Here is a 565,259-nt window from a genome sequence, read left to right as displayed (position 1 = left end):
CCCTGCCCCTCTCAGCACCACTGCTGTGTGGTCTGGGGCTGTGATCCATCTTCTCGCTGCGCTCTTCTGGGGGGCGAGTTTCTGCCACGGTCAGCTCTGAACGGTGCACCCTGCACATGGGGGCTGACGCCCTTCTCCCAGGCCCTGGTCTCCTCCTCGTCCTCAGCCCCCTAGGGCCTGTGACTCTGGCCCCCGCGGGTGCAGAACCCAAGCCAGCAGGGGTTTGGTAGAGCAGAGCCATTCCTCCGAGCAGCCGTGGCCATCATGGACGCAGCCTTGCCTTGTGTCTTCCCGTGGCCCTAACTCCCAAGTACCTAGTGTCCCTCACCAGACTGGACCCGCCAGGCCCCCACACAGTGCCCCACATGGGAGCGAGCATTCCCAGGTTTCCGGAACCATCGAACGGGTTCTCGGGTGTGACTAGAGAAGGAATAGCCGTCTGAGCTTAGCCTTGAAGGGTTTGTGACGGGAATTTATTTAGGACTCAGAAGCACAGGACGTCACGGTCACAAGAGCGAAGGCCCTGTCACAGCTCTCTTTACCGGCGGAGTGACAAACAGCGTCTGAAGAGCCGAGCACAGATTCCTGGGACGAGCCCCGGCCACACACAGAGGGAACCGGGCCACGCTGCGAAGAAGGGCAGAGGCATCGGCAGTGGGAAGTGGGAACGTTCACTTCTACCGCGAATGCTCCCCGGGACAGCGTCCCATGCCTGCTGCGCAGACACCGGCCTCTCTCCCGGGACATCCCAGAGGACTGTGAAAGGGTCCTGGTGTCTTCCAAGGTGGCCTTTAAATAAGCTTCCACTCCTTTCTCCAGACCCTCACGCTGCGCAGTCAGTAGTGTCCTCTCACTCAAGGGGTCCCTTCCAGACTCTCGGTGGGTGCCCGAAACCACACGTAGTACCAAATCTCACGGATGCTCTGTTTTTTCCTATACATGTGGGCCTCTCTTAAATTTAATTTGTAGATTTGTAGATTAGGGCCAATAACAGGTTAATGACAATAACCAATAATTAAGTAGAACACTTATAACATACACTCTAATGACAGTGACGTGGATATGGTCTCTCAAATCTCATCGCCGGCATTCACCTCTCTTATTCTAAAGACGCGAGATGATAAAATGCCCATGTGGCGAGATGAACTGAGGTGAACGGCACGGGCCTGTGACATGGCGCAGACACTACCCACCCGCGGACGGCGCTTCGGAAGGAGGATCATCTGCTTCCGGACTGTTGGCCGCGAGGAACTGAAACCGTGGAATTGGAGCGCGCTCCTGTCCTGGTGACCTTGACCGTGTTCCGTAAACCCCGCAGGCTTTCTTCAGTCTTATTCTTTCTGTTTTCTCCTTGCAGCTCGGATTACACTATTTCAAGCAGCTTGTCTTAGCCGTTACTGATTCTTTCTTCTGCTTGACCAGATCTGCTGTGGGAGCTCTCTACTGAATTCTTCATTGTCTTCTTCAGATCCAAAATTGGGGGATTTTGTTTGTTTGTTTGTTTTAAAGATTTCTATCTCAGGACACCTGGGTGACTCAGTCAGTGAAGCATCTACCTTCGGCTCAGGTCATGATCCTGGGGTCCTGGGATAGAGTCCCCCATCGGGCTCTCTGCTCTGCAGGGAGCCTGCTTCTCCCTCTGTCTCTGCCTGCCTGTGCTCTCTCTTTCTCTCACTCTAACAAATAAATAACTAAAATCCTTAAAAATAAAAAAAAATTTAAAAACTACTACTTTGAATTCTTTGTCATGATATTCGTAGACCCCCATTGCTTTGGGCTCACTTACTGGAAATGTATCCTGTTCCTTTGGTCTTCCTGAATTTTCGTGCACCTGGTAGCCTTTTTGGCGTGGGTGTCTGCACACCGGAAGAAGAAATCGCCTCTTCCAAAGCAGGCACAGTGACTTCAATGAGGGCATTTGCTGGGGCAGGTGCACAGCAGCACCACACTGGGGTTAGGGGGCAGTGTGCAGTTCTGGTGGGCACTCAGGCCTGCTGGGTCTAGTAGGCACGTGGGGGTGCAGGGTCCAAGGCAGGTCCTGCAGCAAGACAGCAAGGTGGCTGGCATGTGCCTGGTGCCAGCCCCGGGTCAGCAGAAACGCACACTGGTACCGTCCTGGGGGAAGAGCAGGGGTCCAGCTCTGAGTGGCCTGTAGTGTGGGCCCTGGCTGTCTGCGGCAATGGGAGTCTATGTAGCCACGACTGAGGGGAGTCTTTGGCAGTGACAAGGGCTGCGGGCCCTCAGGTCTTCCTGCTCATCGTTTTCTGTTGGGGGCTCACCCTGACGGGGTCCTCTTGGCACTGAGATGTGCTGGTCTGGGGCAGGGGTAACACATGAAACACCTCTGCGCCTTCTTTAGGGGCTGCGTCCTGCCGTGTTGCTTCAGCTTCTTGGCTGCACCCCAGAGAGGGGCGATCATCCCTGGGGAGCTGTTACCCTGTGCTGTGGGGCTGGGATGCCGTCTTGCTGTTGTCTCCTGCCCCCCCCCATAGCCCCCCAGAACTGCTGCCAGGGGGGCGACCCACGGACCGGCACTGGGCAGGCCTCTAAACAGGCTTCGAGATTTCTCCTCCCGACCCGACCCCTCATGAGAGGACATGTGCCTTTCCAGCACTTTCCGGCGCTCTCTGGGGCTGTCGCCGACGGAGCAGGAGCGGGACCGCTCATCCAGGCCGCTATTACTCTTCGTGAGCAAAGACGAGCTGCGACCCAGGTCACTGCTTCTCAGGAGAACACTTCACCGCCCCGGCGCCAGGAGTCTTCGCCTGTGGCCCAGGAGGCGCCGCCGACGCTTCCTCGTCCTGGGCACGAGCTTCTGAGCCTCCCGACATGCAGGAAAACCGGAGCTTCTGGAGCCTCCTGGCGTGCAGAAAACCGGAGGAGCTTCACAGCCCTGGAGCGTGGAGCGCGGCAGGAAGTAAATCAAGCCCACGGCATGGAGTGACCAGCAGAACCCGACGGTGCGCTGCTCACTCTTCACAACGACGATCCCTGGAAACCCAGGAAAACCCTGGCAAGGAGGAAAACGCGGGAGGGCGACGGGAAGCTCCGATCTTCGTTCCTGTGTCCGCCCTGCCGGAGGCGACTGCTGCTGGTGGACGCGGAGACCCACGTCCCGCTCAGGCCTGCTCTCTGGCACCGGGCGCCGGCCCTGCTCACCCGCTCGCCGCTCCGCAGGGGACATGCCGCGGGACTCGGTGCGGGACTCGGGTGCGGGACTCGCGTGTGGCCTCCGAGCCTGCGGCCTCCGTGCTGCTGCCCTGGGGCTCCGGCCAGGCTTCCGATCCGGAACTGCGGACCCGCGAACCCTGACAGATGGAGGCGAATTGCATCCGCACCGACCCCCAAGGCTAGTGCGACCGGGCGCCGGGCCTGATTGTCACCAGAAGCCGCAGAGGACACAGTTCCTGCTCCCGCGGGCAGGCCCAGCGCACGGAGTGTCGCCGCGGGAGTCGCTCACGTCCCGCCTGCTGGGCCCGAAAGGACCCGAACTGGGTGCGCTCCGGGCGGGGGCTGCGGGCGGGGGCTGCGGGCGGGGGCTGCGGGCGGGGCTGCGGGCGGGGGCTGCGGGCTGCGGGCGGGGGCTGCGGGCGGGGGCTGCGGGCTGGGGGCTGCGGGCTGGGGGCTGCGGGCTGCGGGCGGGGGCTGCGGGCTGGGGGCTGCTGCTGGGGCTGGGGGCTGCGGGCTGGGGGCTGCGGGCTGCGGGCTGCGGGCTGCGGGCTGGGGGCTGCGGGCTGGGGGCTGCGGGCTGGGGGCTGCGGGCTGGGGGCTGCGGGCGGGGGCTGCGGGCTGGGGGCTGCGGGCTGCGGGCTGCGGGGCTGCGGGCGGCGCGGGCTGGGGGCTGCGGGCTGGGGGCTGCGGGCTGCGGGCTGCGGGCTGCGGGCGGGGCTGCGGGCGGGGGCTGCGGGCTGGGGGCTGCGGGCTGCGGGCGGGGGCTGCGGGCGGGGGCTGCGGGCTGGGGGCTGCGGGCTGCGGGCGGGGGCTGCGGGCGGGGGCTGCGGGCTGCGGGCGGGGGCTGCCGGCGGGGGCTGCGGGCGGGGGCTGCGGGGCTGGGCATGTTCAAAACCCTGGTATATAAGGACGTCTGGAGGGCTCAGTCGTTAAGCAGCTGCCTCCAACTCAGATATAGTCCCAGGGTCCCGGGATCAAGCCCCGCATCGGGCCCCCTGCTCCACGAGAAGCCTGCTTCCCCCTCTCCCACTCCCCCTGCTCCTGTTGCCTCTCTCCCTGTGTCTCTCTGTCAAATACACAAATAAAATCTTTAAAAAAAAAAAAAAAAGGCCCCGGTATTTACTCTCTGGCCTCATCTGTCCCCCGAGCCGGGCCACACGTTTTCTTCCTTTAGAGTCTGTCAATTTGGTGATGAGAATCAACTCCAAGTCACCGGAGAACAAAGCCTAAACTCCGGAGCCTCAGACGGTTTGCAAACATTCTTGACCATAGGAGAGAAGAGCTGGTCTTTGCGGTGAATCTGGAAATACCCGTCCCCCGCGCCCCTGCCTACTGCGCCCCTCGCCAGGAGTCAGGTGTTGCTTGGCTGTGACACTCCTTCCCTTACCCCATGAAAATGCTTTTCATGGATTTTCCTGAAGACAAGAGCAGCACAGAGTCGTCACCACTCGCGGAAAACACAGAAAAGCCCAAAGCAGAGAATAAGCACGTCCCGTGTCCGCCGGCAGGAAGCGCGTCTTCTTGCTTCTTGTCGCTCTGAGCCCTTCCAGGGACGGCCGCCGGCGCCGGGGCTTTGGAAGTCGGGCGGGTCGGGTGGCAGTTTCTGGACTTTTTCCTCAGAAGGGCACTTGGAACCCAGAGGATGAAGCCGCCCTATAGGGATAGAGGGAACCCGCGTCCCTGAGGGTTCCTGGGGCGGCAGCGCGGGTGGCCAGGACGCTCTCCCGCCCCCACCTCTCCAGGAGGGACAGTGCGCTGCGGGTGTCCTCACTCCCGGTCCCTCTGTCCGCTCTAGAGCCTGTCACACGCGGGCGCGCCTGGCTTCCCCCCACGTGTCTGTTTGCGTCTTCCTTCCCTCATCCACAGATCTCTGTTCCACGCGGCGGGTCCGCCGGGGGACGCGGGGTGAGCCAGACCGCCGGGGCTCCCGTCTGCGCGGGGTCAGAGCAGGGAGAGGCAGAGCCACTCGCACGAGCTCCCGCCCTGCGGTGAGGGCCCCGGCGGTGAGGGCCCCGGCGAGACGCAGGGTGAGGTGTGTTATTTTCCCGGCACTGTCGCACCAAGTCCTCACAAGCCTCGTGGCTCAAAAACACACACGTACCCTTAAAGTTCCAGAGCTCAGAAGTCTGACACGGACTCCGGGGTAACAACTGGGGGCCCTTCCTGGAGGCAAAGGGAGAAGCTGTTCTCTCCTCTTCCCGGTAAGGTGGGCCCCACCCACACGGCTGCCGGGGCTCCTTCCCCCACCTCCCACGGCCCGGCCCACGGTGGGGACTGAGTCTTCTGACCACCAGTCCCCTCACTGACTATCCTGCCTCTCTCTTCCATTTCTGAGGACCCTTGTGATTCCATGGGCTCCACCCAAAGTAATCCCAAATAATCTCTCCTTTTTATTTTATTTTTTTAGGATTTTATTTATTTGAGAGAGATCACAAGTAGGCAGAGAAGCAGGTGGCGGGGCTGGAGGGGGAAGCAGGCTCCCCGCTGAGCAGAGAGCCCGATGTGGGGCTCGATCCCAGGACCCTGAGATCATGACCTGAGCTGAAGTCAGAGGCTTAACCCACTGAGCCACCCAGGGACCCTAATCTCTCCACTTTGAAGTCGGCTGATGAGCGGCCTTTACCGAGCCTGCTGTTGAAATCACCCTTTGCAACGTACAAGGACATACCCATGGGTTCCGGGAATTCAGAGGAGGACACCTTTGTGGGTTTTATTTGACCTGCCATGGGGCGTGTGGTGAATGGACCTGGACATACGGGGTGTCCTTCCGGTGGAGGGGGCCTCTGCACGGAGATGCATCACTGGCAAGAGTAGGCTTCCTGGAATTCACCCAGGCACGGCAGATGCTCTGAGACTGGACCAGCCCCTGCTGCGTGGGAGAACAGAGCGGGACCGCGTGGGGGCAGGGAGCGTCCGAGGAGAGGTGGGGGTGCACAGGGGCCCCTGGGCCTGGATCTCCTCTCTGCGGAGTGGAACCCGTCAGAGGTTTCGAACAACAACGTGATGTCCTGTGGTGTGCACCGCGTAGACCACGTGGAGAACAAAAGCGGAAATAAGGAAGGTGAACCGTGAGGAGGGGGTCGCGGTAGTAGGTTAAAGAGGGGTGATCAGGGCGGTACTGGCAGGCTCTGGGAAATGGGAGTGGGCTCAGGCCATATCCTGAAGACACAGGCCACAGAGCTTGCTAACACAGAACTTGCTAGCGGTGGCCAGAGAAATAAGAGAAAACCCGAGAGTGGGTCTGGGCACTTTGGCTCAAGGAATAAATTGGCTGGTCACAGCACTTACTGAAAAGCAGAGAAGTGGGTGAGAAATGGACTTCAGGGGAAGCCAAGAGTCTGCACGGGTTGGGGTCAGCTTGAGGTGTGTAGCAGGGCTCCCAGTAAGGCAGGGAAGTTTGTGCAAGTCTGCTTGGTGGCCTTGACGACAGACCTCGGGTGCGCAGCTTGGACAACCAGCGCTTTCTTCCCTCACGTTCTGGAGGCTGGAAGTCCGGGATGAGGTCCCAGGGCTGGTGTCTAGAGAGGCCTCTCCTCTCTGTGCCCTTACCTGGTGCTTCCCGGGCGAGCTCGGCGTCTCCTCGTCTAGAAGGGCCCCGTCCTATCAGAGGCACCTGGAGCCCTTCCCACCCACCTCTTCCCGCTGCCGACTCCACCCGCGGCGGACCCTCCCCACTTGTCAGGAGGTCACGCCCCGGCTCCACCTGAGACGTGCACAAATGCTGCTCCTTTTCTCCACGTTTCTCAGCAAGGGCCGGCCAGGGGGTGGGGTGGAGAGGCGGGAACAGTCAGGGACAGAGCAAGGTCGTCAGGGCAGGAAGACGTCTGCTCAAAGCACAAGAACACCATCACGGGACGGGTCAGAGATGCCACCAACGCTACGAGCCAGGTCTTGACAGGTGCATGTAGAAAGAAGGGCATTTCAGGGGCACCCGGGTGGCTTGGTTCGTTAAGCTTCTGACTCTAGGTTTCAGCTCCGGTCATGGTTTTGCAGTCGTGGCATCGAGCATGCGTCCAGCTCTGAGCTCGGCGTGGAGTCGGCTCCAGACTCTCTGTGCCTCTCCCTCCTGCTCATGCTCTTTCTCTAGTAAGTAAATAAAATCTCCTAGAAAGAGAAACAGAAAAGAAAGGAGGGGTTTCATTGATCAGCAGGGACATTAACGGGAGGGTTGGCAGGGGTGAGAGAATGCGGAAACCACGGGGGGGGGGGGGGGAGCTGCGGGAGCACTCTGGCTAGACCCAGCCTCTTTCCAGGAAGAACAGGGAGTATCTGGAAAGACAGTGCTCCGTCCTCTGGAACCTGCCTCCGCGGCATCTCCTTATCTGTGGGGTGCATTTGCCATAAGTGATATTGATGGCTTTTTCCCCTTTCGCCCTCACCCGTGAGAGAAAACTTGTGCTCCAAACCCGTAGACACAGCACGAAATAACAAACATATTTGTCCTCCAGTCTTCCAAATGCCTTCATTTTATTTTATTATTTTTTAAAGATTTTATTTATTTATTTGACAGACAGAGATCACAAGTAGACAGAGAGACAGGCAGAGAGAGAGGAGGGAGCAGGCTCCCTGCTGAGCAGAGAGCCCGATGCGGGACTCGATCCCAGGACCCTGAGATCATGACCTGAGCCGAAGGCAGAGGCTTTAACCCACTGAGCCACCCAGGCGCCCCACAAATGCCTTCATTTTAAATCCCAAACCGGTGGTGGCTCAAACTTGTTACTCAGCAAGTGCTGTTGGAGCAGGTGCGTTGTGCCCAGCCCCCGCCTGCGGAGCTCCAGGGGGAGGGACTGGTCAGCAGCGTTCCCGGTGAGCAAGGAAGACAGGGCAGAAAACGTCCTTCGCATTGAAGCAACCAGAAGGTTCTCGCTGTGCTTCTGGCTGATCTTCTGGCCTGACGGCAACCAAAATAAATGAGGAAAGAATTTCATGATGGGAAATTCTTGTGTTGAAGACTTTGGGGGTAACTCATTAATTAACTAATGTGGAAGCCATTCTAGAATATGTTTATTTGCTTTTATGTTCAAAATACTATTGTTCTTGGTGCAAAATAATAAAACTTGGAAAACAAAATAAAACATACAGGTAGGAGTAATCAGTAAAAGTGATCTATGATCACCCTGCAGAGAGAGGCAAGAGGCGCCGGGAACGTTTCGTCGCACGCCCTTCCTGTCTTCTAGCTACACATCGTTATTGTTTTAAATAAAATGGTCTCACATCATTTACACTGTTTTTTTTTTTTTTTTTTTTTAAAGATTTTATTTATTTATTTGACAGACAGAGATCACAAGTAGGCAGAGAGGCAGGCAGAGAGAGAGGAGGAAGCAGGCTCCCCGCTGAGCAGAGAGTCCGATGTGGGGCTCGATCCCAGGACCCTGAGATCATGACCCAAGCTGAAGGCAGCGGCTTAACCCACAGAGCCACCCAGGTGCCCCTCATTTATACTGTTTTTAAAAAATAATAGCTTTATTGAGGTAAGATTCACATATCAGTACAATTCACTCACTTGAAGTCTAAAATTCAGTGGCTTTTAGCACACTCGGTGTGTTCAAGCATCTCTACAGGCAGTTTTATTTTTTTTTAATATTTTATTTATATATTTGACACAGAGAGATCACAAGCAGGCAGAGAGGCAGGCAGAGAGAGAGGGGAAGCAGGCTTCCCGCTGAGCAGAGAGCCCGATGCGGGGCTCGATCCCAGGACCCTGAGACCTTGACCTGAGCCAAAGGCAGAGGCTTAAGGCACTGAGTCCCCAGACACCCCAGCCACGGGCAGTTTTAGAACATGTCCTCCACCCCCGGGACAGGAGCCATACCTTTCAGCTATCGCTCCCTGTGCCCCACCTCCCCTAGCCCTAACCAACCCCCCATCTCCCTGTCTGGACATTCCACGTGCATGGAATTGTGCAACGTGTGGTCCCTCGTAACTTAACGTGCTTCCGTTCATCCACAGGGACACGTATGTCCGTGCTTCATTCCTTTTCATGACAAAATAAAATCTCACATATGACTGTCTCACGTTTTGTCTGCCCATTTGTCAGTTGATGGACACTTAACGTTGTTCTGACTTTCTGGCTATTGTGAGTACTGCTTCTGTGAACCGTCATGAGCAAGGTTTTGTGCAGACATGTTTTCCTCTCTTTTGAATGTGTACCAGGAGTGGAAGTGCTGGGTCCTATGGTAACTCTGAGTTTGGTCATTTGAGGAACAGCCAGACTGGTCTCCAAAACAGATGCGCATTTTCCATTCTTATCGGCCATGTATGAAGGCAGATTCCTCCACGTCCTTGTCAACACTTGTCGTTATCTGTCTTTTTTTACTCAAGGCCATGAGGACTTAGTCCTCTATTTTCTTCTAAGAGTTTTATAGTTTTAGCACTTTTGTTTATGTCTTCGGTCCATTTTGAGTTAACTTCAGCATAAGGTGGGAGAGGAGGGTGTGATTGCACAATTTTGGATGCGGCCGCCCAGCTGTCCCAGCACCATTTGTTATAAAGACTACCCTTTCTCCACAGAAATGTCTTGCTATGCCAGAGAAAACTCAGTTAATCATAGATACGTGGGTTGATTTCTGACTCCCATTTTTATTCCGTTGACCTATATGTCCATCCTCTTGCCAGCACCAGACTGTCTCAATAAATATTGCTTTGAAGTTAAGTGTTAAAATTGGGAAAGGTACATTCTCTGACTTGGTTTTTTTGTTAGGATTGTTTTGGCTCGTCTGAGGCCTCCGCAATTTTATGAGCACTTCACACTCATCCATTTCTGTGAAGACGTCAGCTGAGAGTCCGATAAGGATTGCAAACTCTCGATTTGGAGACTACTGCCATTGTAACAACATGATTTTTCTAGTTTGTGAACATGGGATATATTTCCATTTATTTAGATCTCATTTAATTTCTCTCAAAAACATCTTATAATTTTCAGAGTATAAATTCTAAATTTCATGTTATTACTAAGTATTTTTGATCCTATTGTAAATGGATCTTTATTTATTTATTTATTTATTTTTTTAAAGATTTTATTTATTTGTCATAGAGAGAGCGAGCGAGAGCGAACACAGGCAGACAGAGTGGCAGGCAGAGTCAGAGGGAGAAGCAGGCTCCCTGCGGAGCAAGGAGCCCAATATGGGACTTGATCCCAGGACGCTGGGATCATGACCTGAGCCGAAGGCAGCTGCTTAACCAACTGAGCCACCCAGGCGCCCCGTAAATGGATCTTTAACGTCATGTTTTTATTGTCCTGTGCGTGTGTATAGAAATAGTTGACATTGATCTTATATTCTGCAAACTTGCTGAATTCATTCATAAGTTCTAATAGTTTTTTAGTGATTCTTCAAGATTTCCTAAATACAATATCATGTCATCTGTGAGTAAAGATAGTTTTATTCGTGACTTTGAGTTCTTCTTTCTTCCTAATTGTCCTGGCAAGGATCTCGGTGCAACATTGGATAGGCAAGGGTGGACGTTCTTGTTTTCTACCGGATCTTAGCATGAAACCTCTAAGCTTTTACCAGTAAGTATAATGTTGACTATGGGTTTTGTTCATTTTTAGGATTTTTTTACCAGGTTGAAGAATTTCCCTTCTTTCATAGTTTGCTCACTATCTTTATTATGAAGTTGTTGAATTTTCTCAAATGAGTTTTCTGTATCTCTTGAGATGGTCATGTGATTTAAAGTTTCTTTTCTTATTCTATTTATATAGTTTATTACATTAATTGGTCTTCAATTGTTAAACCAAACTTCTGTCCTTGGAATAAATCCCACTTGATCATTGTGTCTAATTCTTTTTAAGTGCTTTTGTATTCCATTTACCAAAAAGTACTGTCTTGTTGAGAATTTTTACATCCATATTCATAAGAGATATTGATCTATAGTTTCCTTGTGATGTCGTTGTCTGGTTTCGGGATCAGAGTAATATTGCCTTCGCAGATTAAGCTGAGATGTAGTCCTTCATCTTCTACTTGTTGAAAGAATTTTTGAAGAGTTGGTATTAATCCTTCCTTAAATATTTAGTAGAATTCACCGGCAAAGCCATTTGGGCCCAAGCTTTGCTCTGTGGGAAGGTTGTGAATACCACCCAGTCGCCTTACGTGTTATAGACGTCCTCACATGATGGGGCGCCCGAGTGCCTCAGGTGGTTGAGCCGCTGCCTTCACCTCAGGCCATGATCTCAGGTCCTGGGATCAAGTCCCACGTGGGGCTCTCTGCTCGGTGGGGCGTCTGCTTCTCCCTCTCCCTTTGGCCCCACCCAACTTGTACGCATGCGCGTGCTCTCTCTCTCTCTCTGAAATAAGTAAATAAATAAATCTTTAAATGTCTCTGTCTCCAGGGGCACATGGATGGCTCAGTTGGCTGAACCTCTGGCTTTGGCTCAAGTCACAGTCTCAGGGTCCCGGGATCACGTGGGGCTCCGTGCTCAGCCAGGAGTCTGCTTCTTGCTCTCCCTCTTCCTCACCCCCCACTCATGTTCTCTCTCTCTCTCTCTCAAATAAACGAATAGAATCTTTTATAAATAAATAAATAAATATCTCTATCCCCAGTAACATTTTTGTTTTGGAGTCTCTCTTGTCAGACAAACCATGCTCATGGACTAGAAGAACAAATACTATTAAAATGTCTGCACTACCCAAAGCAGCCTACACATGTAATGCCATCTCTATCAAAGTACTAACAGCATTTTTCACAGAGCTAGGACAAATGATCCTAAAACGTGTATGGAGCCACAGAAGACCCCACATGGCCAAAGCAACCTTGAAAAAGGAAAACTGGAGGCATCACAATTCCAGACTTCGAGTTACGCTACAAAGCTGACACAATCAAAACAGTATGGCACAGGCACAAAATAGACACATCGGTTAACACAACAAAATAGAATACCCAGAAATTAACCCACAATTATATGGTCAATTAGTCTTCGACAAAGCAAAAAAAATATCCAAGGGGAAACAGAATGTCTCTTCAACAGTGGTGTTGGGAACACTGGACAGCCGTGTATAAAAGAAGGAAACGGAACCACTTTTTTGCACAGAAATAAATCAAAATGGATGAAAGATGTAAAGACGGGACCTGAAACCATAAAAATCCCAGAAGAGAAAACAGGCGGTAACTTCTTTGACAATTGGCCACAGCAACTTCTTTCCAGATATGTCTCCTGAGGCAAGGGTTAAAAAAAAAAAACAGAAATAAGCTGTTGTGACTGGATCAAAGTAAGACGCTTCTGCACGGCAAAGGAAGCCACGAACCGTCAAGGTGACTTACAGAATGGGAGCTATTGAAGGGTTTATGTCCAAAATAAATAACTTAAAAAAAACTGAAAACCCCCCAAAATGAATAATCTCATTAAAATATGGGAAGAACACATAAGTAGACATTTTTCCAAGGAAGACATCCAGATGGCCAACAGACACGTGAAAAGATGTTCAATATCACTCACCACCAGGGAAATAAAAATCAAAACTGTAATGAGACATTACCTCAAGCGGGTCAAAATAGCTATAATCCACAGCACAAGAAACGATAGGCGGTGGCGAGGGTGTGGAGAAAAGGGAAACGCGTGCACTGTTGGCGGGAAGGTAAGAGGTGCAGCCGCTCTGGAAAACAGTGTGGAGGTTCCTCAAAAAGTTAAAAAGGGAACTACCCTGTGATCCAGCAATTGCACTACTAAGAATTTTTTCAAAACTACAAAAATACTAATTCAAAGGGATACATGCACTCCGATGTTTACAGCAGCATCGCCTACAACAGCCAAATTATGGAACGCCCTAGTGTCCGCTGATGGACGAGATGATAAAGAAGAGGTACAGCCGTGCCGTGGAATATGACTCAGGCATGAAAAATGAGACCGTGCCATTGGTAACGATGTGGATGGAGCTAGAGGGCATTATGCTAAGTGAAATACGTCGGAGAAAGAAAAATACCATACGAAGTCACTCATATGTGGAACTGAAGAAACCCAACAAATGAGCAAAGTGCAAAGAGAGAGCGGGCGAAAGAAAGGCAAACCAAGGAACAGACTCTGCTCGAGAGCACCCACGGCCGGGGAGGGACGGGCGAAACAGGAGGTGGGCGTGAAGGGGCGCGCTGGCTGCGGCGGGCACCGGGCACCGGGCGCCGGGCACCGGGCGCCGGGCACCGGGCGCCGTCGGGGATGCTGAACCGCCACGCTGTACCCCGGAGCTCACCCGGCACTGTAGGTTAACTACGCTGGGACGGAAAACTTCTCAAAGATGAAGTCTGTTTTGTCTGATGTTACTGGAGCCACTGCAGCTTCCTCTGGTTACTATCTGCATAATGTATCTTTTTCTATTATTTTACTTTCAATCTATTTCCATCTTTGAATGTAAAATGAGTCTCCTGTGACAGCATAAAATCGGATCTTGCTTTTTAACATCTAGCTGGACAAGACGTTGACTGCCTTCTCTTACCGGGTTGTGTAACCCACTCACAGCTGACGTTACTGTTGATACGGTTGGCTCTATGCCTACCGTTTTGCTTTTTGTTTCTCTTGTGTCTCATCTCTTCTTTGTTACAAGGTGACTCCTTTAATGTTTCCTTTTGCACCGACTACATTTTTCTAAGGGAGAATTTAATTTATGATTTTCATTGTGTATTTTTGAATTAGGTCCTTAATGGTTTCTCTATGGCTTACCACATGCATCTTATCAGAATCAGCTTCACATTCCTATGTTCAATTCCTGTGAGACATAAAAGGGTTCCTCCTGCATAGTTCCATCCCCTAGCTTTCCTCTCTGCGCTGTAAGTTACATGCATGCTTTCTGTATAAACCTCACAGACCCAACAGCACCTAGTCATTCATTATTATCACTTTCTAATATATAGTACCGAGGAAGAGTGACCATAAACTCACAGCTTTTGTTATATTGGGCATTTTACTGACCACTTCTGATTACCTTCATTTTTCCTGAACAAGGTCTTGTTTCCTTGTGGAAACATTTCCTGGGCACAGTACAGCTTTGCTGCAACTCATCTCTCTTACACTATTGTTGGCAAATATATTACTTTTCTATATGTTATAAGCCTAACAATATATCATAAACATATGTTTCTATGCTCACTTTTTAAGTAGTTAAAAGAAAGTAAATATGCATTTATACTATTATAATTATATAATTATCTGCACTGTGCTCTTTGGTTTTATGTGGGTATATGGGTGGATTTGAATTCCCATCTGGGATGACTAGCTTTTAAGACTTCCTTTAATATTCCTTGTACGGTGACCCATTGGCAACAAATTCTCCAAGCTCTGGTTCATTTGGGAAAGTCTTTATTTTAGCTCCATCTATGAACAAAATGGCTTCACCAGGTAGGAGTCCCGGTTGGCAGTCTATTCTTGGAGCGCTTTGAAAACGTGCTCCTGACCTGCATTGCTTCTGGCGAGAAGTCGGCTGTCCATCTGACAGGGGCACCCTTGTGCGGGCTTCATTGTTCCTGGCTTCCAGGGTTTTCCCCGTGTGCTGAGCCTTCAGCGCCGTCAGTAGGGTGGTCGGCTGTGGGAGAGTCTGTACTTACTCCTTTGGGACTTTATTGAGCGTCCTGGATTGTCTTTTAATAACGTTGGGAAGTTTTCAGCCATTATTTCTTGAATATTCTTTTTGCCGCTTTCTCTTCTTCCTTCTATTTCCGGGGCAGGCCTGTTGGTGCCCGTGATACTATCCCACAGATTCCGCAAAGCCGCGTCCGTATCTCCTTCTTCCTTCTCCACCGTTTGTATGTTCTGCTTTGTGACTGTGACTGACCTACCTTCAAGTGCGCTCACCTCCTTCCCCAGCTTCCAATCGACTCCCAGGGAGTGTTTCATTTCAGTTGCTGTAGTTTCAACTTCAAAATTTCCGTTTTTTAAATACTTTCTGGCCCTTTGTGGGTATCTTGTCTTTGATGGCGCTGTGATCGCACCATCCTTCCTACATTGTGATTCCAGGTGGTTCTGAGAACTTGTTTATAAGAGGCTTAGTTAACATCTAGAGTCTTAGTTAACATCTGGTCTTGCCACACTCACTGGCAGGCTCTGCTGCTTGCTTTTCTTTTCTCTTTTCTTTTCTTCTCTTTTCTTTCTTTCTCTCTCTTTCCTCCCCCCCCCCCTTTGGTTTCTGGATCATGGTTTCCTTTGCATGTGTTTTTTTTTTTTTTTAAGATTTTTATTTATTTATTTATTTGACAGACAGAGATCACAAGCAGGCAGAGAGGCAGGCAGAGAGAGAGAGGAGGAAGCAGGCTCCCGACTGAGCAGAGAGCCTGATGCGGGGCTCAATCCCAGGACCCTGAGACCATGACCTGAGCTGAAGGCAGAGGCTTTAACCCACTGAGCCAGCCAGGTGCCTCCTTTGCATGTGTTTTAATTGCAATTTCTATTTTTCTGGATTTTATTTAAACCTCCTTTGTTTTTCCATTTAGCCACAAAACATTAATATTTTCCTATGTTACTGAAAGAGTCTTCCAGGATGTGATTTCATATGGCCATAGAATACACTATTTAAGAATGGGTGCCCCAGGGTTAAAGCCTCTGCCTTCTGCTCAGGCCCCGCATCGGGCTCTCTGCTCAGCGGGGAGCCTGCTTCCTCCTCTCTCTCTGCCTGCCTCTCTGCGTACTTGTCATCTCTGTCTGACAATAAATAAAACCTTAAAAAAAAAAAAAAGAATGGGTGCCCCAGTTTATTAAAACTGTGCGGTGTGTCTGGGCCTTTCCCACTCTTAAGTTTTCACTAAACAAACTTATTTTCTAAGTACTTGTATTCTCCACAAACACAAAAACAGATGACCAGCTGTCCTCTTTCCTTCTTCAAACAGAATTTTAAAATATGGTTTTAAGGTATAAGAAAAATCATATAATTTGGACAGAGGGAAAACTCTGTAATCATAGAATATCAAAATTGATGTCCATGTTGAGAGACTTGCTCAGTCCTTGTTTCTTTCCTTCTGGATCCTCGGACATGGTTTTGTTTCTCAAGGGGATGTTACTGGCATTCTGGATGGGGCCGTGTTTCCCGGGTGGTGTCGTGCCGCACACCGTGTGACGGTTAGCAGCCCTCCCCCTCGGCTGGAGTCGGTACTGCTTCCCAGCTCTCGTGACAACCCAAATGCCCCGTTCTCCTTTGACAAAACATTGTTGAAAATCACTGGACTCCTGTCCCTAATAGTGTACTTTCAGTCCTGATAAAAGTAAGGGGATGGAGAAGAGATATTTGTGCAAAACAAAAACCTAGAGCACAAAGGTCGCTACTTCTAGTCTGTGCCCCAGACCTGCCGGTGCAGCGCAGACGCAGGACTCCACGTGCTCAGCCAGCAAAGAAGCCTGTGAGGTGCGTGTCCCTCACGTGCATGTCCCATGGCCCATGCGAGGACACTGAGGCTCAACAGCAAGGAAACTGCCCAGAGTTACACAGCTCTGGCCGCTGAGCTGTGAGACGGAGGCCCCGTGCCCACCAGCGCCACTGCCCCCAGACACAGGGCAAAAACGAAACATAAAAGACGGAATATGTAAGAGGATCTGTTGCTGTTTCTTTCTCTGGGAGGTCATTACGCAGTGTCCGTCATGACCAGATTCACACGTACGCTATGCTTCAGAGTCAAACAAACAAAAGAGAGAGGGACGTGTTTACCCGTTTTGTAAAGGTCTGATCGTAGGTTGAGAAGAGAGAAAGGAATCAAAGTATCAGAACCATAGCAAGAGCAAAGCCTCGGGGCTCCTGCGGGCTCAGGCAGTTAAGCTTTCAGCTCTTGATTTCAGCTCAGGTCACGATCTCAGGGTCATGGGATTGAGCCCCAGGTCGGGCTCCCTGCTGAGCGAGGAGCCTGCTTGAGATCCTGTCTCTCTCTCTCTGCCTCTCCCCGGCACCTGCTGTCTCTCAAAAAAAGAAGAAGAAGAAGAAGAAGAAGAAAGAAGAAGAAGAAGCAGCCTAGAAAAAGAAAACCAAGTTCTAAAGGGGTAGAACTCAGTACTTAAGAGGATTAGGAAGACGTGTGCTTCTCATCTGCACTTAATTTCTCTGTTTGTGAGGCATAAATAATGTTCCTCATGAGCTAAATTATTCTTTTAAAACATTTGTCTTCTCAGCTTCGGAAGGTGTTAGCACAGCATCTCCATAGCTGTGCTGGGCATCTGTTTTCTCCGAATTTTCTTCATCCTTAGTTCTTCTTACTGCCCCACGAGGGGAAGGTGGCCGCTGCGCTCCTCGCTGCTCCGCACGGGCAGCTTCCACAGGTTGCTCTCGGAGCCCCGGTCCCGAAGCGCGGTCCTGGGCGCGGCTCCCGGAGGCCCGCGGGGAGAGAGGGTGATATGGTTTGGGAATGCAGGGGAGGTTCCGCGGGGCGGAGTGTGGAGCCCAGGACCAAGAAAGAATTCTTGGATGGCTTTGGTGCAAAACGGTGGTTAATTAAAGCAGGAGACGGGACCCGGGGACCGAAGCAGAGGCTGCAGAGGGGGCTTGAGGCGTGGCTGGTCATATGCTTGGGTGGGACCGTCAGGAAAAAGGGAGGTTTCAAAAGAACTTTCCTGTGCCAGAGAGGAGCCGCAGGGTGCTGGAGGGCCTGCTGCTGTCAAGTTAAGGTTGTTTACGCCTCTGGCAAGGCATGAACAGTTAAGACAGTGGAAGAATGTCCCACGTGTCCCACCCCCCCGAGGGAGGGTGGGGGGGGTCGGCTTCTGGTTTGTTCTCTGCCTCCCGTCTGCTCCCTCATCAAGGGCCCGGCCCACTCACCGCCCTGCGCTCGAGGGGACAGTGTCTGGGCTTGGTGCTGTGAGATCGGCTGGATAGGGGTGGCGGTCCGCGACCGGACAGCCTGACTGCTGATGGGGGAAGAGGCAGACGTGAAGCGCGGGGAGCGCTGAGTCTCAGTCCCGACACGGTGGCCTTCCCTCTGCGGCCACGTCTACCGTCCAGATGCACCTGCAGGTGTGTCGTGAAGGAGGTGTGACACCCAGACCCGGGGGACCGGTCCTTCCACCTTCAGCCCGCGGCCGGCTCTCACCTCCGGCTCTGCAAACACGGAGGTACGGCGACTTCAGCCGCTGCGGTCACGTGATTGTTCCGGCTGACCCTGACCAAGACACAACCCTAAAATAACAGAATTTTGAGAACCACAGACAGACTCGAGCTTGAGCAGGATGGGGGCCTTTTCTTCCTGAAAGTAAAAGGAAGTTCATCTTCCCCAGTTGACAGACACCGAGGCCGCCTGTGGTCTGCAGGTCGCAGGAATAAACTCTTCTTTCCTTCTGCGATCCTGTCTTTGTCAGTTTCCTCCTGAGGCCTCACCTCCAGCAAGACTCATCTGAGCTCGCACATCCAGAGGTCTCTGGGGGCCGGGTCGACCTCGTGAAGGGAACTTCACACGCGTGTTCTCAGTGGGACAGGGAGGCACACACAGGCCAACTCCACGGAGCCTGATTTCCAGAGACGTCCTGAATTCACAAGTCACCCTGGCTGTCTAGCATGCCCGGTTCCCTCCTCAGTGTGTGCTCTGAGCACCCCCGCCCCACAACGCTTAGGAAGCTTCCTAAAACGGACCTCCCTAGGCCCTGCCTCGGACACACAGAATCAGAACCACCTGCAAGAGGCCGGGGATTTGCACGCGTTACGGGCTCTCCAGGTCTCCACGTAAGAATCCCTCTGGCATCCAGAAGGAAGTTCAGGAAATACAAAGTTCCTCCAGAAGTGCACAAATTCACCTAAGAAAAGGCTCACAGAATGTCAGCAGAGGGGAGAATGTTGGTCAGTCCCTTGAACAGCTCTACAGAAAGGAAGGGTGGATGCTCACGTTTACAAACTTGTCCACAAGCCCAGATCTGGTTAGTGGTTTAACATACAGTTTCAGGGGCGCCTGCGTGGCTCAGTCCGTTAGGCGTCTGCCTTCAGCTCAGGTCATGATCCCAGGGTCCTGGGGTCAGTCCCGCATCGGGCTCCCTGCTGGGCGGGAAGCCTGTGTCTCCCTCTGCCTGCTGCTCCCCCTGCTTGGGCTTTCTCTCTCTCTGACAAATAAATAAATCAAATATTTTCAAAACATAAATTTAAAAAGTAAAAATGAGATACAATTTCTGGGGCACCTGGGTGGAGCAGTGAGTTAAGCATTGGAATCTTGGTTTCGGCTCAGGTTGTGCTCTCTGGCTCTTGGGATGGAGCCCCAGGTCGGGCCCCTGCACACCGCGGAGTCTGCTGGGGTTTCTCTCCTTTCCCTCCGGCCCTCCCCCACTCATGTGCTCACTTCCTCTCTCGAAGATAAATTCTTTATAAAATCTCAGGAATTCTGACTACAGACTGTGCTTTTGTCCTAGGCTAGGGCAGAAGCTCCAGAAACCTGCGGACAAGGGCCTGGGTGGGTGCGATCACCTGAGACCAGGATGTCAAATAACACTGCAGCAAAGAATCAATTTGGGCTGAATAAAATCTGGGCATTACTGCAGTCAGCCAGAGCCCGGCTCCAGAGACGGAGACAGGAGTCAAAGCCATGTCCGGGGGACGCCTGGGTGGCTCAGTTGGTTGAGCAGCTGCCTTCGGCTCAGGTCATGATCTCAGGGTCCTGGGATCGAGCCCCGCATCGGGCTCTCTGCTCAGCGGGGACCCTGCTTCCTCCTCTCTCTCTCTCTGCCTGCCTCTCTGCCTACTTGTGATCCCTGTCTGTCAAATAAATAAATAAAATATTTTAAAAAGAAAAGAAGAAGAAGAAAGGAAACAGAATCATAGTTTTCAGTGTGAAGGTGTTTACACAGATACAAGTCAAATACCCAAGTATCCAGGAGAGAGTGTGTTGAGAACTGACGGCTTAGACACAGCCCCTGTGCATGCGTGTGCCGCTACATGTGCACGTGTGTGCTCGCCTGTGTGTGTGTGTAGCTTTGCATATGTGTGCATGTGTGCGCTGTGCGTGTGTGCAAGTGCGTGCGTGCAGTGGTGAACCAAACACACAGCCAAACCCCAGCACACAAATTGAAGGTCGGTGGAAAACACCTGAAACCACAGAAGCAGGAGGCAGCACACACTCTGAACCTACTTTCAAGGTTAAATCGGGGGAGTCAGCCTTATCGGTCCCAGTGTGGCCTGGACGTCAGTGTGTTAAAACTCCCAAGTGATCTGATGTGCATCAAAGATTAAGAACCCAGTTGAGGGGCGCCTGGGGGGCTCACTGGGTTAAGTGTCTGTTTCCTGCTCAGGCCATGATCCCGGGGTCCTGGGATTAAGCCCCACATCCAGCTTCCTGCTCAGCGGGGAGCCTGCTCCTCCCCACTACTCCTTCCCTTTTTCTCTCTTAGAGAAAGTCTAGGGGCACCTGGGTGGCTCAGTGGGTTAAAGCCTCTGCCTTCAGCTCAGGTCGTGATCCCAGGTCCCTGGGATGGAGCCCCGCATCGGCAGGCAGAAGTCTGCTTCCTTCTCTCTGTCTGCCTGCCTCTCTGCCTACTTGTGATCTCTGTCTGTCAAATAAACAAATAAAATTTTTAAAGAAAGAAAGTCTAGGAAAAAAACCAAAAAACCAAAAAACAAAACCCAAGAAACAAGGAACCCAGTCGAGAGCAGAGATTGCAAGTGTGCTGGTAAGGCTGAGAAGACCCCCCGGCCCACCCACAGGCACCTCTCCGGGCGGCCCGTGTTTGTCTCTGACGCACCGCCACGGGGAAGAAGAGTGTCTTCTCGCTCTTGGAGGCCGGCGTCCCGGTCCCTTGAGTTGCTCGGGAAGGGAGGGGGCAGAGACCATCCGTGGACACTCATCTCCTGCGCGGACGGAGCCCTGCGTTGGGTGTTTCGCAGGCAGTGTCGCTGGAGGAGATCTTCGGGAAGGAAGGTTGGGGGAGGCGTGCAGACACCCCGGCTCCAGGCCAGCAGGCTCTGGGCAGGTGCGCCTGACCCCTGAGCCTGGCGAGGACGGGGTGCCACCAGGAAGGACGGGCTGCAGGGTGGTTAGCGAGAGTGGGCCGCTGCACGGACCTGGGACCCGTTCTTTGGCCCGGGGGCCTGGCGCGGCCTCGTCTGTGGGGAAGAGTCCTCAGAAGAGTGGGCCGTGGCCGCTAGTGCGTGGTTTCCTCTGCGGCAGGCGGTGGAGATCACCCCAGAAGATCTCGTCTCGATGAAAATAAATACATTTCTCCGTCTCCCGCTCGCCTCCGCTTCTCTCCGTACGTCCGGTCACACGGAGACGCACGGAACGGACCACATTGTCCTTGCTCAGGAGGAAGATTCCAGCGGAGGCTTTCGGCCACGGGCGGACATTCGGATTCGATCTCCTCGGAGCTTTTCACCGTCTCAAGACCCCGCGGTCCCGAGGGCGTGAAAACCCCATTGAGACGGAGCGGGTAACTCCCGGCGGTCACACCGGGCCCCGCGGAGCGTGCCTGGAGCTCACAGAGGCTTTCCGAGGAAGTCGGGCTTCCCCGCAGCAAGCCGAGGCCGAGCCTGGCAGCGGCCCCACACCGACGAGCGCGCCCGTTGATTCTCAGGAAGCTTCCAGAGAGTTTGGTTCTCCTCAGCAACCCTCGCCTAGCGGATTTTGGCTACTCAATGTACTGGACCCTCCACCAGCCTAAACGGATAGGTTCTGCCCCACGCGGGCACGCGCCGGAGACGCAGGAGACGCTCACCGAGGATCGAGGCCGACTTCCCAGCTAGCGGCTGGCCGGCTGGCTGGCTGTCCGGCTGTCCGGCTGTCCGACTGGCCGGCTGACGCTCCCGAAAGCCCAGCGCCCCGCAGCTTCGCTCACCGCGCTGCTGAGTTCTCAAGAAGCTGAGATTCCTCCGAGCCCAAGCAAAGTGAGGCTGGAGGCAGCTTCTCTCCCTCGCGCCTGCGCTCCTGCCCTCCGAGAACAGCTGCCGCGGAAGGCGCTGGAAGGAGAGAGGCAGCTGCAGCGGGAAGGACGGGCGTCTGCCGAGGGGCCTGGGGCAATGGACAGGCTCAGGCCGCCCAGAGCACGCTCAGCCCAGGCCCTGCGGGTCTCGTCCTCGCCCAGACCACGCCGGGCCCTTTGTTGAGGTCTTGACACAGTATTTTAAGAGAGACCGGGGCATCGGGGGCTGAGACGGGGATGGAAAACCTGGAAACTGTTTGGGGGACTCGTTGAAGGAGACAGGAATGGGTTCTGAATCGGACTGCATTTGACGCAAACGCGATGGGAACTTTCAAATATTTGGGAGGAAGTTTTTTTAAAAAGGGCTCATTTTTACTTGGTGTGGAAGATAAAGCTGTGTTTAGTCCTGTCTGCCTTCCTGCCGCCCCACCGCAGTCAGGCCCGTGGTCCAGGAGGCTTCCACGGCCTGCGGGCTCTGCCAGGAGGCTCGAGGACCCTCCCTGACTTTGACAGAAGTCTGTAAGAGATTAAACTTTCAAGCAGTGGTCGAGAGAGGAGCGGTCTTTTTAAGAATTCGGAGAACAAGATACTCCGGGAGGAAGGGGGTGGACGGAGGGGACTCGCCCCCGGTGAGCGTGAGCGACCTCACCCCCTTCCACGAAGGCACCTGGAAGGCGGGAGGGCCTGGGGGCCTGGGGGCCGCTGAGAGCCACACCCGACCCAGCCCCAGCGGGACCCTGAGCATGCAGTGGTCTTGAGCACGAGCGAACAGACTCAAATAGGAACGTCCCTGAGTATTGGCGCCCCTGGGCCCATGGGAACTTGTCCCCGCCCCGTGGTTGTCGGGTTTGGCCGGGAACGTCACACTCACTGACTCTGAGCGCTGACACTGAGCGGGCATGTGGACGTAAAGGGACTGGAGGGAAGACATTGTCACTTCTTCCTCGCCTGTATTTGCAGCGTGGGCAGCCGTACGTTCGTGGAGCTCAGAGACAGAGCAGGCCCTGCCAGCGCGAGGTCCGGAAGGGAGAAGCTCCGCGCAGGCCGGGAAGCCTGAGCTCAGCACGGACGCCGCCCAGCGACAGCGCGGACCGCGGCGAGAAGCCGGGAACTCTGGTCACAGCTAGGGACTGGAGCGCTGCCCTTTGAACGGTGCTTTGAAGGACAATCTCATGATGGTCGGTTCAAGTCTGAGTCATCTCCCCCGTCCCCTCCAAACCTGGGGTTCTGTGAGTCTGTCAAGCCACAGAGTCCACACGTCAGGGTCGGAGCAGGATGGAGGGTCCAAGCAGCTTGTAAAGACTGACCCCGGGGTCCCGGGGAAGCGGCGGCTGGACCCGAGCGCCCCAGCCCTGTCGCAGGCGCGGAGCCCATTTTCAGACAGGACAGCTGTGTCAGCTTTGACTGTTCTCGGACGTGCTGTGTATTTTGTTTCCTCCTTGATGTCCGAGGAATGTGTTTTGCTTTCCTTTGTTGTTGTTGTTTTTAATGGTGACTGTCAAACTGTAACAGGAATCAAGAGAGAAGAAACTTCATGCGGAAACTGGAAGTAATCCTGGAGGAATCAGGGGCCAAGGAAAGGAATGACACAGATGGGGAAGAGACATGGAAACACAGTCACATTCCCGAGCCAGGCTCGAGCTTTATCACAGGACACCCCGAAGCCGCACTGTTGGGCTCGGCTGGACCGTCCTCCAGCGACACTTGCTCTGGGTCAGATGAATGCGGGGTTTGCAGAAACCACTGCGGCGGCATCTGAGTGCACACGCGTGTGCCCCGCTCCCACGCTGCCCTCACGTCCCGTCCTCAGGCAGCTCCCCGACCCACCCGTCGCTGGGCAAAAACATCATCGGAGCAAGCTTTATGGGCAGAAATTAGTTCTTCAATTTTAATTATCTTTCATTTGATTGAAAACCCAAAGAATTCCATCAGTTTAAATGTTGGTTCCAATATCAAAGTGTGGAAAAGTAACTTCTCTTTCCTGTTTTTGATAAGCCTATGAAAATTATTTTCGTCATTCCTAACTGAACTATTAGCAGGTTCCATGTGTTGCTAGATCCGGCAAACACAGGGAAGGGAACTGTGCGTGAGAAACAGGTCACTCTGCTTTGTTGCTCTTTAAGTACGGGATGTGTAAACTCAATTACAGCTATTCGTGTTATATAATCTAGGGATACTAGGAAGTCGAGGTGACAAAAATTATTTTGTAACAACTGGGGAAATACTGCCTTCTCAATTTATAAGGATTTCTGACCTCAACTGCACATCAGGAAAATATTTTGGAAAATCTTTTGGGCCGTGGCAACATTGCTTTAATTGGACTAACTTTCCTGCTAATAACAGTAGTAAACTCCATATTAAATATTAAAAGCAATGGTTTGAAGGCATCAGCAACAAGCAGAAGCCGACAGAAAAGGGAAGGACACAGTCCTTGAAATAAGGAAAGCAAACTAGTGAATGTCCTTCAGCCACATTCATCTGACTTCTCCCCTGAGACACTTGCCAACTAGTTCCCCAGGGCACGTGAGACTCAAGCAAAAAGTGACAGTTTTACCAAAATGAGGAGATAGAATCTGGAGGTCGATGCTGTTGGAGCGGCTGGAAACTAAAGAGAAAATCCCAGAAGGGAGGGAGGCACACAATGGGCATCTCCTGAGTTTGTGCAAAAACATGTCCCATGGTCTTGGCTGGCTCCCAACTACACATGTACAGTTAGGGACCCAAATCAGCAGCTGGAAAAGCTGAGTCGCTGAGGAGGCTCTGCGCTGCCCACAACAGAGACGGTTTGGAGTTCAAGTTCCATCAAGTCAGAAGGCCTTGATAGAGGCTGTGGCTTCCCCAGATCCCCTGGGGGGATCACATTTCAGGACTAAGGGTGTTCCCTGTTCCTTTATGGGATGGTGAGTGAGGTGCAGCCCCAAGACGACATGCGAGAGAGACTCAGGAAAGAACAAAGTTCATGATGCTCACGGGTCCCAGACGTGGGAGGCACAAGGCCATACGGAGCCACGCTAGGAAGCACCAGCTGGTCTGGATGGAGGAAGAACCAAAATCAAGACCTTTACTAGGATTTCTGTGGGAAAGAAAGGCAAGACGGGGCAGGGCACATGGCTTCGGGCTGACTAGTTTGAATAATCCCAGTGGGTTCTGAGCAATACGGAATGTCTCTTGTTCCGAAATGAAGACAGAGGAACTGCCTCCTGGGGTGCCGCGGCCAGATAGGGGAGGGCTGGCTCCCTAGTTTGCTTATCAAAGGTGTGCTTCTGGCTGAGCCTTTCAGCATCTCTAAGGGGTTCGCTGGCCCTGGAAGGGGCAGCCTCTCCCCAGACAGAAAGATGTCAAAATATTGTAATGTACCCAAAAAATTAGAAATATAAACAATACACAAGACCAAAGAGGAAAACCAAAGCAGACTTATCTTGACAAAGATTCAAACCAAGTTTTCCACAAGATCAAGTAATCTGCCACTAATTTAACTGCCTATCAGAAAAACAGATGTCAGTTCCTTATAGAGGAAGATAACACACTCCAGTTTCTCCAGTATCATCCACAATGTCAAGATACAGTGAGAACCACGAGATATGCCAAGAAATATGAGACACAATCAAGAGAAGAGTCTATAGAAACACCTCAAGAGATGGTCTGGATGTTGGAATTAGCAGAAGACTGGGTGACTCAGTCGTTGAGCGTCTGCCTTCGGCTCAGGTCATGATCTCAGGGTCCTGGGATGAAGCCCCGCATCGGGCTCCCTGCTCAGTGGGGAGCCTGCTTCTACCTCTGCCTGTCTCTCCCTCTGCTTGTGTTCCTTCTCTTGCTGTGTCTCTCTTTCAAATAAATAAATAACATATTTAAAAAAAATAAAATAAATAAGGCAGATTAAGACTTTAAAATAACTATTACAATAATAAAAAACAATTTATAAAAACAAATATGAAAAGGTGGACAGAACATGCAAGCAAAGGAAAATTCTCATCAGAAAAATGTGAAATATAAAAAAAAAAATGAAGGGGTGCCTGGGTGGCTCAGTGGGTTAAGCTGCTGCCTTCGGCTCAGGTCATGATCTCAGGGTCCTGGGATCGAGTCCCGCATCGGGCTCTCTGCTCAGCAGGGAGCCTGCTTCCTCCTCTCTCTCTCTCTGCCTACTTGTAATCTCTCTATGTCAAATAAATAAATAAAATCTTTAAAAAAAATGAAAATTTTGAAGACAAAGAACATAATATCTGAAATGAAAAATTCCATAGATAGACTTAACAGCATAATGGATACAGAAGAAAAAGGATCAGTTAATTTCAAGATACTTCATTAGAAAGTATCCAAATTAAACAGGAAATAATGGAAAAAGTAAAAGAACATCCAAGATGTGTGGAATTATAAATTTGTTAAAAATACATGTTAGTGGGACTTTATAATAAGGACAGAGGGAATGGGGCAAAATAAAGAGAAATAATAAAATTTAGAGCATCTCTTCTATGTTTGAAGAGTTAATGGACAAGATTTTCCATAACATAAAATACACAAACGCACAGATCTGAGAAACTCAGTGAATCCGAGTCAGAATAAACATAAACCATCCCTAGAAATATGATCATTAGATTACTGAAAAACAGATAAAGAGTAAATCTTCAGTACAGCTAGACTTTAGAATGCCCACTACATTCAGGGGATCAAACATAAAATGACAGCTGATTGCTCACCAGAAACAGTGAAAGCCATAAGACAATGCATTGGCAACTCACAAAAGGAAGAAAGAAAGGAAGAACTGTTGCAACTTAAATTCTATACCCAGTGGAAGTTTCTTCAAAATGAGGGAAAATTTGAGATATTTTAGAAGAAAAAAATTCTCACAGAATTTCACACCAATGGACTTGCCCCCTAAGACATGCTAAAGGAGGTTTTTAAAGCTTAAGGGAAAGAATTCAAGAGGAAATCTGGATCTGCAAGAGGGAACAAAAAGCACTGACGTTCAATATACAGGTAAAGGTAAGAAATTATTCTTGCATCATCTTCTCAAGTCTGTCTGAAGGAAGAGTGATGGTGACGGTGATGATGACATACTCGGGTTTACAACGCGCAGAAGTGAAACAGCAGGAACACAACGGGCTATGGGATAACGGATCACGTTGTGCGTTTCTTTCGTCGAATGTGAGGTCTGATGCAGGGAGCGGAGCCCGTGATGCAGTGAAGGTGCGTGTTAGAGCCGCTGGCGTCACCACCAGAAGCTACTCGGAAAGAAACAGCTGAAAAGCCAACAGAAGCAACAAATGAGGGGGAAGGAGGAGTGAGGAACGGACGGAAACGGGGAGCAGAGAACAGCCGCGTCAGGAATTACACTAAATATAAAAGATCCGGATATTCTAATAGAGTCGCGCTGGGAGAACGCCAGCCCAACCAGCTGCTGCCTACATCGGCCCGTTCTAATCTAAGACAAAGATAGATTGAAAATGAAGGGACGGGGCGCCTGGGTGGCTCAGGGGGTTAAAGCCTCTGCCTTCGGCTCAGGTCATGATCCCAGGGTCCTGGGATCGAGTCCCACATCGGGCTCTCTGCTCAGCGGGAAGCCTGCTTCCTCCTCTCTCTCTCTCTGCCTGCTTCTGCCGACTTGTGATTTCCACCTGTCAAATAAATAAATAAATAAATAAAATCTTGAAAAAAAAATTTTAAAAATAATAATAATAAAAGTAAAGGGACCGAGAAAGGGCAACCACCTCGGGTCCCCTCCTTCCTCGGGAGCTTTGTAGTGTCACTTTGCCATCGCTCAATAAACTTCGCTTTGCTGCCCCCCCTGCCCCCATCCAGTCCACCTCTTCATCTTTCAAAGTGGCACGACCAAGAACCATGGGTCCTGATGGAGGAAAAAAATCCTGTCAACAGACACATGAAAAAGTGCTCCATATCACTCAGCATCAGGGAAATACAAATCAAAACCACAAAGAGACACCACTTCCCACCAGTCAGAACAGCTAAAATCAACAAGTCAGGAAATGACAGATGCTGGCGAGGATGTGGAGAAAGGGGCAACCCTCCTACACTTTTGGTGGGAATGCAAGCTGGTGCAGCCACTCTGGAAAACAGCATGGAGGTTCCATGAAAAGTTGAAAATAGAGCTACTCTATGGCCCAGTAATCGCACTACTGGGTATTTACCCTAAAGATACAAACGTAGTGATCTGAAGGGGCACGTGCACCCGAATGTTTATAGCAGCAATGTCCACGACAGCCAAACTATGGAAAGATCTAGATGTCCATCCACAGATGAATGGATCAAGAAGATGTGGTATATATACACAATGGAATACTATGCAGCCATCAAAAGAAATGAAATCTTGCCATTTGCGACAACATGGATGGAACTAGAGCGTATCATGTTTAGCGAAATAAGTCAAGCGGAGAAAGACAACTATCATATGATCTCCCTGATATGAGGAATTTGAGAGACAGGCTGGGGGTTTGGGAGGTAGGGAAGAAAAAAATGAAACAAGATGGGATCGGGTGGGAGACAAACCATAAGAGACTCTTAATCTCACAAAACAAACTGAGGGTTGCTGGAGGGTAGGGGAGTAGGGAGAGGGTGGCTGGGTGATGGACACTGGGGAGGGTATGTGCTGTGGTGAGTGCTGTGAAGTGTGTAAGCCTGACGATTCACGGACCTGTACCCCTGGGGCTAATAATACATTATATGTTAATTTTTTAAAAGTATAAAGAAACTAGTGTAAATTCTTTTTCACAATACATGTATGTAACCTGACATAACAAAGACTTTATCAACATGCAAGTGACGGGTGAGATTTTACACTCTCTACACAAACTCTGCATGGGAGGTGCATCTGCGCCCCCAGCACACCTCGATCCAGAAGCCCCGTGGGTCTAGACCTGGGGCCAGCGGTCCAGACAGGACGGAGCCTCTGGGCCACCTTCATACATACTGCGTGACAAGTAAGGCAGGCGCAGAGAGTGATGAAATGGTGGTGACCTGACCCCCATCCGTGAGCACCCACTGGCATGTGGACGTCTGTGTAGGTGGTGGGGCCTGAGGGGACAGGATGGTGTCTTCCACCCTTCACGGTGTGCAAAGCCCTAGCCTGAGGCAGGCCACCCACCCAGAGCTTCATAGGAGAAGCTCTGGTCCGCCTGTGCTGGGCGGAGGCCTGGGCGTCAGGATTCAGACACTGTACAGGACAACCTCCGCGTCAGAGCCGCGAGGTTGCCAGGACCAGTCCTGGGGAGTTGGCTGGAGCCCCTGACCCAGCCCCCACCCCACCTGAGCCTCCTCTGCACGCTTGCCGGTCACTTCCTTGTTTCCATCCCCGTGTTTGCTCTAGTGTCCTCGATCGAGGTGTGTGTCCTACCCTGTGATACACTGTTGTTTTCGCTTCAACGATCTGTTATTCTACAACACAGGTGTTGGCAGGTAGGAGACGTGGAGAATTCCAGGTCCCACGCGAAGGGCTTGCACTCTGCGGCCCCAGGGTGCGGCTGCTGGGGACGTTTTCAGTGGCGCAGGGTGTGAGAGGTGAGCGCGGCAGGTGCCTGCCGAGTTTGGAGCTGACGCGGGCGCGGTGCCCTCCGTCCAGTGCTCGGCCCTCTGTGTGGGCCGACTGGCTCTGCTCCTACGTCAACAAGCAGGAAAGGTTAAGTACACTGGCCTGGGCGGGAGTTTCCGCCTCTTGCGGGGGCCCAGCCCTTAACATCAGGAGGAGGCATCTGCGCAGGCAGCCGTGGGCATCTGCCACCTTCTGGGGTGGCCGCCGGGGTGCGGGCGCCACATCCTCCTCCGCAGGCCCGCCGGCCCCCAGTCTGCCAGGCAGCCCCTCCCACGGAGGGAGGAGCTGGGGGAGGGTGCCGGCCGGCCTGTGGGTGCCACAGCACCCCGGCTTCGTTGGGGGGGTGTGGCCGGTGAGATGGACCCCAAACAGTGGAAATCGGACCCATGTCCACAGACGCCACCGAAACTCACGAGCCTGGCGAGTCAGAGTCTGAGTTCTGTGCAGTGAGGACTGAGTGGGGTCAGGGATTCAGGTGCCTGTAGGACATGGGTCTGGAAGGCTTTTAGGGGGACAGACCCCATAATAAGTAGGTTCTCCGGATGCAGAATGGGGCCGACACAGTGAGGAGTGGTGCCTTCCTCCGTGCCAGCAGCCTTGCCAGCGTTTTCTAGATGGAACATTCTGGAACAGTCCAGCGACATCCAGAAGTCTTATTAGCAGAGTTGGGGAGGGGAGTGCTGACAGGACTCCAAAGACCGGGCCCATGGGAGGCTCTGGAAGTGCCACTGACTTTGGTACCTGGTTTGGCACCCACTACAGGAAGGCAGGTCTGTCACCTCAGAGCCCCAGCCCAGTCCACGTGGCTCACATTCCAAAGCTGATGTGAAAAATGAAAGTTGGAAGAGTTCGGGCAACAGACACATGAAAAGATGTTCCACATCACAGGTTGTCAGGGAAATACTAATCAAACCCACAGTGAGATCCCACCTCACACCCGTCAGAACGGCTAAAATTTACAAGTCCGGAAACGCCAGATGCTGGAGAGGATGTGGAGAAAGGGGAACCCTCCTACACTGTTGGTGGGAATGCAAGCTGGTGCAGCCACTCTGGAAAACAGCATGGAGGTTCCTCAAAATGTTGAAAATAGAGCTACCCTATGGCAATCGCACTACTGGGTATTTACCCTAAAGATACAAACGTAGTGATCTGAAGAGGCACCTGTACCCAATGTTTACAGCAGTAACGTCCACAATAGCCAAACTATGGAAAGAACCTAGATGTCCATCAACAGGTAAATGGATCAAGAAGATGTGGTGTATATACACAATGGAATACTACGCAGCCATCAAAAGAAATGAAATCTTGCCATTTGCAATGACGTGGATGGAACTAGAGGGTATTATGCTGAGTCAATCAGAGAAAGACAATTATCATGTGATCTCTCGGATATGAGGAATTTAAGAAAGAAGGCAGAGGGTCATAGGGGAAAAGAGGGAAAAAATAAATGAAATAAGACAAAACCAAAAGGGCACCTGGGTGGCTCAGTGGGTTAAAGCCTCTGCCTTCAGCTCGGGCCATGATCCCAGGGTCCTGGGATCGAGCCTGCATCGGGCTCTCTGCTCAGCGGGGAGCCTGCTTCCTCCTCTCTCTCTGCCTGCTGCTCTGCCTACTTGTGATCTGTCTCTGTCAAATAAATAAAAACAAAATCTTAAAAAAAAAAAAAAAAAAAAAAAAAAGACTAAACCAGAGAAGGAGACAAACCCTAACCTTAGTAAACAAACTGAGGCCACTGGAGGGAAGGGGGTGGGGGATGGGGTACCTGGGTGATGGACATTCAGGAGGGCATGTGATATAATGGCACTGTGCTATATAAGACCAGCGAATCATAGGCCTGTACCTCTAAAACCGATAATAAATCACATGTTAATAAATTGAATTTAAATTGTAAAAATAAAAATAAAATTGGAAGTGTAACAGGCACATTTCCTGATGACAATGGTGATGTTTTCCACAAAGTCCCAGGCTGGCGTTGCCTCATCTAGCAAATAACACAAAGCCATTAAAACTGGCACACAGTAGGTCTAGAAGTCTGCAGGCACCACTTCCTGGGCGGTGGGCACATGGTGCACGCTCTGCAATGGCGCACAGTAGGTATCCTCTGGTGGCTTACCGCGCCATAGGTGGTCTCAGGAGGAGGCACCAGCCGATGAGAGGCGCTGGGGCTCGAGTCTGCTCCTCTTATGCTGCCCAGTGCCCAGCCTGTTCCCCACTTGGTCAGAGATGTGGAGCCCAAGATGGTTAAACTGAAGGGTGCTTTTGGAGACACAGCAGCACCAGGTCTGTGCCAGGGCCAGGAGACCTGCTTTCCCTTTGGATCCTGTCTGGAAGTGGCTCCTCTCCCAGAGAACATGGACCCAGACATGCCCCTCCGGGTGCTGCAGAGAAAGCTGGAATGAGCTGTGTAGTCCCCAGGGCACCATTGGTGCAGAACAGCTGGTGTCCATTTGAGTTACGGAGCATCATTTAGTAGGTAGAAAGGAATCGATGGCCGGTACTTCGTGCTGGAAGGCGGCCTGTGTGTGCGCCAGCCCCAGGAAATGAGTGAGCCACACAGCGGACGGACGGGGCTCATGGAGGGTTGTCTGTGTGCCCAGGATGGCTCGGGGGCCTCACGCAGACCCTGTGGTTGCAGCAGGAGATGCAGAGGCCGGGGTCAGGAGGCCAGGGGGCTCCAGCAGGCACAGAGGGAAGAGGAAGTGGAAACCAGTGTCAGAGCCCACCATGACGGTGCCGTCCGCCATGGGGTCACAAGGTGTCCTGAATGGGCCCAGCAGTTGTCCCCAATATCTCTTCATCAGTCCTGTGTGGAAGAACCGGCCGTGACATTTACAGACCACATCGGGGATGGGCAGAGCCTACTACAGACCGCATCCGGGGGTCAGCCGGGCCGGCCAGTGGGCAGCGCCTGGAACCTGACATGGCCCAGGCCCGGCTCTCGCCCACGTGCTCTGCTGCTGGCTTGCACACACCTGTCCCGGGCCTTCTGCAGATGTGCACGGCTGGGATTGGGTTCACACCACTAAAGGTTTTCTCTAATACCAGGACGTGAGTCCTCCCAGAAAACTGCCAGAAACATCCCCGGCCGAGGCAGAGACAAGAGCAGGAATGGAAATCAGGACTTTCCCGCAAGGCCCTCCTCTCCTGCCGGCACAGACCCCCTCCAGGCAGCCAGGGCCTCTGTCCCACCCACTTGTCCCCCCACAGAGGCTCTCTCGAACCTGCCTCCCGAACCAGGAAGGTGAACAGAGTTGGGGCTGCCTACGGCTTATGCCCCAGATGTTCCACATCACAGTGTCGGACCCTGCTCCCCTGGGCGACGGGGCCCTCCTGCTTTTTAACCATGCTCCAGACCCGGCCCTCCTGCGCTGGGCGACACTGCTGCTCTTGTGCCCCTCTCCCTCGCCCCTGCAGTCCGCACCCCCACCTGCGGACCCTGCACTGCCCGCCGCCCCTGCTGGCCGGTCTCCTGCACACGCAGGCCCTTTCGTGGCCACTCCCTCGCGCTTCTGAGCACCTTCAGCAGCTTTCTGACCAGAGGACCATGCCCTCACACCTCACGAGATCACCCGCGTCTGCATGGTCTGTGCTCCCGAGCTCCCACGCCCGGGGCCCCACGCACCCGTGCTCCCGCCCCTGGCTGGCTTCCATACTTTCCCCGGGGAGGGGCTTCTCCTCCTTCCTGGGCCTGATGTGCCTAGGGGAGGCATCTGCAAGCCCCTGGTTTCTCAGCCTGGAGGTGCCCTGCCATCCTGGGCACCCCCGATGGGGGGTGGGTACAGGGGTGCACAGTGTATTTCCCCCTGGGTGTCCATGTGTTCATGTCTCTATAAGAAGAACAGGAAGAAGGAAGGGCCTGGCCAAGGCTGTGTGAAGGTGGCTGTGTTACTGTGAGCGTCATCGCCAACATGGAGCTGGTTCCCGGACCACCTGTGCAGTCCTGCTCCTTTCTCATCCCTGATCCCAACAGTGAGGCCGAGCACATCTGCCATTGCTGCGCACTGCACAAAAGGTCTGTCCCTCCATCAGCCTCGTGCCATCCTCAGAAATGCTGGTACTTGTTTGATGACAAATTTCAACAAAATCACATTATCCACTTTCTTGGACTTAGAAATTCAAGGTCAGATTACTTATGGCTCATGTGTGAGAATTTGGGGATTGCATTAGCATTTGAAGGGAGCCAGAAAACAGTGTTTGAGACAAACTTACTCCTAGTCACTGTCCAAGGAAGTTCTGAGAAGCCCGGGACCTCGGGTGCCCGAAGATGGGGCTGAGTCAGGAGGGTGGGGTTCCCGAACCTTCTGAGACTGTTTGCAGAAACACACGCGAGAAGCACACCCTCACTGCTCTGAGAGTTCGCCCTCAGCGGTGACCTCAAAGGGCCGGTGACTGTAAAGACGAAAGGCCCACCTGCTGAGAAGCCCGCGGGGCGAAGCTGGGCGTGAGCGGTCCAACGAACGGGGGTTCCCGCGGTTCTCTCAGCGGCTTCCGCACAATCATGTGTGTCCTTGCCTTGCACGAAGCGCACCCAGCTAAGAGTCAGTCGTGGGGAGCACCACACGCTCTACGCCCGGATCTGGCGGCGGCCAGTGGAGGATGCAGGAAGAGGAAAGGGGAGGAAGACCACCGCTGGTCCCGCACTCCTGGGCTCGCGCCATGCACAGCCCCCGAGGGTCCCAGACGTGGGCAGAGCATCTGCCTTTCTTGTTCCGAGGTTTGGCCTGAAGCTGAGCCCCAGGCCTCGTGTCTTGGTGGGGTCTGCGGCCAGGGGCCGACAAGCCCTTCAAGTGCCCAGGCTGCCCGTCCCAGGGAGCACATTTCTTTACTTCTAAAACTTACAAGGGACGTGGACTGTGGCCAAAACCAAGATGACAGATCACAATACGTGGGTCACTATAAGGCGGTGTTGGTGACGGGTGGGGTGCCCTGGGGCTGGGGTTGAGATTGTTGGCGAAAGGAGTGTTTCTGAGAGCGGGTTGTTGTGATAGCCACCTCCTGATGTCTGTTCCCTTGTGGCTGAGACACCGTCCGCAGCAAAGCCCAAGGCTTCCGTCAGAAAGGCCGGGAGTGTGTGAATGCTGCTCCCACACAGGATGGGGGCTTCTGGGTGTCCCTGGAACATATCCTGCGGCCATTTGCCAGACTCTGACACAACGGACCACCAGCAGTATGACCATAGCACATCTTAATGTGTGTCTTGGTTTTTAAGTTTTATATCCGAAATGTGTAAACAAGTGAGTTTTCGCTGGGAGATTACAGCCTGGAACCAGGGGTTCTGAGGATGACTGAGAAGGGTGAATACTCAGCCGCTGCAGAGCCCTTGGGCTGTCGGGCAAGGTCAGGCTTCTGGTGGCCTCTGGTGCCATCACAGCCTCAGGCTCCAAAAGACAAACCTATGACACAACTTCCACGAACACCCACCATCTCAGAGATCTAGCTTGTAGGACAAACTAGACGGGTAGCCGGGTAGGAGTGCAGGAAGAGTGAGGTGGTGCCACACGGCTGGTCAAACACGACACCTGCTGTGTGGAGGTGTGGCCAAGCTGGTTGGGAATGCACACGCAGGCTCTGTCCCCAAACACTGTGACCAGGGCTCCGGGAGGGGCCGCTGGTGGACGTCCTGTGACGATGACTCAGCGAGCCCTTGGAAACCACACCCGTGCTTGCGCCAAACCACCGGCCCTCCTGGGCAAGCGAGTGTGGATCAGAACCGTTTGTGGGACAGGTTTGTCCCCAGAGCGTGCCTCCCCCTGAAGCAGCAGCTCCTGCAAGCGTCACTGGGTTCTGCCCCTGCGCTGCCTTGCTGGGGGCAGAATGAGGAAACCGCTCCACTTCCTTGTCCCTACGTGGGGATAACAAAACCTCTGTTGGGGGGCGGTTGGGATTTCTATTGTGATAAATCATTGGAAATAACTTACGTGAAGCCAAGTGCCTGGTACGCACACCCCTGCAGGTGGCCACTGTCACCTACTCCCCAGCCAGACAGCGGCACGGAGGCCACGACCCCGTGCTCTGACTCAGCCGTGAAATGTCCTACCGGTCCGTACCCAGGTGAGATGAGCAGCGGTCGTGAGGTTGAGCGGAGCTGATGTGAGCCTGGCTGGGTCCATACTCCTCCGCGTCGCCTGTGTCGTGGGCAAGTGCGTGGCTCCCGCCCGCCGGCGGCGCAGGGCTTGGGAAGGGTGTGACATTGTCTTGTCACAACAAATGGAAACACAGCGGGGTGGGGGATGGGAGCTAGGCCTGGACTGACATTTGAACAGGAAACGCACGCACATTATTTTTACAGGTTCCCAGCAGTCAAGGAAAAAGCAGCGAGTTTGTTAATTGGTGATGGTTTACAGCAGAGTTGCTCGTTTGTGCGTTTACGTAAACCTGATTTGATCGCATCCCCTCGAGGCTGTCACTTGTTTTACTTACTGGCATGGACGTCTTCCCAGTGCTCGATGCGGCGTCAGCCACGCGGCTGGTATTTTATAAATAGTTGTTGAGTTGAAGGGATAAGATCCTAAATTTCCTAAGAGTGTCCTTGGGGCACTGGGTGGCTCAGTGGGTTAAGTCTCTGTCTTCGGCTCAGGTCATGATCTCGGGGTCCTGGGATCAAGCCCCGCTTCGGGCTCCCTGCTCGGCCGGGGGCCTGCTTCCTCCTCTCTCTCTGCCTGCCTCTCTGCCTACTTGTGATCTCTGTCAAACAAATAAATAAAATCTTAAAAAAAAAAAAGTGTCCTAGAATTCCTCATACCTTGCTCCTTCCCCTGGTGTGGGGGCACAGCCTTACCTACACTTTCAAATACAAAAACTCTGGATTTGAGGAAATGCAGTTTTCTCATGTGTAATACAGGCATTACTAGGAGGGATCCCATCCAACGGGGAGCCTTTGCCCAACTCTCATGACCAGATCACAGCCCTCGGGGACACAAGGAACAAAATCAAGGCCCGTCTGGAGCGGTAAGACGCAGAGGACGGGGCCCCAGGATGTGTGCTCTGCAGTTAGCTGAGGTCAGGCCTGTCTCTGGGTGTCTGCAGGGCTTTCTCATCTGCACCCTAAGATTCCTGAAGGACAGATAACAGACACATGAACTTGACCTCCCACTGGCATTGCCACTTGGAATTGGCCTCGTAAACTTGATTATTTTTTTTTTTACTTACTGCCTCTTGATTGTGTCCATTTCCTAAACTGCAGTGCAGCTGACATACCGTGTTCTATCGGCTCAGATCTAATGCAGCCCTGTGCACCGCTCAGTGCTGCCCACGTGAGTGGGGTCCCCGACCTCAGCACAGCGTCTTGCAGCACGACTCCCCGGATCCCCTGTGCTGTGATCAGCAAGGTGGCACATCTGAAGAACACTGAATTCCGCTCTGTCTTCCGCTGAACGGAGACATAATTACACACAGCCATGTGTAAGGTCCTGGTGTCCCGAGTGACGGTTTTGCACACCTGTGCGTCCAGAAATGCTCATCACGGCAGCGCTACCGGACCACCCCGCGCCCACGCCTCTCGTGACTACCATCTCTTTCTTGCGACGAGGCCGTTGAAGACCCACGCCTCACAGCTTTCAAGCATGTGATAGAGCATCGGTAACTGTAACCACCACACTGGACGTCAGGTCCCTGGGACTTATGCATGCGATAACTGAACGTCCTGACCTTCAAACGACACCTCCCCTCTTCCCCCAGCCCCAGGCCCTGGCGACCAGCGTCCCGCTGTCTGGGTCTTTGGGTCTGATGTCTTTCGATTCCCCGATGGAGTGATACCACGCGGTACTGTCTGTCTTGCTTCACACAGCACCACACACTCCAAGTGCACCCCTGTTGTCACAAACGGCAGGATTTCCTTCTTTCTTCACTGGGTTTCCGTATGTTCCGCACCTTCCCGTCCGCCCACCGCTCGCGGACGCTTCGGCCGTCTGCTCTGGGGAACACGCCACAGGGAACGTGTGGCCGCCGGTATGGTTTCCGTGTCCTGATTCCGCGTCCTTTGGGCAGACACCAGCAGTGGGATTGCTGGACTATAGGGCGGCTCCGTTTCCAGCTTTCCGAGGACCCTCCACACTCGTCCAGAGCGGCTGCCCCGGCTCGCCTTCCCACTGGCCGTGCACGGGGACTGCCCTCTGTCCGCACCTCACCACAGCCCTCCGTTCCTGTGTCGTGGGAGTTAGCCGTCCCGACAGATGTGCGCGGTCCCTGCCGCGCTGGCCAGTGATGCTGAGCGTGTCTTCACGTGCCTGTTGGCCACTTGGATGTCTTTGAAGACGTATCTCTTCGAGTGCTCTGCTTATTTTTTTTAAGATTTTATTTATTTATTTGTCAGAGAGCGAGAGAGTGAGCACAGGCAGACAGCGAGGCAGCAGAGGCGGGGGGGGGGGAGCAGGCTCCCCGCCGAGCAAGGAGCCCGATGTGGGACTTGATCCCAGGACGCTGGGATCATGACCTGAGCCGAAGGCAGAGGCTTAACCCACTGAGCCACCCAGGCGCCCGGACCTCCTCATTCAAAAATGTGTTTGTGTGTGTGTCACGGGTCAGCCCGGAAATGCCGGTATCTCTCAACGATAAGTGAGCCTGAATTAGGACCTGAGTTGGCAGCCAGGGGCTGCTTTTTTTCGACTTCTATAGCTTTTCATTTCATTTTATTTTAATCGATTTTATTTATTTGACAGAGATGACAAGTCGGCAGAAAGAGAGGAGGAAACAGGCTCCCCACTGAGCAGAGAGCCTGATGTGGGGCTCGATCCCAGGACCCCAAGACCATGACCTGAGCCGAAGGCAGAGGCTTAACCCACTGAGCCACCCAGGTGCTCCTCATTTCATTTTTTAAATCTAATGGGTTAGAGCATAGTTGCTCACACTAGCCAGTGTAGAGTGGGCCCATGAAGAGAAAATGGGAAAGACAGAGAAGTGGGCCAGGCTGAAGACAGGAAAACGCCCCATGGGTGAGGCCATATCGGCCGGAGACAGAGCACGGCCTGGAGTGCCCAGCCCTGAGGCACCGGCTTCCTGCCTCTGGCCCTCCTGCTGGAAGTTTCTCACGTCCGCTATGGCCCCAGCTCTCCAACCTTCACGTGCTCATCCTGGTTCTTTTCCTTTCTGAGTGTTTCAACTCATGTCTTCGGAACACCAACACGGCACCCTGCCGCAGAGGTCCTGCAAACGCGCGTAACTCCGTAAAATAAGACTAGAACCTTATGCGAATTAATCCCGATGGAACGTGAGCTCTGAAGACGCGTGTGGACGGAAGCAGAGTGTAAGGAGAGGGGAAGCGGCCGGGAGCTACTCACTAGCGTCCTCCCCCGTGGCCGGAGGGCTCCGAAGCCACCCGTCCGTTCCCACACGAGCGGCGGCAGGCGTGCGGCTTTGCCCGAGTAGATGGTTTGGAGAACGTCTGTGCCTGTGTCAGCCCTTGCAGTTCTGAGCTGGGGGCGGATGACGGAAAAGGGTTATTGCCTGCCCCGCATCGGTTTGGTTATAAATTCAAATTTTCTAGCTCCACCGTGTATCCTGATTGGAGCTCACGTTTCTAAATACCTGAATTGTGGACTGAGCCTGTCCTCAGGGAGTGGCCCTAGAAAGGCCGGCATGGGGACAGTTAGCACCGTTTGCAAATAACCGTTTCTCACCCTTCTCCTGCATCCTGTCCCATGGGGCTGTGGCCGGCGGAGGAGCCGAAGGAGGAACACTCGACGGTCAAACCCGCAGTCTCAGCACAGCGGTCGGCAGGCGGCCCAGGTGGCCCTGCGGACTGATGACGGGCCTGCACCGCGCAAGACAGCATGCTGCTGCGACGGGCGCCCTGTTTGCGGCCACCACGTCACTCAGACGACACAGACCAGTACGTCCTGAGAGGCCGGGGAGCTTCTGTGCGGAACAAGCAGTGGGGAAGGCCCTTGGCTGGTTGCTACTCCGAGAGCCGGTGGCAGGACTAGGATACGCTTTCATCACACAGAACTTCACAGTCAGTAACTGAGCTTGTGACAACGTTTTAATCATCAAAATGGGTACACTGGCTGGTTTTACTCCAAGGGGTGATGGACGGTCTGACCCTGAGCACCAAGAATTCAGGTGTTGCAACACGAATGTGCTTATCTTGGTCTTTTTGGGTGTCACACAGAATGTCAGTATTTTTTTTAAACGTTTCGTTTACTTGCGAGAGAGACAGTCAACAGTTGGTGGAGGGCAGAGGGAGAGGGAGAAGCAGGTTCCCCACTGAACGGGGAGCCTGATGCGGGGCTCGATCCTGGGACCCTGAGATCATGACCTGAGCTAAAGGCAGACACATCACCGTCTGAGCCCCCTAGGTGTCCCAGAATGTCAAACTTAAGAAATTCTGCCTGCACCTAATTTAGAATCACTTGGAAGTTAGTCATGCAAGCCAAAGTGCACAGATTACAAACCTTCGGTTATCACCTTTTATTTTCTTTCAGAAAAGAGGTATAAGATTTCATCAAAACGGAAGGTCCTTTAGGAGACTGTAAAATGGAGACGGTTTCAATGGTGAGCTCCTCTAACAGAATGAGGCACGTACCATCCCTAGGTAAAGCACGGAAACATCCCTATTGATGGCAGGCAGCAGGCACAGGCAGCAGGCACAGGCAGCAGGAACAGGCAGCACGGCACAGGCAGCACGGCTCTGCCTGCCTGTTGTTCCCAGAAGAGACCCCACCGTGCACACACACAGCCCATGCTGGAGTCAACACCAGTGTCGTGGGGTCGCTCGCAGCACATGACCCGCAGTGCCTTCGCTCCTCCATCCCCACGGATCACCAAATACAGCAGCGGCCCTAAAGAGGTCAGGCGCTAAGTTACTCCCCAAACGCAGCGCAGCGAGGAAAGTGGCTGTGGGGTCCGTTTCCAACTGTGCCACTCAGCAGCTGGTGCCAGGAAACAGACCGGCCGACCTCTCCAATATCAACGCTCTTATCTGCAGAATGAGACAATCACGTCCACCTCACCGAGCTACGGTAAGAAGCAACCGTCACCCGGCAAATCGTAGAGGCACCTTGTGTGGCTGTTGTGATGTAAGGCCGAAGGAATGGACTCCAGTGAAAACTCAGACTGTTGTCCTAAGCAAGCACTGACAGCACCCAGGCAACACTGACAAGGTTTTCCCGCACAGCTGCCGTGCACCAAGCACCCCGACAGATGCTTCCCGCTTACAGCCGAGCCTCACACCAGCCCTCTCCGCAGGCACGATTCCCGCCCGCAGTTTGTAAGCGAAGAAACTGAAGCTGAGCCGAGTTGAGCGCCTCAGCCACGATCGTGGGGGTGGGGACAGGGCTCAGAAACAGACCCACGGTCTCAGCCCACCGCGCAGCTCTGAAGAGCATGTTACCCGGCCTCTGTGGAGGGGGTTCGAGGCTGTCACCGCCCTGCGTGGAATGAGGGTGCGGCCCCAACGGACTCACACCCCGGCCACGCTGAGACGACATCTGTCCTGCTGCTGCACTTCAGCAGGACTCACAGACCCGAGCGGCAGACGCCGTGCGGACGTCGCCGTTACAGTAACACACCCCACCTGCTAGCTACTGATCAATGTGTCCCCCGGAACCCATGTGTTGAAGAGCCAATCCCCAAAATGATGGTATGAGGAGGTAGAGCCCATGTGTCGGGACGGGGTCCTCAGCCCCAGGAGCTCCCATGCGCCGCCCACAGCAAGGAAGGCCCACGGCAAGAAGGAGACTCCTAGGAACCACGGAGAAGGTCCTCGCCAGAATGCAAGCGTGCCAGTGCCCTGACCCTGACCTGCAGCCTCTGGAGTGCTGGAAGTGAACTTCTGTCCTTCAGCAGCCTCCCTGTGTGTGGTCGCTAGTGACAGCAGTCCCAGGGGGCTGGGGCACCAGGTCACGTCATTACAGTAAAATTCCCCTGGAGTTTTTAGGGTCACGTTAGAGGTAAGCAAACCTTTCACCTCTTCATCCTTCAGCAACTTCCCTCATAACCAACCCCACCCATGACGGAAAGACACACACATACGGACCTCCTGTGCGGACTCAGCTGACGTCCTCTGGGCCAGCAGTGGAGGCACCATTGGTTCATGCCAGGAGACCGTGGTCAGGAGACCATGGCCCGGGAGACCGTGGGCCAGGAGAGCGTGGACCAGGAGATTATGGGTTGGGACCCTGAGGTCTGAAAGGCCATGGGATGCACAGCCGCGGGTCAGGCTGTGGTGGAGAAACCAGGACCTAAGCACGGGGAGCCATACGGATGGGCAGAGCTTGCCTGTGGCGGGTGCATACCTGCGACGAAAGGAAGCGCCCTCCTGCCCACTCCGGGGGCCGCGCAGCTCGTCAGCACGTCGGCATGGAGCGAGCTGGTCCGCAGCCGGCTGGCTGGCTGCAGGCTACTTGGGATCCGGGCCTGCAGCCTCAGAACACAAGACCATCATGTCCCTTGTCGCTCTGGCCGAGGCACCCACCCTGGCTGTTCACACGCGAGGTCCCATGCTCCCTCGCCCGCGGTGCGGCTCAGTGGGACAACGGGAGCAGCCCGAGGCCAGATTCCCCATGTCACGGCCCCACTGCAGCCTTCCATCTGCCCGTTCCAACCATTCTGGAAGGCCCGGGCACTGCGAGGAATGTCGGGAGGCCAACACACTCCCTACTGTCCAAGGGGCTCTCTCTTTGGGAAATTAGGTAGACCCAGGGGACATCTAGGCACCAGCCCAAAGCAGCATAGGTCCATGCCAGACGCATGGGCCAGAACAGCTTCTGGGGACCCAGGGACATGACCCCAGATACGCTGGAGGGGTCCTAACGCTTTGGTACTGGACAGCTACCAATGGCCGAGTGACTAATCCCCACACCAAGTCTCCTTTCAGACGAGAAGCCTGGTCACACCTCCCTGGCCCAGACGCCGCTGCATGGCCTGCCCGCGTCAGAATCACAGCAACAGGAACGTGCAACAGAGGAGACCCGTCCACAAAACAGAGCTTGGAGTACAAGGCTGGCTAAAGTCGCCAGGAAGCCCCACAGGGCACCCTCGAGGGTCGTCCCCCACAGCTAAGGTTTACAGCCGCCCCAAGTCTCGCTCTCTGAGGAGCCCCAGTAACCAGACATCTCCAGACACGGTCGGAATCAGCTCAGGAATGGGTGAGCTGCCCTCACTGAGGGTGTCAGTGAGGAGAGGCCCCCAGAGACCAGCAGCCTCTCCACGGCGAGCGGCTTGCTCTTAGTGGCCTGGAACACACACCTGCGGCCGAGGAAGCCATGCTCAGCCAGGCAAAGTGCAGGTGGGAAGGGTAGGACTTAGATTCTCAACACACGGGGTGGTGTGGCATGCGAGGTACTTCTGCACAGGACTGCAGCTCTGGACCCGCGATGCTCGGGCACACAGACCCGCCGGGCAGCTGGGCAGCTGCTGGCGCGTGGCCTGGTGTTCCCATGGCCCCTCTCCCATGTCACACCCACAGACGCATTAGAGCACAGGCTGGTTCACGGGTCTCTTCCGTTTGTGGGCTACTCCCCGTCCCTGGCGAGCAGCAAATACTCAGGTTCTGCAGGACCCCACTCTCTGAGGGATGATTTCATTACATGTGGCAACTGAGACTCTGATAAGAAACCCGGCATTTACCACACTTTATGGCAATGCTCAGGACATCACCTTGTGCTGACTCAAGTAAGTTTTCATGTAAAAGTTAATGATCACCATATTAACTCCTCCTGTGCCTTGTGCTTTTGCACACATCTTCGTGTTCCCACAGACGATCCTTCAGAGGGGCCATCGCGTGGCCACTTGAGGAAGAGGGGCCAGGGCTAACAGCTGCTGGGTCCAGGCAGCTGGCAGACCCAGGATGCGGACAGCGGCCTCGGACTCTCCACCATCACGAGTGCCCATGGTTTTAGGCAAATAGGATCCCAAACTCGGGAGGGCACAGTAAATGCCAAAGACCTGTCAGTTCTCCGCGGATGGGATTTACACGCTTCTCTGGGTTTCTTCGGACGCGCATGTTAACACACCTGCTCCCCGTCCACAGCTGCTTTTTCTCTCAACCAAGGGCTGAATGCAAAAGTGACAGGACCTGCTCGAAGGCCCCGAGAAGGCAGAGCAGCAGAATGGCCGCGGGTCCAGAACCGCGGCACCGGGCCAGGCCATCCAGGCCATCCAGGCTCAGACCCAAGTCGCCGGACGGGCCGTGGGACCGCGGGCAGTGAGAGCCTGGCCGTGCCTCGGTTTCCCCACGCTGCGCGGGGCCTTGCAGGAGCTGCGCGAGCTAACGCGGTCCGGGGCTCAGGCGGGGCCGCTCAGGGTCGCACCTACGCAGACGTGCCCACCCCCCGGCCCTCGGTGGGACACCCGCGGGCTCGCGTCCCCGGCCCCGGGACGCCCCGACGCACGCGCAGCCCCCCGCCTCGGGCGAGGCCGCGCCCCTGTGCTGCCGCGACTTCGAGTCTCCGAACCGCGCGGGGTCTGAGCTCACGGCGGCCCGCGGCGCCGTCTCGCCCTCCCAGGACTGGGTCAGCCCGGCTCCTGCCGTCCGGGGGCAGCCGAGCGCAGGGCCCTTCGGGGCACGGCAGGGAGGAGCACCCGCCCCCGCGGCCGGCCGTGCGAGTGTCCGACCCGGGACCCGCCGAGCCGGCCCGTCCGCAGGCGCCGGGGGCGCCGGGGGCACCTCCCAGCCGACGCGGAGCGCCGGGGCGCGGCGGAGACGGGAGCGTCCGCGCCGTCGGAGGGATCCGAGCGGGGCCCCGAGCCGGCGGCTCCGGGGGGACTCCCGGGAGCGGGGCGGAGGCGCGCGGACAGGCCGGGGCTCGAGGCGGCGGGGCCGGACGGTGACGACCCGGGACGGTCCCACCGCGCGGGGACGGCCGGGGGCGGGCGCGGGAGCCCGGCCGGCAGGACTCGGGCGCCGTCGGGGCTCGCGGCGGCCGCTCCGCCTCGACGGGCCTGGGGACGCGGGCCCGGACCGGCCTCGCCGGCGGGGACCGGAGCGGCGGCGCTTGGGCCTCCCCGTCCCGCCGCGTTACCGCGCGTTCGGCCGCGTCGCGTTCCCGAGTCCGGCGTCGGCGGGAGCCGGTGCCCCCGTCCCCGGGCCCCGAGACGGCCCCCAGGACCCGGAGCGCCCCGCGCGCCCGAGCCGGGTCGGCCCGCCCGGACCTGCCCCTCCCTCCCCGCGCCGCCCCCGCGGATCGCAGCGACTTCCTCCGCGGGGACCCGCCGCCGGCCGGGGGCGCGTGCGACTCGGAAGCGGAGGCTGGGGGCGCAGGGGGCGCCCGGAAGTGACGCCCGTCGGCGGAAGTCCCGCCCGCCCCGCCGGAAGTCCCTCCGGAAGTCCGGGCCCCCGTCCGCGCTCCCTCGTGGCGGGTCGCAGGCATGGCGCACTACAACTTCAAGAAGATCACGGTGGTGCCGTCGGCCAAGGTAGGCGGCCGCGAGGGCCTGTGCGCTCTCGCCTCTCCCTGCCGCGTCGCCTGGAAAGCCCGAGCCTGTACTTCGGGCCGGGACTCAGGTCGCGTCCTCCGGCGGGTCAGAGCCTTCCGGGGTGAGCGGTTGTCCCGGACCCGGGGGCGTCGGCGGTGGCGTCCGTCCCGCAGAGGTCGGGGTCCGTCCGCAGAGGTCGGGGTCCGTCCGCAGAGGTCGGGGTCCGTCCCGCAGAGGTCGGGGTCCGTCCGCAGAGGTCGGGGTCCGTCCGCAGAGGTCGGGGTCCGTCCGCAGAGGTCGGGGTCCGTCCGCAGAGGTCGGGGTCCGTCCGCAGAGGTCGGGGTCCGTCCGCAGAGGTCGGGGTCCGTCCCGCAGAGGTCGGGGTCCGTCCGCAGAGGTCGGGGTCCGTCCCGCAGAGGTCGGGGTCCGTCCGCAGAGGTCGGGGTCCGTCCGCAGAGGTCGGGGTCCGTCCCGCAGAGGTCGGGGTCCGTCCGCAGAGGTCGGGGTCCGTCCCGCAGAGGTCGGGGTCCGTCCCGCAGAGGTCGGGGTCCGTCCCGCAGAGGTCGGGGTCCGTCCCGCAGAGGTCGGGGTCCGTCCGCAGAGGTCGGGGTCCGTCCCGCAGAGGTCGGGGTCCGTCCCGCAGAGGTCGGGGTCCGTCCGCAGAGGTCGGGGTCCGCCCGCAGAGGTCGGGGTCCGTCCCGCAGAGGTCGGGGTCCGTCCCGCAGAGGTCGGGGTCCGTCCGCAGAGGTCGGGGTCCGCAGAGGTCGGGGTCCCCCTCCGGCATTAGAGACCTTCCGCGGACCTTGGGATCCTGCCCAGCCGGGGAGGAGGACGGTCGGGAACGTGAGGAAGCCGCGGACTTGGGGACGACCGCGTGAGGCTTCACGGAATCCCCCGGATCGGGCGGGGGGCGCGGGTCCCCGGGCCTGAGGTCCGTGCCCCTCCCGTCGCTGGCAGGCGCGCTGGGCACCGCCGGCGGGTCTGGGCTCGCGGCCGCGGACTTCCGGGGCCTTGCGGAGTCCCCGTAGACTTCGGGTTCACGCGTCCTTCGTCAGTCAGACATGTGCGCGTTGAAGTTGCAGGACTTCGTCTCCCGAATTTCCCTGATTTATGCCCGAGTTGCGAGCGGGAGAGGCCCTGGGCGGGCGGTAGCAGGTCCCGCGGGAGCGGCTGGGACAGAGCCGTCTCGGGGGTTGTCGAAGGCCAGAACCTGACCCTGATCGCAGGGGAGCACACGATCAAGGACCAGTCAGACAAGGTGTCGTGAGACGGCGCCCTTGTTCTAGCGACCCGAGAGGCTTGCGACCGCGGATAATCAGTGGGCATCTCTGCGCCGTCTCGTGTGCTTGCAGGACTTTATTGACCTGACCTTATCGAAGACGCAGCGGAAGACTCCCACGGTGATCCATAAACACTACCAGATCCACCGCATCAGACATTTCTACATGAGGAAGGTCAAATTCACTCAGCAGAATTACCATGACAGGCTCTCGCAGATCCTAACCGATTTCCCCAAGTTGGATGTAAGTGACTCGGGGACGCGGGTGGTGACGTGAACGTGAGCCAGCAGGTAACTGGTGTCGATGGCCGGTTCGTGCACGTCTCCACAAATAGGGAAGGCAACGGGCGGTTCGCTTGTCAGACGCTGTGAGTTCGGGGCCCAGCGGGAGCAGAGCACAGCAGTCGGACTCCGGGGTACTCTTGTGTCCCCGTCACACCCCCTGAGAGGCCCGGAGCGGTCTCCTCGGGCTCTCTCTGTCACCCCGAGGCAGGCAGGTGGCCGCCCAAGCTCTCAGCGCTGTCGCTGTGAATCTGGCAGCTCCCTGGCTTGGGTGGGCTTCCTGGGGCCTCGGGTCACATCAGTCGCCCGAGGTCCACCACCGTTTGTGATCCTGTCGCTTCGTGGGCCCGGGACGGCCAGGTCCGCACGGGCTCTGCGACTGCTGAGAGGAGGTCGTGTGGGGAGCAGGGATTCGCGCCGTGAGCGAAGGCAGTTGAAACCTTCGCTCCGCGGCAGAGTCGAGTCTGCTTATTGGTGAAGCTGGGAAAGCAGGAGCCGACGCTGCTTACGAGGTCACTGTGTGGGGTCACACCGCTGCAAGGGGAGTGAGGTGGTCAAGGACGTGGGGTGGGGTCAGCAGTCCAGGGTGAGAGCCTGCATTTGCCGCTTCCCAAAATGGTCTGTGAAGCTGGCTTCAGGCAGAGGGGAAGCTGCTCTGTGTGACAGGAGTTTCTTCTGTGTTTAAGGTGGTGATGGTTCGTTTGAGCAACTACAGATGCGCCTAAAGTAAGAGTAGAGGCTTCCGCCGGCCGACGGGGCGCGCACGCCTCTCCCAGGCGTGCTGAGGTGCTCTGTGCGGGCCACTGAGCGTGGGACTAGTTCCTGGGGCGAGGGCGGGTACCCTAGAACTTCCCTGGTGGGAAACAGAACGGTGAGGTTTTTGAAAACCGGTGTGATACTCCGAAACACTTCATCTGAGCGAACAAAATGCCGTGAACTAATTAGTCCCCGATTTCTGTAGTTCTTTGTAAGAACTTTTATCTTTTTTCTCCTTGGTATTTTTTTATACAGTAGAAGTTTAAACTTGTGAACATTCTGTTACCTTTTTTTCCCCGAGGGGTTGGGGAGGAAAAGGAGAGAGAATCAGAAGCAGGCTCCACACTCCGTGGGCACGTGACACTCGGTCTCGCCACCCTGAGGTCCTGAGCTGCGCTGAGGTCGAGAGTCACATGCTTACCCGAGCCACCCAGCTGCCCCCTGCGCTTTTTAAACTAGAGTGAGCTCTCTGAGAAGAATTTTGGAGTAGGAGGTGAGAGCAGCTGCGTGTCTGGGGATCTGTTCAGGCCCCGGGAGCACAGCAGGCATCGAGGCCCTGGGCTTGTCTGGTGAGGGGCAAGGTGGTAACCGTGGTGGAGATCCGCGGCGCGGCGGATGAGCGAGGAGAGCCCAGAGACTGTAGCAGGGCCTGAGCGCAGCGAGGTGGTGAGCCGTGCGGCCGATCCCGAACAGCACTGAGGCCACGGGAGCAGCAAGTGCAGAGGCCCGGAGGGACGCAGCGTGATGTCTTCCAGGAGCAGGAAGACCAGGCGCTGGGGCCGGGTGTGGAGAGGGGGAGGCTGCAGGTGGGTCAGAGCGGATGTGTCTCCAGCCAGCGGGTGCTTGTGTTCGTCTTAAGCCTTCCAGGTTGGCCCTGGGACGACCGAGCTTTGACTTACGTTGTAGAGGATGAGTGGCCCGTGGGGTAGGAGACCTCCAGAAGGTTGGTGCACTGCGTTACGCGGCTGGCGGAGCTGAAGAGTTGAGTGCTTGGGAGGAGGAACTAGCGGGTTTGAGCGGGTGACCGTGCTGTGGCCATCCGTGCACGCGGGAACGTGGAGGGTTTGAGGAGGAGGAGGGTGGTTTGTATGCGTTGATCGAAATGTGGGTGAGACGTCACACAGAAGGGCATGTGGTCTGGAGCTTTATCTGAGGTCTGGCCTGGAGATGTCCCTGCACTTAGGTCCACGTGAGGTCACCCAGGATGTGAGTGAGGACAGAAAAGTGCTCCCGGGAACTCTGATGTTGGGTGTTGGGTAGGAGCACGAGGCCACAAGAGCTGGAGGCCCTTTGGATAGAAAGCATCAAGAAGTGTGAGTGCGGGTGCCTGGGTGGCTCAGTGGGTTAAAGCCGCTGCCTTCGGCTCAGGTCATGTCTCAGGGTCCTGGGATCGAGCCCCGCATCGGGCTCTCTGCTCATCAGGGAGCCTGCTTTCCCCACCTCTCTCTCTCTGCCTGCCTCTCTGCCTGCTTGTGATCTCTGTCAAATAAATAAATAAAATCTAAAGAAAAAAAAAAAGAAGAAGAAGTGTGAGTGGCCAGCTGTGTGCTGTGCAGCGCTCTGCAGAGATGAAGGGACTTTGGGGCAGGGCCGGTCTGATGAGCTGTCTGGGTGGGCTGGTGGAGACTGTTCTGACCAGACTGGGTTCCAGGGAGGGAAGGAGCCTCTCTTCGTGATGGTTGCCAAGAGGGGGACAAAGGCGTAAGAAGGGTTGTGGGCTCGAGGGGCCGCAGACGTTCAGATTGGGGGGCGGTGACAGCATGTTTGCAGGCCTGGGTTCGGGTCTTGAGGGGGGCGAATCTGGTGCACAGATGGAGAATCGGCTGGGTTTGTGGATAAGGGTGAAGGGGGCACAGTCTTGGGCCCAGGCCAAGTGGGCAGCCAAGGCAGCAGTGACCCCTGAGCTCACTGAGATGTTTCCTCAGAGAACTAAAGAGTCATCAGGAGAGAGGGCGGGGGGAAGATCTGGGGGGTCGTGGAGAGAGGGAAGGTGGGAGGTACTTTCCCAGGAAATTATTCTGCAAGTAGTCCTGACATCGGGGTGAGAAGCCTGTGCCAAAAACTGCTCGCTGTGTTTCTGTTCTAGGACATCCATCCGTTTTATGCTGATCTGATGAACATTCTCTATGACAAGGATCATTACAAGTTGGCTCTAGGACAGATAAATATTGCCAAAAATTTAGTGGACAAGTAAGGTATTTTCTTAATACGGTACCTTTCAAACCATTGCCCAAAGTGAAAAGCATCTCACGTATTTGTTTTTATTTAAGTGTGGCTAAAGATTACGTGCGGCTCATGAAGTACGGAGACTCTCTGTACCGCTGCAAGCAGCTGAAGCGCGCGGCCCTGGGGCGCATGTGCACCATCATCCGGAGGCAGAAGCAGAGTCTGGAGTATCTGGAGCAAGGTGCCTGTGCTGCGGGAGCGGGAGCGGGAGCGGGAGCGGGAGCGCCGGCGGCGTGTGCGCTTCCGCGGCCTGGTTCTCGTCAAGAACTCCTGTTCGGAATATTTGGTTCTGTTTTCTTTTAGACTAACAGGGTCGGATTACTTTTCCCTGTCTAGCCTATCAGAAATTCTGACAGGCTAGTTATTATTGAAAAAGTAGCTAGGAGTTAAAATGCTTATACATACCTAGTCCTGTTAAAGAGAATTTGTTTTTCCTATTTCGTGCGTAAGGCACATACGCTATAAATCACAGGGAGATACCAAGAAAATATGTAAAAACTAAAACGACCCATAGTTTTAACCTATTGATAATATAAATTTTTACAAAAAATTGCACCATGGGACGCCTGGGTGGTTCAGATAGTTACGCGTCCAACTTTAGATTTCAGCTCAGGTCGTGATCTCAAGGTCATGGGATTAAGTCCCGGTTTGGGCGCCACGCTCAGTGGGGCGGGGGTCCGCTTGGGATTCTCTTACCTGCCTGTCCCCAGCTCGGCGTGTGGGAGTGTGCGCCCTCGGGTAAATCAGTCGTCAGGAAAAGCTTTGCGGTACGTGTCAGCGTGCAGCGGCTGCCCCGGTTTCTTACGCGGTAGTTTATGTAAGAAGACAGTTCCGGATTAGCGGAGGATGTGTGTGTTTTCTGTCGACTCGCACTGTAACTGTTGAAACGGGCTTCGTGAGCCACGGCCCGGGAGCACAGCTTCCTGGAGCAGATCGCGAAGTTTGACTTCTTCCCTTGTTCTTACGAAATTAAGTGCCTGTAATGTGCATCTCCCACAGTGCGCCAGCATCTGTCCCGTCTGCCGACTATTGACCCAAATACGAGGACGCTGCTCCTGTGCGGGTACCCGAATGTCGGCAAGTCCAGCTTCATCAATAAGGTTAGTGTCTGCTTGTGGCTCAGATCATGATCTCGGGGTCTTGGGATGAGCCCCGTGTCGGGCTTCTGAATGCCTCTCCTTCTGCTTCTCCCTCTGCTTATGCACTGTCTCTCTGTCTGAAAAATAAAATCTTTAAATAAGGTTAGTCTGCGCCTGGGGATAAAGCAAGTGACCAAGGACCTGAGGCTCGAGGCCTGCTGTGTCCTGTCCCTGTGGGTTGGAGTCCGGCTGGCCGACCAGACCTTGAGTCAGTGCCGCCCTCGGCATACACAACCCTTTACTGGAGGGGAGGACTGAAGCTGTGTGAATCCACATTTGTGTTGCTGTTGTGGAAAACATTGTGTATTTTGGTGTGTGTTGATAAGTTTCTTCGGGATTCACGACATTCGAGTGTGGGTTTGTTAACACGCAGAGAGCATAGTCTGGGAGCGGCGATGCCGGGGCAGCCGGTGGGGATGGACAGGCCGCAGTTGCTGGATTGGACTTCCTGAGATATTTCCTGGGTGTCCCCTTGCTTGATGGGTCACTGGTCACAGAAGGTACTTGGTCCCCGTCGTGGGGAGTGGCCGGGTTGCCGTGTCCTTGAGCAAGTCTATTTGTGGGACTTGAGGACAGTGACCTGGCACTTCAGGACAGCTTAGCTGAGCTCCGGGGACCTGAACATCATAGAAACCGCATTTAAGGGGCGCCCCGGTGACTCGGTCAGTTAAGGGTCTGACTCTTGATTTCGCCTCAGGTCGTGATCTCACGGTCATGAGGTCGAGCCCGCCATCCGGCTCCTCCTCAGTGCGGGGTCTGCTTGAGAGTCTCCCTCTCTCCCTCCGCCTCTCCCTCTCATGCCCTTGGGTGCACACTCTTCCTAAAACACACGGACACATCTTGTGGAAAGTAGTATTGGTTCATGAGTAAATGAAACAGAAGGTCCGTTCACGCCCGCAGGAGCTCGGGTGCCGGTCGGGAGCAGGTGCGGATGTGCGCACCAGGAGCACTTCTGCTCGCAGCCCGTTTGCAGGTTTCTCTCTGGTCCCCAGCTGTGCTGACGTGACAGGCCGCAGCTCTGTGGTGCCCGAGCCAATGGTCCAAGTGCTTGGGAGCCACTCGGTTTCTTACATGGAACCAATAAACCGTTGAGTCCCTCAGGTGCACTGACTACTTTCCGAGTCTTGGTAGGGACGTGTGGCCGGTGGGCCCTGTGTCAGCCGTGCAGGTAGGGCATTTCTGTCTGCACAGCGAGTCTGTGGGGCACTCCCGGGCCCAGGGTGCATCAGAGCACAAGCTGATGGACACCCTCCAGGCTGGTGGCCCCCCCCACCTCCCTCCTGTCTGATGGGGACCGTTCCTGTCCTGACCCGGTGGCGGGAGGAAGTGGGTGGAACCTGTCCGTCTGTCAGCAGCAGCTTCTGTCCCCGGCGGTGTAATTGTGCTGGGTCTCTCTCCTTGTGTGCTCTTGTTTTAATGCCAAAATCCTTCGTCTCAGTAACCCGTAGGTGCCACGTTGACCTTCTCAAGGGGAAACGAGGTATGGAACTTGTGTGACTGGGAAGATGGTTGTTGTGTTTTAGGTGACGAGAGCCGATGTGGATGTCCAGCCCTACGCGTTCACGACCAAGTCCCTGTTTGTGGGGCACATGGATTATAAGTACCTGCGCTGGCAGGTGAGCGCCCTCACCTCAGACGCGGAGCTCGCGTCCCGGGTCTTGTTCATGGGGGTGGACTTCAGGGACCCCCGAAGAACGGGAGTGTCTCCCTAATTCCAGTGCGCTGGGGGGAGGACTCCGAGGAGGTGGGAGATTCTCGGGGCCACCAGGAGCGCCGCTGCAGAGAAGACTCCGGGCTTCCCGGCTGCCTGAGGGCGGCTCAGGGCAGCAGCCGGCGGCCTGTGCGGACGTCCGCTGGTGTTAACAGCCCCCTCGTGGTCTCGGACCCTGTTAATACGAAGGACGTGTGTTAGCCGTTAAAAAGTTTGGAGCAGTAGAATTTCATTTCATAAACGGTGAAGCTGTTCCTAACACAGGGGCATGTTTGCCTGTTGCTGTTCTGTTCTGCTCGGTCGGGGCCCCTGGCTGGCCCAGTCGGGAGAGCGCGTGGCTCTCGGCGTCCGGCTCAGGAGCTCAGTCCCTGTGTTTGGCATAGTTTGGCATATGCTAGAAAGAAAAAAAAAAAAAGAGGAGTCCTTTTCTCCAGGTCTTTGGCTAGTTCTTCAGTGACCTCTGTGGGGTCCAGCCATCCCCCCTTTCTCTGCACGTTAAGGCTTATTTGATTCTGGTCAGTGGGAGACCTGTCTTATGTACTGGCTCCGGGGGCTGGTGTGGGGTTGCGTCCCTTCCTGCGTGTGCTAGCCGGGAGGTCTGTGGGTGCGTGTGCTCGGGGTAACACACCGGACCGTCAGGTGGTAGATACGCCGGGGATCCTGGACCACCCTTTGGAGGACCGGAACACCATTGAGATGCAGGCCATCACGGCGCTGGCTCACCTGCGCGCTGCCGTGCTGTACGTGATGGACCTGTCTGAGCAGTGTGGGCACGGGCTGAAGGAGCAGCTGGAGCTCTTCCAGAACATCCGGCCGCTGTTTGTCAACAAGGTACGGGCGGCAGCCAGGGCTTCCGGTGTATCACGTGCACCGCGCGGACGGTAATCTCAGTGTCTGCCTCCCCTGTTCCAGCCTCTGATAGTCGTGGCGAACAAATGTGACGTGAAGAGGATCGCCGAGCTTTCTGAAGACGATCAGGCAAGTCATCTTAACATTTTCAGTCTTTCTTACCTACTAATAACAAGCCTCATTTCAGACGAGCAAAGTTTAGAAGGAATTTTAACAATACTAGCCCGGGTTTTTAGTTTACAGTTGAGGTGGTAGCCTTTGCGGGTTATCGGTGGCAGACTAGACCTGGCCTTTCCTGACCTCTGCGCAGCCTTCGAGGCTGTGGAAATGCCCGTGCGTTCAGCACGTTGGTACACGAACCTCGGGAAGGTCTTACCTTGGTGCCGGAGAGCACACAAAGCGCCGTAAGGTAGGCCTTGCCTCTTCCGGCTTCAGGCGGCCCAGTGCACGGAGGGCGCCTGCAGAGCAGGGGTGCAGGTGGGAGGGTCTGTGGGTATCAAGTGTCTGCTGCGCACTCTGTGGGGAAACGAGCTTGGGGATGAGTGAAGGACGAGCATCTGAGAACTTGCCAGAACAGTGAGTCAAGAGTGTGCGCTGTACTTTCTGGAGGCAGGTAAGGTGGTTAGGCCTCGCTGTCCGCACAGCTCGTGCTGCAGCCCTGGAGAAGCTTTGCCCTGGTACAGAGGTTCTCGGACTCTTGGACACACCCAGGCCTGCAGGGTGGAAGCCTGGGAAGCGTCCCTGGGGTGGGTCACCCTGGTGCTTGGAGAGCAGTGCACTAGGTAGCCACACTGTGGCCCCATCTCCTGGAGCACGTGTCCCTGGCCAGCTCAACGGAGAGGGTCTCCAGCAGGCGGTGTACTGTCCCTTCCCAGTGCCCCTGTCTTGTACTACTGGGACACCGAGTGCTCGGTAAGAGTGAGGGTTTTTTCAGCAGCTGCGCTGGTGTCTCAGGCACTGCACTGTGTTCATTCAGTTACTGGCCAGGTACACATGGCCTGGTTGGAGAGGACCCAGTCCCTGATAAGTGAGCTCCAGTTTTTAGGTGCCTGCACGGGTGGGTGGAGACGAGGGTCAAGTTGTGAGGCTCAGATGTTAGGGTGAGTGTCAGGCAAGGTGCTCGGGCTTTGAGGTCAGGTGTGCCCAGGCCCCAGTTTCGTGGTCTGCCTGCTGTGACGGGGTTGGTTTCCATTCTGGAGTCCCTGGTACTAAGAGCTGCATTCCTGGGTGGTTTGTTGGCAATGTCATCAGGCAGACTGGACGAAACGGGAAAGCACGTGGGCCAGGGATGCCATTGCAGCGGTACTCTCGGGTTGAGCCGGGGGTGCAGCCTGCCCGGTGCTCTGGCTCGTCGCTGGTCTTACGTGCGATAAACACGGTCACTGTGAATTCAGGTAGTCCCCAGGGTCCCCAAGGCTATTGCTCTTTGCAGGGGAGGAGGGAGTCTTCTGGTAAGTCAGACCCCGTAGTGAGGGTGGTGGCCTTGTTTGTGACCGGTTTTCTGTCATAGGGTTGACCCATGTCTGGATGAGGGCATGCTGTTGAAGAGGCGCACGAACAAAGCCCCTTATTCCAAATCGAGCGATTTCTAGGTTTCTGTGCTGTTTGTAAGGAATTCTCTTGGGTTGTAGAGGCCAAATGTTTAATTTAGAAATTGCATTGAAGACATTCTAAAAGAAATTCTGTAGGGGTGCCTGGGTGGCTCAGTGGGTTAAAGCCTCTGCCTTCGGCTCAGGTCATGATCTCAGGGTCCTGGGATCGAGCCCCACATCGGGCTCTCTGCTTAGCGGGGAGCCTGCTTCCTCCTCTCTCTCTGCCTGCCTCTCTGCCTACTTGTGATCTCTGTCTTCAAATATATAAATAAAATATTTTCATTAAAAAAAAAAAAAAGAAATTCTGTAGGTTGATGTTGCTGGGTTCCTTGTTAGAAGATGATATCGCAGAGAACTAGGCTCCAGGGAGCCTCTGGTCTGCTTCCTAGTCTGGGTTGATCTTCCTGGTAATGGTTATTTTCTTAATCACAGAATAATGTAGGGAAAGATCAGCATTTGGGGAAGTGTCCGTCGGATGCGTTTAGACACGAACCACGGACGCGCCAGCTGGCATTCACGATGCCCATGTGAAGAACGGAATCAGTCATGGGGAAGTGGACATAGACAATGCTCTCTCGTTTTTTCTTTTGTCTTCCCAGAAAATATTCGCAGATTTGCAGGCTGCAGGATTTCCCGTGGTTGAGACAAGCACCCTGACGGAGGAGGGGGTCATGCAAGTAAAAACAGAGGTCAGTGCTTCGTGCTTCCCTTTAGGGCCTTTGTCGTCAGAGGAGTCCGTATGGGGGAAGGAAGCGCTCTCTGCAAGCATTGTGGGCAGGGAGCCCTCGAGGCGGCCGGGCAGGAGAGCCTGTGCACAGCACTGAGCCTGGTCCCCGCCCGTCCGGTTGAACGCAGGGCTTGAGGTCCTGCATGGGTGGCTTTGCTTCTTCCGCTGCCGCTGTCCTTCCGGATCTGGCAGGAGGCCTGCAGGAGCGGTACTGTCACGGCACTTGGGCGGACTTGGGCGGATGTCCAATGAGCAAGAGGAACACAGAGAGAGACGTTTCCTCTTGGGTTCAGGTGCAAGTCTGATCACTTAGGCCGGACTGATGCTGTGGTTGACTTGGCTCTGGTGCTCTAGTCCCAGTCCAGGGGGGTGCCGTGAACCTGGCTGGGGGCACAGCATGAGTCGCTGGTGGCCTGAGGCAGGCCTGGAGGGACCGTGGAATGTTGCCTCGGGATGCTGCCTGGGCTGGTGGCCTGCTCCCTCCTGAGCGTGTGGTCTGCTCCAGGGGTTTACGTGGACTTTGGGGTGATCCCCAGGACAGCAGTAGCTGCTGGGACTCCCGAGGAAAAGCACATGGCGGGGTCTAAAGCTTTGGAACATGGTCTGCTGATGAGCGGGGGTGGGGGGGCGCTGGTTCCTGTCCCGCACCCCCGAGTCCGGCCCCGGAGGCGGGATGCTTGAAAGCCTGGTCCTGTTCCCTCACCTCAGGCTTGTGACAGGCTCCTGGCTCATCGAGTTGAAACCAAAATGAAAGGAAATAAGGTGAACGAGGTGCTGAACAGGCTGCATCTGGCCATGCCCAGCAAGAGAGACGACAAGGTGAGGTTGGCCTTCCCGAGCCTGCAAGGCTCATGCAGGGCTCTCGGGCGCCGCACGGTCACGCAGAGTAACATGACGTCACGTGCCCTGACGTATTGGTAACGTCTCGTTCGTCCTTCCGTTCTTTCTGTGTGTAAGCAAGCTTGTAAAAGTCCTAGGGGTGTCACATTCCTTAACATTGTTGGGTTTCTGGGCACCGGATGGCAGCAGCGGTGAAGCGTCTGAGACGGGTTCAGCTCAGGGCGCAGTCCTCAGGGTTGTGGGATCAAGCCCCGTGTTGCTGTTGGAGGCGGGGTCCGCACTCAGCCGAAGTCTGAGATTCTCTCTCCCTGCCCCTCCCACCTGTGCTCGCTCTCTAAATCAGTCTTTAGGAAAATTTTTATTGTTGGTTTTCTTGCTATTGCTGGGGTCCAGCATTGGGCTCCCTGCTCAGTGGAGATCCTGCTTCTTCCTCTGCCTGCCACTCCCCTGGTTGTGCTGTCTCTCTCTGTTGTATTAGTAAATAAAATATTTTTTATTTGTTTATTTTTAAAATTTTTTTTTAAGATTTTATTTATTTGACAGAGATCACAAGTAGGCAGAGAGGCAGGCAGAGAGAGAGGAGGAAGCAGGCTCCCCGCTGAGCAGAGAGCCCGATGCGGGGCTCGATCCCAGGACCCTGAGATCATGACCTGAGCCGGAGGCAGAGAGGGGCGTTAACCCACTGAGCCACCCAGGTGCCCCTAAAATCTTTTTTAAATAGATAGACTTTGGATCAGGTATGGAGTCTTCCTGTTTCCTTGCCCAGTTGGCCGTGCGGTTCTGCTCAGTGGTCTGTGGGATTGGAACTGGTCTGACTTTGCAGAGAGGTGCGTGCCTCTGCTTTTTCTCTCATGTTCCTTTTGCATTCAGCAACGTGTTTCCGTAACTCCTTCTGGTGCTGTCCCCTCAGGAGAGGCTCCCTTTCATCCCCGAGGGAGTGGTGGCACGCAGGAAGAGAATGGACATCGGGGGGCCCAGGAGGAAGCGGGTAGGTCTGCTTCAGGGGTGCAGAGGGCCGTTTGTGCGTGGCGCGGGCACAGAGCAGGACACGAAGGGCAGAGAGCCCGTGCTGTCAGGCTCCGTGAGCGCAGGTGTGAGTGGCGGGGTCCCCGGGACGTGGAGCTGGGCCTCACAGGCGTTAAAGGTGTGGGCCGGCAGGCTGGAGAAGAGGTCGCCTCCCGGCGGTGAGGGGACTCCCAGTTTTGCGCCGGGAAGGCCAGCGAGAGCTGACGGGAGAGCTCTGCCCTTCTGTTGCAGGAGCGAGACCTCGAAGTGGAGCTGGGAGACGATTACGTTTTGGACCTTCAGAGTAAGGGCCGACGTCCGGGTCGGGAAGCCGCGGAAGGGTTCCGTGCCCGCACGTCCTGCAGCTGCACCTGAATCCCTGTCTTTGAGAAGAGATTGGGCCCTGAGGCTTCTTAACGGGCGGTTTTGGTGGCTTCAGGAGGGCGGCGTTTAGCTCGTGTGGTGCACAGGGGCTGGCGTCTGCCGCTGCTGCCACCGCCTTCGCCTCCCCTTCTGCGCCCGCGGTCCTGCGGCACTTGCTGGCCCGCCCTGGCGTGTGTCCTTTGTTAGGGGTGGGGCACCAGGGCTCTGTTGTTTGCCTGGCGAGGCGGGTGTGAGAAGTCACTTTGGGCACATCGTGGTTGAAGGTATTAAAAACTGTAGTAAACACAACCTTTCTTTTCTGCTTCAGAATACTGGGATCTGATGAATTCCTCCGAGAAATACGACAAGATACCAGAGATCTGGGAAGGCCACAACGTAGCGGATTATATTGATCCTGACATCATGCAGGTCTGTGTCACTCGCTGAACTGTGTGATTTTATTCCTTACGTGACCGTGAAGGTATCAGCATGGCCAGTGGCCTGTCTGGACGTGTCGCCCGTGTTCCTTCTACACCGTGAGCCTCCCCACCCCACCACCAATGGCCTCTCCTGCCGAGGGTCCTGGAGACCCCAGGGCTCTGCTCCTTTGTGGGGCAGGTGCGCTCCGGGGGTTGCGAGCTCCCCGCCCTCCTACTGGACCCGCTCTTGCCTCCTGGAGCCCTGCTCCTTGGCGGCGGCTCCCTCCTGCTGCTATCTCTTCGCGGGTTCTTTTTCTTCAGAAAACGGAATCTTTCTTAAAGCCTTTGTCCTCTGCTGGGCAGGCTCCTTCATTTGCACACTGAGGCCCACACTCCAGCCCCAGGAACCCGGTCATGGGCTCCTTTAATCTCCAAACCCCGCGCTGGGCCTGAACTCAGGATCCCGAGATGAGGAGTTGCACGCTCCACAGGCCGAGCCCGCCAGGCGCTCTCATAACCGGTTTCTTATTAACTGTGTAGCCAGCGGTGGCGTTTGTGTTTGGGGATGGACTTAGAATGGATAAAGGGAGTGTTACAGTCACATATCAGCTCACATTGATGTTTCTAGTTTTACAGCAGGAGGTGTTCGCGTGTGTGTGTGTGTGTGTGTACACACGTGCGGTGGAGGGGCGTGCTGGGGAGTGAGGGGGGTAATGGTTGCGTATTTCACCTTGACGTCTGCAGTAATCGTCAGCAAAGAGGGATTGGCACCGGATGGCTCCTGGGGTTTGTGGGCTCACTGCTGGGGGGTGAGCTGGGCGTCCCTGCGTGGGACCCAGTGCAGCGCCCATCGCCCCCTGAGAGGCCGAGGGGAACTGAGCTCCTGTAGGAATATTGTTACACTTGGGAGTTTTCACTGTTGTGTTTAATGACAATTCTTTTTAAAGAAATTAGAAGAATTAGAAAAAGAAGAAGAACTCAGGACAGCAGCAGGCGAGTACGACAGCGAGTCTGACAGCGAGGATGAGGAGATGGGGGAGATCCGCCGGCTGGCGAAGCAAATTCGGGAGAAAAAGAAGCTGAAAATTCTGCAGTCCAAGGAGAAGAACACACAGGGCCCCAGGATGCCACGGACCGCTAAGAAGGCAAGTTCTGTGTTTCCAGAGTGCCAGGACCAGCTCCCGTGGGTGTCGGGTTCTCGCACAGCCGTTGCCAAGTGACATTTCATCCCAGATGGGGCTGTGGGATTGCACATACATTGTACTGTCGACAGGTACCGGTGTTGGAGGTGGGTTGAGCCCCGGTCAGCCGGATTCTGCCGACGGCTCCCTTTCCTCGTGACTTCTGGGTTCCGCACTGTTGGAGGCAGCTTCTTTGCAGCCGAACAGAGTGAGGTGGTGGTTTGAGATTTGTGGCAGGAAAGCCATCAGCCACCCTGTTCCTGTTGCTTATTTTCTGTGCGAGTCAGGGTTCATCTTACAGAAGCCTGAGCCAGTCCGGCTGAAGTCCGTGGACAGTTTCTTGGCTCCTGTGACAGGTTAGGAAGGGGGGGTCACACTTTAGGCACGAACGGTTCGAATGGTATGAGAATTCTTTCCGGTCTCAGTCCCGTCTCTGTAGGAGTTTTCTCTCCTGCTCTGTGCTCGCCAGGGCGGCAGAGAGGCCAGGTGCTGTGGCACCCTGAGACCACAGGGTGTGGTAGACAGGATGGTGTGTGGGGCAGCTAAAGTGTGACAGGAGTGGAAGGGAACACTGACGTTGCAGACACCTCGTAAAGGATGAAGTGTGTCTGAGATACTGTTTTCAGGAGATGGCAAGTGAGTGGTTCCTGGTAGATGGGCCGTCTGTCTGTGTCCCCTGTGGGGCTCGGTGGGTTTGGAAGGAGATGCTGTGGCTAGAGTTTGCGTCTTGGGGCACATCATGTGACCTCAGCGCCAGGGACCCTGCTCGCAGAGACCCCCCGCAGAGTTGTGCGGAATCCAAGGACATGGCATGTATGTCGTCTTATCCGTGGCCACTGCTTGGGAGGTGCTGGTTTCAGCAGCTTTAGTGCCTGTTTAAAAATACGGACATGAGCTCGATTACAAGACTTAATTCCTAGAAGAAATGTATTGTAGGTCATTGTAAAAGGTACATTTTCCCTTCGATCTCTTTTTTAAACATTCCATCAAAGTGACTTTGCTTAAATTCCTTTCCCCCACGTCCAGGTTCAGCGGAAAGTCTTGGAGGATGAGATGCGCAGTCTTGGTGTGGACATGGATGACAAAGACAATGTAAGTGCGTGGAGATGGTCCTGGGGCACAGATGGCTCAGCCTTAGGACACCAGCTCTTCGAAATCCGGGGCTGGAAGAGCTGGTTACAGAAGAGAGGGGACCTGGGAGCGCGTGTGTTGAGCTCAGCATGGAGGTGCTGACTGAGAGCTGAACGCGCTTGTCCCACCGCTGTCTGGGGCCCCTCGGACCGCTCAGAGCACTCGGCTCCGGGGCCCCTGCGGGTGGTGCAGACGCTGTGTTCAGCGTCTGTTCTTGTTCCCGCAGCGGGAGTGGAGGGACGCCGGGCACGCTTCATGGGACCCTGCCTGTGGGCCGGCCCCAGTGCACGCATGTTTTTTGGGGTTTGGTTTTTCTTTTTGTTTTTGTTCCTTTTCTTCTTTTTGTCAGCTTTTTGTCGTATTCGTGCCTACATCGTCTTCCATTCCTGGTTAACGAAAAATACGAAAGCTACCAAAACCACAAAAGAAAAAAATCACTTGTGTTTGTAGCGCACAGAAATGATCTAGACGGACATGCAGGGTACACCTTTTTATTCAGCTTTCTATGGGAGGGCTTGAACTTGCTCTTTTTTCCTTTAAAATGTATTTATAGCTGTATTCTGTACATCGTGCCTATTTCCCATTGTGGTGTAGCATTTTTAGGGTAACTTTCGAGTAAAAAGTGTTAGTTTAGCCTGAGCTTCTTGGGTGGGTTGTTGTTTAAAAATTCATTGGGTGTCAACTCAGAATACGCAGTGGCGTGTAAGTAACGTACAATACAGTAGAAGTAATCTGTGTCTGGGAAAAATACAAGTTAGACTGTCAGAGAACAAAACATAAACTTGCTTTTTTAATTTTTAACTTGAATTTTCATATTGGTGACTTGGGTCTTCACGTCTTGGCTTCAGCTTAGTGACCACATAGATGTATGAGGGTTTACTGAGTCTGTCCGCATGAGAGGAGTTTAGGCTGTCAGTAGTTCAGAACTCTTCCCGGGGCCCAGCCATTAAAATGTATGTCACGTAACTATTGGAATTCTGATGTTTTTCCTTGATGAATGATGCTGGAGCATATATATTTTTTTAAGATTTTATTTATTTTACAGCGAGTCTGTATGAGCAGATCGGGCGGGGGCAGAGGGAGAAGAATCGGGAGCTCGCTCCCTGCTGTGCACGGAGCGCAACGCTGAGCTCGACCCCAGGGCCCCCAGATCATGACTTGAGCTGAACTGTCTGAGCTCCCCAGGCACCTCTGGAGCATATATGTTTTTGTATAAAGTAACTTTTTTGTATTCCAGATTATTTTATTAAAACAGGTTCCCGAATTAGAATAACTAAAATCAAAAGATAATGTGTTAAAGCTCTTTTCCGAAGGGTTAGACTAATTCGGCTTTTAATCAGCGTGCGAGTGCCATGTCCGCGCGGAGCGTTCTGTTGACGAGTGTGCGTGAGGGTTGAGCCGTGCTGGCTGCCGGCCTGTGCGCCTGTCGAGCAGGGCTCCTGCCCAGGGGAGGTCACCGTGTCTGCTGAACCTCAGCTCGGAGCTTTCTGGGGGCTGCCTCCTGTGGTAACCCCAGAGCTGGAGAGGAGAGAACACTACATCTGAAATAGAAGCTGGGCTGTCAGTCTCCCGATCTGCGGTGTGGGAGAACGTCGTGGCGCGGCCGGCTTGTAGTGGATGCTCTCTGACGGAGTTAAACCCCCATCCGTGACATAAAGCGGCGGTCGAGTGGGAAGGAGCATTCGGCCGGTGACTAACACAATGTCCCAAGAGCTGTAGCTTGTTCAGTCGCGTCTTTCAGAACTCTCGAGTGTCCTGTCCCCTTGTCAGTGTAATTTCGTGTGTGTGACCACATTCGTGCTTTCCAGGCCCATTACGCGGTCCAGGCCAGGAGGTCCCGGAGCGTTACCAGGAAGAGGAAGCGGGAGGACTCTGCCCCACCCCCGTCTGTAGCCCGCAGCCGCAGCTGCTCTCGGCCTCCACGGGATGTGTCTGGCCTTCGGGACGTCAAGGTTAGTCCCTCTGATGTGCGATAGAAAGCAGGGGCCTCTGTTGGTGGCTCATGGACTCAGGCACGCCCTGCAGCTGTCGTTCCGAGGTCAGGGGCCACAGGTGGGGACCGGTGCCCCCCGAGAGGCCAGCTCGGCACTCTGGACCCTTGCCCTAGTGCTCTCCTCCCGTGGGTGGCGGAAGCATGGTGTCCTAGGACTCTGCTCAGAACCGGGCCCAGAGCCCTCCAGGGGTGGTTGTGGTCAGTCTTTTGGGAACGACATTGGATATATACAGACTCTTTCACTGAAGCTTTTCTTATTAAATAAACACAGAAATGGTTACTTTTGGCATTTCGAAAGTTCGGGTACAGGAGAAAGTGTATATGAACTGGCAAACCGTTTACTTGATGGAAGCCTGGAGATTTCCATCTTCTCGATACCTGGATCTAGTAAGACCTGTTGCCGCTCGTCCCATGGGAGCGGTTGGTTTCGTGGGCTGACTCTGTTTTCTTGTTTGTGTAAGAGGGAGCCATAGCCGATGGGCCCAATCTTCCGGTTCCTGCTGGGCGCAGGACTTGTCTAGACAGAATGTTGTTCCCGTCCTCGCGGGCACAGGGTCGAGCTCTGCAGCCCCTGGGTCCCAGGGCAAAGTGCAGCGACAGACTCGACTCGTCAGCGCTTCTCCTCACAGAAGAGATGTGGGCCGTGGAGACAGACTGCTGGCCGGTCGTGACAGGCGTGTAGACACTTGGGAGTTAATGTGTGTTGTGTGTTCTTGTGCTCTGCAGATGGTGAAAAAAGCCAAAACTATGATGAAGAGTGCGCAGAAGAAGATGAACCGCCTGGGGAGGAAGGGGGAAGCCGACCGACACGTGTTCGATATGAAACCCAAGCACTTGCTCTCCGGAAAGCGGAAAGCCGGGAAGAAGGACAGGCGGTAGCGGCCTCCGCCGCGGCGGCATTCTGGCAGGGCGGGGGGCCCAGCCTCTTCTGGGGGGGGGTCCCGGCCTGTAGACTGCAGAGAGTGAGGACATCCGGAGCTCTGCCTGCTTCGCTGTCCGCAGGGTGCGCGGCTGCCGGACGTTGGTGCTGCCCCAGCACTGGTCTTCGGAGGACGCGGTGGGTTCTGTGTTTAGGGAGTTCTGATCGCTTCAGGTCTGCAGAACTGGAAAGGTTGACTGACGTGAATGTGTGTTTTGAAGGAGAAAAATCTTACTCCTTTCTGCAGCCGAGGGAACTCTGGCTCATGTGCATCGCGTCTTTTTTGAGGAGAGAACACCTCTGCTTGGGGACACAGGCCGCCAGCCGGCCTACTAAGAGCCAGCGCCTGTGCTAGATGATTTTCTAGTCCTTTCTCCGCGATGTGAGTACCCTTGTAATCTGTCTGCAACTAGCTCATCCAGAATAAACCGCTCAAAGAAAGTCGTTTCGGTTGATTTAGTTTTTTGTTGTTGTTTAGTTATAAATCACTGTAGTTTGGCAAAATAAAAAGGAAAAAAAAAAACTCATTTGTTTTCAGAACAAATCTTACCCCTTCGTGGGGTAAGATGTTGCGCAGTGCGGCAGCCGAGCGTGACCTCTGCTGCTTGTGTGAAGAGACCAGCGTGGTCCAGCGAAGCACAGCCCACCCCCGCTTCCGTAGAAGCCCACGTGGCCGCCCGCGCACCCGCAGTCACAGTGTGGCGCTGCCTCGGTGCGTGCCGAGCGGCCGTCTTCAGGCTTCCCTCACGTGTTGTAGTTTTCTTACAGGCGTGTCTAACAAGTGCTGTGTTTTGGGGGTGTAAAGTCGGATTCCCGAGTACGTGTGCTGAAAAAGATTCATTTAAGAGAAGCTGAAATGCACGTGGTGCTGGGGAGACAGGAACCATCTCTCTGCGGGGATCACAGCTGCGGAGCCGTTCTGCAGCTCGGGTCTCTCGGGAGGCTGCGTCTTGCGGGGAAGGGCTTGGCTGGCAAATCCATCAGTTTGGGTCAGTTTTATCCCTTGTGGCTTTGGTGTTCACATAGCACTCCTTGCCCCGGGGCAGGCGGTGTGTGTGTTGCTGTGGCTGCTTGTGTGGGCTAGAGGGGGTGGTGAGGACCTTATCCCCCAAAGGTTAGGATTCTAGGTTTAGATCATTGACTGCTGGCCACTGCTGGCGCAGCAACTGTGGGGGCGCCTGGGTGGCTCAGTGGGTTAAAGCCGCTGCCTTCGGCTCAGGTCATGATCCCAGGGTCCTGGGACTGAGCCCCGCATCGGGCTCTCTGCTCAGCGGGGAGCCTGCTTCCCCCTCTCTCTCTGCCTGTCTCTCTGCCTGCTTGTGATCTCTGTCTGTCAAATAAATAAATAAAATCTTTAAGAAAAAGGAAGAAAAGCAACTACATGTGAAGGGAACTTGGCGAGACCACACACGCTCCAGGAGGGACACATGCTCCGAGGAGAACTATGGGACCTTCAGTGTTTAGCTCTGGCTGGCACAGTGATATCCTTAAAACAAGGGAGAGTATCTGGTTTCCAGAATTCCCACATTATAAGATTTCAGATGCCCAGTTCTCAACAAAATCACAAGGCATACAAAAAAGTAGGGAAGTGTGTGGTCCATGAAAGGAAAAAATGCTGTCTCAGGAGAACGAGATGGTGACGGCCCGGATAGACGGTTTACGACGACCATCCTAAAGAGCCAGAGCTGAAGGAGGAAGCGCGGAATCAGGAAAATGACGTGTGAACGAAGAAACAGAAAAGAGCAACAGGTGCCCCAAATCCCAGAGCTGGGGAGTGTAAGTAACAAAATTAAAAAGGTAGATCAATGATATCAAATCTCTCTGCTTCAAAGGAAATAATCAGTGAAAGAGACCTTACGAAATGGGAGGAAATATTTGCAAACAATGTTGTTTTTTTTTTTTTTTTAAGATTTTCTTATTTGACAGAGACACAGCGAGAGAGGGAACACCAGCAGGGGGAGTGGGAGAGGGGGAAGCAGGCTTCCTGCTGGGCCGAGAGCCAGATGCGGGGCTCCATCCCAGGACCCTGAGATCATGACCCGAGCTGAAGAAAGACGCTTAATGACTGAGCCACCCAGGCGCCCCAAACAATGGATCGTATGAAATTAATAAGCAGAACACATTCCTACAGGCAATTCTCCAAAGAGGATGCACAAATAACCAATCAGCACGTGAAAAGATGCCGAAAATCACTAATACAGAGGAATGAAGATGAAACCTACGTGAGCTCACTCCCACCAGGATGGACACTCGAGAGAACAGGTGTTGGCGCGGACGCGGAGAAGGGACCGCTCGTGCGCTGTTGGGGGGAATGCAGACTGGTGCAGCCGCTGTGGAGAACAGTCTGGAGGGTCCTCAGGAAGCTAGAGTTCTCACGAGCCAGCAGTTCCACTTCTAGGTAGAAACCCAAAAGAAGGGGGCCTGGGAGGCTCCGTTGGTTAAGCGACTGACTTCACCTCAGGTTATGATCCCATAGTCCCAGGATCGAGTCCCACGTTGGGGTTTCTGCTCAGTGGGGTGCCTGTTTCTCCCTCTGACCCTCCCCCTTTCATACTTTCCCTCTAAAATAAATAAAATCTTTTTTTTTTAAAGATTTTATTTATTTATTTGACAGAAATCACAGGTAAGCAGAGAGGCAGGCAGAGAGAGAGGAGGAAGCAGGTTCCCCACTGAGCAGGGAGCCTGATGCGGGACTTGATCCCAGGACCCTGAGATCATGACCTGAGCCGAAGGCAGAGGCTTAACCCACTGAGCCACCCAGGCGCCCCTCGAATAAATAAAATCTAAAAATAAAAAGCCCCAAAGAATTCTAAGTAGGATCTCCAAGAGATGTGTGCACCTCACTCTCTGCAGAATTACGGCAGTCTGTAGGAGGGCACACCCTCGAGTCCGGGGATGGGCGGATGAGTAGAGGGCCCAGAGAAAAGCGGGCACGAGGGCCAGAGCGTGGATGGACCGTGAGGACCTTGCCGCAGAAGATAAGCCATTGAGGAATGGAAGCGTACCCGGTGGCTCAACCCGGTCTCGAGTCCGACCGTCAAAATCCCGGAGATGGGCAGTTGAGGGGCGGAAGCGGCCCGGGAGGGATTGTTGTTCCATGGGGACAGAGTCTCAGTTTCGCAGGATGTAGAAGTTGTGAAGGTGTGGGTGGACTGAACAGCACCGGCCGGTGTACTTAGAGACGGGTGACGCGGCAACCGGCGGTCTAAGTGTTTCTGAAACGAAACTTTCAGCAAAGAACAGCCCTGGCCCAGTGGCTCAAGTGGTGAATTTCTGCCAAACACTTAAAAAACATCAATCCTTCAAGGGTTCCCAGAAACAGACAAGGCGCGCCTCGGAAGTGATCCCATGGGGCCGGCCTTGCGGGGACACCGAGGCCCGGGCAAACACCGGAGAGCAGGGACCGCGGTGAGCGCCGGCGCGGGAGCCTCCACGGAAGGCCCGCGGGGCTCTGCGCGCAGGACGGAGGGTCGCGCGGCCCGGAGGCTCCCGGGCGTCCAGGACGGCGGGCGGGCAGAGGGGACGCGTCCGGTCAACGCCGCGGCGCGGGCGAGGACCAGGAGAGCCCGGGACCGTCCGATCCCGCGCGGTACCCGCTCCCGCGAAAGGTCGAAGCCCGCGGCGGCGGCGTGAACGGCGGGTGGAGCGCGCGGCCGCGGCCCCGTCGGTCCTCGGAGACCCGGCCCAGGCCGCCCCCGCGCGGGCCCCGCGGCTGCCCGGCCCTGAGGTCCCGGCCGGGGCGGCCGTGTGGACCGGGAAGGAGGGGACCAAGGGGTCTCCGTGGCGGGCGCGGAGCTGCGGGACCGCACGGCCGCGAGGACGAGCCGGTCCGGCCGCGGGACGCTCAGGCTCCGGCCCCCGCGGGACGCCGGACGAACGAGCCCCGTTTCTGGAAGGGGCGACGCACGGAAGGACCTGGAACTGGCGGGCGCTGTGGCCGCTGCAGAGCGCGGGGCGCGGCTCGGGGACCGCGGAGAGACCCCGACCCCGACCCCGCCAGCGCCCAGGACGTGGGGGCTCCGGCTGTCCGCCCCGCTGTCCGTCCGCCCAGCTGTCCGTCCGCACCCCCCACCCCCGCGGCCCCCGTCGCCGTCCGGCCGCGCTTCCTGCGGGAGTCGAGCCGGGCTGCGCGCCCCACGACGGCCGCGCGCGCCCGCAGGGGCAGAGCGGAGCGAAGGACCCCCACGTCCCGTCTGGGAGCGCGCCTGCGGGCTGCGGCCATCGGGGGCGAGCGGGGCCGGAGCGGGGACCCCCGGAGGCCGCGTGTGGCCCGCAGCTGGGGCGGCCCGCGAGCGCGGTCCTGCGGCGCCCGGAGCCCCTCCGAGCGGAACGAGGGCTCTACAGGCAGCCGCACCTCCCGAGCAGGCCCGCGGGGATGGGGACAGTGAGTACATGGAGCAGAGGCACCCGGCCTGGGGGACAGCCCAGGGCAGGGACGTTTACTGTGGCAGCGGTTGTCAAGAACCTCATCCCGCGGAGGAGCTGGCCGTCAGGTTGGGCCCTGCAGCCTCCGTGAGGGGCTCCGCAGTCCCCTGAGCCCATCACCCCCCCCCCCACCGCACCCCACACTGCTGGCAGAAGCCCCAGCACCGAGGTCTGCCCTGGGTCAGGCCTCCAGGCTGGCTGCAGGCCCCTGAGCCTCGCGGTGCGGGTGACGGCGCCTGTCCTGGGCCCTGGGAGCTGGCTCCGTGCTGGTGGCAGCCGGCCTACTCCGGGACACTGTCCTCGCCTGGAAACCTGGACTTAGCTTGACTTCCACTTTACTTCCCTTCCTTGTTCCAAGCTCTCCCTTGTCCTCTCCCAAGATGTCAAAAAGAAATGCGATCTCACTGATTCATTCCACAACGTCAGCATAACTTCCTGCACACCCTGAAGCTCCCTCTCCGGTGGGCGCTCTCCTGGCCCAACCCTCTCGGGGTCTCAGTCTCTCGTCCTCTTTTCGGCGTGTGCTAACCTGCTTAGAAAACCTGCCGTTTCCGGTGAAGAACGTTCCGTGGTCGTGCGCATGTCCCTGGAGCTAGAACATTCTCCGATGCTGGTGGCGTCAGCCAAAGCGCACACCGATTTCTGAATCAAGGACTGCGGTGACGCTTATGTTTACCTCGTGGACTGGCATCACCCAAAGACGAGGAAGGGCGGCACGGGGGGTTGATGCTGCATTCGTGCACCCACCCCTTGACCGTAACTGGGGGCTGTGAACTGCTTGGGAAGTTGGAGCATTTCAGGTCTTGGTTCACGATGAGCTGGGTGAGACCAAGCAGTCCTAAATCTGGGCTGACTCTCCACAGAGACAGGTCACTTGTGAGTATCTGCCCACTGCTGGGAACCACTAGTCCCTTCCCCGCTGGGCGGAGGTGCCGGGCGCCCTTCCCTCCGGGCCTGGGTGTCCTTCCTCCACTCCTGAGCAGGCTAACTCCTCACCCGCAGCCTCAGGGAGCGGCTGTCCGCACCGCTGCTGCCGTATCACGGGCCTGAGTGTGGGTGTGGAGAGCGGGCACTGCGTTCCAGTCCGGCACTCGGCTGTAATGGGAAACGCGGGGCGTGCCAGCGTTTCAGATTCTCATTGTTCTTCGGGGTTTTGGCCACCCCGGGTAGTGTCCTCGCTGCGGAAGGGAGGCGTGATCATGGCACAGGCTTTAGGAGTCATTACCACTGTCTGGGCGCCTTTTGTTTTGTTCTTTGGTGTTAAGCTTGTCTTATTCCGGAAAGGATTTTATTTGATTTTTTAAAAAATATTTTATTTATTTGTGTCTTAGAGATAGAAAGAAAGAACACAAACAGGGAACAGCAGGCTGTGAGAGAAGCAGGCCCCCGGCTGAGCAGGGAGCCTGATTCGGGACTCGATCCCAGGACCCTGAGATCATGACCTGAGCTGAAGGCAGAGGCTTCACTGACTGAGCCACCCAGGCGCCGCTCCAGGACGGATTTTAGAAAATATGCGGGAATTACTGAATGAAACACCCCCAGCTGCCCCTTTCCGAAGGCATTTGTCTGAAGGAGTTGGCTGGGAGACCACTAAGGCAGGGGTCAAAGCGAGGATACCCAATGGCACCCGCGTCCTCTCTGCAGCCTGGGGGATGAGGCGAGCTCTCCCAGAGCTTGGCCATACACCGTGGCATCCGCGTGGGTGTGCGGACGTGCCCCCGCCTGCTGGCCCTCTCTCTCGGGGATCGCTTCCAGTCCCAAAATACTGGTTACACAGACCACACACAGCCTGACCTAATCCACCAAGGACAGTGTGAAACGCACAGTTGCCTCACAGCTCGTTATAAAATTAAACCAGAAATGACAGGTGTGGACTCTGATGCCAGATGACGTGTGTTTACTGCTCCAGTCCAGCCGGCCTTCCATGGCGCCCCGGGGCCATGGGCGATACTACGGAAAGTCAGCGGGGAAGAGAGTCCCTCAGTGCATTTTCCTTCTTCCTTTCTTTTTTCTTTTTTTTTTAAGATTTTATTTATTTATTTGACAGAGATCACAAGTAGGCAGAGAGGCAGGCAGAGAGAGAGGAGGAAGCAGGCTCCCTGCTGAGCAGAGAGCCCGATGCGGGGCTCGATCCCAGGACCCTGAGACCATGACCTGAGCTGAAGGCAGAGGCTTAACCCACTGAGCCACCCAGGCACCCCTCAGTGCATTTTAAAAAAGAACACGCTGCTCAGAAGAGACACATTTAAAAACAACTGAGAAAAATCTAATATGAAGGAGGAAAGTCAGTAAGAAAAAAGACCACAGCTGTGATGTACCAAGAAAACAAGGGTGGCCATCTGGGTAAAAGAATGAAAAGCACTCAGTTGGCCAAAATACCACAAAGTTCTATTAAACAGGAATTTAGTGCAAATTTAAAACACAGGTGATGCAACAGTTTGAATCTTTGTATGTGTCCTGGCAGGGGAACTAGAGAAATCCATAATCATTTTGGATGTTCCATCATCCCACAAATAATAAGCGCATCAAAGAGAAAAAGTGAAGTTCTCAGTAACTGAAAACCCAGCAAATAGTTATCCAAGCATAACAAAACCCTTGGAATTTTCCTTTTGTGCTATTTTTTGGTGTGTGTGTGTGTGTGAGTGTGTGAGGGTGTGTGTGCGTGCACGTGTGTGTGTTTTAAATAGACTCCATGCCCAACACGGGGCTTGAGCTTACAACCCTGAGATCAAGAGTTCTGTGCTGTGTCCTGCCTTGGAACTTTCCTAAAGAAAATTTCAGTAGGATCTGAAAACAGCCACCCCATCCGTCACACACTCCAAGATCACGCAAAAGCATTAGAGCTTTAATACCAAAAGTAAGAAGTAAGCGCACATGTCAGCCCGCCCTCCCACGCACCTCCTAGTGAATTTGGGGAATATCCCTGAGCAGGACGTGGGTGGGAAACTGCTTACAGGTTCAGACCTGTGCTGGGAGACCTGATTCACTTCTTTCAGAGTCGTGTAAATCAAGAGGATGACAGACACTGCTGATAATTGAATAGCAACATGTCTGACCGACTATGTGCTTTTCTATAGTGGAGCAAAGACACATTACTGTAAAAATCCTAGAAACATTGGACAAATACAGCTCAGTTTGGGTCACAAAGAAATGATAGCTAATAACTCAATAGCAAAACAATAATCTGATTAAAAATTGGCAGAGTTGTAAGCACATTTCTCCAAGGACGACATCCAGGTTGGCAGTAGATCCACAGAAAGATGGTCAACATCCCCGAGCATCAGGGAGATGCAAATCCAAACCCCAAGGAGATACCACCTCGGAATCAGCAGCACCAGAAACCACAGGTGCTGGCGAGGATGTGGAGAAACGGGAAGCTCGTGCACTGTTAAAGATTTTATTTATTTATTTGACGGACAGAGATCTGTCCGTGAGGATCCGGGCGGGCATCCAGCCTTACAAAAGAGTGGGGTCCCCATCCCTAGGAATGCCCACGGAATGGGCCCACCCATGTTGGGGGAATGAAAGCCATCAAGCAGATGGAAGGACCACCTCTACCACCCCTACCTGAGAATTCCGTGGCCTGCCGCCCCGGGACCCATTCACATGGCTCCGAGTTCTGTCCCTGTGCCCATCCCTCTCCTGGGGGCTGGGGCCAGCCAGGGGAGACCACATGCCCCCTCCCTACAGAGTCTTGGTTTTCTCATTCTCGTTCTCTGGCCAGTATAGGCTTGAAGACAGAATAATCAATTTTATTTATTTTTAAAATTTTGAGAGAGAATGCTCACAAGTAGGAGGGGCAGAGAGAGAAGCGGACTCCCTGCTGAGCAGGGAGTGGAACTGTCAGACTCCAGGATCACAGCCAAGAAGACGCTTCACCAACGGAGCCACCCAGGCGCCCCCAGAGTAATCAGTTTTATAGAAGACTACTTCTGGCCCCTAGAGGAGGTGTCAGACACCTATAGATTTTGAAGATCATGAATTTTAAGATAAAAAAGGTTTTGCTCTAAGGGTTTCATCAGGTCAAAGAACACTCATCCTTCCGTGTTCCAGAGAGACCTTCTACTACAGCGATAGCCATGACATCTAGGGCTGCCTGAAGGTTTACTGGGTGGACGAGGTGTGCAGTCCAGTGGCGCTCTTGGTTATGGATCCCTTGACTTTATTAAATGGCTAAATAATGGGATTCAAGTCTTAACAAAGCAGACAACAATATTAAAATGTGGTATTTCTTTTTATTGTTTTTGCTTTTCAGGAAAATTAGTATTTGCCACACGATCTTGCCTGAAGTTTTAAGTCAACTGTTAAGGGATTTTTCTATTGAATTTACAAAACATTTGCTTTGCTAGAACATTTCTCATCTTTTTGTTATTTGTTACACAACATTCGAGGACAATACGGCTGTCTTAAGATCTCAGACCTGAGAAATCTATGGCAAGACTTCTGGGAAGTGCATTAGTCAAGGTATAATTTAACAATTTGTTTTTAAAGATCTTATTTATTTGACAGCAAGAGAGAGTGAGAGAGAGAGCACAAGCAGGGGGAGCGGGAGAGAGAGAAGCAGGCTTCCTGCAGAGTGGGGAGCCCGACACAGGGCTCGATCCCAGGATCCTGGGAATGTGACCTGAGCCCAAGGCAGATGCCTATCGACGGAGCCACCGAGGCACCTCAGTCGAGGTATAACTGGAGTATGAATATATACACATCCCATAGCCCCAATCGGGAACACGGACAGTCCTATTTCTGTGAATGTTTTCCACCTACAATGTGGCCTCATGTTGTAGAAGTGGTTTTTGACTGGGGGTGCCTCTGTCTTCCAGGAGTCATTTGGCATCAGGGGTCCCGGGGACGGTCGCAGGGGAGGGTGTTACTGGCTTTGAGTGGGTAGAACCCAGGGAAGCAGCCGGACACCCCACAGCACACAGGATGAATTCTCACGGGGAATGAGCCAACCCACGTGTCCGCAGCGTCAAGGTAAGAAATCCTCCCCCAGCTGACTCGCCGTCCACCGGAGCGCGCGCTTTACTGCCTGGCGAAGACTATTGCAAAGATTTAATGACGGAGATCGGGACATACACCACTTAATTTCTCTTGAACCTCCTCCACTAGGTCCATCTGCTCGTACGGAGTGAACTCGGACGACTGTGATGTCGCTAAGCAAGCAGTTCCCCTGCACGTTCTTCTAGACTGTGGGAAGAATGTGAGGATTCGTGGAGCGTCCGGCAAGAGCGAGGTGTTCTCTGCTCGCGGCTGGGACCATCTCAACACTCGGAGAACGAAGAGCTTCACCTACTGTTCCTGCGTTACGTGCGTGACTGGGCACTAACGCGCACTTGCCCTCTGCGTGGACAGCGACCTCTCACAGTGTCTTCTATGAATAACAACGCGCACATGGGGTGTGTGACAAAAATTAACAGGTGGGTCGTATTTTATTTATTTATTTTAAAGATTTTATTTATTTATTTGACAGACAGAGATCACAAGTAGGCAGAGAGGCAGGTGGAGAGAGAGGAGGAAGCAGGCTCCCCGCTGAGCAGAGAGCCCGATGCGGGACTCGATCCAAGGACCCTGGGATCATGACCTGAGCCGAAGGCAGAGGCTTTAACCCACTGAGCCCGCCAGGCGCCCCCGTGGGCTGTATTTTCAACAAATACTGGTTGTGAAGTATCAAGGTTTGAAGTGAGTTCTTATGGGCAATCAAATTTCTAAAAATTCACGTTAAGTTTCGTAAGTGGAGAAATTTTTCACTACGTCGCTAAGCACTCATTTCAGGGTCACATTCTGTGTATCTTCTTATGGTCGACAAACTGGTCCAAGTGGTCCAAGTTATCCCACCACTTGAAGAGGAAGGCATCGGCAATGATCTGAAACCACGGGGTCAACTTGATCTCCCCGCAGGCCGCCTTCTTCAGAAGCGCCTTCAGCTCTTCCTTGGTCACGTAGCAGTGGCTCTTAATCTCATTGGGGTCCGGGTTCACCGTCACGCTCTTCCGCAGGAACAGGATGTAGTCGATCTCGTGCTCGCCCCAGAGGCCGTCGGACTGAGCCTTGTAGTGGATTCGCGTCAGGTAGCTCATGTCCTCCGGAGGCACCTGCGGTGGGAACCAAACAGCAGCGGGGGCTGCAGCACCAGTGACCTCTAGCCGCAGGCGCCTGGCCCGGCGCGCCCGGACCCCGCACCACGGACCCCGCACCACGGACCCCGCGTCCCGCCGCCTTGGAGGGCGACCGTCGGACCGGCGGCGCGTGGAGGGGTTCCTGGAGCCGCAAGTGCCTAACCCTTTCTGCCCGCAGGACCCAGCACTCGAGTGTCCGGAACAGAAAACGTGGCTCACGGCGCGGCGTGTCCTGCCGCCCGCACCGTCCGCTGCTGCGCTCTCGGTCTCATTCCGGGCCCAGCAGGCAGCAGGGCGGAGACTGCGTGTGCCCCACCCGGCGATCGGGCCGGCCATCGGGCCGCAGCCCCCACGGAAGGGACCCCCGCCCCGCTCGCTGACCAAGACATCGGACTTTACACACGGGTCCCGGGTCGATCCGCTTGCGCCGGGCCACACCGTGCCGCGGAATCCCAGTGCGCAGGCCCCGACGGAGGAGCGTTCCGGGGCGCTCACGAGGCCGCGCGGCGAGACGAGCCCCAACGGCACGTTCTGGCCGCGGCGTCCCCCGCCGGCCGCTTACCTCCTCCATGGGGATCCCCAGCTCCGCCTCCAGGCGCCTCTGGGCCGCGCGCCGCACCCCGATGGCCTCGGCCTCGTCCAGCTCGCGCGGGGTGCTCAGCGGGTGGCTGCAGCACGAGTTGGTGAAGCAGCCTGCGGGGACCCGCTCGCGTCAGCGGCCCGTCCGGTCGCTGCGGCCGCGCGGGACGGACGCCTCGGTCCACAGCAACAGGAGGGGCGCCGGGAGAAGGTCCGCCTCCGCTCGGGTCGCGGTCGCAGGGTCCCGGCATCGACCCCGCATCGACCCCGCATCGGGCCCCGCTTCCCTTCCCCACGCCTGCTTGGGCTCCGTCGGTCGCGGCCGAGCACGTAAACCCTCCGGAAGCCGCGTGTCTCCGCCCGCCGTCTCGGCGGACCCCGACGCGCTCCGGGCCGGCCCCAGGGGCCCCAGCGCGGGGCCCGCGCCGAGCTCCCGGCGCCGCGCACGGGCGTGCGCAGGCCCGAGCGACCCCGCGGGGTCCGCACTCACCGGGAAAGGTGATCTTGGCGTCCGAGCGCTGCTGCAGCAGGAGCCGGTCGTCCGCGTCGAACAGGAACACGCTGAAGGCGCGGTGCAGCAGCCCTGCGGGGCCGGCGCGCGGGCTCGTCGGCTCGGCCCCGCCCCCGGCCCCGGCCCCGCCCCCACACGGCCCAGGCCCCGCCCCGGCCCCGCCCCCACACGGCCCCGGCCCCGCCCCCGCCCGGCCCGCACCGCGGTCGATGTTGGCGTTGAGGTGGCAGTTGCGCTTGGTGTCGGCGCCCACGCGCCGGTCGTCCGCGTCCACGACGATGCACATCTCCGACAGCAGCTGCGCCTGCCGCGCGTCCAGCTCCTGCGCGTCCGCCTCCTGCATGCCGGCCGCCCTGGCCCGGACACGGCGCCGCGCGTGACCGCGGGTCCCCGAGACCGGCTCCCCCGGCCCCAGCGCCCGCCGGCTCGGTCCCGCTCCCCGCGCTCCGCCTCCGCGGCCCTCCGCGCCCGACCCCGTCCCACCGGGTCCACTTACCTCAGGCGGCCGCGCTCCGCCAGATCTACCCCCGGGCCCCGCCCCCAGGCCTGGGGCCCGCCCCTCCAGGCCGCGCGCCCAATCCTCTGCGCCCGCGCCACAGAGCGCCACATGCTCCCCAGCCAATCGCGCGCCGGCCGCGCTGACGTCACGGTCGCGCGAGGGCGTGTGCAGGGTCCCGACGCCGAGGTGCGGCGGCTCCCGGTGCCCTCTGAGCCGCGCTGTGCTGAGCGCGGGGCCCGCGGAGCGCTTTTAAGGAGGGAACGCGTCCGCAGGGGTGAGGCGCGCGGCTCGGACCCTACCCGCCCTTCCGCGCGCCCGAGACGCCGAGCCGCGCGCCCGCGCACTTCCGGGTCTGGGTGGTGCGAGCTCCGACGCGTCGTGACGTGTGTGCGCGAGGCCCTGTGCGCCGTGAGCGGCTGCGGCGGGGGGTGCGGCGGGGGCCGCGCTCGGGTTCGGGCCGCGCGGCGGCAGGACGAGCGCCGCGGGGCCGCGCCGAGTGCCCTGGCCCCGGCGGCCGCGGTCGCACGGCCCGCCGCTCTCCCCGCCGCGGCCCCCGCACGGCCCCGCACTCGGAGTCCTGAGCGCCGCGTGCTTCCGCGCGGCCGGGGCTCCGGTCGTTCGGGCGTCCCCGGCGCGGTCTCCGGCCCCCGCCGTCCGCGTCCGGCCCCGCCACAGGGGCCGACGGCCTGGGGCTCGGGTCGGGATCCGGCGCCCTGCTCGGCGGCGCGGGGGGACCCGCTGCGCCCCCTCCGCACCCCTGCTGGTCCCCGTCTCTCGCCGTGTCTCTGGCGAATGAGTAAAACCGCACAGAAGTGTTTGATGATGTGCGGCGCCTGCGGGCTCGGCCGGTTCAATAAAGCCGCTGCCTTCGCTCGGGGCCTGGTCTCGGGGCCTGGGGTCGGCCCCGCGTCGGGCCCTCTGCTCGGCGGGGAGCCTGCCCCCCCCCCGCCTCTGCCTGTCAAATAAAAGTTAAGAATAAATAGATACATGAAAAATAAATAGGCAAAAGACAAAGTCTATTTAAAAATTCTCGAGTGTTGGATCAGAAGGTGCGCACGGTCGAGGGAAGTGCGGGGACAGGCCGCAGACCCCGCAGAGGCGCGGTTCCGTTCTGCGCTTCCGTCCCCGGGCCGCTGTCGCCTCCGAAGAAACGCTTGCCCCCCGCACTCGCTGGACACCGCCGGCAGCTGCTTTACCCGCCCTTCCGGATGACGCCGCGGAGTTTGCTTTGCTGAGAACCAGCCACTGCGCAGTCCTGCCCACGGCCCACGGGCAGGGTCACCTTCCCCAGGGACTGCGCGGCCTCCCGGTGAGAACTTCGCTGACTTCAACCCCCAGGATCCTGCAAGGACTTTAACACATAAAAATTGGAAATTTCTGGGCGCCTGGGGGGCTCCATGGGTTAAGCCGCTGCCTTCGGCTCAGGTTGATGAGGGAGCAGGAGGCTGGCTGAGAACAGAGCAGGGGCTGGCGCCCTGCACCCCCTCTCCACCCACTCCCCTTGGTAACATGTGTGACATCCCTCAGACACCCCTGACTGCCCTACAAGAAGAGCAAATGGTTATCTTGCAGAGATCACAGTCCTGCAAGGCAGGAGTCTCTCTTGGTTTACAAATGTCCTTGAGATTTACAACAAAGAGGTTACCTTATCAATAGCCCAATTTCCAAAGACACAGAACTCAGTTCCTCAAGCCCTAAGGTCACCCTCCCCTCCATAAAAAACCGAAGGAGACGGAGGTAGAAGGAAAAGTAAATAAAGTTAAATTTCTTTTAAGACCTAAATCTCACTCACAAGGACGTTTGATAGCAGGAATGTAACATTCCACCAGGAGACTCCCAATTGTCTTTATGTTAGTGCCTCATTAGAGGGAAAGTGGCCTTGGCTTGATGGTAACCAGGCTTTCCATATCCTGACGGTCTTCTTTATCCCAATAGCCCTTCTGAACACCCCTTTGTCCTCACCTACCCAACTCCTGTGTATCTAACCAGCCACTCCTCACAACCCGGGGCAGCAGCTCTTCCTGCCCACGGGTCCTGTCCCCGTGCTTTAATAAACCACCATTTTGCACCAAAGACGTCTTAAGAATTCTTTCTTTAGTCATCAGCTCCGAACCTCACCCCACCGAACCTGACTTAGGCTCTGGGACTTCATCATTTTTGGCGAGCCAGGCAGGAGATTCATGAGTCTTTACATTTGGACTCTGAGCTTCGGTGCAAAATTGGTGAGTACTTTCTCTCCTTTTCCTGTATGCTCATTCCAGGGCTTTTCAAGGAGTATGGTCTTATTGGAACACTTGCATGTCAATTGCTCAGGCTGTAATCCTCTAGCCCGTGGCTACTCTACGGGGCGGAGAACGTCTGCCTTTTGGCTGTAAGCTAGTACCCTGGCCGGAATGGCAATAAGACCCAGAAACTTGATGGCCTCTCTTTGTTCCTGTTCTTATAGAAAGTTGTCTCTCTTGGGCACGGGACAGCCAACTAAGTCACCGGGACAGCTGCCAATCTCAAGACTCCCGTGTGAGGTTTCCTCCTGATTGATCTAATGTGATCCCCTCCACATGCCTGGTCTAGCCACTTCTGGCCGCGAGACCTCCACTGGGAGCCGGCCGAAACCAGTACCCGATTGAAAACGCAACCGGGGACCGTTTCCTAGGGAAGTTGGCTGCAAGGGCCACATGTGCTGGAATGTCGCTTAGACCATGATGGATTTCAGTCTTTACTGTTTCTCGTCAGTGTCGTCTGCAAACCACTTAAAGCTATGAAATTGGGTAATTTCCCCTTGCCAAACTTTTCTAGTATTTCCATGGGTTAAAATGGCAAAACAGTATGCAGTCTTCAGGACAGACAATGAGCATGGCATGGCACAGCGTTTTGGTCCATTCACCAGGCACCCATCAGCAGCCTAGGATGCGATGGGGAAGTGGAGGGACGCCGGCACCCCTCCAGGGCCTTTTATGGCAGGAATGTCTTCCCAGGGAAGGCAGGATGGTGATCAATAGCGATATCTTGAGGGATGCCTCTGGTCGCTTTTGACACACAGGAACCTCTGACATATCCTGCGTGGGACGCTACTCAGGAGTCAGGGGGGATTTGGTAATGGACCTTCTTTACTTTTCTGGAAGCATGGCCTCAGTAGGCTTCCTCAGTTCCCAAGGACTCTACCTTGGGGTGCCTTTTAACGCACTGGAAATAATTTGGATTGCAAAACTTAGGAAAGGACTGAGCTCCTGTAACACTGCATGGCCTCAGTGGGATCTATCAGTTAGATCTCCTCTGCAGGAAGCAGGGCAAATGGACCTAAGATACCTTCACCGCTCATACCTAGGCCTTCATTGCTCTGCACCAGGACCCCAAGTAAGGGGCTTTTGCGGAATGTGTTTGCCCAAATGAGTCAGCTAGTAAACTTTCTCCTGACATATTGGATGGTAATTACGTAAATAAGCCTTCTTCTAGTAAACCCAGGTTGCTGGGCCATCCCTAGCGAAGGGGACTCTGGCGTTATTCCTGTTTCTCTTAATAGATGTGGGGGCTTCTCCCTCACTCACTTCCCGTGTTAATGGCTATAACTGGAGCCAACTGGGGTTGGTCTAACTCGAGACAGAGACTATAAGGAATATTCCCAAGCAGCTGCCGAAACTCTCTTTGTTTCGGGGAAGTTTCCCTGTGTTCTCTGGCCGACTTGGACTGCTTAACCCCTCCCCCCTTGCTGGTGGGAAAGCATGGCGTCTGCTCCTCTGTTGGGGCTTATGAGCTCCAAAACCGGGAATCCTTTCTCTGCCTCCTGGCAGCGCTTTGTTTCTTCTGTTTCCCCCTTATTGTGTTTCTGTACCAACGCGCGTGCAGCCTGCATGACTGGCCTCTAGATCATGCACCACGGCTCCTTCTCTCTTCACTGTCAAGGAGCAAGAAGAGCACCCCCTGGACCTAACACCCCCACTCCAGATCTTCCCACGCACGTCTCAGGTAAACATTCAAAGTGGAGTGGGCCCAGGTGAAAAGTAAATCAATGTTGAAACTAAGTTAAGTTTGTTGGTTTAATTAAGATAAGACCTGTCTTTGAAGTTACAGCAGTAAATATGAAACTTTTATTCTATCAAAGTTTACTAAAGGTCAAATAAGCTTATGCTACTTGTTAAAATTTGTTAGCAAAGAAATGACTGAACTGATGGGTAATTGTCTGTCTCAAAGTTCTAATGGGTAATTGCTGAAGTAGCTTTCAAAGTCTTTGGTAACCTGAAAGTTTTAAAGTTTTGCTTGGATGACAAATGGAATTAATTGTGGACATCTAGGTCTTAACCAAACAGGATAAAATGCTAAGTCATTAATTACTGAATGTAGGTTTGTGCTTTTGACTTCTTACTGCAAAGAAACTAAGAGTATTTAAATCTGCTGGTAAACTTGTTTGCCACTTAACTGATTCATAAATTTGCCACCTGAAGAATTCTGTTGTGTAACAGTTCACAATTGGTTAATAACTAAAGGTGTTTCTAAGAATACAAAGTTCTGCTTAGTGTAACTAAGACTGATGGAAATAAGGGAAACTCTAGGAAAGTATATGATAAGTAAGAAAGATTTAAGGAATGGGAATACATTTTGTTGAGGGTAAGGGAAGGTAATTTTGTCCTAAAGGAGATGGTTGTTTGGAAGGAAATGGCTTGGGACAAAACCTGAATGCAAAGGAAAGTTGTAGAAGGTTTGTGAACGGAAATCTTCACAAAAGAAATTTTAGATATGGTCAGGACAGACTAAAAAAAGAAAGAAAAACAGCCTCCAAGGTAATTTAGCACTCTCCTGACCTGCCTCCACACAGATTATACTTCCTAGTATAAGGGCCATTTGGCCTTGAGAGATTAAGGAAGCAGCCCAACCTTGAGGGACTGTGAAAACACCCTGTTACCATCCTCCATTGCCTGTAACCATAGAAACTCACTCTAATCTGTAAAGAGTGAAACGGGAGTGATCACCTCCCATTAGCCAGAGATGCCCAAAAGGGGAAAGATCCCCCTCCTTTGTCTGCGACATCATTCATGATGGGAGGGAAACCCAGAAAACTCCTATCTTAAGACTGCACACTTAGAAATAAAATAAAAAAAGGGAAAGACACTGGTATAAAAGGCTGGTTTTCTTTCTGTTTAAAAGGGGCAAAGTTTTCTTAGCTAATTGATCTGTTAAAAAGTGTAAATGGTTTTCTCTTTGCCTGCCTGAAAAATTCAGTTCCTATGTTTTGTTTTATCAGGTGTTTAACATCCCTAATTATATTTAGGCATGTGTTTTTAAACTTTCTAAGGTTTTAGCAATTGTTGACAAGATTTAAACCAATGATAAACCTTGGGTTACATTTGGGAAAATGCTATAACTATTCTAGAGATTCTATGCATTTCCTAAAGTTTTAATGTTTTGAGAGATCATCACTTGATATTGTAATTATGGAAATGTTATGTGTCACAGAAATAACCTGATTTTCTTGCAGCTAAATTGTAAATTCCCATGTCTCTTTAGCTCTAACCATATCCATTCTGAGTTTTTGTCATTTATAATTGTTTTAATTCTCTTGTAAAATGAGTTTTATCTTCAAGGAGATTCCTATAAAGGACTTTCAGGACAAATACAGATATTTGATATACTTGAAAGTCCTAAAACTGAAATGGGTAAGAATTTCCAAAACTGACTAAAGCCGCATTCACCAGATTTAGTAACATGGGACTAAATGAACTAAAAGATTATAGTGTTGTGTCTCTTAATGTTTTGTCTTATTTTAAACATTGCCGGTTCTCTCTAATGTTTGCTCTTCCAGACTAGGGATACTTTTTCTTAAGTTATCTGTAACTTATAGAGATGTATAAGTGCTCATTTGTAAAAGTGCTCAAAGCATTCAAGCTTTTCTCTCTATATGAACCCTCTGAAACCAAAAGGTCTCAGTAAGCATTCTTCTATGGCAATCAGTCATTTGCATAAGTTCAATAAGAATCTGTTCTCCTTGTAACAGGACACCATTGGAAACTGGTTATTTTACCAAGGTTTTGACTGGAATGTCATATTTGAGAAAGATATGCATAGACTCAGATATGACCAGACAGCTTTAAGAAACTAAGGTTGACTTTATGAAACCTGGAGCCATAAAGCCTCTTGGGACTGTTGGCCTGATACCTTGCTTACAGAGTTCCCAGCAGCCTCACCAGGTGAGTAAAGGATGTCACTCCTTGGTAGGTGCGGACACTCAGAAGAGGAACTCGCACAAATCAACAGGTATTGCAGGCATGCCTGATGGCAAGTACAGGGCTTGGCTTCTGGCCCGGAGAGGCTACTAAAAGTTCAACCTAGAGATTCCTTATAAGAAGTTCCAGCAAAGCAGACTCTAAAAGATCTATATGATCACACTCAACTGTTCTTGCTGAGCTTATGTAAATAATGGGCCAAGTTTGTTAAAACTGGACCTGTGTCACAAGTGAATTAGTCCTGATTTCGCTATCTCTGTAAATGAGGGTTATTTTAGAGAGAAAAATTGTTTTAGTAACACACCTTTGTGGATGTTAAATTCTAGATTTGATTGTCTTTAAATGTTTACCTAAGCTAAACAATTTGAGGTAAACTTCAGAGAAGTTGTACAATAGCTTCTTTAGTTGATCTGTTTTGTGGGGATATTCGCAGACCCCACGGCACATGATTAAACTGAAAAATGGGATTGATTCCCCTACAATTGTATAACTTAACTAACACCTTATGTGTGGCTGGGATAATGAAATTGCCTAAAAGCCAGCCTATTGCACTCCATAGGATTAACTATGGACTTGGAGGCACCGTGGATGACCCCACTTTCTTTATGAGTGGATTGTATGATGCATGGGGGACTCCCCTTATCTCTTGACAAGTTCTCCCACTTGACAATGATCCTCTGTAATCAGGATATTGTTAAGGCTGGACCACTCAAAGGTCTTCTTATTGGTTTCATCCCTTAGTCATATTTATCCTAGAGGCCACCTCTGTTGAGGTGCGATTGCAAACAGATGCTTTAGCTAAGCATAGAACAGCCCTCATAAAAGGAGCCTCAAAGCTCACTATGGGACAGTCCCTGACTGTAATGATGTCACACCAGGTCCAAATTTGTCTTAGTAGCCAAATTGTCAAAGCCTAAGAATTAACATTTATACTGACTCCAAATATGCCTTCCTGGTACTACATGCCCAGGGAGCTATTTGGAAGGAAAGGGGATGCTATCAAGCCATAACTCCCAAATCAAATATGGGCCTAAGTTACAAAACCCTCCTTATCGCTATTCTAAGGATGGCCTTAGATGTCCTGACAGCAGCCCAGGGTGGCACATGTGCAATTAAAGCTCTACAAGGTCCCCCTCTCTCTTTTAGTGATTAGTTAAGTTCCTGGCTTGAAGGAGGACTATGGCCAAATCTCCTTCTCGGGCTTCTCATTCTTATCGCCTTATTAACCTTAATATGTTGCTCTGTTCAGTGTTTCTCTACTTGGTGCGAGAGTCCATTGCTGCAATGACTTCACCACGGCAGACGATCCTTGTCGCGTGAGAGGATGCCTCTTCACTGTCAGCGCTGGATTCGGCTGCCTCCGCCTTTCGTAACTCCCCTATACATTCCTCCACTGATCAATATTGACCCCAGTAGGTAGGGACAGCTCTACACCCCTATTCACCACGAAGAAGTTACAGAAGATGAGACCTTCCACCTTCAACCACCTTAAAGATTTAAGGGTCAAAATTGTTCAGGGGGGAATGATGAAGGAGCAGGAGGCTGGCTGAGAACAGAGCAGGGGCTGGCCCCTTGCACCCCCTGTCTCCCACTCCCCTTGGTAATATGTGTGACATTCCACAGGCACCCCTGACTGCCCTACAAGAAGAGCAAATGGTTATCTTGCAGAGATCACAGTCCTGCAAGGCAGGAGTCTCTCTTGGTTTACAAATGTCCTTGAGATTTACAACAAAGAGGTTACCTTATCAATAGCCCAATTTCCAAAGACACAGAACTCAGTTCCTCAAGCCCTAACGTCACCCTCCCCTCCATAAAAAAACCGAAGGAGACGGAGGTAGAAGGAAAAGTAAATAAAGTTAAATTTCTTTTAAGACCTAAATCTCACTCACAAGGATGTTTGATAGCAGGAATGTAACATTCCACCAGGAGACTCCCAATTGTCTTTATGTTAGTGCCTCATTAGAGGGAAAGTGGCCTTGGCTTGATGGTAACCAGGCCTTCCATATCCTGACGGTCTTCTTTATCCCAGTAGCCCTTCTGAACACCCCTTTGTCCTCACCTACCCAACTCCTGTGTATCTAACCAGCCACTCCTCACAACCCGGGGCAGCAGCTCTTCCTGCCCACGGGTCCTGTCCCCGTGCTTTAATAAACCACCATTTTGCACCAAAGATGTCTTAAGAATTCTTTCTTTAGGGGCGCCTGGGTGGCTCAGTGGGTTAAGCCGCTGCCTTCGGCTCAGGTCATGATCTCAGGGTCCTGGGATTGAGTCCCGCATCGGGCTCTCTGCTCAGCAGGGAGCCTGCTTCCTCCTCTCTCTCTCTCTGCCTGCCTCTCTGCCTGCTTGTGATCTCTCTCTGTCAAATAAATAAATAAAAATCTTTAAAAAAAAAAAAAAAAGAATTCTTTCTTTAGTCGTCAGCTCCGAACCTCACCCCACCGAACCTGACTTAGGATCTGGGACTTCATCAAGGTCATGATCTCAGGGTCCTGGGATCGAGCCCCACATCGGGCTCTCTGCTCAGCAAGGGGCCCGCTTCCTCCTCTCTCTCTGCCTGCCTCTCTGCCTGCTTGTCATCTCTCTCTGTCAAATAAATAAAATCTTAAAAAAAAAAAAAAAGGTATTTCCTTCATCCCGGACTCCACCAAGACACAGGTTGCCCCCCCCCCCGCCCCCAGGGCGCGTGTCCCACCCACGGACGCTGGCGGTCCCCGGCCGAGGTCTCCCTGGACAGCACCAGCACTGCCCAGCAGGAGCCAGCGGCGCAGCGCCCCGGCAGGCCCGCGCCCGGCCCGCGCAGACCCGCAGTGCCCGCTTCCGCGGGAGCGGCTGACGGAATCCTTCTGACCAATGGCGAGCGCGGGCTCCGGGGCGGTGAGTCACCGCCGCCGCCGCGCTCCAGCGCTCACAGCTCTGCCCCCGGGAGCCGCGCGGCCGGCAGCCTCCGCCGCAGCCCGCAGCCCGCAGCGTGCGGCCGCGGGGACTCGCGGGCCCGGACGCCCCCAGCGGCGCCCCCGACCCGAGCCGATGGACGCGGCCCTGGGGGGGGCGAGGACCCCCGCGCGAGCCCGCCGCAGTGAGTACCGGGGGCCGCGCCGGCGGGTCCGTGCGAGCGCCCGCGCCTCCCCGTCCATGGCTCGGCCCTTCGGGGCTCACCTTCGGGCAAGCGCCGGCCCCGTGGGGCGAGGGCGGGCCGTCTCGGGCGCCCACGAGCGCCGCCGCCCCGCCCCGCCCCCGGCCGCCCGCGCACTCGGACCCCGCCTCGCGGCACGGGACTTCCGGCCGGGGCGCAGGGCGGGGGAGGGACTTCCGCCGTCGCGGCGGAAGCGGAGGCCGCGAAGGGAACTTCCGGCGCGGGGCGGAGGTCGTGGCGGGACTTCCGGCGGCCGAGGCGCGACGCGAGGCCGGAGCTTCCGGCGGCTCCGGAAGTGCGGGGCGTAGGGCTGCCGGGTCGCGCGGCCGCGTCAGGGCGGGAGTCGGTGTCCTGCGTGTCCCGGTGCGTGCGGGCGCCGCGGGGTGGGGAGCGGGCGGGCTGCGGCGCGGGGCCGGTCGGCGGCACGGGGCGGCGGGCGAGTGCCGGGCGGTCGTCTGCGTCCGCGGCGGGGCGGGGGGCGGGGGGCGTGCCGCGGTCCTGGCGGCGGGCGCGGGGCGGCGGGCGGCCGGGCGGGGGCGGCGCCGCGTGCGGAGCCCAGGCTGCGTGCCGGGCCGGCGGGTCCGCGGGAGCCGACCAGCGTCCCCGGGGCGGCGGGTGTCCGGCTCCGCGCGGGCGGCAGCCCCGTCAGGGCAGGTCGGGGCCTCCACGGCGTGACCTTACACGGGTCCCCGGAGCCGTCGCCTCCGGGGCGGCCGGTGCCTCCGCAGTGCCTGCCCGCACACTCGGCTCCCGGGCCGGGGTCCGCCGCTCCCGGGCCGGGGTCCGCGTGGCTCGCGCGGCCGGGCCCGCGGCAGTCGTGCGGGCGCCGTGTTCTCCTCCCGCGGACCCCGGCCGCCCCGCCCCGCGGCTGCGCGACCTCTGCGAGCGCCTGCGGACCCCGCGAAGGTCGCGCTGGGCGGGGGCGCCCCGCGTCGCCGCGAAGCCCTCGGCGCGGGACAGCTGGGGGCGGGCGCCGCCTTCCTCGCCGGTCCCAGCCCGCGGCCGCCGACGGCTGCGCTCGCACGTGCACCCGGGGAGCCCGGGGCTCCCCTTCCCGCCGCGCCGCCCGGCCCTTCGGGTGGACGCAGACCGCGGCGCGAGCCTGCCGGCGCGCTGTCCCCGGGGCTCGGGGCCGCTGGCCCTGCTGTCGCCGCGCCCGGCAGTTCGCAGCGCGGGCGGGGACAGCGCGGGCGGGGGCTGTGCGGCCGGCGGGGGTCGTCCCCTTGGACGCCGTGGCGGGCGCGCACGGAGTGCACCGCGCGGTCATTAATGCTCGGGACGCTAAGGGCTTAAGTGCTCTTTTCTTGCTAAAAAAGTGTTGCGCGGTCCCACGGGGCGTGAGACGGTGACCCTGTTTTCTGTGTGGGGTCGCGCGTGGCGCAGGGGGCGGGCGGGTACTTCGCATTAAACCTCCTTCCGGGAGTGTGGGATGCGGGGTTGGGTGTTTGGAGGGAACCGTTTATAATTCCATGAAAATAGTGTTTTTAAAAAGCAGTAGGTGGTTTTTGTTTTGTTTTGTTTTCATGAACCTGTTTAATGGGATCTGCCCTGTAATAGTGGGTTAGTATGCGCAGTTTTAAGAAATGTGATTATCTTTTGGAATTTCGGGTATTTGATTTTGATTATATTTAGGTAAAATGGCACAGCTTTTAACATTGATGACAGTAGATTAGTAAAGACTTTTTCCACTTTACAGTTCTGTGTTTTTTTCCTTCTCCCTGCCCCTTCAGGGTCCCCCTATTCGTCTTCCCTTTACAGTCTTTTTTTTTTTAAGATTTTATTTATGTATTTGACAGAGAGAGCGCGCACAAGTAGGAGGAGCAGTGGCAGTGGGAGAGGGAGAACGAGGCTCCTTGCTGAGCAGGGAGCCTGATGTGGGCTCGATGCAGGACCCCGTGATGACATGAGCTGAAGACAGACACTTCAGCCACTGAGCCACCCAGGCACCCCTCCCCTCTGCAGTTCTGTGGCCAGTGTACTGATGTGTTTGGCCTGTGGAACATTTTGGGACCTGTTGGAGCTCCAGCGGGGACGGTGGAGCAATAGTGCTGATGGTACTGATGCGTTGAACCTCACACCACACCTCTGTAGTAGTAGTTCTGGTCGTCTATCGCTGCAGCACTGTCTAACCACTTCCCCCAGTGTCTGCTTGGAGCCCCTGCGTATCAGTTCAGTATTCCTTTTACAGACACCTGCGATTTCCTTGCTCCTCTCTGGGATTTCAACCTGAAAACACCCTACACTTTTCAAACGTTTATGTAGGATTTATCCTAATACCGATCCCTGTAGCGGCGAAGACCATAGACGCTTCAGTTCTCCAGCCAACCAAGGCCTTGTGCACCCTGGGCTGACGGGTGTGGGAGGAAGTGGTGTTTGCAGGAGGGCGGACGACTGGAGGAGGGAGAGGATGTGGACGACGAGGACAAGAGTGGGATTTTAAAGAAGGTTCAGGAAGAAAATTCTGATGGAGAGATTAATGAATGAAAAGAAGAAATTGGAAAGAGGCTAGGCAAACTAGAGGAGCCCCCACTCTCGTTTCGGAAGAACACTGAGTATCACCGAAGACTTGAGTGGGGGAGGCAGAGCTTGAATTAGCCGCGTCGTCGTCAGCTGCTCAGAACGCAGCGCATGGCACAGGCATTACGAGCCCATCACTGAAATGGCACATCACGGAGCTTAGGTCTTAGGGGTGAAATTAGCAAGGATGAAAATCTCCGTTTAATGCTAGGTTTTGGAGAACTAAAACCTGTTCCAGATTTCTAAACTGTGATGGTGTGAAGTGTACACATGTGGTTGGAAATCCGTCCACATGGAAAGATTACGAGTACATGTGCTGTGTGCTGAAATGACAAACAAGCAGAGCTCAGAACAGCAGTGTATGGGGTTTGTGGGGAGGAGGGAGGTTGAAGACTCCACGAAAGGCAGAGGGTGAAGATTTGTTAAAAGTGTTATTCATTTAAATAATCTTGACTTGCCAACGTGGGGCTTGAACTCGTGACCCTGAGATCAAGAGTCACACACTCTTCCAACGTGAGCCAGCCAGGCACCACCAGAGGGTGGCAGTTTTTGAAATTAGTTGTACAGAAGACTGCTTATTACTTTTTTGGGAAGATTTTTTGTTTATTTATTGGACAGAGAGGCACAGTAAGAGAGGGAACAGAAGCAGGGGAGCGTGGGAGAGGGAGAAGCAGGCTTCTGGTTGAGCAGGGGGCTTGAGGCAGGCTCTGTCCCAGGACCCTAGCTAGGACCATGACCTGAGCTGCAGGCAGACGCTTAATGACTGAGCCACCCAGGCACCCCAGGACTGCTTGTTTCTTAAGGTATAGTGTCTGGAAAGCCAGTGGTACGATACTTAAGACAGAAAATCATTGATTCAAAACCTACAACTCTGAGGGGTGCCTATAATTTCTGGCTCAGTTGGTGGAGTGTGTGACTCTTGATCTTGGGGTTGTGAGTTTGAGGCCTGCGCAGGGTGCAGAGATTACTGAAAAAATGAAAACATGAAACACTGAAAAACCTACAACTTTGAGGTAAAAGGAAGGTTGGTGTTGCAGTTTTTGCACTTCAAAATACATTAACTTTCCAGTTTATTCTTACCAGAATATTTCCACTGGAATAAGTCTTCAGAGAGGACAGAAAAGACCTTTACTCATTTATTTACTTGATTGAAACGTCTGTGGCTCTATTAGGATCGGTTTCACAGGGTTTTTGATAGTTTCCTTTTTTATAAAATGTGACTTACAAACTGCAAGGTAACTGTGGTAGATTGTGTTGATGATTTGGCAATGGAGATGCTTTATGAGGTTATTAATTTAATCTCTGTAATCACTGAAAAAGAGCTACTATGTCCACCTTCTTTTTATGAGGAATATAATTTCTGGGTAATGTTCCATTAAGTCATTTTGGTTTCTTGGCCAAATTTTTATGTGGCACAATTAAATAGTTCTAAATGTTTCCATTAAAAAAAATTACTGAAATACTCTTTAAGTGGGATCATACTGAATTGTTTAACCAAGGTAGTTTTGTTATATGCAATTTGTCAAAGTTAGTATCAATGTAACTTTTGTTACATTGTATATAAAATTCTGCCAATTATAGATTTTGCCATTGTTTGGCTTATATCTTTATTTCAGTCATTTCTAATTTCTGTAGCTCTAAATTTTCAGACCGAAATGTCATTAAAAAATGTGTTCTTTAATTTTTCAGTCAGAAATAAATTTTTGGGGTGCCTGGGTGGCTCAGTCATTGGACATCTGCCTCCAGCTCGGGTTGTGATTCCAGGGTCCTGGGATTGGGCCCCACGTCGGGCTCCCTGCTCAGCCCGGAGCTGCTTCTCCCTCTCCCCTGCCCCTGCTTGTGTTCCCTCTCTTGCTGTGTCTCTCTCTGTCAAATAAATTAAAAAAAAAATCTTTAAAAAAAAATAAATTTTCCACTGGGGTGCCGGGGTGGTTAGGCTCCATTGGTTAGGCATCTGCCTTCCGCAGGGTTCATGATCCCAGAGTCTGGGGATTGAGCCTCCAGCCCCGCATCTTTGCCTGCTTGTGCGCGTGCGCGCTAGCTCGCTGTCAGATGAAGAAACAAAATCTTTTTTTTTTTAAGATTTTATTTATTTATTTGACAGACAGATCACAAGTAGGCAGAGAGGCAGGCAGAGAGAGAGAGAGAGAGAGGGAAGAAGCAGGCTCCCTGCCGAGCAGAGAGAGAGGAGGAAGCAGGCTCCCTACCGAGAAGAGAGCCCGATGCGGGGCTCTATCCCAGGACCCTGAGATCATGACCTGAGCTGAAGGCAGAGGCTTTAACCCACTGAGCCGCCCAGGCGCCCCCTCTTTTGTATTTTAAATGTGCAGAGGCCTTGCAAGCATATTACCTTCAGTATTTAGTTCTTGCTTTCTTCTGCAAATCTGCTGCCTCAATATTTCAGTACCTCAGTAATTTGATCTCTTTTTCACCTATTTCTTATCCCAGAAGTGAGGGCTGTTCTTGACCCCGCTCTTCTGCGCCACCGGCCCTCCCCACCCCAAGTCCGTCCATGTACCCCGCTGATCTTAAGGATCATCATTGATTGCCTAGACTGCTCTAGTAACTTCCTAGCTGGCTTTCCCATTCGTAGTCATCTGATTTTTCCATGTGTTTTCTACACAGCAGCAAGAGTGAGTTTTCATGTAAATCTAGTGTCATTCATGTAAACACCTTGAAATAACTTCCTTTTTTGTTTTAGGGTACAGTCTAAACGTAAAAGACAGGCTCTAAGCCTACCTCTCCCACATGTACCGTTCCGTTCTCTCCATTGTTTGTTGGGCCTTAGCCACATTATCTCTTTGTTAGTACCTCTGAGAAAATAGCTCATTCCCAGCTTAGGGAATTTGCTCGAGCTATTCCTGCTCTTGGAACCCCCTCCTTCTCTCTCTTCCGCATGCTTAACTCTGACTAGTCCTTCAGTCTCAGTTTAAATGTCAGTTTCTTGGAAAAACCTTGCTAATTCTTTAGTTTGTATCTTGCCTTCTCATGGTATTTCTGTCTTTAAGACTAGTCACCATAGGGGCGCTGGGTGGCTCAGTGGGTTAAGCCTCTGCCTTCGGCTCAGGTCATGATCCCCGGGTCCCGGGATCGAGCCCCACATCAGGCTCTCTGCTCAGCGGGGAGTCTGCTTCCCTCTCCCTCTCTCTCTGCCTGCTGCTCTGCCTACTTGTGATCCATGTCTGTCAGATAAATAAATAAAATCTTAAAAAAAAAAAAGACTAGTCACCATAATTTGTAATTTCTGTAGTAAATTCTGAGATTATATGCAAGGTCTGTCTCACAACTCTAAATAGCCTGAAAGTAGGGACCAAGTCTGTTTAGTTCACTGCAGTATTCCTGGCACCTCACGTGTTTATGAACTGAAGAGTACTGGTGCGGGACTTAAAGAAGGAAATGAATGCTGTTGCTGTTCCTGCTTTAACGATGACAAAATTAAGCTTTAGGAAGGTGGTTAAATGACTTGATCGAGGTTATACAGCTTGTTAGTTAACACTAACTGGGTTTGTTCATTCACTTACACCATCAAGTATTTTGGGATGTATTTATGTCAGGCCACCTGGTTGGCCCTACGAGAACAATAGTGAGCTCAGATAGTGTCCCAGGTGGGACATGGGTGGTGGTGTGGGGGAAGCATTCATTCACTGAGTAAACCACAGATAAGATCTAGGTGTGCAGGTGCTGAGGGCCACGCAGTGCCGTGACTCGCAGTGGTCAGAGGAAGCTCTTTAGAGGAGGTAACGCTTAAGCCGGGGCTCCCCTCAGCAGCAGTGAGGAGTCCCCCACCCAGGGTCAGTGGAGGCTGAGCCGAGACCCTGACTTCCATCTCCCTCTTTTCGGTCTACCTGGCAGAAACAAGAATTTGCTGGGACATGGTCATTGGAGACCTGCTGTAACAGAAGACTTAAATCAGATCCTGAGTCTCATAACATGAAACCCATGATGTTGAGGCTTCAGTTGGAAATTATATGTCATGAAGAAGTGGGAAAATCTCCGTTTGAATGAGAGAAGACAACGGACAGCAGCACAGAGATGTCGCAGATGCTAGTATGACTCGGCAGGGATTTGCAGACAGCCAGAATGAGAGTATGTGGTCCTGAGCCGTTAGTAATGTTTGAGACAAATGAGAAAATAAAATGTCAAAAAAAAAACACAGGATATAAAGAAGCACATGGAAATTTAGAGCTGAAGAGTGTAATTGAAACAAAAACCCGGTGGATGGCGGGACAGCAGAATGGAGAGGACAGAGGAAAAACGGAAGAAGCAGAGGTCATCGGACCTGAACAGCGGAGAGAAAATAGACTGGAGGAAAGGGAACGGAGTATCGGGGGCCTGTGGGACTGGGACAAAAACCTGTTGCTCTTGTTACAGTCCCAGAAAGAGGGGAAAGACAGTGGTGCTGAAAACATATTTGAATAAACACTGGCTGAATATTTCCTAAATTTGGGAAGCTATAAACTTAACAGAATCAAGCAGATTAATGAAACTCCGACGAGAGAAACTCAAAGAAATCCATGCTAAGACCCATTGCAGTCAAACTTCTGAGATCTAAAGAAGCAGCACTGAGAGAGAAGTGCCACTTTCCCGGGAGCGGACAGACGAGTTGACAGTGGATTTGCCATCAGCGACTATAGAGGCCACGAGGATGTGGCGTATTTTTCAAGTGCAGAAAGAAAAGACCTGCCAGCCCAGGGTTCTGTATCAAGTGAAAACATCCTTCACGTGATCTGTCGGCAGCCCCACATCTGCCCAAAGAACCGCTGGAGGAAGTTCGCGCGACACCACGGGAATGCGGGAAGCCGAGCGGCGCAGCGGGAAAGAAGCACGGACTGCGGTGAGGGCCGGCCTGCTGGTGCGCACGGCAGGTTCCCCTCGCGGCTGAAGTTTGAAGCTCTGGACGTTCTCTCGGGGTGTGTGGAGGAAGCGTCTCACGTGACCCGTTACCAGTGCGGGTGTACCTAGATGGGAGGGCAGCTTTCTGTTCGTTACCGTGACCTCGTGCAGTGTTGATCATCGGACCGATACTGTGAAAACCTAATGCCTGCAGCAGTCCCTGAAAGTCGTACAGGAGAGGTGACCTCAGAAACGACACCGTACGTCAGAATGGCATGCCGAGACATGTTGAAGTAACCCGCAGGAAAGCAGAAACAAAACAAAAAACACAATGAGGGACCAGAGATTGACTTGTATACTAGGAACAAGTGGGGTTTACTTGTGCATACAAATTTGGAATGTCGTTCGAAAATCATCTGTGTAATTGATCTGTTAACAGGGTAAAGAAAAGCCGCACCATTAAGTGATGCAGAAAAAAAACATGACAAAATTCAGCACATTAGTGAGATTCTCAGGAGCGGGGAGTCTCCTCATTGCACAGTTGACCTACAGCTAGCGTCCTACTTAAGGGTCAGAAACAGTCTTTTTAACCTTGAGATCAAAACAAAACAAGGATGTTTATTGTCACTATTTACAACACAATACTAGAATTTCTAGCCAGAAGGAAAGGAAATAAAGGTGCACAGATCAGAAAGGAAGAAATGAAACTTTTTTTATGACCTAATAGTCTACATAAAAAATGCCAAAGAATGAATAAAAATTTAGAACTATAAATGACTTGACAACAGTGTGGGGTACTAGCAATTAACATAAAATGGAAATGAAAATACAATGTTGTTTAACATCACTCAGACAGTAACAGCACAAATTTCGGTGTGAATTCGAAAAGTCACATGTAGGACTTCTTTGTGGAAATTTACAGAACTGAGGAAAGAAGAAACAATCTAAATAAACTGAGACATACACTGTATTCATAGGTTGGAACGCTCAGCATGATAAGGGTGCCACTTCTCTCCAAATTGATGAACAGATTAAACACAATTCCTTTAAACTTCCATGAAGATTTTTATTTTTGTAGGTATGGGAACAATTATTCCATGGAAATCTTTAGTAAAAGGCGAAAGATTTATGTGCTCTGAAGAGAAACCAGAGTATGGGAACAATTATTCCAAGTTTATGTGGACAGGCAAAGGAACTAGAAGAGTTAAGACAATTCTGAAAAAGATTTCAGTGATAGGAATCACTCATGATTTCAAGACCACACAGTAGTCCAGACTGTTGGCAGGGGCACCTGGCCGGCTCAGTTGGAAGAGCATCCTGCTTTTGATCTTGGGGGCATGAATTCAAGCCCCACGTTCATTATAGAGAGTACTTAAATAAAACTGAAAAAGAAAAATACTGTGTTGTTTGGAGAGAGAGAGAGAGAGATACATAGATCAGGTGAACAGAAGAGAGAACCAAAAATAACCTCACCTAAATATAGCCAGCGGATTTTTGACCAAGATGCCAAACTTTCTTAACTCAGTGTGGGATGGATAGCTTTCAACATGTGATGCTGGAATAATCGGATATCCTCAGCAAAGAATGAAACAAACAAGAAAACCCCAAACAAAAATACCCTGTGATCTAAACACACCTTAATATAAACACCCAAAGGAGCTCATAAATTTAAATATAATGTATAAAAGTACAATTTTAAAAGAAAACAAAATTTTTAGGACCTAGAATTGATAAAAAGTTCTTAGACCTGACTCTGGAAGTATGATCTGTAGGAGAAAGATAATCGATCGGTAGGATTTCATCAAAATTGTAAAAGTGTTGCTTTGTGAAAAACCCTGTTAGGAGAAAAGACTGCGGGAGAGGGGGGTGGGAGGTCGGGGGAACCAGGTGGTGGGTATTAGGGAGGGCAGGGATTGCATGGAGCACTGTGTGTGGTGTAAAAATAATGATACTGTTATGCTGAAAATAAATAAAAAATAAATTAAAAAAAAAAAAAGACTGGGGGAAACTTGGTAACCCACTCAGCTGACATGTAACGCGTGAAGGCTGTATGGAGAACTTTCAGGTCTCCGCAGTAAAAACCCAGAGTCCTGTTAGAAGACACGGGGAGACGTTTTCCTGACAGTACACGGGAAGATGTGCAGGGTCACCAGCCACCAGAGAAGTGTGCGCAAACACCGTGCACGTCGGTCAGAGCCGCTGGAACTGAACACCGGGAACGCTCCAGATGAGTCTGGAGAGCAGAATCCCGTTGCTGATGGGAACAGAAGACGTTACAGCTGTTTTGGAGAAGCGTTTGGCGATTGGTGTTTTTTGTTTGCCCAAAGTTACAGTATTTTAGACACAGTGAACTAAATAAATCATTAAAAGTGATTTTACCTGTTTACCTTTTTTTTTTTTTTTTTAACGTGGCTGCTAGAAAATTTGCCGTGTTGTGTGTGTCTTGCATTATATTTCTCTTGGGACAGCATTGTTCTAGGATCTGTGATCTAGAATGTGTGATTAGAATTGGTTCTCGGGGGTGTAGACTGGGGCTGGGGAAAGTTGGTCAAGGGAGACTTGTTCTTTAAGCCTGTCTTTGCTATTTGACTTTTTGAAACTTGTTAATCAGATTTGATAAAAAGTTACCTGTTTGCTGAAGGCTGGGGTGTTTATCTTAAAAAAGGTTAATTTGTCACTTCTTAAATTAAATAGTAAATACTGCCCTAGTGAAGAAGTTTGGAATTGAAAGAAATGGTTGTCTGCTTTTCCTTCATTTCAGTTTGCCAGATCAGAAATTAAGTTTCTCCTGCTTTTGTTTAGCTTACTACAGGAGCGACCGGGAAATCACCTTCTAGAAGTAATGCCCACAGAAAGCGGGAGTTGCTCCACTGCTCGCCAAGCAAAACAGAAACGCAAATCTCACAGCCTTTCCATACGAAGGACCAACAGCTCGGAGCAGGAGAGGACGGGTCTGCCGAGAGAGATGCTCGAAGGACAGGTGAGCGCGTGTCCACGGTGTTCGTAATGTTCCAGAAGTAGCCGAATACATGCGGGTCTCCAAAGTAGAGAAGAAGAGTGGGTTACTGAGACTAAACAAAACCAAACCAGCCCCTTCTTCCCTTAATAACCGATTAAAACAACTGTCACATATAATACCTGCACAGAGACGTGTGACTAGCTAGTGTGACTAAGGAATTTTTAAAATTTTAATTAATTTACATTTAAATTTAAATAGCTACCTGTGGCTACTGGCTACCGAATTGGACAGTGCAGGTAGACAGTGTAAGATACGTTTTTTTATTCGATTTATTTACATTTCTAGTGGAAGTCCCACACTGTCCTTTGCTAGCATCTTCTGGACTTAACTCCCATTTGAGGTGAACGTGTCCTTTGCTTGGCCTTCTGAACGCCCCTCCTCCATTGTGATGTAGGACAAGTAGGTGATCGCATCTCGGGGTAACCCTTCCTCAGGGTCACTCAGAGGCCTGCAGGCTGAACGGCCTGGCCGCCACGCTGCCCCGAGGGCCCTTGTCTTTGTGCTCAGCATTCTCTAGCCTTCTTGCCGAGAGGCGTCCCTGGATGGCGGGCGTGAGGTGCTCTGGCTGGTTCGGCTGCAGGAAGACCGCAGCAGCGGTGTGCGGTGCGAGCTACTCGCATGGTAGGTGGGGGTGGAGGGATCTGAGCGTCCACGTGGCCGGCTCCCAGTGGACTCGCTTTCCAGACAAGTCGACGGTCATTGGCTGGGGAGCAGTGTCCTGCCACGCGCAGGTGGTGTGAACGGGTGGGGTGGTCACTGCCCCCGGCTCAGACTCGGGACTGCGGCCTTGCGGAAGGGGCTGCTCGGCGCAGAGACGCGAGGCCTGCCGGAGCCGGCCGCGTCTGTGTGCGCACCAGGCGCTGACCGGCCTGCTGCGCCTGGGACGTGCGGATGGGGTGGAGCGCACGTGGGTTTTAAAGCTTTGCTGAAAGCTCCCTCCACCTTCCTGGGGGAGAAGGTCTCATTTCACGGCACATTTTGCTTCCCTGATTGTCAAGTGAGGCTCTTGCCGACGTCCCAGTTTTGTCTCCAGTTCCTGTGACATCCTGCATTTGCGGCTTCAGTAAATGTGCTGTTTCAGTTACCGAGTAGTCAGGGTCTGGAAGCGCTGTGGGTGCAGGTCGGTAGGCATGGATGCAGTAGGAGGGGTTTGGCCTCCCTGGGGACGCACAAAGGCTTCTCCCCGAGTGCCCCGGGCAAGGGGGACTGGCTGGACCAGGATGCAGGAGGAGCATGGCACAGAGAGGGAAGAGAATATGCGGAGGCACGAAGCGAGGTGGGCAGTGTGGGAGATGGTCATGGTCATGGTTCTTTTCCTTTCCCTTTTTTTTTTCTAAGATTTTATTTATTTATTTATTTATTTATTTTTTAAAGATTTTATTTATTCATTTGACAGACAGAGATCACAAGTAGGCAGAGAGGCAGAGAGAGAGAGAGAGGAGGAAGCAGGCTCCCCGCTGAGCAGAAAGCCTGATGTGGGACTCGATCCCAGGATCCTGAGATCATGACCTGAGCCGAAGGCAGCGGCTTAACCCACTGAGCCAGCCAGGCACCCTTATTTATTTATTTGATACAGATCACAAGCAGGCAGAGAGAGAGGAGGAAGCAGGCTCCCTGCGGAGCAGAGACCCCGATGTGGGGCTGGATCCCAGGACCCTGAGACCATGACCTGAGCGGAAGGCAGTGGCTTAACCCACTGAGCCACGCAGGTGCCCCTAGAATATAGCTTATTAAAATAAACTAGAGTATCATATGGTGGAACTTAAGAGACTGTGTGTGATAAAACTTCGTTTATGGGGACTGTCTTCCTTCTGTACAGATCTGGAAGTTTTCCAATAAGGTAGGCTTCTTCCCTCCCTTGTTAAAGGAAAAATGTTTTGAAGAAATGTTTGTTTTTGAATCCCATATTGGGCTGCGTGACCATTTTTACCATGGGTTGTAGTTTTCGTCTGTAGTCTGGGTAGATGTAAAACTAAGTTGTTAAGCATTTTTTGTGTAAGAAATAGGAATTTAAGACATTCACTTTGAAAAAGAGTTTCTTACTCATTTTAAACAGAATCTTCCTTTTTTCAGGATTCTAAGCTGCCTTCCTCGGTTCGCAGTACACTTCTGGAACTATTTGGTCAAATAGAGAGAGAGTTTGAAAACCTTTATATTGAGAACTTAGAACGTGAGTATCTGCTGTCCTCGTAAACTTCTGTAAGATGTCTGGGTAGACATTCGCCACTCTGTCTGCTTCCTCCTCTTCTGTGCCACTTGCAGTCCCTTAGGATGACCCAAATTTATGACATTATACCTCCCTAGTCAGAAGTCTGTGGCTGTGTCACCAGGCTCAAATCCTGGTGTCGGAAGGACTGTGCCCCTCTGAAGGTGTGAGAGGGAAGTTGTCCTCTGCTTGTTTCATGGTGGCCGGTTTCGGTCCTCGACAGTGTGAGGACAGAGGTCGCCATCTTCCTGTTGGCGTGCCCAGGGTCCAGAGCCTGCCTCACTTTTCACCTTGAAGCCCTCCCACTCCTGCCTCCAAAGCCATCAGCAGCGGGCAGAGTCCTCCTAGTGCATCCCTGAGCCATTTCTAAAGACGTGAGGGAAGGATGGGTCATCGGGTCATACCGGGTGACATCCTCATCGGAGATCCCTTACTCTCACACCTGCAAGGCCCCTTTTGCCATGGAGGCCACATGCTCACAGGTTACTTTTGGGATAGGTAGTTCTGCTGACTTGCCCATTCAAACTGATTTAATGAAAAATACATGCATCTTATAAACACTCTTACAGAGAGTTTATTGTAAATTGAGAAAATGTTGATCTGTGTTTCTCTTTAAAATAGACTGTATTTTGAGAACTTCCTAAAATGTATTATGAGTTTGACTTACTAAAGGTAAATCAAAGGAATTTTTAAATTAGCTTAGCTTTAGGGGCACCTGTGTGGCTCAGTCGTTCAGCATCTGCCTTTAGCTCAGGTCATGATCCCGGGGTCCCCAGATTGAGCCCTGCATCGGGCTTTCTGCCCGGTGGGAAGCCTGCTTCTCCCTCCCACTCCCCCTGCTTGTGCTCCCTCTCTTGCCGTGTTTCTCCCTGTCAACTAAATAAGTAAAATCTTCAAAAAAGAATTAGCTTTAGTTTCTCCTTTTAAGTTTATTTTAGAAGGAATGCCATCCATTGCTTAAAGAATCAGACAGCATCGGGGCTCCTGGCTGGCTTGTTTAATGGGGTGTCTGGCTCTTGATACTGGGGTCATGAGTTTGAGCCCCACCTTGGGTGGAGATTGCTAAAACAAAAAACAAAACAAAACCCCAGTATGTAAAGATAACTACTATTACCCTTGCCTGTCGACCTATTCTGTTCTGCAAAGGAAAATATTTTCTGCATTTTTTGCTTTTAATTCTTGTAATTATTTCTGTAAACTTAGTCCACTTTTACTCTTGGCTAGTCAGCTTTAGGCCACGTGCACTCATGCTTTCCTGGGAAACGTCAGGAAATAAGCCTGTCCCTTACCCACTGGTCTCTCCATTACTTTGCAGTGTCTGTTCTTTCCATAGGGTTTGTTTTGATGAAACCTGGGTTATGCGCATGGAACTATTATCTGGTCTTCATACTTGACCAACAACATTTCTGTTACAATTCTTTTCTCTATTAATATATAATCTGTTATTAAAATATCTTTTACTCTAGAACTAAGTGGTGTTGAGTAAATAATGAAAAGAATGTAATCCTGTGTCACTTAAACTTTTCTAGTGGACCATTTGATGTTCTATTTTTGGATTCTCCTTATAAGTCCATCTTGGAAATTTACAGAGGGAGAAATTATTTGAAGTTTTTATAAAGTAAAACTTAGGTACTATGTACTCCTTCTGATCTTAGGGCTTTTCTTTTTTTTTAAGTATCAGTTGTAATGCCCCAAGTGCTATTGAATTTCTTTTGTGATCTAAGGCCTTATGTTTTATGAGTTCATGCAGTTTGTTCAAGAAAAAGAATAGAATTACTGGGGTGCCTGGGTGGCTCAGTAAGTTAAGTGTCTGACTTTTGATCTCAGCTCAGGGTCGTAAATTCCAAGCCCTGTGTTGGTCTCCGTGGAGCCTACTGAAAAAACAAACAAACAAAACCCCTAGGGTTACCATGACTAATGCCGGAGGAACTTGGAGTGTGTACGGTCTCATGCTGACTGGTTCAGATGGCTTCCTGAGATCTGAGGACGGTCAGCGTTCGGTGGATTTGCTCTGAGCCTTTGCCCTCCGCCTCCCTGTCGCCTGACCCAGCCCCTCGGTCTCACTGGAGGCCGAGCAGAGAGAGGAGCATGCTGGGAGGTGGCTTGACACGGTGGCGGGTGCGCGGCCAGGTCTCGGCACGGCCGCCCTTGCTGCCGCGGCTCGTGTCCTTGGTCGAGTCCCTTCCCCCGATGTCACTCCTCATCCCGCGGCCTCACAGTCCTGTTCGCGAGGGCTCCGTGCTGAGAAGGGCACCCGCATGAGCGTGTCTCCTGATCGTCCCTCGAAGACTCATGTCCTCCCTCTGCCTGCCTTCCCTGCGGTTCTGCACTCGCAGTCGTGGGCGCGAACTCCCCCGAATCGTTCATCTCGGTTACGTGTCCTCCGCGTCTGGAGCCTCACAGCGAAGGCTGCGTGTTGTCATGGCCTGTGCTTCCCCCCAGCTTCCGTGTTCTCAGCTAGACTAAACATCTCACTGAATTTTGGACAGTATCAGAAAAAAATTTTTTTTTTAAGATTTTATTTATTTATTTGACAGAAAGAGATCACAAGTCGGCAGAGAGGCAGGCAGAGAGAGAGAGGAGGAAGCAGGCTCTCCGCTGAGCAGAGAGCCCGATGCGGGGCTCGATCCCAGGACCCTGAGATCATGACCTGAGCTGAAGGCAGCGGCTTAACCCACTGAGCCCCCAGGCGCCCCTCAGGAAAATGTTTTTAAGTATACAGAAGAGAGTACAAAGGGGACGACCTGAGGCCCGGGTCCCCGAGTCCTGCCCGTGAGCCCCGACGGCGCAGCATCTTCCCGGTGCTGGAGTTTGTCGTCTTCGCAGGGTGTCGTGAGGTCGTGAGAGCTGTAGGAACTGGGATCTCGTTTACACAGTACTTCAGTGTTAATGTTGTTAGGTACTGAAGTTTGGAAGTGCACGTCTTACCTTCTTGAAAACCACTTCTTTATTCCCAGTGCGTAGGGAAATCGAGACTCTTAATGAACGTTTAGCCGTTGAAGGACAAGCGGTCGACGGGGCGGAACTGAGCAAGGGCCAGCTCAAGACGAAAGGTAAGGGTGAGCGCTCACGAAAGGCTTGTCCCACAGAATATATCCGAGTGGTACTTCCGTGTGGTTCACGACATTGAGTGAGTTTGTGTGCGCAAGTGTGCCTGTGTAGTGAGTCCTCCGCGGCCACAACAAATACTGTGCTGTAACCTCCAAGGACCACATTAGCTTTCTTTTTTCAAATTCTTCAATACTCAACGTGCTACCTAATAAAATAGAAGAAACTGTAAAACTCTGGGGGGGGGGCATTTCAAAGAATGTGGATCAAACTGAGTCTTAAGATAGTGGTATTTTAAGATAGTGATATTTTCAAAATTAAACAAATAAGTTATTCAGCTGATCTTCAAAAAAAAAAGGATTGTCCTGCACGTTCTGTGTAGGGGAAGTATGGACCTTAGCGAGGGACCCGGACTGATGGGCGGTGTGCAGTGGGTGGGCACACTGCGGTCAGCACCGGTGTGGAGGAGGGGAGGGGGCGCCGGGAGGCCGGGCTTCCTGTTGTGGCCGTGGCCTGGCCCTGACGCCAGCGTGGATGAACCCTCGGCGCGGGGTGGGGGGTGGGCAGTGTCACTGTTTTCCTGTGTGGAACCACAGATGGTGTTTGCTGTCCCCAGTCTGTCCCTGCTCTGACACTCTGGGGCCCTGTGTTTGTACGACGTCCCTGACTGTCGCTTCTCTGCGTCTGCAGCCAGCCACAGCACCAGCCAGCTGTCGCAGAAGCTGAAGACCACGTACAAGGCCTCCACCAGCAAGGTACGCTGGGCGCTGGCCCTCGGGCCACTCCTGTGGTATTTGAGGTGTGCAGACGTGTACCCGAAGCTGCATATTTTCCAGTCAGGAGCGAGTAACAGACAAGGAGGAACTTCTGCTGTTTAGAGAAATTGGATTTTGCAGGGAGTATCATAAGTGTGTTAAGTGGCCACGGCCTCTGGACACCTGGACTCTGCTCTGCCCAGGTCCTTCCTGAGAGTCAAATGTTGCGCGTAAGTAAAGAGATTGTCTTTTTCAGGAAAGAGACATGTTGTGGTGTTCTGTGGCTTGATGCAGAGGCTCTGAATCTGGAGAACGGGACAGGTGGGAAGCAGGGAAGCTTCTCATGAGTCCCGTTTCCCCGTTAGCCTCGCCTTCTCTCTCATTTTCTAAGGATCATCCAGAAGTGAAGGTCTGTCTGCAAGGCACGTTCGGACAGTTGGGGTAGTTTGCGTTTTTAAAAGTTACCTTGTTCTGACCGTCTTAAAGTGGCAAAGATTGAATCATTTGGAAATCAGTTTATCTGGGAGGGAGGACTGCTGTCAGGGAATATTCTGAAGTAATTTTGTGTGCATCTCTATTTTGGGAGTCTTCTGGACATACAAAAGATAAATTAATTATTTAACCGTAATAAATGGACATTCTTTCTGCTAAACCCGAGGGAAAAGCTGAAGTTTGTGCTGTGCTACGGTAGCATGAAAGCATGAAGAGTTCTTGTTAACTTCCTGTGTTTCCGGTTTGTTCCGTTGAGCCTAAAGTCACTGAGCGAGCCCGCCACAGGAGACTAACCGCAGTTAACGGACCAGATGCAGTCTTGTGGCTACTTCTGCTTATTTGAAAATTTTTAGTACTTCTTTGTTATAAAAAATAGGAGTATTGATTATTTTCTTGTTTCCTTTGATAATTCTAGAGTTTAAGTGGTGAATTAAAAATTTTTATTATGTATTATTTAGCTTATACTTAGTAGTTTTTAAGTTTTGTTTTTTTTTTTTTAAAGATTTTATTTATTTATTTGACAGAGAGAGATCACAAGTAGGCAGAGAGACAGACAGAGAGAGAGATGAGGAGAAGCAGGCTCCCCGCTGAGCAGAGAGCCCGATGCGGGACTCGATCCCAGGCCCCTGGGATCATGACCTGAGCCAAAGGCAGAGGCTTAACCCACTGAGCCACCCAGGCGCCCCAGTTTTTAAGTTTTTAAATAAATCAACATTAAACTATTTTTCAAAATGTGTTGTAAAATTATGTTCTTCCTCACCTAACTTCTTGTATTATCTCGACTTCCGTTGTTTATTCCAGTGGGACCGCGTATGTACACGACACACTGTCCTAGTACTGGGAAACCTTCAGAGCATTTCTGAAGTAGAAGATGAAAGGCGTGTATACAGTTAGCCCTTGCTAGCAAGAGTGAAAAACGAGATTTGGGCCAGGGGAAGGAAATGTATTATTACAATATTCTGCTTAAAGAAAAATGTATTTAAACATATTTAAAGCCCCCATCATTTTAGATCCTACAAATCCATACCTGTGTGCTATTAAAAAACATGTAATTAATGATCTTTATTGCGTGCATTAAAGAATAGTGTTGAAAGATGTCATCTGAAAATTGAAGAAAGACTCTGATAGCAGAGTGTGTTGTGGTCCGTGCCGCAGCGTGTGTCCTCGGTGGGAGCGCTGCGTGTGTGCGCGGCGCGGGGGTGGCGAGCTGGAAGCGCGCTGCTCGTCGCCTCGCTCGGCCCTGCCGGCCGGCCGTGTGCTCGGTGCCCCCTCGTGCGCTCAGCAGACACAAGAGAGCTTCCCTTCCTGGGTGCCTGAGGATGGACGGCGCGTGTCTGTCGTGGGGCGGGGCGGGGGGTGCCCGTCCAACGCAGTCACTGTAGAGAAGCTTGTGTTTTTATAAAGGTAACTCTGTCATTGTGAAAAACCCCTTTCCGGTTTTGTTGAAGTACTTTAGATTGTATCTTAAATTAAAACGGTAATTAGGATGACAGGTGTAAGCATCACTTCATTCTGCTTTTCGGTCGGGAATGTTCACTGCATGACCTGGTCTTTTTTTTTTTTTTTTTAAAGATTTTATTTATTTATTTGTCAGAGAGAGCGAGAGCGAGCACAAGCAGGCAGAGAGGCAGCAGAGTCAGAGGGAGAAGCAGGCTCCCTGTGGAGCAAGGAGCCCGACACGGGGCTCGATCCCAGGACCCTGAGATCATGACCTGAGCCGAAGGCAGCTGCTTAACCCACTGAGCCACCCAGGCGTCCCATGACCTAGTCTTTTGTGGGGCCTCTTCCTGTCGTGACAGGGCTAGGAGTTTTCAGAACAGAGAACCGATAGGTATTCAAGTGCGGTCGGCATTTGGAAGCCGCACAGGGAGTGACTTGTCACAGTGTTCCTGGGCTGCCTTTGTCCGTTTCTGGAATCGACCAGAAGGAGTCGGGGTCGGTGTGTCTTGAGCAGGGACCTTCGGTTCTTCCATGCGTGAGTCTGGCGAGGAGCAGGCCTCTAGGAGCGCTCGTCTCCGGACAGCAGCGTCTGGGGGAGGTGGCAGGAGGCTCCCCACGTACCGTGACCCAGGCTGTGCGCGTTCTACGCAGTCCTCCTGCGGGTTCCGTTGCTGGACATCCGATTGGCACCTCACGCCAGCCAGAGCACTTTTGCTTGTCGTGGAGGGACAGTCTTGCTGGTTTGGGTGGGAGAGCAGCTTCCGGAGGGTGAAAGAAGACGGTGGGCTTGCATTTGAGCAAATCCTCTTGTAAAATTCAAACCCACTTAGATGTGTTTCTGCTGGAAGAGTCCGGGTTTGTTAAACTCGTTGTTTCAGTCGTTCCTGGCGTCTGAGGACGGTTTGAGGGTTCGCCCCTAAAGCGATGGACCAGTGGCTTGTGTTGTAGGTCTTTGTTCTAAGAATGAACTGAGATTCATTTTCAGGGCTGCGCTAAATCAGGGTTCAGAAAAGCTGTTTAATCCCGTTTTCTCTTTCACTTGATTTTATGGTTTTGTTATTCTGATTAATCTTCATTATTCTGGTTTGCTTAAAAGCTGAAAAGCCATTTTATCTAGGAATAGTTTATAAACAAACTCTGAAGAGCTGTGTTTAGTTCGTTTCTTTCTCACACCCTTGGTGTTTCCGTGGTACGAGGAGGTGGCATCTGTTGGCCGTGCATGTCATGCGGGCCGGGGCCTCGCCCTCGTGGGTACCCCCGTGCTTCCGCGGTCTGTCCCGTGGACCGTGAGCCGCCCTCCCGGGGCCTGCTGGCGCGCTGTGTGCGTCTCTTGTGCGGCGCTGGCACTGCGCACGCGCTCGGTCAGCAGTGCTGGGCAGACGGCGTCTGGGGGCAGTGTCGTCCTTGGACTCCTCCCCACCTGGGCTCTTGTCCCTGATCACACATGGTTGGTGTAAATTACTAGAAATGGGGAAAAAATGAAGGTTCCCCCAAAATAAAAGTGCTTTTAAGGATGTGGGTATACTCTCTTGACTTTCGTGTCCTGGTAGTTCTTTTTTTGTTTTTTGTTTTTCAAAGAATTTGGAAATTCGACTGATGGTTTGGATTTGTGGAAGAGACTTGCGGTGCATAAACAGACCCTTCTCTCTCCTGCGGGAGGACACAACCTGCTTTGCGGGAGTGTGGGGTCCTTCCGAGGCCTTCATTCTCCCGTGTGACCCCCGCTCGCCGGAAGGATGCTGCCGTTTGTGCTTACGTCGTGTTCCCTTAGTGCTTTCAGTACCTGTTCCGGGACTCAGGCCGTTCAAGACCTGTTTTGCTGTTGTACCTTTTTTAAACTTAAAATCATTCAGTCCCTAAGTTGTCTGTAATACTTCCTCCCGTCATGGTTGTAGATCGTCTCCAGCTTCAAGACCACCACGTCGAGGGCCGCGTGCCAGCTGGTGAAGGAGTACGTCGGCCACCGGGACGGCATCTGGGACGTCAGTGCGGCGAGGACTCCGCCCGTGGTGCTGGGCACCGCGTCTGCCGGTGAGTCCGCGCGAGTCCCTCTGCTTGCTGCGCGCGGCGGCCGGGGCGGGCCGGGGACCCGCCAGTGCTGCTAGCCGAGCTGGCCCTGGCAGCGGACAGGAGGCGAAGCAGTCACTGACACGGAAGCGCTAGGCCCCTCCGTGCCCCATTGGGCCTTGCTGCTGTGATGTGAGACTGCGGGCCTGGTGAGCGGACGCTGGCTCTGGGACTGGCCGTCGTGCCAGGAGTCGCTGTTCGCAGCAGTCGAGGCAGCATGTCTTTTACACAGACTGGGTATTTTTTTGATTGGCTTTTATGTTACTCACAGTCGAGTGCACATCTGCTTCAACTGTGAGGTATAGGGGGCTCGTTCTAGGATTCAGGCAGAAGCTGGGCCGCTGGCAGCCCAGTGTGTCTGTCGGGGCAGGCATCTGAGAGCCCTTTTATCTCATTAAAGGAGGAATGTTTTTTGAAAGCTGTCCAAGGTGCACAACCTGACACCCTTTCAGATAAAAACTGCTGAAGTTAAAGATGGTGCTCACTTGTTGAAAATGACTACCAGCTTGTGAGAAGTTACTTACTAGGTTCTGCTTTTTAAAGTAGAAGATGTTGCAGCAGTTAGACCCATGAAGAAAGTTCTCTTTCTCGTTTAGAATTATGTTCACACGTGAGCACCCCAGCATGTTCTGGAAATCACAATTAAAAAGAAAGAAAGGGTCCTTTTCTGGTCTCAAAAATCTTGTTTGGATCACCGGCACTTATTTTCCAGATTTTCCTGTTATGTAAGAGGGAAGGTCCAAAGGAATATTTTTATCTCAGATACTTGTAACTGGATTTGGATTTGCATTTCAGTGCCGTGTGATGCCCTGGAAAGTTTCGATTCAACAGAACAGTGGACCTTTTACCTGAGGACTCAGGCGAGATGCCATCCATGTGATAGCGCCCTGGGGTCCAAGTCCCTGGGTTTCCGTTTGCCACCTGACCTCGGACAGGTCACCAGCTTCTGTCTCCTTGGAAATGTTTTCTTTCATCAGTTGAACTACAGACCAGGACAGAGTTGCAGGAGATACTAGTGATGGCGTAATCTCTCACTTTTATTGAAAAGACCGTAAAAGTGGGGATGGGTCGATTACTCTGGTGTTTTTGGATCTTGCAGATCACACGGCTCTGCTGTGGAGCATAGAGACAGGGAGGTGCCTCGTCAAGTACTCGGGCCACGTGGGCTCAGGTAAGCAGCACCGGGGGGCGGTGTCTCCTGAGGGGCGCTGTGCTGACCTGCCTGCGGGCTGTGCGCGCTCATGGGCAGTCGGGGCCATGCTGCCTGTGCGGCAGGGCCTCATCGGGGGACAGCGAGCGCGTAGGAGTTGTCTGCGTCTTTGTTACCGTTGCCTAGACAGCCGTGTGTCAGCGGATTTGGAGCGGAGATGCCACCTTGGTCAGAGACCGTGTGTGCATTTCAGAGGTTCCCTTTCAGGGAGCTGCTTCTTGTGCTTTGTGTGCAGTAGGGCCCGGGAGGGCTGCCGTCTGACCCTGGGCTTCTGCCTGTGGGTGATGGCCCTGTGACGTCAGCAGCTCCGCCCTGCCCCCTGAGCTGCACCCATGCTGCCGGCTGCTGTTTTTTTTTTTTTTTTTTAAAGATTTTATGTATTTATTTGACAGACAGAAATCACAAGTGGGCAGAGAGGCAGGCAGAGAGACAGGGGGAAGCAGGCTCCCTGCTGAGCAGAGAGCCCGATGCGGGACTCGATCCCAGGACCCTGAGATCATGACCTGAGCTGAAGGCAGAGGCTTAACCCACGGAGCCACCCACGCGCCCCTGCTGTTCTGACCGCATCTTGCCCACTTCCCTCTGGGCGCCCTTCGGGGTTCCTTCTTCCTGGCCTGGCCCCTCCCCCCCATCGGGCCGCCTCCCGTCTCCCTGTCCCCTCACCAGCCCTCCCCTCACGGACCTGTGCCGACGGTTCCTGCCTTCCATGCCCGTGGCCGGGTGCGCCCCAGCTGCAGACCCAAGCCCTGCTGCCCAGTGGGGGCCTTTGTGTGGTCCTGTCTGGGCTGTGACCCACAGTCTTAACCTCTCTCGGGGTCTCCTTCCCTCCGCTGTCCCCGCTGCCGCGTCCTGCCTCTCCGCACGTGCGTGTCTTCCCCGCAGCGTGCATCTTCTGTCTCCACAGGGCAGTGCCCGGGCCGCGCAGACGTTCTCAAGTGAGCGTGGCTGTAGCCTGTGTTCCTTGGTCAGACACCTCCACATCGCCTAGAAATGAAGCGGCTGCTGGGCAGCCTGTGTAAAAGAGGAACCGCTTCTTACTCTTCACTTCTCCAACAGCCTTACGTGTTCTGCTTTTTTCTTCCTTTTTTCTCGATAGCCTGTCCTGTTCTTTGAGTCGTTGAGTTTTAGACAAGGGGCTCTTGCTGAGGCAGTGGGACCCACTCCCTCGCCCCGTGACGTGACTGTGCACTCTTGTCCTCACCTCGCGGCTGCGGCGCGGTTCTTCCTCAGATCTGAGTGTGGCGACACGGCCGCCCACATACGTGCGCTCCGTGCAGTGGCCTTGCTTCCATCCGGCCTGGTTTCTGGGTCTCTCCCAAACCCCTCCCCATGCTCCGCCCCGTGACCGTCCTCTCCCGTGGCCGGACGCGGCGCGGCGGTCTCTGTTCTTTGCTGTCGCTCTCATTCCTTCCGCAGGGCGTCCCCTCCGGCAGGTGCCTGTGATGCCCTGCTTGTCGGGGACTGCCCTGCGCGTGTTCCTGCCGCGTCCTGCAGCGAGCACGTGGAGTGCCGTGCGGGCGGGTAGTGGGAGTGGGGCGCTGGCGTGTCTGGCCTTCCCTTCTCCCGCGGGTGCTGCCCTCCAGGACGCCGTCTGTGTAGCGCTTGTGTCCCGGCTTTGGCTTTTCCCACTAGGCGGTGCTCTGATCCCATGGGGACGGTCCCTTTAACCTAAAGGGTGGGGTTCTGCTGCCCGGGGTTTCTCATGCAAGTGACTCACTGCAGGTGGTTTGACATGTGTCTGCCCTGGCTCCTTCCTCTCGCATCACCCGAACCTGGTACCCTCCTGTGCATCGGCCCTCCTGGCTCGAGGGTCCCATGTGGAGCTTCGCAGCTGCCCTGCTACAGGCCCCTCACCCCGTCAGACCTCCCGTGCTGGAGACGGTGCTTTCTCCCACGTGGCGGTCTCTCTCACAGCTCGGTTAGGCGCACAGACGACGGGCAGATCAGGTGTCTGAAGCTCGTCTTGAAGAAAGCTTGTCTCTGCTCCCGCTGTGGCCGCCATGAGTGGGGTCGGCTGCGGGTCTGCAGGCCGCTGGCAGAGCTCACCGTCTCCGCGCGAGCTGTGGGCTGCTGGCTGGCTGGCAGGGGGCGACGTCGCTGCAGCCCGCCGTCTGCCGGGGGCACCCCGGCACGCCTCCAGTCCGGCCCCCACTCAGTGGCACTGTCCCCGTGGTAAGGTCAGTGCTCAGGTGTCACTTCATTGGGCCTGCGTGAACCCTGCTGATGGCTGGCCGGCACTGGGGCCGTGAGGAGTCACCGAGCGCCCACCGTGTGCCAAGTGTCCGGCTGAGCAGCTGGTCCGCGTTCCTGCACACACCTCACGGGGCCCTTGAGGGAGGTGGTGTCTGTGCGCCCTATGCCCCTGGGAAGGTGCTCAAGGGCTGGTCCTACCCGGTGTTCCTTCCTGGGAGTGTTAGGGTTATTTTAGGCATTGTTTATGCTTTGCTGTTTGTAGGGAGGTCCGTTTCCATGAGCTCTTCCCATGTTTACCTGTCGTTTAGAGTTCATAGTGAAAGCATCTTTTAGCATTTTCCAGTTCCTCAGAAAAGTAGAATTCCCGGGGCTTTGCTGACAGAATCATCCTGAAAGCACTTGCCGAAGTTGGCTGAAACTTCCTGTGTGTTCGGTGTGTGCTGTGTGTCTCCCACGTGTGGGTGTGAGGGCCGGCTGCCCTGCGTGCCCTGACTCCGGTCAGCTCTGTGTTGGGTCGCCGGGGAGCTGATGTCCTGCTGCTCCCCGCGAGAGCTCGGCGGCGAGCAGCGAGGTCCCAGCAGCCACCTGCGGCCTCTGCACACTCCAGCAGCTGTCGTGCGGCCACGCTTTTGGGACAAGGGAGGGCTGCCCTTCCCTCTACTCTGGCGTCCTGTCCCATAAAGGAGCACCAGCTGGGGAGACCTTGGGTGGATCCCCATAACCGGAGACGGAAACTGTCCACGTTGATCTGACTCTCCCCGAGCTGGCCTGGCCGTATCTTCTCTGTTTCTGGGGCCTCCTGGAATGGGACAGGAGGGAGGGGCCTGATGAGGTGGGCCCGATTGATGAGGTGGGTGGGCTGTCAGTCATGTGCCTGCTATGTTTTGTTTCTGTCTGTCGTCGTGTTTTTCTTAGCGTCCCGATTTATTTTCAACTCCAGGTGGCTTCCTTATCTATAAAAAGTGGTGGGTTGTTTGTAATTTTCTTCTGTGTGTATTACACTTTGGCAGTGTGATTGTTGATACGCAGTAGTGTTTTCATTTTTCTCTAGTCTCCTAGCATGTATTCATAGCTTAATTAAATGGGAGGATCTAATATTGAACTGTTAAAGTTCTTTTAATTTTTAAAGTTACTTTGTAATATTTAGGTGTGATAAATATTGATATGTTTTTATTTTAAACCTTTTGTAATATTTTTATTTTGCAGTAAATTCTATAAAGTTTCATCCATCAGAGCAGTTGGCTCTTACTGGTACGTAGATTTTTTTCTTTGTTGAGCAGAGTTACTGATCATCTTGAAAGATGTCCACGCCTCGCACCAAAGTCAGATGCTCACTGGTAGCCGTTTTATGTAATACTTGAGGAATGGGGAAGGAGAAACACGTCTAGTAGAACCTTTGTCACCCGTAACGGACTGCCGGTTAGATGAGCTGCACTGTCCTGTGAGATTGCGGGTGACCACCGTGAGGTCGCCGTGCAGAGCACGTGGCGGTCGCCAGCCTTCCCTCTCACACAGGTGTTTCTCAGCAGACTGACCCGCTTCTCTCCGGCCCTGTCATCGCTGCCGAGCTCCTCATCCTGTGCGCACCTGCAACAGGCGGGAACGTAGTAGCCCCAGCGCATGGCTCCTGTGCGGCCAGTGTTTTCAGGCCTTTCTGAGGAGTGCTCCTTGGCCCTGGGGGCCTGGGTTTGCCATACTTTTACATTGGATTGAGGAGTTTTCCTATGAAATTGTCCAGCACCTGTAGACTTCTGTGATTTTGGGGGACCCTGACGGTAATCTTGAAGGATAGATGTTTAGCAGGTGGAGCTCAGAGAGCTTTTTTTTTTTTGGTAAAGCACCAGACGTCCATGCTCTCACAGTCGGTGGCTATGGGCAGTAAGCCTCTTTCTCACAGTGGGTTGCTGCTTGGCTTTGGCCCCTGGGCCAGATTTCGCTGCCCCTGGGATAGAGGACGAAAGTGAGCAGGATGGGTGGGAGAGTCCGTTCGCGCGCTCTGTGAACCGACGGGCTACCACAGCAGCCCGCTGGTGCCTGAGCAAACAGCGGGGAGGACTTGCCACCTTCTGCCGTGCCTTGGTGTGGGACTGTGAAGAGGGCGGGTGGAGGGAGACCAGTGAAGCAGAGGTGGGGTGCGCAGGAGACGGAGACATTCTCAGAAGGGCTGACGCAAGCCGAAGCAGAGCACGCAGCGCGCTGGAGGGGGCGGGCGGGGCGACGCTAGCAGGGCTCGAGGCTCTGGCCGTGAGCTTATTTGATACGGCGAGAGATGTGCTACCGTCCACACGTGGCCACTTGGGGGACCTTCTGCAGCCACAGAGAGAAGTGGGATTCAGGCAGGCGCTCTGTGAGGGCGCGTGTAGGCGCCCATCTGGCACGTCTGTGGGCCTGTGTGTGCCCTTCACCGTTCTCTCTCTGGTCCCCAGTCCGAGTCCCCGCTCTCACCGCTTGGCTGGTGAGAGTGAGGGCTGAGCACTCAGGGGCCCGGCAGGCTGTGAGCCCGTCAGCGCGGAGTGGAGGGGAGCACACTTTCACGTGGGGCTCGCTTTGCTAAAGGGCCTTGGAACTGCCAGGGTCATGAGTTGAAGTGTAGTTGGGTTCCAGTTGACTTAGGTTGGATAAATGGAGAATAAAATCTGTTTGTACCTTTTGCCTGAACCTTCACAGCTTTTTACCCTAAAATGAAAGAGGGGGTATTTTAATCACTGTCTTAATTTGATACCTTTAGTGTCTTGGCAGTGGTATCATGTCTCCAAAGTGGCTTTGGGATCGCTGATTGACAGAGCCTAGCAGAAAGCACGTTTCACGCCTGCTGTGCACTGTGGGTAATTGTCCCCTAATTTCTGTCCTCAGCCTCTGGAGACCAGACTGCCCACATCTGGAGTTACGCTGTTCAGCTGCCGACACCCCAGCCCGTTGCCGACACTACTGTAAGCAGCACCTTTACTTACCCTGAAAGCGCGACATGGGGTATGTCAGTAGGGTTCTGGACATGTGCAAAGTTTAGGATAAATTTAGAATGTCTCACAGACGGGATGTGTGTGATCCCTCCCCTTTCCCCCATCCCGTAGTCTGAAGCCCTCCTCCCCCGGCGTGGCTGTACTGGAGACGGGCCTCTACAGAAGTACTAAGGTCCTGAGGCCGGGCCCTGACCCCAGAGGCTTAGTGTCCTTGCAGACGCCACCTGGCTCGGGTGTGTTTCCTCTCCCCGCACGTGCCCAGGAGAGGCCGGTGGGGGGCAGCGTGACGAGCCGGGAAGGCCTGGCCCGAAACCGGATTGGCCGCTCCTTGGGCATGGCCACCCCGTCTCGGTGTTTCGCTCTGCAGGCAGAACAGACCGAACAGGGTCGAAAATGACGTGCCTGCCTGTGTGCATGTGTTGTTCTCACTGCCCATTAATGTTTAAGAATTGTAGCATTACGTCCTGTTTCTGAATATTTCATGTATCTTGGACAACTCGTTTGTCCTTACGTGAAGTAAGGTGAACAGTGCGTGGCATCCTCCCGTGGGTGGGGTTGTAACGTAGGTAAGGAGAGGTCGCACGGAGAGGAAGGACGAGTGGGCTTAAACCACGGAGCCTTCGGTGACCTTTGTCCTGTCAGATGCAGCTGTTCCCCTCAGCCCAGCACCCCGTGTTTGTCGTCTCGCCGAGACCACCTCCCTAGTTTCCTCTGCAGGGCAGGGCTCTGCCGTGCGGTCTTCACGCGTCATTAGCCTGTCTCAGGGGCGCGCACGCGGGTGGAGTCGCGTCGGGCAGCCGAGCGTAGCAGAGCCGTAGCTGTCGGGGGGACGGCGGGCACCCTGCGCTTGGGGTGCTTCCACCATTGAACACTCCTTCCTTTCTTCTCTTATTTTGTTTTTTAAAGATTCCTTTACTGATTTGAGAGAGCGTGCACACATGTGCACGTGAGCGGGGGAAGGGCTGAGGGAGAGGGAGAAGCACACCCTGCCGAGTGTGGAGCCTGATGTGGGGCTCAGTCCCAGGACTCTGGGATCATGACTTGAGCCAACGGCAGGTGCTTAACCCACTGAACCCCCCCACTGCCAGGTGCCCCATATGTTTTCTCTTTTTAATTTGGAGCAATGAGTTTCACCTGGCATCCACCACATTGGTAGATATTGGGGTGGTGTAGTGGAAACGGTTTAGATGACCTGTTAATCAGTGTGTGGCACTGGTTGTGTGATGCTGATTTAACCTGGTGAGTGGCCTAATTTTCTTCTTCGGGAGTGAAAATTGAGGCGCGGTACCTAAGTGGCTTCCAGGAACCGTTCCTGCCCAGAAGCCCTGATTCAGTGAGTGAGTCAGGGATCTCTTGGTTCTGGAGCTGCTGGTGCTCAGGAGACGACTTCGTGTGCTGCAGACAGTGCCGGACACCCCGTCCCAAGGCTGCTGGCCGTGAAAGTGGCTCAGTGAGTTCTACGTCATCCCCAAGACATGGGCAGAAATCACATAGCTCTCCGCCTCCATCCCTGCCTCTGGCCGCGGGAGTATTAAAGATCTTACAGTTACTCATGAATAGGGTTTAGTGCATTTGCATTTTTAAATCTCTTAGTTCCTTGCGACCTGTCAAGGTACTGACCGTGATCTTTCCAGCATGGATCCTGCTGGCTAGAGCTTTCTGTAGCGGGAGCTCCAGGCCACTCTTCTGAGATCCGCAGTCTCTCCCCTGGACTTGCGCTGAGGACATCCCTGTGTTCACGCTTACTGGTCTCTCTTCCTTCCAGATACTCGGGGAATGGCCCAGGGGTGCACCGCTGCAGGGCTGGGTAACTGCACCAAACCGTCAGGACATTTGGGGTTGTCTTTGACGCGTCTCTTCTTCCCTGCCTGTCTTCCTCTTCCATGGTTTCCCTGAGCCTGTGACATCCTACTGCTTCTGCTTCTCACACGGGTCTTGGGTGCACTCCCTCTGTCTGCAGGATACCCCGCCCGGAGATCTCTCTGGAGCCGTGGCCCTACCCAGGAGGGCCTGTGCGAGGCCCTGCCCAGACCAGCCTGCCTGCAGGGGGCAGGGAGCATCGGGAAGCTCCTCCAGAGCGGCCGTGGGAGCTCAGAAGCCTCGTGGCCCAGGAGCTGGTGTTGCCTGGTGGAAAGCCCCGAGTGGGGCGTCCCCGTGCAGGGTTTGCAGTGACCGTGTTGCTGCTCCTGTCCGGGCGCGGTCGCCGGTCCGGGTCGTTTCACCCTCAGCAGGTCACGCTCTGGGACCCGTCTGCACGCTGAGGTGCGCGTGCTGCGAGCCCCAGCGGTCTTCTTCTCGGGTCCCCACCCGGTCTCAGGCCTGGCTGCTCCCATTGTCTTCTCTCTGCGCGACGTCAGGAGCCGTCTCTCGGGCCTGGCCCTTGTCACCTGGATGAGTCCTTTGCCAGTCCCTGGCCTTAGTTTGTGACTCTGCCTGGACGCTCTTGCTGGGCTGCCTCTGCAGGTCCGCTCCGCCCTGCTGGGTGCTCCCCCCGCTCCCCACCTGCCGGCCTCGGCGCCCTCCCCTTTGCTTGCTAGTCTGTGGTGCGCTTTGAAGTCGGTCACTCTGCGTGATCACATACGCCTGACTTTCCTGCGAGACTGTGGGTCCCTGTCTCCCTGGAGAAATCCCCCCCGCCGTGGTTCCGCCAGGCTTTTCCTTGGTCGCTGCTCCTGACCTGTGAGTGCCTTGAGCAGGGCACCCCCGCCCGCTGCCCGAGTTGGCCGTGGCCACGCTCCTCCAGGATTTCCGCCTCCCTCTCATCTAGATCCTTCCGGGCAGTACTCAGACCTGGCGCAGGGCGTCCGCCCTTAGCCCTGGTTTCCCTGCACACACCTTGCAGCCTTCCTGCTCTCGGCACATTCCTGTGGGCTCAGGCGGGGTGTCCTGCTGCTCGTCGGCATCCCCTCCACACTGCCCAGCGCGGTCCTTGGACTCCTTACCCATGTCTGGTAGTGTGACCCTCTGTCAGCCTCTGTGTTTCTCCCACTTGCTTTCTCTTGAGTCTTCTTGGCTGGGTCACCTCCGACCCCACGTGACCCGTGCGAACGTCTGTAACTGCCCTCTCGCACCTCTGCCGCCATGACCTTGTTTGTAGAGACCCCTGTGTGCTCCTTGTTATGGCTTGTGCACCTGCTGTCCCCTCTCCTGGGAATGCTGTTCCCCTCGATGTTTGTGTGCCTGGTTCCCTTGCTTTTCTCATGTCCCAGCTCCGATCTCACTGGAGCAGTCCTCCGATGATTTTGTATAAAGCAGCAGCCTTTACGACTGTCTGTCCCATCTTCTGCTTTGGTTTCCTTGTTAATGCTTATTCCTGCCCGAACTTGTGTGCCTGTGTGACCTCTGTCCCCTATTACGTGTGCGTGACATATCCTTACACTGTGTGTACATACACGTGACCTGTGTTCCTGTATGATGTGTACATGTGACGTGTATCTCTGCACTGTGTGTGTGTACATGGAACATAGTTCCCTGTACGCTGTGTCTTTCCTGTGACGTACATGAGCACACTAGAGTGTGTGCTTACATGCTATCTACTGCTATACTAGTGTGTGTGCGTGCATGCATCCCCGTGTGTGTGGTCTGTCTTCCTCGCTAGTGTGTAAGCTCCGTGACAGGAGGACATTGCCGGCCTCTGTGGCTCCAGTGCTCTCCTCACCCGGCGTGTCCGCTGTTCTGGATGTCCGTGTCAGACAGTGGTCCTCTCTGTCCTCTGCTGGGAGCCCGGCGTGTGGCCTGGCAGTGTGGAAGCGCTGGATAAATACTTAATGAGTAAATCTTTTCTTAAAGAACTCAGCCCTTTCATGCTTTCCTTTTAGCTTTTGACAAAAGAACTCATTGACGTAAGAAAATAAAGCGAACTCTTGTATCTCTTCCTATTGCAACAGAATTCTTAGTAGCCCCTAAGAATTCAAGTGTTTCTTTTCTGATTGCAATAGGTTATTGACTTTCAATTACATTGTATCACATTCCTACTAATATCCAGTGAAAACTTAAAATCATTTTATTTGCCATTTTATTGGTTAGTGGAATGGACTGTAGCTCATTTGATGTCATAATGGCCTTAGTTTTTTCTTCTTACACTTGGTCAAGGGTTTTAGCCAGGGAGGTAATCGTACAGTTGGTAAATAGTGAGCTCCAGTTACACACCAGGTGTGTGCTGGTCCTGGTCATGATGAGGGCCGAGTCCAGAAAGATGGATGACAGCAGTGTGATTATGTAGCCGGGTCGGAAAAGACAAGATTCCCAGGGAGTTCTCTGCTCTCACCATCAGCAGCAGGTCTGTGGCGAAGACGAAGTGGAGTGCTCTGATAAAGACGAGCCGGACGTGGACGCGGACGTGTCCAGTGACTGTCCTACCATCCGAGTGCCGCTGACGTCTCTTAAGAGCCATCAGGGAGTGGTCATAGCCGCTGACTGGCTGGTTGGGGGGAAGCAGGTGGTGACGGCCTCCTGGGACAGAACGGCGAACCTGTTCGACGTGGAGACGGCGGAGCTCGTTCACGCTCTGACAGGTACTTCCAGCCACGCGTGTGGTTTTTTTTTTTTTTTTTTAAAGATTTTATTTATTTGTTTATTTGACAGGCAGAGGTTACAAGGAGGCAGAGAGGCAGGCAGAGAGAGAGAGAGGGAAGCAGGTTCCCCGCCGAGCAGAGAGCCCGATGCGGGACTCGATCCCAGGACCCCGAGATATGACCTGAGCCGAAGGCAGCGGCTCAACCCGCTGAGCCCCCCAGGTGCCGCAGCCACGCGTGTTTGAGTGACGTGCCTGCGTTTGTGTGTCACCTTGCGAATGATTCCTTGTCCAGAATGCTTTGTAGTTCTCATGGTGCTCAGGTTATGATTTTTCAGGGATCCTTTCTGAATCACAGAGCAGTTTGTTAAGCTCATCTTATCTGTAGGGGATTTAATTGTAGCACGTATATCCAGATATTTGAAAAAAAGTTGGTCAGTTAGCTCACTGTTGCTTTGTAGCAGATTTCCAGAAAATTCGTGTCTTGAAATAACAGGAACTCATAATTTCATGATTTTTCTACCTAGGAGTTCTGGGCATGTGCTCTCTGGCCCTCGTGGTGAAGTGGTGTTTATTGCCTGGGCTGTGGTCTCATCCGAGGGTCAGGGTCTGTCCTCTCACTGTTGTTGGAAGGATTCATTTTGGTGTGGCCCATGGCTGAGGTCCCCATATGGCTGAGCTCCTTATTTTCTTGCTACCTGTCAGCTGGGGACCGCTCTTAGCATCCAAGGGGTGCCCTCACATCCCCACCAGAGGTATTTCCCCACATAGCTGTTTGCTCTCTCTCCAGCTTACTGGAGAGCATCTCTTCTAAAGGGCCTGCCTGATGATGTCAGGCCACCAGGACAGTTTCTTTTGATGAACTTAAAGCCACCTGGTTTGGAGGTCTAGGTGACATCTGCAAAATCTGTTTTGCCTTTTGATGTACTGAGCTCACCAGAGTGATATCTCGTCACATTTGCAGGTTCTGCCCAAACTCAAGGGAAGGTATCCAGGGTGTGTACACCAGGGATGGGGGTCACCGGGACATCTTAGAATTATGCCCACCTCAGATGTTTTTGCAAATTTGTCAGTAAGTGAATTTCCTCATTGAGTGTTAAAGATTGTATTTTACTAAGGGCTCCCTATATCATATTATTAGAAGTTACTCTGGAAGTGAAGAATTAAGACAATGTGTTCACGTCCTCAGCCTGCTGCGGAGATTTGCCGGACCTTCTAACTGTCAGGATCCGGACGTGGGTCACACTCACACTCCTTTTCCTGATCCCTGTAAATGCATGAACGAGAGGACGTGCAGCGCCTGAGGGAAAGCCAGTCCCACCGTGGGCTTTCGTGCTATTTTTAATTGATTTCTTACTTTTGCTTCCTATATCTACTTTTACAGTGAGCATTAGCAGTAGAGACGTAAAGACTTGTTTGATTCTTGTGTCGGTAAGAAAGCATCACTCTGACTGTGCCTGCAGGTGGGTGATCTTGCATTTTTGTCGTCTTTGGTTGTAGGGCATGACCAGGAGCTAACGCACTGTTGCACACACCCCACCCAGCGGCTTGTGGTGACCTCCTCCCGGGACACGACTTTCCGTCTTTGGGATTTCAGGGACCCTTCAATCCACTCCGTGAATGTCTTCCAGGGCCATACGGAGTGAGTCACAGTCATTTAGAGATCTTTCTTTTTTCGTGAAAAAGGTTTTGGGGGTGGATGTTAAAACTTAATTCTTATCTTAATTTACAGCTCCACTGTCTTCCAAAATGGCTGCTCTTTTCCTAAACATTTAGCTCCGTTTGTATATTTGTAAGAATTTAGAAGACAGAGTCACTGGAATTCCCACAAAGAACTGGATGCGGGTAGAACGGGGGCGGGGGGTGGGGAAATGCTCTAGGGCTGGCGGCATGCACGTCCTCTGCGGCGAGGGCCCGAGCAGAGCTGGGAGGAGACATGGACGCATGTGCACGTACACACACACATACACACACACAGCCATAGACACAGATGCACACGCGCACACTTACAGGAACACATGCACACACACCACCCACTAACTCACCCCCACAGACACACATGCATGGCTCTCACATACTTGAACTCACACGCACACATTCACGTGCACACACTCTCACACATACATTCTCACACACGTGCCCACGCGCCGGCCCTCCTCTTGTAGTGCCTCTCCCTGCTTGGCATCTGTTGGGCAGCTCAGGCATAACCATGTCTTTTTTTTTTTTTTTTTAAAGATTTTATTTATTTATCAGAGAGAGGGGGGGAGAGAGCAAGCAGACAGAGAGGCAGGCAGAGGCAGAGGGAGAAGCAGGCTCCCCGCTGAGCAAGGAGCCCGATGTGGGACTCGATCCCAGGACGCTGGGATCATGACCTGAGTCGAAGGCAGTTGCTTAACCAACTGAGCCACCCAGGCGTCCCCATAACCATGTCTTAACGGAATTCTTATTTCCTTCCAAAAACTTTTCTCCTGGTCTGACCATTCCTGGTAAATGACGCGAACCTCTTTCCAGTTACTCATCCCTCAGATGTCCCCAGTTCCCCGCTGTGCCCCATCCACTCCACGAGCAGGACTCCTGACTGTGTCTTGTCACCTGTGCCCCATGCCACCGCAGCCCCTGCACGCTGTCCCCTGGACTGGACCGTGCCTGTTCCTCTCTGGCCGTGTACGTCCAGCTGGAGCTTCTGCACGTCCAGAAAAGCTCCCGCATGCTCAGTAAACACTTCTTAATGAACACTTGCTTGTTTGGCTGCTTGAGAATATGGATTTTCTTCATTTTTTCGTATGATGCAGTAATTAAGTCTGTTTTATGTGTTAACATTAGAATACTACAGTTTAATGTTCAGAATTTCTGAAATGTTCACAAGGAAACGTGGACAGAAATTTTTAAGAAGCTCGAGATTGGAGAAAAAGTGGTGTCTTGCACCTGAGGTGTGCGGTGGTGTCGGTGGGTGACACCTCTGTGTTCTAAGAGCTGCCACAGTTAACTGACGGGGAGTTGTGGCCACCAATTGGAGTTACCATAGCCCCAGGACGGAAGGTGGCTGGCTCTCCCTGGTTTAGGGCGGTGCTGCCGCCTGGCCTCAGGGCAGCTCTTGCCGTGCCCCTGCTATTGCGGGTCTTGGTCCCGTGGGCTGTGCTCTGGACCATGGAGGGGACGGCTTCCAGTCAGCCTCACCGGGATGACACGGAGTGGGCAGCAGTGGGATCGGGGGTGCCAGGAGCAGCTGCCCTTCACCTGCCTGTAGGATGTGGTTGCTCTGGGCCTGGAGGACAGGAGGAGCCCTGTGCCGGCACTGGTGTGCACGGTGAGCCGGGCCCCCCGCACGCACGGCCCTGCGCTGAGCCTGGGCTTGGCTTCTCCCTGGGGCTTTGTCTGGAAGAGTTTCAAGCGTAAGTGCAGTGGAAGGGCGGAGGGCAGCAGGCGTCAGGCTTGGCGTGTCTGTGTGGTTTGGGTGTGGTTCTGCAGCTGGTGGGTCTGTTGTTGGAGAGGGGTACTTGCAAGGAACGTAGTTGGTTGTGAAGGCTTGTTCTTCTCACGGGATCGGGGTGGACCTGTGTCTGTCCCTGGGCCTCGCACCCGCGTCCCCCAAGATAGGCGGTGCTTCCGTTCCGCGTAGCTGAGGACGTGGGCTGTTGGGCAGACAGAGGAGATGGATACGAGCGCTGCTCTCGCTCTCCTGCCCGAGTGCGCACAGCGAGCACATTGGTTGACCTGGGTCACAGAGATAAGAAAGCGTTCTCCCTTTGGTAAGGGTCAGAGACGGGGAAGTTTTACCTTCTCTTAAGCCCTTGGGAATTGGCCTGGCCTGGGGGGCTTGTTGGCAGTGCTGCGGCCCGAGCCTCTGCTCCGTTCCCTCGGTCGTGGGCACATGCAGGTGGGAGCCTCTGCTCCTGCGGTGTGGAGAGGCCCCTGCCTGGTGAGACCCCACACTGTGGGGGCAGCAGGCGGGGCCGCAGCCCGTGTGAGCCCTGCTGGACGCCTTCCTGTGTTCGACGTCCTCAGCGCCTGCAGACGTCGCAGTTTGGAAAAGCAGGAGGTGAGACACGGATGGGGCTTCTAGGTGAGCCTCTTCTTCGTACCTGTTGCTTCCTTGTCTCTGGTGTGGCTTCTCTTGGTTTGAGCCCATAGGACAAACAAATCCTATGGAATACGGTACTGGTGCAGGGATACCAGCGTGTGCCCACGCAGGGACGTGCTGTCCCCCAAACACGGGAGCCCGAGTCCCAGCTACGTGCATGGGAGCGGCTGAGTTTGACTGTGTTCAGTGTAGCCGCTCACCTGGGATGTTCTGAGTACCGCTCCTCGAGCATACTGGGTCTCCTGCCTCCCCTCAGACCTCTGGTCCCTCTGAACGGATGTCCCCGCTGCACCCGTTCCTTCCCACTGGCCACAGCTGTCGTCACGGACCCAAGGCCGCCTTCCCGATATCCGGCAGTGCCCACCACCGTAGGAAATAAGTCACGCGGTTCTCTCCAGAGCGGTCTCCTGGTCGGGGGGGGTAACTCTTGGTTTTCCAGGGTGCTTTTCTTGAATTGTTTTGGCCCGTTTCTTTCCCGAACATGAAAAGCACAGCTCCGATGAGGGCGTTTCTGGTCCTTACCTGGTGTCACCTGAAGAGTTGTAGGCGTGGTGGTCCTTTCGTGGATCATGGCTGTAGCAGAGGCAGCGTTTCTTAAAACTACGTGACCACGTATTTGTTTGGTTTTGATGTGATGTGGGACACACTATGCAAAACTTACTATCTTAGGGCATATTTTGGTCTATAGGAACTAATCATATATTCTTAAGTAAAGTTCTGTTAGAGTCTGTTGTTTTGTAATATGAGTAATTCGCTTATTTGTCCAGTTTTGGATTTCTGTATGTTGGGTTTTCTTTTCTTTTTTTTAAAGATTTATTTGAAAGGAGAGTGCAGGAGAGGGGAGGGGCAGAGGGAGAAGCTGACTCCCCGCTGAGCAGGGAGCCGGGTGCAGGCTCCATCCGGGACCCTGGGATCCTGACCTAGCCGAGGGCAGATGCTTCACCAGCTGAGCCACCCGGATGCCCTGTATGTTGGGTTTTCTTAAGGCAGAAGGTAACTGTTATAGGTTTCAAGATTATTGACTTAGTTTTATAATTTGATTTTTCCAGGATCTGGGAGAGAGACTTTTTCCTGTTCATGTTGTCTGTTACCCTTGTGCTGCTCTGTGGATTCTGTGCTTTTTAGCAAAAGAAGAGTTTGAGATGTCGCGCCTCACTGTGGGGTAGAAACTGTAGCCATGTGGGGCCCCTTGAAGTTTGAGCTGCTGTGATTTCTGCTCGACATAAGCTCTGTTTAAAGTTCTCATGGGAACCACTCAGGAGGACAAATAATGGTTTTCCTTCCTGATGTGTGCCGTTAGGGTTCGCTCTGTGTTGGGAAAGCTCTTCGCCACAGTGGGAAGGCTACCAGGATGGGGTCTGCTTGGGGCAGCTGTGTGGCTGGGACTCGGGGCCTCGCTGCCGGAGGGCTGCTCCGAGTCCCGTGACGGTGGATTTTAGATGCTTTTTGTGCTACAGGTGCTCTTCCCAATAGCAGGACCGAGAAATTGTTGTGTGTGCTGCCCTTGGAAAGAATAGAAATGGTGAACGGAAGTGTTTTGGAACGTCCGGCCGTGTGTTTTTATGTGTTTCCGTCTTCTTCAGGAGCTGAACTGAAGTCCAGTGCTTTTCATCTGAAATCAGCTAAACCCTTCCATGTTCGTGTGTGTCCCCCGACGATGCAGTTCAGTCTCGTGCCGTGAGTGACAGCGGGCCCTTCCCTCCTCGTCCGCAGGTGTGTGCTCTGCGGGGTGGGGCGTCCCGCCGACCCCGGCCGGACTCTGGCCTGTGGGCCGTGCGCGCACAGACGTTCTGCAGGCGGCGTGGATGGTTCTGGAGCTCCCCTGAAGGTTCGGCCGCTGACTGTCCTTGGAAGGGGCGTGAGCGCTGCCTGTGGGGAGCGCCCTCTGACCGCAGGCCCCGGCCGCCTCCCTCCCGGCCCCGCCGCGTCTCTGCATGTCTTGGCGGAGGCTCCCTTCTTCGTTCTCGTTTTGTTTTGTTCCAGTTGCTATAAAAAGGGACTGACAGTCGAGGCAGTCACTGGTCATTAAGCTTCCTCTGTGGGTGGCCAATGACTTCAGTCTGTGCCCAGCTGACAGGATCCATAAGTGCAAATAAGCTCTGGCAGTGAAGAAACCGGGAAATTGGCTCAACATGGGCGAAATATCTGAGAACGCGAAGTTGTTTTTTCCTGTTTTGCTTTCATCTTCCCATGTGATTATAACTTTATCCCCCAGATGTGAAATGTAGCGTTGTCTCCTAAAGAAGATAAAATCCCACATCTAACCAAACAAAATTTAAAAAAAAGTCACATGAAAAATGATAATGGTTGCTTTAAAGCGAAAACATTTTTGTATGCTTTTGTTTCCAAATACTGGGGAAGATCTTTAGTACCGAATACCAGATTCTAGGCCATGTTTGTATGAGGTGAAAATAGCTTTGAATTTTTCGTCCTGCCATGAGCAGTTGTCTTCATGCTTTAGAAGAGAAAGCATTTCGGCAGCACGACTGTTTAACTGCACACTTGGCTGCTAAGTGTCGAGTTCTGTGCTCGGCCAGCGACTCCGGTGGTGTGCAGGCCCTCGGTGGGGGTGTCCGGGGCTGTCTGCTGGTGGGGCCCCCACCCTGGGCGCTGGGTTTCGGCGGACTGCGTTTGGTTGATAAGTCCGTTCTTCTTGGCGATGGCCTGGGAGCCCTTGTCTGTGAGGACGAGGAGGAGGCGGGTTGTACTGTGGTTTCTTTCCGGGACGGGACAGCTCCAGAAGGGCCCCTGGGGTAGGAGGGGCCGTGGAGGAAGGAGGGCCTGTCGCGGCCCACAGCAGCTGGACGCTGATGGAGCCCAACCACCTTGCACGTTTACGCTCCCTGCCAGGTGCTGGAGAGTCTGGAATCGCCTTCGTTTTACTTAGACGGTTTGACAGTGATTTCGAGAAGATGAGCGAGTCCTGGAAGTCCTGGTTGGTTGATGGTTACGCGAAGCTGAGGTCGGGAGAGACTGAGGCTGCCCAGTACTTGCTGACCCAGTGGCCGTGTTCTGTCGTGTTTTTGGACGTGTCCTTTGTGTTTTAGCGCCTGCGTCGTCGTGGCGCCGTGGGGGGGGGTGCCGAGCGTGGCCGGCAGCGTGGCCGGCAGCTGGACTTGCTGGGGGCGGCTCCGCACCTCCCGTTCGCAGCCCAGGCTGTGGTTTTCCTGTAACTGCGGCCGTTTCCCGGCGTCGCCGAGTCCCCACAGAGATCCCGTGGCCGCCCTGGGTCGGCACCTGCTCCTCCGGCCTCTAGCCTGGGTTCTGGGGACTCAGGATCCCACTTAACAGGCCCCTCATGGTACATTTGAAAGTTGCTTCCGATTCAGCCTACAGTTTTGAAAAGTAAGAGGGACTTAATATTTATTCTTCCAAACTTTCCCATTTCAGAAGGGCTAACGGGAACTAATAAAAGTACGGGCTTCAGGAGATGAGCGCCCCGAGGGGGCCTGAAGAACGTCCAGCTGTTCACACAGCGTGAGCACCTCTTCCCCGCGCCGGTGCCTGCTCGCTAGACGGACCCGACACGTGTGTGGACCCGCCTGCCGGGGTGGGCGGAAGGCCCAGCTGCGGTGAGCAGCGAACGGCGTGGGGAGGGAGGCAGAGCTTGCTTCTAGACGAGGCAGTGCTCGTGGCCTGTGCGCGGCCCCCTGGCTGCACATGCCTGGCCCGGGTGGGCCTCACAGCGGCCGCTCAGCAGCTGCGCCTGCCAGCGCCCGGCCGTGCCGCGGGAGCCGCAGGGGCAGGTGCTGCTGCCGGAGCCAAGTGATGCTCCGTTTGCCATCAGGCCTCAGAGGCTCCTCCGAGGGCGTTCTCCAAGATCCCTCAAGGACCAGAACTTTTTAAAAAGACTATTTTCAGGTCATGTGTGTACAGAGAGGGACTTTGGATGCTCTCTGCAGCCTCCTGCGTGCTCTGGAGCCGCACACGAGCCGCACGTTGGTGCTCGGTCCCGGCACTGCTGGGCTGCGCGTCCGTTCTCGCTGCAGAGCCCATGGCGCGGAGAGCGGGTACTTAACCCGGAGAGTCTGGACTCCGCGCTACGTGACTAGGGAGGTGCAGGGAGTTGGGAGCTTGTGACAGTGGCTGACTCTGGCCTTTCAGCCTGGCCGGGGTTTCCCCTCGCTGTCCGTGCTGGGTGTCGGAGCTGTGGGTGCTCCCTGGTGCCGTTTCCTGCCCCTTCAGGCTCCTTCAGTGCGTAAGTCAGAAGTCTGGTTAAAGGACACCTGTTAGAGAGGCTGGGGTAGCAGCCCCTTCTGTGTTGGCGTGAGTGTGGTTCTGGCTGTTTCACACACGTGGGCACACATGTCCCATGCAGCCGGCGTCCCTGAGTGTGCACATCCGTGTGCACGTACCTGCATGTCCCACACGTCATCCTCCGCGTGGCCCGCACCACTTCGCCCGGACGTGCTGACACTCCCAGATCGGAAGCATACTTGTGCGCAGTCCTTGGGCCACGAGGGCCCCTGGGCACCGGCAGTCCAGTGTTTAGGGGACATTTCCCCCATGCGGTGTGAGGGACATCCAGGCTACCCTCTCTGGTAACTGGTGAAGAAGAGGGGCCTTCCCATATGTGTGGTCGCCGCAGACCCACGGTTGGGCTCACTGTGGTCTGGGGTGTCTTCAGGAAAGCACCGGGGATCTTTCTTTGATGTGGTTTTTGGCTTAGGTCATGTGTTTGAGAGTAAAAATCTTATGGCTCATAATACATTTCCGACTTTAATTTTCCTGATTATTCTGGTGAATAGGGTTTCTGTATATCCTGTTACTTTCAAAGCTAATGCCAAATTATTCCTTTTGGAAGATTTAAAATAAATGAATCCTTTTAAATTATTCATTTCCTAGTTTTTATACACAGAGTCGCGTGACAGTGATATCGGGGCATTGGCTGTGAATTGATTAGCATGTGACCAGCGAAGTTATATCCAGAAACCAAGGGAATGAACAGTTAGCCTAGTAAAACCTGGGGGAACTTACTCCTTACCTAATTTAAATTTTGCCACAGCTGTTGATATAATTACAAATATTTGAAACTTACTTTTGGCTGTTAACACTGTTTAAGGAGAGTGAAAGAGGCTCAGTCCATCGGGTGTCTGCCTTCGGCTCAGGTCATGATCTCAGGAGCCTGGGGTGGAGCTGTGCGCCAGGCTCTCTGCGCAGTGGGGAGCCTGCTGCTTCTGCCTCTCCGTCTGCGTCTGCCTGCCGTGCCCTGCTTGTTCTCTCTGAGTCAGACGGATGAACGAAGTCTTTGAGGGAAAGGGAAGAAAAGGAGGAAGAGTGAAACACGACCAGACTTCACAAAAGGGAAGTCAGAGCCTTGACCCTTGAGACTAGGAGTATGAAGTTACCCTGTGAATCTTACTAAGTTTAACTTTTCTGTCTCCCTTTTAAGTCAGGTCGTGTGGAACTATCCTTTTTGAATGACCCTTTTAATTCAGTTAATAAAATGCCAAGGATGGAGCCAGGTTAACTACGTGTTGTTCGACACGTTCCTGAAGCCATCCGGAGCTGTCTCTGGGGCGTGGGGACCTTGGTAATGGCAGAAGCTTCTCTGAAGCCTCGGCACAGGTCTTCCCCGCAGCCTGTCGCACGCACTGCTGCCGAGAACTGCACGTGGGCCGTGAGGGCGACGAGTGTCGCCGCCCCACCGGGATGTCTGCCCTGGACCTTCGTCGGGGTGGCGCGTGCTCACACAGAGCAGGTCCTGCCCGTCGTGGGGGACGGGAACCCTGTGTGACTTGTTTGAATGTTTTTATCTTACGCCCTGCTTTCGTGAGAGTAGCCGTTGAGCAGATTTCAGAAACGTGTTTCATTTGGGGAAGTTTTCGTTTTCTCCTCTAGGCGCCAGGATCTGAAGATGCAGGCGCCTGTGCTCTGTCTGCGCCCTGGGAGCCACACAGGGCGGCAGGGCCAGGGCGAGTGCGCTCTCCGGGACCCTCCGTGTGTGTGCTGCTGCCTGGAGACGTGTCTCGGCAGTTATTACTGTAGCTGATGACGTGCACTGGGGAGTGGTGGCCGGAGAGGAGTGGGTCCTGTGACGACGTCCTACCCTGATGTGGTCCCCACCCGTGTCTTCCGCGCAGATGCGCCTGGCCTGCTGGTCCGAGAACCCTGCTCCGTGGGTCGCGCTGGCAGGGGTGGGCCACAGACGTGCTGAACGTGGTCTTCTCTGTGAACGTGGCCGTGTCCTTGCTGGATCGACGGGCCGCACTGACCTCCTGGATACGGTTTTCCGAGGGGCTGGGGTGTGTGTGCGGTGCGGGGGAAGGTGCTGCCGGGTCGACTCTGTCCGGAGGGCTTGCTTCGCCGCTCTGTTCTTCGAGTGCGAACGCAGGGCTTGTTCGTGGGGAGCGACATCTGGAAACTGAGGACCGGGGAGCTCTGCGGGCCGTCTCTGCTGCGGGGCCCAGAAAGCGCCCTGCTTGGGCATCTCCCGCAACCGGTTTCTTCTGAGCTGTGAAATTCCGGCAGATTGTTATGCAAAGCAGTTTCGAGTCTCTGCGTGACTGGGAAGACAGCTGTTCGTCCTAATGAGGAGGCCAGCGTTACAGTCTCTCCGTTGGCGGAGGCCCACGGAGGGAGCGGAATGTTCCAGATCGGGCGGTGGTGTGCGGCGAGAAGGTGCCGCGCTGTCAGCTGAAAGCACACGCTCGGCTGCGCTCGGCGACAAGATGGATGAGGCGGCCGCGGTCGGGCTGAGTCTGAGGCTTTCCGGTGAGCCGCCGTGGCGCAGCCGCCTCCCCGTGGGACCCGAGTCTGAGGGCGCCTTTGGAGCGATTGCCCCTCGCCAGCTTCTCCCTTTGATGCCCTACAATACCTGTCAGGATCGTGATTTATTAAAAACCTAATGTCTTTCAGCTTTTCATTAACATAAGGTGAGGCGGTCTGTTGCGGAGTTCAGCAGAGCGTTCACAACCCCCTGAGGACGCGAGTCCGCGGGGAAGGCCCGGGCGTCTGCACGGCCCTGTCCGTAGTTGAAGTCCTCGGGCTTGTGCTGGCCTCTGCGCCCGGCACGGCGCGCCCGTCTCCAGGCCGGCCCTGACGCCGCTCTCGGCCTTTGGAGCCGGGGATTCACGGGGGGCGGTGGGGGTCGTCACGTCGAAGTTTGCCCAGCTTTGCCTCCCCTCCTCGTTCTCTGTGCGTCACCCATGGGTTCCCCTCGGGTCTCTGTGTCCTTCACATTTGTCTCCGTTGAGACAAATGTCAGGATTTCTTCCTTTTCTGTGGCTGAAGAAAATCCCCTTGTTTATGTATAAGTCACGTCTTCATCCGCGCGTCCGCGGACAGCCGCGGGGGTGGTCCCCGGTCTGGGCTCCCGTGAGCAGAGCCGCCGGGAGCACGGGCGCGCAGAGCCTTCCGGGTGCTGACGCCCCTTCTGCGGGATGTGCGCCCCGTCGTGCGATTGCTGGGCCGTAGGGCGGCTCTGGTTTTAACGTTCTGTGGACGCTCCGTACTGGTTTCCAGAGGGCCGGCCCCAGCTTGCATTCCCAGCAGCAGAGCAGGAGGTTCCCCTTTCTTCACGTCCTCACCAATGCTTGTGTTCTTTTTTTTTTTTTTTTTTTTTTTAAGATTTTATTTATTTATTTGACAGTGAGAAAGGGAGCACAGGCAGAGGGAATGGGAGATGGAGAGCACATTCCCTGCCAGCGGGGAGCCCCGCGCAGGGCTCCATCCAGGATTGAGGGGATTCTGACCTGACCTGAAGGCAGGATCCCAACGACTGAGCCACCCAGGCACCCGGGTTCTGGTTTTTCCCTTGGTGACAGGCCTTTTTGTGGGTGTGCGGTGGGATCCAGTGCTTTAGGTTTGCATTTCCTTGTTGATTAGTAATGTTGAGTGTCTTTTCATGGGCTTTTTGGGCATTCATAAATACTCTTTGGAGAAAGGTCTATTTAAGTTCTTCACACTTTTTGGGTTTTTTGTTTTGTTTTTTTTTAGGATTGATTTATTTATTTTGGGAGAGAGGGCACGTGTGTAAGTGGGGGAGGAGCAGAGGGAGAGAAAGAATCTCACACAGAGCATGATGTGGGCTGGATCCCACAACCCCGAGATCACGATCTGAACTGAGACCAAGAGTTGGACGTTCAACCAGCTGAGCCACCAAGAGACCTCTTGGCACACTTTTAAGCCAGTGGTGGTGGTGGTGGTGGTTGAGTTAAAGGAGTAAGTTTTTCTCCAGTATTCTGGTTAAACAAAGTTGGCATGAATTTTTTCCTGAATTTTCTGGCATCGGCATGAGCATGTATAGACGTCTGGCAGGTTCTGTGTAATCTGTGTCTTCCGGTAGCTTCTCTTCGCTCCATTGCCTGAGAAGGCAGAACAGATTACAGCGGACTAGTTTCCTCGTCTGCGGAGAAGTTGGGTGTGCACACGTGCATACTTACAGAGGGCTTTCGGCCGGAGGAGCAGTTGGCAGAGACAACTGTCCGCTTCCGCGTGTGCAGGTGCCGCCCTCTTGCCTCGCCAGGGTCTCTGGCAGCGGGACCTGTGCTCATTCCGCAGGTGGAGAGGACTTGTGTCTGTCTTCTGAACTTCCCGAGACTTTCTGAACCTGTGCTCTTGACTTGCAGCACTGTGACCTCCGCCGTGTTCACCGTGGGAGATAACGTCGTTTCGGGCAGTGATGACCGCACCGTGAAGGTCTGGGATTTGAGGAATATGAGGTCTCCCATTGCGACGATTCGCACAGACTCTGCTATCAACAGGTGAAGAGAGCTGTTTGTGTGTCTTGAAAGGGTGAATTATAATGCGGTGTCCTGTTCACGTAAGGTCAGCCTTTAGTAGACCCTTGGAGAAGCATCAGAGGCTTCTGGGGGAGTGAGTTTGGGGGGGTAAGATTTTTTATTGATCCTCTGCTGCACATTTAGTTTCTCCTTTTTGCTGAAACTTACGTATAAAATCAGGCTGGTGCAGTGAGCTTCGTGGGCTAAGAGTGGGCCGCCCGTAGGGCAGCGTCTGAGTCGCCGGGAGCATGAGGAATGCGGGCTCTGCCCTGACGCCGCTGACGGCTGACATCTGCGGTTCGCTCGCGTGTTTTGCTGGGAAAGGGGAATGGTGTGGAGGCTCCTACTGCGTCATGCCCTGTCAACTCAGACTCGCGCGCTGTCCCCACTTCGCACGTAACGCACTTTTATCTCTTCCTCGCAGGATCAATGTGTGTGTCAGCCAAAAAATCATCGCCCTGCCGCACGACAACCGGCAAGTGAGACTGTTCGACCTGTCAGGGGTGAGGCTGGCGCGGCTCCCCCGCAGCAGCCGGCAGGTAACTGCGCTCCTGCTCCGCGGGCACACACAGAGCTGTGGGGTCAGCTTGGAGTCTGCGTCCCAGGTCACCACTGACAGGAGTAGGCTGTGAGCCCCACATCGTTCAGTTGTCTAAGACAGGAGAAACTCGTTTTAATAGTACATTTAATTTATGCACATATGATTGAGATCATACGATTTTAATTCTAATCAGTATAACAGTATTAGAGTTTTTGCATTCTTGTGTTCCTGTTGTTGTTGCGTGCTAGGTTTTCATTGGAAATACTTGGTCTGTGTTTAGAGCTCATAAAATTTAAAGTTGAAACTGTTTCCCAAGACCTCAGCTGAGAGAGTCCGGTGTTTTACAAACGTCCATGAGGTCGTGCACTCCGCACCTCACGCTCTGGTTTGCGGAGCTGTGGGCACGTGTGGTAGTGGTTTCCACGTTGGGAAGCAGACGGATCTTAGCAGGTGAAAGTGTGCGGCCAGGAAGGCATTAGACGAGGAGCACGGAGTGGCGTCGCCCTGTGCTGAGCACTGGCTGGCGCCGTAGCCCCGGCTCGCATGCACCTGCTGCTGGGGGTCTCTGAGGGCCCCCTGGGCCTCTGCGCATGGACAGTTCCTGGGCAGTTCGAAGTCAGGGGAGAGGCTGAGAGTGTGACGTGACGGGCTCCTTCCGTGGGGAATGGAGGTCCCCTCCCCCAACTGAGCAGTGTCTTTGCAGGCTCAGGGCTTAAGTGACCCCACCCCGGCCCCTCTCCTTTCTTCCTCTCATGTTTTCTGTATGTCATCGTGACACACCGCTGTGTGGGCGAGCCAGGACCTTCGTGCGTCCCCTGAGCCTGCAGTTGGCATGTCTGTCCCCCCTGGTGCCCGACAGCGCGGCTCTGCCCACCTTGGAGTGGATGCATGTCTCCTTTCGGCGCACGGCCTCACGGATGGTGTGCGACCCTCAGGCCGGCCGTGCGCGGGTTGAAGCTTCAGGAGCGCTTGTGTGACGGTGCGCTCGGGACGACCGTGGGGGGCTCTGCTGTCAGCGGGGCAGCACCTTCCTTCTGAGTGGCGCCAGCTTCTTGGGAGGCCTGTGCCCTGAAGACAGGACCGTTTGGTCTGCTCCCCCCTTTCAGGGCTAGGATGCGGATTGTTGAAGTGGGTTATCGAACTTCTGAGTATATGTGATCGAAAAGTGCTCAGGACTTAGAGGACCTGATAAGACCTTCACACGCGCTCACAAAGGGCGTTTTTCACGCACGGTGCCTTCCCAGGGTCCCTGGTGCTGCCCACGCAGTGTCGCTCGCATGGTGGCTTTTCCTCCTGCTGTGCCCGTGTGTGCCCAATGTTGCTGTGCGGCCCGTGAGGGCTGTCCCTGAAACACAGCACGGTGCTGTGAGCGTGTGACTTCACTCTCTGGCGAGGTCCTCTGCAAGGAAGCAGGAGTTCTCGAGGTGCTGGGGCACTAATTCCGGGGAGGTGGTTTCAGCCTTGTTGCAGCCGTAGAATTGGTTGTGCTTGGATTTATTCCCTTTTAAGGCGGCGTGTTAAACGGAGCTGTTTTTTAAGATTAGCGAGTGACATTTCCGGTCGCTCCGAGCTGTACAGGCCTCTTCGGATACACGAATGTGCTTCCCCAGCGGAGAGCTGCGGGCTCGCTCTCCCGGCCTCGCTCTCCCGGCCTCCTTCAGCTGATGGATTTTACGAAGAGAAAGCAGCAGCCCTTACTGGGAAGTGAGAGGGAAGGTGGCCAGCGGTGTAGACTTGTCTTACTTTGGGCAGAGCGTGGGGGGCGTTTCCCACAAGTGCGGTTCTGGCGAGGTGAGCGCGGGAGCGCTGGGCGGCCCGAGGAGGGGCTCCACGTGCGGCGTGCGGGGCTCACGGCGAGGACACGGTGTCCCGGGATGGGCGTGCAGCACTGAACTGTGATGCCGGGCGGGCGCGGGGCGTTTCCACAACACACGTGCCCACAGAGCCTCTGGGAACGCATGCCCCACGCGTGTCCGTGTGCGCTCAGGCGTCCTGCGGGGGACGGGAGGCCGGGCTCGAAACCCGAGTTGGCTTCCGACCCTGTCATGGGCGAGCGGCTCGTGCACACCGTTGTTCTGGGCGCCGTGGGGGTCTCGTCCCCGCGCCCCTCACTAAGCCCCTGCTCTCAGGCTTTCTGCACTAATGCCTCGAGCTGACGGGGCATCGTCCGCCGGTTCCTGCGCGGACTCTGGGGTTCCTGCCGCTTCACGGGTGCGAGCGCGCTCTTCTCCTTCGGCTTTTAACGAAGACGGGGGGGGGGTGGAGGTGGCCTCGGAGCCCTTTGTCGTGTGCACTTGTGCCTGCGGTGCCTTTACTCTGGGGCCTGCCGTGTGTCTCGCGTGTGGATAGCGCTGTTCACACTTGAAGGTTTCGCGGAGGGAACTTTGTGTCGTCGTGTGTCTTATTGGTACCAAGTACATCTTCCTGGGTCCCTCATACCTGAGGCAGCTGTTTGTTAAAATGGTCTTTGCAGTCTTTAAATGAGTTTCATTTAATGTGCTCCCAGATTTCATCTGGCCCCGTTAAGAAACTTCAGACGCATCGTTTATCCTTGTTCTCCTGAGCAGAGTCTCTGTCCTCTAAGGAGTCCCAGCACGCTTTAGGTCTGAGTCTCACTGACTCCGTTGTGTTCTGACGTCACTCCCTGTCCCCGTTCCGCGACGGCACATTGGTTCATTCCGTCGGATGCTGCCTGTTGAGTTTTTTCTTCCAGTTCAGTCACGTTGAGTGGTGTGGTGGTGAATTTGGCTGAGGGTTTATAGCACGTGTGCCTCGGGAGTAATACACTAATTCTGGTTTGTGTGATTGGAAATAGGGCCACAGAAGAATGGTGTGCTGCTCGGCGTGGAGCGAGGACCACCCCATGTGCAATCTGTTCACCTGCGGGTTTGACAGGCAAGCCATTGGCTGGAACATCAACATCCCTGCGCTGTTACAAGAGAAATAAGGTCGCCGGCGTCCTTAGCTGCGTTGTTCACCGTGGACCTGTGGACTGGTGCCGCTTTTCTCATACTCGTCAAGCCCTTTCTGTGAGAGTTGCACCCTGGAAAGGGTGGTTTGTATGTTCTTTTCCCATTGTATCGAGCTTGCATGAAATGTACAGCAAAATGTGTGGTCACATGTCTTATTTTCGTCCTGTGTGTGTGTTGGCACCCTCTGGTCCGTGGACATGAAGCCCCCTGCCCTGTAGCACGTCGTGTGTTGTGAGTTCCTGGCGTCTGACGGATGACACGAGGGCATTACGTTTGCGTGAGTTCAGTGTGAACCCGAGGACTTACTGTGAGGCGTAAGCAGTCTGTGGCGTTACTGGAGTCGTCATACAGATCTACCTTGTACCGGGAAGGTCATGGAGCGACATCTGCGTTGGCTGGCGATCGGCAGGCGTGATGGGAGATTTCATGTTTACTTCTGTCTGAGGGTTTAGCATGTGCTGTGCTGTAACTCAGTTCAACTCTGTATTCTGGTATAGTTGTGTAAAATCAACCTGGAATTGAGAAGTTCACAAAAATAGAATGCCGATTTTGTAACATTTGGAAAGTTTTTTTGAAAACAGAACGTTTCTGCTCTTTTTATAGAAAATCATTTCAATCTCCTAAGGTCTCATATTAGCAAATTCAAAAATAGGATGATTCTAATCACTGATTTCAGATATTAAGCAAAATTTAAAGCACTTTAGTTTATGGCTATGCTTATAAACAGTTTTTAGAAGTTTCAAATGACTTATCCAGTGAATGTGACTTGAGCTTTTAAAGAAGGCCCTGCCTGCTACCTGAAAACAAAACCTTATTTATTTTCTACACTTCGGTTTGCGTATTTCTAAGTGGGTTCACTTCCTCAGTGGTGTTTGAGAGCCAACAATGCAAATAAATGAGTACTACCTCAAAATCCGTGTGTTTGGAAGATGTGGGGGTCTCACTGTTGCCTAGCTACAGCACTTTTCACTTATAGCTGGAATGCCGCACTCAGTCCAGAGGGCAAGAAAGACCATCATAGCAAACGTATCCTGAGGACGAAAGCTCTCCCATTAGCCGGCAAGGTGGTAGCGGAAACCATGTTGCACAGGGTACAAGATGCTCCTGTTTCGGCCGCTGGGGCCCCTCTCCGCGCCAGTCCTCCCACTGCCTGGGCGAGCCTGTCACTCTTGCCTTCTTTGGAGTTACTGTGGTTTGGTGTTTGTGAGTTCATGTTTCCTGCTCAGTTGCAGTTTTGATCAAGAGCCATCTCCGTGTACTGCCCTCCTCTTTTTAGTACTTCGAATGTGTCCACTTGGAGAGGCTCAGAGGGTGACGATGACCGTGATCACGGGTGTTCCCTGCCTCCTAGTGGTGACCACGGTGGAGTGCCGTTTGGCGAGGGGTGCCAGCAGAGTGTGCGGGTCGCCCTCGGTCCTGCGTGAACCCGTCTCTCTCGAGGCTCCTTTGGCTCAGGTCCCGTGTGCGGCGGCTCATCCTAGGCGCTTCAGCCCTGAATTACCTGGAATGATTCTGAAATGACTTACGTCTGAAAGGGAAGAAGGGTCAGGGGAAACCTGTCAGGACGTAGTTAGAGCTGAGGCTGCCGACTACAGGACAGACGACCGGTGCTTCAGAATGGCTTTCTTCCCAAAGCCTGGCACCTCCCCGCCCCACTCCGGAGAACTTGGGCCGGAGCGTCCGCGTCCAGCCTCTGCCGACCTGAGCACGCCATGCCCCTGGCGGCAGAGCGCTATTGACCTTGGGATGCTAAGCTGTGCGTCCACACTCTTGGGCTCCTGTGTGTTTTAATTTGAATGTCAGGGTGTTTTAGAATCGTTAGGAACATTGAAAAATGTGTACAGACACAGTGAAATCAAACTTAAGAACCAGATCTCTGCCAGACTAAAAAATTTGGAGCTTTTAATTCAACATATCTGGTGGCTATTTAGTTCTCCACGGACTAGTGCCCTCCGCGTCTGGCAGCTGCTCACCTTCTCGCTGGCAGGAGGGGCCGGCCGCCTCCCCCTCACCAGGCTCCACGAGGGCACGGGCCCCCTGCTGTTGGCGTGGGCTCTCAGGAGTAGGACGCCCTCCCGCCAACTGCCGTGTCGTCCTCGGACGCAGTTCCCTTCAGCTGCTGCTGGGGACTCAGTGGTGGTGTTTTCCGAGTCACTGAGATTTGGGATAGGGTGTGCACGTGTGTGCATGAATGCGTGTGTGTGTGGGTGTGAATGTGAGTGTGTGCATGTATGCACCTGTGTGGCTGAACTAAGTCATGTGGTCAGCCACATGTGATCTCATCTGCAGTGTGTTTGGAAATGAGAGTGGTTTTGTCCTGTGTGCTCACATGTCCAGGATTTCATTTAATAAAGGAAGGAAATGTGTGGTTATTGGAAAATGTGTATTGATAGAGAATTTCATAAGATCTATATTGTTGGACAAAACACTCTTTCTCAACCACTGCGCATCGGTTTCTGGAGAGACAAAAATTCTGTACATATTTTGGAATTTGAAGAATCCTATTTACATCACTTATTCCTTTTAAATCTGTGAAAACCGAATTTCTTTAAAGTATGCTTTTATAAGTGTTGTGTAGAAGCAAGTGTTTTTTTATTGTGTTGATGTAATTGTTTTTAAGTGTTGACTGTCTTCATTGCCAGTATGAAATTCATTAAAAGTCCACGTTCTGTAATCACTGTTGTAAAAGTTTTATTTTATGAGGACTCTCTTTTCTTTATTATTTTACTTACTTTTTAAAATGTTTTGCTTTGATGGAATAACGTTAGCGGCCGTTGAACACCGTAGGAATGTAGAAATTGTACCATAGGACTGCCCACTTGAGAAACTTTTAACTTTGGACTTGACACATCGGTTGTGTTCTATTTCCTGTCCGTCTCTTAGGCTGACGTGAGGCGACATGTAATAACGCTTCTCCGTTGCAGCATCTCCGCCCCGACGGTTTCTGGAGGGAGTTAGCAATTTGATAGACAGCAAGTGCTCGTCCAAGTTCCTCCGAGGTTCCCAGGATGCGGGTCTTGTCCTTACCTCAGTTGAGCTTGTTTGAACTTATTAAAAAATTACAGTGGCAGGAAGTAGGCCGCGTTCCTCCCCTGTGGGAGAATCTGGATTGTCGGTGGCTGCTGGCTCATTCATTCTCGCCCGGGAAGGGTGAGCGGAGCGCCGTGGCGGGCGCTGGAGACCTCAGGAGGTGTTCGTACACAGCTTGCCGGAGCGCCCGCTTCAGACCGGTAGGGCTTTATTCAGTCTCCAGAAGGCAGACATTCACTGATATTACCTTTCTTACCTTGGTCTTTAGAAACGTGATTATTGTCCACATTTCACAATGACATTTTCAGTTACATTTAAAAGTTCATCTGTTAGTGTAAAGAATCATGAAGGCAGGGCTCCTGGCTGGCTCTGTTGGAAGAGCGTGCGGCTTTTGGTCTCAGGATCATGAGTTCCAGCCCATGTTGGATGTAGAGATTTCTTAAGTAAATATTTAAAAAAAAAAAAGTCACAAAGGCAAAATTTTGGTATAATTTCATTAGAACGCCGCCAAAATGTGTCTCGCTTACTATGGCATAGATTTTCTGGTTTCCTTTAGTCAGTCAGTAGTTAGATCACTTCAGTAATTGGGAACACCTCCCTCCGTACATGCAACGTGTGGTCCGTGCGGTGCCGGGAAGAAGCTGGGAATGAAATCCCATGGAAGTGTTGAGTATTTGAAACTAATTTTAGGAAAACATTTTAAAGCAGCCTTTGGTCTAAATGAAGCCAAGATGAGGCACCTCTCAAGCTCTGAGAGCCCGTGTGAAGCCCAGGCGGTGCCTGCGGGCTTTGTGGGCCTGGGAGGCACCCTGTGAGGGGGAGGCTGAACCGGGCCGGAAGGTTGACGGAGGTGTCCGGAAACCAGGAGAGCTCCTCTCTAGCACCGGGCACTGCATCCCCGCACGGCCAGCGGCCTTACCGTGCTCCACCGAACCCTCCCTTGAAAGTTTTGGAACCAGAGCAAAATTTGCATCTCTCGTCGCTTTGCTGAGCTCGAGTGCCAGGAGGAAGGCGCCAGATTGATGAGCTCATATTGGTGAGGATGGTAAAGGAGCAGAGTTTTCACCAGGACTCCTCTAACCTACCTTCCTGAGATGCTGTGGGAAGGAACAGCCAGAGGAGTGCTTTCAAAATGGGCAAAATACCGGCATATAGCAAAATACTAGTATAGCAACGTCTGGAGAGTAGTGGTTTAAAATTAATTTTCGTCTGGCTAGGCAATTACGATTTTAACTTTTTGTCTTTATTAAATAGAGTAAAATTTCAAGGGTGACCACAAAGGGGGAAAAAATCTTAGAAAAGATAGAAAGAGTGGTTACTGTGGGAGTTGGGAAGTGTAACTGGAGCAGGTAATTTTTTAGTGTTTTGTTCTGTAGGTTGAAAATTGTAGATCATCCAATTAGATCACCCACTATTTGAAAGGTTCCCACTTTATGCAAACAACAGAAACATAAAAGGCACTTGTGGGGAAAATCTGATGAAAATAAAGGAACTTGAAATCATCTATGGAAGTACTTAAAACTTGAACAAAGATATTAAAAAAGACAAAATGAGAGACCACCATGCGTTAATAGGAAGAGGCAGTATTGTGAGAATCAGTTTTCCCCATATTGAAGTAGATTTGATGCTATTCCAGTGCAAATCACCCCAGAGTTTTTTGTGGACTTGGGCATCTGATTCTTAAATTTATTTGTGGCAAAGCCCAGGGTTGAGGAGATACTGAGAAAACAGGAGGAAGGAAGGGAGAAGAAAGCAGAGTTTGCCTTAAGCCCGGCAGGGCTGTAGCAGGTAGAATGTGGGATTGGCACCAGGATGGAGGAATTGACCCGTGAAGTTAGAGATCAGGTTGATTCAAACATCTGTAGAAACGTGAAGTAGTTCAGCTCAAGAGCCATCATGAGTCTGGGAAGAAAGTGGCCTGTGTAATTCATGGTTCCAGTGTTACTGGTTACGCGTATGGAACAAGATTACGAATCTGGTCCCTGCCTCACACCAAAGACAATTCAGCCTCATATGTGGAAGGACAAACGGTAACTTAAAAATTAAGAAAACATTTATATTATTTTCCATTTATTAAACAACTCTCTGAAAATGCATTAACTGTACTAGAAAAGATTGATACATTCAACCAGGTTAAAGATGAAGCTTTGTGGCCATGTGGGACGGCTCCGAAGAGACGAAGCGGCAGGGCGCAGGTGACCGTTGCAGCCCGCACAGCCCACCGAGCACTGATGTCCGGGCTAGCAGAAGCGAAGTCCACGCTGCCAGAGCAGAGCCGGAAACTGGCAGCAGACATGGGTAGGTGTGTCACATAAGGGAAAACGTGACTAGTCAACAAAGAGGTAAAAGTAGAAATTAAAAAAAAAAACCACACACAACAAAACCCGAAAATGAAATACTGTTTCACAACTGTTAGATTTGGGAAGCTCTGTCAAGCGCTTCCTGTTGGAGCTCATATGTGCTGTTGCTGTGGATCTACACTAACACAGCACATGGGAAAGTGCGGCCTTGTGATCGAATGCACGCGTGCCCCCTTGTTCCCGCGATCATGAGGGGTCTGCCTGGAACATGGTTTTCTAAGTGCGATGTGAGAAGGCCACGCGTGTCTGTTGCCATGAAGACTTCGGGCCGCCGACTGAGGGTCAGGTGGGACACACGAGTCTGCGTCTGGAGCCGGCCCGTGTGTGGTTCTGCCGCCCAGTTTGAGAGCGCAGTGTGTCAGGAGCTGTCCTGGGGCACACGGGAAACCACTGGGCACCATCAACAGGCTGCGGCCTAAATGGTGGCACACCGGTCCCATGAAACACAGCCAGTGAGCAGACCAGACAGGACTGTGTGCGAGTGTGGATCTTGGGCACGCTGCGTTGAGGGAAGCACCACGCGCACAGAGCACGAGCAAGCAGCCCTGTACACGGTTCGGTCGTGTGTTTTGGACCTTGGGAGTGAGGCTCCCAACTCTGCGTGGTGTTCTCTGGGCCAGGCGTGGAGCGCAGGGTTGGAGGTGAGGGCAGGGCCGGGTCGAGCGCAGACTGAGTGCTGGCCGGCTCCTGAGGGCCGCGGTGGGTGCCGGTTCGTTCGAGCAGCCGCACTTTGGAACTGCGGTGGCTTTACAGCAGTTTCGTTAATGTGCCTTGTCTGGTTAAGGTAATAAGAAAGGAACAGTGCGGAGAAGGGGCGCGCGTTGCAGAGGTGGACGATAGCGTGGTGATGACGGAGGGGACGTGAATGTTCTTGCCCGTGTCAAGGTCAGGCTTCTTACTCACTTCAGATATTAGCTCTCTTTCCACTTGCAAGCATGTAGTTTTATTACTCTACGATGACTGAGTTTTCAGTGGGTATGTGCCATGGGGGAAAGACAAAGCCAATTTTGTTCCAAGATAATGTTCTTGAAAAAATAACTCGCTAAGGAAATTGTAAAAAGGCTGTGTTACACTGTGTCAAAATTGTGTTGTTTTCAAATACATCTTGGAAATCCTAGCTTTAAAGTGGGAAATGTAATAAGGGTTTCATTTACCAGGTGTGATCATAAAACAATAAAAGGAGCTTTCTTGTGTTGCTCAGAAACGGGGACTGAATAATTTCAGATCCAGGAGACGGTCCAAAAATTGTGCTGTGTAACGGCCACATACCAGAGTAAGAACGTTTGCTCCCGCTGTCTGTTTTGCAGAAAGCATTTATTTGGTGGATCAGTTTTGGTGTATTTGTTTAAATATACAGTCATCTTTAACAGTGCATGTGCATTACAGACGTTTTCCAGCTCTGAATTAGTTCTCAGTAAATAATAGCATCGGGACAGCTGTGTGGCTCCGTCCAGTGAGCACCGGCTCTTGGTTTCAGCTCAGGTCGTGGTCTTGGGGTTGTGAGACGGAGCCCCGGGCTCCCCACTCAGCTCAGGCTCCCAACCACCTACATAAATAAATAAATGATTTAAGAAAACAATTAAATATCCTGCTTTAAACTTCATTTTTCCTGCAGTGACAGAAGTAACTGTGTATATTCTGTGATCAGTCCCTCAATGTCACATGGAAGTAGAGGCAGCTTTCTGGTGGTGTCACTGACACAATCTACCCCAAACATGTACCGTGAGAAGGGAGGTAAGTTTTGACGCATTGGTCCAGGCCGTCATCACCACGGTCAGGATATCGCGCTGGTCAACGTCGGCCCAGGCCTGTCTGCGGCTCGTCCCTCCCGCCCCGTGAGCGCCACCGTCCCTGACCGCCAGGCTGCTTTCTGTCACTAGGCTGAATGTGCGTTTCCTGCAATCTTACACAGACTCACTTCGGTAGTAGGTGCTGGTTTTGGTCTTCCCCAAAAGCTGTTTGAGGTTGAGTCGTGTTCTTTTGTGGCTTAGTCCTTTTCATGGCGAGTGTCTCAGCGTGTGGCCGTGTCACATTCGTCCGCGTCCCTGCTGGTGGAGACGTGTGTGTTCTCAGTTTCTGGCTATCGTGGACGAGGCTGGCGTGGACACCGGCGTGCCAGTCCTGTCCTCTCAGACTCCATCGTCTGCCTCGGCCAGGCGTCCAGGCGAGGGCTCACTCGGCCGCGGGGAGGGCATGTTTTTCTCTGTAAGGCGCTGCCGTGCCGTTCCCACGGGCGTCCTGCTGGAGACCCCTGGCTTCTGCTCTGACACTCGGAGGAGCTCGGAAGTTCTGTCTTCTTCCTTCACACCGAGAACAAAGGTGCACAGGCTGAAGTCAGCGACTCTTCTTAGATGCACTAGAGAGAGGGGAGGGCCAGAGACTCCGGGTGAACAGACTCTGGCGCGTGAGGCAGAAGTGTGCGGCGCGGGAGCCGGTCGGGGGCCTGAGGAGGGGCACTCGGGAGGCTGAAGCCCCCGGAGCGCGGGCCGCGGGCCCTCCTGGGTTCCTGTGGTGGAGATGGACGAGATCCCCTCCTGTCTGGTCGGGGAGCCGGGGAGGATAGCGGCCAGCAGCGGTGTGACACCACAGACACTTCCTCACCAAGGGAAGGGCCTCTCCAGAGCCATGCCCTGTCCCTAGCAAGGGGAAGGGGCCTGAGGAGTCCTTGGAGGGCGCGGCTCCCTGGACGTGGACAGTCCTGTGTGAGTCACAGCAGCCCGGGACGTGGCAGGAGGTGGCTGTGGGTGACGCGCCAGAGGCGCTGTGGGAAAGGCGGTGCCCTGGAGGGACTGGTGCGAAACGGGCGTGGAGCGTCTCGAGCAGTCCTGGAGGAAAACGCTCAGTGTCAGTGGCTTCGACCGACCTGACCCGGCGGGGAGGGAGACCCTTGGGACAGCGCTCGGGCACGTCGTAGAGACGTTCCAAGCAGAAGAGCGCGGGGAAGTAAGAGTGAAAGGAGCAGAGCAGAGCGTGGGGCAGCGGTGGGGCCCTGGCAGGGGAGGGAAGGGGGCGGGGAGAGGCGTGCAGTTGGAGTGCAGAATCTCCCCAAAGGAACACAAACCGCGCCACAGATCAAGTGAACGAGTGCCCAGAAGTGCGGTGGGAGTGCAGGGTGCGGCCCCCGCCCAGCTCCAGGCTCCGGGGTGGGTGTCGGGTGAGGGTTCCAGCCCCCTCGGGTTGTATGGGTGACTTAAATACGGGTCCGGAGAGAGGAGGCAGACGTGCCGGGTGCTCTACGTGACGACAGATCACCGACCGCGGCACCGAGGCCAGTGACATACCACACGTCGGCTTCGTGAACTTAAGTGACAATAAGGCAGAGTCTGGAGGATACTGAGGACAAAGAGAAAAGCCAAGCCGGAGCAGGCGCAGCTCGGCCACAGGGGCCGCGGCCGGAGCCACGGGCAGCGCAGGGGCGGGGACGGCTCGAGGGGATGGAGCCCGGCTCGGATTCTGTGTCTGTGCGAGCGACGGCTCGGATTCTGTGTCTGTGCGAGCGACGGACAAAGACAGCCTTTCTGCTCCCAAAGTGTGCGACGGGGGTTGTCCACGCGTCCTGCGGCCTGAAGTTTTCCGAATTCACCTGTTTCTTTATAACAGATTTTTAAATAGATTCTGTTGAATTGTCTGCAGAGCGGCCCTGTCGCTCCCTCGTCTGGTCTTGCTGCGCCGGCTGGAGCCCAGCGCGGGGTCGGAGATGCTGGTGGACCCCCCACCGCGTGTTGTGTAGACGAGGAGACACTCGGCTGTGCCACGAGCTGCCGCGGCGGCAGGGCTACACGTGCGCTCGCTCCGTCGGCGGGATTCCGCATCGGTTGTTGAAGGGTTTTCGTCAGGAACGGATGTGGGGGTTTCCTCTAAGTGCTGTTTGGGTATTGATTGAGATAATCTATGCTCTTTCTTTCGTAGTTTGCTCTTAGGATGCTTTCTATCGATGGATTTATAGGACGCTAAACCAACCGTGCAGTTTTGGGATAAACCCTGTTTTGTCAGTGCACTAATTGTTATGTTGCTGGGCTTGATTTGGCACTGCTGAGGATTTTGGGGTCCGTACTTATGAGAGAGCTTAGTCTGGACCTTGTGTTCCTGGACCGTTGCCTGGTTTTGGCAATGTAATGCGGGCTCACGGGATGAGTTCGGAAGCTTCTTCTTCAGTTTTCTGGAAGACTGTAGAGTTGCTATTATTTCTCCCTTCCGCGAACTTACTGCTGAAGTCACAGCCTGGAGTTGTGTGTGTGTGTGTGTGTGTGTGTGTGTGTGTGAAGGTTTTTCATTATGAATTAAGTTATTCAGATAAGAGGTCATTCCTAGCAGTTTTTGCCCGAGAAAGCTTTCATAGCCTGCCTGCCTCCCTTCCTATCTGTCCTTCCTTCTTGGTCTATGTATTTGAGAGAGCGCACAAGCAAGGGCAGCAGGCAGAGGAGAAGCAGGCTTCCCGCTGAGCAGGGAGCCCGACGCGGGGCTCCATCCCAGGACCCTGCGATCATGACCGGAGCCGAAGGCAGTCGCTTCACTGACGGAGCCCCCCAGGCGCCCCATAGTTGCGTGCCAGGCTGCGGGCATGCCGGCAGGACTGTGGGATTTATCCGCATAAAGGTGTCCCGGTTACTCCCTCATCCTTCCGTGCCTCCGGGGTCTGTAAGAGTCATGTTGGCGTTCCCTCCTAGCCTCTGCTGCGATGCTGGTCACGTGTCTGTGACCGTTCGGTGTGACGGACTCTAAGATCCGCCAGGAACAGCGGCGTTAGGCCTGCCTCGTGGTGGCCGCCAGGAAACGCTGGGAGGTCGGCGGGTGGGGAGCGGGGCCCGTGCAGCCGGCATGCCCAGGGCTGTGCGCCCTCCGTGCCCCGCCTGTGCCCCCACACGGCCGCGCCCTTTGTAGCAGCATCTCTTAAGTGGACCCCACTGGAAATGTGGGAGCACCGGCTTCCCACCGAGTGTCCCCCGTTCCTGGCCACGGCGGGTCACCGTGGCCCGGTGCAGTGTTCGCGGTGTCACCGGTGGGGTTGGCGTGTCTGAGCCGCGGCCCCTCCCGCAGGTGAGCGGTCTGCGGCTGGATGGAGCGGCTCTGACGGCGTCCCCCGCGGGAGGAGGAGGTGAAGGAGAAGGAGAAAGGCCGGCTCCCCCAGCCGCTGCCTTGTCCAGACCCCAGCCGCTGCGCTGTGCAGACCCCAGCCGCTGCGCGGTGCAGACCCCAGCCGCTGCCCCGTGCAGACCCCAGCCGCTGCCCCGTGCAGATCCCAGCCACTGCCCTGTGCAGGCCCTAGCCGCTGCCCGTTGCAGACCCTTGGCCTCGATGGGCTGCTGCGTGGTCCCAGAGTCCGTGGATGAAGACGCGGATGTTTTGGGGCCGTGTTTCTGCCTGTGCGAGCGGCTCTCCATATCAGGTCAGTCCTTAAAGAGTCTCCTCTCCACGACCACAGCTGGGCCGTGATCAACTCACGTTTTAAAGGAGCAGCGTGGTTCCGAGCTGCCCCGGTGCACAGCCTCTGGCTGTCTGCCCGGCTGCCCTCACGTTTCTGCTTTACAGGCTCTCGTCCGCGATTCTCTGGAGACGTGTTTACCCGCCTGTGTCAGCTCTGTCTTCCTCTACAAATGAGACAGACGCTGTTTGTCAAACGTGAGTCGGTCACTGTGTGAGCCTCCATTTCCTTATCTGTAAAGTGAGCTTTTGGATTTCCTGCCAGTTCATTGTGGCCGTCAGGGTCCCAAGATACGACGCTGTTTGTTCTAAGGGAACTTGCAGTACGGGGAAGGGGAGGGGGAGGTAAGAGGTCGCTCCAGATGTCGAAATCCCGAGATCCCGGGTTTCAGGGGAGTGCAGCGGCTGTGGTAATCAGGAATTTACCTGAAACCGTCGTCTATTGAAGGAGCGCCCTCGTGGGAGGTGCCTCGGCACGGCCGGCGCAGCGGGGTCCTGGGAGGCCATGTGGAGCGCGGCGGTGGCAGGCGCCGTCCGTGGTGCGTTCAGCCCTGCGGGAGGGACGGAGCGGCTGCGGGTCACTGACAGTTTCGTGGTTCTCTGAGTCTTGCTGGGGCCTTGTATCAGTGCCCGGTCTCCCCTGGTCCTGGGGGCCGTTTGGGTGCAGGCAGCCTGCGGGCGGCGGGAGAGAGCCCGGTGAGAGAGGCCAACAGCGCCCCGCGTGCAGCGGGACATCCTGCAGACCAACAGTGCTGCTGGGTGTCGGCAGCCCGCCCGTCTGGGTTTGTGGCCCCATGAGTGTTCTCTGGTTTTGGTTTCTTTCTGTTTTGCTGTCTGAGGTTGAAGGCATCCCTTGGAAACGCCCTGGTTCCGCGGCGCCTGTGTCCGAGCGACTGAGCTACACTGCTTCCGTCCCTTCCCCGCTTTGCCCCGCAGGTTCCGAGCTGCTTGCGCCTTAGCTCCGGGCCCCCGAGGAGCGCCGAGCTGCGAGAGGGGGTCCCGTGTGCGATGTTAGCGCCTGGAGGCCTGACGGGGGCATGACTGGCCTGTCAGGGCCGGACTGCTGTTGGCTTTGAGTGACGCCCATCGCGAGCCTTAGGACGGCCGGGAGTGAGCCCCCAGGCTGTCCTGGGCCCGGGTCTCCAGCCTCGCCACCTGTACGCACGAGCCCAGAACGGACTCCTCGCAGCAGCTGTGGTTTTCCTCAGTTGGCCTGATGGCACCTTCATGATGTGATGTGTGCCGTGTGGCTGCCCCAGGCAGGGTCTGGGGAAGGGGCGACCTTCCACGGGTGCACCTGTGTCCTTGCCGATTTCTGAGTGCGGCCGTGCCTTCTCGTCCTGCGAGGGGCAGAGCGCCCTGTCTGCCTCCAGACTGGCCACCCATATGCGATGCCTTCCGGGGAAGCAGCCCCTTCTGTTGTCTGTCTGTCAGCGTGTGTGTCGGAGCAGGCAGCTCTGGGCCTACAACAGGGACCCCGGGACGCCGTCCTGGTGTCGACCGGTTTCCCCTGTTCTGACTTTCCCCGTAAAGATGGGAGCAGAGGTGAGTTCCGAAGGGAGGGTGGGAAGGGCAGCTGTGTCTTCACGATCCCCGCCCCATGGTGGTCTCCACGGGAAGAGATGGGCGCTGCGCTCACGTGGTGTTTGAGGCCCAGGAGTGTGTTTGAAGGAAATGTGTGTGTCAGAGGTGAGACAGACAGACAGGATGATAGACAGGGACAGAGACAGTCACGTGGGGTGGGGGCATCTGAGCCTGGCGGGCTGGGGCAGCAGGCGCTGGGGGACGGGCATCGGGGGCTTGGGGAGCGGCCTGCCGCTGCGGGCACAGGACAGGACTCGAAGGGACGCTCCAGGAGAGGACACGTACTTGGCACTCGGTGGTTGGCTTCTGCTTAATCGCCTCAGCTCCTGGCACACTGCTTTGGAGGATTTTTGTTTGTTTAGCATTTGGTCGGTGCACGGTCGGCGTTTTCCCAGCTGAGAGTTTGTGCAGATGACTGCAGGGGAGAAACGGGGGATTGGAACTTGAGCAAAAACTGAGAGTAAGAACCAGGTGCAGCTGTAGGATGCCCCGGGCTCTTGAAAGCAGGACACTGTGTGGTGACTCTGCGGGGCTGGGGGGTTCACATCACTCATTGGGGTACAAGGCAGGAGGTCTTGTGGCCCAGAGCCTGGGCAGAGGCTCCTAATGCCACCCAGGAGTTGGGGGTCTGCGGGGGTCAAGCCAGACGCAGGGGAGGCAGGTCGGTGATGATGCCAGGACTCTGAGGATAGACTCCCACGAGAAGAGGGGAACAGCAGTGCGTGGGGGAGGGCGGTGTGCCGTTCCCACGTCCTGGACTTCAGGCGTGGGGGATGGTGCCTGTGGGCTCCCTGCCCCGTGTCCTCTGTGGCTCAGGAGATGTCCCAAAGTACAAGCAGCCCCCCCTCGCACCTTCGGACTCCCAGGAGCGCCCATGCCGGTGTTGCCCCAGGAAGGAGGGGCTCAGAGTCGCGGCCCCCAATTCAGTCATAATCTATCAAAAAAATAGAGTGACGTGCAGATTGAAACATCCAAGTCGAGGATATTTACAAGTAAAACAGTTTCATAAGAAGTCAGTCTACGCCAGCATAAACTCGGGGAGAAGAGTCCCTGTTCTCTGCACAGGCCAGCACATGCTCAGAATGCTTTTTGTTGGGCTCAGAACACACTCTTCCAGCTTGAGAGACACTGGCCTGCTCATGGCTGAGCAGCTGCACCCATGGGGGGCGCTGGGACTCTAGCCTTCCCGAACCTGCCTGACAGGTGGCTCCTGCAGCTGGGCCGCCGAGCCTCCACACGCCTGATGCCCCAAGGAGGCCGAGTTCCTGCATGAGAGCTGCCTGCATGGGGGCAGCTGCTGGACTGCCTTCTGTCCATCGGGGAAGCTGGGCACCCGCGGGGGTGGCTCTCGTCTGTGTGCGCTCTGGTGACGTCGGACATCGGTGCACCCCTGGGAACCATGATCCCTGGAAGGACAGCTCCCGCCTGCTCTGACACCCCCTCAGTGTGTGGTCGGGGTGCCTGTGGCCCCCCTGAAACCCGCCCCATTTCCGCTTCTGCCCTGGCCTTCCCCGGTGCCCAGCAGTTTTCTCCTCCGCACGGGTCCTTTGTAAATCGTTGGTACCTGAGTGCTGGGATCCGCGTCTGTGTCCGGAGCACCCCAGCTGGGATGGCCGAGGCAGACCATGGGGCGCAGCCCACGTCAGTGCGTCAGCAAAGGGACCACCCCAAAGGAGGAGATTGTGCAGCAGGTGCTTCCCCTGGGAGGCCGCCTCTCCGCAGGGCCTTGTCTGTCTGGCCCACTGCTTCTGGAGCAGTTGAATCCGCCGACGGGGCTGGTGGGTGACGGGGTCTTCCGACCGCAGGCCTCCTCTTCCAAGGCGGAGTCGGACGCTCTGCGGGAGTTGCTGGAGTTCAGGCGATGTGCTCTTGGAGCTGCTCAGATGGGAAGCAATTGGTTGTTTAGTTGCTTGGGTTGTTACCAAAAAAGAAAAAAGAAAGAAAAAACTTTCGGTGGCTTTGGAGCATGCTTTCAGTTTGCGGCTTGGAAAACTGAGGATTTTCTTCGACAGAAATGTCTCCGAGTGATTTCGTACCTGAGGAGGTGGTGTCTTCATGCGACACGGATGTGTCAGAGACCCGCCACCCGCAGCCGCAGCCGGAACTGCGGGGTCTGCTTCCCTGCGTGGAGGGGCTGTGCGTGGAGCAGGCGCTTGGCTGCGCGCTGGGCAGAGCGGTGAGCGCAGACGGGGGAGGAGTTTGCTCCCCCCCCGCCCCCCCCACCTCCTCTGCCCCCCCCCCCCCCCCCCCCCCCCTGGCCCCATGACAGGACGTCACACCCGGGAGGCCAGTGGAAGCAAGAGGAGCCTCACGGTCGGGGACCCGCATGGGACGCACCAGGCTTTGTGCTGGAGCCAGATGCTTTGAGTGGGTCAGAATTCATGCTTTCTGGTAATTTTCTAAGTCCCGGTGGGGAGGAAAGGGCAGGATGCAGGAAGTCTGGGGCTTGCTTCCCGGGTGCGTGGCCTGTCCGTGTGCTGCGTCTGCAGATGAGGTCTTATTCCAGTGCGGCTCTCCTTCTGACCTTTCTAGAAGGAAAACAGCTCACGGCTCTGTGGCTGCCGTGTCTTCATGCGGCCCGTGGAAGGCTTGCGGTTCTGCAAGACTCTGGCTCCCGTCTGACGAGCCGCAAGGACCTGACAGATGCGGCGCCGCTCTCTGCTCACTGAACCGGCACCGGTGGAGGGGCCCCTTCTGGAGTAGGGAGAAGGGTGACTCGTGAGCCCGTTACGGATCTTGCTCGAGACCATACATTTCTGGAGCCGCGTTCCTTCTTCCATGCACTGGGATTTCTAGGTGGGACCCGCAGAAGTTCATCCTGTAGGGGCTGCGCCGGTGGGCATCGGGGCTCCGGGGTCGCCCCCAGCTCGGCGGGTGAAAGTGCCGATGCGTGTCTGACGTGAGGAGCCCTCGCGGCATCGGTGGTGGAGACACTTTGCTCGGCGTGTTTCCTGTGTCCCTGGCTCCAGGCTGAGTTCCAGGACCGAGTGTGGATAAGTCGGGATGAACTCGCCTGCCCGCCTCCCTTCTCACTGAGCCGGGGGAGGGGCGCTCTGTGGAGCTCTCCTGGCTGTGGTGAGAGACGGTCCCACCGCGCTAGACGACCAGGGGAGGGTGTTCTCCAGGGAGATCGGCTGCTCCGGAGCGGGGCTGGGTAGTTCCAGGGACCTGCCAAGTGACCTGGGGAACGTGTATCCTTGCAACGGCTGTTGTGTGTTGTGGTACGAGCCGACGCTTTGTCCCCTCGTCACCGGCAGAGGATGGCGACATGCGTGTGAGTGTGGCTGGTGGGCCACGCGGGTTTCGGTTCATGACCTGCTTCACGCAGTGCCACCGTCTAACGCACTGAGTCATTGGTCGGGTTCTGTCGCCGCTCCTGCGCCCTGATACAGTCACGTGTACGCGTGGTTTCTTCTGACGTTGTCCTGGGAGAGGCGCGATGGTGCCACTGGACGTGGAGTCCCAGAGACAGCTCTCCTGGGGACTCGGGTCATTGCTGACTGGGCATCTCCAAGGTGTCGGGTCTTGGGAGAATCCTGTGCTCCTTCTGTGGAAGTTCTGCTCCCCGTTCGTGTGTGTGAGGTGCTCCTGGGGCGCCGCTCTTCAGTCCCCCAGGGGACTCCCTGGCCGACCACACCGGGCAGCTCGCTGGGCCGGTGGCTGCCGTGGTCTGTCAGCACACGGCAGTAATGGTGTCTCGCACGTACTTGAGTCCTTGGTGTTAACCAGAGGCCCCCAGGAGCGTCTCTTTCTTTGCCTTCAGATCTTGGGCTCCCAGGAACTGCGAAGCTCTGGTTACAATACCTTTGGGTCCAAGAAATTTCTCAGATCCCTGTGTGGGTGAACCCTGTGCTCTCCCTGGGTCAGGAAGAGCGTCATGTGTGTGAGCTCGGGGGGCATCTGGGGGACGCGTGGGTGCGGGGAGGAGCCCAGACTTCGGGGTTGGCACATCTCAGGCAGGTGAAGGCCTCTGGGGACCGGAGTCCCCATTTGTTGTGAGGACAGACGCACCTGCCTCTCCAGCTGTGCGGTGTAGGAGGCACACGTGGGCGGCCCACCACGGTCGAGCATTCGGCCATGGAGGGTTTAAGGTCAGTGTTGCTGAAGCACGAACTCCACTTCCATTCCTGCTGACAACCAAGTCCCGGAACTGTTCACGCAGGAAGCCCTGGGGTGGGTTGGCCCCGGGTGTCCAGCGGTCCTTGCGTTTTGTCATTTCCGGGGACTCGGCTCCCCCTCCCCCTTCTGGTGTTTGCAGGCAGACCCCCTCGCGCTTGCCGGGCGTGCCGTCTGTCCTGACGGAGGCCTTCCCTCCTCCCGAGGACGCGGCCGGTGGCCTTCCTTCTGTCTTTGCCCCTGTCCGCAGCCTCGGCCTCGCTCCCCCCTGTCCTCCGAGGGAGTTTGTTTCTCCTGCTTCTCCAGCACACGGGTCACGTGCAAATTCGGTGCGACTCTTTACTTCCCACTGGTAGCCGGCCTTACAGGGCCCCCGCACGGCGGGGTCGCACTGCGGTGAATGCTCTTCTGTCAGGGTCAGTGCCCTGCTGGCGAGGACCGATGCGGCCGCACGTGCTGGCGTGCCTGCGGCCGCGGGACCCGAAGCGCGGGCTCCTGACTGCGTGCACCGGGGGGAGCCGCGGGTACGGCAAGGTCATCTCCACGGGCGTCTTGGCTGTTTCCTCCACTTCAACTACATTTTCAGATAAAATGGGCTTAAAGTCTCCTGAAGGTGACAGAGAAGTCTTTTCCAAGAAATGGCTTTCATCTTAAGTTACTTCGCTGTCCCTCCCTCGGCTTGGTCACCCTGGGACTGATGTTGTGAAATTAATGACTTTTCCTAGTCCCCAGCGGAACACATGTCACTTACAGAAACACCAGGCCTGGGTCCCAACTCCGAGGGGATCCACGGGAGGGTTCCGTGTCTTCCGATCAAGCTAGGCGTCTTGTACGCATGTTCACCTGCTGTCCACTCAGCAGCGTGTCGGGAACGTGGGCCTCTGTCGTGATGTGTTCCGGGAAGGCGCGTGACGGTGCCCGTCCTCGACGTCGTGATCTGTCGCAGTAAATGTTGGTTCCTGTGCACTGAGCGTCCCTCCGTGCACACGTGTCTCTGTGTGTGACAAGCTTTCCCTGCCGTGATCGGCTTCGCCGCCATCTTAGCGGCTCCCCAGTGGTCCCTGGGCTTGGGAGAATCCAGAATCCTGGCAGGTGCTCACAGAAGGGCCGTGTATGTCGGTGCGGGAGTGTGGTGGTGTCCTCGTGCGTTGGTGCGTCTGAAGAAGAAACGGCGTGAAGGCCATGGAAGGAAGGATCCGGGGGTCACGGAGACGCCCGCCCCCGTTGCTGCGTGAGGCCGGGGCTGGGCGAGGCTAGGGGTCATGTCTTCAACTTTGTGTCCTCGGATGTTTGGTCCGTTGGGATTCTCTTCGCTGTGTCGTCTTGTGGGGGGTCACATCCCTGTGCACAGCTCTCTCGTGCTTGGGGTCCCGGGTCCCTGCAGCTCCTGACAGACCCCATCGTGTCTCCATAGATGTGGCCCCAGGCAGTGCCCGATGGCCATGGGGCAGTGTCTGCTGGCACAAGCCCCCGGTCTCCTTAGGATGAACGAGGAGGGGCATGGCCAGGGCCGTCAGGCTTACCTTTCTCCCGAGAGGAAGAAAAGATAAGAAAAGATCCTTTCAAGTGCAGAACTCTTGTCAAGGACACACTGCGTCATGCGATCATGGGGACGAAGGGTGTGTCCCCTGACGGGAGCTCCGTGTCTTGCATCCCTGTGACACCTGCCTCCGTGCTTCGGCGGACTTCACCGTGCATGCGTGCCCCAGGAGGCTGTCCACTTACACCCGGTTGTGGGGATGTGTTTTGAGTCTGGGGCATAGAGCTGCTCTGGGATCCGCATCGCCGTCAGGGAGGGGCGATGGGGCGCTAACGCCCACGGTTATGATTACGCGACAGACGTTCCCCCGGCACCGGGGTCTGTCAGACCAGGGAGACGCCTCTGAGGCTGTGGCAGGTGGGCAGGTGACGGAGCCCTGGGTGTACTCCGCCCCGAATTGCATCCGCGTGCAACTTCCGTGAGACAGTGGTCACCGGATGTTGTCGCTGACTGTGGCCAGAAGGAAGGTGCTGTACTTGAGTTCCGAAGTAGTTTTAAATGTTTCCTGTGCGGCACCGCCTAACGACGTCGGGCCCGAGGAACCGCCGAGCGGAGTCAGCTTCGCGGCGACCTCCGCAGGCCCGGCGGGTGGGCCGCAGAAGCTGCGGGCGCTCCGTTCATGCCTGCCTTAGTGTGGGAGACAGACGGATTCGTTGCGAGCTCTTGTGCTTTTTGATGCTGTCCTTAGTGGGGCTTTGGGTTTGCTTGCCAAGGAGATTGCTGGTGGTGGGAAGAAACGCCACTGATTTCTGCGGCTTGGTTTGTGTTCTCTAAGTACCGAGTTGTTCGTTCTGTTGAGTTTGGGGCGGAGTCTTTGGGGCTTTTCTGCTATAGAAGGATGTCTTCCGCACACCCAGATAATTTTGCTTCTTCCTTGCTAATTCTGATGCCTTTTCTCTCCTTTTCTTGCCTGATTCTCTGGCTGGGACTTCCAGTGCCACGGGAATACGGTGGCGAGCGCGGCACCCTGGCCTCCTTCCTGATGTCCGAGGAAGAGCTTTCGGGCTCCCTGTTGCGTACGCCGAGTGAGACCAGGGAAGGCACCCACTTCCTCACTCCTCGCTTAACTGTGAGTCTAAACAGTCGAGTGAAAGAAGCAGAGAGAAGGCTGTTTCCCAGGGCTGGGGAGGTGGGTGCCCGGCGGGGCTCCCCAGGATGCGCGAGCCCAGGGAGCTCATGCGTGGCGTGAGGGCAGCAGCCGCTCATCCCGCACCAAACGCCGGGCCGAGCCAAGAGCACAGCTCAGGTGCGCGCCCCACGCCTGCAGCGGCCAGCATGTGAGGAGGTGGGGTGCGAGTTACCCTGACTGCAGTGACCATTTCACTACCTGTGCATTCAATCGCCACGTCCTACAGCTTTCACGTATTTGAGTTTTATTAAAGAGCACGGATCTGGAGACTTTCCTTATTGCGAGGCACATCAGAACATGCTGTCCTGCCTCAGAAAGACGGGGCCGGCCCCTCCCCATCCCCGAGACAGGAGGCCAGCATGTCTGTCAGCCTTGCTCTGGGCTGGCCCGTGGGAGAGTGACAGACCAGTGTCCTGTCTGAGCCCCCGTTGTCCCCCGTCTCAGGCGAAGCACAGTGACCTTGGCCGACGACGGTTCTCTGAGGCCCCTCCACGAAAGCGTCAGTGCCTGCTTAGACCTGCAGTTGGGTCGTGGCGTTGAGACGGCTCCCCTGGGAGTCTGGCCACCATGGGCCGCGCGTTGTACCCCCAGCAGCGACGCCGCCTCTCCTCCTGCAGGCTGAGCAGTGTGTGGTCTGTTCCTCCGAAACCTATCTGCCCTGGTCATCGCTGTGCCCTGGGTGGCACTGGGCGCTGGTACTGGGTTCACACTCCGCGTTTTAAATCTGGCCCCTGACACTTTCGGGACCCTCTCCTCTCTTTAGGGAGGAGGAGCCACGGCTTGGAAAGGCCAAGAAGGCGGACCAGACCGCTGGTGCGGGGAGCAGCCCGTAAACCGCTCCCCTGGCACGTTCGCCCTCCTCCCCCGCTGGGTGCCAGCTGCACTACGTGAAGACAATTCCGTTCAGCGGGTCGGGCGCCTCCAGCCAGGCTGGCCCAGCTCGTGACGATGTAGGACGCAGCGGCTCAGCGATGCCGCCGTGAACCCCATTTTAGAGAACAGGAAGCGGAGACGCACAGGTCAACCGCTGGGGCCAGAGGCAGAGTGAGGATGTGGCCACAGCGCTCAGGTCGGCGGCATTTAAGGGACCCAGGACACGAGTGGGAAATGGTAGGTCTGTCCGTGCAGCACGTGTGTCCAGGGACATGCTGCTCGCCACGCTGCGTCCCAGAGCTGGGCCTCGTCTGAGCTCACGACGCAGAAACGAGCGTAGGGAGTTCCATGACTTGAGAAAGGACAGGGCGAGCACGTGGGCGAGCGAGGCTGTGACTCTGTGTGGCAGGCGTCCTGGCAGGTGCGCGGGCGTGTGGACGGGCAGCCAGCACGAGTGGCTCACGCAGGACGCAGCGTGGGCTCCCGGGCGGCGCCGTCTGGGGCACGTTGTTGTCGGGTGGCACAGTCCTGGGCATCAGGCTGTGGTGTGGGAGGGAAGAATTGGGGAGGAGCGAACAGGGCAGCCGTTGGCAGCAGGGTGTGCGGAGTCAGGTCAGTGACGGTCCCAGAGGAACCTGTGGGAGGGCGTCCGGTCACGGGTCGCCCACAGCTTGTGGAATGGGTTTACGAGACTGATGAAAGAGGGCTGTGTGGACCAGGAGAGCGTCGCACCCAGACCACAGAGTGACCGCCACAGAGCCAGGAGGGGGGCTGGGAACCACGCGGGACGGCTTGGCTGCCCTGCTCTGTTCAGTGCACACACGTGCACGTCCGTCACACCGGACACCACCCGGCACATGTGAGCACACGGTGTCCATGCATGTGCACACGCGCCACACGTACTCACCACAAGGGCACACTGGACCACATGTGCACACACACGTGCAGCCACACAACACACACACCAATGCACACACCACACCTACTCACCATACAAGTGTGTGGACACACACCTGCTCACCACACAACACACACCAGTGCACATGTGTGCATACACCACACACAGTCGTGGGCACAGGTACACAGCACACACGGGCACACATGCCGTGCTCACGTCCCCTGTGCACTCACACACACGTGCTCCACATACTGACCAGAGACACTGTGGAGCAGCAGAAGTCGGGGTGGGGCTTCCTAGGGGCCCAGAAGGGGGTGACGGCAGCCTTGTAGTTGAGGAGACGGAGAAGCCCTGAGCCCCAAGCCCTGCTCCTGCGCATGTGCACTGCGACCCCCCGCCCGAGTCGTCAGCCTGTCCTGCCTCTCAGGGTCCCTCTCCGTACTCTCCCGGCCCTTCCTTCTCGGACAGAGGGCCCCAGAGCGGTACCCCCCACTGCTTTAGTCCCGCCATCTTCTCCTGGGTCACGGTAGATACATAATTGTCTGTTGCACGGGCAGCAGTATTGACTGTTTTCTCTTTTCTTCTTCCTAAACTGCTTGTTGAGGGCCCATCCTAGCAGGCACAAAAGCAAAGAGAACAGTGAGCCCCTGTCCCCGCAGCCAGTTCTGGTGCCATCTCGTGGCCCGTGTCCTGTGATCTCTGTCCCTCTCTGCTTGTCTTACTGCAATTTCGTGTGCTGTGCCCTATTTGGTTTGTAAAATACAAGTCTCAAGGAGGCAGGGTTTGTGGCCTCCCAATCTACCCAGGGATTCTGTGCGATTGAGTAATCAATCCCGTTTTCAAAAGGCTGTGATATTTAGAAGTGAGACAATTAAACTGGGGTCTAGTGTAGGAGGACACATGTCTTCATGAAGATTCTTAAGGATTGGAGGAGCCAGTGTTGTGAAAATGTCTGTCCCACTCAAAGCAGCGTACAGATTCCATGCAGTCCCTCCCAGAATTCCCATGGCATCTGCTCCCAGAACTAGAACAAACCCTAATCCTTGCCTGGGACCACAAGAGACCCTGGAAATTGAAAGTCATCTTGAGAAAGAACAAAGCTGAAGGCTTCATGCTCCCTGAGTTTCAACCACATTATAAAGTCAGAGTCATCAGAACAGTGTGGCACCGGCTCAGAAACAGACACGTAGGTCAGTGGCACAGAACAGAGAGCCCAGAAATAGACCGTCAGCTCTACGGTCTACTCATCTTCGACAAAGCGGGAAAGAATGCCCCATGAGAGAAGAACAGCCCCTTCAACCGACGGCGCCGGGAAGATCGGACCGCCACATGCAGAAGAATGAAACTGGACCATTCCCTGACGCCATGCAAATAGGCTCCAAATGGGTAAAAGACCCAAAACCATAAAACTCCTGGAGGAAAACAGGCGGTAAACTCCTTGACGTCAGTCTTGGCCGTGGTATTTTGCATTTGACTCCAAAAGCAAAGACGACAAAAACAGCAATAAACACCTGCGATGTCAAACTAGAACGCTTCTGCACACAACGAAGGACACCAGCAGCAGAGGGAAAGGCGGCCTGCGGAAGGGAGAGGGTGTTTGCACGTCGTGTGTCTGATACGAGGCTCATGTGAAAGGTTTGTAATGAACTCATGCAGCGCCACACAGGAAGTCTGATTAAAACATGGGCAGAGGGTGTGAAGAGACGTCTTTGCAGAGAAGACAAACCAAGGCCAGCAGACACATGAGAAGACGCTCGACTTCACTGTCAGGAGATGCGAACGGAAACCACCACCAGATCCCACCTCACACCTGTCGGGACGGTGGGATCCGCCCCAGGAGCCACGACAGGTGCCGGCGAGGATGCGGAGAAAGGGGCCCTCGACTGCTGGTGGGAAGGCAAGCTGGGGCAGCCGCTCTGGAGGACGTGTGGAGGGGCCTCAAAAGCTAAAAATAGAATTATCCAGTAATCCAGGTTTTGGTATCTACCAAACAGCATGACACCCTAAATCAAAAAGACCTTTGTCCCCTCTGCTCTCAGCAGCTACGATGGGGAAGCAGCCCCTGTGTCCGTCGAGTGGTGACTGGATGCAGAGCTTGGGGACATGTACATACGGAGTATTTGTTCTATGTATATTGTGTGTTATAGAGGATTTATAATGGGATTACATATATACACACATATATATAATGGAATACTACTCAGCCACGGAAAAGAGTGAACCCTTACCGTTTGTGACGACGTGGATGGGTTTCTTGGGCCTTTTCCTAATGAAATAGGTCGAAGAAGACAGATACTTCTTGTCTTACTTATGTTGGACTCCAAGTCCAGAAAACCCCCAGAACAAACTTAGAGGTGCAGAACCGGTGGGGGTGTAGGGGGAAAAATGGGTAAGAGGGGAAACTTTTTACCAAATTTGAACATACAGGAAGCATCCCACATTTTTGGCAAGGAGGCTCCATATCCAAAAGCCATCAATGCCCCTAAAGTTAGCGCGTGAGTTCCATGTGATCCTGGTAGAAATCTCAGCAGGGTTCTAGACGACTTAATCTGGTAGTGAGCAGTGAGTAAGAGCAGTCGGAACGGTTAGGACAGGGAGCACGAGAAGGTAAAACTCGGTAGGAGTTGAAGCTGTGTGGACACGGGGAGGTCCAAGATGTGGGGACAGAATCCGCAGATGGATTATGGAACATGCAGGAATTTCAGGTTTTTATAAGGTTAACATGAAAAGATCCGTGAACTGCAGGACACTTGCATCTCACCAGGTGAAGTTCTCGGTTATTCGAAGTTCTGGGTCTCCTGCCACGCGGTGAGCCCCGCCCCAGGCCCCGGGACGTGGGGTTTGTCGGAGCTGACGGCTGGGTGACGGCCCTCAGAGCCCCCCCCCCCCCCTTCTTGTGGCACACAGAGCCCCGGCGGAGGAGCTGCCTGGCAGGCCCGGGTGGGGGTCTCGCCGCTCCGGGCAGCGGGTGGCCTGTCCTCCTGACTCCCCAGCGAGCTGTGTGATTTCTCCCGCGGCACGTGCTGCCTGAGGACGCATCGACTTCTGTCTGTCCCCGAAGCAGCCGGCACAGGCGCTGGGAGGAGGGAGGTGCTTTTCTAGCACGCGTCACATGCCCGGTCGTCAGCTCTGTGACACTGGAGGTATAGAACGAGTGGCCTGTGGCACGGCACGCTGTGTCAGTTGAGAGAGGAGCGTGAGCTCCCGGGGGGTTTCTGCGTGTAACGGCTCCCTTCCGAGAGTTCTGACACTGTGCACACCTCTCGGCCCTGCGGGAGCCCTGGGGTCAGTTTTGGCCAGGCCTGTCATGGAATTTCTGAAACCCAGCTTGGCCCCTGGCTTTGTGTGGAGAAGTGGCACAGCATGGCCGGTGGTTCCGTGTGTGGTGCTCCCGAGGGCCAGGGCGGCAATTGCAAGACGCCGTGCTGGGACCACGGTGTCCCCGGGCCCTGGAGGAGGGGCCGGACCTCGGAGAGCAGCTCACGGCTCTGGGCTGGTTCTGGGGTCAGGGAGCACTGGCTCCCACATGCTGGCATCCTGGAAGGCTCTGTGCCGAGTCCGCCTTGGTCAGGATGCGGGGCTGTGTGCCCAGGGATAGGTCAGGTGCTGTGAAGACAACACGCGGGCCTGAGTGGACCAAACGGCCCTCCCACCACCACTGCCTGGCTGACTATGGATGTCTGGCGCCCTTCCCGTGCCTCCGTGCATAGCGGCATCCTGCTTTCGTCCACGGCAGAGACACAGGTGCACGAGGGGAGAAGGACGCCCGAGACCTCCCTGTCAGTCGGCCTGCTCACGGGCTTTCCCACTCAGTGTCTGTGCCCTGTGGGGCTGATGACAGGGGCCTGCATCATGGCTGCTGAGGGGTCTGGCTGTGGGCAGAGCTCACCCGCGCTGTGGACAAGATTGTCCACGAGCTCTTGGCCTGAGCCCTCTACGCTCGCAGGTGCAGTGATCTGGGAGACTCCGAGGAAGTGGCCAGTTCTGTAGGCCCTGACCCAGCGTTCACAGGCCTGGCCTGGTCACGGGGAGGGGACAACCTGTGGGGGCGGGGACACCCGCCGGCAGCGCAGCTTGCCAGGCCGCTATGAGTGTTCCCATCTCTGCTGGGCAGGCGCGGCGTTGTTTGTGGGGGTGTTCCCGGCGGCTGACCTGCTGGTTTGTCCTACATCACTTGTCCTAACAAGCCGAGCTGGCTTCGTGGTGGGGGCATCCCACGGGCCCCGAAGAGCTGGCTTCATGGTGGGGGCATCCCACGGGCCCCGCCCTTAGCAAGCCTCAGGCTTGGTTCATGCTCTGCTCGAGAGGCTCCAATTTTTGGTGTTTTCTCAATGAAGATCCTGAGCTTTCAGCTGTGCCGGGAAATTTCAATAACGGGTCCTGCAGTTGGGACACAGTGTTCTCGAAGTGGCTGACAGGTCACCTTTCGCCCGCCATATGCGAACGTTGGGAATGTTCCCAGGCCCGTGGCTGTGCCATGATGCGTTGTTTTGACCCGTGCGTCCTTCCTTACGGAGGTCTTTCCGTGTCTTCGCAGGCCACGTCCTGTCTCCTCTGTTGTGGGGAGTCCCTGGTCGATTTCATAGGCTGTGTCGTTTTCTACCGCGCGGGTTTCACGGAGTTTGGATGGAGTCAGATTTATCAACCTTTTCCTTTGTAAGTGTGATGTTTCGTGTCTTACTGAAATTCTGCCCTCTCCCAAGGTCATGAAGGTCGTTTTCTGTGTAATCTTGCAGAAGGTCCATACACCCGGAGTTACTTCACGTGTCGTGGGAACTGGACTGCGCCTTCACGTGTCTCCCACGTGCTTAGCCAGTGGCCCAGTGCAGTGGTCTGTAGAGTTGACCTCAGCCACTCACCCCTGCCCGGCTGTGTCTGTGCGTCCCGTTCCGTGTCTGGGCTGTCATCCTTCTGCTCTGCTGTCCGTCCGTCCGTCCCTGGATCACTGTCTTAGATGACCTAGCTACATAGTCGGTATCTAGTGAGGCAGACCTAGGCTTTACAAAAGAAGAGCAGTGGGATTTTTGGTTTGTATCGGCTGGAGCCTGGAGGTCAGTTTGGGGAGAACTGGTGTTTTTTTTTTTTTTTTTAAGATTTTATTTATTTAACAGAGATCACAGCAGGCAGAGAGGCAGGCAGAGAGAGAGACAGAGAGAGAAGCAGGCTCCCCGCCTAGCAGAGAGCCCGATGTGGGGCTCGATCCCAGGGCCCTGGGATCATGACCTGAGCCAAAGGCAGATGCTTAACCCACTGAGCCACCCAGGCACCCCATAGGCATTTTCTCTTTTTAAAGGTTGATTTATTATTTTAGAGAGTGCAAGTGAGCGGGGGTGAGGCAGAGCAAGAGAGAGAATCTCAAGCAGACTCCCCAGTACAGAGCCCAACATGGGGCTCAATCCTGGGACCCTGAGATCATAATCTGAGCTGAAATCCAGAGTCGGACGCTTAACTGGCTGAGCCCCAGGCGCCCGATGGCTTTAATTTTCAAGGGAGATGACTCGTCTGTTCATACGGCAGGATTGTAGGGAACGTCCGTAAGTCCCAGTGTGTCTCCCGCATCTGTGGGGACATCTTTTATTACCCACTTTGATTCTCTGATTCCTTTTTTTTTTTACCTTTTTAAAAGATTTTATTTATTTATGTAATTTTTTAAAATACTCTTAATTTTTTATTTTTTATAAACATATATTTTTATCCCCAGGGGTACAGGTCTGTGAATCACCAGGTTTACACACTTCAGAGCACTCACCAAATCACATACCCTCCCCAATGTCCCAAACACCACCCCCCTTCTCTCAACCCCCCTCCCCCCAGCAACCCTCAGTTTGTTTTGTGAGATTAAGAGTCACTTATGGTTTGTCTCCCACCCAATCCCATCTTGTTTCATTGATTCTTCTCCTACCCACGTAAGCCCCCATGTTGCATCACCACTTCCTCATATCAGGGAGATCATATGATAGTTGTCTTTCTCCGCTTGACTTATTTCGCTAAGCATGATACGCTCTAGTTCCATCCATGTTGTCGCAAATGGCAAGATTTCATTTCTTTTCATGGCTGCATAGTATTCCATTGTGTATACATACCACATCTTCTTGATCCATTCATCTGTTGATGGACATCTAGGTTCTCTCCATAGTTTGGCTATTGTGGACATTGCTGCTATAAACATTCGGGTGCACGTGCCCCTTCGGATCACTACGTTTGTATCTTTAGGGTAAATACCCAGTAGTGCAATTGCTGGGTCATAGGGCACTTCTATTTTCAACATTTTGAGGAATCTCCATGCTGTTTTCCAGAGTGGTTGCACCAGCTTGCATTCCCACCAACAGTGTAGGGGGGTTCCCCTTTCTCCGCATCCTCGCCAGCATCTGTCATTTCCTGACTTGTTGCTTTTAGCCATTCTGACTGGTGTGAGGTGATATTTCATTGTGGTTTTGATTTGTATTTCCCTGATGCTGAGTGATGAGGAGCACTTTCTCATGTGTCTGTTGGCCATCTGGATGTCTTCTTTGCAGAAATGTCTGTTCATGTCCTCTGCCCATTTCTTGATTGGATTATTTGTTCTTTGGGTGTTGAGTTTGCTAAGTTCTTTATAGATTTTGGATACTAGCCCTTTATCTGATATGTCGTTTGCAAATATCTTCTCCCATTCTGTCAGTTGTCTTTTGATTTTGTTAACTGTTTCCTTTGCTGTGCAAAAGCTTTTGATCTTGATGAAATCCCAAGAGTTCATTTTTGCCCTTGCTTCCCTTGCCTTTGGCGTTGTTCCTAGGAAGATGTTGCTGCGGCTGAGGTAGAAGAGGTTGCTGCCTGTGTTCTCCTCAAGGATTTTGATGGATTCCTTTCACACATTGAGGTCCTTCATCCATTTTGAGTCTATTTCGTGTAAGGAAATGGTCCAATTTCATTTTTCTGCATGTGGCTGTCCAATTTTCCCAACAACGCTTATTGAAGAGGCTGTCTTTTTTCCATTGCACATTCTTTCCTGCTTTGTTGAAGATTAGTTGACTGTAGAGTTGAGGGTCTATTTCTGGGCTCTCTATTCTGTTCCATTGATCTATGTGTCTGTTTTTGTGCCAGTACCATGCTGTCTTGATGATGACAGCTTTGTAATAGAGCTTGAAGTCCGGAATTGTGATGCCACCAACGTTGGCTTTCTTTTTCAATATCCCTTTGGCTATTTGAGGTCTTTTCTGGTTCCATATAAATTTTAGAATTATTTGTTCCATTTCTTTGAAAAAGATGGATGGTACTTTGATAGGAATTGCATTAAATGTGTAGATTGCTTTAGGTAGCATAGACATTTTCACAATATTTATTCTTCCAATCCAGGAGCATGGAACATTTTTCCATTTCTTTGTGTCTTCCTCAGTTTCTTTCATGAGTACTTTATAGTTTTCTGAGTATAGATTCTGTGCCTCTTTGGTTAGGTTTATTCCTAGGTATCTTATGGTTTTGGGTACAATTGTAAATGGGATTGACTCCTTAATTTCTCTTTCTTCTGTCTTGCTGTTGGTGCAGAGAAATGCAACTGATTTCTGTGCATTGATTTTATATCCTGACACTTTACTGAATTCCTGTATAAGTTCTAGCAGTTTTGGAGTGGAGTCTTTTGGGTTTTCCACATACAGTATCATATCATCTGCAAAGAGTGATAATTTGACTACTTCTTTGCCGATTTGGATGCCTTTAATTTCCTTTTGTTGTCTGATTGCTGAGGCTAGGACCTCTAGTACGATGTTGAATAGCAGTGGTGATAATGGACATCCCTGCCGTGTTCCTGACCTTAGCGGAAAAGCTTTCAGTTTTTCTCCACTGAGAATGATATTTGCGGTGGGTTTTTCATAGATGGCTTTGATGATATTGAGGTATGTGCCCTCTATCCCTACACTTTGAAGAGTTTTGATCAGGAAGGGATGTTGTACTTTGTCAAATGCTTTTTCAGCATCTATTGAGAGTATCATATGGTTCTTGTTCTTTCTTTTATTGATGTGTTGTATCACATTGACTGATTTGCGGATGTTGGACCAACCTTGCAGCCCTGGAATAAATCCCACTTGGTCGTGGTGAATAATCCTTTTAATGTACTGTTGAATCCTATTGGCTAGTATTTTGGTGAGAATTTTTGCATCTGTGTTTATCAAGGATATTGGTCTATAGCTCTCTTTTTTGATGGGATCCTTGTCTGGTTTTGGGATCAAGGTGATGCTGGCCTCATAAAATGAGTTTGGAAGTTTTCCTTCCATTTCTATTTTTTGGATCAGTTTCAGGAGAATAGGAATTAGTTCTTCTTTAAATGTTTGGTAGAATATTTATGTATTTTTAAAATATTTTATTTATTTATTTGTCAGAGAGAGATCACAAGTAGTCAGAGGCAGGCAGAGAGAGAGGGGGAAGCAGGCTTCCTCCTGAGCAGAGAGCCCGATGTGGGGCTCAATCCCAGGACCCTGGGATCATGACCTGAGCCGAAGGCAGAGGCTTAACCCACTGAGCCACCCAGGTGCCCCGATCCTCTGATTCTTTTGTAAGAGCCTTTGTGACTGTGTTGGGGCAGATTCAGATAGCCCAGCATAATCTCTCCATCCCAAGATCCTTACTTTAATCACACATGCAGAGTCTCTTTGCTCTTTAAAGTAGCATAAGTTCCTGGGATTAGGATGTGGACATGTTTGGGAAGAAGAAGGCATTATCCTTTTCCTCTTTCTCCTCAAAGGACTTAACCCGCACAAAGTACTTAACAACAGATTTGAATTGGCAGAATAAGTACTGAATTTGAAGATAGGTCAACTGAGATGATCCCATCCGAGGAACAGAAAGAAGTAAGAGTGAAGTGAAGTAGAGCTTCAGAGATCATCCAGTGGCCAATATAGCTACAGTGGGAGTCCACAGGACAGGAGAAAGATGGGGCAGAGAGAATATTCGAAAAAATAATGACCACATGTGCCAAATTTCATGAAAAATGTGAGTCTCAATGAACTCTAAGTAGGATAAACATAAACAGATCTGCCTCTAGACACACCTTGATTAAATTGTTGAAAAACAAAGATAACCTTGAGCAGAGAAAGAGACGTCTCGTCCTGTTCTTGGTCGTGGCTTCAGCCGACTTCTGACTGGAAAGTGTGCAGCTCAGAAGGCACTGGGGAGACGCACTCAGAGCGCTGGGAGAGGCGCTCAGCCAGGAAGTCAGACACGAAAGGCCGACAGCCCTTCAGGAATGAAGGGGAACATTAGATCGTCCCGGATAAGCAAAGACTGAGGGTTTGTCTCCAGAAGATCTGCCTTGTAAGAAACACGTTGGTCCTTCAGGCCGAAATGAAAGGACACTAGACAGTGACTCAAATGGAGTGCTCTGTCGGTGCAGGGACAACGCTGGGCAAAGTGCAGCACTCTCTCCTGATAAAGACACTCAGCGCACGAGAAGTGGAACGCGACTCTTTCATCCCAACGCGGGGCACCTTGAACAACTTGCAGCTACCCTCGCACTCCATGGGGAAGCCTGAAATCGTTCTTCCTGAGATTTAAAACAAGACAAAATGTGGGGCGCCTGAGTGGCTCAGGGGGTTAAAGCCTCTGCCTTTGGCTCAAGTCATGGTCCCAGGGTCCTGGGATCGAGTCCCGCATCGGGAAGCCTGCTTCTCCCACCCCACTTCCCTGGCTTGTGTTCTCTCTCTCACTGTCTCTTTCTGTCAAATAAATAAATAAAATCTTAAAAAAAAAAAAAGGGAAACAACAGTGTACAGAGTGGAAGGGGAAAAAAACTTTAAATCTTTTTTTTTGGTTTTTGCTTTTGTAGTTTATCTGAGAGGGGATTAGTATCCAGAATCTATAAAGAAATCGTGTAACTCAACAATAAAAAGTCAAATAACCCAAATTCCAAGTGGGCAAGGGATCTGATGGATATTTTTCAGAAGAACACTCACTGGTGACCAGTCAGCATCAGAAGCTGATTAGGGAGATTTGCGGTTCTTGACCGTGCGGTGAGACGCCGCTGACACCCGCTAGCGGGCATGAATAGCAAAGCCAGACCCCCACCCTTTCCATAACACCGCAGCGTGACGATGGAAAGGGAATTGGGATGTGCCTGCCTTGCTGTGGGTGTAAAGAGAGGCAGCCACTTGGGGAGACAGCTTAGAGGTTCTCGAAGTGTGAACTAGGGCATTATTGGCTGCCCTCGCAATGCCGCTGCTGGTGCATCCCCAAGGGAACTTAAAACTCTGTCCGAGGGACACCTGGACAGGACTCGTTACAGCCGCAGTCGTCATGATGGGAAGAAAGTGGAAACAGCCCGGTGTCCATCGCTGACGGGTAACAGAATGTCCGTCCATGGGAATGTTACTGAAAAACAAGTGAGCCTTGATGGTGTGCTCAGTGGAGAGGGCAGACCCGAAGGGCCACACAGCGTGTGAGTGTGTTACACGCGGGGCTGCGGTGGGCAGAGGGCTAGGCATGGCAAGTCCCCCAGGAGCCAGCGCGAGCCAGTGGGGGGTGACCGCTGATGGCACAGCACATCCTCTGAGGGGACCAGGGGTCCGGACTGAGACACGGGGACTGCTGGTGTGCTGGCACTGAGCATGAGGTTCGCAGCGTGGAGGAGGTGACGTGAGGATGACAGACTGTCGACCCGGCATCAGGAGAGAGAGCAGAGCGGCTGCTTCCTTTCCCTGAGCTGACTGTGTCTCCCGGAGGGCCAGACTGTCTTTCCTGGAACCCAGGTCCTGCGCTCCTTGCACGTGCTGAGATTTTGTTCTTGCATCTCTGGAAGCACCTAGAAGGCGATCCTGGGGATTCTGCAGCCCTCGTTTTGGACGTAACTTCCGTGAGCATGAGAAGTGCCGTATTTCCTGCCAAAGGCTGCAGCCATGACTCTTGAGCACTGTGGGCCCCGGGCCTGCGGGAAGCCTCCTTCTGCTCAGCCTCCTGGCCCCGCTCCCTCCTCCAGAGCTCACCACAGATTCCCCCACGGCAGGGCCCTCCTCAGGGGTGCAGGGGTGCCCTCCGCCCGCCACCCGGCGCGCGGGAGAGGGGCGGCCGCTGGAGGGTGCTGGCTTAGCAGGTGTGGGACAGCGCTCTGGACGGGCTCTGTTCTGGCGGATCCTCAGGCTTTGGCATTGTCATAACTTGGATCTCTACGACGTTCTGTTTCCCCGATGAATCTGTCACCTCCTCGGACCGGAGAGCCACGTTTTTTATTGTCTCTCAGGACTGGGTGTGGTGGCTGAGTTGCCTGCAGCAGGGCTCCGGACGTACTATTTACTAGAGAACCTGAGAGGTGGGGGGTCCCTGCGGGGGCCTGTCTCAGTGCCCGGCAGAACCCGGTGCTGTCGGGAAGAGGGCGACTCCAGGTCAGACGGCGAAAGGGCGCCGCGCTCGCCTGCCTCTGATGCTCCCTGCCCGCTGTATCCTCTGTCTCCCCGCTCGGCCCCCTTCAGTCCTCCCAGCAGCCCCTCCACTTAGGCTCATGGGTCTCCTGCGCAGATGAAGGGTCGGAGCCCGCAGGCAGGCAGTGGGTTACGTGCCCGGGGCCACGCGGTGAAGGCGGGTGTGTGACAGCATCCCACGCTCCCTGGGAGAAAGCCACCTCTGTCCCATGGCTGGGGCCAGCAGGGATCTGCCTGGGACCCGGAGCAGAACAGGGCACAGACCCGGCTCTCATCTGGGGAGCTTTCCTCCCTTTGTGGGTCTCCCGGTGAGCTTTGGTGTGGCGAGGACTTGGAGCTGCAAGTCCTTCTGGAGCAGAGCTGAGCAGACTCCTGTCTTCGGTGTTTCTGTGAAGCAGCTTGGAGGCTGGTGGGACGGGGCAGGCCCAGGCCGGAAACAGGGGAGCCTTCGGAATCTGCACGGGGAGGAGGAGGCGCGGGCAGCAGATTCTGATCGTAGCGAAGGTGGGGGCGTCGCCCTGTGCGGGCGCTGGACTGCGTCTCCTTGATGCGGACACGCTTTATTCTGCCCCCGACTTGGGAACGGTTGCCCCTTCAGACTCTTCCGCTGTTCCACAGCAGGGAGGGGGCTTCTCGGTGTGTCAGACAGACGCTCACCCTTCCCACCGCCCATCTGCGGCGGGGTGTGCAAGCTCGTCACGGGCCACTGAGCCACCCTGCCCGCGACCGTCCTACCACCGGGCCCAGAGCCGCCGCTCCCACGTACGTTCACCCCGCACAGGCACGGCTTCTCACAGACGTGCTGGTCACAGCTGCTGGGGGTCAGAAGGGGACCACATGTGTGGCTGCTGCTGGCCGTGATGGCCATTCCTCATGGCTTCTGTCTGCCCTCGGCACTGCCGCATCTCCCTCCCCCTTGGCCAGCTCTGTCCGCCCACAGATGGAGACCCACCGTGGACACCGGGACTTGCTTGGTGGAGTGACCTGGAGCTCATCCCTGGGGGGTCCGAGCCCCTGCTCACTGTGCTCTCATGAAGCGTCAGTCACTGTGCATGTCCGTTATGGCCGCACGAGGCATGGTGTCACCGAGAGAGGCCCAGAGGATCCCCCGGGGCCACAGGTACTCCGTCCTCTGCCCGTCACAGCCCTCATGGCCGTCAGGGTCCTTTTCCTCCCCAGCACGATCGCTCCCTTTCCTGCTGGCCCACAGGCAGACCGGGCAGCCACAGCCACCGTGAGACCCGCGTTCCCCTCGCCGGGTGTCCCCCCGAGTTGCAGGTTGAGAAGCACAAATCTCGGAGAGCCCAGCGGAACTGCGGGAGCGGGCGCACCCCTGCCCCGCTTGGCTCCAGAAGCATGCCTTCTGCCGGGTGGGCACACCCGCATGCAGGGGCTGCTGGCTTCGAGGGTCCACCAGCTCCTGGAGGATAGCGCCCGCCCTGTGCCTCAGCTGCGTCGGCGAGAGTCCCTCTTGCCACCCTGTCTGACCGGCTGCCTGTCTGTGGTGGGACTGGTGGCAGAGGGGGCCCTCGGCCTGAGTGGCCCATCCCGTGAGGTTGCTCCGCGTGCCCGGACGGGGTTTGTCGAAGGCACCGCAGGCGGGAAAGGCAAACCCACACCTGGACTATGTAGTTCCTGTTGGGATGGAGGCTGCGCTTTCCCGGGAAGCGGGCTCTCTCCCTCAGCTCCTTCCCAGTGGCCTTGGTGGCTCTCGTGCCGAGGAGACCCCACAGAGCAGCTAATGCTCACCGGGGCCGGGAGGCCGGCAGATGTCATCGGCCCTGAACCGCTACCTGGCAAGGCTGGGGTTCACGTTCCAGTTCTTTCCTAAGGCCTGGGAGTACGCTGGACTCCTGTCCACCCCTGGCCAGGCCCAGGGTCGCAGCAGGAGCACCAGTCCAGACGGCACCTGCGGAGGCCCCCCGGATTGTTCTGGGCCTTGCAGGACGCCCTCGACATCTGCGGTGCTGCGGGCCCGAGAGCCTGCTTTGCTCCGTGGGCCGGACCGCCCTCTGCCCTGACACCGGCTCCACAGTCTCCTTCCTTCCTCCCTCCCGGTCCCCCCACTCCTCCCCTTCCCTCCCTCCGTGCTCGCCCCCCATTCCTTACGCCCCCCCCGCTTTCCATCCCCCCCAACACACTCACACTCTGCGGCTGCTGGAGCAGTCACTGTCCTGTGCGCCCTCTTAGAGGAGCACAGCCTGACCCTACCCCTAACCGGCTCAGCAGATGTCACTGTGCTTCCCCTTCCAGTCACGCTAAGTGTACGAATGTCCCTTGCGAGCAGAGCCCTGCCACCTCAACGCTGCCCCTGACGTGCCGGCAGCCGATAGACGCCCCTGTGGGAGTCACCAGGTCATGCTCGTCGGACCACAGCCATCTGATGTGTGCGGCGTCGTGTCACTCCGGCTCTGGGACACACGGGCAGTAAGGCCCCTGGGAGGCTGCTGGGGTCTCCTGGGAGCCCTAGGCCCACCAGGCTTCAGGCCGCAGGGGCAGGGTGGGACCCTCGGGGCAATCCTGGGCCGCGGGCCACAGTCCGCACAGGGCCTGGCTCCTTCTTGAGGCACTGCAACCTGAGGTCAGACACACGTCCCTACTCTGCTCAGCCTTTGACAAAGCAGTCTCGTTACCTTCGGTTTGGATCACCTGAATGGCTCATTTTAAGAGAAATGGCAGTGTACCCCCGTATCAAGCACCAGCTGGTGGCGAGGACAGCTGGTCAGCCAGACCGGCCGGGAGGGGTGGTTCCCGCTGTGGGCTCTCCCCACCTCCCCAGGCGTGCTGGCCGCGGGCCGCAGACGCGTCCCCCAGGAGGCCGGACCCCCGGAACTGCACGCGCTCTGGGAAGGCTCAGCTGCTTTATTTACGCCCTCATGCCCCGGACGTTCCCGCGTCTGCTCGTGCTGCTCTCCGCACTGTTCGAGCTCGAGACCCGGGGAAGACAGAGCCTGTGCCCTGTGCGCGCACAGAGAGGTGAGCTGTGAGGAACGGGCTGCGGACATCCTCAGAGGAGGGCCCCAGCCCAGGCTGCAGGCAGTGGCCCTGAGACCCACCCGGTCCGGAGAGAACCCACAGGGTACCGAGTGAGGACCAAGGCCCGGCTGCTCAAAGGGTTGGAAGTTCAAAGTTGGGCCAAACAGGTCTGGGAGAAAGACAAGTGGATGGGCGTATGGGGTGGACCCGAGGTGACTCTTCTGACCCGTGTCTGCCAGAAAGAGTCCGCTGCAGGCAGACGACCCGGCGGGGGGGTTCCAGCCAACCGCTGCCATCAGCACCGCAGGGCCACGCAGCGGGCTCGTGGGAAAAGTAGCCACGGTGGGGAAGGTGGGGCTGTGGCGGCCCAGTGTGGGTCCCTCACTGCAAGGCCAGACCAGCTCTGGACCGCTAAGACCGCAGGCCGGCTCTGTCAGCGAGAGCCCGGTGCACCGCCCGCAGCGCAACCCCAGCACAGACCAGCCGGAGCTAGTGGCACGTGGGCTTTGTCACAAGCTCGCTTCCCGGGAAAGCGCAGCCATCCGTCCCGAGGGGAACTAACCCATAGTCCAGGTGTGGGTTTGCCTTTCGTGCCCGTGGTGCCTTCGACAAACCCCGTCCGGGCACGCGGAGCGACCTCACGGGATGGGCCACTCAGGCCGAGGGCCCCCTCTGCCACCAGTCCCACCACAGACAGGCAGCCGGTCAGACAGGGTGGCAAGAGGGACTCTCGCCGACGCAGCTGAGGCACAGGGCGGGCGCCATCCTCCAGGAGCTGGTGGACCCTCGAGGCCAGCAGCCCCTGCATGCGGGTGTGCCCACCCGGCAGAAGGCATGCTTCTGGAGCCAAGCGGGGCAGGGGTGCGCCCGCTCCCGCAGTCCCGCTGGGCTCTCCGAGATTTGTGCTTCTCAACCTGCAACTCGGGAGGACACCCGGCGAGGGGAACGCGGGTCTCACGGTGGCTGTGGCTGCCCGGTCTGCCCGTGGGCCAGCAGGAAAGGGAGCGATCGTGCTGGGGAGGAAAAGGACCCTGACGGCCATGAGGGCTGTGACGGGCAGAGGACGGAGTACCTGTGGCCCCGGGGGGTCCTCTGGGCCTCTCTCGGTGACACCATGCCTTGTGCGGCCATAACGGACATGCACAGTGACTGACGCTTCATGAGAGCATGGTGAGCAGGGGCTCGGACCCCTCAGCAGCAAGGGTGGGCAGTCCTGTCCTCTTGCTTGAAGGAGTCTCCATGCTCCATTCTGGTCCCTGTCCTCCCAGAGTCCAAAGAGCGGATTCCTGTGGTTCTGCAAGGCGAGTGCACTTTGTGGGCTTGAGACGCTCTGGAGCGCAGCTGTGTCTGAGCCCCTGGAGGCCCGGCGGCCCCGGGCAGGATGGCTATCCCGGGCTCTTGCAGCCGTTTCCAAATCCGAGAGGCTGGTGGCTGGGGCAGGTGTTCATCAAGTCCTCTCCTGCTCTCCTGAGTCCCATTCACGGTCCCTCTTTGTGGGTGACACTCCCTTGGGACAGTGCGTTTCTGTCCCCAGTCAGTCCTGGGGAAGGAGGCTGCGTGAGTTGCCGTGGCGTGGACACCGGTGTGAAGGGTCATGGTTCCGCCCTTGCCTCTGCTCCTCAGACGTCACGCATCCCGTCACATTTTAAGAAACCGAGTAGCCTTTGGTTGCTTTCCTTGGGAAACATACACTTAGTGTTTCCTGAGACAATATGCCACAAACTCCATGTTTTATAAAAGAATTTCTTACCAAGAAAGAGAAATGGCCACAGCAGAGAGCTGCCATCAGGCCGGGGCAGGGGGCCGTTGGCTGGCTTGGAGAATGACCTGGGTGGGCACACGGGATCCTCAGGTTTGAGGAGGTCACTGAGACCCGGGCAGCTCATTTCCAAGGCGAGCGGCCCTTCTCTGGCAGGAGTGAGCATGTGCGTTGGGTACCCGCGGGGCACACCGAGACCAGTGCACGGTCCCTGCCAGCAAACATCCAGGCTCCCAAACTCAGACCATGCAGGACATGTTACTCTCTGACGCATTTGTGACTTGTTTGAACCTCCTTATACTCAGGCCTGCTCTTCCTTCCTGGTAACGGTGGCCCCCACTCTCGTCTCTGTTGGGATAACTTTCTGCAAGACTCCCCAGCCCTGACCTGAGGGACGGACTGTGTCAGTGCTGCCCTGGGGGGTCCACAGACCTGAGGTCCGCTGTGCCCTCCTGGGATCGGGCCTTCCCTGCCGTTTGTGGGAAGCGCGGGCGGAGCGAACACCGTGTCGGAAGCACCCTCCCCGCCGCCCTCCAGCCCAAGGGCAGGTGCGGTAGGATTTCAGGCCCCAGTGCGTGAGAGGAACACTTTCAAACAAGCAGTGTCGTCTGCAGTCCTGACTAGCCCGTGGGCCCTGGGCCCAGCCCACTGGCCATTCTGCTCCACGCCTGGAGGGGCAGTGGAATGTGCAGCCCCTGGAGAGAGATGGGGTTCCCGGATGGACCTTGCACTGCTGAGCCCGTGCAGAGCCCTGCAGGCCCGAGGCTGGACACAGCCCGTGATGGGCCCATGTTTCACATGCTAGTGAAAATGTGGGTGGTGGGGGGCTCAGAACGTCTTCAGTGTTTGCAGTACTTTAACCTTCCAAAACACTGGGACCCTCTGAGTCCCGTGGAGTCCGCCAGCGGCTCCAGAGGCCGGGGCTGACCCTTGTCCCCACCCTCGCGAGTCAGGTTGTCGGTTGATGTGAGAGCTATAAGGGCAGCTCCTCACCCCACTGAGCTCGCTGATGCACGTGACTGGAGGAGGACGCGGGTTGTAGAGTGGACGAGTGGTTTCTTTGCAGTGGGCGGGCCCTCCGAGAGCCCTCCCTCCACCCCCTCCACGGCACTCAGAGACCACCCCTCCAGAGCCTTGCCTGATGAAAGATGCCCAGCAGGCCAGGGGAGCACAGTTCTACTCCATGTGTTTATTCACTTAACGGAAACATTCACTTATCAGATATCACTGAAGGGCAATATACAGAATTTGGAGGCAAATTAACATGTAAATTAATACTTTAAGGTTTTGGATTTTTTTTTTTTTTTTACAAATATTACAAATGTACATCCGGTATTGCCTTTCATTCATGCTCTCTGTGTACATACCTTTGCTTAAGAATTACTATATATTAAGTTCATTTGCTTAAAAAAATGCTGAAAATTAGCTGAAAACTAACTGGGCACTGCTGGGAAGGTGTGTTTTCTGTTTGTTTTTACGGACGCGTCCACTGCGGAGCAGTAGAAACCGGGCCGGCATGAAACGAGACCGTGGGATCCTGATCCGTGCATCGGTATCATCCCTGCGAGTCTGAATGTGCAACGCAGAGCCGGGAAAATAACGTGTTTCTTTCTTCGGGGGCTCACACGGTCTGTAGTCCCCTGCGGGAATGCTGTTATTCTCGCTTTCTGGAGACCTGGCCATCAGCGTCCCTGGGGTGGGAGCTCACACTAACGGACGTGTTCCAGGAGTCCAGGAAAGGACTCCACTAAGTCCCCCTGGGCTGAAGTCCCAGGAACCTGCGAGGCCAGCGCGGCTGCGCTCAGAGGTACCCGGGCCTGAGACTGATTCTCGGCTACGCCGGGGAATCAAGAGTGTAGGGAGGAGCAGGCACTGACGCGGGACGGGGAGGCAGGGAGAGGAAGATGAGGGAGACCCCGGAGGCGGCCCTGCTGGGAGGTGAGCAGTGGTGGTGGCGGCTCGTGGGTCTCCTGGCTCCAGGAACTGGGAAGTGCTCCTCTTCTCCGGGCCGCCTCGCCAACACCCTGCGTGTTTTGCATCTGTCTCTGCTTCGACACCCACCCCCTCACAATCCTTTATCTGATTCAGAATTTGTGGGAGACGTTTGACAGGAACGAGCAAGGTCCCCGCGTTGCCAGCACAGCCCTTTGAGCAGGACCACGGACAGCGGCACGCTCCCCCAGCTCTGCCTGGGAGGCCCCAGCGCCACCCCAGACAGGCAGGTCTGTCCGAGCCCAGTGCCGCCGGACGGTGGTACTGCCTTTCCTGAAACACAGACCTTTAAATCTGTCCCTCTGTCTGTGAGCTCCACAAGAGGCTGAGCTGGGGCAGCCTTTCCAAACAGTGGCCCTTCTTGTGCTCGGCTGGGGTATGGCTCCGCGGCCCCCACCAGGAGAGGTGGTGGGCCAGCCGGAACAGGGACGCTGGCTTGCTGAGGGCTGGCCGATACTCTGTCAACAGAGGCCGTACTCCTCACTTCCCTTTGGTCTTTGTTAGGAAGGAGCATTTGTTGTGTTTTGGGTCAGTTAGATGATTCCATTAGAATGGCTTCTCAAAAAACGGTCGCAGACGTTTCCCTAAATTAAAAATGTCTAAGTTTCAAATATCCTTTTAAATTTTTTAAAACAAGATACTATAGACAAATCTTGAAATTTGTAATCTAAAAATAGCATTTCATCAAAATACTCTATTCTATACTGGGCATCAATATACCATGTATTTACTGTTTATGGCTCTCCAGACGTGGTAAACACTACACCAAAAAAAAATCCTCAAAACAGCCGTTTAACTGTATTGTTAAGAACAGCTTCCGGTGAAAAGGAAACTATATGAGAAGTTACGTGGGAAAAACTCAACCTGACGTTTCTGAGGAACAACAAGACTCACGAAATCAGTAGTGACGTGTAGGTATATACAGACTTCAAGAGACCCACAGGAGGAACAGGAGTTAGAGACCTGCAGCTCCTCCCGTGGGCAGAAACCCAAACCAGAGAGACCCTCGATCTAGTCCCTGCGGTGAGACCTCGAGCAAGAACAGGCAGGCAGGCCGCACGGCCGGTGGCTCGCCCCTCGGGCTGCGTGCTGCGGAAGGATGCGACTGTGTGGCCTGAGCCAGGCGGGAAGCCTCGGTGGTGATCTCCCCGCTGGGAGTGTGTGCCTCGAGGCAGATGCCAGTGGAGCCAACCTGATCGGGACTTGAGTGGCGGGGCTGGGTACACACGTAGACGTGGCACAGGATGTGGGAAGTGAAGGACTCGGAGGCACCAGGTGGGAGGCAGCTCAGACGGGCAGTGCGGCGGTCAGGATGGCCTAGACACAAAGCCGCGCTGCGTGTTCCTTTGGGCTGTGAAGCAGAGTGAGGCCCTCAGGCTCCCCAACGGCCTCGTCTCTGGGCTGGCGCCCCCTGTCCCTCCAGCCACAGCACGTGCCCCAGCAGAGCCCTGCGACCTGGCCTCCTGTGGGTGACCCGGCCCCGCAGTCCTGCCTTCCCTGCCCCTGTGCCTCTCGGTCCTTGGTCCTGGACACGTGGCCCCCGGCCAAGCTCGGCCTCTCAACGGCGCTTCCCGCTGGCTTGGGAACGCCTCTGTCCCGACACAGCTGCTGCGCAGGGCCTTCCCCTCTCCTCCGGGTGTCCCGGCCGACCTGACAGATGAGTCCCCACTCTGGCGTCGGTGGCTGTGGCTTTCCCGGGAAGGAGATAGTTCGGTGGAGTGTACGTTTCTCTGGAGGGCCAGCAGCCGCTGCTGAGAGGCATCACGGCGTGTCGGGTGTCGGGCAGGTGGTACTGTCCGCGCCCCTGGGGTCGGGTCGTCTGGGTGGGCCCCGTGGTGCCGTGGGTGGATGGGCCCATCTGCCTCTGTCGTGCACAGTGCTGCTAGGCCGTCTCCTCACTCCAGAAGGGGCACGGTTTGGAGCGCAGGGGTAGAAGCGGGGGCTCAGAACGGGAGCTGTCGAGGGTCCCAGCGGCGGTGCTCCGTGCGTCCGTCCTTTCCGGGGTGGGCTCCGGAGAAGGGCGAGGCTGAGTCTCCGCCAGCAGTTTCATCCGCATTTCATCCCGGTGACATGTCCGACGGCCAGAAGCTAATGTAAACCGGCCACGTGATTCCGAACTAGTTCGTCCCGAACTAAAGATTAATATGCATCATCTGTTTGCACCAACATTTCCCTTCTTTCATAACTTTGTTTGCAGAAACCGTGTGCTGTGTGCCCATTTTCTTTCCCAAGAGAAGGTGAGTGAGACGCTGAGCCATGTGACGGCCCGGAGGAGCTGGTCCCCGCAGCGGCACCCCTGCTTGTCCGCAGCACATGTCTGCGACTCCTGTGGCCTCCTGCTGGCCTCCTTGTCACATCCGCGATCTCGACGTGATGGGCGGCACACTGCTCCGTTCCTGGGTCTGGGGCCGAGGGGCGGTCCTGCGCTCTGGTCAGGGTGTGCACGCAGGGCTGGCCAGTTGGAAACCCCGCCGGGAAGCCCCTGCCCCAGGATGGGACGCTCCGGAGCCGGGCTGCGTGGCCTAGTGAGTTTCAGGCGTGGCTCTTCTGCGGGGGAATGAGAGGCCTGTCAGTCACATGACAGATGTCCGAGATGAGTTTGTGGTGGTCCACGTGGACAGTTCGAGTACCCGGACGGACTGACAGCGTGGGAGAGGACGCCTGTCTCTGGCGTGCTCGGCACCCGCTGCGCTCCTAGGGAGGGTGTCCGACGCCGGCTTGGAAGGGGACAGAATCCTGCTTCTTGTGGCTCAGCAGCTGCTGTGTGCGTTTCGGCCCTGCAAGGCGCTGATCGGGGAGCCCGAAGCGTGGACAGCTCGCAGCCACTGCAGCCCCGGGAAGGGCTGCTGTGGACACTCCCTGGGCTCGCTCTCGGAGCGAGCTGTCGCTCTCGCTCTCTCGCGCTGTCGGAGCGTGGTCTGTGACGTGGTTCCCTTGTTACCTGCTGAGGGGGTGTGCGTGGTCGCTAACCTGGATGCGGCTGCCACAGTCGTGGTCAGCGGCCATGGGCATCTGCCGTGGAGCCCGCGCTGGGCCCAGGACGGGTGTGGTGTCTGCAGGGTCTGTGGCACTTGGTCCTGGAGCCCAGGTCCTGCCTGCGTCTCCGCTCCTTGGGCGCTGCTGGAAGGGTCTTCGTTTCTCTGGTCTGAGTTGAGGGTTCTTCAGTACTGCGCGTCTCCAATCCGCTTTGAAGGGAGGTGGAGTGAACACTCAGGTGAACGATGAGGATGGTAGAGCGTCCTGGTGGCGTCTTTGGGGAGAGCCCATGGCTTTTCTCTTCATTGTGGCTTATCCTGAAGTATCGTGCCAGCTCGTGCTGCTGAGAACCAGACGCGGTGCTGGGGGTGCGGGACGGGTGGGGCAGACGTGGTACTGGGGAGTGGGGCAGGGAGACGGATTGGGGGCAGATGTGGTACTGGGAGTGTGGGGTCAGGGGGCAGCAAAGACACTGGAGGTGTGGGGGGCAGAGAAGGGGTGTGGGGAGCGGCACCCCAGGCACCGCCGGACCAGCTGCACCTACGACCCTTCAGCCTGAACGGAAACTTTCCTGCGGACACACCAGGAGGAGAGATTGGGCTGTGCCCGGGGCCTTCGGGTCTGGGGGTTGTGGGTCCTGGCAGCGTGGGAGCAGCCACGTGAGAAGCAGCTCCTACTTCAAGTCTAGTTGCCCACGGAGCACTGACCACGCGCATGCTTCTGGAGTACCAAGGGCGAGTGTGCAGGGAGCCGGTGAGCACGGCCTGCTGCCCCCGCCGTGCGCGTGCTCTGCTCCGGGAGTGCAGCGCCCGGGGCTCAGAGTGTCAGTTGGAACTGGTCCTGCTCGGGCGGCTTCTTCACCCAGGTGCCCAGCCCGGCCTTCTGGAATGCCTTGAACAGCTGCTGTTTGACCGACTGGTAGGTGCACGCCCCCCGCTTGGCCTCACAGTACATGGACGGCGTGTCCCCGTGGCTCGGGATCCGCGTGCTCAGCTGGGGGCGGGAACAAGACAGCGGGTGAGCCCCCCAGACAGCCGTGCCGGGGCCTCCGCACAGAACACGGCTCCCGGCCGCCTGCCCTCGGCGCCTGCCGTGAACGGAGAAGCCACACAGCGGACAGGAACGTGTGTGCAGTGTGCCGCAAAGGAGCTTCCTTAGCGGCCCACAGCGACCGTCCTGGGCGCCCCGGTGGGCCGGCTCGTGGTGGTCCCTGCCCAGCATGCGCATCAGGACGTCACGTTACCCACCTGGGGTCTGTCCCGCGTTAGTTACGTGTCCGTCTGACCCCAGTAAAGGGGAGACAGCCCCGGTGGGCGTGTGCCCTCCAGCGGCCCTGACGTGCCACGGACGCGCCGGGGCTGCTTGGCGGGGATGTGAGCAGCGGCCGGCGACAGACGTGCAGCTCGGCCGCTGTTGAACAGGTGTGCTGTGGGGTTTTCTCTTGCGAGAGGGTCTGGGACTGCTGTGGGGTGGGGTTCGGGGGTCGGGGGGATGACTGTGGGCACTAAAGCAGCGTCGTGCAGGTGGGAGACGGGGGCGTTCGAGTTCTCCTGCCGACCAGTCAGGAGACCGGTGGGACGGGCCGTCTCCTCTGTCGGGTTTCTGGGCCGGGACCGGGCCGGGCTCTGAGGCCAGTGTAGGCAGGGATCCCCTGTGGAGAGGCCAGCGGTGCAGGGAGAAGGGCCGGAGGCCTGGATGCCCCCCGCGGGTTCGGCCCGTGTCCTGGAACAAGTGCAAGGGGCCCTTTTGTTTAGGAAGACAGAATCAGTGGTGCTCTCCGACACGGGTCCCTGCAGTGTGCGGACGAGGGAAGTGTGGACGGTGCCCGCAGTGGGCGGGGAGGCAGCCGAGGCCCCGCGCCCAGGACAGAGCCGGGTCCCGTGGACTCGTGGCAGGCACAGAGGTCGTGCAGGTGAAGGGCCACACGCACAACGTCCAGGGTCCCCTGAGCTGCAAGCAATGCTCATCTTAAGGGTGGGTGTGTCTGTCCCGTGCTGCAGTTGACAGATGCGCCCCACACCCCTGTTCCTGTTGGGAGCTGTTGCTGGGTAAAGACGGGACAGAGGCACAGCTACTTCTTGGGTTTCTGTGTTCCTGACGCCTATTCATGTCTGTCTGGTTCTGCCACAGTCTGCTGTGCGTTGGACACGTGCACATCTAGATCTCAGCTGAAACTCTGGAAATGTAGTAAACTCTGTCCCCGTTTATCAAGGAGGAAGCTCAGGACTGTCGTAGAAATGCACGGTCTTTGGGGTCAGGAGAAGAGTTGTGACCTGTGGCCTGGCGTGTGCTCCTGATGTCATTTGGGGAAACCACTCCCCTCCCTAGGTCGCAGCCGGGGGTCAGACCACGTCAGGAGCTTTCTCTGAACTTCCCTTACGGTTCTCTACATGCAGCCGCCCGAGCCCTGTCTGCGAGGCATCTAGGGCCGCGGCCAAGTCCTCGGCGGCTGGCTGGGAGGTCCCCGGGCAGCGGCTCCGTTGCAAGTCAGCGGGGCCCAGGGTGAGGGACACAGCGGGAGTGGCTGGGGGCCATGGGTGCCCCTCGCTCGGACCAGTGTGGGCTTCCTGGGGGCCCCTCCCTGTGCCCACCGGGAGCCGAGGGCGGCGGGGCCGGCCTCCCCCAGAGCGGAGCCCTACCTTTCCGTACAGCCTCGCCCAGCGTGCGGAGAACACGTGCTTGCAGAGCCGCGACGAGCCCCCGCAGCTCCTCCTCCCGGTGGTGCCGTCGATGACCTCCACGTCCGCGTTGCCCATCACCCAGTTCACACTGAAGTGCGGGGACTTCCCCGGCTGGCGGGCGGCGGCGTGGCTCACTCCTGCCGAGAGAGAAGCCGCAACAGCAGGCGTCAGGATTCCGGCCCCGGCAGGGCCCCCGCCACCGGCCGGCGCGAGACCCCGCCTGGCTGCCGCGCTGCCGGGAGGCGCCCACACCCCGTTGCCCCTTTTCACACGGGCCTGTGGCTTCTGGGAGGTGTTCATGGTACCAGACAGGCCCCGGGGCTTGTAATTTCGGTGAATGCACGTGGAAAAGCCGAGCGAGCAGGACAGAGAGCAGAGAGCGTGGGCTGAGAACCAAGGGATGTGATCCAGCAGCGGCGGCCGCAGTTTTCAGGCCTTTTCCGAAATGCAAACACGAGGCCCCGTGTTCAGGAGTTATGGAGGATTTCAGGACAACAGCGGAGCTTTAAGTCGATGGCGGGTCTAAGTTTGGTCACTGGGACGGCCCTGGACACTGGACGTCACAGCCCCGGGAGTCCCAGGCTCCTAGCGCAGAGCGAGAGGGGGCCTTCGGCGTCCCTGCTCTGGGCAGCGGCGTCTGACCTCCGCCTGGCCCCCGTCCCGCCCGCAGCCTGTGACGTCGGGTCTGATGGGCCCTCACCGGCTTTCGGCCGGGCCGTCCTGCTGCGGCTGCTCTGCCCGCCACCCCAGCGTGACCTCAGGGAAGGCGTGTGAGGCGCGGGTGGGTGTGAGGAACGGCCCACGGCGCCGTCGAGCCCGACTTCCTGGTGCAGCTCTGTGCCCGGCCGCCGGGCAGAGGAGTGACGCGGGCTCTTGTTCTCCTCGGTGACGGTGATGGTGGGGGATAGTTCACAGCCCGGCCCTCCCCCAGCACCACTGCTCCTCCCACAACCCTCCCTGAGCCAGTGTGTCTGGAGCACCCCTCCTCCTGCCTGCTCCTCCCCACAGAGACACCCCCATGCGCCCTGGGCAAGAGGACGCCGAGGGTCCTCACCGGCGGCTCCCGTGTTGGGAGGGGGCGGCTTTAGTACGTTGTGCCTGGGCCCCCGCTGGCTGTGGGTGTCCCTGAGGGTGCCGGGGTGTTGCAGAGGGCGTGGCTGGCCCCTGGGGGCCTGCAGCAGATGTAGGGAGCAACCCTGTGTCGGGGCAGCCCAGCACCCCAGGCCCTCGTGAGGGCAGCCGTCCCGTCAGCACCGAAGGGCAAAGCTACAGACCCAGGGCTCCCGCGGTGTCACCGCCAACTGGGGCCTCCCGCCGTCTGCAAACCCGCCGTCTGCAAACCCGCCGTCCGACGCTGCCACCTGCTCCTGCCACAGCCTGACTCCCGACCGGAATCTCCTGGCGACCTTCTCCAGGTCACGCACGGGCAGGGCCAGGCATCCTGGGCTGATGGCAGCCGGACAGCTTGTGTCCGTTCCTGGAAGCAATTCCCTGCGGCAGCTGCCCATGCCAAGAGGTGGGCAGGGGGACAGTCTGGCACGTTGGCCATGAGACGGCCCTGCTGGGCAGAGGGAGAGTGGCCAAGGTCAGGAGTGATCTGTCACCGAGAGAGGCGGGGGCCTTCCCCAGAGCGGCAGGCAGCCAGTACCCCCTCCCGCCCTGCTCCCTCTGCTCTCAGTCCCTCCCTCCCACAGGGGAGGGTCTCCGAGGTCCACGGCACACCTCCCTGGCCCCCTGCATGTCCCCTCTGCTGTGGCAAGTGCCCACTTTGCCGCCGGCTCTCGGCACATGGACGCCTGCTTGGAGAGGCTCGGCTGCAGCCCCGCAGGATGTCCACAGGCGGGTTCTCCGGCTCCGCACATGGACGCAGGCAGAGAGAAAAGGCACTGGCTGGCGGACAGCCTCCCGACCGGGAGTGGGCAGCTGCTGCCCCCCAGCCCCTGACCCACCTTCTCTGGAGCTCGGGTCCCAGATGGCCGGTGTGTGTTGAGGCGGAGAAGTGTGCACCGAGGGAAGTGATTTATGCTGTAAGTCACAGTGTGAGACCCGTTGATCTCCGAGTGTCAGGGCCCAGTCAGTGACCAGGTGCGACGTGAAATGAGATTTTCGGTCCAGCAACGATCTTCACCGAGCCTCGGTGACCGGTGGGAAAGGTGGGGCGCGAGCCACGTTGACTCGGGAACCAGAAGCAGCGCCCATCCTGCCTCGGCGCCTGGTTTGCTGTTCCACCACCCGTTCCTTCCTGGGCTGTCAGCAGCGACACAGCGTTCTGTGGGAGGCCGGCCTTTGTCCCAGGAAGGGATGAGGCCCAGCGGGGGTGTGTGCGGAGCCCCTCCGTCGCAGGGGGTGCAGCGCCCCCTTCGATTGGACGGCCCTCTCCCGGGTTCGTTATAAGCGGGCGGCCCCCACCCCTCCTGCTGTCCTGGGTGTGCAGGAAGCAGCCCACGCATTGGGGTCGGGGTCCCTTCTGGGTGGAGCACAGCTGGCATCATGTGTGTGCACTCGAGTGTGTACGTCTGTGGGTTACTGTTTGTCCCTGGGGCTCCAGGGTTAGGGGCCCCTCAGGCTTGTCCTTGGGTGAAGCGTTCCCACGGCGCCCGCGGGCACAACGGTTTCCTCTTCCTCCTTGTTCTCTCTGCTTCTGTCCCCGGATCGACTAGTGAGCCGCGGGTGGCCATGAGTGACTGCCGCGCTCACACGCAGGGTCCTGACCCGACCGTCAGCGCGGTCAGCGCACAAGGCCGGGAGGTCATCTCGCAGGACGTCCCCATCGGCCTAACCCCGCAGGGCAGACGGTGCAGGCGGCCGGCACGGGCTCCGTCACTGCGGTCGCGGCGCCGAGCAAGGGGAGCTCCCTCACGATTCACATGCCCACGGGCCAGTCCCGCGGCCCGTTCTCGGAGGGAGAGACGGGCAGGCCTGGGCGCGCGGGAAGCTCCGGCTGCCCGTGTCCGTTTGCCCGCACCTCGGGGTGGCGCTCCTGCTCTGCCCTGCCCCGCCCCACACGCCCGGGTGGGCCTTCAGCGGCTGTTGGAACGCTTCGCTGGGGTCCTTCCAGGCTTGTCAGTCTGTCTTCTGCTCCCTCAGTTTGGCCCGGGGAAGACACTTGTTTCTGCGGAGCCGCGTGCACGCATCTGAGAAAGCTCCTTCGTCGTGTCCTGACTCGTAACTGAGATCCGCCATGCGGGAGCCAAGCCAGGCCTGGTGGCCGGGGGAGGGGCTCGTGCGTCTCGGCTCCGGGTTGAAGACAAGGTGCTTGGGACTCCGGGGAGTTGCCTTCTCTTCCCGGGAAGCCACCTCTGGCCTGCATCGACTTCGCCTCCGTTGGCTGGATGCTGTCCACGGAAGGGAGGCATCAGTTCCCGGGATCGTCCCTCTGGAAGCAGATGTGGAAACCAAGACTCAAGTTCCAGTTCAGGTGCAGAGGCTACTTAGAGTCCGAGACGTCACCTGCTGCCGCCCGCTTGCCTCGTCCTCCTTGAGACGGCGGCACGCCGGCACGTTACCCAGACCCACGCGCAAACACAGTTACCTTCTCGCCCCGAGTCTGCAGCCTCACATACCTCCAGGGGCCGACTGGAAATCTCCGTCCAGAGGAAGACGGGAGCACGTCACCATCCGCCCCGTCCTCGTCCCGGTTCAGGGAAGAGCTGCACGTTCCGAACGCGGAAAGCACAGGCCTGTGTCTGCTGTGCCCCAGGAGGGGAGGAAGGTCATCTTGAGAAATAAACCCTGGGAAGACTCAGCCCTGTGTACCAGCGACCTTGGTTCAAGGTCACAGGGTCTGTTGGCGGCACAGACATTGGACTCGTCGTAATTCTCACCGGGAGCACCTGAGCCCGAGTCTGCAAACCTGCACCTTGACATCCAGGAACGGAACGCGTCACAGTCACGCCAGCCGGCGTGGGTCCCGGGACGCCCGCCCTCGCTGGGTGGTGATGGAGGCCCAGGGTTGCACTTTTTAGTGCGGTTCCTGCCCATGCAGACGTTGTGCTGTGACACGGGAGCCCGGTGTTCGTCTCCTGGGGCCGCTGCAGTGGAGCGTGAACACAGTCTCCGGTTTACAGAAAATCACAGAGTCGACTCCCTGCTCGCTCTGGAGGCCTGTAGGGCAGGTGTTGGCTGGGCTGCGCACTCCTCCATCCTCCGGCCCCCAGCGGCCCCGCTGTTCCTGGCGTGGAGATGCGTCACTTCCACCTCTGCCTCTGTGGCTTCTGCACCCTCTCTTTCCCGCCATCAGCCTCTCTCTTCCACAGATGTGTGTGGGGGGTGTGGGACCCACAGGGCATAGTTCAGGACACCCTCTTCATTTCAGTATCCTTAACTTAATTACATTGATAGGGACCCTTTTTCCAAATACGGTGATTTGCATGTTTCAGGGATTAAGATTTGGTGTCTTGGGCGGCCAGTAGTCTGCCTACACCAGCGTTATTAGTCGTGAGTTTGGAGCTGGCCTCTGAAGCCCGCGTGCTGACCTCTGGCACCACAGTTGGTGGGTGGGGGTTCCCACGGGCCACAGCCACGTACGTGGACATCTCTTTTCGGCCCCTGGCTGGGGAGGGAAGCCTAGCGTGGCTCTGTTTTGGGGATGGTGTGGTTGGCCTCTGTCGGGGAAGATCTCGGTTTGGAAACTTGTTGACAAAGCCCAGGACGGGATGAGAGAAAAGGTGTCCCTGAAAGGTGGTGTGGCCAGGCTCGGACCAGACCCATGGCCGCTCTCACTCAGTGATACTGCAGTACTTGTTCCCACCATCTGGAAGGAAGCCTGATCTTCCCAAACCCCTTCCCCATCAGACCCATCGCTGATAAGGTCTGTGTAGCTCGTCTGTGTGCCACAGCCCACGTGGTCATTCATCATCTTTGCGGTGTTCTAGACACGGTTGGTGTCTCAGAGCGGACGTGTGGGAGACCGAGGTCTGCGCCAGCACGGACACGTGCACTCGGGAGACCGAGGTCTGCGCCAGCACGGACACAGGTACTCTGCTGTTCTGACACACAAGAGTGTCTCCGTGAAGATCGTCCGATGTTTGATTTAGTGACGTAGCGATTGACACGATTGTGTGACTATGGTGAACCTGAAGTAGGTCTTTCCCAACTTCGAGGAGGTACTGCACCTGCTAACGGGGCTGCCATCGCCTTCCCGCTGTGCGATTACTGCCACGGCTGCCACCACGGCCACCGCCACCACCATGACCGTTAGGACCACTCCCACCTGCGGTGCTTCTGTGCCAGACTGGCCATGTTTGCACGGCTCCCGTCACCGCGAGTCCCACCACCACGCCACCCCGACTGGCAGGACAATAGGCCTCGTTTCGCAAAAACCCGCATGCACCTCTTTTTAAAGAGCAGTGTCTAACACATTGTAACATTTCTTTAGATTGCTGGTGGGCCTGAAGTATTCACAATCTAATTCAGTTTCTCCAAATTAAGGCTGCACAGGATATTCAGGAACATGATTTTTATAGGGAGTGAATCAAGTTTGTATCTCAGGGCAACACTGCATTTGATGGTGAGAAATGGACAATTCAATACTGAGTCGTATGGCGGTGTAGATGAGGCCACTGTGTGTTCTGTGTGTGCCAGACAGCACTCGTGTTGTACCTCTCACACACACACCACACATGTACACACATCACATACGCACACACATCGCACATGTACACACACATCACACGCACACACACCACACAACACACGTGCACATCACACATGTACACACACGCCCACACATTGCACACACGTATCACGCACGTGCATATCACATGCACACCACACACATCACATACTTGTACCATCACACACATGCACACGCACGCACTCACACCACATGTGGACACACACCACACACATGTACACGTGAACACACACATGCACACACATTGCACATACATCACACACACACACCACACACAGCTCTGCTGGAAGCGGAGCTAAGGCTATTTTAGCATGGACTTGCAGATTTGGAGTAGCTAACGTAATTCGGCTGTATTAATGTCGTTTTATTCATTTTCATTAGCACGAGCATCATTATAATTGACAGTAATTCTGTAGCTGTTGTCTTCATAGAGCACAGTTCAGGGTGGCTGTGTGACGTGTGCTGCAGTCTGGAGATGGTGTGTGAGGACGGGCTCAGGTCTTTCTGCCGTGAGATGCTTGTTGGGGTCCTGTGGGTCCCTGCAAGCTGGAGGCACACGGTGGGAAGACGGGGCTGAGGCAGCCACCCCACCTCATCTGCCCGGTTGGCGGGGAGTTGGCTGCCGTGGCTGAGAGCTGGTGTCGAGGGCGTGTGTGCGTGCCGTGTGAGGGAAGGCGCTGGGGCACCTGCTTGGGGGGCTGGAGTCGCCTCCTGTAAAGACAGTTTGCCCCACTGATTTTCAGGGACTTCCTTCCTGGAGTCAGTAGGAACGCGGCCTTATCTGTGCATGTAAGTGACAGCAGTTTAAAATGCGTGGGCTCACGGGACAACGCTGAAAGCGGCGAAATTTCCTCTGTGGCAGGGACGAATTTGAATATTTCATTTTAAAACCTGATAGTGAAATGGTTCTTGGTCCCTGTAAAGCTTGTTGTTACTTGGAAAGACGTGGGACGGGGGACTTCGGCAGAATGTGGTCCTCACGCATTAGTGGCTCCGTCTATCTGGGGCTACGTTCCTTATGCCCCAAGAGCACTGTTAACGTCCCCTTCAGTGCGCGTCTGCTGGGTTTGCATTAGCTCTGCTTCTGTCTGCCTGGACGGTTGTCTTGCCCTCATTTTAATTGGTTAGTTTTTATTTTAAAAAAATGTTTATTCATGATTTTAGAGAGAGTGTGTGCACGCGCACAAGAGGGGGAGGGGCGGGAGGGAGATCCCCGGCAGGCTCTGCACCCAGCGTGGAGCCCAACATGGGGCTTGATCCCAGCACCCTGAGAGCACGACCTGAGCCGAAATCAAAAGTCGGACGCTCAGCCGGCTGAGCCGCCCTGGCGCCCCTCGCCCCGCTTGTAAAGGCTGCGTCTCCTGGGTCACGGACTTCAGGTCGCGACGAGCTCGCGGCTGGCATCTCAGAGACACGGCTTTATTGTTTCCAGTCGTCTGAGAGTCGCTGGGGAGTCTGATTTGGACCCTTGGGAGCTGACCTGTTAGTTCCTGACTCCTTTTAAGGTTTTTTCTGTCTTCTTGTCTGGTGACCACTTTCTTGCTGGGAGGACGATTGAAGAACTTCTCGGGCCACTCGGTGCCCCTTAGAGGTGACGACTAGTAACTCTGGTACCTCCTTCCCCACCGCGCCCGCCGCGCTCCTTCTCCTGCTTCCAGGGCACGTTGGAGCTCGGGTCTCCGACCTTCTCGCTGCGTCTCTGGCCTCCCCGTGGGATGCCTACTTTCACGCATCCTCCTGGCTGGGCTGTGGTGCCCAGCTGCTTCGTCAGATATGAGCCGGACGTCGCTGGGAGGTGCCTTCAGCTGTGATGGACGATTCCGTCAGTGGCGTGGAGCAGAGAGGTGACCCTCCACCAGCAGGGGCCTTGTGCGGTCAGTTGACGGCTTCAGGGGCCTTGTGCGGTCAGTGGACGGCTTCAGGGGCCGAGACCACAGCTGCCAGAGAGGAGGGGGTTCTGCTTCCAGACTCGCCCCGGGCACGACGGTGCCATCGTCTCCTGCCAGAATTGCCAGCCTGCCGACGTCAGACCGGTCGCCCCTGCACGCGTGCGAGCCACGTGCTTCAGCCCATCTCCTTCCTGTGAGGAGGGCGACTCTCCCGTGCGGGTTCTGTTCACCGGAGGACCGCGGCTCGTCTACCGTCTTTCTGTTTTGGTGCTGTGCTCAGGGGTTTCTTCAGGGGGATGTTCCGGTTTACTGATTCTCTCCTCAGCTGTGTTTATCTTTAAAATTATTTTAAAAAATATTTTATTTATTTGGAGAGAGAGAGAGAGAGAGAGAGAAAACACACAAGTAGAGGGAGAGGGAGAAGCAGGCTCCCCACTGAGCAGGTGCCCGATGCGGGACTCGATCCCAGTACCCCGGGATCACGACCTGAGCCGAAGGCAGATGCTTCACCGACGGAGCCCCCAGGTGCCCCATTTTCAGCTGTGTTGAATGTGCAACAAACCCTGTCCTCTGTGGGGTGCCTGGGGGCTCCGTCGGTGAAGCCTCTGCCTTCGGCTCAGGTCATGATCCCGGGGTCCTGGGATGGAGTCCCACATGGGGCGCCCTGCTCCACGAGGAGCCTGCTTCTCCCTCTGCCTCTGCTGCTCCCCCTGCTTGTGCGCGTGCTCTCTCTCTCTGTCAAATCAACAAAAATAAAAATAAAATCTTAAAGAAATAAGCCTATTCTCAGTCACACGAATTGTTTCATTTTCCTCTGCAATTCCTACTTGGCTCCGTCCTTCCTTCCTTACACTTCTGTCTCTCCCCTGCGTTTTCCCTGTGGGTTTTTCAGTCTCTGTTTTCGTGGTGAGCAAGGTTGCATAAAGTCTGTGTCCCGGAACGGTGCTCGCCGCCGTCATGGGTCTTCTCCACCGTGTGTCTGCTGGGGTCTGTTAACGCGGCCTTGTCTCGGCCTGTGCCTGCTTGGTTTTTGCCGTGTTTCCAAAGCTTTTGTAGCGTCATCTCGATCCAGCACTTAGTAGGATCATCTCCATGTGAGTCTGGGAACGAAGACCGCTTCAGGCTGCTCTGAGAACCCTCAGGGCCTGCTTATGCGGGGTTCAGACTGGGCCCTAACCTAGTCCCCGTGTGGCAGCCACAGCTGACTCCGTGCTGAACCCCGCAGGCTCTCCCCATGTTCCGGCGCCCTCCTGGCTCCCGCCTGCTCCTGCCCATGCTGTCCTTCCCTCTTCCTGCAGGACTTGGCCCTGACAGCCAAAGCTTGCGTGTGGTCCCTTCTGCGCTTTATTTTTCTACGAAGCATTTTCATTTTGTCTGTGGGTCAGCCTTCCCCACGGGGTTTCGACCATGCTGTTCTCAGCTCTCTTCCCCGTGCGTAATGGCCCCAGGCACATCATCAGCAATCCACGCACATTTGCTGAGTGATTAAATAAGTGCAGGGATTGTGTTGACCAACTCAGTGTTTGCATAAATGAAATGTGTGGACGATGAAAGTATTTTCCCTAAATGGTAAAAATTTCAAGAGCAAATTGATGAAGACTGGTGTTCAAATGCTTTTTTGCAACAGTTCCTTAAAATCATGATAGAAATTAAGTGTAACTTAACTAATATACAAGTATTTTTGAAAGAACTCTTTAGAAAACTAAAAAGGTTTTTCTATAATTTTAAATTGACCATAAACTATATGTCATCTAATTTGCATAGGGAAATCAGTGCTAATCTATGGAAATGTCTTATTAAATATTTCTCTTTTGAATCTAGCATTTTGATCTTCATGCAGAGATATTAGGATTGTCTTTAGATTATTCCAGCAAGATTTATAATGAATTTTTTCTACCAAAAATTCCTTCAAGGGCACAAGAGATTAATTTCCACTTCTAACAACTCCAAGACAAAGGAGCTGCTCGGATGCATTTTTAAGCTCGTGTGTTTTATCCTAAACATTTATGAAAAATTTATAGGTTACCCTGTAACAAGCCTGTGCTTATTTTATTTTTATTTTTTTAAAAAGATTTTATTTCTTTTTCGAGAGAGATATAATGAGAAAGAGCATGAGCAGGCAGTGAGGGCAGAGGGGGAGAGAGAAGCAGGCTCCCCACCGAGCAGAGAGCCTGATGCGGGACTCGATCCCAGGACCCTGCCATCATGACCTGAGCCGAAGGCAGAGGCTTAATGGACCGAGCCCCCAGGCCTCTCCGTGCTCATTTTAATATAAAAATCACGCTGCATTAGTTACCAGCTGCATAAAAACAATCTTTGCTACCACCCCACTGGGTGGTTTTGCCAGATGCCATTAGTGATCATCAACCTCAGGAATTTCTCCTGAATTCGGGCGGCTTGGCTCCGTCTCGGGCTCTGCAGTTCACTGTGACAGGACTTTGGAGAAGGGAACTCACAGAAACGTGGGCACACGCGGCGACAGGCCGCCTCCTCCATCCCATGCACCACCCCTCCCGGAGGGTCTCGAGTGTAGTGGGGGGTGTCGGGTGGGGTTTGCGGACTGCTGCTGGCGGACGTTTCGGTGAACCATTGCTTGAGGCACATGGAGTGTGACGAGGCTCTGACCCCCCAGCGGCCTGTTCCTACTCCTTCGGGAAGATGCGTGCCGGGGCGGAGGCAGCCGGTGCCCTGCTGGTCACCGTCCCGTAGTTCCCATCATGTGCACGCCACCAGGGGCCGGGACAGCTCAGGGCCGGGACACGGATTCCCTGGGTTCGGCTCTTGGCTTCTGTGTTCGTCGCCGGATCTTGCCATGGGCAGCGAAGTTGTGTCTTCGGTGCGACGACAACTGCTCGACGGAGCACCCGTGCACGCCACGTGCCGCCGGCGGGAACAGAGCTTGCGTCCCCCACATCTCTCCTTGTCCTGGTGCGGAAACAGGAGACTTACCTCGAGGCTGGACGTGCAGACGAACCACCCTGTGCCCAGCACGACAGCCTCGAAGTCACTTTCTACGTCACGTAATGTTTTCCTCAAAAGACGAGTATTCCGAGCCTACGTTCTTACGAATTCTCACCACCGCCTCGTCCTCCTCGTGTCGCGTGTGGGATTGAATGTGCTGAGAAAGACCGGAGGCGAGTCCCTTTAGGGGAGCCGTGCTCCTCCGGTGACATGGGGCGCTGAAGGGTCGGGGCGTGGCTGCCAGGGTGTGGTGTCCATCCTCACAGTCTTCCCAGAAGGCTGGCAGACCCTCCGGCGGACATCAGTGCGTACCCCACCCTGTGTCCGTGGGGGACCCTTCTCAGCTCGGCTGCTTCCTGTGGCCCCGGAGCCGGCGGGGCCCCCGCTCGGTGGCGGGGCTGGTTCCGCGAGCACGCGGGCTGCACCTTCTCAGGTGGTTCTGCAAACGGACCTCGAGGGCGTCTCCAGACAGCGCTCACGGGCGTGTGTGAACCTGCTCCTCGTTTTCCTCCTTACGCGCCATCGCGCGGTCTCCCTTGTGTGCGAAGGATCCGACGGTTTCCTTCCTGCATCCGCACAACGGCTGTCTGAGGGCCCCCGAGGGCCGAGCAGTCGCTGCCGCCGAGAGCGTGCCGTGGGGGGACGCCGTGGCTTCGGGTCATTGGCATCTCTCCAGCGACGAAAGCGCTGTTGTCAGTGTGGGCCGAAGTGTCCAGTCAGGTGGTCCTGGCTGTAGGTAGGGCTGAGTGTCCCCTGAGGCGGGGGCGGGGGGTTCACACGGGGGCTTTGCTTTTAGCTGTGCCGCTCAACGACTTCAGGTGACCTGAATTCCTCTAGCGGAGCTTTTTTTTTTTTTTTTTTAAACTTTAAATTCACTGCTTTTTGCTTGTAATTCAGAATTCCTGTTTTTATTTGTGTTCACGTGTTCCCAGTTGAACACACGACTTTGGAACAGCTTTGCTGGAAGGGACGGCCAGGCAGGCGTGCGTGGGGCCCGGGGGCCGGATGGCAGCAGCCCCTTGTGGGACAGGCGCCTCCTTGGAGCACACGGGGTCCCTGCGGGTTTGCTGTGGAGACTGAAGGAGGTCTTCGAGGTCTGTGGGGACCCAAGCTGGGGACATCCATCCGCACGAACCGACTGGGACATTGGGGTCCGCTCCAGGCTTGCGCTGGCTGCCGAGCCAAAAGAAGGGAGTGTTCTTGGGGTGCCCGGGGTCAGTCAGTAAAGCGTCTGCCCTCGGCTCAGGTCATGGTCTCGGGGTCCTGGGATCGAGCCCCGCATCGGGCTCCCTGCTCGGAGGAGAGCCTGCTTCCCCCTCTCCCGCTCTCCTGCGTCTTCTCTCTCACTGTGTCTCTCAAATAAATAAAATCGTTTTAAAATGTAGTATTCTTTGCCATTTTGAGAAAAAAAAAAAAAGAAAGGAAAATGGAAGAGGTTGAAACTGATCCAAAGTAATATTTTATCAGAATCCCTAACACGACCAACTGTTTAGAAAGTAAATGTGATCCTAGACTTAGAGTTTGAGGCGAGTTTGTGTGGCTCCTGACGCCTGACGGCTGGTGGAGTCCCAGGGCCTCAGCTGGGGCCTGTCCCGCGCCGCCCGGACGCCGCCGCCCCTTCTCAGCTGGTGTCATTCTGCGTGGTGGCTCCGCGGGAGTGGCGGTGCGGACCCCCGGTCCGTGGTGCTGCAGGCCAGGGACGTGGCGCGCCGAGACGACTTAGCCGCATCCTCGAGCCGAGTTCCGGTCCCTGCTGCACGCGCGGTTTCCTCCGGCCTCTGGGGAGGCTGGTTCTCAGGCACCGGGAGAGCGTCTGTGACTGTGAGGTGGACAGCGGCCGCCATCCGCGGTCCCCTCCGGAACACCGAGTCAGTGTGAACGCGATGGGCTCCACAGTGCTCGCCGGCCGTGGGACGCGACCCTCACGCCGGCTGTGTGCTGGGCGGCCGGGGTTGGCCGTCCCCGTCTTGCAGCGGGGACCCTGAGGCTCCGGGGGTCCGGGGCTGCGCACATGGCCAGTGCGGGAGGCTACGGGCGGGCCGGCTTTGTGCCTGCGCGTGTCCGTGCTGCTCCCTACATGTGCCTCCTGGACGCCTCGTGTGAGGACGGCACTCGGGCCGCGAGCCCTGCAAATCCCCGCTTCCAACCCCCCTGCCCTCTGTCAGAGACGCCTCCCGCGAGCGAAGCCGGTCGGGTAAGTCATCCTGGTGGACACGCGTGGGGCGGTGACACCATGATGTGGTCGAGGGTGTGTCCCAGGCTGCTCCCCCCTCCCAGTGCCCGGTCCTCCGTTCGGGAGGCACGGCAGCCCCCCTTACAGGCTTATGTTCCTGCCCTTTTGCTGGCTACGTCCTAAGTAGCCGGTGGCCGACCCGGTAACAGCGGCCTGAGTTAGGACACGTGGGGCCGGCCGGCGGGAGGGCACGAGTCCCGTGTCTACGGGGACAGAGCTTTCTTACCGCTGAGGAGGGGCCGGTTGTGCCGGTAGGAGGTGGGCAGCTGGCCGACGTCCTCGGTGCGGTGGCTCATGACCCGGGAGAGGTGACCCGTGTGGCGCAGGCTGCCCACAATGATGCTGTGCAGGTACACGGGCTCGATGAAGTGGCAGAGCAGCGCGCCCTGCAGGCCCAGCACGTTCCACCTGCGGGGAGAGGGCGTCAGCGTGGGCACCGGGGCGGCGGGGCCCCTCCTTCCCCACCTGCGGGGCTGGCTGAGTGCCCCCCACCCCGCCTGCCCGCCCCTCCCCCCGCCGGCCTGTCCCTCCCCCTGCTGGCCTGCCGTACCCCGCCTGCCCTCCCCCCACATGATCCTGGTGCCCCGTCCACGCTGAGGCCGGAGGTCCTGTGGCCGCGCCTGACCCAGTAGAGTGGTCGGGGCTGCTCTTGGCCACGCACGCGGCTGGCGGGGCTCTGGCTTTGATCATGACGCGAGTTTTTAGACGGCAGGGAAGCCCTACATCCTCTGAGCGACTCGAAACTTAAAAAAAAAAAAAAAAAGACATTCTGTCCCCAAAGTGAATCTGAATTTTTCGTGAGGTTAGCGGGCGGATATCAGAAATGGAGTTTATTTATTTCCGTTTTGGGCAAAATAGCTTCTTCTCCTTTTGTCCTCAGCAGTCAAAGGACCCGTTGTGTCGTTACATGACATTAATAAACGGCCGTGTTTTGCTCCGAGGAGGATGTTGATTTTCGAAGCCCAGACCAGACAGGAAGGACAAGGCCGTCCTTCTCTGAGATAAATGCAGCCCTGGGCAAGCGCTTTTGCTTCTGCAAGCAAAGATGACAGCAGCATTTTGAGATTTTTTTCCCCCTAAACTTGGGTAATACAAGGTGACACGCATCTGTTTGAGGCAGCATTTCGTGGTTTCCGCTGTAAATAACGTGTCTAAAACCCAGCCCCCACCAGCGGCAAACACTATGCAGCTAATTTCTTACATCATCATTCTTTTCATTAATTAACATTTCTCCGCTATTAGAGCAATTATTGTGGTGCCTCCATGCCGTACATTTCTTTTCTTGATTAATAAGGAGTCATTATATTTCCCTTTCCCGAAGCAGTCAATTAACGCAGAATCTTTTCCATTAATTACCGAACGGTTAAAACCAGCATGCCCTACCTGGAGAGCAATCTGCTCCCGGAACCTGTGACACCAATTGCTTTAAAAAGTTCTCTTTAAATTTTATTCCAAAAACACAAGCAATTTAGCCAGCGATATTAATTTGCCTCCAAAGCATTGTGGTGAACGAGAGCCATGTTTTAATCTCATGCAAGAGGAGGCAGCCATCTGGCGGGCGAGGGCCGGGAGAGCGAGTCTCCACTCTCCCCACAAACGCGGTCATTAAAGTAATGTGTTCATCTACATAAAACTCAAATGGAATATAAAAGGTAATATTTATATACAAACAATTTAGTCCTACCATTTGAACAGTCATTGGTTTTATGAAACATTTACTTTAGTCTATCAGATTTGCATAACTTCACTTAAAAAATAATCGTGGTCATTTCTGTAAGTCACATCCTTTCTTTCGGAAGGACTGAAATGGCTGTTCACACACACACGCGCGTGCACGCACGCACACACACGCAAACACACACACATGCGCGATTTCACCAAAGCGGGTGTCCGTGAGTTTCGGAGGAGCAGACTTTCCGAAAGCAACACGAGGTCTTCTCGCTGACCGTCGGACCCGTCACTTGGCGACACGCCGCCGCCCGGACTCCCGCTCTGACAGGCCAGCCGGCGTGGCCGGGGGGCTGCCTCACTTCTCATGGATAAAGTACAGAATTTCAACAAATTCATGGATAGGAGGGTATTTTGGTTTGTTTTTTGTTTTGTTTTGTTTTTGCTATGCGCGCTTTCCGTGGAAGGAACACTGCTGTTTCGGAGCAGTGACTGAGGGACTGGGATCCTTCCCTTAAGTCTGAGACCAGTATTTGCAGGCAGTGCCGGCGAAGTGAGGAGAATCCAACAAAGTCACTTCAGCTAGTGTTTTAGTTTCCTCCTTTTTGGATTTGCAGAAGCGGGAAAGTATGCCAAGAAGAGGAGGAGCAAGGTTAGCAGGAGGTAGGTCTCTTCGGCTGTGCGAGGTTTCGGTCTTTACACTTTGTTCCCCAGCCCCGCAGAGGCTTTCTTGTGTTTGCACGTGTGGCTGCACACGGCTCCCGCAGAGAAAGTGGCCGAGGCAGTCAGTCCGCAGGCACGATGCTAGGCTACCGGTGGTGGCCAAGGGTTCTGCGGTGCAGGCAGCCCACGTGTGTCCTGGCTCCGATTACGAGAGAAACGTGATTCAAAGCAGAGAAATGGACATTTCCCCCATCGATAACAAAGCACGTGCCTGAAGCATGGCAATAAATGGGTATTCTTGAGCAATAAAATGAGTATTCCCAGAAGAGACAGTGCCGTCCTGTAGACCATCGGGTGCTGGCTTTGAGCAGAGTGTCTGGAGCGTAATCGGGGTGCTCCTGATTCTGCAGGATTGTCTAAAAACAAGTAACTTCCATATCTGGCTTCGTCTTGATAACCTTTAAAACAAAGAGAAAGTCTGCCTCCTCCTCGCCTGCTGCAGGAGTTTGAACTCACTCCACTAACGTGATTGGGAAAACCAAATGTCTTCCTCAACAAAAACAGTGAATACCGTTATGCTGAAAATAAATACAAAAATAAATTAAAAAAAAAAAGAAAGGGACTCTTCAGCGTTCCGGATTGAAGAAAACACTGCGCCTTTTGTTCAAGCAGCGGATATTTCTGCAGTGTTGACAGAGAAAAAAAAAAATCCCATGTCTGGTTTTCGATATAGATAATCCGCAATAAATGTGTTTCCACCTGTTTGTCAGTCACAGAAGTACCAGAGACGTGCAGGGGATGGAGAGAAGACCTGCCGCCCTTTAACCGAGCGATGCTCGCTCCTTGCGCAGTTTGGATCTTGGCCTCTAAGACTCAGCAGGGACAGTCACAGGGATGAGCCCTACCCCAGAGGGTCACCACCCGCGCGCCCTGGCCCGTAAGACAGGGGACTGGGGTTCCTGTCACGTGCTTCGGACAGTTGGGGTTCTTGCCTGTTTCTGTACCTCCTTGCCGTGGTCCTCCAGGGTGGTGTAACTCCCCTAAATTACAGGGACGTCTACGGCACCGTCTTCGGGTACGATCAGAACAGACGCTTACTTGGCGTGAGACAGAAACGTCGATCAACGGAACGGAACAGAGCCCGGAACCGGTCCGCGGCAGAGGACCTGAGGACGCGCACCGGGCCGAGGGCGGAGGCGGTCTCGCCAGCGCGTGGGGCCGGGAAAAGCGGCCGGACCCGCAGCGGAATGAGGCTGGACCTCTTCTCCCACCACACCCGAAGCAAACGCCAGGCGGATTAAAGACGTGAATGTAAGAGTGGCAGCTGGGAGGAGTCTTGAAGGAATTGTCCGAAGTGAATGAGTCAGAGAGAAAGACAGGTACTGCGCGATCTCACTTGTCCATGAAATTCAGAAAAGCCGAACTCGCAGAAGCAGAGTGAAGTGGTGGTTGCCGGGGGCTGAAGGCCGTGCGGGAAGGAGGGAGACGTTGGTCAAAGCGCGAACTCTCAGAAGAGAGATCAGTTTGGGGATCGAATTATAGCGCGGAGACTGTGTTTAGTAAGACCGTATTATATACTTGAGATTACAAAGAATAGATCCCGAAGGTTCTTGCCACAAAAGGGAAGTGGTAACGGCAAGGTGCTGGCGTGTTAGCCAAAGCTTCGGTGGCGACTGTGTCCCCGTGTGTGAACGCATCAAGGGCACTGTCTATGCCTTAAACTCCCGTAATACTGTGTCAGTCACATCTCCGTGAAGCGGGGGTGGGGTTACGTACTTGCTTCGCGTTTTTCCTCATCCATAGGACAGCTTGCCCGTCATCTGAATGTACAGCCACACCCGGCTGGGAAGAACCCCCAGACTTTGCTCCACTCGTGAAGTCCAGGTTGGGGCAGGAGGCATGAGGGAGACGCAGCCCTCCCTGTTCTGCCGGAATGACCGCAGCGTTGCAGACGGGTGGTTTCCAGCTTTGGTGCGCGCTGGGCTCATGTCGGGGGCTCCGAGACTCCCTTGGTGCCAGGTGCCCCCACACTCGGACATCATGGGGCCGGGGTGCAGACCAGGCATCCGCCTTGCCGGTGCCCGATGCCACAGTGATTCTGACGCATGACAGGCCGAGACCCTTCTGCGGCCAGGCGGTCGGCACAGACGTTGGAGTCAAAAGCACATGGATGGAACTAGAGCGTATCATGCTTAGCAAAATAAGTCAAGCGGAGAAAGACAACTATCATATGATCTCCCTGATATGAGGAAGTGGTGATGCAACATGGGGGGTTAAGTGGGTACGAGAAGAATAAATGAAAGAAGATGGGATTGGGAGGGAGAAAAACCATAAGTGACTCTTAATCTCACAAAACAAACTGAGGGTTGCTGGGGGGAGGGGGTTTGGGAGAAGGGGGTGGGATTATGGACATTGGGGAGGGTATGTGATTTGGTGAGTGCTGTGAAGTGTGTAAACCTGGTGATTCACAGACCTGTACCCCTGGGGATAAAAATATATGTTTATAAAAAATAAAAAATTATATTAAAAAAAAAAAAAAGCTCAGGGCAAATCCCAGGTGTGACTTCCGTGAGCTGCATTCCTGTGACCACTTTGCTTGCTACGCTGGACGACAGCCTACAGCAGCGGTCCTTGAAGTGTGGGGTCTGGACGGGCTGTATGTGCATCACCGGGGACTTGAGAGAAATGCACACTCTGGGCCCCACCTCAGACCGACGGACTCAGAAGCTCAGGGCTGGCAGAGCGAGCTTCAGCGAGCCTTCCAGGGGGTTCTCCGGCTGCTACGCTTAGAATGCTGGGTCCTGTGCCGAGTGCATGGTCATAACGTAGTGTCTGCTTCTCAGTCATTTCAGAGTCTGCAGGAGAGGACTTACTCCCTCCCAGTCTGGGCGTCGGTACCTGCCCCCCGGGCCCCAGTCAAAACCTTCCTCTCCCGCCCCTCGACGAGGCGGGTGATCCTGCGGCACTCGTGCGCAAGTGGCCCATCCCGTTCCCGTCTGCTGGTGCGGACTTTCCCAGCAAAAGGGAAGGGCCAGACCAGGAACTCCTCCACTCAGGGACGTCACCGCTGGGGATCCGCAGGCCACAGGTGTGAGCACAGTCGCGAGAGAATTGTTGGCTGTTGCAAAGCAAACAAAGCAAAACGAAAGGCCTGGAATCATCTAACGGCTTCTTAGTAGGGGCTGTTAGATAATTACCGTCCGTTCCCGGAGGAGTTTGGATATGGCCGCCCGCAGCTCACCTGCCGGCCAGGGACACGGTCACCGCCTTCTGTCCACGCTGCCCTCTGTCCTCACTGCTCTCCGGCCGGCCCCCTCTGCTTACTCCCTCAGACGCCGTGAACTGGTCGAGTTAGGGAACTCACCATTTCCGTGGAAACCACACGTGTTGTCCTCCTGCTCTCGCTCACGCTACCATGTTCTTCTGGATTCCAGCCAAGCAGTCCAGGAAGGGGACTCAGCCCACAGCCTGGCTGAGCTCCTAGGTGCCCGTCAACCCCAGCTGGCCAGCCGTGTGAGCGTTCCGTATGGAGAGTGGCCCCTGACCCCAGGGGCTGCCCGTGCGGATGCTGTCCGATCAAGTCCCCTGCACATGGAAGGTTTGCCTGCAGAGTGCGTGGTGTGTTTCAGGCCCCTCTGTTTTGGGATGGTTGTTACAGATAGTGGACACCTGTCTGCTCTGAGGTGACCTCTGGCTACCAGTAGGTCCTCAGGATGTCTGTGTGTGTCATGGCGCTCAGAGTCCCCTGGACATCAGCAGTGACGGCAGAAGCTGGGGATACAGGTGTCCTGGTGGTCGGGCTTGGGTCAGGATGATGTCCTGCCACTTTGGGTTATTTTCAGCTGAAAGAAATTACTTCTGCTTACACACTGTCTCATGTCTGTTTTGCAGAAACCTACCTGGGCCACGTCCTCTCTCGACCCAACATTTCTGTCTGCAGCTGCCCGACAGACTGAGTGTGAGCAGTCTGGCCAGACGGAGAGCAGCACGGTGACTTGGTTTTTCCAACCAGACTGTCTCTCTGTTCTCCGTGCCAGCACGTGCGCGTCCTGCATGTGGGGTTTCCAGGATGCGTGGGGTTTCCGGTGCTGATTGAGCCACGGGCCGGTGTCCCCATGGCCAGCTCCAGGCTCCGGCTGGCTCTCAGAGCTCTGGGCCCCATGGCCCTCCTGAGACGGGCTGTATTCGGCCCCTGGTTCCTGGAGGACAAGTGTAACTCTATTACTCTAGGGAGCCCCTTTTGTTCCTTTTGTGGAGATGGAACCGGAAGGTGAAGCTCTGGCTACTGTGTGTGCACCACGAGCTCCTTCTGCCCAGACCTGCGCTCGAGGCTATTTCTTTTCAAGTCCCCAGACACGGTCTCCCTCCCCTCGGTCCCAGCATCAGGACCCCGCCACGTCCTGCTGGCGCTGTACCGTGCATGAGATGTCCGTGGCCTTGACTCACATGGTTGCTTCACTGACCCCTTTGCTTTCCTTGGACCAAGGTCTTGTCTCCTGTGGGGCCAACCAGATTTCCAGATGGTTTTGCAGAAACTGAACTTCCCAGCCGTTTGCAGAGTCCGGGGTGGGGTGGGGTGGAGCCGTGCAGATCCGTGTTGCTTTAGGTACAAGAGATGAGGCGCCAGATAGGCGGTGTTTGTACTGGGAGCGTGTTCCTGACGTTGCCGCTGGAGCTTCTGTAAGACTGGGTGCGGGCAGACTGCCACCACGTCTTTGGTGCCGGAAGCGTAGCAGGGCTGTTGAACCGGGCATCCTGGGGCGGGTGTTTGGGAGGACGTCTTTTAAAAGGACCTGTGGCTCCAGAATGGAAAGATGAGCAGCACTGCCGCTTGATTCCCACGGAGCGGGGAACGTTCCAGCAGAGGACGACCACCGGCAGATCGGGGGCAGGGGGCTGGTGGTGGGGAGCTGAGAGGCGCCGCCCACGGCTGCGGTCAGAAGGAGGAAGTCACTCTTCACCGTCTGAAATCCGAGTTTAGAAGTCAGGCAGTGCCCTCCTCCCCGGAGAACAGCTCTAATTTTTTACAGTTCATTTTTATGGAGAAAGTTTTAATCTATTCATTTAAAGACACATTGTGATCAATAATCAAGCTCAGGTACTTAAAATTAGAAACCATAGCTAAAGGAACATTAGTTCCAGAAGATTTACACTTTTATGTGCTGCTCAGATTGGAATCCTGCGTGCAGAGGCAGAGCACCCGGCTTTGGTTCCCCTCTTTGCAGGGGGCGGTGTGTGCCGTGGGAGCGCGCGTGGGTGGGCGACTGCGGCGGGAGAAGCAGAGCGCGCATTCGGGAAGGCGCCCACGACAGTGCCGTTAGCTGTCCCCCCACCACGGTCTCGTGGAGCCGCGGCACCTGCGCTCTGGTGTCTCTTGGAGGAGGAGTCTGATGCTCTTGGGGGCGCAGTTACCCTCCTAGTGTGCGCTGCGGAAGGTCGGCTGCCATGGTGGCCGGGGAGCGGCTTCCTCTCTGTCGTGACGCTGTCCTCACCGGGGAATGGGTGGTGGCGTTGTGGGAGCTGACTTTACTGTGGCTTGGTCTTGTTGCGTGATTTTCCAAAGACCACACGAGTTGGGCTAAGCGAGCCCACCTCTCACCTCTGGGGGCTGGTCTCCCGGGGTCGTGGCGGCACACACCCCGTGGGGTCTGGAAATGACAGCCACGGGTTCTCTCTCAGCCCCCGAGGCTCCAGCGTGAGGTCCAGGTGTGCTCGGGGCTCTGGGGAAGCCGGACCAGGCCTTTCTCTGATCCTTGTTGGGGGTTGCTGCTGGCTGCCTTGCTGTTCTGTGGCTTGTAGACACGGCACCTCCTTGTCCCCGGGTCCCCTCTTACAAGGACCCATGTGGCTGAATGCAGAGCCAACCAGAATCGCCCCTCGTGCTTGCTGAGTGCGACACCTGAGGGCACTTCCGCAGGTTCTGGCTGTGAGGACATGGACATGCTGTTTCAGGGGCCACGGTTCAGCCTGTGGCATCTGCTGTGGCCCATCGGGAGGTCCCATCCCGTCTCATCTGCGAGCACCTCCTGGTTACCCTCTACCGTGGGTGGGCTCTGTGACCCTCGCAGGGGAGTGTGTCCGGGTGCGAAGCCTTCGTGTTAGGATGTCATGGGCTCCATCATCCCCGTAGCCATCGGGGGAAGCTCCGGATGCCCGGGAACAGGGAGCCGTGCCCACGGACCGCCCCGAGGCCGGAGCTCCACGGACCCTGAGGGTGCCGCGCAGCGCCCCGTCTGCCGAGGGGATGGCCAGCGCGGCGGCCCTGACGGCCGAGTCCGGGCGGAGCGGACGCTGGCTGCTGCCGTCTGTCCCCGCCGGGGTACTGCTGTCTCTCGTACTTTCCCCTTTTCCTCGTGTCTCCTCCCTGCATTTGACTCAGTAACGGGGAGCCGCTCTCCGAGCTCAGCTTCGGCAGTCGGGCATGACGCTTGTCTCCTGGTCTCGCTCAGCGGCCCCTTCGTCTGCAGGCGGCAGACCCCCAGTGTCGGGGCATCGCGGGGCGCCCACCGTGGGGAGCTTTGCGGTTGGTTTGGTTTTCCCACGAGGCCAGTTCAGCCGCGAGGGACAGACTGTCCCCGACTGGAGCCCTGGGACTGACTTATCTTCGAGACCGCATTTCTGCCATTTGTACAGAATCTACAGAGAAATGGTTTCACTTTGAAAAGTCTCTGACGACCCAAGAATGTCCATGGTGATTGACAACTGTGTCCCTAACAAAAGACACCAGATTTTCTTTTGTGCTATGTTCAAGGTCAGGATTATTTTTAGGGGGAATAATTTAGGCTGCGTGTCCCCATTCTGAGGCTGTGGGGTGTCTTTCCCCAAGCACGGGGCAGCAGAGAGCTCTCGCGTGACCCAGGACGCCCGGGTCTGCACTGCTCGGCTCTCTGGCTCTGGAGCCTCTCCCCTCCCGCTGCACGGGACGCCCCAGGCGTTACTTTCCAATGGAGCCAAGTGTGACCTCCGTCAGGCAGCTGGGAGCCCGCGCGCCGAGCAAAGCCTTCAAGAACGCGGGCGTGGTTCCCTGTGCTGACTTGCGCAGGACGCCCCGGCACACGGGCTTCTCCAGAGGCAGCCCCACACCTTCGACAGGGGTTTAGTGACTATGACGTCACCATGCCCACAGCTGCCCTTTTCACCTTGGACAGTCCCCTCGACTTAGAGAAGCCGGGCCTGCATCTGTGGTCGGGGCCTCTGCCCGTGCTCTCCGCGTCCTGCGTCCGGCTCACCGCAGCCGCCCAGACTCTGCGGTTTCTGTCACTCTCTCAGTGTGCCCGGGGCCACCCTGCACCGCCCCAGGCCGCGAGAGCTCCACCCTCCTGACTGTGGGGCCCCACTGTCCTTCCACGGGGCACAGGACTTAGGTCTGTTGCTTCTGGGTGGCCTCTTCGTGTCTCAGAGTGGCTGTGAGTGTCACGTCCGTGGGAGTCACCCAAGCCCGGCAGGTGCTCCAGAATTTCCGGGAGGACCCAGGGAGTGCACATGGGTCATGCACGGAGGCGGGGGGCGGTCTCAAGGTGATGTGGGGGGGGCGCCCCGTGCTGAGCACGTCCTGTCGCAGAACTTCGGATCCCAGAGGGGGCCGCCAAGGTGGTGTTCCAGGGGGCCGGGGGCCAGGCGGGGTGACAGCCTCCAGTCCTCCTCATGGGGGAGGAGAGTTGCCTGTGGAGAGAGAGAAGGACTGCAGCCTCCCTCCGTGATTCCCAGGAGACGGAGGGTCTCGTGGACGAGCCCGTGCCGCTGGTGTTGAAGGGACGGAGCTTCCTCTGCGGTGAGGCGCTCGTCTCCAGTGGAGACCTGGGCCGGTCAGGGGTACGGTCTGCCGCCCTGCTTCCCGTTCCCACGGACGGGCCCCCTGCCGCTGCAGGGCCACGGGGGAAGCCAGAAGCCCAGTCGGAGGGCTGAGAAGAGCAACTGGCCGGACAGGAAGGACAGGGGAGGCGCTGTCTGAGGGCCGGCATCCAGGACGTGTGTTCACGGTGTTCTACGGCACGCTGTAAACCACGGTAAAAGCTTGAAGCCTTGTGTCACATGTTTTGCTGTAAACCTGTCTTTGCACCATCTCAACACTGACGGTGTGACACGATACCCATTGTGGCTCAGGAGATCACGCTCAGAAGGTCTGTGTGCTCTAATTCATGTCGCGTGGCTGTCTTTGATCCAAAACGGACACCTGTGTGTTGCCTTGGATCTCGGAGGGAAGTAAGCAGCTGTGCTGGTTCAGATCATTGGATGGAGCCCGCTCTCTTCGCGATTCATGGATGTGGGGGGTTTGCAGGAGTACAGATTGGTCTCGTGGGTGCACTTCTCTTCCTTAACTAAAGATACAAGTTTATTCACCGTTTTCCCTCCAAATAAACGCGCCTGCATTATGTGGCGAGGTCAGTGCCCCCCAGACCTGCCTCTGTCACCACGTGGACGTGACTCGCGGGTCCCAGCAGCACCTGGGCTAAGAGCCTTGGCCGGTCCCCAGGGAAGCGTGTCTGTCCTGAGAGTAAACCCTGCGGTTTGCGGGCGGCGCAGACAGCTGCCGGCAGAGTGAGGGCCCAGCAGAGGCTGCGTCCCTGCGTCTGCCGAGCCATCTCTGGGGCTAGGGAAGGGGGGAAGGCCCCCAGGTTCGGGATCCCACTGGGCCCCCTGTGCTGTGCTGTCCATGTGGGAGGCCGTGGCCGCCTGGACAGGGGGTCCCAGCTGCGCAGCGTTCCCTGCTCGCCGATGGGATGCACCTGTGCACACCATGTGGGGGCTCAGGACTGAGGGTGTGGGGCCTCATCAGAGGGACGTCGGCGTGTCCGAGAAGCCCCATCTTCCTGGTGGTTTTCTGCAGTGACCGACATGAGTTTCTGGATATTTGCGGGTAACTGTCCTCAGCAGCTGCTGCCGGCACCGGTCACCTGCTCCCCGTCTCCTCCACAAATGATCCCGCACAGACGCTGGGCGGTCTCCGTCCCCCGTCCACCTGCCTGTTTCTCCTGCGAGCACCATTGTGATGTGGCGCTCCGGCTTTGGGGGGGCAGGCAGCCCCACGGGACCCACGAGTGACCTGTCGGATGCCGTGGGGACGGGCTCTCCCGAGCAGCGCAGGTGGAAGCCAGACGCCCTTGGCGGTGGTCGGGGGTGAGCACCGATGGTCCCCCCGGAAGTGTGGGTTAGAGAGCAAGTGAGTAATCACCGAGGGAAGGGCGCTGGGTTTAGGGGTTGGTTCTGGAAGGGGAGAAGGACGAGCATGTGGTGACCGCGTGGCCAGTTTCAGGCCAGTAGCTGCAGGAACAGGAGGGGATGAAGCTGGAGGCTCCAAGGAAGGCGGGAGGCACGGGTGGGGTCGGATGCGAGCGGCTGTCCCCGTCGCAGTGGGGGCGGGGACAGGTGGGACACGGCCACAACGGGTCATGGCCTCCTGCGTGGGATGAGCCTTGTCTGTGCGTCTCCCGCCTTCACACACACGCCTGTTTGGGTTCCTGCCTTTGTGTGCTCACTTCGTCCCGAGGGAGATGACGCACACGTTACTTGGAGTCTCTGTGACTTGAGACCTACGACTCTGACGGGTGTGGGTAACAGCAAGCTCCCCCCGCAAAAAGGGCACCGACTGGCAGCCTCTGCCCATTTCCGGGGTGTAAACACCACTGCCGTGGCCGGTTTCACGCAACTGGCGCAGAGCCCTGACCTGGGTTTGGGGCTGGACCCGCGGTGGGCGGGTGTTTTGCGCACCTCCCTCGTGCGGACACCGTGCGTGCGAAATGAGCAAACGTAGGAGTAATGTGGTTAGGAAAGGTTGAGTTTTGACTATTTTTTGCCTGTTTTTGATATAACTTTTTTAGTTGAAAGTTTTTGTTATTTGACCCTTAAGGACAACTGTGTTTACTCGTCTGCTTTCAAGATTGCCTGATGACCATCGGCTCTCGTGGGCTGAGTTGGCTCAGCGGCCGTGCGCAGACTGGAGAGCTGAGGGGGTCCTCCTGGGAGGAGGGGCGTGACTCCCACGTCCGTGTGCTCAGAGAGAAGACGGGGATGGAGGCAGGAGGGTGGTGGGTGAGGGCTTGGAGGGGTGAGTGAGGAGGGCTCGCTACCAGACGTGGGGACCGGAGCTTGGCGCATGGAGAGAGGCTTCCAGTGGGGCTGCAGTCCTTCCCCTCCTGGGTCGGTTCAGGGAGAGAGCGCGGTCCTTCTGGCCGGCCCCAGACACCAGCGTCTTCCTCCGAGGCAGGCTAGACTCATTCTCAAGCCAGGACGGCGTCTGAAGCCCCTGGCGGGATGCCAGCTGGTCTTTTGTTCCTCCGGGTGGTTTGATGAGAAAGGGCGGAGCCTGACTCGGCAGCACACCCGTGCACGCCGGCGTCGTGCGGGGCTTCTCCCGCGGTTCACCGGCCGCCGGTCGACGTGTGGATCCCATAGACAGCGAAGTCTCAGGGCTGCGGCATTAATTCACTTTTTTTCTAGGGACTCAGTTAATTTAGAAACCCGATGTGATCTCCAGGCAGCGAGAGCATTTCAGTTAGGTGAAAACTACCCCCTCTTTCCTGCTTCCTGAATAGACGAGAGTATTAACAAGGAGGAATACATTTTCCTCTGAAAGATGAGCTGCTTGACGAATCCGGGCCTTTCCCTTTGATGCAGAAATCGGTGGCTTGATGTATTGTCATTAGACTGTCTGTTGCCTCTGCGGGCCCAGAGCAGAGCCGCAGCCCGGGAAGTACACGGCTCCATTTCTCCTGCAGCCATTGGCTGAGTCCCAGGAGAGCTCGGTTTGTCCCTGAGCCCGGCACATCTGGGGAGGCAGGGGCCCCGTGTGTGGGGCCTGCGGTGGCCGCCCCTTGCTCTGCCTGGCCTCACCTGCCTGCCCCTGCCAGCCCCGTGCTGAGCCTCCCAGGGAGAAAAGCTGCATCTCGCCTGTGCTCAGGGCCTGGGGGCAAAGGTCTGCGGGGCGGCGGGGGTGGGCCCAGCCTCGCGTGAGGCGCTGTTTGCGGTGAACACACAGTCCCACCTCACGGAGTCCACCCCGGGAATGCCGGGGGAACACGCTGGGGAGGGCGCACCTTCCATGGCCCCTTGGGGACACCCCACCCGGCCTCCAAGTCTGTCCCCTGGATGGACTCTGGCCCCTCCGGAGCCTCGGTGTCCCCCCGCCCCTTAACCTCGGCCTCCTGCCTCCTCAGTCCTGTGGGTTCCAGCCCCAAGCCCTTCCAGGCCGAAGGTCTTGGGAGCAGCCATGTGGCTGAAAGTCGGGGTGGCGGGGGGCTTGCCCCGAGGCCACAGTGTTCTAGTTCATGGATTACACATTAATCCGTGGATCTGGGGGTCACTCTCAGCAAGGCTTTCCACCACCACGTGGTGCTCCGGCCGCCCTCATGGTGGCCACACCCTGCTCTGTGGGGGCAGAGTCCTGCTTACCAGGGGCTTGGACTGCTTCCAAACCTCGGTGACAGGAATGCTGCCCCGTGGGGCTGGCGCGTGGGGGGCAGCACGGGAAGGGGGTGGTGGTGGGGTCGCAAGCAAGGGGGCCCCTCCCTGAACAGAAGGTGCCTTTGAGGGGCACCTGCGTGCCCTTTAGCAAACCCCTTGTCCTCCTGCTGGCTTCCCACCGAGACCCTTCAAGGGGGGGCTTTTGAGGTTCCTTCTAAAAAGAGATTCTCTTACGGCGCGGGGAGGACTTCCAGCCGGCGGCGGTACAGGGGATGCGTTTCCTGGAAGGTCCTTCAGTCCTTAGAGAACAGGAAGAGGCCTGCCTGACGGGGCGCCCCACAGTGGGAGAGCTGACCCAGGACGCAGGCGGCCCCCCGGGTGGTGCTCAGCGGCGGTAGGCCTGAAAGCGCCGTGTGGCTCCCGACGGACCAGCGGGCCAGGCTGGTGCAGGCGGACAGTCCGACGTGGACCGAGGCTCTTCCATATGAGTGTTTGCCGGCGGCGGCAGCTGGGGGCTGCTGGCCCGTGCTCAGTGGAGCCCTGGAAGCCGGGAGCGCGGCCTGTGACCTAGGACACCCCTCCCCGCTCCCACAGATGCCTTCTCCATTCTGCCCTCACTCAGCCCTGCCAGGCCGCAGCCACCTGGGCGGAGGTGAGCAAGGGGCCGTTACCTGGCGATCTTGTCCGTGCAGGACATGGTGACGAGCTGCTCACCCAGCAGGACGCCGTCCCACGTCTGTACCGCGCTGGGGCCCCGGACAGGGACGGTCCCTTCCCCAGACTCGATCTTCGTGCGCAGGTGCCCGCGGAGCTTCCTGACCACGTGCTTGCTGCTGGTCACTAGGAGGCGAGAGGGAGCCGTGAGCCTGCTGGTGCGGAGCCCGGGAGTCCCTGCCTGGAGCCGTGCAGGGGTGGGGCCGGTCCCCACAGACACCTGCCCAGGACAGCTGTTGGGCTGGGGAGGCACAGATGAGTGCCCCGTGGAGGGTGGGGGCTGGTGTGAGCTGTGCTCAGAGCGCCCCCCTACACCGGCCCTGACTTCCCCTAAAGGCCCCGGGGCCGTCAGTGTCGGAGGCCCGAGCGCTCGGACAGCCCAGTGAGCGAGCGCGGCCGCGCTGCACGTGGTACTCGGGGCGCAGCGATCGAGCGCCCTGCCGTCCGCTGCTGCGAGATGCTGCTCTCTGCCTCTCTCCCAGCCATCTAAAGATCGTTCCCGCACCACCTGGAAAGGCCGTGGTGGATCTGGCCCGAGGGCTGTGCTCTGTAGACCAGGAGAGGTTTTCATCCTGGCTGCATTGTTTTCTAGCTGCGTAACCTTGGAGAGGTTGCTTGTGACCACTGCGGCACAGTCCTAAACTCGGGCTAATACTGCTGCCTGCGTCCTGAGCCGTGGGGACGGATGAGCTCAGACGGGCACACGCAGCGGGGCGTCCGCGCTCACCCAGGGTCTGTAGGACAAACGACGAGGTGGAGCCTATGAACTGGTTCCTGTGGGCCCTTCATGCCCTCATCCCTGTTCTGCTTTCCTTCCCAGAGCCCCCTAGCATGCGTGTGCACATAGACACACACACACTGCGCACCCCAAACCCCACAGTTATTTGGAGAAATAGCATGTGTAAAGGGAAGATTGTCTTGATTCTCTCTTTCCATAAAAAGTTCTGCACGTTAAGCCTGGATTATACTGGAATATGGAAGTGGTTAAGTGAGTTGCATACAAATGATATTTAATATAGTGATTCTAGCATTTACATATGTATGCTGACGTGGATGGATATTAAAGATACTTTCTTTACAAAGTTTCGATATTAGTTTTGAAGTTGTGGAAATAGGATTTCTGCCTTATTTATCCTTACTGAGGCATCAAGTAGTAACTTGTGGATTTTTATGTGTATCTTCTTTTACAGATCTCAAAATGATTGGCAGGATATTTTCTGTTTCTAGGAACTGAAGTTTTTTCACGAGATTTCCATAGTTTCAAAAGTCTATGTTTTAGGGAGAAAGATTGCTCACTGTACTCCTTGTAGGAAGTAAACTTTTAAAAGGGTTCAGGTTGCTTTTTGATCCTCACCAATGAGGTGCTTGATGAGATCTAGTTTTGGGTGATCTATGAGTCGCCCACAGATGGAAGAACTGAGAGACCGAGCCTGGGTCAGCACAGCCAGAGATGCTCCTTGATGGTGATGGTGAGAGTGCAGATCTCTGTAGCTTCAAATGGTACTAGGAGTCAGATGGTGACAATGACGGTGGTGGTGATGATGAGGATGGTCAAGAACAGTGGTTACAATAATGATGAAGATGATGATGGGGGTGATGGTGATGGTGATAGTGTTGTTGGTGGTGATGATGGTGGTGATGGTGGTGGTAGTGGTGATGGTGATGATGGAGGTGTTGGTGATGATGGTGATGATGGTTGTGATAGTGGTGATGGTGATGATGATGGTGATGATGGTGATGGTGGTGTTGATGGTGGTGGTGATGGTGATGGTGGTGATGGTGGTGGTACTATTGATGATGGTGATGATGGTGATGGTAGAGGTGTTAATGATGGTGGTGGTAGTGGTGATGGTGATCATGGTGATGATGGAGGTGTTGGTGATTATGGTGATGGTGATGGTGTTGGTGGCAGTGTTGATGATGGTGTTGATGGTGATGGTAGAGGTGTTAATGATGGTGATGATGGTGGTGGTAGTGGTGATGGTGAATGTGATGATGGTGATCATGGTGATGATGGAGGTGGTAGTGGTGATGGTGATGATGGAGGTGGTAGTGGTGATGGTGATGATGGAGGTGTTGATGATGGTGATGATGGTTGTGATAGTGGTGATGGTGATGATGATGGTGATGGTGGTGTTGATGGTGTTGATGATGGTGATGGTGGTGATGGTGGTGGTGTTGATGATGGTGATGATGGTGGTGGTAGAGGTGTTAATGATGGTGGTGGTAGTGGTGATGGTGAATGTGATCATGGTGATCATGGTGATGATGGAGGTGTTGGTGATTATGGTGATGGTGATGGTGGTGGTGGTGGTGGTGATGATTGTGGTGGTGATGGTGGTGGTGGTGATGATGATAGTGTTGTTGGTGAAGATGATAAAATGAACTTAAAATAGTCATATGACTTAAAAACCCTTGAACAAACCTTTGCTTGGACCCAACTTTCTACATGGTCCACGTGGGGTCTTACTGGTGTCATCAACCTTAGCAGGGGGAGAGCGGAGGACCTATACACTTCAGTTTCTACAGTTTACCACAGTGTCAGGGACTTGCTGTCCTGTGGGAGAGGTATTTTCTCAGGGAATACGGTATGTTTGCTCTCTCCTTCTATTAATTATGGCACCCTTGTTCTCCTGGTGCTTCAACTGTTGTGCCACTTTTCAGCCCCGGAAGTTGCCTGTTACCTTGTTAGGCTTTATTCAGTTCCTACCCACTGCTTCTGCACCACAAACTTTCCGTGAAGTAGACTCTGCACTCAGTGAATGCACAACGACAGGGAGTCCTGGCTTGAGTTAACGACTGGTCCGTGGGAGGGAACTTGACATTTTCAGGTGGATTAGTGTTGCCTGAAGAGCCAGCTGCAGGAGGCGCTCCTGAGACCCGTTTGTTTTTGGAGGTGCGACATCTTGGGCTGCCTTCCCTGGCATGCTCCCCGACGAGTGTGATCCGGCCTGGCTGCGGGCGCTGTTCTGAGTGCCCTGATCCGGTAGAGCCCATCTCCTCCGCTCTTCCGCCGCTGTGAGAGGTGCGAGGGAGCTGAAGTTAGTCTGGAGGCGCCGCAGACACCGGTCCAGCCAGAGGCCGCAGGGGCTGAGTCTGCACAGGCTGCTGCGGGTCTGAGGCATTGCAGTCTGCAGGGTGCAAATCCATCCTCCAAATCCACGAGAACATTCTCATCTGCTGCTGGTATTCCCAGACTCATCGCTGGCGTGCTTATCAGTGTGAGAGCTTGGAAGACGGCTGTGAAGATGCATGAAGGGGTCATATGCTTTCCAGGGTTGTTCAGATCAATACTGTATTTTTAGGACAGAATCAAAGTGGGTGGACACGAATGGCCATTGCTGGTGTCCATGTAGGGAGCACGGCCGTGTCTGGAGAGCGATGCGGGGCCGCTGTGATGCTGGCGGGCAGGAGGCCTGCAGATGGGAGAGAGAGGCCTCGGGACAGAAGACAGTATGTCTAGCACCACATAACCTTTTAACCTTTTAACTTCCAAACCGTATTCCGAAGGTGTGTGCATCCCAGAGGGAACCCTGTGATGCACTTGGCTGCTTCCTATAATCACATCTGCAGCGTCTGTCGTGTGTGTCCTGCGGGATGCGGTGGTGATGGTGCTCGTGGTGGTGGGAGCTCGTGGTGGCTCGGAGTCCCTCTGGATGCCTGCTTCCACGGGGCACAGACGTTCTCATCTCCTGTCAGTGGTCTGGGACCCAGTCGGCAGACCCAAAGGTGGGGCTTTTGGGATGCTTCAGACTTCCTGGCTTTGTGATTTTGGTCTAATCTCTTGAACTTCCCTGACACACAATGAAAGGAGTTGGCATAGAACATGCGAGGCATGTAGCACGTGCTCATAAGCTATGACATCATCACACTCTTTCTCATGGCATGTTGGGGAAGGTAGAGGGGAGAATTGTAAGTACACCGTGGCAGCCAGGAGAATGGCCGTAAGAACTGAATTTCCCAGGTTATTTAAAAGACACACCATGAAAGTGGCATTTGCCTTAAGGATACTGGTGAGTCAGGAGGAGGACGCTGGTGGCTCAGCCCCAGTGATGGGCCCTGGATCTCATCAGGGCTCTCTTCCATGGAGGTTCCCCTCAGAGCTGTGTGGGGCCCGCCCAGTCCCGCCCAGCGCCACTCAGGATGCGGATCATCCTCGTGGGTCCGGCTTCATAGAACGGATGGAGTCGCGCCTGGCCGGCAAGACCAAGGACCTACATAGCGCAGGCTGGTCCCTGCCAGTAAGAATGTTGGTCACCTGTCCCCATGCCTGCCTGTCCCCTACAGATGCCTGACCAGACTGTTCCACACGCCTGCCGTTCTCCGCCCGGGAGACACACACCCAACCTGGGCAGGAGGCCGTTGGGGGGATTCCCAGCGATATCCGGTCACTGGGAACATGTCAGATTCTCAGAATCTGGGGAGGTTTAGAGACCCCAGCGCACCCCACGTGCATCAGAGTCTTGGGCACAGCAGGCGGCCGCAAACGGCGTTTGTGGACGTTTCCCTGCTGAGGCTCACAGAGGAGTTTGTGGGAACACAGCCCAGCGGGCGCGCAGCTGCCAGCAGGCAGCACCTCCAAGCAGCTCAGACCAGTGTTGTGATGTCATTGTTGAAGGCTCCAGGGAGGAAGAACTATGATCTAGCTCCGTGAGTATTTTTGTGGGAATAAATAAATCGAGGGAATTTAGAATTTCTGGAGTGGCGGGCATCCGAGGCAGGTGAGGCGGGTTCACAGCACTGCGCTCCGGGTTCTCCCAGACGCAGACCGGGCAGTGGGGAGTTTGGGGTCAGGGAAGCCGGGGAACCTTTCGTGCCGGGACAGCTGGGGCCATAGGTCCCCGCTGCATGGCCACTGTCTGTCTCTGTGGTGGGTGGGTGGTCAGGCGTGGTTCCGTGATGCCAGGGATCCTGCTCTCCGGGAGTTCCCGAGGCGTGTGCTGCGGCTGCAGGATGGTCTCGACCCGCCTTGGGCTGTGTTCGCCCGGCCTCACGTGGTCTGCCACAGGTGTGCGCAGAGTGAGCTGCCTCATCCGGTGTCCGTGTGTGAGGGCTGAGTGCGGAGCCCTGGCACACGTGGACGTGCAGAGTGGGGAGGCTGAGAGCTGATGAGCCGTCGTGATGGGCACCAGGCAGGGGCTGTGCGGGGTGGCGTGCGGGGCCTGGGGAGGTCATGGCTCCCACCCCAGGGCTCCTGCTGGCTCCTGCTGCGGGTGGACCTCCAGCAGGTCTGCAGGCCTTTGGGCTGCGTTCCCAGGGCTCCACGTAGGAGCCCGGAGCCAGGCTTACAGCAGGGATATGCGGTTTCTCCAAGCTGACTTGGAGGACGCAGACGCACTGACCTCTGGGAGCAGATGGGCCAATAGCCCTGCGCTTCCTGCGGGAGCAGAGGTCCCCGCACCCCCCCATCTGCCATCCTTCCAAAGCAAAGACGTGTACTGTGGCGGGCTTGACACGCAGAGCTCCCCTCGGTGGCAGCGGTTTCTCTCCAAAGCGAGAGTCGTTCCTGAGTGTCCAAGCCTTCCTGGGCCTGTGAGGAACGCCCCGGGTTCTCTGGGACGCCCTCCGCACAGAGGGCAGTGGGGTCTTCTACCCTTACTGGGCGAACAAGGGGAGGTGACATGAGGCTCCTGGAGGAGACTCGCCGACAGCCCCTCCTGGGGGGTCCCCAAGATGAAGCGCCGGGACGCCAGGCCAAGTAACCCGGGAGCAGCAGCGCGTGCTGCCTGGTGTGCCCGCGGGAAAGGAGGAGGAAATGCTTTGTTTGGTTTCCCTGAGCAGCACCTGCCGCTTCTTGAAAGCACCACGAAGTAGGAGCCATCTGTGTCGGGAAGCGAGCCCCAGGGTGCACGTGAGGGTGTGTTTGTGCAGTTTCTAAGCCACTGGCTGTGTGTGCTGGAATTGGAAGCCGGAGGCTGCTGTGGGGGCCGGGTGCACAGAGGCGCAGGCCCGATGAGCCGGAGCGGTTCCCCTGGAGACGCGGCGGGCACAGCCGTCCCCACTCAGCCTTCGGTCCTCAGGAGGAAGCCGGTAAATGAGGTAAATTAGAGCCGGCCCCAAACGTTCTGCCAGACCTTTCCTCCAGACTGGAGGCCTCCTGGGCCGGGTCTTCGTGGTGCCAAATCTTCCGAGAGAAAATGGAGAGACAGTTCTGAGCAGCTGTCTAACGGACCACATTTCACAATTTCATATGGGATGTTGGTTCTTGTAGACTCAGCTTGATGAACACTCCAAGAAAAATGAATCTGTTCCATGTTGTTTCTCCTTCCTTCTCTGAGACACGTGACAGTGAAGCCGTGCCTGCGTGGCCCTTGACGGTGGACACACCTGCGGTCACCTGCCAGGACACCCCAGCCCTCTGTCTGTCCTGGGGCAGCTCCCTGAAAGCCCCTGGTAGCTCATGGGTGCCCTTCCCATGACTCTCAATTTGATTTGACTCTGCCCCTTCCTTTCCGGAGGGTGTGGCTCTGGACTGAGTTTGTGACCCTCAAAAACTCCCGTGTTGAAGCCCAAATCCCCAAGGGGATGGTGTCCCCCCATGATGGGATTCGTGCCCTTTGAAAGAGCCCCAGGAAGCCCCCTTGTCCCTTCCTCCGGTGAGGACACAGGACAAGACGCATTCCAAGACCCAAGATGAGGCTGTCACCAGACGGCAGACCTGCCAGCCTCTGGATCAGGGACATGTGGCCCCAGACAGTGAGGAAGACCTGCCCGCTGTCTGTAACCCCAGCAGCTGCAGAGGAAGACAGTGAGGAAAACGCTGCTTGGGAGAGGGGAGCCGTGGTCTTGGAGCGGAGCGGGCGGGAAGGAGAAGGGATTCTTCTGGGCCAGGCCGCGACCCGCGTTCGAGAAATAGATCACGTTACATCATGTAGGGTTTCTCAAAGGGCTCTTTTCCCTGCACCTCCCTTATCTCATCGGAGCCTCGCGCAGCAGGCTTCAGAGGGCTTTTCTTTGCTTCCACTGGTCACTGGAGCACCAGCGCAGCCTTCCGCGGGCTGGGGGGAAATCAGAGCCAAAAATAAATCTTCCCTCCGTGCGTCCTGCCTGCGGTGGGTTTCCTGGGATGAATCGGCATCTCCCTCATATTCGTGCCGTCTCACTGCCGACCTGTTTGCCTGGTGCTGCTTCTGGGGCAGGAGTGTGTGCGCGTGTGTGTGTGCGCGTGTGTGCGTGTGGTGCACACGTGTGCACGGTGCGTGTTGTATGCACACATGCTTCTGGGGGTCTCTGCATGTGTGCGCACGTGTGTGTGTGTGTGTGGTGCACACGTGTGCACGGTGTGCGTTGTACGCACACGCCATGTCAGGGACAGTTTCCTGGCACTCTGGAGCAGCTGAACACTTCTTCCTGGAGATGCTGATGTCACTGGACCTGTATGTCGGGGGATGCTGTCACTCAGCCCTGCTCTGATCCAACCCCCGGGAGGGCGGGTCCTGCCCAACGCTCCACGTGGGAGGTGGACACCCTGCGGCAACACCTGCCCCTAGCTTTGTTGTTCATAAATAACCAAGCTCAGCGTTATTCTGCAAAGCTGCAAACAAAGTTGCAGAAAAGTAATTCGCTCGTGCTCCGTGTAACTGCTGTCACCTTGCCCTGTCCTTCTGCAGACTGGGGTGCAGGCTGCCGACCCATTGAAATGAAGGGGAGTGACCCTACTCTCCGTGATTCACACTGCGGCTTCGGGCGGCCCCCCCCGAGCACCGCAGAGGCCGCCAGGCCCCGAGCGCGAGTGTGGTCAGCACACGTGGCCTGGCACGGGGCCCGGGGCCCGGGGCCCGGCGGAGGAGGGGGCTGTGCCTTACGGTCCGCGGTGATCTCGTAGGGCGAATGGAGCCTGGCGTCTCCGCAGGGGGACGTGCTCACGTAGAGATGGAACAGCACGTTGTCCCGCAGCCGGTAGCCGCCGTCCTTGGACCGCTCGAATATCGAGTGCTCCGAGTCCTCCCGCCGCTTGCTAGGGCCAGAGAGAGGGTCCTGGTCACCTCGTACGAACCGAGCAGAGAAGGCGCCCACTGGGCCGACGCTTTGCCTGATTTAGTGTCTTATTTCCCCCTTGTCGCCCCCCCCCCCGCCCACATAGGCTTTCTCCCCGCAGGGCCGTGTCGGGAGGAGATGGCAGTGACACAGGCAAGGAGACCCGGCTGGCCCCCGGCGCCCCGGAATGTTGCGTCTCGGGCTGCCCAGTGCGGAGCCGGCCCCTCGGTGACGCTCAGCCACCTCTCCGCATTATAAACCTCCTCCTGGGGCTCACGGCTTGGGGTGCCCAGGAGTCAGCGCAGCCACTTTGCAAAGTGGAGAGGGCTTGGCCTCCAGCCCCTGGAGGGACCCGCTTTCCTTCTGCACCCACCGTGCCCCAGGGTGGTGTCCCTGTTCCCCCAGCCCGTGATGGGCACAGGCCCCTGCCCTCGGAAGCCCCAGCCCGAGGACAGGAGGCTGTGTCCACCGAACTCTGGCGTTCTGCTGCTCGTGCCGTCCCCCGTTCTGCCCCGTTGGTGATGGAACATGTCGGCTGGGTCCTGAGATCCCACGGCAGCCGAGCGATGTCCCCCCCAGGAAACCCCGAGACACGCCACGAGCCTGTCTGCCTCCTGCCTCTGCTCCCGGGCTCCAAGGCCAGTGGTCATTGTTGGCGGCCTGGTGCTGTGAGTTGGGTGTTTAGGAGGCGAAACCCTAACCCGTGTTTGGGAGGCCGGTCCCTAGCACCCTCGGCAGCCCCAGAGCTGACCTCCCTGTTTCTGAGCCGTTTCCTTGGCGGGACGGCGTCCTGAGCCTCCTCAAGAGAGCCTGGCTCCGGCGGCCCGGGCCTGAACCTGCGGTGCTGTCGTCCTGGGGAAACACCGCTCTGCGGTGACTTCCTGGCCGGAGGCTGCGTGTGTGCCCCCAGATTCCATTGTGGAAGGATGCGTCAGGAGGCAGGGCCTCTGGGAGATGGTGAGGTGGGCCCCCCGAGGGATCTGCGACCTTATGACAGACCCCAGGAGCTTCCCCGTCCCTTCCCCACGGGAGGACCCAGGAGACGCCACCAGGCTAGGGCGTGTTCCTGCGTGTGGGCACGTATGTGGGGGTAGCCTGTGCTCTGAGGACGCCTCTGTCTGGACCGGGAGGTGCTGCCGGTCCCGGCGACGCACCCTGCTGTCCCGGGCCGCCCCTTACCTCAGGTGCAGCTCCAGCTGCGCGTACAGGAAGTGCAGCAGCGCTCTCCGGGCCACGATCTCCGCGTGGCAGTCGTTCACCACGAGCCCCTGGTCATTGATGTGCTCGCCGCTGATGCACTTGGTCCCCGAGGACAGCACGATGACCTGCGCCTGCCTCACGTCCAGGCCTGCGGGGCAGAGAGGCCATCAGACCACCTGTGTGGGTGTGAGTCCGCGCTCCCCTCTTCTGACCCTGACCCCAACCTGCAGGAGACCTCCTGCCACCAGAGCCTCGACGGTCACCAGTGCCCATGGCAAGAGGCGCAGTCCCTCCCCAGACATGGCAGCAGGAGCAGCGCGGCGCCCACCGGGAGGGGAGGAGGCCTGGCGGGCTGCTGGATGTCAGGCTGAGGTTCCGAAAGTGGGGGCAGAGCCCTGTGCCTGGCCGTGCCGTGACGGCCCGGATGAGCCCCGGAAATCCTGCCGCCACCTCCCCCTCGTCCCATGGAATGAGAGTCGCATCTTCTTAGAGTAATTCGCCCGTGGAAGCATGTGTGCAGGACGGGGATTCCCATGAGAACACGCCCCGGGCCCGCCCCTGCACCCCTGCACGTTCACCCCGGAGGCGCTGTTCAGGACTTAAGAGAAGACCTGGGACCACGGGTAGGAGCGGAGCCCACGTCTGGGTTCTCTGAGCAGGCCTGTCTCTATGTCCCCTAGCGCTTGGCTCTTTACCCGTTTGTCCTGAAGCTGGAGCACATCCCCAGGTCAGGGGAGGTCAAGGCCCAGGGCCTGCAGGATGTGTGGGTGCCTGGGTCCCAGGCTCAGCAGTCTGGACCTCGAGGCCAGGGGGCCCCGAAAGCAAGCGGGCTGGGCGGCAGGAACACCCTCCTTCACCTGCCCTAGAGCACCAGGCCCCAGGTGTGTCCCTTGACAGAAGTGCGTTTCAGGGCTGGGGGTAGGCGTGTCTGGTTGGACGGACCCTTCCCCAGGCCCAGCCCAGAGGTGGGAGCTTCCCTGGCTCTGGCCTCGATTCTACCACCGCATTTCAGGAGCAGTGTCTGTGCTGCAGATTCTGTTTCCTGAAACTTAAGGCCCATGTGTGAGCCCCACGTCACAGACAGCAGGGAGGCTTTCCAGTTTCCCTAAAGAGTGTCGGCACAGCCGGGAGCCAAGGAGCAGGTGACAGTGCTCCGTCCCACGCTGCGCGGCTCCTCCCGCCTCTGCTGCCAGGGTCCGGGCAGCTGTGTCCCAGGCCCTGGGAGCCCCGGGACAGAAGTTTTCACGGGTCTGAGGGGAGAGCTAGGAAGCCTAGTTCTAGAACTCGGAAGACTTCTGTTTGCTGCTGGCCATCCTAAGTGACCCCGGAAGAGAGACTCACTGGGTGCCGAGTCATTGTGATCTTTTTCTGCTCTTTGTATGTGCAAGAGCAGAGAGTTTCGAGGTCAGACTAGTGGGGTGGCTTTCTGACTCTCTCTACCAGATTCTTAGCCATCGACGGGGGCACCTGGACATGCCCCTCCCCGCTCTGCCGGGCTCCGAGTTCCCCTTTCCTACCGCGGACCTGCTGGGACCCACCAGGAGCGGGTGGGTCCTTCACACAGTGGAGCACGATTTGTGTCACAGGATAGTGCTCCTCCTGACCGCGGTCCAGGGAGTTTTGTCAACGAAACATTCTTGGTGAGAACGGAAGATGGGCAAAACCCAAGAAGCCTTCGGAATGGGCCCCAGACTCATGACTGACCCGCAGCGTGTTCGGGGTTATCCCGGAGGACCACGGCCTTAGTCTGTTCTTTGTCCCGCGGGGGGAAGGCGATCGCAGCTGCCTCACACGCGGAGTCTGGGCCTGGAGGCAAGGACAGCGGCCCGGGATTCTGGTCCTGAGCCCCCCCACCCCGCTCTTCCGGGGCCCTTGTGCAGTGAACCCTCAGAGCAAGCCCGAGCGACGTTAGTGACCTGCGGCCCGAACACTGTGCGCGTAAGAGGTCTTGTGCCCTGCTCTGCGCTCCGCAGGTTCCAGCGGGACGGGAGCAGGGCGTGGGCGTGCCGGGAGGGAGTCCCCGTGGGCGTGGTCTTGCAGTGGCCGCCTTCGGGTGCTGGTGCGTGTGCAGGTGACTTAGCAGCGGGGGACTGTGCCAGGGTTGTCCACGTTTCTCCTGGGGGCTGGTCTGACGCTCCCGTCTCGGTTCCACAGAAATCGCCGCTGTAGAAACAGAAACTGCTGTCCCTTCTCCTGTCCGCTAAGTCTTCTCTGGACTCTGGGCTCTGCTGTCCCCAGCACGGTCGCGTGGCCCAGGAGCTGCATTCCTCGCTTACTCGTGTTTTGTGCGTCTCCCCTCCTGCGTGCCAGCCCCGGGTGTGTGACTCGTCACGTCCTTCAGGAATTTAGCATGAGTTTGGGGAGATGACTCGGACAGAAATGTGCGCAAACCAGGGTATTGTGTGATACATACCATGCAGTCTGCACGTAGTGTCACTGGGACAAGGGGAGTGGAGGGGACTGTGTGCACGGCTCCCTACAGGCTGGCCAGAGCCGGGGTTCCTGGGTTCACCGAGTTCTTGCCGGTGACGGGGAGGAAGCCAGGCTTAGAGGAGGTGGTGTGAGTCTAGCCTCAGGCTGATCTGATAGAACATTCTAGACTATGAGGTGCCATAGTCGTGCGGGCTTGGGGGCAGGTGCTGAGCTGCTCCCCCCAGTGGGGCTGCGGCACCGGCTGCAGTGGCCCCGTGAGATGCGACCCAGTGGGGGACTGGGTTATGGGGTCTTGTGACGTGGCTGAAGGACAACACGAGCAGCGGTGACAGGAAACATGGCCCTACGGGCGTCTACAGAAGGAACAGAAAGCGTGATCAGAGACCTCCTCCTACAGAGCCCCCGCCCGGTTCGTTTTGTGGGAGAATTCTACCGACCTTGACGTAGCAGCCCATCTCAAGGCTGTTTATGGAGTGTTCTAGAGCGCTCGAGGACAGGGAAGCCCCAGAGGGCCTTGGTCATGAAATGCCTGTTACGGATCTGTCGCCCGACTGGGACTGCCCAGAAGGAGAGCAGGTAGCCTCGGTCACGGACGTCAAAACTCTGAATCAAATACTAACCACCAAGCTTTACTACGAGGGGGGTTTATTACGCAAATGCAGAAGTGGATTCAATTCAGTTAAGATGCAATAGAAAAATAGGATTATAATTACAGACACTGAGAAGGCATCTGACAAAACCCGACTACTTTTTATATTCTCACGTATAGAGAGAGGGTGTGCACGCCTGTGAGAGAGGTGTACACACACCCCCACCCCTGCCCCCGTGCACACGTGTTGGGAGGTGCCGAGGGGGGGCTGCTGCTCTCAGGAACACGGCCACGCGCCCTCGGTGGCTCCGTCACTCAGCACTCGCTGAGGCTGTTAGCCTGTGCAGCGGGGAAGGGAATTGGAGGTGGGGTCGTCGGGACGGGGAGGGAGCTGTGTGGCCGGAGAACGCATGTGATTGGGTACGTGGGAATCCCTGGAGAATCCCGTCGGGGGAGAAAGTGCTAGAGCTGCCAGAGAGGCCAGAAGGCGGTCAGTGCAGGTCAGCACGCAGACATCGGCAGCGTTTCGTGTGCACCCACGGCAGCGGGTGAGAAACTCAGAAGGACAAACGGCTCCGTGTGCTGCCGCAAATAAGATGACAGGAATGAGTTTAACAAGAAACGATCAAGACGGAAACTGAATAAAACATTGACTTCCCCCGAAAGACACCAACGGCACTGGAACGCATGGATGTCACACCTTCTCGGACTGGAAGATATGACGTCCGGAACCTTCCCTACAGCGATGGAGACGGCTCATGTGATCCCAGTAGGAAGAGCACGAGGGCTTGTTTCTGACAAAGAAAACGTGGTTGAAAAGTACATATTGTTCTGTTCTTTATTTTTGAACCACGCAAGCTGAGTTCAGTGGGTGCCCAGGAAGTTCTGGGGGAGTCCAGGAGCAGGACGCAGAGCCCAGGAGATGTCAGTGGGTTACGAGGGCTCGATAGCAAATGGCCCTGGTTCTGATGCAGGCCGTCCCAGCAGGGGACGAAGCCCGGAGTCCAGAAACCGCCCGAAGTTGGACGGGAACTGACTGCAGGGTAGAGGCAGCGGCATCTCAAACCCGTGGCCGGGGACGCTGTCTTGTGACAGAGAGCCGTCTGGAGACCAGAACTGCACCATTGCTGCGCACCGTGCCCCAGGGCCGCTAACAGGTGGATCCGAGGCGATGCAGAAGCGTGGAGAGCGGCGGCTTTGTTCAGAGTCAGCCACACCTGGAGCGCGGCCTCCAGCAGCTGCTGCGTAAACGCTGGTCTGTCCAGATGGCGGACAGTTATTCCGGGATGAAGATATCGGAGCCGTCCAGCGGCCAGGAGACGTGGAGGGAGACTGGAGGCGCATCACTCAGCGAGGGACGCCGACAAGGCCCCTCGCAGCACAAAGGCAGCTGCGCGGCGTCCTGGGAAAGGCGGAACCACGGGGACAAGAAGAGGTTCCAGCGCTGGGGGGCGGCCGTGGAGAGACGCAGCACAGTGGGTCCCACGGCCGTGAAGCTGGTCCACCTGACACTGGAACCCGGGTCCGCGTCCTTCCTCGTCTGTCCGAACCCGAGGCGTGTGCGACACAAAGAGGGTTAACTGTGGGCTTGGGTTGATTAAAAAAGGTGTCAATGCGGTAGAACAAAATGTGGGGTAATCTCTGCATTCATTTGGTGAGTGGAAGAGCCTTCTGACTATAGCTAAAAGTCTCAAAGCAGTAAAATTGCTAAATTCAGATGCAGAAAGTGACTCCGGGAGTTCACTGTCTTAGAGGCTCATTGCAAGCAAGCACCCTCTCTCTGTCCCCGAGGAGACCGGCCCCGGGTCTCCATGTGCAAACACAGTCAAGACGAGTTCCGGGGTTAGCGTGAACACGTCTGCCCGGCTGGCCTCTCGTGTCGTCCTCGTCAGCCCGTGCACTTCCGCCCCTGCTTTAGGCAATCTTTGGGAATGTCATTTTGTAAATTTAACTGGGACGGAGCAATTCTGAGCCCATTTAAACCCTTTGCGTAGAAATATTCACAATGCAAGCTCTGATTACAGAATTTCTAAGACTAAAACTGTAGGTAAATGTACCAACCAGGTCCCAGAAACAAATACCAGAACCATGAGTTTATCCGAGGGTGCAGTATAGAAATGAGTTCTGACTCCGTTTTCTAGTGCTGTGCCTATTGAGTGCCACGGCCCCAATAGTAGGGTTTCCACAGCTTCCTGGGGAGATGGCGGCCCCCTTGGATGTAGGGCCGGCCCCCAGAAGTGTCCCCAGTAGGAGCCTGTCCCCGCATCCTGCGGCGCCTCCTGCGCACGCTGGGGGTGCCCAGCGCCTGCCCTTTCAGCTCTCTCCTTACTTGGGCAGAATCTGTGTTCGATTATCTGACTTTTGCTGTGAGTCAGTTTTTTCCTCTTCTCAGTTTTGGTTTCTGTCCTAAATTTCCTTTAACTCCTTTGACCTGGAGTGGACATACAAACGCCGGCTCAGGCGTGTCTCGTCCGGGAGGGACATGGCACGATGTTCCTTTTGGACACAGATTTCTCTCCCTCCAGAGCCTTGGTTTGTGGCCGTCCCCAGGACTGTCTTCTCCAAATACTGCAGGTGCGTCGGCCCGAGGAGAGGACGCAGCGTACGAGTTCCATGCGCTGCGCTGGGAGCGGCGATAAAGCCACGAGGCGCAGGCGGGCATGACGCAGCCCGCGCCAGGACCCGAGGCTTCAGGTCACGTCACCCTGTTTCTGCTACTGACCTGAGACTCTGGCCCTGGGAGCTTGTCTGCTGTCCCGTGTGGACAGTGGGGTTAGAACTAGCACCACCGAGTTGTGGGACGAAGGAGCATCGTGTGACGTGTGTAACCTCCCAGCACCGTGGCCGGCTCTGCCGGTGCCGCCCCAGGCTTCTCCCTCTGGCCCCCGTTGCCCGAGTTACGGTGGGAGCCCCGTGTCCTGTTCGTGTGTGGGCAGGACTCACGCTCTCACTGAGGCCCTCCGGGAGGCGGGCTCCGGTGACGGGAGAGGGGCGCCGTCGTGGTGGTTGTGCTGATGGTTGTGAGGCCCTGGGTGTGACGCGGGGACCATGGCCTGGGGGTCAGCAGGCAGCTGGCTCTCCCGGCGTGGGCGCCTCCCCCAACCCCGCGGTCCCACAGAGCGGTGACCCTCTGCGGCGGGAACTTGAACCCTAACACCGGGGTCCGCTGGGCTGACGGGTGCGGAGCTGTGAATGCGTCCGAAGGTCCGCAGCGCCTCAAGGCCATCAGCCCCCCAGCTTCCCGTTGCTCCGTAGGAGGCCAGGCCTTGCCGGACACATTTGTCCTCCACACCCAAGGTCAGCGTCGGGTTTTCTGCCCCCGCTGGCGTCCTTTGGGCAGCTGAGTGCCGGCTTACGGCCCAGCTGGGAGAGCGCAGAAGAGCCCGACACCGTGGTGGGGGTGTGGCTCGCCGTCTCTGTCCGGCTCTGTGCTTCCTCGCGCACCTGCTCACCAAGGAGGGGCCTCTGGAGTCTCAGGAAGGTCAGGCCACTGTCCCTCCTTGGCTGGCTCTCCCTGGGGGCCGCGTGGTGCAACTCTGGGGTCGGTTCCTGTGGTTTCTGGCCGGGCCACGTCTACTCGGCGGTGGATCCCCCTTCCCTCTCCATGTGAGGGGGCTTCGGTGTGAAAAAGGCAGCCTTCGTGCTCCACGGGGTCAGGAGTGAGATTCACCTGGCGCTTCATGGTTTAGACCTGACCCTTCCAACCCGAGACTGGACGTCACTGCATCCTGCTCCTGCTGGGCGGGACGCCGGCCCCAGCGAGTGTCCGTGGGCCTGAACCCTCTCCCTCTCCAGGAGGCTCCTCGGCTCGCAGCACTCTCTGGGACCAGCCCTCTGAAGTCAGGTGACGGCTCCTTCTCCCCTCCCCGTGTGAGGCTCTGCCTCAGCTTCCCCAGCTTCCCTGTGCCCTCCTGAATGTAAATGGAAAGACCCACTTTCATTTTTAGGATCTAAGTCATTGGCAGTCCCTTGGGAGAAACTGGGAAAAGAGGGTCTGGGGGTCTGGGTGTGCCTCCACAATGCCCTGTGCAGATGGGCCCAGCCAGGCCCCTCGTGCGCTCGAGGGAGACGCCCTGGCTGTGGTTCAGCTGTCGGGACTCCTCAGGACCGCCACACCCGCTGTGGGGCCACGGCCGGCTCCAGACTCCGGCGGAGCATGGCGCAGACAGCGCAGAAGTGGACTTCTTCACCCCGCGTGGTCCTTTTAGGTTCAGAGCAAAAAGCTGTAAAACACAGCAGAATGCGTGTCCCATGTCATTTCTTGGAACTTTCCGATTTCCCTGTAAGACAGGCGAGCCCACTTTGTCCACAAGCATCTGCCGGCCTGGACAGAGCTCTTCTGGGCTGATGCACCAAGTTCAACTTTGGAGGCTGGTTTCTTCCCCACCCCGTCTTCAAGAGATGCGCGTTTTTGCTGGTTAAAATGCCAAATAAACCCCAGGTGTTCATGGAGTGTGGAGAGCAGCCCCTCAGCTTAAGTCAGAAAGAAGTTTGTCAAAGCCACCGCTTCACAGGCCAGCAGAGACGGGCGGGAACAGAGACAGGCCGGGAGGTCTTCCTTCTGGTCATTTACTGAATAAGCTTAGAAGTAAATAATTTTGCGGGCGAAGATCATATATCTCAGCACCACGCCCTGTGCACGTGTGCAGGGACTCTGGCCAGGGGGTTGTGGGGTCCCGCCTTCCGGCGACTCAAGGAAAGACACCTAGCCCCTTCGTCTCCTTGTCTGTATTTCTTAAAAACTGTAATTAAGATTCCTGCCTCTCCCACTTCTCAGGGTTGTAGCAATTAACTTGATTAGTATGTGCAAAAGTGCTACTCACATTATAAATTTGCATATCAGATGAAAATCATCATTATCAGTAGCTCCTTCAGAGTCACTTTCCCATGGAAACATCAGGCTTTCTTAACAAAGGAGAAGACAGAGCCGTCACTTGACCTCTTGGGTACACAACGTCCAGTTTCTGGTTGAGGAGGGCGGAGTGAGCGGCACACGCTCCTCCTCCCGGGGGATGCACAGACCAGAGGGCTCCAGGGAATGTGCAGGGACTGATGAAATCCCGGCACCGTGTGCAGGAGCCGTCACGAGGGACCAACCGCGTGCAGGGTGGGCTCGGGGAAAGCGGGCGCCGAGCCAGCAGGACCGTCGGCGGGCGCCCCAGGTGACTTTTGATTAAGGGCCGTTGGCTGGTGCCCAGCCCACCTGGCTCAAGGAGGCTGGTTTGGAGGAGCCCCTCCTTCCACTGGGGGGAGAGGCAGCATGCGGGGGACCCGCCGCCACACGGGAGGGCAGAGCTGGCGTTTTCCTCACAGACGCGCACGTTCAGGACGGAAGCCACATGCAGGACGAAAGAGAGAGACCGACTATGAAGAAACCACAGTCTGAGGGCAGAGGCTCGGCATCAGCTGCTGAGGCCGCCAGGGAGCTGTGGGGAGCGTCCCCTCCGTAAAACAAGAGGGAGGAGGCACCAGGGGAGACGGGGGTCTTGAGTGACACGGATGGCAGGAGTCCAGGAGCAGTGGCGTTTGAAGACCTCTCAGGAGTTTCCGAAGTGCCCAGGGCCACGGAGGAAACGGGCGGGGGATGCACCAGGAGAGGGAAGAGACTGAGGGTCTGCTCGGAGTACTGAGAATTGGGCAAAATGTGGGTAAAGGAAGGGATTTATCAAAGAAACGATGTGCGAAAAAGTATAGAAATAAATAGCTTCAGCGAGTCAGAGCAGGTGCGTAGCTTATGCCTACACACACACACTCCGGGGACAAAAAGCGCCTTTCCCCTCCGCAGGCAGGGCGGGGGCATCCGGCCGAGACGCCAGCCTGACGTCTCTGGTTAGAAACATGGGCCAAGAGATAATAGGAAAGTCCTCTCCAGAGGCTCAGGGAAGATGACGTCAAGCGCAGAACTGTCCCCAAGCAAAGCTACTCCAGTGGCGGGAGAGCGCCGTCGGCCGTGGCCCGTGAACGAGAGCACCCGGTCTCTAGCCTGCGCGTTTGAAGGTGTTTCCTTCCGGAGAAGGGCGTGGGCCTGTCCGCGGACACGGGGACCCATCGCCCAGCGTGTGTGCCAAAGGCGCTTCCTTCTTTTCCATGTAAGAAAGGAAAGCGGAGCCTCTGGAAAGCCACGTGAGACTCCGAAGCTCACTGTGGAAGCCTCGTAACACCTTTACATCGACCCTAAATGTGCCGCGGCTTTGAGCGGGGGGTGGCCTTGTGCTCTCAGGACGTGGAGCGGGGACAGCACAGGAGCCCCCGCTCGGCCTGCGCTCGGCAGGGGTGGCCCCCACTGCGTCCTGACGGCGCGAGGCCGTGTCACGGTTTCCGGCGTTTAGACTCAGGACAAAGGACGGAAGCCGGAGGCGTGGCGCGGGAGGGGCCGGAGGTGCGGGCTGCGGCGGGAGGAGACGCGCGTGTCGGGGACGAGGCGGCCCGCCGGGCAGAGCCGGGCGCATGGTTGTCTCTGCTTGAGAGCGTCAAGAAAGAAGAGCGTAAGTGTGTTACCTAAAACTGTGGGCGTTACTAACACGATAATGAAAACTCAAAAAGCATATTTCGCCAGTGCAGTCCATATTCAGGACTGAAACAAGGGAAATGCAGAAGGGCTCATGAGGACCCCAAAAAAGTGGTCAGTGGCAGCTTCCCTGCCAAGCCGACGAGAGCGCGGGGTCCCTTCCGAGCTCCCCTTCTGCGGGAATTCTTACCGGCTCCTGCGTGTTTGCGAGAGCCGTAAGAACTCCTCTATTCGTAAGCCCATGTCCTTGCTCTCAGGGTTCCCCCAGCGGCTCCTGGAGCGAAGCACCTGTAGGTGCCAGGTGATGCGGACGCGCTGGTGTCGCATCTGGAAACGGGAGGCGTCGGGCTCAGGGTTTCCTTCAGGATCCCCACGTTGTGGCAGAGATAGAGATGGGCACGACGGAGAGCACCCTTCCCTCCAGACCGTCCTGTGCATTTGCTCAAACACGTGAACTAGAAGTCAGGTCAGTGTTGCGTCCTTTGGGTGAACGGTTTCGACAAGCTGTTCTGCCAGTAATTCTGCACACATCGTCCTAAGCCTTTGTTAATCCATGTGTTTGTTAAACCGTCTCTTTCCAGCAAGTTTCAGCCGTGTACCCTCTAGTGTTTGTGGTCACTAGTTGGGAAGGTGTCACCTCGGACCGCCTCGCCTCCTACAACACGCTGCTCCGTTCACGCGGGTAGATCGCCGGCACCAAACCAGTGCATTTGCCGGTCGCTTTCCCGTGAGTCTCTGTAAAATGTTACTGTTTTCCAAGGCACGTCTGAGAGTAGCTTTCAAGACTTCCTAGAATCGAGTTTTCCAGAAAAGTGGGAAGATATTGGACCATTAGCTACAGAGCTGGGCAATGCCGGGGAAAGGACTTGGCAGCTCTAAGCGACCGGGAGTAGGAAATAGAGCCCTGTGAAGGAGAGGCGCGGCTCCTGCCTCTCCTCCTCTCTTCCCTACTCCCTTCCGTCCCTCTGAGTCGCCAAGGGCTCGCTGACGTGGGTCACCGGCGGGTGCACCAGGGATTCAAACCCAGGAAGCTGATCTTGGCTAGCCCCATGTCTCGCCAGTCCCTGGACTGTGTCCTGACGTGGGGGCTGGGGCAGGGGGCGCTGCCCGGCACACCCATGCCTCCGGTCAGTGGCTCGGGCTGCCGGAGAAGGCAGTGCCCGTCCAGCGGGAATGATCTTGACGGAGGTGAACTCCTGGCCCTCAGTCTAGAACGTTCCACCTTCTGCACGGTGGCAGGTGGACGGAAGGGCAGAACGCATGCCCGGATGCAGGAGGGTCACCGATGAGACGGAGCTGCCTCTGCCTCAGCACACCAACCTCATCGAGTCGTCGCTGCCGCTCACAGCATTTCTCACGCCTTTTCTGCTCATGCAGTCCGGGCAGGGGAGGCGTTCCATCTTACTAAGATGCGCCCCCCGCCCCCCACCAGCCTAAGGCAACTGGTCAGTGGCCGGGCCTGACCTCGGGTTCCCACCGTGCCAACAGCAGCAGCGCACGGTGTTCTCAACCGCGAGGCGGGGAGCCTGACCCGAAAGACACCGGCCCGTCCTCCGGTGGCCCTTCGTCGTGGGTGTCGAGGCGCGTGCGCAGAGCTGGTCTGAGCACGTGTCAGCGGCGCTTTGCTGATCTGCCACGATCGTCACTGAGCTCTCTGTGTCCTACTGCTGGATTTCTCTTTCACGGCTTCGTGTGGAAGGGAGCCCCGCCTGTTGTCCACGGTCAGGCAGGCGCGGAGTCTCCCGTCCTTGCGGATGGGATCCCACAGGAAAAACAAGAGGCATTACCTGTGGTCATGACGATTCCTGCCAGGGCTTTGTGGCGGGCGTGCACGGACGCCAGGCCCACGGTCAGCTCGTGGAACTTCTGCGTGACCAGCTGGGACACGGAGTCTGCAAATTCCTGAAAGACACAAGCACCAGGCCTCGTTGACGGCTGAGCCGGCGGCGTCCTGGCCTCCCTCCTCCTCCAAGCCATGTCCCCACGTGTGGCGTCCAGAGGCCACCGTGTGCACTGTTCTAAGACCCCACGGCCCCAGGGGGACCCGTGCAGGCCTTGGTTCTGAGGGAGGAGCCCCCACCTGGCCCCGCGCCTGGGCAGCGTCTGCCTGTGGCAGGCCACCCCGCTCTTGCCCTCCCCTGCCTTGCAGAGGAGCCCGCCTGCGGCTCTCCTTCGGGGACAGTCGTGAGGTAGAACCCTGAGCAGCACGGGGGCTCACAGCCCGGACACTCGACTCCCTGTCTTCTCAGCGTGGGCGAACTGAGGTCCAGATACCCCCGGTCTCAGGTACACCTGGCCGAGCTGCTCCCCGGGCTCACCCCAGAGTCTGCCCCTCACTTTCTGCACGCGCACAGGCCCAGATGTGCTCTTTGAGGTGCCGGCACCGTGCACACGTGCTCACGGAGACCCATGCACACAGTGCAGCCAGAGATAGTGCACCTGTGCACACGCACGTGAACCCACGCAGAGACGCAGGCACACGAGTGTGGGGCACACACACGTGCACACGAGTGTGCTGCACACACACACACGTGCACCCTGCTCAGAGATCCAGGCACCCGCGCACCACACCCGACATGCGCGCGCACACGGCCTGCGCCGATGGAATCCCAGTTGCTGAGTCCTCCCGTGTGCCCTGTGTCCCTGTAAAGCAGCTCGTCTGCCACGACAAGGGCGGCCTGGCCCAAGGACGCGGCTCCGTGGCCTCTTCCTGCCTCCCACCTAGCCCCATGGCGGACCGTCGCCCTCTGCGGGAGCAGGCGGGCCGGGTGACGGCGCCCTTCACGGGCTTTGGAGACGGATCTGCTGTGAGTCGCGTGGGCCCGTTTTCCTGATTTATAAGGTGATCCTCTTAATTTCCGTCGGACGGTGCTCTCGTGAGGATGAAGTGCGTTCGTGCCCCTTCCGTGCTCAGCCCGCTGCCCCGCGCTCCGTGGGGCTCAGCCCCGGTGCAGGCTCTCTCTCCTCGTCACCGTTGTCACCGATCGCCGTCCCCCTGGGTGCTGCAGACACGAGCTGCGTCTTCCTGTGGTTGCGCACAGGGGGGGCACGGGGTTCACTTCCGGGGTGGAGTGGAGCTGCCCTTTCCCGCCGGGGGTCCGGATATTGGGCTACAGATCAGAGCAGGTCTCAGTAAGGATGCGGATTTTGTTTCTAGGAGAACCTACTTGTATGGAAACAGGCCTGTATCCCGGGGCCTAGAAACCTGCGTGGGAACAACACAGGTGTTGGCTCCGGGCTCCACGGTGCGCGGGGACTGTGCTGCCCCGGCGGCTCCCAAAGCCCGAAGTCTGGGTGCTGTATGGACGTGACGATTCAGGCCTTGCAGGTGGCGAGGGGCCCTTTGCCGGGCCTGCTGGGCGGGGGTCTTCCCCGGCTTGGCCCCCGCAAGAGCCCAGGCTTCTGGGTGAGGAGCCTCCGCTGGGAGCTGTGCAGTCTGTCCTGGGGCTGGCTTGCAGCTGGAGGCCATCCTGTCCTTGGGACCTGGGCACAGAGGTCCAGAGAGCTGGCATGTGTCCCGGGCACACCGTGTGTCAGTGACCACAGCGGGGTGGCTCAGAGACCCAGACTCTGCCCCTCATGGCTCTGGAGACAGCAGCTGGAGGTCAAGGTGTCCAGGGCCGCTTTCCCTCCTGCTGCTCCAGGGACGGTCCCTCCTGCCTCTCCAGCTTGTGGGGTCCTCCTGTCTCTGCCCTGTCCGCGTCTGTCTGTCTCTGTCCCGTCTGTGCCTGTCTCTGCGTCTTACAAGGATGCCTCTTGCTGGGTTCAGGGCCACCTGCTCTCAGGTCCTCATGTCGCAAACACATGGGCTCTGGGGTGGAGCACGGGTCTGCCTTTTTGGGGCCATGTGCAGACCACTTCCTCTTGTCATCGACTCTTCCACACTCGTGCCGTGACCAGAGGGTGACAGTTTTCATGGAAGTGTGAATTTCGGTAATTTCTGTACGTCTTGGATGACCCGACTTCTTCATTTGTGTGGGAAGATTAACTGCGTCCTCAGGCTTTGCCAGGCGCCTGGACCATGACCTGAGCAGTCCTCAGTCCCCGTCCCTCGAACAGCCGCAGGTGTGGACACAGGGATGGTCGTGTTCCTGGTGCCCTTGGCTCCCCACCACCAAGGGCAGGTTTTATCAAGTCCCACCTTCGGATGGACGCTGGTGGGCAGGGGTGCTCCGAGCTTGGACCGAAGACACACAAGCAGGGAGCGAGCTGGTGGGAACAGGGTCCCAGGGTCTGTGGGCTCTGTGGCATCTCGGTGAACGCTGCTTTTGGAGTAGGAGCCTGACTCCGATGATGTTTGTCTTTCGCTGATGTATCTCACTCAACATCATACTCGCTGGCTCTATCCGTGTCACTGCAGATCTCATTCTTTTTGACGGCTGCGTAGTACTCCACCACACACGCACACCGCCTCCTCTGTTGACAGACAGCTTTGGCTCTCCATACTTTGGCCATTGTGGGCTTTGCTGCTATAAACACTGTGGCTGTGTATCTTTTGAGTTAAAGTTTTCATTTTCATTGCGTTTACTGGTTACAGGGTAGCTCTATTTTTAGCTTTCTGAGGACCCTGCTCACTGCTCAGAGCGGCCGCACCAGCTGCGTTCCCACACACAGTGCACGAGGGTCCCTTTTCTCCGCATCCTCGCCAACATCTGTTTGCTGCTTTGTTAATTTTGGCCATTCTGACTGGTGTGAGGTGGGGTCTCTTCATGGTTTTGATTTGTGTTTCCCTGATGCCGAGCGATGTTGAGCATCTTTCATGGGTCTGTTGGCCATTTGGACGTCGTCTTTGAAAAAATGTTTGTTCAGGTCCTCTGCCCATTTTTAATTGGATTCTTTGTTTTGTTTGGTTTTTTAGTTTTGTGCTGATTTGTAAAAGTTCTTTACTTAGTTTGGATATCAGCCCCTTGTTGAACATGTCATTTGCAAATACCTCCTCCCATTCAGGAGGTTGCCTTGTCATTTTTTTTTTTTTAAGAATTTATTTATTTATTTGACAGAGACAGATCACAAGTAGGCAGAGAAGCAGGCAGAGAGAGAGGAGGAAGCAGGCTCCCCGCTGAGCAGAGAGCCCAATGTGGGGCTCGATCCCAGGACCCTGGGATCATGACCTGAGCCGAAGGAGAGGCTTTAACCCACTGAGGACCCAGGCGCCCCCACCTTGTCATTTTGTTGGCGGCTTCCTTCTCCAGTGCTTTTCAAGGTGCCGGGATCGGGTTCCTACGCCTGGTGCACTCTGAAGAGCTATCCCAACGTACCTTTGATTGTCGGTTTTCCCTCTCCATGAAGTGGTTTCGAATGTCCAGGAAGTGGCGAGATGGTCAGTGCAGGAAGCACGGCGTTGCTCTGTGGGCCTGACCAGCCTTGGGGGGGTCCCGGAAGAGGACATCCCCACCCGCTGGTGACACAGAAAAGTGACTTCATTTGGAAACTAGAGGCCGCGGTCCTTTACGCAGAGGTGCAGAACAGAGGCCCTGCGTGCCCTCTTATCCCGCTGAGCCCCACAGAGCTGCTGCTGACGTGGTTTTAGCAGGGGGACTCGGGGCACACACGTTCCTCCGGGAGACCCATGAGAGGGGTGTCGTCTGAGTGACCTGCGCAGGTCTGGCTGTCGAAGGGCATGGGGTGCCCCTTCTCTCTCCAGCTCTCTTCCTCCCTCACCCCTCCTCTCTTGTCCCGGGTGTCTTGGCTGGAGATCCCCAGGGTGGAGCTCCGTGGAGGCTCCGGGCCTCCGAGCTGTCCACCCACCCTCAGCCCTGTGGTCTCCCTGGCCGTGAGGTCGTGGTCCCAGCGAGAGCATCATGCTCCAGTGTGAAGAATGAGAGGAATTTCCTATAAAAAGGCAAGTGCATCCTGACAGATCAGAGAAGAGCCCAGGCTGCACCGAGCTCCAGGCTGCCCGGCTGACCCGCCAGGCCTCCCTGCCCTGGGTGAACAGGCCTGCGTTTCCTGGGTGTGAGCGTGGAAGGGAGTCTGCTTGGGAAAAGGCCCGCGGAGCCTGCCCTGGCTGGAGCCACACCCCCGCCCCACGGTCCCCCCTGCCCTGGGGCTATTTTGGGGGTTCTGAGGTTGATTCAGTGGCGCCCACGATCCCAGCTGTGTTTCTGCTTCACCAGTTGTCTGCACGGGGCCTGGCACCGGATTACCTGGGGAGCTGGAGGCGAGACGGAAGCTTGGAATTCACGGAGGGACTCCCACACTTACTGTCTAATTTAACACCAGCCGTTTTTTATGTTTTAATCACTTGGACCTAATATATACGGTCGACTTCGGTTACCGCAAACCCGACTAATCAGATAGTGACATGATTCCGTTTTCTTCCGCACCTGGCACTTGGTGTGTAGTCGAAGCAGCTGAAGTGGCTTAGAGCAGCTCAAGTCACTGATTATTTCCATAAATTCAAATTCCAGAGCGCGCCCCGGGCCACAGGGAGTCCATGCAGCCCCAGGACAGGCGAGGACACATCATTTAACGTAACGAGTATTTTTTCAGCACATGCGTCAAGCTATTTTGTAACATCGCTTCCTAAATTAATGTAAGGCATTTTCCCCGGTGGCCGTGTGAGCTCACAGACCCCTCACTGTCACCCAAGAAGCCCCCGCCCTCCTGTACCCAGGCCTATTGCCGGCTGGGCGGGAGCGGTGAGCTTACAGACCCAGCCCCCGCTCTGTCCACGAGAGCATCACAGACCGAGGCCAGCGGACCTCCTGCTCCCTCTGCACAAAGTCCAGGCTCCTATAGGGGCTTCCACGGCGGGCAGGATTCTCTTCCAGACTCCGGTGGCTCCTAGAAGCTGTATTCTTTTTTGGTACATTCGGAAAAGGTAGTTTTTCTTTCTTTTATGTATATCATATATATATACAATGCGCTTGTGGACAAGGGGTCAGTATTTTTATGGACTGGGGGAGTGGGAGCCACCTTGTGGACCATGTGCTGTGACACGGCCTACAACACGTGTCCTCTGGGGGACTCACTTTGAGGGTAGGAGACAAGGTCCAATGGTCTGAGTCGCAAGGCTGGCAGGGGGAGAGCAGAGGCCTCAGTTCCAGATCCAGGAGCTCCTGCAGAGCCCTCGGAGCAGGGCCCCGTGTCCACACTCCACAAAGAGTCGCCGGTGCATGGCCCCATGTCCCCCTGCACAGAACCCCCAGCACACAGCCACGTGTCCCCACCCTGCGCGGAGCTCCCGGCGCACAGCCCCATGTTCCCCTACACGGAGCCCCTGGCCCAGGTGGACCCGTCCCCAGTTGCAGAAGCAGAGGCTCAGAGAGATCGGGGACCAGCCACCGTTGCAGAGCAAGCAAGAAGCTGGGCGTGATGGACTTGTGTGTGAGTGTGAGACTGTGTGAGTGTGTGTGTGCACAACTGTGTGTGTGAGTGAGTGTGAAAGAGTGTGTGTGAGTGTGTGAGCTCCTCGTTGTGCTGTTCTGCCTGTGATGCCTGCGGCTGTTCTCGGGCAATTCCTGAAACCTCAGAAAACAACCGAAATCCGACCATCCGTGGGAAGTCCTCCGAGATTCAAGCTGAGCACACGGGTGGTCGCTGAGGCAGCGCAGTGAAGCCCTCCGGTTTACGGTCGTGGAGAGAGCCTGGAGCGCTCCGCAGGAATCTCAGGGTGAGCCTCCACCCTCGCGGGAGCCCATGGGGATCCGACGACTCGCCCGAGTCCAGCCTGCTCCGATCTGTGCGTGAGCGGCATGGACGGGCGCAGAAATGCCCGGGCGGGGGGATTTGGCCTCTGGCTGAATGCTAGTGGTCAGCAGGTGCTTCTGGTCCCAAAGGCTGAGTGGGGGAGCGGCCGCATATTCAGGAGCTGTGCCTGTTGGAAGTGCGGCTTCAGCTTCTGCCTGTGGCCGTGCCCTGCCCACTGGCCCCCATGACCATGGCGAACTGCCAGCATTATTCAAATAGGAAAAACAAACTTTAAATAGGAACACTGAAAGACTCAAACTCTGCTCATTTCCAACACTAATGTTTTGAATGCCATAAATAAATAAAATGTGTTCAAATTTGCAATAGCGATCCTCAGGGTGAAATTGACATTTAGCCAAAGTGGTAAGGATATTAAAATCGATAGATTATAAAAGAGAAAGCCCTCAGTAAATATTTTCCTGTGGAAATCCTGTCTTTGGGTTTATAATGCTGAAATAGCGGAAAGGTTAGATTTGCATATGGGTAGGGCCGGACGGGATCCAGGAGCCAAGGCTGCCTGTCTCCACGGGTCCCTTCATGGCTCCCTTCACGGCACTTGCTGGCCCTGACCATGGTAAATACGGGGGAGTGTCCTGGTGTGTGGGTTCCGGGCGCTCCAGAAGCAGCACCCCGGGAGGGGGTGCGGCTGACCGTGCTCTCCTGCCAGACCGGGCAGCCGAAGGACCCTCCCAGCGGCACGGAGCCGGCGCGCGCCAGCCTGGCTCCGAGAAGCCCCGCTACGTGGGGGATGAACTTCCACGGCTCCGTCTCGGCGTCCCCTGCGTGTCGGTGGACGGGGCGCCTCTAGGTCTCGTAATGATTCCTGTTTGCTGACAATGGCAATCAAGCCTCATTAATTTCAGAGTCCAACTGCATAATTCAGATTAGCCGGCTATTCAGTTATTCTCATTCTCAGATCATCCAGAGGCCAGTAACAAATTTGAAGGAAGTCTTGAAAGAGGAAACAGCCCTTTCTGTCACCCACATGGCAGAGGAAGTGCCCGACCGGAGTGGGAGGACCTGGGCAGGGAGCCTCTCCGCGTGCTGCCGGCCTGTGGAAGAGGCGTCTGCAGTCACCCTGCTGGCCCCGGTTCCAGTTCTCTGCACAGACCCCTGGCTTGCTGCCTCTGACGTTTCTGGATGACCAGGGGCCAACCCTGGCCAGAGGAAGACGCGAGGGCTGAGGTGTTGCTCTGGGGCTTGCCCTGCTGTCCATGATCGGCAGGGAGCTCAGTGAGGGCCTCTTGGGCCCCGGGGGCGGCAGGCCAGGTGTGCTTTGGGGAGTATTGACAGGTGCCAGCAAGAGACTGGCCACAGGTGGCTCCTCAAGGGGCTTGCTGTGGCTGAGTTCCCTGCCCGGGCATTCCAGTAGGACCTGGCATGGATCCCCAGGCCAGCAGGGACGGTATGTTGGCAGACACTGCATTTTCCAAAGACGTCTGTGCCCGTGTCGCCCATCCTGCCAGCCCTCTTACCACGAACCCCCGAGTGCCTCCCATGCAGCGGTTGGCTGTGTGTCCTCTCCTTGGACACTGTCCCAACACATAGAACAAGGAGGCGACGCTGGCATGTGACCTCTGAGCAGTCCCTGATGCCATGACCTGTGTCTTGGTCCTGGGGTGCTCCCTCTTGGAACTCAGGCAGGAGAAATCCCATAGAGCCCCCAGCTGCACTGCCCAGCTCCTGCTGTGGGGGCCAGAGGGGTGGCGTCCCCTCTGAGCCCTGCTCAAACGGCAGGTGCATGAGCAGAATAGAAGCCCGTGTTGTTTGGAGCTGCTGGGTTTCGGAACGGCGTGTTAAGGGCACGCAGACGGAGGTCGGGTGTTACAGACCATGGCTGGACCATGAGGGCTTGAAGGTCCTTGAAGTCCTTGTGACCCAGAGTCAAATCCTGTGGTTACTGCTTACCAGGGGCCTGGCTCGGAGCAGTATGTAGCCCTGATTTCCTCTTCTCTACAACAGGAGTCGAGCCTACACCACGGGGTGGTTTTGGGGGGATGACACAGCGGTGTAAGGTGCCCAAGGGTGTCCCGGACACTCCCTGCCTGGCCCCAAGTGCCAGCGGCCATTATTTGTGCCCAGACATGGAGTTCCTTAGACACGACACGGAAGCACCTGTCACTCCCTTGCATGAGGGTGCAGCTGTCTGGGGTACGTTCCCACACGGTTCGGCAGGTGCGTGGGTGCTGAGGATGCGTTGAGGCAGAACGTCCTGAAACACTTCCCTGAGTCAAGTGCTTTCCTGGAGTCCCCCGTGACCCTGGCTAACGCGACTGCGAAGGTGCCGGTCCGGCCCGTGGCTCTCCCAGCGCTGGGTGCACTAAGGGAGCCCGGCTGTCAGCTGGAGAGCCGAACCCGGGAAGCTGCCACTTTGACTCGACTCCATGTGGCTGCACGGACGCCGCGTCCCCCCCGGGACCCGGAGCCGGTCTCAGGGAGAAATCACACACACGTGTCCTGCTCGACGCAGGTCGCTTTTAGTGAAATCATCGGTCGGCCTTGGCCGAGTTATACTGTCTTCTTGATCTTTCCTCGCCTTTAAGTTGTTATTACTTTTCTGTTTGGAAGACAGTGTCTCTGGGTTCAGCACGTTTGGGCTTCTCGTGTTGTCTGCAGGTACGTGGTCCTACGTCGTGGGCTATGTGTCTGCTCACGGTTCTCTGACCGTGGGTTCCTTTCTCTCTGGTTTCCTCCTCGGGCCACATTATCTTGTGACCGTGGACACGACCGTCACTGTGAGTGGCCTGGATGCCTGAGGATGAGGGTTCGGTCTTCCTCATCTGGGCAACCGTAGTGTTAACACAGGCACACAGCGTGCCCCAATCAAAGGGTGCGTTTGTCCAGGGGGGCTTTGTAGGGCACACAAGGCTTCTGACGTGCTCCCAAGGGAAGCTGGCGTGGAACTGGAAACGTGTTTGCCGGAGCTGTCGCAGGGAGAGGTCAGCTGTGTCTGGACCGGCTCGGGAGAAGCCACCGTGGAGACAGTGTCCCATGCATCTCCCCTTTGATCGCCTCCCTATGTCTGTCCCCGGGGGTAAAGAATAAATCAAAATTTATTGAGCAAGGCACTACCGAACTATTACGATGAAGAAGACAACATCCTGTAGAACAAAGCCCGTCCTACAAACAGGACGTACAGAACACCGTGTGATAGTGGTGGCCGACATTTCTCAAGGACTCGGCGCTGTCCTGGGAGGCAGTTACTCTATTACCCTGCTCTGCAGATGAGCGAGCTCGGAATGAGAGAAGTCAGCCTCCCTGCCAGGGGCACACGAGTCCCGGATTCACACAAGAGCCGTCAGACCCCAGGGCACGTGCTCAGCTGCCGCCCGGCCTCAGGAGAGGCGGGCAGGGCAGGAAGGACAACGAATGACGCAGGCAGGTGTGTGGCTTATGCTTTCAGACCAAAACAAGCCCCTGAGCCACAAAAAGGCAAACACAGTCACCGAGGGAGGAGGCGGGGAATGTGAAATTCTGCCTTTTACACAAATTTGGGTTTCATGACTGTCTTCCCTGTAGTTCGGGGAGCAAACCACCCCTGGTAATTGGAGAAGAGGACTTTGCAGGGGGTGGGAGAGCCACCTGGGGACGCCTGTGGGTCCAGAGACCCCTTCCTCGGTCCCCGGAGTCAGAATCTCAGGCCCTGGCGACGCCCGCAAGCTACTCAGGGACTCAGATGGGCAGTGGAGCTCGAGAGCAGCGTGAGCAGGGTTCTCTCCTTGGCCGAACTCCGCCGGCGCGAGCCGAAACGAGGCCGTCACCCAGTCTCAGCAGGAGCGGACGCCCCCACCCTCCCCTCAATCCCCGACCCCATTCCTCGTCCCCAGCACCCCGGCTGATGCCTGACCGCCTGGCCTGTGCTCAGCCGGGGTCCCGTTAGGTCGTGTAGCCAGGACCCCTTCACCTCTGCTCTTTCCGCTTTCTGATTTCCATGCACTGACCCGCCTGCTCGGGGGCCGTGACCCCCACTTCCCAGGCTGCGATCGCTCCAGCGATCACAGCCCATCACCTCCCGGCAGGGTGTGAAACCTGGAGCGAGCCTGCGGGCAGCGGTGAGGAGGGACGGCTGGGCCGGGGTTGGGAACGGACCGCCTCTCCCTACAAGAGCTTGGACACATGCCACGAAACATCAGCCCGTCTCACCGTCCCGCGGTCTCTGGTCCCTCGGCGGCTCCCCACCTGTACCCCATCACTCCTGTTGGTCTCTGCAGGCCTCACCCTGCTCATGGCCACCCAGTGACCTCCACCGAATTCAGCTTCTCAAGGAAGACCGTGACCCGTGTGCCTCCCTGTGCACGTGCTGAGCCCACCACGCAGATCCAGGGGCACGACGGTGAGGTTCCCTCCACTGCTGGCTCCCCAAGGGAGTGGGCTCTAGCTGTGGGTCAAGAAGAGAGCTCGTAGCCAGTGCGCGGGATGACCTCTCTTACGTACAGCGGGACAGATACAAAGAGACAGGGTTGGTCCTGGTCACACCTGCAGATACAGTTTTACTGACATGAAGGCACTTTTTGTTATGTATTGTTGGCATTTTTAAGTTCTACATGATTAGTTACATTAAGAAGAAACAGTCTAGGGAAAATGAAGACAATAATTCTTTAAAAGAAAGGCTCTGCATAGTAAAAAGGGGGACGGTTCTAGGAATGGCTCATGCTGTGTGCAGAGCAAAGGCTTAGCACTGTCCGGAGCTGACCTTGTTTTGTTTCCCTGTGCCGGACAAATATGTTACAGTTTCTGCTTTCTGCTGTTTATTTTGTGAATTTGCCTTCTGGCTCCGGCGCACCTTCAGCGGCAAGTGGCTGGAGGCTGGCGGGACTCAGTGGCGGCTTGGCAGGCAAAGGGCCCCTCTTCTGGCGGGCCGGAGGGGAATGGTGCAGACCCCGTGGCCCCCCACTGCCCAGCCTGGCAGCCAGGGACCGGGGGCAGCGGGATGAATATTTTGTGGGTGGGCAGCCCAGGCTGACCCAGCTGGCTCAGCCAGTCGGGGCTCAGATTGGAATCACAGCCACATGTTTGGATTCTGGCTCCTGCGTTCGGGCTCTTAGCCACAGCATGCCTTGCAAGGCCTGCTTACCAACCGAGGGTTTCAGAGAAGCCACAGCGAGAGGCGACATGTCTATGGTTTTGATAGTTGAGGGCTGAGGGTTATGTGCACAGATATCTCTGCTCCTGCTTATTGATCAAGTGCATGTGTAGCTATTCACAATTACCTAAATTTTATATGGCCACGAATCTGTTGTACGTATTAACCGTGGTTACTGCTTCAACAGTTGACTTCAGATTGGAAGACAAAAGGACGTAGGAAGTCAACTGCAAATGCGCTGAGAAACGTCGTGTTTCTGGTTTTCTTAAACCCGTGACTTCTGACGTACTCAGGAAGATACTTTGCATCTGGGTTTAATTAGGATCTTGAAAATGTCATTTGCGTGCTAATAGGGTGCTAACAGATGAGGTCCTCTGTTTGGGGTTGATTCATGGTCATTTGAGTTCATCGGGATTTAATAAGACGTGAACGGTAAGAGCCATTTTAGCGCACCAAGAAAAGAAGATTCACAGTGGAAAAAGTATTTGTTCCATAAAGGAAGTAATGGTTACTTTCCTGGCTTTTGTTAAATTTAAGAAGAGTTTTAGTTATAATAATAAAGTAATTATTATTACTAAATAATGAAGTATCCTAATTCTTGCTTTGTAATATCACCATTGACATCAGTGTCATACTCACTTATGAATGACAAAAAGGACAAACTCCAAGTGCCCTTGTCTGATGACTCCCCCTGCCCCGTTCTTTCTTTATCCTGAAAATAGGTTCTGGAGAGGAGAAACGGAGTAGATGAAAATTGCTATATAATTTCAAATAGTACATGTAAGTCAGTGACAAAAGCCAGGACTTGGCCATCATTGTGTGTTTACTCAAGCTCACAGATGTACTCAACACCAGAGAGACACATACATCCCAGCCCTTTTTTACTACACATAGCCAGCAGGAGAGAGATGGCCCAGAAAATGCTTGTCCTCTCAGGTGAACGTCAATGAACAAGAAAGGCATTGCCCCCATGCCTTGGTCTCAGTGCTACTATGTGCACACTTGTGACCTGGACTCCATTCTGTCACACTCCCTGGAACCAAATCTGGCAGCTTGTACTCATTGGCCAGTGAAGGCCTTTCCCACTGAAGTGGGCCCTTACACTCTGGAAGAGGTGACTGTTCCTTCAAACGTATAGACACCAAAGCAAGGCTACAGGTACACAAAAACATTTCTAGTAATTAACCTCAAAGGAGTGGAGGCCCCCAGATTTCCTGACAATTCAAAATAATGGTTTTAAAGAAGCTCACTGAGCTACAAGAGAACAAAGATAGACAACTTGATGAAATTGGGAAAACAGTACATGAACAAAACAGTGAGTTTAACAAAGAGATAGAAATCATAAAATGGAACCGAACAGACATGCTGGAGTGGACGAACACAATGACCATTATGAGAAAAGTGCAGCAGGGAGCTTCCACTGCAGACTTGATCAAGCAGATGGAAGTCCCTGTGAATTCAAAGACAAGGCATTTGAAATTATCCCATCGGAGGAGAAGAAACAAAAGGAGAATGCAAAGAGTGAAAAAAGGTTTATAGGATGCCTTCAAAGGAACAAAATATGTATGTGAGAGTCCAGAAGCAGAAAAGAAAGAAAAAAAGGCAGAAAAGATATTTAAAGAAACAATGAGCAACTCATTCCCCTCCCCAATCTAGGGAAGGAAATAGACATCCAGATTCAAGAAGCCATAGGGTTCCCAATGGGTTAGACATAAAGAGGTCTACATGGAGACACATTGTAATTATATTGTAGAAATCAAAGACAAAAAGAATTTCAAAAGCAGCAAGAGGAAAGTGACTCATCACATACAGGGGAACACCCACAAGACTGTTAGTAAATTTCTCAGTAGAAACCTTGCAGACCAGAAGAGAGTGGGTGACATATTCAAAATACTGAAAGAAAGAAAAAAAAAAAAAAAACCGAACCAAGTACTATCCCTGGCAAACGATCCTTTAAAATGTGAAGAGATAAAGACTTTTCCAGACAAACAAAAATTGAGTTTATCACCCCTAAGAACCGCCTTACAAGAAATGCTGAAGAGAGTTATTCAGATTAAAACCAAAGTGCTTCAGATAGCGGCATGAAAACACATGAAGGCGTAGTCTCACCCCTGAAGGCGAACAGGGTAGACCCGCCAAAGACAGAATATGAAACACTGTAACGGGGTGAATGATTTTGTAGCGACCAAAGTGAAATTTTACCCACTTAACACAGCTCTAACTTCAAGATATTTTATGCATGTCTTGAGGCAACCACAAAATAATTATAATAGGTATACAGTAGATAAAGAGAAAAAAATTAATGCACATCGTACAAAAAAAAAATCAGGTAACAGAGGAAGACAGCAAGAGAGGAGCAAAGGAACAATAACAAAAAAACTACAAACCAGGTTGAAAACAAATAATAAAATGGCATAGTAAGTCCTTTCCTACCCGTGACTACTCTGAATAGAAAATGGAATAAACTCCCCAAACAAAAGGCTCAGAGTGGCTTACGTAAACACACAGTGCGCAGTGATATGCTGCCTCCAGGAGTCCCCCTTTATGCTAAGGACACCCAGGTCGAGACACAAGGGAGGGAAAGGGTGTCCCCTCCCAACGGCAACCAGAAAAAAGGAGAGGTGGCTTGCCTTCTGCCAGACAAAGTAGTAAGTTGCCAAAAACTGTAATAAAAGACAAAGAAGGCCGTTACACAGGATGAAGGAGTCAACCCAAGAGAAGGACTCAACAGTCATAACCACGTCTGCACCCAGTGTCGGAGCACCCAGATATATAAAACAAATATTGACAGACCTGAAGGGGGAGATTGACCTCAGTACAGCAGAGTAGGAGACTACGATGTATTAATGCTGCTGCTGCTGCTGCTGTGTTGTCATAGAAATGGGAAATAGCAGGAGACTGTTATTTCCAACAGTGGACAGACTATCCCGACGGAAAGTCAATCAACAGGTGGCTCGAACAACAGTGTCGGCCAAGAGGATCCAGCAGGCATGTACACAGCCTGCCAGCCCCAGGCTGAAGAATACACATTCGTCTCGAGCACACAGTGACCATCCTCCATGGGAAATCACGCATTCGGTCACCCAACAAGTCTTAACACATTTAAGAATATAGAAATCATTCCAAGTCTCTTTTCCAACCACAATGGAATAAAACTGGATTTTTTTTTTAGAAGAGGGAAAATTCAGAAATAAATGGAAACTAAAGAACACATTCTTGAATAACCATTGGTTCAAAGAAGAAACGAAACGGGAATTAAAAGTATCTTGAGACAAAAACAAAAGCACAGCACCCGAAAACTTCTGGGACGCAGCGCAGCCTGAACTAAGGAGGAAGGTGATAGCAATAAACTCTACCAGCGGAAGGAGAAAGGCCTCGCACACAGGCTGACTCGACACCCCACCTGGGAGAGGACCCCCTTCGAAGTGGGGGAAGGAAGGGGTAAGACAGAGTAGAGCAGGAATTAATCAAATAGAAAGTAGGAAACAAGAGATAAAAAAACACGTTTTCAGATCCGTTTTGATTTTGTGAAAAAGCCACAAAACTGACAAATCTTCAGCGAGGTTCACTGAGAAGGAGAGACTCAAATCAATAAAGTTAGAAATGAAAGAGGAGACATTAGGGTGTGCGCCTCAGAAGTGAAAATGATCCCAAGGGGCTCGACGAACAATTATATGGCAACAGATTGGATAATGTAGAAGAAATGGATGAATTCCCAGAAACCTGCAACCTACCAAAATGGAAGGAGGAAGCTGAATGCCTGGAAAGACTGAATAACAACATGTGTCGTTGTTGTAACAAACACAGAAATTGAATCAGTAACAAAAAGTCTCTGAACTCTATGTCAGTTAAAAAAAAAAAATTCTCAACAAAGAGAAGGTCAGGACCAGATGGTTTCACTGGTGAATTCCGCTAAATGTTCAAAGAAGAATTAATACCAGTTCTTTTGAAAGTCTTCCCACACATGGAACAGGAGAGGACACGTGAGCCTCATTTTATGAGGCCGAATCACCCAGATACCAAAGCCAGACACCGCGAGAGAGGAAGACGGCGGACCGGTGTCCCTGAACACACCGGCAAGGATCCTCGATAAACACTAGCAAACCCAAATCAACAGCACGTTAACAGCGACACTGACCAAGCTGGGGCACAGGATGAGTCCTCTTCGATGTGGCGCTACAAGTCCCGGCCAGAGCAGACGACAAGAGACGGAAGCGAAAAGCGTGCAGACCGGAAAGGAAGGGGAGACCCGTCCCCGCGGTCTCCTTGTTCGTGTCGTCGTCACGTATGTGATGGAAACGTCAGCATCACGCGTGACGTGTCGACACAGCCTCTCTCAGCTGGGTGATGGTTCAGGTTCAGAGCCAGTGTGGAACCAAGGTGGCTTGTTGGGGTGTACCCTGGTGTGAGCGGCAGTTGGGTTTTTATTGGGTTGGTCTCGAGCGGAGAGGGGTTGGGGAGGAGCGCCACGGAGAGATGACCGCGGAGCTGGAGTGTGATGTCGGGGAGAGGGCTCGGTCCTGCCTTGGCCGGTGCTCTCACAGGGAGGGGAGGCTGGTGGGGCCACGGACCTGCTCGCCGCGGGGTCTGCCGGCCTCTGCACATGGCACGCAGTCTGCCCCCCGCCTGCGGTGGACGGCAGTAGGGTCCCACCACCTGCCCCTACGCCTGGAGTGCATTTAGCGGCGCTCAGAAAGAAGTGTTTCTCCGTTGCGGGAGCTCAGGGGCTGTACAGAAAGACTGCGTCTGTGTTAGGCACGGGCTGGTGGGTGCGATGCTTCTGTGACCTTCCCTGGGGGAGTCACTTTAAGGCCATTAGCCCGACTGCCTCAGAACAGGCTCCAGAGCCCCGTGACTGCTGCCCGCCGTGAGCGGGGCGAGGGGGTTTCCTCTCCCCGGGGAAGCTCGCTGCCACAGCAGCCCCCGGGACTGGCCGCTCCGGCCGAAGACGCTTGGGCTGGGAAACAGAATGTGACCGAAAATCCCCACCACAGGGCCTTTGATCGGCAGCCTGCAGGAGTTGTTTCTTCCTTCCTCGCCTCCCTTTCTTCCTTTCTTTAGTTCTTAAGGTTTTATATTTATTTATTTGACCCAGGGATGGAGGGAAGAGCAAACACAAGCAGGAGGAGGCAGGCTCCCCACTGAGCACGGAGCCCAATGCGGGGCTCGATCCCAGGACCCTGGGATCAAGACCTGAGCCGAAGGCAGAGGCTTAACTGAGCCGCCCAAATGCCCCTGGTTGTTTTATATTCTATCAGACGTAACATTTACATTCCCCGGCTTTCTCACATACATTAGTGAATGAATTTTTGTTGCAATACAATGTTTAGGGAAAAATAGAAAACATTACATAAATTACTTCTTCAGGATCAATACCCATCCCTTTGTGAAGGCTGCTTATCCCCCTAATTAGGCAAAATGCTTTTGATCTGAGGCCAAGCTCTGGTTCTTCTCTATGAAGACATTTTCTCCCCAAATCCTAATGCACTTAGAAACTTGGTAGTCCCCCCCCACCCACAGACACAATTAGTGGGTGTTTGGCTCACACACATTGTGCCCCAATTCAAGATGGCCTGCGTAGGTCTTCGGCCATGCGGCGAGGGCGTCTTTCTGGGTCCTGTGAGTGCACCCCAGGATGCCACACGTCATCTCCCCGTGGTGTCGTGTTTCCAGGAGGAGCTGACTCGGGTCCGCGGTCTGTGGCTCACTGGCAGGACGTCCGCAGCCCCCAAGCAAGAGCCCGATCCCCGAATAAGGGTCCTTGTTAAGGGCACACACTGCCACGGGAAGAACTCCTGGCTTTGCCTCACTGACTTGCGGGGCGAGCCAGTATGTTGCTAAGATACCGACATGCTTTGACGGAAAAGTTGAACCTTTTTGGAAAAGTCTGTCACATCCAGAGAAAGGAGGTGGGGGCTTTCAAAGCAGTTTTCCTTTTCACGAGGCCGGTTTTCTCTTCTTCCCTGTCTGTCTTCTCCCGCGTTTAAAAAGCCATTAACAGGTCTTGGGAAGCAGATCTGGTTTTCGCTGTGAGCACCTAGGGTTTCCCCTTTGCATTTTAAGGGCAGTCCTGGGAAGGCTTGGACTCACCAGACAATCTGTTGAGCCGATGGACGTCTGTCCGGCTTCTGATAAAACCAAAACTAATTTAGTTATTTTCTTGTTTATACTCCGCTGCCTTCGACAAAGCTTCTTCCGGAGACGCACGTCTTCATCCTCTGCTCCTCTGGTTTGTCATCTTTTTCTTTTTCTTTTTCTTTTTCCTTCTTTTTCCTTTGTTTTGCAACTGACAAGGGGGAAAAAACCCGACATCAACCTTGGAAGATGACAATGCATTCAAGACTTTTCCCCTTCAGATCTGATAAAAATCTTGCCTAAAACCATGTCCAGCCTTTGCGGTGGGAAGTGCACATGGTTCCGCAGCCCGCGGGACAGACTTTCCTCACTGACGCTTCGCAGTGTCGCTCGGCTGCATCTTTCCTGAAACATAAATGCGAAACACAAGATGGGATCTGTTGCTCGGGCAGGGGGCACGGAGCTGGGGGTCCGGGGCCACCGGAGGGAAGGGCTCACAAAGGGAGAGTCGCAGTGTGTACTCCAGAGCTGCGTCCCGGGGAGAGTCGCAGTGTGTACTCCAGAGCAGCGTCCCAGGGAGGACTGCAGGGTGGGGTGAGCTGCTGAGAACCGGCTGCATCGGGCAGAAATGGATTTTTCTCGATGGGGAGGAGTGTGTGTCCCGCTGTTGAACACGAGCGGCTGCTGATGTGATCAGTGAGGTGTGCTTGCGGTCCCCGCTGTCCCCGCTGTCCCCCGCTGTCTCCTGCTGTCCCCCGCTGTCTCCCGCTCTCGCCCACTGCCCAAGGGCTCTCGCAGCGTCTGCCGTGGGCGATTGCATCTGTGGGGTCCACTGTGGAGCTGGACCATCAGCAGCGCGTGTAAGACGAGAGGCCAGGAAGGGAGCCGGCGACGGGCGCGCACATGAGTGACGGCTTTGGTCACTTCGTCCTACTCGGGGTCAGAACGCGCCATCCTTCCTGGCGATGCCCTCGCTAGCCACAGCGAGCACATTCTTGGGGGGGTGAGCTCATCTGCAAACATAGCCGATAAGGTCTTCAGCTTTCTGGGGAGACGCGTGCGGAGGCCTGACATCCTGCTTTACAGCGAGCTGCCAGTGTGCTCTTCAAGATCCTGTCGCCAACAGCCCAGCCCAGGGACGGTTTTCCTGGGCTCCGCCTCCCTCGGCCCGCACACCGCTGTCTCTCTCCCCACCCAGCCACGCGTGCGCTGGAGGCAGCTTCGCTGCTGTTCTTTCTCCCGTGGCAGCCTCTAGGCTTTGTGGAGTTCGTTGTGACGCCGCAGACGGCCTTCCGCACCGCCCCCTTCCCTGGCGCGCCTTCCCCTCCACCACGCGGCCACCCCTTGGTAGCTCGACCCCATTCTGACGGACTTGTGCGCCGGGGTGGGAGCGGGTGGGTCTCAGCCCTGCCCGCATATTCTGCCCTCCCGGGGAGATGTAAGACACCCCAGTGCTGAGGCCCAAGCCTAGACCGATGATGACAGAGTGCCCGGGGCAAGGCCGGGACTTGGCCGCTTTCAGAAGCAGGTTCCGGTGGGCAGAGAGAGCAGAGAGTCCCCGTGGAGCGGGACGTAGCTCACCGTCTTGTCCGCCCGCAGCATTCTGACCGTCGTCAGCAGGTGTGTGTCTCTCATTCCCACGAGCTCAACTTCAGCGTCCTTGAAGGCCAGCATGCCGTCTTTCCGTGTGGGCCTCATGCAGAGCCTGCCACCGCGACGGGCCGGTTGGCGGGGGCTGGGGAGCACGGTGTGACGTGGCAGCGAGGGAAGTCACAGGCGTGACAGTCCGGGGGGTGACCTCCACATGCGTCCAGGTCTGGACATGGACGTGAGGCGTTGGGGCGCTGGGAGGGGTGTGGACTCTGCGTGGTTTGGACAGTGGTCGCAATGTGTCGGGAGGAACCGCCGTGTCCTTTCTGGCCTCCTAAAGCCGTTTTGGCAAACACGAACGTGAAGCGCCACCGTTTCACGAGACGTCCCGGGGACGATGGCAGGGAAGTCAGCAGTGGGAGCCGGTGGACGGCTGAAGCCTCGAGTGCCTCTGTTTCTCTCTGCTGAAAGGGCCGGTGGTCGTGGGTAATTTATAGATCAGAAATAGCCGAGTAGGGGAAAGACCTCATGAAGGATTTTTGATTTTGAGTATTATGTGAACCCGAAATCTGGAATAACGATAAATGTTTACTTTGTTTTATGTGTTATTTCAGAATATGCTGCGGAGAAGTAACCTCTGGAACATGTAATGCGGAAAGACCACGGCTTCTTTCCAACAGCGGCTTCGGACTTTAGCAGCAAAAATGACTTGATATGTGGCGCGTTAGGACGCACTTTCCATGCGATCAGTAATTCCCAAAACCAGTGGCTTCGTCCGTACGCCCTGCCTGTTTGCTCAGCCTCTGGCGTCGGGCCGGGGTCTGGTTGCTCTGGGGTGGGGTCGGGCACCCCGCGTGTGTCTTGCCGTCCTCGGGTGAGCCGCTCGGGAGCCGTGCTCCCGTCACCGTGCGGCAGGCGGGCAAGCATGAGGTCCGCCGCCCCGGCGGTCCCGGCAGGACCGTGCGGGAGACCGGCAGTGCTGGGGGGGAGAGTCTACACCTTCCATGCAGAGGGAGGAGAAAGCAAGACTCACCTGCCAGTCTGATCTCATCTACCTGCGTGGCTTAGTGGGGGCGTGGAGACGTGAAATAGGCTGCAAAGGCCGAGTGAATTACCGCCCCGGGAGGCTGGTCTCTGTTTCGTCAGAGATGCTAATTTCAGCCTCTTTGCAACACCGTCCACAGAGGCGGTGAGAATCTCTCATGAGATTCCCATAAGGCTGGGTCTGGGGCCTTTCCAGCCGCCCCCAGGGGAGACAGACGCGGGGGCCCGGGGGAGAGTGGGCGCACGCACCGCCAGGAAGGGGACGCGCCAGTGGAGCAGGGCCGCACACCTGCATTCCCGGCCGGTCTCACGGCCGGGGACCGGCTCCGGCTCGCAGTGGGGTCTGTCACCTCCCAGCGCATCGCCACGCAGCCTTCCTTTGGGTCCACTTCTGGGAGCTGCCCAGGTCTGTGGCCTCAGTCGCGCTGTCTCCCAGGTGAGTCGATGTCATCGGTCCAGACGCCGGTTTCGGACTCCGTGGGCGCCTGCGGCACTGGCCCTTCCTTCTCTCCCGTCTCCCGCCCAGGGGGCCCTTCTCCTTGCTCCTGGTGAAACCCCTCGCCTCCCCTTGGTTGAGAAGCACCTCGCCGTCCGTCCCTCAGCCTCCCTCCGAGGCCGTGGTGTTGGTGCGCTCTGTCCGCCTGCCCCTGCCCTGCCCGCGCGGTCACAGGCGCTGCCCTTCCTGACCGCAGCCGCTCCGCCCTGGGTGGGGCGGTGTCCCCGGCTGAGGTGCCGCGCGCCGGCGGAAATAGGGTCTTTGCAGCTGTGAGCGGTCAGGGTCTGGAGAGGAAGCCGCCCGGGTTTAGGGCAGGACTCTGGTGCCTGATGTCTTCACCATACACCATAGGGGAGGTGTGGACACTGCTTTGCACAGGGGCTTTATTGCTTCCCTGTCAGCTGAGACCTGTTAGCGCAAAAGCCTGCCGGTGCCAGACCCAAAGTCACGCACATTTAGTAATTTAAGACAAACCCCAATACACAGATTTGTAGCCCTCGAGAGACTGCCTGCTCTCTGGACCCACAAAAGCTGACTGGCCGCTGTTTCCCAGAGAAGGTGGGTCCCGAGCTGTGGTGCTGTCCTGGCGCTCTCCGGCCGAGAGACCGATGCCCCAACAACACGCGACCCGCAGGCTGCCCCACAACCTCTCCTGTCACCCCTGCTAGTTCTTTCTCGATGGGTGACGGCCCTCCTCGGTGATTCAGCCAAACCCACCGGAAGCCAAGTACTTCCAGATGTGCTCAGGGTGAGGAAGAAAAGGCTGGCACCAGCAGCATGCCACGCAGGCAGGATCTCACGCCTCGGGGGGGGATGCGACCCGAGAGCAGCAGATGGAAGTGAGCGGCACTCTGTGGACAGGGGTGGGAGCAGCTCACTCGTGCGGGGGCTGCGGGCGTGCAGGGGTTAAGGAGGCATGGGCGCGGTGGCCACGTGCTGTGGGCCCTCTGTTTTGCTTCCTGCTACCCCTTCCATCCTGCCCGAGGGGTGGTCTTTCCCCTGCTCTGGGAACGGCTCTCCCAGAGTCCAGGTGTCAGAAAATTCTAGAAACTCGCAGACCTGCGGTCTGCCATCATCTGCACTGAAGACCCCTGGCTCCCATTGGGGCACACAGCCATGGTCCCAGGAGATGCTGGAGCTCAAGGAAAGCCCATGCCTCAGCAGGACGGACTGAGGACCAGAAGGCTCCCCCCTGCCGCGGGTCTGCGCCCGTCACGACCTTACCACGTGGCCGCTAGCAGGTGCACAGGTGGGCAGGCTCCTGCGCGGACTGTACGGGTGCGAGCCCCCAGTGCCCAGCTCCTCGCCGGCTGAGACACCCTCTGCAGGAGCCTCCTCACTTCCGAACCCCCTGGCGCGAGCCCCAGGCAGCGGCCGCAGAGGTCGGCTGTGGCTGCCGCCGGCACAGGGGGAGGCGGGGTTCCATGTGGGGTCAGCTGGAACCACACAGGCTGGCACAGAATGTGTACTGAGGACGCAGGAAGGGCGGGAACACGGGACTGAAAACCAGCGCTGCTGTAGACAGGTGCTGCCGCGGGACACAAAGTGCCCAGGAAGCCAGGCCCCCAGACGCAGGCGGACGCCGCTCCCTGGGGCCCCCAGACAGGGGCGGGCGCCGCTCCCCGGGCACCGTGGCGACTGTGTGTCTCCCTCCCCAGGCTGATCAAACACTGGGCGACCAGTTAGAGCCAGGAGCGAGCCCTCGGAAGCCGCCCTCGGACGCTGGGACGTCAGGGTAGAACCCCCAGTGCCGTATCTCCTGCCACTGGCAATTGTGCCGATGGCTCTGGACAATACTGTCAGGTGACGACGCTTTTACTTAATGGGCTCTGTTGTTTCAGATCAGACACTTACTGCTTTCCGAGCGATATCGAGTGGGATATGCAGAGCTCTGACGTTTACCCCTGTGCCCGCAGGTGCAAGCGGCTCCCACGATCAGCGCCCCCAGCAGATGGTGCTTTTGTCATAATTGGGGACCCCGACCCGGACACCTGGCCACCTGGCCACCGCCAGGAGTCCATTTACACCAGGGACACATGTGGGGTCGTACGTTCTGTGGGTTTGGGCGGATGCGCGATGACGTTCCCCCATGGCGGTGTCCCACGGGGTGGCTTCACTGCCCTAAAAACCACGTGCTCCGCCGTCCAATCCCCCCACTGCCCCAAGCTCTGGCGACCCTGATTTTCACTGTGTCCGCAGTTTCGTCTTGGCAGGAATATCATACGGTCGAAACCACACCGTATGCAGGCGTTTCAGACCAGCGTCTTTCATGCAGGGATGTGTTTTTAAGGTTCCCCCGTGTTTTCTCATGGCTTGTCAGCCTGTTTTGTTTTAGTGCTGGATAGTGTCTGCTGTCCAGATGGACCACGGTCCCTCATCCTTCCCCTGCTGGAGGACACCTCAGGTGCTTCCAGATTTTAGCGACTCTGAACAAAACCACCATAAATACTCGTGTGCAGGTCACCGTGTGCACACACACTCTCAGCTCCCGTGGGTGAGCGCCGGGGAGCGGGACTGCGGGGTCGTGTGGCAGTGGGACATTCAGTTTTGTAGGGAGCCAGCAGACCGTGCCCCGGAGTGGCCGCCCCGGCCCCCTGCCTGCTGTGGCTCGGGCCACTGTCAGACCCAGCCCTGGACCACGCTGGGCAGTGCTGTCTCCGTGTCTTCATTTGCACGTCCAGTAACTGGTTTTGCCCGTCCAGTGTTCTTCTGTGGGTGATCAGCCAGCTGGGGCACTCTCTCACCGCAGGTCACCTCGCTTTATTCTTCTCTTTCGGAAGGACGGGATGGAGACTTGGGGTGCCTCGTCTTCTCCAGCTTTTTATTGTCTTGGCTGCAAAAATGAAAGTGGTTCTCTGGAACCCATGCATGTGGTTTCTCAGAAGTTGGACTCGGCCAGGACCGGATTGCAGCAGACCCGTGGCTGGGACTTGCTGCGGGGAAGCCGGCCGGCGGCGTTCCTTCTGCGCAGCTGGGAACCGGGCCTGGACCGCGCCCGCCCTCCCCCGCAGCAAGCATCGCACGTGCGCCGGAGCAGGGACGATTCCAGCTGCTTCTGGGAAGGTCGGCACTCCGTCCTCACTGGGTCATCAGCGGACGCTGTCCCCTCGGCGGTACTGATGACGGCCTTGATGGAAAACAAGTGGCGCCGTTGCCCAGACTCCGGGAGGCTGACTTCAGCCGTACCCCGGACAGGAGGCTCCGTCCTGTGTTTGCCTGTCGGCCGCGCGGTGCAGATCATAGTCTGGGCCGTGACAAGCACCGCGCTGACCGGCTGTGCTGACGGGGTCCCTGCCTGCGCCTGGCTCGTGTCGCGGACCAGGCTCTGCTCCCGGGACGGGTTCCACAGGGCGGGTCTGGTGGACTCTCGGGGCCGGTCCTGGGGGCTCCAGGGGCACATTTAGCTGCGAGTAGCCATGATGCTCTTTTGTTTCTGACGTAGATTTAAAATTCGAGAACTTCCGTGAAATGTGCCGGGATCAGGGACTGTCATTCCAATGGCAGGACTCGCTCCTCCGGGGGTCTCCGCTCCTCCGGGGGTCTCCAGCTGCGGCTCCTCCTCCCGGGGTCTCCAGCTGCGGCTCCTCCTCCCCTGGCTGCCTTCGCTCCCGTGTCCCTTCTGGTCTCAGCTCAGTGCCTCCTGATGCCTTCGACCCTTCGTTCCCCGCTTTCACCTGGTTCTCAGTCCTGGCTTTCAGGGAACGCTCCGTGGCCCCCGCTGCTCTGGGGGCTGGCGGGGGGCCGGTGGCCGTGAGAATGCCGTCTGACCCACAACGCCCTGCGAGGAGCCGCGCACCCCTCTGGAGGCCAACGTGCCCCCGTCTAGGAGAGCGGCCTCGATAGGGCGTTGTCTGCGGCGGACGCCGGAGAACCAGTGCGGGGGAAGGGCCTTCCCGTCTGCAGGTGCGGATGCGGGAGGAGGGAAAACAGGAGCGAGAGAGGAGACTCAGGCCGGCGCCTCTCCCGCCCTCTCGCCGGGACATCGGGCTCCACCTGGGTAGCCAGTGTCGGCATGGCCCCTGTGTGCCGGTCTGCTCCGCGTCGGGGTTGCATGGTGCCAGGACAGATGCGGCTCCTTCTCCTGGTTCTGCCGTGCAGCGGCCCTGGGTCGCCGAGACGTGCTGGCCCGTGCGGCCTGGGGGCTGCTGCACACGCGCCGGCCGCCGGCTGAGCCAGAGGCGCGGGGCTGCCTGCGGGGCCCAGGTGCTCGTGGCGGCCTCTCCGACATCCAGCCCGGAGATCTGGGTGTCCCACCACGGTCCCCACAGTGTGAGGTCAACACTCTTCTGTCGGGACCCGCTGGTCCTGGTCCAGGGCCCGCCCCGCCTGCCGACAGCCCAGTCCTCCGCCGCCGGGACTGTCCCCGCCCGGAAATGGTGGAAGCCGAGTTAAATGAATTTCTCTCTGGAGCCAATGGGCCGGATCCTAAGCCTTCCTGAGAGCCGAAGTGTAATTTAAGAAACTGGAAGAAATTATTGAGTTGGTGTCCTAATCCCCCGAGAGCCTCCCTGCTCACTCCACTGAGCAGCCTAATCCCCGCCGGGGCTCGACCCCGGGTGGAATCCTTAATTACCAGAAACTCGTTCCTGCTTCGGAGGCTGCCCGAGGAGCACCTGTCGCTCACATAAACTTGTGAAAATAAAGTATTAAAATCAATAATTCAACTTGGAGCTGAAATGGAACAGAAAAATAACTTTGCAGCCTGCCCTCCCGATTCCGGGTGGCTGGGGCTCGTAGTCGCTCTGACTCTGTGCTGAGTCACCTCCAGGCCAGGGGCCACCTCTGGCGGGGTCGGTTCCAGGTCGGGTCACCTCGGGGGGCACCTCTGGGTCAGGGGCCATTTCTCAGAGGGGAGCCACCGCAGGTCCAGGAACTTCCCATCTCTGTATCTCGATCACATGTCTGAGCTCGGCCGACAGACCGCCGTCTCCGGGATGTCTCCCCGGATTACCTGTTTCTGTAGCCGTCTGTAAAGTGCCGGGGCCGATCAGCTGCTTGCCCTGTGCAGTGCGGTGTGGGGCACACGACCATCTCCTCACCTCATCGTCCCGGGGACCAGGGCACGGCCGCTCCCTGTTTGCAGTGGGGAGGAGAATAGCATGTGCGTCGCCTCATCTGCTGCTTTTCCTGCTTTTCTCCATGGAGGGAGCGCAGTCGGAGCCGCGCACACGGGGAAGCACCAGCCGGGGGATGGGGCTGTGTCTGCCCGACCCGGGTTTGTGTGTGGGGTGCAGAACACGGCGGGGCCCGTCACGAAGCCCCAGGACGGGCCTGAGCCTTACTGCAGGGGTCGCCGCCACTCCTGAGAGCGTGGGTCCCAGGCAGGACAGGCGCCCCCATGCCTGGTGGGAACGGTCGTGGTTCCGGTCACCGCTGTGCACTGCTGGCCTCGGGGCCTCCCTCAGTCTGGGAAGGAGGCCGAGGTGGCCTCGGTGGCACAGGCCAAGCGTCCATTGTGCAAAGCTTTCCTGAGAGCGGCGTCTGGTCACGTAACTTCGTGGGCGAGCCCGCAGCTGTTCCGGGAGGCGTGAGCACCCCCAGCCGCTCCAGCACCCCCACTGGCGGTGCTGGACACCCCGAGGCCTCTTGGGCTACCTGGTGACGTTGCTGGAGTCTGTGAATCTGGGAGGAAGTCGCATGGAAGGTTCTGCTGGACGACAAGAGGGCAAGGACAGCCTGCACAGGCCACACGCGTGAGGACAAGGGACGGGGGCGCTGGTGACCCGGGGTTCCCTGTGCGGCAAGTCGGATGCTGCCGAGCTCCACGCAGAGCCTGCTAGTTCCGGGTCCCGCTGCACCGGCCCCCGGGATTCACACCCGACCACCGTCCCCCACGTGTCCACACAGCTGCAAATCCAGACACCCCCTCAGCAGAATCCCCTCTCTTCCAGCAGCGGCGCCCCAGACACGGGAGGGGAACCCAGAAGGAGCCCAGCCTCAGGACGCAGGGCCTCCAGCTGGGCTGATCACTGATGGGCTCATATCATCTCCCGGCGGCAGGGCCTCGCCCTTCCCGCCTTGTCCCCTGGTCCCCTGGCTCCTCCGCGACCCCTTCCCCACGCAGCCCACGCCCTCCTCCCGTCAGCCTGCGTCTAGTGGGGCCTGCAGACATCATCGTGCCGGTGTGCAGAGGTTAAGGTGCCTCTCCCGTGATCTGAGGGCCCCGAGACACAGGGTCCGTCCATGCCTCCTGCAGACACCAGCCTCCCTGGTAGGCGTTCCCATCAGCAAACAGCATGCTAACAAAGGGAGTTTCTTCCAGATATCGGAAGGTTCAGAGTTTCTCCAGGAGAAACCAAACCAGCCCTGCGGTGGCTCTGTGCCCGGACGGCTCTGCTGTCGTGGGGGCCAGACTCCACGTCACAGGTCTCTTCTGCTCCTTGGATGTTTCACTGCTGCTACAGAATTTTCTAGAAGGGAGTTCAGCCCCCGTCAGGTGGACGAGGGGAAGGACGTGGGGTGGGGCTGGTGCAGGCTCCACGGACGGCTGAGTGGTCAGTCCCGAGCGCGGACACCCTCCCTGTGAGAAAGCCTGCGGAGCAGTCCTGCCCCCCACCTGCCCGTTCCCTCTCCCTCCCCAGCCGCGGGGACGCGCTCTCACGGGGCCGTCTCGGGGGCTCTGAGCAGCGGCTCCACGGGCCCCAGCTAAGCAGCGGGTGCAGAGGGAGGAGGCCCGGCCCGTACACGGCTCCCGAGGTGTGCATGTTCCCCGACTGCAGCTCAGCGAGCACCACAGTCCTGCTGCCTGTTGGCGTGGCTCCGGTCCCCGAGGCCCCCGGCAAGCCATACGTCATGGAATATTGATACGGTTCCACCAGACTTCTGCACCTGACATTTGATTTATAGCTTTAGGTGTTCTTTTTAATTCTAAACAGTTGATAGAGGATCAAAGGAAATGTCATATTTGCAGCGTTTAAGCCCAGTGACACCTCGGCAGCCAGAAGCGAGGCGGCCCACAGTGGCTTCTGCCAGCGGGTTCTTCCCTGCCCGCCGTCGTGGGGCTCAGAGTGGCCCGTGCTCGGGCCTGACGCCGTTCCCCGGCTCCCCCAACATTCCCCATATCTATCACATTATATAGCAGCCTCCAGAATACTGCCTTCATTTAAGCTTTTCACGTCCCAATGATTTTTTATTATTTCCATCGACCAAAATAAATGAAGAAATGTTTTAGACCGCACTTGAAAGCGTGTAAAAATCAATAACTGCATTTTAAGAGATTTAAAATGTCTTGAATACATTCATTTTCAAACATTTTCTTCTGATCTTTAAATAGCTTTTCTTGGAGCATAACATTTTTTTGAAAAGTCAAATACGGAGCATTAAGGGTATAATTACCATTTTAATTATAACTCAATCATCCTATCTGCTTTGCATAGAAATTAAAGCTTTTATGTCAGGATTTGGGGCACTCACAAATGTTCAGGAGCAATTAATGTTAAAAGTTTAATTTTTTCCAAACCAGGATGAACTTTGCGGTCCTTAATTTCATTCTTGCTCCGACTGGCGAGCGTGGACGCTCGTGCGTCACTTACCGCTACAGTAAATCCACTGGTGAGTTGGTCTGATGTCGAGGTTTGCACAACGGCTGAGTCTCGGCTCTGCTGCCGGGCTTGGGACCTGGCAAGGGTGAAGCCCTTTGCTTCGAGCCTGCGTCTGGGAGAGGGGCTGCAGCCGTCTTGTGTGCAGGACCGCTGCTGTGCGTGGGCTGTGCGAGGCCTGCCGGTCTGCGGCCTGGGTCTGTGCTCGTAGGAGACTCTCTCTGTCGTAGGATCTAAACAGTCCCGATCACTCCGAGGGGCGGATTTTCCTGCCCCCCGAATGCTAGCAGCCATCAGTCCTTTCTGTTCAAGAGGCAGGGACTGTTTCTATGAAATAGCAAACCAGTGCCAGGGCCACTGACGCCCCATCACCAGGTCAGCAGCGTGGCTTAAGGACAGTGACGCCGGCTGCAGCCCCGCTGGGTTTCCTGGCGTTTAGCTCTGAAGACAAAATGCGTGTGACAGATTTCCCATCATGTTGCTGCAGATGGATCACGGGCTCCTGGCTCCTGAGGCCCGGGCTGTGGGTGTGAGTGTGTGCGTGAGTGTGGATGTGCGTGCACAAACGTGTGCGTGTTCATGCAGACGTGGATGCACGCGTGAACACGTGGGCACAGGCATGTGCACGCCGTCTGCACGTCGGCACTGTACCCGTGTGACGTATTCCGTGGTGATGTGCGCGCCCGTGTGCGTGCCCGTGTGCGCGCCCGTGTGCGCGCCCGTGTGCGTGCCCGTGTGCGTGCGCAGCCTTCCTCCTCCCAGTTGAGCCTCCGGCTGGGACTTGGCCTCTTTCCCCCGGGGCTGCCGGCACTCAGTCTGGAAGGAAAATCACACTTACGGGTATTTCCAAAACAAAATGAGATGCCCCCATTTCTGGAGTGTCTGCGGAAGCGCCTGTCCCCTTTTTACTTTTTATTTTAGCCTATTTTGTGGCTTGTGTGTGTCTCCCTCGTGCTTCCCCTTACTTTTATGCTTTATCGGGGAGAATGGCGACAGAGGCGGCTGACGTGTCTCTCTGGCGGTCGCGGTCCCTCCTCGTCTCTGCGGACACAGCAGCTGCGCTCCCTGAGACTTAATCTTTGTGGCTCCCACGGGCCCCTCAGCCCAACACGGTTGTGGGCCGTCATGTGATCACGCGGAGGCAGCCGGCTCCCTACCGACCCTGTGGCCTTGGTATTCCCAGCATGGTGGGGATTTCACACACTTTTAGTATTTCCAGGAAAGGAAAAAGTTTCAAAAATCTGAGTAAATATGACTTAGGGTTTAATGGCTCTGGAAGCGTTTTCATATGAATAACTTCACTTCTCCGAAGACATCCCTTTCTTGGGCACCACGTTCAGGTCTGGGTGTGGTTCAGAAGATTGCAAGCCCTTTGGGTAAGTTGAGTCCCAGAGCAGGGCTGAGGGCTTCTGTTAACCTGTCTCTGGTCTCTGGGGGGCACACGGGCAGGACTGGGGCTCTGGGGAGAGGGGGCCTGTTTGTACCCCCACTGCTGCCGGCCCCAGGCTGCTCCAGTCCTGGCCACACTGTGGTAAGGGTCCCATCTCTCCGAGGTCCCTCCGTGCCTGGGAGACCGGGCTCCTGCTGGCGCCGATCCACAGGACCGTGAAAACAGGGACCGGGAACCTCTATCCAGATGGGCGCGGAGAGTTGGCCCTAGTAAGTCCACACTCTGCCCAGCTGGGCAGCTGGAGGTGGTGGAGAAAATACTCCAATTTCATTAGACAAAGTAAAATGCATGTCGTTTCCCAGTGTTTGTTATTATACGATTTTCACAGGAACACGACAAAGAACAGAAACCAAACCCGTCCACAGAGACTGTGTCCGTCACAGTAACCATGGGCTGGCGGAGGACAGGACCGGCCTGGGGCGGCACCACGGGTCCGTCTCCCCACAGCACACGCCTGCGGGGAGTTCCTCTTCAATTCGGGTACCGGTTGCTTCTCCCGCCAGACAGAGCGCGACTGCGTCCGTGCCGGGCGTCGGGAGTGACGTCGGAAAGGGCGTCGTCTGCCAGAGACAAGAAACGCTGGGGTGGGGGCTCCCAGTTTGGGAACTTGCCGGGGACGCTACTCGTTACTCACTGGTCTGTCCGCTCAACTGGAACGTTTCTCTGTATCAGGATCCGCTGTAAAGGGGGTGAGAAGTGGACCCGTGCGGAGGGGCGGCCAGGTCTCAAGATGGCCACACTCAGCCTCTGTGCGGACGAGTCTCACCGTGCGAGTGTCCGTCACATCTGAACTTGGGGAGAGTCAGGTTTCTGGGCCGTGGGCGGCTGTCCTTTCCCCGGTGAGGAGCGCTGGGGTCACGCTCCTGTGTCGGACTCAGCCATGGTGCCGCACGCCTTCGGTCTGTCCTCACTCCCTGCACATCACTGTCCCTCTGTAGAAGAAGGTGCCACGTGCTTGGATTCGTGGCCAGTTCGGGGGCAGCCGTCCTGCTTCTCCCTTGCCGTGTCAGTGGCTTCCTTTGGGTGGATTCCCAGGCTGGGGTCCCTGTGCCGCGCCGGCCGCGTCTCCAGGCTGGGCGGCCTGTGCTGGCCTCGTGGCACCCTCACCGCGGGGGTGCTGGGGCACAGGGCTCACCCAGGCTCCACGTCCTGCCGGCCTGGGCCCGAGCTTCCTGGCCACCCCCACCGGAGTGGAAACCGTGTGGTGATCTAGTGTCTCTTTCCAGGGGCGGGCGCCCAAGTATGTCGTGTGGCTCCGGCATCCAGAACGTTCTGTGAGCAGAGCTGGCCTCACAGTTTCTGTTGATGCAGCCAGGTGGGGTCCCGAGAGCTCTCCCTTCCTGAGGAGAGAAGCCAGAGACTTGTGGGGGAAGCCGGGGCACAGGCCCGCGATGCCACAGAGCGGTTGCTTTGACTTTGGGCGAGTTTGTGCCCTGTGGAGCTCCCCAGTGAGGGCAGAGTGGCCGGGTCCTGCCGGTCACATGCACAACTGCCCCACCGTCCGCGGAGAGGGCTTCCCACGGAGGCTTCCCCGGCTCGTGGGCTTTCAGAGCTGTCGCCAGACTGCTGGGTCCTGCAGATTCATGCCCTTTTCCGTCACGGGGAGACGGAGAGGCGGCACTTAGAAATAACACAGACGGTACAGCCGTTCCCCAGGGAGAAACACCAGAGCACAGACGTGGGGCAGGAGGGTGAGAAAATGCCCGTGTCCTGGTTTTCGGGCCCCCTGGATCGAAGCCTGCGGGGAGTGGCCGGGTGCGTAGGCATGAGACGCTGCATGTGGGGGCAGAGCCGAGCCCCGCGTCAGCCCAGGGCTGCTGCCTTTGGTCCTTCTGTGGGGGCGTAGTTCACCATTCAGGGTGCAATCGCACCGTGACACGTAACACACCCACCCTTAGACAGCAGGTCTAGCTCCGACTTCCATGTCACACTATGTATCACATGGCTCGGTCATTGGAAGCCAGGATACGTCATTTGGAAGCGAAGCCCATCCCGTTGGCTGTTGGCGGGCCTCCCCATGGGATCGTGCTCGCGTGAGCCTCTCCCTTCTCGGCAAGTGCAGGCTCCAAATCCTTCCTGCCTCGCCGTGCAGCGGGCAAGCCCGGGGGAGCTGTCCCGTTCCAGAGACTGTACCCCACCCTGCGCTGAGAGAGTCCCTTCGTCAGCAGGACCAGCACAGCACCTTCCGTTCACAGAGGCTGGTGACGCCACCGTCTCAGGGCACTCCTGACCCAAAACACAGTGCTCTGTTCTCGGGAGAAGGTCCGGCTGTCAAGACCTTCATCCAGAGCTGAAAACAGGGCCGGGAGCCCCTGTCCTGCATCGCGAGAGGAAGGCGGTCAGGGACGTGTCGCGGACCCCACCTGCCCGTGGCGGGGGTGGCTGTGGGGACGGGGAGCACAGGGCAGGGGCGGCCATGGGGGCGTGAGCGGTGCCACGAGAGCCCGGAGCAGAAATAGCTGTTTTCCCTGCTGTCCTCTCCTCAGAGCAGCCCAAAGTTTGGGCTCAGGAGACACAAATTGGTCCCTGGTGATATTTCTAAGTAACTCAGCACCAGAGAAAAGTGCAGGTCTCAACATTCCTCGCTCTGTCTTTAATGAAAGTCTCTGAAGCTTGGTGAGAGGCGACGGGAGTGATGGGCGTCATTACGGACGGGCCGTGAACTTGCTTTCCCGCATGTGGTGCTGAGTCTCTCTTTCTGCTGCTGGAAGGAACTCAGCCCGTTTTACAGACTTTGTGGGTGCCCTCCACCGCGGAAACCGTTTCGTCTTTCCTAAAAAGCTCAGAGCTGCGTGGGGCTTGGCACCTGGGGGACAGTAGTCTGAATCCAATTTCTGTGTCTCTCTGTCTTCTTATACTTTCTCTAGTTCTTTGGTCTGTAGGGTACCCGGGTTGGTTTTCTCACTATCTGCTACTCGAGTTCTAGGTTCTGGGGACATAATGATTAGTTTGGGCGCATGGGGAGGAGCTGCAGTGAGGGACGGTGAGCACAGAGCGCGCAGTGTGTCTACTAGGCTGATCTTGAGGTGGGAACAGAAGCATTAAAATGCACCAGCCAAGGAGGTTTAGCACAGGTGGCCATCTGGGACTGTTTGCGGAAGGAAAAACAGGAGATGGATCCTAACAGCCATTGAGAACTTCATGGCACGTGATGGGGTAGAATGTTCTCGGTCTGCAGTGGTGGGGGTCTGGGACACCTGGATGTGCCACCCCCTGTTGAAGAAGGAAAGATGTTGCACCTGTAGTGATTCCTACCCAAACTACTTGAGGAAACACATTTGACATTAGAATATATCATTTCCAGTAATTTCAAAATTCAATTTTGAACTCACATATTTCTTTTTCTCATAATGTGGATGAACAAGATGGCGCCCGCGCGTGGCATGTCCCTGGGACGGGTCCCCCCGTCTATGCGGCACAAAGGGAAAGAGTGCGGACGCCGCAGACCTCCTCTCAGCGCGCGGGAGTAAGGAAATAATGCATCTCTCGGGTCCGTCAGTGGACAGTCAAAAGCGAGTCTGGGCTTGAAAGGACTGGAGGTCCACAAAGGGGGGAATGTGCTTTTCCAGAAGCTACTTCTGTCTTGTCAGACGCGTTAATGACGAGAACAGTCAGAACGGCGCAGGACAGACCCTGTGCCGGCGGTGCCACGGTCACCACCGACTGCGCCGCACGGAGGTTCGGATTGCTGGCACTGCGCAGTCAGGATCTGTGGGCCGGAAGCCACAGTGTGCAATGGAAGGAACCAGGGACGGCCTGAAGGAAGGGACAGACTGTGGTGGTCATGAATTGGACGCCTAGACCGTCCACGGATCCGTTTCCACAAAGCTGACCTCGAGTTTAGGGCAATTCTTCCTGAAACACCAGCAAACGTTTCTGTACTGCAGACAAGCTCGTCCTACAGTTCACACGTGAAGGCACAAGTCCTGGAGTAACGAGAAGGGGAAGGAATCCCTCTACCCCGTGTGGAGGTCTCGTGGGAAGCTGCACGGATCCAGCTGCGTGGCACTGCGTGTGCGGAGACGGACAGGCCCGTGGGGCGGCCTGGGGAGCCACACAGAGCGGCTGAGCGGACCGGTGGCCTTTCCACAGAGCTGGGGCAGCTGCGTCTCCACGGGCAATGGCCTTCCCCCCACAAGCCCCACAGTGATGTGCGTCTCACACCTCGTAACTAAACGTAGATCGTAGACTTCAACTTTTAGGAAAAAATGCAGGAGGAAATTCTTAGGATCTACTTCAACAAGGCAAGGAACTCTCAGACGCGGCACCAGAAGCACGAGAGAGGGGAAGCCGGAGAGCGGGGTCTCACAGCGGAAGGCCTGCGAGAGACCCGCGGTCGTGAGAGGGCGCGAGGGAAGCCGCCGAGGGACAATGTTCGCGAGCCCACGTCTGTGGCGCTGGCACGCCAGTGTCCCGAGCGCACAGAGGACGCCCACGATGCGTCTGGAAGACAGAATCAGAAAGCGACAGAGACGCGTGGAGAACGCCAGCAAAGATTCGCACATGCCGAGCTGTTCCGTGCCTCCTGTCGCTGGGGACGTGCGGCCGGAAAGCCCACGAGATGCTCCCACACGCCCGCCAGAGTGGCCGCCTCGAAGAGCAGCGACCCCGCCGCGCGCTGGCCGGGCAGAGCGGACCCGGGAGCCACACACTCCGCCGCGGGACGTACACTGGGGCCGTCGCTCTGAGAATCGGTCTGGCAATACCTTGTGGCCCTGGGGATGGGTCCGTTGTACGGCCCAGCCGCGGTGCCCTTGGGCGTGTGTCCCAGAGGAACGGAAATTTACGTTCTCACACACAAACCCCTCGCGGACGCTCATCGCACTGGACGCATAATTGTCCCAGCCGGGGTCCCCACGGTTGTCCTTCACTGTGTCAGGTTTAGACACACCGTGGTCCGTTCACACCACGCACACACCCAGCAGTATCAATGGAGTCTCGATCCGCGCAGCCACTGGACGGACGGCCAGAGGGCTGTGCGGAGGGAAGAGACGGACCGGAGGGCACGCGGTTTGCCTGTGTTTGCGTTATGGTGGGAAAACTCACAATTGCAGGAATGGGGGCGATGGACAGGTGTGAGCGTTCGGGAAGGGGGTTGGGAGGCAGGCGGGCGTGGCTTTCGAAGGCAGCAGGACGCACCTGTGGTGGCGGGTGTCCTGCACTGCCACCGCGGTCCACTCACGACACCGAACACATGCACACGCACATCAGTCCCGGGCCTCGTCCCCCGCCAACGGACCCGGACGTCTGGGTAGTGAACCAAGTGTGTCTGCGGCACAAGCAGCCTGAGTGTTCTGCGGCAGGCAGCAGCCGGACACCGATTCTCCGACTGCGCGGAGCCCCCGGCCCCTCGGACGTCTCTCCGTGCCGTGACACCCCAGCCGCGCTGCCTCTTCTGGTTGCCCGTGAAGAGCCTGTCTGGACTGGGCGCCTGAGTGGCTCAGTCGGGGAAGAGCCTGTCCGGCCTCCGCAGGGCTCGCAGGACGCAGGCTTCACTCCATGTTTAAATATTCCTCTCGTTCAGGAAAACACGTGAGCGCATTCTCTGACTCTGCCAGACCCCAGAGCCCTTGCACAGTGGGTGCTGTCAACCAGCCACGTTCTGCCTCTGGGGGAGGCCTCGGCCCCCGATGGAGCTCTGTGCTGGGGCCTCCGTGCGGAGGTGACCTCACCCCTGTGAGCAGGGCGCGTCCCCAGGGTCAGGAGCGCTGAGACGCCGCACTCCTGAAGCCGGATGCCCGGGAGTGTCGAGGGAGTCAGTCCCCCCGGATGCCCGGCCGTGGCGAGGTGCGCACGTCTTCTCGGCTAACGGATTCCTGTACTTGTCCTCTGCTTGTCGGAAGGGTGGTTGGTGAGTCCACTGTCTCTCAGGGAATCGTTAGAACGGGGAAAGCCTCCATGTTAAATGGCAGGTGTGCAAAACCCAAGAAATTCTCATCTTGAAAAATGTAATGCAAACATATCCATTTTGGTGTCGTGACTATAAAGTTTAAAATGCAGGGAAGCACATATCACCTTCTTGAGTTACAGACAGGCTTTTAGGGCCTCTCGACACAAAAGGCCAGAAGGATACCAGTTGGTCATTCATCAGTGACTGACTGAGGGATGGTCTGAGGGGTTGCTTGGTGTCTCCCGCAGAAATGCCAGGGCTCTCGGGAAGCCCCAGTGCCGACCTGTGGGGGCCACGTGGAATCACTGAAGGCTTTGGTGACGCTGAACTCAGGGTGACAGAGTGACTGTGACCGCGGTTACAAGGACGTGTGCCCTGGTTCCATGTCAGCCACGGTTTCCAGTGGCGTGGGGGGCGACCCGACCGGACCCCGCAGGTGCAGTTGAGCCGCAGCACAGGGGGAGGACGAGGGAAAGGACAAAGAACAGAAAATATCAATCCTCCCCCGAAGGACTGCGCTGAGCCCACGTTTCTGCTAGTATCAGCGCCGGCAGGTGCAGGCCCTCTGCTTCCCAGGGCTCCGAGCGGGAGGCCGGCAGCCGTGCGGGACCCACACGATGAGGAGTTGATCCGTGACGCCGCGGAGGGACACCATGAGCGGCATCACAGCAATACCATGGAGTGACGTCACGGAGCAACAGCACGCGTGACATCACGAGCGGCATCGCAGGGTGATGTGAGCGACCCCACAGAGGAACATCACCCAGTGACATCAGGCAGTGCTGCCGGAGTGGAACCGGAGCGGGACAGCCGCCTGGGCTGAGGGGACAGTGAAGGGAGACGATGAAGTATTTGGAGGCTGACCGGCAGCAGAGGCAGTGTCCGGGGGTGGGAACGCTGGTTCCCGCAGGGGAATGGTACCCGCAGTGGCAGAGCCCAGCACCTGAGCCAGGGGAGCCCCCAGGGGCGTCGTCCTGTTCCTGACCCCCTGTCCAGCGGCCGTGCTCTGATCACAGCTGGCCTGGCTTCGAGGCTGGGGTGGGGCACGGAAGGATGCTGAGTGGGTGGGAAACAGGACCCAGTGTGGTGACGGCGGCAGCTCCGCGGAGCAAGCAGGGTCCTCCGCTGGGGGTGAGAGGAGGAGAGAAGCCACCACTGGCGCAGCGAGGTCCTCGGGGCCTGAGCCGGCGAGAGGCAGGGTCACACACGCGCACAGTGAGATACGCCACTGCTTCTCTGGGGTGACGTGTGGGGCCCCCGGGATTAGCTGGCGGGGGAGAGCAGCCCAGGGGGACCGAGGGGGTCAGCAGGCTGCTGACACGGGGCAGAGCTGCTCGTGGCCTAGCCTCGCAGGACAGTTCCAAACAAGGGTGGGGACGCGGTGTCCAGAAGGTGTACCTGCGGCCTGGCAGATGCCCCCTCGTTCTGCCTCCTGCCGGTGGTTAGTCGGGACGGACAGGACAGCAGCGACCCAGGTGCGGGCTTGGAGCGCCGCGCCAAGGGCAGCTCTTGGGGCTAGCCTGCTCGGTGTTTCTCATTGCTCCTGAAGAGGTCAAGCTGTGGCATAGCCCAGGGGTCTGAGTCCCATCGTGCTTTGCAGATGTTCCCAGAACAGGGTGTGGACGGAGTGGAGGGGCTGCCTTGCCGTTGTCCCGCGTCGGACTCGCCCCGTAGAGCTCGAGCCTGTGAACCTGTTTCTTCTCGACGCTCAACACGGAGCAGCTCTGCAGAAAGGTGGCTCAGACGCTTGTCATTGAGCCAACGTAGACATACGACACGCCGAGCTCAGACCGCGGCTGGACTCAGTACGGCCGGAGGCTCCCGCGTGGATGAGGGTTCAGGCGGCGGCAGGAGGGCATTTCTGCACCGCGGAGAGCCGCTCGGCCGCCGCCGGCCCTCGCCTGCTGCCTGTGGAGGTGGAAGCTCGACAGACTCTTTATTTCCAAATGTAAATCCAGGCACGGACGGTCATGAAAGTGTGAATAAAATAAGGAAACCCCTGCTATTAGCTCTGTGCCAGCGATTCTTCAGAGTTTAAATAATTAAATCAATTAAAATGTATCATTTGTTCAAAATCTTTAAGACTGGAAGCAGGAGGTCCCGGCGTTTCAAGGGGTTTAAGCAGGTGTCCCCCCGGGGCGTGGGGAGAGGGCCAGCCAGGGAGCATCCTTGCCAGTGCGCCGGGATCTTACATCCAGTTTTCCAGGCTGGCTGTCTGTCGCTCTCAGACGCATGCCTTCCACCTCCCTCCTGGTCACGGCTCTGCCCCTCAGTTTCCACCCGAATTTTCTGCTCTGCACGTTTGCTCGGGGAACTGAGAGTGCTTGTGGACGGCTGCCTCGCTCTTGTGTGATGGCTCTCTGAAACACTGCGTCTTTGCCCCGTTTGAGATCCACATGTGGCGGCCTCTCAGCCCGGTGCCAGCTCCGGACTCCACACGTCAGGGACCAGCCTGGGTACCTGGTTGTGTCTTGGAGACAGGACTTGGCACAAGTGTTCCTGGTGTGTTGGCGCAGGCTCGGGCAGGGGCTGGCCGTCTGCGGCTGCTGCCTGCTGGAATGCGCCTCATGCTCACTCGATGTCCCTCAGTCATCGGAACAGAAGTCAGTAGTTTGTGGCATGACATGTAACGTGAGGTGGACCCTCCTGGCGCGGGCTGGTCATAGCCATGGGCTTGGCGATGCTGTGCTAGGGGCCTGCGGACTTCTTTCCAAAGTAGCTGTGAGTGTTCATTCCACATACACACATCAGTTCATTTACAGATGGTACAAACTGCTCTATTAATGTAATTTGTAAAATATACAAAAAATAGAAGTTAAAAAAAATTAAAGAGTAAGGCGACATGCCCCATGAATGAGGGGCAGAGGAGAACTCCCTTAACTTGAGAAACAACTATGAAAACGCATGGCTCACTTCACACTCCCCAGCGAGAGACCGAATGCTTTCTCCTTACCATTACGAAAAAGACCAGCTTGTCTGTCCAGGCCACCGCTATTTAGCAACATCTTGGAGGCTCTAGTGGAAACTGTAAAGCCATTACCAGGAAACCTAGGGGTCCATCTTCATGATCTTGGTGAGACCAAGTCACAAAAGGGAAAATGGGTCATTTGGGCTTCCTCAAATTTAAAAACTTTCATGCTTCAAAGGATGTCATTAAGAAAGTGCAAAGACAACCCTTAGAATGGGAGAAAATATCTGCAAGTCCTACGTCTGATAAGGGACTAGTGGTCAGTATATATAAGGGAATCTTATAACTCAGAAAATAAAAGACCCAAATAAAAACAGTCCCAAGGATCTGAACAGGTTTTTCTCCAAAGAAGACGTGTACGGGCTCATTAGAAGACCCCCAAGATCCCGAGTCGTCAGAAATGCAAGCCCGAACGACACGGACATGCCATTTCACACCGGCAGGGTGGCCGAGAGACAGGACAGATGGCCGCAGTGTTGTCCAGGATGTGGAGAAGCCGGAGGCCCCGTTCACTTCCAGCGGGAAGAGAGGCCCGAAAGTTCTCGAGATGTTGAGTACGTTTAGAAACAGCACTTCCCCTGCTGGGTGATCCCCAGAAGTGGAAACGCACGTCCACACAGAAGTGCGTGTGCCAGCGCTTGGGGCGTCACTCCGGACGCCAGGAAGTAGAAGCCACGTGCTGACGGTCCGCACGAATGGACGAAGACGGTGCGGCACATCCTTAAACTCGGATGTCATTTGGCTATAAAAAGGAGGAAGAACCGATACTTTGTCCAGATCATGGATGGACCTCGAATAAAAGACGCTGTCAAAGAAGCCAGACCCAAGAGGCTGCAGGCCGCGTGGCTCCGTTCCCGTGGAGCGCGAGGAGTGCGGCGGCGCTGAGAGGCAGAAAGGAGCTGTGCGGGGGCCAGGGGCTGGGGCGGGGAGAGCGCTGAGAAGGCTTTTTGCGCGGGGGGGGGGGTGAACTTCTAAAATTAGATGGTGGTAATGGCTGCACAACTCTGAAGATACAAAAAACCACGGGTTCACACACGTTCAAAGGAAGAATTTATGGTATTTGATTTAGCTCAGAAAATCGTTATAATGAGATTAAAATGCAAAGTAATAAAAGCTCTAGATTTTCTTCTTTTACCTCGGTGCACCGTCCACACGCACCACACGTCAGAAACTTCACCATGCTAAGCTGATCAGTGGGGGGCTTGCCCGTCCGCAGTGGTCCGGCAAGCTGTCAGGTGTGTTTAGAGGCTCTGGTGCCGGGCTATGGGTCTGGTTACGTGGGCAGTGTGGAAGGCTTTCAGAAAGACCGCTAGTGACATGGTGAGGCGACGGCACGTGGATGTGACAGGGTGGGTCGGGCTCAGAAGGCCGCCTGCCGTTCATCCTGCTCGCACGCTTGCACGTCAGGGTGGGGCACCAGGCGCTGCAACCCTGAACCCGCTAGCAGGAAGACCAGAACGCTCGTTGGCCAGCACGGGCCTCTGCGGCTGCTTTGGGGGCATCTAACAGATGAATGAAAAATATTGCAACAAAAAATGACATGTTTTTGATATTTTGACAGAAGAATTCTCGGGACTCCAAGACCATCCCTGTGTTTACTACTGAGAGCAGAGGGTAGAGATGGAGAGAACCCCCCTCCCCTTGTGTTATACGTTTTGTAATTTTGTTTTTTTGATGACATCTGGTTAATTAATTCAGACAGGCTACATCAGTTTGAGGAAAAACCTCAAAAACTTTCAAATTCTTTGACTAAATTGACTACTTATATGTAAAAATAATTTACGACACTGGGAGGCAGAGCTCCTGCTTCCCTTTCTGTAGGTTTTAGGTTACCCCGATTTTTCCTTGTCCCCTTCCCGTTGACAAAAGTAAAAGAAGGTGAGTACGAAGCAGAGGACACTGTCAGCCGAAGCAGAGCCATCTGTGGGGGCCCTTCTCAGACTGGCCCGTTTTCTGGGTCTGGGACCCGTGTGCACTGTCGACTGCCCATGCCGGCTGCCAGGGACCATCACAGAGCACTGTCCCCGAGCTCATTAAAGGAAAGTGCTCGAGCGTTTCTCACTCAACGGCCAGGCTCACTGCAAGTGCCCCAGACTTAGCTGAGTTTACTCCGTTTTTACGAGCTCTCCCCTTGGTTCTGCTTGACTTTGGTGCTGTAATGGCTTACTTTGGAGTCACCCCGTGTTACACAATACTTAGGCGGCTACACTGTGTTGTGGGGAAGGATGAGGTCCAAGAAGGGCCCCTTTAGTTATTGTCACCGCGGCCCTGGGGGTCGGTTTCACTCCTCCCCAGTTTTACCGAACGGCGAAAGGGCAGGTGCCCAAAGTCCCGCAGGCAGTACCGCGTGCACGGTCTCGACTGTGTCCATGGTCTTGACCGTGGGGCCTGCCTCCCTGTCCGCACGGTGCTGTGAGCCCAGAGCCCTTCTGAGGGCGCTTTGATCCTTGCCCCCAGCAGTTTTTCTCATCACACTAATACACAGCTCAGGCACGAGGCAGAGTGTGTGTGTGTGTGTGTGTGTGTGTGTAGCAGAGAAAGGATGCCGCGGAGGACAGATGTGGGCCGCAGGTAACGCCTGCGGAAGGCGGGGCAGCCCACCAGCCAGACACCAGAAAGCCTCATGGCATAAGATGAGAAGGGCACGGGGTCGGGGGCTGCTGCTGTGGGTGGGGAGACCCCCCGTCAGGCCCGCTCACGCCCCGGCCACACCGTGCCTGTGCCCCACACGCGCCCGCAGGCCCCGGCTGCGGCTGAACCCCAGACACGATCCGTGCTCCCTCTGTCCGGAGCTTGGTCAGTGGACGTCTCCAGAGACCGAGGCCGAGGCCGAGCCCCCAGTGGTGTTTGCACAAAGTGCAGATAAACTCATGTGGAAAAGTCGACCCGTCAGGAAGCACAGTGAGGTCACTCGTGGGCGGGGCCTGCCGGTCACCTTGGGGCCGGCTGGGAGCCCTGGCGCGGGGCAGGCCTGCTGCCGGGTCCCCTTCCCCGCGTCAGCCGTGGAGCGGGACGCGCTGCGTGTGCTACGGAGCGGGCATCCGCGGATGTCCCACAAGCGGACTGACCCTCAGCTTTGTGTTCCTTAGTGAATGACACAAAGTCTGAGAGAGCTCAGCCCTCTCCGGGTCAGACCCATTTGAACACGTGGCTGGTGTTCGGTGCCGCGGGCAGCAGCGTCTGCCTTTGTCAGATGTGAGCCTCGTGGGTCAGAAACCGCTTCCCAAGACAAGGAGTGTTTGCCCGTGCCGCGCCCGCCCGCTCTTTCTCTGCGTGTGCCCTCGCTGCTGTAGCTCACGCTGTCCGTCAGGCCACTCCGCTGTGCTTTCGTGAAGCTTCGCAGGGCTAACAGATGCGCCTTCAGCGTTTCAAGGTGGATTATTTCCTGCACTTTTGCAGCTTTCCTCTTATAAGGAGCGTTCTTTCACAAAAGCCAAGCACATTTGTATAGAGTTAAAATTAACTTCGTATTTTGCTGTGGTTTTCTATAGAACGTGTGGGGTTTCTTTGTGCACTTGCCGTGTGTAGGATGTGCTCTCGTTAACAAACAGTCTTTGTTGTGTGGGACCCGTTAGCCCTCTCTCCTCTGCTTCCACCAGACGCTCACGCAGCTCTACAGCAGCATCGTAAAACGTAGCGTAATTATTGGTTTTCATTTCAAACTTTTCCTGTAGTTCAGTTCTGAAATTTTAGCATGAGTAAGAATCATTTGGGGGCACTTGTTGGAAATACAGCCCAAGATATTCCGATTGGAAGTCTAGGCGAAGTGCCCAGTATCTGCATTTTGAGATGTGACACCCAAGCAAACGTTATGCTGGGAATACTGGACCACAGTTTGGGGACCACGTTGACCGGCTACGAGCAAGTCTTTATCCTGTTCTCTGTGTGTTCCTAGCACTGGGCCCATCACCGGAGTCCGGGTTTGCTCAGTAAGTACTTGTGAAATGGACGGATGGACGGATGGACGGATGGATGGACGGATGGGTAGATGGACGGATGGACGGACGGACGGTCGGACAGATGGACGGACGGACGGACGGATGGGTAAATGGACGGATGGACAGACGGATGGATGGACGGACGGACGGATGGGTAGATGGACGGATGGATGGACGGACGGACGGATGGGTATATGGACGGATGGACGGACAGATGGGTAGATGGACGGACGGAGGGACGCACGGATGCATGCAGGTGTGGACGGACAGACGGACGGGTCGTGGGAAGCAGTCTGCAGCACAGCTCACAAGCCGTCAGTCAGGCTGTGCACAAACTGGCAGTCATTTACGTCTTTTCTAACCCTAAAGGAACATCCTGATCCGTCTTAAATAAGAACAGGTAAGTCCCTGCCTAGGTAGGATACAGTCTTTCCCTTTTTTCTGATTCTAAAAGTCATCAAAGCAAAACCTGCAATCCTGATTATCTCGTTGTTTTTGCCACCAGCTCATGGCTTTGTTTATTCCATTCAGTCAAGTCAGAGAGATGTTTGCGTCGCGAACAGACTGGCTTCCAAGTGCCTTAACACTGAATTTGGGTTTGAATAGTACTAAATGGGTCTTCACATCGGGCTGTTGTGGTTGATACGACCATTCATAGCATGTTTCCATATATTTTCATGACGAATGTAAACACAATTAACTCTTATTCAAGAGTAATTTGGTTGTAAAATCCAGTGATTTCTAAACGTGTCCCCCATTTAAAGAAACTCCAATATGCAAACATTCAAATTTGTGGAATGCGTATAAATTCAGCACCAATTCATTTGAAATGGTTCTTTGCTTTTCCACAGGGTTCAGTGCCGAGGCTTTCCAGCAGCGGAGTCCGTAAGACATTCACCGCGCCACTCACTTTGCAGGAGTCCGACCCGGCGCACGTGGGCTGTGGTCGCACCTTATCTCCTCGTCCTGTGCGTCCCGTGGCTGTCTCTCAGGCTCTCTGTGACTTTCCCAGTGAATTTCATCAGTTTACCCTCCGTTCATCAGTGTCTTAAGTACTTGGTGCCTAACCAACGCTCTAGGCACGTAGAGGACGTTTCTCTGGTTCTCGCACACCTGCCTGCGTTGCGGGAGCCCGTTGGCGTCTGTTAAATGAATGCCCTCGCGGCAGAGCTCGGTCGTTCTAGATTACGACACACGAGTCCTGCACGGCCGGGGAAGGGAAATGAAGGGTTTGCAGGCTCCTTGGTAATTGCTTCTTGTCATAAAGTAAGAATGACCTTTGCAGCTCCATTTAGGTTCAGCCCCTTGTGAGTTATGAGGTGTTTCTCATGGAAAAGACATTTCCTGGACCCCGCTCGCCCTCCGGAGACCACAGACAATTCTCTGGAGCAACAACCGCGCCTTTTCAGTCCGCCGAGGCGCGCCGTGTCAGGTGAAGTTTACCGCTGGCCTTCGCATGAGGAGGAATGGTTCAACTCATCACCTCCGCTGTCCCTCCGCCATTCCCAGTGGCCGTGGCCTTTGTGGAGGCCGTTCCGCCTCCCTCTGCTTCTGTCTCCCGCGATGGGAACAGCATGTGGCCCGGCAGTGGAGGTCCACGGCCCACTCCGGACCCCGGAAACCAGCAGGAGGAGGTCGTGGGACGGGTGATTTTAGTGTGAACTGGGAGAGGTGTGCAGTGAGCAGGAGCTGACGTGTCCGAAGCCAGTTTCCGGGACAGCGGGGTGAGGTGGGTGCGTGTCGCACGCGTGTCCAGGCACCTCGTGCAGGGCTGTGCGGGTGGACATTTCTCTCCAGACCAAGTTCCAGTCCTTGGCCGCATGGCCGCGTGTTGGGGTCCGCACCCTGCCGCAAACGCAGGTCGCAGCTGCGTCAAGCACTGTGGACGCTGGATGTCGGCTCCCGCCACAGGTGAGCTGGACGCTGGCTGGTCCTCCCTGGAGCTCCAGGGTGTGGTCCGTGTCCGGACGTCAGGGACCATGGCCTCCGGGCACGTTCTGGGTGTTTCCTGGTGTTTCGTATCTGCTTCCCAGGTTGTCCGCTGCCGGTGGAGGCTGCGTGCAGGGGCGCCAGTGGTGTCGGCTCTGCCGGTGAGTTGTGGGCCCTCGGGACAGTCGGCCTCACCAGGCCACACATGAGGAAGCCGTTGTGTTGGTCACCTCAGCCTCTTCGCGATGCCTCCTTCTTGGACCCCTGCCATGCTGGTCTTTGTCCACTGGGACGGTTGGTTGGAAAAAGAGCCGCTTGTTCTGGGTGCGGGGACCCAGCCCAGTGGCCTGCAGGGCCAAGCCAGTGGACAGGGCCAACGAGCCCCGGAAGGGAGTCTCTGCCCCTGCTGCTGTCCTGGGCAGGACGGCTCGGGCCGGGCCCCTCTGCTGGTCGGGGGATGGGGTCCTGGGGCCGGGCAGGAAGGCATGTCACCTGCAGACCCAGAGTTGTGTCTTCAAGCTCATCCAACTCCTGCCGCGAGGGCATTCACTGAGCAGCCTTCCACAGCCTTGCAGAGCGAGCATGTACTCCAAGCCACATGACAATCCAGGAGGTTCCCTCGGGTTCTCCCTTGGTTGTCTAGGGTCACCCAGAGTAGCTGAGTGGGAGGGCCTGACCCCACGCGAGGATCCGCCCGTGCTGAACCCCGAGACTGAGACTGAGATGCTTGGTGAGGGAACCTTCACCCTGGCTCCGTGTGGGGCCCACGTCAAGCCTCTTAGAATTTGAGCTGCTGAAGGTGAACGCAGAGGGAAAAAGGAGCCACGGCCACCGGCGGACCGAGGTCCTGCGTGGAACCAGGGCATCATCATCAGCCCTGGTGGCCCTGCCCTGGGTCAGCATGGCTTACCTGCACGTGCATCCTCGGAAGAAACGTTCCTACGGGAGTGAGACTGGATGCTGGATCTGAGCTGGGGGGGCTGGTTGCATCCTGGAGGGGGCTGTGTGGCAGGAGCACAGCCAGGTCACAGCGTCCCCACCACAACGCCGCTCTTCAGGCCTCTCTGCTCTCCAAGAGGGATGGGGCGGTGTGAGTAAGACAGCTGGCGGCGCCCATGCCCGGCGCCCGCCGGAGCCCCTCCCCACAGCATCTCCCGTGAACTCGCTCCTGCTTCTCGGCTGCACACGGGGCTGCCGAGTGTTCGGCACACAGGAGCGCCGGCCCCCGTGCACGCGAGCCTAGGGTGGGCGGCACGTGGTTTGCTTCTGCCAGCGTTGCTGCCAGGCCCGCGGTAGGAGCCTGTGTGTCCCAGCAAACCTCACGACTCCCTGGAAGCCTGGCCCTGCGTGGACGGGCTCGTGTCCCCTCTGGCTGCTCTGGGTGTTGTGATGTCCCGTGTACAGAAAGAGGACACCCTGAAGCGCCGAGCTTCCAGCTGCATCCTCATCACGACGACACGGAGGGCCACTAGTGGCCACAGCGCGCTGCTCCGTTGTCATGACCAATCGTCAGAACAGCCCTTCGCAGGCACCAGAGCAGCATGGCGGAGAAGTCAGGTGGTTCCACGAGAGAACAGCTTTTGCTAAGTCTCTGAGATGTGTCGCCAAGGAGGGCGTGTTTCTCCCACCTCTGCCCCCGCCGCGGCTGCCTGTCTTCTCTCCAGGCGGAGCTACACGCCCGTGCATGAGTGTGCCACGGGTGCGCAGAGCATGTGGGTGTCTGAGAGACAGACAGAGGCCTGGGAAGCACTGATTTCGCTCTGCGGGACCAAGGGTGGCTTCCTCTTGACTGCTTGGCTCACTGATTAACGACATTAACAAAAATCGGACATGATCATGTCATCCGACTTCGTAATTTCTCAGTGTCGGGGCAGAGGACGGCGTCCGCTTGTCCTCCCCAGCGCCAGGCTATCTGCGGGACTCAGGTCTCCCCATCCTGACTGACGGCCATCACTGTGTTTGACTGGAAGGAAACATCCCGCTCCCCGCTGCAGGGATGCTCCGTGACAAGGCGGTACCGGATTTGTTGGAGACGGTAAAGACCGATGCTAGGCCCCTCGCACCTTCTGGCAATGCACAGGGACTTTGCATCACCACGCAGCACTTGTAATACTGGCGTCCCCAAATTAAGTGCTAGCACCCGAAATCGAGCGTTCCGGGACCTTCCCTGCAGCTCGAGAGGGGAGGGTGGGGGTGCTGCCCTGGCCCAACCCGGGTGCCTTCTCTGCACTCCTCAGAGCAGCCCCTCCCCCTCCGCAGTGGAACAAAGTTGTTTGTTTGTTTTTGTTAACCGATGAAAAGGCATTGAGTGGGGAAGGCCCCGGCCTCCTCCGGGGGTCCCTGGTCTGTGGCTGGTGTCCGTGGTGGTGGTCAGGGAAGGGGGCTGTGTTTCAGGGGCCGACTCGGCTGAACGGTGCGGTGTCGTGGCACCGAGTGGGTTTTCTTCCGCGGCTGCAGAGATGCGTGTTTTCTCTCAGAGGACGGCCCGCGTTTGCACGGGGCGAGCGAGGTCTCAGTCACGTGGAGGACACTTTTGTTCATTAACTGAGTGAAGTGTGCGCCTCCGTAGGGAAGCGGGGGCAGGGCGGGAGGGGGACCGAGGCCAGAGTGACAAAACGGCTGAGCTGGCGGGTCGGCCCAGGCCGTGGGGTTGGGCTGCAGTCGGCTAGTGCCGGCTCGTTCTGGCTTGGATGGTAGCGCAGAGCGTTCTGTCCGAAGGTAGTGGTGGCTGCGTCGCCGGGGCACGTGTTTGTGGCCCCCCCACATTTGTATGTGACACAGAACCCCCAAGACGGTGGTGTTGGGTTCAGGGTCTCTGGAGGGGAGGTGGTCGTGAGGGCGGGACCCCACGGGGGATTAGTGCTCCCTCCACTCATGTAAGGACGCTGCGGGAAGACGCTGTCTGGGAGCCACAAAGGGTCCTCACGGGACGGGGGGTCTGCCACACCGGGATGTCAGCCTTCCGGCCCCCGAGCTGGGGGTGACCTGTTTGTTGATACCCCGTCTGCAGTGCTCTACTACAGCAGCCCGAACGGACTCCCCAGGGATGAGCTTCTGGAAGCATCCCAAGATGCTGAATCCCCCCCAGAGGTTCCCCAGTGAGGTGGAAATCCTGCCCGGCAAGAGGCCACACTCTGTCCCTGCTCCCGCTGAGCACAGCTGTCCACGCCGCAGTCACCCGCCCTTCACGCCCAGCCAGGCCCAGACCAGCCTTTACTCCTGTCTGGACGGTTTCGAGTGGAAGCGAGCGTGCTGGTTCCCTGACACACAGTTCTTTGGGGACAGTGGTGGCGAGGGAGTGCGTCTCGGCAGAGCAGGGAGAGGACGAGGGAAGGGAGGCGTGTGGGGGTGCCTCTAGGCCCCTCGAACCTTCCGGCAATGCCTACGAGCCGCAGGGGAAGTCCCCAGAGCCCCCCCCCCCGTCAGTGTTTGGCCGCGTTCTGTGGCTCACTGTCTCTGTGGCCAGAGTCGTGCTCTAGAGATGGGTCGGAGCCATGGCGGGTCTCCTGCACCAGCAGGTGCCTAGGTGCGGTGAGGTCAGGACCTAGTCCCACTCCCCAAGGACACAACAGGAAAACAGCTGAGGAACTGAACTCCTGTCAGACGTGGACATGAGACAACGCCTTGCTGGCGTGCCGAAAAGGCCGACCTCTTCCAAGACACTGACTTGGGGTCCAAAACTGTCTGTCTCATGGGACCCTCAGAGCTCCAGGACTCTGCTCAGATGTCATTCAGGAATTGCCACAGGCCGGACCCGTGGCCGACGGCAGAGTCAGTACCGGCTGTCCCTTCCTGTGTCCCCGGAGCCCTGTGGGGAGGACGCCTGGGCATCTGCTGCTGGTTTTGGGTGTCCTTGGGGAAACCAGCATGGACAGTGTTAAGCCATTTCAAAGCCAAGTGGATATGATTTCCACAGCTATCTGTTTTTAATTTAAGTCTATTTAAAATTTGAGGGCCCCTCTATTGCTAATTTGTTATGGCAATATTAATTAACGGTTCTGCATTACAGCGGTTAGGATGCCACTCGTGTCGAGTGAGAGAGATTAGCAGGAGTGTGAGATCAGAACAACAGTCTGTAAACTGGCCAGAAGCAGCTGGGGGTCACCTTGGGGTTTGGGAGAAGGACGGCACATTTGCGCAAATATGCTGTTAGCGTCCCGCCGCACAGCTGGGGAGAAGGCAGGAACAGACCCTCGGCCTCGTTCCGCAGCTAATTCTGGGGGCAGATTCCAGGAAAGGGGGCCATGCGCTGGAGCTCTGAGCCACATTCGCTATGAAATGCTGGAACTTAAAGACTGATTGTTCCTTTCCATCGCACCCTAAATTCCCATGGTTCTCATCCCAGCCCTAGCCGCACATGGGGGAGCAGAGCCAGGCGGGGTTACTGCCCCGCAAGGACCCCCGGAGGGCGCGGTCCAAGCAGCCCCCGTGTGCACAGGCTGGAGGTACTCCCCCTCTTACTCTGGGGGAAAGACGAACCTTTGAGACACGTGGAAATCGAAACAAAACAGAATGAAGGGGATGGACAAGTGTGAGAGAAGCTCCCGCAAGTCAGTCTCCAGGTCAGTCTCCAAGTCAGTCTCCAGGTCAGTCTCCAGGTCAATCTCCAAGTCGGTCTCCAGGTCGGTCTCCAGGTCAGTCTCCAAGTCGGTCTCCAGGTCAGTCTCCAGGTCAATCTCCAGGTCAGTCTCCAGGTCAGTCTTCAGGTCAGTCTCCAAGTCAGTCTCCAGGTCAGTCTCCAAGTCAGTTTCCAAGTCAGTCTCCAGGTCAGTCTCCGCGCTTGTTTCCTGAAACCCTGGGAGCTGCTTCCTGAAACCCTGGGGTCAGGTACCCACTGTCCTTCGAGGCCAACCCCGTGTGCCTCCTCCTGTCCACCATGGGAGGCACCGGGGAGATGCCTTTCGGATGGGATCTCCTGCTTCTACGAAGTCAGCTCTTTTCATGCTGGGTTGGGAAATGAAGGCCGGAGACAGAGATTTTGTGATTTTATCTCCTTTTTTTATGATGATGCTTCCAGGGAATGAGTATTTAGAGATTATCCTTGACTTTTAATGGGGTTGTATCCCGATAAACCCATTGTAAATGGAAAATATCCTCAAGCCAAAGTTGCATTTAATACGCCTAACCTTGACCGTCCCACGTAGCCTCCCCGGCCTGAGACGTGCACAGCACGCGGACCTCGGCCCACGGTTGGGACAATCCCCACCACGGCGCCTACTCGGGAATCCGGTGTGGACGCTCTCACATAGTGTATCCCGTACGACGCTCACTGTGGAGAGCTGACGGCGGGTATGGGTGCGGGATGGCTATCCACGGACCCGCTGTGACCCCCGTGATCGTGGGGCTGACGGGAGCTGCTCAAAAGGCAAGTGCGCCTGGGACAAGACTCTAAACCCAAACTCAAAACTCAAAGAATGGCTTCTACTGAGTGTGTACCGCTTTTGCACCGACGCAAAGCTGAGACGTTGTGGAGGTGAGGCATCTTGAGTTGGGGACCGTCGGTAGATGCTGATGTGGACTCGGTGTCACTTGCAAGCATCTCAAGGAGCCCTGTTCTGAGAAGCAGCACCGAGAGCAGGCCAGGAAAGTGGGCCAGCTACCTCCTGGTCTGCCCTGGCGATCCTTATCCACGGATATTTGCACAGTGCACAGCCTGCACACCTGTGTGTGAGTTACAGACCATCCCCCTGGTCTGTACTGTGTTTTAGAGAATTTAATAAAGCCTTGGCCTTAGCCCTCTGGATAAGAGACCCGAAGCCAGATCTCAGGAAAGTAAAGGAACAAAACTAGCTCAGTTCTGAGAAATGGCCCGATAAAGGAGTTGTTGAAAATCAGACTTTGGGGAATACCTACGATATTCGTTGTCACTGGGCCTACTGCTCTTCAGAACCGCCTCCTTCAAACTGGCCATGGAAGCAAGTGCTGTTTGCCTTTCCTGGTAGGGAGGGACCCTCTGCCTGCAGGTGTCCATGTCCTGCAGCCCAGCAGGGCTGGTGCTTGGGTGACCAGCACAGCACGGTGGCCTCTCTGGACAGGCTGCCCACGGTCCTCAGCTGAGGGGCGCTGGAGAGCTTGCTCTCGCCCAGACTTGTTGTCAGGACAGAGCGAGTCTCTGGCACGCCCTTCCAGGCCGGTGTGGACCTGGTCTCCAGGCTGAACAGGGCAGGTGAGCTGACCTCCCTGCATGGAAATCAGAAGTGTGGGGTCCCGCTCCACGCCCCAGCACGTGCACTCCCCACCGGCCCCCGGTGCCATCACAATCGAATCCTTCCTTCGTTCCCCGTCACTTACGGGGGGCTTCCGGCAGGAAGCACATTGTGTACCGCCCACGGAGCCTTTGGGGAAAGCCCGCGGGACTGTGCTTTGTGACCCACCACACTCCTGGCTGGTCATTCCGCTCACCTAAGACCGCCATGGGGGGCAGAACCAGGAGTCAGGGCTGGGAACGTTAGAACGGCCAGTCCAGCAGTGAGCAGGGCTGCCGTGGGCCCCGGCTCAGGGGGGCCTGCCTTTTCCGGGAGCCTGGCCGGGCCAGGGCTGCTGGCTGTCTCTCCTGGCACAGGTGTTAACAGCATAGTTAGGGGATGAAGGGTCGTGCCTTTGCGGACGTGGAGCCCAGGACCACGGGGGAAGGATCGGGCAGAGCAGGGAAGCAAGGCACGACTTAGACTCTTGGAATCTTTTTTTCTTTGAATTAAAGATCAGCCCCTGAATCCAGCCCCCAAATCCAGACCCCGAATCCAGATCCCGAATCCAGACCATGCCCAAGACAGGGATTCACATTTAGCAAAGCCCCCAATGATGCCTGGCCCTGGGTCCCCTGGCCTGCTCGGCCCCACGCAGCCCTGGGGTGCAGGGGTGAGGGAGCAGGTGATGAGCCTGCAGCACGGCGGCCTCAGCTGTGAAGGGTGAACCACAGCCTCCGTCATCTGGTCGGGGTGGGCAGCAGCCGTCAGAGGAAAACAATTTGGGGCCGTGGCTCTAGGTGACGAGCTGCATCCTGGGGTCCAGTGGCTGTCACAAAGCAGTGGTGCGGCCTGGCCCCTCCCTCCGGGCGCTCAGGGGTCACAACATGAATGGACGGGGCGTCGCGGCCAGAGCTCACGGACACGCTCCAGCCTGCAGCGGAGCGGGTGCGGGGCAGTGGGGGAGGCGGGATGGGGGACAGGCCAGGCTGGCGGTGGCCGTCTGGGGACCAGGGTGAGGGGCCTCCTCGGGAAGGGGCTGGGAGACACAGCATGGCTGAGGTCGTGGGCAGCCCAGGGCTCACCCGCTGCCGGGGGCATCACCCCTGCCTCGGCGCTGTCGGCAGACTTCCACCACGGGGTCCCGAGTTCAGGGACAGAAAGGAGCAACGGTGGATGCAGGACAGAACAGGGTGTAGGAGGTGAGAGCAGGGCTGCGGCCCCCACCCCGGAGGTGCTCGGGGATGGAGTGGGACGCTGAGCTGCTCTGCAAACACCCGGTTTACCTGACCCTGCGTCCCTGGGAGGCGGGATCGAAGGGCAGGGCAGGTGCCGACGTGGTCTGGATGCCTCCAGCCTCCCCTTAATCGCTCAACTAACCTCCGAAAATAAGTGACGGAGCCGGAGGCCGAGGTGGCAGAGAAACAGGGACCGGGCAGTGGGGGCGGCTGTCACCCCGACGAGGGAACGGGGAGCGCTGGCCCGGCTGCCCCTCCGCCCCGGGGCCCGCACCGGAGCCTTTCGCTGAGAAGGCTGCGCAGCTCGCCGTGCTCCACGGCCAAGCCCCCCATCCCCCCACGTGCTGGCGGACTCGCAGCCACACAGGGCCACGGGCTCCCTCACTGCCCGCTCCCTTCTGTGCCTGGCCTATGTGCACCGGAAGCGGTGGCCACAGAGCGGTCCTGGAGCGTGGGGAGAAACGGGTTTTCATCCCCAAGCACCGCAGGACGGGGAAGGACGCCGTGGTGTCCAGGCGTCAGGATAGTTTGCGCCGCACGGACGGCGCTACGTGGTGTTTCCCAAATAAGCCGGGGTGAGCCAGGGTGAGAAGCAGACCCACTGTTGAAATCATAGCGGTCGTGACGTGACCTTGACATGACCATGATGCTGGCTCTCAGCCCCCCTCCCCGTGAGCCCTCTATTGCCCATCGGCCGAGGCCTTGGACCCCACCTCCATCTGGCCCGGCTGGGGCCCCGAGTGGGCCGCGCACACACCGGCCTGTCTCTGGCCTCACTGAGATGAGGTGAGCCACACCCGTGGGGCTCTCTCTGGGCCCCCAGCTGGAGACGCCCCCGACCGCCCCGCGCCACACACCAGGTGGGCTGCTCTCCCGCCGCGCTGCCCAGCGGCCGCGTCCTTGAGTGGCTCAGGCAAGACACCAGGTGCCCTACGGCTCACCCAGCTCTGGGGACCAGGGCCCCGCTCCTCGCAAGGGGTGTCCCTGTCTCCAGGCGAGCTTGGCTAACACAGGGTCTGGGCACTCTTTACACTCACGCGCTCACTCTCCAAACCCCCAAACATCAATCCTAATGATGAGGCTGGGCGACCGGGCCTTTGGAGGGCGCCGGGCAGAGCCTGGCTTTCCTAGAGGAGGTCGTGCGCCCCAGGGGAGCCTGTAGTCCGGGCAGAGGGCTCTGCCTGCTGCCCACCACCGCCCGTCCTAGCTTCTGAAGAACGCCGCCTGCCCCGGCCACCTGCGCATCTCACCTGCGGCAAGAGGTGACTTCTATTCCTGCTGGGGATGTGGCCGGGCAGCCGGATGTTGAAGAGAGCCTGGAGGGCGGCCTGAGCCGCCTGGCCCTTGGCCAGCTTCTTGCTCCGTCCTGAGCCTTCGAACGTCTTGCCGTCCACGCTCACGGCCATGACGAAGCTCTTGGCGCGCCGCTTCTCCGCCGGCTCCGCGAGGCACACGTAGCGCAGGCCGGAGCGCAGCTCGTTCAGCACGACCACGGGGTTCCTCTCGCCGGGGGCCGCAGGGCCCTGCCTGGGCCTGTCTGGCCGCGCCGGGCCCACCAGGTCCAGGGGGTGGCAGAGTAGCCGCCCCCGCCGGCAGGCGGACGACAGCAGCCCGGTGTCGGCGGGGCGGCGGCCCGGGAAGGCCTCGCTGGGGGCGGCCGGCTCGAACTCCTTGAACAGCGTGTCAGGGAAGTCGGCCTGGTCCGAGGTGAAGTCCGTGGACGAGCCGGCGCCGCTGCCCATGGCCAGGTGGGCCTGGCAGGCGTTGGGGAACTGCACGAAGGACCTCAGGGCTAGCTCGGCCGCCCGCATCTTCGCTTTCTTCTTGGTCGGCCCCGTGCCCTCGAACGTGAGCCCGTTCACCTCCACGGCCACGGCGAAGACGGGCGCGTGCACCGGGCCGGTCTGCGACACCGTGCGGAACTGCAGGCCTGGGCGCAGGTCGTGCAGCTGCACCAGCGCGTTCTTGGGCGCCACGGACCAGGACAGCCTCTTCCAGACGAGCTGCAGCTTGCACAGGGGGCTGCCGTTGCCTTCCTCCAGGGGCCGCTTCCTCTTCACGCCGGGCGCGCCGCCTCTGGCCCTGTCGCCCGTGGGCAGGGGCCGCGCCTCCAGGTTGCTCACGTTCCGGTTTTCCTTCACGTCGGCGCTGCTGGTACCTGCGGGCGAGAAACACAGCCGTGACCCCGGGCCCTGGCAGCTCGCGACGGACGGCAGACGGTACCGCCCTGCGGCACACCTGCGCCCCGGTGCCCGCGCAGCCGGCAGGCCTGGGAGCCGCGGGAACAGCACCCAGAGGTGGGGGCCGAGTGGAGGGACCCAGATTCCCGGGCGGGTCTCGCAGGGATGCATTTCTGAGAAGAAGGCTGTTGGGGGGGCGCGTGTGGGGAGCATGGCCCCCGCGTGCTGCTGCCGTCTGCTGCTCTGGGCCTGGGCTGGGACGTGTCGAGGCTGAGGCCAGCTGCCTGCCCTGGGCCCGGGTGACCCTCAGCGTTGCCCCGACCAAACGGCCCGGCGGCCCTGTCCGCCCATCCGCTGTGGGCAGCGCTGAGGGTCAGGAGGCCTTCCCCGCCGAGAGCGGTGGTTGGGGAACGGTGTCATCCCCGTACAGCAGAACGCTGCGGTGCACCCAGCTGTGTGCGTCAGCGGGGTGGACCTCAGGAATGTGCTAGATGGTGAAAATGACACCCAGGTGAGGGTATCGCTGGTGTGTATCATACAGGCACAGACGTTGCAGATCGTGGGGTCCTCACACACCCCGGGTAAAGGTTCCAGATGTCCCTGCTTCCCGAGACACGAGGAGGAGACAAGGCAGGCTCAGAGGGTCACTGCCTTTGTGTCTGCGATGGCTCTTTTCTTCCTTCCTTTGCGAGAAATCCTATGAAGTGAGTTGAGGGAAGCCGTCCTTGGCTAAAGTGGGTGCTGAGTTCGTGTCACAGTCATTTAACCTCCGTGGACTGGCCATCTTGGACATCTCACGGCCGATAACGTGGTTCTGTTCTGGAAACGTCAGGCATGGATCGCTTGGGGACCAAGGGACAAGAGTCCCGATGGCTCCGAGGGTGAATGTGCCTCTGGTGCGCTGACCCCTCGGGTCTCCTCTGAAATCCTCCGGGGGCGCCGCGGTGAGTGGGGCGGGCGCCGGTCTCAGAGCCTCCCTCAGACCTCCACTTCACTACCCTTCTTCCTAAAACCCACCCTGTGTGGGGTCACGGCCCCATGTTCTAGAAGGAGCCCAGATCGGGGCTTGCTGGTCAAGCTGGGAGTGTCCCGGGAATGTCCGCGGCCGCTGTAAGGCAGAATCGTCCATTGTGTTCTTGGGTCCTTCGCAGGGTCTCCCTGTGCTGGGCTCTGGGCGGCGGTGAGGCTGCCGAGCGCGGTAGGCCCCGGGTTCCGGCAGACGTGGGAGGTGAGGCGGCCCCCCGGGGCCAGGCGGGGCCCGTGCAGAAGTGCCCTGGAGTCGGGAGTGAGTTTGCTCTTGTTAGGCCCGGGGAAACGTGGGGCGATTTTGACACTGGCCTGTAGCTCGTGGGCAGACGTCGCGTGGGCTCCCTCAGGCCCGCCCCGGAGCCGGACCGCAGGAAGCGTGCTGGGCTCCGTGACCTCGCCCTCATGGCGTTGCTGGCGAAGAGTATAACGGAAACGTGCCACGCGCCGGCGCGGAGAGGTGCCCTCTGTGGGGGACGCACCCTCGGGGCTCCTGGCCGGGCCGGACGGGCCACGGTCCCTGTTTGCGGAGACGCAGGGTGAGGTTTGCGGAGGGGACTTTGTTCCAAGGTGGGACGCGGAGGGTTCTGTAGGTTAGAGGTGGATGCCCTGCATTTACAGCCTGTTTTAGTAGAAATAATCACCTTCCAAATATCAAGCACTTAATCTCTGCCTCTTTCGTTAATCACTGTGCCTCCCGGGCCAGGCAGCCGGGAGCCCCGCCACCGCGGTGTTTCGGGCCAAGACACGGTAGAGCAGATTAACCACGCAGTTTCTCACACTGAACGTAGAGATGGGAAAAAACCACAGCCCGACCCAAAAGCCCCATTCTAGATTGCATTGAAAATTGCTGGGAGCGCTTTAATTTCTTATTGATTTCCTGCGGGGTGGGGGTCGCCTGGACTGTTAGCGCCCGGGAAGCGGCCTGCAGATCAGATGACCTCTGTTGCCTTTCGAGGCGGAAAGGGTTATCTTGGAGGAGCAGCCCTCGCGGACGGACGTTCCCCTGCACCCGCACTGACACTGCTTCTCTCCCCTCCCTTCCCTGACGCACCGCAGCCATGGCTGCCGTCTTTACCATTGTCCATGGCACTGGCCACGGTTATCGGATTGTGGCACGGAGGCCCTTTCTATAGTACCCAACAGCGAGTAACAACTGAGGCACAAAGTGGGCTTCTGGGCCCCGACCTGGACGCTCTGGAATAACCTCTGGTTCCTGCAGATGCGCAGACTGGGTCCGGTTCCCCGCCGCGGCCGAGCACTCCGTTTAACTGGCTGCGGGGTCCGAGCATGGTTGGCAGAAGCGGCAGGAGCCCGGCAGGGCAGCGGTCACCCGCCAGCTCGGGGTTCCTGTGCACGAGAACCCGTGTCCCCTCTGTGTCTCAGGGCCGTGGGACCAGGGTCAGGTCTCTGCACGTGTCCAAACTGCACTTTCTGTGAGCGGCAGATGTGGGTTCGAACAGCGTGTGCCTGTGACAGCATCCCGAGCGTGCCCCGAAGGAGGCCGAGGGGGATGTTCAGCCCAAACCCTGACGTGCAGGGAGCGCATCCTGGGTGGGAGCGGGACAGAGAGAGGCAGACGCTGCAGTGCAGGGTCTTCCCCCCAGGAAGCAGGGTGCGGCCTCTGCCTGTCAGAGTGTATGGGCTCCGGGCGGCTGCGGGCTGTCCCGAGGCCTGGTCTGTGCACATCCCTCTGTCGTGGAGCCCGTGGGCCCCAGAGTGCAACACAAAACACTCCGCTTCTCTCGCTTTGGGTCGGCATCAGAGCTCCCGTGAGTCAGTGTCCATCTGGCTCCCGACACGGAGGGAAAAAGTCTTTGTCTTCTGGGAGGCTCGGCCCCGTAGGACGGACGGACAGATGCCTGTAGGACGCGCACAGTGAGTCCCGGTCCCCAGAGGAGAGATGGCGCGGGGGAGGGGAGGTGCCTGGTGGAGGGACCCGCCCGCACTGCAGCTCCGGCCTGCAGACCCCCGGGCCTGCTCTGGGACACCACACGCCGCTTTGCCAGGGCCACCGGGAAAACCCGATGCCCATCTGTGGGCGTTTCGCCACTGCGATCCCACACGAATTTCTTATGGGACCCCAGCTCTGACTTCGCAAATGCACATTTCCTTCTTCCCTGGGGAAGGGGGTCCGTCGCAGTCCCCTCCCCGACCAGGCAGTGGTTCTCACTTCGCTCTCCGCCAGCTAACAGGCTTCCCTACTCTGTTGTCAGGTGAGCCAGCAGTGGGGCGCGAGGCCAGGCTGTGCCGTGCCTGCCCCACACACGCTTCCCGGGTCTGGGCCCCGCGGCATCCAAGTGTACGGGGCTCCTTTCCCAGCCGAGTCTCCTGCTCCCGGGCCCTGTGGGCTACCCCAGGCCTCACGGGCGGCGTGAGCACCAGCAGCTCTGTCTGGAGACCGCAGGAAAGCGTGATGGCCCCTGCCATGCGGGGCTTCTGTGCGGCTCAGGGGACACAACCCATGCAACTTCCCACGTGATCTGTAAACGGGGTCCGTGAACACCACGGGCTTCCAGGCTTTGTGCTTCCTGATGACTGATCATGGCCACCGTGGAAATGACGGCTGCCCCTGCCTTGAAGGATTTGACAGAGGGAGGCAGCCCACCCGCCCGGACTCTCTGTGGGTTCTGGGGTGCAGACCTTGGCACTGGAATGTTTATTACATGATAAAAATGGTTCATCTCTGAAAACGTACTTGTTGTACACTAGCAACAGTCAAACCGACAGGTCAGACTAGGTTGTAAGAATTAGAAAGTCCTTTAATCCTACCCTGGAATCCATTCTTCCAAATAATTGCTCTACGTGCCCGTCGTAGCTCAGAGACGCGCAGTGGGTCGGGCTCAGAGCGGCTCTGCAGGCAGCACATCTCCCCGCAGGGGGCTGGACCGGGGAGTCGCCTGTTCGGTGAGCCTGTCCCCACTCTCCGTGTGCAGGCACTCGGCGTGCAGACGTCAGCCTGTGGGAAAATGCTCGCGGGCAGAGAGGGGGGCCAGACGGGGTGATGGGTCTGGGGACCCAGAACAGCTCCCACCACCCCACGGAGCCCCCACGGAAGGCTCATGTCGCGCTGGAAGATTTCTGACTTGGATCCCACAAGCCTTCCCTCAGCAAAGTCCTGCTCCGAGGAAAGCGCGTGCAGGTGTCCTGCGTGCCCACGCCGGCCCGGGGCGAGTTCCCTCATCCTCACTGCGTCGAACGTGAGACCCGCCGACGGCTTTGTGATTCCAGGAGTCACGCGTGTCCTTCCATGTGGAAAGTAGAAAAAAAGCAGGTAAATAGCTTCGCACTCCATTAGACACCACGCGCCAGCGGCCGTTTCCCGTCTGCGCTCACATCGGTCCGTCTCCTGGGCCCGTGAGTGCATTGTCCCTCTTGGCAAAAGGAGAGGTCCCACGTGTGCAAGAATTGCATTTTAGTGAGAGAACGCAGAATTTTACCCTGGTGTGGCCGCGGCTAGTTTCATTTTCCAGGTGAGACATCCCCTCTCAGAGTTAAGTCTGACCAGGAGGCTGCCCTTGTGTGTTGGCACCGTCCTTCAAACGTGCACAGGCCACGTGGAGGGGGAGTCCGCGCCCACGGTCTCACGGCGTCCAGCTCCAGCAGGTAGCTGTGCCCACGTATGTGCACCTGCGTCACCCTGTCTACTGTCCCCCTTTCTGGGGCCAGCGTCTGTCTGTCTTCTCCAACTAAGCAGCCAGACTTCTCCAACTAGGCACCGCATTGGGCGCTGTTCCGTGCGTGTGGCCGACGGTGATGCTGTCGTGGCTGCAGGTGTTCGGACCCCAGGAACCGGCCATCTGGTCTGCCACATTTGCGTCAGTTGGGGGCCCGTAGGAGTGAGGCCAGTGGCCAAGGGAGGCCCTGGTGCCTCATGGGTGAGGAGCTGCGTGGGAAGGGGGTCACTGTGGCGCATCCACGCCCCGGGAGCACTGAGAGGCCACGTGGGCCGGCTTGCAGAAGCGCAGGTCTGACGCCCTGTGTCAGACGAAGGTGCTTCCTTTGAGGACGTGTCCCATGTGGTCCTGGATGTGGTGGTTGCCCCACGTCTTGGTGTGGATCAAGCAGGTTTGGTGGGTGGGTCTTTCTCCCTCCAGACCGCCGTGCAGGGAGTGACCTGTCCTTCCAGATAGGCTGAGTGTCTCCGGACCCTGACCCCTGGCCGCAGCTCTACACTTGGCAGCGGGAGCTCAGGCTCCGGGGACGAGAGGTGCCGAGTGCCGGTGGCCATGGGAAAGCCCACCCGACGGTGCCCAGAGCGAGCCACACAAGAGCCGGCTGAGCACCCTTGCCTAACCACGGCGCAGGCACACCTGCGTCATACGGCTGCAGGAATAAAGACACTTCCCGTCACGCTCACCTGCACCACACAGGTGTGTGCGTGCACACGTACAGCACACAGCACACATCACCCACGCCCCGCGCGCCCCGCTCACTCCTCTCCCACGTCCCGAGGGCGCTGCCGAGACTGTGTCCACGGTTTTGGAAGGCACCGTCAGGCCATTGATTGGAGGTTTGCTCTGAACGGTGTTTGGGAATAAGGTTTTCTAAGTAAGGATTTTCCAAGTGTTGCAAAGGCTTTCTAATGTGTAACAAACAATTAAAAGTCAATCTTCTCCATGGGTTCCCACCGATTAGGGGAAATAGCCAGTTTGTGCGTTTACTGCGTTCACACACGGTCCCACGCGTTCCGATCCCAATGCTGTGATTCGGGTTGTGCCCGCGAGGCTCTGGGACCCGTGGCGCGGGCTCGCGGGGAGTAGTGACCGCACGAGAGCCCATCCGGGAGGTCTCGCCCCATGCGGGGCTCCAGCTACGTCAGCAGGTTCCATGCCCGACCGAAGGAGGCAGATTCCCCGTCTCAGCGTGTTCTCTCCTCGTGTTTAGCCGAATCGCTGTGTGCACACGTCCCGCTCAGCTTGGGGTGCGTGTGGGCACGTGCTTGTGGCTGGCAGACGTGGTCCACATTTGTGAGGTACTTGTACACACACAGACCGAGTCCTGGAGATTTTCCCGCTGAGACCCTGAGACAACAGACAGGTGTCTGCGAACTTGGTTGAGGAGGGGCCCTGGACGGGTGGCCCAGGGAGCTGCGTCCTGATTTCCGCGGGACTCTGTGCCCGTCCAGCAACCCTGCTCTGCGATTTTGATTCGGGGGGGGGACGTGGGACATGCCCTCAGCCTCGGTCCTGTTGCCAGCCGTGTGTCTCACCAGCCGATGGCAGAGCCGCGGCTGGGGGTCCCCCCGCCGTGCGTCCTGGTCAAGGTCCTGGGGAGTTCGAGCCTTGATCAGTCGGCGCGGTCCCACTTGGCGGAAGGATGGCCCATGGGTGAGGTCATAATGAAATGCAGGAGCGACCTGTGTGGTCTGGGGTTTGGGAGTGTGCCGGTCATGTCCAGGAGCCCCACGCCCCCAACACCAGTCCTGCCCCCCCACCCCCGGGGTTCCTCTGTGGTCTCAGCAGGGGACCGCGCGGAGTCCCTCTGCCCTGCACTGCTCTGCTGCGTCCCGGGTTCCTTCACGAGCCAGAAATGCCTCAACAGGTCGGCCCCCGTCCAGCCTTTCCCGTGTTAAGTCATTGTACAGACTGTGCTCATCGCCCCCCTTCCTCTTGAAGGGGAAAACAATGGAAAGCAAGGAGAGGGTGCAGGAGAACGGATTTTCCCTCACAATCCTGGGGTTCTCAATTATACAGTCACTGCAAGTGTCCTGATCCGCAGGTGGGGGCGGGGTTCCGGGTGGGGTAGGGTTCTAGGTGAGGAGGGGGTTCTGTGGCGGGGAGGGGTTCCGGGTGGGGACAGGATCCCTGGTGGGGACGCGATTCACGTTGGGGACGGGGTTCAGGGAGGGGGTGGGGCAGCGGGAGCAGAGCCTCCTGCTCCGGGAAGCCCAGACAGTGCCCCCATCACTCCAAGGTCTCAGTGTTTGGGGACATTAGAGGACACCCCTCCGCGCACGGGGAAGCTGCTTACTTAGTCGGTCTTCGTCTTCCGTGTTCACGGCGCCGGGACTGAAGTGCTTGAAGGGAGTGATAAAGGCCGGCAACGTGCTCACCTTGTCTGGAAAGAGAAGAACAGGAAATGCACTTTTGACATCGAGTTTCAGAAGAACTCAATGCTTTCCTACGATCTTACCACCAAGGGTTTCGGGCGAGGGCGGCCGAACGCTCGCTTTGGTTCCAGCCACTTCCTTCTGGTTTGGTCTCTTACGGAATTTCTGACGGCCCCAGTCCTCTCCGTTCGACTTTCAGCCTCCTGATTTCCGCCTTTCTTCTCTTCTCACGTTTGGCAGCTCCCCTCTTGTTCCGTGTCCCTCAAAACCCAGCGGTCGTCTCTGGGGCAACAACCCTGCGCGGGCTCCTGGGCTGCCGGGCGGGGCGCGGCCTCGGACCGGACCCCGGGGCGGGGGCAGCGCAGAGGGGAGGTGAGCGAGCGAAGCAGGGAGAAGCCGTAGTCAACGAGACGCCGATACAGCCGAGACCGTTTCTCCCGTGAGCGGAGAAGCTGCTTTGTGGGCTTGAAGTGCAGCCCCGCGGGGCCTTGTCAAGGCCCGGAGTGCGCTCGGTGTGCGTCTGGCAGCGGGAGGGGCGGGGGCGAGGAGGGAGAGGTGCGGGCGGAGGCTCACGGGGACGGGGACGGGTGCACAGCGGAGCAGGGACGGGGCGGAGAGCGCCCTCTGCCTGCACCCTGGTGGGGGGTGGGGAGGCACCAGCTGTCCCGAGTCCGCCCTGGGCTGGGCAGCTGGACCCAGGGCAACACCGCTCATGACCTACAGCCCCGCAGTCTCCCCCTTAAACGGAGAGATCGGGGGATTGTGGGGTAGGAGTGCGCCTGGGAATTTCTGCAGAGATTCCGCCGACTAAATCCAACCTCGGCAGCTAGGAGCACTTGTGCACGCGGGCGCCTACCCCAGGGCAGAGGAGAGCGCGTCCAGGGATGGCACACACAGTCCTCCCCGTTCTCAGACACCCGCCTGCTCCCCTGCGTCCTGGGGCCAAGGCGGGGGCCTTCCCAGGGTCCTGGTGGTTCTTGTGTCTGGCCTGGCCCCGGGGGCTGAGCTACTTTACCAAGGGGACACTTCTGCTGCCAGGAATCTGCTGGCACCGGAGGGCCGGGTCTTTTGCCTCCCGTGCCAACGTCTGCCTCTGCCCCGGGGAAGGGGCACTGCTGCCTCACAGGGCTCCCTTAGTGCACACATCTAAGTGTGACTTGCGTGAAAACCTCAGCCAGGGCTTCTATCTGCAGTCAGCCTTCGGGCGTGCGGCCGAAGGCAATGTGCTCTTTTTCTTGCAATTCTGAGCCTGTTTTCTTTATACCCAAGCTTTCCAGAGGCCCCGGGGAGTTCACACTGAAATCCATTCAGGAGCCTGTTAACAGCTGGCGTTTCCAGTACGGGCGGCCACGATATAATGTTCACTCAGAGAGAACAATAAATAACTCAAACATAAAATGCCTGCTCTTTCTTCCTCCGCGAACGGGAAGCGGCAGCCAGGGAGGGGTGGGCTCTCCCGGGCCCTCTCAGCCCAAGCTAATTTACTACACGGGAATGAAATCTCTTGCTTGAGTTATAATTTCATTAAGGGCACCCAATAATGTTACACAAAGAGTGTGAAGCTCAAGTGATTTAGTCTGGGGCATCTCGAAATGAAATTACATTTTTCTAATAAAGCAGGGCGACCAGCCAAACACCCACAAAAGTACACGAAACCGTTTCAGAACTCGCCTTCGCAAAATTACAAACTAGTCGAAACTGTTTCAGATCCTCAGAGTCCTTGGGTTCTAGGCTTCCCAGACCGGGCAGAAGCAGCCGACCCGGGTTAGATCAATCCTGGGCACTTACTCAGTTTCTGTAAATCGCAAGCACCATGCGGCAGGCCGGGCTTCAAGCCTAAAAGAGCATCCGGTATGTCTGAAGTGCAGATCGAGGCAAAGGCCTTGGATAGACATTTCTCCAAGGAGGGCATCAGACGGCCAGCGGACCTGACCCACTCATCCGCCGGGCCACCAGCTCACGGCTGCCGTGGGCCACCAGCTCATAGCTCTGCACGGACGGGGCACGTGACGAACCAGCACATCTGCTTCTGGGTCTACACCCAAAAGAACGGAAAGCACCGTCTTACGGAGCTATCCGCACCCTCGAGCGCCCCGGCACGAGGATGGATGACACGGTGTAGCCTGTGCGCGCAACGGACTATTACCCCACGTGACCAAGCTCGAGGCCGTGACGCAGACGGGGGTGAGGCGGCCCCCGCAGGACAGCAGACACGGTGGGGCCCACGCATCTGAGGCCCCCAGAGGAGTCAGACCCAGAGACACAGAAGCGGCAACGGTGGGAGCCAGTGGCTGGGGGACGAGGGGACCCTGTGTGTGATGGGGACGGAGTTTCCGTTTGAGAAAAGAAGAAAGTTCTGGAGGTGGATGGTGGTGACGGTCGCACCACAAGTCACCCAACAACATGCTTCCAAATGGTCAGTGTGGCAGGTTTTACCTTCTCTGTGTTTCCCCCCATTTTAGTAAGTCACATTTACCAGGACGTTCAGAATTCTATCTGAACCTCTTTTATGCCCCAGCAGCTCCTCCAGCTCAAACACACCAGCCTGCTCAAGGCAGGACGCCTGGAGAGCGGCGAGCCTGTTTGCTGGGCCTGCCGGCTCTTCCGGAGGCTCGCCTGCCGTCACCGCCTCTGTGCCAAGAGGGGACAGGTGGCAGCCTAGGCTCGTCATTAGGGAGGACAGCAGGAATTGCATTTTTTGTTTAGAAAATTACTACGAGAACGATTAGATGCCGGCATCATAGCTGGGGGCTGTGTCCTTACACATGGTGTCCGCATGGGGCTGTGCTGGGCTCACCCCGGTCCTGAGACCGGCTCGTGCGGGTTCTGGATGGAAAACTGCCTGTGCGCATCTGCTGTGCTCCCTTCTGGTCATCTGGGGTCCACTGAGAGAAGCTGGCTCCCGCCTGCCCTGCACCCCATTGTAAAGTCTGGAAGGTGGAGAAGGTGTTTCTGTAGGGGGAGTATCCGGAAGGGGTGCTGGGCATGCCCCACACCAGCTGGAAACGGGTCCCAGAGAGTAGTGGCCCTGGACTGTCCTCCAGCCAAGCGCCACTTCCAGCAAAGGCCTGGCGGCCACGGGCCAACCAAGAATTTCCGATGCGTCTGCTAACGACCTAGGACATTTGCACTGGAACCTCGTTGCTGTTTGCAAAATAAATGGCTCGGACCTTGTGGGCAGCACTCTTCCCTGGAACCCTGTGAGACCACATTTGTCAAGGATATTGATAACCAAGAACAAATACAATTTGCACGTGGCCTGAAGACTGATAAACAGGCCAGAGCAAAACAGCTTTCAGGAATGCCGCTATACTGAGACGCTCACCAGCTTCCCACAGAGATCTCCAAGTACTGCGATGGGCTGAAGAAGTCTTACAGACAAATAGTGTTGAAAGAACTCGACATCAGCTTGGGAAAAGGAACTCTGAGCTCTCCCTCATACCATACCCGAAAATTGTCACAAAAGGGGTCATAAACCCAAACATAAAAGCTGTAACGAAAAAATTTGTGGAAGAAAATACTGAGACATTCAGGGTGCTTAGGATGCAGAAAGCACTAATCATAAAAATATTAGTTTTCATCAAAATCAAAAATTAAGTGTTTCAGATTGCTGAAATTCACTGTTAAGAAAACGAAAAATGAGCCCCAGATTGGGATAATAGATTTACGATCAAGATGACTGATTTGTATCCAGAATATAAGAACTCTTCCAACTTAATAATAAAGGGTAGAAAGACCCAAATTTTAAAAAAAATGGGCAGAGCACTTGAACAGAAACTCGACAAGGGAGGCCATGCAGAAGCCAATGATAAGCGCACCCGAAGGGCTCCACGGCATCGCCCGTCCAGTTAGGAGCACAGACCTGTGTCAGGACACACCCACCGGCACAGCCCGACGCGGGGAGAGGCAGGGAAATCAGGCCTCTCCTCCACCAGTAACTCTGCGTACACCAATCCCACTTCTAGATATTTACCCAAGGAAAAGGAAGCACATATGCCAAAAAAGAAAAAGATTTGTGTAAGACTGTTTAGGGAGATTTTATCCATTACAGCTCAGAATTAGGAACGTCCTGCTTACCCGTCAACAGAAGAATGGGTCATGAATTGGGCTACGTTTATAGGACGGGGAACTATCAACAGTGGAGACAACGGACGTCGTCAAATGTGTTACGATAGGGATGAACCTTGGAAACAATATACTGAGCAAGAGAGGTCTTGGCACAACAAGAAGGTGCTAATTAACTCCATTTTTGGGACGTTCCCCAATAGGTAGACGGCTCCCTGGGGAGAGGAGTCAGAGGGGTCCTCAGGGTCAGGTGCTGGCTGCTGGGCAGGCCTGGGGGGTTATTTCCAGAATGATGTGTTACGTGTGGGTACCCATTCGTCATGAGCCCTAACACGCACAGGCTGCGAGTCTCCAGATGTACATTACCCCTGGTCGTTTGAAAATATTAACGGAAAGGAAGCACGACGGATGACGGATGAGAAACTAAACAAGAGGCAGCAGGCAGCAGGTACTGTTTCACACGGAGGGGCACGTGCAGCTCGGCCGCTGGCAAGGCCCGGGGTCTACCAGGAAGCCACAGGGGGAAGTGGTCGTGGGCTGGCTGGCTTTGTGTGTGTGCTTGCTTGCTTTACAGATGGAAAAGCTCCGGAGTCTCTCAGAAGCTCTTCCGTGGCAACAAGAACAGTGGCCACCTCACAGGGAGCCCTTTGGAGACCCCCCCGGACTCCCATCAGGACATGCGCATATCGGCAAAGCAGGGGAGAGCCGGCTGGGGGAGGGTGCACACGGGGCTGGGCACGCCGCTGGCCCGCGAAGGCTCCGTTCACCCACGCCGGTGGCATGAGGGGCTGTGAGGGGGCCTCTGTTTTGGAGCCTGTTTCATGAAGATGACACTTTGCTTTTTTACCAAGTAAGATGAAAATTTTATTATTTTTAAAAATTTACTTGACAGAGTGATAGAGAACACTAGTAGGGAGCAGAGGCGGAGGGAGAAGCAGGCTCCCCGCGGAGCAGAGAGCCCGTTGCAGGGCTCGATCCCAGGACCCTGAGATCATGACCTGAGCCGAAGGCAGAGGCTTTAACCCACTGAGCACCACCCCCCCCCCCCGCCCAGCCCCAGGGATCCAAGATGAAAATTTTCAAAAGCGCTCCGGTGCGCGAGCCCCTGTCTGTTCCCTGGAAAGTCTGTTCCTGCGAACTACCAGTTTCGCCGGAGCTTGTAGTAAACCGCGTCCTTGGCAGCACCTCGCGGGATTCGACCCGGGCCTCTGGCTCCTTACAGACCCTCACAGTGTCACGGCACAGGCTGTTTCTATCAGGTACGTGAAGTGGGCACCGTGGCTCTGCCGTCACTTCAACAGTCTGAAGTTCTGTACGCCTGTGTCTGCCTCTGAGCCACGCACACGTCACCGCCTCCCAGGTCCCCTTCTCGGAGCTGCGTTTTTCCGAAACATGTGGTAACAGATGGCCTCCCCCGCGCTGACCCCCTTCCCTTCCCGCCGGGTGTTCTGACCGGACGCAGGTCCGTCTTCCGTGGACGGGGCTTCTAGCTAAACACAAGCGCAGCTCAGCCCGGGCCGGTGCGCCAGCCGGGGAGGAGACAATTAACTGGCTGGGCCACGGCTTCCCCGGAAGTTTGTGCTGTAGCTCCGACTCCCAGGCCCTCAGAAGGGGACTCTATTTGGAGACGGGGTCCTTACAGAGATGGCTAAGGTAAGATGAGGTCACCAGGCGGGCCCTCCTCTGGTCTGACTGGCGACTTCTAGGAAGAGGGGAACAGGACTCAGACACGCGCAGAGGGACGACCATGAGAGGACCCCGGGGGAGAGATGACATCCGCGTGCCCAGGACAAAGGCCTCGGGAGACACCAGACCTGCCCACATCTGCACCTCGGGATCCCTGCCCCCAGGACGCGGGACAGCCAAAGTCCGCCGTGGGAGCCCCCAGGCCGGGGTGCTGGGGCCCAGCCCGCGCTGACAGCCACACTCACTCAACGGTCCTTTACTGAGTGCGAGTAGCTGCACACCTCCTCCATGGTTCAAACGCTGATGCCGGGAAAGGCTACTGCAGGGAGACTGCTCCTGGCCTGGGGATCTAGAAGTCAAGTGAGGCATCCTTCGGGGGGTGACTCAGTCACTGAGACCCAGTAGGTAATAGGAGCGTGTCCCGTGTATTGAACCAGGAGATCTGCTCCAGAGCCAGGAAACCCTTGTTGCAAGGATGAGTGTGGGATTATCCAGTCAGGGCAGGGAGAGCCAACAGGAACAGAAGTCGCGGCTCGGGCAAAGGCCCTGGGTAAATGCAGCAGCATCTTGGTACCCGTGCCTGTGAGGACAGGACGCGTGGCTGTCAAGGACTTGTACGGCACAAACCAGACGTCTGTTAGGGACGTCGTCCCCTTCTCAGAGTGGTAGCCCCAAGGCATGCTGTCCCGCTCCTAGACAGCTTCCCTCAGTCACAACACTGAGACATCCCCACGCCAGCTTGTCCACACCCCAGCCTAGGTCTTTAATCAGGCCACCATCACGGCACTACGAACAGTCTGGCAGACCAGACAGACACTTCGGGCTTGACGCGTGTGCCGCATGCTGGAAGCCTGGCTTATTTTTGGAAGCCGTGGAGAAACAGACAAGCCCGCACCAGATTGCTCCGTGTGATTCGCGGGCAAAGACACAGATGGTCTGACAAGTGATTGACGGACCAAGGTGACTCTGCCACAAAGTGTATTTACGATTTAAATATCTGCATAGAAAGGTGTGTGCTCACACTCCACTTAGAGACACTCACAGCCTTCCATATTATCTGGCTTTGCAGTCTAGACCCTGTCTTCATCTGATGGTCCGTCTGGGGGTGGAGGCGTGCAGAAGCGCGGACGACATTCCTACAGTAGCCGTCTCTCCGCTGCCGACAGCCAGCGGCGTCAGACCTAACGGCTGTCCAGCCTGGACACGGTCTTTGCCACCATCCCTGTTTGGGGCAGAAAGTCCACCCCAGGAACGGGTTTACGGTGAGGCAGGGGTGCAGCTGGGACTCTCAGACCCCGAGGGCACGCGAGGAAGGCTGCACTTCTTCCCGAAGAGTCTCCTTCCGTTGGAGCCAGCGAGGTCGGAGTTTGTCAGAAGTCCCCTTCAGCAGACAGTGTGCAGAGCGTGTCCGCTCCCTGTCTCCGAGCAGGTGTACGGGAAGGTCTACAAAGGCGGTTGGACTGTGGCTCTGGTCAGGAATTCTAGGAGCGAAACATCCAGAGGCTGGAAATTCCCACAAAATAAAAATGTGACCCTGCAGACCTGCACAGGCCCTCCGAGGACTGCAGGCAGAGAACCAGAGACACGCCGCGAGTGTAACCCTCTGTGATCAAGCCCTCGCCCTACAGCGGCCGGCATTTCTTGTCCCTCTCGACCTGTTTCTGCTCTACGTGCTTCTTCAAGCTTGTTGGCTCCTCATGGGTCCTTGGTCTTCCGTCCTTGGCCTCCTCCGGCCTCCCTGCCCTCTCTTCGTTGGAGACGTGCTAAACCAGCGTCGTTTCACTTTACAGTGGCTCGTGACTTGACGTTTGACGGTAAGATCGCCGGATCAGGGTTCTCTGGCCACAGGCATTCCTCTCCTTCCCAGCCCCCACCTTCCCGTGCTAGCGCCTGCCACCCTGGGCCACTGCGTCTGTGAGGGACTGGAAGCTGCCGGGGCTGCCGTCACGGACTCAAGGTCACCCGATTTTCCAAGTCGTGCATCTGTCAGGTGGAAACTGCTGCTCTGCAGAAACGCCGTGAATTGTGCGTCCGCGCCAGTGGACCGTACGTGTCCTGTTGACCAGGCCCCGGGAGCCCCGACATCCGGCCACACGTGATTCCAAAGCGTCCGTGAGGGAGTTTCTCATCGAGACCAGCATTCAGATCGGAGAACCGAGTGGAGCAGGGTCCTCGCGGTGAGGGTGGGCCTCACCGAATCAGTCGAGGACCGCACAGCCGCAGGGTGGGGGAGGGAGGGCTGTGTCTGCCGGCTGCGGGGCGGGGACAGCCGACCGCCCTGCACTCCCGCCGGGCACGCTCTTCCCGCTCCGTGACGGGCTCTGTCGGTCCCCTCCAGTCCCTCGGACTCCGCAGGCTCTGTCTCGGCGAGGGACTCCGGTACGCGCTCCCGCCCCTGCGCTGTGGCTCTTTGGCCCACGCGCCAGCACAGCGGAGCCCCGAGCGTCAGCGCAGTCTGTTGACCTTGCCTGCACCCAGCACGGGCCAGCCTCGTCCCCTTCCTGGAGCGTGTGGGGACGGCGTGGACTTTGGAGCACACGGTCCGCGGCCGTGGGTGGCAGCTGGCGTCCCCAGACCTCTGCATGAGGGGGCATGTTTCCCCGTCCGGGGGGGCTCAGGACCGCGAGCAGCAGCCCCACCATGTTTGTGCCGCAGTCCTGGGAGGTCCCGGTAGGTCCCAGGGGCCCTGGTGTGGCTATGACTGGCCTTTCCTTGATGACAGGTGTCCCTGCTTGTGTGGTACGGCCTTGGCCATCCTGCTCGTGGACAAAGCTCACGGCGGGGGGCCCGGGGCAGGGGTGCTTCTTAACCCCCAGCTGCCCCTCCGATGCCAAGGCCGGCTTTCTCACGTCCTGCCAGACGTCCTACCGGATTGCTGCAGGCACGTTTCTGAGTCCGTCTGCTCACACCGGGCTGAGCGTCTCTGGCCGGAAACCTGCGTTCCTGGGTGTCTCTGCCCCCGTGGGGCCTGGTGCCCAGGGCTCGAGACCAGAAAGCTCCAGCCGCTGAGCTCACCTGTCCCCTCACGTTCCGTGTGACCTGGTGCCCAGCCCGGCGAGTGGGCCACCTGCCGCCCCTGCGTCCCCGCCCTGCGCTCACCCTGTCCACCCCTGCCGGCTTCTGCGGTGACCCCCCAGTGGCTCTTGGGTGAGATCCTGCAGGCCTGCAGGTGTCACAGTGCCCAGAGCCTCGTGGTGTCCGTGGGTCTGAGCGGCAGGGGAGGCAGGGGGGCGGTAGGCGGGTCAGGAGCGCACCAGCCACGGGCCCCATTCCCTGAGCAGGGCTGCGAGGCCCATGCTAGAGTGTGTGGCCTCCTCCAGGGAGGTGGCCATCTATGGAGGCCAGCACACAGGGCTTCCAGGGCACGGCGCTCATGGAATGGAGGGTCCTTCCTGTCCGCAGGCCGAGCAGGCCTTTCTGAAGCCCCTCGGGGACCCGGCAGGACAGCTGACGAGGCCGACCCCATGCGTCTCCGTGCGTGATGCTGTTGACGGTCCTGACCACGCCTCGCTGGTGGTGGGGGCTCTGGTGGTCGTGTGAGGAGCGTGGGGAGCTCGCCGCCCTCCCGGTGGCCTGTGCCCTTGCCCTGTCTGGGGCTCCTCCAGTCTGTACCGCCCATGCCTAGTGCCAGGCTGTCACCACGGGGCTCCAGAGGAGCTCCTCCTTGGCCGGGCCGTGAGCTCAAGGGTCAGCAGGGCACCTGGGCAGGGTGTTGGGCCCCTTCCACTGACAAGTGGGGAGGTCTGCCCCATCGCCCGACCTCCTAGGGTCCCTGTCTCCTCGTGTGCGACACGCAGACCTCTCCACGTGCGTCAGGGCCGGGGCTGAGACCGAGAGAGGCACACAGAGATGCAGCACGCGGGCCTGACCAGGAACAGGCTCACGAGAGCCGCCAGCGGTGATCGGCTCAGACGCCGCGGCAAAGCCGCCCCCCAGGTTGTGTCACCTCATTAGACATTCGGTGACTCCGGAGTTCCTGAAGTCAGCCAGACCTGGCACGATTTTTACTTTATTTTCTTACGTTAGTTTTAGCATTTGAGGCATTGAAGCGAGCGTGTTTAAAAACTGGAAATAAGATATCATAGAACCTCCAGGCAGGCCCCCCGTCCCCCGCTGACTTCGGTAAGCCCCACTGTCAACACTCGCGTCTTCCGGGCTGTTTGAAATTTGCTAGTTCCTCGTCTCTTCTAGGAATCATACATTCTGGCAAGTGCTTGCTTCCAGAGCAGGTCAGAGTGTTAGGATCTGAAGCTGCACGTCTGGGTTTGGTGATGGCCGTAGAACAGAGCTCCTGGCTGCTGTGTAAATGCTGTTGATTGTTTGCGAGCTACGAGCTCGTCCGTCGCTGTGGTGCCAAGCGCCGTCATCCGTGCTATTCTCGTGCGGCGGGTCCCCTCCTGACGCCCCACAGCCCTTGCCCCCGGCCCCTCCCGCCCCCGTGCCACGCTGTCTGCGTATCAGGTGCTGCCCTGGACAGTCCAGGCCACGCGGACCCCGCCGGTCATCCTGGACTCCAGCGTTCCCTCCGGCGGCAAAGGGCCATGGAGTACTTGCTGTGCCCCTGAGCCTAGGACACCCCGGAACAGTCCGGAACCGTCGAGAACGCCCCAATCTTGACTTTCTGTGCAGGCTGCCTCACTGTGCTGGCGGGGCGTGTCCTACTCGCTCACTCGGCCGTGTCTCTGGCCTCATGTCCGGCTCATGGGCAGACCCGACTCGGCGCTCACGAGGAGACCCTGCAGCCAGCCGAGGGGCGCGTCTCGCGGGCGGGGGCTCCGCGCGGTGCCGGCAGACCTGTGGCCCTCCGCGGGGTCCTCCCGGTCTTCGCGACTCCGCGCCCTTTCCCTCCTGCCGAGCTCCTGCCAAGGTCGGGGCTTCCCAGGCCTGCTGCGGGGTCTCGGCCTGTTCGCGCCCCTCACGCTGCTCAGGCGCACCCAGTCGTGCTGCACGGGGGCTCCTGCCCCGACCGGCCACGCAGGGGCTCCTGCCCCGACCGGCCAGTGACTCCCCAGCGCCTGTGCTCAGGGGTTCCCTGACACTGTATCGGGGACCACCATCCAGAACCAGCCGGGCAAGGCTGACCCGTGTCTGAGCTCAGGACCGTAAGTGATACCTGAAGAGAGACCAAGCGGGCAGGTAGGTGCTGCCCTGGGGTGCCCGGGGAGGGAGCGTCCGCAGGCCTCGGGCTTGGGCGCGGGAGGGAGCAGCAGCCGCCGTGCTCTGGTGTCTGGTTCTGGTCGCCTCGAAGCCCGACGGGGAAGGTGAGCAGGAGGAGGAGGAGAAAATTCTGGAAGAGCGTGAGGGTGGGTTGTGCCGGGCAGAGGGCGGCCAGAGACCGGCTCCGGGTGTGCCGGTCCACACTTCTCCTTCCCACGGTGGAGGGGGCAGCAGGTTCTCACGCGCTTCCTTGAGCGACGACCTCAGGGCCGTGCCCCCCGGGCTCTTTCAGGTGAGAGGCACATGTGGGACCCAACGCGCGGCTCTGGGCTCCGGGAGCGCCTTCTTACTGCTGGAGAACGGCGGAGTGGGCGGACGGCCGTGCGGCGCGCGGATTTTCTCTGAGACGACGCGTGTTCTTCTCTATGGGATTCCGTGAAAACCGACCTTCGGCCCGGTTCAGCCGGGTGAAATTCGATCTACAACTATTTAATTTTGTTTCAGGAGTGTTTTCCCATCGGATGCCTGGCCTGAGGACACACAGGGATAAAGCACCTGAGTTATGAACAGCCCCGCGCACCCCCGCGCGAGCGAGACTCATGCCAGATTCCATGTCTGCGGGACGGCGCGGGCCCGGGGCGCGTGCAGGCCTGCTACGGAGGGGCTCCTGGCTCATGTGCCTGGTCCACGCTCCACATAGGTCGGCAGTAAGATGTGACAAACGAGTGTTTTTAATTTGCCTGAGCACACGTGTGTGTGTGTGTGGGGTGTGGGGGTCAGACCCAGAGGGCTGACCGCTCTGGGGCCGTGTTCAGGGGCAGCGGTGCTGGGCTGAGTTGCTCGGCCTGGCTGGGCACCCAAAGCCCGGTGGGGAGGAGGGGGTTTCGGACTGTTGCTGCTTCAGCGGGAGTGTCTCCCCTCGAGCTCCGGCGAGAACGGAAAGTCCGAGAGTTGCGCGAACGCCTGGTCCGGGCAATGCTGTCGTCGCCGACAGTGCTAGGCTTGGCGAGGCGGCAGCCCATCTGACTGGAGCGTGACATCATCGCAGGCTTGTGCTGGGGTCACTGGCCTGAAGGAGGAGCTCCCCCCAAGATGGGGGCCCGTGCCAGGGCAGGATCCCCGTCTTTGCCACGTAGTGCCTCTTTCCTTCCAGCAAACAGAAACTACTTCTTCGGGGGGCGCCGCTCCTTGCTCCCAGCCTCCTGGTTGGGTGAGGCCACGCTCTTAGCTCTGAGGGGCTCTGGTGGACCTGATCCGCAGACCACCCGCCCTGCCGTCCCGTCCGGCTGGAATGGAGGACAGGGTTTGCAGGGCCCAGTGCAGAATACAAGCGTGGGCTGCCAGGAGACGAAAGCAGGAGGAATTTCCGAGCCGGTGACAGCAGAGCATTCCGCCAACGGTGGGGCCGTCCCTGGCGTGGGCGCCCCGGCTCCGTTCAGACCGACAGGAGGCAGGCCCGGGTCTCCCGTTTCTCTGATGGGTCCGGCCCCTCCTGCTGAGCGTAAGGTGAGGCCGAGAGGAGCAGCTGCAGTGCGGGGAAGCCGGGTGCGCGGCTCACACGGAACCACGGGGGTTGGGGACAGGGCGGGGCGGGTCTGAATTCTGCCAACGGACGCTGACCCCAGTCTGACCACCAACGGTCGCAGGAGCTGTGACTGGGTTTTCCGACCCATGGACCGGATACATCCCGCCTCCACCGACACTCGACTCCAGCAGCTGCGCATTTCTGTTGGCTCTGGCTCGCTGGTGGGATGCGCGTCTTCGCCGTGTCCCAAAGACAAGCAGACGTGCAGGTGCTCCGCGCCGGGTCCGTCGTAGATGTCCGTGTCGGCCCTGCTACCGCGGCAGGAGAAGCGTCTCGCGTCCGTGGGAGAAGGTCCTTGTCCGGCTCGTCACTCCCCACCTGCAGAGGACGACGGCTGGACCCCCAGACGGACGTGCAGGAGTAATCGCCGAACTGGTCTTCCGTCCTCAAACTTGTGATTCTGTTTTGACAGACCTGTCTGCTGCCACGGCCGCCACGTTCACCTGGGGAGGGAGGACACGGGGCTGGCTGCTTGGTCTGAGAACCCAGAGCGGCACAGGCGTGCGGACATGCCAGGCCAGCCCGCTGCCCAGGACACCAGCCAACCACAGGCCGTGCAGGCGCCTTCCCTCCCCGACACCAGCGCTTCCTAATTCCGTGTGGCGTTTGGGGGCCTGGCCATCCCTGGGCTCCTGAGGTGCCCTGGACACACCCTCGTCAGGGCCCTGTCATGCTGCCGGTCCCAGAGAGGGCGTGGCCCAGCTCATGCTGTCCCTGACGCGGGGCTGGAGGAGGCCGGCTCGTGCCTGTGTCACTGTACATGTTGGTGGGGCCGTGGCCTCCGTGCCCGTGGGGAGCCATGTTGTGACCCTGAGTCCCAGGACCTGGGGATGCGGGAGGCGGTCCCAGGGAGCCGGAGGCGTGATCCTCTTCTCTGAAGCGTGGGAGCCCGAGGCCGTCCAGGAGAAGTACCATCTAGCTGGCGGGCTCGTGCTCCTCTGGTGTCTTTTGATGACAAATTGTAGAGTGCCCTACGTCTCACTTAATTAAAACATAAGCTTTTTGGTCCCAAGGCAGGGGGGATAGGAGGCCCTCTTTCCTTTGAACTGAAGAAGTGTTTCCGGGAGCTGCCTTTGAGCGCGGCAGTGCCGAGAGCGGCCGCACGGGGCAGAGTTGTGTTCGGAAGGTTTGCGTGCAGAGAGCTCCACCGTCGAGCGTGCCTTGGGGCCCGTCAAGCTTCTGGGGACGCATTTCTCCCTGTGTCTCGAAGGCCCTGCCTTGCTGTAACGCACATCAGGAGTGATAATGGGGACCGAGTCTGGGTCCCCCGGCCGAGCGCTGACAGCCTGTCCTTAAGTATCAAGATGGCCAGTAACTCTGCCAAGACACAGACGCTCGTTTGCCGGGCTGTCCTTGCTCTGCTGGCATTCTGCGGTGTTCCTGGGGCCTGGCGTGTCCACGTGGGCCAGGCCACAGAGAGCACCCTGCGGGGGGGACTTGGGGAGCACGCGCTCTACTCCCGGGGCCTGTGCGTTTAGGGAAAACACATCCGTCTCTAACTGAGCAAGTGCCCTCAGGGGAGGGATCAGCCGGCAGGGGTGCGGCCTCCGAGCGTGCCTTTCGGGCCTCACTGCGCGGCACCCGAGGCTGCCACAGCCCAGCGTCCTGGTCTGGAGTCCAGGGAGCCCCCTTTGCTTCGCCGAGGCCCGCGGGCCCAGGGGTGCCGACCAGACCCCCGAGGGAAAGTGACGTACGGCTATTTTGAAATCCTGAAATGAAAGCTTGGACTGAAGGCGTGCGGACCCTTCTCGTCCCTGCGGAAGTTCTGGGCTGAATTTTTATCAGTTCTCTTAGTTTTTGTTTTGATAATTGTTTAAGAACGTGTGGCTGGTTTAAGCAACAGGATGCGCCTCTCTTTTTGTCCAAATTAAATCTCAGGTTTTAGGAGCTTCATGTGTAAGTCAGGGACACCGAGCCTGCACCCCTGCTTCCTCTGTTGCTTGGGGGGTGCTCCCGCCCAGGGCCCTTGGACGGCCTGGGCACCGAGGCGGCTGAAGCCCGTCGGAGGACGCTCAGTGTGTCCCCTTCCCTGTGCTCCGAGCCTCAGCAGCCGCGCTCCGTGAGAGCGAGTGTTGCTGTGGCAGGACAAAGTGGAAAGCATCCGCTTTTGTGTATTTCCTGACCCAGCGCTCGTGACGGCCTCGAGTCCACCATCATCCTCCTGTCCCCAACAAGCCGGCCGAGGCTCGGAGGGAGCACGGGGTTCGATGGCCTCCAGGCCGAGCCGCGGCCTTGCCGGTGAGCACACAGCCCCGCAGAGGCCCCATCTCCAGGCGGCGGTCGCCTGGCCACGGGCCCGCGTGTTCTGAGCAGGCTGCCGCCTCTGAGAAGCCGTGCCCCGACGTGAGCCCATTAGACCCCGGCTCACAGATGCCGATCACGACTGTTCTTTTCCAAATGGCCCACCTCCCTACGGGCACGCACTTGTATCTTGCCGAACAGGGTGCGTGTGCTCCAGGTCCTGGGGGCCGCCCCGGCTCCTGTCCGGGTCCTACCCTGCAGGGCTAACGGGCTCCTCCGGAGGCTCGGACGTGGCCTGACAGACACACTCCACCCTCGGGATGCTGCAGCCCAGCCGGCTCCCTCCCAGACCGGCAGGTGCAGCTACTGGGACGGCTCGGCGGACAGCGTAGAGGGCGGAGGGCGGAGGGTGGAGGTCAGAGGTCAGAGGGCAGAAGGCGGAGGGCGGAGGCGCCCTTGGCCGCAGAGGTGAGGTGAGGCGAGGGCCCCTGGAGTGGACGGTGATTGGCTCCCAGCGGGATCCCTTTCTTCTTGTGCGTCTCCACAGACTCCCTGCAGGGACACCGTGACCTCCCGTAGAGACGAGTGGCCTTGACGTTCTCCCCACGGACTGACCGGTCTTTCAGCCTCTGGAGAAACTCTCAGAAGGTCTGATTTGGGCCATGTTGACTGGGTGCTGGGAAGCGCTGACGGGCCTGGGGGACAGTGGTAGAGTGCCGTGTCCAACCTTCCCGGCTGATCGGACACGGAGCTCTGGCGTCCGTGCCGGGGTCAGTCCAGGGTCCCTGGGCTTGTGACCGCGTGTGCGTCTGCAGCCCCCTTGCCCGGACGCACCAGCCCTGACCCGGGGTTTTGTCACGTGGACAGGGGCTGACGGAGGGAGGAGGGCAGTGGTGGGGGAACCTGCAGAATGCGGGGGGACCAGGCCCTCCAGAGACTGGCTCTCCGGGCACCCAGGAGGACCCCACACCGGCCTCAGACCCGCGCTGAGACCCGGGCTGCTGCGTGCACCGCAGAGCCCTGGAGCTTCAGACCTTGCCTTAAATTAAATGTGTTGTTTTACACAAGCACTTACACAGCCCACTAAGTTCACTGATGGGCCCTGAGCCCCGCCGCCCTCCGCCGCCCTCCTGCTTCCGCCAGCATTTCCAAAGCAGTCCGCTCGGTGCTCTGCATCCTTGAGTAGCAATGAGGGGCGGGGATGTCATTACGGCACCTGTTTTGCAGGTGAGCAAATGGAGACACAGGAGGGTTGTGGTTCTCCTAAAATCATGGCCGAAGAGACCGACACGGGGTTGCGCCCTCCTTGGCTGACACCTGGATACGAGTCTGCAGCCTCGTTCCTCTGCCTGCTCATTCAGGGCTTTGCTTCACCGGGGGGTTTTCTCCTTCTTCTGGCGTCTGCCGTAGGCTGGAATCACACCCCCCTCACAGTCCTCCGCACCAGGAGCGGGGCGCACTAGGAGCGGGGTGCACCAGGAGCGGGGTGCGGGCCCTCCGGGCTCCACTGCCCCCCGACCTTGACGTGTCCTCAGCAGGATGTGCTGTAGCTGCCGCTTCTCGTTCTCCTCACCATTGGATGAAGTTGCCGGAACTCAGCAAATATTTGTGCGGTGAAGAACTGAGTGCGTTCATTAGTGCCGGTGCCGTGAGCCGACGGGGAGGGATACGAGGTTTTGCCGGCGGGCGTTGGGTAGGGCAGGCGGGGGCAAGCAGTCTACCAGATGCAGTTTCTTTCCAGAATAAAACAATTGGCGTTGTTTAAGAAGGAGTGCCTTAAAAACTATACTACGCATCTTGGATCCTGCCAAAGGGGAAGCCTGTGGTGTCTGTAGGGCCGATTTGGAGCAAAGTCCCAGGCCGGCAGCTCCTTACCAGCTGAGCAGGCCTGGTAGGTCGGAGCATCTCTGAGCCTGTCTCCTCTGGGAAGCAGGGCTTCCTGGGTACCTCCACCTGCCGTGGGGTTTCAGGGAAGGTCTGTAAGCTGATGAGCCTTGTACGGATTCAGGACCGCGGACAGGGCGTGCCACGTTCCGTTCCACAGTCCTGGGTCCTGCGAGCTTTCCTGCGCGTTTCAGGTCCGCCGTGGGCACCGAGAAGCTCCAGGGAAACTTCCGGATTCAGACTCGGGGCTCACGTCCCAAGTAAACCAAGGCCTTCTCCTCGGTTTTGTTCTTGTCCCAGTTTTGCCCGGACCTGCCCTTCTTGGGCTTGGTGGCTGGCTTGCTCGTAGAGCGCTCAGCCAGGGCCGACCCCCTCCAGCTGGCACCCAGAGGCATGCGGTGCTCGGGAGAAGTGCCACGGATGGTGCCTCCCAGGGCCAGCAAACACAGGACAGAAGAGAACTCGTCTGCTCGTCTGCGGTGAACAGCAGCTCTCTGAAGCGTCTGCTGTTGTGAGTATGTGAGTCCGGCGCCGCGCCCCCACCCCGTGGACTCGAGGCCGGAAGCTGCCTGTCGCCTGTCGCCGAGGGCAGCTGTCCCACCTTGCACGGCCACAACCACGTCCTGCTCGGTGCCTGAGCTAGTTTTAGAGCTAACCACGTGGACAGCAAAGTTGTAAAAGTGCAAAGAGCATCGAAATTCTTGTACTCTATCAAGTTTTCCAAATATATGTGTTTATATAAAAATATGTGTATATAGACAGATTGAGTTCCTGAAGAAAACACTGGGAAAAGCCCAACAAGAAGCGCCTTGACTCCACTTGTTTTATCTTCGAGTAGTTTGGATGCTCTGGGGGAGAAAGATCCACTCCTCTGTGTTTGTGAATTTCTTGGAAATTTCCCTTTTCCATTGTGCGTGCTTGACGCCCCGAAGCAGCTGCCTCTGTTCTGACAAGGGCGACTGCACAGCCTGGGGAAGGAAGGGACGCGCCTCGAACACAGGATCTCGAGCAAATGATGGAGTTCAGGGATGGAAGCTGGTTTTAAGCAGAATGAGAAGCAGGGGTTGATATACCCAGAAACGTAAGGCGGCACATCATCTCACCTCTCTTGTGTCTACGAATCTCTCCATTTAGTGATAACTCTGATGTAGAGCTCCGTGGACAGAGCAGGAGCTCCGCACAGTGCCCTTCTGAGAAAAATCAAGTGGAAGTCGGTGTACGAGGTCCATCTCTGCTCTCGGCGGAGTGGGCTGAGTTCAGGGAAGACCCAGAGCCCCCGTGGAGGGTACGGCTGCGGCAGACCGGGGGCCCCGCAGGCTGCCGGTGCATGGGGGGGATGCAGAGATGCCGCCGGCCCCGTGGCTTAACCGGCTCCTCATTATCCTCTCCACGGCTCGTGTTACACAACCGAGTGAATCACACGGCCCAAGGTTATTGCTGAGATAACCAACCGAAAATGGTAGTTTCCCCTTTTATCACACGGATCTAAATGTTAACTAAGTGCTTGTTAGCTTTTCACGTTACGTCGGAGGGACTCATTAGTGCCTCCGTCTCTGGGTATGTGCTCTAAGAGTCTTTAGATTAAAGATGAATCAAAGCGATTCAGTCCTGCAAGTTCTGGATTAGAAATCAGTGTCTCTCTGGATATCATCCAAGTGTAAAATGTAGCACAAATTGCCTTTAAAAATTAATAATTCACAAAATCTATGGGCTAAGCCCAGTCTGGCTTGAGAAGATAAGTAAAACAAATATTGTAAAGTCAATTTTTAATAATCTGTGGCATGGAATTTAAGCACAAGAGAAAACATTTAGCAATTAGGCAGAAGCATTTGGTGCATGATTAAATGTGAATAATAATATTTAAGAACCCCGTACCTTCCTTGCTTGCAGAAAATATCACTTAAAGTTCTAATCTAGCCCACAACACAGCTTGTACCATTTCTTGGTTTAATGAGCTCCTGCCTCGAGATGGTCATGTCTGAGCCGTTAGTCTTGTAAGTATTTTTCCATCGGCAGCTCTGTGCAAGACGGGCAAGAAGTGGTGGAGACAGATGTTTGATGAAGGATTGTCAGAGCCGCGCCGCCATGGAAAATAATATAATTAGCTCCGTCACTAGGCTGGTAACCGGTGGTCGGCACATGTATCTAATTATTGAGACGGCGCATTTACATCTGACGGGATTTTGTTATAAGAGGTTTATAAGATTGGGAGTTAAGGCTGCTCTCCCGACTCTGTCTACCAAACCGAAGCTGGCCTCTGGGCTGCGGCTTCTCTCCAGGAGGATTAAATCCCTGATGGGTGATGGCAGGTCCTCATCGGCCAGAAGGAGGCATCAACGTAAAAGGCCGAGGAAATGGAGCAGCCTGAGTGGAACACAGACAGAGAGCGAGCGCGCGACCGAGAGAGACAGCGAGACTGAGAGCGAGAGCGGGCGACGGCGCACGCGGTGCTCTCGGATGTGAGGGGCAGCCCGCGGCAGAGGGCCCGGCTGTGCACCCAGGTCGGCCGGCAGGGGGTTCTGGAAAGAGGAAGACAAGAGGGGGAGAGTGGAATTCTGGAGGCTTCTATCAAGTAACCCGCGCCGAGCACCAAAGACAGATGAGAGTGCTGTCCTGCAAGCTCCAGCGTTCCGGGTCCTCCCTGTGCTGACCTCGCGCCGTGCTTCGCGGGGCTTGCTCCGCATGCAGGGGGCGTGAGTCTGTAAGGGCAGGTGGAGGTGGAGGCCGCGTCATCCCAGAGGCCTGCCCCTGGGCTCTCTCCGTCCAGCGTTGCAGTGGCAGCCGCTGGCCTCCGGGGGGCGGGGCGCAGGGCTCCCAGAGCCTCCACCGCCTGTCAGACCCCGGGCACATGAGAGTCGGGGTGATGGAGGGGGCGCGGGTCACTGGGGTGGGGCGCCAGGTGGACACTTCCTCGGACCTGTGCTGGTTCACTCCAGACAGAAGGAGACGTCTGCACTGGGGTGGCAGTTTGGCTGAGAACGGAACGTTAGTGTTTCCTGTGTTAAAGCGGAGCCCCAGGGTGACGGTCAGGGGGTGGGGTCTTTGGCAGGCCGTGAGGTCGTGAGGGTGGGTTCCATGGGATGGGTTAGTGTCCTTGCAAAGGGGACCCCACAGTGCCCCTCGCCCTGCTACCATGTGAGGACACAGTGAAGATGCTGTCTGTGAGCCAGGAAGTGGGTCTCGCAGGCACCGGACCTGCTGGGGCCTTTATCCTGGACCTCCAGCCTCCAGAGCTGTGGGGGGGTCCACCCCCCTTCAGGTGTTCTCCTATAGCAGCCCAAAGCGCTAAGTCAGCCTGATGGTCCAAACCAGGGCAGAGCCACACGCCCGCGTGTTCTGTGGTCTCTGTCCCTTCCGGGCTTGTTAGGATTTGGAAATTGAAACCCTAGTTACACTCTGCACAACGGAAATAGAGGATCTCAAGTGACCCAGGCTCTGGCTTCCAGTCTGCCACCCTGTGATGTCACTGAAGCCACCGAAGCCTTCTGCGTCACGGCTGGCCAATTTTGAGAAGCCTTGTGAGCGCGAGAGCTCATGAAGGACCTCAGGTCAGTCTTGTTGAAGATCTCTTTTATTACAGAATTTTATTCTCTTGCTGAATATACAAATTTTTTGATACCCTCTGTAGGCCAGACATTATTCTGGGCCCTGGGGATGTAGCAGCAACAAAATGGGAAAAACTCCTGCCCTTGTGAACTCCTGTGCCCGGGCCTGAGCCGTGCCGAGTGTGGAGGCGCTCAAGCAGGATGGCACGGCGGTGGGGGGGCACCCAGGTCAAAGAGCCACAGCCAGGATGCAGCACCGGCAGTTTTCTTTGCCCTCCCACTGTCAGATCCACCCTGCTACCCCCTAAAGAGAACCGAAAGCGACACAGTGGTGGAAGGTGGTTGGAGGGTAAGGGTCATAGCCTGACCTTGAACCCAGCCAGAATGCTCCTCCTGGGGAGCAGGAAGACCCAGGGAGCATTCCTAGACTGGAAGGGAGGGACGACACATGGTGCACGATCTTACTTCATCCTTGATGGGCTGCCCCTGAGCACGAGACAGGCAGTCCTGGAATGCGCTACCTCCCGCTGGGGGCCCTGGGAAAAGCACATGGCCTGAGGCATCGAGCTCTAATGGAGAAGTTTTAGGCTTGCAGCATCCAAATCTGACAGCTGTTCTGGGGAATAACGTCACTCAAGAAGACCAGTTATAAACTAACATCTCCCACCAAAGCTCTGGAAGCTTCCATGGAAACAAAGACCCAGTTCTTGACCTCCACACTTGGATCCAAGGTCATAAGAAGCAGCAAATATGGACATCAAAGTTTGTAAAAGAATCAGGGAAGAACCATGGAATCAATTAGGTCAAGAAGGAGATCTCACAGCTTTCTGCTTTTCCATAACGTCAGCAGTTGTAGGTGCTGTTGTACTGTAAATTGACTTACTTACAAAGACCCATCCTGGAGCTGAGTGAGTCTCCTGAGGGAGGGGAGGAGCCGTGGTCAACTCTCTCGTGGCAGATGAGAAGCTGCTGCTTCAGGGGCAGGAGTTCCAAGCTGGTGGCACACGCAGAATTAAACCCAGCCTGGGCAGCCTCCTGGGGGTGGTGGTGAGCACCTGACCACACACAGTGGTCAGTGCTGGGGGTAGTGACCCCACTGACACTGTGCTAGTAACACGGGTGAAGATGGGACCTAGGGCCCCTCGTCATCCAGAAGCCCAGCACTTGAAAGCCACCATGTCTATGTCTACATCTATGTCTGTGTCTGTGTCTATGTCTATGTCTGTGTCTCCAAAGAGTTGACAGATTTTACCAGCTGTTTGATGAAGACGACCAGCAGACTCTCAAAAATTGCAATACAATGACACTAATCCCCTAATGTGAACCAAAGAACACAAGCCTATTATTCAGACTGGAAGGAACCACTGGGCTTGCATATGGCGCTCAACTTTCGGTGGTACTTGGAGTGTGAGAGGCATCGGTTTGTTTTCCGCGGCCGGACACCACACTCTGCCTGCGGTGTGCTCCCTCCCCCAAATCCGTTCAGCACACGAAAAACAATGGAATCTTTTCAGAAATGGCCACTGGCTCGGTGGTAACATTAACACTCACCTTTCTGGTATTAGAGGAGACAAGCCCTAGAGCTACACCATCCTGTGAGTTAGAACCAACATGCTTCCCCCACCCTGCAGAGCCTTTGAGAGGTGCTCTGACTTCCATAATATGGGCCTCCAGCTGGGCGGGGGGGACCAGGAAGAGTCCTCTCCCTGCTCAGAATCTCCACAGTCTGTCCACGGGGGCAGACCTCCATCGTTCGGCTCTCCTCACCCCCAGCTCTGTGCTTGCCTGTGCCTCGCCTCCCCCATGCCTCCCCCGACGAGTACACAGCTCCACGTCCGCAGCGTCACCACCTTGTGCGTCTCACTGATCTCCCCTCCTAGAGTTCCTGCTGTCCATATTTTCTCCATGAATTTGAGCCCCACCCATCCCTTACAACCTAAGGCAAGTCTGCCTCCTCGCTGAGGAATTCCCTGAGCCTGACAGAGACCTCTCCATCCTCCTCAGTCCTGAAACATTCATGGCCTCAAGCCTCAAGCCAGCCTCACGTGACGCTTTGCAGCTGTAGGTACTGCTCATGTGTGTTCATTGGATTCAAGGTGACGGAGGGAGGGAGGGGCCGCTCCTGACTCAGCTTTACATTCTCCTTAGTGCCCGGTGGGGTTCCAAGGGAACAGTAAGACCTCAAAGACTTTGTTGATGGATCTTAGCTGAGAAATGTAGAAGAATATTAAAATTTTTTCACGTGACTTGAGGAGTAAGAGGAGTCTATGGCTAACTATCTATTTCCTAGTCTGGCGGACGCTGATCGTCTATCTGGTGTGAGAAGGAATGCTGCACGTCCCGGATGGGAGACTGCGATCGAGCCGTGGTTGCCAGTTCCAAGGCGGAGCTCTCTGCAGTCTCTTCCTGGTGTTACTGACTTGAGCTAAAGCTCTGTCTTCAAGTGGGGTGTTTACAAACGGCTTGCATATGCCACTGTAGAGTCCGATTAAAACTTGCTCTAATTTTCCTGGATTGTTCCCCAGGAAAGTTTCAGGCACGGCAATGAAGCCAGCTTCTCCATGTGTTCGTTTGGAGCCCGTGTAAACTGAGTGCTTTGTATTTCATAATAGTGCATTGGGATATTGAAAAAAAAAAAAAGAGAGAGAGAGAGATAGAGAGAGATAAATAAAGAATAAGAGGCACAGATGGGGCATGGACAGCTTCTCATCGCTTGTTCCATATGATAGAACTCAACACATCTGGTCTGCCACGAAAAGCATCTTTGCACTAATTTGTTTGTCAGTATCCATTGAGAGGGCGATCTGTCATCCTGTCGTATTTTGGTTGCCCCGAGATGTTTGAAGACAAGGCTAGCCACAAATTGGAACTGTGGCCACCCGGGAGTGAGTGGTGGAAACTACCAGCTGTTCTAAGTAACATCAACTGTGACATTTTTAAAGCTGAAATTTTAACCTAACGTCTCAAAGACAGTTAGCAGCTGCGTGAGAAGCTAATCACTGTAACAGGAGAGTGGATCTGTGTGTGTGCGTGTGCGTGTGTTCATGCGTGTGTGAATGTGCATATGCACGTGTGCCTGTGCATGTGTGTGAGTGTGTGAATGTGCATGTCTGTGTGTGCACGTGTGTGTGCGTGTTTGTCCAACCCTTATTACTGGGTGGGAAAACAACAGAACGGCATGGTCAGACTTCAAAGGGAACGGGTCTTGCTCGTGAGTAGGTGAAGACTTTCTGGTCAAAGGAAACATAACATTATTCCATAATTTGTCTTGGTTTGCCGAAGCAAGAATTGCCATTTCATTGTGTTGCTTCATTTGATTTCATGATGGTGTGATCCAGCCACGCCCCCCCATTTTCACTTCACCTTATTCACCCTCCATTTCTCAGGACGCGTTATGCTAAATGGCATTCATCTGTTTAAATTTCTGTCTCCCCGAGTAAGTTTTAACTTTCCTGGAGCACAGAGTCCATGCTTTGCCCTGGAACACAATAGATGCTCAAAATGTCATTTAGATTGAATTAACTTAAATGTGTGTCTTTGGAGCCACACGTAAAATGTGCTAATCTGTTACACTTAACATGTTGCCATTTACTGCTCTAAAGATTTCCTTGAAGATTCCTGTCCATGCACTCCTTTACAAGGTTGCTGTGGAGCCACCATGGTGTGGACCACACTACGCTCACTCTTCTTTGTGTCTGTCAGAGAATGACCAGAGTCTCCAAGAAGATAGACTTTGCTAGAGTCTTCTGCGGTCCCATAAGTCACCGGCTAATGAAAGCCAGCTTTGCCCTTGACTTGTGAGCCCCCCAGCTCTTGCTTTCCTCTCACTCCCTCACTTGTCAGCAGGTTAGTTTCTAATCTGAATGACGTGATTGAGTTGGATACATTTTAATCCCCATGGAGACATCACGGGCGTGTGGCACACATGCTGGAACTGACTAGCACATCCTGACGCCTGCCCCAGCTGTCGTCTTCCAGCTGCAACCCCAGGAGGAGGAGGAGGAGGAGGTGTGAGGAGCCGAGGGGGTGTGGGTGCGTCCCCCGCAGCAGGTTACGCAGAAACGCAGAAGCAAGTTCTCACAGCCAGAGCATCACTACCTTCCGCGGTGCAGCGGGTCACTGGGCACTGTGCTGGCTTCTCCAAAGGCCATGTATGTGTTTTGTAGTTGATCTAAAGTGACAAAACTAACCTAACATGAGAACGGGAATCGTGATCTCATGTGTAGAAGAGCCCGTGGTTTAAAACCTGGGTCAGCACGTAAGGCCGCTTGGCGCCACAGACGGATTGCCACCCAGGGCAGCAGCCCTCCAGGCGGCGGGTGGCACTGAGCGAGGGGCGCGTGATTCTTCAAAACGTACGATTCTATCATCTGTAAATGAATGAGGTGTTTCAAGTAGAAAAACAAACAAGGAGAAATTTACTGTCCTTCTGGAAATCAGTCTTTTTAATCCTTTGATATTTTTTTCATGTTATTTGACTTTGCTGTTGGCGTCGTGCAGCGAACGGATAAGAACAGCAAGGACACACACTGATTTTTCCAGGTTGGGATGAAGCTGGGGGTCCTTTCCTGTCCCCCTGCCCACGTCGGGGGGGGTCCTTCAATTTTTTCTTGGTCTCCCCATTGTAGGGGGGAGAGAAAGGAGCTCAGCTCTGAACCTTCACCCTGAGGGGACGGGGCAGAGGTTGTTGTATTTAATACACGGAGCTCACAGAGCCCTGGTTCTGGGACAGGGGGAGGCAGCGTCTGCAGTGAGGGGAGCTGAAGGTCGGGCCAGAAGAACAGCGACTGGGTGTGTAGACAGGTTGTTCTCGGTCAAGTCTCCCAGACCCACAGTGCAACCATTTGTTCCCGTCATACCCCGATTCTGTCATCAGATGAAGGCAGAATCTTAAGTAGGTGGTTTTGTGTCAGATGAAATACAGAGGTGGCCAGCAACTAAGGTGGCAAAGAAAGAGCCAGAACACTGGTCAGTCCCCCAATAACTCTTATCCTTAAATCCTGCCTGTCAGCAACAGGCCCATCCTGGTGGCTCCACTTCTGGTCTCCTGGTCCCTATAGCCAACCTCTCTTCCAGGTTCTGGGAGCCCTGATCATTCACACATAGAATAACAGTAAGAGTCACCAGTGATGGAACAGATGCTCTCAACAGCTCTATGAGAAGGTATTATTGTCCCCACTTCATAGATGGGAAGACTGGCCCCGGGGAGTCATTTGTTAAGTGTCACCCAGCTAATACATGATTGTGTTGGGAGAAAAACCAGGTCCCTTGAGCCCAAAGCCTGCTCTTTCCCCGTTCTGCCTCACTTAACACAAAGTGTATCCCAGGTCCTCACCGCAGTTTCTTCCCAGAAGGAAGTCCTTGCCCACGTGCAGAGCTCTTCAACGGGCGTTCACACGGCTGATGTTTGCCATGGAAGCCAGAGCTCTGGTCTCAGTGTCAGCTGTGTCTTTGTGTGCAGTCAGCGGAGTCTGGCTTCATGTTCTGTTCCTAACGGTTAGTGGGCGGCCTCATCTCATCAGCCTGAACAGCGGTGGTTTGCTTGCCTCGCCACCTTCCCTGCCCCACAGACATGCAGCCGATGAGACGGCAGGTTCACGCCCCGACATATCATTGACTACCTTACCTGTGAATGGTCCAAAATACGACGTAAGTGACAGAAACTGACAGAGTAAATTAAAAAACAAAACAAAACAAAACCATGATCCAACAGTACGTTGTTTTCATGAAACTCACTGAAGTTACGACAACATAGATCGATTGAAAGTAAAGGATAGGAGAAGATACACCACGTAATTCTGAATTAAAGTATCAGGAGCGGTCGTAGCAAGATCAGATAGAGTAGACTCTGTAGCAAAGAAAATTACTGGAGATAAAGAGGGAAATCACGTAATAACAGTAGGATCAAACTCCCAGAAAGATGTAACTATCCTAAATGTGCCTGCGCCATACAGCAAAGTGTCAAAGTATGTGAAGCCGAAGCTGATAGATCTGAGATGAGAAATCAACAATTCAGCTGCCAGCAACGGATGGGACCACCTGGCCAGAAGCCACCGAGACCCTAGAGGACCTGAACTGTACTAGGGACCAGCAGGGGCTAAGTGACATTTACAGAGCCTCTCACCCAGCAGCACAGAACTCACACACTTTCCAAGATGCAACAGTCACCAAGATCGACCATGCACTAGGCCATAACACAAATCTCAACAGATTTCAAAGAATTGAAATCATACCAAGTCTGTTTTCCAGCCATAGTGGAATTAAACCCCAAATCAATAACATATATCAATAACAACAGGAAAGTCTCCAGATACCTGGAAATTAAGCAGCGTGTTTCTGAGCAATCCGTGCGGCAAACAGGAGGTCTCAAAGGAAATGAAAATATATAGGGTGTGGCTAAAGCCGTGCGAACGGGGAACTTTATAGCCCTAAGTGCTTACATTAGAAATGAAGAAAGTTCTCAGATCAATAGTTACATTCTTATCCTAAGAAACTAGAAAAGGAAGAGAAAAGTAAACCCAAAGCAAGTAGCAGGAGGAGATGGTAAAGATGAGAGAAGAAGTCAGTGCAGTTAAAAACGGGGAAGCAAAGGTAAAGCTGATTCTTCAAAAAATATCTGTAAAACTGATAAACCCCTCGCTAGACTAAGAAACATAAGAAGAGACCACTGATCCCGGGAGCGATCCCAGGGACACGGTGACAGATCCTATAGCTGAGGAAAGGGTAACCAAGGGACGCCATGAAAGCGTTATGTCCGTGAATCCAGCAACTTGAATGAAATGCTTTCTAGAAAACTACGGAGCACAGAGCTCAGTCAAGGTGGGGGAGTTACACCTGGATCCTGTGGCCACAGAAGGAAATGAATCAGGAATCAGTAATCCTGCCCCAAGGTCAGAACCTCACCCCCCCCAGGGGCGAGTACGGGAAGCCCTCAGCTCTTCTCTTCTCCCCAATGGCGTTTTTCACAGTTCATGATGGTGTGTTTGTTGATCTAATCATTTCTTTGACGTTTTCCCCACAATCCTGTAAATTCCACACTTTCCCGCATACCGCCGGCCCAATGCCTGATTGCTCATGGGATGTCGTGCCGTCGAATGAACAAACGAACCGATACCTTTGGGTGATAGAAACAAAATGGTTAGGTTGCCTTATTTAAATTACAGCATGTTCAGAATTTGCTCTAACATGTCAAAACTGATTTTGTTTAGCTTGGAAATGTCTTTGTCTCTGACAAACGTTAGCTGACAGGGACAGTCGCCCCAGCCAGGTAGAGCAGGAGCACAACGCGCACGCCTCCCAGTTCTCAGCACGTTTACAAAATACCTAGTTTATTTCCCTTGGTGAAGTCTTAGCCTATTTACTGTGAGATTTACATGTAATACTTTTGCTCAGAATCTGTTTTCATTAGCGTATTTTGACCTAGAATGCTCACTTGCTTTTCCAAATGAAAAGTCCCAAATGGTGGGGTTCCGGACCTCTCTCACGAAGGTCGAGATTGTTCCTTCTGTTCTGTCGGCAGCGCGTCTGTGCTGTCAGCCTCACGGTGTCAGATCAGCAGGTATTTATCCGGAGAATCAATGAAGCCGTCCCAAGGGCTCCATTTCTCCTTTGTCTCTCTTCGTTAGTGGGGACTGTCCTTACCGAGTCAGTCATGTTGGGACAGGGAGGGCTGGGCCTGACCGTGCCGATGCCCCGGGGGCGAGGACAGGTCAGCATGTCCACTGTCTGCCCCGGAACAGGGTCTCCATGGAAATTTCTGGGATGAATGAGTGGTTGAGTGAGCAATTCATTTTGAAGGTGGTCCTTGCTAGAGGTGAACCTGTTTGGTAGCCAGAACAAAGAAACAAGCAAAGAAGCAAAAAAGCATCCCAAAACTCCAAAAAGTCTTTTGCTCTCTAGTTCAGCTCGACTTTGGTATTTCAACTCTGCTGTCAGCTTTGGGAACGGCCGTTACCATCCTCCAAGAGGGAATAAAATGAGAAGACGATAATCCAAGTTGTTGGAGGGAAAGGCCGGTCTCAGGGAGACGCAGGAATGAGATGATCCGAGACCACCGCTCCGCTCGCCGCTCGAGGCACGTCGAGGCCAGCAGGCCTCCTGCGCCCCGGCACATTTTGCACAGAGGGTAACGCAGGACTGGAAATGTCTGTTCTTACAGTTAATGAGCCCATCGGAGGCCATATGGTTTGTGATGATTTGAGGTACTTTGAGAGGAAGAGGAGGAAGTAAGGCTCCCAGGGAAGTGGGTAAGAGCACAGACCGCGTCGGGGCCCGGCGACTCCTGCGGCCGCCCTGTGGCGAGACTGTGCATTCTCGCGTCACGGACGTGGAAGCCAAGGCCGCGGGTTAGGTCGCGTGACCTGCGCTCTGGGTAGATTCCTGGGGGGCAGCTGCCCTGTCCCACGGACGGGGACGCTTCACGGAGAGAGCACGGGAAGCACGAAGTACCAGGCCTGGACGACTTAAAGGATGGGTCGCGGGCCGATCCGCTTACGCGCGGGATGTCTGAAGAGCCCGAAAGATCCCCGGAGGACGGTGACGAGCGTGACCGTGGTCTGAGCAGCTGGGGGGATGGGCGGGATTTCCACGCAGGGCAGCCTCAGTGCACCTCACGCTGCGACAGGACTGGTACCTGTTAACTGTGACCGTGACTGGGAATATTGTAGTCGCTTGTCGGTTCAGATGGGACAGGCGGGCGGGGCGGCAGGTCTGCTCTCACACTGCGGGACGGACGGGGCTTCGAGTGCTCCGGAAGACAACGTAGAGTTGTGAGGGGGAGTCAGGCGAAGGGCGTGAGTTGGCGGTGATGTATGAGCTCGAGAGGACGGTGGAGACGAGAGGAAGTGTCAGATGACATAAAGCAGGTGACGTCCGAAGCGTCTGGGATCGGGAATTCCCACTTCACTATAATTCAGAAGTTTCTTATCACTGTTGATGTGTTTTTATTTTTATCTATTTAATTTATTTTTAAAATATTTTATTTACTTATGTGAGAGAGAAAGGGAGAGAGAGAGAATGAGCAGGGGGAGGGGCAGAGGGAGAGGGAGAGGCAGGCTAACCCTAACCCTAACCCTAACCCTAACCCCGACCCCAACCCTCCCGGGCACCGAGAGCCGAGCTCATGATCCGTGCCACACCGCGCGCCCTGCCCCCCGCTGCCGGAGCCGCCGCTCTGTCCTTGGCTTCGTGGGCCGGACGTCCCCAGCTCCTGTAACCTGTGCACGGCTGCGTGTCGGGCACGTGGGCTTGGTGACCCTTCTGCCTCCCAGCGACCAGCGTGCGCGAGCACAGGCTTCAGAAGAAGGGTCTGGTCTACAGGTCGTTCATCGCGGGAAAGTCAGGGGGGTGTGCACCCCGTTTCCACAGGAGGGGACAGGACAGCCTCTCTCGCCAGACCGCTGCTGTAGGACGATGCCGCTAGCGACCAGACCACCGTCCCGTGGTGACGTCTGTCTTATTCACCAAACCAGTGTTAGCCCAGCGCAGCGGGACGGTCTACAGACTGCGGAAGTCAGCAGGGTAGTTCAGGTTCGAACCCAGTTCTCTCCTTTTCTAACATGAGTTCATTTTATTATGAAAACACTCTTGGACGGCCCGTGCGTTTTCACGGAGCCGTTCCTCAGAAACCACTGGCCTGCACCAGCTGTCCGTTCACTTTCCAGGAGTTTGCCGTAGAGAACCATCATGAGGGAAGCCTGTAATTGCCTAACAGCCCTATTTTCTATTCCTTTTGTAATCAGCCAAGACCACTTTTGTTTTAAAGGAATTCTTGACTAATTTCCAACAACCACATTTATTTCTTGTGCTCAAAACCCGGTAAACGCTGTGGCTTAAAAGTCAGTTATGCCCGACTTTTCATTCAGAGGGATTTGCGGTCACAAGACCTCACATGTGACAGTGTAGGAACGGGGTTGGGTTATTCTTCCTACAATACTTTGTAGTAACATAAACACCTTTATAATAAAAAAAACGTTTACATCATGAACACTTAATTTCTGTTTTCTAAAAATTTCCACCTTCCAAAGCTTTTAGGGAATAGAACATTAAAATATGTTAATGCACATGGATGCATCTAAATTTCCCTTGAGGAGAAGCTACCTTAACTGCCATTTCAAGTTGTACATTTTTGCTCTAAATGAGTGATTTCATTTAAATAAAAAGGTCTTATTTCTGTGATGGAAATTCGTCTGCTTCATGTAACTCCGCAGCATCTTGATTTATTATGGACTCTATTCTGTTTCAAGGAGAATATTCTTCTAACGATATTATGCAAGAATCCATATATTTCTTAATCTTTGGCACTTTCTATTAATCTCACCGTATCTGTTCGTGCTATTTGGATAAAAGATTGGAAATAGGCGGTAGGTGCACATGTGGATAGACTCCGAGAATTAACCCTTTGTGTCCCCCGCACGAGCTGTCGCAAGCCACTCGCTCTGCGACCGGGCTCCCCGGGGGCTAAGAAGCGTTAAGCGTTTTCTCCAGAGACAGGAAGATAGTGGATGGTTCCCCTCCCCTAGAAGACGGGTATGGAGTTTGTGAAAATGAACGGGAGACATCGCTCTTGTGGGAGATGTAAGCAAGGAAACATTTTGCTCTGATCTCGTACGGACGTACACGCCCCATGTGTATCTGGAGCTACACATCACACTAGTGCCCCAGGCTTAGTTTGTCTGTAATTATGGTCCACACGCCACGCGGTTGTAGTTCGTGGCCATGTCCTTAGAGCACACACGCCGGACGTTAGGATCCACTGTCCAGCAGGGACATTTATGGACGGACACGCAGCCACGGAAGTCGAACAGCGTCCTGTGTCCCTGTCCCTGCCCTGCCTGAGCAGAAACAAACGCTTTCCCGTCGGCCACCCACTCTGGCCCTCGTGTCCCACAGCGGTGACTGCCGTGGCCCCAGCTGACCACGTTTGCTCTCTCTGTCCCTGTTCTTTATTCTTTCTCCTAGAAAAGCTCCCCGCCTTCCGCCCCGTCTGCCCGTTCTCCGGATGGACGGTCCTCGTCGTGATAACGGACACTCACACCCACCCGCTGTCTGTCCCCGACCCTCGGCTGCTCCCCTGTCCCCTCCTTTGGGAAGCAGGCGGCGTGCGGCGATGCCAGGGCTGCGAGCCGGCCCCAGCTGGCCGTCCACTCTGCGCTTTCGGCGCACGGTGTTTTCACACTTTTTAACAGATGGCGGCAAGCCACCCACTTCCAATCCCTCTCGTCCCCACTGCGCGTGTGTCGGCCGACGCGCCCTGCAGTCTGCGACCACTGAGGCAGGGAAGGGGCCTGGTGCTCAGGGAGACACGGACTACTTGTTAGCTGCGTGGCCGTGGGTCGGTCACGGCGATCCTCCCGGTCTAAATCATGTGGCCTCTGTGGCCGACAGCCCCGTGAGTTCCCCACAGCCTGTTCCCCGTTCGCGGGTCCTTTCTTCTTCCCTCTCTGCTGCCGTCGTTACAACGCGGAGCCCCGAGCTCAGGGGCGGCTCCCTGGAGCCCGCCAGCCCGCACGTGTGTCCCCAGGTCGTGGCGCGATTTCGGTGTCACGATGATGAATGACTCCAGCCACGGATTTTCCTCCCAATCTTAAGTTTCAGTTTCCCACTGCCTCATTTACACGTAGCCCACCCCGGAGGCCGCTCTGTGCCCGTGTCTTGAGGCAGGACCCGTGTGTGATGTAGATCCGTCAGGATCATGCGACTCCCGTCCGCGGCGCATCAGGCACCGAGTGTTAATCGTAAGATGCCCTCTGAAGTGTTTTCCAGAGTCCCGGGGCAGAAGGACGTGGGCTGCCAGGGGATGGGGCTGTTCTGTCCTCAGGAGGACACAGGCTACAGGGCCGGGAGGGCTCCGTGTGGTTTCTCGTGCTCCAGCCGCGGCCGTGAGAGACCCAGCAGTGAAAGTCCACGTGACACACCTCACATCCGTCCTTGCGAGGGCTAAGGCACTGAACAGCTCCCGCGCCGCAGAGGTCTTCCGTGATGACATCGTCTACACGGGGGCCACGGCTGCCTGTGTTTCAGCTGCCTAACGGCGTCAGCCGCAGCAGGGCCCGGAGTACAACGGTCAGGTAGACCCGAAGCCAGCCTTTGGGTCTGGGCAGGAGATACCTGGTTTCATCTGTTGTCGGGGGAGGCGGGGGACGGTAGGGTGAGGAATGTTTCTAGCAATTTAAGTTTGATTGTATGAAAAAATTGTGGGTTTTTTTTGGAAATCAATATTCCTGCCTACTATTTTCATTATTTTTCTTCATATGCCCTCCTTTAACATACACTTTCTAGCCTCGGAAAGAAAGACGCTTGTGTGTGATTAATTTTTCAAAACAAAAGGTAACTTCTCTAATGGAAGTTGTTGCAGAAAATTCACAATTCGCAGGCAGTGTCTTCTGAGGACAGCGTTCCTAATAGCGACGACAGCGGCTAACATCTTTTCCCGGAGCCCAGGGTACATCCGCGTCCGCGAGCTCACACCCGGGCCTCCTTGCTGGGTTGGTGGACTCCATATGTATGCAACGAGAGCCCACTGTTTTCATTTCTTTCCATGGAATTTTAACTTGTACTTTTTCCTCTCTGACAATCTCTTAATGTAATAACCAAAAGGGATTTTAATATCTGTTGGAGTGTTGATGCTTCTAATGCTAAGTAACTTATACAAATGATCTCTAATTCTCAAAATTGGCATAGTAACAGCATTTTAGTCTCTATTCTACACAGGACTGGAGCCCAGAGAGGTTGAGGAACTTGTTCTAACCCTGTTATTCTGAATTTTCTTTTAACGTGATGGGAATGACAGGGCATGTTCATCCGATTTTCTGTATCAGGTTGGCCTGTGAGTGAATGGTGTGGGTGCTCAACGTGCTGACCCCACTTAACTTCCCAAAGACAACAACAAAAATTCAACTAAATGGCAGGTTGAGTTTTAAGCAACGTATACTAGAAAAATTCTTGAAATAAGATCTTTCTAGAGCTTTTGCCTAGCGATGACTTAAATACCCCGTGGAGACCCAGTAAACAACGAGAGTGAAATCATACGATCGCACAGTGTCTGCGTCACCGCGAGTCCCCGGACGGCCCTCCTCCCCACCGCCCGGACCCAGCGGGTGCGTCCCTTCCTCTGTGAAGCCCTCTTGGGTCGTCAGAGGACGGCCGAGGGCTTCTCCTGGGAGGGCCAGGCCCCTGCCGCCTCAGCCGCGTGCCATCTGCCCCTCCCCGACCATACGCTGCCCCGTGGGCTCGCGCGCCGGCCTCAGGCTTCAGTCTACACTGCGGTTTCTCCGGGCGTCGGCGCGTGCTACCGGCCCCTGTTTCAGACTCGAAGCTGGCGCCGCAGGCCTCACAGGGAAGGCCACGGACGCTGGGCTGAGACGACAAACAGAAGCAGAAGCGGGAAACCCGGCCACCTTCACCCGATGGCTCCTCCGCCAGCTCAGATCCGGGCAGGGCTGGCGTGGGCCGCCCTGTGCTAGCGGCTGACAGTAACCGTCTCAGAATGAAAGAAGCCGTGGCTCCCCTCTGGAGAATAAGATACTCACGACTTAGGAGATTAAATGAAAAGATCAATAAGAACTCAGTCAAACACTATATTGCTTATGATAAAAACAGAAAATGGAAAAAATTCAGATTAACACTTTCTCTCAGTCTTTTCTTTCCCTATGAAACTTGGAAGAGTAACAAAGAGAAATCGGACCTCGTCCAAAATAGAAATGGACCCAGAGAAGCTGGGGGGGGGGGAAGCGACGCCCGTAGGGGCTGAATGCCAGGCCAGGGACACAGAAGCAGGGAAAACGGGCTCGTCCACCAGCCAGCGTGGAGGGGAAGGCGGCCGTGCCTGCACCAGCGGAAGGCCGGAAGCAGCCGTGGGGTGGAAACCCCGCGGAGAGAGGGCAGGTAGTGAGGCCTGGGGACACGTACGCAGAACAGAAACTGAAGTTTCTGAGAAGACGAGTACAAACAGATTCACGGTTTTCAAACTCCAAGGAGGCAGAGGCCGAGGGGAAACACACCCCAGACCCAAGCTGGCCTCTCCGTCTTCGTGGGGCTCCTTCCTCCGTCTCGCGTGGGAGGTTGGCGCGAGCCCAGGGCCCCCCACTCCCTCCGCCGTGGCTCCTGTGCCACTTCTGGCTCCCGGACTGCGCTGTCCTGGGTCCTTCCCGATCACACGAGCTCATGAGATCTGATGTCTTCATGAGATGGTTGGGTCCATTCATGAGATGGTTGGGTCCATTCATGAGATCTGATGTCTTCATGAGTTGGTAAAGGCTGTTCAGTTGGGTCCATCCCAACCCTTGCCCGATCCCCTCCGCCACGAAACCAGTCCTGGCGTCCAGCCCTGTTCTCAGCCTCTGACTTGTCCCACGACCGGAGTTGTGTGTGTGTATGTGTGTAAGTGAGGAAGGAGGGTGCCCGTCGGGACGGGACAGTGTGGAACTGCGGCTGACGAGACCCCGTAGTGGGCTGCTCAGCGTTGGAGGGAGAGAAAGCGGCGAGAACCCCACCCGTTTCCTTCCAGGACATGAAGGTATGAACTCGGACCATCTGCCCTCGTGTCCCACAGCCCGCGCTCCCCGCCGTGGCGCCCTGTGTCCCCAGACACTGCCCCATACTCGTGAAGACGGGGGTGGAGTGGGACATGCCGCGGGGCACCCAGATGGGGGCCACAGGCGGGAGACCTGTGGGGTGACCCGAGACCTGTGGAGTGAGTGCTCTGTGGTCCTGGAACAGGACGTGAGGTGACCCTGCTCTCCCCCTTCCTGGGCCGCGTTCCTCCGGCGAGGCCTTCCGTCTCCTGGAGCCTCCGTGTCTCCGTCTCTGAGCTCTTTCCTTCTCCTTGCTTCGGGCGCCTGCTGGGAGGGCCGGGACGCGCTCTGCGGGACGCGCAGCGGTGGCCGCCGGCGGTCGGGGACCGCAGGGCGCAGGTGCCTGTGACACTGGGCACACGCGCTCCCGCTCGGCTGTGCGCTCTGTGGGGCAGACGGTGCCTTGTGCTCCCGGCGAAGGGGCCAGCGGAGGCAGGGGTGTGCAGCCGGGCGGGCCGGGCTCCCACGCCTCTCTGTCCGCCAGCCGCTGTGCGACTTACGGGAAGTCACTTGAACTCTCTGAGCCAGAGTTCGTACATTTGTTAGGACAAGTCGTACTTTCTGTCCGTCTCACGGTGCTCTTGTGAGGGTCCCGTGTTTCTGCACCTGCGTTCACCTCCTCCGGGCCGTGGCTCAGGGAAGGTTCTGGAAGGCTTTGCTTTCGCCCCCGTTCCCACACTTGTTCCTTCTCTTCCTGATACTCCTTCCACATCACCTGACTTACGCCCAGGCAGCGCGGACCGTGTTTGCTCGACCCAGATCTCCTCCTTCACCTGATCGTAGCACTTGGGTGTTTGATGCTTATGACTTCATTAGGGAAATATTTGAAAATTGATTATTTAATCACCTAATTGTAAAACACGAGTGGAGTTTCTTAGTTAATGAAAGCCGGGGGTTAGGGTTTAATTACAATTTTATATGCCAGACTCAGGCAGGGCACCTTACTGGCAGGATTAAACCAGGGATGTTTGGGCGGACAGGTCCGTCGGGCGCTTCTCCGAGCACCGTGAAGTCAGTTAGAGCCGCGCGGAGGACACACTCGATGTTGGAAGCTGGAGAGCAGGACACAGCTCTGTCTCCAAATATTGGAGATTATCCCAGGAGAAAATCACTTAACCTCTGTGGGTTTCAGTTCTCCCTTCTGTAAAATGGGATTTTTAGATCTGTTTCCAGAGCTGTGTCAGGACCTGATGGTCTTCCCCGAGGTCTGTCCCCGGCAGCAAGCGCCCTGGCCCTCGAGCTTTAGGAGGAAGAGGCGTGGCTAGAGGCGCGTGCTGTCACTGGATGTCCTCGTCTCCCCAGATCCACAGGCTGACACCCGACCCCGCCATGACGGTGTTGGGAGGCTGGAACCCGCATGACGGGGCTTCCTGTCCTCAGAACACGCGGTGGCTCTCTCGGCTCCCGCCCCTGTGAGGACGCAGCAAGAAGATGCATCTGTGAGCCAGCAAGCGGCTCTGCCAGACGCGGGTCTGGATCTCGGGGGTCCAGCGCCCAGAGCTGAGAGAAGCAAGTGTCTCCGGCCTGTGAGGCCCGAGCTCAGGGTCCTGTGCTGCAGCCGCCGAGGAGGCCGAGAGGAGGCTGAGAAGTTCCCGTGGACAGAGCAGTGTCGGGCAGGAGCGCCAGCCCAGCCGGCACCTTCTGCACTTTTGAGTGAAGAGAAATGCTGTGTAATTTCAGTGCGAAGAAGGGAAGAGTGAGAAACATACAGGCTGAGCGGATGCTTTCTGTTGTCAAGGAGGGAGAAATCATAGGCTCTGTGGTGTCGGGACACGACATGCCGTATCTGAACTGAAAACGGGGCCAGTTGGAAAACACGCATGAACACGGGAGCCGTGCGGAGGAGCCTGCATGACCGACGGCGGGCTGCGCGCTTCCGGCCTCCCGGACCCCCCCCAGGACCCGTCCCTGCCGATCCCCTCCTGCTGTGACGGCGGCTGCCATCGACGTCAGGCGTGCGGGTTCGCCAGGGGTGCTCCCCGTGCCTGGATGTCATCACCCGAATGTGCCAGAACTCGGGCCTTCTCTCCGGCGACGGGACCACCGCGGGGGAGACTCAGCTTCCCCGTCGGGAGCGGAGCCACAGAAGTAAGACCGTCGCAGAGTCCTGGGGAGCTGACAGGCTCTGAACGCAGAGCAGCCAAGGACAGCGCTGGGCCTTCGCACCCTTCGTGGAAATACTAGCTGCTCAGATGACTGACATGTTCACGATAACGGGTTTGCCAAAGACGGCATCATTTTCAGGACACGAGCTACGAAGGAAAGGGGAGGTCGCTGGTTTAAGAGGCCCAGAATTCAAGCTCGAGGAGGTCCTGTGGGTGCTCTGGCTCACACGGCCAGGCCGCAAGCCGCCGTCCTCAGAGATTCAGGATGTGTCTCGGGGGCCACGGCAAGGGACGAAGAGGGACAGAGAATCGTCACTGGGGGCAGCGGACGTGACAGGCAGACACGGGCCTAACTGAGCCACAAGGCTGGTCAAGAAACACGAAATACAGAACAGCAACTAAAAGATTAAGTTGATAAAAGGAGCCTGTCCTGACCCACAGTCCCGAGTGTGTGAGGGAATACAAATGCTCTGAGACGGCGGCTCTCCGGGAGATGTGTGCACCTGCGTGTGTGCGACCTACACTGCCTTCTTGTGACAGAGCTCACGAGAGCACACTGGGAAGACGTGGGAGATGAAGGTTTTGCGCGACGGGAGGGTCTGGCTCTGTAACAGGCGGCTCCGCCTGCTCCTGGGGCCGACCTGCCCTCCTCCCCGCGCACCAGTCAGTCCTGGGGCTGGTCCGCAGCAGATGACCCCCCAGAAGCCCCGTCATCCTCCTGGAGGCAAAACCACCCAAATACTAGGACAGTATATGATCAGTAATCTAAGTGCAATGGAGGTTACAGCCCACACCCATATTCTAAAAATATGGACGGAACACGGAGCGGGATGAGGAATTCCCATGGACTTGTGGGAGGAAGCCTGAGGTCGCAAAGGAACTTGGCAGTGGCCGTTGACTGGTTTTGGCCCCGCCCTCAGGCTGGGAGCATCTGGGGCTCGGGGTCCCTCCGTGGAAGATCCCGGGGAGGGAGGCCGGGTCACGGAGCCCGGATGTGTCAGCCCTGGAGGGCCCCCGTCTCACGAGCGAAACCGAGCCGCTTCTGACTTGACCCCGGTGGCGTTCGGGCTTGAGCGTGTGACCCGCCGACCGTGACTATATTTTCTTGAGATGGGGGGCCGTGGCCCAAACTGGCCCTGTCTCAGAGATGACGGAGACCGGGAAGCCTACGGTTCGAGCTCTGCTCTCTCGGCAGGGTCGGCTGACCAGCTGCCGGGAAGCAGGAACATGTTGGTGACGGAAGTGGTTTTCTGGGTGAGGACGATAGCCGGGAGCAGAAACGCAGTTTACCATATGGCTTTCCCATCATTTTTCCATTTTAGGAACCAGGAGCCTCTCCTTAGAGCCCTGGAAACCGAGGTCAACACAGCAGAAACAGCATTGGTCGAACAGAGGCGGTCCCGAGTTGTGGTGGCTTCCTCTTAGCCTGCCTTTCCCTCGAGCTTTACGGGCCACTGGCCACCGCACGAGCAATTCTTAGCCTCACGGGGAAGGACAACAGACAGAGAATCAATGACAACAACAGGAGGGGGCAGCGGTGGCCCCCGCAGAGAGGTGGCTCCCGGGAAAGCGCGGAGCTCCGTCTCGCACGCCCCGCGGGGCTGAGCGGGGAGAGGGTCAGCTCCTCGCCGGGACAGTGTTTGCAGGACCTCGTCAAGAAGTCGTAGGGGAGACGTTCCAGGGGAGCGGCACTGTGTCCCCTCAACTCCCCGGCGTCTGACCCTCCCCAGACATCCCCGTATCGGGTCCCCAGCCCGGCTCTCCTGGCTGACCCTTACTGGTTTGCTGGACTCGCCCAGCCCTGCCCGTGGCCGCACGTGCCTCATGCAGCCCGCAGCCTTCCCGCCGGGACAGTGCGCTCCTGCCGGAGGCCTTGGGGCCGCAGTGGGGCGTTTGCTCACGAGCCGCGGTCAGGGCTGCGTCAGAGCGGCTCCTTCTTTGATGTCTGTGTCAGACCGCACGAGACAGACCCGTGTCACCGGGAGTGACTCCCACGGCCCACCGCTGTCTCGTTTCCAGGGACAATTTCCCCGTATACCATGGCCAGTGACTCTCATTTGCTGCCCCTGCCTGCTTCCCGGCCATCACTCTCTCTGCCCTAAGTTTTCATTTGTCATACTTGGGCCCTGCGCCCTTCAGCGGCTGGAACCTCTCCTCACCCAGCCCCCGCCACCGTGTGTAAGTGCGTCCACTTATCCTTAAAGTATATAAAAAAAAATATTTAGAAGTCCCATAGCCATTGATCTTATCGACTTCCTCCCCTTCTCTCCCAAACCTCCCTCCGCCCTCCGTTTCTTCTCATTTAACTCCGTCCATGACGCACTATTCCAGCAGATCGAGCAGCTTTAGGAAGGATTTCTTTGTAGGAAGGATTTCTTAGAGTAGAAATCAGATTCTTTTCCAAAGAGAGTTCCCGACGGAGAAGCCTCACAGAGCCTACGTAAAATTACGTCCTCGTTAGCAGAAATTAAAGGTATTATGTGGAAAAGGGGACTTCTTAGTGACCTAGCCCTGGGTGCTTTGTGCCAAGTGGCTCCCGCAAGATTGAAATATAGTCGGTATCTCCAGGTCCAATTTCATTTCTATTAGGCACTCAGTGGCTAAATTAAGAACTTTACGGATACCTAATTTAGATAAACCCTTAACTATTAACCTCCAATAATGTCATCATTTCACGGAGTAGAAAAGAAAACATCTGGGTGAGTTCAATTAGCCAAGGGCGTCGGCGCGGACGTCTCTGCATTCTAATTGTGTCTCGCTGACCTTGGAGGGACGGCTTCAGCCGGGAAGGGGGGCTCATGGCCGTCACGCGTCCTGGAGGTGGACGGGGCTCTGCCTTTCTCAGACAGCCTCCCCGGAACCTCCAACCTGAGCTGGCCGGCGAGGAGGGTGGAGAGCGGCCTCTCTGTCCCTTCTTCAGGGGGACGCTCCGGGCGCGGGCGTGCCCCGTGCGCAGCCCCGTTCCTTCTCTGCCCTTACAGACGGTGACACACAACCGTGTTTTATCCCATTGTTGTCCCCTAGAGAAGGGACTTTTTTGGAATCTCTGAAAAATTGTCTTTAAGGTTCTATCCACCTTGTTTCCTAAATGATGCCTGTTTTTTTCTTCTTTTGGAGTTGAGGTTGCCTTCCGGTGCGCTGTGGGAGGCGGGCCCCGTGCCCACGGCGTCTGAAATCTGCCTGCAGAGCTCTTGCCTTTGGTGCTTACGAGACACCAGTGGGCTGCTGCGGCTTCTTGGAACGCGCCTCACACACACCAGGACCCCGTCCATCCCAGCTCCTTCGACCTGTTGTTTTTGACCCTGCTTTGGTTGGGTCCTTCTGGCTCTTCTCCATTTGCATCTGATCCTAAAGGGACCAAACAAGAATGGGCGGTTTTACTCTTTTTCCCTCAAAGCAAGTTCTAGGACGAGGATCTGAGTATGGGCAGATATCACGTGGCCTCGTGAGTGGGGCCCTTTAAGACATCGGTGTGACCCGCACCGTCCACAGCTGCGCAAAGTCCATCTCATTCTTTCTCCTCCATCCGCAGAGGGCGAGCCTTCCGGATGCGCCGTTTGATTCGTGCTCTGCCAGCTTTCGCACAGAAGGCGCGGGGGCTGCTTCTACCGGATCACTAGTTGGTCATTTCGTAAAGCATTTCACGTAATATTACAAGGTGTGTCCCGGGGGAAGAAAGTGTCCTGTCGTGAGCTCTGTCCAGAGGATGCGCGTTTCACAGGGTGGGTTTGTTTTCCTTCAGGACAGGACTGCCAAGGAGCCTTTAATAAGAAAATGTTGAGACTCCCCAGAAGAGAATATAGTCATTCTCCAAACTGTACTTGAACACAAACCTTTCAGTTTTTTTCTTTGCTCGGCCGGTCTCATGAGAACTGTAACAGACATGCCCAGTGCCGCTCAGCACCTTGCGTAGGAGTGTCCGAGTCTGTGTGAACTGGAGGTGGTGATTCCGTGCGGACCAGCGGGAGGATCAGGGAGTTGACACCCCCCAGTTGATCCCCCCGACCCCCAGCAGCCGCCCTCACCAGCGACAATGGGGGCGACAGACGCCCCCCCACTTCCTGGTCTCCAGTATGGCACCACGGATGCAAGTTCTGTGCCATGTTCTGGGAGTCAGAGCCGCCGAGCCCAGGGCCACCAGGGTGTGGGCTCCGTCTCCCCTTGTCTGTCTCCCTTCTGCATCACCCCAGCAAGGCCTCCTGGTATGACCCTGGGACACGTGCCTCATCTAAGCCCTTCGTTCCCCGGGAATCCTGCCTGTGTCCCACGGGTGAACAGCCGAGGGGAGAAGTCTGGCTTTCTCTCTCTCCATGCTGTTCTAGGTCTTTCCCTCAGCCTCAAGAATTTCTGCGACAGGAAGGTTGACGACAGTTGTTCTAAAACGTTAGGCCCCTCTAGAATCAGCCGGACGGCTTGCTCGCCTCCCCCAGGGCATCTGACTCTTCTGACTGCACAGGTGTGGGCTGGGTCTGCCACTGCGTTCCGGCACGTCCAGGCGATGCGGATACGGCCGGTCAGGACCGCATCAGAGCTGCGGGTCTGCCCTCTCCCGGCCCTCCCTTCTCTCCGAGGGCTAATGCCAGCAGGATGGTGGGCTACAGAGCTCTGGGGCTCCTTGCTTCCCCACAGACACTCCAAGTAAACGGCGGCGGACTGGCTGAAATGGCTCTGTGACAACTTCAGAAACCAGTCAGCATCTGCGGCAAGCAAGCGAACGCCCCGTTAGGAGAAAGCCACACTCTCGGCCGTAGGAAAGCCTGTGGTGTCACTGCTCGCTCCTGTCTGCCGTCCCGGTGCAGCACGGCAGGGACAGAGGAGGCCTCTCGAGTCCCACTTCTCTTTCAGGCCCAGGAAAGGAGTGGAACGTCCCTGCAACACTGCGGTTTGTTTTTGGTGTGTGTGTGTGTGTGTGTGTGTGTGTTGGGGGGGGTCCCTCAGGACTGATTTCCATCTCTTCTGGACTGTAACAACTGCCAGCCGATCATTCTGCATCTGGAGAAGCCGTCCTTTAAAAATCAGGGAGAAATTAAGACATTCCCAGATAAACAAAAGCTGAGAGTTCTTACTGACAGGCCTGCTCCGCCCGTAAACCAGAACAGAGCCCTTCAAGTTGGAGTAGAAGCTGCTAGATGGCAATTTAAAGCCACACGGAAATACAGAATTCTCCACTGCACGTAAATACGTGGACAAACATAAAACTTGGCGGTATTTCATTTTGGTTCACCAAATCCTCTTCTTTGTCCTTCTGCAGGGTTCGATGTGTTGCAGTGAGCAGAAGTAGACACAGACGCGGTCTGTGACATCAGTGATGTAAGACGTGGGGCACAGCAATCAAGGAGTAGAGTTTTTATATGCTGTTGAAGCTATGGTTATCGTTTAAAATGGATTGTTACGATGAGGATATTATAGGTAATTCCCATAGCAACCATAAAGAAAGTATCTAAAATAGACACAAAAGGAAGTGAGAAGGGAATCAAAACTTGTCATTACAAAAAATCAGCTAAACACTAAGGAATGCAGTAAAGTATGAAATGAGGACCAATGACAACAAAAACCCCATAAGCCAGATAGAGAGCAAATAGTAGACTATCAGAAATGTGTCATTCCCTATCAGTACCTACTTTAAATGTAAGTGGATTAAACTCCCCAGTCAAAAGGCATAGATTGGATCGGCAGGAGACTCACTGTAAATGTAAGGGCACACCTAAGCCTAAAGCAGAAGGACTGAAAATGATCTTCCGTGCCAATATTACCAAAAGAGAGCAGGCAGCTGTCCTAACATCAGAGAAAATAGACTCTAAGTCCCAAATTGATATATACAAGAATTGTTGTGAGAGACAGGGACATTACATAATGACAAAAGGTCAATTCATCAGGAAGATATTACAGTTATAAACATCCATGCGTTAAATATCGGAGCTCCTAAATATTCAAGGTGAGCTTTGACAGAATTGAAGGGAGCACAACATTGCATGCAGGATCCTCCCGTATGCCCCTTGAAGAACAGTAGAACAATCCCATAGATCGGTGAGGAAACAGAGGGTGTGCACGGCACCTGTGACCAATGGGACTTGACAGACAGGTACAGAACCCCCCGCCCAGCAATAGCAAAGCACACATTTTTGTTCAAGTACACACGCAACATTTATGGGATAAGCCATTGACCACAAAACAAGCATTATTAAGTTTAAAAAAATTGAGATCATGCAAAGTATCTTTTCTTTTACCACAATGAAATGAAACTAGAAGTCAGTAGCAGATTAAGACTGGAAAATCCATAAATATGTGGCAGTTAAACAGCATACTCTGAGATAACTACTGGGTCAGAGAGGAAGTCACAAGGGAAATTAGAAATTGTTTTAAGGCAAATGAAAATAAAAACACAACATATCAAAACGTACGGGCAGCTGAGAAGGCATGCTAAGAGGGGAATTGATAGCTATAGAGATGGACATTAAAAAAGAAGAAAGATCTCAAATGCACACTCTAACTTTATGCCTTTGGGAACAGAAAAAGAACAAACCAAACTCCAAGGTTGAAAAAAGGAAGTAATAAAAATTGGAACAGAGATGAAACAGGGAATAAAAAAATTTGACAGAGAAAGTCTGCAAACCCAAGAGTTGGTTCTTCTAAAAGATCAACAAAATGGACATTTTAAAAGATAAACTGTCTAAAAAAGGGAGAGAGAGAAGAATACAGTATCTAAAATAAGAAATGAAAAGGGGATATCACTACCAGTTTTACAGAAATAAAAAGAATTATCAAGTCTATGAAAAATTCCAACAATTTGGATAATCTACACAGAATGAAAAAATTCTTAGAAACACATAACCTCACCAGCCTGAATTAGGAAGAGGTAGAAATCTGAGCAGATCTGTCATTAGTAAGGAGACTAAGTCAGAATCAAGAACCAACCAACCAAGAAAAGACCAGGAACAAAAGGCTTCACTGGTGAAGTCAAACATTTAAAGAAGAAACAATATTGATCCTTGTCAAACTCTGCGGGGGCCTGGAGAGGAGGGAGCATTTCTTTGTTCATTCTGTGAGGCCAGCATTGCCCTGATCCCAAGGCCAGATGAAGAGAACTCGAGACTAATGTCCAGTAACTACTGATGCAAAACCCCTCAGCACGGTCCTGGAGAACGCAGCTCAACGGCGCACGAGAAGGGTGACACGCCGCGACCATGTGGGGTTGGTTATTGAGATGCAGGGGTGACTCCACACTGAAAATCAATTGGGAGAATGCACCGCATCAACAAAACGAAGCTGGGGAGGAAACCACGCTCATCTAGTTAGTGCATCAGCTAATAAAGGCCATATGTGAAAATCCTATAACTAACGTACTTGATGGTGAGACATGGAAAGCTTTTCCTCTAAGATCAGGAACCAGACAAGGATACCTGCCTTTGCCACTCTGATTTGAAGCAGTACTAGAAGTCCTAGCCAAGCACTTAGGCAAGAAAAACAAATAAAAGATATCCACAGTGGAAGGTAAAAGTAAAATATCTCTGTTCAAAGACGATATCTTACACGTAGACAAGCCGCATACGTAGATCATCTATGAGCGTGTATGGCCTCACATGCAGAAAACATCAATGATTCCACACACCCTCCCCCCCAAAAAAAACCCCTGTTAGAACTCAAAAGGAATTCAGCAACGTTGCAGGAAACAGAATCAACGCAGCAAAGTCAGTGGCAGGTCTACACAGCAAAGTCAGCGGCAGGTCTACACACCAACAAGGAACAATCCGAAAATGGTGTTGAGAAAATAATCCGACGTACAGGAGACGCTGACAGAGTGTGATGCCCCGGGATAGACTTAGGCCGGGAAGACAGAGACTTGGGCACTGTAGACCACAAAACAGTGCTGGAAGGAACGAAAGAAGAGGCAGTAAACGGAAAGACATCCCGCTTGTGGACTGGATGTCCGCGCCGTGAGAAGTAGTTAAAAGGTGCAGTGAAATCCCGATCAAGTAGTTAAAAGGTGCAGTGAAATCCCGATCAAGTAGTTAAAAGCTGCAGTGAAATCCCGATCAAGTAGTTAAAAGGTGCAGTGAAATCCCGATCAAGTAGTTAAAAGGTGCAGTGAAATCCCGATCAAGTAGTTAAAAGGTGCAGTGAAATCCCGATCAAGTAGTTAAAAGGTGCAGTGAAATCCCGATTAGACAAACCCACTCTCAAGTTCCTATGGAATCTTCAGGGTAATCATTACGAAGAAGAAAGGTGGGGGTCTCATCCTTACTTAAACAACTTACTACAGGGGCGCCCGGGTGGCTCAGTGGGTTAAAGCCTCTGCCTCCCGCTCGGGTCATGATCCCCGGGTCCTGGGATCGAACCCCCGCATCAGCCTCTCTGCTTGGCAGGGAGCCTGCCCCCCACACCGCCTCTGCCTACTTGTGATCTCTGTCTGTCAAATAAGTAAATAAATAATTCTTAAAAAAAAAAAAAACAAACCTTACTACAAAGTTACAGTACTTAAAACAATGCAGTCCTAGCATCAGGACAGAGTGTGGACCCATGGATTAGAATAGACAGCCCAGAAGTCAGCCCTTGTATATGCAGCCAAACTGTTTTTCAGAAGGCCAGTCCAAACTACTCAGTGAGGAAAAGACTGTCTTTTCAAAAAATGCTTCAGGAAAACTGGGCATCCATGTACAACAGAATGAACTTGAAACTTTATCTAATTCCATATACAAAAAGGAATTCAAAGTGCATCAGTGACCCAAATGCAAGAACTAAACTGTGTTATTCTTGGAAGAAAACAGAATGAAAGTTTCACGGCGTTGGATTGGGCAATGGTTTCTTGGATTCAACACCCAAAGCACGGGAAACAAACAAAATAAATGCATTGAGCTTAACTCAAAGTAAAATACTTTGTGCCTCAAAGACACCAGAGCGAGAAGGCAACCTCCAGAATAGGAGACAATTCTACAAATCATATGTGCGATCCGGGGTTTATATCCAGAGTAGTCGAAGAACCCTACAACCGAGCACCAAACCAAACCAAACCACACACAAAAGCAAACTCCGAAGAATCAAAAAACCAAAGAGCCCAATCAAAAAATGTGCAGAGGACTCGACTAGTATTTGTCCAAACAGGGATACGAACAGCCAGTAAGTATATAGGACAGCATGAATGTCACTGGTCATCAGGGAAGGGCACATCCGAAGTCCCCTCCAAACCCTCAGTGGGTTCCCGAGTCCACGGTCTCTCGTGGTCTGTCTCCCCCGAGTCCACGGTCTCTCGTGGTCCGTCTCCCCCGAGTCCATGGTCTCTCGTGGCCCGTCTCTCCCTCCACTTCCCCCCTTTCGTTTCCCTTCCTCCCCCTAATGTCCCGATGTCCTCAGGCTAAAGTCATTTCTAATTCATACCCAGCTGCGGACTTGGTTGTGGTAAAGAGTTCACCGAAAGAAGGCAGTTTCTGCACCGGAAACTACGCCTCAACCGCGAGCGCACAGGCATGTTTTATAGGAAAGAAAATGAGAAACATTATGTTCACGTCGTGGAAGGGACCATGTCGTAGCTGGTCGGCGCGCCCCTAAGTGAGTGGTTGCAACGTTTCGTTCAGTGCAGGGCCCTCGAGTAAGTAATGCGGGTGTAGTTACTGGGAGGCCCTTCCCAGGCAAATTAACAGCCCTGCTGAACTAAACATCATTCCTTCCTAAGTAAAAATTCCCAGTCAGCGAGGCACACCCTCGGGACCTGCTGGAGAGAAAGCTCAGAGAACTTTCTAGATCATATCTACCGGAGAGAACAGAAACCCATCTAAGTTCTGGTCCCCATACTCAGCAGTACTGGGACAACCCAACGTTAGCCTTGCCGTGTCCTCCAGGAATTATCTGGTCCTGAAGGAGAAGCGTGAGGACCGATGGGCTAGCTTGCCCGCCCCTACTACCGGCTCGCTCACGGAGACCCATTTCCAGAACATCGCCTTACGGTGCCCACAACCCCGTTACGTCACGATTGCGGTCCGCACAGTGTCCCGGTGCCTTTCTGATCCCAGGCCCGCCCCTTAGACAAACCGGCGCCCCGGCTGCCGGTCTGGGGTGGGACCAAGGCTCTGGGCAGGGGCGTTCTTCCCCGGGCAGCCGGTTTCACAAACCTAGTCCTGCTGATTGAGGGCGTCCCCGACGCCTTTCTGAGAGCCGCCCCTGGACCGACAGTAAGCAAGGTGACCTCCAGTCTGGCCGGAGGCAAACAAGACACGAGAAGCTCTGTCTCGCTTCCCTGCCCGGAGCCTATTTAACCCCTCGCCGAGTTTGGGGAAAATGGAAGTCTGGGCCTTCCCAGGAGAATCGGGGTCTTTTGAGACCCCAGAAGGATCCGTTCCTTTTCTTGAAAGGAGATTGCTTCTTGTGGTCTCCTAGGACTTTTTCACCCTAAACAACACGTTTTGCTTGAATTAAAAAAAAAACAATCAAAACCACAAGGAAGTCTTAAGAGGATAACTTCTTGGCAACAGATTCAAAATAACTCAGAAAGACGAAAGGCTCCACTTTGTTGTGCAACGTCGACGACCGTGAGGACGGGTCCGAGGGGCGCGGGCCGCTGCGCGCCCGTTCTAGAGAGATTCTGATTCTGACCAGGGACGGGCAATGGCGCTTTGAGCTCCCTGCACCCCCCAGACCCTCCGTCCCGACGCTGCCTCCGCAGAGCTCCTCCGGCCGGGGCGGGAGACACACTGCATTAACCCCCGCGCAGTGAAGCATCTCACAGCCTCTGGGGGGCCCGGTTATGCTCTGACAGATACACGCGCGGAGCCGAGTCCCTACAGGTCTCCACGGGCCGAGCGGCCTGGGACGGCGTTTTAATGTCTCGCCGGCACGTCCCGCTGCAGAGCACGCACTGCGCCCTCAACCGCAGCTGCCGGAGTCTCCTGGCAGTGGTGAGTCGCCACACAGAAGCCTCTGGAAAGCAAGGCTTTGGAGCCTCACGCAGACCCTTCTGTTCCCGATTAAATGACGACTTTATGAAATTAAGCTGCTTTGCTTTTTGGTGTCAATGAAGTGCACGTTTTTATTGAGGCGACAGAGAGAGAAAGCCGAGAAGTCCGCACCCAGCGTGGGAGCGGGCGGGGGTCCGTGTGGGCCCGCGTCCCCACGAGAACGTCCCTCCCTTCGACGCCCGTCGTCCCCCCTGCGGGGCCCCTGAGCCAGACCCCAGCCCATGCACGGGCTCGCCCCTCACCGCGTGCGCGGAGGCCGGATCTCTCCTCTGCCTTCCCACGGGGCCTGGTTTTACTCCCCGCCGCCACGGGATGAACGGTAGCCCCCGCCCCGGGAGACGCTCGTGGCAGGCTTTGCCCCCAGGGAACGGCCACGATTGCTCCTTAACGTGGAGTTTTCTAAGTGTGATACCGGATTTGCCAAAGTGGGAGAGAGCAGAGCTCGAAGGGCTGAGCGTGAAGGCACGATTTTGTGTCCACTCCGCTGACAGGTTCGGTGCGAACCCAGACGCGATCTGCTCTGCTGCTTTTGATCAGTCTTTACCAGGACAGAGAAAACCGGTCACTTTCGACTCGAGTGACTGGACTCCTTGAGATTCAGAATCTGCCCGTGTCAGGGACGGGGACGTGAGGAAACGGTTCCGGGAACCCTGTTCCGTTTCGGAGCTCCATGACTCACGAAAAAGACCTCGGAGCCTAGTTCTCTCCGTGACGGGGCCGCGCGTCCAGCCCCGGGGTCTGCGGGCCGCGCGTCTTGTCCCGTCATCTGCACAGCCGCCCGTGCACTTGTCACGCGGCCGTGCTGCGCTGGCTCGGGACATGCGGTCACTGTAACTCCCGGTCTTCCCAGAGTGAGGGCAGGAGCACCGGCACGTGGCCCTTTATGGGGAGTCCGCGGACGGATTCCTTGCCGAGTGGGGCTGGAGAAATTTCAAGGGCAATTTGTCTAATTCTTTCCCGCAGATAATTTTTTAAAAAAGGGATTTGCCCTGATGAGGAAATGTATGTTTTTAAGAGTGATTCTTTAAAGATACTTCTCTCTCCCGCATCCCCCGGCCTCTGATAGACTGTAAATAATTGTCCCAGTTGACAAGGTGAGTTTCTACATCTTTCTTTCTAGAAGCAGCACAGATGATGTTGAAATCATTTGAATAATTATTCTACCACTGGGTTTCTGTTTTGCACCGTAAAGCCAGGAAGGCTTTCCTCCAGCTCCCGGTTTCGGGGCGCGAGCTCGTGTCTTCCGTCTGAGCCCTCTCGCCGGTGGTGGCACCTCCAGGACTCCCCAGCACCGTTCTCCCGGGGCTCCGCGCGCTCTGGTTAGCGTTCTTGTGGGCTGACTGTCCCCAGAAAACCTTTCAGTAAATGGGAGCCGTCGGGGGGAAGCCAGGTGGGGGATGCTATCGCGGGAACCCAAGTGTGCCCCTGAGAGTCAGGGGCTGAAGCCTAAGACGGTGTGACGGTGTGAGCAGGCGGGCCGTGGGGGTGAGGAGGTCGTGAAGGTGAGTGACTTTGGGACAGGCCCCAGGGAACCCCCTTGTGTCCCACGTGAGGACACAGGAGATGCTGTGAACCAGGAGACGGGGTGTCCCCGACGGCGGGTCTGCCTGGCTGTAGTCCTGGGCCTCCAGCCGGAGGAGCCGTGGGGAAGGAACGTCCGTGATTGACAAGCCTCGGACTCTGTGGTCTGTCGCAGCAGCTGAGCAGACAGATGGCCCTGGGCCCGCGGATCACAGCGTCTGAGCGAGGCCGGGATGACCCCGTAGACCGGAGCCTCTGCCGGCTTCCTGGGCCGCTTTCTAGCGGAAGAGACGCCAGGGGATGTGCTGGTTTCCAGGCCGGGACACAGGTTTGTGGGGTAGAGCGTTAGCCTGTGTGTGTTTATATACAGTTTTGAATAAAACCGTATATAATATGAATATTATGTAAATGAATATGAATATTATGTAAATGAGAGAGAGACTTGCAGCCTTCTGTGAGATGCGGCTAGCAGCAGTGTTAGGACGGACGGACAGACAGACACATGTGCAGCTGACCACGGCTAGACACTCCCTCCATCAGCTTGGAGGCCATCTGGGGGGGTCGTGTGGGGAGCCGGCCATGGGGCGCGTGGGGGCCAGCTTGTGGTGGGGGCAGGGCTGGGTCTGGGAGCACTGGTGGCGCTGAGGGATGTGGGGGCATCCTGACCGCGGCGACTGGGTGGGTGGGTGGCCTGGCAGGCAGTCTCAGAGCTGGCGCCCCCACATTTTGTGACGTCTTTGCTCAAGTGCCCATGTCACAGTCACCATGTGTGCACCCCCTTGGAGGGGACCTGCTCTAGCTCAGGGCGCAGAGCCCACGCCGCCAATGCTCTGGCCAAACTGGCCGTCAGGGGAAGCTTTGAGCTTCTACCCACTTGGGGACACGGATGGGGCCCATGGCAGGCAGGTAGTCTGGGTTTAGTCACGTGTGTATTTACATCAGTAACGAGTCATTTTATGTCTGATTAACGAGGTGCCTTACAGGGAACCAACGGGTGTGCTGTCCTACGTTTCACGGACGGCCAGACGATGGTCTGAACACGAGGGGCGGAGAGGATTTCCGGCGTAGACCCACCCTGAGCGCGGCTTTGGTCCCTAGCTGGGCACGGGGCTCCTTCGGTGAAGCCTCTGCCTTGGGCTCAGGGCATGGTCCCGGGGTCCTGGGGTCGAGCCCCGCATTGGGCTCCCTGCTCAGCGGGGAGCCTGCCTCTCCCTCTACTGCTCCCCCTGCTTGTGCGCACACTTTCTCTCTCTCTCTCTCTCTCGTGCCCAGGTGTGCACAGACACTCTCAAATCAATATAAAATCTTTAAAAAAAGATATTAAGAAATAATAAACATAAAATAAATAAACAGTTGGCTTCATCAGCATGTGCGCTTGGAAAGGTTCATTTAAGAGAATGAGAGGATACGCCGCCGTCCGGGAGAAAACATTTGCATGTCACACGCCCCGCGTGGGCCCCGTGTGCAGCAGAGGTACAGTATTCTCCCTCTGTCGTAAGAGGAGGCCACAGGCAGAAAACAGACGACGGATGTGAACGGACACACGGGGAGGAGATTGGTGCCATCAGGGAAGCTGGGACAGAGCCGGGGCGGGGTGGGGGACAGCTGGGGGCGGAACCGTGTTTCCCGCGGCGCCGTCCCCATGAGCCAGCGAGCCCGGGACTACCCGAGGGGAGGGAGGTCTCCCCGCGCACCAGCCGGGCGGCCCACGGTGCTAGCGTACCTGCCCGGAGACACAACCCGAGTGCGTCCCACCAGGGGAGGGGCTGAGGGAGCCCCAGGACGGACAGAGGAGCCTTCCTGAAGCTCTGGCCGTCATTCTGTGCTCAGCTTTCTCGACAAGGCCGCATTTGAGGGGCAGGAGAGAGATTGGGGTTGGGACTGCGGGGGAGGGAGTGTTTCCAGGACGAGGAGCCATTTCCTATTTTGATGGTGTGTTTAAGGCTGTCTGAGCTGTCAAAGCTCGAAGGATGTCACCGAAGAGGGGGTTTTACTGCGCGTTAGTGAGGGCTCGGTCAGCCGCGGATTTTAAGAAACAGGCCAGGGCAGAGGAAGCGGGCTGCTGCTTTAAGTCTGAAAATGTCAAGAAAGTCCTTGAAGTGCCCATTGCCCGCACGCTCAGGCCTGGGGACGAGGTTTCCCGCCGGCTCGGCGAACCTCGGAGAACGGGGTGCGGGCGGGGGACAGGTGTGGGAGGTACGTTCGTCGTTTTTTTCAACGGTAAAAAGGAGTCATGGGAGTGAGCCGTGGGGGTGGTTGGCGCAGGACGGATGGACTGCCGGGGTGGGCTTTGGCTGGTGGGAGGCCCCCTGAGTCAGGCCCCTGGGACGGGCGGCAGGGCCCACCTCCACGGGGCAGCCTGGGGGGACCTGTAGCACCCAGAGCTTCAGTTTGACATCGGCTGCCCTGGGTGCCCGCAGCAGCGGCCGTTGACGGAAGCGTGACTAATGTTCTCTCCTATAAATTTTCGCCTTTTCTTTTGTGCCGATGGAGGGGGGTTAGGCTCCCAGGCCCGAGATCAAGCTTTTCCTCCTCCGGCTGGGTCAGGCTGCCAACTCAGAGAGCCTGGGGGGTCGGACTGGAGCTCACAGCCCGCGGTGTGCACGCTGGGGCCCTGCAGGAGGAGTGGGCGAGTCACCGTGCGCGTTGGGAGGTCCCACGGGGGCTGCTCACGGACTCCCTACCTGCGGTCGAGCTGTCTCCTGAGCTCCCAGGGCTTCGTGGAAACGAGAAGCCACCGTTAAGCTGCCCCCTCCCGCGTGCCGAGCGGGAGGCAGGTCAGGAAGTTCTGGGGGCCCAGAGAGACGCCCGAGCAACCCCATGCGGTTCCAGCCGGGCGCTCACTGGCCTGTGAGCTCTCCGCGTAGGTCGCTGTCCTTGGAAATGCCACACACAGAGGAGACGAAGGCAGAGATCACCTCCTTCTCTCGTGGCCCCCAGGGTGGTGGCTTCATCTTAGTGGTTAAGCTGATTTACTAAAGGTCACGCAGGGCGCAGAGACCCGGGCCGCCATCCTCAGTGGGGTGGCTGCGGGGAATTTACCCGTATGAAAATATTTTCCTCGAGGTGGTGCTGGCAAGTCCTGCCCCTCGAATCTGTTAGACTTTCCAGGACCACATCCCTGGAGGCTACGGCGGAGAATGCACACTTGGGTCTGGAGGCCGAGCACAGGAACCACGACGGGGCTCAGGGCCAGCTGTCTGAGGTCCCGCGTCTGCGGCCCAGACTTGGTTTTGACTCAGCTGGGGAAGGACAGGTTGAAGCACCATCCTTGAGTACTGAGTGCAGAAGGCAAGGGCTTCCAGAGAAGAAGAACGGGTCAGGTGTCAGCTTACAAGGTTTGAAGGCTTGGCCTCGATGCTCTGTCTCTGCTCTTCCTGCGGTGCTCTGACCCGTCCTCGCGCACCAGGACGGCTCCTCCCGGGCCTGCATCTGCCGTGCGGAAGCCAGAGGACGTTCTGCCTGCCCATGGCCTCCGTGTTGTCTGTATCTGTCCGGACCACTGGAAGTTCTTCTCCGCCGAGCTCTTGGCCGCTGATCTGAGAGGCACATAGATCCACAAAGAACATTGGTGCAAAAAGGCGTTACTGGTTTTCAAGTTTCTGTCAGTTCTTGGACGCAAGTGTCCTTCTGGTGGGACCAATTGAAAGAGAAAAACACACTGCCGCTTGGATTTTCAAGACTCGATCAAGGACCCTGCAGCCCTGGGAGAGGACATTCCCCTCCTGTGTCTCCTCCTCCATGCCTGGAACGCTGGGCCGAGGTTTGAGCAGGTGCTGTGGAGGCTGCTTGGGCCAGGCTTCTGCAGGCTGCGCCGACGGACTCAAGCCGCTGGCTTCCGTGGCTGGCCCTGGAGCGTGATGCAGGCTGAGAGAGAGGCTGAGAGAGAGGGTGACGTGCCCGCTTGCTGAGGGGGTCCAGCCCGGCACTCGGGCGCTCAGCCGGGTGCAGCCGGGTGCCCGGGGGCACAGAGGACAGCAAGCAGAATGAACCGTGTAAGCCTTCCTAATGCCGTCCTGGAGCTCCACGGTTTGGGAAAATAAAAATAAACGTTTATGCAAAATGTAAAATCTACGGTTTCCTTTATTCAGTCTTGTGCTTTTAAGTAGGACACATTTCGCTCGCCGGGGGTGGCCGGCTTCGACGCGCGCTGCGTCCCTCCCCGGGAGGTGAAAGCGATCCGTCTGGCGAGGGCGTCGAGGACCCCGATGCACCGCGCCGGCCGTGGTTTTGAACGCTCGCCCTCCGCAGGGCCCGGCGCGTCCGTTCTTCTCCAGGGGAACCGAAGGCTCCCGCACGCGCGCTGCTTGTCACAGTTGCGTCTTGGCCAGCGCGTTTTTAACACGTCAGCCACGCGAGGTCGTCGGGATCGATCCTGTCCTCGGTTACCCCCTCGGTTTTTCCTTCTGAAATAATTTGATCGCTTGAAAACTCAAGTATTGGCGAAGCTGACAAGCACAGGGAAAACGACGCCAAGTGAACTTACAGTGAAGCCGGGTTCCTCTCTGGCCTCCCGCGGCGCCGGACCTGCCTTCAGAAAACACCGTGAGTGCTGGCCTCGGTGTCCGGCCTCTGACGGGAGCTGCCTCCGTCTCGGCCCCGCGGGGAGTCGGCCAGTGCGGCTGCCGGCCGTGGGTGCGGGACGCAGCTTTGTGCGCTCGCCGCGCCCGTCCGCCTCCGTGGAGCCGCGGGGGTCTCGCCGCCCTGGGCTGTTCACCGTCCACACCGCCGGACTCCACCCAAACGCTGGAAGAGGTAGCGATCTGCGGCAGGAGGGAGGTCGCCGCGGAGCCCTCGGGGGCGCGAGGCCTGGGGCTCCCTGTTCCCCCAGAGCACGGAACTATGGCCTTCCCTTCTCCGGCCCCGCAGGCCCGCGGCTTCCCTCCTCGCGGGGAGAGGTGGCCGTCGTGTGTCGCGAACGGATGCTGAAGCGAGCGTCCGTGGCCTGCGGTGCAGCCGGCGCATCCTCTGAGTTACTGGATATGGAGTCCTGAGGGGCCTGGAGGTCCCCTGGGACCAGCACCTCCTGACGGCCTCTGCTGTCCTTCCGTCCTGGACCCCGTCCGGTTGACCCTTGCGGGGTCGGCTGGCCTTCCAGCTGCGGGTCGTGCCGATCCCGGACACGGAGAAGCGAGGTCCCTGGGGCTGGGACGGCAGGCCGGGCTTCCCGTGGGTGCGCCCGGCAGAGCAGACGGGACGAGTCTCGTTACTCCTACTCTCATTTAAAACACGTCGCCCACTGCCTTCCCTGACGGTTACGACATTTGTCCTGTCGGCAACATGCACGGTTTCTGGCTACTACACCCTCACGTCCTGACTCACTGCCTCTTATGCCTGTGCCTGGTTTGGGATAATTATTTCGTTTTAGTATTATGATCCTAGGGTTTGTTCTAAAGGAAGTACAAAGGATTTTAAAGCCCCCGAGATTTTATTTAAGCTATCTGATGGTGACTGCCAAGTCTTAATTTAAAAATATATTTTTTATTATTTTCAGAAGATTTTATTTATTTGAGAGACAGAGAGTGTGAGCAGGAGTTGGGGGAGACGGAGAGGGGGAAGCCGGCTTCCCACTGAGCTGGGAGCCCAACGCGGGACTCGGTCCCAGGGCCCTGAGATCAGGAGCTGAGCTGAAGGCAGATGCTTCACCGATGGAGCCCCAGGCGCCCTGGGACATGAGCTCCCCTGACTGTACCGGAGACTGTGGAGAGGGCCCACAAGAGAAGCAGGATGCCGTGCTCTGAAAGTTCAGGAAGGACGGCACCTGCTGGAGATGGTTTTGGAAGGGCTCAGGGCCGAGGCGGGGGAGCGCGGCTGGCCTGGATTTTAAGCTTATGGGATAAACTCCACCCAGTGAGGGAAGACCAGGGAGCGTCGGAGCCAAGAGCCAAGAGCCGACAGGACGTACCCGGGAGGGAGGGGCCGTTTACTGGGATGAAGCAAACATGCTTCAGGGGGTGCGAGATGGGGTCGGTGGAAGCCCGCAAGGCTGGGGCTTCGTCACGGTGGCAGCAGAGGCCTGGAGAGCCCAGCCCTGCGAGGCCACCCAGCCTCGCCGCTCCCGGTTGCCCACTGTCCCAGCCCCAGTCCGGGTAGCGGTGGGCGCCCCAGGCTGCTAACACGGCACGTCCGCCTGTCGGCGACCCAGCAGCTGTTGCCAGTGCGAGCGCCGGGGTGAGGGGGGTGGCGAGGGGCCTGTCGGCCTTCCCAGCAGCCGGGCTGATATCACGCCGGAGCCACCACACTTGTCTTTCCACGTCTGGCTCTCGGAAACCGTCGGCGGAGGTGACGGTGGGCACAGACCGGCGTCACCTCTGCAGGCACAGCAGGGCTACCGAACGGCCTGGGGCAGAGGCCGCTAAGATGTCCGGGTTAACGCAGCAGAACTTTACACTCAGAACGCAAAGCAGCAACTGAAAATCATGACTCATTCAGAGTAACGCCGAGGACACGTTGCTACAAGTGTTCCCTCACCGACGGCAGGATCCCACTTGCGGGGCGTGCACATGTTTGTAGGACCGGGTAACAGCCAGAATTTACTGTGAATACAGCATTTCAGGCTTTAGCACCACAACACCCAGTTTTAGTAAGTTTTAGGACGCCTGGGTGGATTATGGGTAAATGATCTTTAGATATAAATACAGATAAAAATCTATGGAATCAATTGCTTGTAAGGACCCCAGAAAAGAGAACCCGTCAAGACAACCGAAAAAGCAGCCGGGCGCCCTACTGCGGAGCCATCCGGAAGGAGTGGCATCTCAGCCTCCAAAGAACCCCTTTGATTCTGAGAACACTGAGAGCGCAGGACCACACCGGAGGTTCCTTTGTAGAGTCCGAGCTCTGCAGAGGTCTCCTTATACCATTACCACCGGCTCCGTGTACCGCTGCCGGCCGTCCTCCGGAAACCCCACAGGGCCTGTGGAACCCTATTTCTGGACGTCTTCAACTGCCACAAGAAAGCAACTTGTTCTCATTATATTTTTCCTTTTTGGGGGGTGTAGGGCCAGGGCAGAGTAAAGCAGGTGTGTTTTCTGGTGGGTTTTGTCGCTTCATGACTGCGGTTGGACACTACACCTTGTTCGTCTCTGGGCAGCTTCGCTGCAGGAGCCGTGCTCTCCGGTGCGTGTGGCTGCCTGAGCCCGCGATCCAGTTCCACAACTAGAAGGACTGAGCGGGGCGGCCTCCTGCATCTCACCGTCACGGGCCGTTCTTCCCGTGAGCCGTAGTCCCCGGCAAAGGCCGTTGCAGCGAAGCCGTCATCTCCGGTGGTGGGCGCTCGGAGCACCACACATCCGGTTCCTTCCCGCTATAATTCAACACGCGCTTCGTGGTCTTGCCCTCAAAGACAGCCGTTCGGCCTGAGAGTTCAAGGATCACATAAGCATCTACTGAATGCCGGGTAATGAGGTCACGGAGATGAACGAGGTATAGTGTCTAGACCTGAGGCTCTTCTTTTGAGAAAACGGATGGAAGCGATCATTCCAGAACACCGTGGCGAGTGCCGTGGTGGGAGGAGGGGCGGCCCAGCGAGGGCGGGCCAGGAGCGGCCACCGCCGAGCCATCTTCACCATCTTCACGGGAGTCCTTGGTTGGCTGGGGTTCCCAGCACGGGGGAGAAGGCCCTCCAGACGGAGGGAAGTGGGTGAGCCTAGTGTGAGATGTCGGGCCATGGGGCACGGGGGCATGTGGACGGAGGGACCGACAGGCCCGGGTGGGTGGGTGTGCGTGAGCGGGCCCCAGCTCAGGGCCTGGGATCCGTGGGAAGGCGGGTGGGGGTGGGGGGAGATGGAGCAAACAAACACAGGGCTCCAAAGCCTCGTGGTCTAACAGTCTAAAATCATTTGAAACGGAGATTAGTTCAGCACATCTCCCAAGCAAATCTTCGCAATCAATTTTCGTGTAAATATTCCTAAATGATCTATGGGGTAATCTTCCCTAGAATTTCTCCTGTGACTGATGCTGTGCGTAGTGAGCTTTAGCTTTCAGAGTATGTGCCAACCTTTCTGAGACCAGGAAGTATTTGCTTTGTTGGCGTACCTAGGGGACCTAGGGGACTTGGCCATTTGTGGAGTCAGGGGGGCCTCCATGCGGTAGGAAAGCCCTGTTAGAAATTTGGGACTTGCAGTTCTGTTACTTAAGGGACAAGGAAACCAGTGTGGCTGACGCTGGGAAAGAGAGAACGAGGCATAACGGACATGGAGGGGGACCAAGGGGGGCTTCCCAGCGCTGAGAGCCTTTGCCTTCTTGGGCTGGGGGGTGACAGGACGCCTGGGGGCAGATGGCTGCACGCCCAGGGACAGGACTGGTGGGGCGGCCGAGACGGAGAACGTTGTGCGGAGCCCCGAGCGCTGTGTGGGGTCTGGTCACCGGCGCGGTGCCAGCGGGGGAAGCGAAGCTGTGGCAGGGGAGGGGCTCGAGGGGGAGGACGGGCAGCGGGTTTCAGGGGCTCGGGGTGCCGTGGCCACGGGGAGGAACTGGGCAGCGGGTGGCGGGGTAATTTCTGGGGGCAGAGGAGCCTGGCGGGTGGGAGGCGCCGCCTCTGGCGGTGGAGCCCGGGGCTGAGTTCCACGAGTGTCGGCTCCTCTGCCGGCGCCGCGTTCCCTCCCTGTGCTGAAGCTGGAAGCTCACTGCGTCCGTCTGTCTGTCCTGCCGAGGAGGAGGAGAGTCCTTCTCCGCCGCTGCGGGGCTGCCAGCCCTGGGCCTCGGAGCATCATGCTGCCAGCTTGGGGGAGCGCGGCCGGAGGCCGTGTGGACACTCACTGCCCGGACCCCGCAACCCGGCGCTGTCCCGATGCAGCACGTGTGCACGATGGTGGGGGAGGGGCGGCCAGCCGCCCAGGAGCCAGGGGGGTCCACGGGGACGGCGGGACAAACAGCCTCTCCTCGTGGGAGCGCTGGGGGAGGGGAGGGGAGGGCAGAACCACGCGGGTGCGTGGCACATTCCCAGGGAGCCGGCGTGGCAGGGGGTTGGCAGACCCGACCAACACGCCGATGGGACACGGTCTGCATCCGCGTCCAGCCACCGGGGGTGCCCAGCGCCTGCTTTCCCAGGTCCGTCCGAGCTCGGCCTGGAGCTCCCCTGATTCGTCCTCGCGCACATTCACCTGGAAGGCACTTTGGTTCCCATCTCCTGCTCTGGGTGCCCAGACTGTCAGCTGTGTACCTCTAGCCTCCGCTGCCTTCTCTGTGGACAGGGAGAGGAGAGTTTTCCCTGCGTCGCTCCGGGATTCGGGCTGCCCCGGTCCCTGGGCATCGCCCCAAGCCAGAGACCATCAAACACACACAGACCAAAAGTAGAAACAAGAGAGCGGGACGCCTTATTTTCTTCATCTAGTTCATAGGTGAATATACATGTGTATATATATATTTATTTATTTGACAGACACAGATACCGCAAGTAGGCAGAGAGACACGCAGAGAGAGAGGAGGAAGCAGGCTCCCCGCTGAGCAGAGAGCCCGATGCGGGGCTCGATCCCAGGACCCTGAGATCATGACCTGAGCCGAAGGCAGCGGCTTTAACCCACTGAGCCCCCAGGCGCCCCTGTATAGATATATTTTTAAGTTCCACTTGTGTGAGAGAGACCTTATTACCTGATGAGAACTCTGCGGACGTTTTATGTTTGAAGGAGATTTCGCATAAATTTGGGACTGAAGTTGCGAGGCACCGAGCTGACCGAGGGAGGGGAAACGTGTGGTTAACTCACCTTTCGTGCTCATGCTTTATCTCAAGCTGGAAAGGGCACCGGGAGCGGGGGCACACCTTCTCCAGGCGAGACAGAATGCCGTGTGTTCGCTCTGAAACACACATTTTTGTTTCTCCTCCAATCTAGGTGGAAAATCATTGTCTTGGAGGCAGTTAAACATGACTGAGAAAATTCTCAGCTGCTTTGAAAACAGTGAAAACACTTTGCATTTCCAACAAAAGAGCCGCCTTTTGAAGGTGGGAAATTATCACCACATGATTAAAGAGCAGCGTCTTCTGAAGTCAGTCACCTTCTAGAAGGAGAGAGAGGGGGGCACAGACCCCACGGGAAGCAGGGGAGGAGGTGGGGAGCTGTGTTCTGTAGCCTCAGGACCATGCAGGCCTGCGTGGGGGGCGGTGAGGGCCGGAGGAGGCGGAGGCCGGGGCCCCGGGACACGGAGCTGGCGGAGGATGGAGGCCCTGGGCCCCGGGCTGCCCCTCTGCTGGGCTATCTGCTCCTGTCCCCTGAGGACACTTCCTGGGAAGGAGCCGCAGCCCGGCCGGCCAGCACTGGCAGGGGGACCACGGTACGCCCGAGCCTGGGCCCCTCATAACGCTTGCTGTCCTCACATGCGGGATGACTCAAGGCCCCGCAGAGGCCTGAGCCGTCTGCCTGGCAGTCCGGAGAGCGAGGCCCCCTGAGCACGCCCGGAGCCCGGCTATGGCCCTGCTTCCATGGAAACGCGCCGACGGGGGAGACGAGGAGCCTTCTTTTATAACTTCCCCTTCTCCCCGCTCCCATCTGGCCGCCGTTCCCATGGCAACCGGGTCAGAAAGACCATCAGCTCCGGGACTCTTACGTGCACGGTGGGTCTGGCGCGCGTGGGGACAACCCGTCATCCGGGAGGCGAGGGCACCTCTCTTCCCGCCCTCGCCTGGGCCGGCCGGATGGAAACCACCGGAACACTCCCGGACGCCACGGCCCTCTCTCGTGTGAACTCCACGTGCCGCGTCCAGCCGGGACCCGTACGTGCGTGACGCGCCACGTTCACGAGCGGCGGGCGACTCGGAGGGGCGGTCATTTCCTTCCGTCACGGTCAGAGACGAGTCTCGGGTGCCCCCGAGGACAGGGGCACAGGGGCAGCCGCACCTTGTGAACCCGGCGTTCTCATCGGATCAACGGGGCTGTTCCTCCTTGTTCGAAGGGGCTAACAGACCACGTGCGCGGCCTGACGACGGCGACGAGTAGCAAACGAGCACAAGGGGTTCCAGTCTTCTCCATAAAATGTGTAGCCCCCAAGAAAGCGCCCCCTACGCATCCCTTCCTGGACGACAGGTAGGCTGTTGGGTCGTCGGAGGACACCTGTGCTACCGTTCTCCGTGGATCTAGTGACGGTCGTGAGCTGCTGACTCGTGTGCTGGATTTAAGCCTCCCTGGGGGTTTCTACGGGCCCCAGCGGTCTTTGGAAATGTGAAGACAAGCCCAGACCTTCGCCCCAGGGCGCGCACCCCGGGTCCGTGGCTGCGTCCTCCACCCGCTGGAAGGAGCTCACCGCTCCCTGGCCTGGTGCGGGGAAGTTAAATGGCCCGTGTGGGCCATCGGCAGGCCCGGGGTCCCCTGTGGTTGGGACTCTGGATTCGGTTTCTCTGTCCGCTGAAGGAAGGATCTCCCCTCCGCGAACCTTCGGCAGGCTTTCCCGGGGCTGGGGGTCTCTGGGACGAGGGGTGCGCGCGCCGACCAGTCAGGTCTACACTCCAGTCAGGGGTGAACCCTGCTGACCCCTTCTCGCCCCGGAATACCGTGCCGACACCCTGAGCCATGTCGACAGAGCGGCTGGCGTCCAGGAAGGGGCCCCATGACCTCACACTGAGACGCCACTTCCTTTTCCTGCCCTGGCTTTCGACGCGGGGTCTGAAGACGCCCACAGCCGCGTGGCAGCGGGCGTCCGAGAAAATCCCCAGCGGCTGCTCCTGTGCTTCTCACTACCTCCACGTAAGCCACTCACTGTCCCGAGTCCAGCTGCTGACTCTGCAGCGTGAAGATGTCCTCTCTCTGTGCATGGCCAGGCTTGTTGGGAAGACCTCGACGCCGCCAGCTGACGCGTGTGGCTCCCCACAGGACTTTCAAGCCCACGCTGTTGGCTCAGACACACGCCCTCCCCGGGACCCCCGAGGAGCCGAGGGCTGCATGCAGATGTGTCCCAGGCCAAGCGACCCAGTGGCCACCATGACTTCCCCAGGGGCAGGCCAGCAGTGGGAGGTTAGTGAGTGCGGCCGGGCGTACAGAGCCCAGTTCTTACGGCGGATCGGGCAGGAGGCTGGGGCCCCAGTCAGAGGGAACGGGGTCAGGATTTGGGGTGCAGACGGCAACCCAGGGAGGCCGCCTGCCATGTGGACCCCGGTGGGATTGGGGAGAAATAATGACTTTTGACCGTCTGCGGGAACCTCTGCCCTGGAGGCTCCCCAGGACACGGGAGACAAACAGGGTGACTGTTCCCCTCAGATGGTATCATGGATGGTTTGCTTTGGCTCAGGGCCTGGAAAGCTCAGAAGAAGAGCCAAGTGAAGACCCAAGAAGTGAAGAGCCAAGAAGGGCGGGGCTGGGGTCCCGCAGCCTGGACGGTGGCCCGGAAGCTGGCGTGAACGGGGTGTCCGGGTCACGTCTGCCCCCCGCTGGCCCTGAGCCTGGACAAGTGACCACCTCCTCCAGCCCGAGCTGTGCGTGACGGCATGGGCCGGGCGGCCGAGCCCTGTCTGAGAAGGGGGACGGAGCTGCACGTGACGGTGCGGGCAGGGGCCTCCTCTGAGAAGGGGAAGCACCTCACGTTGGGCGCCCTGTGCGCGGGACCATCTAGAAGACGGAATTCATCCTCGCTCTTCCCGCGCCTGCGTCTGGGACCCGGGTGCTTGTGCTGCCCAGAGCCGTCCGCAGGCCTGCCGTGGTCTCAACCTCTGAAGGCCTCTGCGGGGTTCTGCATGGCAGTCCTACTTCCCGGGCCCACTTTGTGCGGCCGCGGACAGGGGACACATAAGCCCGTCTACAACAGAGCGCTCGCTGTGACCCGTAGCCTGTGACCTTCTGGAACTCCACGCCCCTTAAAAGAGAATATCCAGAAACGGCGCTGCCTTCACCCGGCGAGGTACGCGTCTAACACGAACCCAGGGTCACTCTGCGGCTGCGGACATGCACTCCGGGGCTGACCTGCCTGGGTTCAAATCCTGGCCCTGCTCCGAACGGCTTTGCGACGTGCTTCACATTGGCTTCCCACTCAAGCTTCCCACTCAAGCACGAGGACGTACATCCCCTTAAGTCTGCCTAACCTAAACACGGTTACGGCGTAGGTTTTACGTCACATATTTTTACTGGGATGAAAGAGCCGTAGACGTGGTACGCTGGACACGTGCGCACACAGACCTGTTGTAATACGCGCATCAGAGCCCCGGGAGGACTGTTCTCCCCGTCGGGACTGCCCCGTGAAGACTCGCACGGGAGCCTCCCGGCCCGGGGCCGGCCCCTTTCGAGACTCCGGTGTCCTTTCCTCGTGACGGCGAGTTCCCAGCAGGCCGTACCGTCACGTGCCTTGACACTCGGCGACAGTCGGACGCACCTTTCTGCTTCATCCTGTTTCTTGAGGTGATTGTAATGTGTTGCTTTTTCTGGTTGCTTTTTCTTTTTCCGTTGTAAGCATCCTAACAACTAACTTTAATATTCCCGTATGTGGTAATTGTGATGAGACGCAACTTTAACCTACAGTAAACCCTCTTATTTCTCTCTTATTCTTTTTATTTCTAAAAATCTTACAGGATTTAAGTTATGGATTCAAATCGTGCTAAGAGTAAAAGTCAAGTAAAATAATAAATTTCTAAATGGCATGTTCCAACATTCCTTTCTGCCTCAAACCCTGTAGTTCTTCTGTTCGTTATCTTTCTGGACATTTTCCACTCTAGGTCTTTGGGGTCTAGAGAACCCCATTACTGGAACTCCAGGATCCCAGCACTGTAAGTTAGAACCACTTTAATGGTAGAACATAATAGTGGTGACTCTCTGCTCGGCAGTAATGCCAAGAAAACGCTATCGTGATTTTGTGTCCGCTACGCGAATATTTACAGGAAACAACACTAAGTTCTCGGTGAGCAAGTCATTCCCGACAGCATTTTGCTTGAGAAGAACCAAAGGTTAGTCTGGGAAACTCAGAGATGTCCCTGCGTCCCCCTCATGACACCGGTTCCGCGGGCTCAGAGTGGTCTCCGCCGAGAGACACGCCGGTCCGAGCGCTCGCGTGATGCCGGCGCGGTTCTTAGCACCAACGGTCTCCTTCCCTCCCCAGCGTGGAGGAACTTGCAAAAACAGAGCCAACGGCAAGAGCCGCAAAACCCAACGGGGTCGGCCGGGTCTCGTGCCGCCACTGCGTCTCGTCGGAATGCTTGTCGTTGGCGGTCGGCTTCCCCGGACACGGCGGCGCTGCGGCATGTAAAGAGGCCATCGGCGCGGAAGGACGGGGACCGGCCGTCGATCGGGGACCCCAGCCAGAGCCGAGCCAGCTGATCCCCGTCCGCTTTCGGGGTTTCTACGAGCGGGCGGCGTGGCAGCTCCGCACCCCTCCACCCCCAGCCTCAGGCGGGTCACGGAAGTGACCCGAGCGTTGGCGCGCCTTCCTGTTCCACGGTGTCGGGATTTTTCTTTCACCGAATGGAAGAGCCTCCCGAGGGTGAGCGATGCAGACACACATCAAAGCTGATCTCGGGCACGTCTTTCCTCATCTTGCTTTCCCACGGGCACAGCCGATATTTCTTGTTTAACAAATTGTCCTTGATGGGACGTGTTCCCGAGCGACCCATCGGCGCGGCCGGAGCACAGTTTCCTGCGCGCCCCGTCACACCGATCCCCGGGGGTTCCCCGGACAATGCTCTCTCTCTCTGCAGGCTGCATGTCCCTCCTCCCGCTGCAAAGAAGCAGATCCTGGAAACGCGGTTTGGACAGTGACACACGCACGTCGGGGCTCAGGTTGCTGGTGTGCCCCGTTTTCTCCAAACGCACGTCTGCACGAGGAGCCATTGTTAAACCCTCGCATGTGAGAGACTCAGAATCACGGTTGTCACCGCGGAGACCCCCCCACAGAGCCGCCTCGTGCCCCGACGCCGCCACCCCTGTCTTCCCGCCGCGCTCTGCTCCGGCCCGCGACGCCCCGGGAAGGCCACCTGCGCTGAAGGGGTGGGAAGCTGCGCGGCTGTTGAATGGCTGTGGGTGTCAGAACAGCGGGTTCTCCTGGCTGCTCACATGGTGAGGAATAGAAACCCGCCGGTCCGAGCCTGTCGGGCCATGTCGTTGGGCTGGCGTGCACACAGGCGGGCATGTGTGTTGGCACGCGTGCAGGCCTGTAGGCCCGTCCGGGAGGAGTGTGCAGGAGTGTGCGTATTTGTAGCGACCCATGGTGCGTGTCCACGTGTGGAGTAAGTGTGCAGGTGGGCACGTGAGCAGGTGTGTGTCCCGGGGACACCAGCTCGCCCGTCTCCGGCAGTTCCGGCCTCACCGTGAGGATGAGGAGGACCGCCCCGTCCCGGCCCCCACGGTGCATCCCTGCCCCCTTGTTGTGACACGCGCCGGAGGCAGTGCCGCAACCTCCGTCTCGCGGTGGAGCTCGGGCCCTCCCGTGGCTGCTGGGTGTCGGGATGGAGGCAGCCACGTGCCCTTTGTCCCCCCACGGGCCTCCCCCGCGTGCGTTTACTGAGACCCTGTGTGCTGGAACTGGAACCTACTGGAATTCAGGCTTCCAAAGTGATACCACAGGAGGACACGCCGGCCTGGATGTCCTGCTCGAGTGTCACTGGTGAGAAGTAAAATACGGGACCGTCCCTCCCTCCTCAGGCCGCATCATCAGGTTCCAGCATCTGGACGTCTGAGAAGGCCGGGCAGGGGAGGACAGCCCACGCTGGCCGGCCGGATGTGGGGCTCCGAGGCCCTCCTGGAGGGAGGGAGGTCACGGCCCCCAGAGGTGTCACGACCGCTGGTCCTCCAGCCTGTACTTGGTCCCTGGACCCGGCGTCCCCAGCTCTGGTGGTAGGCCGAGTGGGAGAAACAGCCGTGTGTGTGTGTGTGTGTGTGTGTGTGTGTGTGTGTGAGGCACCAGTATACGTCCATCTGACGCTTTCTGGACGGCACACGACAGATCCCGTCTGCGGGCTGGGACATGAGAAGTGAAACCCTTGACTATCGTATTGCTCTCCCTCATTTCCAGAGCGCGATATTCCACGGAGGAAGGAAACTCGAGACAGGCCCCCGAGGACACCGTCTGCTGAACGGAACAACAGCGACAAAGAGGCTGCAGACTTGAGGCCAGGAGGGAGCGAGGTCTGCAGGCCCGGTCCGCGGAGCAGGAGGTCAGATCTGCGGGCAGATGTGCCGAGACCGTGACCAGTCAGCGACGCTCCCTCTCTTTCTCAGCTTGTGTCTTATTTTGAGACATATGGTCACACAGAGGTCTTACCGACCCCGAGAAGAAGCACCAGGGCAGAAGTAATGATGTATGGCCTCTGCACTGGGGACAGCGGGGCTCAGTGAGGACTGGCCAGGATACACCTGTTACCCCACGTGAAAGTGGCCCAGAACTGGTAGATATTTCAAGTGAAACCAGAAATCTGGATTTGCATGTGAGGTTCTCAAATTTAGAATGCCGAGGAAAGAGCCAACACTGTTGGAGGTTAGAATGCACAAGTGTATGTGCTGGCTTTGGGGTAAGAATGGAAGAAAAAGAGAAAACTGAAATTTTTCTTTTTCTCACCAGTGTAGACCTTGCCAGCCTGTGTTTCTGGGGCCCTGGGTCCCGACTGTGGGTCCAGGTGGCTACAGATACCTCGCGGCAAGGAGCAGGAGCTACCCAAGCCCCAGAGCCCCAGACAGCAGCCTGGCTGGGTTCCAACAAAGCAGACAGACAAAAGGCCACTAAATAAACATGCTCCACACACCCCGCGAGGAGGACTCGTGTGGCGAGAGCTCAGTGCAGGCTGGTGCACATGTGCAGGAGCAGAGACGGGGGGACTCGGGGGCTGGCGTGTGCTGTAGGGCTCGTGAGGGAGGGGACACAGGAGTGCGGGCTGGGCCATGGCCGGCTCGGACTGCCACCGGGGAGGGTGAGGGTCACAGCATGGCGGTCGCCTGACCCCCAAGACGCCATCAGACTTAAGAAAAAGAACTGATCCACGACGGGCATGGTTTCAGAAAAAGGTTCTAAGGACAAAATGTGCAGAGATGTTTGCGGTTCCATTCCTGGTTTCGGGCTGGTACAGACCCACTCATGAGCGGCGTCGAGGGACCAGAAGCACAGAAGGGGCATGTGGGCTCAGCAGCCCCTCGGAGCGCACAGGACTCGCCCAACTGCACCCGGGAGCAAGGAAGGAGCAGACAGGGGGCTTGGCGGAGCGAAGAGGCGACCGCAGTCCCTGCGCACTGATCCGACGACTGACGGGTCAGCTCCCAAGTTTCCAGACGCTGCGGAAACTACAATGATGGTCTTTCCGTTTCCTGATGCACTTTACGAACACATTCCGTATCAAGTATCCATTCTCCATTTACGCACAAACTCCCATGAGCACGTAACTTCCAAGATATTAGACGCTATCGAGACAAGTACTTTCTTCTAAAAGATGCAGACGTTTTCTCAGATTCGGTGAAAAATGAACGTATGAAATTCCTGCAGTGGGCGCTGCCTTTCAATCACGTTGAGAAATGACCCACAGCAGCGCGAGTCGGGAGCGTCTGTTCACGCCCGGTCAGCGGGTCGGAGGGGCCAGTGGCCCGTGCCTGGGCCGCTGCCGTGTGACGTATTGAGGACGTGGGATGCTGCCGGCCGGAGTCTTAATGAGACCCGTCCTCGACGGTGCCCTTCGGGGAGCGCGTCACCACCGGGCTAAACAGTGATGAGGGCCCACATGCCGCCTGCGGAACCGTGGCCCCCGACCGCGCGTTCTCCTCTACAGACGCTGCTGCCGAGCGTGGGGCCGGGCGGCGCGACCCTCAGCCATCAGCGAGCCACAGCCCCCGCGAGATGCTCCGAGCGGCCCACGTCGGCCTGTCTCAGGGTCTGTGTCTGGGTCTCCAACCCCAAGGGGGTCCCGACATGAGCAGCTGTCCCCGAAACCCTTCCTCTCCTAACCGGGCTGTATTGTCTGCTTCCCCCAGCGGGAAGCCCCGGGGCGGGTCTGGATTCTGGGGGACGTGGTCTGGCAGGCTGGTGTTTCGGAAGTGCTTCCCGCTCGGTCCGCAAAGCAGGCCCGGCCAGGGGCATGCTGCGGCCGGCTCCCACGAGGTTTGCACTCCCTGGTGAGGAGTGCAAGCTTGCCGACCCACTGCTTGGCTTTCTTGGCTCAGAGCCCGGGCGGCGGGCTGGGCGGCTCACAGCAGCCAGCTTTCCTTCTTTCCGGTACTCGGGGCCACGCGAGGGGCAGAGGCCAAATGTCCTGCATCTGCTCCTCTCTTCGCCAGTGTCATCCCTGGTGTTTTCACCCTGAGCCATGTGACCAGCGTGCTGTCTACTTGTGGGGATCCACAGGTTCACATGACCTCGTGTCCCTGGATGGGAAGTAACCGGGAATGGGAAGCTTTCTGGAAGCTTCTGCATGGCAGGGCCTCGACCCGCCTCTACCGTCTGGTGGCATTGGTACATTCACACGCCTGCCACGCTTCTCCGCACCCTCTGACGTGGGCGTTCCCTGAGCCCGGAGAGGCAGTGTCTCCACTGCCCCTTCCAGCAGCCGTAGACGAGCTGCGTGCACCTGCTTGAGCAAACCTCAGGTGTTTCTCTACCACGAGGAAGCGTGCGGATGGCAGCTGTTCCCGGTTAGGAATCCTCGGGGAAAAACCACCCAGTTATTTCAACCTCACCAGTTGTTAAGTGAGATGAACTCTCAGTTTCCCAAACAGCATTTTTTCCGGCCCAGAATAAGAGTCGGGAAGGCGAGACCCCGACCTGGTGCCAGCCAGAGGAGGCGCCCAGCTGGGGGGCCGGTAGGTCGGGTGGGGCTGCGGGCGAGTGGCCATCGTTCTAGCCCAGCTTCTCTTCCTTGTCACCTCGCTTGTCATGCTGCCTGACAAGTGACAGGCCCAATTAGTGAGTAGCCCCAGTCCTAGAGCACCGTCCTCCTGGGGGACGCGGGCGGCCACGTCCTGAGCCCCGAGCCCCGAGCGCACCAGGCCCGGCCTCCCCACTCATCTGCCTCCCCGCGAATGGGCACAGCCCCCCACCCCCTACCCCAGGACGGTGAGCTCAGCGAGGGCCGTATTTCAGGAAAGAAGCAAGGAAGGAAGAGCAGAGCCGCAGGACCGTTTCTGAGCTCTGCCGCGGCCACTCAGCGGCGGGTCCTTCCCTGAGCCCAGCACTTGGGTTAAACAGGGGAGGGACGCCCCTTGCGTGTCTAGCCGGCTGTGGGAACTCGAAGGAGCTGAGGCGTGAGGAAGCCAGCTGTGGTTTGTAGGGTGCTACAGGGTGCGTGTGTCTGCGCGTGGCCGCGTCCTACACTGCTGGCCGTTCAGGGTGGTGGGAAGTTCATTTTGTGATGGACGCGTCGCTCGTCCGTTCTGCATGTATCGGGTCCCTGCTTCGGGGTTGAGGGAACTGGGCAGAGAAGGGGGCAGACAGGGTTCTTACCGTCACGGTGCTGACCGCTTAGTGACAGGGACACAGCGCACCGATGAGTAGCGAGCAGACCCAGGTGTAGCGAGTGTTGTGCATGGGGGTGGGGGAGGGTGCGGGGGGGGGGGCAGTAGGACCCGCAGTGAGAATGAGCGAGGACACACCTTAGCCAGCGAGGGGCTGCGGGACCCCCCGGAAGGTCTGTGGGAGCCCCTAGGAATGGAGGAGACGGGGTCATTGCAGATGTCAGCCATGAAGTTAAGTGAGGTCTTGGGGGCTTCGAAGGGCCCTGACCCCCCAGGGAGAGCACCTACGGGGAAGGAGGCAGAGACTGCAGAGACTCTGCTGACAGCAAGACCCCAGAAGCTGGGAGAGGCGGAAAGGTCCTCCGCTGGAGGGAGCGTAGCCCCGCCCACACCTTGATTTTGGACCGCTGGTCGGGAGGGTGAATGTCTGTTGTCCTGTGCCCTGGGACACGGCCTCACAGCAAGGAGGGGCATAGACCGGGGAAGCAGGTAAGTCTGTGAATCAGGGAGAATCATCCTGGCCGCTGGTGGTGTCCCCGAGCTTGGCGTGTCCTTCTAGCAGAGGTGCAGGAAGGTGGGGTCATTGTGAAGGTCGGAAGGGAGCCAGGACTTTGCAGGAAGAGAGGAGGCATTTGGGCCCCTTGCCAGGGGCCCTGGAGAGGGGAGCACGTGAGCCTGCAGCGCAGACCGGGCTGGATCACACTGGGTGTCCCCGTGCCGTAGTAGGACTCTGGCAGGCCACCAGCACATTTTCACGGTGACGCGACGGGACATTTTCTGTTTCTGTTCAGTAGACTTAGAAATGCATCATCAGAACGTCCAACAGGCCACAGTGACTGCCTCCTGCACAGTTTTGCTAAGTAATAAAGCTTCCTGCACACTCAGAAAAGTCAGCATTCACATTTTTGGCTACACAGTATCCATCATTTTTATTTTTGCATTTGATGATGTATTTGTGCTATTTATGCGATCTTAGGTGATGCAGGTTAGAGAAAAACATAAAATCCCTGGTCTTTTTGCTAATTCATGGGTGGTCGGTCTATCTATTGTTTATTTCTTTGGGCACATTTTTGCATTTCGTCCACATATTCTAGGTTGAGAACATGATAGAGTCGGGTTAGAGTACTGGGCACGGGGTGCCGAGGAGGGACTAAGGCCAGAGTGGTCCGCGTCTCTGGAAGGCACGAGAAGGAGCTGCGTGGGCAGTGAAGGAACCGCATACGCCCTTGCCGATGCTTCCTGGTGATCTGCTCAGGTCCTCCCGCGGCGTGTCCAGACCCGTTTACTCAGTAGTTAATTGGCTGATTCTCCCACTTACCAAGTATTTATTAAGCCTCAGCGCTGGGAAAACAGCCCTGTGAGGTGCGTCCTGCCCTTGGTTTGCACTTTGCCCTGCTTACAGACCACAGACGCTTGACAGGACGAGCGCATTTATAGACAGTGTCCGTGTCTCCCTCCGAAAATCGGCTTTGGGTCTGAGGTTAATCACCGGGCTTTGATTGAAATAGTGTCCTGTCTGGATCTCGTGTCTTGTTTGTTGTTAAATATGGGCATATTTGCGTAGGCGGTGAATGGAAACGCTTCACTTGTGAGGGGACCTCTCTGATTCCTGAAGCCACGACAGTAACACGGCTGGCTATGAGTGCCAAGTGTGAAAATAACCCTTTGTTCTGATTTTTTAAATCTGTGGACTACAACAGCCCTCGTGGGGACAGTAACCCACACAGTAGATTAAAAGCCTGTTAAATGTTATTTTCAGCCTGGCACAGCACCAACTGCTGGGGTCCTCAGTCCCACCTCTTCTGAAATACGGAGAACGTGCCGTGGCCAGGTGAGAAGACTGCTGTGCCGCTTTAGAGAGACCGAGTCACCATACAGACACGCGGATTCGGTTCCCTCTCTAATTCCTAAATATAAAATGCGGGCTGAGCCACGGGTGTGCCGGGGCTTTGACCTCCCCAATGCCCACCACATGCCCCAAATTGCCCTAAATAAATTTATGATCTAGTAAAAAGTGTACCATACTACCCCTGCTGAACTACAAACTACATATTGAAATTCTTGAGTTACCTCTGGTGAAAATCCCAGAAGCTTTCATTGGCTGCATGTTTTTTTGGGCTTCCTCTTTTTTGTTGTTTAAAATTCTCAACCAAAACACAGGCACAACTTGTATTTTTCTGTGTAGGAAGCCTTGGGTTATCCACTAATTTTAAACAGTTTGATTCCGGTTAAAATAGTTTTTAGACCACAGTTCTCACATGCATGGAGGATTTGAAAACTGCTTCTCAGCATAAGTAGTAGAAATTGGCAGTCTGAGTCGTATTAAGTCTTGGTACGAAATCAATCTTGTAAGAATTCTCCCTCAGTTACAGCAAGTGGTTCTGAGAGCATCAGCAGTATAAAGCAACCAGCTGGAGACCCACAGTAGAGGAAATATCCAAGTTTTATGTCAAATATGTAAAATTCATATCAAGAAGTTCACCTTTACATTTATTTATGAAATCCCTCAGAGAATTTCTACCTTGCTAAGGACAAAAGGAGAGCTCATAATTTCTGAGTCTACTGAAAAGAGTCCCAGAGGTTATGCTGCTGAGTGAAAATAAATCCAGTCTAGTGCCACTGCACAGTGGATTTAAACGTGTACACTTGGACTGATAAAGGGAATCCCAGCCCCAATCTATATTTGGGCAGATCACGGAAAAGATTTGGAGGAGCCTTCAGTCATTAACATGCGTGAGCTTTAGAATGTATCATGTCACTGATTGAAAATAAAGACTAGAATTCATCCTATTGTATGATCTGAAGAAAAGCACGTAACTTTCCATCACCACCGTCATCACTACCATCACCATCACCCTCAGCACTGTCACCGTCATCACATTCACCACCATCACCACCATCACCACCATCACCATCATCACCACCATCACCGCCATCACGGCCGTCTCACTATCACCACCATCACCATCATTACCATCATCATGACCATCACCATCACCGCCATCTCACTATCATTACCATCATCATCACCACCATCATTGTCATGTCACCATCATGGTCATCACCATCACCACCATCACTATCATTATCGTCAACACCATCATCATCACTGTCACCATCACCATCAGCGCCACCATCATCATCACCATCACCACCATCATCGTTGTCACCATTATCACCATCACCATAATCATCATAATCATCATCACCACCACCATCACCACCATTGCCATCATCATGACCATCATCATTACCATCATCATCACCATCACCGCCATCTCATTATCATTACCATCATCATCACCACCGTCATTGTCATGTCACCATCATGGTCATCATCATCACCACCATCATCACTATCCCCATCACCATCAGCACCACCATCACCATCTCCATCATCATCGTTGTCACCATTATCACCATCATCATCATTGTCCTCATCACAATCACTGTCACCATCATCATCAATGTCACCAGCAGCATCTCTACCATGTCAGTGCATTTCCATTTATGAAGGACAGTAAACACTGGGCTATGAGGAATGGGTAGGGCACATTATTGTGTATTTTGGCTGGTTAGGCTGAGATATGAGGTAGAAACAAACATTAAGGAGTTTTAGAATAGCTACGTATGACACCGTGACCCTATGGCAAAGACTTGGAGTACAGACTCAGAGAACTGGAAGTCCAGTCCGACCTCTAGCAATCACTCGCTTTTGGTCTAAGCCTCTCTCTTATGCTCTATGAGCCCGAGTTTTCTCTCTCATGCATGAAATGGGGTAATAATAATAATAATAATAATAATATCAACACTCGTCTCAGAAGTTGTGGATTGCACATAGTATCCTTATCGAAATGCCCATATTGCGAGCAGTAAACCAAGCTCATTAAGGTTAAATAGCTTACACAAGGAAGCGTAGCTCTTAACCGGCAGACTGAGTATGAACTGGAATCTTCAATTAGGAGATTCATGCTCCTACCTACTTGTCTAGAGTGCCACCATATCATGGGATATTGCACATTTATTGCTGTTCTCCACTTTAAAGACTCAAAGAAACTTCTAGATAAGTTTGCAGAAATATGCAGAAAACTCACTCTTTTATTTGAGATGGATTTTAGAACAAGTGTATGTAAAATAGAAGTCCATTTACAAATTGTTTTCTAATCCATCAGTTCCCTCTGTTCTATTAAGTGGTTCTTATTCCTTTTCTCTAATAAATATTCATTACCAAAGAACTCATAAGTTAAATATTATATGATATAGAATTATATAACTTACATATATTATACACATCATTATATCTATGTACACACATATGTCATCACCAATTATGCTTTTAGACACTATTCCTTAATCTTTCTTCAACCTGGAATCATCTTTAAAAGTAACTTGTCCTGTGTGAAATAAGAAAGTATTTATAAATGTCACTTTTGCCTTTCAGTAGTTCATAAGTCAAATGAGGAAGTTCCAAACACACTTGAAATACATGAGTCGAAAAATCCAAATCTGTACAATCTGACCACATGAGGAAGCAATGGAGTGTACATTCCACAGACACGGCAGGAGGGGTTGGTGTCGGTTGGCGAGGTGGGGAAGGCTCGTTGGAGGACGCGGAATCCGTGGCACGGGAGAGAAGGTGTCTGTGGAGGACGGGACAGAGTAGCTAATTTCTAGAGGTAAAGAAATATTAGCAGTGCCCGATCGAGAAACATCAAAAAGTCCCCCGAGACTTTTGTGTCTCGTGAGGTTGTGCATCTGGGGGGCAGCAGGAGGTCTACTTCCCTGGGTGTGGTAGATACTCTGGAAGACTGTTGTTGTCCACGAGGTCAGAAGGGACACATATCTATGCTTAAGTGATTCTGTAGGTGGCAGTATGAACGAGAGGTGCCGCAGGTACAGAAACACTATTGTCTGTAAAAACAAATCGTGAAGAAATCCCAGTGCCCACCTCCATTAGAATGGAGAACTGTATGGTGGTGGCTTGTGTCCAGGACACACACAGAATCCCACCTTTAATGTGACGTGACACAACCATGAAAACAAGTAAGAGCTCCATGCAGCAACGTGGCTCAATTCCATGGAAATAACGTCGTGCGGAAGAGGGAAACAGAACTTATACACACAAATTTACATGAAGACACAAGGAAAACCAAACTAGATAGGCTAGAGATATGTAAGTGGTAAAACCATAATTAAAAAAGATAGCGGTAGTCAGAAAAGACAATAGCTCCTCCAGGGTGCAGGGGGAGAGCTGTACGGAGAAGGGGCCACAGGAGGCCCGGGGTACAGACAGACTCTGATCTCTCGGCTGGGCTGCTCGCAAAGGGACACACACCCTTGACGCACGCCTTATGCATGACTATGTGTCTGTCGTAATTCGTAATTTAAAAAAAACCAGTGGTAGAACTTCTAAAAGGAGAGAATTCATTAGTCTCTACTTGACTATGACAGTGTGTCTGGGGTATCTGGTGCGTGTGCGTCGGTAGGAGTTTCACAAAGAGGAGCACGAGGGCCTGTGGAAGGCCACGGTGGGCCACGTGGAGGCAGAAGCGCTTTGGGCAAGAATGATAGAAAGTCCCTTTCTAGTCTGTTACAGGCACTTTTTTATTTTAAAGATTTGTATTTATTTATTTGACAGAGACACAGCGAGAGAGGGAACACAGGCAGGGGGAGTGGGAGAGGGAGAAGCAGGCTCCCCACTGAGCAGGGAGCCCAACACGGGACTCGATCCCAGAACCCTGGGATCATGACCTGAGCAGAAGGCAGAGGCTTAACCACTGAGCCACCCGGGCGCCCCTATTATAGACACTTCTAATATTGTTTTTATTTTCAGTTTACATGCCAGCTAACATATGTTAATGAATCCAGATGAATATGTATGCGGCATATAATCATATATATGATGAATATATACTATCACATACATCAATAATCAATTTATACATGTAATTAATTGCACATGTGGAGCAGAAGGTACCAGCAGAAAAGTTGTTTTGAAAAGTGTTGACAGATATTGGGAATGTATTTCCCTGTTTCTTTTTTTTTTTTTAAGATGTTATTTATTATAACTGACAGAGATCACAAGTAGGCAGAGAGACAGGCAGAGAGAGAGAGGAGGAAGCAGGCTCCCCGCTGAGCAGAGAGCCCGACGCGGGGCTCGATCCCAGGACCCTGAGATCATGACCTGAGCCGAAGGCAGAGGCTTTAACCCACTGAGCCACCCAGGCACCCTTGTATTTCCCTGTTTCTTTTTCCATTTTATCTCCTCCTTGACACACAGCCCTGACCTGCACACAGACACACGCACAAACACTTATGTACACATAGATACACACATGCACACATGTACAATTGCATATTAGAAATGCCTTTAGGTAGGTTCTTACAAACATAGTTTTATGTCTGTACAAACAGCTTCTGTTGTTAATGGAATGTTCCGGTAAACACACCATTTCCCAGTAGTCTGGAGTTTGCAGTCTTCTCAGTAAGCCCCAGGGGGCAGGGAGATGCTCTATGTGGCCTGGGGACCCCCACACCACAATGTAAACTCTGGGTTCCTTCTCCCCAGGCTCATCTCCCTTAAGAAAAGTCTTTAATCAAGCATCTGTTTTTAAATATGTTGCTACTAAAATTCAGTAATGGTGTTTCTGGGAAAATGAATTTAAGCAGAGTCTCTCACTGACTCAACACAGCAGAATCATTATGTCTTGATCTGCCAGTTCCCCCAGCCGCCCGGTGGAAGGAGCAAACCTCTACGCACCAAACAGTGTTCATGCGGGTCTGACGCCACCCCCAACGTTAGCTTTTAATAAAGTGCTAACACACAATTAAAACTTTCATAATAAAAGGGTAAGATTTATAGAGTAGAGCCAGAAAGGAAATCTGACTTGAACTCTTCAACAAGTGTCTAACTGTTGTCAGAAGGAATCACTGAGAAAAAACCATGGAACACCAAAGCCCTGATTTCAAAAGAAAAATACAAATGGAAGAAAATAAATCCTGGAGATTATTATTAATGAGAAAAAAAATCAAATTCTCCTGGGCGGTTTTCACAATATCCCGTAACGGAGTTTCTCATAGAGCACACAAACACTACAGTGCAAACGAACCAACCCTCCCCTGTGATTCTTCCAGAATTTACCTAGTGAATCAGTCTGATCATTTGGATTTGACCCTTCATACTAGCACAAGGTCATTACCCATCCAAACCAAAATAAACACTTCAGGGTCCCATTAACTCAGGAAATCACATAATGCCAGTATCTTAATATCAGAACTAATAAGCTGCTCTTCCTCACTGTGGGAGAGGATGCTGTTTACTCGCCGCTCACCAGGGCCTCTGTCTCCGTGAAGAAGGGGCCTCCATAGTCCCGTGCCCTAGACACTGAAAGTGACGATCCCCAGGCTTCCCTGTGGTGCACACGGAACGTTTGATTTTGTGTCATATCTTCTAGTACTCTTTCCCTCAGAATGCCAGATTTCTGTCTCTCCCTGAGCCCAGCTCTGAGTTCGTCCCCACAGTCCCGGCACCCTCTGTACTCAGATGCCCCACCGGCTTCCTTCATGTCCACTTGTCTGCCTGGTGCCTCCTGTTGCTTGGGTTCTCTGCCCGTGCTCTGGAGGGTCTTTGACCTCGCCATGTGTTACATAAATCAAAGTCCCGCATGTTTGTCTCTATTGAGAGAGTTACAGATCACAGACTCGGCATTCCAGTCCGAATTCTGTTGTTCAGAGCGATCAGAAAAGGTCACATGTCACAAACAGGGGAGATTCCCAAAGTCCATCTTGATAATTCTGGATTAGCTTAAATATTAACTTGTCAATTCAAAGCAAGAAATAAATGAGCTTTCCTCATCCTTCCTCATTTATAAACGCTTACAGCAGAAAAGGGCAAAAACAATTTTTGGACGAGTTGTGGCAAAGACAGTTTTGGTACGCCAGCACGCTAGGCGTACCGCAGTGATGCCGTAATCCTGTCCCACTGGACGAGGTGGGTTTGCACGTTTAGGTAAGCATGTCCTCATCACCAGTGCAAAGACATTATGATCTCTGACAAGATTCACAATAATTACACATATAAACCACGTGTCGTGGAAAGGCACTGGATTTGCTGACCCTGAATCCTGGAGACAGAGCCTCTCCTGTGCCTTTTTAAACAGGTGACAAATGGCCTGGTGGGTCAGCATAAATATTTATGTAACAAAAAGGGGTTTTTAATTTGGGATTTGTGGTAATCCCTCTGATTCTCTTGGAATTATCCACAGAATTTGTACAAGATTTTTTCTAGAGTTAAGTATCCAGAGTTTTCTCCAGGTTCTCAAGGGCAATCTTCTTTTTAAAAAATTTTTTGTTTTTAAAAAAATTTTTAAAAGAACTTATTTATTTGTCAGAGAGAGAGAGAGAGCGAATCCAAGTGGGGAGGAGAGGCAGAGGAAGAAGCAGGTTCCCTGCCGATCAGGGAGCCCGACGTGGGGCTCGACCCCAGGACTCTATCCCATGACCCGAGCCGAAGGCTGTGCTTCACCGGTGCCCCTCCAGGACAATCTTCTTCAAAATGTGCTCCATAGAATACTCCTATCATTATCAGTGAGAGTTTGATAAAATGCAGGGCCCTGGGGTCTTCCCAGGACAGGATCCCGGAGGTGGAGCTCCAGGTGGGCATTTTAACCAGCGGTCCTCACGGATCCTCGCCCGAACAGTAGAATGGCCTTCTCTGACGCACACGTGCGCTCCGGCACCCACACACCCAAACCAACTCGTGTATCTGTGTCTGCAACTCCCCGTAATTCAATTAAAAACAAAAAGTAGTGCGCGGCGATTTACAAAGAAGCAATCCCACAGAGGGCCCCAATCAAGACAGCTCAAATATATCGCTCTCCGGCAGTCTGTTTGGGTCCAAGGGTAAAATGTAAACCAGCCGGGGGATTTATGGACTGCATGTCCTTCAGACAATCCTCCATAAATATAATTTCTCCCCACTGGGCATTTCAGCAGGATTAGAAAACAGAATTCAAGGTTTTCTCCGCTGACAAGAACCTGTAGGCCAGAAATTCAGCGTCTCCACTAAGGACAAAGCTGTGTGATTTGTTGGTCAGCTGGGCAGGGGGCAGGATTAAGATTTTCTTCTCTTCTTTCTGAGAACTCTGCCCAGCTGCACGGTCCCTAGCCCCCTGGTGCCAGGACGGGCCGCCGGTACGGGCTGCGGTCAGGGAGAGCCTAGCCAGGCCTGAAATGGAGACCACAACTGGCAATCCCAGGACTCAGGGGCCGGCCGGGCTGCGAGGTCCCTCTGCAGGGGAGGGTGCGGGGAGCCCCCGCGCGTGAGGCATCAGGCACCCACCCAGCAGCTGCTCCGTCTGGGCTCCGTCTGGGGGCGGCGGGGGTCCCGCGGCAGCCCCCGTGTCCGGCGGGGCCCTTCCATGCTGCCTCTCCTGCCCCTGCCGGTCCTGCCCGCGGTGCCGAGGACGCTTCCCTTCCTGATCCTCCCACACTGCCCTTTCCACGCGGTCTCTCGTGCACCCGCAGCAGACAGAAGACTGGCCCGCGACCCGTGCAGGAGAGAAGGGCTGCGGCCACACCGTCCTCTGCCTCTGCTCTCCCTCCCAGAGGCAGGGACTGCGGCTCGGCCCGCCGCAGCCCTCCTTCGAAGCGCCGGGGGTCCCTCCTGCGGGCCCTCCCAGCGCTGAGAACCAGACGTGGCCGCCGCGGGAGGAGTGAGCCCACGGGCTTTATTTGTCCCCGAAAAGGAGGGAAGCGGCAGGGTGCCCTGGGGGCTCCCGCATCCGGCCCACACCCTGACTCGGGTCGCGCGAGGAGTCTTCGCTCCAGGGAGCCCCACCGGGGGTGCCGCCGGTGGGTCAAATCACCCCGGTCCCAGCCTGCGTGAACGCGACATTGATTTTTCCCTCACAGGCTCCGTCCAATAGAAGAAGGGATGGGATCGGGGCGTCTGATTGTGGCATAAAAACAATCCTCATGCAGCCAAGGACATTAGCGAAGGCGGGAAGACGGAGCGTGAATGGGTCTGTGATCCCGCAACGGGTCTCGGCTCTCGGAAGGACGGGCGGGGAGAGCTCAGGCCCCGCGGCTGCGGCTTCGTGCGTTACCCGCCCCTCCCCCACAGCGCCTGCCCACAAAAGAGCCACTTTCACGCAGCCGCGGGGTTGGGGGCGTCTATCAAAGAGCACCTGAGACGTTTCCTGTGGCCTTGGGGACCCGTACTGCCTGCTCCCATCTGCGCGTCATCCGAACGACCCGGAGCACGTAAACCCGTTTACAGAGCTCACCCCCAGACCGGCCGCGGGCCTGAGCCCCCGTGAGAAACCGTGCACATCGCCCGGGCTTGGTACCGCGTTTGTCACTGGCGACCTGGGACCATGTGGCTCCGTCAGGTTGCGGGCGCAGGAGGACTGCTCAGAGGGTTGGGGTAGCGAGAAGGTGACCAGGACCCCGACGCAGGACTGGGGGCTCTGTCGCCCCACGGGCCCAGACACCACCCGCTTGAGCGATGACCCTGCCGCACCCACTGGTGCGACATCTGGGGGCTCTCCTCACCTCGGCCTGCGCACCATCTCCCTGGGCCCCCCGTCCCCGCCCTTGCTGGCAGGGCTCTGTCCCCCGGGGTGTGGGGCTGCTGCCTCAGAGGCTCTGCCTGCCTCCCCCCACTCCTCTCAGCAGCCCCAGGAGCCTCAGCCCAGCAAAAAGGCGGGTGTTCACTGCACCCTGCGCACGCGCGTCTCAGCACCCGCCGGGATGTCGTGGACATCCTCAAACACCGGGCGCCTTCCATCAGGAAGGCCTGAGCAGACCCCGAGGCAGGTGCTGGGGCTGTGTGGCGTGTGCGGCCGCGGCCAGACGGGGCGGCGGACCTCACCACGCGTGTGGCGCTCGCGGGCTGGGGCGCGCTGGTCACGGAGCCCTGCAGGGCCCAGCTGCAGGGCTGCACAGTCCCATCCACAGCGGGGGCCGACCCTGGACTGCTCCCAGCAGCCGGGGACAAGCCGAGAAAAAACACGGACACTGAAGCTTCATTGTTCAATAACTAGAATTCTCTTTCAAGTATTTTTCTGTTTACTTTGGCGGCTTGGTCAGGAGGTGTTAGGACGGCACAGTCTCATGTGGTGCCCAACGTGTTTTTAAACTTGCGCTGGACGCTGCGATCTCTGAGTCCCGGAGCCACAGCCACGGACCCACGCCCGCGAGGACACGCCACAAGGGCATCGCCGTGCACAGCGCCGGGCCTGCCTAGTTCACCGTAACCGCGCCGTGTCCGCCAGCGACGATGAAGCTGACAAGCGCCACAGCCAGGAGGCCGGACGCGCCGGGACCGCTGACGTCAGTCTCCCTCCTCCCGTTCTCCCCCGTCTTCTTTCTTCCTTTTTTCTAAATAACTTCACTAACAAGTAACTCAAATGCTGCCTCTCCTCTCCCGGAAGTTTCTGGGTTGGGTGGCAGAGTCACAGGGGGCTGGGCTCAGGGGGTCTCCCCACTCCCCACAGCCTCTGTCACCCACCCCACACCGAAGAGCCCGCGGGGCCCACAGTGGGGCCCGCACCCCTGGCACCGCCGGGCCCTGCTGCCCGCTTCCTGCCGTCTGTGGCAACAGGTGACTTCTTTTATTAAGCAAACCCACACTCCCATCTGTTATCTCCTTTGGTGCGGGCGTGGAATGGTTAAAAAAAAGGTCATAAATAAATTTTAAATTTAATCCTTTTTCTTGACTTCTCATCCCTGGTATCAAAATCAGGACACGGTCCACAGTCTGACAATTTTCTAATTGTTCTCAGTTTTTTCTTTTACTACCTCGGCCTGATCATCTGTACGGCCACGTCTTCAGGTAAAATCGTGCAAGTTGAAACTATTAGGTATGGTCCTTGTCTGCTGTGAGGGCCCTTGAGGAAATCTTTCTAAAATAGATAATGAGTAAATGAATGGTGTAGGGCTATGGGTCAGGAAGAAATTGGTGACGCATGGATTTGTTTATGAAAGTTTGGGTTCCGTTGACTGGCTCATTTCAAGTTCACCTCTGACAGCTGTTCTGAAGTAGAGAAATTTTTGCCCAGATTTATGATTTCTTGGGGGGGAAATGCTAGATGTTTCACAGAAGCTCCCAGAGGTCCAAGTGTCAGGTTTGGGTCCAGTCCCTCTGTCCTCTGTGAACCTGAGGCCAGCCACCCTTCCCAGGCCCTTCCATTCATCCCAACCACAGTCATTCAGGTGTGGCCTTCTAGAACATTCTCAGAGCCCCTGTGGGGCCCCTGGTGGCCTCATGTGGCTCTCCCATGGCTGTGTCCATCTCATAAAAGAGGAAGGTCCACCTTGGGAGGAGGGAAGGTTGCCGTCAAGTATGAGAGACAGGGGTTCCACTGTCCTCTGAAGCCCAATCCTTCCAACAGCCGCACAGTGTGCCCACTGTTTGCACAGGGTGCAGGCGAGAGACGGTGACCATGATGGGTCCCACTGGAGGGGCACCTGCTGGTGATTGGGGAGGCCAGGAACACGGCAAGTGTCAGCGTTCTGGGGTCTCTGGAAGGCCAGCACTGGGTTCGACTCTGCACCTTCTGCCCCGCCGCCCCGCCAGGGCTCACCCTCCTCACCCAGGCAGATTCCGCTCTTGGGGCCTTGACCAGGAACGTTAACCCGACACGTGCCCCACATGGGGTCGGAGTGTCTCTCACCACCGTGAACGCTGGGTTTTCGGCGTCAGGATTAGAATCCAGGAACGCACTTTGCATTCGGGGCTCAGCTGGTGAGCTGCAGGGACACTGCCATGCTGGGCTCTTTCTCGGCCCCACGGCGAGCTGGCCCAGACGTGGGGGATGCGGGGACTTCTCCGACGCAGTGACTGCCCATGCCAGGCCTGTAGCCTGCTGGGAGTGGGGGACGACCGGTGCCGTCACTGGTGGACACGCAGCCCTCCCGGCCCGGGTGCATGGTAAACCAGGGGGAGAAGGGCCAGAGCACGCAGGCTCTCCAACCTGGGAGCGTTCGCTCCAGGCTCCAGAATTTACAGACCTCGGGCGAGCTGTGAAATGCTGCCTGACTTCACAGGGACAAATCCGACTGCGGACACAAGCCCGTGCTAACTCCGCACGCCCACCTGCTATGCATTGCAGCCCAAGGCCGTTACCCTGAGGACGCTGCCGACGTCTGGCCAGTTGAGCCCCTTTGAGGGGAGGCAACGTGCCAGATGCCACGCTGGTGATTACGCTTCCTTCCAACTCTGGGACCAGCGTCCTGCGTCCCCACCATCCACGTCACCTTTGACGATGGCGCGGTGCAGACGAGCGGGTCGAGTCAGAGACCGCGTGACTCCCGGCTTGAAGAAGACCCGTGACCGTTGCTCCCCAGGGCCCTCGTCTGGAAGATGGGCACGCGGCACACATCTTTCGTACGCTTGTTTCTAGACCCACACAGAAGCCCGTGTGGAAATCCGAACACGGCACATGCATGCTGCTCTCAGAAGGGGCCACACTCGCGCTGGTCACTGAGAAATCCAAGTGGATCGTAGGGTTTGTGAGAAGTGCCAGAGGTCCTCAGAGCCCACCCATAGTGGGTCCGAGCCCCTCCGAGGGCCATGCCCTCCCCTCTGCCTTCAGGCACGGTAGACGTCTGATCCTATCTCTGCAGAGCCCGGGGAGCGCCGGCATTTCTAGAAGAGAGTCTATAAATAGCCGGCATTTCGGGGCGTCCCCGAGGAGCTTGGTCTATAAAGACCCCGGTAATTGCACTTGTTTCCTCCTTTTATTGCGAGCCGTGCATTGGGTGATGAGTGTGTTTTTCGGGCTAATGGCAACAGTATCTTGAAGGAAAATGCCATTCCTGGATACAATGATGCATCTCCTGACTTCACCAGTAAACACATCCCATCAGGGGGTCGCTAATATGCTTTTATGACCTCCCTGTCAGAGCGGGCGCCATCACCACGCTTGATAAACTCTTCTTTCGGGGCTTCCTTTTAATTTTATTTTTTATGCAATCATGGGAGACCATAACCCATAAATTTGGCCTGATGCTCTCTCACTATTAACTAATGCCGAAGCAGCCCTCTGGGGTCCGGCAGGCACAAACCCATCGGAGGATGAGTGTGGCATGTCGGAAATGATGTCCGCCCTGGGACGGAGGCTTAAAGACCGAGCCACTACTGTTGTCTTTGCCATCCGAGCCACAACTCGACTAAATGTCATTTAGTGGAAGTGCTGGATTCTGCAGGCTTTGCAGATGGGACTGTTTGTCTTTAATAAATTCATTGACTCACAGAAGAGGTATTAGATTGTTTGCTGGAGAAAAGGATGTGTCAGGGGCACCAGACCGCCGATGGGCCGTTTCTCATTAGGTCTGTGCAGGCTCCAAAGTGCTCAGATCCAAATTAAGCTCCAGAGCCCTTTTGGAAAACACTGGAACAGCTGTGTGATGGGGAGTGGAATTTCAATGGGGTCCCCAATCAGGGACATCGAGGGGCATGGCCAAGGCCCTGCCGCCGAGCCGGACCCGCAGGCGCGGCCGTGTGCCTCCACTGGGAGCCTTTCACATGGTCCCACGGGGGTCGCTCCCGGGCTCCGACCCCGAAAACCCCAAGTGCAGGAGCTGTTTCTGAGGACAGTTTTCAGCTACCGAGGACAATTACCCACATATGATTCTTTTCGAAGTAAAACTGAAATTGAAGAGATATTGGAAGCTAACTGTGGGAGTAGTTTTGCTTTTGAATTTCCTATTTATCTACCTGGAGGTCTGGGGAGAAGGAGCCAGGATCGATGGCACCTTGAACCCCTCCCGGTTCTGTTGTGATTATCGCTAATCTCGGATCGCTGGCTCCCCCCTGCAGGCACTCCGTCCTTGGGATCGAAGCTGAAGCCTTCTGTCGTAAAGTCGGCGATAATCAGATCTCATTTTACAGGGAACTCTCAATTCCAAGGTATTTTTTTTCTTTTGCTTGTTTTGTTCCACTTGCTTGCGTGTGTCGCCTGGGGGCTGGGCAGGACCTGGGGAGGTGCACTGGAAGTCCTGGCCAACGCTGAGCCCAGTGATTTCCGCACGCAGACCACTAACAGGAATGTGTTCTTGTTACGGAGCCAGCGAGCATTTACGGAGTGCCTAGCCTGTGGGGGGCTTTGTTCTCGTGCTCCGAAGGAACAGCGGACGGAAGGGACGGAATCGCTTTCCTCAAGTGGCTTTCGTTCCAGGTGGAGGAGGCGGACCACACGCGTGTGCACGCGTGTGCGGTCAGTCCTCTGGAGGACGGGGTGCGGGGCTCGCTGGGGGGCCGGCACGGTGCGACGGGCTTGGGCAGAGGCCCAGCGGGACACACATGAACACTGACTGGCCGCTCAGCTGGGGGCTGCGGGGCCGTCCACCTGCGCGCACCTGCGCTAGCTGCCACGCTTCCCAGCCGCTGAACGTGGCCGCTGCCTTTCCTGGGGGAGCTGTGAAGTTCAGCCTGGGCACTGCTTCGGCAGAGATGAGGGTCCTGGGACGTTACATGTATGTTACACGTATGTATGGTTGGGATTTCAGTTCAAGAGCACGAGACTTGACAACCTCGATTTAACAACCCTATCTTGGGGCAGATGCAGGTCCCGAGACCCTGCGGCGAACGCAGTTGTGGTTGGGCTGGGGCAGTGTGCTGTCCGGACAGACATGGGGGCTTCCGTGTTTTCAAGCAAATGAGGTGGGCTGGGCACCCCTCTCCTTACACAGGATCATTGCTGCTCCGTGTGGTGCCACCACAGAGCCGCCGACATGGTGGGCGCTCAGCCAAGAGTCCCTGAATCGGATTCCTCTCAGTTCTCCTGGCCGTTTCCTGGAGCGTGTCCCAGTTCTAACGCACCTGTTTCATCTTGAGCATCGAGTAGTCCGTCGTTAACCTAAATTCCTCGACACGTATACGCAGTGACAGGCCTGTGGTTGCATAATTTTGCATGGGTGTCAGAGGGACATCAAGCCTGTCTCCTGAGCTGGCAACATGGCCCAGCCCAGTGGCCTTTCTTCGCGTGGGGCTCTCCCTGCCCGTGAGTCTGGGAGCCTGGCCACTTCAGGGCTGGTTTCTAAGCCACTGGAGAGTCCTTCGCTGTGAGTCACCTGCCTGGGATGGTGAGGAGCCCTGGTTACTGTGCGTGGAGCCACAGGCCCGTCCCCTGAGTCTGGGGCAGGCCTGGCAAACAGAGCGTCACGGCTTGTGACACGTCCTTGAGCATCAGCGCTCGGACGTGGGTGACTATGGGGAGACCGATGGGTTTGCTTGGAGGACACGGTTTTATCAAGACTGAGAAGTCACAGCCGATCAGGTTCCCCGGCTTCGCCTGCAGAGGGCTTCTGAGTTATTGCGAAAACCCTTAACTCGAGTATAGTTTTGGTTCCTCTGTCTCCTTCTGGCTTCCTCTGTCGCCTCCCCTTCTTTGATCCCAGACGCCTGTTTGAGCTACAGTCCTCTCGGCCGATACGGTGTGTAAGCCAACCGGGAAAAACACAGCGATATATGGAAATGTGTGTGTTGGATGTTCACAAGGATGGAGTTATCATTTTGGGAAACAGGGAACCCAGCAGATGTGTGTCTTACAGCTCTTTCTAACAACCATTGACTCTCAGTTGCTTTTCAAATATATGCATAAGAAATGAGCTTGGAATTTTAGTGTCTCTTGATGACCGTGAGGTACAGAATATGTGTTTTCAGTGCCCGGTCAGTGTTCCAGGTAGCACTCCCGCTTTGGTGGAATACTGTCCACACTGGGCCAGCACCACCCAGAGACCTTTCTGCAGTCATGGGGAATGCTCTGGATCTGCCCCGTCCACGACGGCGGCCACAGCCATTCCTGGTGATGGAGCACGTGCCCCGGGGCTGGTCAGGTTGAGAAACTGGACTTTAAATTTTATTATTGAATTTCGGTCCCACTTGAGTAGCCACATGTGGCTAAATAGCTACCCCCATTAGAGCGGGATTTAAGAGTATCGTAGGAGCTGCCGGCCGGAGATTACAGCCGCAGCTGTAAAAGCCGGAGGCTTGTCAGAGACACGGCAGCGGCGGCGGCGGTGAACTTGCAGCTTCGGGAGGAGGAGGGGCCTGGGAGGAGCTCTGAGCCTGTGGGCGGCTGGAGGCACCTGCCTTCTCCAGGGAGCAGGGGCACGGCCAGCGACCCACCTGCGTGCTCCCACCACTGAAGGCTGTCTGGTGGGTGTCCTGGACGCCAGCCCGCGACCCGGCCACCTGGTGAACCCAAAGGCTTGCAGGGCCCATGAAGTCAGGTAGGACACCCCCTCGGCCGCCGCCGCCAGGGACAGCTGCACGCCCCCCACACACCTGCCAGGCTCTCCGGCTGCTGTGGCAAAAACACGTGTCACACACAGTGAGGACCTCCTATCAAGGTCGCCAAACAGCCGAGACACGAGCTGATGTGGACCCTGCAAGCTGGAGAGCTTGAGGAAGCAAGACAGCGTCCCCGGTTCCCAGATGCTCCTGTGGGGGAAGGGCAGGCTGGGCGCGCCGCCCACCCCTGTAGCCAGGGTCACCGGGGGCCGAGGAGAACGTGACCTGAGACCCACAGATGGGGCATCCAGGCCCTGGAGGAATCAGGGGGCAGCCAGGCACTAACTGCAGAGATGACACTGTGCTTGTGAGCGGGTTCTCCCCGACTCACCCGGAGGTGACCTCACCCCTGCGCCTCCTCCTGGTGCCTGACGCACTCTGCGCCCAGGCCTGTTCCCTGCCGTGGGGGAGCGCCTGGGCCAGCCTCCGACTGGGTGGTCCAAGCCCATGCCGACCCCCCCGCCGGCGTCCCTGCGGTGTAGACAGTCATGCACTGGCCATCGTCTCACCTGCAGGTGGGAGGAGGGAGCCTGTTTCCGCCCCCACGCTGCTTTGCTGGAGCTTTCCCCTCGTGCGGGGCTGGCCATAGGCTGAGAACCAAGGGCAGCTGGTGGTTGGACACCCAGTGTGTCCCGCAAAGTCCCGCTTCCCCAGAAGGGCTGACTCCAGGGTGCACGGGGCTATCTGGCCCGAGGCCGTGCCTGTCCCCCTGCCCTCACTCCAAATAAAGCACCTCCACCTCACCCTCCGGAGAAGCTGCTCCCGCCACCTTAAGACCAAGGCAGGCCGCAGAGCTCTTTGACGGCATCCAATAATGGCAGAGGCAGCAGGTCACGGTGATCCCAGCGAGTGGGGCTGCCGGGCTTCCCCGCCCGCTGAAGGGACCACTTCCATTAGGAAATTTCAAATTCAAAGTTTGAGGCCGCTGCTCTGAGTGAGGGACAGATAATGTCACTCGGACGCTGTCCTTTGAAGTTACTCTTGCTGTCTCTGCCGGCCTTTCCTGGTAGTATTTGTTGAAAGGGTGATGGGACCGAAAATGGATCTGATCGTCTTTCTCCGTCAGATCATTTAAGCAAATTAATATCAAAGAGCCAATTTTCTTGTCTTTGTCTTCTTGCTAAAGGCAAGGAGAGGTAGAGAAACCTTGGGATGCTGTAATTCTGTGTGGGGAGAAGCAGTCACGGAAGCGGGTGTCCGTTCCGCTGAGCGCGAGTGTGGTCTCCGGCCCGCGTCTGGTCCGTCGGTTCTCAGCGGGGGCAGGGACGCTGGGACCCGCTGGCTCTTTGCACGGATCGGAAGTCACGTTTCTATACTTACTATTTCCCTCCCCGATTCTCCTGGTCTCTTTGCTCCTGGCTTTGCTAACGCCACAGCTGTCGGGATGCCTGCGTGTTCCCCGGACGGTGTGGGGCCAGGGACCCAGAGTAGCTACGAGACCCCGTCTGAGCGCCAGCTCTGTGACCGCCAAACAGGATGGCTTCGGGTCTCTGTTCCCCGTCCGAACCACCGGCGCGCGGCCCCACGAGGTGTCGTCCCCTCCACCGCCAGCTCCAGCAGGGAGGTCCGAGCCCCTCGCGTGGCGGGAGCCCCCGAGTCTCTCCCCCACCAGCGACGGATGGCGTCACTCACATCCCTGCCCGGCCGGCCAGTGCGAGGACAACTCCGCAGGTGACACGCAGCGGGTAATGCGTAGTTTGTGTCTAAAGGACCAGCCCTTAAAAAAAAAGTATCCCAGCAGTGAAATGGTGGATGCTGGGTTCTTTCTGGCAGATCAGGAAATACCCTGCTGATGACCTTTGGAAACTCGGTCCCTCTAATGTTTTTTTTTTTTTTTTTTAAAGATTTATTTATTTGAGAGAAACAGAGAGAGGGCATGAGCAGGAGGAGCAGAGGGAGGGGGAGAGAGAATCCCAAGCAGACGCCCCACCGAGCACAGAGCCTAACACGGGGCCTGATCCCAAACCCAGAGATAATGACCTGAGCCAAAGCCGAGAGCTGAATGCTTCAGCATCGCCACCCCACGCCCTGAAACCCAGTCCCTCTCAACCCGAAGCAGTGGGTCAGAGACATGAACTCGCGGAGCTGGTCGTTTACCTGCTGCGTGATTTTACCACAGTCCATACTCCGACATAAGTAGTCAGACCCCGGATGCTTTATTCGAATCCGACCCAAGTGAGGACTTTTCAAGTCATTCAATGGCTGCTCTAAACTGTACTGTAAGATCTGTGCCCGCCAGGCTGTGCCACGCCGGGGAGCGTAAATTTGTTTATATTTTGGCACAAATCCCGCCAAGACCGTGTTGCGCACGAATCTCCCGGGGAGAAGTAGATACTCCTGCTCTGTCGGGATCTCAGGTTGGGACCTGCGCATGCCTGTGTCGGGGATCCCCGGGAGGAGCCGCTGAGACCGAGCCCAGGGGTGCCTGTCCCTCCAGCGCCCCGCTAGGATCCCCGACAGCATCAGTTGGCACCTGGGGTCTCCCACCAGCCCAGGGTGCTGCTCTTGTCTTAGTGATTTCTCTGCTGCTCCGGTGTCCATTATGTCCTTGGCCCCAGACAGCACCTGTCCTACAGCATTTGGGACTTTCCGTAGTGTGTGAGTCAGCAAGACCACAGTCCAGCTGTGTTTCCGCCTTGTGTGTGTTTGTGACTCGCCTCTTCCTTTGCTCTCTGGAAAGAGAAGTTCCGGGACATGAGCGTAATGGCCGCGCGGCTGCATTCTGCAAGCCGGCGATGTCTTCGCGGAGGCCTCGACGTTACTTGGTGTCAGCGCTCATGCTCCCTTGGACCCCAAAGTCTCACCTGGGGATGTCTCCCAAGAGAGTGACGGGTAAGTTCACCCGGGCATCTGTCCCCGGGCATACACGCCAGCGTTTCTCGTGGTACTGAGAAATGTTAGCGGAATATGGATCCGACCGGAACGAGGTTAGCTTGTGCCCCAACACAGGAGCCGGTTCACAGTTCTCCCTCCGTAGTACGTTTACTCGGGACCTTTTACGTACTGTGTCGTGGGTGAAATTCAAATCCCGAAGGGCACTCCCCCTGTGTTCTCTCTTTTGTCATAACTTCGTGTGTATGTGTTTGCGTAGAACATGTATCTGGAAGGACGTACAACCCAAAATGATACAAATACTTCTATCTGGTTGGTGGGGTTGGGAGTGATTTTTAGTATCTGTAGGGATTGTCTGGATTTTCACCATGAGCATATGTTATGTTTTTAAAAACAAATAAAAAGCTAAATGTAGCAAAGAAAGAACACGGGTCCTTGTCTTTTCCCACACGCGTTGACAAGTGGGTCGCCCGCTGGCCAGTGGGTGGCGAGAGCCTCTGTCCCTCCCAAGCCTTCGCCCCCTTCTGACGTTTCCATGCAGACAGCCAAGAGCTGCCTTCCCCAGCGCGGCTGCTGAGGCCGAGCGGCCAGACTCGGACGCCACGGGAGCTTTCCCAATATTCATTTGGCCTGACTTAGGTCACTTCCTCAGGACGCAGGTGAACGGAAAACTACTTCCTACGTTCCTGGGTGACGGGCTTTTTGGGATTCCTCAGTGGTGGACACGGTTTCCTGCATGACGACGCCATCCGACAAAGTTTACGTGTTGGTGCGTATGTAAACACATACATATATATTGGCTACACGTAGGACACCGAGGCGCACCCTTTCCAGATGATTCTTTGACCTTTTCTGTTCCCAAGGATAAAGCAAGGTCACGGTTACTGGAAGGTCTTATCTGGCAGAACACGCTTCAGAAGTATCTGGCAGAACACGCTTCGGAAGTGTTGAATGAGTGCATCCGGGTCTAGCTCTGCCGTCTTCTGTGATTTTGACTGTGACGATCACAGGGGCACAGAGTCTCGCCTCCGGGGAACTCGGTCCTGTGGGTCAGACGTGCTCAGCGTGTAGAGACTGGGGACCTTGCGTTTGACGACTGAGGAAGTGCACGTGACTCCCATAAATCGTGCCCGACGTCCACACTCTGCGTGGAAATCGTGCGGGGAGCGATGGCCGGCTGTGTTGTGTGACACGTGTGTCTCCCCCCTCGCCCCCCACGGTTTGTGGGTCCCACATGGCAGCGGTGTGCCATGGTGAAGGACGAGGCTTTAAAACCCCACAGGCGCGGGCCTGGACCCTGACTTCGCTGCCGACAACCTGTACGATCTTGGATATCTTTCTCCAATCTCTGTAATTCTCTGCGGGTTTTTTTCATGCATAATCCTTAGTTAAAAATGTCTACCCCGTAGGATGGTTGAGAAAAATCAAAGGAATGCTGGAAAACCACGCAGCCGCCTGAAGCAATTACACACGGTAATTATGCTGTCATTACCGCGTCGAGACGGCTGCCGACGGCGCCTTTGCTGGAAGTCTGTGCAGAGCGCACCCAGGTCTGTCCTTTCTCAGGCTCACGTTGGAAAGAGCCGGCAGCCACATGGCTCACCGTTGTTGACCACCAACCTCTGTCCTCACAAAGGGCCAGGTCTGGAGCCTCCGCTGGCCGGGGAGCTGGATGTGAGGCCTCTGAGCCCTGTCTGAGCCCTGGGACACGCGGAGGCAGGGAGAGGGGCTCTGCAGGCGTGTGGGTCTCCGTGTAAACCAGTGTCCCCGGAAACACGGTGGTGGGCAGGACGCCCTGCCGGCCGTGGATCAGGACAATTCGGCTCCCACAAAGCTCCAAGCTCAAGGCCCGTCTGCTTCTGTGACTGCCGTGACTTCCCCGCGTCTGTGTGTACTTGCTCCGCTCCTGTCGCTCCGTTTCCTTGGACGAGCTGGACTCACGCTGGCCAGGACCCCCGGTTTCCCTCTGTTCAGCTCTTGTGTGTTTCTTCTTCCTTCGAGCTGCTGCACATTAGTTATGAAACGAGTGCGTTTTCGGCCGGTTTTTCTGTGGCCCCTTTGGAGAGTCTCCATTCTACGTCTCGGAACATTTACGCGCCGTGCCAGGAGGGGACGGTGCCCCACATTCATGCGAGGGCCTCTCGGACAGCTCGGCGCCTCCTCATGCCTCATTTGTGCTGCGTCGCCGTGGTGTTTAGGACTCCTCCGTCTTACTAGAGCGAGGATTACCATGTTATTGGTTATAAAGCCGTTAAGCTCTCTTTTCGGGTTTGTTTCAAATCCTGATCTCCGGGCACCAGCCAGGGCTGGCGGCACGCGGCGGGCCGAAGGCAGGAGGGTGGACCACCGCTCGGCCTGCTCTGCGCCTGCGCCCAGCCCCCCTCAGCGGTAGGAGCCCGATTTCCATTAGCGGATCAGTAAGGGACGGAATCCGAAGTCAGCCTCTTGGCTGTTCCTGATGGTTTCCGATGTGCGTTTTCCTCCAGGGGAGCAGAACGGCAGCTCTGTATGGGTCTCTGTTTAGTTATCTGACTAAGAACATGAAAATTATATTTTATCACAGAATTTGTAATTTTCACGCATGTAAGCAGAGAAGTGTTACAGATCCTAAAGTTAAATGCCAGCACACTGTGGTGACTCGAGGAGGTCACAGGGCTTAGCCTGGGTGAGCGAGGGGGAGGCTCCCTGACTCCCCGGACCGCTCTGTCTTCCCACTTGGCGGTCTCGGGACCTGCCTCGGCTTCTGTCTGGCCACTATCCTGTCCGCGCCTGTTGTTACTGGGCCGGCCTCGGGACCAAACTCGGTTCCGACATGCCGGCGACGTGAAGCTCTGTGAACACGGAATCATGTCCCCCAAGTTCCCAGTGGCCCCTTCCTTCTCAAGAACAACGGATGATGGCGGCAGCGATCACAGCAGTGGGGGCCGGATTCATTGCTCTGGGGTCCCACCCCCTCTGGAGCCCGGCTAGACCTCCTCACCCCGTCCACCATCCTTTTAGCAGAACCCCCCCGGTGCCACCTTCCCAATCCTTCTGGAAACACCTGCCTGCGAGGCACAAGCTGTCCTGAGCAGCTTCTCTGTTGTTCTGATCCTTTTGGTTTAATGGTTCACCTGTAAGCGGTGCCCGGCTAGCTCAGTCAGTAGAGCACGAGACTCTTGATGGTTCACCTGGCCTCCGTTCATCCATTCACTCATTTTTATTAAGGTTTCCCTTCATTCGTTCCGTACTCACTAAGTCTCAGACGGTGTCTGAGGAATACGGAGCTCAGTGATGGGTACATGCGTGAACAGAAGACAGAGGTGACACGCAGACAGACAGATGGCGGACGGCACATGCCGCAGGGCCACACCCTGGGGGAGGGCAGGGTTGTGCAGGAGAGGCCAAGGTCAGAGACGCTCTCCAGCACAGCGGACGCATGTGGTGCAGGAAAGCCAAACCCGGCCCAGGGCTCTGGGCTGCCTCCTCAGGCCGGGCAGGTGTGTCCGTGGTTCTGGAATCACCGAATCCCAGTTCAGCTGAGGCAGCAGCCACTCACTCCCCAGATTCAGAGCAAAGACACAAAATAAGATGTAAATTAGGAGGGTTCCTTAATCATCTCTGTTCCCACCACAAACATGCATCCATTTTCTTGGCTTTCTGGGCAATTTTTCAAAGCTGTTGGCATCCCGAGTTTGAGTTTTCGCCAAGTTATTCCAACTAAGCTGGATTATGGGTCAGCAGACATCCGTGTGCTGAGCTCAGAGCCTAAAAGCTTTGGAGCAATGGATCTAATGAAAAATTTAATATTGCCCACTTCCTCTTTCTATTGCCTTTTTGTTTGGTTTCCACAGGAACCTATGTCTGTGTTTGCTGTAGGCGGAGGTCGTCTCGTCCTCTTAGCCTGTGATTAGAAGGACAGCACAGCAGGGTGAACGCCTAGAGGGCTGTGGCGGGAAGGGGGTGGTAGTGCGTGCGTGTGTGTGTGCGTGAGTGTGTGTCTGTGCGCGGGGACACGTGTGTGCGTGTGTGTGTGCACACAGAGGCGTGTGTGTACACACGTGGTTCATGCAAGTATGTGCGTGTGGATATGTGCACGTGTGGGTGAGCGCAGGTGTGCAGGCCTGTGTGAATGTGGAGTGTGTGCATGCAGGTGTGCCCCCATGTGCACACATGCACGTGTATGTGTGCATATGTGTGGGCATGTGCAGGCATGTGCAGGCGTGTGCCTGTCTGTGAGGTGCATGGGTGCTGTGCGGCCCTAGGAACCACTGGCGATCCACGGACAGGCAACATGGAGTGGAACTCTACGCCTGCGCTAGTGTGTCTGTTCTCAGAATCCGCAGTCTCGCTGACGTGAGACACAAGACACAGAACAGTCAAATCTCGGTCTGAGCCTCAAGATGTAAAGATGATTTATGTGCGCACGTGTGTAATGCCGTCTTCTTACCCTCCGCTTCACAGCTACCCGCCCGCACACGGACGCGTCCGGGCCCTCGTAACACAGCCACAGTGACGTTCGGGAAGGCTGGGTCTCGCCAGGACACGCAGGTCAGGGAACCACCCCACCCACGTCCGTGCGGACGCCTGTGAGGAAGGCAGCACCTGACTTCAATCGCTTCTTTCTCTGGGTATTTTTGGGGGACGAGGGCTTTCAGGTTCCACTTGTTACGTGCACACAATCATACCCTGAATTTGTGGCGTCCTCACCATTAAAGCTGTGGCGCAAAGTCATCAATCTGGGATCTCAGAACTGCATTGAGGGGAAAAGCCCTGAGGTCTGAAAATATTATGTCACTTTCTGCAATTCTCCCTACTCGGAAACTGCGGGGACACACCCGTCCCCGTCTTGCATCATTTACCTGAGGGGTGCACGTCCATGGACAGCCTTGCAATTCCCAGTATTTTAACAGCCCGACATAACCGACCCCAGTTCTGCCACGAACGCTTTTCCTGCTGTGGTTTCCGGTGAGCCTGGCGGAGCCATGGAGGGTGCTGGGGAGGGAAGGTGGCCTCCGTGGCCGGGTGGCTCAAGGGGAGACCCACCTGTCCTTGGACAGAGCCGGCCTCCTGCTCAGGGGGAGGGGGAGGGAGCACCGGAAGGCAGCGCACGGGGGCGGGACAGGGACAAGAAGTGCCATGTCCGTGCACCTCACAGAGCTCGAGGCTGACCTCCATCCTGCTGCCTCATCTCCCGGCGGACGGGTGGCGGTCACAAGTGCCTCGTTGGTGCACAGCCGGGGAAGCAGGTGTCTCAGGGCTTCCCAGGGCCCCGCATCCCACAGAGGCTCCGCGATCACACACACGCTGCCGCTCTGCTGTTCGCCCTGCCCGTGACCGCACAAGTCCTGCGTCAGAAGCATCCGGAAATGTCTAACCTGCTGTCGTTCATGATGATGTGAAAGGGAGGAACCACCTCCTTGTCACTTCCAGAACAAACCCGCCTCCAACTTTTGGAACCTTCAGCATTTGGGGATAATAACCCTGTGGCGATCAAAGACACGAACCCCGTGCAACTCTCTGATTCTCCTGCGCTGCCGCCACGAGGAAACCCCACAGAACCAGAACACAACGGCAGGCACCACGCCGTCCCCACGTCGCGGCTCCGGTGTATGCGCAGGGACAGCAGCGCTCTCCCGAGGACGGTCCCGAGGCATGTAACCTCCCACGACCCGCACGAGAGACACGGACGAGGGGAGGGGTGAGGACTCGTGACCTACTTCACCGTCTGGGGGTGTCCGGACCCTTCCTCGCTGATTTCCGCTTGAAATCCTGCACACAAACCAGCCTTCACCCCAGCTGAGCCCAGACCAACACCCTCCCTGTGGCCGGCAAGAAGGTCGCTGTTCCGTCGAGGACGGCGCTGGCACCGGGCCCAGCTGTGCACACGCAGGGGCGTTGTTGAATGCATCGTGTTGCGTGATGCAACACGGCTTAGATGGGAGTTAAATGGGAAGAAGACATTAGAATATTAGAGCGATTTTCCTCCCGTTTGCTCAAGCATTTTGTGGAAAGAGTGGGAGACTCTCGCTGCTGGGACATTCAAGGTTGAGCTGGTGAAAACGTCCGCGAGGTCATGGAGGGGAGGGCGTCCCCGCAGAAGCAGGGGGAGTCAGGAGTCTCCGCTCTCACGAACATTCAGGGTCCGCATTCCCGATGTACACATTAGGGTTATTCACTAAGCTGGACTGCGTTGAACTGTACCTTGTACAACTCCCGGAGACGGCAGGGTGCCCCGCGGCGGGTCTTTGCGGCAGGAGCACACTCACTCCACCAGCACTGGCGGCCCCACTGTCACTCCGCTCTTCCGGCCCCACTGTCACTCCGCTCTTGCAGAGGCAGCCACAAGACCCCAGAATGCACACACAGCCTCTCACAGCATCCGCAGCATCACCTGCCTCCGTCTGAGTCCAGAGGACCCGGCTCTCAGCTCCGAGTCTCGCTCGGCTCCCGTCATGGCAGCACACAGTGACGGCACATGCCCAGACACTCAGACGCGCCTCGAACCACGGGTCTCCCCAGATCCTTCAACTGATACCAGTTTCCATCCTTCCTGGGTCCTTCCTGGAATCTACTATTCCAACACCTGGCCAAATTTCGTGGTTTCCCATATAGAACCCATCCGCCCTGTAACGTATGCGGACCTGCAAACCATCACTTTCTGAGTCCTTACTACAAGTCAAGCACTGGATTAAGGCTCAGGTGTGGGCTAAATTATTTCACTGATCACTGGCGACAACCCTACAAGGTCAATAATTTTCTTTCTTTCTTTTTTTTAAGACTTTACTTTTATTTATCTGACAGAAAGAGATCACAAGTAGGCAGAGAGGCAGGCAGAGAGAGAGAGAGGGAAGCAGGCTCCTCGCTGAGCAGAGAGCCCAATGCGGGACTCGATCCCAGGACCCTGAGATCATGACCCGAGCCGAAGGCAGAGGCTTTAACCCACTGAGCCACCCAGGTGCCCCAAGGTCAATAATTTCACCCCATTATGTGTGTTAGTGAGCTACGGCCCAGAGTCCGCACGGTATTTGTCCATGGCCTTCTGAAAGTCCGCAGAGCTGGGACTGACTTTCCCCTTCACGGACCCAAGTCCCCGCTCTCGGTGCTGACCTGTGACTCTCTGCCCCTCGGTCGCGTGAAGTCTTCCTCGGGCAGGAGAGGCTCTTTATCACCACACAGAGAGACGTCACCCCGTTCGGTCGTGAGCGGGCCAGCAGAGGGTGGCATGAGGCACCAGCAGCCTACGGGGACACGGTCTTCCATCCCGCCTGGAAACGGGTGGAAACAGGAACCGGAACCTGGGGTGCCTGTGCTTGCTGCCTGAGATCCCCCGTTGGTGCCCAGCAGAGAGACGGGAGTGGCGGCCGGGCAGGAGCCGAGGGGCCCCTCGGAGGCACGGACTGTTCTGCGTCCTTCCGTTCGCTTTCCCCTCGGCGCTTCTGAAACCATGTGCTCGGCGGCATGAACCCTGCGGCGGCCGGTCTGCAGACGCCTCGGTGCTCGCTGCGTCTCCCTCTTCGGGCCGGGCGTCCCACCTCTGTCGCCGAGCGTCACCACCCATGTCTGTAGCCCTGTCGCTGATGGGGAAGCGAGAGCCGGAGCCCCTGGAGGACGTGAGCAGGTGGCAGGTGAGTGCGTCTGAGCCGCGTCTCTGCTGCCGCGGAGGGTAGGCCCCGCAGGTTTCTGAAACACGGGCCCTGGGTCTTGCTCCTCCTCCCTGTGCGGTGGCCGCGGGGGCCCGGGGATCTGCATGCTCTGCCCAGCCTCTGGCACCTGAGGGCCAGACTCCCCGTCCCCGGGCTGAGCAGACACGGAGAACCCCCGGCGGCGGCAGTTGCAGGCTCGGCTTCCCGCGGGCTTGGGTTCCCGCGAGGCAACGGAGTGTGGGCGGCTCTTCTGCTTCGGTGCGCCGGCGTCCTCGGGGAACACGGCCGCCCAGCCGATCCGGCCTCCGTGGGCTCAGATGGAACGTATCTCGTCCTCAGATTTATGCCGGCACTTCACCGCTCCCGCACACGACTGCTCGGCACAGCAGAGTCATTGCAGCCTGTCGTATTTGTCTTTGGAAATTGTAACAAATTATGGTGATTTATAACATCAAACTCTGCTCTCGCTGCTCTCCCCAGACGGCAAAGTCGCTGACGGCAAGGTTCCGGGCCGTCCATTTGCTCCGTGCGGAGGTGACAGTGAAGCATGCGCTCTCTCCTCAGCGTGACACTTGCTGTCCCTTTGAGGGGAGCCTGTCACCATGACTCAGGCCGTGACCGCACCTTTGCCCCAGGGTCCCCAGCTGTCCTGGTCCTTCCTCCGGGGCACGTGGGGTCACCTCCAGCGGGACTGACGCTGGAGAACCTCCTAGACAGGGACCCTGCCCCTTCCACTCTGTGGGTGCCAACCCCGACCCGCCACGGTAGGGCGACCCCCCGACGGGAGCCACGGGGCTTGGTCAAGTCTCCCGCGGGACGCAGACCTTCCTCCACACTTTCTGGTCTCTTACTCTGAGGGGACGAGTGTCAAGTCCACTCCAGAGTTTCCCAGAGAACTCGGAGTCCTGGCCTCTAGGACCAGGAAGGGGCACTGGGGGCACGAGGCCCAGGACACCAGAGGTGGCTGGAAACCGGGAGCGGCAGGCTGACCCGTGTCCTGTGTGGTGGCGTTCGGAGGTGGGGTGAGGGGAGGTGGTGAGGATGGGGCCCCGTGACGGGGTCAGAGCCGTTGTGAGGAGGAGCAGCAGGCTCGGGCTCTGATGGGCCGGCCCCCACCTGCACCGGTCTGGCAGAGCTCCCCGGCTGCCCCTGGCAGAGCCCCCATACAGACGCCGCAGACCCACGGTCGGCAGGCACAGCCACAGAGCGTCCCAGACATGCGCCCCACGCTCCTCTCACATGTGCGTTCCACAACTGAAGGACTGCGGGTCAGGACCATGGCTCTCAGCAGCCAGAAACGCAGCTTCTCGTAGAGCCGTCCTGGTCGAAATGGGGACACCGGGGTGGCTCTTCTTTAGAAACCAGAAGAGGGCTCGGGACTGGCCGTGGCAGCTGCTGTAACGGGATGGCGAACGCGGCGTTTGAGCACTCACCTCCGGTCCCCACGGAGGCCGTGTCACCGCAGCCCGAGGGCAGGACTGGAGGTTAAGATAAAGCCGACCCCATTGACTGCGTGGGTTCACGTGCCCGGGGTCCGATCCTGTGTCCTCAGTCCCGTCCTTGACCCCAGCCACGGGCTGGTCCCTGCAGGGGCTGGTTTGGAAGCTGTTAGCCGCATCTCAGAACGAGAGGCTGGTGTTGGCCGGTGTTGGGCAGATCTAGACCCTGGAACCCATCTCAGGCAGGATCCTGACAGCCCTTGGTCCACATGCACACACACGTCTGAGCTGGGCCAGCCCCGGGGATGCAGAAACAGCAGGCTGACGCGGAGACCAGGGGAGGGGACAGGGACATGGCAGAGGACACATCTCACCCCGGAGGACACATCTCACCCCGGAGGACACATCTACCCTGGAGGACACATCTCACCCCGGAGGACACATCTACCCCGAGGACACATCTACCCCGGAGGACACATCTCACCCCGGAGGACACATCTACCCCGTAGGACAGCTGGGCGAGCCCCTGACCGAGGCCATGAGTGTAAGGGCTGTGGTGGCCCAGATGGGGAAACTGAGGGAGTCCCCAGGGGTCTCGCTGTGGACCTGACAGTCTGTGGTTCACGCCCACGGGCTCCTGCCCCGTGTTGGGGGCTGGCGCGGGGACCTGCATCTCTGTGCCCCAATCCCGCAGTGTCTTCTGAGGAGTGGCGTCGGGGACAGGACCAGAGCTGCAGTCACCAGCTGCCGTCGGCTCCACGACCGACTTGGTGTGAGACTTCAAACTCCTTGTCCCGGCTTTAATGACTTTGTTCAGCTTTGCGGCACTGATGTTGCTGGGAAAGATGACGCGGAGGCTTGAGTCCTTCCAGGATGTGTGTGTGTGCGCCATGGCGAGGTCTCAGGGACCGGCCCAGCCTTGTGGGGACCCTCCCGCTCGGGAAGCAGAGCGACTGGGACGCTAGCAGCCCGATGCCGCTGGAGCCTCGTCTCCGACTCCGAGGACAAGACACCCGGCCCCATAGGGCCAGCCGGACGTGGAGAGGCCTGGGTCTCCACGTGGGGTGGCTGTCCGAGAACACTGCTTTTATTTACAGGGACTGGATCAAATGAATATTTCTCATGATAAGTGGGAAGTGTCAAAATGAGCCACAAACATAGAGTGGTGACAAAAGGATCATTTCAGTGAAATTACACAACATAAAGTGAGTCACTGAAACAGCAGCATTAAATACGATTTGCATGCAACATTGCATTGTGCGATTTCTGACACTCTGCGGAGAGGTATTAGGTCTGGAGTAACTACGTCGAGAAAGCAATTTGCAGAATTTCTGTTCTTTTAGCGGGTTTGAAAGCAGTGATTTTTTTTTTTTTTTTTTTTTGTAGCTGACAAGTGAACAAAAACCAATAATTGAATAGCACCATTTTACCCAGAAGGCAGGCCGATAATTAGAGGTGTAGCAGCCAGTTTGGATTTTATCTCGACAGTGGCAGCTCCGGACTTTTTTTTTTTTTTTTTTTTTAAGCCGAGAACTGAAATCAAGGCCCCCGTACTCAACAAGAGAAGAAAACAGGCTTGTGCTTTCAGTTCTGCATGTCTGGCTGAGATGTGTGTTCTGGTCCCTAAGGGAAGGTCTGCAGGCCCTCGGTTGGACAGGGTGTGTCCAGCAGGGACAAGGAACAAAGAGAAGTGCCCAGCGGCCAGCCCCGTCAGAGATCCAGTGTGAGCAAGGTCAGCGGATGCTGCTAGGAAGCTCAGGATAGACAGCCACCTGCTGCCGTCTGGTCCCCAGGATAAGATTCTCCCCGTGCATCTCAGAAGGAAGGTCCCACCTCGGACACGGGTTAGATCTGCCGTCATGGCCCTCAGTGTGGCAGACCGTCCCGCACGTCGTGGTCTGAAGCCTAGAATTTGGTTTTGTGGGCTGTTGCCGCTGTGTGGACGAAGCCAGGGTTGACAGCCGTGAGGCGCGTCCCACCAGGGCAGACGGGGCCCTGCATGCACAGGCTCGTCTCCGCGCTCCCGTCCTGGAGGGCGATGGTGTCCGCAGTCGGAAGGGTGTGGGTTGCCCCCGGAGGGCTGGAGACGGAGACCGGGGTCCTGGTGCTCTTGTCGCTGGTCCCACTTAGGAGACCGCCTGTCAGGTCTTCCTGGCGCTGAAAGTGTAGCGTCTGGGCACGGCCTCCTGGGGGCGTCTGGGCACCCGCTGAGCCCCCCACCCCGGTCGTCAGTGTGCTGGGAACACGCGTTGAAATGCTGCGCCTCCTGTTCATCGTGCACGTGGACGCAGAAGCCTGTTACCAGCCGTCTGTTTCTGATGGTTCCTCGTGTCCGGAAAGTCATCAGTTAGAGCCCCCGCAGGCCGCTCAGATTTAACTGAAGGTCAGGTCGGACGTCCCAGCAGTACCAGACGCTGCCGGCCGCTCCACACGCGAGTCACCTCGGAGCTGCGTGTGGCCCCCGCGGCAGACAAGCCGGGGAGTTCGCTTGGAAAGAAACTCAAGCATCACCAACTTCTTTCTTCAGCGGACAAAGGGAGCTTCCGAGGCAGGAAGTACCCCCGACGAATGGTGGGATGGAGACCCTGGGTCCCTTCTGTGAGGGCGGTGCTGGGGGCAGACAGGCTTTTGTAGAGAGAGGGCAGAGCAGAGGGAGAGAGACTCGCAAGCAGGCTTCCTCGCATCCAGAGTGGAGCCTGACACGGGGCTCGATCCCACGACCCTGAGATCGGGACCTGAGCCGAAACCAAGAGTCAGACACTCAAACCACGGAGCCCCCCGGGCGCCCCAGGAGCTTCTCTTTATCTCAAGGACTTATCTCTTACAAAATGGGGCTTTGCCTGTTTCCAAGGAGCCCACGAGCAGTTCGTGCTGAAAGCCTCGTGGCCGAGGGGACAGCACGTGGGTCACCACGCTGGCGATCAGCCTTCAGATATGGGGGTTTCCTGTGCGAGCGGGGCTGGCCCGTGGGGGCCATAGATGGGGAAGCTGTCGCTGGCCCCGCACACGTGTGTCACCCTCCTGGTGCCCGGGCTTGAAGTCCGTGTAAGTGGTGTGAGGGTAGACGGAGGTGCCTGGCCTGGGACACTGGTGACCACTGCCCCCCACAGAGCTGGGGACCCGGCGCCCAGCCGCACCGAGCTCTCCCACTGTGGCACACAGCGTGGGAGGCCCCAAATGCCGGGGCCTGCCCTGCCCCTGGCTCCTGCTCCTTCCCCCGCAGCCCGGGCCAGGCTGGGGGCGGCTGGTGCTGTGGGGGTCCTGCTCTTGCTAGTTCCACGGCCCTGCAGACGGGCCTCTGCCGTGAGCCCGCACGTCCGCGTCCTGCTCGCTGGCAGGCAGGCCCAGGAAGGGCTGGAGTCCGTGCAGACGGGGGTGCCGGCCACTCGGGCCATGTTCCCAGGGATGCGGCTCTGTTCCCCCACCTCTAAGACAAGGGGCTAATCCCGTCCCGGCCTCTCTCGGCCCATTTAGGTAGACGCCAGAGTCTCCTTAGAGAGGCCCCTCACGGCCCGAGAGAGCTAATGATTTCAGGGTGGAAACAATGTGGCAGGGGTCAGCGGGTCCAGACCCCATTACCAACCTGCTGACAACCGTTCCGACGGCCAGGGTCCCGACAAATCACTCCCGCAAAGCCAGATAAGCCCTTGATATCCATCACCCTAACGCTGTGCACCCGACGGGGACAGCCTGCTGAGGCCGTCACGAGGGGAGGGCCTGTTAGTGCCGGCCGCGGTGTGGGCGTGGGGACCGGGTGAGCTGCCACTGGGCGGAGCGGGGGACGCTGGGCCGCTCCCGGCCTCTGCTGGGGGACTCGGGGGTGCACGGACGGCACTCGCGGTGGGGGACGCTGGGCCCGTCCCCGGCCTCCCGGTATGCTACCCCGTGCACCTTCTCCCTCTAACCCACACCCTTCATCTCCAACAAGCCCTCAGGGTGAGTCCTGGGGGCTCTCAGCCCGGCCGTGCTCTGGGGTCCCCAGTGTCGTCGTAGACCCCTGACCGTGTCAGCGAGTGGCTCAAGCAGGTCCAGAAACAGTCAGGTGTGCGAGAGCAGATGTCAGTGGGGGGATGAGCCCACGTGGGAAGTCCCCGCGCTGGGAGCAGCGACTCCCCGCAGGAAGGGGGCAGAGAGCGCGGCCCCCAGCTTCCTCAGCGCCTCCCCTGTGAGGGGACGGACGTCATGGTTGGGATGTTGAGGGCTCGCTGCTCCCCCTCTCCGTCCCCAGCGGCGCACCTGTTGCCACACAGCAGCATCTCAGTGCTGTGAGAGCACGTGCGGCGAGACAGGACAGCCAGGAGGAGGAGGCGCCCCGACCCTGGCCCATGGCACGCCGCCCGACACCCGTGCCGGTCCGACGGCTCTACGAGGGCAGGAGGGAAGCGAGCAGCCTGGCAGGCAGCCTCAGGTCCGCTCCTGAGCTCACCGTGACCCTGGACCGAGGGCAGCTCTGTGCGCGGTGAGGGTCGTGCAAGAAAACGCGAAGCACCCAGACTGGATTTGTTCTGGTTCGGAGCCACCTCCGGTGGTCTCAGAGTGAACGTCATGGGGGCTCTGACTCCTCCATCCTCCCTCCCATCGTGGAACATTCTAGCTCTGTCCGCGTGACCGCGGAAGGGGTCGCGGTGTCCTTGTGGGCCGCTCGAGGTGCAGGAGAGGCGGAAAGCACTGCAGGCCTGTCTCCGACCCGGCGGGTCCGTCCCACTCAAGCACACGGGGGTCGAGGCAGACGGGAGTCAAAGCAGGGCCTGGCTTCCCACCCCCTACGCGGGCCCTGGGTGGAAAGCGCTTCTGGGCCGCCCACGCTGCACGCACGGGGCTCACACTTTCCTTGGGAACAGGAGCTTGCAATCTAGAGCCTCGCCGAACAGAGCGAACATCTTTGTAAGTAGCAGGAAGGGGCATGGAGGTGAGCACACACGGCCTCACGTGCCGGCAGGACCGGAGGTGTCTGTCTCTCTCCAAGTGGCCCCTCACCCCCGGCACAGCCGACTCGGAAAACACACAAGTGCATTTGGCTTGTTTTCAATTCCTTCCTGTGATCAGTTTTCCGAGCGACTCTCTTGCTTTGTTCTCTCTGAATCCCACAGAGATGCTAACCTCAAAGCAGAAAGTGCCCTCCTGACGGTACCTTTGACCGAAGACAGAGCGTGGCGGCTCCGTCCTCACAAGGCTCATTCTTCTAAGAGCTTCGGTGCCGTTGTCCTGGTTTTTGCTGGCTCTGGAAACACCTCGGCACCACTGCTCTTTAAAAGCCAAGAAAATGCGGCGAAACGTTCTGCAGCCGACAACTTTATGAAAGGACGCCCCGGCCACGAGCTGGTTAAAGCCACGAGCTGGGCAAACACGGCGCCGTCCACGCGGGGCATCCGCCAGGCTAAGCCTCAGGTCGCCGCTGTCACGGGGGCTCACACGGGAGTGGTATTAACGGGGTGAACCTGGGTGGTCGAGCGCTGCGGCAGGGTGCCATGGTCGTGCTGGGGGTGTCACTGGTGCTTCCAGCTGGCGGAGATGCGGCCACACAGCTGGCCGCACCCCGCGCTGCTGGTGAGAAAACCGAGGCCGCAGGCACTCAGCATTTGGCAAGAATTAACGTGGCTGAGAGGTGGCAGATCGAGGACTCCAGGCTCAGCCTTCCAGCTCAGAGTCCCTCGCTCTGCCGAGCTAGCGCAGGACGCATGTTGGGGACAGCCACATGAGCTCGCATGGGGCTCAGGGCTTCAGCGTCCTGTGTCATTCAAGGAGAACGTGCAGGGGAAGAGGCTGTTACAGGTTGGACGACGTCCTTCAACTCGTGCGCTAGACTCCCAACCCCAGGACCTCAGAAGGAGACGGTATTCGCTGACGGGGTCTTAAGGGGGTGACTGAGGTAGGATGAGCTCGGCGGGAGGGGCCCGATCTGATCTGACTGGGCTCCGAGGAACAGGACGGCAGGACACAGACACACACGGAGGGACGACCGCGTGAGGACACGGGGGGGGGGACGGCATCCGCACACCCTGGAGGGAGGCCTGGGGAGACACCAGCCCTGCCCAGGCCGGCACCTCGGGCTCCGCCCCCGGGACGCGGGACAGTGACCGTCTGCTGTTGAAGGCGCCCGAGCTGTGGTATTTGTTCCGCAGCCGGAGCTGACTAAGGCTTCGTTTGCTGTGAGAAAGGAAAGCACGTGACCCAGGATGAGGCCCGGGGCCGGGTCCTTCTGACCAGACTGGCCTCAGGGATCTCGGGGTGCGAAGGCAGGAGGGCTCAGTTGAGTAAAGCTCGTGGAATTCACAAGCTTTACACTTTCCCTTTCTCTGTCTGCCGTTCTCCGGGCCCCACTAGTCAACTGTTCACCAAACGGTTTTGGGAAAACAGGGAGGGACGTTGAGGTGTCCGGATGGCCCAGCTCTCCCGTGCTGATCAAGTCAGCGCCGTGAATGATGGTCTGGCTGCCCTTTCGGGACGCGTTACTGAGTCTGTTTGGAAGACGCTGCCCTGTTCGCCCCAGGACTCCAGGGCAAGGCACGTGTCTGCCGTGGGAAGCAGGGGTCTCTGTGACCCCAGAGTCACGGGACCTCAGACATAGGAGCGACCCCAGCGAGGGCCAGACCCAGCGCTCCTGCTCACCGGAGTCTAGACAGGGTCCCCAGGGCCTTGTCCTCCTCAGCCAGAGGCCACACAGCCTATTCACACGTCAGAGGATACGCGGAACACTCCGGAAGCCAAGTGAGGGTGCCGTTATTCACACACCACCCGCTTCAAACACACCAGCCCCAGAATCTGGTGGTCCCAGGGCTGCCCGGACGCTGGAACGTCCAACCACAAAACAGAACAAATGAACCGACTTTTCTGTGCGTTTCTGGAGAGGACAGTCTCCCTGAGCCGGTGCCCCCTTCGTTCTCAGAGTCGCTCGCGCCGAGACTCCTTGGTCATGCTTTTCCCGACACGTTTTCTCATTCGCCAAACAGCCTATTCACAAAGCTGAGACGACTAACGTCATTCCTCGCTGCTTGTCGCCACAGAGCCGACGTGCGGGCGGCCGGAGTCAAGCAAGGAAGCAGGATCCCCTGCCTCCGCCCGTCCCGACCCGCCTCCGCCCGTCCCGACCCGCCTCCGCCCGTCCCGACCCGCCTCCGCCCGTCCGGCCCCTGCCTCCGCCCGTCCGGCCCCTGCCTCCGCCTGCGTCTCAGGAGCTCCGGCCGCTACAGCGGGCGTCCCACTGGCCCTGCAAGTCCTCCCCGGCATGGGTTCTGGAACTCGTTAGGGGTTTACTATTATTTTTTAAAGCAAGAAGTCTCTCTTCTGCTGACCGGGAAGAAGAAATAGAGCAGGAGGGCCCCGCTGGGCTGCAGGGCCCTGGGGGTCTCCGTTCCCAGTTTCCAGTCAGCGCCGCGGGCAGGGGCTGGACCGGAGTCTGGGGACAGGGTGCCGGCGCTTCGGGGGAGGGAGGCACGCACGGGCGCCCAGCGGGTGTTGCTGGATGCGGCCCAGAAGCCGCGTCCGGCAGCGGAGGACGGAGCCGCCGAGTGAGCGGAGAAGCCCATGCCGTGGCCGGGCCCACCCCACCCCCCACCGGGGCGGACGGGCACCCGACGCCCCACCGGAGGTGAGCATGCAGGCGGGACCACGGGGCCTGCGGGCTTCCTCCTAACCTGGGCTGTGTCCTTCACCCCCAGAACCCTCGATGGGGACTCCGTGGCCGCCAGAGAGCTAAGGGCCACCCCTCAACGGTGTCGCCCGCTCCTCTCACCGGGCCGGGCCCCTCACGGGCAGGAGGGGGCTGAGGTGGCACCGGCACTTCTGGTCCAGACACCCCCCGTGAGAGAGTGACGAAGCAGGACCCGAGAGGTCACCGGGCTCGCTTCACACGGTGACCCAGTGTGGGGGCTCCGGGGGGGTGCGGGGTGCTGGGGCGGTCTGCTGGGCGGAGGGGAGAGGAAGACCCGGACCCCGTCTGACCCGGCGGGTGCCCTCCCCGGGGAAAGGGTCGGATCCCGGTGGTCTCAGCAGGTGCTCTTGTGGGCCTGCATGTTCTGCGTGTTTCAGTTTTTCCCCGGCCCGAAACCCAGCCATTCCTCAAGTCGCTGCTGCTCGCTCAGCAGGTATCTGTGACGGGGCCGGGGCGGACGCTGCCCGCAAGCCTGTCTCCTCCGGAGCGTCCGGGGCTGCGCGGGGCCCCTGCCACGGAAGTCCTCGTTGGAGACCCGCCGCCAGGGACGGGAAGGAAGCACGGCCGTCCTGGGCCGGGCCAGGGCGCGCTTGCTCACGGCTACCGACGCCAGGCGGCTGCCAGCATCGGGAAATTACCGTTTTAATCATTAATTACCAAATAAGTGTCACTTTGCTGGTACAATATATGCAATGATTTCTGTCATAAATTGACATCTGTAAGTCATAAAGTGCTTAGTTTTAGCTGCTTTTGATTGCAGCGTTTCCCCCAGCTCCACGGCATGTGCTTTTTGGACGGGGTTCAAACTCCTCCGGCTTCGGAGCGCCGGCAATCAACGATGCCAACACCGGGTCCCACGGGCTCGGCCGCGAGAGGAGCTGGCTGCCGCACACCAGCGCGGGCCTGATCCCAGGGGGAGGACTCGGGAGCGGGAAGAGCACCTTCCTCAGAGAGGCGACTCCAGCCAGTCTCCAAGAACACGCCGTTCCCACCGTTGAAAACAGAAATCCAAGGAAAATGATCTCCAATAGGGCACGAGAGACCACGCGAGGCGTCTGCATTATTCAGAAACATCCCGGCTTCTTCTGCTTGATTTCAAACAGGCTATTCCTAGAGGAACCCACCGCCCTTTCTACCCAGAGGCCTAAAAATATACGCCTCTGAGAGCACGACTCAAGTTGGTTCAGAATCAAGAAGGCTTCTGCATGCCGCGGAAACACGCGGACTTCTCTTCCCACGAGCACGGCGACGGCCACGGGAACAACGGGCTCCCGGGTCCACGCACGTGCCGGACGGTTGTCCCACCTCCCAGCGCGGGCCTGGGTGCCCATTTGTAAGTGACGACCTTGCTCACAGAGGGTCCCCTGGAAGGTGGACGAATGGTGGGCAGAGGTGGGGTCCTGCCCTCTGCAGGGGCGTGGGGTACGGGCTCGCTGTCAGGAGCTGAGTCCCTGGAGGGAAGCAGGAGCAGCGACCCAGTGGGCAGCTCTGGGTCCTCCCGGGCGCCCCGCAGCGCCTAGAGCTCTGTGCCCCACACCCTCCATCCTTCCGGTTTTGTGAGACAAGACGCGACTCTGTCTCTGCCGGGGCCCTGGGCTCTGGATTCCCTGCTGCCCTCCCCTGTGTCCCCAACCCCAGGGTGGCGGCTTCCTGCCTGGCTGTTTCCTTCCAGCTGTCCCCTCCCTGCCAGCGCGGCCGCTCCCTGCTTCCAGCACCTCCGTTCGGATGCCCAGGGGCGCGTTTGTTCTCCTGTTGGAACGCCGACAGCCAGGGCCCTCTTCCCTGGTCTGTGCTGGGGGTGAAACTTCACTGAGACACCCAAGCCCAGAGCTTCTGCCCTATTTCCCGCGGACCAGCATCCTTCCCACCCCCAGACGGGAACCTGATGCCCCTTTCTGCTGCGGAGACTCGGATCCTCCGGACGCAGGTGTGCCCGGCCCGAACCCCAGGCCAGCTCTGCTCACTGGGCCTGCCCTGCACCTGGATCCCTCGAAATCTGTCCACACGCCTCCACCCGCGGTGCCCGAGCCATGACCTGCGTCCACACGCCTCCACCCGCGGTCCCCGAGCCGTGACCCGCGTCCAGGTCGGCGGGCGTCTTCGGTGAAGGCTCCCACGCTGCCGGAGACGCCGAGCCATGTCAGACCGCGGGGAGAGCCCATCTTCTCCACCCCCACGCAGGGCTGTTCTGCACCTTCCCTCCACCCGAGGGACGGTCTCAGCGGCTGAACACCACCTCTCTTCACACCTGATTCCAGAGAATTCCCGTCCACCCGTCCGTCAGCTCCCTTCCTCGTGGACGCGCCCCACCCCGCGTCGCTAAAACCTGGGCCTCTCCTGCAGCCTCAGCTTCACGTCCTGCTCTGGCTGCCGCTGTCCCCAGCGCGACCTCACGTTATCAGGACACCGCCTTCCCCTCCACACACCGGACGCTCTCTCCTCCGTCCTGATGCACAGGTGAGGCCCCCCTCGGGGGAGCAGGGGCCGCCAGCAGCCCCACACCCGCCCTTCCCTCCACCCGGGCCCGTCTAACCTGCCACCCACGCCCCGGGTGTTGGCTCCTGTTTCTTCATGACCACCGTCACCCCTAATGTAGCACATTATCCTGCTTATCCCCCTGAAATACAAGTCTCATCCCGCCACGTGTGGGTCTGTGTTCGATGACGGCTCTTGCCAGCACACCCAGCTCTGAGATCCCACAGGCCCACGTTCTCGAGGGCTTCCAAACCCTGACGCAAGACAAGCAAGGTCTGGAGGCCCACCAAGCGCACAGCGCCTTCGCCAAGAGCACTGTGTCTACGTGCCCCTGACGCTGCTGAGACGGTGGGTCCCAGGCTGAGTGTTCTTATCACCAAATATTAATAAGGAGGCCTGGAGGGGATCTGGGAGGCGGTGGGTGTGTCCCCGGCCTCGGCGGCGGAGGCGGGGTGTGGGCGTCCCCAGACTGTCGGGCTATGCAGGTCAAATCTGTACAGCGTTTATATGTTCATTATATGTTAATGAAGTAAACCAAATAAATAAATGTTGTCATGTCATATCAGAGGTCAGCAGAGAAGGAGGAAGGCTTTGAGGCCAGCATCCTCTCCATCGGGGGCTCCGGGGCCCTTTGTAGAAATGCCCGTGGTGCTGCTGGGGGAGAAGACGTCGGGTCTGAGAGGCTGCCACAGGGGATGGGTCCTGGTGCGGAATTTTGGGGGTGCTCGCCTCCGAAGCAGATGCTGGACGGACCTCACGGCCTCTTGAAATGCCAGCAAGCGCCGTGAGGCCCCGTGTTTCCTAGGATTCCGCAAGTGCCTCTGCCTGGGCGGAGGTCACGGGCGGGGAGTGTGAGGTGCGCTCCCCCGGGGGGGCGGGCGGTCTCAGAGCACGCACTGCCTGCGGGAGGCGGCCTGCGCTGGGCCAAGCAGATGTCACATGGATGCGAACGCTCAGTGGCAGAGTCTGGGTGGGATTGTGATGGGGGTGCGAGCCGTGAGCCTGTGTCGGGGACAAGAAAGAGGCCGGGACGACAGACCGCACTCGGTTTTGGGTCAGCTGCACATCGTTTTAGATCAAAGAACGTTCCTAGGATTCTCTGTAGATGGGACAGATGTTTTCATCTTGGGGCAGAAAGTAAATATGACAGGCCTAGGAGAGCGAGACAATGACATCAGCGGCCGTGGGTGGTCTGCCGCCTGCAGCCGCTGATGAAGCCTCTCTGCCTCAGTTTCCCTCTTTGCACAAGGTGAGGAGGGTGACGGGAGGTTGTCACAGGGCTGGAGAACGCCCGAGGGATGGGGTCATTCTGCACACGGGGCCCAGTCCCCGAGGCCACTCCTCTCGAGGCTGTGTTCTTAGCTTCCTGCTCCACAAAGGGGCCCTTGTCCCTTTTCCCCAGAGAGCTCCCCGTCCTCTGTGGGATTCCCGGGAGCCCGCCTGTGCCCTCCTCTCAACGTCTGTGGCCCCTGAGACGGTAAGAGGTAGCCAGTGAAAGGTTGTGAATGAATGAGTGATCACTACTACAACGAGGGACTTCCCCTGGCGTGCACACGCACACGCACACACACGTGCCCCAAACACACACACAACGTGGGCGAGGCCGACAGAGGAGCTCTTCCTGCATCTGGAGGACATTAAACTTTGTCCAGACTTCATTTTTAGAGCCGGTTCAGGTTCTCAGCCCAACTGAGGGGAAGGGACAGAGGTTTCCCACACACCCTGCCTCCCCCAGTCACAAACCCCACTGCGAACACCCGCCCGATGGTGCGTCTGCTGCCACACCCACACGTCACCGTCACCCTGACTCCGCCGTGGACACTAGGGCCCCTCTCGCTGCTGCGCATCCCGGGGTCTGGACACACGCGTCTGTGTCCTCAGTGTCCCACGGTGGTCTCACTGCCCTAAGAATCCCCCGTGCTCCACCTGCCCGCCCCTCCCTCCCTGATTTTTTCCTGTATCCACAGTTGTGCCTCGTCCAGAAGGTCCTAGAGCTGGAATCCTACCGTGTGTCGACTTCTCAGACCGAGTCTGTCACTGAGTCACGTGCATTTAAGGTTCCTGCACGCATGAAACTAAAATGTAACAGCATTATCATTGCTCTTTCTGTTTATTGAGTTTAATATGGTCAATATCTGTTGACTCAGCATCTTGGGAAGCTCTGATTCTGTCCCATATATGCAGGGCGGCCACTGTTTGGTGGCTCAGGGACAGACCTACGGACACCCCTCCTTCCAGCCTCTTTTTGACCAGTGTCCCCTTGGCCAGTCAATGGAGCCCTAGTTTGGAAAACAGGTGCCTCATCACCGCAGACATGCGTCACTTGGAAAGGAGAGCACTGAGAGATTCTTTCGGGCAACCCGCATTTTTCCCCCCAAGCTCCCCTGCTGGAGAACAGCAAGCAATCGGAAACCCTGACTGCGTCCCCCGCCAGCTGTGTAGGGGGTTCACTGTGGGAAGGATGAAGCACATTCCTTCCACTAAGCCCCCCGCCCGGCATGTCCGTGATGTCTCCTCTGCGGTGGTGGATGGCTGGGCAGCTGGACGACGTACAGCTCAAGTCCTTCGTTGGATGAACCAGAATCTGAAAGTCGTGCACTTGGCACTTACACGTGTTCTACGCGTGACCATTCTGTGTTCTGTGCAGAGCCATTTGCCTGCTAAAATCTTTAATGACACTCATGCCGTTTGTGCTTTTGCTTAAACTTCGCTCACATAAGACCTATATTCTTTCAAATGCAAAGCCCGGTGGGGGCGATTTTTAGGAACAGAGGATGGTGCGGTCGTGATGGACCCACACGCAGCCAGAGAGGAAGAGAGGGAAACACCAGACTCCCGTCAGGAAAGGGAGCAGAGTGCTGAGCCGAAGGTGCACGCTGTGAGTGAGAACTCGTGCCCGTTTAGGCCTTGGCGCCGGCGCAGAGAATGGCCGACTTGCCGCGGAGAGGGAGTGAGGCCTGGGTGCTGGCACCAAGTCAGCGAGTCTAAGTCTGGTGAACAGACATTCTTCCGATAATCGCAGGAAGTCTATGGGCGCCTCTTTTAAAAAATGTTTTGTGTATTTACGTTAGAGAGAAAGCCGCACGCAAGCAGGGAGAGGGCGGGGAGAGAGACGAGCAGGCTCTGTGCTGAGCGTGGAGTGGGGCCGAGCCCAGGGTCCTGGGGTCACGACCTGAGCCAAAATCCAGACTCGGACGCTTCGTGGACTGAGCCACCCTGGTGCCCACGGGTCCCCTCTTGAAAGAAAGCCAGACTCAGCATTCTGTGTGTCCATGTGGACTAGTGCCTTGAAAGTCCACCCGCGGACTTCCGAGTGCTTCTCTAGGAAAACCGGACGCGACCCAGTGCGCTCCAGGCGCTCCCTCCTCCCACGTTTGTCATACCTTGGCACGTTAGCTCCCTAACGGGCAAGTGCATGATGCCAGCCTCTGCCTAGACAGCAGGAGACGCTCCCCAGACCTGGCATCGGTCCATGGCCTTGGCTCGGCCTTCCAAGTTCCCACAGCGCGACCCCTGCTCACTCCTGACCCGCTGCCCTCTGCCCTGCCCGCTGCCGCCTCTCGGGACACGGCCCTGCTCTGCAAGGACAGAAACAGTCCTGGGGGGCACCTCAGCTCTGCCCCGGCACCCCCAGAGCACCTTCAAGAACGTACCTCATGTCGACGCATTAATGGTGTCACTTTGGTCAATGACACAAGGTCGCGTTCCACCGCGGCTTCCCCACGAGGACTTGCACGTTACCCCTCGCACGGCGGGGGCTCAGCGAGCGTTGGCTGAAGGGGCGGCACCCTCTCGCATGAGGGACGGGTCCCAGAAAGGTCGCGCACCTCGTCTGACTCCTGGCTGGTCTGCGGCCGGACAGACTTCCGTCGATCCCCGTCAACATTTCTTGAAATGTCGACTTTTGAACCCCACATGACTCCCTTTTTAAAACTGATGAACTAGATGGACGAAACATGCGAGTTAGGGCCACGGTTGGCCCCGGAACCCTCCGGCAATGTTCGTCCCCACAGAGGAGTAAGTATGAGTGACGTGATGACCCAGGGCCCTGGGTCAGGAAAGGGGGCAGAGGAAGGAGGTAAGAGACAGAGACGGAGGCCGAGACAGAAAACCGGATCTCGGATTTTTGTGCGGACTCCTCTGACTGCCTGCGGTGACCGTGACGTAAAGGCGTCACCCGGCGCAGGGCTCGGCCCTGCAGAACCCGTCAGGGAAGCCGGGGGCGGGCAGGGCACACGCGGCCAGGGAGGAGCGGCGGCCCTGGTACCCGGCGCGCGGGACTGGCACAGGGACATCCGTGACGCGCCACGGGGCCAACGAAGCCCACCTCTGGGCCCTCACACGGCCCATTTTCCGTTTCTAATTCTGTTTTAAATTCCATTCCGACGAGCTGCAGAGGAGAAAGCCTTAGGAAATGAGTATTTTTACCTTAGCACCTGTCTGCTCTTGGAAACGAGATGCATGCGCTTGCCACCTCTTCAAATCAGCTCAGGGTTTAATTACCTATAAATCTGATCCTCTTTACCTCGGTGTTCTAGACACGGAGAAATTACTTTCTGAGAATATCAGGGTTTTCCCCCTTACAACGCACTATGCTGCTGGTTCTTATAAGATATTATGCTCAAGACCTTCTTGCAAATGACTTTTTGAAAGAACGGCGGAATTGGGGGCTGCTTGTTTTTTGTCACCGCATTTCCATATTCTGCCTTGGGACATCGGCAATTACTATTTAAATCAGAAAGGAAGCTAAGAATATTTTACATGGTTCGTCATTGTTTTCTTCCTGGAATACATTACTAAATCACTCCAGAAAAGCGCATTTTGGAAGCAAGGGTTCATTCTGCAAATAGAAACTTCACATGTTGGTCCATAGCAAGAAGGAGCTTTCTTTTCTCGTGCACATATAAACATCTACGTATTTTTAATGACCACCAAACACTAGTATACCTTATATGCTTTTACTTTATTGTTTTACTTTTTAAAGATTTTATTTCTTTCAAACAATCTCGACCCCCTACGTGGGGCTCAGACTCATGACCCGGAGATCGACCGTCGCGCGTTCCACCCACGGGCCGGCCAGGCTCCCCGACTTGTGGGTGTTGATGTGCTCCGTTACGATGTGTTCAGTCGTGAGGTTTCGTCTTCTAACAGTGTTTTTGGGTGCCGAGCGGGCCAGCGCCGCGGGGTGTACGTGCAGTGGACCTAGGCTGGGAGCTGGGTGCAGACGGACGTGTCGCCGAGTGTCAGACACGGGGGTCGCGGAGCTGTGCGTGGCGCCGGGCTGTCCCGTGTGGACCCGCTTAGCGCGGCTGTCGCCGTCGGTACCGCACAGTAGGGCTGCAGTGGGGCTTCCCGCGGCCCGTGGGGGGGGCTGCCCTCCAGCTGATGTGCGCGGTACGGCCTGTGTCTTCCCGGAGGCCTGCGCCGAGGCGCCGCGTAATGGCGCTGGGGAGCGCCCGCTGGGGCCTTGTTCCTGGGCACCTGCCGAGTTGTTACCCTTACAAGGGGGCGGCCCCAGGAAGGCCGCACTTGGGATGGGGACGGCCGGACCAAGCTCACCCCGGATGAGGGCGGGGAGGGGTGGGGCGGATGGGGGACAGGGGTGCGGGGGGGGGCACACGCCAGCCTGTTGGCACTTCTGGGAGGGTCTGCGGTGTTCTCTGAGAAACGTTAGCCATAGGGTGTTAGTGACGAAAATGAAGAGCCAGGCTGGTTTCATCCTACGATTAAAAAAAACTGTGCAACAATGACTCTGGGGCCACAGCTCGGAACAAATATCCAGTGCGTTTGGGTGAGAAATCTTCCTTCTAGATGTTCTCGATGATCCAAGTTTGGGGTCTCCTTAGTTTAATGAGTTAAATCAATTCTGCTTATTGATCCCGATAAATCGGCACGAGGAAGGTGCAGGATCTGTGTTTCCAGGAAGCGCTTCGAATGTGCCCCGGGCGACGCTGCGTTACCAGAAGGAACGTGTCCTGCGCTCGCTCCTCCGTGCGTTGCCGGACCTGCCGGGTCGCGCGGCCCGTCCCTGCCAGAGACCCTGGTCAGCTGTTCCTTCACAGCCTCCTTTTAGAAGAGCGACTTTTGATCCGTTTGTATTTTTTTTAAGCTGGTGTGGCAGGTTTTGTTTGTGGTTTCATAAAGACGTGTACTGGGGGCTGGCGCGAACTGTAATTTACCCCAGGCCTCTCTGTTTTCTCGGGTATTTTCTCTCAGCAGTCGCCGTCCAAATCCGCAAACTGGGGGACCTGGAATGTGTCCTGCGGAAGGTTAGCGAGGAGTAGGATCACTGCGGGGCCGCTTCTCGCTCGCTTGTCCCTCCCCAGGCCCAGAACTCCGTGCGGCCGCCGCATGCACACGCTGGAGACAGGGAACTCAAGTGTCTCCCCCGGCCTGCCTCCCGGCGGGGGTCGGGAGCATTACGGCAGAGACAAAGGGGGCGGCTGGCTCTGATGCCAGCTCTGGGGTGTGGGTCCTCGGAGGATGCCTCCAGCCTCTTGCCTCGAAGCGAGCCTTTGGCTCAGAAAGTCTTGGGCCGATCGTGCTCTTGGTGCAGCAAGGAGAGAGGAACGAGGGGCCTACGTGTTTGTAAAACAAGAGAGTTTTCAAGAGGACGTGAGTGGAAGGTGGACCAGACCATGCTGGAGGGCTGTGAGCTCCCGTGGAGGCGCCTGGCGCTCCCGCTCGGGACGGATGCCGATGTGTGTGGCTTTAGGAGAGAAAACAGCGCGAGCAGGTGCAGGAGGAAGAAGAAGCAGAGGCACCTTGCGAGGTCGCGGGGTGGCTCTCACCGACACCCCGTCGGGGGCTCCCACAGCGGACGCTTACTGTCCTGCATCCTCGGGGCCGGAGCCCGAGGTACAGGCGTGGGCAGGGCTGGTGTGTCCTCAGGCGTCTGTCCTGGGTGTGCGGACGCCGTCCCCTCCCCGGGTCCTCTCGTGGTCTGTCCCCTGACACGTGTCTGCGTCCTGATCTCTTCTTAGAAGTCACCAGTCAGACTGGACTGCGGTCCGTCCTGGGGACCCCATCTTACCTTAGTCCCCTCCGCAAATACAGTCTCGTCTGATTCTGGGGCTTAGGGCCCAACAAGAATTTAGGGGACACAGTTCAGCCAGGGACAGGCTCGTTACTATCCAGCACGTGAGGGAGGGGCTACGCCTGCGCTGTGGATGGGAAGCCAGGGCTGGATGGTAACGAGCCCGTCCCCGGCTGAACTGACGGACGGGGTGGATGCCACGCAGGAGATGCAGGGACCTCGCGGGGCAGAAGAACAGAATCCGGGGAGAAAATCTGGGAAAGTCGTATTTTAACCAGCAACCCCGGTTTCTAAACTTCCCGCTACAAATGATGAAACTGAATGGGTTTTGAGGATGAATTAAGGTTAGTGATAGAGCAGAATGAAGCAATAGCAGTAAAACCTTCGTAAGTCGTGCTAATTAATTCACCCCTCGTGCAGCGGCCTGCCCGGGCCGGGCTCCACAGGCAGAGCCGCTCTGCTGCTCCTCTTTACTTAGGAGAAGAAGAAGGTGGGGAGAGGGGGGGAGGGGGAGGGAAGAGGGGGAGGGGGAGGGGAAGGGGGGAGGGGAAGAAAAGGAAGACTCGAGACGCGAATACGTTCCCGGAGCCGCTGTGCAGGAGGGTCAGGCTGCTCAGCTCGGCAGGAGGCGGGTTGGTTCTGTCGTCGCAGCTGCCGGGCTCCTGGTGGGGGACGGTTCGCGCCGCCGGTGCCAGCTCGCAGGCGGTGGTCGCGGGCAATAAAGACGCGGGAGCCGTGGGTTTGGCAGCAAACAGGCAGAGGGGGTGTACGCCGCACGGGGGTCTCGCGGCGCCCCTCCCCTCCGCGCCGCCGTCACCCTCACACCTGTTCCGGGCGTGCTGGCCCCGCTGTCCCAGGGGCCGCTCCACACCCGCCCCTGGCCGGGCCGGGCCGCACTTCCCTCCTCCCCCTGATGCACCTGCCTCCACCTCAGGGTGGAGCTGGGGGGGGGCGGGGGGCGGGGGGGGCGGGCAGGAGTCGGGGGTGGGTGGGAGAGGTTGGGCTGGGCTGCAGCGGTGTCCGGCGGGTCCAGGCCGGGCCTGCGACACACCCTCCTTCTGTCCCTCCCTCCCCCACCCCCCCTCGAGGCCCCGTTCCCGTGGGAGCCCAGCGTTGGGGAGGGGCTGGTCCTGGCAGGGGGGGTGCGGTGCGAAAGCCCCTCTCACATCCCCCTGGGGAGGCTCTGGAAGGCTCTGGAAGGTGCTCAGAGGCCCTGGGAGGCCCTGGAGCTACTGGGTCGGATTCCCCGGGGACCCGGTGGTTCCTGGGTGCTGGTCACAGCACACGGGACAGAGCGAAGTGAGAACGCGGGCCCGTGGGAGCGGCGTCTGGGAAGTTCCAGACTGTCCTGAACTCTGTTCCTCCAGAGCTGGGCTGTGCTGCGGGCCGGGCGGCACCCGTTGGTGGGAGGCTCCGTGCCATGTGCCCTGCCCACCCTCTCCCCACGCCCCGTCTTCACGGACGTGCTGTGCGGGGCCCTCGGGGAGTGACGTCCCGGGTCTCCGCACATCAGTCAGGCTCAGACTCAGACGGGGTTCGGGCTCCATTCTGCTCCTGAGAACTGTGGGGCCTGGGGCGGTCACCCCCTGTGGGTCTGTCTCCCCGTGGGACGTGCGCTGGGCCGGAGTGTGCCCCAGGAGCTGGGAGTCGACGGGGCGAGGCGCTGAGCACAGAGCTGGGCTCGGGGCCAGACTCCCAGCCAACAGACATGCATTCCGTTCCCTCGACAGGGGCTCCGAGGGCCGGGCCGTCCCCACGACCCCCCAGACTTCTCCACAGCGGACTTCACAAAGCTACACCAGTAAGCGTCAGCGGAAGTAACAGTGTCGGCAGCGCGCCCCGGGGCCAGGGGGACAGTCGCCCGGGAGGGAGGCTGCCGGTCGCCGGGAAGCTGCAGTGAAACCTTAGCGTATGCACGTTCCCTGCTCACGGCAGCTCTGGGGCCGGGAGCCACGACACCCGTGATGGACGCCCCGGAGTGCTGAGGCCGCTCACCCCGCGTCTCCCAGTGACTCCCAGTGACGAGAACGTCGGGGCAGGAAGGGACTCGACCTCGGCCCTCCAAGAACAGCGGGTTTCAGGCATTCTGAGAGTTTTACCGAGTCCTCAGTAAATACTGAACAAACTTTTCTTGGCTGAAACTCTCTTATTTTTCCTGAATGAATATGTGTTCATCGTAATATTTTCAAATTAAAAAAACATAAGCTCACGTGTGGCAACTCGGAAACAAACACGGAGTGTGTGTGTCGCAACGATCTTGAAGTTAAATTTCCCAGCAGTGCGGCCTCACATGGAGTCAAAGGTCATCACACCCGTGGGCCCCCACCCGGTTGCCCCCGCGGGACTTTCATGACGACCATTTGTTCCAAGTGCTGAGTGTGCTCAGACCCTCCTGTGAGAACGCAGCCCTCCACACGCACGTGCACCCACGCCGCTGTGGGGCCGAGACCGGGGGGTCCGTGGGGAGCCAAGGCCACGAGCCAGGCAGGCTGGGGTGGGGTGGGGGCGCTGGAGTCGGGGAGCAGAGTCAGAGCCGGCAGGCGGTGGACTCTGATGCGGGCCACGGGCGGAGAACTGGTCGAGTCAGAGCCGGGAGGGCTCCGACCAGGAGCCAGGCTGGTGGACGGGCAGAGGGGGAGGCTGCCAAGCGACGAGCCCCCCGTGCCCTGCGCTCCCTCAGTTTACCCTGGTTTCCAGCCCCGCCTGGCTTGCGTCCGCACGGCGCACCCCTTCTCTGCAGCCCGTGGTGGAGAGCGACGCAGCGAGCTTGCCCCACTCCAGTTTGCCCCGGGGACCTGGCCGCCCGGCCGCCCCAGCGGAGCACACACGACTCCGTCGGCTCCCTGCCGCCCAGCGGGGTGAGGCCGGGCTCACACTCCCTCTTGCAGCTGGGCCCTGTAACGCCGGCATGTCATTAAAGAAAGGGACGAAGGGGTCCAGCAGGACACACGTGACCCCGCATCACTCATCACTTTGCAGGGGAGAAGGTTGCTGACTACATCTGAGACACGGCTGTCCAGCTGCCACGGGCAGACGAGGCACCGTGCGTTCAGTGGAACGGGTCCGTCCGAGTCACACCTGAGGCCGTCGCCCCAAACACCGCCCGCACCCCACTTATCTAGGAGGAGCACAGATGCTTCCAGAGTGACTGGGAGAAAGACTTCAGCTCAGTGCTGGCCAAGGCGGGAATGTCCAGAGCTCCTTGCACAGGGAGTGGTGACAACAAGACCCGCTCCCGTAGCTGATGGAGACCTTGACTCTGGGGGACAGTGCTAACTCCACCCTGAGCACAGGAGCTTTGAAACCAGCCAGCGTGGGTGCCGGGGTGACTCCCCGTACAGCGGCGCCCTTGGACAGGCGTCTGCAAAATGGGGGGTAGTTTCTGAGTATTTAAAGTATCTCCTCGTGGGCTTGTCTTTTTGAGTCTGAATGACTCTGTGTGTGTGCATGTCTGTGTGCCGGTGTGCCCGTGCATGATCTCTCTTCTTAGACTGTCACACGATGTTGCACTACCAGACCGACGGCGTATGGATCCGCCCGTCCGTCCGTCTCTCGGCGCTCAGCCCAGTGAGCGCAGCCCCACCGGCCGCGTCCCGGGTTAGGACCGTGTCACTCACTCCGCTTCCTGTACTTCTCAGCTGCACTGTGACTGGAGCTTTGTACCCCTTAATTCCCTTTCCCTGTTTTGTCCGTCCCCCGCCCACTTCCCCTCGGCCAACCAGCACTTTTGTTCTCTGCATTTAAGAGTCTGTCGTTTTTTACTGTTTGTTTCGTTTTTTAGATTTCACGTGTAAGCGAAATCGTGGGATGTTTGTGTTTGTCTGACGGATGTCACTCCCCATCACTCCTCCGCATCATCAGCCGCATCACTGCCGAGGGCGAGGCGTCATCCCTCCCGCGGCTGCGTGATGCTCCGCTGCGTGTCGGGACCATCTCTCCTTTACCCGCTCGTCTGTCCGTGGCGTCTGGGCTCTCTCCGTTGTTGGCTGCTGCTGGTCGTGCGTCTGCCCACATCCGGGTGCCGGTGTCTTTCTCGTTAGTGTTTCCGTTTTCTTTGGGTAGATGCCCAGTAGGGGAATTACTGGGTCACAGGGTAGTTCTACTTTTAATTTTTTTGAGGAACCTCCGCCCCTTTTCCCGCTCCTCCCGTATGCATTCCCACCTCGTGATGGCAACCAGACAAGATAAAGAAACGAGGCGTCCACACGGGCAAGGAAGAAGCGGACGTGTAGGGTTTGCAGACGACCTGATTCCGTACGCAGGAAACCCAAAGACGCGGCCGGAAAACCATCAGAACTGATGAGTGAATTCAGTTAAGCTGCAGGATGCTTAATTAATATACAGAAACCCGTTGCATTTCTGTACTTACCAAAGTAGCAGAAGGAGAAACTCAGAAAACAACCGCATTTGCAGTTGCATCAAAGAGACTAACAGACACAGGAATAAATGTGACCGAGAAGGTGAAGGACCTGCCCCCTGAAACACACAAAACCCCGATGACAGACGTAGACAGTGACACCAAAAAACGGACCATGCGCGTGCGGTGGGAGAACCAATATGGTTAAAACGTTCATCGTCCCCCAAACAGTTCAGATCTAAGGTGATCCCTGTCAAAATACCCAGACCCTTTTCCGGGGAACTAGAGTAAGGGATACTGAAATCTGTCCGGAGCCGCAAAGACCCTGCAGAGCCAAAGCGGTGCCGAGGGAGAAGCGGTGAGAGCCGCCGCCCCCGCGAGTTTCCGGAAATGCTGTGAGGCGGTGGCGATGCGGACACGGTGGGACGGGGCAGACCCGGAGCCGAGTCGGAGACCCCAGATACGAACGTGGTCGGTTCACCTGCCACGAGGGAGGCGAGAACAGCCGCACCGGGGAGAGCTGCTGCCCGTGCACAGTCTAGGACGATGCCCTCGCGGAGAAGCCCCGCACCATCCGGCTACGGTGGTCACGCCGGACCCCGGCCTTGCCCATCTCGGCCCACAGCGCTTGGTCGGCTTGGCAGGCGCACCGAAGGGGCGTGGGTTGAGATTGGGCTTGGCCCCCTTATAACCAGCTGTAACGTCCGCGCCGGAGAGGCGGGCAGCCTGCGCCACAAGACGGGGCTGGTTCCGTCTCACCCGCCTGCCGGGCAGGACGCACACCCTGGGGCAGCGGGGACCCGCCCAGCCGTGTCCAACCCAGCCCATCCCGGCCACGGCCACGGTGCTGGGGAATGGCATGGTCCACGGCACAGAGCCGTGGTCCGCGGAAGGGGCCGCTCAGCCTCTTGCCCAGTGCGGGTCAGCGCCGGATGCACAGGGACTGCCCGTCACGGAGCCACAGCGGCGGACCCCACCCCCGGTGGCGTGGGCCCCTCCGTAGGGAGCGAGTGGGTTCTCTTGCTCCTTCGTGTCCTGAGTGACCTGCGTCCCCGCATGCGTTTGCTCTTTGGGGCACCTGACAACTTCATGCAGCCACCCGGGACCCGCAGAGCCAGTAAGAAAAAATAAACCCGTGCATTCTTTTTTCTCCTGATGCACTTTCCTTCCCTGGAGAAGAAGGGCAATCATAGTCCGTAAACGGCAGCCAGGCCTGCGTTAAAGGTGAGCGGCGGGCCTCTGTGGCCCCGTGCCCCGCCCCGAGGCGCACAGGACTTGTCCTCAGGCTGCCCCAAATCCAGGCTGTCCTGACGACTGGCTTTGATCAGACCATTTGCATGGTCTGGCGGGGCCTCTGTGGCCGGCTTCATAACCACGTGTCTGGTCGGACTTAGCACGTGTAAGAGACCAGCTCAGCTCACCCTCTGCATTTCAAGAAAGATCCACCACGAGCCCCTTTGGCGACAGCCCCCCTCTTACGACCGAGCCCGCTGCCTCACGGCGTTCCCAGACAGAGCCACTTTGTACTCCTCGTAATCAATACCCCTGCTTCCCGGGAGCTGCAGGGTCCTGTCTGTCAGCACCGAGTAATTGCTGGGCTGTGCTTTAATAAAGGGACCAGCGATTCGCTGGAATGACAACACCTGTGGCGTCCTGCCTTAGATCGACCGATGGAGCCGAATTCCACAGAGGCTGCATTTCAACATCAAACACTCCAGAAAGTTCCTCCCAGGAGGCGAGGGAAGAATGGCACACAGCAACGTGTTGCAAGGGTCGCCGTCCTCTGAAGGCTGGCGGAGTTTTGTATCCCGACGGGACCTGTGATGATACCAGTGCGGTCTTCAGCATCTACAGAGCTTTACGCGATGGGAAGGGCTCTGACCTTGGACCTATTGTTTGGTCGTCCCCAGGGCCCGGGGTGCGGGACGCAGCAGCGTTTTGCAGACAGGGACAGGTAGGTCTAAGAAAACAGATGCCCCGCTGAGATCCAAAATGGCGTCGGAAAAGGGCTCCGGTGTCCTGCCCCCTCCAGGCTGTGGTTTTCCACTCCTGGGCCAGTGACGAGATGAATGCGGCGGCAACCGACCGCGGCCGGAGGACGCCGAGGCCGTGCCAGGCCAGCAGGAGCGAGTGAGGCCACCTGGTCTGAGGGCCACAAGCCCTGGACCTGAGAACCGAGACGCATCAGAGGGACGGTCAGGAGCCGTCCAGCTGCCGTTCTCTGCGGCGCCGGACCTCGCTTTGCTTCCAGATGCGGAGGCTGTCCCGGGGCAGAGCAGGACGTCTCGGTACAGAGAAGGGCTGGGCCCGGACCCCAGTTCCCCACCCACCCACCTGAGTCCCCGCCCCAGCAGGCAGCGGGTGGCCGGACTTTGCTCAGGACCTCCGCCCTCCAGGTGTGAACCGGGTCTGGTTTTGTCCCTGAAGGCCGGGCCTCCCCCCGGAGCAGACAATGGATCCCTGCCTTCCCCTTGATCATTTGATGTCAGCGAGACGACATCATCATTACTACGACGGGAGGGAGAAACCATGTTGCACAAACGTGATTTCTATTCAAAAAGTAGCTTGGGTTTGTAAGTAGCAGAAAGAATACATAAAACCCCTCCTTTATTAACTCGTTAAAATGTGAAACAATAAATAGCAATGAAATACAATGTAATCGAATCCATATATAAGCCAGGGTTGTTTTTAATTATGACTTAAATTAACCAGAGTATCTCTATTGTGGAAGAATTAATTTCCAAAACAAAAATGAAGTCTATAAAAGTGCACTCAATTACATTGGGGAATTGCAAATTCTCTGTCTTCTGGCACTCAAAAGATTTTGCTTTAAATTCTGGTTAAAATTATTATAGCCACTTGTATATTCATATCCCCTACCAAGGGTTCTCATCTTCTTTCTTGTTTACACATAATTCAGCTGTACACTTGGTTTTCCTCTAAGCAATGGTTCTGACCTCAAAAAAAAAAATAATAATGATTTCTGGTACAGAGGGTCCTGAGTATTAATTGAATGTTTTGGACCTTCAGGGGTCCCCCGGGTGAGAGAGGGAGAGGCTGAAGGTTCCTCTCCTCCAGGAAACGGGAGAGCTTGGTTCTGTTTGTTTTAATATTTTACTTTCTTGCTTATCTTGAAAAATAATTTTGAAAAACGCTGCATCCGTGGGGCTAATGATGGGTGCCGGGGTTCGGGTTCAGCTAGAAGGACATGTTGTGGGTGAACGTGGTGACACATTCGGTGCGTTTGTGGCTGGTTTTGATTTGCGTGTGGCTCTCCATGTGACGACGGATGCTGACAGCGACGCGGCAGCCCCCGGGTCAGCGTGGGCCCACGGAGGGCGCCCATCAAGGGGAACTCGCACCAACACCTCTCTTGTCCCTCAGCTGAGCAATTTGGAAGCAAGCGTGTTTTTTTCTGTGCTAACCACTGTGAGGACAGGAAGAGTTCACGTGGCTCCGGGAGACCCTTGCTCGCGAATGAGTAGACGGAGGGCCGACGGCCACAGTGAGCGAGACACGCTGGCTCACCAAGACCCACTTCCAGACTCTCCGCATCCGCCAGCCAATTCTACGCCCTTAGGTCACGAACTCTGCCACCCCCCCAGGCGGCTGGCTGCCTTACAGGCCCTGTGGGACAGTCCGCGGGCCCAGGCCCCCAAGCCTACAAGCTCTGCTGCTCCCAGTTTGAGATCCCGGGGAGGCCACGTCAAGGGAGCGTTCTCCTCTGCAGCAGGCCTCGCGAACTTAGCTGTGCTGGATCGGCAAGTCCTCTTTTGGTCTTTACCAGGAGTTCAGTGATCAACACAGGAAACCTGACGGGTCAAACAAAGGGTAACCATGTGCAGATTCTTAGCCAACATCCCGCTTGCTGAGATGGAGACAGGCCGGATGGTGCTGCTTTTGGAGGGTTTGCCTGTGGACCACTGAACACGACTCCCTAGGTCCATCCCTTTGTAGTAGCAGCTCAGTGGGGTGAAGGTGGGAAGGTCTTCCAGCGCAGGAGACCATGGAGGGCGGCAGCGGCTTCAAGGAACGGCAGAAGGCAGGAGGGTGCGAGACACAGATATCCGCCCGCCCCTCTTCCAGTTTGGGCTCAGTCTGTCCAGGTGGGGGTTGGGAAGTCTGCCGGTCACAGGACCCCGCTTTGACCAACAAGGACAGACACTGTGTTTCCTTCTGCTTGTTAAAAAGACAAATCCAGGTAGCTGAATCAAATGACGAAATGTCAACTTCAGACATATTGGGGTGGGGGAGGCATGTGGAGGTAAGGGGGGTGACTGTCTTCGCATAATTGTGAAGCACATGGTTCTACTGTGGTGTCTGCAAAGGCAGCCGGGACCCGCGGGGCTGGGGGGACCTGCGCTCGGTGCACGGAAGGTTTGGCGAGAACGTGATGTGCAGAGCGAGGCCAGCCTGGGGGAGACGGGGCCGCAGCTGCGTAATCAGTGTCCAGGCTGCCGTATGCGGGCCTGCGGGGCTCGAACAGCCTGGCACTCCAAGGACGTTCCTCCTCATCCTCCCCCACACTCTCCTCCTGCCTCTTAATAGTGCAATTCAGTCTGGGACTCGGCTTCTATTGTTCATGTGTCAAAATGGCATTTTGTGGCCAGACAAGGTGTCCACAGTGAATAAGCTGCTTGCTAATTAATCACAAGTTGGAAAGGCCCCCGGAGTCCACCTTGATTACCCAAACATGCACGGACCACCCAGTGTTTGCACGGGGCTGGAGCAGAATATGCAGGGAAGCAGTGCCGCGTGGCGGGAGGGCGGCCGGGCACGGGGCCCACGGGCTTCAGCGGCTGCCTGCGGCCGGATCGGCTGGCAGGACCTCCGCTTGGAGGACGCGCGCCCCCACCCACCCAGCACACAAGGACCGTTAGCCCCCCCGCCTGCTCATTCGTAATGAACGTGGTAGAGGAAGTCGCCGTCATCTCACAGTGACCGAGCCCAGACCGGAGACGTCTGAAAAGGACGGCTGTAAGTGGCAGCGTGTCCTGAGGCCTCATCTCTCTTCCTGCCATGGGATCCCCTCCTTGGGCCAAGTCCCCAGCAGATGTGACACCACATCTCTCTGTTAAATGCTTCCGGAAAATAAAAACCTCCGGGCACTCTTCTGCTCTTTCCAGGATAGACAGCCACTCACTTTTCTTTTCTCAACCTGCCAACACTGAACAGGGAACGCCATCTTTCTACTCTGCGCTGCTGGTACCAAAGCCGGGCAGGTCTGGGGTTTTCCCAGGTTTGGTTATAAGAGGAGCCGTGCCTGGCGCTGCCCTCGGGGGACCATCCCCCATGTGCTTGGAATCGGTGTGATCGCCCCTGACCACACCGCTCGGGGCCCCCCCATGGTCTCCCCTGATCACTGCCCTATCACTTCTCGCTTTGGGGCTGACAGCGGACACCACTCCACCGCTTCCTCTACTGTCATTTCTACAATGTGCTGACTTCCAACTCTCCAACTTCAAAGCATCTTTGATTCAAGGTGCTTCCTACCAGCAGCCCAGCCGTGGGAATGTGTGGGGCTCTGGGCCCTGGCCACCAACGGCTGGCCCCGGGGATGTGTGACCTGCGACCATGGGTCTGGGCACCGTTCCTCCAAACACGTGAGCGCAGCACTCTGTCAGCTTCGAGAAGGACTCGGGGAGATGCTCGGACAGACCTGCACGGTGTGGGGAGGCCCGGCGGGGCCAGGGGGGCTGTGGCGCGGTCGCTGCTGAAGGAGGGAAGCAGCCAGCCCCACACACACTCCACGGGGACCCACCTCCTGCAGCGTCCCCTGGAAATTCTGCCCTCAGGAAACAGTGCTGTGGGGCACTAACGTTCTAGACCCTTGAGAATGCGGCCGGCCCAGCACGTCTTCTCTAGGTGCCCCCGAGGTGAGCGGACCCAGTGGGGGATGGGTCAGGCTGAGTGCTCTGCCCTGGGTGTTTCGAAGGCCACGGGGGCGGAGGGACGGGGTCACGGGCAGAGGCTTTGGCCAAGGTCAGCGCCGTGGGTGGTGGGCATCTCTCTGGTCAACATGGGAGGCTCCTTCCCAGACACGGGCCCTGAGTTGCCGGCTTTGCAGGAGAAGTCAGCTCTGCTCCAGACAAAAGAGCTCATTAGCGAAGTCCGCACCAGAAGTAATTCTCAGCCCTGAACGGAGATCTTCCGGCATGAACCTCGCAGGCAGCTCTACCCTACGCGGAGCTCTTGGCCGCAAAGCCGGCATCCCAGTGGGAAGAGGCTCTTTATCTCCATTACTGACCCGCATGGTCTGATTATTCCTGTGTTCTACGGCACGACTACTACCAGGCTTTGGTAACTTCCACTGGGGTATTATTTGATCTGCTCTGTTCTCCTTTTGCACAAACCTGAAATGTGCCCAAGTTCTGGGTTTGGAAACGTTTCAAAAGCAGGGATGGTGGACCGTGTCTCTGGGACGTCAGCGACGGGTGTCCCCAGGCCAGCAGCTTGCCACCACCAGCCCAGCCGCGGGCCTCGAATCCCAGGGCCTCCAGCTCTCCGTCCACACTCAGCGGCCGGCTGGCCCCGGCTTAAAGCCTCTCATCCTCACGGGTTCTGGGAATGAAGGAAGGAGCTGTCGCCGTGAAGGCTGGAGTGTGAATGAGCTCACCGGGGCGGGGGGAGGAGCCCGGCCATGCCTGCTGACGCTCCTGCTTCCCATGAATCTCCTTCCCTCCCCTGAGGCCCCAGACCCCTGCCCCGTTCTCAGTAGTCAAGAATGACACTGGTCACTGCATTTTGCCACACTGATTTGACATCTCATGTTTATGGGATTCTCCATATGTATGTAATTACATTTGATTTTCTCCTGCTCAAAAAAAATACCAAATCTCCCCAACCTCATTTTCTTGAGAAAGGTCCTCGACCCCCCGCCTGGGTTGGGCCGTGTGTGCGGGGGGCCTGGGAGTGCCATGGGGTCCTCGGTGGTAGAGAGTGAGCTCCCCGGGCAGACGCAGGGGCCAGTTTCCGAGATACTGCGACCTGCATCCAGGCTGCGTGTGGACAAGGGGAACCGGCTAGAGTAGCGCTGGAAATGCCACTCCGCTTCCTTCTTTCTCATCTCCTAGAAAGGCCTCTGCCCCCGAGGGCACGGTCTGTCCTCTCCAGCGCTGTGGACGGTCAGCTGGTAGAGCCCACCCTTCGCTCTGAACGCAGAGGGATTCAGGGCTCCCAGAACCTCCCCCGTTATCAGCTCCCTGTCTCTGACCCCGTCTCTGTCTCTGTCACCCCGTGTCACCAGGAGCCCCGCCCCGTCCTGTCAGATGAGGCCGTAGGGTCGTGTCGTGCTTGTCCAACAGGGCCCCGCAGACGCCTCTGCACGGGAGGCTCCTTAGGGCAGAAACGGGGCTCAGCACAACCTCGTCCACTAGGCAGCTCGGGCACCTCCTCAGTGACAAACCATTACTGTGAGAGAAAATCCGCTCACCCGTTAGTCTCAGCAAACACAAGACCGCGTTCTCACAGCAGACGTCATGCCCCTCACTCACGAGCCCCGGACACAGGGCCCCCCGGTACCCCCCCCGGGAAAGGATGCCCTGGTCCAGGTCTAACCCTGCGTGCGGGGCACCTGGCCCCCTCCTGTCTGCCTGGGATTCCCGTGCTCCGGGGCGATCACTTCGCAGTGACCTGTTCAGGACTAATTGCGAGAAGATGCTGAGAGCGTCGGACACCAGACGAGAGAAGTAAGACTCCGTGGCAGCGACAGGCTCGGACTCCCTTCGCTTCGAGAGCAGCCCGCCGCCCGAACCCGCCCGCCTCCTCGTGCAGCTTCCCCGCCGACTCCGCGCCTGCGTTTCCCTCGTGGGGTTCAACAGAATCGGGCACACCACGGATCCTCGATAGTCTTGAACTTAACTTACATTAAACATCCTTAATTTGCAAGTGAAAGGTAAAAATAAATGAAAATAGTGATGATAATTAAAACAATCATAACCTCCAAAGCGTGTTCTATTGTATACGATTTCTGTGACGTATCAGTAAGTGAGAGCTCAAGCAGGGAGGGTTTTGTCTTTTTAAGAGTTTGGAGATGTCTCCTTTGCGTTGCGGGGTGCACCATCTGCGTATTTCCGGGGGTGCTCAGCAGTGTCTGCAGCAGCCGTCCGCGAGCTCCTTGGGGGGTCTTCCTGGGAGCCAGGCTCTCCGTCTCTGTCTTTGTTCCCGTGGCGTGCTCGCCGCAGCAGCCTGGGAGCACGCGTCCCGCTGGCCACTGGCCGGAGACCGAGCACCTCTTGAACGTGGCCCCGGGGCGCTGAGGCTCAGGCCTCCGTGGGACGGGGTGCACGCAGCGGGCTGGGGCCTGCGCGCTGACCGGCTAAAGGCTGGCTTAGTGTCGCGTGTCCACTGACTTACACGCACGCAGTCACTGCGACACACGGTACATCTACGTGTCGACGCAGCGCCGTGTCCTTCTCCATTTCTGCTGGAGACGCCAGAGATGGAGCTGTTTACGTCCGGGCCCCCAGGAGCTGATGTGCGCACCCAGGTTTGCCGGAAAGGGGATCGGCGAGGATGCTCGCTGTGAGCCGATGCCGGTCGTGGGTGTCAAAGGGCGCGGACGCTCCGAGGGGGCAGAGCACGGCTCCGTGCAGCTCCTGCCGCTTGTCAGCCCCCCGCCTGCCAGCACAGGGCTCTGACGCGCTCCAGGGGGCCTTGGAGGCCGCCGGAAACCTCTGTTATTTCCCTGGCCGACCAGAAGGCTTCTTTTCAGAACGAACATTTAAAACAGCTTAAGGCCCTGGAGCAAGATGAAGAGAGAGTGTTTGAAAGCCTCGGAAGAGCGATCCCGCCGCCCGCGGCAGCGCTGAGGTGTCGAAGCCGGGAGAAGGGAGCTGCGGGACGCTGGATTTAGGGATCGCACCTCTCAACCCCCTCGCTGCACCGAGGAAACCGCGGCCCTACGTGTGGCTCGTCCGTGACAAGCCTGGTCCTCCGGTCCGATCACCCACTCACCCGGGAGACCCTGATGAGCGCCGGCCCCCTTCAGCGCCGGCTGGGACACAGCGTTGTGGGGAAGACACGGAGGACGGTCAGAAAGGTCGGAGCTGCTTCCGACCCTGAGTCAAGGTTTCAAGGCGGAAATGAGGCTGACACTCATCCTGGGAGGTATTTAAAGTCAAGAAACGCTCTCGTGCATGGCCAGTCCACGCCTGTCCATGGCGGTGGTCTAGGGAAAGAGCCATGGGGACACCAGACAGGTCGGAGCTCCAAGCGACGGGAAGCATCAGGTAACACGACGGGACTCTGGTCTCGCCCACCCATGAGACCCAAGAGCCTTTGGGAGGAACCAACACCAGCGGAGCCATATGCCGACGGCGGGCTTGGCCGGTGAGGGGCTTGGTCTAGAGCTCTAACTGCCACCGTGGTGGGAGGTTGAGGCCCGAATCAGCTGTCACGACGGGACTGAGGCAGGTCAGACCTTTGTTCCAGCCTAGCGCGCTTTTCCCACAAGGCGGTCACGTCCGTGACGGATCTGTGAAGACTCGGGACGGAACAGAGATGTTGTCCAGACGAGAGGACAAAACTATCGGTAGGGACATGTTTTAGAGCATTTTGGAGCTGACGGGAACTGACTTCAGAGTGGGTTATTGGAGCTCTCCATCGAGATCAGAGTGAGTCCACCTGAAACTTTCAGGGTCTACTTTGGGGGCCTTACTGCGTGGAGCACACAAACCTCCAGGGGCATTTTGCTGTGTGCTCTGACCCGTTGCCTGGACACCGTTCCTTCCAGGTCCCCCACAGCGAGTTGTCTGCCCGTGGCTGGGAAGTCGGCTTCCTTGGTGTGCCCTCGAGACTCATCCGGATGGTAGGAAAGAACCCTTACTTTGGCACAAGGCAGTGGGATTATTAGATTTTGTGGGCTGCTGAGTTGTGTGTATTTTTAGGGTTTTTGCCTTCTAAGATTTCATACCCACAAGTAACAGTGGCAGCTGAAATGTCGCTCAATGACAGTGACATTCTCAGGCAAGGAGAGAAGGGACAGCGAAAGATTCTCACATCACTACTGTCTTCCTTGTGTCGTATGTTCTCAAAAAATCCCAAAAACAAAAACAAAAAACACACACCATGACAGATTTGTCTCGTTTGGGGACAATCAGCTCAAGTATACAGAGAAGCGAACTGTCCACGAGGAGGGGTCCCCCGGCCTCTGTGCAAGTGTCATTGGTCAAGAAAGGGTTTAATAACATAACCGTAACAGCAGCGGGTAGGGGGGTCACACCTGTCACGAGGACAGAAAGCTCGTTTCACAAATACTTGTGCGTTCCACATGCACATGTACAGAAATACAGGCATGAAGCCTCGTAGTGGTATCGGGCAGGGCCAGGGCCGGGAACAGGCCGGCCTTCTGAGCTGCAGGGTGGTCCCAGGGGTGGCTAGTGCGACACCAGGGCACTGGGGGTGGTGGTCGCCAGGCTGAGGGCACAGGAGCGGGTCGGCCAGCACCTGAGCACAGCGCGATGGGCTAGAGGCCCTGGGAAGACCCGTGGGTTCTTGTAATAGGGCTGAGACGCCACGTGGCTTAGGGAACAGAGACGGTGCCAGGTTGACTGTAGCGCACCGGCCCAAGCTCGGTGCCATCGGGGGCTTCTGAAGCCGAGTGAACGGCTTCTCTCAGTGACAGGACCTTGTGTTAGGGGTAACATGAGCCTCTGCCCTGTAGCTACTAGACCCATCACGGTTCACGGGAACCACCAACCTCAGAAGTAAGAAGTCATGATTATATAAGCAAAGAGCATCGCATGATTATACATTATGCTGACTGTGACTTTCTTTTGAAGAGTTGTAAGGCTTCATTAAAACCCTACAAATGACGGTAATGAAATGAAAGTAAAGCCTTTCAACTCAAGCCCTCTGGGTTTTTTTTTTTTCCATCTGTGTATTAGCAAAAATAAAGCCAATGTTTAGAGGACTGTGATAAAAAAAGTTTTTTAAAAAGTAGAATTTATTTATTCACTTGAGAGAGTTGAGCGAGCACAAGCAGGGGGGTGGCGGGCAGAGGGAGAAGCACTGGGCAGGGGGCCTGACGTGCGACATGAACGCAGAACCCCGAGATCATGACCTGAGCCCACGGCAGACACTTAACAGACTGAACCACTCAGGTGCCCCATAAAAATTTCTAAATTCACCTTTAAAGTATTTCCCCTTCACCTGGTCTTGCTCAACAGTCCGCAAGCAGCCAAGGGACCCAGCAGCCCATGCGGTCCATCTCTTAGAGTCATGGTGCTGAGCTTGTCCTGTTTCCCTGGGACCCCAGTAGATAAAGAAGCTGCACCAGGCCCTGGGGGGCAGGCATAGGGGATGAAGCCGAAAGCCCCTGGAGGAGGTGAGCCCAATGGGGACACCATTGTAGGGCAGTAGGAGCTGGCTGCGTGGAGACCGCTGAGCCCAGCGGTCAGTCCGTCACGAGGGTCAGAATCAGCCATGGCTCCTCCAGTGTGGGCCTGGTCAAGAGCCAGCACCTTGAAACTATCTTGGAAGGAAGTGGACCAGGGTCCGGACACCCTACAGCCACAGGCGGGGACGGGTAAGCCACGTCATGGAGTCAGACCCAGGGCACCCGTCCCCACAGAGCCCAGCAGCTCTCCCTGCGTGGCCCCGCGTGCTGGTTGCAAATGAGGGGCGTGTGCAGGCTGGGCTCTGAGAGAGCAGGGGACACGCGGCCAATACGGACGAACGGACGACGTGCTCAATACACATCTCTCTCCTCTGCGGATAGTCCATGAATATAACACGGGGGTCAACAGAGAGCTGAAGTTAATTCAATGGCACAGAATCACCCACTAGAGAGAGGGCAAGAGCGAGGGTGGAGAGGCAGGAGAGAGAGGGAGGGAACCGGAAGCAGGCTCCAAGCTCCGGCGCGCAGCCCAGTGTGGGCTCCAACCCAAGACGGTGAGCTCATGACCCGAGTCTGGATCACAAGTTGGACGCTCAAGTGACTGAGCCACCCAGGTGCCCCTAAAACAAATTCTACCGATAAACTTGGCACGTTCTGAGAGCTAATCATGCATCATAAACTCACAAGTCTAACTTCAGGGTTTGACTTGGTGCTGATAGGCTTTCCCCGGCTGGGGCTTGATGGGTGAAGGGTACTGGGGCCTGGGGCTATGTGGGAGTCAGACGTCAGAATGTGCTGAGAGCCTCACGGTGTTATTATCAGGGCTGCACCCACAGCCCCTCACTTTGCTGGTCTGCAAAGTGATGCCGGCAATTATCCAAATTCATAGGGTGTGGGAAGACCGAGAGAGAAGAGGGACAAAGTGCTCGGTGACTGTCCGTTGCAGACGCACACGGTAACTCCAGAGCTAACGTTGTCGCGTTGCTAGTGCTGCGATCCCCACTAGGACCTCACTCGCAGTCCCGTACGTCACGCACGCCCGTGCCCCAGCCCTCGTAGTCCATGGTCAGCGCCCTGAGGGTTTCGGGAGGGTGTGCTCCAAGGTGACTCGGGTTCGTATCTTAACACACTATCACATTGCCACAGAAGACATCTGTGAACCCCAACGCCCCCGCGGAAAGACGGCTGGCTTCCCCAGGGGTCTCGTTGAGTTCCCAGGATAAGGACAACAGACCTCACGACGCAGTGCAGTGAAGCCAACAAGCTACACTTTCTCCCGCCACGTGGGTAAATCATCGGCAGGAGCAGCCGACGTGACCAGCCTGATACTGACGGATGCTCGATCTGGGGCAAACCGTGCCCCGATTTCTCTTCCGTTACGTTGCGATGTGGTGTTTTCAGTTTCCGAGCGAGCGGGGGCTGCCCCGGGATAGACTTTCTTGACCCTGGTATGGATGGTAGATACGATGTGAACACAGGAGTACACGTGAACGCCTGCCGGTTTGGTGTGGGCGGCTGATCGCGGGAAGTCACCAGGAGGAAACAGCACAGGGGGACCGGCAGGACGAGCACGCGGCTCAGAAACCTGAGGACCCTGAGGAACGCTCTGTCTGTGGAGAGAGGCTGCTCTCGGGGATGCGCCCGCGAGGCTCTGCGTGAGGCAGAGGCCAGCTCCCAGGGATCGGCCCCGCGATGACTCCAGACTGGTGGGCCGCGGTGCTCTGCTCTACACGCCAGCCTGTTCCGAACAGCAGCGGGACAGGGGATCTCAGCGGGAACAGACACGGAGCCGCGCACCCACGGGTGGCTTGGCTGGAAGGAGTCTGAGCGTATCTCCACTCCCGCCTCCCACTCGGTGACCGCCTGTCTTGGGCGGACCTGCAAGCTCTCTGCACCGCCGGCCCCTTGTCTCCGGCCCCGTGACATCACCGGCTCGTCTGTCCCCGGTGCTTCTGAGGACGCAGCAGCACCGGGGTGAGGTGCTCAGGCCGCGGTGCCCAGAGGAGGTGAGCTGCGGTGGTGGGGACCGCGGCGACAGTGGCCGTAACCCGTCGCTGCCAGGGGCTGCCGCGGGGTCCTCCTCAGTCACAGAGGGCTTATTTTTTGGGAGAAATAGTGTCTGTCCGTGAGGCCGTTCCCTGCGGACCAGCCTTCGGGGTGGTCCTTGGGGACTCGTGAATGCCCTCCGCTTTCGTCAGCATCTAATCTTCATCTCTGCGGGAGATGGGCCCTGGGCCTGGCCCTGCGGTTGTAGCGGACAGAGGCCAAGCCGGGAGGGGCGGGGAGCCCAGCTGCACCTCCGCGCAGGGGAGACGGAGGATCTCACGACGGTACGAGGCGGACTGGCTTGGTTAGCGCTGCCGTTATTTCTAGAACGAAGGCCTGCTTTTGCCCATTTGAGGAGGAAAAACACAAAAGCGCAGGTTTGGCCGTGCTCTGGGTCCTGCCTCTGCCGTGTACTCGTGCCGTCATTCTGCGAGCGATGACCTTCTGTAAGACGCGGTCCTTCCTCTGCCAGCGGGCGTCACCGTCGGGCGTCAGCATTGCCGTCTGGTGAGAACCCCGCCGGGCGTTCCGTGTCCCCGGTCGTCACTGCCGTGGAGTCTGTTCTGAGGGTCACAGTTGTTCCCAGGTGGGAATCACATTCAGAAATTGTAGCTTCCCGTGAGCCCTGGCAGTGTCTCCCACAGACGGTCAGCCTCGGGTGGGGAAGATGGGAAGCGGTCCCTGGGAGGCAGGTCTTCGAGGAACTGGCACATTACTTGGAGTCTGGGGAACTGTGGGGACCCAAAGGAAACACGGAAGCCCCTGAAATCTGGACAGGAGTGTCCGCGACTGTTCCGTAGTTTCAGAAAGCCCGTGGGCTATAGATAGCCCCGATTCATTGCGTTTTAGATATTTGCCTATTTCGTTTGCTCAGAACGCCTTTGGGGGCCTGGACTAATGGACTCAGGGTGATCGCTGCCCAGTGGACAGAGTGGTCTGGTCCTTGTCTTGGGTGTCCCTGTTACCTAAGAAGGGGGTGCACAGCGCACCACAGCTGGGCCCACGCACCCACCTCCCTCGCGGGACTTCAGCACCGCTGGCAAGGTCACGGGACACTGGACATACAAAAGTGGGGCTTCACAGAAGGCCAGCGTTCACCCATGTCATTACTCAAGAGCGTTTGCCTGGTGGGCCTCATGCAAAGACCTTTCGTGCAAATGCACTGACTGAAACCTTCAGTGTGTGTGTGTGTGCACACGTGCGGGTGTGTGGTGTGTAATGATGTTTCCCAATTCTCTCTCTCCCCTCTGGCGCCCCACTCCCAGGGTAGCAGCGGCGCAGGCTGCTGGGGGCTGGGTGGGGAGGCAGGTCCGTTGCTAAAATCTCTTTAGGTTTTACAGTAAGAAAGAGACTCGCTTCACTTTCAAAAAAAGTCTCCGGCAAGATTATCTCGGAAATCAAACCGACACACATACAGACATTGGTGTTTATACAAATAGATGTGCAGATACTGGAGGAGACCAGAATGTGCATAAAATAGGGATTATTTTCAGCTGATGATTTTGAGACCAGCAAACACAGGAGAGGCTCTGGAAACAGAGTGTAATGGCCCTTTTGTGAGGGACATTTGCATTTACAAAGGGAATCTCCTTTCGTAAGGGGGGGGGACCCCCTCTCTGCACCTGCAGGAGGTACAGGACTCGGTGTGTGGTCCTTGGAGGAGACCCTCCTCCAGCTGCATAACAGCCTGGCCTTGTCTGTGGGGCCTCTCCCAGTGCCTCCCCGCACTGGCCTCCGGGGCTCTCATCCGCTTTAGCTGAAGACGGAGACGGGCCACCTGCCCCGTAGCTCCTCCCGCATTTCTCCTGTGTGTAAATGAGATGTGCGTGTTAACATACTTCTGTCGGTTTTCACCTTGTTAATCGGACTCTCGTCCCAGCGGCCCCAGCTGAGAACCTGGACGGAGAAAGACGGTTTCCTCCCCATCACTGAGCGCGCGTGTGCACACACACACACACACACACACACACTTCTCTGACACAGGAGGTCAAAGCTAAGGTTGCTGAGGGCAATGGGGGTCATGCTAGGGATCACGGCGGGGAGGCCTGTGGATGCGGGAAAATGAGGCCGGTCCCCGTCCAGGGTCAAGTCCAAAGTGAAAGGGGCGTCTTGGTAGCACCTGACCCCCACGGAGCCTTTCTGGAACAGCGATGGGGAACCACGTGGAAATCCACAACGGGTTTTATTAGTTTTTTAGCAGTTGTTGGTGAGGTTTTTCTCACCCGGAAATACATGGTACGTTCTCCTGACTGCTCGCCTCAAGGGCAAGAAATCTCAGGGAGCTACCGATGGCGCACTGACCCTCGCCTCTTGTGAGACTCTGGTCCTTTTGGGGTTACGCATCTTCAACAGACGAGGGTGTGACACCAGTGACTGCCCCAAACAGCATAGGGTGCATCGTATTTGAGTCTAGAGTCAAAGGTCACCGGGCCCGGCTGGTGACCCGTTCCTCGAGGACGACCTCTGAGCATCCCCGGCTCGACTACACGGCACTTTCCTGCGACCTGCTGTCCGCGCTTTGCTGCTGAGGCCGGGCGCTTACCATCCGCTCCGTCTGCCCTGCCTCCGATACTGCAGCTAAAACTCGGCAGGGTGAGGGGAAAGGGCACGGTACCACGGTCAGAGAACTCGGACGCATATTTTCGAGCAATTCTTTAGTAGTAGCAGAATAAGCCTATTTATGTAACGGAGTCATACTAATAAACGGCGCATTAAGTTTCCTACTGGGAAAATGACTTAGAGGTGATGGGGGCGTCAACTACATAAAAACCAGGCAGAAGAGGCTGTTTTCATCCAGGTTCCAGGGGAAACGTCACCTGCTCTGCACCCCCACCCCTGTCTTCGCGCCCGCCGCAAACCCGGCTCTGCGTCTGTGACCGGCTGGGTCCTGGGTCACCTTGTTCCCATTGGTCAGCGGTTCAGAGTGGATCTTCCGAGACCTCCGCTTGCTAGTTTAATCGGGGTCTGTGATGACATGCGGCCCCTTCCCCCCAACGATGCCACTGTCCCCTTTTATTAGAGACGCCGCGGGCTGGGGCGTGGCGGTCTGATGGACGCCTGCGTGCCCTTTCTTGTGTGTGAATTTCTGATTGGGTTTGTGTGGACGGAGGTGTCTCCCCTAAGGAAAGCGGCTCAGCCCCATGTCCTGGCGGCCACCTCTCAGGGGTGGGCTGCCCCCCAGAAGCGGCCGTGCCCCTTTGCAGCTGGAATTAGTAACACGTCCGGCATGGACTTTGTCCGCGCAAGGTTCGGTCCGGGGGAAGGAAATGCACCTTACCGGAGTCGCGGTATTTTCTCAAGCGACCGGATCCGCTGCACAGCGTGCGGGCTCTGGTGAGTGGCGCTGGATGGCGCACTGGACACCGGCCGAGGGAGCAGACCCCGGTGCTCTCGTCGCGCCCACACCGTGAGGACGGTGACTGTGTGACGAGGGAGGCATTAACGAGGGGCGGTGGTGATCGTGTCGCCGGGAGCGCGTGTATCCAGCCAGCACGTCGGAAACCCTGCACACACGGTGTGTGCTTGCCCGCTTGTCTCCAACCAGCTGGAAGCAGAGGCTGTGGGAAGCGACCCTGCAGCCACGGCCAAGCGACGCCCCAAGGATCTGCCACGGGAGGAGAAGCCTCGGAAAAGCCTGGACTTGCCGCTCCGGCCGGCTCAGAGGCCAGACTGGGACGCTGCGGGCTTCCCACGGACCGGAAGCGAGCCGCGGACGAGGACGCGGGGGAGCAGCGGGTGGTCGGGCCCAGACGGGCGGACATCTTCAGTGGGGACAGAGCGGCTCGGGGTCCCCCAGGAGCTTGCAGGGCCTGTGGGGCTTGGCCCCGCCTCCCGCTTCGGAGCAGTCTGGGCCGGAGGAGGCGCACGGCTCTGACACTCCTTCCCTGCACAGGAAAGGGTTCAGCCCGGGGAAGCAGCGGGGGAGAGGTTTGGGCGAGGAGCTGGGCTGGGACCAGAAGGACCCGGGACGGAGGCTCTGTGCACCGGGCAGACAGAACGGCAGACAGAACGGCAGACAGAACGGCAGACAGAACGGCAGACGAGGGGCAGGTGCTTCCTGCGGGAAGACTTCCTCCCTGGGAGTCGGAGGCTGAGAGATGGCAAGAGGGACCGTGAGGAGGAGGCGGAGGAGGGACCCCTCCCTGGGAGGCGCAGGAGAGCCAACGGCTTCCACGAGGGGACACGGGCTCTTAAACTATCCAGCCATTTTGGTCTGTCCGTGGCCAAATGTGGGCGCACAGACCAGAGCTATTGACGAAGAGTGACGTTCTCCAGTGTCTCCCGATTAAAGAGGCTTTGGCGGGGCAGTGAGAATCGTGAACTTAAAAAACAAAACAAAACAACAAAAATCTATAGGAGGTGTTAACTGCTCACAGGCGCCGTTTTGTTACTATGTAACCCCCGGTAAGTTGGGGCAGAAGCCAGGTCAGGAGCAGCGGGACCCAGGCGCACCGCCCCCCGCCCCAGCCCAAGCCCGAGCCCGAGCCCGAGACTCCGGTGGGAAGAGGTTCCGATAAGTGAGCGACGCCCGCGCTCAGCCCCGCTGCCCGGCCGGACGGTGCCTCAGGGAGCAGGATCCTGACTCAGCCAGCCGCGGGCTCCCCAGGGGCCCACCGGCGGGGGCCCCCCAGGTTCGTGCCTCGCACAGGTGCCGGGTCTGTGTGGGGACTGTGGGGCCCCGAGAGGGGCTGACACGGTCTCCCCCGCCGAGCCCCTTGTCTTTGACTTGTGAGGTGGGACCCGTCTGGGTGAGGGGACGGACGGGGGCACGTGATGACAGCCTGTGGGCGTCCGGGCCCGGCCGAGTGACGGGGCATGGCAGGAGGAGGAGGAGGAGGGACAGAGCATTGTCCACGTGCCCCACTCTTTGTTTCAGGGGCTCCCGCTAGCGGGATCCCCCCCACGCCGGAGCTGATGAAGAGTCCGCGGCCCTGTGCTCGGGCTGTCCCAGAGGGTTCCGGGGTGGTTTCCGGCAGCAGTTATGGACGTGCAGGGAAGTGGCCCGTAGACCGCAGGTGCTCCGGAGGGAGGGGGGAGGGGGAGGGGGAAGGTGGGGCAGGAGGGGTTCCCGGGAGCCCTTCCTCCTGCCGCATCTCCTGCTGCTTTGTCTGAAGCCGTTGAGCAGTGTAGACGGGGCCTGCCAGCCCTGTCACATATTATGTATAACTCTGGGTCGCGCCTGAGTAATGGCACCTTCTTCCCGCCGCTGTCAGCCGCCGGCTGCTCGTGGCGAAGGCGCAGGCAAGAAGGAAGGACAAAGCCCCTGGTGCCCGGGAGGAGCCTTGGAAGGCCCCGGGAAGGATGCGGGCTGGGGCGGCGCGGGGCTCGAGCCTCCTCCCACCGAGCCTGACCCTCGCTCCCAGAGACGCGCGTCTCGGATTTGTCCGGGTCACAGACGTGATGGAAATGAGCTTCTGCGCGGCTGCTTCCCACATCCGGATTTAATAGACTTTTTTCCACTGATAAAAGACCACTAATGAGTTCATTTTCAAGCTATAATAGCTAGTTCTGCTGATGATTGCTGGAGACCCGCTGGTCACACTGGGTTCTGTCCCGCGTTAACCATTGATGGCCCTGGCGCGGGGCAGCCTGCGGGGGGAGGCGGGGGCCCGCGGCCGCTTCTGTCTCTGTGCCTCCCCGCCCCGTGTCTGGGAGGCTGGCCGACCGGGCGCTCTCGAAACTGCTCCATACTCCCACCCCTTATGGGAAGGCCTGTGGCCGTGGGAGCCCCGGGGCGTGGGCCGGCCTGCCCTCCGAACACCGGCTTCTCAAGACGCGTGTGTGCGATTTTGCCGCCTTCCTGGAGAGGGCCTGGAAAAGGGACTTCCTCTGGCCCGGTTCATCTCTCCTGGCACGTGCGGGCCCCGGGTGTGGCTGGAATGTGCACAGGAGGTTGTGAGCGCGCCAGGGCTCTTGTGTAGGAAATGAGCTTGTCCCCCTGTGTCCACAGTCATTATAACGCACGCAATTAGCCAACAGCCTCTCCAGGTGTCTGGCTTAAATACACTTCCCGGGCGTTTAAAGGCGAGTAATTAATAGCCGGGTTGCTCACAGCCTCCGTCTGCCCTTTTCATTACGAGTGTAGCAGGACGCCTTCAGACGGGTGCCTAATGCATCCGTTTATTATAATTTTGTTTTTAGCTATTTAAGCAAAGGTGCCCGGAGACCTTCAAGCTTGGGCAGCCACCAGCTGAATTGGATTGCTGAATTTATTATTATTATTATTATTATTACTGCCTGTTTTCCTTTTTAAGATTGTTTTATTAGGAGGGGCCCAACAGGTCAGAGACGTTGAGTTGCACGGGGATCAACTGTGGTGTGCGGGGCTAATGGCTGCCGATCGGCCCCAGTGGCCTGGCTGGCCTGTGTGGGGGCGGGGAGCCGCCTGGGGGGCGGGGCCGGGTGTTGTGCTGTTTTCATCAATGTCTCTCTCGGGGCCTAGCTGGCCAGACCTCAGGGAGGCGCAGGGGGGGGGGGGCTGTCAATGCAGGATTCACCAAGGAAACTCTAAAGCAAAGCCCCCTCCACCCCCCATCAAACCCAGTTTTTTCTGCCACCCAAGCTAGAGCAGACACCAGCGAGTGAATGAATTCACCGCCACTCACACCTTCGCAGACTCTGGGTTTCCAAGGAAGGGTCATGGTTCTGCGTGCGTTCGGAGGCAGCAGCCCTTGGGCGCGGGGGTGGGGGTGTTGGGTTTGAAGAGGAGAGAGCAGGAAACGACACGCACGTCCCTCTGTCTGTCTGTCCCTGGGCTGGCGCATGCTCCCTAGTCCTTCAGGGTTGCTCTCCTGCTTTTGTTCCCGGCTTCCCGGGAGCCCCTCTGGACCCGCACCCCATCGCCCCTCCCTCCAGCGCCGCACTCTCCCTGCACGCAGGCCTCCCAGGTCAGCAGCGGACGTAGCGGAGTCCCACGTGCCCCTGTGTCCCGCAGCGCCGGTGGCTCAGACGTGGCCAGGAGCACCTCCCTCCTCCCCCCTTCCCTACTCCCAGCGCGGTGCCAGGCTTTTCACAGACACTCGGTACACATCTTTGCAAAGCAGGGAAGGCGGGTCTGGATTTCCAGGAGTTGGCGCTGCCCTCTGGGTCCAGCAAGCTGAGAGAAGGGTCCGCACACCTATACAGTGGGAGGAGGTCACTTGAGGTCGGGAGCGACCCTCCATTCTGGTCCCTGGAGCCCGCGGGGCTGGTCAGGGGGCAGCCCCGTGGGAGGGGTGAAGCCTCCGTGCCGAGAGACCCCTGTCCTCCGGGAGCTGCCGGACCAGCTCACTCCTGGGGCACAGTGAGGTCAGGGGCTCCTTCTCTGCACGTCCTAGCAACTGGGTCCCCGATGGTACCACACGCCCGTCCCCCCAGGGACGTTTTCTCCTCTTAGGTTAAAGATTCGGAGATAAAACCAACGAAACCGCAACGAGGAGAAAGCCAAGCGGAACCTTCCCGCACAAAGCCGCCACCACCGCGGGGTCTACGGCCGCACCTGCGTTCCCAGGACCCCCAGAGACGCTCTGGCCCCTTCACGACTCACATCTCTTGGTGAGAACATGCATGTAAGACCTACGCTCTCGGCAAACTGCAAGTGTGCGACACAGCATTATTTTATTTTTAAAATTTATTTATTTATTTATTTATTTTAGAGAGAGAGAGAGAGAGTGTGAGCGAGCGAGCGTGCGCCCCGTGTGCGTGCAAGAGTGCGAGCGGGGGAGGGGCGGAGGCGGAGAGAGAGAGAGTCTCCAGCAGACTCCATTCTGAGCTCAGAGCCTAACGCGGGGTTCAGCCCCACAACCCTGAGGTCGCGACCTGAGCCGAAGTTGAGCATCGGACGCTGAACCGACTGCTCCCCAGGGGCCCCTCACAGTATTATTAACGAGCCCCGTGGCACGTCGGGGTCCAGGAACGTACTCATCCCCTCACTGAGACTGTGTGCCTTGGACCGACACCTCGGCATTTCCGCACGCCCAGCCCCTGGCCACCACCGTCCCACTCGCCGCTTCCGTCAGAGGGACTGTTCCGTGCTGCACATGTCCGTGGGGCCGTGCAGTCTCTGTCTTCCTGTGCCTCCTCTCGCTCAGCGTATGGCCCGCCAGCCTCGTCGTGGTCGGGGCACGTGACGGGATTCCGTCCTTTTCTGCGGCTGAGGGACAGTCCCCGGTGGGCGCGCACCGCAGCTTCCTTCCCCACCCCTCCGTTCACGGACAGCCGGGCTGTCTCTGTGGTGTCGCAGACAATGCTGCAGTGAACACGGGGTGCAGATATCTTTTCAAAGTTCTGACTTAAATTCCTTTGATACGTACTTAGAATCTGGGACTGTAGGGTTTCAGACCATCGGACTGTACGCACAAACATGCACAGTTCTCATGTGTGAAAAATAAGTTGTGTCCTGCGTTTATCTGTAAAGTCGTCAAGTTCTAAAACCTACCAGAGAAACACCACGTCCAGGACCGATGGGGAGGGCCAGCCTTTGTCCCAGAAAGGCTGAGAAAAGTCGCACCGCACACCGGCTGGTTCTTGCCAAGTCCATTTCCAAGGCCCAGATGGAATGGCCTAGAATGGCCTCACGTTCAAAGCGGCTGATCCTTCCTTTTCTCTCCGGACCTTCAGAGTGCCGAAAGCCCGTAAGTCCGCCGGCGCCCCAGCCGCTGCCGAAGCCTACACCACGCTGCTCCCCTTTTGATGTCCTCTAGGAACAAATGATTTAAGATACTGGACGGTACTGGGGGTGGAAACGCACTCCTATTTCTTTGGAAATCACCTGTCTGGATGACATTCTCTTTCTAATAATTGATTTTCTCCCCTTGCAGCCTCACTAATCAAGACCTAACGACCCGGACTCCCCACTCTCCTGCACGGCAATGCAATGGGGTCCTGGAAGGGTAAGAACTTTCTTCCATGACTCTGCCACTCCTGCCCCACGTGCACCCCGGTCCTCCTCCTCCGTCCTTGGAAACAAGACTGTCCTCCTGCGACGTTCTAAGACAGGATATGACACGTGCATTAGGCTGAAGGGAGAGAAAAAAAAATAACTTTGCCTTTGGTGCAATTTCAGCCCAGATGCAGGATTCATTCCAGACGACCTTAGCTCAAGGTGACTTCATATAGTTTCCTGGCAAGAGATTTTTTTGTATCTCTCTTATCCACTTTCTCTTCTGGGAGAAATCCTTGCACAGGTTAAAAAAATTAATTATTTTATGAATATATAAATAAAGACGAAGTCACCCTGGAAATACCAGGCCCACCGTCACCGCACACCCGGGCTCTCCCCTACCTTGGGGTCATTTTCCTTTTTCACTCTGTGCCGAGCGATGCCGGCCTCCGAACATCCCAAGAAATTAACAGGGTCACAGTTCAAGGAGTGACAACCTGTGGTGATTCCTCAACGCAACCTGTCCGAGTTCAGACGGTCTTTCCCGTGCTTTCCCCAATCCCTCCATCCGCCCTCAGAGCTGGGGGCCTTTCTCTAAGGGGATTTCCATCTGCTCATGCAGCTTCGCACGGGATTGTCTGCGCTCCCGCTGCAAGCTAAGTTCCAGAGACGGGCTGTGGGACGGGGATCTGCACGTCCGCGGGTCTCAGGAGGGCTCTGGGGTCCAAGTGCCGAGGCCATGAAAGGAGCAGGAGTACGGGATGTAGGGCCTCCCACAAGGAGCCAGAAGCCGGGGCTCCTCACTGTCCCTCCTCTGCGCTCAGGTAAGGCGGCTCTCCATCAAGCCAGAGCTGCCGGCTGTCAGCCCTTCTGGGAGCTGGGGGCATGCCAAGGTGTCCAGCAGATTGACTACTGGTCAAAACCCATAAAAAGTAGAAGGTGCTCATTAAATTGTGTTGACTTAAGACAATGTCAGCAAATGCTCACCACGATCACCCGCCGTCAATGTCGTCAATGTCGTACGCCTCCCCCGCTCCGAGGAGCTGCCGGGACCGTCTTTGAGTACAGAGAGGACGTCGGAGCTGAGGGGTGTTAACAACGGGTCCGCATCGGAAGCCAGTATTGGAGCGGGTTGGTGTGAACTTAGAGATTACACCGTGAACCTCCTGATGATCCTGCCTGAGGCTCTGCGCTGAGACCTGAGGTCACGCAGCACACTGTGGTGCTTGGCCGAATCCAGCCAGCAGCCTGTCCGTTTAGTTTTGATTTGAGTGTGTGCACACGTGTGGATGTGTGTAAGGCACGCGTGCACACGTATGCACATGCATATGCATGTACGCGCACACACGTGTACATGTATACCTGTACTGTACACGCACACATGTGCTTGTGTGTGCGTGTGCCTGTGTGTGTGCACGTGTGTGCATGTGCACTGTATATTTATCTTATCACCCATAAGCTAGCAAGTTTTTTTACATTTTTAGGTGGTTGCATTAAAAAGAGCCTACATGATGTCCTGATTTTGCCTCTTGACCCACAAAGCCGTAAGTATTCACTCTCTGGCTTTGAGGAAATGCTCACCAAACCCTCTGGTCGGAGGGGCTGGTAGCTGCTGCAAGGCATCGTGTTCTCAGCTGCAGGGGTGTCTGAAGTTCCCGTGGGGCCACTGGCAACGAGCGGGGAGCAGGCCGACACGCGGGGCTGGGAGCCCAGAGCTCGTCCATCGTAGCCTGTGCAGGAAGCGACTTCCAGCGCGTCCAGCACTGCTGTCTGCACGGGATGTACGTCCCAGAGAGAAACGTGACTTTGCTCTTTTCCTTGTATCTCCAGAGCAGGGATGTGAGAAAGAAATACTGAAGGAAAGGCACTTCAAAGGGGTCGCTCCTGGCAATCTTCTGGGCAAAACTGGTCATAGGTGTCCTGTGTCCTGGTCCGTGGACTGAGCTGAAACAGGCTATGAAAAGCTTTGGGGCAAAATGTGATTTTTACGATTACTCAACAGGTCTTCCCAAATCTCCCTCTTCTTTCCCTCGTGACCGTGCAGATGCCGATATCCATAAAGACCCTCTTTGGCCTCAGGATTATTTATCATTTCAAAGCGAAACTCGAAAAGTCGGAGGCGACTTTTCGAACACCGTGCAGCCACCCAAAACAAAAGGGACTTTTAAAGCAGGTGTTCGTTTTAACGCATCCCGATTCGGGTAACCCATGGACACTGGAGTGTGTCCAGATTTGCTGTCCTCTCATTCCTCCACGGGGTGAGAACTGACTGGTTCTCTGCTGTTGGCACAGCCTTCAAAGGTCGAGCTGAGTAGACACGACTCTTAGGAGCTGGTTTCTGCCATCTGATGAGAACACCCAGCCTCCCGCCCGGACAGGCTGCGGCAGCACCGTGTGTCCCCTGAGCGCCACACGCCGGCGGTTAGCCACACACGGGGGCTCCGGCGGATTCAAGGAGTTCATTTCTCCAGGCTTACAAATTTGATTACTATAGAGTACAAAGCTATTAAAAATATGACCTTTCTATTTTTCACACCTTGGCAAAAAGCCAGATAATAACTTTGTTTGACTCGGTTAGTATGATAGAGTGCTTATTCAGATGGAAATAAAATGACTTTTCTTTACTGGAAATTATACCTTCAAGTCCGAATGTCCATCATCGATGCGGCGCACAGACAGACACGTTAATTCAGGCCCGAGAGCTGCTAACAGAGTAGAACCTTTCCATTTACTTGAGGGGAAAATGTGTATTTTTGTACAGATGTCACCAACTTAAAATTGTAAAAGGTAAGACTATTGTTTCAGGATGAGTGAAATATAAAAAGGTGATTATACTGTATCATGAGAATATCAAACCACAGCTTTTATTGCAGTTTTAAAGAGCAAAATAATATTTTCTCCTTAGACCACCATCTCCTCCTTGGGACTTTTGAGCCAAGCAAAGCAAATACATTTGGATATGTCAGTCCAGGTTTTAATTTGAACATCATACAATTTTTAAAAAGCAGATTATATTTTCCTAAATACTGGATCAAATTCTGACAGTTACTAAAACTTGGAAGTGTTGCTATTAGGGTTTAAGTGACAGAAATGAGTGAACAAGTGAATGAAACAAAAATGTTGGGATTTTGTTGTCTAGTGTTAGGAGGATAAGAAAATAGGTTCTCTCCATGTGCTTCTGCAGGAAGACAATGGGTCTATTTCAGGGTTTTATGGAAGAATTGTATACAAATGCCAGGGCTCTGCTTGTTAGTGGCACGTGTGGGCTCAGAATGCCTCCCCCCCCACCTGGCCCTGCGGCCCTCTGACCATGGAGACATTGTTCAGACCCACGACTCACTGGTCTTTGCTCAGTTGCAGGCGTGACTGAACGGACACTCAGGGCCGGAGGTTTGTGCCGCCTCCCTCAGAACGGGTACTGAGGAAGGTGTATGTGACACTTCTCACGGTCACACCTCAGACAGAGTGTTTTTTTTTTTTTTTCTAGTCCCACACCCTTAGGTGTGGTGGATCCAAAATGTTAGTGACCAAAGGAGTCTTTGGTCTCAGAAAGCATGGCCAAGGTCACCCTAAATAGGAGGCTAAGACCTTTTCAGCTCCTCAGTCCCTGCACATTTGTCAGAGAAGAGGTCATTGCCCCGAGTGTCAGAACCCACCCGTGTGGAAACTGGGGTGCTCTCACCCACAGGGCACCGATGTTGGGAACACATAAAATTCACCAGCACTCCCACGTCCTTCGTGTCTGTCATTGGGAAACTGTGGCCCCAATACGGGCAAACCACCAAGGACGGAACCCCATGGGAGTGACGATGCAGGTCAACCCACCAGTTGCAGTCTAAGTCTCACCAGCTGAGGGGCTGGCAAAGTGTAGGAGATTTGACAAATCTAGTGGAGAAAGGAAATGAGAAGTACACACTTAGACTCTGTAATCTGCTGCAGAACTGAAGACCGAGGCAGCTGTATTTTAAGCTGATTAATTACACCTTTCCCCCATTTTTCTTGCCACCATATAGGAAAGACAGTGATGGTGGCTTACGTTTCAATAGAGGGCCGCAGTGGGAGTGTACAATCATCATTCAAAAATACCTCTGCTGATGGTACTCCGTGTTTCCCTTGTGTTGAAAACGTGAATGTTTCATCCAGGAAACAACACCAGCAACAAACTAACGAGGGTGGCAATAAATGAGCAGTGCTGGGGCTCTCTGCCTGCCCATCCAGATGCCTTGTCCACCTGCTGCCCTCTGCCCTGCGTCGTGGCAAGCTGACCTCATAGGGTCGCCTCACCTCTGGGTTCTGCTGGCTCTGGTATTAGTATTAACAGTCTTGCTTCAGGGGACAGTGCTGGCAACTTCCTCACTGGCCTCTGCTCAGCACTTGCTATGTTCCTTCTTCTGAGATCCTGGCTTCCTCCTGGATGCCTTTTCTCCCTGGCATCAGAGCCTCTGAGTTCGGGTAACATCACCTTCCTCTCTCTGAGGCAGTGGCTTCCATGTATTACACGTCTGGGCTCTTCACCATCCCTGTCGGGCCCGAGACACTTACATTTCCTTATTTATCTCTTAGAGAACACCCTACTGCCTGCCCAAACTGGTATGCCTAACTCCTAGTCTTTGTTCCAACATCTGCCCATAGACCAATCATATAATTGCTCTATAAATTTGAAGAAAAATGGACTTATATATAAGCTGTTTTTAAATTTAAGATCTCATGATTCTAACTTTATTTAAAAAATATCCATCACCATTAGTATCATCTCTTTTTGATATTCAACAGCTAGATATTATAATTGTTTGGTGGATATTATAGTATTTATTGTTAATCAAGTATTTAGATAGTCATGTAGTGGCAACAAACTTAAGAGAATGAGAAAACTCTATTGATCCTGAAAACTCATATCTTATAGGAAATGCTGATATAATCAATCCAAAAAAAAATTGTCATCATTTTTCAAAGTAATTTTTAACAACATGTCAGTTTTTCTAGACATCAATGCTACTAAGTTTTAAAATTAGGTCACAAGAAATGTCACCTACCAAGGCTGAGATAGTTAGTGAATAACACTCATTCAATGAATTAAATAGGCAGGATAAGAGCTTTGCTTTAGTAAAGTACATTGCATCAAGTCTAATAGCAACAACAAACAATTAAAACCACTAAAAATAAAATAAAAAAAAGAGTAGGCAGGACTCCTGGCAATGTCCAGTTTAGGGGACAATCAAATACTCTCTTCAAAAAGCAACTCTAAAACTGCTTTTCCTGGGCTCCTGAATGGCTCACTGGGTTAAGCATCTGCTTTTGGCTCAGGTCATCATCCCAGTGTCCTGGGATCGAGTCCCACATTGGGTTCCCTGCTCAATGGAGAGCCTGCTTCTCTCTCTCCCCCCTGCTTGCTTTTCTGCCTCTGACTCTCTTTCTCAAATAAATAAATAAAATCTTAAAAAAAATATGTCTGCTTTGCCCCCACACTCTGCTGCTGGTGGAGGTTCTGCCAGGGTAGGACAAGCTGTGAAGATCTGGAGCCTCTTGATTGTACTCAGTGGCTCAGGTAATTTGGAACAATGGATGATGTGAAATTTTCAGCAAAGGAATTAAAGTAGTTCATTAAATCATTTAAAGAGAGATCTGAGAAATGAAAAAGGCAGGAAAATAGTAAAATGACACAAGCAAATCCAGCCATATCAATAATTGCATTAAATATAAATGGTCTAATCACCCAAATAAAAGGGCAGGGATACTCAGTGCAGATAAATACGGATTTAAATATAAGCTGCTACAAGATACACACCATCAAATCAAATAAGTTAAAAGAAAAAAGAATGAAAAAATACATACAATGCAATTGGTGGCCCAAGGGAGCTACATTTGCTATATTACTAATTGATAGAATAATTCAGTGGAAAATTAGCAAGTATGTAGAAGACTTAACAGTATAAACCAATTGAACCTAATTTACAAATATAGATATTCTATGTAATAACTGTGTGTTCATATTCTTTTCAAATACAAATGAAACATCTGATAAAATAGACAGTATGTTACGTTATAAAACAAATTTCAATAAATTTAATAGGATTGAAACCACACAAAGGATATTCTCTGACCACAATAGAATAGAAATCAGTGAAAGAAAGAAACCTGGAAATCCCCGAATAGTAGAAGTCAAACAATGCACATCTGGATGAACCATGGATCAGAGAAGAAATCACAAGGGAAATTAGAAAAGACTTTTAAGTGAATGAAGGCAGAAGTATCACATATTAAACTTTCTGGAATGAAGCTAAGACAGTACTTAAAGGTCAATTGATAGTTTTAAGCACTTCTATCAGAAAAGAAGAAAGTTCCCAAATCAGTAAGCCAAACTGCCACCGAAAGAAAATAGAAAAAGCAGAGAAAAATGAAATAAAGTAACACAGAATAAAGAGTAGAGCAGAAATCAGTGAAATAGAAAGTGAACAGAAATCAAACAAAACTGACAAGTCCTTAGATAGGCTGATCAAAGGAAAAAACACAAAATCCTCAAATTACTGATATAAGGAATGAAAGAAGGGACATTAAAACTGATGTGTAGAAATTAAAAGGATCATAAGGGAATGTTATGAGTATCTTTATCCCTCAAAATGGACCACTTAGAGAAGTGGACCACTCATGGAAATGCACACATTGCTAAAGTGATTGAACAAGGAACAGAAAACCTGAATAGACCTATAACAGGTAACAAAAGTAAACTAATAATTAAAAAGATCTTTCCACAAAGAAAAGTCTAGGTTCAGAGGGTATCACCTGATTCTATTAAATATTTAAAGAAGAAATAATTGCCATTTTCCACAAAAGCTTTCATAATGTCAAGGAGGTAGAAGCAACTATTTCCTCAGTCAATATTTCCGATGTTTCGGATGCTGAGTACAGAGCTATGGCAAGAAAGAGACCAATGGACCAACATCCCCACGAGTATGGATGTAAAAACTATAAACAAAATATTATCAAACTGAATCCTGCACCATATAAAAAGGACACACATATCAGGACAAGGTGAGATTCATGCTTGTACTACAAAGCTGGCTTAAAATATGAACATCAATTAGATAATGCATCATACTAATCAAATAAAGATCAGCAATTGATCATCACAGCAAATGTAGAATAAAGTATTCAGCAAAATCTGATACTCATCCACGAGAGACTCTTTCAGCAACCATGAGTAGAACAGAACTTTGTCAATTTGAGAAAGAACAAATATGAAACCCACAAATGCCAGAGTTTATCATCACGACTGAATGCTTTCTCATCAGGTCAGGAACAGGGAAAAGATGGCCGCTTTCACATTATATTCAACATTAACTCAACATTACATTGCCGGGTCTAGTTAATGTGATAAGCACAAGGAAACAAACAAAAAACAACCAAAAGCAAACTAATAAATCAATCAAGGCATCCAGCCATGGGGAGAAAGAAATCAAACTGTTTATTTACAGATGGCAGTATTGTCTCCATAGAAACGTGATGGAATTGCTGGAAAGAGCGTACTGGAGTCAGTGACGTTAGCAAGATTATAGGATGCAGGATTGATAGAGACACATCAATTGTGTTTTTATAGGTTAGTAACAGTCTCTGTTTATAAGAGCAACAAAAAATAAATAATTAGGAATAAATTTAACAAAAGGGCACGACTTGTATGCTGGAAGCTACAAAACATTGCTGAGAGAAATTAAAGGATCTCTAAGTAAATAAAAAGATATTTCGTGCTTATGGATTGAGAGACTCAATAATGTCACGATAGCAATTTTTCCCAAATCGGTCTATGGGTTCAGTGCAATCCCTCTCAAATCCCAGAACACTTTTTTTTTTTTTTTGGTAGAAAAATACAAGTTGATCCTAAAATGCATATGGAAATGAAAAGGACCTAATAGCAAAAACGATTCTGCAAAATCAGAGCGAAGTTGGAGAACGTACAGTGACTGACTTCAAACTTAGTATAAAAGCACAGTAACCTGGAGTAGTTGAATAGTACTGAGTGTTCAGAAATAAATACATTTACAGGGAACTAATTTTTATAATTGTGCCAAGACAATTGGAAGGAAAGGATTATCTTTTCCATAATCATATGATTACTACATGCAAAAAAAAAGTACTGAAGCCCTGACCTCACACTACGTACAAATAACAACTTGAGAAGGATCATAGACTTAAAGATAATAGCTGAAAAATTAAAATTGCTAGAAGGAAACAGTAAAAAAGCTTCATTAGTTTGAGTTTGGCAAATAATTCTTACATACAACACAAAAGCACTCTCCTTAGAAGGGAAAACTTAAAATTAGATGTCATCAAAACTTGAAATTTCCATGTTTCAAGAAACACCATTAAGGAAATGAAAAAGTAAGCTTCAAATTGAAAGTATTTTGATTTTTGATACCATATTTGATAAAAGATTTGATCCAGAATATATAAAGAACCTTACATCAAAATACTAAACTTACAACTAAATAATAAGACCAAATCCAATAAAAAATGACTAAAAGTTTGAGTACTGATTCCACCAAAGATGATACACAGACGGCAAAGAAGAACATGTAAAGATGCTTAAAGTCATTAGTCGTTAGGGAAATGCAAATCAAATCATAGTAAGATAGAACTACTCTCCCAGTAGAACGACTCTGATTAAGAAGACGGGGGACACCAAGTATTGGATGGAATATGGAGATACTGGAAACCTCGCACGTTTCTGTTGGGAATCCAAAGAATGTACAGCTACTTTGGAAAACAGTTTGGCAGTTTCGGAAATCGCTAAATACGTTCTCGCCATCGAGCACAGGAATTGCACACGGAGGAGTCTGCCAAGGGGGCGGCCGCGGCCGCGTGGAGACATGGGCAGGGACGTCTGCGGAGGCTCTGTTCGTTACGTGGGAGAGCTGGGGTCAAAGAGAGTGTCCGCCAGCGCTGGGGGTGGACAAAAGGGAGCATCTGTACCGCGAACCCTCCGCAGCTGGTAAATGGGGCTTCAGCACGCAGGGTGAAAGCCGGCAGAACGAAACCCTGCACGTTGCCTGATTCTGTGTACACAGAGAGGGAGGACTGGTGGCTGCTTGGGCTGCGGGAGGAATAGGGACTGACTATGAGTGGGGGCGAAGGGACTTTCTGTCTTGGCGGCCGCTGAGTGGCGATGATGGCTCAACCCTATACATTTCCTTAAACACTTGCACACTCAACGTGGTGAGATTCGGAGGCGCACGCGCTGTCGCCCAGGCGCTTCCCCCCAGAGAGTGCGGTCGACTGTGGCTGGAACCTCACGGGCCGCTTACCCTAGTTGACTGGAGCAGGAGAATCAACAGTGTCACTTGGGGAACGTGTTGTTACGCACCAGACTGCGCAGAGCCCCGTGAGTCCATGTCTTTGTTACTAACCATGGGATCCCACTCTAGGCAGCACATCCCCCCCCTCCGCAGACTCCTCTGCCCCGGCCCCGTGTCCCCCCCATTCCAGCGGAGATTTCCCGCTCCGTGGATGGGTCTCGCGTCTGCTGGCCTAGATCGGAAGCTCAAATGAGAACCAGGGACCAAGCTTCCTTCATCCTTGAGGGTACCCGGCCTGAGGCAAAGACGCGTCCTAACGCCAGCTGGTGTTTGCAGAGCACGGTAGATGAACGAGGGCCTCTGCTCCCCGAAGAACGCTACTGTCCTTGTCATCGTATGCGGGACTGCATGCAAATGAAGGACAGCAAGGGGCTCGCTCGGCCCGAGGTAACTCTGGCCAGCGGAAGATGTAAGAACCCAGGCAGCCTCCAACTCTAACCACTTAGGGCCACTCCAGATCCTCCTGCATGCTTTCCGATGGGACCACAGGCGCCCGTGCTTTTCTGCAGGACGGCTTTCCAGCAGGTGATCTGACTCACACCCATCACCCAGGTCCCCAGCCCTCCTGTCCCCAAAGGGAGGCGGGGCCGTCCGGGAGCCGGTGGCTTTCCAGACGGCGCGGACAGTTCTCCGCCCAGCGGAGCACGCACGGGGGAAGTCTGGAATCACAGACCGAGCGAATCTTCCCGAGGTTATGACAATCCTCTACCTTGGAAAATAACATTGATTGATATGTTTTTAAGAGACTGACATATGTAACTCTTTATTAAAAAATTATTAAATAACTCCTTGAAATAAAAAGGCAGTCATGTAATTAATAGTTACGTACCGCCTGACAGCATAATTATTCATTACCAATATGCAGGAACAAAATGACTTCTAATTTCATCTTCAGAGCCTGGAAAGGTAGGAAAGTACTTTAAAAGGAAGTAAACTATGAAGAGAGGCTAGCTTTTGTAAGTGCTTGGGTTTTTTCCTGGTCTTGGAATGAAAAAATGTAGAGCTAAATGACAGGAGATGTCACGCTCTACGGATCTGAGGAGAGGCAAGTGACTGATTAAAAAAATGTATACCTCAATAAAAATAACAAAAATATACACGGAGAGAGGTTCCCAGCACTGTATTCCTACTGCTGATAATTTATTTGAGCCCTCTGGAAAAATGTGAATTTATCTGCACCTGCTCAGAATTGGCGAAATACCTCCGTACATTATTCAGAATTAATGATGAGTCCTGAGACCTGAGTCCCGAGAGACGTGTTCCTAGCTTGCTCTCTGTGATACGAAAAGGAGTCTGGTGTAAGAGAGGGGGTTTTAGGGACTTAGCTCCGGAGCTGGGTTGAGCAGTTGCACTGGCCCAAGTGAATCCTTTACCCTCATTCGGGGGAAAACATCCTTGTCCATGAGTAACCAGGACCGGCGGTCAGGGTCACGTCCAGACCGGATGACCCTTCAGCAGTGGCTGGCGTGTGCGGCTGGGCCAGCAGGCCAGAACGCAGGGACTTAGGTCTGGACCTCGGGCCATGGGTCGGCTTGCACAGCTGTGGGCATGTCTTGCCGAGGAAACAGGACTCGGGAGGGCCGGCTTTGTGTGCTGTGCTGACATTGTGGGGCCACGGACTGGCGCACATTGGGAACCCCATGTGCCTCTGCAAGGATCAGGGAGCTGTGGAGGGTCTGGAGCAGAATCAGATCCGCATTCGGTAAGACGAAGCCGGCGGCAGATGCAGGTGGAGAGACGCGGATTTCCAGCATGACTCCACACCCGGTCCAGTCTTCCGCTTGTCTTGACCTTCAGGTGTGACCTCCTCTCCGGCCTGCCGGCTCCTTCTCCTCCACCTGGGGCCTCTTCTCCGTGGGCCGCATGGGGCTGGCTGCACAGAGGGGTCAGGCCGCCTTCAACTCAAACCTCCCATCGCTCCTGGGATTTGGTGGCCAAACCTGGGCTCAACAGGAAAGAGCGACCAACGTGGTCTGCCGGCACCATCGGGAAGGGGGAAGGGTGGCCAGACTTCCGGGATGTCCTCCCCGCTGTGACCAATGACACGGATTCACGAGGAAGCCTCTGTATTCAGAACCTGCCCGACCGTACCTCCTGGCTAACGAGCTTCTCGGGTCTGCTCTGTTGATTCACCTCCGTCCTCATTCATCAAAGTCCACGGCGCCTCCTCCAGGACTTCCTCTCCCTGCCGCGGCCAGTCTCCCTTCCTTGCCTCATGAGCTCGGTCTCCCCCAACCCCGGTGCCGGGTCCCCCCACGCCCTCCCCTGTGGCCCCTATGCCTCTGCTCCGCACACATGTGGGGGACACTCGGCATGGCCGCCGTCGACTCCTCGTCTGGCTGTTGGCTCCGCCAGGACTCAGGCTGACTCCATGCGTGCAAGAAGGGGTCGGCCAAGTTTGGATTGATTTATTGACTCAGAGGAGGCTTTTCCAGCCAGAGTGACCGAGGATTCGAATCCTGGAAGACTGGGTCACAGAACCCAAGACCTGAGGGGACTGGGGTGATCGCGAGGTGCCCGGCTCCGTGTCGGGAGCGGGGCTGATACGTGAACTCAGGGCTGCCCTGTCTTCAGGACACAAAGCCCCATCGGCTCTTTCTCTAGATCACCTTTCTGTCTCGGTTAGTCTGTCTCCCTATCACTCTGCTGGAGGGAAAGAGCACAGCCCAGGGTCTAGCAAAACAGCTCTGACTCCAAGCTTTGATCTCGGTCTTTGTGCAGACCCCTCCTCCAAGTATAAAAACACAAGCCTTTCCATAGAAAATGTTGTCCACAAGTCCAGACCCACAGGCAAGGGCGTGGCTACCCAATGTCAAATCCCTAGATTCCTAGGGGAGCAGGCGGGTTCGGTCGTGAGAGGAGACGGGGACGTCAGGACACTGGCTGTTCCGCAAGACGAACGCGCGGGGAAGGGGAGGGTCTTCCCTTCTCCTCTTGTGCCCGACTGACCGGCGGCTTCTGTGCCCCCAACCACCTGCCCCCCCGTGCACAGGCTAACTAAGGGAGAACTGCATGGGATGCAACTTCCCAGAAACCAGTTGTCTTTTTGACCACGCTTCTTCTCAACGAGGCTTCTCCTAGCGTGAGAAGCACCGAGACCTGCGTTGCGGCCACCGCCCCGAGTGGGCAGGCTTCCTGACCTTCTCCGACCCCCTGCTGCTCTCTCCCTCTGCTCTCTTCTGTTTGGGCCCGGTCACACTGTGTGGTCCCTTGTGCGTAGCTACATGCTGGGTCTGTAGCAGATAACACCAGAGGACAGACGATGTAATTCTAACAGCGCAAACCCGGCGCTTTCCCCTGCACCGCGCTCGCCCAGAGCGCAGGCCTCCGGCGCCAGTGGGCTCTGTCCCCATACCTCCCGCTCCCACTCTGCTCGCTCGGCGGGTCCCTGCAGGCAGGCGGGCAGCATTCGAGGCCGGGGCTTACTGAGTCATCTCCATGAGGAAGAGGCTTGCGTCCAGAGCCCACCGTGTGACCACACTTAGAAGGACACTAGTTTACAGCCATACTGGTTTTCATACACAGCGAGAGCCTGTTGGAAGAAATGACAGCCGAGCTGTGCAGGCCGGTGGTGGGTGGTGGGTGAGCTCCCTTCCTCCGGTGAAGTTCCCTGGACACTAGAGACGACCAGGCTCAGCCGGCAGACTGGCTAGGAACTGGGGCGTCTCCTTGCAGACCGTAGGGTGCCGGGCCACAGAGCAGGTGGACCGGGTGGGGACTGGCCCCGGAAAGGAGGAATCCCGCAGGCGGCTGCGCACCCCGCACTCCTGCACCGACCCTTCCTGGCTCAGCCCGGACCTTCTCCCAGTGGACTCCAGGCCCTGGACGGCCAGCAGCCGAGCGCCCACCTGTGCCCACCGGGTCTTGCTATGGTTGCGTCCTGGGGAGGGGAGAGGTGCGGCCGGTTCTCCAGGACGCGGCTGTGCTTGGAGAGCCCCGGCGAGCGGGGACGAGAGGGATCGCATCAGGAAGCTGCGTTTGCAGCCTTCTGTCTGCTCCTCTCGGGGCGCTTAGGGGAAGGAGGCACTTAGCGCACGTCGTAAAGGACCAGCGGGGCCTCATCAGCGCGTTGTGATAACGGAGCGTAAATCTCCGCGCGATGGGTGGCTCCGTGATTGATCGTGTTCTGCCGACATCAGGCTGCGTTGTCACCGGCCGCTCGCTGCTCAGCACTTCCTGGGCTGTTAATTATTGTTGCGTGGCTCTAAGGAATGTTTTCCAAACATTCTGGAATTCTGCAGTGAGGGCAGGGGAGGGTTTAATAAACCGCTGTTCCACATGAGAAAGAGAAACAGATATTTTAAAATGGGGAAATCATTTAATTACACATTTCCCCCCAGCTACTACTGACAAAAATGGATTTCTAACATGCCGTGGAGGGCTGTGGTGATTCTCAGCGAGGCCTGGGTCCAGTCTGGTTCTGCGCTGGAGCCAACGGGGCCACTCCACCGCCGGGAGGTGAGTGGGACCGAGCGCTATGAGTTGGGATCCCGAGCGACTTCCACAGGGACCCTCATGTCATTAACCAGCCCCCGGCAGGTGGCAGTGGGCCCGGAAAGGCTTCACCGGCCAGTCTAGTTCCCTTCTGCAAATAGTGCGCCCGTCAGACTCCCTCCAGGCCTGCTCCTGGCTCTCCTCCTCTGAATGCCCTTGCCAGCTGAGGCTGCCGGGGCCCTTGTGCAGGTCTCCAGGGGTGTCCCTGCTCTTCTGGGCTGGGGCTTCCGTTCCACATCCGTCCCTGCCCTCTCCGTCTCATGACAGCACTGGGCAACCAGCCAGAGTGTTGCTTCGTTTCATGAGGACCTTGGAGACTGTGGTTAGGACAGAGCATGGCAGAAAAGTGCAGAACTTTTATGTTCTCGGGGCTCCACCATGAGCCAGATGGAGGCCGCCGTCCTTGAGATGGGCAAGTTCCTTCACGAGGTAACAGGAGACCCCACGCCGGCTCTCACCAGTGCTCTTTCCAGTGTCCTGGAGGGTCGTGCGGTCCGGTGCAGGGGGCTCCTTTGTATTTGGTGTGTTGCTTTTAGATCTTCATTGTCTCTCTTAAGTCACTTAAAGATCCCCACTGAGGGCCTCCCCTAGGTCCACGCTGCACCTGGGTCTCGGACACCAGGCCACATCCCACTCTGGAGTCCTCGTGCCTTCTGAAAGATTTTTAAAATACTTGTGCGCTTATTCCTTCTCATGCGGTCTGTTTAGAACCACCCTGGTGTTCTGGTATCCGCAGTGGGTTTTTTTTTTTAAGTTCGTACTTATTTGTATATTTTAGAGAGTGTGTGTGTGTGGTGAGGGGCAGAGAGAGTCCTAAGCAGACTCCACGCCTTGCACGGAGCCCAATACAGGGCTCGATCCCACAACCCTGAGATCACAGCCTGAGCCCCAACCAAGAACCAGAGGCTTGTGGGGCCGCACCCCTCAGCACCCCCCACCCACCCGCCCCCCAGGGGGTTCTAATGCGCCGTCTCTGCGTTTACGTGCTCTTCCCCTCCAGCCAACCTAACAGGCCCCGGCACCTCCCCGGTGTAGCCACAGGCAGCCATGTATTTCCCTCCGTGTTCTCTCCCTGCCCTCCACCACTGCCCGTCTCCTCTGAGGCCCAGCCCTGCCCTTCCCTCTCTGGGCGGCTCCCCACAGCTCTTCTGTCCCAGATGGTTGGCGCTCTTCTCCAAGCCCCTCTGGGCGTGCGATCTGGGACACACAAGGTGGCACAACCAAGTTTTTTCCAATGACTCCAGGAGGCGAGGGGCTGAGAAGCACCGCCCGGGTTGTGTCTGCCACGTGCTAGGGACCCCGGAAGGCAGACGGAGGGGCTGCTTTTCTGCGCTGCTCTGTGATTCCCACCGGCTGGCACTCAGTGGATATCTACCCCAGGAAGAGCTCGACAGTGAAACTCTGCAGAGAGTGGGAGTCGGGGAGACCGCAGGGTGAGGACAGAGGGGCTGACCTCCCCTGTCCAGCCCCCATCCCCTGGCGTGTCCTGCGTCAGACCTCCAGGGCCACTGTGTGCTGCCAGCCGAGTCCCGCTGCTGACGTAGGAGACATGGCCAGTCCCTAGGGAGCTGGCGGCCTGCCGCCCCGTCCAGGCTTAGGAGAGTCTGTCTTCGCGCAGTCCCCAGGGGTCACGGCGGGCCTGCTCTGGGCGCTGAGGGCTCCGGTCCGTGAACCGGGTGGCCGGGGCTCTCATTCTGGTGCGGGGGGTCGCACGGTTCCAACGCTCCGGAGAAGGAGAGAGCGCGCGCAGAGGGCCGGGGAGCGGGCGCGCGGCTCGGCGGCTGGCGGTGCTCCCCTTCGTGTCCGGGGACGAGCAGTGGGGCCGTGCCCCACCCCCGGCAGTGCTCACCGTAAACCCCCAGTCCTGGGAGCTGGGTCGCTCGCACGTTGGAACAGAGGAATCGCCCGTGGCCTTCACCCTGGCTCAGCTGTTGGGGTCTGATCTGTGGCCGGTGCCTCTGAGCTCAGGCGGCGGAACCGCTTGGTTCGGCGAGCAGAAGCCGGGCATTAGGCGGGGAGGCCGGCGCGCGGCGGTGCGGTGCGCATCCCCGCGGCAGCTGCGGGCACGTCCGCGTGCAGCCCCGCGCCTCCCCCGGGAGCCCCACGCCGGGCTGCGGCGCGTCCGCTCCTCTCCCGCCGTCCCCTCTGGGGTGCTCACCGAGCACCGGCCACCACCAGGCGCCGAGCACCGGCCAGCGGGGAGGGAGGCGCTGCCCAGCAGACGGCCCCTTTCGTGCGGGTGCAGGCGCGTCACCCCCGGGGCCCATCCCCTGCCCCCACCCCGTGACCCTGCGGGCGGAGCCAGAACCCCCCGTCTTACTCCAGCCTCGCACCGCGCTCCCAGCACCGGGTAGAGCGCGGCAAAGTGCACTTGCCACACAACCGTGATGAGCCACTGCGCAAACCCGGCGGGCGGATGGATACGGGGACAGACAGAGACGGCCGAGCCCGGTGATGTTTTGTGTCTCACGGGGACTTTACTAAAGGGTAACACGATCGAGGGCAGCCCGCGCTTGGTTCTCTCCAACCCCCTCTGGCCGACGCGCCCGGGAGGGTGTGAGGCCACTGTGCGTCCGCACAGAGCAGAGCCCGTCACGTACGGGGACTGGTGACCGCAACTGTGCGAATGGAATCCGATTATTATAGTTACTTGGGAAGTCATTTGGTGCCCCAGAACTTCTAAATAACAATTACTCCCTGCTCTGAAGGCGCTACCGAAGGCGCTGCCCTGCTCATCTCGGGGGCAGGCCGGCCCCGCGGGTCCTCCGGGATCTCCGCAGTGGCAGGACCGGAAGGTGTTTTAATGAAATGGTGTTGGCTTCCAAAGTTATAAATCTTAGAAATGTAATTGCTTTTGGCCAATACCTAAGGTTCTATTAGGGCCGTAAAGAAATCTCAGTGGGATGAGAAACCCGTGATTGCATTGAACAGGGAGAGTCACAACCTGGAGCTTTCCAGTCGTGCGCATACTCGGGAACACGCTTGCACACACACATGTACACACACACGTACACACACGTACACACACCACATATGACAGGTCTAACGCAGAGGCCGTGGGGCTGAGCCGTGGCCCCCTCCGAGACAAGTCTACTGACACATGGCCAGGAGGTGACCAACCACAGACTCTGAGAAGTCCGAGCCTGACAGCGAACCCTCTGTGACCCGCAGAGGCACCCCTTCTGCTCCCGTACAGAACGGCCTGAGTGGCTTTTTAAGGACCAGACACCTGGCAGAGCAGCTGCCCCCTGGGGTATCCCGATGGCCGTCCTACACCGCACTGGCCAGAGTGATTTCCAGAACACTTCCACGGGAAGCTCTCTCACCGGGTGCTCTCAACCGGCACGCAGACCAGACCAGCCTTCCCGCCGTCCTGACGGCTCAGGTGGCCTGGCAGTCCCAGGAGGCACGGTGACGGCTCCGGACTGCGGTCCAGCACAGCTAACTCCTGCCAGCACGCCTCTGTGCCCAGCATGAGCTCGGGGGTCCTGCTCCGTCCTCCCTCCCTGGTCCCACGTCACTGTCCAGCGGGGTCTCCCGAATGCGTGTCCTTTCGTACCTGCTGTGTGTGGACACACGTGGGGCCACGCCCGCTCCAGAATCATTCCAAATGGTCCGTGACTGCCCTCCACAGACTGGCTTATATTTGAGCCCCAGTTGCAGCAGAATGTGACTTCGGCAAGTTCTGAAATCAGGGCACAGACACAGCGCATCAGAGATGTCTGGTAAAGGAGAAGCAGTAGAAGGGACACTCTGAAGTTCTTCGTGCGCCTGGTCCTGTCCAGTTCAGGCAGCCAACGTGCTCTTGAAGGTCTGGGGGTTCTCGGCCATGTTGCTCTAGGAGAGGGGCTCATCGGTGACCCTTCACAGTGAGTGCGCAGCCCACCAGGTCCCCAACCAGCAAGCTTCTTTCGTGTGGCCGGCACCTCCCGTCCAGGAGGGGCTTCCTGCCTGCTGAGGTGTGCAGGTTACAGGTGTAGACGGCGGATGGAGCTGCTTCTGCCAAGTGTGGACTCACACTCAGCAATGTTTCCTGAACGCATGTTCACCACCGTTGTCTCGGCTACTCTGAGAGCTCCCGAGGAACAGTCTCCACCCGAGTCTCCTACTTGACAGGCTTTAACAAGGTGTGTGCACATGGAATAAAACTGTTTTAATCGAATTCCTTTCATCACTGGAACAGCCAATACTGGCTAACTGAAAACAATATAAATGTGCAAATACTCATTAATAATCCAGCTTTGACCATCCCTAATAAGCCTATCATAAAAACCAGTCATTACTCTCCAAAACAAACACTTCTTAATTTTTCTGGTCTGTGTTTGTTCTAGACGATGCATGGCCGCAGCTGGAGGCAGTTAAGCAAACGAAGCTGCATTTACAGAAGCCAGTTTTCGTCGAAACCCTGGAAGGTGGGTGTGAACTCAAACGCTCCTCCAGGATCCAACACATATCAGCTCAAACGCGTGTGTCTGTAGAATTCGACGATCAGGATGTGCACCGGAAGGGTTTACGGCATTTTTACCGTCTTGCATTTATCCTACGCTAACACCTGATTAAATCACCTGTGGTCACTAAGGTTTAAGAGTAAACAGAATTTTAATAGGTCATACGGAGACAGATCATCTCCATTCATTATTCAAACCACCTCCCAGGATGCAGTGTTCCTACGCAGACTCACCCAGTGACGAGGTTTCGGAACCCATCTGTCTGCAAGGTGCTGGGCATGGAGGAGGGAGCTGGATGGAGGCAGGGCTGGCGGGCACATGCGGTACCTGGGCTCGGCAGGTGCCCCTCATGGATGGCTTACGGACCACCTGAGGGACCTCTGTCTAAGACAAGGGGAGCCCTCAGATGTTCCCCACGCTTACCAAGAAGCCCTTCCATCTACTTTGCCCTTGGAGAGAACCAACCTAAAGGTCCCGCTCAGATATCCCCACCTCTACGATTTCCAGAGAAGAGCGCACGTCCTGTCCGCTGAGATCCGCTCCTGAACGGGCAGCGACTGCCCCGAGAGCCTCCCGCCGGATGCCAAGCCCTCCGACAGCCCGACAGTTCCTTCCCCCGAGCGGAGACGGCCGGCCACGTTTCTCTCGTCACCAGGCTGCCCCCCCTTTCTCTGCATTTCTCGGGGGGTTCTGGTCACTTTCATCTTCCCTGGATTCCCTCGGAACAGGCTCCGGCTTTTCTCTGAACCTCTCTCGGGTTTCATCTCGGATGGTTGTCGGTGTTGGTATCAAAGGGCCCCTCCTCGCTCCCGGAGGCCCCTGAGCGGGCAGACGCGCTGTCCGGCGCACTGTGGGGAGGCCAGGGTTGTGTGAGCGGAAAGGGGCTGCGGAGCTGCGTGTGAATCGCCGCTTCCAGCTCCTCGCATGGACTCGCCACCGTCCCCAGGGGCTGTGCGGAGCGCCCAGTCATCAGGCGGCCCCGGGGGAGCGGCGGTGAGGCTGCCGGGAAGCCGAGAGATGGTGGCCAGCGCGAGTGATAGGACACCTGCCCACCGGGAGGGGCTGGACCCCGCAACTGAGCTCGTGTCCCTGTCGTGCAGTCAGCAAGCTCTGAGGGGGAGAGTTCAGGCTTACTTATAAATAACTTATAAATAACTTACTTATAAATAACTTACTTATAAATAACCCCGACCAACAGGTGTCGGTTACTTTTGTTCAACTTTTGGCCCTTAAAGGCAAAGGCCTTTTTTCTGAACCGTCATTACGATGTAACGCTCTTTGGGTGTGGAAAGGTCGTGGTGGAAATCTCTGATGGGACTGGGCAGAGCAGGTGTCGCCGAGTAAAGCCCTTTCAGTCTGAAATATGCAGATGTTCTTGTAAGGGGCTCTCCCACGTCAGAGCATCGCTGCCGGGGTGTGTGTGTGTGTGTGTGTGTGTGCACCCTGTTTCTAGAGAACCCTTTCTCTTTCTCTCTCTCTTTCTTTCTTTTTTACAGATTGCATTTATTTGTCAGGGAGGCAGATAGAGAACAAGCAGAAGCAGGGGGAGTGGCAGGCAGAGACAGAAGCAGGCTCCCCGCCCAGGCAAGGAGCCCGATGTGGGGCTCGATCCCCGAACCCTGGCATAAGGACCTGAGCTGAAGACAGACACTTTACCGGCTGAGCCATCCAAGTGCTCTAGGGAATCCCTCCGATTCTGTATCTTGCCAGTCCTGGGGGCAGGAAAGAGTAGAAATTTCACGAACGGTGCTTCTACTGTGATGCTAGTGACAAGCGCCATCCTCTAAGGTACATCTTTCCTCGATCAGAGCTGTGACCCCCCCAGGGCTTCCTCCACTGGGATCGCTGGGAGAAGGGACGGGGCTAATGAACCCCGCTTCACTCTTTTTTTTTTTTTTTTTAGATTTTATTTATTTATTTGACAGAGAGCTCACAAGTCAGCAGAGAAGCAGGCAGAGAGAGAGGGAAGCAGGCTCCCTGCTGAGCAGAGAGCCCGATGCGGGACTCGATCCCAGGACCCTGAGATCATGACCTGAGCCGGAGGCAGCGGCTTCCACCCACGGAGCCCCCCAGGCGCCCCACCTGCTTCACTCTTGTAAAGCAAAGGTGCTTTGCTTCTGTAGATGCTAAAGAGTTTTTCTCAAGTAATTACACTCCGTATAGAGTTTTAAGGTTTTCAAATACTTTTACACAAACTAACTCATTTTTTCCTCCATGATACTAAAAACTGAAACAGAGTCCATGGCAGAATGTGGGGAAAACATCCCATGAGGCAACCTCGCGTCCTCTGTCTGTCCAGTCTTCTGATACGACTAGCATCCCACCCCGAGGATGTGGGTACCCTCTAAATCCGGTATCATCCTTGGACCCCACTTCCCCACGACGTTGTGTCAATAATCTCTCTCAGTAACTTGCCTCCTTCCTAAGCTGGTCCATCAGGGGACACGGATTGTTCCAGCAAAGCAAGCTGCCTACCGGCCCAGGATGCCCCCTCGCTCACGTCTGCTACGTCTCTCAAGATATTTGGATCAGAGATGCCAGATGGAAAGACAGAAATTAAAATGGCAGATTTGTGTGTCTGGTTTTGAAAGAAAACTGGCAAGTATTTTTACAGGGTGAGCAGGGACCGTTGGAACTCCTTGCACCAGCAGATAAAGCCTAGAAGTTTGGGGACAGAATGGGTCTTTGGTGACCTTGGAGGTTGTTGTTGACCCACAGGAAACTTTGCAACAAGGAAGGAGGTTGCCCTGAGCCTGGCGGGAACTTGCAGCAATGACAAGTCTCCTTTCCAGCTTCAGCGGCTGCCAAGATACCTCTTGAATTACCTGTCAAGATCAACACCTAATGTGAACGAGGCAACGTTTAATCATTGCAGGAGAGACGGGCGACAGACGTAGATATAACACTTCAATATATGGAAATAGCCTGGAAATGTCATTAACTTCGGAATTAACAATGAGCCTTGATTGTTTGAGAAAAGGTGACATATTTCCCCATTTAGAGTTTGGGACAAGAAGTTAATTTAAATGCCAAAAGTACATATATTTGAGCAACTTGATGTCAAATAAATCTTTTAGCATGAATATAAAAATGGCATTTATAAAAGCTATAGTGAATATTGCTAAAGGCACCCTTTCTTCCACAGTTTTACTCAATTGAGACCTTATAAAGCTCACCCTATTGCTCTGCCATCATCAGTATTTTTCCTTGGGTCAGTTATAGAGAAGGGATTAGCTTTTGAGCTCACGTTTCTCAGGCGGTGAGTGTGGGATGAACCCTGTGTGCATGTCCCAGATGCTGGAGGCGGCAGATCATTTTACTGTCCTCACGTTCCCAGGTCAGGAACGGAGCCTTTGGATCAGGGTTTCTCTGAGGTCACACACATAACAAACAGCGGCTCCCGGTCTAGCCCATTCTCCTGGAAGCTGCCAGGCGCAGCGGCGCCTCTCCACGGTCGGCTCCGCGTCTGCAGGATGGAGCAATCCGACCGACACGGAGCCCAGAGAACAGGAGAGCTGCCAGCAGGGAAGTGTCTTCTACGCGTTTGACGCAGTCGCTCTGGGTTCTGGTGTTTCAGGATAGTGAGATCCCTTTTCCACCTTGGAGTTAGTAACGTGCCCTTTTAATTTTAAACCAAGAAACTACGGTAACTTGCCCACAGTCACACAGTTTGCCCATCGGGAAAGAGCCATCCCAGTGGACTCGTGTTTTGGACGATTGCGACAATTATCCTTCATTACAGTCAAGAGTTTTTTGCAGCTGGGGTAGCAACAATCTTAAAAGTATATCCGATAGAAAGTTCTGGAAGAATGGGGGGAAGCATGGCCCCGTGCACATGGTGGGCTTCCTTCCCTCTGTCCTGGAGTGCTGCTCCCTGTCTGGGGCAGCTCCGGCTGTGGTTGCTGGTGACCGGAGAAACCATGCGCAGCTTCGAGGAGCCCTGGGGCACGCCATCAGCGTGGTCCGAGACGCCTGTTTCTCTGCATTGTTTCCTCCTCTTTGCCTTTCTGAGCCATTTGGCCTCTAGACTAAATATTTCTCATCAATGATCAATGATCACCAAGGTGAGGAAACACTCTACACCGGAAAACGAGGGCTGTGGGTACCACCCCTGACTGCTCCCGGTGCCCCAGATGATAAAACCTCAGGAGCCCAGGAGCAGGGTTGAATCCTCAGACATGGCCTTGGAACACAGTGACCTTTCGTGCGTCTCCTTCAGAGCGAGACCGCAGACCCCACAGGCTGCTGAGTTCGGCAGGGTCAGAAGAACATCTCACCCCACTGATCACGCACGCTCGGGTGCCACTGGCCCAGGGGCACATTAGCTATGCTTACACAGCGCCAGTGATGGGGAACTCGCTGCCCCCAAGATGCCTTTCCTGTTTCTCCCAAGGAAACCTGTCTGTAGGCAGTCTGCTGGAAACCGTTCTTCTGCAAGAAATCCAGCATGACTGTCTTGAATTTTAGGTTTGATACTCATGGTCTGACTCCTCGGATGGACAGGATTAAATTTAAACTCTTTCTGAAAGGCTCAGTTTTTGAGGGAATGTGCTGGGTGGAGGGTATTGCTTTTCCCCTTTCGTGTGATGGCCGCTAGTGAGGATGAAAGGTGCCAAGTGGGCAAAACGTGCAGCTCCGCCTCGGGTAAAGGCTGCAGGCAGGCGTCCGACCCTGCAGCCCATCAAGGCTGAGGGGCTCAGGTGGCCTCTTAACATTTGACTTGAATCGCGAAGAAAACAGAGTCGAGGGAGAAACCGCAAAACTGTGGCTGCTCTGCACTAAATGGGGACATTGAACCAACCTTTGCACAAAGGGCCAGGCTGCAGCGAGACCGTTCCTGGCTGGAGGCCCCGGCGGTGTGACAGCTGTGTGCCCCTAGAACGCGTATTACATGCAGTTGCACACACACGTGCACACCTGCACACTATCGATGGGGGGGGTCCTCTGATATGCTGGTGAACTGTAACAACACGTTTTCCACCTTTGTATGTCGGTTGAAAAGTACATTAGTGAGAACCTAACTTTTACAAAGGAGAATAAAGTTGGTAGAAAGTGAAAAACGTAAGAAGAGCTTCTGAGTTTTTTTTAAAAATATTTATTTATTTATTTATTTGACAGAGAGAGATCACAAGCAGGCAGAGAGGCAGGCAGAGAGAGAGGAGGAAGCAGGCTCCCCACCGAGAAGAGAGCCCGATGCGGGACTCGATCCCAGGACCCTGAGATCATGACCCGAGCGGAAGGCAGAGGCTTAACCCACTGAGCCACCCAGGCGCCCCAAGAAGAGCTTTCAGATGAGGCTGTGCAGTCCACAGCTCCCACCAGCCGGGCAAACGCTGCCATTGATCCGCATCTGGCAGGATAGCGAGATCCCAAATCTCATTCCTAGCTGATGGACGGTACACGCGCAGAAGAAGTTCCACTTCTGGGTGAAAAAAAATAATTGTTCCTATCCTCATGCTCTTGCTGACAGGTGAGAATCAGCTAAATTCAGAGAAACTTCAGTAAATCACAAACACCTATTGAACGGAAAAGTACCCATATTTAATGTGGTCGCTGTGACTTACCAGTGTTGGCGCTCATTCTGTTATTTGGCACCTGATATAAAATAATTCAAGAAAATAAATCGTTGGAAGCCTAAACCTACCTCTGGCATTGGCAAGGAATGAGATTATCTCCAAAACAGTTACAGAAGCTGGTATGCTTCAAGCAAGGCCACGCTATGGAGGGGGCTTGCTCACGTCCAGCCCGTGGTACAGACCCGCGGGGACAGAGTTCACTGCTTCCCGCAACGTCCTAGAAACTAATGGTGTGAACCCCCTGACCCGAGTGCTTAAAACTGCAGAGTGTTGTTTAAGCCACAGTGTGTTTCGTAAAGGGAGGAAAGGCTCGTGATTTCTTTCCAGAGCACAGGAGCTCTTGGGTTTTATGCTGAAAATCACAGTTGAAAGAGCAGGCTGAGCTCCATGTTATTAGCTCTTGGGAGGTGTGGGCTCAGACAGGGCAGCTCCTTGATGTTCCTCACATCTTTGTTTTGAAAGCACTTCCACGGAGAACTCTGGCCCCAGATGCTTCTGAGCTCCTGCTAATTAAGCAGCCACGGACTCTACCTCCTCCTGCTTCCCCCATCAGTCAGCTAAGAAGCTATAAATGTTTTCAAAAATCTGCTTCGAATGGTTGTGTATCATTATGCACTTCACCTCGGTACAGACAAATTTGACATTTATTACAGTTTGTTCTTGATTTTTTTTTTAAGACCAGAAAGTCTTATTCCCCATTTTTGTGTCATTAATGACATCTTTTTTGATAATTTGTCTCTGAAGCTTAGAATCAAAATCAGGACTTGCATGAGATCATAAACCCACAAAAGAACATTGCATTTGTCCATATTCTTTCAGAAACACTCAGCGCGATGCTTGGTACAAAGCAGGTGCTGAACAATTACTTGTTGCATGAACAGTCAGCTCCTATCTGTTAACTGGATATTCTTGAAAACAGTGAACTTGGCCCTAGGGAAGGAACGCAGGCCTTCTCAGTTTCCACGTCTGTGTGAGGTGAGTTAAGTTCTGGTAAAAACCATCAACAGCTAAAGGGAGCCACATGCTCATCTTGGCAAATTTATTTAAGTATTTTTATATTATAATAAAGCATTCCCCAGTCGTCCTTTCTCAGATCATACATTACTGCCAATCAGATCACTGGATCAGAATTAAAACACTGTGTTGATATAATTTATACGAAGCTAACAAAGGCAGGGGGAAGCACATCTGTTAGAGTTGGCCTGCCACCCACAAATACCTTGACCTCTTCAAAATATCGGATGAGTTCCAGAGTATCGCCCATGAAGAGGCACAGCCCCGGTCCCTTGGCCGGGAGCCACAGGGACACTTGGTGGGAAAAGCGAGGTTTAGGCTTCCTCTGAATCTAGGGAAATACCATCCTGCCTGTCCTTCCCTTATTCGGTCAACAGCAACGTCAGCATTAACTGGTCACCACTGTGTGCAAGCCCAATTATCACACGCAGCCTTCTAAACGAACAAGCCTGTAGGATCTCTTCCCCGCTTGACAGATGGGGAAACCGAGCTGTCTGTGTACTTAGGCCACAGAACTGGAATTTAAAACTCAGCTCCAACAAAGGCTAACCTGTCCTTTTTACCTGATGTGCAACAGCTAAGGTAAAGCCTGTCGGAACATACAGCACAGGTAGGGTGAGACACAGTCCTGCGTGCGGCACAGCAGTGATTTCAAAGGGGACACGCTGAAATCGACCTTCTGCGGAGATTTCGACATCCAGTCTGTGCAGCTGCAAACTTAGCCCCCTGGAGGTTGAAGCTGAGTGACCCTCCTTGTCATCACTCTGTCAACACTACAACCGTCTCGGGCTGAATCCCTTAGATGCTCCCAGATCAGAGAACAGGGCCGGGTCACCGGGAGGGGCTCCTGGATTTTGTTGTGATTTTATTCCCCAAAAACAGTGACTGTGTCTCCCAGGAGGGGCTGGAATATGTGAGGGAGGCAGAGGAGGACCAAGAAGCCGGGCGCCTCTGAGAGCGGCCGGGAAGGGTGTCAGCACCACGGACAGCTGCTCACCCTGGGGCTCTCCCTCCCCCTCTGGTCAGGCTCTGCTGGCCACAACCTGCAGAGACCCCACCTCGTGCATGGCCAAGCCCAGTTCTGAGAAGCACTGGGAGCTGGGGAGTGGCAGGGAGGAAGGGGCCCTCCCCGAGCGCCGCTGCAAAGGCTTCCTTACGCCAGTTCCCCTCCGCTCAGGAGACGCCAACGCTCCGGTTGCCGCAGACGCAGGGGTGGCGACAGCCAGTGCAGGGAGCCGGGCTCTCGCGATGCCGTTTACACAGGCCGAGGATAAACGATCAGACTCCCCGCGTCAGCCGCAGAGAGCTCAAGCCCCATTTTTAAACGCAGGAAGTATTTCTCCAGGGCTCTGATTTTTCTTCCTGCAGGCTGCGGCCGCGTTTGCGAGTGTGCCAAGCTACGCCGCTGCTGATTTACTGCGCTGGGAGCAGCACTCCATCAACGTCCCCTGGCTGCCACTGCCACCAAGCTCCCCCTGTCCCCGGGCATCTTGCTTACAGAAGAAAATTATTCACTTGCTTGTATGTTACATGCAAAACAAACTATTTTTAGCTGCCTACATCTATCACCTCACTTGGCTATCAAGGCTCGGGGGGGGGGGAGCAGAGGGAAGTGGGAGGACAAAGGAGCACAGAGCTCAGGCTTTTCCTTGAAAAAGCAAAATGAACACACGCTGGCAGTGACACAGGTTATCATAGGCAGTGACAGAGAAATGTGGGGCTGTTCCAACTGCTGTCACAAGAGCTTTGTCTTGTCCTGCCTGGCACCAGCCCGGAGTGGACAGTCCATGATAACGCTGCCGTACGTGTAATTTTTCTTGCCGGCACGAGAGGAGCTGCACAGAGCTCCCTGCGCTGAACGGTCTCCCACTTTTAGAAAGGGCAGGGAGCCTTTTAAATGACTTCTGGGATGAAGTGGTAGATGGTGGTGGCATCCAACTCCTCTGTTTGAGGTCTGGGATTTTCATTCTGCTTTGTTCGTGTTTAAGTGTGTGATGAGAGACGGAAGCCTAGAGCTTCTTCAGGTGTGACTCTGCTCTGCTAATTTTCACAGCCTCTTTCAAAAATGCATTGAACGTCTCTGCGAACACACATGTGGAAGATGGAGGCAGGATGTCGGATCCCGGATCCTGGTCAAGTGGGATCTTCACAGGATTTCTGGAGGTACAAGGCACAGATTTTTGGCAAGAATCTCAACATGTGGGACTTTTGCTCCAGAAAAGACAATGGGCCAGACCTGCAGGAGCCAAGGAAGGGGCGGGTGCTAGAGGACTGACCCGGTGTCCGCCCGTGGCTCAGCTCGCTGGGTTGGTTCTGATGTCTCAGGCGGGGCTGACCTGGCAGAGAGACCTTGAGGAGCCTGGGCTGAGGGGTTAGATACACGTGGCGTGGGAGATGCACGCAGGTCTGCAGACCCCGGGGAGAGCCCGGCCAGTGGAACGCTCGCCGCCCCCATCCATGCCAGTGGGGGCGGCAGATGGTGGAAGACCCCACAGAGTCACTCTCCGCACAAAACCCTCACCCCCGAGTTCTTGAATTAGCAAGAAGATAGCACATACCTGAAGACCAGGTCAGATCACAGCCGCTTCTCAACCTGGTCTAGGGGTGTTTTCAAACAAGAGAAACTCACACTAGGCATTTGTGTGTAGCCCCACTTCACGGGTGGAAAGACCCACCCAAGACGCGGTGGCTTCTGACCCAGCCCTTTGTGGGACTATAACCTGCCTCTTGCCTGCCCGGGCTCCCTGTCGTTCCGTCTCGGTCCCAGCAACGTCCTGCTGCTAACACGCCCTCTCCTCCATATCATCCATCGTAATGCCCGAACGCCAACGTCCCTGATCTCTCCTTCTGCCGGAAACGTCTTTTCCTCAATGCTCATTCTCCTTCACCCATCAAGTTCACGCATTCGCAAAGGCACCACTCAAGCCCACGGACTCCACCCGTGCCTCCGGGAGCCCACCGTCTAGCAGCAACGACAGACGGGAGACCCAGGGCTACGACTGTGGGGACAGATGGACTTGGTGCCGGCCCCGAGCAGGGAGGTCGGGAGAGTCCCTAGTGGCTGCGGTATTTGTGCTGACTTAGAAGCTGAGTGAGGGTTTGCTAGGCTAGCGTGACGCTTGTACAGGGTTTCCATCAGAACAGACCCAAGTTCACCGACGTGGCCTGAATTCTCTGCAAATTATGGGTTCTCCGTACCAGCCTAACCCAGACTGGTCCCTATTCCTGCTGCCAGTGGGGCTGGTCCGGGCTTCGTCCCCTAGTCGCACATGGATGGAGTCCCCAAGCCCCCACCTGCGCGGAGACAGGGTGGACCGGGGGGCCAACGTGTGGCTCCGGAGTCCCTTGGGCATGCCGGCCCATCCTCTGTGTCCCGAAGCAGTGAGTATTAGTCTTACTGAGCAGACTGAGGAAGAAGAGCGAAAACAGACATTTAAAGAAAAGCCCCCAATGACTCTGGGTGCTGATTAGTGTGGGGTCAGGGGCTTGCCTCTGAGGCCGGCGGTGGGGGTGCTGGGCTTGGGGCCTGGTGGGCTCTCACTGCTGGAAGCAGGGTCCATGAGACCCTGCTTTTGAGCCCACAATAGGCAGAGAACCTCAAATCTCCCCATCCCCGGGGGAGCAGTACTCTGGAATCTAGAATTGAAGGCATGGGGTGTCACCGACCCCTTCTCACTGCCCACGGTCCGTCTGCCATCGGCTGGCTTGCTATCCCTGGGCACCCCCCCCCCCACTTCTTTGTTGTTCCGTGTGTGGGGAGGCACACGCCCTATACTTTGAAGTGCTGTGGGCTCTCGTGGATGCTGCAGGTGTGTGCAGGTGCGACCCGTGCATCCTGCTGCTGTTGGGGGTAGGGGGCTACCCGCCAGGAGCCGCCCCTCCCCGGGGTGTGCACATGGAGCTCCACGCGGGCCAGGAACGGCGAAGGCCCGCGAGTTTGGGAAGAGAAACCCGCACACCCACCGCCATTAGCAGCTGCAATGCCCATGGTCACGAGAGCGTCCCTTATCATAGCTTCGTGCTCCTTCTGAGGCACAATTAGAAAAGATACATACTGTAGGGACCCTTGCCGGGATAAACGAACAGCTCGAGGTTTTTTCATTCCCATGCCTTTTTTTCCCCAAAACATTGTAAAGAAAAAAGGTTTCAGAGTCTCCATAGAATCTTCGCAGGAAGGGTAGCGGGCAGGCACGCCTTCCCTTTGGTGGTGGCTCCCGGGCTGGCGGCCGGCCCCGTGTGAAAACAGAGCAAGACGTTCCATTTTATTTAGCGAGGGCATGTCAGAGCTGGAGGTCCTGATTTATGATCCTGAAATACCATTAAGCTGATGCAGGAAATTCTAAGTGCACATGTACACGTCTTCTTTGAGAGGGATAATTTAGGGAAACCCAACAACATTGGGGCTTAAAGACATACGGCCTTGTTAGCAGAAAGCTTAGAAACAAACACTTTCCACAGTTTTAAAAAGCGTCTCTTTCTTCCCTCCCTCTCTTTCTCGCTTTCCTTCCTTCTTCCTTTCTTTCTTAGAAAATATGACATTTGCCGGCCTCTGGAGCTCACGCCGGCGATCAGGTTCTCGCCGTCCCTGCCCCGCACCCTCCTCTTTGCTCCGCGAACTAATCCCTCTTCCGCAGCCGCATCCTCTTCAAAGGAGCATTCATCTCTAACCCTTTCTCACAAAACCAGGCACAAAGCGTCTTTCTTCAGCTGGGAGCTCCCGGCGCAGGGTGGGGAGCGTCTGGCGCTGCGTTCCCGTGTTCCCTCCCGCAACCCCGGGCCCCTCTGCACAAACGGAAGCCGTCGGACACACTAGGGACACGCTAGCTGGGAACCGAGCAACAGTGTGTTTTAAAAAAATACTTGTTCCTAGGAAATATTTGTTCGGCTTTTTCTCATGCTACTTCCCTCATTTTTGCAAAATACACACAATTCACTTAGAATCATGGTGCATTCCCTTCCCTGATCTATGAACTTAGAAAGTCCGAGTGTGCCCCGGACGGGGTCTGTACCAATCTGCAGTCTGGGGACTGTGGCCCTCCCAGGACCGTGGGACCGTGGAGTCACCAGCCACGCGCGACGCTAGGGGAGCCGCCGTCCTATTTCGCGTGCACGTACAAAAGACAAACCTGTGGTTATAATGACTCGCGAGGTCTGATGATAGTGTGAGGCCAACATCTCAGAAGCCAAGGGCTTTTTGATATGCCATCTGGGTTGGATCTTCTAGCCCCGGGTTGTGAAGTCAGCACGGCTACCTCATGGAGGACACACCACGGTCTAGTTCCCAGAGGAAACTCACGGGTGGGACACTTCCATGGTGCATGCCATGTCCCACAGCTTGGGACCTCTTCACCGTGGGCTGGGGCGGCGCTCCCAGCCGACCGTGCCGCAGTACGTTACAGGATGCCCTCACGGGTGGTCCGTAGAGCATCTCCAGAAGGCAGATGCTTGGACGAAGCTCGGAGAGCACCAGAGACACAGCCACCACGTCGTGGACCCAGCCCTCCGGTCCAAACTGCGTCACAGTGACTTGAACCTTCCCCTTCATACTTGGTCAGATCAGCGTAATTTCCTCCAATGGAACAACGTTCAGAAAAAGGAGACTTTTTCTTAAGGCCTTTGAAATGTCCCCAGTGAGCACTTGGTTTGAGACCCTATCACAGATCGGCGCCCACAGATTTTTCGAGGCCCTCCAGAACTCTGAGTGTGCCTGGGGCGTTCTGCGGACAGGGAATGGCCTGTTCTGTCCTCTCCTGCACATGCCCTGGCCGGCACATGCCTCTGTCCTGACCACAAGGACCTCCCCCTCCTCCTGTCCCTGTTGCTTCCCGGCAGCTGACAGGTGCCCCGTCGGGCGTGAACACGTATCTCTACAGCTTGTGGGGGTTTTACAGGAGATGTGCACCGCTGAAGGAATTCTCCACCTTCCAGCTCATGCACCACAGATCTGCTTGCTTTCTGTTGTGCCATCATGAAAATGTGTCCCAACACAGCAGCGTGGTCTCTGAGGTCCCACCGCAGTTCTCAGCTCTGCCACCTGCACAGAGGGTGCCTGGAATGGCCGGTGACATGTTCAGAGAGCACGTGGCCTCCGACGCCCCGCTGACGTCCTGAGTGCCCTGCTGGTGCGCTCGGGGTCCGCTGGGTGGGCATGGCATCCAGGCTGACCTGCCCATGGCGGGGCTGGGGTGCTCGAGAAGTGTGGTCCTGCCGTCTCTGATTACGGACACAGCTGCAGAGTCTCTCTGTAGGACTGAGCCTATCTGATGGGGTGGACAGTTAGGGCAGCATCTACTCGCTCCTTTGGGCAAAGGGTGCCCCTACGGATTCTGTGAGAGCTGCTTTGGGATGGTCCATACTCAGCTCTGTCCCACATCCTCTGCGGGGCGCCCGGGGGAACGCACAGCTCGGTAGGCAGGGGTTCGTAGAGAGATCTACATACTCGGGGAGGATGAGAGCTGAGAACGGTCTGCAGAAGCCCCTGGCCTGGCCCGTCCACTTACACGGGAGGAGAGCGCTGGCCATGCGCGGGGACCTGCTTTTCCTCAAGTCAGCACCTTATCCCGAGAAGTGCAAACACTTCTACGGAGTGCTTGACACGCCGAGTACTTTAGAGCTTGCGATAAATGAAAAGACACAGAAGGGAGAAGAATAAGGAAGCGGCCTCGTAAATACCGCCGGTGAGCAGACCTGAGACACATCTGCGAAACCACAATCGACCTAATGACGCGAGTTTTCCCCACATTCCTCCATCGTGGACTTCCTGGAGCCCCGCACAGACGCGTCGCCAACGGGTCCACCTGTGCGCACAGCTCCTGCTCTTGGCCCCGCAGTGTCCCTCCCTTCCTAAATTCCACGGGGCACGCACGCCCCACGATGGTAGCAAGGACCCTTCACGACCGGGGACTGCGCTCCTGCCCTTGGTACTGCAGCCGGTCCGGGGGCACAGGGGCGGGACATCTGCTCCACAGCGGGGCGAATGCGACGTACTTGAAAAAGACACACGCTCGCAGGGTTCATCGTCACCATGGGAGGGGCTCCCCACGTGGGAAGGCTGCCAGCCAATGCCGACGGGGACAGCCACTTAAATCCCGCGTGTGTGTGTGGTGGAGGCAGCCCTCCACTGCATCAGGACGGCTGACGGGACCACCTCAGCCCGACCTTCAAGAAGCCCTCCCTCCCCTGGACGAGACTGTCTCAAGGATGCTGGCGAGTGGCTGTTTGTCCTTGGGGCCAAGGTGAACCGCACAGGAAGCAGGGCTCAGCGCTATGGGGTGTCAGGGCGCTAGCGTTCAGGCAGCGGCCGTGGGCGACAGATGCCTCTGTGCCGGCGTTGGGACTGCCCCTCCAGATGGGTCATATTAACGATCAGCCAATGAGCGAGTCTGATGGCTCCATTAGCAACCCCCCCCCCCCGCCCCAGCGCTCACACCAACAGCCCAGGAGGAGGATCTTGGCAGGAGGAGGCGTCTACACAGCCAGGCACTTGAGTCTGAAGGGGAAGTGGGTGCTCAAGGTGTCTACACAGCCTGATGTGTAGGCACAGAGACTAGACGGGGCTCTTGGGGGCTGGGTGGGGAGCTGGGAAGCTGGTGCCGGGGCACAGACCGCCAGGTGTCCCAGCAGGAGGTTCGGGACCCCCGTCCAGCACGCCGACGCTGGGGGACAGTGCCGGGCTGCGTGCGCAGACCTGCTGCGAGTAGCTTGTGTGCCAAGCGTTCTTACAGGAAAACCACCTCTACCCTCCAAGGGGCTGCCAGGGACTCCGGGCGCCGATGGGCATGTCCGTGGCCTGGGCGGCGGTGGTTTCACGGTGTGAACGTGTCCCCAGACTCACCGAGTTGCGTTAAAGACACGCAACTTTTTTACATGTCAGTTAGACCTCAGTTAAGTGGTAAAAAATTAAAATAAAAAATAAATATGGAGAAATATGAGTGCCATGACATGTGCTGTTTCTTCCGTAGGCCGTCGCCGCCAGATGCCCTGGCTGACCCTGGGGACGGGGTTCCCTCCTGGACGGGGACCCCAGCGCACAGGGTTGGAAGGACAGAGCCCGCCCGCTGTGGGAGACGGGGACTCTCCGTCTCGCCCTTCTGTCTCAAACGCTTATCGTTTAAATGTTATCTTAGAAAACGATCAGTTGGAAATGTCAGTTCTTGAGAAACAGTCAAGAAAAATAAAGATAAAAAGCCGAGGTAAGGGACAGGCAGTAAGTCTACGGTGACGCAGCGGAATCAGGACTGGAGTGGGAGCAGGCTGTCCACCATCAGGCTGGGGGGCGGCGTGGCTCCTCCCGTAGCCCCAGCGCACTGGACCCTGGGTTTTTCTGTGTTTTTCTGGATGTGCAGAATTCCGGCTGGTGCCGGCATCTGTGATGCTCTGGGAAGGCACGAGATACGCAGGGGAAACTGCTCTGTCCTCTGCCCGCTGTCCCGGGAAAGGGTGCACCTCCCCCACCCCTGCTCTGTCCCCAGACCCGAGGGCACGGCCCCTCGTGGTGATGGCGCAGGCCGCCCACGGCGCTCACCTCACAGAGAGGCTGAGCACCTACTGTATACGTGGCCTGCAGGGAGAGGGCCTTGAGCAGAAGGGACAGACCTCCGTCCGCTGTGACACTCAGGCTGACCCTGGGGCCATGCAGAGCTGTTCACGCCGCTCCGTACCCCGGGCCGGGCTTCCTATTCTGCATCCCTTTCCTTCCTGCTGACGGGGGGATCCGTGGCTCATAAATACCTAGTTTTGTCCACGGTGTTCCTACCTAACAGAGGGACCCTTCGTGCGGAAGGAGTAACGGTCACTGCTCCCACGGTCACTGCTCCCACGGTCACTGCTCCCACGGTCACTGCTCCACGTGGTCGCTCACTCTTCTCCTCCTGCCCTCGGGGGCGGCGCATTTCCCATCCCACCGGCCCACCTGCAGGGCGGCGTCCGCAGCCGGCTCGCCCGGCACCGGCCAGCACGGCCAGCACGGCCAGCGCGGCCAGCGCGGCCAGCACGAGCGGCCTATGGCCCGTTTTTGGTCATGACCGGCTGTGTTGACCGGAGCACCTGCCTTCTTCCCCTCCACGCTCAGTCCTGGATTAGACAGACAACGTCACCACCAGTCACTCCGCCCCGGTGACCCGTCACTGCGGACTCGTGGGCACCGCAGAACTTCTTCGCCTGCCTCAAGACCCACGTCTTCCGGGAAATGTTCCCCCGCCCTTGGGTGAGGGGGTCCCCTCCTCTGTGACGGGACGTGACAGTCCTTGTCTCCGTCACCCGGTCGTGGGGCTCGCCAGCCTCCTCTGGCCTTCCGCCAGCAGCCGCGTCTGGTATGTCCACGTCAGGCTGAGCCATGAGGAGAAGCAGGCCAGGTGGGGGGACTCGGTGGGCACCAGCCTGGGCCCAGGGACGGACAGGGGAAGGGGCGAGGCGGCTGGCGCCTGCGGGGGGGCCTGGGGTGGAGGCCGCTGTGGGGCTCTGCCAGGAGGGCCTGGCCATGACGCTAGACTCGTCTCGGCCACTGGAGTGAGACAGACGTCCCCCGCGTGTCCGGGCAAGCTGGCGGTGGGTTTGTGGGCTCCGTGCACCCTCTGCACCCGGTTTTGTCTTCAGCAAAATGCCATTGAGTTTCTGTGAATTTAAAGCCAGGCCAGTGCCACGCGCCTAACAGCCTCAGGACGTCCTGATAGAGGGAGCTGACGACAAAGAACTGATGTTCTTTTCCTATAAAACCCGAGTGGGATGGTCTTTAACATGCTTCCTGGTCAACAAGAACCGTGTTTCGTGCCCTGTTCGTGCTCAAGGACGGCAGAGCAGGAAGCCAGCTGGCCCCTGGAGAGGAGGGCGAGGCGACCCCACAGTAGCTGTGTGGCCCTGAGTCAGTCTGCCGGCCCCCCGCTTGCTGACTGCCCTCGACCGTGTCTCCCGCCCACATGTGTCCTCCGTGCCTGGCGGTCCCCACGGCCCCGCTCGGACGCCTGGGCCACAGCAGGGCAGCTGAGGGAGGCGCCGGAATTCATGGGTGGAAGTAGTCATGGTACCGTCCTGGTGACACTAACCGGGTCCCTGGGACCCGTGTCACGCACCTCTGTCACACACCTCCACCGGCAGGGCTGATCCTGGCATGGCCAGCACAAAGAGGAAACCGAGACCCTGCTCTCCTGCTCAGGGGGGCTTAGATGCCCACAGCCCTGCCCATTTGCACGGTGGTCTAAATCTTCTCTCCCTCTTTCCTGCGGGAGCCCCCGGGTATCCTGTCTTCCGACCCCAGGCTCCCCAGGAACCTCCCCGATTCTCCCCTCGGAAGCCCTTGCTGGGAAAGCCCCGGCTGGTGTCTGCCTCTGAGAACCCAGCAGACGCTACCCCTCGGCTCCACGGTGCCAGACTCCCCCTCGGGACACCCTGACCCTCCCACAGCTTCACCCAAGCCTTGGTTCCCTCCCCCCACCTTCTCTCCGTGCCCCACACTCCACCCCTCTGAAAGCTGAGTGGGCCCAGCTTCCGCCTCTGCCCAGAACCCCCCAGGTCACCCCACCCACCCAGCCCCTGACCCCAGTGCAGCCCTCTGTCGTCAGAGCACCCCACCCGCCCAGCCCCGCATACCGCTGCAGCTGCACCCCTGCCCCAGGTCCAAGCTCTCACACGACCCTTCTGAAATCCAAGGCCCTGGAAGGGCTCCCGCGTCGGTTAGAATAGCATCCCCGGGCCTCACAGCGTCCTGCAGGGCCCCGTGTGGACGGTCTACCTGCCGCCCCGTCCTCTCCGCACACCGGCTGACATGCGCTGGCCCCGCTCCCCACCTCCTTCCCGTGCTCCCCTTCGCCCAAGGTCGCCTGCCCCGGGTCCTTGCTGGGACCGCGTCATTCCGCCGCACTACCTGCCACACTTCAGCCTTCCGCCCTTGAGTCCCCCTGCCCCGCGCTCGAGCCCTCCCCGGCTCCCCTCGCAGAGCCCCCACGTACACAGTCTTGCTCACTGCTGGCTTCTGCCCACACCCTCTGGACAGGAGTCCCACGAGCGCGAGGTCTCTGCTGTCGCCCCGCATGTGTCCCGACGGCGTTTGCTCCCGACACCAGCCCGTGCTCAGGGATGAAGCCCTGTCTTCGTGGTCACAGCAGGGACCCTGCCAATGGGACATTCTTGGGGCCGGAGCAAGCCAAGCCTGTGGGTCAGAGACCCACACCTCCCTTCTTCCCGAGGCTACAGATCCCCTCTCTGGGGCAGGTGGGGTCCAGATCCCCGGCTCTCAGGCGACTCTGCCTGTCCACCGAGGCACCCCCTGGGACTCCCGGCATTGTGCCTCGCGCGCCCACAGTTTCTCGGTCCAGCCGGTTACTGTGTGATGCTCCCCGAGGTCGGGGCCGAGGTGACGGGGGCACTGCCGGGGTCCAAAGGGGTTTGTCTTGACGCTGAGGGCCGAGGTGCCGGGGACGGGTGGGCGGCCGCTTTCCTCTTGGGCCTTCTCTAGGGGTGTCCTTGGGGAGCTTGGGGGCTGTAGGCCGAGCTGCTCAACTTGTGACCCCCCACCAAGACCTGAGAGAGAGAGTGAGCGCTGGGACTGGAGGCTTGCCTGAGGCGAACCTCAGTGCCCCCGAAAGCAGATGCCCTCTGGGAACCCCGAGGCCCGAAGGGGCCTTGGCACCTTCATTCAGCACCTGGCACTCGGAGCCGCCCTCGGAGCTGGCCGGTGGCTGTCTCTAGCCTCGCCGGGCCCATCAGAACGGAGCACTTGATCGGTAAGTGGCGAACACCTTGCAATAAGGGCTTACTCGTAGCTGATTCGCTACTGATCAGCCGTTTATTCCAGCACAGCCCGTGCCAGAGCGTCCTGCGAGGCTAACTGTCAGAGAACGGGGCCCTGACCACCTCCTGCTCTCCAGCAGCTCTGCCCTACGTCAGGACGCATTCTCATGGACTCTAGAGAGTTCCTGCAAAACTGCGTTAGGAGACAAGGGGTTCCGTGGAAGACAAGTGAAGGCTGGTGGCTATGTCCCCGGCACCAGTGGGCAGGCTGTCCCGGGAGCCCACGGCCGGGTCTGCCTGACGGCCGGCACCGGGACGCGCTCGGCGCTGCCCACTTTCTGATTTGTCTCTCTGTTCCTAAGCGGCCTCGGGAGCGTCAAGGCACCGGGCGTGGGGAGGGAAGCGATCCACTTTCCACGTTCACATCACAGACGAGCTGGAGAACTAGCGGGTTCCTGTAACGCTCGCTGTGAGAGAAGCAGTGGGAGGGGCGAAGCTCGCGCGCACCACGGGATCTCACGGGCCCCATCATCTCCGTCAGATGATGCGTCGCCTTAATTTTCCAGGGAACTGAAACGAAGCCATTTAAGAGTAAGTTCTATATGAAGTTTTGAGCATTTTGTTAATATATTTCTGGAACGTTTTACTTCCTTCCTTGACTTTTTAAAGAGAATAGGCAGAATGATGTAACCTTTCCAAGGCACGTGATCGCCCGTATGCGCATCAATTAATATCCTGGAAAATAATTCAGAATAATTTCCTGCGGGTTAGTAGAGTGTTCCAAACAATTTATGCCTTTCGGAGGGTCCCAGACGTCCTCAGACCCTGGGATTCTCAGACCCTCCTGTGCCCATCGCCTGTCCCCCGTCGTGGATCTTGAGAGACACAGAGACAGAGGGGTGCTGGCCCTCAGCCACCCGAAGTCTATGCTTCCCGATGCCGGAAAGCACACGGCTCTGAGAACCCATCTCCTCGATCGCACACAAGGTCTCGGGTCCTTCTGGGTCCTTCGCATTTGCAAGGGGGCCGGAGCCCTGTGCCGCACAAGCGTGGACTTTGACCCCGTCCTAGCACATGCTTTCCTCGTGTGAATGTGCTCACTGGTATCAAATTAATTACAATGATTATGACTTACACTATTGAAGTAAGGTGCTTGTCATGGGGGAGCATTTTAAATTATTCTCAAGGGGGGCGTTTCCTGGGGGCCCAACGGGCGCTGGGATGGCCGCCCGGCCTGGGAGAGGCGATCTTGGGGGCCGGGGAAGGCGGGGCTGGGACCCGGAATCTAGGAACTCCTTCCCGAAGCAGTGCGGTCCGGGACTTCTCGCTTCGTCCTGGTTTTGGGCAAAGGGGCCCGTGGAGCGGTGGGGGGGGGGGCTGCCTGCGGCCATGACGCCGTCTCCCCCATGGTGGGTGAGGGCACCCCACACTGTGCCGACCGGCGCCCTGCTCGGAGGAGGTCTGCCGCCTCTGCATGTCTAGGCGGCCCATTTCTTCAGATCGAGGCGCCCAAGCAAGTATGAAAGCAGGGAGATGTTACTAACCAGCGCTCAGCGGCGTCTCAGCTTCCATAAGCCGCTGCCGGGCCTGCTGCCGATTCTAACTAACGGCGTCCGCCCTGCGAGGAGGTGCGGTTCGCCCTGGGAAAGGAGAGCCAGGACCAGCTCTCGGAATCTGAGAACTCCGTGCGCTTTCGTGTTAAAGATTCCTTTCCTCTTTTTAAAACCACAATAAAGGTAACAGTCTCTTCAGCACACGGGGAAGTTTCAATCCTGTCTTCTCTCCTCCTCCTTGGCCGCTGGCAGAGTGTGGAGACGGAGCACCGAGGCCTGTCGCCCACAGACCTCAGCCTCCGGGTCAGACCACATCGCCGAGTGATCCAGCCCAAGGTGACCCGTCCTCAGCTGGAAGCAGTTACCAAGAAACACGTCTCAGAAGACTTCCGAGGAGTTAGGTACGGCCTTTCCTGCGTGCGGGGCTCAGCTTCCGAACTGCAGATCCAGAAACCCAGAATCAAGAGACCGGCCTTGTTTGGAGGACGTGGCTGGGAACCCAGGGACACCACCTGTGTGTGTGTGTGTGTGTGTGTGTGTCTCCCTCTCTCTCTCTCTGTCTCTCTCCCTTTCGCGCTCGCTCTCCTTCTCCGTCACTCTCCGTGTCTCTCTCTCTCTCTCTCTCTCTGTCTCTGGCTCTGCAGGCTCCCCGCAGCACAGCCTGGGGACACGGGTCTTGGAGCCGCTGGGTCCCAGGCCGCGCAGCGCTGTTCGGGACGCAGCCACAAAGCTGCCCGAGGCCTGCCAGACCCGAGTCTCCCTCCACGCGGGCAAGGGCATGGCTACCGCCGGGCCCTCCAGCTCCGTCTGGTGCACGGCTCCGGGCTCGACGCGCACTGTCCGTGCCGTTATCTTGTGAAATCTCGCAAATTCCCACTCCCCTGTCGGAGCTGCCACGGCGCCAGCCAAGTGAGGAGAAAAGGTTCTTCGGAGATTGATTTTGTTCCAGACACCATGGTTCTGTTCAATTGAATTCACTCAAGTTGTGGTTAACATAAACACCACAGAGAGTGGGACATGTCAAATTAGCAGCTTTGCAAATCTCCTGTTAATTGTCAGCCTAATTAAAAAATTGCTAATTATAATGTTTATAACTTCAAATAACTGCTCAGCTATAAAGTACGGCCTGTCAGGTGTAAACAGGGGGCTGGAGGGAAAAAAATCAATCGACATCTGTTAATTTATCAGCGGCAGCACACCAAATTGGAAAATGGATAGCCTCTTGCACCGCAAATCCGCGTTGCGATAAAAAGACCGATTCATTCAGCACCTGCTTTAATACATGATAATGGCCGTCTTTACTAGCTGCCCCAGGGCGTCTCTGCTTATCAAATTCCCATCCTGTCTGGGACACGACGAAAGCCAAGCGCCGGCCCACGAGAGCTCTCCAGGAGACGCAGCCGTTGACCAAGCGCTCGCCCGCTTCTCCAGAGCGCAGACCCTGCGACTCGACTCGGGAACGTTGTTTCCCATTCGGTGCTGCGCGAAGTTAGAAACGAAAACCTAAAACACACAGAGACACGCGCATTCAGATGCCCAACGTGGGGAGAATCTGTCTCCCGGAAAGAATTCTGGAGCGCTGGGGCCCGTCGCTCGCTCCCTTTGGTCCGGATTCCTGGAGGGTCACTAGCTGCGGGACGTGGGGACCGGGCAGGTGCGAGTGGCAGGCTCTGAGCCCGGCATTCCCACCGTCCGGCCTTTTGTCCACGTGCCCGCTCCGCAGGCGGCCTCGCGGCTCTGCCCGTGCCGGGGCACGTCCCCACGCTCTGCTCCTGACCCATCTGGGCACGGGGGGATCCCCGGGGTGGGGGCCTCCTGTCTTCACTGCCCTCTTCCCCACGCAGCGTCCCAACCTGCGGAGGAAGGACGCAGAGACCCCCATGGTCACACACACCTGCTCTTGTCCCTCCCAGGATGCAGGCAAAGCCCTGTCTGAGCTTCCTGGAGCCAAACCCTGGGTAAATGCTCACAGACACTGCTCTGAGCGCTGGGGCGCTGTCCACCCTTCACTCACTGGACACTTGCTGAGAGCTTTATTCTATGCAGGGAATGATTAGCTCAGGTGAGACAAAGATCACTAGTGATGTTCTGTCCTCAGTCCATGCATGGGTTAAACCTGAGAGGAGGTGCCCCTGGGTCAGCCGCCCCGGATGGACAGCAAAGACCGAGCGGAAGGGGCTTCCTGGAGCCCACGTGGTCGGCTGACAGAGGGTCCGCGCAGGGCTCCGGACGCAGGGCTGGGCGGTCTCATGATCACTTTCTTCTGTTTCCCGGACCCAACCTTTGGGTCTCACTCCTAGATAAGCAGGTGCAGGGAGAGGCAGGAGGTCAAGGGGAGGGCTCTCTTGCTTTCTGGGGTCTGCACTTCAGGTTTAAATCTGGGGGCTCAGTCGATGGGCGGCCACTTCTTTCTTGGGGCCTGGCCTCTGAGGACGGGCTGGCGGATGCGGCCCCACACGGCGGGGGTCTGGGCAGAGGGAGCCTCCCTCGCAGGGAGCGGTTTCCGGAGTCAACACCTGCCAGCCCTAGTGCGCCCACCGTCGCTCCTACCAACGTCTGCTGGACAACACGAGCATTTACTCCCGTTTACCGACGAGACACTGGAGGTGATCATGTTCCCAAACGTGCCCTCAATCTACGTGGAAAGGCACGGAGACACGGCGTGGACATCGGTCTTCTCCCGACTTCCACTGAACCACAAGGCTCCCGGGAGGAGAGGGCTCGGAGCACGGGGAGGGGACCGCAGTGGGGTCACACGGACGCCCTAGCAAGTAAACCCAAGTCACAGCCGTTTGTTCCCACTCACGTGTGCGGAGCCGAAGGGACGCCCCAAGCCGCCCACACCTGGGACCCTGGAACCTGCACGTGTCACTGTGTGTGGCCAGAGGGGCTTTGCAGCTGCGACTAAGGCTACAGACTCGAAAAGCGGAGCCACGTGGGTCACCTCGCGGGCCTGACCTATCGCTCCGAGGAGCGAAGCCGAGAGGAGTCTGTGAGAGTCCGGGGAGTCCGCCCAGGGCCACTGCAGGGGCCGCGGGGGTGGCGGGAGGAATTCCTTCCCCGGCCTCCAGGACCGAACACTGGCCCTTCAGCCCTGCAGCCAACTCAGCCGGCAACAGGAATGCGCTGGGCTGGGGACGAGCCCCCGGTCGGCCCAGCCACGCCCGGACTTCCAACCCTCGGGCTGCGAGGCGTAAGTGTTTGGTCGAGAAGGAAGAGACACGTGGTCCAAAGGGACACTGTCGGTTCGCGCCTCCCCCCGAGGAGCAGCCTCGTGGCCACACCGGGGTGCCCAGGGCTGGGAGCGGCGAGACGGAATCTGTGTGCACGCCCTGGTATTGACTGGATTCATGCTCCGGCTGCTGCTGTCTGCTGCCGTCCAGGTCTAACGGGTTTGACCAAAACACACCTGCTACGTGAGTGGCATCCACAGTATTTTCCCTAAACGCGTCCTGTGCCCCCCGTCGTCCGCCCCCCGCAGCCTGTGGGCCGTTCACCACCTCCGTGCTTGTGCTTTTCTAGAATGACACGCAGCTAGGATCCTAGTGTGTGGACCTCTGAGGTGGCCTCGCCCGCTGACGGACGCATTTAAGTTCCCTGCAGGCCTCTTCACAGCCCGACGGCTCGTTTCTGCTCAGTGGGGATCACAGGCCACGTCTGCACGGACCTCAGTTCACCCGTCCCCTGCTGAAGGGCATCTTGGTGGCCTCCAAGTCTGGCAATTGTGAACCAAGGGGCTGGAAGCCTCTGTGTGCAGTTTCTGTGCAGACCTGTGCGTGGTGAGTACAAAGGACCGTGACTACCGGCTCGTGGGGCTCGCAGGCGAGGAGCCCTGTGAGAGACCCCTGGGCCGTCCTCCAGCGCCGCTGGACCCCCCCCCCCCCCCCCCGCCGCAATGCCCGCCCGGTGCCTCAGAGTCCTGCAAAAGTTGATGTCAGGCTTCCTTAGGAGGAGGCCGGGCTCAGATGACAGCATCTCACTAGTGACGTCTGCCGGCTCCCGAGCACACGCCACGTCACCATCCCGGCCGCGGCTGGGGGACCGCACGCACCCTCGCTTGTCTCCTGTTTACTGGCAACAAACCCATGACCCTGAGGTTCCCTGACTTGACAGACATCACAACCAGCCAACGTGGGAAGCTGAGACTCCGATCTGGCTGACTCTGGGGCCAGTGTCCCCGCGCGGAGGGCCTCCCTGCCGTCGCGAGCTCTCTGGGGGCAGCTCTGTGTCCGGCTGAGCCACGGAGGCCCACCGGCCTCCAACAAGACGGGAGAAGAAATAGAGAGTGGGAATAAAAGCAATCACGCTTTGGGTGGGGGCCGGGCACAGAGCCTAAACGCCCAGTCACAGAATCTGTGGTCTGTCGCGTGTGCACCTTGTCCAGGTGGACGTCGGCCCTGTGTCGCGTCATCAAAAGAGCCCGAGGCGCCAGAGCTCGCCAAGAGCTCCTCAGTTCTCAGGGAAACAGCGGATTCATAATTAAAAGATAAGAAAGCTTAGGTCACTGCTAACTTTTGGTTCGAACGTCTTTGATTTTCGTTATTTCCCCTGGCTCCTTCGCTTATTGCCCTAGATCGTCCTTTAATATTGAAAACCTGTGCGACAGCTCATAGACAACCTTTGCACCGTTTCCAGCCACTTCCAAAAGCACACAGGGTGGGGTCATGGGCCGGTCACACGCCTGGTCCCATGGCGGGGCGCCGGGAGCCCGCCGGAGCCCTGGAGGTGGGGTGTTCACAGCGGGTCTGGGGGACATGCATTTGCGTAGAGTCCAGCCAGGGGAGAGCCAGAGCGGACCCCAGAGGTGACCTCACCTGTTGCGCTCCGTCAAGCCTGCCGCCTGAAGCTAGAGGCTACTAGCCTGGCTGGCCCCCGACCGGGAACACGGTGGGGGTGTCAGTGCTGCACCTGCCTCATGTCACGGAACCACGGACGGTGAAGAGAGGGACAGCAGTTGGGGGGTAGCACAGAGGGCTCCAGCTCCTCTGCCCCGGAAGGGGTTCCCTGGCTGCCGTAGAGCGGGGGGGCGGGGATCTCTCTGGGAGCGCCCCAGAAAGGACGCTCATCTGGGGGGTCTGTGCTCCGCAGGCAGAGGGCCTAGACCGGCTGAGACATTCGCAGAATCTCAGGGCACACCCCAGAGAATCTCGCACGTAGGTCCAGGCGAGCGAGGGACGGAGAATCGTACTAGGACAGAGCCAAGCCCACGTGAAGTCATAGCCACCCCCTGGGGACGCATGGGGAGAGGGACACACTGAGTCCCCAGAGATGACGGAGCCTTCCCAGGAGACATTCTTGGGGGAGTGGTGCGTCCCCAGGCTGCGACAGACCTCGGGCCCGGGCCGACTGTGCAGGCAGAGCCCTGGATGGATGGCGCAGAGCCAGCGAAGCCTCAGAACACAAGGGGGACGACCGTGTACCCCATACGCCGCGCGCAGAGACAGCTGCAGAGACCGACAACCTCAGGAAGGGACCTCGCCAGGGTCAGGACAGTGCAGGGCGGTGAGCAAGGCTGAGGAAGGGGAGGGAGCCGAGGGCAGCTGCCCGCCCCGTCTGTGATCTGCACAGGACACACATGCCTCCCTGCCCTCACTCCGGAGGCTCCACAATCTGCCCTCAGGGCCATCCTCCTCGGTCAAGGACGCCCTTCAGCTCCAGGGACAAGTCCCAGGGTCTGGTCAGCAACGGCCTCGTCGATCGCTCAGGTCCCTAATGTTCATTCCAAACCTGATCGTCAGCGTCTGTCTCTGTCCTGCTTTGCCAAGGCCCCGAGCACCGGGAATGTCTGGATCCATAAAGAGGTGTGGGGGGCCGAGACGCCACCACCCTCGGCGATGAACGTTTTCAAGGGTCTGGGCACCGGCCCCCACACGGACCGCCGTGGTCGTCTGGCGTGGTTGGGAGACGCAGCCGCTCGAGTCACGTGGGTACTTTCTGGCAAAGCTGTAGGTGTTTCTCTCCTTTAGGATTCATGACTCTGAGATAGCCCCTGTCCGAATCTGCTAAAACCAGAGGGGTTTTTGTGGTTGTTGCTATTATTATCAGAGAATTAACGTCTGTATTAGCGGTTGAATCCAGGTAAAGGTTTTGCATTCGTAGTAGGTTACATGCGTGTGAGAAATTCCTCGCGTAGATTGTCCCAAACAGAATTTAGTTTGAAAACCATAGATTTCACGATCCTGTCTCCCTGGAAAGCCCGACGATACGTCACACATCAGGTTAAGCGCCACACGATACTTGGTGAGCCGGTGTGAGCCGGGACCTGAGATCTGCCCGACTCTCTCGCACGCGTTCTTTTCTTTAGGTAATCGGACCCGAAGCACGTGTTTGATGAGGGCTACGGAACACGGGACATTTCATTTAGCTATTTTTAAAGGACTGCACAGACATTCAGATTTGGTGTTGGGGCTGAATGCATGTATCATACAGTTTAAGTGAAATGGCACCTAAATTTCAAATGGGGTTCTTTGTAAAGTTCTTCGCTAATGAAAACATGTTCATTTTGTAGATAATGCCAGAGATAGGCCCAGGAAAATAAATCATGCATCTATGAACAGCGACTGCTAGAAAGAAGCAAACTAAGCCATGTTCCGCCTGCACCGGAACCGAGCGACCCTCGTTTTCACAGCTGAATATGCAGAGGGCTGTTTGCCGTAATTGGAAGATACTTGACAGTTTAAGTAGAGCCCACGTTTAGCTTCAAAATAGGCCCCAAATTATTTGTTGCAAGCCCTTTAGATAAATGAGCAGGAGTGCTGCGCGATTGTCCTACAAAGCCACAAATTAGAGGCATTTCGGGGTTATCCCGAGTGATTTCTGAAGGTGATGATCAAATTCCGATTGTCTTTTGCCTCAGTCCTCCCCTCGAGCGTCAGGAGTTCTGTCTTCCCGGCTCAAGGACCTTCTGGGAAAATCATCCGGAAGCTGCCATAGAAGAGGTTCTGTGCCTCGACCACTTGCGCTCGGTGTGGTCCCGCGGCCACCCGCCCCGCGCCGTGCGCTGACCGACCCCGTCCCTCCGCCCGGGCGCCCGGCAGAGTCTGTGGCTGCAGCGCACGCATTCGAGCCTGGAAACCACCAGGGCCCACTTTTGGGACGGCCACCTGAACTAGCGGTCAGCCGACCCCACAGACGTATTTGAGGGGCTTCCACTGAGGGGGCAGCACCAGCGGGTGCGTCGACTGTGAGGAACGTGTTTGGACCTGCGCCCCCCAACGTCACCCCAGGCCAACGTCACCCCAGGCCAACGTCACCCCAGGCCAGTCAGACAGGACACCTGGGTGTGGGGGCCGCAGGAGAGGCAGTCCCGTTCCTGCGCCTCTCCCGGAGGAGGCAGCTCCACCTCAGCCTGTTTCTTGTTCTGATTTTTCAGTGACTTTCAAATTCTGCACCTGGAAAGGGAGAGGAAGGCCGCACGGGTTTCGCGTTCCCGCTGTGCACCCGCTTTCAAACGTTACTGTCCCGGCCCCCCCTCTGTCCTCACGGCCCCTCCCGTTTCTCCTCTTCGGGGCTGTGGGCCTGGCCCGGGGGTGTCGAGGACCCCGGGAGGCCGTCGGCAGGCCGCTCGGCCCTCGCACTCAGCGTGAGGGACGCCTGCGCGCCTGTGGTCTCTCCTCTGTCTCCTGGGACTTCCGTGTCTCAGGTGCCACCCCAGGGGTCTCCCCGCGGCTGGCCCCCAGGGCATACAGAGTCTGCACTGCTTCTCTGCTGGTGAAGCCGCGGTACTGGCCTAGACGGGGCCGAGTCTGTCGTCACTCCCAGGGTCTCTAGAAGGACCTGTCGTCATTGCTAGTCGGGTCCCCTGATCACACACGGCGCGAGGCTCCGCTGGCCCCTCTGGGCAGCACGTGCAGGCCCTCCTCTGGCCGCGTCTCTCCCCTTCGTCCCCGCCCTCGGCGTGCGCTGTCTGATGGCCGTCTAGCCTCTTAGCACATCCTTGCCAGAGTGTCTGTTCCACCTGTCGAGCTGCGTGACTGCCCCGTTGGGACCAGGCCTGGCGACCTGAAATCCGGTGGTGCCCGGCAGCCGTGTCCCTGGACGAAAGCTCACCTGCCCGCATAGCCATGTTATTTGGCACGAAGATGACGAAACCTGCCAGGAATCAAGGTGGAAGGGGAGGCCTGCACATTCTCCTTCTGTTTTCTTTTCCATCTCAAACGGGAGAGGGCGCCCCTACGTCAGGACGGCCCCAACCCCTCGCCAGGCTCTTCCTTGGGGCAGGTGGGCACCGAGCAGCCCGTGGCCTGCCCCTCATGGCTCTCCTCGGGCCCTTGGCTGCTCCCCCCCGTCCTCTCCACCTCGGTGGCCTGGGGACAGTTAACGTGACGTCCAGAGTGAGTCCAGACAAGCAGGCAGGAAGGGGCTGCGGAGCAGGGCCTGGGGGGTCTCCCTGCCCCTGCCCTGCACTCCTGTGTCACAGCTGGAGCTCCAGCTCTGAGGGCGGAGCTTGATTTTGGAGACGCAGGCCTCAGGAAAAGATGGGTGGTCACAGTGACGTTATAGGACACGCGCCCGCCCCCCACCGACCTGGCTGCCGCTCTGCACGTGCTCTCTGAGCAGGAGACGAACTCTCCTCCAGTCTGAGCCACTTCTGCTTCATTCTACACCCAGCGACACGCGGGCTCCTCATTAGTGTTGTTGGTTGCTTTGGCGTAACAGACGAGGCATCTCCGACCGGGAAGCTGGACGGAGAGGAGGGTCTCGGGTCCAGGGTCCTGGACACATGCCAGGAGGGCGGGTGTGTCCCGGATGATGACGTCATGTGCACGGGCAGGGATATCCAGCAGGACTTCGGGGCCCAGGCCTCTCCCCTCGGCTCTGCTCTGTGCTTGGTCTGGCCAGCCCACACCCAGCAGCTTCCCTGTCCGCGTTCCTGGAAGGGGAAGGTGCTGCGGACACACCGTCCTGTAAGTGGGGCAGGACCCACAGCGTCGCCCAGGGCGGGGAGGGGAGCGTATTGTCCACCTTGGGGTCCCTGCTGTCAGGAGAGGCTAACGGCCTCGGTGGCGGGTGGCAGGCTGCTGCACATCCAAACACAGTCCCTCTCAGCCTCCTGCTGGCCCGGCTTCTCCAAAGCCTGTGCCCAGACCTGGGAGCTGGGCACCGAGGTAAAAAAGTCTATGACTGTGGCACTGGAGCTCCCAACCCAAAATGTTCCAGAATGAAAAAGCGAATATTTTTCAGGAAATATGTGTCAGATGCAAAACCAGTGATAGGGCCACTTGTAGTCTGAGGAGAGCCCGAGAGCCTTCGAACGCCTCGTCTTGAGAAGGACACGTGACACCAGCTGTCTGAAGCGGGACACGTGTGCACGACGAGTTGTCTCGTCAGCCGCGGCCAAGGGGAAAGGAGCTGCACCACGTGCCGCACGAGGACGATGCTCACTGGGAGGAGAAAACCGAAGACAGAGCGGCGCTTGGGCCCGCAGCGTGTGCACTGTAAGACGCCAGCGGAAATGCTACAGGCCCGCGCGGGGCGGAGATCACGGCCCTGCTCCTGCTCGCACTCTGAGCGCCGACTGTATGCAGCCCAGGCACGTGGCGGGTTCACAGAGCCGCACGCGGGGGCTGGCGCTGCCTGGCTTGGGAAACGGCTCAGACACGTCTTGGGAGAAGACGACCGGCCAGTGTCAGGTGTCCCCGGGCCCTTCACTCGTGTTTGTAGGGTGAAGTCCACGACCGTGTCTCCTTTCTGGGGTTTTGCGTGGAATGAGCTCGTATTGTTAACTGCACCACACAAAGGAAAACCACGTAGTAACGATCTGAATTTTCTGCAGGAAGGTTTCAGCCGCTGCTGTCGGGTGCAGCGGGACAGGAGGCCTGCGGGACGAGCGGGGCGTCTGGGGACGCGAGGTCTTCCGTGTGGGCGCTGTCATCACGTTTTCTCTTTCTCTCCTTTAGAACAAACGACGCTTGGAAAGATCCAGCGTCGAAATCCTGCGCGTCAGGGCACTGGCGAGTGTGGCGGCCCCGGCAGCTGGCAGCGTCCTCTTTCCCGCGAGGGCGCGACCTTTGTGCTGAGGCTCAGGGACGCGGTGGCACGCGCTCGGACCCGCGGCGTTTGGCGTCCTGGATTTGCGCGTCGGCCTTCGGAAAGGTTTCCGTGGCCTTTGGGAGGTGGTACTTGTCACAACAGGGGCTGGGGCAGTATCGGGCCGGCGCCGTCCCCGCTCTGACCGGCGTTTACACGACCTAATATGGCATCTGGCATTTGCGATTTGATCGACGGCAGGAACAGCGCCGGCCAGAACGTGCGAGTCATTTGCGGCAGCCCTCTGCCCGTGTGACAGCGGGAGAGGTTACGGGGCACCTGCGTGTTTTGACTTCTCGTCTTCGGGTCGTTCTGTGATCCATGTCCTTGACGTGACCCGAGGTTCAGCTCTACCCTCTGACCCACTGCAAGTGGTTAAAGGAACACATGGCCCCAGGACGTCTGCCCTTAAAAGCAACCCGGGAACGCCCAGTCCTTCGAAGGAACAAGCCTTTCTGAAAGTTTACCGCTGTTTGCATGACGGCGTCGGAGAGCGGGCTGGGTGTTGGGTTCGGGGCCGTGTGGACGGATCCTCACCCAGACCCTCCTGGTCACCTGCGATCGGCGGCAGCGGCTGCAGCCGGCTCTGCTCCGTGCCGACTGGCGCGGCAGAACTACCATTTCCGTGTCAGTGGGAGTGGAGCTGAGCCCTGTGCCTTGCACTCGGGGGGCGCTCGTGCAACGGGAAAGGACCGCGGGCTGGCAGCTGGGGGAGTCTCCTGGAGAAGGGGCTGTGACGTGCGGCAGACACACGGCCTGGCTCTGCTCTGAGTGAATCAGAATCCTCCTAGAGGAAGGAACTCTGAACCGTCCTGGAGGAGGACAAGACGCAGGTTCTTGGGAGCCCAAAGACTGGCCCCGTCTGGGGAGGTGCGCACCCGGGACGCTCGGGCACACAGCTCACTTGGGCAGAGCGCTGCACGTCCGCCTGGGCTTCTGACTCCCAAGTCACGGCCTGGGGCACATGGGTTTCTGGTTACTGGATCCCCCTTGCACGGCAGGACACGGATACCATCAGAGCCCCACAGAAGGTGCAATACAGAACACGCAGGCACATGTCGTTGGGGAATAATCAGGGAGTCACTGCAACCCGCTCCTGCCCCAGGAGACAGGGAGACCCTTCGGGGCCGGGATGGAGCCCCTCTGTGCTGGGCGTGCAGACCTGAAGCCTCGAACCCCCGGAGGCTGCCGTGACCACGGTCAAGTCTTCCTCGGATGTGCTCTGGAGCGTGACCGTGGACTCTTACAGACTTAGGTGTTTTCGTTAAAAGCTCATGAAAATTTTACGGTGAGATCTTTGAGGCACGCTCTGACACTACTTTCAAAGAAAAATAGCTCATTTGTTTTAATAATGTATCTCAGAATTACATATGACCATATTAGCTGCTGAACGGCCTCGGGGCTGACCTCCATTCTACTTCAGCGGCTCCGGAGTTTGCGGGAACGAAGCAGGAGGTCTCAGGGACATTTTGGTGATATTTTTAAACTTCTCAGGATCCTGCTTTCTCTGACATCCTCGTTCCTTATTCAAATTTATCATTATTATCATTATTATTTAAGATGGAAACAGTATTTGCTAATGAAGTAATGGCCACCGAGGGCCGTGGTGAGGTCAGGGACAGCCAGGAGCCGTCAGGAGGGACTGGGACCGCTCTTTCTTGTCGCATCCTCCTGCCCCAGTGACAGCCCCGGTGCCGTGTTCTGGAGAGGCACGCGGGCCGGCAGACGTCCCCCTCTACCTGTCCACAGAGGAGGCGTCATCGTGGGTCACCACCCATGCCCGGGACCCCACTCTGCTCCCGGAGTGTAGAGCTCCATGCTCCCATGCCCCCCTCGACGCCCCTGAGCATGGCACCCTGAAACGTAAGTCTGGGGCAGAGCAGTTTTCTTAGGAATGGACTGACCTGGGAGCTCTTTCCAAAGGATGCGTCGCTCCCCAGAAAGGGCAAAATGTGCCTCAGGATGTTTATTTTTAATTTCTATTGAAAGAATAAAAAAATAAAGGGGCAGCTAGAAGCTGGAAATGCACCCACCGGGGTTCAGACCAGAGCTGCGGCTGGGCTTCCCCAGGTCACGTTTTGGGCTTTTCCCCAGACACCGCCTGATTTCTTTAAACCAATTTGTCATTAGAGTCTTTGAGGTAAACTAGCAGAGGCGACCGCTCAACACTTCGGCAACACTATTTTTTAAAATTTTAAATTTAAAATACTAAAATGGGTGTAACTGGTTTGTTCCAATGAGGCCCAGGAATTTCTCTAAGTAACAGAAGGTCCCGGAATGAGCACAGCTGGACGGGTTTTGTTTCAGGTACGAGCAGGAAAGAGGTATGTCTGTGGCGGGAGCTGTAGCCACACCGGCCGGCAAACCGAGGCACAGGGGAGCCTGCAGAGAAGGTGCCCGGGGAGCGCTGTGGCCAAGGAAGACGGAGCGCACATCCCAGACCCTTCCCACCTCCAGGGACCCCGACAGGATGGCCGCTGCCCCCCCGCACTGCGTCAAGCTCCCCTGGGCCTTCCCCGGGAAACCCAGCTCTGGGCACTCGAAGCTCCCGTCAGTTTTGTCTCCGGGAAGCAGCACTGACTGTCTCCCCACCGACGGCAGAGAACCGCCCCACGGCTGCGAACGTGGCTGCTTCCGCCTCCCGAGGCCGCGCAGACCTGCCCGAGGGGGCAGCAGGGACACCCAGGGAGCGAGCCGCCCCTCGTGTGGACACTCCAGGTCTGTCGTCAGCCTCAGGAGCGCAGCGGGTGAGGTGGGAGGTGGCGGTCCCTGCGTGGGCCCACGTCTCCCCCTGCACAGCCCGCGTGGGCCCCTGTCCCTCTGTCACGCACGTCCCGCACAACAGCCCAGGTGCATCAGAGGGAGCCCGGGGGTGACTGAGTGCAGGGTGGGGGTTGGGGTTCACTTTCCTCTGCAGCCTCTTGCAGGCTCAGCCCCACAGACCTTGGGGAGCCCCCCCACGGCAACCCCTTCCTGGCAAGTCCGAAGACTTCATGGGAGGCACCTTCTCCTGTGGGGGCGGGGGGCGGGCGTCCAGCCGTGAGCTGCTCCCCTGGCAGCTCTGTCCCGGCGGGACTGCCTCTCTCTCATCTGGCATCACAGTCCCCTCCCCTCGCCTCCCCACCCTGTTTCTGCACTGACGTCCCTCCAGATGCCTTACACCTCGCGTGTCTTAGAGCCTGGGGCATTCGGAACTCCCGTGCTCCCCCGCTCTCCTCGGCCAATGACCCCCAGAGCTATCTCTCTCCCCAGAGCTGTCCCCCAGAGCTGTCCCCAGAGCCATCCCTCTAGAGCTGCCCCTTCGAAGCTGTCCCTACATCCGTTCCCAGATCTATTGCCCCAGAGCTGTTCCCCCAGAGCTGTCCCTAGAGCTGTCCCCAGAGCTGTCCCCAGAGCTGTCCCCAAAGCTGTACCCCAGAGCTGGCCCCTGGAATTTTTCCCAGGGCTTGACCCCGAACTGCCATCCTGAGCTGGATGTCCCCTCAGTGTCACCACTGAAGCAGAGGAGGCCGGGTTCCCGTGCGTCTGGCTCCGACACAGGCACTGGACTCGCCGTTGTTTCCGTGTGGCCGCATCAGTCACGATCTAGGACAGCTCTAACAGCAAGAGACGTGCCCCGGCCACATTTCCGGGGAGCAGATCTCCACAACAAACATGGGGCATTGCCGTTTCATTTCTGCAAAGAGAACTCAGGCCATCGGAAGATCAAAGACCGAGGGGGCGGCGCTCGTCATTTGTCCTCAGAGGAGGTGACCACGTGTCCCCGGCTGCCTGGGACAGTCCCAGTTTATGCCCATTGTCCCCGTGTCATTATTAATAGTGTCTCTTTCACTTTCCCGAGTGTCCTGGTTTGGATGATGAATCATGTGACCTCGGTCCGTGGAGGAGGCCCGGGGTGCGCACACGGTGGCCGGGGTCCTCGCCTTCCTCAGCCCGTGCCATCAGCAGACACGCCCCTTCCCCAGCAGAGCTAATCAGAGCTCGTACGCACGGAAGCACTAACGAGAGATTTGCTCTGTGCTATTATTTCAGCTTGAATCTGTCCTGACCGAATGGCTGATTGCAGTCAACGTGACAGAGAATCACTCAAGGGCCGCCTCTGGGCCCGTAAACCCTTATCTTGTGTGACCGGGTTAATTGGGGCGGCTTTATGTTAATGCCTCACGACGGCCACGGAGGGGAAGGTTTCGCGGGCAGTACTCACTGGCTCTCCACCCGGCACTCTGGATTCCGGGTTTCAGAGCCGCAGATCGTGTGGGCCGGCACCCAGCACCCGGCACCCGGCACGGGACGTCATGCTCCGGGCTCTGTTACTTAATAGGCTCCGCATGTGCCACAAACGCGGACGCCTGCCCCGCGGAGGGCTCGGCGGCTCCCTCTCTCCTTCATGCTTGCCTCGTCTCCCTGCTCCCCTCGCAGATGTTCCAAGACGGGAATCTCCGGCCGCACCCGGGCCGACCCAAAGCGGGTGCGCTCAGAGCATCAAGCAGCGCGTCCGACGCAAGCCGCGAGCTGCGGCCACACTCCGGGCTCTCCGCGGCGCTGCGCCCTCGCGGGCCTCTGAGCTTTCCTTCCCGTGTGACATCCACAATTCCGACCACCTGGTGGGCGCTCTGGTCCCTCCCGGGACCCGCACCTCCATACTCCGCCCTCGACCGGCTCTCTTCTTCCCTCATCCCCCGAGTTCCAGATGAGCCCCTCGAAATCCCCAGCCCATGGAGGGACCAGCCGGCGACCACCGTCACGACTTGTTGGTCCTCTTCACCAGGGCCGGGCCAGGGACCGGCAGGATGGGTGAGGTCGCTCCCATGCTGTTGATGTCACGCGGCGCTGTCCCCTGAGTCGAGGTTCATTCGCAGGGCCGAGTGGAGAGCCCACTGTCCTTTCCCAGCAGCACCGCGCCCCGAAGACCCCCCGGGAAGGTTTCACTGTAACCCTGGCCTGCAGCTACGTCCGGAGGAGCACGGCCTTTGCCAGAGGTAACTATCACGAACACCTCTGGAGAGGCTGGGCCCCGGGGTGAGATTTTGGGACACAGGAATGTATTTTGAAACTAAAAATTTCTCTTTCCTGAACTCCATAACTGGGGACTGCTTCTGTACGGATCCTATAATCATCTTCTCTTTTCTCCCCAGAAAGCTGCAGTGTCCCCCCCCGGCCCCCGCAACGGTGACGGGCGACTGTCTATTTTGCAGGGGTTGGGACCGCTCTGGAGTCACCCCTTGAAAGTGCCGTAAGAGACGTGGAAAGTGTCCAGGTCTCAGGGCGTTGTGAGAAGGTATGACAGACCCATCTCACGGATGAAGTGCGGGCTTCGTGTCATCCTGACTTAAATGAATAAATCAGCTATTTGTGTTGCTCAAGGAGGCAATGTTTACTTTGGACAGCAAAGAAGTAATTTTTGCATCCAGGTCACGTTGGCTGGAATGAACGTCTCTCCAGTCCGTTCCCTTCAGGCCAGAGCGCGTGCGGCACGACCCCTCGAGCTCCTTTCCCGGCAACTTGCATAAGAAGGTCCCGGGGCCAGTATGGTGGCGGAGCTCACCAGGTCTTCCTCGCCGCTCCCGGGAAGGCCGACACTCAGGGAGGCAGACTGACACCGCTAAGAACATAAAAATCGCCCTAACCCAGGAATTAGGGCGCACAGATTCTAGTCCTTGGTCTGCAATAAATTCTCTGTGGCTTTGGGCAAATTGTTTGGCCTCGGGGTCATCGTATCTGCCCCAGAAAATGAGGTGAGAGAATCGGGTCACCCTGTGACTCTGCAGCGAGGCGACGCTCCCCGGGACCCCGTGCCTCCCACCGCCGCCGCCACACTCACAGCGGCGCCCGAGCACATCTACATCCCGTTGGACTGTCTCCCCAGACGCGAATCCCGAGGGAAAGGCAGCGGCAGACCTGTGGCTCGGGGTCAGCAGTGCTGCACCGGGCAGGTCCTCTGCTGGGGGGTTGGTCTGTGTGAAGTGTTCCTACCACAGCACAGCACGATTCGATTAAGGGGAAAAAGACGGACGGACGTCAAGACGCTGTCCACACACAGGTCCCTCTACAGACTTTAGAGACCGAAGAGCGAATGCGGCGTGGCTGGGCTCGACGCGGGCTTTGTTTCCCTGCAGCGCTTTCCGGGAGCCGCCAAGTAACACCGAGGCTCTGCCCAGCGGGCCGTCGGTGAACGAGGCGGCTGGCCCCGCCGTTCACGCTTTAAAGACAAACACATACGCAGAACCCCTCAGCTGAAGGTGTGTTCTGAAAACCAAACGATCACACACGGACGAAAGTGATCCCACCCCAAACACCAACATGCATCATTCAGTGTTAGGCGGTGCTCGCTCCCCAGGCCGGCCACTGTCTTCTGTCCCCGGCCTCCATGAGGTCAGCCGCAGTACCTGCCGGCCAACCCGACCCGGTCTCCACCTCCCGGCCCTGCAGTCCTGCTCCTTCGGGCTCAGAACGTGCTCGGACGCTCACGCTGCCCGCCCCCCAACCCCGGCGAGGACAGGATGCGCGTCAGACTGTCTCGTGCCGTCCACCGAGGGCGTCTCCCAGGGGAAGGGGGTGAGAGCACGAGACCTGAGATTTAAATGCCACGACGTATTTACTAAAATGGACAAACATCCAGGTCAGTGGGTAACGGAGGCATCTTGATGCTGATGCTCTGTCTGTGTTCAGGGTCGTGGTGGCAAGGGCTGTGGACAGGGCAGAGTTTTGAAAAGTGTGCCAGCTCTTCAAAGTAGGCACAACGATTTAGGGCAGAAAAAGGATCTAAGAAGCGTATTATTTGGAACGTTGCAATTAATCACAGGTTTGTTTGAGTGGAAAGAGATGACTAATGCTATATACATAATTTTGTATGTTTTCAGAATTTCTTGTGGGCTATCCATCACTCGTGGTTCAGAGACGAGGACTGGATCTTGTTCAAGGTCCTACACTGGAAACAGGCGGTGTGAGAACGCATAGGGACATGTCTGAGTGCAAACACAACTCACTTCGCAACTTCAGTTGCTGCAAAGTTGGGAACTGATTCTTAGTTCCGAGTTGAACTTGTTTCTCAGAACATTAAAGTTGCGTCTTGCACAGATCTCCAACCGACCAAGCCGATGGCACTTTTGGATCATGACTCTAGAAGGGGGCGCTGGAAGATGAAAAGAAGGAAACCACGTGTTGACCTACATGAACGACCCACATAATTTGTGTGACTGTTGATCTAGATTTTTGGTCTCCACCGGCGGGAGGCTCTAGGTGTGTGAGTCAGGGAGGTGCGACCCTCCAGGCGTTCCTCCACCGCGGCGGGGACGGGGCCCATGGGGTGGGAAGTAGGAAGCGGGATCAGCTCAGTCACAGGGACACGTGTGGCTCCGGCCCAGGATGGCTCCTGGGGGAAGAAAGCCCTCAGTGTTTCTGCCCCTGCGTTACCAGTATCGTACCACGGACCCTGACAGATCAAGACGGCCAGTTCATGGGCTAGCTCTGCACGGCCTTCCTGTTTTCAAATCGGAGAGGATAGGAAGGAGAGAAAAAGACATCGTGACCTTCCTCGAGCTCAAGCGTGGGAACAGCCGCTCGGTTTGGGTGAGCAGAGAGACATCGGTAAGACAGACCGTCGCGTCGGGAAACGGTGGAGAGGCCCCACCAGGCAGCCCGTGCAGCGGGCGTCCGGCAGACGGCACTCGTCCCAGGGGAGAAGCTCACGGAGCTGCCCTCTCCCAAGACTGGGCGAGGCCAGCATGAAGCACCCTGTCCGTGCCTTAGGGGAGGAGAAGGTACAGCCAAGCTCTCAGGAGGGAACACGTGCCTCTCCAGACTCGAAACAGCGTAATTTAATGACCTTCGATGAGGGAAGTAAATTTCTATGTGGTTCTCCAAAGCACAGATGCCCAGTTCCACCCATGGGATTTGAAGATCGTGAGTCACAATCCCCGTCCTTCTGAAATCTGTGACAGAAAAACAGGCTTCTTTCTGAGCGTTGGGTTTTTGTTGATTTTTTTTTTTTTTGAGAAGACAGTGAAAAACGGAAGACATTATTCTCAGCTACTAAAAGATGTTTTTGAAAAACGGCTCGAACCTCTAAGAAACCCTAAAAATATTTTTCCAGAGCTCAGAGAAGCAGTAGACAGGAACAGATTGTATAGGTTCCGTGTGGAAGTTGTACGGAAACAATCTATGTATGTCCGTATGTGTGTCCGCACCCACGTGTGTGCACGTGCTCGCCTCTCTCTCACAGTGCAAAGTGTGAGTCAAATATAGTACCGACGGCCAAGGGACACTTCCTAAGCTGTTCGGGTTTCCAGACATCGCCAGAAACAAGCATGAGCACGTCAGTTCCAGACAGAAAGCGCTAGACTTCCCTTTTCTCTTGTCCCTTAACCGAAGGCTCGCGTTCCTGTCTGCTCCTGGGCCAAACATCCTTGCTGGTTTGATAAACCTTGAGTGACCGCGTGGACCCAGAGGCCGGCAAAAGCAGCCAGCCCAGAGCCACATCGCCTTTCTGCAGGGTGCGTGAGCCCGCGGAGGGACCGGGACCCCGTGCGTGACGTCAAGGCCCCTGGCCAAGAAGTGATGTGGTTTGAGGAAGCCACAGACGAATTCTGCACAACACCCAGGCCCTGAAGGGATCCCAGGACAAGGGAATGCGTTTGTCTTCAAGTGCCTGATCCTTGAGAAATTTAGAATCCTCTCTGGAACACATTTCAGCAAAATCCAATTTCCTTACACAACTGAACCCACGCCATGACTCAAAGCACTAGTTCCATATTTGCTTTCTATTTTAAAATGTGGGCTAACCTTTTCACCTCTGTGTGCAGCAGAAACTGAACAGAGGAAAGGGAGGAAGATTTCACAGGTTTTAAACTATAAATACCCGAAACTCTTTAGAACACACTCGTGTTCTATCCAGAGAGCCCGGCGCGGCTCTGCCGGCTGGAGGAGGTGCCTGGTGGGCGTCGTGTCCTTGAACACTGGCTGCGGGCAGTTGGGATGGGGGTGTCGGTCCCGGCAGGGAGGGGCTGACGCGGCCCGGCCCACCGCCTCGGCACACCTGCCCGCTGCACACGACGCCCCCCCCCAGGCCCACTGTCGGCGGCTCCGCCTTCAAGAACCCGCTCTCTTAAGCTTTGTTTCCCATTTTAGTCATCGCACCGGGTCCGAAGGAGCAAACACTTCTACATGAGACGACCCTCGGTCTTGCAGTGCTGTTAGATTCGCCACCGCCTCTTTGCACAGCGCCTACGCAAGCAGAAACCCCGGCCACGGAAGCTCGTCCGTAACTGGAGGGCTTGGGCTGGGGCCGGGGCATCGATCCGTGCTTGGGACGTTCCCGGGGGCCGCGCGGGTCGTTGAGTGAAATAAATGGCTCGGTGATAAACTGGTTGGAATGAATCAATTCAGCCAACAAAGGGAGATGATGTGCGGGCACGTTAGGGCCTAACAGGTCTGAAGTCCTCACGGTTTGAGAGGGGCAGCTGCGCGCAGGGTTGCCGTCCTGGGGCTGACGAGCAGCTAATTTGCGTGAAATGAGAGAAAGTTCTAATGGCGTTGGGTGATAAGAGACAAAAGCTGCGGGCCACTGAGGGCTCCATCCATCTGGTGTGGACCGCTGAGTGCATGGCCAGGGGACGCACGGCCCCGGGAATGGGGTGGGCTTCGGCCACGGCCAGCAGGTGCGCCTGGCACGCAGTCCATCTCGGGGCACACGTTGCATTCAGGACTCGGGGGGCCCAAGGGACGGCTGAGGTCCCAGCCCCCAGTACTGGGGTGTCCGACGTGCCACTGTCAGCATGAAGAATGCTGCGTTAACGCGGGTGAGCCTCTACGTGGTGCTGGCGACCATCCCGGCAGATGATGGAATCCCCGATGGTCAGTGTATTGAACTGACCATGACTGGCTGATCACCGTCAGGGTCATCATGATCAGGTCCGGACCGAAGCCGTGATTACTGTTTTCTCCACAGACTTACATCCCACCGTCTGCTTCTCAACTGCACTTAACCTGCCTCCCCCCAGCGCCGTCATTTCTATGCCAAGCTGTGGGCCCCAGAGGGGAGCGTTCCTTCCCGTCTCTGCTGGAAGGAGTTGTTTCCTGAAATATGAAATATAACCCTGAATGGGTTATCGAGGAAGCCATCTGCATATTCTTATCATGGCTCTCTGCGGTGCGTGTGGCTAAGACCAGTTAGCAAAGTCCATCACATCACAAAGCTCACATAGGAGTAAAGCGGCTAAAAATACTAATAAAAATGAAATAAATGATAAATCATCGCGTTAAATGAAGCCGCGGAAATTCTCAGGCTTCAAGTTTGGTGCTACGGCAACCCTCACCCTTCTTCTTGATTGATCTGGTAAGACAGGGTCCGTAAGATAGATTTACAGCAGTAACTAGAACGCGCATTAAAGTATTTAAATAATAATACTGTTCCCTTCGCAAAGGAACATTTTTGTGACAGGCTGCTCCTGCCAGGAGTTGAAAGACGGGGGTTGGTGGCCGGACCCGGTGTTGGTCCGCGGCCACGGACGGTCAGGAGTCCTGACGAGAAACCCGGGGCCTGGGCAAGTGCCGTTCGCTTCCACTGGTTCCAGATTAACGACGTTGGAGTAAGAAAATGCTAAAGTTACGAGTGCCCATAAAGTGACAGTTCTAGATAGAACAGTTTAAACGTTTGCGCGTCACACGTGTCACTCAGACCCACAGCCCACGTCGAAACAAAGGCTCTGAGCAGCTGCACGTTGAGTGTAAGAGCGTGATGCTCTTCGAGGGCACGGTGGAAGCATGTCTCGAAGACAGAGACATTTGTTTTTGAAGATTTTATTTATTTATTTTAGAGAGAGAGAGGGAATGCCCGCGCGCGCGTGTCTGTGCGTGTGTGTGCGCGTGTGCGTGCGCGTGCATGCGTGTGCGTGCACGCGTGTGTGTGCATGTGTGTGTGCGCGTGTGCGTGTACGCGCGTGTGTGCATGTGTGTGTGCGCGTGTGCGTGTGTGTGCACGCGTGTGTGTGCGTGTGTGTGTGTGCACGCACACGTGCCGGGGGGAGGGCCGGAGGGAGAAGGAGTGAGGACCGGCGGCCGACTCCCTGCTGAGCGCGAGAGGACACGGGGCTTGGGGACCCACACGGGGCTCGATCCCGGGACCCAGAGACCATGACGGGAGCTGGAAGTAAGAGTCGGGCGCTCAACGCACTGAGCCACCCAGACATTTGCTCCAAAGATGGAATCATTTAAAGCAAATCAGTGTTACTTGCTCTTTCCACCCCAGACCCGAGACACCGGGCTGTCTGACTGTGGCCAGGACGCTGGAGCCCGGGACAGCTCCGAAGCCCGGAAGGGGCTGTGCCTTCCTCCTGACCAGGTGCGGGCTGGGCTCTCCCTTAGCAAACTGTGGGAGAGGCTGTCCTGGGGGCTCTGCAGGGTCATCCTCTGCGGCCTCACCCACTTCCCTGTACCCTTCTCCTGACTCAGGTCAGGTGCAGCCTGGCTCTGGGCTCCCGGACCCTGGGCTGGGCTGCGGAGGGCATGATGGGCTGCTGGAAAGCCCGAGCCTTCCTCCAGAACTCGCTCCCACGCTGAGCTCCTGGGGCAGAGGCTTTTCCTAAAGGGCACGCACCTCGTAGGACACGGCACACATCATGGTTTAGAAAAGAGCATAGTCGAGCAGAAGCTGCGGACTCATGGGGGCCCCCACACCCGTGTTCCTTCTCCCCCAAACCTGCTTATGTCCGTCCTGCTTCCCCAGCCTACCCTTCCCCCAAAAACAAAGAACTAAGGGTGATTAAACAAATGGACCTAGAAATAAGAGATAATTTAATTTACTGGCTCGATTTGAGAGGGAAATGGGAGCACAGATCAGCACAGACACTTTCCTAGCCTTGTGGCCGTGTCTGAAGCCCTCCCTGACGTCCGCGATGTTTCCGGGAGCTTCCGAAGTATTTGTCCCCATTACCAAACTTAAGGGACGGAGAATGCTTTAAAAATATTTTAAAGGAAAACAATGTAGTCGTTGCAAATTGAGGACCTATTCACAAAGGGTCTATCAAGAACAGACTCGCTGGATGGGAAGCACCTCACGTCCCCAGTGCCCGCCCCTAAAACCGAGATCGACGGTGTCTTGTGTGCCTTCCCGGAGTCCTTTACGACACAGGGTCACTGGAGGCACATGACGCGGGGTGTAAGGAAGAGCCTCCAGCAAACACTCAGCGGGCCACCTTGGAGAAGGTCCGACGTGGGCACCGGCAGGCCTGCCCTGCTGTTCTCACAATACACGTGTTCCACGCTGGGGCGACTGTGACTCCTTTAACCCCCTCCTCCTGTCGGGCGCCAGGACCGACTTCAGTTGGCGCCCGCTCCCACGAGAAGGGCAGCCGTGAACGCCCCGGCAAACCCCGTTTGTGGCACACACGCCTGCGTGCAGACACAGCCCACACGTGTTGACGTGAGCTAGCAGAGTCCCAGGTCACAGGGACTGGGAACTCTGAGGGACTTCAAGTGGCCATTGAGCCACATGGACCACAGTTGGGGCAGGGGCCGCAGCCATCTCCGACGGGGAGACTCTGCCCCTGAGCAGTGGTTTGAGGAAGAGACAAGCTTCCCCCGCAGAGCCTGCTTCCAAGGTGGGTCTGCGCAAGACTGCGGCTCGCACTCACGGCCCGGCTCCTCCCGGGCTCACGTGCTCTGGAAAAGCCCCGCGAAGGGAGGGATCAATTTGCTCGGAGAAGCCCCGCGTTCGCGGCTCCCGGCACAGGGCCGTGTTGCAGGAACGTGCTGGACGGAAGTTCGCCGCTGAGAGCACTACAAACGCCGCGACGGTGAGCCTTGTTTACTGTCGGGTCACATGGGAACGAGCCGTTTGGGACGTTAGCGACTTGCGGCAGATCCGCTTCGGGATGGGAGACACACACTGTCGTGTGACGGGGCTACCACGGGTCCACAGCCGCGGAGCTGGGAAAGCGAACCTCCCTGGGTCCCGTAGTGTGGGGTCCCCCGGGGCGACGCAGTGCTTGGCTGCGGGAGGGCTGCGGACACCTCTCCCCCCAAACCATCGCAGACCGACACAGACAAACACGGCAACGGGGAACCGTGGCATTCACCGTCAGGACCGTGGAGCTACAGTGCTTTCTGAGGCCGCGCAACAACGGCCCGGGAGCGTCGCCACCCCAGACAGTCGGAGGACGTTGGAGGGCGCCCAAGCAGAGACCAGAGCACGTTCCTGCTCGCACGACGGTCTGGAGCTCTTAAGGCGCCTCCCGAAGCGCTTTCCCCCTCCTTCGACCCTCCCGGGGTCCCAGGCCTCTGGAAGAGTCCCCGTCCTCAGAGTGGGACCAGGTGTCCCCACGGTGGGGGAGACGCTGGCCGGCAGGGGAAGGCCAGGCTCTGCGGCACGGCTAAGCCTCGTATCTCTGATTACGGGACAGACAGCCTTGTTTCCCCCCCGAGGGCCGTGGGGGGCCTCTGCACCGGGGACGGTGACCTTGTGGGGCCTCAGGAAGGACCCCTGCTCGGGTCTGGGGCCACCAGAGTGCTTGTCATGTCATAATAAGACGCCATGTCATAATAAGACGGAAGTATAACTCGAAACCATAGCCAGGCATAACCGGAGGAACAAGGTATTTTTCATTTAGTATCCCCTCACTTTAACATGACCTGCAGTATTGGTTTTAGATAAAAAAAAAAAAAAAAGTAGACGCATTGGCAATAAAATTCTTATAAATTACACTGAGCTCCAACCATTCTCTGACATATTTGACTTGTGTACCGGGGAATAAATGTGTCCCAGCCAGTAGGCGACTATGACAGCCTCCTTTGCACACGGTGACCTGAGCCCGTCACTGCAGAGGAGAGATGGATGGACGCTTAAATTAAAACCAAATCATCTCAAATTTGTACAGTGATTTCTTTGAGAAAATAGAAGAAAAATAATACACATCTTCAAGTTCCCTTTTAAGAATGGTGGTGGGCATCGTGTAGTCTTTCTGCAAAGACTATTTTATTTCATTTTGTTATTATTTTTAAAGATTTTATTTCTTTGTTTGAGAGAAAGGGAAGCGAATCTTTAGCCGAAGGGCCTTTGCAGAAGGGCGTCCAGGGCCTTTAGAACTTTACAATCTCAGGTACATGGCACGAGAGTCCTTACACCGGCTTGGTTACTTTAGAACAGTTATATTTTACTCAGACTTAATTCCAGAGTGTTCCTTTAAAATGTTCTGTACGTTTGTGTCACGTATTAACTGCAAGGACATATTGATTAAGGTTCGTATGTTGGTGGGAAACTCAAAGCTTCTGAAACCCATATTCTTTTTTTTTTTTAAAGATTTTATTTATTTATTTGACAGAGAGAAATCACAAGTAGATGGAGAGGCAGGCAGAGAGAGAGAGGAGGAAGCAGGCTCCCCGCCGAGCAGAGAGTCCGATGCGGGGCTCAATCCCAGGACCCTGAGATCACGACCTGAGCCAAAGGCAGCGGCTTAACCCACTGAGCCACCCAGGCGCCCTGAGACCCATATTCTTATGAATAGCAACCATCCCACATATTAGTTAAAGTAACATGATATTTAGCTAATTCATTGTCTTGCAAACCGTCAGGGAGAAGACGAAGTTAATCTTTTACAAGGGTCGATGGAGTATCAATAACGTATATGCTTATTTTGTCTCCTGGATGCTGGTTTTTAGCTTCTGTTTGGTCTCTACTGGAACACAATCGGGCCTTAGGAACTCCGCACACAGCCTACCCGTGACACTGAACAGCACGTTCTCGCCGCTGGGACTTTGCCTGAACGCAGAGCACCGCGAACAAAGGCCGTGTGATATTGGCGGGGAGGGGGGTGCTGGTCGGCAGTTCCGAATTGGGCGACCCAGAGTCACCTGTGCTCGGCCAGGGTCAGGAATCGCAATCGCTGTCTGGATTGGCTGACCCGGAGGAGATGTTTTGGGTTCAGGGAGCTGGGTGGACGGTGCTGGACAGACAGACAGGCCAAGCGCACCCCACGTTTAGCCCATCTTCTGAGAGCAGACATGGGGGAGGAGGGGGCAGCGCAGAGGGGGTGTGGAACGAGCGGAGGGTCAGCAGCTTCCGCGTGGCGGCGGTCCCAGGTGAAGTGTTTCTGGGGCATCTGGAGCCGTGGACGCGTGTCCATGAGGGTGGGAGCAGAGGCCTGTGCCCCCGGCGCTCCCGTCAGGGGCTGCTGCTGGATGGAGGGCCCGGGAGCCTCGCTCCTGCACCTGGAGGGCGGCCAGCCCGCTCTGCTCCCCGGATCCCCATCCTTTCCACGGCCGCCGCTTCAACGCAAGGACAGAACTCGATCGCGGGGCGTCCCATCGCAGAGCGTCCCGTCCCTTCGCATCCCAGTACGTCCCTTAGGCACCCGAAGTGTCTGGTGGGAAGCGCTGTGGCATCTCCAGTGCCCTGAGGAGGGTACCACTTCCTCCTGACGCTCACGGATCTTCCAGAACAGACCCTGTCAGCCATTCTGTCCCCGGGGCCATTCTCTTCAACCTACGCCCCCTCACCCTGTCCCCCAGGTTCCCCAGAAGGCAGGGGAAACACAGCCCGGAGCAGCCGGCCGGCCTGCGAGGTCTGTGTCTCGAAGGAAACCGCGGACCCTGTCACCTGCCCTATGCTGTGTATGGCACAGGATACAGGGAGCCTCCCCCGTCACACACGCACACGCGCATCAGTCAGCACACGGTTCCTCCACGGCGCTTCCTTTATCTCTGGGGTTCGCCTGACTTTCAGCCCGTGGCCAACACGCACGCTGGAGTGTGAGCCCCAAAGTCTGGGAGAAACAGCTCTGTGGTGCCCCCGCGCCTCCTTCACCGTGTGCAAACGCCGGCTGCTCGGCGGCCGCATGCTGACCAGCCTCCCTCTGTTCCCCGAAGCAGCGGATGACATTCTGGGAAGGGGCAGTAATACGAACTATAGGGTCCAAGTATGTCTTTGTTAAATAGATCTGAAACAGTCAGATGTCAGAGTTTAGGATGACTTTATCTCTAATATTTTATCTGTGGTTTCCTTCTCTTATGAATAGTCCCAAATCACTTATTGTCCCCCAGGCCAAAGACACATCTTGGAAGCGGGGGTGAGGGGTCGGGACCACTGTCGGCTGCCGTGGGGCAGGGAGCGGGGCTTGGGGGCTCAGGGCTTCTGGCTTTGTCCTGTTCGACGGGGGGTTCGTTCTCCAGCCCGGGTGCTGTGAGCTTGGAAAACAGAGGCGCAAGCTTCACCCTCCTGCCCTCCAGGGAGAGCAGATTCCATTTCTTGACAGAATAACCACACGCCGTTCCCTGGTGAAGGCAGGATGCAAACACTTTCCTCCCCGAACCCCCGAACAGCCCTCGGCTAGCCCTCGGTTTGAGAGTGGGGAGTGTGTACAAGCGAAAGCTTGATTTAAAGAGTCGTTTCTCACGTTGGAAAGAGGCACTAGCACGCGCCCTGTGAAAGAGCAGGGAGCAGAGGACTGGGAAATACATTTAATTGTGATCAGCCAGCGAAGCTGCAGAGTAGGGGGAGACCTCTTTCCCTCTGTCTCTGCTCCCTCCCGCCCCCCCTTCCTCCTATGACCAAGGATGAGACCAGAGTAACTTTACACGGGGAGGGGGGTCATCCCATCAGGGACGTGTTAGGACCGCGCTCAGCTGGACCCCAGGGGCTCCCGACGCAGGCCACCGCGTGAGGAGGTGTGCGCCGCGTGGGGGGGCAGGAGTCGAGACCGGGAGAAAGAGACACGAGAGCGCGGGCCAGGCCGAACCCCCTGCCCATGAGGGCCCAGGTGACGGACGAGCCCCGGTGTTCCTCGGGGTGACCAGGATTGAGACTCCGACGTCTCGGAGGATAGCAGGCCTGCTCTTCGGCGCGATCCCCTGTACCCCTGAGAGCAGTGGGCTCTGCGCACCCAGACTTGAGAGTGGTTAATTCCTGTAACCCGCTCCGTAAACGCAAAGCGTCTGAAACACAGTACATTATCGCGATCACGCTCGTTAGTGGTGTTTCAGAGCCGGCCGAGGGGTGCAGGGAGAGGGAAGAGACTGTGGCGGGAGAAACCAGGATTTCCTCTGCTGTCCCCCCCAACCTGCCCTGTCCCCATGCCTCCTGCGCAAAACCTGGTCCCTTTATCCACTTCCCGGCACCCGTCTGGACCACAGCTCCGTCTGCCCAAGGAATGGCTGCGAATCCGCATGGGGACCTCCTCTGTCCTCACAAACTCTGCCCTGGGCACCCTCTCCTGCTGAAGCCCCGGGAGGTGCTCTGCCTTGGCTCCTGCTGCCGGCTCGGGCTCAGTACTCGGGGTCCACGCAGGTGCGGGCGGGGCCCCGGCTTTGTCCCCACAGGCCTCAGGCAGGGTCTGCTTGAGCAGCAACCTACCTTGACCGTCCGTCCTTTAGAAGGCCACTGATGACGTGTGACAGTGGACATAAGGAGAGCTTTGAGAAGCAAACTCATGCACAACGCGCGGTCTGAGCCGCTTGTCACCAAGCGGTAAGCTCTGGAAGAAAGACGGGAAGGGCCTGTCATGAAGCACTAGCGACTGCCTTCTCCGCAGGGCAGGACAGCGCCAGACTTTGACGCCCCCACAGCGTTCTGTGTTTCCAGAATTCCTGCCACGGACCCCCCATTCGTTCGTAATCAGAAGCCAGATAGTGAGGAGTGATTGGAATGCGGGGCAGTGAGTCACAGCGGTGCACATGTGTTCACTGACCAGTTACAAGCATTTATTAAGCACCTGCTGTATTCAGGACCTGTTCCAGGTTCTTGAGATACAGTCATTGTATCCCCAGGACACTGAAAACATTTGGGCGTGGAGAGAGGGACACGTTTAGGTGAAGGTTGGTTAGGGCTGCAGCCCAGACGGGGCATCCAGAGACTGTCTCCCCAAGGAAGAGATGTTCCGTTCAAGACCCAAAGCATGTGTGGAGACAGAACCACGTGGACCTCTGGAAGAAGGACGTTTCAGGCCGAGGGAACAGCCAGTGCGAAGGTCTGGAGGTCTGGGACGTTTGGGAGCCAGCGTGCAGGGCTGTGTGGAAGGGACACAGGGGCAGGAGGGGGTTTTCTGTAAGGTGGGAGAAGTAACAGCGCGCGAGCAGGTGAGCACAGAGACCGAAAAACCCAAGATGAAGGGGGACTGGAAACGGAACATGAAAGAATTGTGCAATGGGAGGTGCGCTGGGCAGCATCTCCCCAACAACAGAGGGAGAGAGGTCTGTATCGGATCCATAGAATGCAGGAAATCAGCTGTTTCGCATAATCTGAAAAATGCAAATGATCGATAGGTGATTTTTCCTTGACTTCCGCATCTCACATCAGCTCTGTCGGATGTCGGGCACCTTCTGTATCTGATCGTTACCGCCGTGTAGGAGGATTTCAGTTAAGTCGGGACGCGGCCAGTTTAGGTCTGCCAGAAACATCTGGCCGCGACTTGCTGGGCCCCAGCTTACAGGCAGATCCGAGGTTTGTTAAATGTGGCCAAGGATGGGTAACCAGCGGCCGTGGAATCTCACATGTCACTCAACTCTAAGCCACGGGTGAGACTCAGGAAACCATCGTGGACTTTTTGGTTGTTACTCTCTATTGTGATGACACAAATGATCTCAAAGCTCAGCAGCTTAGAAACAAACACTATTACCAAGATACAGTAGTCAAAGCCGTGTGGATGTTGGCGTGCGGACAGGTATGGACCAATGCGACACGGAGCACCAAAATATACCCTCACGTACATATACAGACATGGGACTTCCGGCAACGGGGCCAAAACCATTCAATGGGGAAAGACAGTCTCTTCAGCAAACATTGCTGGGAAAACGGATCTTCACATGCAGGAGAGTGAGGTTGGACCCTTACCTTATGCCACATACAAAAATTAAGTCAAAATGAATAAAAAAACTCAAATGTGAGACCCCAAACTATGAAATCCTTAGAAGAAATCATAGCGGGAAAGCCCATGATACTGAATTTGGTGCTAATTTTTTGGATATGACACCACAAGCATTAGGAGACAGATGTAAATTTAGACAAATTAGAGTATTTTTAGAACCTAAAAACTTCTGTGCATCAAAAGACACAATCAGGGCGCCTGGGTGGCTCAGCGGGTTAAAGCCTCTGCCTTCGGCCCAGGTCATGATCCCAGGGTCCTGGGATCAAGGCCCGCATCGGGCTCTCTGCTCAGTGCAGAGCCTGCTTCTCTCTCTCTTTCTCTGCCTGCCTCTCTCCCTACTTGTATTCTCTGTCAAATAAATAAATAAAAATCTTTAAAAAAAAAAAAAGACACAATCAACAGAGTGAAAAGGCAGCCTGTGGAGTGGGAGAGCATATGCAAATCACAGATTTGATGAGGAGTTAGTAGCCAGAATATGTAAAGAGCGCCTACAAGTCAACAACAAAAGAACAAATAACCTGATTAAGAAACAGGTGAAGGACTTGAACAGACATTTCCCCAACAAAGACCCACAGATGACTGACAAGAGCAAGAAAATATGTTCAACATCCCCTACAAGCAAGGAAATGCAATTCTAAACCACAATGAGATACCACATCACACCCACGGGGGTGCTTGCTATCAAAAACAAACCTAAAACGTAACAAGCACTGAGAAGAATGCAGAGAAGTTGAAACCCTCACGCACTGCTGGTGGGATTTCAAAACGGGGCAGCCACTTTGGAAAACAGAGTGGGAATTTCTAAAATAATGAAAAATGGAATTACTACTCAACCCAGCAATTCACCTCTGGGTATAGACCTACAAGAACTGAAAGCAAGATCTCAAACAGATGTTCACAGAACACAGAACCCGTGTTCACAGAAGCATCACGCACCACAGCTGAGAGGTGCCCATCAGTGCGTGCGTAGAGAAACATGACGCATCCGGCATCAACAGTGGAAGAGGACCCAGCCTTTGAGAGGAGATGCATTCTGACACCTGGGACAGCCGGCATAGACCCGGAGGGCATTCCTCTCGGTGACACAGACCAGACATCACAGAGACAAATGTGGTGCGAGTCCTCTCGCATGAGGTCCTTACCACAGTTAGGTCCACGGAGTAGGTGGTAGAGCACTGGTTACCAGGCTGCACACACCATGGGTTGCCTCCTGCCTCCCGTGGGCGCGGACTCTGAGCGGGGGAGCGGCATGCCTCAGCCCGAGGTCTCTTCCGAGACTGCACATCTGACCTGGAGCCAGGACTGCGGGGGACCTGCTGCTCTGCTCACTCCCGTGCTCCCAGGGGTTCAGTCCCTCACAGCCCGCAGCCTGCCATGCGGGTCCCTCTGTGGAGCGGCTCAGGGGAAGGCAGCCACGGAGGAGAGCAGGAGGGGCAAGCCCGGGGACAGCTTAGTCGCTCCTGGGTCTCATCTCAGAGGAGGCCGCCCACCGCTGTTGTCACATCCCGTTCTTCAGCAGGGCGGGCCCTCCCCTCCAGCTGCTTTCAGGCTGTGTTTGTGGGGGAGGGGGTCACACAGCGCGTCTGTCCTCAGACTCCCGGGGCACCGCAGGACCTCGTTTCTCTCTGTCACTCACCCTGGGTATCTGGTGTGGGGGGAGGAGCGGGTGAACACACAACGGCTCAGTCACCACGACGTACTTGTGACTTGGATCTCGAGCGCGTCTGCGATGGTCCACGCCATGTGTATCGTCCAAGGGGAAGACGTCACTGAGAGTTCTTGTTTTACAGTGAACAAGACAACTGCAGTAATTTAAAACAAATGCTCTAAGAACCCCCTTCTCTTGCCTGCTCAGCGCCCTCTTTTCTGGGTGGAGCACCCCCTGATCCTTTAGTGAGCTCCTACTTCCTTCTTCAAGACGGCCTCATCCCCATAAACCAACCTGACTCCTTCTCCGAGGACCACAGGCATCCGGAGCCCTCGATGGGACACTCCAAGCTGACAGCCCACGGTAGCTCCCAAGAGCCGCCTCTGGGACCCGTTACTAGTATTGGGCTCTGCCTGTTTACCTCCAGCTTTGATCTCATCACCCCCCCCCCCCTGCACATTTCCAATAATTGATTCACTAAAGTTGCTCAGATTTGACTCGTGGTGCTTGCAGACAAAGAAACTAACTTGATACAGTCGCCTTCTCTGTGCTAGGTGCCATGCTGTGCGTTCGAGGACACCAGGATGAGAGATCCAGCATCCAGAGGAACTCCCAGCTCAGTAGGGGAGACGACACTCAGAAGAATAATTAGGACGTGAGGTGGTAAATCCCACAAAGCGAGGGCCCTAGCTGAAAGTGCGACTTCGGAGAGTCAACAGAATATCTTAACCAAGAACCAGTAATTAGATTAAATCCCAAGACAAGGGGGAGAGAAGAGGAATGGGAGAATGAAGACTGGCCCCAAAAAGGAAAGAATGAAAATTGCTTAAGGCTCAGGACTGGATTTTTTTTTTTTTTTTCGGTTTCGTTCACAGATGCATTCACTACGCCTGGCTACCCAGCGACATTTGGTGACTGATAAACATGCCAGGCACAGGGGCACACCCACCCTGCGCGGCTGGGTGCGCGTGATGGGCGACACGGCGTCGGAGGGGCAGCTGGACCAGACCGTACAGCCCTTGAGCCCACTGCCGGGCTTCGGAGTCAGGTTCAGCGGGTAGTGGTGGGGACAAGAGTGACATGATTAACTGTGTTCCGGCAGGTTAGGTTCATAACAGCCTGGAGGACAAGCTTTGCGGGAAAGTCTGGGGGGATGATTCCATTTAGGACGTGGCCATGATGATCCACGTGATCGAACGGTAACAGCCGCTCTTCATCCCCAGGTTTGAGGCAACAAAACTTCATGAGCGTCGTAGTTTTTCCGTTTCAACCACAAGCTTCTGTAGCAGCTGAAAAGCAGAGGCTCGTAAGGTCAAGCAGCTACCAGGTCGAGGAGCTGAGTGTCGGTCCGGGACTGGCCCTTCAGCACTATGGCTTCCTGGAGAAACACTGAGGAAAGCCGCGGCCATATCCGCGGCAACCAGAATGGTCGACAGGATAGGTTTGAGGGATAATTTGGGTCCCAGCAGCAAACCGAGCCTGAGAATTCTGAGAAAGGGGACTTGAGTGGGACCTACAATTTCTCGTGAGGGCTCCACGGGTCCCTCACACCCCCTTGCATATTGGGATCTGGGCCACTGGCCTGACTCTGTGAGTCGGGTCGAATGCTGCAGCCTTCCCATGTCCGCCTCTGGCTCATCCGCCCTGTTTTCTCTGTAACCTAACTTACCGGTCCACAAGGGAAGAGTAGGCAGAGATGGCGAGGGTCTGGACAGCTCGGCCCTAGTTCCCAGAGCTGCTGAGTCCACACATCACTGGCAAAAGGGTGATATAAATCCTTTTGATTTGGTTCATTGGTGTACAAAAAAAAAAATAGTTGAAATCCCTAATTTCATTAAAAATTAAAGGACAAACTAGATTGGTTTTTTCCATTATTTAATTAAAATTTAATTTCCCAAACTTCTGCTGTGTTAGAATGGCTTTGACACGATGGTCATCTTGATTTAACAAAATAGTAATTTCAGAGCTTTTTGGCCCAGAGGGTGGCTGTGTTTGAAGGGCGGCGTCTGTGTTCTGTGTCAAGCCCATGGCCATCCAGTACAGATTCTGTGACTGGGGAGGGGAATGGGGTTTGGAAGAATTGCTGGTAGGACGGATGAGGCCAAGGGCTGTGGATAGGACCATAGCTCTAGCTGGGGCACCGACCCCTGGGAGTCGGGGTGGGTGGGGGGTCAGATGGGGTGGGAGATGCTGAGCGCAGTGAAGACCCTGAGTGGTGGCCTAAGGAGGGGAGGGCCCAGGACGTGAGCAGGGGACTGTCTGCAAGGACATGTGTAGAGAATAAGATGCTTAAACTGAAATCTTGACAAAGAACTGCCCCAAAATGCAGGGTGATGACTGGGGAGGGTTGTTGAGGGTCTCTTTTCGGTCAATATTCTCCACTGGATGGTTTATGTATGTCACAACCTAGAGCCATCCTTTCTGAGAAACACTTTGCTATGCCTCTCCCGGATTTCCACTTGAGGACTCCAGCCGGCAACCGGCTCCATTGCCGCCATCTTGGAGTGACAAGGAGAGGCATTAACAAGAGTTCGTTTGGAAGTCATTGGAATTGTGAGACCAAGTTTTGGATTGATGCTCTTTCTCTTAAAAATTTCTTCCCTAGACAGTATGGAATCAGAAAGTTATAGAACACTTCCTGGAAGTATTTCAGTGGTTTAATGCCTGATTTTTAAATGCATATTTACCATTTTATCTTACTTTTAATTTTTTATCTGAGTTTCTGGCTCACACTAATGGTTAACCAGCCATTAGTCTGTATTAGTCAAGGTAAATCGGATGACACCAATATGAGCAGTGAAACAAGCTGACCTGCTTTTGCTAGATGAAAAGGAGGAACTCACAGAACTGGCTAGCCTTTCTACTTTGTCTTTTTTAGCTAGGTTATTTACTTTGTCTGTGAAAGTGCTGGTGCTTTTTCAACCTTCTCTGGAAATGCAGGAGACTTCTTTCTTCTCCTAAATAGGGCTATTGACTAATGTCCAAGTAGGCTCATTGCATCACCACATCGCCCACTTGATGCTTAGAAGCCATCAGCCTCCGTGTCTCATGACAGGGTGAGAAGAAAGGGCAGGCAGGGAAAGGCCAAGGAGGAGCGTGGCAGGCAGGTGTCTCCACCCAAAATCTCATCTGCACTTCTCATGGGTTTGTCTTCATTCTGGAAGCCAAGAGAAGGCAAGCCGAGGTGTTTATATATTTTGATGATATGCTGCACTGCAATCTTTTTCCCCCCTCTGGACCAGAACCCAGGCGATGCCCCAGGAGCAGTACTTCAGTTCTTTAAAGTCCTCCAAGGAGTTTGATTCCAAAGAAAAATGTTCCCACTCTTCCAGTAGCGGAGCACCGTGTTTCCAGTCCTTCCAGTGTAGGACCGTCCAGTGGACGGCACAGTTTTACACAGTGATTTCAAGAACCAGGTTCCTCAGAGGCTGTTCTTGCTTCATCTGACCTCACAGATCTGGCTCTGGTAAATGAACACACGACAAGGAACTGGCTAGAAGGGCAACACGTGCCTGAGCACCACCCTTTGGGTAGGAGACCACTCAGGATGGAAGGAAAGCACCTCCTGAATGAAGCACAGGAACCTGGTAGACGGCTAAGCTCCTGTGGCACCTGATGCTGTACCTCATGTGCCTTCTCTCCACACCCCACCCTCAATGAACAAGACACTAGTGTTAGAAGCTCAGGATTTTTCTTATTTCATCAAATGGATACCAAGTTACTTCCATTGAAACACATACTGCTTCTGAAGACATTCTCTCCCTCATTCTCTCTCCTCAACAGGAGTTTTGAAGCTTCCTTTTCAAAGTGTCCTGGATCCCTACACAGTTGCACAGTTCAACCCCTGTGACCCTGGTCGGATGTTGACCTTTCCACACGACACTCCTTTATTACTTTTGCTCCATCTCTACCTCACTGGAGGCAGCTGAGCAGATGCTCTGAGGGCAAGGAAGGAACAGACATACCCCACAATCCTTCAAGTTCTCATTAGCCCCATTTTCTAGAATCTTCTATCTGTAAACACTTGCGTGGCTCAGCGATGCTTCACTTTAACCTCTGGTTTGACATCTCTTCAGCCCTTGTGCTCTCCTCATACTGCATTTTTTTCCTATCATCATTTTGATTTAGTATCATAATCCTGACTTTTTTTTCAGCTTCCCAATCTTCTGATTTGGGATGTGAAATTTACTAATTTATAAAAGTGTGTGGTTTGAACACCACTCTAGAGGCCCAGTGCCACATGTCACTTTGAATGGCAGAGTGGAGCCAAGGGCACACGCAAGCAATAGTTGACTCAGCTTGTCAACCTTGAGTTTTCCGGAAGAACCCTCTCTTCTTCTCCTCTGGTTACAAACTAAGCAGGCATCCAGCGCAGAAGGCTGGCAGTAAACCAGGACTAAAGTTCTGGTTTCTTCAGCACAGAATTCAGTCTTCTCCTGGTTTTTCTCCTCCAGTGAGGAAACCAGGACTGGGCTACATGCACGGAGGGACAGGGACTCTGAATGTCTTCAACACCCTATATATGCTGAAGCTTAAGATTTAGGTCTCTTTGGGAAAAGTGACACATTGACTCATGCTCACCCTAGGGAGGATACAAGATCTGGAAACCACACGACTCATAGTGATTCTATCTGGGATTCTGTACAGTGCAAGCTTCCTTGTCCCCCTTGGGATTTCTGTTTCTCAGGGGCAGATATTCTAATTTAACTTTATATCATTCAGTGCCTTGTAAGAACAGGAAGGTTATAGAAACTGAGGGGAGACCCTGTGTATCAGGCGTGACATGAGAAAATTGGAGGAGGCAATGAGAAGGGATATTGGACTCCCAAAGCCAAAGTACCAAAACCAAGCTTTGGTCTGGAAAGCACAGTTTGTCCCTCAAAGACGAAGTGATGTGTTCATTTCAGTAGTAGGCACTGATACAGATTTCCCTTGACTGTATGAATGCTAACTTTGCAAGGGGGAAAGCATGACTGTATTCCCCTCTGCCCTGCTTAGACCCTAGAGCAAGGCACTCCGCTGGCAACACTATGGGTCAAGACTCATCCATGTAAGATGGCAACTGGGGACACGTACTTATTTCATGATTCTACTTCTCTTTGACTTCCAGAACAATTTTTTTTTACAGCTTTCCTGAGGTATAATTGATGTACAAAGAACTGCACTACCTTAATGTGTATAATTTGATGAGTTTGTACATACACAAACACCTATGATACCATCACCCCAATCAGGAAAGAGAGATACCCAATACCTCCCAAAGTTCCCTCATGTTCCTTTGAGTTTGGGGTGTGTGTGTGTGTGTGTGTGTGTGTGTTTTAACGACACAACATGAGATCTGCTCTCCCAACAAATGTTTAAGGACACAAAACTACTCTTGACTACAGGTTCCTGGTGGTACAGCAGATGGCTACAACTTGCTCATGTTGCATGGCTGAAATGTTATGCATTGAACATCTCCATTTCCCACATCCTTTCCAGTCCCTGGTAACTGCTGTCATGATCTTTACTTCTATGATTTTGACTATTATAGAGATCTCACATAAATGGAATCATGTACTATTTGTCCTTCTACAACTGGCTTATTGCACTTAGCATGTCATCCTCCAGCTTCACCTGTATTGTCAAAAATGACAGGATTTCCTTTTTTAAAAAAAGTTGAATGTTGAATATAATATTCAACTTATTCCAAGATATGGATCATTTTCATATCTTTGTTATTATGAGTAATGCTGCAATAAACACAGGGATAAAAATATCTCTTTGTGGGGCACCTGGGTGGCTCAGTCGTTAAGCGTCTGCCTTGGGCTCAGGTCATGATCCCAGGTTCCTGGGGTGGAGTCCTGTGTTGGGCTCCCTGCTTGGTGGGAAGCCTGCTTTCTCTCTCCCACTCCCCCTGCCGTGTTCCTGTGCTCACTATCTTTTCTCTCACTGTCAAATAAATAAGCAAAATCTCTTAAAGAAATCTCTTTGTGATCCCTATTTCATTTTTTCAGGATATAAACCCAGAAGTGAGATTATTTACATTATTCAATGGTGAAAAATTGAAAGCTTTTCCTTTAAGATCAGGAACAAGACAAGGATGCTCACTCTTAGCCCCTCTATTCAATATAGTATGCAAGTCATAGCCAGCTTACAAGAAAAAGGAAATAAAAGAAATCTAAATCAGAAAGGAAGAAGTAAAATGGTCTATATTTTCAGATGATATGATCTTATATTTAGAAAATCCTGCAGATCCCACAGAAAAAATATTCTGGACATAATACATTCAATAAAATTACGGAATACAAAATCAACTACAAAAATCAGTGTCATTTCTATACATAAACACAGAACCACCCGAAAACGGAACTAAGAAAATAATCCCACTTACTCTAATAACATCAGAAAGAATAAAATACTTAAAAATAAACTTAACTCAGGGGGTGAAAGATTTTTACACTGGAAATGATAAAACACTGATAAAAGAAATTAAAGGAGATAAGAATAAATGGAAAGACATCCCATGTTCATGGATTTGAAGACTGAATATTGTTAGAAAGCTCATACTACCAAAATTCATGTGGAACCATAAAAGACCCCAAATAGCCAAATCAATTTGGAGAAAAACAGACAAAGCTGGAGGTATCACACTTCCAGATTTTGAAATATATTACAAAGGTAAAGTAGCTAAATCAATATGGCACTGGCATAAAGGCAGATATATATACTGATGGGACAGAATAAAAAGCCCATAGACAAACCCACACATATAGTTAATGATCTTTGACCAAGGATCCAAGAATACACAAAGGATAAAAGGCAGGCTCTTCAACAAATGGTGTTGGGAAAACTAGATAACCATATGGAAAAAAAAAAGTTGGATCTTAATACCAAAAGCACAGACTACAAAAATAAAAATAAGTGAGTACTCAATAAAACTAAAAAATCTTCTGTGCAGCAAAGGAAACAACCAACAAGAGAAAGGGGAACCTACAGAGTAGGAAAAAATGTTTGCAAACCATACAAGTGAGAATAGGTTAATTCCAAAATACACAAGGAACTCTACAACTCAATAGCAAAAACAACCTGATTAACAAATGAACAAAGGACTTAGACATTTTTTTCAATGAAGACATACAGATGGCCAACAGGTACATGAAAAAGTGTTCCACATTACCAATCATCAGGGAAATGCAAATCAAATCCACAATGAGATGTCACCTCACACCTATTAAAATGGCAATTTTCAACAATCAGTTTTGGTGAGGATGCAGAGAACGGAGAACCCCGTGCATGGCTGGCGGGAATGCAAACGGGCGCAGCTGCTCTGGAAGACAGTGTGGAGGTTCCTCAAAAATACAGCTGCCAGAATGTTGCATGGCTCCATCATTTCAGGAGGAAAGCATGAGCTTTTAGAGGGAGTCTGGTGTCAGGGGCAAAGTGTAGGTTCAAGTTCTCTTTCTGCTACATTTCATATCCTTTTAAGACCTGATCTTCCTTTCCTGCGAAGCAGAAATCATAGCATCTGTGTGCTCGGGTTACTGTGAAGATTCAGTGAGAGGAAGTGCATGGGCTGTGCAGGACGTGGTCATGAATATCAAATCCTTCCTTCCTTCTACTTCTTTCAAGAGTCACTTATGCAATCAACCCATCATCCTCTGAGCGACATCGAAGAACACCCTGCACTGTGGGCAGATCTGGGCTTGGGACCAGGGAGCGCTGCATGGAAAGGAGCAGGAGGAGCGTGTGAAAGATGGAAGAAATGAGGTCGAGGCTAGGGGAGGAGGAGGGCACCAAAAAGAACATTTTAAACACGGAGGAATGAGGACGCGTAGTCTCAGATCCAAATGAACCTGTCCACCCTCAATCTCTCGACACCACAGAGCTCTTAAACCAAGAGTGACCATCCCACGGGCACCTTTTTCTCCCGTGCTGAATAAATGTCTGCAGACCTGAGACTTGCTCACGTTCTCGCTTGAACCCATCGTCCAGAGGTTTACTGATCAATATTGTGAGGTGATAGCTCAGACCTCCTAAAAATTGTTACAACACACAAATCAAGTGCAGCTAATTAATAAAAGATGGCTTTGACAAGTAGCGAGGTATACGGAGGATGCTCTTGAGCTGAGTAAAATTGTCACGATGTCTTCACCATATCCCGTCCAGCATATCTTCATAAAAAATGGAAAGAATCTACCAGTTTCCTTGTCATAGACCCTAAATTTCAGGGTTCTTAGCCCTTTGTTGCTTATGAATCTTATTTGGATTTAAAATCCATAAGCAACTAAGAAGGTGTGAGTAAGATTTGCTGCTGATTACGACACCGATGCTGTTTTTCTTTCTTATTGAATTTTACTTTTATTTTATTTTATTTTATTTATTATTTCAACGTTTTAAAATTTTGAACAGGTTTTTATTGTTTTGTTTTTTTTTGGTTTGTGGGTTTTTTTTTTATTGTTATTCTTTTTGTTTTTTGGTGGCCAGCAAGGCAAAGTGTATGGAAGCATAGTGAAGTTCGCTGAAGGATGGAGTGTTAACCTCCCGAAGAGCGAGGACACCTGGGAGGGTGGCCCTGAGCAGTTCCGATCCAAGGGAAGCCATATTATGTTTTTATTAGATGGACTGACTCTCAGTCCCTACCTGGTGACACGGGCTCCCCAGGGAGGAAGAATCCTGAAAGTATCTTTGAAGATGGGCAGTCTGGGGGAGTTCCAGCGATGTTCCAAGCTCTTTGGAGTTTTCTGTCCAAAGTCGCAGGACCGCGTGCGCGGCTCTCGGAGGGCAGAGCCGCTCGTGTGCAGACGCTCACCTCCTCCCTCACCTCACCCAGACCATTGCCTCAGCAGCTTGGCTGTGTTATGGAGACATTTCAGCGTGAAATTTGTTTTTCCTCACTGAACTTTAAGCAGAATTTCAAGTGCCAAGTCTCCAAAGCCAAGTGGGGCTATTAAGAGATAATTACTAATTATGCTAATTTGAGAAGTAGCTGCCTTTTCCTTCGCCGGTCATTTTACGTGCAGCTCTCTGGAGAGCGCCGTCCCCTCCCTGTGTTAATCGCCTTCCCTCCGAGGTGCCTGGTGGAGGACAGTACGTCCTGAACCTCCACACCCCGAGTCTGGGCCGTTTGCATCCATCAGGAAGTGAAGGGAGACTGCAGATCTTTTAGGACCTCCGATGTCCTCGACACCACTGATTTATGCTCCTTATTAATGTGTCCCGTGACAACCACATTTGTTGTCCTTCATACTCAGACCGGAAGGGTACACGTGGAGTCTCGCATATCTCTTCCCTTTTCCTCATCATCTCCGAATCTTTACAATAAATCCTAAGTATCGGGTCCCTAGTAGAGTCACGTGATGCCCAGTTAAACACTTTGGGTTTTATGGGTCTTGGATGATTATCACCCTTTCTCCTAAAAAGTTACTATTGAAAAGAAAAACGAGTAATGAATCTCTGGGTTTGGTGTTGGTCACATAAACACGGCTCCTGCGACGGGCACAGCCCGCACAGAGGAGAAACCAGAACGACAGGCCTGAGGTGACATTTGGGAAGCTGGACATTCCTGTGGGCCTTGGAGAGGCCACGTTCCCCTTGGTTCGCTGCACCCATGAGGAAGTGGGGACACTTGCTTCCCAGGTAAACTCAGGAGGCCTGAGGGAGTCATGTCAGTCTTGCTTGGGCAGGAGCCGAGGAGAACGTGGGGCCACCCATCCTTGGGCTCACCCCATCGCGCACCATGCTCCGACCTTCAACGTTGCTCTTGTTGGCCGCGAAAGCCGTCCTGGGACTTGGACTTTGCTTCTTATACCATTGCCCAATCTGTGCAGACCAGCGTGGGGAAGAGCAGGGCCTTCCACACGCCCCAGAAATGCTTCCAAGACGCCCAGGGAGGTTGCAGGGCACATACAGCCAGACTAAGGGGCCCGAGTGTGGAAAGATGTCGCTGTTTGGAAGTCAGCTCTCGCGCACTCTGCGGGAGCGTGCGGCCGGGGGCTGAGGGACCGTCAGCCCCTGCCGGTCCAGTGCTCCCCAGGCCCCTGAAACCAGCGGGGGCACCTTAACCCCACCCGGGGGTCCTCTGGGACATCAGCCGGCCCGGGTGCTGTGGCTGGGCTGGCTCTGGCTCCCCCGCCTCCTGTTCTTTCCGAGGGGTGTTGGCACGGCCACTTTCGACGCGTGAAGCCAACAGGCGCCAACTGACATCTGAGGTGCGGCCGCACGGGTGGGGAATCTAGGGTGTGTCCAGGCGCCCTGGCTCCGGGCACAGGTTCGCGTCCTGCCCTCTGACAGAGAAAGCCCTCTCCCAGGGGACCCTTGGCGGAGGGTTTCTCACCCTTGACAGAGAAGAGAGGTGGTCATGGTAAGGAGTTTGGAGCTGTTTCGAGCTGATTTCCAGCTGGGATCGTAGGCGAGCTGCTTAGCTTTTCAGGAACTCAGTCTTGTCCTGCATCACACATCTGGTAAACGGGGACACGACTGTTACTGGGCCCTTGACCCTGAGGAGTGATACCCTTTCCATGGTATCTGTGGTAGCTGAGAGAGAGTCTCCTCTGGCTGTTTCACTGCAGATGTGCAAGTGTGACTTCCTCCTCTGTGAGGGACTGAAAGCGCCGGCCCCGACGTTTCTAGGTTATTCCAGGTGGAGGTCGACTTCCTACAGCTGCCGAGAATTTAGTACGATTCTGAACGGTGCTTTCGTGCCTCCAAAAACATCCCGATAAAGAAGTAAAGCTTAATTACATTCTCTGGGTATTTTAACCACGTAAAGTTAGACTGATGCGTCGTTTTTATTTCCAGGATTTTCAAACTACCCATTATTTGTGTTGCTCCAAATGTACCCATTAGCAAATTGATTTCCATATTATGTATAGCTCGGATCCATCAAGACAATCCACAAAACAATAATGTCCTAAGCTGTGTCTAAAACAGATGTTCCAAACTCATGTCCCTAAGTTCCTCCAGGACAGAAACCTAAGGGACAATGATTATTTCCTTATTTATAACTGTATCTTTGCCCAGCTCCTGACACACAATGGGTGTTTGAAACAGCTGCTTTATACTAACTGGTTATTTTCCAAACAGAAATAGAATAGTTTTTCATCTTGTAAAAATTAATATTTTTGGAAAGAATTCACACGGCTCGTATGCAGGCAAACATCACATATTTTTGATAAACTCTGTCTCATCGAGTGGGAAGAAATTGCCAGGCGTATTACATTATTCATTTTTCTTTTCTTTTCTTCACGTATGCTGTGCATGAGGAAACGTGTGGGAGACCTCGTGTGGCCCCTGTGGGGAGCTGGAGGCTGCCCGTGGGTGAGGACTGAGGGCGCTGGGAAGGCTTCCCTTCTCCCTTCTCCAGAAAGATCTCTCTCAGTCTTGCTGTGGTTGACTAAAACCACATTATAATGATGACATTGGGTAAAAACTCTTCCTTCTAGCAGGCAAGCCCCTTAGTCATGATGCCGTGTTTTTTCATCATTTCTACTTCCTTGTGAAAGTGCATCACGTGCTTTCCCATGTCAGCTGGGTGACATCAGGTTTTAAGAACAACCGGTCGAAGAAAGAAGCCTAGTTGGAAGGAGGCAGGTGAAGTCAGGGCCTGGCCACGGGAACCGAGGCAGAAGCCCCAGGACACCCGGGAAGGGGATGCGCCTGGAGACGCTGGCAGGGGACGGGCCGCCCGAGGAACGTGGCTGATCTGTCTCGGAGATGCTTTAAGCTGAAGGGCATAGGGTCCCCGGGAAAACGGTCAGTGTCCCTGGCCGGCCCTCGCCTCCCGCATCACGCGAAGCTCTCCTGGCCACGGGGAATCAGGAGACAGTTGGGTTGGGCCTTATCAACCTCAGGATTTCAGAGTTGGATGAGTGGGCAGCAGGACACGGGGCGCACCCAGAAACGCCGAGTCCGTATGGGGGAGATGCCCACGGCGAGACTGCTGGCCTGGGGCTTGTTCTCGGGCTTCCTGCGGGTTTTACGGAGCATTTTTAAGGCCCCAGATCTTCTTTCCTTTGGCCAGAAAGATGGGAATTAAGCATTTCGGGCGAGGAGCTCTATGAAGAGACTGTAAGTCCACCTCAGGGTGGTTGCAAAAGCTCAGTCGATGAGGACGTGGCCAGGACTCGATCTGCTGGTGGTCACTGAGCACCTCACGTCCCTGGTCTCGTGGGGACATGAAGAGCTGAGGTCACCCTCTGTCACATTCAGGCTGGCCATCCACGTATGGTATTTACCGACCCCCCCCAACCCCCGGGAATAGGGAAGGTCACAGAAGCACGCACAGGACAGGTGCATACCACCGAGATAACCACAACACAGGCGTGGCTCGCACCGGACACGAGGTCAGCCAGCAGTTTCCACAACGTATTCCCTGGAGTTCCGACGGTTTTCAAAGCTTCCTACTTTCTTTGGCATGAAAAGACGCTGCGTGATTTTGGTTAAAAAATATTCCACTGCCTAAAAAATATTTGATGAGCATCAGGAGGACAATGTGTGTGCAAAAAACCCTAAGAGAAGGAAGGTTTTCTTGGAGCTAGAATGGCAGTTCAAAAAAAAAAAAAAGAGAAGAAAATGTAAGCAGTTTGTATATAAAATTGGAGGCAAGGATTTGGACGCGTGCGGGGTCAGTGCTCCAGGTCAGCGCTGCTGTGGCAGGAAGAGACGCCAAATAAATCGGCGGCGTCTATGCCAACCCCACAAAGCGCCCAGTCCGCTGCGGGCTCAGCATCTTTGTCCAGAAGCCGGCTGGAGGCATGTTGTTTTTCAGGCTAAATGATAATCTTTGTTCCATTTACTGAAAACTAACGCTCAAATAATTCACCTAACGAGCATTTCCAGTCTGCATGGAGCCTTGACTCTGCTGGTCAGTGCTGGCTTCCCGGACGTGCACTCGGAGTGTAAAAATGGTGTCCTCAAAACTCAGCCTTCAGCGGTCACACCGGGCGGTGGGTCCGATAACCTCCTTCTTACATTTTGTATGTGAAGAGCTGAACTGGCTCTTAGTCTACTGGTGGACAGGAAGCCTCCAGCCCGCCGTGTGGCCCTGGCATAGCCACGGCAGCCTGAACGGTGGGAAGTGCCCCCGCAGAGACTGTGCACATTTTGGACGCGGCTCTGTGCGGACGGTCCATCAGAACCAGTGAATTACACACCAGACGCTTCATGGAAACCTCGATGCAGTCCTTTTAGGACTGTAATATCCCATTAGTTACATACGCTCTCGAAGGTTCCCGAGGCAAAGAACCTAACTTATTTCTTCCTACGGTTTCGGGCCCCGCTGTACAGCTTCAGCGGAAGCCAAGATGTCTGTAGAGCAGCCCCTCACGTCTCCTGCCTCGCCGCGCCTCGCAGGAAGACGCTCGGCTCTCCGGTCACCGTCCTCTCCCCCGGATTCCTTCATTCAATCTGGAAGTTTATTTTCATTTGTGAAGTTTCACCGTCTCTCTGACTTTTATGGTAATCACAGAATCTTCTCTCTGAAAGTAAGTGGTGTTTAAGGAAAAAATAAAACCCACTAAGTGGATCCTTTTTGCTATAGGATTAATAGATTTTGATTAACTGATTGGTTATTTCATATTCAATGTAATAACACAATTCTCTTAAAGCTGTGGGTGACAGTCGACCCAAAGGTCTAGGAAATGTAGGAAAGTGCAGGTGTTGTGATATTGAATGACTCCTATCCCAAAGGATGCTGGACAGGAGTGAAATCACTGCGTGGCAGGGTGACCCAGTGCACCCCACTTCCCAGCACTATGTCTCCTTTTGCTTCACTCTATTCTTTTAAAAGTGTCCTGAGAAGAAAATAATATAATAGTTCTTAGTTATAAGCAGTTGAAACTAAACATGTTAGTTTTAAGCAAAAAAACCCAAAAAAAAACCAAAAAAAAAAACAAAGCCTTTACTGGAAGTGGGGGCCTGGAGAGCGGCAGAGGCTGGGGAGGCGCAGGAAAAGAGGAGGTGCTCCGGAAGGTTCCAGAGCTGGGTGGCGGGACAGTGATGCCTCCCCCCTCCTCCCGGTGATGGACAGAGCTCTGGACACCTTGCTGGACACCGATGAATGCTGACTGTGGGCTATGCTTTGTGGAGGCCCCTCCAGGTCCAGTGCGCATGATAGTAAGGCCATGGGCCACCTGTTTTCCCAGTCAGAAAGACTCAGAGTCCGCACAGATGATAGAAAATAACCCGAAATCTGAGACAGAGTTCTCTAACACTGCTAGTGACAGGAACGAAGAAGGTGTGACTGGGTCTAAAAGATTCTGGTTCTGGGGCGCCTGGGTGGCTCAGTGGGTTAAGCCTCTGCCTTCAGCTCAGGTCATGATCCCAGGGTCCTGGGATCGAGTCCCGCATCGGGCTCTCTGCTCCGCGGGGAGCCTGCTTCCCCCCCCCCTCTCTGCCTGCCTCTCTGCCTACTTGTGATCTCTGTCTGTCAAATAAATAAATAAAATCTTTACAACAAAATTCTGGTCCTTAGAAAGACAATAGAAGCTGTAGATCAATTAAATATCGTCATACAGATTACTTAGTAGCAACTTCCGTTGGAAAGGTAGGCAATTGCTCAGCTGTGCTCAGTTATGTGGGCCTTTCCTCAACTTTATCCCACGGAATGCTAACGTGAGACTTTACCGTATGGTCTCCAAAAGTTAAGTCTAAAATGTTACACGAAATTTTAAAAGTAATATGAATTACATTGCACGCTTCTCCTCGCCTTTGATGTTATCAGCAAGCACCAGGTCTGAGAAGCCTTCTAATAAAACAACTGGTTAAATTTACAAAAATCAAAATATCCCATTTTTTTTTTTAAAAACATGCATCTTGAATGTTGCATGACTCTCCCCACTTGGAACTTTCACTTTCCTCCGTTCCACGGGAGAAATGACCTGCTCTAAAATACTGTCAGATTTACGATTCACCCATCTCTGAATATCTATCTCTTATGGATGTCAACGGTCCACTGGAGAGGATATGATAATAAGATATTAGTTACTTTAAAAATCTAGGAAATAACCCTCAAGTTCACATGTGCCTTGGAGGACAGGAAGGTCCCCTCAGCCTTCTGGATTCACACCAGGACCTGTGGGGCAGGCACCCCCCACACACCCCAGATCCTTACGAGTGTGTTGTGTGTTCCTGACCTGCCGTCCTCTGGCAGGACAACAGGCGGGCCTCCCGACAGGTGTACAAAGCCACAGTCCCCACGTCCCCGCCTGATCAGGTGGTCAGTTTTGCATCAGTTTCGACCTTGAAAGTTTGCTGAGCGCTCCTCACGTGTACTCTCCGCATTTGAGCTCACTCTCTGAGCTCTTTCCAGATTGGGCTTATTTCTCTGTGATTTGGGGGCAGAAACATCAACATATACAGTGATGGTGGTTGGGGTGTGGCCCCCACAGACATGATAGGGGCCGTTCGGAGGCTTGGGGAGCAGTGACTCCCTGCGGTGGCAGGCTGCACCCACGGGCGTCCAGGTCGTACCCCAGCGGTGTGCTCGGCTCCCCCACCAGTGGCCCTCCGTCTCCTGCTTCCGCCCCCTTCTCCGACTGTGCTCTAGAAATGGTTCCAGGCTTTCCCAATGTGTGTGCACGCCAAGGATGGCTTCGAGTTGATTTTGTGGAAACGATGAAAGACATGCAATGCTCTCTTCGACAGACACAAAGCAGACACATCGAAGCCACCGACGGAGCCGTAATCTAGCTCTTGGGAAGACGCAAGAAGAAAGGGAAGGACAAAAGAATGTCTCGCGGCGGGTCTGGGAGGACTTGGTGGAATTATGACACTGTTTAAGGTTGTTTTGTCGGCTGTGGGACAGGTGACTTTAACTGTCTCCATTGGGAAGCTCACAGGCGTCCTAACTAGTCCCTCACTGCAGATGGACCCCGGCCCTGCTCAGGCAGACCTTCCGGCGTGACCACCCTTGTTAGGAAGTCATCGGTAGAGGCCCGACAGTCCACTTACGGCAAATCTGGGAACAGCAACTGATATAACAGTGAAAAAGAGGAAGAAATCGTATAAAAGACAAGTTGATAAACAGTTGTATCTGTGTTTCCTTCGAACTTGCGTGAGCCTGGAGCCTCTCAGCCCTTGCGTGGTGGGGATGCGTCTTATCTGGAAGGTGTAGAAGTAGAAGGTGTAGCATACCCATCGCTTCTCGGTGGTGAGTCCACATTAAACTTTACGCATTCGATGTCCCCATTACATTGAGGACCACGGTCTCAGAAACACTGCTACACTGCGAAACTCTACAAGAGCCACAATTATCAGAGCCGGAAGCCAGCAGCAGGGCACTGATGAACACACCTAAATGCAGACTCAGGAGTTTTCCCTTTCTGAGCTAGGACGGACCCCAACAGAAGACGGACCAGGACGGTAACGGCTTCTTTGTTACTCAACTTGTGTAAAAAATTAAAGTCACCAAAAATGAAAACAACAAAAAACGAACCAACAAAGTGAAGGAAATTGAGTGAAGGGGTTATAAGAGGTAGAAGTTTACTATGTATTTTAGGGCCAAATAAGTGTTAACGTTGATATAAAAGACTTCAGAAAGAACAAGTGTTAATAATTAACTTAAAAGACAGAAACGTAAGATCAGAGTATTCTCCAAGTGTGCCTGTACATTGTTTTCCTCTGGAAATAGGAACATTTACCTTCCGCGACCGGCCACGCTGTCTTCATACTTGTAACACGAAGGGCAGAGACATGATCACACACACACTTGAAGTCACTCAGATTAAGGGCAGTTTTTGTTGTAAATCGACGGGGAGTTGGAAAACAGTTTTACAAATAAAGAAATTTATGCTTCGCTATTGCACCAGCGGGGAAGTTCACAAAAGCCCAGTTAAGCCAGATGCACTGCCTGCCGTGTGTGACCCGGGTCCCACGCGTAACATCACTGAGATGCTGCGTCCCTGGTAGACCGAGCTCTGGGTCCCAGGCTCTGGTCCCCTTGCACTGCGATGCAAACTGCCTTATCATTTCTCAGCCTTCCCTTGTCCCTGCTCCAGATACAGAACCTCCCTCAGTCTGGGGCCGCCCAAAACCTCCACCCAGTCCTCGGTATTCTCCAGGTTCAGGCAGGAGGGCACATCCCATTCTCATTTCTGGAGGAAAGTGAGAGAGATTCATTGGCCTGAGATTAAAAAAAAAAAAAAAAAGTCATCAAGAATTGGTGATTTGTTTACAAAGGGATTGGAAACACAGCGGAGATCCTACCTGCATGGGTTGTGGTAAACTGGTGTTATAAATGAGACTCTGATGATGGGAAGAGTGATTTCGGTCTGCTGGTGTGGAGCGGAGTTGCGTGTATTGGGGGTTATGCTGTGGGGGTGCATTGTGCTTCCTTACGAGGGTCTCAGTGATTTCACCGTTTTGTTTTAAAGTTGGCATTTCCAGAATCAGTGGTCCTATGGTGAGTTCAGATGTCCTATCAATGATTCTGTGCCCAAATTTGTTTCCGGAGTCCAGATTTCATCCGTTTACTCAGTGAATTTAAAACAGGGCCTATATGTTTACCTGTGGCTTCAGTTTGATTTTGACTTTGTTTCTCCAGCACAGACCCTGAGCCGGCTTAATCTAGGAGATTGGAACGGTGAACTCATCCTTTACGCATGAGAGTAGATAAAACACATTCTGTACACAAACACACAGAAACACGCACACGAAGTGAGCCAGAATGCTTTCATTTTAAATCCAGACGCAGAACAACCAAAAAAGTGGACTTAAATCTGATGAACTCATCTTATAATATTCAGATTTAGGTCCAGCACGTCACGGAACGGACGGCATATTTTATTTTCTTTGCAAATAGTAAATAATTCGAAAATCACAACAAACAAGGTGATCATCTAGACTTATCTCTCTGTGTGTGGTGGTGTGTACGAACAGCAAGCTGGAGGCTTTATTTTTCCTATTTGTCATTTGAGAGAGAGAATTTAAAATGTCCTAGTCTCTAATCTTATTTCGTTATACTCCTTACATATTTTTGTCTTATGCAACGATTTATTTTGAAATTTAATCTACGTGCTATATAGACATCTGGAAACCAAAGATGCTGACGTCTGGGTTTGTTCAACGGTCTCTATGGTTTCTTTAATCTTCAAATCAGAAAATTGTGTTACTGACACCACTTAGGCAAATGAACGCACAGGGGAGGATACAGAGACACAAATATTTGCATAGATGTGGATTTACATATATACAAACACATCCACACACTCATCACGACGTTAGGAGCTGCTTTCACGGTGGAAATGGCAAGGACGAGACCCTCCGTGGAGCCCTTTCTACCGTAGCTCTGCGTCACGGCCGTCATGGGCCCTGGCCACACTGCTTCTGAGAAGTTTCCACAGGAGGATCCAGGGGCAGTGACCTTCACCGGGCCAAAGAACACGGGATCGGGTGCCCCTCCACCCTCGCCGGGAAGTCCCCTCCTTCCAGAGCCCTGTGTGTTGGGTTCCACCTGACGAGCAACGGTTCCTCCCGTTGAGGGCCTACATTCCTGGACTCCAAGCCTTGCTCTTTGGCGTCTTAGCATCCTGAAATAGCTGCTTGTCCCCTTGGGCCCCACTGCCCTCATCCGTAAGACGAAGATGGTGTCAAGCTAATGATACCCTGGGATCCTTTGCGTCTCCTGGTAGGAGAGGGATCCCACCGATCCTACTCCAGTTGGAGAAGAGCGGTCGGTCCACGGTGTAGATGATCCTCCCCCACACCCCCTTCCTACAGTCATGCTAGTTTACGTGACTGTTAACTAGAAACGAGGCTCTTCAGAGGTGCAGGAAAGGAGGAACCCAGGCAGGATAAGGTAAAGTTCACTGAAGTTTGTACCATCACAGCGGGGGGCAAACACTCATGACAAATAATGGAGAAAACCATTCTGGACATTATTTAATCCAGTCTGACGTTAGTCCAATCATCCAAGTGTAGATTATCTGCTAGAGACGTCATGGCTCATATCCTGGAGCTATGACGGTCATGAAATGGAACCTATATTCTCTGGCTTGCATGGAGGTAGACATGATGTTTCTGCAAAGAGAGCCCTGATAACCCACAGAATGCTTTAGTTTTCAAGAAATGTCTCCAAAGGTGAATAGAATTGTGCTTTTCTGTCTTTCATGGGCTGGATTATTTCCCCCACAAATTCACATGTGCAAGTCCTAACACCCAGGACCTCAGAATGTGACCATATTTGGAAACAGGGTCTTTAAAGAGGTGATTAAGGTAAAGTGAGGTCACTTGGTGGACCCTGATCCGATCTGGCTGGTGTTCCTCCCAAGACGAGGGGAGCAGGACACAGACACGCGCAGAGGGACGACCACGTGAGGACATGGGGAGGGAATGGCGTCTGCACGGCCAGGAGAGAGGCCTCTGGAGACACCAGCCCTGCCCATGCCTGGACCTCAGCTTGCCCGGCGCCAGGGCCTGGGGCACTGGGGCTGGTTGTTGAAGCTGCCCGCTCTGTGCTGCTTCACCACAGCAGCTCTCACACATGAATACACCGTGATCTAGACTTTTGTGCGTAGCTATTTTGATCAATAAGTACAAAAGGCCCCTCCTATTCTAAATTTTATCTTAAAGGTTCATTTATAGGTCACCTAAACATAACTGATGAATACATACACACATGTAGAGCGGCGGGCGATGTCTCTGTCTTCGTATGTAAAAGTTGGGTATTTGCAGATGGAGGAGATTTGGATATCAGTGAGAAGAACCCTGATACGAGCAATAACATTTTAAAAATGGAAAGAAATGAGTCAAGTCCATTGTGGGAAACCAATCAGCTCAGCCTAAACACCCAAAGAAGAAAAGTCAAAATGAGTCGAGGGATTTCCTTCACCACCTGGATTAAGGGTTAGATGGTTTCTGGTGAAGAGGCGTGGATGCTGAACTCTGATTTCTGCTGGCTTCAATTTTTATCAACTCTCACTTTTATTGTTTCCCTGATGTCTGAGGTTGGAAACGTTCCTAAGTCTCATTACAGATAAATATCTAGACCTAAAGACTGCAGCCAGCATCGCTGCTGCTGATGTAGGCAGACCAGTGCTGGAGCTTGGGTGTGGGTTCTATACATGGCCCCTGCTTAATGAACGAGATGGAAACAGAGACAGAGAGTCAGAGATAAGGTCAAAGTTTTCTAAGAGGTAAGAGAGGGGAAAGATAAGAAGCAGACCATCTACGTAGAAGTGAAAGCAGATTCAGTGACGGTCATCTTCTTCAGGACATAGCGTGTCCACAGTATTGGGTGGATGTGGCCGTGGGAACACCTTCAAGGACTATTTGGATGAGTTCTGGACCCTACTTTGTATGACCTCCAGGCAAAGAGTGCTGAGCTCCTTGATGCCATGTTAGTTTTGTTGGCTTTGGCTTGGTGCTGGAATTTTGTGTAACACAGACACATGCAATGCTTGTTCCTCGCAAGCATTAGCCAAGAAGCAAGATGGTGACTGAGTTATTGGACAGTGCCAGGAGGAGCCAGGGGTGAACGATTCGGGGATAGCCATGCACCCTTGAGGCTGGTGTGCACCGGGGCGTGAGCTAGAGGCACAGGAGAGAGGCTGTGGAAGACTTAAGGGCAGGGGACATGGAGCTCTGAAGGCCTGCTCTGTGAGAAGCATCTTTGGATTTGTATGGACCCGAGGGTTTCATGTCACCCTATCCACACGCATATCCACGAGCTTGCCAATCATCAGGACAGCTGGCTTGACAAACTGTAGAGATGTGCCTCCTGAGCTTTCAGGAAGGTAGTTTTGGGAGCTACTCCTTCAGTGTGGACCACAGAGAAGCCAAGTGAGATGTACCTTCTGACTCTTAGGATATTTTCAGAGCTTCTGTTACTGCTATGCCTGCCGTTTGCCATGATGGTTGACATATAAAGACGCCTCACAAATGTTCGCCGTGTGAACGCATTCGGATTTACATAGCAACAACATCAAAATATACCAGACAGGAACCTTTATGAATCTGCAGTCTAACCCTAATAATTGATTCTACGGCAACTTTATGGAGGTGTACAGCGAGACAGCCCCCGTACTGAGCTATGGGATCACAGAGTTCATCATGATGCTGTCCCAGAAGTCACTACGCACCCAGAACGATGCCTGCCTCCTGCACCAGCAGGTGATCCTACGTCATCGTCATCACCCCAGACATGGCTTCTGAGTGTCGTCCCCTACGCCCTCGCCCATGGTTTGTCCCCTTATGTAAACTGTGACAGCTCACGCGATCCGTGCGCAACCCCCTCAAACATGTTCCTTTCGACGGTAGTGTCCTGATTATTTCTTTAAGCAATTCTTATTTCAAAAACAAAATCAATTTTCTCAGTGGGTTTTAATTGAGTAGCTATTACATTTTGACACTGAGGGAGAAATAAAAACGTTCAAACCTAGAGAGGTTTATATTTTAATGGGTTAGTTTTTACACAGGAGTTTCACTTGATGTAATAAAAGAAATATAATAAAAATCAAATTTCGTAAGAAATGCAATATTTTTTGCATTAAAAAATTTTCCATAGAGCCTAACAGTGTGTTCGGGTCATGATAGCCTGTTTTTACCCTGTGCTTTGATTTTGCATTTGTATGTATATAACCCATAGACAGCATTAGCCCAGGGAGGAGGTCTGTGCCAGCTTAAGTTTCTTGTCAACTTAAGTTTCAGCTCCTGACTCCTTGACCTTGGTGAAGACATGGTCCTTCCATCAGGGACAGCCCTTGTCCGAATACACATAAAATGTTTAAGGCAAAACTGCAAGCAAAACGAGGGTGCTTTTAAGTCAAGTGCCCTTTTGGCTTTAGAAGGCACAGAGAATAACATGTAGGAGGTGAATTCTGATCAAGGCTCAGGAAGGAAGAGACAGAAATTATTCTCTCCTTGTCTCCCTGTCTCTGTCATTCTCTCTTCGATAACATCTCTTCCTGCCACCAGGCTTTTGTTTCTTTCTTGTTTTGTGACGGGACAGGATAGATCATTTTTTATTAGAGACAAAGACAGAAATATTTATTTCACTTTGTGTGAGATATGCACAAAAGGCTATTTTAAAAGAATGATGTTTTGGAACTTTATGATTGATGAATGTTAACCTCGGGACCATAAGCAGGGCCACACACCAAGGCCATTTTTTCACGCTCTCAAGGAGTCTGTGCTCTCAGTTTTACTCACGATTTTTGTTTTCTGTACGTGATTTTATACATGTCCGTCTAAAAATGTGCATGTGGTAGACATTGGCTGCTTCACAGTTAGATAATCTTCTAACATTTTGAAATCCCTCACGTCAACAAACGCTATGTGTATAGTGGACGCTTGAGCAATGTAAGGGGCAGAAGCCCCAAGCCCCGCCCGGCTGAAAATCCTCAGAGAACTTCCGACGTCCCCAAATCTAATGACTAGAGGCCTCCTGTTGACAGGAAGCCTTAATGATCACCTAAAACCCAGACTTTGTACCTTGTATGTGTTGAAGATTGGATTCATGCAGCAGAGTAAGCCAGAGAAAGAAACTGTCCTCAAGAAAGTCATCAGGAAGAGAAAATGCACTTACGGTATGACCCTGTATTTATGGGGAAAAAAGGTGGGTACAGACAGACCCGCGGAGTTCAAAGCCCCGTCGTTCGAGGGTCAGCAGTATTTTAAATCCAGACTCGGCCCCTCTGTGAGTGGGTGGCGTCGGCATAAAGGAGACCTCTATACCAAAAACACACAAACGCATTTTTAATGACTTGAATTCTATTCATTATCTACATATAAAAGCCCAAATTATAATTTAACTTCCTTACAAATTGGCTGAAAAAACTCAGGTGATTACCTAAAGTTATATGAACTCTCAAATTTGTTAGATCTAAAATAAGTACGATCCTAAACGCTTAGGAAGTGAACATTTCCCTGAACTTCAATCAGGACCGAATCGGCAGCCGCCTCCAGATGCCGGCGGCGCGGACGGGAGGCCCGGGCACACGCTTACTGCGCGTCAGGGCGATCTGCCCAGCGCGGGGTCTTGCAAGGGCTGGCAAAGTGAGGGGCCCCCACCCCACACTGCTGTCTAGGGATTCTCACCAGCTACTGTTTCTGCGAGGATTTTCCCTGGGCGTACAGCAAGGATTTCTATTGCAAAATTATTTTTTCTTTGGAAAGAAAATGAGCAGCATCAGGTCATTCGAAAACAGAAAATGTATGCTCGGAGCGCAAGTCTGGAATGAAGGCCCTTCCTGCGGCGAGTTGGCTGGAGACTGGCCCGTCCTTCCGAAACCTCCACGTCCAGCCTCAGTAGGAGAGCTGAGGCGCACATCAAGCTGTCCTTACCTCAGCGGCGAGAGTGACATCTAGGTTTTTATTCACCCGAGGCACAGGAAAAAGTGGTACTTCTAAATACTCGTTCACCGAACACCCGGATTTGCCAAAGTCTTCTTTTGTTCGGCCATCTGAGCTTGGGCGCGTCTGCTGCCTCGGCGGACGCCGGCCCCACACGGTCTGGGGAAAAGAGAGCGCGTGTCTCCTTTAAGGACACGATGCTTTCGCAGCCTGGAGCCCAACGCAAGAGCAGCATCTGCTCCTGCCAGGGTTGAGTGAACCCAGCCAGACTTGGGGTGCAGAGGAGGTCACACTCTATTTTGCTGACGTTTCTGTCATGTTTATTAAACTGCACTTTTCCAAAAGCAATTAAACTTTTAGGAAATACTGCATTAATTTTAACGAGAGGGAACACTTCTGACGGACTGACAAAATCTGTTTTTTAATCAATTCCTGGTGTCCCAGGCAGATGCTCCAAGCCGCCCTATCACGACGCCCAGGTCCTGCTTTTCAGAAACGGCGACTCCCCCACTTTTCATTGTTTTGAAGCAGAGAAGGGACTCCGCTTGGGTTTGCATTTTCAACCAGTGACAGGTCACGTTCCAGAGAACCCAGTCCCCTCCCCCCCGCTGTAATGCCGCATCTAGAAGATGCATTTGAGAAGCCGTGTAAGACCCTGCAAAACAGTGAGGCGGGTCTTCCGTCCCTCAGCTGCGGGAAACAAGAATCAGGGGTTTCATCTGAAATAAATGGAGCAGGAAAGATTAATTAAACCTATAAAATTCTCCTAAGCACATCCTGGTCAAGGCGTTTAAGAGAACACTTTCTATTACGTGCAAATCATCGGGAAGTGTGGGGCCATCGCTCAGGTGTAAGCGCCCCTCCCGTGCAGGGCAGACTCCAGGAAAGAGTTTACTGATCCGTTCCGAGCGATGTCAGTTTCATCTTCGGTCCAAATGGTGAAGAAACAGCAACGGAAAGAAACCTCGATCTCTTTAGAGATCGTTAGAACCAGGCTCCGTGGGACAGAGGCCACCGGACTCTAGCGGAAGTGAGAAGGTGAGCAGGGGCTTACCCTAGAAATCGTGACTGTCCTGCCCCACCTTTTGTCTACACTGGCTAGACTTTTCTCCCTAACCCCTCCGAGATTTGGATCCTCCCAGGAGTGGAGACAGAGCTGTGCCTTCCGGCCAGAGGTCAGCTCCTAGGAGTCTTCCCGTGGGAGCGGGATTAGAGCTGCCCACGAGGCCACTCGGACCACTCCTGCACCAGGGGCTCAGCTGAGGCACCCTCAGTCCTGCATGTCAAGTGTGCCCAGCGGAAGAAGAGCTCTTGTCATTTCACCTCTCGAGGAGTCAAAAGAAACGACCTTAGGATCTAAGAGCTACCTGAGCATCGATATTCTATGTCTTGTCCGTCCTAAACATAAACGCTACTTTTCTTTGTTTATATAAAGGCTCCATTCACTGGACACTAGTTCTTAATCAAGCACGAAGTCGCCTCTTTTGCACAAATATAAAATTTATGTTACCTGTTTGCTATTTTTTGAGATTGAAAATGTAGCATTAGCTATTGATGATTTGTATAATTTAAAACGGATAATAGTAATCCTGGTGTCTATACACAGACACACAAATGTGTAATACAGAGCCCCCTTACTAGCCACTTTCTTATCAGAAACCAGATGCTAATTGTATTCATTCCTCACCAATAAAATAATAGAATAAACTTATTTTTGCTGCCCTTCATACGCAATTCCTGCAACTAGAATAAAAGACGACTAAGTGCCCGCAGGGAATAGAAAAGACCCAGACCCTCAGATTAACTTGTTTTCCTCCAAATATTTATCAGTCTTCAGAAAAAAAGCAAAGAAAACCAAAAAACCCCACCACTTTCTATCTTTATAAGTGATCAGGTTTACTTTTGGGAAAATCAAAGACCTCTCAAAAAGCAGATCCATGCATTTCTGGGTTGTGATTCTCTGATGGGGTTCCTGGGAACCAGGTCCGCTCACCAACCAGGAGGCAAGAGGCGCGTTTGCCGGGAAGTCGGTGAGGCAGAGCCAGGCAAAACCCAGACGCAGTAGCCTCTGTACCCCCATTCCTTTAAATAAAATAAACGGATCAACAGAAGTTTAATTGTGGGAGGGGAATGGGTTGGGACCGAGGTGGGCACGCATGAGGGTCAGGGGTCTGTCACACGTTTCTAAACATGCTCTCCTTCCTGCTTCCTAAAGCCTCACAAGTGCAGCTGATTTACACGTGCACCGAGAACCGGAAAAACACTCCCCCTCGTTCTGACAGTAATGCCCCTTTATCTGATAGGGCCACATTCTTCAGTGAATTACAGCATATTAATAGCTAGGAATAAGCAATTCTCTTTGCCTAATGAAACACTTAACGGCACAGACTTCTGTGTTTCAGTGGGAGGAAAAACATTTAATTGGAGAGATGGGGTTAATTCCGGTTCACTCTACTTAGAGATCCTTAACAGTGCGAATTCAGACGGGGCCTTGCGGGGCTGTTTCTCCTCGTAATGCGAAACCCCACGGCTACAGCTAACACCCATAGTCGGAATATTTTGTGAAGGACATCCATGCTTTTCATATTTTGCTCAGCACTCACCTTTTTAAAATTTTTTTTTTAGTTTAGAAATGGCTATAAGAAGTGCTTCTAAAATCTTGCTTTTACCATGTAGACATTTATCCCTTTCGAAACCTTATTTGCTGGTAATTAAAAGCCCAGTGAGCCAAAGCAGCATCTATTTAGAAATCCTATTTTTACGTGATGGAAGCAGAGTAGTCTACTTACTTCTGGTCTTATGAACTGTTTAGAACCGTCCGTATTGCGAAAACACGCACATCCATTCTCCAGCATCTTAGGAAAGGAAGCAGGCAGACCTACAAAACGCCCAAATGTGTCCACCGCCTTTCCCGCGCCCACAGGCACACAGAGACACAACAAACACGTGCGTGGTTTTCAAACTGAACACTGAAGGCTGTCGGGGCGCGAGCCTCCCGTAAGAAAAGTATGATTTCCTTATTCTGCACTTCTTCACATGATGCTCCTCTGGGCCTCCGCTTGGGCCGTCCCTGGATCACCACTATTTAGATACGGACCCACGGGCCTCCTGTTTTTGCTCTAAATTCAAGTTCACTCATCCTATCTAATGCCCTCGAAGCAACCACTGTGACATGGGTCACTAGAAAGCAGAGGCACCCGTACAAATTGTAACGGGGGGGGGTCCCTCCACAGTTGGAGGACGGCCCTCCGTTTGATCAGTTTAGTTCCATCACGGCATCCGCCCTTCCTTCCGAGCTGCCAGACAGCGAGGCCCGCGGCGGCCAGGACGAGGCCCCGTCCTGTGGCTCCTGGGCGGTGACGGGAGGAAGGGGCCATCTCCTCCTTGACACGATCTTTCTATGTCATTAATTTTTCATGGACTCGGGTTTCACAACAAGTCTGCGTCTGTCGTCCATCTGCTGCACTGACTCGGCTCCTTTTGCCAACTTTTCATCTGCATCTTACCACACGCAGCCAGCGGCCCGCGCTCCGCCGGCCACTCTCACGGGCCAGCACCTTGCCTGGCTGTTCCCCAAATCCACCTCCGGTTCTCTGCAACCGCGTGACCCCTCGCCCTGCAACAACATCTGGATTTCAAGCATTAACTTGTTTTGCTGCCAAATGCCTCAAAAACCAGAAAAAAACAAAAAAAGAAAGGAAAGGAAAAAAAAGAAAGAAAGGTCATGTGCCGATGACCGGATCCAATTCGCCGACTTCACAAGTGATTGTTTACAGAGCATTTCAAAGAGTTTCCCAAAGTCCCTGCCCTTTCTCTGTCTGGGGACCCACAGCCCTTGCTCGGAACCCCATCCTGTTCGCCTCCGGGAACCAGCTAAATGTGCGCCGGTTCCTGACCCATCTCCAAACAGGCTGGCATCTAGAACAGGTTTTTAAACCTTGCTAGGACCTCGAGTCACTTTTGCACATTGTGCTCCCAGTCGAGTCCTAAAGACGGTTTATTTACAAACTGCATTTCACGCTGAGGCACAGCTTCTTGGGGGACAGTCACACCCACGAAGGAAAGAGCAACACAAAAACACGACACAGCGGTTGTGAATGCGCCACGCAAGCCCTCGGACTGGCTCCCGGTGTGCAGCCAGCGGCTGATGTGATAAGATCGGAAGAGACCGAGCCCCACCGAGCGAGCGTGCTGTCTCCGCGAGTCCCCGCCTCTTACCCCACCTGGCTGAGCTGATACTAATGTTAAATAACCTTAAACCTTTACCTCTCTTGCTGTGGCTTAAATGAGGGATCTTTGGTAACATTCATGCACCCGGGTTCTCGTCTGGCACGGGAGACACTGCTCCGAGCCCCGAATGCAGACTTGGCTGTGCCCGGTCGCCTCGCCTCATGCCCCCAGACCTGCAGAATCCGGGGCTGCCTCCCCGAATCCCCCAAGAGCAGTGAGCCCGGGGGCATTTAGTAGATAAAGACACTGCACAAACTACAAGTGTTCCCAGTGTTTTCTGACAACACGTCTCTCACGTGTCACACGGCGCGCGAGCATCCCTTAGCCACCCACATGTGTAAAAATCACACGGCTTCCTTCTCCTTGACATGGTTGTTTTTTTTTCTCCTACTGGAAACTCAGACTTTGACATTTTTGTCATGTGTGCCGAAAATGTAAATTATTGATAAATCATTTCTGAGGGAAAGTCCCAACTAAAAAGTGACACACAGAGAAAATGCAAAAATGCATCACGCTGGACGCCGGGAAGAGAACGGGAAGAGACGCGGGGGCGGGGGGGGTGTTTTCTCTGAGCATCTTCCTTGAAGTTGGTCTGGGAGACAAACGCAGGTCCCGGTTGGTTCGGACCTGGGACTAAGACTTTCCGGGGCTTCTTACAGACGCAGACTCCTCCCTGTGTGACACAGGGACCACAAGCACCGAGTACCAGGAAAATATCTCATTTCTGAGGCTCTGGATCCTACCTACGCTACTGCGAGCATCGAACCAGTCCCACGCTGAAGCTGTAGCTATGGTTTTAATTTTAAAACCCTTGGATTATTTTGACAATCATAAGGGAAGTTAAAAGAAAACCCTATCGAGGCCACTTTGGGAGTCTGCATGCGGAGACCTGACAGCTTCGCACGGCCCCGGGAGCTAAAAGTTAAGATGCACCTTCAAAAATCAGCCTCGTCCATGAGCACAGGGGGACAAACCCGTACCATGGGCAAATGAGGCGAACATTTATTCTAATTTATTTATTCCCAAGCGAGAAGAGCCCTTGGCTTTGTGTCCACGATCACTGGCTCCCTTTAGTACTGGGGAGAGCCTCACCCAAATTCCTTCACAACCGTCAGAAGGCACATGGATTTTAAACTGTGACAAATACAGAGTTTTCATAACCGGACGAGCTTAAAAGCCGAGACTGTTCTATTCAACGGCCGTCGCTGAGATGCACAACCGTTAGAACATCATTTAAATCCACCAGTTTTCTGGGTCCGAGAGAAAAACAAGGGTCTGTAGTAACTAGGAATTACACACGTACTGACCTGTTCCCAGCAAGTGCCAGTAACGGTTTACCATGTCCCATAACCGCTGTTTCCTTTTTAATTTGCTCACTTACATTTATAGTATTAACTTCTTCCTAAGAAGTGAACATTTAGCATTTGGACTCGAGTCTCCCACCAAGGGAGCTGCCGGCAGGTCTCACAGATGTCACCCGACACGTGAATCCACGAGACGCAGGAATGAGCACACACAACCTCGTGAGCTTTCCCCACCTCCGTTTTTGGGTATGAAAATGAAGAGACTTGGTTTATTCACAGTAACCGAGGCATAGAAATATTTCACACAGAAATTTCACTTTGAATGGTTGTAGTTAAGTTACTACCAAATGAAGCCTTTCTTCTGATTTCTTATTTTTCTTTCCAAAATTGGACGCTTTCTAAAGCCAGCATGGCTGACATTTAAAGGTAAGAAAAATGAATTTGGAGAAAGGCACTAATGTCCGTCAGCTTGCATTTTATTTCTGTAGAATGCCGTTTTATTGTGAAATATTAGTCCGTACGCTTCCATATGAATATACGAAACAGACTAAACAAAGCTACTGGGAAACATGAACACTTAGAATTTACAAGACAATGTTTCCTTTTTTCCTCTCTCAAAAGTTAGAGTCATCATTCAATTCTGGGACTTCTCCCCGGATCTAGCTGTCACTTTCTGCTGGCCTTGTTTTGAAAGGCACCAACAGATCCGTGTCAAGATGAAATTTTCAGGCAGCCAAGTGGGCAGTCGGCATCGCTGGGGCAGCTCTGAGGGTTCCACCAGAATCACAGAATCCCCCATTCCAAAGCCCAGGGCTCTGACACCTCCTGGGAAGGTGTCCGCCGCCTCTGCTCCCTGTGGTCCCCACACGAAGCTGCCAGCAGGGACGGTCTGGTATGAGCATGGAAGTCTGAGAGCCGTCTGGCTCCTTCCTATTATTGGAAGAGCCGCGAAGGGCTCCGGGAATGTTTGAGAGCAGCCGGGGACGGCTGTGGCGGAAACTTATGTTGGCTCACTGAGAGGATGAGCATTCTCCGGGCTGGGAGAGCCCCCCCACCATAGCTGACAATACACCCTGCTGTGGGAGGCTGGAAAATCTGATCCGCTTCCTCCGCGTCTGCCCCAGTGCTCAGTAGGGCTCCGGAGTCACTCTTTTTATTTTATTTTATTTTTTTTTTTAAATCAGCACATTTCAAATAATAATCAGAGCTGAACTTTCCCCAGAAGACTCATCACAAGGAGCTGCTGAGAGCAAGTTCCTCCCCAGGAAAGAAAGAAGGGGAGGCACTGGAGGAGCTCTTCCCCGGTCCTCAGACTGTGCCAGCCACCGCCGTATTGTAGGGGATTGTCCCTTGCCCGGTGTGGAAGCCCCGGGCTTGGGATGGATGCACTAAGTTCCCGACCACGGTCCCCAGAACCTTGGTGAGGGGCGCGAACAACCTGTCATCTGCTGCTTTTTCTCCCTTTCTGGTCTGCAGGGTTTTTTCTTTCTTTCTTTTATTCTTTTTCTTTTCCTTTCTTCCCCCCGCCCCCCAAAGAGCTGCGATGCTATTTGTCTTTCCAGGTTTTAATTTCTGCGCCCCCCCACCCCCACCCCAGGACCAGCCTTTGCTTTCTGCAGGTCCCAGTGTTTCTACAACACCCGGTACCAACCAGACTAAGTAGAAACTGTCAGGCAGTTTGGAGACGTGATTGTCTGTGCTCTGCCCACTCCTTCCTCCAAGACGGTTTGGATGGGGGAGCGGGCACCGGCAGGTCTGTCCCTGCTCCTGGGGCTGCTGGTTTCTGGGTTTCCTTCAGTACCGAGGGCTCATGTCGCCTCTGACGGTCGGAGGCAGAGCCGGGCTGTGCAGCGCAGGTCCGGGGGGCACCGTCCTCCAGCGAGGAGAGCGGTGGCCCCTCGGCCGCCCCTGCCTGCCTCCTCCCGCGGCGCCCAGCCCAGGCTTCGCGGAGCCCGCAGCTCCGTCCCCGCCGGCTGCGCCCTCGGAGCTCGCCGAGGCCCCCCGGCCCCGTACAAAGGGGTCTGAACTCGGGCGCGCTCGGCTTGGTACCGACGGCCGCGGCGCCCGAAAGTAAAGCCGCGGCAGCCGGCGGCCCCCGGACAGCGGCGCGCGGAGCTTACCTTTCCTCTTGGACCGCCGCCGCCGCCGCCTCTTGGACTTGCATTTGAGTTGGCCGCTCAGCCCTCCGGACGCTCTGCTGCTGCCCAGGACCGACGCCATGGCCGAGCCCCGGCGCGCCGCGCGGGCCAGGAATCCCGTCTCCGACACGCTCACCTGGGCCGCTCCCGCCGCCGCCGCGAAGGGCTTCCGCAGACCCGGGAGCGGCTCACTTGGGAGCACCGAGCCCTTGCGCGCTCCCGCCTCCTCCGCCCGCGCCGCCCTCCGAGTGCAGCTGGGCGGGGAGCCCCGGAGCAGCCCGCGCCCCGCGCCCCGCGCCCCGCTCTGCGCCAGGACGCGCCGCGGCGGGCAGGGAAGGTGCGCGGCGGGCAGGGCGCTGCCTCCCCGGCTGCCTCGGCTTCCGGGCGGCCTCCCCGGTCTGCGCTCCCCGCGCGCGGCTCCGACTTTGGCACCTCGGCCAGTCCGGCGCGGCGGCCACTTTGAAGCCAATCACGCAGGGAGCCTGTCTATTTGCTGCTGCGGAGTCTAATTAGGCCCAATCACAACTGTCTTCTGGCTCTGACATCAGCACCGCCGGCCCCTCGCGGCCGCGGCCGGCGGACTCGGCTCCCGCTCGGACGCGGGGAGCTGCCGGGACCCGGCGGGGACGGAGACCCACCGGCGGGCGCGGGGCGCGGGGCGCGGGGCGCGGAGCGGCGGGGCCGGAGCAGCCTGCGGGGGCCGCGGCCGGAGCTTCCCCGCGCGCGAACGTCCAGCGCCGCGCCTCGCACCGAACTAGTCAATTCACGCCGGTGCGCCCCGCGCCCCCCCAGACAGCCGGAGACGCGCCTCCTCAGAAGGGGATGCGACGCGCGGGTCCCTGGAAGCTGTCAGCCTGGGGGGGGGGTCGCTCCCACACCGCGCGCCGGTCCGCCTTCTGTCCTGTGACTGTTCCCGGTGCCGGTGCCGGAGACAGGGGTGGCTCCAAGTGTGCGGACCCGAGTCTGGCTTGTGAGCACAGGGATTTTAATGGGTTGCTTTATTTAGGTGACGGTGAAATGAAACACAGGGAGGGCTTTCATCGGATGGTTTTATTGCCAAATAGAACATGCGGATGAAAGAAAGTCATACTTACCAGGAGGTGGCTTGCAAATTGAAATACTTTCCAACAGTTTTGTTTTTTTTTTTTTTTCCAGGGCTCTCCTATTGTTTCAAGACTGTACTTGGGGAACACTAAAAATCTAACGTAAGATATAAGAAGAAAAATAACCAAGGCATCATTACTGCCTTTTGCAAGCAAGTCCCATCAGCTATTAATTATAATACTAATGGTTTGGAAAAAAAACCTCACCCGCAAAGTCATTAGCAAGCGCTATGTGTCATATGTTGATACGGAATCGGCACACGAGTATTCCCGTGTTATTTACTACTCTACACATACTGTTTCCAAGCTCTTTATGGGTTGGAAATGTCTAGATGATTTTCTTTTATAAGGAAAAATAAACCCCCGGGGAACATGGAAAACAATTAGGATGTTGAGATGTGTCCTGTGGGGAGTTAATGGATCAGAACTCATTTTTCGTTGGTGAGAGAGGAGAAGACATGTGACTCCAAACACGAGCTCCCCTGTCCTGGCTTTGGGCAAGTAAATGGTGCCTCAGTTTCCCCATCTGTGGAATGGGTGTCACGACGGCATCAGGCACGTGGCTTCGTTCAGACCAGAGACTCGGTATAAGCAGTGGCTGGTACACGCTGATTACTTTGTGACTCTTAAGTAAATCAGTCCGGTAAATACTTAGAGGAGAAGGAGTGTATGTCGCAGGAGGGCCTCAGAGAGGAGGAGCCTTAACTCTCCGCTCGTTCCACATTGGTCAGGTCAGTGGAGCCGGGCCCCTCCTCTGTGCCTCACTCCACACTTGCAGGCCAACAGCACAGCTAAATAGAGCTGCTGGTAACTGGTCCCGGATGTCGGGCAGGTGCATGACTTGCCCACCTACTCTCCACCATTCAGGAGATGTTGGAGAGCACAGGCCACACGCAGAGACGCAGCTGGGGCCCTCTCAGACCCCCAAGCTCCCTGCAGCTCCCCTGCACGGACACGAAGTTGCCCACTTGAAACTGCTCTCCGAGCTCGGACACCCAGGGAGGGTGTTTTAGGCGAGCCCCACAAGCCAGGTCACCGTCCCCTTCAAGCCTGTGCACAGCCAGCGTGGGCCTCGCTCACACTCGCAGCATCACATGAGGCAAAGGTGCTGTCCCTGACACGCGTGCGAGCGGACTCCTGCCGTCTGGGGGCCCGGCTGCGAAAAGACGAGGATTCAGCTCCTTCTGCTTGTTTGTTGCTTCGGACTTCGGTGTGGGGGAGGGGAGGGGAACTCAAAACCTGGATGTTAGCACTTAGTGTAGATCCAAGTTGAGAGTGGCTTAAGATAAAAGTGTTGGCCAATCTTACCTTTCTTTCTGTCTTCTTTTTTTTTAAAGACCTGTGGCTCTCTCTTTTTTTTTTTAAAGATTTTATTTATTTATTTGTATTTATTTGACAGAGACAGAGTGAAAGAGAGAGCACAAGCAGGGGAAGCAGGAGAGGGAGAAGCAGGCTTCCTGCTCAGCAGGGACTGGATCGCAGGACCAGTGCGGGGCTGGATTGCAGGACCCTGGGACTGTGACCTGAGCCCAAGGCAGAAGCTTAATGACTGAGCTACCCAGGCTCCCCAATCTTAACCTTTCTTGAGGTTTCTCTGATTCATTTGTTGGCTTGTTCATTTGTTTATTTTGGTGTAGTTTTGCAAACATGCTTTAGCGCAGACATGTACTGTCTTCTCTATTTATTTTGCATAAGGAAATTCCTCGCGGATGAGGCAGCCTGGTGGGAGAGCCCCAGAAAAGTCTATCCCTCGTAGGAGGAAGGGCTTCTGGACAGGTTCATGATTGCGAATCCTTTAACTCAAGGAGGGCTCACGGGGAGCCCTGTCCACAGTCTGTTCTTCTGATGAGCCTCTCGGCTTTCTGTCTGTTTCCTAGAATGCTTCATTCAGCACAGTGTGGCAGCCTCCAAGGACAAGCAGAAGTTGGAAGAGGAGCCAGAGCCAATGTCACCCATTGGGAGACGTCACCGATGCGTGTCTCTAGCCAGTCTGAGCCAGTCCCTGCCCTTCCCACAGAACAAAGAACTGGGCAGGAAGCTCCTGGGACAGCCGGGCTGCCCAGAGCCAGGTGTGGGCCTGCACTGACTGGTCGCTGGGGAGCTGCATGGGGGACAGAGGGAAGGGCTGCAGAGAGCCTGGCAGGAGGGAGTTTGTTGGCCCAGAAGTGGCCTCTGTGCCAAGGAAGGCAGGTCCTGTAACAGCTGCATGGGGTCTCCCCGGATCATCCCCCGCTTGCGCTTGGGGGAACACTACCCGCACAGAACCTTGTCTTGCTTCTTCCCTGTCCCCCTCTCCGCGGCCCGCACGAACCACAAGAGATGCAACGTCTGTCCCTCACCGTGGAGGACCCTGAGCTCGGCGCGGTGACCGTGGTGGCCGTTTGCCCAAGGAGCAGGACTACACTGATGGCTTGTACTGCCACTCGTTTGACGTACAGGAAGACCCTGTGAGAGCAGGACTGAAGCTCAGTTCCTTTCACGAGAGAGGACATGGGGGTTCAGAGAAGGTAGGAAACTTGCCAAGTGTGGCGGGGGTCAGATCAAAGGTCTACACCTGGGCCATCCCAGCTGGCCAGCCTTGGGGGTTTATCCCTCTGTTCTGCTAGTTTTCACTCTGGAGCGGGAGACTGGTGCCTTTTGTGACCTCTGCACGCCTGCTCGGAGATCCTGACCCTCCATCAAACGGTGGCTCCGAGCTCCACTGTTAACCTGTGTGTGATTTGTATATAAGCAGGGCTCCATGACGCGAGAACCAGCTCCTGCCGAAGCCCACACCCGTACCGTTACTTCTGCAGCTGGTTAGCTCTCCGGGCGCTGCGTGTCTACAGGTGTCTGTGAAGATCCAGATGTGGGCGTGCACATGGGCGCGAGAGGGGCTGGTCCGCGGCGCTCGCTGGGGCTCACGCCTGTGTACGTGCTTATCGCTCGAGCCTTCCGTGTTTACCTTTCCTTCTCAGAACAAGCCCGTGCTGTGGGCAGGAAAGGCCTCCTTGTCCTTACCTTGCCCCTGGGGTTACAGAGGCTCTGACCGTTTGGCATGTCTGGACCAAGGTGGCATTGCTAGATGGAAGAACAGCCAAGACGCAGCCGGAATGTTCCAGCGTGTCCTAGAAGGAGCCCGTCTCAGACCTCTCAGGCCCTCGCAGCCGCGGGGCCTTGTTTCTGCAGCCGAGGAACGGGAGTCCTGCCGCGGGACGCGTGGTGCCAGCAAGCGCATCTTCTGGTCCAGAGCCGAGTCCTTTCAGTGCTCTTCCTGAGGGTGGGCCTCTGGGTTTCTTGGCCGACATACGACGATTCCTCCTCTTCATTCATTGCAAAGTCTGTATTTCTGACCCGTTCAAAGTATAGTCAACTTGGTTTCTTCTAGGTTCTCCGAAAGAGCTAAGAACACCCGCGGAAACGAACAGGACTTATTTGGAGTCCGAATTTTGGCTGATTTCCCGTCCCCTGTGAGACGAGGCCCGCTCGGGGGGAGAGCAGAACAAAGGGTCCCCCGGAGATGTTTATGTCCGCCGACTCGCGGCCGTCTCACAGACGGCACGGAATTATTCCCTTCACAAACAGGGGCTGGCCCAAGAGCGCTTTTATCTTCTTTCATCTGCGCCCATTGTTCTTAAATTTAAATAACTCACATCAAAGAACCTGGACATGAGACCTGAAAGTATTGGAAAATAATGTATCAAGACAACAGCTGCTGTGACACGGGCATCGGCATTCAGATGCCGTCCCAGGGCGCGGAGAGACGGCGGGGAGGCCCGCGGGCGCGGGGCACGGTCCTGAGTGTGAAGACGCTCTTGGTACAAGGCTATTACGAGAACTATTTTCCCTTTGTTCTTTCTCTCTCTGAAGCATGCCTACAGTTCGGGAGAACACCAGACGCATTCTTATCAGTTTCCTGGACGAACGCAGCTGTACAGCGGTTTGCGAATCTCTTCTTCAGCCTCCGTGTGAGGCTGCTGGTACCATCTCTCTCTCTCTCTCTCTCCCTCTCATACACACACACACACACACACATACCCATAGGCATTCCTCGGTCAGATAATTTCGGCATGCAAAGTTTTCTTCGTGGGCCCCATCACAGATTTTAATTCCTACGTATGTCTGCTGAAGCACATCTTCGGGCTAAAACTGACTTGAGTTCCGTGTTAATGTTTAAAAGAGCACAACTTGGACAATACAGGTAAAGAGAAAAAACTGTTCAGAACTTGTCAGCACGAGACCCGATTTGGGTTCTACTTTATGCCGCACTGTGTCCGGTGTTGGAAGTCGCTCGCCTCTCCCGAGCGGCTGCTATAAAGTGAGCAAACACAGCAGCGCGGAGCTGCTGGGAGCGGCCCACGCGAACGAGGGGCCGAGCTCCTTGTGACACGGACCCTGAGATGCCAGCGCCATCCACGACGTTTGCTACAGCCTTCAGCAGGCCGTGCCTCGGTTGTAATCAGCGACTCGCCACGAGAACGGGATGGCCTCCCCCTGCGTGGGCCCCGCAGGCCCTGGGGCCCGGGCGACCCCGCAGCACAGGTGACCGAGTCCCCGATCCCTCCTGGGGCTGATTGTAACCTTGACCCCTTTCCTGCACATGCAGTGCTCTCTAGCTGGGCCTGGCGGCAGCCGGACAACACCCACACGCGGTGCTGGGGATCTCTTCCGCGTCTGCTGGGGGGAGGTGTGGCGCGTTACTTGTAAGCACTTGCGAGGGACCACGGCCTCCTCTCCCCTTCAAGACCGTGGATAGATTCAGTTACGCGCACTTTCACGTCAAATGCCCTCGCGTGCTAGTTTCCGATGTGTGAAACCTTGACGTTTGGTTGGAGCATAAAGAATCGCCGTTATTTAAAGGCCTTACGCATGCATTCCCCATCCTAGAGCTTCCCTAGGTCCTGAACCAACACAGCCCCAGCGGCGTGTGGAAGTGCTGGGTATGGGCACCCGCGCACGTGTATGCTTCTGTGTCTGAAATTCTTCTCCTGGAACCCGTGATTTTCAAAAGGAGCAACGTGGTGGCCCCAGAGCGCCGTGTGGCAGCGAGAAGGAAGGAGACGGCGGCGCAGATGAGGCCAACGGTTCGGGCGTTGGTCAGCGTCATGAAGGGAAGGCGGACGGACGCTCATCGGGAGTTCGTTTCTGTTGTGGGACCGGCGTGGGCTCATGGCACGGGTGCGCGTTCGTTCTCTGCCCGGATGTTTGAAGTCCGCACACTTCACTTCCTCCTGCGGTTCCCGGGATTCTCCAGCGATCGGAGACGCGGGCCGACAGGTGGGGTTATGAAACCCCGCTGGTCGGTGCCCGGGTCTTTCCCCTTCCTCTGCCCACAGCAGTCAGGAGCGAGGGGCCAGTGGGGCCAGGGGGCCAGAGGGCAGCTGCTCATCGCACGGTTCATGTGCTCTGAACGAGGGTCTTTGACCATTTTATACAATTTTATTGTATACAATTTTATAATTTTGTATAAAAATTTTTAGTTTTTAACAGCTTGCATTATAATTCCCAAACTTTGGAGACAGCGAAGAAACCAGAGAGAGGAAAATACAGAAGGAACATGGACATGGGTTTGAAACATGGGTGGAGACCACCCACCTCTGCCCTGACCTTGTGGGGAAGACCCTGTAGGGGGCCTCCTCCCCCTCGTCCTCTGAGCTGACTCGCTCGCTCGCCAGTGACATGGGCCGTCCCAACAGACCAGCCTGCGGGTGGCGGGGGCGTCCCTGTGAGCAGAAAGCACTTGATAGGATCCTGTCACTGCAGAGACGTGGTCCCAGGAAAGGTAACCAGACGTATTAGCAAGAAACATAATTTGGTTAGAGGAGGTTTGTGCAAACAGCGTGTGACAGACTTGCCGCCTGGCTGTCACCTGTCAGCGTGAGAGGCGCCCTTGTGGGTCGGCGTCTGAGTCTCCAGAGAGGCACCGTTATTCTCGTATTCGCCAGGACCCTAGGCCTGTGCGGAGCCGTGCCCACGCCCCACCCGCACCGGACAGTCAGGCCCGCGTGTGCAGACAGCATCGCCCTCCCCCACCGCCACCCGAGAGAGCCCGGAAGCCGGTGGAAGGCAGGTGCAGCCCTGGGCACGGAGGACGCTCGCCCCAAACTGGAAGCAAGCCAGAGAAGGACAACCGTGCCCTGCTCGCGCTCCCTCCCACAGTCTGGCCGTCCCCGCCGGCCCTCAGCCCTGCCGGCCTGGGCCTCGGACGTTGTCCCCGCACACACTGCCCTCCTGCCGCGGACCTGCCCCATGGCGTCTCCGTCACCGTTGTGTGTCTAGTGAACCGTCCGCGACTCCCACATCCCACCTTGGGCTGTGTCACCCCGGCGCTCCCGTGGGGAGACACCCTGCGGGCCGGACTCCCAGCCGTGCCGGGAGGGGCACCTCTTGTTGAACGCATCATAGCCGAGATCACAAGATGGGATTTGTGGAAGTTACGGGAACGGTGGAGAGCTGTGTGCCGATGCAGGAAAACCCCGTCTCACACAGCACCTCACAGGCCCGCAGACAGTGCTGGGGCCCGGGCCACTGGACCCTGGAAGGTGCTGAGAGCCGTGTCCAGACCGTGAGCAGCAGGGGGTGGCCCTCGGCATCTCGCCCCTGCCGATGCCTGGCTTCTGCCTCACTGTGGGAGGGGGAACGCAGCTCTGCCACCTGTTGCCCACCAGGACCCATGCCTGGCCCGTGTTAAATGACACGTGTGCGTTGGTTCAGTGTGGGTGCGAGCCCCGGGACATCACAGCAGCACCCCACGGCGGTGCTGGAGGCTGGCTTCTCACGTCAGCGCCGAGGCCTTGGCACCGTGTGTGCCGTTCTCCGGGGGCCGGGGTCTTCTGCTCCCCGCAGGCGGCCGATGCTAAGTGTGAACCCGGACAGAGCGGGGCCCAGGGGAACGCTGTTGCTTCGCTCACTCCTTCGTTCATGCCTCCCTGGGAGCCTTCTTTTCACCACAAAGTGTCTTGAAAAGGTTATTTTGGGGACGTCATGGGAGAGGCAATTGCAGTCTTTGAAGAGGGAAGGACGCAGAAGGAGGTGACTCAGGAGCGTTCCAAGACAAGCGAATGAGTGAAAGGGGACGCTTCCAGCCAAACGGGCATGAGCAAAGGCCCCGAGGCGCGCAGACCCAAGGCCCGTTCATGCGGAGACAAGCACGGTCCTGAGTGGGCAGACTCGCACTCAGATCTGGCTTGCTCATTGGAGTGGCGTTTGCGACACTCCGGAGGCCCTGATACTGAGCACAGACCTACGTGAGGTCACCCCACTTCCCCTGGACACTCAGGGATGGCGTCTGGTCCTCGCCAGCCAGCCACCATCCCGTCCAGGGAAACGGGGTTTTCTCGGGAATGTCGCACGCGGTCCGTGTGAATTGCCGTTCGAGTGCAGTCAACGGATGTGACAAACAGCTAACGCTGGCGGCTGGGGACACGACGCAGGTGTGACCGTGCAAACGCTGGCAGCGAACAATGCCGGAGACACGGCGGGGCAGGGCTGTATTGAACGAGTGCGGTGCAAATTGAGCTCCCGTGCGGAGGTCAGGCGTCCCTGCCGCGCGAGCCCCTGCGCTCCTGTCCCCGGTAATCGGTAGTGGCAGCAGAACGTCGAGGCGCAGGGGCGGGGGCTCAGCGCTGTTTGTGCCGTGATTCCGTGCAGCACGGGCTGCTGATCTGTCCTGTCAGCCACCACCTCCCGGTGCACAAGACACCACGGAGAAGACCAAGCCTCCTCGTCTGGAGTCAAGAGGCCTGTCATTAAAGCAATAATGAATTCCGGGGCTCTCCTGGAAGAGGACCGGAATGCACAATCACTTTGGGCTGTTATTAAGGTGTTTTCAGCCTCTCTGGGAGTCAAGAAACACTTTGCAAAAAATGAAGGGAAATATGCTAATTTTTTAAAGATTTTTAAAGATTTTATCTATTTGAGAGAGATCACAAGTAGGCAGAGAGAGGGGGAAGCAGGCTCCCCGCTGAGCCGAGAGCCCGATGGGGGGCTCGATCCCAGGACCCTGAGATCATGACCTGAGCCGAAGGCAGAGGCTTAACCCACCGAGCCACCCAGGCACCCCTGGTGTTTGTTTTAAAGCGGGAGGATTTGAGACGCAATTTCAAGAACTTTATCTTCTATCTACGACTTGCCTGTACAATGGCACATCACTAAGCTTGACATCGAACTTGAATAATCTTGATATGTGGGTTTGGGTGACTTCTATCATTATGGGTATATTTCTATTTTCCCAAAACCATGTGAGTTTTTAAATTTTTTTTTTAATTTTTAGAGAGAGAGAGAGAGAGACAGGGGCAGAGGGAGGGAGAGAATCCCAAGCAGACTCCATATGGAGCGAGAGCCCAGTGCGGGGCTCGATCTCATAACTCCGAGATCATGACCTGAGCTGAAATCAGGAGTCAGACCATCAACTGAGCCACTCCAGTGCCCCTAAACCTGTGTTTGCTTGTTTTAAATCAAAGCCAAGTATTATGAGGCGCTGCCGTTGTTGGACTTTTACAAGGAACTCTCGATTTTATGACAGTAATGACCACTTACTTCTCTAAAAATCACTGTGTTAGTAATTCAATATATTGCTTTTTAGAATCTTTAAATCTAAGTATACTAGGAAAACGAATCCATTAATAACAGAGTGACTCTACCAAACACAACTAAAGCTCTTGAGCAGGTTGGCGAGGCCCGGCCCTCGAGCCGATCACCCTCTCCCAATGCATAGCTGCGACCACATGCGTGATCAGATGCCCAGTGCCAGCTTCTCCCTTGGGAAGGTGGGTTTCCTGACCTCTGAGAGGAAGGCCAGTGGGGCCCCCAGCCCTTCCCTGCCAGCATGTGCATGAGGGGAGGCCTCACTCTCGGGCCCCTGCTTTCTCCACTGGGTCACCGTCCAGCACCCCCTTCCGCTGCTCTCTCGGCTCTGCACACAACGATCCTTGCTAATAGTCGGGCATATTCTCACACATTCCTCTACGCATTGATCTGCCCACATAATTAAGACAGATATGTCAGTGAGGCACGCAGTGTCATGTTCATTAACGAGCATTAGTTTTCTTTTCAGGGTTTATAGGCTAAAGGAGTGTTTGTTGGAACCAAGAAGAGCCTTGATGGAAACCGTTTTCTTCGGTAAACAAGACATTTAGTTTCTACATTACGATAAGAGAGGTTTTGTGAAGATTTGCGCACCGCCGTCCGTGTTGGTGACGACTATTGCGATGTTACGTGGATTATGTGACACTTGCCTGAGGGGCCTCGGCTCCCCGGACACGTGTCTGCCCAGCCAGCGTCCCCTCCCCGAGGCGTGCAGGGTCACAGCGCTGCCGTGATGGTCTCGAGAGGCAGGTGGCCCCCGGAGGGTACTTGTGGGTTCAGCCCGATGCGCAGGTCCAGGAACAGCATCTGAGGGAACGGAGCTGGCGACGGGGAAAGACCCCACAGGCTCGAAGCCCAGAGATAGAACCACCCTATCTTGGACACAACTTAAAAGGAAGTCAGATCTATAATTTCAATGAATTTTGCTCCTCCCTCTCTTTTCCAAATAATTTCCCATTCCTCATCACGTCAGCTCTCGGGTTTTACGAACATTTAGAACCGAAAGAAACCTTAACCGATCAGGGTAAAGCAAAGAATTTTCCAGCGTTTTCAAGCCTGTGTTCCCATGAAAGGGGACGGGGAGGCCAGTGAGAGAATCTGCAGCCGGCGGCACTGGTGCTGGGGGCAGGGCTGGGCTCTGCCGTCGGTGCCGCCTGGCTGGCTCTGCGGAGGCCTCCGGGGGCTCAGCCTGCGCCGTGTCCTCCAGCAGCGCAGCACGAAAACGGCTGATCTGCTCCGTCCATTTTGCAGCTGGGGCAACCGAGGCCCTAGTTCAAGTACGTGAATGACAGGATGTCTCTCGGCATCTGGTCCCTAAGTAGGTCATTCAAGAAGCCAGAGCTCCTAGTCTTGTTTCCAAAATGTGTGATTGATTTTTCTGTCAAAATCACCTTGAAACTTATCTTGTGACGCTTTACTTCAGCGCTCGTGAGCTGGGTCGTTCCGGGCAGAGCGCGCCCGCGCACGTGGTTCCACACGTGTTTCTCCCCTGGGATCTCGGCTCCCTGTGCCCGCGTGGAAGGGGAAAATACTAGCGAGGGGCACAAAGCATCTGCTGGCAGGAGAGGGCGCGCTGTTTTCCACGAGACCTGCCCCAGGGGAAGCTAGTTCTCTGTGCCTAACCTTCTGGGGTTTTATCGGGCCCTCAGCGTCCTGCGGGAAGGACCCGGTCTGAGTCCGGCCCCCAGCCTCTGCCCCAACCCACCTGAAAGGGAAATAACCGAGAGGCTCCGTGAGGGCCGCAGCCCAGGGCAGGGGGCATGGCAAGAGCGAAACCTCATCTGAACGCCGGGGCTGCGCAAGTCCCAGCAGCACGTCAGCCGGGCTCCTGGGGGACAGCGGGGGACGCATCTCAGAACTCACCTAGGAAGGAGTCTCTAGGGGTACGGACGATGACGGAGAAGACGGAACAAGGGCGACGACGCGCAGCAGAAGCTCCTGCCTCCCAGCAGGTGCGCGGACCCCCGGCCTGGGACGCCCGCGGGCAGGGCACCACGCGTGTCTCTCAGCCGCAGAACCGCACACGGCGCACCGACGGACCAAGGGACGCGAGGAGACGCAGCAGGCAGGGAGCCGGATCTGGGTCTGGCAGAGCAGACAGACGCAGCCCGCGGAAGAGAAAACCGTGACGTGCCGGGGCCGCGGCGGAAACAGGACCCCACAGCCGTGCGGGGGAGCGCAGGGAGCAGAGGAGGGAGATGCTCGCAGCGGGTCAGGAAGGACAGGACAGGAAGGCCGGCGGGCGGGGAGGAGCAGGGGGTACCAGAAGGGACAGGAGCCAGTGACCGCGGGGACGAGAGCCAGCCGACCGCAGCGCCGGGAAGCTCTTCGAGCTCTGAGAGGGATAAAGGTAGGAACGTCTACAGCCGGCTTGCAGGTAGCCCACAGAAAATCAAAGACGAAGTTTTAAAAGAAGCTGAGCTAGCAGCAGTGTAGGAGGTTCCCCTTTCTCCGCATCCTCGCCAGCATCTGTCATTTCCTGACTTGTTGATTTTAGCCATTCTGACTGGTGTGAGGTGGGATCTCACTGTGGTTTTGATTTGTATTTCCCTGATGCCGAGTGATATGGAGCACTTTTTCATGTTTATAAAAAATAAAAAATTAATAATAATAAAAAAAGAAGCTGAGCTAGGACTGTCCTCACCTACAGAGGCACGAAGGCCCGAGTCGTACCGGACTCCCCTTCGGCACCTGGGAGCAGGAGCGAAGGGTGACGTCTTCAAACCGTGGACAGAAAAGACTCCACTGAACCTAGAGCTCTGCATCCAGCAAAACCATCCTTCAAAACTGAAGACAACAAACCACCGATCGGGGGAAATCCTGGCAAAACACGTGTCTGATACAGGACTGACCCCCAAATGTGCCCAGAGCTCGTGAGGCTCTGCCATCAGAAAATGATCCGGTTACCCGACAGGACAGCTCTCGGGAGAAGAGATACAAAGGAGCCCCCGAAGAGAAGCTCAATACCATATCTCATCTGGACGCGCAAATTCAAACAACAAGTAGACACCACTGCATGCCTGTCAGAAAGCCCGAGTCCAGGACTCTGACACCAGCAGGAGCTGGAGAGGACGTAGCACCACAGGGACCCTCACCCATGCCTGGGACATGCAGGTCGGGGCAGCCACTCCAGGGGACGGTCTGCTGGCTTCCTGCAAAACAAAACGTCCCCTTACCACACGACCCAGCGATGGCGTCCCTTGAAATGTACTCAGATGAGTTGAAGACTATGTTCATACAAAAACGTGCACATGGATATTTTTAAGCAGCTTTATTCAGAATTGCCAGAGCTCGGAGCAGCCGAGCTGTCCTTCAGCAGGTGACGGGTGCGTACACCGTGGTCCGGCCAGACAATGGAGCGCTGCTCGGCACTCAAATGGAAAGAGCCGACAAGCCGTGGAAAGATGTGGAGAAGACGTGAGAGCGTCTGACCAGCGGAGGATGCGTCTGGAAGGGCTCCTCCTGTCTGATTCCCACCGTACGACCCTCTGGGGAAGAACTAAGGGGCGGAGAGAAACATCAAGAAATCCGAGGAGCGGAAGGGAGGGAGGGGTGAGCACGCGGGGTCTGGGGGCGGCGGCACTACTCTGTGGGTCACAGCGGGAGACGCATGTCATGGTACACGTGTCCAAACCCCTAACGTGCGTCACAGCAGGAGCGGATCCCAAAGCAAACTAGTGTCTTAAGTTTATTTAGTTTTTTGACGTAAGCGCTATACCCAGGGTGGGGCTTGAACTCACAGCCTCGAGATAAGTCACGTGCTTTCCCGGCTGAATCAGCCCGATGCCTCCGGAAGTGAACTACTGATTCAGTTAATAATAATGAATGATTCATTAATTAAGGGTATTGGTTCGGGGCTCCTGGGTGGCTCAGTGGGTTGAGCCGCTGCCTTCAGCTCAGGTCATGATCCTGGGGTCCTAGGATCGAGCCCCGCATTGGGCTCTCTGCTCAGCGGGGAGACTGCTTCCTCTTCTCTCTGTCTGCCTCTCTGCCTGCTTGTGATCTCTCTCTGTCAAATAAATAAATAAAATCTTAAAAAAAAGGGTATTGGCTCATCAGCTGTAACAAATATGCGACTCTAACGTGTAACACTAGTGATGGGGTGTGGGGCTGGGAGGGGTCTGCGGGGACCCTCAGTAAGAGTTTTCTATCAACATAAAACCTCTGTAAATATGTCTATTAATTACAGTGTAACACGTTTTAAGGATGTAAGTGAAAAAACCCTTCTCACTCTAGAGATATCACACGTATCTCTAAATTCAGTGACCAGGCCTATTCCAGACCCCAGAAGGGAGCAAATCACACAGGGCTGGAAAGAACACCTTTGTAGAAGGAGACATTTTTCAACACACGCTCGCGTTCAATGACGAGGGAGGTAATTGTCGTGCAGTCTTTCTGAAAAGAGTCAGTCTGCTTAAGACGGGGCCTGTTATTTCTGGGTCCTGGACAGTGAGTCCTCTTGAAAATGAAAGTATTTCAAATTAGGCATTTATTTAAAAATATTATGTAACAGCAATTATCTCGACTGCTGGTAGCTGACACCAGCCATCCAGGAAGAGCTTCGCCCACAGACTCCTGAACGGGCAAAGTTCATCGATTTCTCACAGCTCGATTTCATATAAAACTCGTTCGAATTACAAGAGGCTTCAGTTAGCTGCAGTAATCTTCAGGACTTCACAGCTGGAAAACAGAGAAACTGGCAAGAAAACAAATTGGTGTCAGAGATTTGCAGACATTCAAAACACCTTATACAGACGTTCCGGGGGTCAGTCCGTGGTCAGGTCTGTGCTGGTCACGGGGTGAGTCTCAACCCCAACTCCTTACCCCGGTGTTCGGGGGAGAGCAGGAGTGCTGGTCTCGGCGGCAGACGAGGTCAGGACCTTGGGCGGGTGGGGTCGGGACACCAGCATCTCTGGGGTTCCACCGGCGAGTGACAGGCCGAGACTGAGGACCACTGTTCCACAGTCTCTGTGCAGGGCGACTGACCGCCGGGCCACAGCCGTGAGTCCCACCATCATCCCATTGCACAGGAGGACGCGCTGGCCGCTTTAGGCTCCGGGGCCACGAGACCAGACTCGCGGTCCCGCAACGATTTCCAGTTTTGCAGTTTTGGAACATCAAAGTATTGCTAGTGTCTTCCTTCAGTTACATAGACCGTGAGGAAACCAGAACTATGTGAACGCGTCCTGGTCAGGGAAGCTTCTTGGGGCTCCTCACGCCCCCAGATTGGAGTCTTGTTCAAGGGTCATGGCCTGACCCCCAGCGCTAGCGGAGGTCAGCCACTCAGACAACAATGGAGCAGTGGAGCAGTGAGGTGTCCTCAGCCTTCTGCCCGCGGGAGGCGTCCCTCCCCTCCACAGGCACAGGCTCAGCGAGCGACAGGTGCTAGACACTCTCGGTCACAGGATACAGGACGTGGACATGCCTGAACCGTGGGGTTTCCCGTGAGGCCTGTTGGAAGTGAGGGCAAGGCCTGACTCGGTGGCCCGTGGTAGGAAGAGAGAGGCGGGCTGTGCGCGGACCGGCGCGGGATGGAGAGCGCAGGCCGGGGCTCGAGCTGGGGGATGCACGCTGGGCTCCGGGGGAACAGAACACGCGGCTTTACGTTGTCTGTCAAGAAAGGCCCCGAGCACGGAGGGTGTCTTCCGCTCTACCCTTGGGACGTAAACGGTTCAGGAGAAGCCTGTGGCTCGCAGCAGGCCACCTGATGCTCCTTCTACTTGACTTACTTTCAAAGGCACCTGAGCCTCTTTCCTTACTGGAAAGGTTCCCGAAGTGACAGCCCAGCACAGGCTCGACCTGACATCCCAGAGCACCAGGCAAGGAGGCAGCCTTCTAAAATCGGCAGCAGGAAAACAATACGCCACATCTCTACAGAAGCCAGGCGCTTCCCGCCGGTGCTGTGGCCTTTCGCTGCGGCCGGTGAGCACGTCCCGCCAGGATCTGACGCCAGCCGCAGGGCGGTAGGAGGCACGTTACTCCAGATTCTTTCCCACAACGCAAAATGGAAATTCTCGGGACTCCCATCTAATAGGATATGGATTTTTAAAAAAGATTTTGTTTATTGATCTGGGAGAGAGAGTACAGGGTAGGAGCAAAGGGAGAGAGAGAAGCAGACTCCCGGCGAGCTCGGAGGCCAATGTGGGGCGCGATCCCAGGACCCTGAGATTGTGACCTGAGCCGAAGGCAGACGCTTCACCGACGGAGGCCCCCCAGCGCCCCCGAGATACGGCTTGTTTTTAATGCTCCGTGAACACCCAAGTGTTCAAAGCCCCAAGCAGTTTGCATCTCATTCATTTTCACTTTTCCCTACACTGTATTTGGAAGTTCCTTAGTAAGAATGGAAAAACAAAATCTATGAAGAACTTTCTAATCTCTCCGTAGTTCATGGTAATTCAAACCTTTAAAGAGAAAGACACGATTTCTGTAAACCTTGCTCTGGGCCTAATACATGGTATTGACTTTAGACATATACAGCTTTGGGGTTTTTCCTCCTAATTTTATTTGGCTCTGTTTTTCCTTGCAACTTAACCATCCAAACGTTCTCCAGAAAGAAAGAAAAAAATTAAAAGTGAAATTCAGCTGTCTGGCTCTCTCGGGGCTGTAACCAACGGCGATCACATCAAACTCCGCCGTGCGGGGGCCTTCCGCTGTGGTCGCGCAGGTGCGCTCACGCGCAGGTGCCAATCCCGCCCCTCCCCCGCCGCGCTCCGTGAGGTGAGGTGACACCTCCCGCCTTCTTGGGTTCTGGCATGCTCTGTGTCTCACGGAACGAATCATCAGGTAAGTTGGCAGGAATCATGCTCTTTTCTGAAGACGAATAATTTCCTGATACTGTAAGTGTCTCTCCCGGTCACCGGAGGGTGCGCACCGCTGCTGTCCTCAGCTCTGTCTTACGGCTGAGAACAGATCACAGGGTGATGCTGATTTTCTTCTCCATGTCACAAAGGCATGGCCAGGACGGACGCTCTTTACCGTCTCCTCCGCCGAGCGCGAGAGGAGACGGTCCCTTTTGCAGTCAAGGGAAAGACCACGCGGCTCACGCTGACCTCGGCGGAGTGTAATGATGGGCTCGGGGCGCGGACAATTACAGTTCTGCTGGGTTCTGCAGAACACCGGGGTCATAGCTGTGGGATCATTATGCAGTGGGAGCGCCGTGATTCAAGCCTGTTTGCTCGAGCTGTGCCGGAGCGAGCTGCTGAGGTCACCGGCGGTGACCCCGTCAGACGCCAGGCTGGCAGGCGACCGGGCGCGCAGGCAGCGGACCTTCGGGTCAGGGGAGGGCTGCGGAGGTTGTGAGGACCCTGCGAGCGCCTATTATCTCCTCACTCGTGGGAGAGCGGGATGAATCCAGCTTTTATCTCGAGAAGCAGATTTTTGCTGAGGCCCTGAGTGGGCCACGGAGAGGCAAGGATTCTTGGGTCTCTCCTCTTGCTCGCCGGCCCCCGACGTCGCGGTCGCTGGCGGGAATGACCCCGGCTCCGTCCAGCAGGGCCCCCGCGCCTGGCTGGCGCTGGAGTCAGGGATGCTGAGGCCTTCGGGTTTGAAGGGCGAGGACCCAACGCGACGGGACACACACAGCCGAGAACAGCTGGACGGCACGAACGGAGGGGTGGACATGGGGAGCGCCGGGCGCGTCGGGCGTGGCGTCCGCGGCTCCGGACCTCGCGGTTCACGGTCATGTGCACGCGACACGCTGATGGGCTCCCCTGTGCGCCGTGATTAATGAGTTCTCCCCCGCGAACGCACGTTCAACCTCTTCTTTGTCCTTGAGTAACCCGGTGGGGGGCTTCCACAGAGCGACCCGCAGTGTCTCCCCAGCGGAGCTCACCAGCCAGCTCACTGCCCGGCAGAGCTGTGGGGCCACCTGCTCCGCCTCCGTGTTCATGAACCTCTGACCCTCAGTGCCCGGGGGCCGTCTGCTCTGTCGCGGGGTCCCGGGAGGAGAGGAACTGTCCGTCTGGCAACAGCCGGGCTTCTCGCGTTCTTGTAATTTATCCTGGAATCTGCTCCCTCCTCGGCCTGCAAACCCTCCGTCGCCCTCCTCCCGCGTTCTCTTTCTTTGCCTCCCTGCTCCCCACCCGATGCGCACACACAGGCGCACACACACGCACACACACACGCACGCACACGCACACACACATGCACGCACACCAGCCTCCTACGAGCGGACAGTGATGCTCACGAGGGGCACGGAGCCGGCCCCGAGCAGCCACAGGGGGTCACTGCAGAGCAGCCCAGGCCCCGCCGCTCAGGGTGGACGTGCTCCTCCTCCTTCCTGTGCCCACAAAGACAACCTCTTCGTCTCCAGAAATACTCTTGCTTTGGCTTAGGATGATCTTATAAAGAATAGTGGCTTTTTTTTTTTTTTTTAAATGAAGCAAGGACATTGAGAGGGAATCCATTCCGGAGGATTTAATAAAGGGAAAGAGGCTCCCAGTGCAAACAGCGGTCTTGGTGGCTGGATGCCCAGATGTTGAGATCCCCGGAAAAAGCTGAGAAAAAGTGCCAAGGAATTTGGCCTTAGAATAAGAAAGGGAGTCATCGTATTACAAGCCAAGGGAATGCTTAAAAAAAGGGAGAAGTTCGCACAATCGAATGGAAGTAACACCACAATGGGTAGTGAATAAATCTGAAAAGCATAATAATAACTATTGTGCCTGGCCTAGTAAGAGGAAATTAAAATTTGACAAGCTGGATCTGAAGCCCGAGGTGTGAGAGAAAATTGTATCTTCTTTCGCTCTTTGGTTTAATCTACTGAATCGAAAGAATGGTGGAGGTCACCAGTTTGACAGGAGTATCTGGTCTGGGGTAACTGAATTCTTCAGGAATTAACACACTCACACACACCCATATTCTTAGCAATAAATAAAGCTTTAAAATAAAAGAAAAGAGGACATTCACTCTGGGCTAGGAAGGTGGGTAGGTAGGTTTCTGGGGGGTTTTCAGTGACCTAGACGGAGTTGTCAGTCGTGCACGTGCAGATTAGCGAAGGGACGAGGGCTCATCGCCAGGAAACGCCCGAGTGTCTGCCGTAGGGATGATGCAGATGCCACGTTTGTGGGCCGCACGACCGCTCAACCACAAGCCGCACTGCCTGGCGCGGAAGGCGACGGGCGGCCCGGACGTGAAAGGTTAACTAATAACTCCCGGTAACCTGAGTGAGTTCTGATCGTTTGGGTATGAACAAGAGGAGTTAGGAATTGAGAACGCCCGTGACAGGAGCAGCCCGCCAATTCTTCAGTCAGGGGGCGAGTGTCCATTAATCCAGGAAACATTATTGAGCATATAATAACCTTGTTTAGAAAAATGGCCTTCCTTGGTGTTGTGGATTTATGTGTTTGGAGATGGAGCGATATTTCAGGCAGACAGGCAGGGCGACAGGACTGGTTGTGAGGAAGTCACTCCGGCTTGCCTAGAGGGTAAGAACTGTAGGAGATCAGGCTAGATGGGCAGGGAGGGGTTTTGGTAAGGCTCTTGCCAGGAGAAAGATTGGAGATTTTATTTTGTGCAGCAGCCACTGAAAATGTTTCAGAAGAAGAATGGTTGTCTCTTGTGAACATGAAGACGGCGCCTGCTCCGGAACTCTCGGGGAGCTCCTCCATCTTAAGGAACCTTTCCTGACCCACCTTCCGTCCTCCGGGCTCTCCCATGTGCCCTGAAAGGGAGGGACCTAGGACCAGCTGGGAGCTCAGGCACACGCCAGGCCTGAGCTAGTTGGCGCTGCCCAGCTGTCTTCTGTTGGCTCGCGCTGCCACAGCAGACACCCCAGTGCCCCAATGGTTTACAGTACAAAAGGCTTGCTCTCTGTCCCGTCACAGGCCTGCTGCAGGACTCTTCCCCAGACGGTCCTCCTCATTCTCAAATCTAGGGTCATGACCATCCCTCCCTGGGACATGGCTGTCTGTGCTCATGGCTGAAGGAGAAGCCCTTGTTCAGACGTGGCGTCTGTGGGTTCCAGTCACCTCCCATGGGCCAGAGCAAACATGGCCAAGCTTGAAGTCAAAAGCATGAGAAACATGATCCTGGGCCAGGAAAAGCAGAAGATCATGGGCGTGGGGTGGGCATCCATCTACCTGGAGAGAAGATAAACATGTTGGATAGACAGATGGACAAAGAACAGAGAATTTGTATTTTCCCCAGACTGTTCTCTATCCTTTTCTTTCCTTGGCTTAGGCAGACGGGGTTACAGGGAAGGAAGGGCCTCTTTGTGCAGGAAGTTGGGAAGACATGGTGTCAGAGCCCTCAGGCAGGGGCTTCTTGTCCTGCGGTTTCGCGGTGTTAGAGAATCTTGAACGTGATTGCCTTTAGGGTGGGACCATGTATGCTCCAGTCTGCCCCCAGCCAAGGCTACCCTTCCTGATCTCATTTCTGCCTTTCCCTGAAGGGTACCATGGCCATGATTCCTAAAGGGAAGTGCTCTGAGTTTGCAGCTCAGCCCAAAGACAATCTGAAAAGATCGAATCAGAAGAAAATAGCAAGTCTATAATTTCATGATAATAATGACATCAAGTGCTGGAGTTCAGAGTCCCGTGCAGAGGCAAATCCAGCCCGAAACCTGAGACAGGAAGGGGAAGTTACGGCGTGCGCCTTCCAATGTCGCGATGATGGGTGATGTCGATGACTGAGTACAGCACCTATCAAAAAAATCTTGTCTGATTTTTTATGACAGTTTCATGGCTGCATTGGTGAATAATCATATCCAGAAAAATATAAGAATTCTGTGTCAAGTAGTTTTGAATTCTATTAATGTCTAAAATAATTGGTTATTCTATTCTAACTGTACATTTTCATTAATGCTAACTTGATTCTCTGTGAACAGCCCAATACAGAAGTGACATTTTCGTGTGTTTAGAAGTTGTAGGTATGGTTTATTGGTAAACGTACAGCTAATATTATGAGATGCTGGAGTATTTTTCTATTAAATATTGACCAACAATTTAGTCTTACGAAAAATGCACAAACTGCCCAATGATCCGTATGTTTTGGACCATATAAGTCTTTGTCGGATCATCTATAGCCAAGTTTTAGATCTTATCCACATTTTTAAATGTTATGAAAAACTAAAATAAACACTTCATGAAAAACGTAGTGTCTTTTTTGTTAGTTTTTTCCTACTCAGGTGAAGAATGTTAACGTGATTATTGGAAACCCTAAATAGATTATTTTTAAAACTAGGTGCAGAGATGTATTCTCTAAAATGTCAAATATAGTTTACAGGCATTTCCCCCATAATTTTCTCTTACAAAAAAAAAACAGAATTAAATTTATCAATATCTGCTTTTTTTTTTTTTTTTCTTAGTGGACACACAAAATCATGAGAAAGATGATATAAGGTTACTCCTTTTAGAAGATCCTTAATCTTTTCCATAGTGCTCGGGTGAAAGGCATTTCAGGAACAGGTGCTTCTCCCCTCATTACCTGAGGTTAAAGGAAAGGAAAGAAGAGAGTGTAATAAATCAGACCCACGAGAGGCTCTCCTCGCTGACAAGGTAGACATTTTAAAGAGCTACGTGAACTTTTAGGTCAGTAATTTACAAATACTACCCTGAACTTAGGGAGAACTCGGGTGATGTTCTAGTGCGTTAGTTGCCCTTCAGCTTCACAACGGGAGAGTTGACTGTGTGCGTAGAAATGATCTCAGGTGACGGAGGCCGCTCTCCCATTCTGGAATTATTCATCGTAAGAGACACTAGGTCCCCAGCCGTTCTTATGTACGAAGCAGGAAGAACTCCAGTCAAAGAAAAGGGAATCCAACCGCACACACGCACCTTCACAAAATTCGTACCTCAGATAGCTTTTGAGACACATGTAATTTGGATGTTTGAAGCGATGGAACATTTGAACAAGTGGAAGGAGCTTAAAACCCGATTTTTCTGGAGTGAAATTAGTCTTTGAAAGAATCATCCAGTGGAGCATAAAATTAATGCTACCTGTTACCTTGGGGAAGGGGTCCCAAGGACTGGAGAAAGACTCAACCCAGGGAGGGGACAACGGGGAGGAGGGACAGGCGGGGAGGAAAGGGACGGAACCTGCTTGAGGAGCCGATCAAGTTCCCAGGAAGGGCATGAACTTGACCGCAGCATCCACACCCGGGCCCTGGGTTCTCACAGACTCGGGGAAAGGCAGGTGCTGCCTGCTAAGCTCCCAGCATCAGTGGGAGGAGGTTCTCTGCCCGGGAGACAGGTCCTTCCTGTCCAGGTGGCTGTCCCTGTCATCCGCACCCGCCCTGGTGGCCTTCCATCCATGGTGGCCTCAGGGAGACAGCACGGGAGTCAGAGAAGCTCCCTCACGCGCTCCGAGGTCACCGTTAATGATCAACAAACTCCATTGAGTAAAACGTCTTGAAACTAAGTGAGGTTTTGGGGCCCCTGGGTGGCTCTGCCGGTTAAGCATCTGCCTTGGGCTCAGGTCACAATCTCAGGGTCCTGGGATCGAGCCCCGCATTGAGATCCTTGCTCAGTGGAGAGCCTGCTTCTCTCTCGGCCTCTGCCCCTCTCCCTCTTCTTGTGCTCTCTCTCTCCGACACAAAAATAAAATCTTAAAAAAGAAATAGTACAGGAAGTCAGGTGTTGACAGGTCGACCGGAAGGCAAGCTGAGACACAGGGGCTTGGCGCTCACTACCTCAGGGCCGGCGACAGGCTCGCTGACGTAACCATGGGAACCACGGGGGCTGATGAGGACTGGTCTTCCGCCCCCCGCGTGACTCTCCAGTTAGCTGCTCCTCGCGTCTTTGCAGAGCCGGAGGCTGTGCTCCGCGCCCCGGCTGGCAGCGGGACAGAGGCCGCCTGCCCTCCCAGTGCTCCCGGGGGCTATGACCTCAGGGCCTCACTCTGCACAGTGACAAGTCATGAGAGCGCAGGACCCAGACCTGTCCTCTGAGGACCGTCCCAAAGGAAGAGAGAGCTCAGGTGGGAGCTGTGGGAAGATGCGGGCAGGTGAGGGCTCCCGAGGGGGCGTCTCATGAGGAAGCAAGCAGACAGGAGCTGGAGGATAGCCGCTGCCCCCGAAGGACCAGGCGCAGGCACTGAGGACAGGGAGCGACCCCTCATGGTCCGTTTCATGCGGGCAGAGCTGCCGGCCCCTGGGGATCACAGGTGGCCTTTAGCCCGGAGCCCTTACTAGAGCTCCTCTGACCCCCACCGTCCTCCATCCGAGGGTCCGCCGGGTGAGTACGGTCTTCTGTATTTTACCTGCGGAGCAAACAGCCTGCCCCAAAGTCCTGATTGCTCTGTTGCAAGAAAACCAGGGCCTGACCCTCACCTTGAACAGACCAACAAAGGCAGCCTCTATGCCTGCTGGGCTTAAATGCCCAGAAAACCTCATGAATTAATTGCATTCTGTATCATTAACCTCGAGGTCAGAGTAGTCAGCTCCGGTAAAAGCTGATGTCCAAGATTGAAACGGCTGAGAAAGGACCTGGGAGACTATGGGAAACCCCACGTTACAGCCCCGTAACCCCCTCCCCCCGAAACCTCATGTTACAGCCCTGTAACCCCCTCCCCCCGAAACCTCGGGACGTGAAAACGATTGAGGCTTGTAACTTCTCCGGGGATCACTCAGATATAAAGGTGTTTATGCAGGTGCCTACGCAGACGCACACGTGTGTGCACACGCTTCCCACCTTCTGCTTGTGAGAGCGACTTCCAGAAGCTCCGTGTCCCACGATGAGAAGACCCTCTCGTTACTGACCTTGCCGTCTGTTGTTTCATCGGTTTATCTTTTTAGACGATAGTATAGGTTACGAATGTTTGTAAAAGTCCAATTAATCAATGCATGTGTGATCTCACAAAGTCCTAAAACTGGCTGTTCTTTGCGCAGCCACTGAACCCCACAGACAGACCCCCGAGCCTGCAACAATTTGCCACGGGGACGGGCTGTCCTGGGCTGCCGCCTCGTGAAAGCCTTTGCTTGGAGACTAACCGTCGGCAGGCGCCGGACCCTTCTGGTTCCGTGATGCGCCCGCTAACCTCATCTACGAGTCAAAGAGCCCGCGTCCCTCTCTGTGACCCCCTCGTGCAGCCGTGGGTCTGCAGGGGGATGGTGTCTTCAGAGCAGCAGGGGACGTGCTTGTGTTCTCTCTGGAAGCCCCGGGAAGCACCCCGAATCAGGACAAGTGAGGGGAGTTGCAAAGGGACACCCTGCTTTCTGAGTGCAGGCCCCACATCCTGCATTGGTGCCAAGGGGACACGCTCTCTTTGGTACCAGGGCCCCAGATAGAGGCAGCCGTTGTGACATGACCCCCGCTGGACCTCTCTGACTCCCGTCCTCTGCTACTGCATTCTCAGCCACCGTAGGTCCGGGCATGACCCTGGGAGCTAGATGCTTTCAAGGACCATCTCGGAGGCTGCCTGCAACGTCCTCAGAGGTGCTCAGTAGCAAATAAGATCGACTCACTTGAAGCGATAAGGAGCCAGAGGTAAATAGAGCAGGGACAGCAGCAACTTCCGTATTACTGTGGCCTGGACCACGGCTGCCCAGTGCGAACAATGCGGGCCATGAATGTGAGCCACTGACCCGTTCAGACCTCCCAGCAGCCACGGAGAAAGTCACAGACTCTGATGACGTTCCTGAGTTTTTTGAGCCTTGATGTTCTCACCTATAAAATGGGAAGGTCTGCAATGCCAGCTCCTACGAAGGGCCCCTGTGGGGACCGAAGCAGTCATCAGCGGGGCAGCGCCCAGCCTGCTGAGATCCCTGATGCCGGATGCAGGGGTGCACAAGCTGCTTGGCCTGAGGTCACCGCGGATTCGGATCTTGTTCTCAATGGGAGACAAGCAAAGCAGCTGACCTGGGAACAAATTGGCCTGACGGTCAGCTGAGTTCTTGACCTACTAAAGCTCCCAGAGAAGTTAAATGATTCAATGACCGTCATAGCTTTTGCAACCGTTTTGTCACAAACAGGAACTTTATGGACAAAGGCTAGCCCCTGTTTTCTTAAATCATGCCTTCCCATTACGATCGCATAAATTATCCCGTATGTAAGGAAGGGCACGGAAATGAGGTGCCCAGAGCCACGCCCCTATTGTTCTTAGGGCGTTTGTTATTCAAGACATTGCAGTTGGATGAAAATACTGGTCTCCCAAACGCCAGTAACCACGGAGAGCAGGTGGATCTGGGAGTATCTGTTTCTTACATGGTGTTCGGGATGCAATTTTATGACATTTTTTTAACTGGTGACTCTGTGTGTGTGTGTGAGAGAGAGAGATGGAGAGGGACAGAGAATTTTAATTGAGGGCAGTAATATTACTTAATCTTCTTTTTTATCAAGTGAGTTTTCAAAATATATTTAAAATTCTCACCTCTCCACTTCCTTTATGGCATATTTGGTTTTATGCTGAACTGAATTCAGAAGATTCTATTAATGAAGATGGTTTAATGCTTATGCATTATTATAATGGACCCCTTTGTTCTACGGTTTCTCTGCGTGTCATAGACTAAGTCATTAATCAATGGGAGCTGAAAAATAATTGTCTAGTTCTTAACAATCGTCTATTGTTGAAACATTTGGAATTTTAAGATAAAGATGTACCGGCTGTTCTGGAAAATGGTTTAAGATTACCCTTCATGGAATTGTGGACATATTGTTGGACACGCCAAGCAGCTGACCTGGTTTTCAGGCATTTCTGAGTCCCGTTGTTCAATTGCCTATTCAAATTGTGCTGGAAAAGTTGACTTCATTAATGTCAGGAAATAATGATTTTGTATTTTTTTTTTATTGAGCTGCTGCGATTATTAAATGCAGAAATATCACAGGATTCTTTAGCATTTTAAAGTAGAAGTGCGGCATGTTAATAATCAGGATGGCAAGTTTTCATGATTTAACATCATTTTTTGTACGTAGCACTCCCATCCTAGATACCTGCCATAAATAAGAATCCCGTATCTCTGAGTGATTGCTATTCAGCAAGAAATATATGACTACACCATGCTGTTTTAGTAGCTCAAAATTAGATGCCTTTCTCATTGAAAATGCTATAATTTGAAATGTCAATAAATACATTTCATGCCATCTCATACTATAACAGATTACCACTTAAATCTGTCAAGATTGAAGTCTAACTCAAAGCCTGAAAGAAATGTGAATTCTAAATTGGGGGAGGATGTGTGCCTGACTTTCTAATGTAGCTCCCCTTTATGGAAAACACCCGCGTCTTTGCATATTTATTGGATTATGACTCTGACTCTCCCCAGACAGGTTCTCACCGACAGTCTTCGGTCATATTTATTTCCGGTATACCAGTAACCTATTTCAGACTTCAGTGAATAATCATCCAAAGGCTTTGTTGGACGAGTGCCTGTAACAGATACTGTTTCTGAATTGGAGAGGAAATAGCTGTGTTCCTCTCAGTCCGTGCCCTCCAGGAGGCTCGGCCATGAAGAGCCTCCTTCCCTTGTCCCCAGCAACACAGAGCTCTCTCTGGTGTGTATCCAACGAGCCTTCACAGCGTGGCCACACAGGAGGGGCACTTGGCTTCAGCGGGTCCCTTCCATCACTATAAAGACTAGGAGGGAGAGGTCTCTAGAGGACACTGGTTATTTCCACAGGAAGATTCGCCTGTTGGGTGGCTTCTTTGGGCCAACCACCACGTACGTGTAATCCCAGCTAAGGGGAAGTGTTGTCACAGCTGTCCAGGGACGCTCACACAGCCAGAGTCTGAAGCCGCTCTGTGCGGGTCTAGAGGCTGAGCCCTCCAAGGCTGCTGTCCCTTGTTAGGCACAGGTGAGCTCCTGGCAGAGCCTTTGGCCATGGTCCCAGAACTCGGTTTATTTCCCGCACATCCGCTGGCCGAGCGACTGACAGCCACACTGAATTCAGGGCACATGGCAGCCAACTATATACGTATTTGATGGGATGATTAAGTTTGAAGGAAAAAATGCATTATGTGGTACAATAAATACCCACATGTATACGTGTTATGAGACGTGCGTGTGCATGCCGGCCTTGGCGACAAGCAGCGGGTGTGAGCCCGTGAGCAGCAGATGTGAGAAAACACTCACATTCCTACACCTCTCACTTCCTCTTTCAGAATGGCGTGGTCTGAATGTTTCTGTCCTCTCTAAAAACGCATGTGTTGAGACCTAACCCCCAAAGATGAAGGTGTCGGGAGACACCAGAACTAGAACCAATTATCCTAAAATGTGTGCGGAACCACAAAAGACCCTGAAGAGCCAAAGCAAAGCTGAAAAAGAAGAACAAACGTGGAGTTATCACAATCCCGGATCTCAAGAGGTATGAAATATCTAGAGTAATCAGAACAGTATGGTCTTTGTCCCAGAACACACACACAGATCGATGGAAGGCAACAGAGAGTCTGAAACAAACCCTGCTTACATGTTTCATTTAATCTTTGACAAGAATCTCTGACGGGAAAAAGACCGACTCTTTAGCAAACAGTGTTGGGAAAATTAGACAGTCACACGCAGGAGGAACTTGGACCACTTTCTTACGCCACATACAAAATCAACTCAGAATGGATGAAAGACCTCAATGTGATACAGAAAACTGTCAAAATCCTAGAAGAGAGCACAAGCAGTGATCTGTCTGATATCGGCCATAGCAACACTTTTCTAGACGTATCTTCTGAGACAGGGGACGCAAAAGCAAAAATAACCTATGGGGACTGTATCAAGAGAAGAAGCTTCTGCCCAGCAAAGGACACCATCAACTAAACTACGAGATGACCCACTGCATGGGAGAAGACATTTGCAAATGACGCACCTGATAAGGGGTTAGTAACCAAAATCTATAAAGAACTTCTGCAACCCAACACCCCCCCCCAAAATTTAAAAATGGGCAGAAGACATGAACAGACATGTCTCCAAAGAAGACCTCCAGTTGGTCAAGAGACACATGAAAGATTCTCGACATCACTAACGACCAGGGAAATGCAAAATCAAAATTACTATGAGACATTACCTTACACAAGCAAAAATGACTAAAACAACACGAGAAACATCAGGTGCTGGCGAGGACGCAGAGAAAGGGGAACCTCGTGCCCTGCTGGTGGGAAAGCCAGGTGAGGCAGCCACTGTGGAGACAGTATGGGGGTTCCTCGAGACGTTAAAAACAGAACTACCCTATGATCCCCAAATTGGATTACTGGGCATTTACCCAAAGAAAATGAAAATACTAATTTGAAAAGATATATGCATGTCTGTGTTTTTTACAGCATTATTTACAAAAACCACGATACGGAAGCTTCCCAAGTGTTCATCCGCAGACAAATGGACAAAGAGGAGGTGGTGTGTGTATATGTGTCACTCAGCCGTAAAAAAGAACGAAATCTTGCCGTTTGCAACAACATGGGTGGACCTGAGGGTATTCTGCTGAGTGGAATAAGTCAGTCCGAGACACAAAAACACCATGTGATTCTACCCCTATGTGCAGTCTAAGAAACAAACTAAATGAACAAATGGAAACTAGAGACAAGCAAAAGCAGACTCTTCACTACGGGGACCACGCTGTTGGTCACCACGGAGGAGGTGGTTGGGGGATGGGCAGACTCTCGTGTGAGACTGGGGACCGGGCAGCGTGGTCCGATCGTTCCGTCGTGCACCTGAGACTGATACGGCCCTGGATATTAATCATACTTTGATTAAAAAAAGCTTTGAACCAAAGGTCACAGAATAACAAATGCGCCCCGTCTCCGAGTTAAGAGAGTAAAACGTCCACTGCTAAGAGTGAGCGCGCAGGACTCTAGCCTGTCTCCGTCCAGGCCACGTGCGGGAAGCCGCTCCGGACGGTCTTGTATCAAATGCGGAGGTCGCCACAGTCGTTCTCCCAGATAAAATACCATCTTCTGCGGATCCCGGAGTTTTGCTGCGCAAATGAGCGGGAGCCTGTCCTCAGACTACGTGGAAATACCGGTCAGGAGTAAACGGATTTAGAATTCTTCTGCTTAATGATTAAAAAGAAAGCGGAGAGAATCTAATGTATCTTTTATTAAAAATTCTTCCAAGTGTATTAATGTCAAAATCATATTGATCATGTGCAAGGCACTTACTGACGTCTGAGGTCAGTGATGGGTCCGCGTGGGCTTGGTCCGCTCGCGGTGGCCCATGTGGTTGAACGTGCGGCCGCCAGGCCCGGGACGCACCCACGCTCTGCCCTCGAGTGCTGCACGTGGGGGCACCGTGCTCACCGCACCGGCATCTGACTTACAGCAGAGGCGGGGGTGTTGCGTGCTGACTCTGAGAACCCATTGTGAGAGCCTCACCCCTGTGCGAGGCTGCGATTTCGGGTTGAGATCCCGAGGATCCCGAGGACGGAAGGCGAGAGTCCCGTGCTCCGGAACTTCCTTCCGTGGGGGATGATTTGGAAGCACAAATTCAAGCTGTACTTAAACCAGAATCCAATGAATAAACACAAGAAGCAAACGAACAATGGAGAGCAAACCCGGGACCCGTTTGCAGATCGTAGGTCCCGAGCACGGGGCTGTTTCTCGGGATGCAAACGGAGGCCCGGTGTTCCTGTAGCTGGGTGCGGTGATATTCCACGCTGACTCACATTGTGCTTAGAAGGAAAACTCTACGTGGGTCTCGGAATGAGGATTTTTTTCCCCTGATACTTTCCTGGGCAGGGACATTCCTGAAATGGAAAATCCCCTTAGACTTATGTGAAATTTTAAAATAGAAACATAAAAATTTATGGTAATAATAATGATGCAAATCTAATAATTTTTAGTCTATTTACTGCTGTTTAAGAATTTTATGTGTTTTGTACTCCATTCCTAGACGCATGTCATAAATAAAAAGCTTGGAAGTGATTATCGTCCAGCTGGGAATATGTGGAAACGTAATTCAGTTTTAGTGTCTAATACGGGACAGAGCACGCGTTAAGATCAGTTTAGTTTTATGTCCCCTCTACTTGACTGGTGCATCTAAAGTGACTGAAAAATCCATACCGGAGAAATGAAAGAGACAGATGACTTTGTTGAGAGATATTCTGCTTTTAACAATAAATGTTTCTGGCGAGGGATATTGTGCCTTTAACAATGAGCATTTCAGTGAACTCGTAGCCCGTCTTACAACTAGATGACTCTAAATTAGGAAATGTCTCCTGCCCACCCACTGAACTAGGCGACTGTCTAGTTTCATGTGACCTTACCTCTCGACCCCATCTCTGAAATGAACGATTCTCCCCCATTTATTTTGGGCAGTTTCACTGGGATTTCGTGTTAGCCCTTGTCTGGGTTTTGCCCTGGTACGGTCTGTCTTCCCCACTCTGGAATCCGGACAGGTCACAGGCCTGGACCAAGGCCGAGGAGGAGATGAAACAGGGCTCTTTGCAAAGGCTCACATTTGGAGGCAACGACAAAAAATCCATAGCTGAAGACCTGGAGAGGCCTCTTTGGACTCCACGCCCACGGTGGGCGGTGGGCATTTTCAAGCCTTGCTCGTGGGGCCGGTGAGAACGAAGCCACGTTGAGCGAGTGATGTCGATCATTCGATCTGTCCACAGAAGCATGATAACCTGGAACCCGGGTCAGTCAATGGCCAGCACCGTGAGTCCCGCCGTCCAGCACATGGGCAGGGACGCAGACGCACGGGGTTAGCCTGATGAGGATGCAAGTGAGACTCCGCCTCTGTCTCCAAGCTCCCCTGGGGGGAGATGCCCCTTTCCTCCACGTGGGCTCCAGAGCCTGGACTAAGATGCATGTTGGAGATGCAGACAGAGCCTCTTTCCGTGTGCAGTGTAAGCGTTTCTTAACCCAGGGCATCAGCTCCCGGCGGGGGAGGTAAAGACATGCGTGATTCTGTGCGGCTCCGGCAGGAACGCGGAGGAGAGTGTGCTGGGTGACGGGAGCTGCCGATGCTTCACCAGGCGGCAGGCCCCCCCGGGGCTGTAGATGACGGTCTCTTCTAGCTTCTCCACAAGCCCGTGAAGTGCGATCTGGGGCTGGCTCACTTTCACAGCGACGGCACCCAGGTTGCTCCGTCCAGGGACCAGCCGCCACCTGCAAGGCCCGGACGGCTGAGTGTGTGGGGTCCAGGGTTTTAGGGACGCAGGTGGAGGCATGGGCAGGCTGCGTGGGAAGACAACTGTGGACAGAGCCGGCTAGAATTTGCCACAGCCACGTGCAAACTACTTCTATTCCTGCTCCTCTGCCGTCCCCTCTGCAAGGACTGTGCAGAAGCCCAGGATTGCATCTGCCTGAACCCGAGCCAGCCCAGTGTGTCCAGGTGCACAGGTGTGTCCGCCCTGGAGGGGACAGAAACAGAGGCTGAGATTCTCAGCGGTGGCAGGGGTGGGACAGTGGGCACCAGGAGACAGCCATGGGGGGCAGAGCCCACAACCTCGAAGACTGTTCCAGAGAACCACCGAGCAGAGTCAACGTTTCCTGGGATCGCACTTTCCCAAACATGCTTGAAATATGGGGTAGGGGTGTGTGGGGGGGGGTTTTCTTGCTAAATCTTAGCCCTTGTACTGGTGAAAAAGATGATTTTTCTCCATTTACCCGGGCTTCTTTTGTGAGTACAACTCTGGTGTCAGCGTAGGCAAGGCCACAGCAGGAGCACGGGGAGGATGTACGGACGGAGGGAAGTGCCAGGTCCTTGAGGTGGGGCCTCTGCCCTCTGCACCCAGGCAGCTCCACCCGGCATCGTGCTGGGTGATGTCAGTAGCATGAGCCCAGGGTCCCTGTGTTCCTACAAACCCACGCAGTGCCAGGTAAATGACAGGGGTTATGAGAAAATATGGTTTGGAGGCAACCGTGGTCGAGCTCCGCCTACCGCTAATTTGCCATCAGCCCTTGATGGCGTGAGATGGGCCCCAAGTTGGTTCTGCCTTCTGCCGAGTGATCTCTTAGAGGCCCCCCCAGGTGTAAAGCTGGGAGGAGGGAATCCAGCTTCGTCCCTGTCAGAGAGACACTGTCCAGGCCTCACGTCCCCCACCTGAAGGGCATGATCGCGTCCAAACAAAAACTGAGCCTGACTCAGGCGAATGGAGACTTTCCTCGAAAAGTCGACTGCAGGAGGGAGCCGGGTCTGCCTCAGCGTCCATCGGAGCGTCACAGGTCAGGCAGGGGTGTCTGGTCTTGGGGAGCGCACACCGCTGGGTGGCATGGGCCGCGGCGGCTGGGGCTGCCGTGCCCGAAGAGGGCCAGCGTCCTCGCTGTGGTCCGCAGACTCTCGGAGGGCATGTGGGGAGGATGCTTCTGCATTCTGACACTTGCTGGAGCTCAAGGACGGATCAAGGTCAAGGGACCCCCAGGGAAGAGAAGCACAGCTGAGGTCTGGTGAGTTCCCGTTTCATCCTGATGGGCCCGTGGGGCGGGCAGTGCAGCTGACCCTGAAGGACACAGAGCCTGGGGCTCAGGGGGTCTGCGTCTGGCCTGGTCCCCCATACAGATGGGGCTGTCCGTGACTCTTAGCTATGTCTTAGAGGTTAGCCTCATACAGACGGGGCTGTTTACTGTGGCTGTTTCCCGGGAGCCCAGGGCTTGGGCCAAGGTCAACACTGGCCATAGAGCTTGAGGATGAGATCCCTAATCTGCCCAACTGTGTGCCCAGCTCCCAGGGGAGGACTGGGTCGGGTTCTAGAGGCTGAGGCTGGGGTCCTGATGCACAGCGTGTGGAGGGGCTGCCCTTGGGGGAAACCGGAGCACACACGCAGGCCAGCCCTGGAGAGAGCTGGCAAGGCTCTGGGCTCAGGGGCTTAGCTCCGGCCTGACCCACAAAGCAGGGGCCGGCGGCTTCGGGAGCCACACGGTTGCCTCCCTGGGAAGTCAGGGCTGCTGTCTGCCCTTCCAGCTGGATTCTGGCTGTGGCCACCCCTGGAGGGGCGGCTCTGACCTGCCGAGGGCACCCTGAGGGGGGTGCAGGGGGCTTTTCTTCCCCAGCTCTCGCTCACGGCAGCCGGCTGCGGTGCACCTGCCCGGGTAAGTGCGTGGGGGTGGAGACTGGCTGCTCTTCAGCACAGGCTGGCGGCAGCATGTGTGAAACCACGGCTCCGGCTCCGTTACTCGTTACTCGGGTTTCTCTTCTTCCACCGGGCGGGCACTTCCCAGCTCAGTGCAGAGACCAGGACGCGTAACCGCCGCAGCCACGGCAGAATCCAGCGGGCTCTGAAAGGATCGTGTCGGGGGGTTGAGACAGCTGCAGAAGACGTGTTTACGGATCAGGAAGACGGTCAGTGCATGTCCCCAAAGGGTGTCCCATGGCTGTGTTTTTTCCTTTTTCTGCCTAAAGCACACTGGTGTCTGTGCTCCCTGCACGGGTCATTCCTGTCTGGAGGGTCTGGGCGTCAGGCGGACGGAGGTTCAAACCCGTGCTCTGGCAGGACAGCCGACGGTTGGCCCGTCTGTCACCACTGTGGAGCCTCCTGAAGTTAAACCGGGAAGAGAAAGTGCCGTGAGCCCCAGTGAGCGCTCAGGGGACGCCCTACACATGCTGGGACCCCGCGTGGGGCCCGCGCTCTGACTTCCACGGTTCGCTTAACCAGGACACCTCGTCGCCGCAGCACACCTGCCCTTCACCCCAGCTGCGTGTCCTCCAGGACGCCGGCCCCGCCTGATCCACCTGTCACATCCCTCTCCCGTGCGCCGTCACAAGGCTCCGGGCTCGACGACACGCTGCGGTCATGGCACTTGTTAAAGTTTCGGTCCACGCCGCACACACATGCCCTTCTTCACGATGGCCCTTCACGGAGATGGCCCAGTTGTCCCAGAGGAGGTGACCGCTGCTGAAGGCAGGGCTGTGTGTCGTCTGATCCATGGAATTCCTTCCTGGTCCTGGTGACGAGCCAGGAGACAAGGGACAGGCCAGGGGCTTGAATTCTCAGCCTCGCGGGATAATGTGGAAAGGGTTGAGTCTGCGAACTGTAGACGTCAAGCAGAAAAAAATACGCAGTTTTATCTTAAGTCTAATAACCGTATTGGGCGAATTCAAATTAGTTTGTAAATAATATTGTGGCTGCCTAGGGATAGACCCCTAAAATAGGGATTTCTCCGCTTTTTGTAAGTTGATGGTACATTCCACAACCAAAGTCAAAAGAAACAAAATAAAAGGAACAAAAAAAAAAAACTCAGGGTGATTCCAGAATGATTTTCATCATGAATTAAATTCAGGAGTTTTTTTCTTAACAGACGGCGTATAATGAAGGACGCATTTTGTGGTCTTAAACAGATGACAGCAAAATCAGTCATTTTGTGAGTTCCTTTTTCTTTCTTCTAAATTATGGCTGTCAGAATAAAAGTTTAAAATATGGTCAAATATCAGATAGGGATTTGAACGGCCCCGTGTCTACCATATTTAGATATAATTATAATTTTTCAACACTTTATTAACAACAAAGTCATATTATGATAGCAAGACATATTAGCATATTTATAATTTTACCCTCTGTGACCGGCCGATAACTTGCAGGTTCTCTCATTTGAACAATCTTTTGTTTCAATGTAACTCCCTTCCATTGCTAACAACACCATTGACCTGGTGTCAGGCAACATTATCTACTCCGTAATTTGCACCAATAGTCTCATTGTATTTCATTTAGCAGAATGCTTATCAGGGGAAGACAGGAAGCGAGGGATGCACGGCTCTTTGTGAAATAAATGGAAGTAATCATAATAAAAAGATCGGGTGTCGGGAAGCAGGTTGGGACAGGTGACAGAGAGCCCGGATATTTACTCGCCCGATGGCCTCGATAAAACCAGGCGTGTCGCCCTCGCGCTCCCGCGCGCTCCCGCGAGGGGTGGCTAAGGGCTTGGGCGTGTGAGGGTCATGACTGATGCCTTATTCCACATTTTAGCCCTTTCTAGCTTTGGGATTTGAAACGAAACGGAGACAGTTGCTTCAAGTTCCTACCAAAGGTGGAACAAAGAAACGGGGGGTGGTTATGAAGTCGGAAGTCTCGGAAGGATCTCCTGAAATGTGTTAATTCACTGAACCTTTGCGCAATACCTCACTGGCAGCCAGCACTGGGAACGGCCCTCGCTGTCATGGTCCCCAGATGGGTTGGTGGAATTCAGTCTGTCTGTGGCGGGATCTCATGGCAGCTGGAAGGTCCAGCTCCGGAGGGAGGCTGTTGGTATTTAAATCCCGATTCTGCCCTCCGAGGCTGAGCGTCCTCAGAGCAATGCATGGGTCTCCTGCTGCCTCAGTTTCCTCCTTTGTAGAATGGGGTAACCACAGGGCCTTTATCATAGACAAGACACTGAATATGCAAGTGGACAATAGCCAGACCAGTGTTGCCCTGTGGTCTGTGGGGCCAGCCACAGCCTCTTGTGCAACGGGTCCAGATCTGGACTTGACCATCATTGGTGACTTTCCGAATTGTTGCTCCTGCAGTAGGATGAACCAGAGAGGGACAAGTATGGTCCCTTGAGCCATCCCATGGACGCACTGTCCTGCAGCCACCTCCACAAGGGCACGCCCTCCCTGGTCCCTGGAAAGTGCCCCGGGCCTGCCTGCCTTCGAAGGTCTGTGATGGTGGCCGTGTCCACTGCTCTAGCAAGCTCTGGGGACCAAACCCAAACAATAAAGCTAATTTAAAAGTTGCTGAAAGCTCCTCACGGCAGAATGAGGCACCACGGTGGCTTGGGTGGTGGGCGGAGCACCGGGGAGCTGAGGCGGTCCTGGAGGAGGGAAGGACACGCACAGGGACCTGCGGGCTGAGGGGTGGGAGTCTCCCCTGAGAAATTCCCAGTCTTCATTCGTTCTGGCACCTGTGAACTACGGACTGTGTGACCCCTTCTTGCTCCCAGGACTTCATTAACGTTTACAAAGACACCCCCCCCTTACACCCCGGCCCCCCGTGCTTGGCATTTGTACAAAATCACGACAGAGAGACGGCAGCCCTGATCACAGACGTCACTGCCAAGGACAGGGGGAGGCCAGCTGTGAGTGATAAGAATGACAGAGGCGGGGGCTTTCGGGGCTGGAGTCCCTTTGGATGGAGGTCTCGGTCCAACTGTCCGTAACTCTCAAAGGACAGGGGGATCCCAACTGACATTCAGTTAATCGTAAAATTAAAGAAAAGCATAATAAAAAACAAAAAGAGAGAACCAGGTCCTATAGGACTATCTTTCACACTGAAACCAAAGCTCACAGCTTTCTGCTGGTTTACAGGTGTGGACCTTACAAGGCTTCATGGTTCTTCGTCGCTTAGTATTCGTCTCTGTCGCATTCACAGCCCAGAACTCGTTGTTGACAGAATGGCCTTCAAGCGCTCCATATTAATCAGCACAAAATGATAAACAATCTGAAATATTGTGTTGAAATCTTACAAGACCGGTCGGTTATGGAAGGGACAGAAGCTGCACGCACAGAAAACTGTGGTAGCGCACGGAGTACGTGCGTGTGCTGGTCAGCAGGTGCTTAGCTGGGGTGGGTGACTTTACCGGGGGCGGCTCTGACCTCTGATCTCTGTTACAGCGCCACACTGCCCAGACAACACTTGGCATTTTGAAAGCTTTTTTGAAGACAGAGATTTTATTTTGGAATTTTTTTTCCTCCGTGAGTAAGACCGGGGTCAGAGTTGGAAATGTAAGCTTTTGATATCATTCCTAATTTTTTGGTCTGACTATACGTGGTTGCACTTAGCAGTCATCACCTGAAGACTTTTTTGGCACTAATTTTGGGAAATGCCAGGGCAATTAGCCGTGTTGTGTGGTCAACACAAAGTGACAGGGGCTGTAGGAAGTGGCGCGGGAAAGCTCTTACGACCCATGATGTCAGACCCGGTTCTGTCATTTATTAACTCAGAGCTTGTGCAGTGACTGTTTATTTATATTTGTGAATCTCACTGTCTTTGTGAGAATGGGGAGTAATAATGGTCTTTCAGGAGTCATTTGCGTCAAATACTGAGACGTGCCGTCCTCCGTGCCCAGGTTACCTGGGCATCGATGGCTGGTAGCAATTTTTATTATTATTGCTATATGTGCGAAGAGGGTGAGTGCTGTTGACTTTGTCCTTGGTCCAACGCTCGCTACTTTAAAGCCTCTGTTAAGTAGCCTGGTTAGCATGCCAGGAGAACACGGTGAGGTGTTTAGGCTTCTGAGGTGAAGTCACTTATTTCAACGCTCTCCGGCATTAATGTTGCCTGCATTTGTGATCCGAAAGGGAAACAATAAGGGAATCATGGGGTTTTTCCGTTGGGAGGGACTCCGATGCTTGGACCCCACCACGCCCACTCCAGCCACCAGAGGACGGAGGATAAGACGGAGGGAACATAGACCAAGAAGTGCATCTTCCAAAGTCCCGCCCCTACCGGCAGCCTGCGTGGGGTAGGGTCAGAACAGGAACCCCAGTCTCCAGGAGGCCACTGCAGGGCTCACACCTTCCAAGACAGAGCATGTCTCCTAAGCTCCTAAGTGTTACAGGTGTTAGAGCAGCCCCTGGCATATCAAAAATATGATGTAAAAAAGTTAATTACACACAACCAGCCAGTTAAAAAAAAAATCTCAAACTGTAATTCACAGTAGAATCTTTGTGGTTTCCATGGTAATGGGAGGTTGCGGGTTTTCAAATAGAGCAATCTTGCTCAAGAGATGTATTTGGTGATTTTCCCGACATCTCATAAGTGGTTAATCAGGCCAGATCCACGGTGATGTTCCCGGGAGCTGAATGCCAGCAAGAGAGGCAGGACCCCTTCCCCCTTCCCCCTGAACCCAGAGTGTCCCTGCCCAGCAGGTGTGTGAGCTCTGCTCTGCTCTGGGCCGCGCGATGGTGACACAAAGGACAGGCCAGCTCCCCGTGTTCTGGGAGAAGGGACTTGCTCTCAAACCTCCTTTCTCCGGTGCTGGTGTTTGAAGCGCTGCGTAGACGAGGTCTGTGGCTGTGTCCTCGGCACTCGGTCATGCTACTGACCGCATCGCGGACAAAACCCAAGACCAGAACCAGACAGCGGACGAGGCCCAGCGGCAGAAAAGGCACCGGCGCTTTCTATCACGAGGCTGGCGATTATTTGTTTGCCCGGCCTTCGCTCCCTGCTGAGCGGGTCCAAGATCCAAAATCCTTGTGCTGCTCACTTTCGTAGTTAACAGTTACTGTGATGAAAGTCGAGAAAGACAATGTGTCTCACTTAGCCTCAGGTAAGAGAACGTCTTCCAACACAAGGTGGCAAAGACCGTGTCCTAGACGGAGCTGTGCGGCTCCCAGGAGCGAAGGGCGGGCTGGACCTCGCTGCGGAGGAGAGGCCCGCGCTCACAGCACGTCTCCGCCGCCCAGAGTCTCGGCTGGTTGTTCAAAATACTGTGTGAAACGCACCGTCGAAACACCTTCCCCTCCGCTCAAGCTCAACACGTGATTGTCGACCTCCTCTGCTGAGGACACGCTCCCCATCACAGCTGTCTGGGTGTCACACATGCTGCTCCCACGGCCGGGAAGTGATTTTTTTTTTTTAAGGAATACTAGTGGGGACTAGTAACAAAGACATGAAAAAAAGTGTAGAATTTATCCCTGAAGAAGTCGCAGAATGAAAATACAGATGGTGGGCCCCTGGCCAGAGGAGTTCCCGCGTCCCGTGGGGACTGTGAATGCAGGCTCGGCACCTGCTGAAGCCCTCCTGGGACAGTCTTGCTGCCGCCCAGGGCCGGGGTCAAGGGTCCGGAGTCCGGTCGTGCCGGGCAGGACGGGTGCCCTGGGCTTAGCTCGGCTCACCCTCTGGCTGAGGACACACACCTTCCGCTCCCACATCTCGGTCATCGTTCCTTTGTCATCTCAATGTCCTGACTTTGGAGATTTGACAACAAGCTGCTTAATAAATCATTTTATTTTGGGTCGTGGGTTTCCATCGGCTCCTCTGGTCTTCCTGGTACAGAACTGTGTCACCTGTGAGGACGAAAGGCTTTATGTCCTCCTGGCCCTGTGCGGCCACAAACCAGGCCGGCCGGTGTCCGCACCACGACGCTGAAGAAGAAGAATGAGGCCACATTTGTCTTTTTCCTGCACTTGGGCTGAAAAAAAAGTCAAAACCCACAAAAACCACAATGAGCAGTCCCCTCAGATTAACGAGGACAAAACTAGCCAAAATATAATGATCGGAAACATGATGGCGCGTGCGTATGGATTCGGTGCCGTTTCTCGGGAGCCTGTCTGCAAGCCTGAGCTGGAATCTGTCCACTCGGGGGGCAGCTCACACTGGCTGACCTCCCCAGGCGCATT

At 55.8% G+C, this 565,259-nt stretch overlaps 4 protein-coding genes and 1 pseudogene across 11 annotated transcripts; 2 read left to right on the top strand and 3 right to left on the bottom strand.

Moving 5' to 3' along the window:
• Positions 1-44,718: 44,718 nt before the first annotated feature.
• GTPBP4 (GTP binding protein 4) lies at positions 44,719-63,696 on the top strand. 3 transcript variants are annotated; one of them, XM_045072320.1, is made up of 17 exons: positions 44,719-44,843; positions 46,196-46,366; positions 49,247-49,350; positions 49,431-49,567; positions 50,386-50,486; positions 52,049-52,141; positions 52,876-53,067; positions 53,149-53,214; positions 55,277-55,366; positions 56,113-56,223; positions 57,155-57,232; positions 57,502-57,553; positions 57,941-58,041; positions 58,979-59,176; positions 60,239-60,304; positions 62,152-62,295; positions 63,063-63,696. In XM_045072320.1, exons 1-17 carry the CDS (start codon positions 44,796-44,798, stop codon positions 63,213-63,215), a joined length of 1,905 nt encoding a protein of 634 aa, XP_044928255.1. In that variant the 5' UTR covers positions 44,719-44,795; the 3' UTR covers positions 63,216-63,696. The 3 variants fall into 3 exon arrangements, with proteins under 3 accessions (XP_044928255.1, XP_044928257.1, XP_044928256.1); XM_045072322.1 differs by lacking the exons at positions 44,719-44,843; positions 46,196-46,366 and adding an exon at positions 48,085-48,103; XM_045072321.1 differs by lacking the exons at positions 44,719-44,843; positions 46,196-46,366 and adding an exon at positions 48,110-48,473.
• Positions 63,697-71,895: 8,199 nt separating this feature from the next.
• Positions 71,896-75,528, bottom strand: IDI1 (isopentenyl-diphosphate delta isomerase 1). Its single transcript, XM_045072339.1, has 5 exons — positions 75,383-75,528; positions 75,088-75,239; positions 74,866-74,958; positions 74,359-74,489; positions 71,896-73,772 (listed from the first exon to the last, which is right to left on the bottom strand). Exons 1-5 carry the CDS (start codon positions 75,493-75,495, stop codon positions 73,455-73,457), a joined length of 807 nt encoding a protein of 268 aa, XP_044928274.1. The 5' UTR covers positions 75,496-75,528; the 3' UTR covers positions 71,896-73,454.
• Positions 75,529-84,492: 8,964 nt separating this feature from the next.
• WDR37 (WD repeat domain 37) lies at positions 84,493-134,977 on the top strand. 6 transcript variants are annotated; one of them, XM_045072370.1, is made up of 14 exons: positions 84,493-84,676; positions 94,886-95,063; positions 97,176-97,272; positions 100,266-100,361; positions 101,047-101,111; positions 104,939-105,074; positions 106,210-106,281; positions 109,720-109,764; positions 111,367-111,443; positions 115,747-115,987; positions 117,487-117,628; positions 128,638-128,772; positions 129,215-129,329; positions 132,147-132,439. In XM_045072370.1, exons 2-14 carry the CDS (start codon positions 94,926-94,928, stop codon positions 132,276-132,278), a joined length of 1,491 nt encoding a protein of 496 aa, XP_044928305.1. In that variant the 5' UTR covers positions 84,493-84,676; positions 94,886-94,925; the 3' UTR covers positions 132,279-132,439. The 6 variants fall into 6 exon arrangements, with proteins under 6 accessions (XP_044928305.1, XP_044928306.1, XP_044928304.1 ...); XM_045072371.1 differs by lacking the exon at positions 84,493-84,676 and adding an exon at positions 84,968-85,096 and having other exon boundaries at positions 115,750-115,987; XM_045072369.1 differs by lacking the exon at positions 84,493-84,676 and adding an exon at positions 84,968-85,096.
• Positions 93,132-93,236, bottom strand: LOC123389794 (annotated as a pseudogene).
• Positions 134,978-170,485: 35,508 nt separating the features above from the next.
• Positions 170,486-526,975, bottom strand: ADARB2 (adenosine deaminase RNA specific B2 (inactive)). The gene is made up of 10 exons (XM_045072338.1): positions 526,464-526,975; positions 285,182-285,268; positions 277,253-278,160; positions 224,674-224,788; positions 213,336-213,504; positions 211,985-212,136; positions 204,137-204,305; positions 189,961-190,142; positions 176,975-177,153; positions 170,486-175,328 (listed from the first exon to the last, which is right to left on the bottom strand). Exons 1-10 carry the CDS (start codon positions 526,561-526,563, stop codon positions 175,152-175,154), a joined length of 2,238 nt encoding a protein of 745 aa, XP_044928273.1. The 5' UTR covers positions 526,564-526,975; the 3' UTR covers positions 170,486-175,151.
• Positions 526,976-565,259: the final 38,284 nt, after the last annotated feature.

The sequence above is a fragment of the Mustela putorius genome, unplaced genomic scaffold, assembly GCF_011764305.1.
Source record: "Mustela putorius furo isolate JIRA1106 unplaced genomic scaffold, ASM1176430v1.1 tig00004033_pilon_pilon_pilon, whole genome shotgun sequence".
Lineage (NCBI taxonomy): Eukaryota > Metazoa > Chordata > Mammalia > Carnivora > Mustelidae > Mustela > Mustela putorius.
The sequence above is the reverse complement of the archived record's forward strand: the minus strand, read 5'-3'. Positions and strand labels throughout refer to the sequence as shown.

Excerpts from the sequence above, each read along its gene's own strand:
- IDI1 (XM_045072339.1), bottom strand. The coding sequence starts at position 75,495 with ATGTGGCGCTCTGTGGCGCGGGCGCAGAGGATTGGGCGCGCGGCCTGG. Across the intron at positions 75,240-75,382 it reads GCGGAGCGCGGCCGCCTGAG|GGCGGCCGGCATGCAGGAGG; the intron begins GTAAGTGGACCC and ends TGTCCGGGCCAG. Across the intron at positions 74,959-75,087 it reads CAACGCCAACATCGACCGCG|GGCTGCTGCACCGCGCCTTC; the intron begins GTGCGGGCCGGG and ends CCGGCCCCGCAG.
- WDR37 (XM_045072370.1), top strand. The coding sequence starts at position 94,926 with ATGCCCACAGAAAGCGGGAGTTGCTCCACTGCTCGCCAAGCAAAACAG. Across the intron at positions 100,362-101,046 it reads GGGCCAGCTCAAGACGAAAG|CCAGCCACAGCACCAGCCAG; the intron begins GTAAGGGTGAGC and ends CTGCGTCTGCAG. Across the intron at positions 128,773-129,214 it reads ACAGACTCTGCTATCAACAG|GATCAATGTGTGTGTCAGCC; the intron begins GTGAAGAGAGCT and ends TCTTCCTCGCAG.
- ADARB2 (XM_045072338.1), bottom strand. The coding sequence starts at position 526,563 with ATGGCGTCGGTCCTGGGCAGCAGCAGAGCGTCCGGAGGGCTGAGCGGC. Across the intron at positions 285,269-526,463 it reads GCGGCGGTCCAAGAGGAAAG|ACAAGGTGAGCACGTTGCCG; the intron begins GTAAGCTCCGCG and ends TTCTCTTTCCAG. Across the intron at positions 204,306-211,984 it reads CTACGAGATCACCGCGGACC|TGACCAGCAGCAAGCACGTG; the intron begins GTAAGGCACAGC and ends CTCGCCTCCTAG.
- GTPBP4 (XM_045072320.1), top strand. The coding sequence starts at position 44,796 with ATGGCGCACTACAACTTCAAGAAGATCACGGTGGTGCCGTCGGCCAAG. Across the intron at positions 50,487-52,048 it reads AGTCCAGCTTCATCAATAAG|GTGACGAGAGCCGATGTGGA; the intron begins GTTAGTGTCTGC and ends GTTGTGTTTTAG. Across the intron at positions 57,233-57,501 it reads GGGGGCCCAGGAGGAAGCGG|GAGCGAGACCTCGAAGTGGA; the intron begins GTAGGTCTGCTT and ends CTTCTGTTGCAG.